The 576,716-nt window shown below is 42.5% G+C and overlaps 1 protein-coding gene across 4 annotated transcripts; it reads right to left on the reverse strand.

Moving 5' to 3' along the window:
* Nucleotides 1-61,191: 61,191 nt before the first annotated feature.
* On the reverse strand, nucleotides 61,192-399,486 carry LOC124797852 (RB1-inducible coiled-coil protein 1). Of its 4 annotated transcripts, none has more exons than XM_047260916.1 (22): nucleotides 399,314-399,486; nucleotides 208,498-208,673; nucleotides 196,275-196,483; nucleotides 187,865-188,026; nucleotides 182,704-182,830; nucleotides 181,390-181,672; nucleotides 174,158-174,328; nucleotides 167,735-168,106; nucleotides 163,438-163,617; nucleotides 163,192-163,356; nucleotides 161,109-161,251; nucleotides 158,479-158,932; nucleotides 138,526-138,831; nucleotides 136,928-137,212; nucleotides 108,850-109,029; nucleotides 106,964-107,109; nucleotides 104,706-104,912; nucleotides 90,058-90,142; nucleotides 87,030-87,079; nucleotides 86,483-86,616; nucleotides 68,865-68,932; nucleotides 61,192-63,580 (listed from the first exon to the last, which is right to left on the reverse strand). In XM_047260916.1, exons 2-22 carry the CDS (start codon nucleotides 208,563-208,565, stop codon nucleotides 63,401-63,403), a joined length of 3,975 nt encoding a protein of 1,324 aa, XP_047116872.1. In that variant the 5' UTR covers nucleotides 208,566-208,673; nucleotides 399,314-399,486; the 3' UTR covers nucleotides 61,192-63,400. The 4 variants fall into 4 exon arrangements, with proteins under 4 accessions (XP_047116872.1, XP_047116874.1, XP_047116873.1 ...); XM_047260918.1 differs by lacking the exon at nucleotides 399,314-399,486 and adding an exon at nucleotides 210,382-210,466 and having other exon boundaries at nucleotides 158,743-158,932; XM_047260917.1 differs by lacking the exon at nucleotides 399,314-399,486 and adding an exon at nucleotides 210,382-210,466 and having other exon boundaries at nucleotides 104,706-104,909.
* Between the last annotated feature and the right edge of the window lie 177,230 nt (nucleotides 399,487-576,716).

The following is a 576,716-nucleotide window of genomic DNA, read 5'->3' on the forward strand; positions in this document are numbered from 1 at the left end:
CTCTGAGCACTATGGGACTCAACTGCTAAGGTCATAAGTACCCTAGGACTTAGAACTACTTAAACCTAACTAACCTAAGGACAACACACACATCCATGCCCGAGGCAGGATTCGAACCTGCGATCGTAGCGGTCGCGCGGTTCCAGACTGTAGCGCCAGAACCGCTCGGCCACCAGCGGCCGGCTGCAAAGTAGGAGATCAGCGTTCATAGCTCCCTCGTGCCCCAATCTTTTTTCACAAAACTATGAACTTTCCGTCCTGTCATTGATGTGTCTGTTCTTCTGTAGTCTTGGCAATTGTCATACTACAGAATACGAGTCATGTGATAAAATTATATTACCCTTACAAGTAAATGTGATGAATAGTGAGAGCAGGCGATATGCCGCATAGACCTCTCAGAGAAATGAAAACAACAAATAAACGGCTGTGAACTAGCTACAACAAAGGAATTCAAGAGTCAAAACGTACAAAACGGAACGCAAGGGTCGTAACATTTGGTACTTGCGTAGAACAAATAGCAGATACGTACGTCTGGGGTCCCTTCCTTACACCTCGCTGTTGCAAACGGACGTTATACCACGGAAAAGACACAAATCTAAATACAGCGAATACAAACGTCAATGACCGGACGGACAGTTCATTATTTTGTGAAAAAAAAATAAGACGACACGAGAGAGACTTGAACATGAACTCATCCTTCTAAGTTCAACACCGTGATCACATAACCACGAAGCCGTGCCTGTTACAAGTCGCGCGATGTCGCACACCATAAGCCTGAACCTTTCACTATTTCATTTTCCTTCTTTTTTCACAGTTCAGTACAGTTTCTTACTGTTTTCGTGCTTCATCTGCCTTCAGTTTTTGTTGGGCTCTCCATTAGGCCATCTTGCCAGTAATCAGAGGGGAGGGGGGGGCGGTGATACAAATAACGGCGTGAAGTGTTCCTCTCTAACGTTATGTTGGCAATAACAGAAACGCGTTTGCTTCTGCGCAGCGCCGTCTGCGCCCGCCGGGAATAGCTTCCATTTTCTGTTAGTGACAATTGCGGATCATCAAACTTCATGAATACTTAACATCAACATACAGAATGAATTTTCACGCATAATTTGACTTCAATCAAGGCCGACGTTTATTTATACTCAGTCATTTCAAGAGCGACTGCGGGAGCATAAAATAATTTGCAGTACACTGAGCTGACAGTAGTCATGGGATACCTTCTAATACAGTGTCGGGCCTCCTTTTGCTCGGTGTAGTGCAGCAACGCGATATGGCATGGACTCAACAAAAAATAAGTGCATAAATATTGAGCCAACTGCCTCAACAGAGGTCCAAATTGCGGAAGTATGCCGCGCTGGATTAGCCGAGCGGTCTGAGCCGCTGCAGTCATGGACTGTGCGGCTAGTTCCGGCGGAGGTTCGAGTCCTCCCTCGGGCATGGGTGTGTGTGTTTGTCCTTAGGATAATTTAGGTTAAGTAGTGTGTAAGCTTAGGGACTGATGACCTTAGCAGTTAAGCCCCGTGAGATTTAACACACATTTGAACATTTCTTGCGGAAGTATCACCGGTGCAGGATGTTGTCCACGCACTGACCTCACGATTATGTCCCAAAACTGGTCGATGGAATTCATGTCCTGCGATCAGGATGGCCAAATCATTCGCTCGAATTGTCCACAATGTTCTTCAAACCAGTCGCGAACAATTGTGGCCTAGTGACGCGGCGTATTGTCATCCATGAAAAACCCATCGTTGTTTGGGAACATGATGTAAATGAACGACTGCATGCCCTCAAGTAGCCGTAAATAGCCATTTCCAGTTAAGAATCGGTTTACCTGGACTAGAGGAGCCAGTACATTCTATGTAAACAGAGTTCGCACCATTATGGAACCATCACCAGCTTGCACAGTGCCTCGTTGACGACTTGGGTCCATGGCTTCGTAGGGTCTACACCACCCCACCATCAGTTCTTACCAACTGAAATCGGAACTCATCTGACCAGGCCACGGTTTTCCAGTCGTCTGGAGTCCAACCGGTATGATCACGACCCTGGAGAGGCGCTGCAGGCGACGTCGTGCTTCTTGCAAAGGCACTCCATCGGTCGTCGGCTATCATGCCATGGCTCATTAACGCTAAATTTCACTGCACTATCCTAACGGATAGGTTCAACGTACGTTCCACATTGATTTCTGCGGTTGTTTCACGCATTGTCGCATTCACATGAAGTGTTGAGTGCTATTGAAAAGGGATTTCAGATCGATTCCGTATTTCTGGATTTCTGGAAGGCTTTTGAGACTGTACCACACAAGCGGCTCGTAGTGAAATTGCATGCTTATGGAATATCGTCTCAGTTATGTGACTGGATATGCGATTTCCTGTCAGAGAGGTCACAGTTCGTAGTAACTGACGGAAAGTCATCGAGTAAAACAGAAGTGATTTCTGGCGTTCCCCGAGGTAGTGTTATAAGCCCTTTGCTGTTCCTTATCTATACAAACGATTTTGGAGACAATCTGAACAGCCGTCTTCGATTGTTTGCAGATGACGCTGTCGTTTATCGACTAATAACGTCATCAGAAGATCAAAACAAACTACAAAACGATTTAGAAAATATATCTGAATGGTGCGAAAAGTGGCAGTTGACCCTAAATAACGAAAAGTGTTGAGGTCACCCACATGAGAGCTAAAAGGAACTCGTTAAACTTCGCTACACGATAAATCAGTCTAATCTAAAAGCCATAAATTCAACTAAATACCTAGGTATTACAATCACGAACGACTTCAATTGGAAGGAACACATAGAAAATGTTGTGGGGAAGGCTAACCAGAGACTACATTTTATTGGTAGGACACTTAGAAAATGTAACAGATCTACTAAGGAGACTGCCTACACTACGCTTGTCCGTCCTCTTTTAGAATACCGCTGCGCAGTGTGGGATCCTTACCAGATACGACTGGCGGAGTACACCGAAAACGTTCAAAGAAAGGCAGCACGTTTTGTATTATCGCGAAATATGGGAGAGAGTGTCACAGAAATGATACAGGATTTGGGCTGGATATCATTAAAATAAAGACGTTTTTCGTTGTGACGGAATCTTCTCACGAAATTCCAATCACCAACTTTCTCCTCCGAATGCGAAAATATTTTGTTGACACCGACCTACATAGGGAGGAACGATCACCACAATATAATAATGGAAATCAGAGCTTGTGCAGGAAGATATAGGCGTTCATTCTTCCCGCGCGTTATACGAGATTGGAATAGTGGAGAATTGTGAAGGTGAGGAGAAGCAGGATAAAGTCGCTGAACTCTTCCTACAACTGCGGCAAAGGCCACAAAGAACGCATGTCGAGATAGCAAATACCTGCATCCGTTTTCGCCATGAAAAAGAAGGGCCGGCAAATCCTCTTCCTCGGCATTCCATAGAATACATTGACCCTTTGTGAATTTCGTTCAAGTTCGCAGGAGAAGTCGGTATTTTCTGTTCCCCGAAAAACGAACATTTTGTATATTAACTTCACCATTTGTGTGAAACGTTGCCACGTCACCATAAATTAACCTCTCTGACGTGTCGTTGTCATTGGCCATAGTTGCCAACATCTCGGTACAGCATACTCTCCTGGAGTGAATGCGTGGACCTGCCGCAATCTGTGCGGTTCCATACGCAAGGGTTTACGCGTGATTTTGAAAACTGTCGTTTGTGAGATGTGAAACTCACGGCTTGATTTCTGTAGGCTAAGTGGAATACTGCTCCTAAGGGTTCAACATTTTTCTCCTACACAGGAGGCCGTCCAGCACTTCTACCTTTGCAAATACAGACCCTCTCTGCAAACTGTTTGTACCAGGCATAAATGGAGATGGTGCTGAGTGGCACCTGGTGGAATTAGGTTGGAAGTTTTTTGGGCAACATGGTTGTGGAGAGAAGCAGCGATTAGTATGATTAATCAATAATTCAAGAACAGTCTTAATCGCATTTATTATTGTTATAATACCGCCAACCGGTTTCAACCCGACGTAGGGGTCATCTTCTGGGCGTTTACACCAATGGTCAACTGCTGGTGGTGTCACTCCTGTCTACATAACGATAGTTTCCCGCCGTTATGTAGACAGGAGTGACACCACCAGCAGGCGACCAATGGTGTAAACGCCCAGAAGATGACCCCTACGTCGGGTTGAAACCGGTTGGCGGTATGATAACAATAATAAATGCGATTAAGACTGTTCTTGAATTATTTATTTATAGGTTGGAAGTGCTCGTAGATCAGCAAGTACCGACTCCCTTCGCGATAAGTGAAGGACATTCCAGCTCTTCTGTTGCGGTGATGGCGGCAACAGCACAACAAAATAATAGCGTTCATGCATAAAAGAAATGAGTGACTAAAAGATGGAAGCTGCCTGGCACTCAGCTGAAATCAGCCGGCCGTCACGTGACGTCCTTTGCTCGCACGGTGCTAGCTTTGTCTTGGCAGACAATTTACCAAAGTGTTGTTAAGGACTCTATCACAGCTAATTAGAATGACGAGCCAAAACATTACGACCACTGCCCATCGCGACGTTGGATGCCGCGTGGGGGCGTTGCGGGCACCTGACGCGGTACCGAAATTACGAGGGTAAGTCGATTATTATCCGCAAAGTAGCTATAAAATTTTATTGTAGTCAAATAGGAAACGTACAAGAACATCATTTTCGACATAGTCTCCTTGCGTTTCAGCGCACTTGGTCCATCGTTGTACAAACTTCTCGGTGCCCTCATAAGGGAAGGTTCTCGGTTGAGCTGCGAGCCAGGAATGCACCGCTTCTTTCACTGCTTCGTCTGAGGCAAATCAACGGCCCCTTAATGCCTGTTTGAGTGGACCATACAAGCGATAGTCAGAAGGCACAAGATCGCGACTACATGGAGGATGATCCAGTACTTCAAATTTGAGTTTCTGTAGCGTTTCAGCAGCGTGGGCAGCAGTATGCGCACTGGCATTGTCGTGCAACAACACACCTTTTCACAGCAATCCTCGGCGTTTGCTTCGAATTGCAGGCTTTAGCCTGCCAGTAAGTATCTCATTGTAACGTAGACTGTTTATTGTTGTGCCCCTTTCCCCATAATTTTCCAGAACTGGACCTTGTACGTACCAAAAAACCGTAAGCATCAGTTTTCATGGGGACGGTTGGGCCTTTCTCTTGCACGGCGAATTCGCATGTTTGCATTCCATACTCTGCCGTTTACACTCCGGCTCGTAATAATGGATCCATGTTTCGTCACCAGTAATGACCCTGTCCAAGAAGTTTTCCCCTTCGTTACCATAGAGATCCAAATGTTTTTTGCAGATGTCCAAGCGCGTTTGTTTACGTAACTGTGTTAGTTGTTTTGGGACCGATCTTGCACAAACTTTATGAAACCCACGGCTGTTATGGATGATTTCGTAGGCAGAACCGAGACTAATTTGCAGACGATGTGCCACTTCGTCAATAGTTAATCGTCTGTCTAAGAGAATCATTTCACGTGCACGCTCAATGGTTTCTTCATTTGTGGCGGTAAACGGTCGTGCGTAACACTGGTGCGACCATTTCGGAAGGTACTGTACCGAAAGCCTTCGATTAATTTCGGGCCCTGATACGCCTTCCGACCACAAAAAACGGATCACTGAATGTTGATCTTCTTTGGTGCAATGAGACAGCGGAGCAACCTTGATTAACAGCACGGCAGCGATAACGAAACTAACGTAGCAGCTTCAAAGTTGCAAAGATATAACAACAAATTAACAAAGCGTGCGTCATCAATGTAAAACGACAATACTACCGAAACAAACAAAAATATAACTAAATTGCGGATAATAATTGACTTACCCTCGGAGCAGACACGAACAGGGTACAATCCTAGAGAAGATACGAACTGGAAATGGGGAACTACATTGAGTTAACATCACTGACTAAGAGTAGATTATTGTTAAGCAGAGAATGAGTGTCTTGAAAACGGCGAAACTTGTCGAATGTTGACGTGCTACTGACGTGAGCATCAATGGAAAGACGTAAGACAGTGAATTACTACTAGGTACTAAATGGTTGGGCGTCCACGACTCATCACAGAACGTGGTGTTCGGAGACTTGTCTGCTCTGTAAAGAGGGATAGACGATCCTTGGCAATCTCTGCCGAAAGAGCACAATGCTGTTGCATGCACAAGTGTTTTGGATCTCATCGTTCATCGTACATTGTTGAACATGGAACCCCGCAGCAAACCAACCATAAGTGTTCACATGTTGACCACACGACATAGTTACGATTGCTGTGAGCACGGGACCATCGGGATTCGAATGTCGACCAGCGGAAACGTGTCGGCTCTTCGAGTGTCTCACATTTTTGCTACACTAAGTCGCTGGTCGTCTCCACAAACGTTGTCATCGAGGTGAATAGTGGCTCGAAACGTGCAGCACGCCACGGGCGCTGGGCATTGGCAGGGGTCTGTCACTTGGTGGGGGACATCTACTCACTAAAACCAGACGAATTCAAATGCTATATATCGAATACTGGAAGATTTATGAGGTAAGTGATGCCCTGACAAAAGGGGAGTTGAGAAGTGAGCTCTATACAGTTAATTCTAAGTACTGTAGATAAACATACGATTCACAAAGTGACTTCAGTGTGAAAATTAGGGCCTAATATGAAGGTTCTATTGAGAGACAAAAAGCAGCAGAAGTTCCATCTTTTTTTTTTCTCAATAAAGGAGAGACAATATTCTTCCATGAGTTTTGTGTGCCTACAAATGAGTGGACTGACATCTTAATAGGTACACTAAATTTACATCTACATCTATATGCATATCTCAAAAGCCATCATATGGTGCGTGGCAGAGGGTACCCTTTACCACTCCTAGTCATTTCCTTTCCTATATCACACAAAAATATAGCCAGGTAGGAAAGGACTGTCTGTATGCCACCATATGAAAGCTAATTTCTCATATCTTATCTTCATGTCCTTTCATGAAATGTACATTGGCAGCAGTAGAATCCTTCTGCAGTCAGCTTCAAATGTCAGTTTTCAACGGTCTTCCTCGAAAAGAACATAGCATTCCCTCCAGGGATTCCCATTTGAGTTCTCAAGCATGTGCCCTCTAATTTGGTGGGAGTCAATAGCAATGCTTCTACAGGGCCATATTCTGAGGTAACTCATGTTTGCAGGCTCATATACGTTTGCCGATGGTGATGGCAGCTGCTATTTCCATGCAGGCCAGTGGCAGTGGCAGGGACGGGAATGGTGATGTCACAGGAATGGGAAGAGAGTGAAACAACCTACTGCCCCCATAGACTGACTGGAATCAGAAGGATTAATTCAGGAGCAGACTTCTACATGATTTATTTCCAAGAGCTTCACAAGGCAACTGGCAGACGAAATGTGATAAGCATTGGATATCTTCAGCTGTTTGACGACTGTTACCACCAATTTTGGTAACAGAGGTAGTGACTACCTAGCCTGTGGGAAGCTTCCAGAGGTGTCATGGAAGCATCTGTAAAGGTTACCTCCCATGTGTAATTTGACTGCACGAAATAAATTTTCATCATGCAATGGGACTCTCATGATCAATTTAATTAATTATTCAATCAGTTTGATATTAATGACATGACACAGGGTGGATGGAAGTAAGGGCAAGAGTACCACAGATACAGTTCGCAAGTTGGAGTGGTAATCATGTGTTTTTTTCATTGCAGTGAAACCTCCTAATGAAATTTCAATCTCCCACTGACACAGGGAGAGATGACCATAGTCACAAAATCAGCCAATTTATCAAATTTAAAGAAAAGTATTTCATCAATACCTGCTGAATTTTTAAAATGACAGATAATTCCTCAGGCATTGTAGGAGTCATGAATAGGGTTCTTGTAAGAATTTTTGTATCTGACTGGAGTGTTCAAATGGTTCAAATGGCTCTGAGCACTATGGGACTCAACTGCTGAGGTCATTAGTCCCCTAGAACTTAGAACTAGTTAAACCTAACTAACCTAAGGACATCACAAACATCCATGCCCGAGGCAGGATTCAAACCTGCGACCATAGCGGTCTTGCGGTTCCAGACTGCAGCGCCTTTAACCGCACGGCCACTTCGGCCGGCTTGACTGGTTGTGAGTTGTAATGTTTGGTAATCAGATGGTGTGCTACATTAGAAAAATTACAGTGCCTACACCTTAACCAGTTTTCCCTGGGTTTTGAATGTGAGTGTAGTTCCAAGCACCACAAATGGTGACAACCTTTGGAAGCATCACTGTTGTCACAAAAAGGTCTTTTTTGTACAATTTTTCTTTTACAAAACTAAGTTTCCTCTTTGCTTTTCTCTTTGCAGGGCGTTCATCTTTCCCACATTTCTAATAATGTCTCTGTTGAAGTTGTTCTACATAGGGACTGTTGGTGAACATAGTAGGTTTCTTGTTTCTTTTTTGTTGTTTTCTTTGCAATGCCTCCCCACCCAATAATACCTGGATGACCATGCTAATTGATGTATGACCCCCTGGGAGTTGATTAATGACCACCTGGGGATAATCAGTCCTTCTGGGAAACTACCACTCCTGCCCCTCCATCATCCCCAGGGAAATCCCCAAATCGCCTTCCTCTCACCAACACGAGTATACTTTTGGTATCAAAACAATGGACTAATTAATTACATTGATCAACTAATTACCCTCTCCTCCTCCTGGGAAATCCCCTAGCCCTTCACTCCCTCATCCACTTCTCCCTCCCTCACCCATCTGGAAACTGGTGGGGAAAAAGACTCTGTCAGTGTTGAAGAGGAAGGATCTCTTGACACGAATGTTAAACCAATTTCAATAATACAGATTCTGCCAGAAAAATTTATACTCACTTTAAGGAATGAAAAGTATTACTTATGTGCTTATTTGACAGTTATCAATTGATCACACATGTTGTACAACTTTCAGTTTACCACATGGTTACTTTAAATGTTCAAAATGTTCACTGTCGGTGCCTATACACATAACAGAACAATGAGCGGTGCCCGCAACTATGTCAGTCATTGTTACAGTGGAGATTGCTGCACATGTCACTGTGAGCTCCTGACGAAGTTTCTCCACCGTGTGTGGCTTACGTCAATAGACGTTATTTCACAGTTCCCCACAAGTAAAAGTCCATAGATGTTAGATCTGGTGACCATGGAGGGAACTCAATGGGCACTCTTTGTCCATTCCAGTGCCCTGGAAAATTGTCATCTAGGAAAGCTTGTATGGCTAGGTGGTAGTGTGGTGGTGCCCTTTCCTGTTGGATGGAAGACCTCTTCATCAGCTCCATAAAGTACACATCTACCTGGCAAAATTGATGTGTGTAACATTTCCAGGTACACTTCTCCAGTGACAGTAGCATCAAAGAAAAAGGGTCCTACTAAGCTCTTAGATGATAGTCCACATCACATATGAACCCCTCATAGACTCAACACTTTATTCACATGACAGTGACAATAGTTTGTGGTACTTGGAACTACACTCACATTCAAAACCCAGGGAAAACTGGTTAAGGTGTAGGCACTGTAATTTTTCTAATGTAGCACACCACCTGATTACCAAACATTACAACTCACAACCAGACAGCAATACACTCCAGTCAGATACAAAAATTCTTACAAGAACCCTACTCATGACTCCTACAACGCCTGAGGAATTGTCTGTCATTTTAAAAATGTTACCCAATAAGTATTCAGCAGGTATTGATGAAATATCAGATATTATCATCAAAGCAAGTGTAACTTCTATCATAGAACCATTAATGGATATTTTCAATTCATCATTCGTGAGTGGTATATTCCCGAAAAATCTGAAAATGGCAAAAGTGACACCACTGTACAAGAAAGGAGACAAACATGAAGCTGCAAACTATAGACTTGTATCAGTATTGTCAGGCTTTGGCAAAATTCTGAAAAACTATTTCTTAGAAGGCTGACAGCCTTTCTAAATAAAGAAAACATAATAAGTGATGCACAACATGGATTCAGAACTGGCAGATCAACACAGTCATCTATTTATATCTTCTTAAATGAAATTCTAACTGCAGTAGATAATAAGCAACACGTGTCTGGCATATTTCTTGACCTTAGTAAAGCCTTCGATGTAATTGATCATAATACTCTGTTGCAGAAGCTAGGTAATTATGGAATACGAGGCCGGCCAAACAAGTGGATACATTCCTACCTTCATGACCGTCAACAGATCACTCAAATAAAATACAAAGACCTAAAAACACAAAAAATTTGTAATTTTTACAGTAATGCTCAAAACATTACATATGCAGTTCCTCAATGGTCAGTCCTTGGGCCAATTCTTTTCATTCTTTATGTTAATGATTTGTCAGAAAAAATAACTAAAGGGACAACAGTACTTTTTGCAGATGACAAAAATATCCTAATCAAATCATGTGATGAGGAAATCCTACAAAAAACAGCTACAGGTATAATATAAAATTTAGCACAATGGTTCAGAACAAACAAGCTAATAATAAATAATGAAAAAACAGTGACAGTCAATTTCCACAATTCACAGAAACTGCATCATGCAAGAACAATTTTTAAAATTGATGGAAAAACTGTCTCATCTGTGAGCAATATAAAATTTTTAGGTGTACATATTCAGCAAAACCTAAAGTGGGAGACACATCTTAATCACGTAAATAAAAAGTTAAACACATTTACGTATGCAGTAAGAATCCGCGCACAAACTATAAGCCGTGCGTCAGTGATCACAATGTACCACGGCAGAATTCAGTCACTGCTGATGTACGACATTATCTTTTGGGGGAACTCCGTAGGTGCAAACAAAACACTTAGGCAACAGAAAAAGATTGTTAGAATAATAAACCATGCTAAGCACTCAGACTCCTGTAGACCAATATTTAAAAATCTCAATACACTGCCTCTTCCTTGCTCATATATGTATGCAATACTAAATTTCACAAAAGGAAGTATTTTAAAAGATGGAAATATCTTCAAGTATAACTGTGATTACCACCCTCATGATACTAGACAGAAACATTATTTGCATGTCAATACAGTAAGTACAAACATTTGTAAGAGAGGAGTGTATCATACTGGCATAATGCTGTACAATCACATGTCATCCTACTGCAGCCTACATCCTTCTGAATTTGCTTAGTGTATATATCTCTTGGTCTCCCTCTACGATTTTTACCCTCCACACTGCCATCCGATACTAAACTGGTGATCCCTCAATGCCTCACAACATGTCCTACCAACTGATCCCTTCTTCTAGTCAAGTAGTGCCACAAACTTCTCTTCTCCCCAATCCTATTCAATACTTCCTCATTAGTTATGTGATCTATCCATCTAATCTTCAGCATTCTTCTGTAGCACCACATTTCAAAAGCTTCTATTCTCTTTTTGTCTAAACTATTTATCATCCACGTTTCACTTCCATACATGGCTACACTCTATACAAATACTTTCAGAAACAACTTCCTGACATTTAAATCTATAATCGATGTTAACAAATTTCTCTTCTTCAGAAACGCTTTCCTTGCCATTGCCAGTCTACATTTTATATCCTTTCTACTATGACCATCATCAGTTATTTTGCTCCCCAAATAGCAGAACTCCTTTACTACTTTAAGTGTCTCATTTCCTAATCTAATTCCCTCAGTGTCACCCGACTTAATTCGACTACATTCCATTATCCTTGTTTTGCTTTTGTTGATGTTCATCTTATATCCTCCTTTCAAGACACTATCCATTCCGTTCAACTGCTCTTCCAAGTCCTTTGCTGCTCTGACAGAATTACAATGTCATTGGCGAACCTCAAAGTTTTTATTTCTTCTCCATGGATTTTAATTCCTACTTCGAATTTTTCTTTTGTTTCCTTCACTGCTTGCTCAATATACAGATTCAATAACATCGGGGAGAGGCTACAACCCTGTCTCACTCTCTTCACAACCTCTGCTTCCCTTTCATGTCCCTCGACTCTTAAAACTGCCATCTGGTTTCTGTACAAATTGTAAATAGCTTTTCGCTCCCTGTCTTTTACCCCTGCCAACTTCAGAATTTGGAAGAGAGTATTCCAGCGAACATTGTCAAAAGCCTTCTCTAAGTCTACAAATGCTTGAAACGTAGGTTTGCCTTTCCTTAATCTAGCTTCTAAGATAAGTTGCAGGGTCAGTATTGCCTCATGTGTTCTGATATTTCTACGGAATCCAAACTGATCTTCCCCAAGGTCGGCTTCTGCTAGTTTTTCCATTTGTCTGTAAAGAATTCATGTTAGTATTTTGCAGCCGTGACTTATTAAACTGATAGTTCGGTAATTTTCACATTTGTCAACACCTGCTTTCTTTGGGATTGGAATTATTATATTCTTTTTTAAGTCTGAGGGTATTTCGCCTGTCTCATACATCTTGCTAACCAGATGGTAGAGTTTTGTCAGGACTGGCTCTCCCAAGGCTGTCAGTAGTTCTAATGGAATGTTGTCTACTCCCGGGGCCTTGTTCCCGACTCAGGTCTTTCAGTGCTCTGTCAAACTCTTCACGCAGTATCATCTTCATCTACATCCTCTTCCATTTCCATAATATTGTCCTCAAGTACATCGCCCTTGTATAGACCCTCTAAATACTCCTTCCACCTTTCTGCTTTCCCTTCTTTGCTTAGAACTGGGTTTCCATCTGAGCTCTTGATATTCATACAAGTGGTTCTCTTTTCTCCGAAGGTCTCTTTAATTTTCATGTAGGCAGTATCTATCTTATCCCTAGTGATATAAGCCTCTACATCCTTACATTTGTCCTCTAGCCATCCCTGCTTAGCCATTTTGCACTTCCTGTCGATCTCATTTTTGAGATGTTTGTATTCCCTTTTTGCCTGCTTCATTTACTGCATTTTTATATTTTCTCCTTTCATCAATTAAATTCAATATTTCTTCTGTTACCCAAGGATTTCTACTAGCCTTTGTCTTTTTACCTACTTGATCCCCTGCTGCCTTCACTACTTCATCCCTCAAAGCTACACATTCTTCTTCTACTGCATTTCTTTTCCCCATTCTTGTCAATTGTTCCCTTATGCTCTCCCTGAAACTTTGTACAACCTCTGGTTTAGTCAGTTTATCCAGGTCCCATCTCCTTTTTGCAGTTTCTTCAGTTTTAATCTACAGTTCATAACCAATAGATTGTGATCAGAGTCCACATCTGCCACTGGAAATGTCTTACAATTTAAAACCTGGTTCCTAAATCTCTGTCTTACCATTATATAATCTATCTGAAACCTGTCAGTATCTCCAGGCTTCTTCCATGTATACAATCTTCTTTTATGATTCTTGAACCCAGTGTTAGCTATGATTAAGTTGTGCTCTGTGCAAAATTCTACCAGGCGGCTTCCTCTTTTGTTTCTTACCCCCAATCCATATTCACCTACTACGTTTCTTTTATTTCGTCATACATTTCTTCAATTTCTTCGTCATCTGCAGTGCTAGTTGTCATATAAACTTGTACTACTGTGGTAGGCGTGGGCTTTGTATCTATCTTGGCCACAATATTGCATTCACTATGCTGTTTGTAGTAGCTTACCCACATTTCTATTTTCCTATTCATTATTAAACCTACTCCTGCATTACCCCTATTTGATTTTGTGTTTATAACCCTGTAGTCACATGACCAGAAGTCTTGTTCCTCCTGCCACTGAACTTCACTAATTCCCACTATATCTATCTATCCATTTCCCGTTTTAAATTTTCTAACCTACCTGTTCGATTAAGGGATCTGACATTCCACACTCCGATCTGTAGAACGCCAGTTTCCTTTCTCCTGATAATGACATCCTTTTGAGCAGTCCCCGCCCAGAGATCCAAATGGGGGACTATTTTACCACCAGAATGTTTTACCCAAGAGGACGCCATCATCATTTAACCATACAGTAAAGCTGCATGCCCTCGGGAAAAATTACGGCCGTAGTTTCCCCTTGCTTTCAACTGTTCGCAGTACCAGCACAGCAAGGCCATTTTGGTTAGTGTTACAAGGCCAGATCAGTCAATCATCCAGACTGTTGCCCCTGCAACTACTGAAAAGGCTGCTGCCCCTCTTCAGGAACCACACGTTTGTCTGGCCTCTCAACAGATACCCCTCCTATGTGGTTGCACCTACGGTACAGCTATCTGTATCGCTGAGGCACGCAAGGCTCCCCACCAACACCAAGGTCCATGGTTCATGGGGGGATCATTTCAAAATAACAATGTGTATGATGTTGTATATACTGTACCAACCTGACTTGTCCTACATTGTTTGTGCAAAATATGTACCTAAACACGATTTACAGGACCAATAAAGAAATACAAATATAAATACGAATGAGCTAGAGTAAGCCACAGAACAAAAAACTTTATTTGTGATGTCTGCAGATAGATGGGATTAGTGAGAACAATTTTTTCAAAAATGGAACTAATTTTGTTGTTTCATGGTCTAACATTTGTCAATGTAGGCTGTTAAAGCACCTGAAGGTCAGCCACCAGGACTTGAAATGCACTGTGCATTGAAATAAAATCACAATTGTGACTGAAGACAACTGTTCTTTATTTTATGAAATTAATATTTAATTGAACATTTGAGTATTTCTTTTCATATGTTGTACTTTTTTAAGAAAATCGTTTCCAGCTTAATTTTATAGACCAAATACTACTTGTATGACTGTTTACCAAAATAAAATTATGTTTATTATTAATAAATAAATAAATGTTTTTTCAGAATAGAATGAAAGTCATTATAATGAGAAGGAAAGTTGCTACTCACCATATAGCGGAGATGCTGAGTCGCAGATAGGCACAACAAAAAGCTTTCGGCCAATGGTCTTTGTCAACAATAGACACACATACGCACGCACACACACACTCATGCAAACACAACTCACACACATGACTGCAGTCTCTGGCAACTGAAACCACACTGTGAGCAGCAGCACCAGTGCATGATGGGAGTGATGGCTGGGTGGAGGAAAGGAGGATGCTGGGCAGGGAGGGAGAGGGATGTGTGGTGGGGATGGCGGACAGGGAAGTGCTGCAAGTTGGGTGGTGGGCAGGGGAGAGGTGGGGGGAGGGGGGACAGAAAGTAGCGGAAAAGGAGAGAAATAGAGAGATATAAAAAAAAAAATTTTAAAAATAAAATAAAATAAATAAAAAAAAGACTGAGTGTTGTGGAACGGTGACTGTGTAGTGCTGGAATGGGAGCAGGGAAGGGGGTGGATGGGTGAGGACAGCGACTAACGAAGGTTGAGGCTAGGAGGGTTACGGGAACATAGGATGTATTGCAGGGAAAGTTCCGGCCTGCACATTTCAGAAAAGCTGGTGTTGGTGGGAAGGATCCATATGGCACAGGCTGTAAAGCAGTCATTGAAATGAAGGATATCATGTTTGGCAGCATGTTCAGCAACAGGTGGTCCACTTGTTTCTTGGCCACAGTTTGTTGGTGACTATTTATGTGGACAGACAGCTTGTTGGTTGTTATGCATACACAGAATACAGCACAGTGGTTGCAGCTTAGCTTGTAGACCACATTCATAGGTAGCCCTGCCTTTGATGAGATAGGTGATGTCAGTGACCAGACTGGAGTAGGTGGTTGTGGGAGGATGTATGGGACAGGTCTTGCATCTAGGTCTATTGCAGGGGTATGAGCCATGAGGTAAGAGACTGTGAGCAGGGGTTGTGTAAGGATGGATGAGTATATTGTGTAGGACTGGTGGATGGCAGAATACCACTGTGGGAGGTGTGGGAAGGATAGTGGGCAGGACTTTTCTAATTTCAGTGTAATCAAAACCCTGGTGGAGAGTGTAATACAGTTGTTCTAATCCTAGGTGGTATTGAGTTATGAGGGAAATGCTCCTCTGTGGCCAGACAGTGGGCTTTGGGAGGTGGTGAGAGGCTGGAAAGATAAGGCACAGGAGATTGTTTTTGTACAAGGTTGGGAGGATAATTATGGTCCATGAAGACTTCAGTGAGACCCTCGGTATATTTCAAGAGGGACTGCTCATCACTGCAGATGCAATGACCATGGGTGGTTTGGCTGTACGGAAGGGACTTCTTGGTATGGAATGGGTGGCAGCTGTTGAAGTGGAGGTATTGCTGGTGGTTAATAGGTTTGATATGTAGCTATCTTTGAGGTGGAGGTCAGCTTCTAGGAAGGTGGCTTGTCAGGTTGAATAGGACCAGGTCAAGCAAATGAGGGAGAAGTTGTTGAGGTTCTGGAGGAATGTGGATAGGGCGTCCTCACCTACAATCCAGATAGCAAAGATCTCGTCAATAAATCTGAACCAAGTGAGGGGTTTAGGATTCTGGGTGTTTAGGAAGAATGGCTCTAGATGGCCCATGAATAGGTTGGCATAGGATGGTGCCATGCGGGTGCCCATAGCCATACCCTGGATTTGTTTCTAGGTAATGCCTTCTTCAAAGGACAAGTAATTGTGGATGAAGATATAGTTGGTCATGCAACAAGGAAGGAGGCTGTTGGTTTGGAATCCATCGGGCGTTGGGAAAGGTAGTGTTCAATAGCGGTAAGGCCATGGGTGTTAGGAATGTTAGTGTACAGGGAGGTGGCATCAATAGCGACAAGCAGGGCACCAAGTGGTAAAGGGACAGGAACTGTGGAGAGTCGTTGGAGGAAATGGTTGGTATCTTTTATGTAGGAGGGTAGGTTCCGGATATTAGATTGAAGGTGTTGGTCTATGAGAGCAGAGATTCTCTCAGTGGGGGCACAGTAACCGGCCACAATGAGGCATCCTGGGTGGTTACGTTTATGGTCTTTAGGAAGCATGTAGAAGGTAGGAGTGCAGGGAGTGGTAGGGGTGAGTAGAGAGATGGACTCTGGGGAGAGGTTCTGGGATGGGCCTAAGGATTTGAGTAGTGACTGGAGATCCTGCTGGATTACTGGAATGTGGTCACTGCGGCAAGGTTTGTAAGTGAAAGTACCCGACAGCTGGCGGAGTCCTTCCACCAGGTAATCCTTGCAGTTCAGAAAAATGGTGGTGGAGCCTTTGTCCACAGGTAGGATTATAATGTCGGAATCAGTTTCTAGATTGTGGACTGCAGTTCTTTCTGCAGATGTAAGGTTAATCTGCATCTAAAGGGATTTGGAGAATGATTGTGGGGCAAGATTTGAGGTTAATAAACTCTGACAAGTTAACATGGGGTGATTTAGGGGCAGTGGCTGTGGATCACGGTTGGATGGAGGAGTGGAGTTAGGCAAGGTTCAGGAATGGTCTTTGGTAGAGTCTGATTCATAGGGTTGGTGGTGAAAAAGTGTTTCCACTGTAGGGACCGGGAGAAGGAGAGAAAGTCTTTAACAAGTCTGGCACGATTGAATTTGGGAGTGAGACAAAAGGTGAGGCCTTTGGAATAGACTGATATTTCTGGGGGCCTAAGGCTTCTGGAGGAAAGGTTCATGACTGTGTTGCAGGTCTGTGTGAGTTGCTTTTGCGTGAGTGTGAGTGTGAGTGTGAGTGTGCGTGTGCGTGTGTGTGTGTGTGTGTGTGTGTGTGTGTGTGTGTGTGTGTCTATAGTTGACAAAGGCCATTGGCCAAAAGCTTTAGCCGGCCGGAGTGGCCGTGTGGTTCTAGGCGCTACAGTCTGGAACCGAGCGGCCGCTACGGTCGCAGGTTCGAATCCTGCCTCGGGCATGGATGTGTGTGATGTCCTTAGGTTAGTTAGGTTTAATTAGTTCTAAGTTCTAGGTGACTGATGACCTCAGAAGTTAAGTCGCATAGTGCTCAGAGCCATTTGAGCCAAAAGCTTTAAGTGTGAAAATCTTTTTCTTGTGCCTATCTGTGACTCATCAACTCTGCTATATGGTGAGTAGCAACTTTCCTTTTCATAATATAGTTACATTTCATCCTGGATTTTCCATTGTTTATGAAAATCATTAGGCTTTTTAAGGTCCTCAGACCTAGCTCCTCCCCCCCCCCCCTCCCCCCCTTCTGCTTTCGACAAAATCCTGGCTACATCCTTGCCACACCTTACTGATGTGCTGTACAGCAATTTTCATAGCAATGTCCCTCGATTACAGGTAGTGATGATAAAAGACAGCCAACAAGCTGAGCATTTGTTATGAAGAACACCGCCTTTGCAACAAAACAAAAAAAAAATCTGTTGCTATGTCAATTATTGCGCCATCTGTTGGTCACTTTGTGCACCTATTTTTGGTTGCAGTAAAACCCCATACAATTTCAAGCACTTGTCTTAATTTTTACCTCATGAAGTATTCAATTTTCAAATGTTAATAGACTTTTCTTCTGTATAGTAATGTCTCCATTATTAACATTCTATATTCTTATTTTTCATGGCTCTGCTTCTAAAAGGCTCTGAATTCTAGGATGTAATGTCAGTGTGTAACATAACTATGTCGGTCTGTAATCATGCTACAATCGAGTTCCAAATTCGATGAGTTCTTCCACACATGGAGCATCCTCTCCTTCAGCATGACAATGCCAGGTGACCCATATATGCTGTGACATCTGATACCTAGGATTCACCGTCATTGATCATCCTCTCTACAGTCCCGACTTGGCCCCATCCGATTTTCATGTTTCCAAAATTTAAGGAACACCTTTGAGGACCTCATGTTGATAGTGACAAATTGGTGCAAGCAGAGGTGAGGTTTGACTCTGTCTCTCTCTCTCTCTCACACACACACACACACACACACCTAGAACTCTGAACTGTAGCTCCTTACTGAAATATTCAGGTAAGACCGCATAGATGCTGCAAGTTTGAACTTCATCACCTCTGCAGTTGTTCTTGTGCTGAAATCTTTGAGTCTTTAACTGTTTCCAACTTTCTACAAATGAACAGAAATACTTCTTCTTCTGAAGACAGTGGTACTACATCTCCAGATACAATTACTTAATGTAGAGAAACAATGCATGTAGGTACAGTTTGAGTTTGTACATTGGACTCTTGGCATTTCTTGTCACATCTTCTCTTCACTACAACATTATCTGGCTTGTCGTTCATGCCCCTTACTTGATGGTGCACATTGCTACACCATACTGAGATCCTAAATTATAGAACAAATACAGAACCCCACAGGTATCCCAGCTTGTGAGAATATTGTAAATGACATCTCACATCTGGAGATATGTGGTGTCCATCAGTTTCATGTCACATGCAAAAACAAGTTACAAAGCCTCCAAACAGTTTTCTATTTTTAACTATTTAACTAAAAAATTGTTTTGACTATTGTGACATCATTCATTAGCTAGGTGTCACTGTACCAAAGTAGCATTACACCATGAACTTTATAGTATGATTACAGCTCTGTACTTACTCTTTATTTTAATCACCAATTTTGGTCAATTTTAAGACTATGTTCAGTTTATTTGCAGCAAAAGAACATGCAATTACAGAAAGTGCATACACATGCACCGTTATACAAAGCTATTGAAACACAGTTTTAATTATACTTACATTGTAACTCCATCTGAACAGGCCTAACAGTACCGACAGACTGCTGTGCCATCCTCAGCCGATAGGCATTGCTGGATGTGGATATGGAGGGGCATGCGGTCAGCACACCATTCTCCCATCTGTTGTCAGTTTACATGACTTCTCAATCATGTAGCTCCTCAATTGTCTCCACAAGGGCTGGGAGCACCCCATTTATCAACATTGCTCAGCAGACCAGGGACGGTCACCCATCCAAGTGGTAGCCAAGTTTAACTTCAGTGAACTGACGGGAACTGGTGTTATCACCACAACAAGGCTGTTGGTAGTTATTCTTATATAATTATGTAAAATAGATAATAAGTACAGCTGTCTACCTGCACAATGAAATTTCTTAAATACTTCCCCCATTCTCTGCACTGTAGTTCATCAAATGATTCCCCACTATCCCTCCCCCCAGGGGGTCCACAAGTCTTTTGTGGATACATGCGTAGCGAGCACGGGACCCCGAGCTAATGTGGCCCTCCTTCCTTTCCGGGCTGCATACCTTCCTTTTCCGCATCCTTCCCTATCCCCCCCATCTTTGCCCCTCCCTTCCCCCCTCACCTCCGCCTCTTTCCTTCCCTTGCTCCCTCTCTGGGAGTGTGTTTTGTGCCTACGTCTGGAGACGGACGCTCGAAAATGTAACACATTTTCCGCTTTCTCTTGTTGCAAGTCTTCGTCCATCCTTTGTCCTTCCCTTTTCCTTACCTCTTCTCTTTACCCTTTTCTCCACTGTGGCGTTTGAGACCTCACTTCTTTCCTCTCCATTTCCTTGTTTTTCCCTTTCTCTTATTTCCTTCCTGTGCGTATCTGAAGGCCGACCCACGCATTTCCATGTGTAGCCGGTGACGGGGTAACGCGTAATTCCCCGCACCCAGGTAGACAGGTAGAACACGTACGTACCCCCTGGTAACGGCCAGGCCCAGGGAGGGGTGATTACCCGAGCTGATACTTTCTGAAAGTGCCGATTGGTCCCTCCATCCGTGTCTCGGGAGGTGTGACCTGAGGTGTGAACAATCACCTAAGGCGGGAGTGCCCTCAGAGAGGGCCCCCACACGGGAGGACCGCGCCATCGGAGACGCCGGTAATCATGGCGGATACTTCCGCGATGGTTTCCTCATTTTCTACTATGTCTGCTCACAAGTGTAAGTTCAATGAGTCTCACCCACAGACAGTTCTTCCGTTGTTGCCACAGTTCCTTGTTGTTTCTCAGTCTGACGAAGGTCATGACTTCTCCACGGTCAACCCTTTCATTATTCAGAAAGGTGTCGATGCAATTGCAGGTCCTGTAAAGTCTTGTTCCAGATTACGAAATGGCACCCTGCTGTTAGAAACAGTCAGTGCCCTCCAGGCACAAAAATTGCTGCGTACTTCACTGCTACACACCTTCCCTGTCCGGGTGGAAGCGCACCGCACTTTAAATTCCTCACGTAGGGTCGTTTATACACGCTCCCTCGACGGATTGTCCAACGAGGAAATTCAACACTACCTGTCTGACCAGGGCGTAACGGCTGCTCATAGAGTCATGAAAAGGGTTGACTCGAACATCGTTCCAACCCGTACTGTCTTCTTGACATTTGACACAGTTCAACTCCCATCGAAGATCAAAGTGGGCTATGAGATCATTTCCCTTCGCCCTTACATCCCAAACCCTACGCGGTTCAATCATACCAGCCAGTGCTGTTCCAATCCGGCCAAATGTGTTACGTGTGGCAAGGATGCCCATGAGGGTGCTTGTCCACCCTCGTTGCATCAACTCTATAGGTGACCACGCTGCTTCCTCTAGGGATTGCCCTATTTTTAAAGACGAAAAGCTCATTCAGGAAACCAGAGTGAAGGAAAAGGTGTCGACCTTTGCTGCCTGAAAATTATTCGCCAGTCGAAAGCCCACTGTGCCTCAGACAGGTAAATGCAGCACTGTCCTTGCCTCTCCTCGGCCAACAAAGGAGGCGGCCACGCGGACTTGTGATCTCACCTTTAGTGCCACAGTCGTCAGATCAGCGAGAGCAAAGATCGCCCGTTCAACCTCCCCACTTTCGCCTGCTCATTCTAAGGCTCACCCTTCATCGGGTTCTGCTAAATCTCGAGCCCAAAAGTCAGACACCCGGACTTCCAAAAAAGAGCCTACACGTGAAGATTTTTTACGTACCCCAAATTCACAACCACCAGTTCCTCCTTCATCTAAACATCCTGTTTCCAAGAAGGCTAATAAGAAACCCAGTTCCTCTCCTTCTCCACCACGGCGTGTCTCATCTACAGCACCACCTGGCGGTAGCCACCCTCGGCCGTCTTCTGTGTCGCCGAGGTGCACTGCTGGCGGCTGATCAACCGGCGGATCGCTAGTGGCAGGAGCTGCTCCTGAACAACCTATGGATCAGGATCTTCTGCCTTCGGCTGACTGCCATTCCACGCTGTCAGTCGCAAGCTCTGAGCTGTCGTTGAGTTGAGGGCAACCTGGGTCACATTCTTCCATTTTCTGTCCACCCTATGTCCATTATCCATTGGAATATACGCGGCATTCGAGCCAATCGGGACGAATTGTCGATCCTCTTACGATCCTACTCTCCGGTCATCTTCTGTCTTCAGGAAACAAAGCTGCGTCCCCACGACCACTTTGTTTTCCCCCATTTTCAGTCAGTCCGATTTGATCTCCCTTCTGTTGAAGGCACTCCAGCACATGGAGGACTCATGATTCTTCTCCATGATACTCTCTATTATCATCCAATCCCCTTAAACACTTCCTTCCAAGCTGTCGCTGTCCGTCTTTCCCTTTCTGCATACACCTTCTCTCTTTGTACTGTATACATTCCATCGTCCACACCAATGGCACGAGCTGATCTCCTTCATCTTCTTGATCAGCTTCGACCCCCCTATTTGCTGGTTGGGGACTTCAATGCCCACCACCCGCTTTGGGGATCTCCACACCCTTGTCCACCTGGCTCACTATTGATAGACGTCTTCCACCATGCGGATCATGTTTGCCTCAACACTGGGGACCATACATTTTTGTCTGCCTCCACGACAAATTTCTCTCATTTGGACCTTTCGGTCGGTACTGTTCCGCTAGCTCGGCGCTTCGAATGGTTCGCACTTGCTGATACTCACTCGAGTGACCACTTTCCATGTGTCCTTCGATTGCAGCCACACCTGCCATATATGCGCCCGTGACACTGGAAGTTTGCCCAAGCCGATTGGACACTTTTTTCATCTCTAGTGACATTCGATGACCGTCAATTTCCTAGCGTCGACGAAGAGGTCACTCATATTACAGACGTTATTCTTGCGGAACGTTCAATACCTCGCACCTCCGAATTGCCCCGGCGCCCCCCAGTTCCTTGGTGGAACGAGGCATGCCATGACACAATACATGAGCGGCGGCGTGCTCTTCACGTTTTCAGACACCATCCTACATTGGCCAACTGTATCCGCTATAAGCAGTTCCGTGCGCGATGCTGTCGCGTCATCTGCGATAGCAAGAAGGCAAGCTGGGACTTCTTTACTAGCTCATTTAACACCTTCACTCCCTCCTCGGAAGTTTGGAGTCGGATTCGACGGTTATCTGACGCGCCTAGTTTCTCCCCAGTCTCTGGGCTCACTGTCGTGCATGATAAATTAGTGGGCCCCGTCGCAATTTCTAACTCATCGGGTCAACACTTTGTTGAGATTTCGAGCTCTTCAAATTACCCGCCAGCGTTTCTCCCGAAGAAACGCGCTGCGGAAATGCAACCTCTTGCCTTCTCCTCTCAAAATCGCGAAAGCTACAACACTGTTTTCTCCATGCGGGAACTCCAACATGCACTCTCTTCTTCTCGCTATTCCGCCCCAGGACCGGATGGTATCCACATCCAAATGTTGCTGCATTTACCATACCATAGTCTGCGTTAACTCCTTCACCTTTATAATCGAATTTGGACCGACAGTACTTTTCCCAGACGGTGGCGGGAAGCTATCGTCGTTCCTGTTCCGAAACCTGGAAAGAACAAACATCTCTCCTCTAGCTATCGCCCCATTTCTCTCACGAGTAGTGTATGTAAAGTTTTGGAGCATATGGTGAATTGCCATTTAGCTTGGTGGCTGGAGTCCCGCAGTCTTCTAACACCTGCCCAATGCGGTTTCCGGAAGCATCGTTCTGCAGTTGACCATCTTGTTGCCCTCTCCACTTATATCACGAACAATTTTCTCCGGAAAAGCCAAACAGTAGCAATATTTTTTGATCTGGAGAGAGCATACGATACCTGTTGGAGGACAGGCATCCTCCGCACACTGTTCTCTTGGGGCTTTCGAGGTCGGCTGCCCCTTTTTCTTTGCGAATTTATGGCAGAGCGCACATTTAGAGTGCGGGTGAACACTACTCTCTCCCGTACTTTCTCCCAAGAAAACAGGGTACCCCAGGGCTCTGTGCTAAGTGTTGTACTGTTTGCCATTGCCATAAATCCCATTATAGATTGTCTCCTTCCTGACGTCTCGGGCTCCCTCTTTGTGGACGATTTTGCGATCTACTACAGCTCTCAACGGACCACCCTTCTTGAACGACGTCTTCAAGGATGTCTCGATCGCCTCCACTCTTGGAGCATCGAAACTGGCTTCCGCTTTTCTCCCAGTAAGACCGTTTGTGTTAATTTTTGGCGTCGTACGGAGTTTCTTCCACCTTCCTTACATCTAGGACCTGTCAACCTTCTGTTTTCGGACGTCGCTAAATTCTTTGGTCTTATGTTTGACAGAAAACTGTGCTGGTCCTCCCACGTTTCCTATCTTTCGGCTCGCTGTCTGTGATCCCTCAACACCCTCCGTGTCCTGAATGGTACCTCCTGGGGAGCGGACCGAGTGGTCCTTCTCCGCCTCTATCGCGCCTTAGTGCGCTCGAAATTGGATTATGGAAGCATAGTCTACTCCTCTGCTCAGCCGTCTATTCTTCGTCGTCTCGACTCTATCCACCACTGTGGCTTACGTTTAGTGCCTGGAGCTTTTTACACCAGCCCTGTGGAAAGCCTTTATGCTGAGACTGCTGAACCTCCGCTGTCCAATCGGCGAGCTGTCCTTCTGAGTCGTTATGCTAGCCATCTGTCTTCCATGCCTGCAAATCCGGCTCATGACATTTTTTTCAACACCTCCTTGGATTCCGTCAACTGCTCCATTCTCTTTCCTTCCGCTTTCCTAAAACTTTCTTGACAACTTGGGGTACAGCACCACCTTGGCTCTTCTCCGGACCTGCCTGCTCCGTGACCTTTGTCAGTTTTCCAAGGATGGTACCCCTTCACTTGTTTATCGTCGGGCATTTGCTGCTGTATGTGCACAAATGAAGGAAGCCGCATTTATTTACACTGATGGCTCAAAAACATCGTTTGGTGTCGGGAGTGCCTATATTGTTGGCGACACCCCAAATCGATTTCGGCTTCCCGACCAGTGTTCGGTTTATACTGCGGAGCTTTATGCTGTTCTCCAGGCTGTCCAATATATCCGTCGTCATCAGCGGATACAGTGTTATCTGCTCAGATTCTCTCAGCTCTCTCCTCAGTCTCCAAGCTCTCTACCCTGTCCACCCTCTGGTCCACCGGATTCAGGACTGCCTGCGCTTGCTCCATTTGGGGGGTGTCCCTGTGGCGTTCCTCTGGCTCCCAGGACACGTTGGTATCTGTGGCAATGAGGCGGCCGATATAGAGGCCAAGGCAGCAGTCTCTCTTCTTCGGCCAGCTATTCGCATGATTCCTTTCGCCGATCTATGGAGTGTTTTATGTCGTGTTGCTTTTTTATGGCACACACACTGGTCAACACTTCCCAATAATAAATTGCGAGACGTGAAAGCTCTTCCCTGTGCCCTCTTCCTCCCGAACGCGTTGTCGGGAGGAGGTAATTTTAACTAGACTCGGGATAGCGCACTGTCTTTTTAGCCATCGACATCTTTTAAGTGACGATCCTCCCCCACTCTGTCCCCACTGCTCTCAGCTGTGGACGGTAAGACACATTTTAAATGAGTGCCTCTATTTTACTCCTTTACGCGCCCGTCTACAGCTGTCGCCTGATATATCTTCCATTTTAGCAGATGACACGCACTCAGCCAATCACGTTCTCGAGTTTATTAGTGCCAGTGAGATGACGTCAGTCATTTGAAGCTCTTTTTGGGGACAGCCAACCCCCTTCTTGCGGTTTTTTAAAGCTTTCCTTCTGTTTTAGTTTCTCCAATTTTTTAAGTTTTGTTCCCATTGCTGCTGGTTACCAATTTCTTTCTTTCTTTCTTTCTTCCCCCCCCCCCCCCCCCCCCCCTAAGTCACAGACCGGGCGCTAAAGACCATAGCAGTTTTGCGCCCTGAAAACCATAACAAAATAAAACCCACTATCCTTAACAGATATGGACTCTGACCACAATCTATTGGTTATGACCTGTAGATTAAAACTGAAGAAACTGCAAAAAGGTGGGAATTTAAGGAGATGGGACCTGGATAAACTAAAAGAACCAGAGGTTGTACAGAGATTCAGGGAGAGCATAAGGGAGCAATTGACAGGAATGGGGGAAATAAATACAGTAGAAGAAGAATGGGTAGCTTTGAGGGATGAAGTAGTGAAGGCAGCAGAGGATCAAGTAGGTATAAAGACGAGGGCTAGTAGAAATCCTTGGGTAACAGAAGAAATATTGAATTTAATTGATGAAAGGAGAAAATATAAAAATGCAGTAAGTGAAACAGGCAAAAAGGAATACAAACGTCTCAAAAATGAGATCGACAGGAAGTGCAAAATGGCTAAGCAGGAATGGCTAGAGGACAAATGTAAGGATGTAGAGGCCTATCTCACTAGGGGTAAGATAGATACCGCCTACAGGAAAATTAAAGAGACCTTTGGAGATAAGAGAACGACTTGTATGAATATCAAGAGTTCAGATGGAAACCCAGTTCTAAGCAAAGAAGGGAAAGCAGAAAGGTGGAGGGAGTATATAGAGGGTCTATACAAGGGCGATGTACGTGAGGACAATATTATGGAAATGGAAGAGGATGTAGATGAAGACAAAATGGGAGATAAGATACTGCGTGAAGAGTTTGACAGAGCACTGAAAGACCTGAGTCGAAACAAGGCCCCGGGAGTAGACAACATTCCATTAGAACTACTGATGGCCTTGGGAGAGACAGTCATGACAAAACTCTACCATCTGGTGAGCAAGATGTATGAGACAGGCGAAATACCCTCAGACTTAAAGAAGAATATAATAATTCCAATCCCAAAGAAAGCAGGTGTTGACAGATGTGAAAATTACCGAACTATCAGCTTAATAAGTCACAGCTGCAAAATACTAACACGAATTCTTTACAGACGAATGGAAAAACTAGTAGAAGCCAACCTCGGGGAAGATCAGTTTGGATTCCGTAGAAACACTGGAACACGTGAGGCAATACTGACCTTACGACTTATCTTAGAAGAAAGATTAAGGAAAGGCAAACCTACGTTTCTAGCATTTGTAGACTTAGAGAAAGCTTTTGACAATGTTGACTGGAATACTCTCTTTCAAATTCTAAAGGTGGCAGGGGTAAAATACAGGGAGCGAAAGGCTATTTACAATTTGTACAGAAACCAGATGGCAGTTATAAGAGTCGAGGGACATGAAAGGGAAGCAGTGGTTGGGAAGGGAGTAAGACAGGGTTGTAGCCTGTCCCCGATGTTGTTCAATCTGTATATTGAGCAAGCAGTAAAGGAAACAAAAGAAAAATTCGGAGTAGGTATTAAAATTCATGGAGAAGAAATAAAAACTTTGAGGTTCGCCGATGACATTGTAATTCTGTCAGAGACAGCAAAGGACTTGGAAGAGCAGTTGAATGGAATGGACAGTGTCTTGAAAGGAGGATATAAGATGAACATCAACAAAAGCAAAACAAGGATAATGGAATGTAGTCTAATTAAGTCGGGTGATGCTGAGGGAATTAGATTAGGAAATGAGGCACTTAAAGTAGTAAAGGAGTTTTGCTATTTGGGGAGCAAAATAACTGATGATGGTCGAAGTAGAGAGGATATAAAATGTAGGCTGGCAATGGCAAGGAAAGCGTTTCTGAAGAAGAGAAATTTGTTAACATCCAGTATTGATTTAAGTGTCAGGAAGTCATTTCTGAAAGTATTCGTATGGAGTGTAGCCATGTATGGAAGTGAAACATGGACGATAAATAGTTTGGACAAGAAGAGAATAGAAGCTTTCGAAATGTGGTGCTACAGAAGAATGCTGAAGATTAGATGGGTAGATCACATAACTAATGAGGAAGTATTGAATAGGATTGGGGAGAAGAGAAGTTTGTGGCACAACTTGACCAGAAGAAGGGATCGGTTGGTAGGACATGTTCTGAGGCATCAAGGGATCACCAATTTAGTATTGGAGGGCAGCGTGGAGGGTAAAAATCGTAGGGGGAGACCAAGAGATGAATACACTAAGCAGATTCAGAAGGATGTAGGTTGCAGTAGGTATTGGGAGATGAAAAAGCTTGCACAGGATAGAGTAGCATGGAGAGCTGCATCAAACCAGTCTCAGGACTGAAGACCACAACAACAACATCCTTAACATGTATTCTATGCTTTTTATGCAGCATAATATGAACTACATGCACTGTTTCAGATTGAAAACGGTGTAAAGTTGCAACAGTATGAAACAGAAACTGCGTGAAGGTGGTGTTCTCATTCAGAACAGAGCAGCATGTGACACAAAATGACAAAGGCCCATGCTGCAGTCATTTTGTTGAGTCATTCATTCATTCATTCACTCACACACTGCATTCCATAAATCCTGTCATGAAGGATAGCCTAAACACTACACATTAACAGCTAGAAACAGACACTGCACCCGACATCTGCGAAGTCAACTAAATACAAATAACGACTAATGGCAATCTACTTACACTCACAATTATGGGTCTTGCTCTTACATATGGCCAGTACACACCTTCATGAGCGGGAATTCCAAGTATTGCTGGTAGGAAGACTTGAAAACACAAAAAAACTTGCCAGGCTTTCGAAACTTCTACATTCCTTCATCTGGGAGGAGAGAAGGATGGGTGTAGGTCGCTCAGACACAGGTTAAGAGCAATCCACATGTGCCGATGAAAGAAGTTAAAGATGTAGGGGAAGGCAATGTATAAAGTGCTCAAAAAAGTTTTGTACCACTTTCATGACTCTTTATCTGGACCTTTCTGACCACAGAGACTAGGGTAATAGATGTGAGGATAAACCTGCATTTTCAATTAATTTCAGTACGACACGGAGCAGAACAGAGCATGTGACTTGTACACGTGGTTTGGTCTCTCAAAATTCCTTGAAGAGTCATCTCAGGCTTAGGCTATGTGCACATTATCACTTTATCACAAGAAGGGTTGTAAGCAGAAGAAGTTGCTTGCCGAATTGGTACTCTGACTGCACTACAGTGACGTCATTCTAATATTCTGTCACTATCATGAGATCCCACCCCCATGAACCATCGACCTTGCCGTTGGTGGGGAGGCTTGCGTGCTTCAGCGATACAGATAGCCGTACCGTAGGTGCAACCACAACGGAGGGGTATCTGTTGAGAGGCCAGACAAACATGTGGTTCCTGAAGAGGGGCAGCAGCCTTTTCAGTAGTTGCAGGGGCAACAGTCTGGATGATTGACTGATCTGGCCTTGTAACACTAACCAAAATGGCCTTGCTGTGCTGGTACTGTGAACGGTTGAAAGCAAGGGGAAACTACGGCCGTAATTTTTCCCGAGGGCATGCAGCTTTACTGTATGGTTAAATGATGATGGCATCCTCTTGGGTAAAACATTCTGGAGGTAAAATAGTCCCCCATTTGGATCTTCGGGTGGGGACTACTCAAGAGGATGTCATTATCAGGAGAAAGGAAACTGACGTTCTACCGATCGGAGGGTGGAATGTCAGATCCCTTAATCGGGCAGGTAGGCTAGAAAATTTAAAACGGGAAATGGATGGGTTAAAGTTAGATATAGTGGGAATTAGTGAAGTTCAGTGGCAGGAGAACAAGACTTCTGGTCAGGTGACTACAGGGTTATAAACACAAAATCAAATAGGGGTAATGCAGGAGTAGGTTTAATAATGAATAGGAAAATAGGAATGCAGATAAGCTACTACAAACAGCATAGTGAATGCATTATTGTGGCCAAGATAGATACGAAGCCCACACCTACCACAGTAGTACAAGTTTATATGCCAAGTAGCTCTGCAGATGATGAAGAAATTGAAGAACTGTATGATGAAATAAAATAAATTATTCAGATAGTGAAGGGAGATGAAAATTTAATAGTCATGGGTGATTAGAATTCGTCAGTAGGAAAAGGGAGAGAAGGAAATGTAGTAGGTGAATATGGATTGGGGGTAAGAAATGAAAGAGAAAGCCGCCTGGTAGAATTTTGCACAGAGCACAACTTAATCATAGCTAACACTGGGTTCAAGAATCATAAAAGAAGATTGTATACATGGAAGAAGCCTGGAGATACTGACAGGTTTCAGATAGATTATATAATGGTAAGACAGAGATTTAGGAACCAGGTTTTAAATTGTAAGACATTTCCAGGGGCAGATGTGGACTCTGACCACAATCTATTGGTTATGAACTGTAGATTAAAACTGAAGAAACTGCAAAAAGGAGATGGGACCTGGATAAACTGACTAAACCAGAGGTTGTACAGAGTTCCAGGGAGAGCATAAGGGAACAATTGACAAGAATGGGGGAAAGGAATACAGTAGAAGAAGAATGGGTAGCTTTGAGGGATGAAGTGGTGAAGGCAGCAGGGGATCAAGTAGGTAAAAAGACGAGGGCTAGTAGAAATCCTTGGGTAACAGAAGAAATATTGAATTTAATTGATGAAAGGAGAAAATATAAAAATGCAGTAAATGAAGCAGGCAAAAAGGAATACAAATGTCTCAAAAATGAGATCGACAGGAAGTGCAAAATGGCTAAGCAGGGATGGCTAGAGGAAAAATGTAAGGATGTAGAGGCTTATCTCACTGGGGGTAAGATAGATACTGCCTACAGGAAAATTAAAGAGACCTTTGGAGAACAGAGAGCCACTTGTATGAATATCAAGAGCTCAGATGGAAACCCAGTTCTAAGCAAAGAAGGGAAAGCAGAAAGGTGGAAAGAGTATATAGAGGGCCTATACAAGAGCGATGTTCTTGAGGACAATTTTATGGAAATGGAAGATGATGTAGATGAAGATGAAATGGGAGATATGATACTGCGTGAAGAGTTTGACAGAGCACTGAAAGACCTGAGTCGCAACAAAGCTCCGGGACTAGACAACATTCCATTCGAACTACTGACAGCCTTGGGAGAGCCAGTCCTGACAAAACTCTACCATCTGGTGAGCAAGATGTATGAGACAGCGAAATACCCTCAGACTTCAAGAAGAATATAAGAAATCCAATCCCAAAGAAGGCAGGTGTTGACAGATGTGAAAATTACCAAACTATCAGTTTAATAAGTCACGGCTGCAAAATACTAACACGAATTCTTTACAGACAAATGGAAAAACTAGTAGAAGCCAACCTCGGGGAAAATCAGTTTGGATTCCGTAGAAATATTGGAACACGTGAGGCAATACTGACCCTACAACTTATCTTAGAAAATAGATTAAGGGAAGGCAAACCTATGTTTCTAGCATTTGTAGACTTAAAGAAAGCTTTTGACAATGTTGACTGGAATACTCTCTTTAAAATACTGAAGGTGGCAGGGGTAAAATACAGGTAGCGAAAAGCTATTTACCATTTGTACAGAAACCAGATGGCAGTTATAAGAGTCGAGGGACATTAAAGGGAAGCAGTGGTTGGGAAGGGAATGAGACAGGGTTGTAGCCTCTCCCCGATGTTGTTCAATCTGTATATTGAGCAAGCAGTAGAGGAAACAACAGCAAAATTCAGAGTAGGTATTAAAATCCATGGAGAAGGAATAGAAACTTTAAGGTTCGCCGATGACATTGTAATTCTGTCAGAGACAGCAAAGAACTTGGAAGAGCAGTTGAACGAAATGGATAGTGTCTTGAAAGGAGGATATAAGATGAACATCAACAAAAGCAAAACACGGATAATGGAATGTAGTCGAATTAAGTCAGGTGACGCTGAGGGAATTAGATTAGGAAATGAGACACTTAAAGTAGTAAGGAGTTCTGCTATTTGGGGAGCAAAATTACTGATGATGGTCGAAGTAGAGAGGATATAAAAAGTAGACTGGCAATGGCAAGGAAAGCGTTTCTGAAGAAGAAAAATTTGTTAACATCGAGTGTAGATTTAAGTGTCAGGAAGTCGTTTCTGAAAGTATTTGTATGGAGTGTAGCCATGTATGGAAGTGAAACATGGACGATAAATAGTATAGACAACAAGAGAATAGAAGCTTTCGAAATGTGGTGCTACAGAAGAATGTTGAAGATTAGATGGGTAGATCACATAACTAATGAGGAAGTATTGAATAGGATTGGGGAGAAGAGAAGTTTGTGGCACAACTTGACTAGAAGAAGGGATCAGTTGGTAGGACATGTTCTGAGGCATCAAGGGATCACCAGTTTAGTATTGGAGGGCAGCGGGGAGGGTAAAAATCGTAGAGGGAGACCAAGAGATGAATACACTAAGCAAATTCAGAAGGATGTAGGTTGCAGTAGGTACTGGGAGTTGAAGAAGCTTGCACAGGATAGAGTAGCATGGAAAGCTGCATCAAACCAGTCTGAGGACTGTAGACCACAACAACAACAACAACAACAACAACAACATGAGACAGAAATCAGTGGCCTCTAGCAATCACCTGACTTCAATAATACCAGCTTATGATTGCTACCTACAGATTATGACTCATAAGTACCCTGAGAAGAATACATAAATATTGCACAGCCTTCTTTGGAGGCAACAGGGTGTGTTGAACAGTCAGTATGCAACTACTTCCACTCAACCCATTTGGCATCTAGGTGTCCATTACAAACAACAGTACAAGCTCCTAGCAACATGGTAAATGAAAAAGTGGGCAAAAGAATGCCTGGAATGTAAGCTGGATAAACAGCACCAGGTTCTCTTCACTGAAGAATGCAGTATTTGTCTGCTGTCTGATGACCAACATAGAAGAGTGTGCAGGTAGGCAGTAATGTAGATTTGGCAGGATGTGATTCAGTCATGTTTTCGATTAATATTTTGTAGGTATCTCATATCCTGCTTGTTACTGTTGGCAGTACTCTGAGTGCAGATAAGCATCCTGTGGCCTATTGTTTAATGCCATCATCAAAATTTCAGTGACTGATTTGTCTGTCAAGGTCATAATGAGCACCTTATGTTCATATCATTAACATCTTCCTCTAAGAGGTAGGAATCATCTGAATAAAATGGTCTGCAGTATCTGCTGATATAAACACAGTCAAACACGGTTTGTATCAGTTGAAACTTCAGGGACATATTCACATACTGGACGACCTCTGAAGGGCCACAACTGAAGAGTGGGACCAGAAGGGTGGTAATGGCTTGACCATCTTGTGTAGACCGTGTTCCAAGGAGGGTCTGAGAGTGTTACAATGGTTGGAGTGGAGCAAGATTTTACTGTAGCAGCTGATTTTGATTTCATGGATGTACAAAGACGTGCACATACAATGTTTGTTTTGGTTATTGCTTTATTTTTATTTCACAGTAAACTTATTTCCCTTGCATCCCCTTGATTTAGGCCCACACATATTCATAGATAAGTAAGTCATGCGAAAATGTGTTTGAGAAATCTATATATGTGAGAGGGAAGGGAAAAGGGGCCTCTTGTCAAGAGAAATAAAAGTTTCAGTACAAGCAAAAATGTCCTATGATGTTAAAATATCTACCTGTGGTTTTCTGTATGTTGTAATAATATAGTTCATTCTGTACACCCTTGTATCAATTTCAAATTTATTTGAATCCAACTGGAGTCACTAATATCATTAAAAGCAATTGATGTAAGTCTTCTGGAAATTGATGTCGTTATGTAGAAATAACACTGACCGAGTGAGAGACCCCTTTTCTAAATCTTGCAGCTGCATATGCAGTGTTTCACAAAATAATATCTCCTAAATATTATAGGCATTTTTAGGAGCTCAGAGTGGCTTTGTATAAAAGAAGAACATTCTGTAAATACAATAATGCCATATAAGACAAGCTGTCCCTTTTTACGAGGGTTGACTGAAAAGTAATACCTCCACTTTTGTAACTCTTCAACAGTTGGCAGCATTGGTATGCAGCAGTACTGGCTTGTTCCATAGCCTCTTCTCTACAGTTCCAATTGGCAGGAAGCCTTAGCGTTGAACAGTTGAGTTATTACAGTGTAAAGTATGCAACTCTGCACAGACAGTCGGTCAGTGTGATTTAAGTAATGTGCAGTCATTGAATTCTTGACAGCAGAAGGTGTCACCCCAAAGGAGGTTCATCAGAGAATGAAAGTAGTTTGTGGTGATTGTGTTGATGTGAGTACTGTGCATCATTGGGCGAGTAAGTTTAAAGATGTTGAGGTGGGAACATCTGACCTGCATGACAAACAAAGAGTTGGGTGTCCTGTGACAGCAACCACCAAGTTTCAAAATGTTGACAGATTGATTCAGGACAATTGTCGTATCACTCAGAGAGAAACAGCAAGCACAATCGGCATTTCACAAGAATATGTGGGTCACATTATTGCTTTGCTTGACTATCGGAAGATCTGTGCAGGATGCCAATCCTGAACGGTCCATTTGGCATGTTGTTGAGCCCATCTGTACCATGCTGCATGGTGTCGTGGTTGCAAAGATGGACCTCACCATGGACATCAGGAGTGAAGTTGTGCATCATGCAGCCTATTGCGCACAGTTTGAGTTGTAACATGACGTCCTGTGGCTGCACGGAAAGCACTATTCAACATGGTGGCATTGCTGTCAGGATTCCTCCGAGCCATAATCCGTAGGTAGTGGTCATCCACTGCAGCAGTAGCTCTTGGGCAGCCTGAGCAAGGCATATCATCAACAGTTCCTGTCTCTCTGTATCTCCTCCATGTCTGAACAACATCGCTTCAGTTCACTCCAGAACGCCTGCACACTTCCCTTGTTGAGAGCCCTTCCTGACACAAAGTAACAATGCAGACATGATCAAACTGTGGTACTGACCACATAGGCATGGCTGAACTACAGACAACACAAGCCATGTATCTTCTTCCTGGTGGAATGACAAACTGACCAGCTGTCTGACCCCCTCCATCTAATAGGGGCTGCTCATGTATGATTGTTTACATCTTTGAACAGGTTTAGTGACATCTCTGAACGGTCAATGGGACTGCGTCTATGATACAACATCCACAGACAATGACTATCTTCAGGAGTTCTGGGATCTGGGGTGATGCAAAACTTTTTTTGATGTGTGTATTTGTCTGTGATTATGACAACTGCATTGTGGTCGCTACATGTGTTGACTAGTGAAAGAGATTTTGCATTCCCTAGAGAAAGATTACGTTACTTATGCCACCAGTGTCTCCACAGTTGGTAGGAGCTGTCCCTCCCTATTCAGTACGAAGAAGTTGCATTAATTTACCATGTCAAGCACTAGTTGTCCTCTATCGTCAGTTCTATCTGAGTTCAACAAGGGGGATTTTGTGTTTATATCAGTTAGAATGAGCAACTTTTTTCTTTTGGAGTGTAGTTCAATGTCCTTTATTTTGCCTAAGAAAGGTTCTACAGGGTGATTTTTTCTAATATGTACAGACTCTAGGGGCTGACAATGAAAGGATACAGAGCAAAAAAGGTCTAATGAAATTACGTCTGGAAATGCATGGTTTCCACACTAGAGACCATTTATTCAATCATACTTTGTTACAGAGACTGTGGTCTAATACGCACTATTCCATGCAGCCACAGTAACAGTATACATGGTTTCATCCTAGAGGGTGGTGCTGTTCCTCATACCTCATGCCCCAACACCCTATTCTACCATAGTAATTGGTAATGTTGAGTCTGATTCACTTCTGTTGCTGACTCACCTTGTAGCGGATGTGATACAGCTTTGTACACAATGGTTCTGTATTTGAATCGAGAGCTTGCTGACGTGGTATTTGCTTACAGAACGGCAAATGGCAATGGGCAGCGGGCAGCAAGGTTGTATCAGGAGACATCCCCGCTGACTACAACCACAGTATTCAATGTTTGCAACAGTGTTTCACCATTTGTCCAAGACAGGGTCGTTTCAGGAAGCAGTAAATCATGAAGGACATACCCAAAATGTTCGGGCACCAGACTTTGAGGCAAATGTGATTAATACTGTGGAAGGCAACTGCCATGTCAGTACCAGGCAATTGGGCTGCCAGTACACCGTAAGCCAGATGACAATGTGGAACATTCTCCATACCAATTGTTAGTACCCTTATCATTTACACCATGTTCAGGGCTAACTAGTGACAAACATTCCACATAAGGAGCAATTTTGTCACTGGATTCTTCACCTGGCAATCATGATTCCAGGATGTTTGTCATCCTTTCTGTTCCCAGATGAGGCCACCTTTACACAGAGTGGTATCTTCAACATTCATAACAGTCATCTTTGGGATAGTGTGCAGAACCCCTGTGGTATGGTGACAGAAAATCATCAGCATCTGTGCAGCCAGAATGTGTGGGCTGGGATAATTGACAACCATATTTTGGGAGCAATCTTCCTTCCACATCACCTTAGAGGTTGAAACTACTGGCATTTCTTGTGGGTGACTTTGCGTCCCCTGCTGTGAGAAGTGCCATTTATGATTTGAAGGTATGGCTGTTGCATGATGGTGCGCCAGCCCACTTTGCCATTAACATCTGCATGCATCACAGTCATGTATTCCCTGGTCAATGGATCAGATGAGGGGGTTCAGTTGCACAGCCTGCTCCTTCACTGGATCTCAACCTGTGTGATTTCTGGTTATGGGGCGGTCTCAAAACTATCGTGTATACAGAGCCCTTGAGGCACATGTAAACCAGTTTTAACACATACTGAAACTGTGGCTGCATGGTACAGTGTGCATTAGACTGCAGTCTCTGTAATAATGTATGATTGAATAAATGGTCTCTAGCATGGAAACTACGTGTTTCCAGACGTAAGTTTGTTAGACCTTTTTTTATTCTGTTGCCTCTCATCAACCAGTACCTAGAATTACCCTATATTTAGCGTATATAGACAACATGAACCATACATCCTGTCTCTCCATTATTTCTCCTGTGGTGATGTGTTCAGAGCAGAACTATGAGGTTTTTATTAACTACTATTACCACAGCTTTTGGATTTGCTGTTCCTGCTATTGTGATGTAATGTAAGGAGAGTCATGGAAGCTTTCTGTCTTGCAGGAACGGTTCCTGAATGCAGATGACATCCGCTTTTGTTTCACCCTAGTTCCATGCTTACTGTGATATGTGTGATATGTGATTTGTTCATCTCATTTGATTTGATGTATAGGAGACATGACAAGGTTTACAAAAGAAACTTTTTCCACTTTTTTAAGAGAAATACAAAAGTTTAAATTATATTTTACATTTCTAAGTTACAGCTATACATGTACATAAAATAATACATGCAATACAATCCCTGTGTTCAGACTGTGAAGCTGTCCTCAATGAATTCATCAACAGAATAATAACACTTTTCCACCAAAAGAGTAAAGAGCAATCTTTTCAGTGAACCAAGATCCATCTCAAATATATTACTGCATTTTATTTTAGTGAAAATTTTTAACCTCATATACTCTGGCATTTGGGCATAAAGTTTTAAACGATGTGTTGGAAGTTTGAAGTTATCTCTGTGGCGAGTGCTGTACTTGTGGTCAAAATGGAAAGTGTCTAGTGTATGTTGATTTTTATATAGGAACACCACCATCTCATATATGTATAGTGAGGGGATAGATAGTATTTTTAAATTTTTTAACAGTGGTCGACAGGATTCCCGTTTCTTTGTAACACACGTTTATAATTACTTTCTTTTGTAATACTAGGAGCTTAGTGACATTTGCTGAATTACCCCAGAAAATTATGCCATAATGAATAACTGACTCAAAGTAGCACTGATAAACTATCTTTCTGGTATCCATGTTTGTGGTATCTGATAAAATACACATTGCAAATGCTAAGTTGTTCAGTTTATATTCTAAGTAATCAATGTGTACCTTCCAATTTAAATTTTTGTCAAGATTTAGGCCTAAGAACTTCACGTGGTTTGCTTCTGTGATATCCTGATCATTGCAAGTTATCTTTATTTCAGTCCTTTCTACTGATTTAGCTTCAAAAGGCATCACTTTGGGTTTTAGTTACATTTAGTTTTAGTCTTTTTGATAGAACCAAGATTCGAGTTTTTCTAAAGCATTTTTGGCTTTTTCTGGAATATTTTCAGATACATCAGTTTTAATTGAAAATGCGGTATCATCAGCAAATAAGACTGAATGAACATCAATAGCAAGTGGTAGGTCATTTACGTAAAAAAGAAACAGATATGGATTCAATATTGAACCTTGTGGGACTCCTTGGGGCACTCTCTTTCCAGTCTGAGGAATAATTGGTTCCATTTGAAGTTAAAATTACTCTTTGTTTTCTACCTGACAGGTAAGAGCTATAACATTTTAAATCAGTGTCCCCAATTCCATACATCCATAATTGTGGAGGAGTAATGCATGGTTCACTGAATCGAAAGCTTTCGTTAGATCACAGAATATTCCTGTGACCTTTCTACCCTTACCTAACGTGGAGCATATTTTTGGATAAACTCATTTAAAGCATTCACAGTGCTTTTACCCTGTTGGAATCCGAACTGGTTTTTAAAAATTATATCATTTAAAGTAAGAAATTTATTAATTTGTTTTGCTGCAATCTTTTCAAACACTTTAGAGAAGACTGGCAAGAGAGAGATAGGGCGTTAATTCCCCATAACTTCTGTCGATCCTTTCTTGAACAGAGGTTTGATCTCAGCATGTTTCAATACATCTGGAAAGCATCCCTGTTCAAAAGATTGATTTATAATAATTGACAGTGGTTGAGAAATAATATCATACACACACTTGATTACAGATGTTATTTCATCCCACCCATGTGAGGTTTTGTTTTTTAGAGACAATATTTCCTTTTCCACATCCCTTTGGATGATTTTTTCAAATTGTTTAAAAGATGTGTTCTGGCTGTTTTCCAAATTTGTGATGCCCTGATAGAATGTCATATCCACATCTGATCTTGCTACATTTAGGAAGAATTCATTGAAACAACTTGACGTCTGAAGAGGGTTAACTATAATTTCATTTTCACATCTAATTTTCAAAATCTCATGAATTTTTATTTTGGCTCCTAATTCAGACTGAATGACTGACCACACTGCTTTTGTCTTATTTCTGTGTTCTCGTATGAATTTGCCATTTTTTAGCTGCCACTACAACTTTCCTAAATACAGCTTTATACTGTTTGACATAAGTAACAAAATCCGGATTTCTGTTTGATTTTAACTCATTGTGGAGCTCTCTCTTTCTGGCACTAGAAATTTTTATTCCTGTTGTAATCCATTTGAGTTTACCATTTACTTTCTTTTGCTTATATCTATGAGGAAATGATTCATTAAATACCTCTAAGAAACAATTTAAGAATTTATCATAGTTTATCGAGCTTGAACTATTGTGGTCTACAGGCCAGCTTATTATACTTAATTTACTGCGGAATAAATCCATTTTACTTTTACTGAGATCCCTTTTTATATACACTTCTGGAGGCTTTAGGTTATTTGCTTTTGAGAGCTCAATAAATAGAGCTGAGTGATCTGAAATACCCAAGTCTAAGCAGTATTTGTGCTTATTTTCACTGTCAAATTTGTAGTTAGTAATAATCTTATCAATGCAGGTCACTGATCTGCTGTTTTCCCTAGTGCCTTCAGAAAAATTTAGCTTGAAACCAGATTTCTGAATTAAGTCAAGAAATTTTGTGGAATCATTGCTGTTGAAGTCTGCTGCTATAACTACTTTTTTCTTACTTTCTTTCTGGAGTTTTTCTAGGAGGCATTCGAATTTGGCTAAGAACACTTTTGTTATCACATATCCAGGAATTCTATAGATTGCTATAACCAGTGTGTTCAGATCACTTAGTTCTGCAGAGTAGCTTTCAAACATGCTCTATTCATTTAAATAATTAAAACTATCTCTTACTGTATAACTTACAGAAGAATTGACAAGAATGCAGGAGCCTCCACGAGATTTGCTTATTCTACAAAAACTAGCAGCTACCTTAAAATTATTAATACTAGCATACTATCCTGGCAATTTAGGTGTATTATCTTTAGAAGAGGCATCTAGTGAAGGAAAAACACTTGGGTGTGGTTCTTTAAAATCCATAAAAACATATCTATGTGCCCTCACGAAGTCCTTGTATACTTTCGCTAGGTTTAAGCTCTCTCTCTCTCGCACACGTGCCTCCCCTAAAAACTTACATAGTTCTTTGGGGTTTGTTGAGAGAGTTTCAACCTTTGGATCATCTTGTCACTTTGATCTGTAGTTGGGAAGCAGTTTTTATTCCCGTTGTCGTGCTTAGTTCATATTACATAGCAAAAAACTGTTTGAAATACATCCTTGTTTTCTAGTCTGCTAAGCTACAGGTTTAGCTTTTAAGTTGTCATAGCCTTGAGGTCCTTTGTTATGTCTGATTGGTGTTCTTGACTGTTAATTTGTTGCTCTGATTTCGAGTGATTTTGTAGCATGTTTTCTGTGATTTGTGGTTTCTAGTAGTGTGGAGTTTGATGTGTTTTAGCTGGGCATTTCCCATGATAGGTAATTGTTGTTTTTGACTCCAATGGGGACTTCTTGTTCATAATGTGTGTTTTTGTTCAGAAACCTTATTATTTTGTTTTTCATAATGATTGTATGTACTACCCCCATTCTAACGCTTTAGACGACAATAAGCAATGCGGAGCTGGTTTGCAAACTTCCCACCTCTCTCCCATAGGTTGACTTACTTGTTGTTCATAATGTGTGTTTTTGTTCAGCAAGCTTATTATTTTATTTTTCATAATGAGTGTACATGCTACCCCCATTCTAACACTTTAGACAGCAATAAGTGATGTGGAGCTGGTTTGCAAACTTCCCACCTCTCTCCCATAGGTTGGCTTACTTGGTATGCACAGCCAAACCCAAATTCACCACTTCTCATATAAATATTCAAACTTGTGCGAGTCATCCAAGTTGTCAAACATTAGACTCTACTAGGATACATTTACTACAGGGTTGGTTTAATAACCACCAAAAAATATGAACATGTCTTGCTTCTAGCAAGTCCAACACATGAAATACCTAAAAGTCTAATCTCATTCTTTAATTTGTCCTTAACAATCATCACAATCACTAAACCAGCAAAGAGTAGCACAGGCTCTTCTCTACACATACATTGAAACTCTATGGATCATACAGCAGGTACTTGTTGGCCGCTGTTCAGCCGGCACATCCACATTTTGTTCGTGACTGTTTTTATACCTTGCACACACAAACATGCAATGCACAGTAGGTTGGATTCGTCTCTCTCACACTTCTATTTAAAATATCATGTGTTCGAGACAGAGAAAGACCAAGTGGTTTTAGAATTTACGTGGAAATTGTCGAAGCACTCCATATTCCCTTCCTCAGATCGAACATGCGATATTTTATATACCATCATTATGTAGATTTATATCACATATAATAACAAATCATATTTCAACAATATACCATGTTCTTTTAATAACTGTGAATACCATTTTCCTTATTATTTAGCTATTCCTTATTTTTTTTTCATTTTACTTTAATTATAAAATATGAATATTTCAATCAATGTTGGAGTTATCTCTTTCAATATCTAAAAATCGTGAGGACCAATTTTTTTTTCTTTTTTCTACTCTTTATCCAATCATGAATTCCAGGTGTTTAGGACACTTGAGTACTTTATTCTAATTCCTTGTACTACTTTTTCCTTAGTATGTACTAGTATCAATATTTATAGTAGTTTGTAGCCTTGGGGGTGGGGGGTGGGGGGGGGTGGGGGTGGCCTTTGGGCAAAATAAAAGTGTTCCCTTTTGACACTTGTAAACTTACCTAAAATGTAATAAAGCTAGTGGTATATAGAATTCAAACTTACCAGAATAATTCCTATTAAATGTGTGACTTCTGTCCTTTTCCCCAAGGATCAGTACCTATACCTTACATGTGGGTTGACCCTATTAGTGCACTTCCTCCTTCCATTCTGGTACATACGCCCCTTTATAAAACATCCCTGTTCGTCACGCCACAGGTCATCCTATCTCTATGTAGGTACGTCTGCCTTATATCCTTAGAAAATGCTGGGTACGTCCCCCTTATCCTTTATGAGGAGGCCTCAGGTTCATTGCTCTAGTATACATCTTATATGTATACTATAATTAAATATTTCCTGGTAAAAATATAATCTATTTTACACTTCACTCTCACTTCTTAGTACCTCCTCTAATACTGTGGAGCCCTCTTCCACTTCTCAATTTCTATAATCCTAGTATATTCTATGTCTACACATAATATTCAACTCATGGTAGATACTATGTCTACCCGTATTAATCAACTCTTAGCAGATACTATGTCTACACATAAAGATCAAGTCCCACTATTCTATGAGTCATCACTTCATCAGAGTGTTTGCTATGCTGACTTTTCGTAAATGATTATCACAATTAACTCCAACCTTGCTTATTACTGTTTTATAATTATTCCACAAGCTCTCCTGCTCCTATTTCTCTCAGCACATGAGTTGACTGCTACCATTCTTTATGGAACAATGTAGAACCATCACTTAAAAAACAATGTGTGCATCTTTCCAGATGTACACATATCTTTTTCCCCCTACAACCCTTGACAGTTCTTACATCCTTTTAATCCATAACTTCATTGTTTGTGAATTTGTATTTCTTTGTGTGTATGCAGAAGTGTTTTCGTGTAGTCTGGTTCTTCGGCCTTTTTATCTGAAGATAAGCTGTAGATTATTGGAAACCATGGAAAATAAGTAGGACTTCTGTGATAGAAGTAGATGAATATGGAAAGAGAGAAAAATAGATAGGTTCTCAAACGAGAAGTAAGAAAGGAAAAAAAGGTAGATGTGGTTGCTAAGATCGAAGAAGAGAAAGAAGACAGCCCCAAAGATAGGAAACTTTTCCCATACCCCCTTCCCCAAGATCCCTACCTCACTGGTACTTGAGTGAGAAACTGGAGGAGGTATAGTGTTAAATCATCTCCTACAGAATGGACATTCCCGCCTACTCCCTTGAGGTCCCTGAAGAAAATCTTAGCAACCCTATGGAAACGGCATATGGTGAAGAATCAGGCACACTTGTTTGCGAGGGTTGTTTGAAAGCTGTGATGTGTGTTTTGTGTCAGTCATGATTTACCTGTTAGTGCAAATCATGCTTTTACCTACACTACCCACCCCCTTTTAACATCGATACAAACCCTCCCATCTATGTCACATCTTATGAAAGGTATAAAATTATATATTCCATTGTCACAGTCATTTAATTAGTCACACAATATTATGTTTTCTACAAATATAATATTCTATTCAGTTTAATAAGAAAAATATGCTTCAATGACTTCAACTCGATTGTCTTACATTCAGTGTTAGAATGGTATTCACACAAATTCAAAAGTTATTTTCAAAGTTATGTACCAGGTATGGTTCTCCCTACTTACTTAGAACTATGGGACAAAAAAAGGATTACAGGCAGCTTTCAAGAAAACCATTTTTGGAATCATTGTAATTATGATTCATACTAATAGAATATACAAATTAAATGACATTGATTTCACCCAGACTTCTGCCCACAGATTTGCACAGAAAACTGGTGAAGAGATTACTTACAAGGAGTAATTCAGGCAAAAATAAAATGTAACTATATGTGGAGACCACGTTGGCTGCTGTCGACATTACTATCAAATCCGTGGGAGAGAATGGCTGGCTAGGCAAATTTAATCTATCTTATTTCAAAAATAATATGCGTACCAATTTCCACCTCATGTCGTCACCTAGTAAAGTCAGGATAAGTTGGGGCAAGCTGGGACAAGTCATGAAGACAAGTATGGGCATCCCTGGAATAACTGAGAAAGACGCAATCAAAATTCCTAGCGGGCACAACCCTCTAACAACCAAGGATGACGCAGTCACATACCAGGAGTTGGGTGATGTAATGACAAATTCTCACTGGTATGGTTTTTACCAGTACCTTTAAGTGTGGGATGATGGAATAGTTTAAGAGTTTGGGGGAATTCGAAGCAGGAAGATTATTACAGAAGTATCACCGAAAACAACTCGGGATCCTGTGGTCGTCACTCTGTCCGTTAACACAGAATTTTAACGTCACTGGGAGATAGATGTAGATGACTCCACCTGGATACCATGGATCTGATATTAACTTCACTTGAGCAAGTGCAGACCAATACTTCTCTTTACATTTCTTTGAACATTTTTCCTATTGCAAAACAATCACCACTTCACTAGGTAACAACACATTAGGTGAAGTTATTCTATGTTCTACTCTATCCTGGATAAGTTTGAATCCTTTCCACAAGTCATCTATAACCTTGCTAGTATCATTAAATTTGGAAGAAGCAATAGTCGAAACTTCTCCAGAGGTTATACTCTCGGTAACTTTTTGATCTAAAATTTCCTATACCTGCTCCTCCAGACTACTTACATTTATGGTATCAGAGCCTGTTATCTTCTCTTTGAAGTTCTTTCTACACTGTCTACTCATGTGCTTACACCTGTAATATGAGTCTGAATGCCAGGCATTAATTCGCTATGCTTATCAATGCTCTCTTTCAAAGTATGCCATCCCTACTTTACAGCATTAAACTGAGCATTACATACATCTTTAAATGATCCTAACTTTTCATTAATTTCAGATTCGACCATATTACATTTTTCCTCAATATCAAATTCTAATTTCTTTGTCAAACCCTGGATTTGATCATTCTGTTTATGACTAAAGTCAGTGAACAGTTGATTTACATGAATGTTATAGAGTTAGTTACTTCATTCTTTAATTCTAATTTAATATCCTCTACTTTAGTATTTAAATCGTCAAATTCAGTCTTTAAAGCCCCCAAGCTTTCATGTAAACTACTAAATACTTTGCTTTGCGATTCTACTTTGGCATTTAGCAAATTTAATTGAGAATTAACTGAGCCTAGTTCTTTCTTTAGAGTTTCATTCTTAGCATTAGAAGCTTCATTTAGTTCCTTTCTTAAAGCCACTGAATCTGCACTCTGTGCATCTAATTTAGCATTTTGAGCTTTGATTAGGTTTACTAACTCAGACCAGTCTGGCATTACTCTACTGACTCTCATAGCCATAGCTGGTTCTTGAGTTTGTTACATTTGTCCTAAGTTGTCCATATTCTTATTAACTTTAGACCTAGTAATCACTTTAAAAAAAATCAACTCTGAGTATAATGACTACAAGAACCTTCAACATTGCAGCGCATCAGCAATCGTTGGTTAATATATTAAAAATCTAAAAACCCGCCTCGATTGCGAAAAAAGCACCTAGTGTTAAGTGTTAACCCAGGTTCCGGTGTAGATAACTACACCTTCTTCAGAACAACAATAACACCCACAAGTGCCTAAGAAGACCTTTGTCAATGATTAAAAGAACACCATGGCTATACATTTATAAACGAAAAAGAAAAGAAAAGGAAAACACAAATAGTGAAGGTTGCTCACTTTGTTGGGAAGGACCAGGTGAAGCAAATTTAGGAATAGGTGTTAAAGTTATGGCAGAAAGAGCTAAGGCTGTCCCTGTTGTGATTCCAGATCATGAAAATGTCATCAACGAATCTGAACCAGATAAGGGGTTTTGTCTGGATGGGAAGGATTTCTCCAGATGGTCCATAAATAAGTTACCACAGGATAGTGTCATCCAAGTATGCTTGGCAGGACCATAAATTTATTTATTGACTTGTCCTCTGAAACCATGATGATTGTGGGTCAAGATGTGGTTGGCTAGGAATATTAAGAAAGAGATGGTGGGTTTGGTATCAGGAGGATATTGGGAAAGGACGTGCACATAGGGGACAATGTGTGCAAGGACATCACATCCACAGTGACCATCAAGGAGTCTGTTGGTAACGGGACAGGAAATGTGGAAAGACAGTGAAGGAAATGAGTGGTGTCTTGAAAGTAAGAGGGAGGTTATGGACACTGGTTTGGAGTTGTTGGTTCACAAAGGCAGAGGTTCGTGAATGTGAGCATTGTACACAGTCACAATGCAGTGCTGCAGATTTGGAAGATCCATGGGGAAGTTAACGAACACAAATAATATGAACTCAGAATTGCTGAGTAAGAACTCAATTTATTTACAACTTGTAAATAATTATTTAGCACTGGTGCATGTACAGAACATGAGTGTCACAGGTAGTACCAAAGACTAACTGAATTGTGCCGCCTGGGGTGAACAGCAGTCCACCGTGTCAACCAGAGAGACCACTCTGCACTCAAAGTACTAGTCAAACTTCTATTCTCCCCCACATGTGGTAGAGGGAAGCTCTAAGAATGTGGGGTAAGTGATGTCAGACTCAAAGTCTGGCTTTCATAAAAATTGATGGCAGCAGCGGTGATTGGAGGACTGGGTGCTGAGCTGGTAGGTCAGCAGCAGGAAATAGGTAAGCTGGCTCGACACTTTCAAGTGACACTGTCATAAGGTAACAGCTGCACAAGATTTCCATATTATGTCTCATTACACTTAAAAAATTTATAAGGTACATAATAAAGAGGCTACAGTGGTGAGCAGACAGTACCTGTTCTTCACATAAGGTGTATGTGTGAACACTTCTTCAAATCCTTGTGAATGGAAACATTGGCTTTTCAATGGTAGTGTAGGACACAGCTTGGAGATTTGACTCTTTTTAACTTGTTACAGTGGGAATGGTAATTCGGATGTAGAGAAGGATTGCTGTTAACAAAAGCTCTGATGGAAGCACAACGTCTCTCCATAAACCACCTCAGCTGTTGATGCAGTGGTGTCTACCATGGCAGTGGTGCAGAGGCCAAGTAACATTAGTGGTAATGCTGTTGCCCAGGTTGTGTCATGCCACATAAGTGGGGCACTGAGCATTGTGTACCAGTGCTCTACCACCATGTTGCTAGATGGGTGTAATTAGTAGTGTGATGGTGTTTTAATCCACGTAGTTTAGTAAGTTCCTGAAATGGGGCAGACTTGAACTGCCACCATTGGTCCGTTATGACATGCATCAGGCAGCCAAGCTGGTTGATTCGTGTACTGAGGAATGTCCCGGCTGTTGTTTCTGCAGAAATATCTGTGACTGAAGTAAGTTCAGCACAAATGATGCGCTAATCGATTGCTACAAAGAAATACCTAAATCCTTCAGATGTAGGCAGTGGTCCCACCGGGTCAATCTGGACAAGTGAGAAGGGGTGATGTGCAGTTTCAGAAAACTGGTACACTAGTTTTTTAATGTGGTGGCTGACTTTGGCAATCTGTCATGCCAAACAAAATTTATTCACAACTGGCAAATAATTACATAGTGTTGGTGCATGCATAGAACATGAGTGGTTTTAAGTAGTACCAAAGACTAACAAACTGCACCACTTGGTGCGAACAGTGATCTACTGTGTCAACCACTGAGTACAAACTACGCATGAAGCACTTTTGTCAAACATCTACTGCCAAAATTTCATAACTAAAAGGTAAGAAAACTTCATTAACATATGCAAAGTATATCTTTTTGTATTATGAATATGAATGTGTATTCCACCTTTTCAATTTAACAGTGTGAATTTCTATCCCACATATGATTAAATCCGGGGCATCCAGCAAGTTAGAGAATGAAGCTGGAGACGTTCATAAAGGATATTTTTGTTTATACACCAATAATGTCAGTTTGACAAGGTAAATTAAAAATTTCAAAATCCGTATTTCAGAAATCCTGAGAAAATCCTGTTAGTCATTAACAAAAACAGCTCCCAGAAGTGTCACTGATGAACACTCTTCAAAGTGAAGAAACAGGGCATTAGGTTTAAAAATGTTTGTCCTACTGTGACGTCATCTATAACACTTTGTGTGTTCACAAAACTTCACATGATGTTAACGGATTCATTGAATTATTTTCTTGCCTTCTTTTTGGAAGCTGACTACCATAGTTTAAGTTTACAAAATCAATTTTCAAAGCCACATTTTTTGGGTTCTTTGGGTGAAACATAAGTCTGTTCAGCATTTGAAATGATGACTATGGGAAAAAGTCCCAAAAGTAGCTCAAATTAGCTGGTGAAAATGAATTGTAACAGCCTAGGAATGAACTAAGATGGCCTTTGTCATCCTAATTTGACACATCATTGTGCAGCCACAAAAGCTGGACTAAAAAATTAGTAGTTCTGTAACTGCATCTTGAGCTATGTCGCACTCCATGGAGTTTTGAGAATATCCTTATATATGAAGTGGGAAACTTTTGTACCTCAAAATTTTTCATTTCTTCTCTTCTAGTGCAGAAAATGGTGTCTCCTCTCTTTGACCGATGTGTTTGAATCCAGCACACTTACACCAATGCAAAACCAAGCTTTTCATAGTCTAATGTGGTCTCAGCAAGGTGTGATAGGTCTTTTTTTGACCACAGACAAAGGATGAACCATTATTGTGATTAAGTTGCACAGCAGCAGGAGCGGACTGTCTTTGTGGAGTTTAGAGACAGATGTTGGGCAGGTATACTGCAGCCATATTTACTTTGTGCCAGAAACTGGTGCTAGACTCTGCATGCCAATGTATTGAAATGATTTATTTCTGCAGGAATTCATAGAGAATATATTGGAGACCATTCTGACACTGTTCTGTAAATCTCCACATTCGTCATGACTGCAGGTCCTTAGGCCGGTATAACACTTTCAAATTTCTTTGTCAAAGATTTGATCAAAGATGTGATCAAATATTCCGTCAAATATATTTGACAAAGATCTTTGATGTAGCGCTAGAAGGGATATTACACTGTCATCATATTTTTCGTCGAAGTTCAAGATGGCTGACAACAACAACTTGTTGTTAACCGCAGCAGTTGCATGTACCACAATTGCACTGTGTGCACATGCGGAAGAGAAGTGGGGGGAAAACAGGAAACATACCTGGGTGAAGCCGTGGGTTTAACGACAACACGATAAAGCATTCAACAAAACTTGTTACGTGAGCTTATAGTGGAGGATGTCAAGTCGTACATCAATTACTTAAGAATGGACGAGCATACATTTCTGTATGTCCTCAGTGAAGTGTATCCTCGTATCACAAAGCACAATATTCACTTAAGAACTGCTACATCTGCAGAAGACAGGCTCACTGTAACACAACAATTGATTCCTTGCTACAGGAGAGGGTTAGGTTAGGTTAGGTCTCCAATCTTCTTAATCTATTTTTGTATTCAGCGTTCCTCACATTGTTAAGCGCCTTATAAGCTTCATACATCTCTATTAATTTTGTAGTTGTCGGCACACACCAATTCTATTTACCAGCAATGTTTCTTAAAACACTACAGACGACAAAATGCTGCAGCGATTCTAGCGCTCCAGGTGGTAACATGTCACATTGCAGTGAACAGAAGACAAGCAACTTCTTTGATCAAATCTACAGCGATATTTGACAAAGATATTTGACAAAGAAACTTGATAGTGTAATACCAGCCTTACCAAAAGTACTCCTACACAAAGTAAGACATATTTCCCTTTAGTCAGCCTAACAACCAAACAAACCCAGTTTATACAATTACTAATTTTGGGAGGAAGCAACTGGCCCCTCTTAGCTCCTCACCCCCCCCCCCCCCCCCACCCCATTGGACACCTTTTGTCTGAAATGAGTGCACAGCTGTACTGAAATGACGCGACGCTGTGCCTCTGGCAGAACTGCCACCCCCTTTTTTTCTATAAAACTACATTTTTTCTAACATAACTTAGCAAATTTTTTAATTTCACAAGTTGGTTTAATGAAAATGAAGCATCACTGAAAAGTATCAGGTAATGAACTATTCTGATGATAAATATTGTACACAGTAAATTAAATATATCATTGTAGTAAATATACAAACTGCATAACTATATAAAAATTGAAAGAAATACAAAATCTGTATCCTAATGATCTTGGTAGCTACTACACATTGGTTTGAATATGATGGACAATCTTCCTCCTTATTTATGGCCTTATCTCATGTCATTTGGGGGTTGGAATGTTAGTCTGGATTTGAAAATGTTAGTGGTACAGAGTGGTCAGATGGCATTTATCTGTGTCTAGTATTACTCTAAGGTGACAAAAGTCACAGGATAGTGATATGCACACATACAGATGGCAGTAGTACCACATACACATTGTATAAAAGGGCAGTGCATTAGCACACCTGCCATTTGTACTCATGTGATTCATGTGAGAGGGTTGTCAAAGTGATTATGGCTACACAATGGGAATTAACAGACTTTGAATGTGGAGCAGTAGTTGGAGTGAGATGCATGGGACATTTCATTTTGGAATTGTTAGGGAATTCAATATTCCTCAATCCACAATGTCAAAAGTGTGTCAAGAATACAAAATTTCAGCCATTAAATATCACCACAAACAACACAGTGGCCCAGGGCCTTTGCGTAGCAGACAAGAGCTGCAGTATTTGTGCAGAGTTCAGTGTTAACAGACTAGCAACACTGTGTAAAATAACTGCAGAAATGTAGGACATATGACAAACATATAAACTATCAGCAGCAAAATCTGGTATTAATAGGCCATGGCAGCAGACTACTGCTGCAAGAGCCTTTGCTAACAGTAGGCTCGTGACCATATCAGTTGGACCCCAGATGATTGGAAAACTGTGGCCTAGTCAGATGAGTCCCAATTTCAGTTGATAAGAACAGATGGTAGGGTTTGTGTGTGATGCAGGCCCCATGAAGCTATGGACCTAAGTTGTTGCCAAGGCAGTGTGCAAGTTGGTAGTACTTCCATAATGGTGTGGGCTGTGTTTATATGGAATGGTTTGTGGCTAGTTGGAGACCATTCGCAACCATTCAAAAATGGAATTTTTACGGATGACAATGTGCCATGCCACCGGGCCACAACTGTTCACAATTGGTTTGAAGAACATTCTGCACAATTCAAGCGAATGATGTGGCCACTCAGATTGCCCGACATCAATCTCATTAAACTTTTCTGAGACATAATCAAGAGGTCAGTTCGTGCACAAAATCCTGCATTGGCAAGACTTCTGCACTTATGGGCAGCTATAGAGGCAGAATGGCCCAATATTTCTGTACGGTATTTCCAACAACTTGGTGAGACACTGCCACATCGAGCTGCTGCACAATCCTGGGCAAAAGGAGGTCCAACACATTACTTGTAGGTATCCCATGACTTTTGTCACATCATTGTATTTCAGTGAAAGAGAGAGAAATGCAAAAGCCCAATATTCACCTTGTGGGATGTGGGAAACCATCTAAAAATCATTCCATGGTGATTGGCACACCATCCCTTGTCCTTAATCCACCGGGCAAATTTGAATAAGGGCTGGCAAGCCTACCCAAATTCCAGCAGAGGCTTGCTAACATTCATGCAGGTGTTCAGTATGATGTGTAGTAAACAACAGATTTTATTTGCTCATCATAAATCATTAATAGTACAAAAGGTATTCTCTTGAAATAAAACGAAAACGTTTGTAATTAAGAGTTGAGAAGTGTTCATTTTATGTTCTTTACATGATAATTCAACCTAGGTAAACAAGAGTCTGTAGGCATAATGACTAAAGAACTCCTGAAATATTATTAATCAGCCATAGCAGGCTTATTCTTGAATTCTTTTTCCCTTACACGGCAGATCATAACGAATGAGACTTGGGAGCATCAAAACTACTGGCTGTACCCCTACCTTCTTTGCTTGCTTCCTCCACCATCACGTCTCATTCCAGCCCTCAATCAGCAGAAATTGACAAAGACCAACACTGTCAGTAACAATTCAACATACATTCACTGCAATTGGGATTTTACACTACCATAATAAAGTTGCAGCAGCAGTTCCATTGTTGAACATGAGTGAGCTGTGCAGAAGGCACCCGAGTGAACCAAGTATACTGTTGCCACATAAACTGTGGTAGTATGAGATGGTAGTAATCATTTCTTTATGATGCTACTTGGATGAAATGACACTGTATGGATGATAACGTGACAACTGCAACTGTGCACATTTACAGTTGTGGACAAAAAAAAAGGGCTTCCTTCTCATACGTAAATTGCTAAACTGCCCCACCCCTTTTTTTTCCATACTTCTTATGTTGGCTACGCTGTCGGAAATGTTGTTGCTGCTGACAATGAGAAGGCTTAACACTTTGCTCCACATATGCATAATGAAACTGCAGACAAAAATAAAACGTCATTGATGTTTCACAAAATATGAATATTTCACCAATTTTAATAGAACTCCACACAAATGAAAATAGTGAAAAGGAAGTAACAGAAAATGAAATAAAACACATCCAAATTTCTATCAGCACACTCACAGTATGTTCATGCACAAGCAAGCGACAATATGTTTGAATCATAGTGGAGGACAGTTTTTCATAAACATAGTAATGCAAACACATGTGGATGTCATGAGTCTGCATTTGTCAATACACCATTTGACATTAGCTGTGTAGGTGCAATGGAATGTAAAATCAATGATTCAAATAAACAGAATTTCCGAACAAGACTGCAGGACAAAGGGAACCATCTGTAGTTGGAAGGAAGGAAGGAAGACAAAGATCTTATCCCGGGGTCTGAGCAATCTGCCTTTCTTATTTAATCGATCCAGCTTTGTATCTCTCTCTTTGTTGGGGAAGGAACTAATAGTTCTGAAAGCTAGGAAAGCGTGTCCCTTTTATGTGTGTACATCAGCAGTATTAGACATTTTGCATCCTGAAGGTAATCAATGGCCAAGAACTGCCTCACAATTTAAAAATGAAGAACTTAACATTTACATACATACACATACCTCTGTTGACAATGATGGGACAGGAAGTCATTCATTGCCAGCATTTTTCCCTAGTAAGTTTGTAGAAATAACAGAAAACCTAAATTGTTACAGGTAGCTGGGGATAGAAGCCTCCATACTCCCAAATACAAGGCCAGTCTGCTTAGAACAGTACAGTGCTATTAAGCTTAACCCTAATGTACAATCAGGGTTGCCATGAGTTTCCCCGAGTGAAATACCCTGATTTCCAGACAGGTTTTAGCATTTATCCCTGACAAATTTTTACATCTCAAGGGTAAGTTAAGATGTAAGTTGATGATCTGTCTTTGCAGCTACGGTACAAGAAACCATGGCGCAAACAAGAAAATATCCGACAAAAACTTGCAAGCAGATGACATTTCCTGATATGAGCAAAAATATTATGTACTTACTTAAATATCTTCTGTAGCGAACTGGTTTTAGATGGAGAAAGCAAGCCAAATGGTATACGTTTTTCATTTAGACAGCTGCTGTTACTTTATTTCAATTAATCTAAACACATTTGGGGCAAAAAAAATGTATTTCCTTGGAGTTGTAAGACAGATTTAAAATACCTTCGCTGATTTCAAAAATAACCTCAGAAAAAAGTAGGCCTCTTGAAAGAAGGCATAAGGTTGGGGGGGGGACTGCGTAAACCAACACTTTAGGTGACTGCAATGTTCTGTTATGTTCATTATTTTCGGTTATTACCCACTGTGTTATATCTATAATTTTACAGGTATTTTGTGATTTTTCTTTAGAGAAATTTATGAGTACATAGCATACAAACCATCAGCGACTGACAATTTTCTTCTTATTATTATCCATACTTTCCAACATATAAACTACTTTTGAAGTGCCAAAATGTACTAGAACAAATAAAATGTCTATCAAATCCCACCCTGTACAATATACTTACGGTGACACAGTCGCAGTTCCTGAAATCAATCACTCATGGCCTCTGGCCTGCTGATGAGTACATGGACAAACCATGAAAATCTCCTGCTTTATGCCCCGGCCTGCAGGGAGGTCAGTGAGAAAGGCAGGGTCTGCACATTAGTGGGAACTGAATGGCTTCAGATCATCAGGCACCATCCGTTACAGATACATGAAGAAACAGCCTGCAGTTTTGGCTGTCAGGGAAATCCACTCGTGTGGTCAGCTATTCATGAGCCAAAGACAACCCGTTGATGAAATGAGACCACGGTGATCAACCTAAGCAACACACAACTTGTTCAAATACTCTGAGAATCAATAATAATCTGGATAGGTAGCAACTCACCATAAAGATGTTTGACAGGCAGGGATGTAGAAAAGACAATTACACTCTCACAAACAAGTTTTCAGCCATAGCTTCTGTCAGAAAACGAGAGCACACGCACATTCACACAATCACTCAGACACAACTCGTGCACAAATGGCCGCTGTCTTCGGCCACTGCATCTACAGTCTCTGAGAATCAGATCCAAACAAACCACCCCTCATGCCTCCCTACCTCTTGTCGGTAGCTGCTAGGCTAGCGGTAAGAAGTGGTGACAGCACTGACTGCAAGCTGAAGGGAGTGGTAGGAAGGAGAGGAGGAGGAGTAGTAGTAGTAGTAATGAGGGAGTAGGGAAGTGGCGCACTTACTCAGATGCACCCAGCCAACTACTATGCATGACACCTCGGTAAACAAACCAATTAATCTACTGAGACAAAAATGACATTCTTACAATTTTTTTCCTTAATTTTTTTTTATTTTCATGACGTGTTTAAAATTCCCTGATTTCCAGAACCTGTGGAAACCCTGACAATACTTTCTACGATTTTGTGATTTAGTACATCAGATATCTGATGGTTGAGCAGACAATAGGTGTGCAACTAAATATAATGGAACTACTTCCCCCTCCCTTGTTTGGGCTTTTGCTACCAATGCTAATGTTGTGGCAAATGGTCTAAATTTTAAATGTGGATTTATTCTTTTCATTTCTAACAATGCTCAAAGTTGTCTCTCTTTTATTTTAAAATTTTAATTTTTTGTGCATGGTACAAGCTTTTGCCTTTTCTTGTTGTGTATCGGCCATGGGCTGACTGTACACACTACCAGGGTACCATCTTTACCCTTTGGGTTGCTTACCATTGGCCCACAGATGTATCTCCTCTGGAGACTATTTACTAAAACCACAAGGACATTGCATGCTGTGAGCACAATACTGCATACAAACAATGTGTTGATTTACCACCTGTTACAGGCACCACCAGAGGGCATCAGGCAAGTTTCTGACCTCTGCGCTTATCAGGCAACTGGTGGCACTGCTATAGAAGAAACAAGTACCGTCAGCATGTCACGTGATTGTGGACATACTCCTGCCTGCTGGATACTTAGGGCCATGCACAGCTTCCAGCAGCAGCAGCAGTGAACTGTTCACATAGTTCCAAGTTAGGAGCCAGCTACACTCCTAGCACATCAATCAGAACTCATCAAGATAAACCCCGACTCTTCGCATTGCTTCACAGTACTCCACACAACACGGCCCTCCTGGATGCTGCATCTACAGCCACATGGGATGAAACTTTCCTCGGCAATGTTTGTTACTTTGAAGCAATTGTGAATGATTAAGTTATTATTAGAACTAATCTTTATTGAGAGCTCAGGCCATGTATAAAGTGTTCTTAACTTCAGCCTGGGAATAATCATTACTACAGTGGGCATCACCGCAACAGGACTTAACAGTAATGAAGGCCTCAACTAACTGGTGCAAGCATAAACAAATGAGTTTTCTGCTACACTCATTGTTTCTGGTCTACGCTGAATATTTCATGTGTGCAATGCCTTTCATGCTGTGTGTGTACATTTTACCACTATTGTGGACTTTGAGAACCTGCATACCATGTGTTTGTTGTTTATTCTGATTGTATTTCTGAAGGCCACTGCTGATGGTGAAACAATGTCACATGGGATGATCTGTTACAAAACAGTGTCAAGAGGGGCAGTTCATCTACCAGCTCCAGTGCCTTCACTGGCTATTGTGCCACCTCCTCGTCTCATCTACCCCATCTACCACTTAGCTACAGCCATGCCCAACACTTCACACTTCAGCTCATTGCAGCCATGACCCATCTGCCAAGACTGGCATCACCTAAATATCTGTCATGAGGTTCATGTCCACCTGCTACAGCTCCGGGGTGGGGTGGGGGGGGGGGGGGGTCATAAGTTGTCGTCATCCCTCCTGACCATTCCACATTCCACCCTCTCCCATCAGCTGCACCCAACATTGCCCTACCACTTCATGCCTTGTTTGCCTTCCTCATGAGAGAGGCACAGCATGGGATACACAACTTTCAATGCCCCCCCCCCCCCCCCCCATTCTGACTGCATCTGATCTCTCCTCCTCTCCCCTCTGGCCATGAGCCTCATGCTGCTTCTGTCCTTCTGCTACAATGCCACTAGGATGCAGCCACAGTGGGACTCCCTCACAAAAGCGGTTTACCACATCTTCTGGCACTGAGGTCACCAGTCCCATTCTCTTCTGCAGCACCCGACACTGCACCTATGACATTGAAGCCACGGCCAGTTCTCTAGTTCTCTGCATACAGCTCCACAATTCGATTGCCAGTCAGCTGATGCCTTTTCCTAGCCGCTGCTCATTTTCTGTGCCTCTGTTGTGGTGCAGTTGTAGCTGGCCATTTTTTCCCAGGGTGGTACTATAGTCTCACTGTTACAGTGTGTGCAGTTGGCAGTTCCAGTGTCATCCTTCAGCTCGATGACAGCTGAACCCAACACTGTCCTCCTTTGGTTCAGTAAGCCTCTGCCTGCTATCGCGTTGCTCTGCTTCTGCCCAGTGCAGCCATGGACAACAACCTCCCCTCCAGGACAGCACAGCACAGCAGAGTAGCACACACCCTTCTCTGTGGTGGATCGGGCAGACTGTGTTCTATTTACACCAAATGCTTCTTAAAGTTAGCCGTGCAATTATTGCAAACATTCAGGTGTGAATCATGCCACGTGCAGTGCAACTGCTTAAGAGGTGAGGCACTGATCACTTCCATGTATGATCGCACCACCTTACTGAGTACTTATCAATTTCTGAAACTCTACATTTACAAGTTTGACAAAATGTTTCATGCATGGCTTCTTGCTCAAGAAGACACAGTATTATTCTTGCGCTTGCTTTTGGAAAAAGAGCCATTCATGTAACTAAGCAGCATTAACCCAGAAAATAATGCCCCATGTCAAAGGAGTGATTATATCCAACCTAAACTAATATTTTTGCCTGTCAGTCAGAATATTAAACGCTGTTTTGAAGCATTTTTAAAAATAACTTCATAAGTGTGTTCATTCACTTGCAGCTTTATTCAACTGCACACAACAGAATTTTCAACATGAGGGATCATCTAGTGTCTAATCTACATCTGGGCACCTTTTCGAAATTGTATTAACCGTAGGACACATAAGGGGGGGTTTGTTGAACCTCCATTTTTTTTATGCCCCCTGCTTTTGCCCAAGTAACTTTCATCCTACATATTCCCTTTGAGTTATTGTTTGTTGGCTATTTTATGAAACGTTAGTGTCAATATATTTTATAGAAAATTCCTGCTTTGAAAGAAAAAATAAATAAACTTCTTATGGGTCCAACAACCCCCCCCCCCCCCCCCCCTTAGGCTTCAATGCTATAGAAAATTTCCCTCAGTAGGATTTCGTATTTCTCATCTCTACAACAATGTAAGTTAGTTTCTTGCTGTTTGGTATTCTTGATATTCACAATCGGTTTACTTTCAGAGGAAGTGATTGTTGATGTCAGTCAGCTGTTATTTATCTTGTAAACTTGCAGTGAGTTAGTGCAGTTCCCTACTGTTCACACCCAGACTTAGAAATGACTAAAAGAATATGAGACTCATCTTTAGAAAGAGTTCTGAATGAAATTTTAGATGAAGATTCTGACTCGGGGAGTGAAAGTGAATATGAGGATGGTGTTATGGAGTAGGATTTAGATCAGGAAAGTGATGTGGATGTTAGAGAAGACGAAGATAGCGCAGCTTCAGGCAGTGACCATCAGGATGTTATTGTGGCCAAGTCTGGAAGACGGCACATAACCACACAGCCTAGAAGTCCTCGGAGGTCTGTTGCTAATATAGTAAGGGAGCAGGCAGGAGTAACTTCAGCTGGTGTTTGCCATTCACCTGGAGAAGCCTTGAAGTTACTTCTTACGCCTGACATCATGCATGTTATAGTAAAACATTCAAATGAAGAGGCAGTTAAGCGAAATGTTACTTTGACTAATGAGAAAGAATTGTATGTCTTTATAGGAAACCTGATACTTATGGGGACAAATAAGGGCAATTCTGTCAGTGTACACTATCTTTGGTCAGACCTAATGGGTCGGCCAGTTTACAAGGGTATTATGGCAAGATAACGTTTCAAGGAACTTATTGCAATCATAAGGTTTGATGACAAAAGTACCCGCCAGCTAAGAAGGGAAGCAGACAAGTTCATAGCAATCCGTGATGTTTTCAACAAAATGAATGATAGGTTTCCACTACTGTATAAACAGGGGTCCACCTCACCATTGATGAGATGCTCAGTTTGTTTAGAGGGCGCTGCCCCTTCAAAGTATTTATGAAGGATAAACTGGGCAAGTATGGCATCCTTATACGCATTATGTCCGATGCAGTTGACAGATACATCTTGAATACGGAACCCTATACCGGTAATGTTCAGAATTTGTCGGAAGAAGAACGTGGTTCAGCAGCTGTCGTCAAACGTCTTGCAGCACCTGTGAAAAATACTGGTCGAAATATTACTACAGACCGATACTACACATCGGTGGATTTGGCGGAAGAGTTATACCAAGACTACAAAGTTACTACAATAGGAACTCTCCAGTCAAACAGGAAGCATATTCCAGACATAATGAGGAACACGTCAAATCGAGAGCTATATTCATCAATTTTCTTGTTCACAGACCCATCAACACGTAGGCCTCCAGTAACTTTGGTGTCCTACATAGCAAAAATGAAACCAAGTAAAAACTTACTGATGTTGTCAACAATGCAGCAAGATAAAGACACTGTTGGAGGAGAGAAGAATAAAACTGAGAAAATGCATATTATAATTCCACTCAAGGTGGAATTGATACCATTGATCAAATGGCGCGTATGTACACCTGCAAGAGGGGAACAAAGAGGTGGCCTCTATCTGTATTTTATTCTCTCATCGACATTTGTGCTATCAATGCAACCACCATATTCATCCAGCAACATCCAAGGTGGAATGAAAAGAAACACAACAAACGGAAACTTTATCTTCTGAAAGCTGTGATGGAACTAGTGAAATTGCAGGTAGAAGAAAGAAGTGCCAATGCAAGAGGGTCATATAACCAAATTGTTCAATCAATGGAGACTATTCTGTAAAAGAAAATCAAAGAAGTGACAACAGAAGCATGTCAGCCTCCCACAGGGAAAGGTTGGTGCCATATTTGTGTAAGAGAAGCTAAAACAAACAAGCAGAAGTACAACAATCTAAGTAAAACAAAATAGTATTGTGGACAGTGTCACAAACGTGTGTAACACACATTCAGAAAAAATTGTGAAGTGTGTCTCTTGCCTTGAAGTTGAGGACTCAGAGTAGTCTATTGTATATTAACACATCTGTATTTTGTATTGTAATATGTCAATTTTTTGTTCACTCAATCCAATATTTATAACAATTAACAACATTTATAAACCGATGCCTTAGTTAAAATACATAAACCATTTTGAAAGTAATAATTTTTAGTCAGTAAACTTAATCAATACCTGTGGGCTCACCGAACACCCCCCCCCCCCCCCCTTAGGCATCCAGTTAGAAAAAAGGCTTGGGCATGCATCCTAGGGTTAAGAGCTGAGCTTTTGTATAGTTATGAGTTACATTACTTGTTGTATTCAAACTGTAAACTTGTTCAGTTGCAAACTTATGACAACCAATAAACCAGAACCTGAAGTAATACGGTTAAGTCTCAGTTTTAAATCCTAATAGAGTACTGTATCATCTTGTTCATTAAATTATTATAATAAAACTAATACCATGTGATTGACAAACTTGTTAAATGGTGTACTGTTTAAATAACAACACTTTCATTTGATCTCACTATTTTCATTTCTTTAGCGCCTCTTAACTAATTATCAGTTTTTATTTTACAATGTTGCCTACCACAGCATCAGCTTCTTCCCGACCATGTTTGTCACCCACCTCCCAGCCCCATCACCACAGATTCTAATCAGCTGTGTGCCTTTCTCATTCTGATTTTCTCTCCCCATACCCTGTGGAACAGAGGCTTCTTAGCAAAATTCCCATCACTCTGAAATTGTTTTTCAGTTGTTGTTCAAAATATTGACGTTCACTGTGAGTATTACAAAATTATTCCACAATGTAAACATTTTTGTATTTCTTCTTTTATGTCATTACAAGCCTTTAAAGCATTATTAACTTTCTCTGTGTCCTTTACTGAGTTCAAGCATTAATAACCCAGTCAACTCAATGTTTCAGTCTCATTCCATACCTGACACGAGTTTCAATATTCCTGTGGTATCAGCATAAAACTGGCTACATTAATCTAATTGTTTTTCGAAAGCCCTGGCCACATTCTTTTATAAGACAATACTACAGGTCTCAGTGATCCATAATAGCATAGTAGTACCCTTTTGTATTTCCAAAGCTTCTTCTCTGTTATCCTCATAGTAATGTGGTCCTTCAATCACTCCAAAATCTTATTATAATCTACTTTATATTTACTTTATCTACTATTCTAATATTCTATTTTCTTAATTTCTACTGTGCCTTCATAAGGCAGTTGTTCAAGTGCTTCCCTTCCCTTTTATTGTGTAGTTCCTTTGTTCTGCCCTGAGTAACATACAAATATGATACTTATCCTGCCATCATGATCTTCACCTTCATTTTTGTCTTTCTTTGTCCTCCGGTATGTCTCAACAATAACTTTTATCAGTTTCTGGAATGTGATCTTTTTTAGTGTCTGCTTCTACAAATGTCTGGTAGTATATAAGTGCTGTGTGAAAACAAGTTACAAAAAATTAGAAAGTCTAGTATTCTGAATAATGAGGGTGTAAATCCGTCATTTAACTGATTTCTAAACCATTTACTTATTGATACTCTTTGCTTCATGTGGCATAGGTCTTATGACATACAGCGTTGATTTCACAACAAAATGTTAGCTGTTAAGTATGCTGAGAAGAACATACAAAGAGCATAGAACACAAAGAACTTTAGCACACGGAGTGCATATGTAAGCACACAACATATGACTGCATGACACCGGGTTACGTGAGGCATTGCTGAAACTTTGTCAAGAATAATAGCTTGTCCAGCCACATGCGGTAAATGTTGACACAAAGGTTGTTTGCAATATTAAGTGACCCCACTCTTTTTTCTGTCAAATTTCTGGTGAGTCAGTAGACATAAAAACTGCCAATGATTACTTTTTAGTCCCCATCCAAAATTTTCTCTGTATAATCTGTATTTTACTTTCTGGCAGAAACTGTAACAGCTTTGTATTTAAAACATAAGAGAGCTATTAGTTGGGGGCAATTAGTGACACCCCACATGGTGTCACTAGTGGCGTCACCAGATACCTACGGCTAATAGACTCCTTTTATTGCACTGTCTTGTTAAAGTTTTGCTATTAGCAGCTCAGTGGCACCACTGCCTTCACTTAGCTAGTAGTGGTCTAAGAGCGAAAGAATGCCAACCACGTAAGAGGGAAAGAGAATAGCAAATGCCACTTGTATCAATAAAGAAGTCATGTGATAAGATCTTGTTATGAATTAAGCAATAGAGCCAATGGCAATATAAAAACAAAATTGAACAAATAAAAAAAATTTATTCTATATTTGTACAGTTTCATTTACTCAGGGCAAAGGGTGACATGACGTACACTGTATCTTTCAAAATTAATGACATTTATGATTAAAAATGGGAGACAAACTAAGCTGGTTCACTAACCCAGACCTAGGCAAATATTACTACATACAGGCGCCGTTATCTTTGGATCTTCCAATCTTGTGTTTGCCACAAATCATTATCCACCCAACTAGGAACCTACAAATCTTGTTCAATAAATAATAACTATACTGACCAGAAGATCCATAATACAGTCCATTTCCACAGAAAGTGGACTGGATTTTACATCACACAAACATCTCAAAATAACACACAGTCAAGCAAATGAATAAACGTGTGTTTAAATACAAACATACGCAAACGTAACTAGCAGTCATCATTCTCGATTTGCAACATGACAAACATACGGAGGCAACCTCCACAGTTCTGATCACATCCACATCTTAAAATTAACATAGTAATATAAATTACTTCACCACAAGGTTCATAAAATTACTTAGGCACAACAGTTTTTGTCTTAACTTACAGATTTAGTCTTCAAACAATCACTGATTAAAATCATCCTGCTGCCCAAGCATTACAAGTGAGCTCCTTATAACAATTTTGTGCCCTCTCAAAAGAGTTATTAGCAATGTAAATCTTTATATTACAAAACAGCCTTGCTGGGGGAAAAGAAGAAATGTTTGATTAAAAGACTTAAAAGCTCTGTAAGTCTATGTGATCTCTTAAATGCATATGAAAAAATATATTAGTATAAATATTTTTCCAAACACTATATACATGCCATGCATATGCACACAAAGTGTGTCTGCTACAGTATTTACTTATATTATAAGTATATAATATTGCACAACTGTATTTACAAAGCTTGGTTGCACGCTTAATAATTACTGATAATTGCGCCAAGCTTAAAAATCACTTAATACAAAACTACAACAACTGGAGACTTCTGAAAGAAAGTTTTACCTAGTTCTAGTTTATTTTCCGTACACTGCCAGGTTCAACAAATATTACACAAGAAGAGCCTATACAATTTACAAAATAGTTAAAATTATTAACACAAAGATAACATCCAAAGGACAATTCTTTGAAGAACCAGAATATACTGTTAGCTTAAGTATATTTTTTTGCATCACAGCCCTACAAACTGTTATAATATCCTAAAGAACATCGTGAACACTTTTACCTTATCTACACTTGAATGCTGTCAACATAAAACATGTTACAGAAATACTATTGGAAACAGATCTAAATCAAGGAAGGAAACACTAGAAACTGAAGTGTCATATTCTAGGTACCTGTGTTTCAGTTTCTGGAAAATATTATTAATAGACCAGAAAACAATTACTGTTTTATCAAATATATACAAGTCCTCTTCATAAAATTACAGCTAGGAACGAGTTTGTAGTTCCAACTAAGGTACTATAAGACTCTACTGCTTATTAACAACATCATCACAATTTATACAAAATATGTACACATAGGAAAATTAATACTCAAGCAATTTGTATTGATTACACTCTCAAGTTATCCAAAACATCCTGTCAAGTAACATGTTGCTAAACTAATCACACAGCGCATAAGAAAGGACAACACTATTTTAAATTTTTCTGACACATCCTATCTAGCTAATGATCGTATATACACACAATTTACAAACAGTCTGAAAGTTGCAGTGCATACAGTAGTATGTAGCACATTATAACTTCCTTGTAAATAAAAGTTTTTGGAGCAGCATTTTCAGCATCAAGAAAGAAAATGAAAACAATAAAGCAAGGTACATGAGTTCTGTTACTCTGTGTTGTTAAGGGCAGATGGAACTTTTATCAGAGTGCCAGCCTCTGACATTTGTCTCTAAATCTAAAAGGAATCTTAAATGTAATTACACAATTTCTATACAAAACAAAAGTTTCAGGACTATTAAATGTAATCATAATATCACTAACAACAATAAATATTTTACTTATAAAACATTACTCTTGTTAAAGAAAAATTGTGTTATGCTGACTGGGAAAGAAAAAAAGTAATAACACGAAGGGATAATACTGCAGCACCAACTTTGCAGTGCATCATGTTAAAATACAGCCAAGCTTCCTAACTGCATATTTGCCGAGAAGTTTGTTTTATGATAGTAACTGAAAGTGCAAAATAAAAATCATATCTGACTAATTAGGTGAGCGATGAATCTTTAGCTGTTGAACTGGAGCTGGAACCACCAGAGCACTGATGGTGGTGGTGGTGATGGTGCTGGTGATGGTGCGTACAACGAGGAGCTGCAATCTTCGGTAATGGTCGCACCTTTACTCGGAAGAACTTGGTCCCCTTAGGCACATTGAAACGATTCTGAGGCTGAAAACACACAGGACATTTTGGAATTTTTATTGTATACGTATATTTTACATAGATTTCATTCTATCCTTAATCACCAAATACAATATCTTAATCCAGACATTTTGAGGTTAGACTTGCTACGAATGTGTAAGAGAATTGATTAAAACCATAAAAAACATCACTTAATTGAATGCATACTAGCTGGTGTAGAACGTACTGACATTGCGCCATTACATCTGGAATGTGTTGTGTGGAGGCCTTTGCAACATTATGATAGATCATGATGTTCAATATAAATATACGAGGGAGGTTTGAAAAGTTCTTGGAATCATCATGAGAGCGTCAGCGCTAGTGCAATGAGTTGTTCACATGATACTCATTGGACTGTTGCCTGTGAACACGTGCCACGTCAGTGTTCTTGGAAGAGAGCTGTGGAGGTGACGTGGCTCTGTTGTTCTCATGTCATGATTTGTGAAGAGGGGAGGAAAAAAATTGAGATTCGAGCAGTTATTAAGCACAGGGTGACACAGAAAAACGGGAACATTTCTACAATCCAATAAAACTAGAAGTGATGAAGGAAAGAAATTGCATTCATAGTAATTGAATCCTTACAACTTTGCCATTTATGAAACATTGATGGCATTTATCGTTTTTTTTTTTTTTTTTTTTTTTTAAATTACGTCCCTTAGATGGCATTGTCTTGTACAAATACATTCACGAAATCTGCTGTTGAGGTTCCTCATTGACTGCTGCAACATCTTAGCTGATATACTGTGAATTGCATACCAAATTCTCTGTTTTATCTCATCCAGGGTTCTTGGTCGAGTCGTGTAGACTTTGCTCTTGAGGTAGCCCCACAAGAAAATATCAAAACAGATAAATTTGGTATTCTAGGGGGACCAGGGAATGTTACCGAATCATGAGATCACACATTTGCCAAACAAATCTCGCACATATTCTATTGTTTGTCGTACAGTGTCTGATGTTGCTCTGTCCTGTTGAAACCACACTTCTTAAACATTTGGAACAGCTGTTCAATGCAGGTGTAACAAAAGTTCGTAACATATCCACGTAATGATTGGCATTGACAGTTATTGCGTTTCCCTGTTCATTTGCAAAAAAATACGGTCTGATAATCCCATGTGATGAAACACCACACCATACTGTCACTTTACTAGCGTGTAAAGAGCGCTCATGAACGTCATTAGGATTTTTGTTTGTCCAGTAACAGTAGTTCTGTTTATTCACATAACCTGTGATATGAAAATGTGCCTATCTGACATCCACAATTTTAGAAATTCATCGTCACTGTTTATTTTTGTTATCATTTGTTGACAGAATAACAAGTGATCGTTTTCCTTCAATTGCTGCACAATCTGTAGTTTGTATGGATGAAATTTTACATCAAGGTGACGAATTTTGCGGACACTCTCCTGGGACATTCCAACCACTGCTGCCTGCATACGAATTGAACGCTGTGGGCTCTGTAAGACAGACTCGTGTACAACATCAATGTTCACTGGAGAACGCACACTTCTTGGTCGTCCTGTTCGTTTCTTCTTGAGGGCAGATCCAGTCTATTCAAAGTTTTTAATCCAACATTTTATAGCGTGTCTTGATGGAACCACATCACAACGTCCTAAATTATAAAAACGTCGAAACTCCCTCTGTGCCACTACCAAACTATCATTGTTTTCTGAAAACATTTTTATGGCTAATGCATGCTGCTGTCCATTCTGCTGATCCATGATTACTGATACAGTGGACTGTTTAATTGCTAACTGTCAAGCCTGCCCATGGCTGCCACTACTCATTTCAAACATTCCTGTTATTCTGCGTCACACTGTACTTCGTAAAGGAAGGTATGAAACTAAAGGACATTCACACCAATTTCCAGAATACACTGGGGGACTCTGCTCCTTCATATTCAACTGTTGCCAAGTGAACAAGTGAATTTAAATTTGGTCGGGAGAGCTTAGATGATGATCCGCGCAGTGGTCGGCCAAGATGTGTCACAGAAATCATTGCAAAAGTGCACCAAATGGTCATGGTGGATGGCCGATTGAAACTGCATGAAATTGGTCATGCTTGCCAGATGTCATCTGAAAGGGTGTATCACATTTTAACTGAAGAATTAGAAATGAAAAAATTATCTGCTAAATTAGTGCCGCAGCTGTTTACGCTGGATAAAAAACACGTGCCATCACCGTGGCAAATTACACGAACTAAGGTATGAATTGTTGCCCCCACCTGCCTTATTCACATGATATGGCTCCGTAAAACTTCCATCTCTTGCCGAAACTGAAAATTTTTCTTGGTGAATGAAGATTGACTTCGAATGAAGAATTGATAGCTGGAGTTGACACCTATTTTATAGGCCTGGAGGAAACTCCAAGAACTTTTCAAACCACCCTCGTAACTTTGACAATATTTCAGATTATATTTACATATTCCATTACATTTTCACTTCCTAGATACTACAGTTTCACTTGCTGTTGTAGCCTATGTCGTCCTTTAGCAGAATCTTTATCTTGTGTTCACTGATCTGCAAGGGCATGCCCACCACTCCCCAGCTCTAAGAGAAATGAAAAAAATATAGTGCAGTCGGGTGTTTTTTCTTTCAAGAAAATTATTAAAAGTCAATACCACACAGGTTTTTAGCAGTGCCGGAACAGGAACTTTTTCATGGCTACTTACAAGTCACCATTCCAAAACATGAAAAATGCTCCATTACCCCCTCTCCCCGAGTCTAGACACCCCCTACAAGCTACTGTATCGGTAACCTTGATCTGCTTTAACTGTTATTGTGATCTTTTCATTTTCTCACTGTCTTACTTTGTATTGCCTTGCATCACCTAAATATCTTATCTGTCTATTGTGGAATTTATACCCCACTGGCCTGTCTTTGCTGATGATTAACTCTCCAACCATGTTACTGCTTTGTTTCCTACACCAAAATTATTACTTTAAGGACATAGAATATTGAGCACCAAAAACAGTCTAGTATACTTTGTTTATCTCAGTCTGAGACTCATTTCTGCACATTTGTATTTCCACTTGTTGATGCACCATTTGTTCTCCCTTTCCTTTTTGTACTAACATTTAGAGAGCAAGTATTTTTAGGTAGTTGCCCTGATACTATAATTCTCACTGTGTAGAAGTAAATAAGGGTTCACTGTTACGATCCACGTAACATTCACATCCATACAAATTATAAAAATGTATGTACGTATGTATGTATGTTCCGCATATCCTCCTAAACCAATAGACTGATTTCAACTGAACTTTGTACATCATTTACAGCCTGGAAAGAACCACTGTGGGGGTAAGAACCACCCACCTATTAAAGGTGTGGGGAGGGGAGTGAAAAAGCATTGAAGCCCACGACTCAAGAATACCCATACTTAAGCTATCTAGCATTTGCGAACAAGAGTACTTTGAGCCTGCAGCAAATTTTACACACAATTTCAAACCTCAACGAAACCTTTCTCACTGATGACCCCCACAAAATTACGAAAGGAAAACAGTTTGCCACATAGTACATTTTCGCAGTTCATGCAGTAAAACTGCCACATGAAGCATGACTTTTACTTTGCTATAACTTCACTACTGACTCCATTCACAACATATTTCGTACGTAGTATCCACACGCATTGCTGAATGTACCTACAAAAATAGGTCACTGTACGACATTCGGTTCAGAAGATATGATGCCATAAACACTGAGACCACAAGAAACTGCCGCATTGTGCATGGAGTTTTGATTTAGGACTTCTTTATTAATAACTCTATTCACAACACATTTCACAGACACTAGCCACATATACCACTGGATGTACCTGCAAAACTGTATCACTGTACAGCACATAGTTCAGCAGCTATGACTTCATAAACATTCAGCTGCATGAAAATGAAACTGCAGAGTGAAATTCGCTGGACATACAGGTGAAATATGTGTGAAATATATTTCACATGTGTAAATGGGTGAAGCCATAGATAAAAAGCTCGTCCCAAACCCCTGGAATATATTTCAATCAACTGTGGTACTCATATTAGTTACAATCTGGAAATAAATGCTGTAGGGGTATGAAGCAACAGACTCCTTTTGGGGTGAGCCTGGTAACAGAGAATGAAGGGAGCATGAGGAGATGGACACAGAGTGAGGGGGAAGGAGGAGATAGGCACAGATAGGACGTGGAGATTGACAGAGATAGGGGATGGAGAAATGAACAGAGTGAGAGGAGAGAAGGGGATGGACATAGAAAGAAAAGGAGAGAAGAAGAATAGGGAGAGGGGGTGGGGCTGGCCGATGGAGGGGGAAGGGGCTGGCCAACGGAGGGGGAAGGGGCAGACGAAGAAGTTGAAAGGAGCACGTTGTTGAAGGGGAGAGGAGCAGACTGACATGAGAGGGGAAGGAGAAGATGGAAAGAGAGAGGCGTGGAGGAGTGGGCAGAGAGAGGGGTAGAGAAGGTGAACAAGGGGGATGGATAGAGACAGGAAGGTGGAGAGGTGGGTAAAGAGGGAGGACATGGGTAAAGAGAAGGGTGAGGAGACAGTGGATAGAGGAAGGGGGAAGGAGGAGATGGACAGAGAGAGGAGGAGATGGACAGAGAGAGGAGGAGATGGACAGAGAGAGGAGGGGATGGACAGAGGGAGAGGGGGAGGAGGAGATGTACAGAGAGAGGAGGTTGGACGAGATGGACAGAAAAAGGAGGAAGAAGGAGATGGAATAATACAAGACTGGAATAAATAAACACCTGGGCAATGTCGGTTTTCTCAGCTAGTAAATAAACTAAACTATGAGCCAATTGTCCCTAACATGTACAAAAGCATTAGTAGCCATTACCATTGCATGCATGATGGCCCTTGAAGTGTGGTTGGAAAGACTGTGACCCCTAAAAATAACTGTAAATATGGAACACCACGAGAACTTTCATCTAAATTTGTTATGTCCTGGTGACATTTCAGTTCCTGTTCTCTCAAATGAAATGAACATACCTCTGTGGAACCTATTGGAAGTAGTTACAAACTAAACTTTGCAGAATCTTCTGTAGGAACTGTATGTGCTAAGAATCTTTTTTCACATTCTCATAAGATCAGTAAGTAGATAACAGAACACTCCGTCTCTGTAGATGCCCTTGAGTTCCATCTTACTGCTGTGTTGACATAACTCAGTCACATAGTTTTTCCAAATCACTTCATTTTACAATACACATGTAGCAAATCCAACTAGCAAATGAAAATAATTTTATTGCTTTAAATGGTACTCTAAGGAACATGTGGTTAAATAACATTAACTCACCTTTAAAGCATGGCAGTATTCCTTATCTGTTACTTCACCTGTGCAGTAAAGTCTCCTTTGGGAACCATCTGAAATTGCAAAATGGCGCTCTTAAGTCTCTACAATAAGTACAATATCAAAAGTTATGCAAGAGTGAATGACATTCATGGTAATATGCACAAGGAATTTTAGATGTAACAACAGTTACTTTTATGTAAGTTGCACCAAGGAATAAAAATACAGAATGAGGTGTATATGTGTTGTCTGTTCCTTCAGACATGTCTGAAAGAACAAACACCACGTATGAATAAGAATGTTGAGAAATCCCAAGTTTCCATTTTATGACAATTTTGAATCACCCATGATTTTATACTTTAAACATATAGGCTGATCATGATCTTGAGAAACCCCACGTTTTCTGATATTTTCTGTGTTATTATGCACCCATTATATCGCCTACACCAAAGGGAAAACCCCCACATGCACAAAAGACATGGGCTTTCTGAAAATTTTATGTTGACAGCACCGTTTTAAACAGAGAAAATAATTGACATGTACCTATAAATCAAGATAAAATGAATGACCTGAGGCAATTCCTACTATTCCTACCAAAAGAAGAAGTCCAAAATGGTTCAAATGGCTCTGAGCACTACGGGACTTAACTTCTGAGGTCATCAGTCCCCTAGAACTTAGAACTACTTAAACCTAACTAACCTAAGGACATGACACACATCTATGCCCGAAGCAGGATTCGAACCTGCGACTGTAGCGGTCGCGCGGTTCCAGACTGTGGTGCCTAGAACCACTCGGCCACTCCGGCCGGCAAAGAAGAAGTAATTCAGAATTTCTACACTGATGTTTACAACTGGCCAACATATGTCAAAGAATGAACCATGTGTGGAATATAATTCCAAGAGAATGGAATGTAGGTGTGACTTGAATAAAGTACGCATTAAGTAACATTTTATACTTTTTTATTACAAAATAATGAGGAAGTCCACATGTTCACTAAGTAAATTTTAACTCGACGTCAAGAAAATATATCACAACTGGCTACAGTTCATTGGCATTCTTCCCTCCACATTCATTTTAACGAAAAATGAGAAGAACATACGAATTTTAAGACCTGAAAGGTTTTCTGTATCTCTTGAAAAGCTTAGTTTCTTGGACATGTGGAGTTTCTCAATGTCCATTGACATATAGCTAAGGTGGTAATGGCCAATGATCCCCTTGGTGCAGATGCACACCAAGCTGAAACTGTTGTGGAAATCAGCAAGATGTCGCAAGTAATTATTTTATGAGCAAGGTCTTTACATCAGTAGTGTGTGGCATTAAGTTGAAAATTTGACTCCAACAGGAGGAATGGCACAGTAGTCTGTGCAGTTGTGGTGACTACTGTGTTCGGATGGCGTCATATCAGTGCAAGTGCCTTGTAAGCAGGACAAGTAAGCAAGACACTCAGTTTCGAATCCTGGTCCAGCACAAATTTTCAACTCCCCCCATTGATATAAATCAATGCCCAGCCTCACTGATATAAATCAATGCCCACTGGCTGTCTTTGATTTCTTTGTGTATAGAATGAAATTTATCCAACTCGAGATACACAAGCATGAATTGGTGTGCCCATCAGGCATGGCCCTTTTCTCTTGTTTTATCTCTCATCTTTTTCTACTTCTCTTTTTCAAGGTTTGGAACAGTCCTGATGAGTTTTATTTTCAGTTTCAACCAACCTCTAATGATGAAGTATTAGGCTACTCTTCTCACAAAAGGCACAAAATAACACTTGCTGAATTTCAGTGAAAACCTTTCTCAAACCTATGAATCTCAAAAATGCAGTAATTCATATTCTTTGCTGCACTCCCTATAATTTCATTTAAAACTTGCAAATGGTACAATGTGCTGAGTCTTACTTCCAAAGCCAACTCCTCCTCTGATTAATTATCTCTATCCAGTTGACGATACATAAATGATCCAGCGAATGGGCTGGACAGCAACCTGCAGTTGTTTGCTGACAGTTCTGTGATGTATGACAAGCTTTCAAACTTGAGGGGCTGTAGGACGACACAAGATCACTCAGACAAAATTTCTAATTGGTGTGATGAATGGCAACTGGCTCTAAATGTACAAAAACACAAGTCAATGTGGATGAGTACATTAAACAAACCCATCATGTCTGGATACAGTATTAGTCATGCAGTCATGTTACTTAAATATCTAAACATAACACTGCAATGCGATATGAAATAGAATAAGAATGTGAGGACTGTGGTAGGGGAGGTGAACGGTCAACTTTGGTTCATTAGGAGAATTTTGGTAAAGTTTTGTTCATCTGTCAAGGAAATTGCATATAGGACACTATTGTGACCTATTTTTGAGTACTGCGTGAGTATTTGGGATCTGCACCAGGTTGAATTCTAGGAAGACACTGAAGCAGTTCAGAGGCCGGCTGCCAGATTTGTTACAGATAGATTTGAACAACACAGAAGTATTACAGAGTTGCTTCGGGAACTCAAATGGGAAACCTCGGAGGGAAGGCAGCATTGTTTCAGAGGAACACTACTGAGAAAATTTAGAGAAGCAGCATCTGAAGATGACTGCAGAATGATTCTGCCACCACCAACATATCTCTTGCATAAGGATCACCAAGGTACATACAGAGACATATAGATAGTATCTTTTCCCCTGCTCTATGTGCAAGTAGGAAAGGAAAGGAAATGTCTAGCAATGATGCATGGTACTCCTGTCAAGCGTTGTAGAGTGACTTTCTCAGTATGTATATAGATATAGATGATAATTTTAGTGAACATATTGTACATTAGAGAGATATGCCTCTCTTCTTGAATGTCACTATTTCCTTTATCAACTATCTGCATTTCTGATTCATTCCTTGAACTACATAAACATTTTTAAAAAATACTGGAGTATTTGTACAATTCCCTCTCTGTCATTGAGTACTGCGCAATCAATCAATCACTCTCTCTCTCTCTCTCTCTCTCTCTCTCTCTCTCTCTCTCTCTCTCTCTCTCTCTGTGTGTGTGTGTGTGTGTGTGTGTGTGTGTGTGTGTGTGTGTGTGCGTGCAGCAGAGCATCATCCTTGTTGACATTGAGAGCACAATTCTACTTCTTGCTGCATTATTTGTATTGAGTCTTTGTATGCTTTGAGAACTACATGGTAAGTAAATCTTCTGTTTATTGTACTGACTTGTTTGCTAATCATTTCTGTTTCTGTCCTGCTTTCCTATGATGATAGTTGTCACACCACTCTGCAGCCCACCTCTCCTTATTGTTGCATTCCAAGTTGTACACAACATTCCTGGTGACAAGTACTTGGGCCTGTGTGTGGCCTTCTTCACGTCAAGTTTACTTCTTCCTGTTCTGTTGTCTTTTTGACTGATTTTTCCTGTTGTTTCTCGCTGTTTGTGTTTGTGCATTGCTCAGTAGATAATGGGTACTACACTGCAATCGCCTGCTGCACAGCCTGCAGTTGATCTAGCTCAGCTTATTCAGTTTTAGAGTCAATGAATGTTGCAACTGCTTGAAGTAATGAATCACTTCATGACAGCACTGATGACTTCCTACAAGATGCCGGACCCAATAGTAGCAGCACCACATGCCAATGTGCTGCATTTTGTGAGTTTAATAATGTGAAGGAAGTCTGGACAGAGTACCTTGCACAGTTCAATGTTCACATCCCAGCTCATCACACACAAGGTACTGACAAACATTCTTTCTTCTTGGTCATGGTGGAAGTGGGTGTTAATGCTTGTATGTCCCGCCCTGAACTAGTACAAAGGCGCTTGCAAAGTATTATGAGGGCAGGGTACAAGTGGTGGCTGCCAGTTGCAAATTCTTTAGGTTGCGTTAGCAACAAGAGAAGAGACATACTGTCAGTGACTTAATTTGCAAGGCCTTACTAGACAGCGTACCGTATTTACTCGAATCCAAGCCGCACCTGAAAAATGAGACTCGAAATCGAGGAAAAAAAATTTTCCTGCATCTAAGCCGCACCTGAAATTTGAGACTCGAAATTCAAATATAGAGAAAAATTTTAGGCCGCACCTCCAAATCGAAACAAAGTTGGTCCATTGTAATATGAGACACAATTTAGGTCGAATGAATGACGACACAGCTACAGTAGTCGTAAGATTAGCAGTTAAGCTTTACCAGGTAGCCATTGCTATGCGTCAGGCGCTCCGTCCGTATTTATACAGGTACCCTTCCTTTTTCATGTGCTTCGTCTGGTTTGAATTGATTGCTTATTTTTCCTTGATCTGATAAGTGCCGTTCTCTTTGTTATAGGTGTTTACGTCACTCTAAGCTGAAAATGCATTACTGTACTGTGTCATGCATTGTTTGTCGCATTCTGATAACGAGTGTTTACGGCCTGTTGCCGCTCGCGGCATGGCTTGCTTTTGTGCGCGCTGCCACCGCTTACAATAAAAAAAAGAGAGTTCTGAACAAGAGTTTAGCGAAAATTTTTCTCCGTTTGAAAATCTTTGCAGACGCCTCTTTAGTACATTACATTCTGCTCAGAAATTAGTCATCCTAGATTTAAAAATCTAGTGAATTACCGTGCCTCATTTCTGACTGTATCACTATTAGGCATAAGAATAATACGAATATAAACGTGACATGATATGTATATTCTTCCGCGTTTGCTGTTGTCTCACTCTAGTTTCGTAGTTTATTAGGCGGACAGGATTTAAATGAGATAGCAGCAAACACGAAAGAATACATGGCAAAATGTTTATATTCGTATTATTCTTAAGGTGAAGAGAATACTGCATGTGATTCACAATTCATAAAAGTTCCGATAAGCGTCTATCTCTTATCACAGGTAGGAAAAAATTCAGTTGGCCATATTGACAAACATCCCAAACAGTCTTGCCAGTCGAATTTTTGTAGTACAGTGAAATGCTGCTACATTTGAAGATGAAAAATACGGAATTTGTATTTACTTCGTTGGGTAATGTATGAACATTAAGTGGTCGAAACTCGGGGCGGAGAAAAAAGCTCGTCTTGCACTTCTTTTTTAAATTTCTTTACTGACGCAGAGGTTTTGGCGCCAGTATTTATCTTTGTGCGTGCAAAGCATGCCTGCGTAGCGCTACATATATTCGAGGGCGGAAGTTAGTTGTGGCGGCACCTACCAACATTTTTCAGAACTTCCGCTTACTTTGCACTCGATTCTAAGCCCCAGGCGGTTTTTTGGATTGCAAAAACTGGAAAAAAAGTGCGGCTTAGATTCGAGTAAATATGGTAGATTCAAATATGCCTGTGGCAAATATTATAGTGAGATAATGTGACGCCATCACACACTATGAAGCTGATTCCTAAATTTAGGAACAGATTCTTTAATGCCCACATCCTTCCTTGCAACAAGTTCTGCCAATTCTGTACTATCAAGGTTCCTGCAAAAATGCAGCAGACAGTTTCAAGGTAGCGCCTGTTTGTTCAGTAGACAGACACGGCAAACATGCCTCGCAGCTGACTCACCAACAGTGGCCCACCTGGCGTCTGTGCTCACATGTTGGGGCTGACACGAGGTGTGAAGTCATGCCCTCCCTGTAATACAGCAAATGATCATTGATCTTGCCCCTAGTGTGAAGTGACTTGCTCCTTCATGCAAATCTAAGTCACAAAAAATGTGTACTGTGTTTCAGAGTCCCACAGCATCACTAGTGCAAAACAACACTATAACAGCTGTTCCCAACTCATCTACAGCCTATGTGAGGACAACAAACTATTTGTGTCTCTAACTACTGCTGGACAATCGGTCCATTTGCAACTGGTCACTGGAGTTTCAATGACTTTGCTCAATCGTTACACTTATGGATTGCTTGGCAAACCTTAGTTGGCACGTCACATAATACAGTGACATCATGTAACGACCAAGACATTCCTGTTTTGGGCACTTGTAACTTTCCTGCAACTTTCAGACATTTGATAAAGACAGTGGCATTTACAGTGCTTTCCTCCCAAGAGAGTGCCAATATTTTTGGTCAAAACTCTTTTGGTTTGTTTTGGGTTAAGCATTTAGGACAGCGTACTTCCTTCAATCCTCGAGACAGTGTTGCTAAGCTATGAGTAGAATTTCACGATTTGTTTTCTGAGGATTTTGGGAAAGTCAATAGTTTTGTTGTCCGTGTCAAAGTGAATGGTAATACACAGCCACATTTTGTTAGAGCTCATCCTGACCCTCAGGCTCTTTGAGAACGGGTGGCTCAGGAACTTGCTGCTTTGCAAGACAGTGGGGCCATAGCACTCATTACTGCTAATCACTGGGCATCCCCTCTTCTTAGTCTGACAAAGCTGTCCAGCAGACTCCACTTGTGCACTGATTTTAAGGAAACTGTGAATCCTCAATCACTGACAGTTATCTCTTACTGTGCCTGGAGGAACTGATGGATAAAATGGATGCCAATCATTGCTTTTTCAAAACTGATTTGCATGAAACTTACTTGCAAATACCATTGGACAAGCAGTCATAACATGTCTGTGGTTAACACTCATCTGGGTCTCCATAAATTTTTGAGACCACCATTTGGCAGTGCTCCTGGGCTTGCCATTTTTCAGCACTTCCTGAGGCATATGACCGCAAAAGTTCCTTTTTACTCAAATAATTTAGATGAAATTGTCATCTGAGGCTGGACTCCTAATGAACACATTAACAATTATCACACTCTCTTTCAAGTGTTGTCTGCAGGTGATCTCACATGGAAGAATGTTCTTTTTGTTCGGTCACAAAAGTGTCAGTCCACTTTCCAGAAATTGAAAGATGCTTCGGTTGGTGACTGATGCCTTGTTCATTGTAATAAAGCCAAACCTCTGGTCTTGGCTGCGGATGCTTCCTCTTACAGTGTCGGCGCAACTGTGTCACATAAATTTGGTGCTGCTGAAAGGCTGACTGCCATTGCTTTGAAACTGTCAGACAAAGCTAAGGGTAATTAGTCACGAATTGGAAAGGAGCCTCTCGCTATTGTCTATGGCATCTCTAAGTTTCACCAGTATCTTTTAGGCAGAAAATTTTCCTTGGTGACTGATCATAAACCCCTACAATCTTTGTTTACCCCTTCTCAGTCAGTCTCAACACACAAAGCATAGAAACTGCAATGGTGGGCTGCTCTTTTGTCAAATTACCATTATGACATTGTGTGTCAGCCCACTTCCAAACATGTCAACACGGATGTTCTTTCTCACCTGCCTCTTAGCCCAGATTCAACATTTAACAAGTCCTCTGCTTCTTGTAGATACACTGATGCACACGACACAGATGTGTTGTATAGTTTTCCACTGAATCACCAGAAAATTGTCCAGGACACAGTTATGGATCCTGATTTGCAGATTCTGTTGCACTCATTCATACTGGTTGGCTGTATTCAGCCAGACCAATTCATAGCTCTGTGGTTCACCGATATTCTGCCAATTGGTGCACTCTTGCAGTGCACCAGTGTGTCATTTTGCTTCGCATCAGTAACGATCAGTCACATATTGTGGGTCCACATGCTCTCGTGCCTGATGTGCTTCATTTGCTACATCAAAGTAATCGGGCCATCATTTGTATCAAACATCATTGCACTTGACACTGCCTGGATGCACAGATTGAGCAGTTGACTTCTCAGAGCCTGTGCTGAACAATAGTCAGCCCAGCCTCGGCAGTTCTTTGAATGGCCCAAACCTTGAGTGCCTGGGCAATGTCTGAACTTGGATTTTGTGGGTCCTTACTGGACTACAGATCAGCTCGTCGTTGTTACACTTACAGCAAATTTCCCTTCATGGTTCCTATGCTCTCTACTACAGCTAATTTCACTATCCAGGCCTTGTCGTCAACCTTTCGCCTGAGCGACTGCCTGAAGTGATTGTAACTGACAACAGACCTCAGTTTGTTGCTACTGAGTTTGAATAGTTTCACACCACCTCCAGCATCAACGATATCGTGAGTGCAGAGTTCCACCCACAATCCACCAGCAAAGCTGAACACTTTGTGTATGAACATTTAAGCACCAGATGGATGAATCTGGTGCCTCCCACACATGGAATCAAGCTCTGTTGCTACTCTTGTCCTCCTACTGCTGCCAGCCATGCAACGGACTACCGCCGGTGGAGTTTTACATTGGCAGCACCACCCCTTGTTTCAGTTTCTGCACCCACCCTGGCGGACTGTGCCCGTTCCGCCCAGACATGCAAAGTATCACGCCCAGAGACACGCAAAATATCACACATATTGCATGGTGGATGCAGGTGCTGGGAGTGAGGCACCACTGTAGGTTTTCCTCAAGGTTCTATGCTTCTCCTGCAGGACCATGAGAAATGCTGAGGAGCCACCAGAATCAAATTCATCCTTGTGAATTGTGTGATATTGCCACAGGCTTCAAGCTTTCAGATTCTGTGCCCGCCTGGTTGCAGCGGCCATTGCTGCCTCCAAGTCCCATGGGCCTTGCACCGTCTGTTCCAGTTCCAGAGCCAATGGAAGTTAACACACTTTCACCACTGTCGCCACCTCGACAGCCACCACTGTCTGGGGATGTGACCCTCTTTCCAGCAGCTGTCTCATGTGGTGCCTTGGGCCTCTGCAGTTGTTAACATGCCTCCATGGGTCAGGTTATCACACAGCGACCTGTTTACATCTTCCTTTTTAAGTTCATCTTTACTTAGCTTTAGGGGATAGTGCAAATCATCAAACAAGTGTCAGCAAGAGAGAAAGTTTCAAAAAGGTTTCAAATTATTTGTCAAGTTTGTTGGAGGGTGCTAAGTGATCTCAATCTCTAATACTGGTGGTGAGCATTTTACAGTTTTAAATTTGGTCAATAATTATATAAAATACAGAAAAAAATTTTTTTTTGTTGTCTCTGGAAGCCGCTGGAGAGGAAACCTGCAACTGGGATTGTGTGACCACGAGTAAGAAGTGCATAAATGGTTGTAGGTTAGTGCGTTGTGGGGTATGGTGTCAACTGTATAACAAGGTGTTTCACTGGGGTGAATGTAGCAGGAAAGCAAGTGGGGGAACTTAGCAAAGTCTTCTCCTGGAGCTGCAGGGCATGTAGCAGGAATAGACTCAGTAGTTGAGCAGGAAGTGAGATTGTGTGTCCTCCAGGCACAGTTAGAGGATGCTAGACAAGAGCTAAGTGGGGCTACAGAGGCTGAGGGTGGAGAAGTGGGAACTGGCAGCTGACAACAAAGCCATTAGGAACTGAACATACTCTCATAGTTTCATTTTGAATGTTAAGAATAGGTTTAGCCAGCTGTCAAGAGTCATGTGGAAAGGAGCCTCCAGTAGTTACAGGAGTAAGTAAGACATAGCAGACTCCCACCATTGTCAGGAAGCCTAAGTTAGAAAGCAAAATTGAAGAGGAGAGGATTCCAGATCTAGGTAACAGTCTCATCGGACTACAGCAATGTTGCAGGAGACATTAGGTAATGACTACCAATTCAACAGAATTTTTAAACCAGGTGCTGGGCTCAATAAGGTGACAAAACTCTTGAAGGTCTTGTATAATACTACAAGAGCCCATAACCAAAAGCATGATTTGTTGCTTTATGGCCAAAACCGTATGAAATGGTTAAATTAGATGACTATGAACCTGACTAGTGGGCAGTAATGGTCAAAAACGTCACAGCTCCATGTGGGTCCATTTCTGCAATGTCAAAAAAAAGTGCAGATAGTATTATCACAATACATCTCATATTAAAAATGTACATAGATTCTGTCATTTTATCATCAAAATGTTTGTTTTCAGACATTTTACGTGAAGTATTTGGCTGAGCAAATTTTCAAAACTGGCAACAAACCACCACAGCCACTGAGTTCAATTTACTTTTTAAAATTCTGAATGGTTATAAGGATTGCTGAATTAGTGTTTTCAGAAATTCTTACGTTACATATACATTCAAAAATGAAAAGAACGTGCCACAGTTTAACTCCCCGATGTTGAAAACTGCTATTTACTTGTTATGCTCTTGTCCCTTGAATCATGTCTCATGAATGCAACAATATGAAGTATAAATAAGCTCTGGTTTAATTTTTAATTATTAATTGGTCACAACAGCACATGGCACAGATTATAGCAAACAAAACTATCCATATTAATCATGACATGCACTATGAATACTGTCATGGTATTGTTAATCAAACAATGAAAGAGGAGCTAACTTGCCAAGAACACGAGAAGACAAATACCAAGATTGTTTACCATGTTTGTCAAATTAGTTAATGAGGTCACGTAATTATTCAATATTCAACACTGACATTTTCATGATAGTGCTTAGGAATATGGAACTTTTACAACTTCAGTAAAGATTTAGATGGTTTTTGGCATTTGTAATTCCCGCTGTTACACTAATGTTTTGCACCTGCATGAAACAATCTGATTGCTCTAGCAAAATCTTAACCTGCTTTTCATGCTAGGATCAGTTTCGGTTACAATGCTGCATTCTATCACAAGGGAAAAGAAAGGCTACTGACAATGCTGAAAAATTTTACATGCTACCAGAAGGCTTTCACAGATTTAGGAACATATACTCGTGATAACAGGAATGTAGTGACTGTCTTAGAAGAATTCATCTGCAGATTATAAAATCAAGAAAAATTAATAATGTTATTTCGGTTAGATTAAACATTTTTACACAAACATATAAAATGAAAAGTGAACATTCTTCTACATCTCTAAATCTGGATTCATCTAATTCTAACCCTTGCAATCTACTGCTGTGTAAAACAGATCTGCCGTAGTATTTATTAAAAACATATATATTTCACAAATATGGAGCAACACTCATACAAAAAAATGTAACAGGTCTAACCCCATTTATTTCTGATAGAATGACAATCAGGGACATTATAATTTTTCGTGATTTTCCAGCTGCCAACTACCAGAAATGAGCAATGTTCTTTTAGATGAAGATTCAACATCCACAAAAGGTATTATCTATCATAAACTTCACTGTACGATTTTTAGCTTTTGTTGTTGTCTTCAGTCCGAAGACTGGTTTGATGCAGCTCTCCATGCTGCTCAACCCTGTGCACGCCTCTTCATCTCCGAATAACTACTGCAACTTATATCCTTCAGGATCCGCTTATTATATTTGCCTCTTGGTCTCCCTCAATGATATTTGCCCCCCACAATTCCCTCCAGGACTAAACTGATGATACTTCAATGTCTCCGAATGTGTCCTACCAACCAATCCCTTCTTCTAGTCAGGTTGTGCCACAAATTTCTTTTCTCTCCAGTTCTATTCAGTACCTCCTCATTAGTTACCTGAGTTAGCCACCTAATCTTCAGCATTCTTCTATAGTACCACATTTCAAAAGCTTCTATTATCTTCTAAACTGTTTATCGTCCTTGTTTCACTTCCATACATGGCTTCATTCCATACAAATACTTTCAGAAAATATTTCCCGCGACTTAAGTCTATACTCGGTGTTAATGAATTTCTCTTCTTCAGAAACGCTTTTCTCGCCATTGCCAGTCTACATTTTATATCCTCCCTACTTTGACCATCATCCGTTATTTTATTGCCCAAATACCAAAACTCCTCTACAACTTTAAGTGTTTCATTTCCTAATTTAATTTTCTCAGCATCGCCTGATTTAATTTGACCACATTCCATTATCCTCGTTTTGCTTTTGTTGATGTTCATCTTATGTCCTCCTTTCCAGTACTGTCCATTCCGTTCAGCTGCTCTTCCACATCCTTTGCTGTCTCTGACAGAATTACAATGTCATCGGCAAATCTCAAAGTTTTTATTTCTTCTCCATGGATTTTAATTCCTACTCCAAATTTTTCTTTTGTTTCCTTTACTGCTTGCTCAATATACAGATTGAATAACGTCGGGGAGAGGCAACAACCCTGTTTCACTCCCTTCTCAACCACTGCTTCCCTTTCATGCCCCTACACTCTTACAACTGGCATATAGTTTCTGTACAAATTGTAAATAGCCTTTCACTCCCTATACTTTACCACCTTCACCTTCAGAATTTGAAAGAGAGTATTCCAGTCAACATTGTCAAAAGCTTTCTCTAAGTCTACAAATTGCTAGAAACATAGGTTTGCCTTTCATTAATCTATCTTCTAAGGCAAGTTGTAGTATTGGTATTGCCTTGCATGTTCCAATATTTCTACGAAATCCAAACTGATCTTGGGAGCTGCAGCTTATTCACTGGCTTGTAACAAAGACTTTCATACCATTAAATATGATCCTGTAAGGTTTTTTTACTATCAGAAAATTGTCTGATTAGTACGATGCAGCACTAAATTTGTCAGATACCAATTTTTTCTGTATCTGAAAAACTAATTTTATCATATCCAACAGATTTCTGATGTAATGCTTTGTTACCAACTGGCAAAATTTTTAACACTTTCGTAACAGTCTCAAAATGGGAGGTGCTCACATTCTTCTGAATAACGATTTTTGCGCAATAACTGACGTAAATCTACTAGTAAAAGAGATTTTCAGATGGTCTGTTACAATTCTAAAATTACTGTATTCTGGTTTAGGGCAGTGAAATCTCCTGATTTTATGTGGTTTCTGCTGTATTGCTTTAAGTCAAAACTTTTGGTTGTGGGCTCTCCTACTACAAGGATTTTACTGAAGAGGCTCAGGTAATAGCAGTAAAGGCTGGGAATAGTCATAGTAGGAGATACTAGGCTGATGTTACAGGCAGCGACTTGGGCATGACTGTTGCTCAAATTTGGTCCACTAGTGTTATCCGGAGATCCTGCATTACAATCAACCCCATTCCAATAGTACTATGGTGTGTGTTAATACAGGATTTGAGAAGGTACAGACAGGTGCCATTTGTGAGTATTCATAGGTCAGGCTAAACTAGGCATGGTCTACACCTGAGGGAGATTGGGAAGAGAGATGGTGGCAAAATTTATGGCAAAGTTTGTAAGTGACAGTATAATAAGTTGATCTGAGCTCACTCAAAGCCAAATGCCAGTGATAACTTGGTAGAGAGGATAAACCTTTCTTTAGGACGATGTAGGAGGTATCACTGCTTAAGGAAGGCTCCTTTTAATACTGGAAATTAGTTCAGTGAACAGGGGATGCAGACCAGAAGGCATAATAAGCTTACTTCATTAAAATATTTATGAAAATAAAAATTAAACAATGGAAAATCCAGGACGGAACAATGACAATATTATGAAAAGGATATATTGCTACTCACCATACAAGGGACATGCTGAGTAGCAGAGAGACACGATAAAAAGACTGCTAAATATGTGAGCTTTCTGAAGTAGACAACAAATACACAGTCACACAAGCACAACTCACACATGACAGACTGTGATAAATTGTGCATGGAAGAGCAGTCTGGATGATGGGGTTAAGGAAAAGGCTGGGGCAGGGAGGGTTAGGGATAGCAGGGTAGGGGTGGGGTACTGAGAAGTGCTGCTTGGGGGAAAGTTCAGGGACATGGTGGGAACAAGGTAGGACAGCTAGGTGCGGACTGCACAATTTTACTGTCACTCACCCCTACCCTGCTATCCCTCCCCCTCCCTGCCCCAGCTTTTCCTTACCCCTACCACCTAGATTGCTTCTTTCATCATGTGCAGTTGCTCGCAGTCTGGCCTTGGTGGCCAGAGACAGTGCTCATGTGCGAGTTGTAGTGGCGTGAATGTATGTTTGTGTGTGCACGCACATTGTGTGTTTACTTTAGAAAAAGGTCTTTTGACCAAAAGCTCACATATTTATCAGCCATTTTGTTGTGCCTGTCCATGACTCAACATCATCTCTATGTGGTGAGTAGCAATCTATCCTTTTCATAATACTGGCACTAAAAAATAAGTAGACGATCGCTAATAGACCTTGACACTGACATAACTTGTATCTGAGAGTCTCATTTACATAACGAAGAAATACTAAGGCTTCCTTTGGAGCAGTACATCGTATCTGATTTGTATGCAAGCAGTTCATTACAGAACAGAGGTGTAGCCATTTATACTACGAGTAATGTTTCATTTAAAAGAGTTGACATACCAAAACTCTAACACCAAATATTTGAAGGTCATGCAGGAGAGTTTGAATTTTCAAGGAAAATACTTTTTATAAAAGCCCTGTGCATTTCCTGCAGCTCAGAAGACAAGAGTTTTCCCATTTAGACTTTATGCTGTGCTAAGCTCAGTTCTTAATAAAGACATGAAGCTGATTTTGTGTGAGGATTTTAATTTAAACATCCCAATGAATTCTCACGAGAATGGAGTTACTTCAATTTCTGGAAGATTAGGAACACAGCAGTCAGTCTCTATACCACTGTTTATTATTATTAATATTATTGCATATCCAGATATCAGCTATTAACAGCCATTTTGAGTGAACTTGAAGGAATTACCAGCTAACAAACTCACAACAGTACATGCCACCATATGACTTGACAAGTATATAGGCAGACTGTTCCTATTCTTCTGTAACTAGAATTCAGAATAAAAACATTGTGATCACAGATATCTTCACAGTCAACCAGATTCATGGTCAGTCAGCTTCATGTTCAATTAATGTGAAGAGCACAATATGACAAAAATTTGTAATGGCCAGCTAAATCATGATGCACAGGTAGTAAAATGAATGTCCTGCAGTAAAGGATTTAAAAATATGAGCAAACTTTCAGTGCAGACATTTAAAGCCATCCTCAAAGGGAAACCTTGGCAGAAACTCTACTTGACTGATAAATATAAATGAATTTCTTCCAACCTTTACCACATTCTTTGATAACTCTTTTCCATTTAAAATTTTCATGTGGTCAAGCAAACTAAAAAGCAACCAATTTAGGTAACTAATGGCATCAGAATATCATGTAGGAGGAAATGGGAGCTCTATCATAATACGGAGGACAGTCAGAGCCCTGTAACGTAATTTCACTACAGGAAATGCTGTGAAGTGCTGAGGAATGTCGTCAGATGGGCAGAAACAATCCATTATACCAAAAGAATAAATAACACTCAGAACAAAATAAAACTCCATGGTCAATTGTGAAAGAGGTAACTGGACAAAATTTGGGTGTTCAACATATTACACCTCTCTTATACGAGAATAAAATTGTTAGTCATCTACCACAGTAGTTCGAAATATTTAATAGTCACTTCTTGTTAATAGTCTAAAAGTTAAATCCAAATTTTATTGGTAAAGGTAAATATGCAGAACTCATGACATTTGGTGTACAGAGAGAACCACAACACATTTAGTTGCGCCACACTGGTTCCTGTTGACTAACATATCTCTACTTCTTAAGTGCAATTCCTGTATCGCCCACGCAGATCTCTGGTATAATACATGGCTCACAAATGTGATATTGTTGTCCTAAGGCATAAAATTTAAATGTTTTGGCTGCAGCATGCTGACCTTTCTAAATGTACACAGTCCAACATTTCTTACTTCAGCATAAGTTCTCAGATCTAAGATGTACTGTAAGTTCCAAGCACTGGGATCAACATTTACAAGAAACTAAATTGTACAGCACTGAAAATAGATTACACAGCACCGTTTAACTGTTTCATTGTGCGATTTTTGACAACAGACATACATACTATTTTTACGAAACTTCGAATTTTCTTAATACTCTGAGTAATCAATGAGACAATCCAGGCCTGAAGCTGAATGTAGCTCACTCTTGCACTGATATTACTGCAGCACATTTACCAGCCATACTCAGAGAGTCAAAAACAGTTTCCAAGAAATTTAGAGGATGGCTGGAAGGTTTGCAGCAATAGTATCAGTCCAAATAACTATGTAAATAAAAACACACTTTTTAATATATCGTGTTTTTAAATTGTTCTAAAAAGTATAAAATAATTTCTCTCAGCCCCATACACATTCCTAACACTATACAGATAGCCCTGAAAATTTGTGCTTTTAATAGTTATGACAGTGCTTGTAAGATGTACAACAAAAAATGTGGTGCACATGCAATACATAACTGATGCATGAAGAGTTATTTCCAACTATTATCTACTGCATGCACCCCACATTTTTCATTATAAATCTTACAAAGTATTGTCGTAGCTATTAAAGATTCAAAAGTACAAATTTTCGGAACTGTCTAACAGGATTAGAAATCTGTGTGAGGCAAGGAGGCACTATTTTATACTTTTTAATCTGCTTAAAAATGACGTATATTAAGATTCATTTTTATTTAAATAATTATGTTCTGTTTTTAGTCTTGTCTGTGAAAGTTCTCGATGGATTTTAAACATTCAGATGACATTAAATTTTTTATTTAAATAATTACTTATATAAATATTAGATTTTTAATCTGCAGATTCATCCATGTACACGTATATCACACACAATGCACACATCAACTTCTCCCCCTCTCTCTGTCCATCTCCTCCTCCCCTTTCTCTCTGCTCCAGCCACGCCCATCCACTTGCTTACCAGCTGCAACGCATTCCAATACTCCCCACACAACACTTTAGTCCTGCAGGGCTGCTGAGATGTCAGGTATTACCAACCATTTTCTCACCTATCCCCAACACAGACTGACAAGAAAGAGAATTAATATTGCATTATCATCCAGTTCTTTGCTATGTTCAAAATTTTGTGTGTGTGGCTCACTGGGACATTAGTTTAAAACCAACTGCAAAATTTGACCCAACAAGTGATCTAATAAAGTTGTTACAATGAATCACTTTCAGCTATGTGACTGAAATCTCAAAATGTGTATCCATCAGAGTGTTGTTTTGCTTTAAAGTTACATGTAGTTGTTTAATTAATTCTCAACATGAATATTTCAATAACATGGTAGGAAAATCGTGCAACATGTTTGCTACACATTACTGTGATGCTACAAGGTGTTCAAAAAGTCTCTCCGCAGTGTCGTGTGATTGTTAGCCACGCGTGCCATACACCACAGTGAATACACCGAAATGAAACTCAGTGAAATACAAGTAATTAATTTTTTGAATATTCATTTTTACTTACAAATTTTCACAATAAATGTTGAAAGTGTCCTCCCTGTTGTTGAATAAACAATTCAATTCGTCTAATCATGTTTCCAAACACAAGCTGTAACATTTCTTCTGTAACAGAAGCAGTGAATGTGGATATTGCAGCTTTCAATTCATTGATGAATTTTGGACGGTTTTTATAGACATTTGCTTTCAGTGCACCCCAGAAGAAAAAGTCTAGTGGTGTTAGGTCAGGCGACTGTGAAATTATGCGATCACCAAAAACATCAGCAAGCAGTGACACTGAAACGTGAGCTGTATGCGCGGTTGCACCATCTCGTTGAAAATAACCATTCAGTATTTCACTTCACACAAGTTCTTCTATGAATGAGTACAGAATATCACTGCAGTATCATTGTGCATTTATTGTTTCGTTGAAAAACCCAGGCAGGTGAACAATCATACGGCAAGTGCGGCTAACAATCATACGGCACGGCGGAGAGACTTTTTGAACACCCCGTATAAGCTACAGAATAATTCTGAACTACACCCATATTACCGTCTTTAAAACAAATGGAGCACCCCCCCCCCCCCCCCTCTACCACACAACTTCTGTTACCGCAAACCCACAACAAAAATTAAAATCTCCAAAGGTTTGCAAACTATAGAGAACACAATAAAACTGACTGGTACAGAAAGAAACTCCAGAATGCCTAAGAAGAAACTCACCACTTTCTCTGAATGTTTGTGACTAACCTGAACTTGGACGCAAGCCAAGTATATCCAAGCAATCTTGATGCAGGAAATACAGAGTAGATGTTTCTTGGAGAATGAGATAATTACGGTGAACTTCATTCCAAACTACCAGCACAGCATCACCAACATTGCATCTGAAATTAAAAGTTTTTTGTGGCAGAATACACAGTCATTTTAACACATAAAACTGTTACACCAATACACACTAAATTAGAGTATCCTTACAAATGTTCAATCTTACATACTGATTTACATACACTATTGAGGGAAAAAAAACTTTACTCATATGAAAAATCAAAGAATGGAAGGTCCATGATGGGATAAAAACAACTGACAGGAAAGACAGACAAGAATATATTTAGTCAAACAACTATAGTAACAAGGGGGAAGCATCAAGTGCTTGTCTTCTTAAATGCAAACTTGCAAAAATACGATACAGTTCCTAGGTGAAAGGTAAAACCAGTAGTGGCTAAAATGTTTGCAGGCCAATAGATTATCAATGGAGACAATTAAATGTGAAATAAAAAGGGTAAAAAACTATACTTACGATACAATACTTATTTTTCCTTGTTGGATTAACGAACTAGCACTGCGAGTCTGAAAGCAAATAAAGGAAAAAATTGAAAAATCTTGTACAAAAACACAAAATAACTGATATTAACCCTTTGACTGCTCGACATGTGTTCTCTGCATTGCGTGGTGAGCAAAGCTTTGTTGTTGAAAAAAAATTCAATAAAGGACTGAATTTCTTTTCGTTATTTGTCATAGTTATTGAAGTGCATCACATTTAAGTAAAGCATTGCACCAAATTCTAGTTTGCAGAGGTACTTTGAACATGACTGATTTTACCTTATACACCACTGTGTATGAAATGTAGATAAGATATCAAAATTTTATTTAAAACTGAGAGCACAACCATATCTCATTTCATTTTTGAGATATTGGTTTCTATACCTGGTGGGTGGTCAAGTGAGTGGGCACAATTCTGTGCCTTCATAAAGGAGTTCAACACATCAAAACGAGGATTTTTGTAAACGATAGCACGCAAAGAGACATATATGTCATACGACGAATACTTGAAACTTTTTTCATAACACAGATACACAGACGTACCTCATCTGCAGTCACAAGAGGGGATGGCAGAACATGATGCGTACATACATCAATAGCAATTAATTAAACCCAAGAGGCTGAATTTAACAGCATCCTCAGCAGCTTGGGAGTTGCAGAGCATGACTACTTAACTTGTTCACAGCAGTCAGAGGGTTAACTGACAAAACATACTCAAGAAGTAAATGAAAGTCATCTGCACAAATTTAAGTACAGCCTCTGTGGTGACAACCTAGTAGACAGATTGCAGTTCTGGATGGCAAGAGCCAGTTTAACATTTACTGAGTCTCAGATTTTGCAACATTGTAACTGAAATAATCAACACCATAAATCCTATCACAGAGACTCAAGATTAATTCTGTACCAGCATTGTTAATGTTGCAAGTTCAATAACAAAATCAAAATGTTATTTTCTATTGACACCACCACCTACGAATGACACAAATAGTAAGTGATAGGAAGCTACGATGAAATGGCTGCAGGAAAATGTGAAAAAGAAATGCTCTCAGAAGGACTATCTCGGCATACATTAAAGTCAAAACAGCTATTGGTGAAATCAAAAGCAAGGGCAGTAACATCGAGTGCAATGGGAATTCGATTATTAAATGTAGGGGAGAGAGTGGATAGGTGGAAAAAGTACAATGAAGGTGTCCATGAGGCAGAGGACTTCTCCGAGACTTGTCTGATGACACAATAGATGAAGAAACAGGAGTCGACAGAGACAATATAGGGGATCCAGTATTATAATCAGAATTTGAAAGAGCTATGGACTACTTAAGATCAAATAAGGCAGAAGGGACTGATAACATACCATTTAAATTTCTAAAATTATTGAGGAAAGTGGCAACAAAACAACTATTCACATTGGTGTGTAGAATGTATGGGTCTGGTAACATACCATCTGACTTTTGGAAAAACATCATCCACACAATTGTGAAGGTAGCAAGATCTGACAAGTGCGAGAATTATCGCACAGTCGTCTTAACAGCTCATGCATCCAAGATGCTGAAAAGGATAATATACAGAAGACTGCAAAAGAGAATTGCGGACTTCCTAGATAATAATCAGTTAAGAGTGGAAGACCAAGAATGAAGAACTTACATTAAAAAGGGTGTAAGACAGCGAAGTAGTCCTTCGCCCCTACTGTTCAACCTATACATCATAGAAACAATGACAAAAATAAAACAAAGGTTCAAGAGCAGAATTAAAATTCAAGGTGCAAGGATATCAATTGTTGAATGGAATGGAACAGAATACAGACTGAAAGTAAATCGAAGAAAAATTAAAGTACTGAGCAGTAGCACAAATGAGAACAACGAGTACCTTAACATCAGAATCAGGGGATAATGAAGTGGACAAAGTTAAGAGATTCTACTACCTAGCCAGCAAAACAGCCCATGATGGATGAAGTAAAGATGGCATAAAAATCAGACTAGCACTGGCAAAAAAGGAATTAGTGGTCAAGAGAAGTCTACTACTACTACTACTACTACTACTACTACTAAACGTAAGTCTTAATTTGGGAAGAAATTTCTGAGAATGTATGTTTTGAGCACAACATTGTATGGCGGTGAAACATGGATGTGGGAAAACTGGAACAGAAAAGAATCAAAGCATTTGAGATGTGGTAGTACAAAAAAAAAAGTCGGAAATTAGGTGGACTGAGAAGGCAAGGAATGAGGGAGTTCTCTGCAAAATCGGCAAGGAAAGGAATATATGGGAAACACTGACAAGAAGAAGGGACAGAATGACAAGACATCTGTTGAGACGTAGGGTACTAGAGAGAACTGCAGGGGGTAAAAACAGTAGAGGAATCCAGAGACTGGAATACATCCAGTAAATAATTCCAACAGAAGGTTGGAACTGCTGCTATGACACAAAAAGGTTGGCACAGGAGTGGGATTTGTGGCAGGCCGCATCAAACCAGTCAGAAGACTGAGGACTGGGGTATCCCTGGGAATTTTATCGGGACAAAAATTTCCGTTCCTTGTACTGACTTCGCCCACATTGAAGGTATGAAACTCGAAATTATAATAAATCATACAGAATATGAATGAAAATGGCTCCTTTGTTTTTGTTTTTGCTTTTCATTGTTTTTACATTTTTCTAATTTTTTATACACAAATTACAATTACAAAACTTCAGAGTATAGATTTTTTTTTCTTTTCTGTGTACTGTGTGCTACAAGTATGAGCTGGTTTTCTGAATTACCACTTTCAGAATACGTTGCAACAGTGCTGCTTCGATCCCATCCTACATTCTCACATGATGATTTCACATACACCTTAAAACACACACACACACACACACACACACACACACACACACCTTAAAACAAACACACACACACACACACACACACACACACACACACACACACACAGTTTCATTATCTATCCTGATATTTGTTTAAACTGTTAGCCTTAGCCTGTTAAGAGTGTAACAACACTAAAATAATAATCTACCAGATTTTCTTGTAGAAACTGCTCTGGAACACCTTTATCAACACGATCTGGACTTGTTGCAGCATCACGGTTCCTTTTAACATCCCTGCAAAACAAATTAATACAATTATTTATCTACAAATAATGAATATTGAAACATGAGAAGGATAATACACTCTATTTGCACCATGTGTGGGCCTCTGCACAATTATGTGCTTATCGACACAACTATATCAGTACATTATTACTTTACTCCTAAAATTCCACCAAGAACTTTCCATCATATTCACTTTTATATTTCATTGAAATATCTGAATAAATTTTAAATGACTAATATTTCAAAGTTTCAGCAATGTTAAAAACCAGTAATTTCGTCTAATCGAAAAGAAATCTTGAAATGAACAAGTGTGTGTGTGTGTGTGTGTGTGTGTGTGAGGGGAGGGGCCTCACAGCACATCAGCCTCCTTGGACTTATTGAAGAATCGCTGGAACATATGAGGCAATGTTTGTAATTCTGTGCTGATAGTCTTACAAAAGCATGCAACTTTTATTATGCCTCACAATAGTAGAATTACCGAAGTGGTAACCATCTCCAACGTGGGCAATCCAAACTGCAAGTAACTTTTCTATTTGGGAACACTGAAACACTGACCACTAAGCCTAGTAAAAACAACTAAGTATTTATAAAATTAGCAATTCATGGAGAATCTGCAACAATCAGGTTATCATGTGAAAAATGATGACCTATGATTAATGCACTTGGAACAAGGTGTTCTGCTGTCAGAATACACACACAGTAGTTATCAAGAACAAGTAACAATGATTTTAAGACAGTACCCCACTCTTATGAAGTTACCAATTACTAATACTGGACTGCTGTGCATATTGATCTGCAAGCAGAATTGGACACAGTGGATGGAGATGACACAGCATACTGATGCCACATGGCATTAGGTTATCAGGCCAGATTCCACATGGACTGCACTGTTTAAGAATTTAGTTTTTTTGCTATGTTAAATTTCCTTACACTCTGCCTAATGGATTACACAGTGTGAAAATATATTACTTGTGAATTAAACCTAAGTAGCACTGAAAGACCTAAGTCGAAACAAGGCCCCAGGAGTAGACAACATTCCATTAGATCTACTGATGGCCTTGGGAGAGCCAGGCCTAATAAAACTCTACCATCTACTGAGCAAGATGTATGAGACAGGCGAAATACCCTCACACTTCAAGAAGAATATAATAATTCCAATCCCAAAGAAAGCAGGAGTAGACAGATGTGAAAATTACCGAACCATCAGTTTAATAAGCCATGGCTGCAAAATACTAACACGAATTCTTTACAGACGAATGGAAAAACTGGTAGAAGCCGACCTCGAGGAAGATCAGTTTGGGTTCCGTAGAAATGTTTGAACACGTGAGGCAATACTGACCCTACGACTTATCTTGGAAAACAGATTAAGGAAAAGCAAACCTATGTTTCTAGCATTTGTAGACTTAGAGAAAGCTTTTGACAATGTTGACTGGAATACTGTCTTTCAAATTTTAAAGGTGGCAGGGGTAAATTACAGGGAGCGAAAGGCTATTTACAATTTTTACAGAAACCAGATGGCAGTTATAAGAGTAGAGGGGCACCAAAGGGAAGCAGTGTTTGAGAAGGGAGTGAGACAGGGTTGTAGCCTCTCCCCGATGTTATTCAATCTGTATATTGAGCAAGCAGTAAAGGAAACAAAAGGAAAATTCGGAGTAGGGATTAAAATCCATGGAGAAGAAATAAAATCTTTGAGGTTCACCAATCACATTGTATTCTGCCAGAGACAGCAAAGGACCTGGAAGAGCAGCTGTATGGAATGGACAGTGTCTTGAAAGGAGGATATAAGATGACTATCAACAAAAGCAAAATGAGGTAAATGGGATGTAGTCGAATTAAGTCCGGTGATGCTGAGGGAATTAGATTAGGAAATGAGACACTTAAAGCAGTAAAGGAGTTTTGCTATTTGGGGAGCAAAATAACTGATGATGGTCGAAGTAGAGAGGATATAAAATGTAGACTGGCAATGGCAAGGAAAGCGTTTCTGAAAGAGAGAAATTTGTTAACATCGAGTATAGATTTAAGTGTCAGGAAGTCGTTTCTGAAAGTATTTGTATGGAGTGTAGCCATGTATGGAAGTGAAACATGGATGATAAATAGTTTAGACAAGAAGAGAATAGAAGCTTTTGAAATGTGGTGCTACACAAGAATGCTGAAGATTAGATGGGTAGATCACATAACTAATGAGGAGGTACTGAATAGAATTGGAGAGAAAATAAATTTGTGGCACAACTTGATCAGAAAAAGGGATCACTTGGTAGGGCATATTCTGAGGCATCAAGGGATCACCAATTTAGTATTGGAGGGCAGCATGGAGGGTAAAAATTGTAGAGGGAGACCAAGAGATGAGTACACTAAACAGATCCAGAAGGATGTAGGTTGCAGTAGGTACTGGGAGATGAAGAACCTTGCACAGGATAGAGTAGCATGGAGAGCTGCATCAAACTAGTCTCTGCACTGAGGACCACAAGAACAACAATGAATTAAACACATGGTGTGATTAATATTATACTCATAACCCTTCTTTCAAAGAAGAATTAGTATAAATCAACACTGAGGATAGGCAATCACTACAGTGAAACTGATTCATTTCAGTACTGATACATGCACATTGCTGTCCTCATAATTTACTGCACAACACCACTTTTATCTATTCAGTAGTTGATTACCGTATCTTCAATTCCTTTTCAACAAACTGCACATTGCAAAGCTACATATGACTCATGTCATGTTGTTTTATTTTTCTTAGCACCATTAGTTGTACAACTATAATTTTTGTATTATCACACCCTTTTCATTTTCCACTGTTTTGAATCTCAAGATGATTTGTGTATCTGACTGAAACCAGTAATCAGAATAGTAGATATAGTGAGTGATCCAGATTTTTTATTTTCATTTGACACCATCACAAAATAAATAATGTGTTTATACCTAATCTTTGTTATTTGCCTACTGAGAGGATGCATTTGTTTATGCAACTGTGTGAGTTGTTTTGGGACCCATCTTGCACAAACTTTATGAAACCCAAGTCTGTTGTGGATTATTCCATACACAGAATTGTGACTAATTTGCAGACGATGTGCCACTTCGTCAATAGTTAATCATCAGTCTAAGAGAATCATTTCACACGAATGCTCATTGGTTTCTTCATTAGTGGAGGTAAATAGTCGTCTGGCTCCTTCATCATGCGTAACACTTGTGCGACCATTTCGGAATTTTTCAATCCATTCATAGATACACTGTTGTGGCAATACACTGTTCCCGTGCTGTACCAAAAGTCTTCGATGAATTTCGGACCCTGATACGCCTTCCGACCACAAAAAACAGATCACTGAATGTTGCTCCTCTTTGGTGCAAATAAGACAGCAGAGCAGCCATGATTAACAGCACAGCAGCGATAACGAAACTAACCTAGCAGCTTTAAAATTGCAAAGACATAACAACAAATACACAAAGCACGTGTCACCAACGTAAAACGACAGTACCTCCAAAATAAACAAAAATATAACTAAATTGAGGATAATAATTGACTTACCCTCGTACTTTTTTTAGAATGCAAGTTTGCTAAGTAAGTGCAATTTTAATATTAATTTAAAAAAAAAAATTTAAAATTATTACTATTTCATTAATAATGTGGCATACATGGAAAATACTGAGTCTTTGTATAAGAAGTGACCAAAATTTTCATTTGAGGGCACTGCTGCAGCATACATGTAACGTAGCATGACTCTGATGTGGGTATATAAGCACCAACATGCAGGCAAGGCACCAGTGTGGCACTTGTGTCTTTCGAACTCATATGCGGTAAATGCGGAGACGTGAACTATGCAAAGGTTATTATCAAATGCGTCCTCACAGGACACCGTGCTGTTATTCTTTTCTTGTCTGCCAAAGGACAAACAATGGTAGACACACATAGGAGAATGAATAATCTGTACAGGGCAGCACGTTGGTCAAAAACGACAATTGTAGAATAGTGTGTCAAGTTCCAAACTGGTTGCGATTCAACTCACGACACCAGCCTCATCCAATACGAACCAACTAAAGTAGGAGACACTCGAGCACCCGTCCTATAGCCCTGATATCCCCCCATGCCATTATCACACCTTTAGTCGCTTTTAGAAAAAAAAATGAAGGAGGACACACTGTTTTACCAAACGGGTATCTTCAACCTGGTAGGTTGGTGGATGTTTCCCTAAATCCTCACAGCAATTTTGCCTTTGTGGCGTACTGGGGCAAGCCTTCGACTGGAAACTTTTTGATTACACCTTATATACAGTTTGTCCCGTATCTGATGTGTGCATGACATGAAGTTGCAAATCACTTGGACCATAATGAAGTTATTTAGTTTCTAGAGACTTGCGCTGAATTAAAATACTCATAGTAACTTGATATTCAAGGCTTATGTGTGGACTGCAAAGTAAGTATATAATACAAAGCAGTGTCTATAATCTAATAATTGTAAGAACAAACCTGATGTAAACATTACACTGTATGTTCTTCCGCCTTCGCTATTACCTCATTGGATTTTATTTCCCAAGCAGCTTCAGCTGTGTGTAATCGGGTTCAATAATAACCTTATGTTTTATGTTGCAGCATTGCTTACCTGCACTATTCAGTGAAGATAACCCAACACACAATGTTTTACTGTCACATTCAAACAGGGAAGTGATGTAAACATTTGCACAAAATCATGTGCAAGCCTATTTGTTTTTGTTCATCTTCCACATGAATGTTAATAATTTATCATTTAATGTTTCCAATTGTCTGTTTTAACACTTCTCATTGACAGGTATTTGAAAATGCTGGAACAGTGAAATCATGTGTGTCAAAGCATTATGTATAACATCAGCTTCGACCTGTTTCAGTAATTCAAGATTAATCCCAGTAGGTTTGACATGTGCTCCCTTTCATATAAGCCAATTTACATCATCTTCCTTCCCTTAAGGTTTTTGTGGCCTTTGGTCCACCTGAACACCACAATATGAAGAAACATTGTCCATGATTATAACAATGATGGGCTGTAGTTTTGGTAGAATATCTCTGAACCATTTTAGGAACACTTCACCATTCCTGTCTTGATGATAATCTACAGTCTCTTTATTCAACAATCAATTCGGCACCTTCCACAAAACCACAGTTGCTTACTGTATGTGTTATAATTGCCCTTTTTCCTTTCCCAATGGATTTTGAAACCCTATGATAGACATCCAACAAAAGCTTGTATCTTTTTCAGTCATTATTTTGTCAGCCCACATTTGTGAAATTAAAAATTTTCCTGGAAAATTAAATGTTCAAAGACATTTCGGGATTGCAGCCAGTCATCATAAACATCACTCCATGGCAAGTCTGCAGTAGCAAAACATTGATCTCCATCGGACATTCACCAGAGTATGACTAAAAATTAATTCTGACCACAGCAACATCTTTTTGGGACTCCATTATAAAAGAATCCACGGAAATACGCATTGCAAAAAATCTAGTAAACTGACAGCGGATACCAGTTGGATAATGCGTGGAATCCCATCATCTCTGAGATTTGCTCCAGACCAAGGTGGTAGAATACTCCGATGACTGCAGCGAGCGTCAATGCAGCATATGAGGGTGCTGCCACCGGGCAGTGTGGTCATGTCACCGTGACCGACACATGCACAGCAATACTATCAGCGTGCTATACAAGGCGGAGCGGAGAACGTCTTTGCCAGTCTTCGATGACTGACCTGAAGATCACTGGCAGGTGTCCATTGAAATAATGTGAAGTGAAGTTTACGACAACTGGCTGCAATCCCAAAATCTCTTCGAAGAGTCCACACTTCTTTTGTCACATGTGCTGCAGTAACCTATGATTCCTGAAGGCAATAAGGCAATAAATCTCCTGTTCTTACATACAAACTGTTGAATCAGCCAGAGACAACACCTCGTCCACAAAGCAATATCCTCTCTATCTGTAATAAAGCTATATCATTTTCTACTGTAGTGTCGCGGAATAGTAAAGAGTTGAAAACGTGGAATATTGTCAAAGTTTCGTTGCCTATGCCGAGAGCCAGAGGCAGTAGGTTAGCCAAGTGGTAAGAGTATTGCACGTGTCAGAATGTGTCGTCACGCAGGGGCAATGGCCCGGTTACACACAACAGGTGAGAGAGAATTGCTCAGCACGCAGGTTTGTGTTAGATGGAGACTTTTGTAGAGTGAAGACAGAGGTATAGCGTCAGCTGTACTGCATTTCATAACTTCACATAAGTCTGCCGTAACAACATGTAACTCTGTCACAAGAACACCTAAGGGACGAGTGGGACAGATGAATCAGCAGTATAAGTGGAACGAATGTGTTCATTACAAACGAGCATGACGTCAGGACGTCACTCGTGCTTCCTTTAAATACGCCAGCTTTGATAGCAACAGGGCACTCGCAGTTAGATGTGTACTGGGACACAGCATAGCGCTCAGCTCGGTGATCGACATGTTAATCTTTATTAAGGAGATTTTGCAGTAAGGGCGGCCCATCCAGCAGCAGATGTGAGGGAAAAGTACCAGCTCTGGTCCTCTCTGCTGCCGCTGTCAATCATCGACCCAGGATTAGCAGACATCGTGGCAGACTTGCTCACCGCCAACGCTGACCACATCAGTGAGCCGTCGTCGAGATCGTGCGGGGCCTAGGCCCTGTGCATCCGCCGTCACAACCGGGTGAGCAGACGACGCTGGGGGACTGCAGACCGTTCCGCCCATCCACTGCAGACGAGCCACCAGGCGGAGCAGGGAAGAAGACGATGTGGGATAGAGCACACTCCGCACTACGAGAACGCTACTCGTGCCGACAGCACCGGGACTCCAACCCAGAGCCTCCTATGCACAGCAGCCGGCCAGCCACATGCAGCCGAAGTAAGGGCATTCCACCGCTACGTCACAGCACGCGCTGCTGCACTAGCAAGACTGGTGCGGCCCGGAGCTGGTGTCATTGCTCCGAGTCAGCGAGGACTCGGGGAAGGTCGTTGATATCACCAAGCTCAGCCAGCCTGTGTTACGCGGGCCACATTGAACTCGGCAGGTATAGAGGTGTCATGAATTAATAATGTTTTGTTGGCGTTTCAGATGTGTCCACGGTCATTTCCTAGCATCCTGACAACAGGAGAGGTCACCGCTCGGCTTCCAGTCCACCATAGGTGACCGGGACCACTGGGGTGCCTACACTACTTTCAAACTGAAAACCAATATCTTTTATCAATTTGTAATATGTTGTCCTTCAAAAGCAGGCAAGTCATCGCCGGTGGCAAAGAGTGAGATATTCGTAACTGTAATCATTTTAAAAATTGTTAAAAGCATCAGCATTGTTGTAATTATTATTATTATTGTCACTGTTGTTACCATTACATTACTATTTATGATTATCCAATTAAAAGTGTTGTTGTTGTTGTCGTCATTGTAATTATTTTTATTGTTGTTGTCATTGTAATTATTATTATTTTACTGTTTACAGTTATCTGTTATTGCATTACATCATGGCCTAGTATTACATGAAATAACGTCGCGTGCCTTCCATTAAAATACACGGCGGAACCTTGTAAACATTAGGCCTCCTGAGCGATACAGGATACTTGAAAAATACATGTTATTCTATCTACAAAAATACTGATGATATTAAAAGTTCAGGAACTCAAAGTTTTTAGGTCAATTCTGCAATGATCCTTGTAAGAAACTTCAATCATGGAGTTGTAGGAGGATTTTACTGTTTCATGGACTTGGGCAATCATTTTCCAATGAACAGCAAAGCAAGACACTGAGAATATCTAGTTTGCGAGTGTGTATTAGGAATATAAGTTTTGATTCTCTTAAACAGAGAAAATGATATTTCTGCCAAAGCACTGGTTGTGGGAATGGTTAAAATTAATATCATTAGTTTAAATGATTCACGGACTGCTTCACTGAGACCACAGGAAGCGAAATGTTTACTTTGTCTACCAACTGGATGGTTATGGAATTAGTTTGAAGAAAGCAAGACAGTTCCATCCTTAGTCCAGGGAATAACAACATGTCCACTGTAGGGTGTCTCCAAGGAATGAAATGCAGATTCATGAATATTTTCGGTATTTGGGCTATATTTTTCATAACTCATATGTGAAAGTAACTCGAAACTATCCAAGTCAGTATACCTGTCAGTTAATTAACACAGAACAGTATCAACAATATCACAAAACAAAGGACTGTATGATGTTTCTCAGTCAGCCATTGCTTCTTTCTTATATGCTCACAATCACTTTCATCTGGCACAGTTTCAGACCAAACTTCAAATTTACTACGAAGTTCCTGTAACTCCAGTCTTACACTGGCCAACTTCCTTCAAACAACAGTCAACATCAAAGGGTTTAGCTTCATCTACATCTACGTCCATACTTTGCAAGCCACCTGACGGTGTGTGGCGGAGGGTACCTTGAGTACCTCTATTGGTTCTCCCTTCTATTCCAGTCTTGTATTGTTCGTGGAAAGAAAGACTGTCAGTATGCCTCTGTGAGGGCTCTAATCTCTGATTTTATCCTCATGGTCTCTTCGTGAGATATACGTAGGAGGGAGCAATATATTGCTTGACTCCTCGGTGAAGGTATGTTCTCGAAACTTCAACAAAAGCCCATACTGAGTTACTGAGCGTCTCTCTTGCAGAGTCTTCCACTGGAGTTTATCTATCATCTCCGTAATGCTTTCGCGATTACAAAATGATCTTGTAATGAAGCATGCTGCTTTCCATTGGATCTTCTCTCTCTCTTCTACCACCCCTATCTGGTTCAATTCCCAGACCGGTCAGCAATACTCAAGCAGTGGGCGAACAAGTGTACTGTAACCAACTTCCTTTGTTTTCGGATTGCATTTCCTTAGGATTCTTCCAATGAATCTCAGTCTGGTATCTGCTTTGCCGACGATTAATTTTATATGGTCATTCCATTTTAGATCACTCCTAATGCCTACTCTCAGATAATTTATGGAATTAACTGCTTCCAGTTGCTGACCTGCTATATTGTAGCTAAATCTCTGCCCAAACTCTTTGCCTTTACAAATGTCTGCTTGTGTCTGTGTACGTGCAGATGGATATGTCTGTGTGTGCGCGAGTGTATACCTGTCCTTTTTTCCCCCTAAGGTAAGTCTTTCCGCTCCCGGGATTGGAATGACTCCTTACCCTCTCCCTTAAAACCCACGTCCTTTCGTCTTTCCCTCTCCTCCTGTCTTTCCTGATGAAGCAACCGTTGGTTGCGAAAGCTTGAATTTTGTGTGTGTGTTTGTGTGTCTATCAACATGCCAGCGCTTTCGTTTGGTAAGTTTTGGGAAACATTCCATGTGGGAAAAATATATCTAAAAACAAAGATGATGTGACTTACCAAATGAAAGCGCTGGCAGGTCGATAGACACACAAACAAATACAAACATACACACAAAATTCAAACTTTCGCAACCAACGGTTGCTTCATCAGGAAAGACGGAAGGAGAGGGAAAGACGAAAGGACGTGGGTTTTAAGGGAGAGGGTAAGGAGTCATTCCAATCCCAGGGGCGGAAAGACTTACCTTAGGGGGAAAAAAGGACAGGTATACACTCGCACACACACACACACACACACATATCCATCCACACATACACAGACACAAGCAGACATTTGTAAAGGCAAAGAGTTTGGGCAGAGATGTCAGTCGAGGTGGAAGTACAGAGGCAAAGATGTTGTTGAAAGACAGGTGAGGTATGAGCGACGGCAACTTGAAATCAGCGGAGGTTGAGGCCTGGCAGATAACGAGAAGAGAGGATATACTGAAGGGCAAGTTCCCATCTCCGGAGTTCTGACAGGTTGGTGTTAGTGGGAAGTATCCAGATAACCCGGACAGTGTAACACTGTGCCAAGATGTGCTGGCCGTGCACCAAGGCATGTTTAGCCACAGGGTGATCCTCATTACCAACAAACACTGTCTGCCTGTGTCCATTCATGCGAGTGGACAGTTTGTTGCTGGTCATTCCCACATAGAAAGCTTCACAGTGTAGGCATGTCAGTTGGTAAATCACGTGGGTGCTTTCACACGTGGCTCTGCCTTTGATCGTGTACACCTTCCGGGTTACAGGACTGGAGTAGGTGGTGGTGGGAGGGTGCATGGGACAGGTTTTACACCGGGGGCGGTTACAAGGGTAGAGGTTACGAAGATTAGGTGGATGGCGGAAAGACACTCTTGGTGGAGTGGGGAGGATTTCTTGGAGGATGGATCTCATTTCAGGGCAGGAATTGAGGAAGTCGTATCCCTGCTGGAGAGCCACATTCAGAGTCTGATCCAGTCCCGGAAAGTATCCTGTCACAAGTGGGGCACTTTTGTGGTTCTTCTATGGGAGGTTCTGGGTTTGAGGGGATGAGGAAGTGGCTCTGGTTATTTGCTTTTGTACCAGGTCGGGAGGGTAGTTGCGGGATGCGAAAGCTGTTTTCAGGTTGTTGGTGTAATGGTTCTCGGATTCTGGACTGGAACAGATTCGTTTGCCACGGAAAGCAATTTCTTAAATGTCAGGTAAAAGCCTTTGGCATGTACTCCTGTTTCGCCGTGCCATGAACTAGGGTCGTCTTCATAGACTTGAACAGCTCTTCAAGTTCAGTCTTGTGGTTCATCACTAGCTCAATTAATCTGCTGTTCTATAACCATGTGGTGTTGAATGCTGAAGGAAAATGTCATTTGATCAATTAATGCAAAGCATTAGAGAAAAAAATGGGCAAAACCATAAATTGAAAAAATATTTTGCACTCCCTTATATGTTCAACTGGCTGTTTCAGAATTACATTTGGTTTATGAGCACAGCAATGTATGAAAAGATCTGAGGGGTATTTTCATCTCAAAAGATTTTGTACCTCATTATGTTGCCCAGCCACAATGGCACAGCCATTGTGTGTCGGAGCTACCGGTTCTCTACCACAATCAAATTCACTTATGCAGCCAAATACATGCTCTGCTAAGGTAGCAGCACTTTGGTTATCACTGATGTCAACATTATCACTGATGTCAACAAAGTCCAAAAATCTCTCACACGCTTCACCCGTGGATATTCCATATTGAAAACAGTTCAGACTTGGGACTGGCTTGAAACATTTACCATTTCGTCCATAATAACTGTAACAAATGTCATTTGTTTTAGTTTTTTCGAAAGTTCTGTACGAATGGCTTCAGCAATGGACTCAACGAGGTCCTTCTGAACGTAACTTGAGATGCCTTGAGAAGCAATTGAATCCGCAAGTGATATGACAAACCTTCATTTTTTGTGCCAGTGAGTTAAACAGTTCAACATAATTGCCCCGATTATCCTTGTCCTCTGTTTCATTGTGTCCTCTGAAAGGTGGTTCTTGTGCAGCTAGGAAACACTTGACATCAACTAAACAGCTCACAATGAGTCTATTTTCCTTCATTTGTTCATTATGCTTCTGAACATATAATATCAAGGTACTATTCACACAAAAATCTACCCTTGTACTGCCAAATTTAATGAACATCCATACAGGTGTAATTTGGTCCTAGGAATTTTCGCGCCGTAAGTTGCAAAAATTGTTCATGTCACTCGTGCCACTTTTCATCCACAACATATTGGAAACAAACAAAACACATGGCCAACAGTACAATTTTTGTGTCTCTTTACAGCCACGTAACCATTTGCAAGAGGACTACCAAGGTTCTTGAAAACGTCTGATGTAAACTTTAAATACTGTAATATATAAATGCGGAACATTTGATGTAGGCAGTCCCTCTTTGATCTTGTCACTTTTTGCCTCAAAACTAAGTCCTCTGAATGGGTGTATCCACAGACATTCCAGCACAGACTTGCAATCTGATGTGTTTGTTTCTTTTGGCGAATCCACTGCTTCGTCCATACAGCATCCGAAAGCCAACATCACACTTATGCAGAAACTAATTTAAAACCATTAAAGAAATATTTCTTCACTAAAACTATAATGAATGAATACCAACATTTTCTAAAACATTAAAACTCACAAATCGGGAAAATTGTGAGGAGCTGGCGAGATACTTTTCCGGACTCCTCAATTGCCCTGAACCTTCCTCAAGATTCCCTCAAGAAACTGCTATCTACACAAATCCAGAATCCCCACCACCTACACTAGAGGAGATCCAAAGACATATTCATAGACTGAAAAACAACAAGGCATCCGGAGAAGATAATATCACTGCAGAACTACTTAAAAATCTTGGACCAAATTCCCTCAAAGAACTCACTCAAATCATCACAGACATTTGGCAGACAGAAAAACTACCAGAAGATTGGAAATGCGCCCTAATTCATCCACTGCATAAAAAGGGAGACATGGCAGATATAAACAACTATCGAGGAATCTCCCTTCTCCAAGTCACTTATAAAATCCTCTCAGCTTGTCTTCTTCAATGAACACAAGAACAACTCGAACACAGTATTGGTGAATACCAAGCTGGCTTTCGCCCTCACCGATCCTGTGCAGAACAAATTTTCAATTTGAAGACAACACTAAAATACAAAGCAGTCAGAAACAGTCCGATCATTTGTTCCTTTGTTGATTTCGCAAAGGCTTATGATTCAATCGATAGGCAATCTCTCTTTATTATCCTTGAGGAGCTAGGACTCGATCCGAAAACCCTAAACCTTATCAAAGAAACGCTCAAAAACACAACTTCTAAGATAAAATTCCTGGGTGAAATATCAGAGCCCTTCCTGATCAAAACCGGCGTCAGGCAAGGTGACGGCTTGTCTCCACTCCTCTTCAACCTTGTCTTAGACAAAGTCATCCGAGAATGGGAAAAAGAACTGAAGAATCAAAATTACTGGAAGCCTATACAACTAGGAAGATCTAAAGATTGTATTAAAATTTCATGCTTGGCATTTGCAGATGACGTGGCCATTCTAGCAGAAAACGAGACCACAGCAATTAAACAGATAGACATTCTCAAAGAATGCGCCGAAAAAGTTGGGCTACAAATTTCCTTCCAAAAAACCAAATTCATCTGCTCAAAATTTGAAACTCAAAAACTGACTACAAAATATGGACAAATTGAGAGAGTTCCATTCTTTAAATACTTAGGCGAGGTCCTAGAACCCACAGGGGGAGAGAAAACTGCACAAAAAGTTCGACTGCAAAAACTGAAAAGAGCATACTGGAAAACCCACAACATCTACAATAAAAAGTGTCTCTCCATTCACTCAAAAATATGACACTACAATACAGTAATCAAGCCCGAAGCACTATATGCCAGCGAAACACTCACACTCCATAGAAAAGGCGACCTGGAAGGCATCCTGAAAGAGGAACGCAAAATTATCAGAAAGATTCTTGGCCCAAAAAGAATGGAAGATGGATACAGGTTACAGTCTCGGAAAACTACAGAAAAATTATCTAACCTCGCCGCAGACATTCGGAAAAGAAGACTAAAATTTTACGGTCATATCCACAGACTCCCAACACCCAGACTCTCCCACAAAATTTTAATATACATTGAAAAATTGAAAACCATACCCTGGACACAAGAAACCAAAACAGATCTAGCAAATGCACAAATAAATTCTTCAGAAGTTATAAACAGAAATGTATACAGGCAAAAAATCAATAGTTGGAAAGTACAACCCGAGAATGAAGTTTGCAAGAGACAGGGGACCAAATGGACAGAGGAAAGAAAGAGAATTCATGGGGAAAGAATGAGAGAAGTTTGGAGAATTAAAAAATTGAATCGGAAAAGCTTTGCGTGATCCGTATGGGTCCAATCGCACATAATAATAATAATAATAAAACTCTAAAATATGTAGCCTGATTTATATCTGAACTTTCAGCACTAGTGTCTTAGGAAGAGCTAGAGAATCGTAGGTATTGCACAACTATCAACTGCCTTACAACTGCCAGCTCTTCTCTTTCACTAGCAAAAGTGAGAGTGGGAATAGGCCTCACAATGGGATGCATCTGCAGCGCTAATCACTATTGTTAGGATGCATGTAGCTGACCAGCCCCCATGGCCTTCCAAACTGGTGCCTGTCACATTGACAGCTGCTAATGTTTTAAGTGCACCCAGGTTAACAGTGCATTTTTATACACATGAAGTATGCACTGAAATTGTTGAAAAAATATATGCCAAGAATAGTTAAATGTAAAAAAAAAAGTGTTTATCTGTAACTGTAATCAGCGATAACGGCAGTTACTAGCACGCCTCGCCCCAGGTCATCACCATTATTTACCGGTTCGCACTTAGTGAATTCAACTTTGGTTCAAAAGGAGCGAAACTGATAATTATGTAGTTTACATATGGAAATGAAATAAATAACAGGCCAAAGAAATTCACTTAAGAATCAAATAAAGATTATTTTCCTTGAAATTGCCTCCTAAGCTATAGATGTGTTCTTGAATAGAATTAGTTAATTACTTGCATGTAGAGAATTTATAATAAATGTGTGCCACTGTAGCGCAAGTAAAAGGTTCCCTGCCTAGAAACTTTGTGTGAAGGTGATCCATAGAACAATTATTAATTTTCATCTGATGGATTGTCACAGCATATATTAAAATGCATCTCACAATCTCTCTTTGCATACCTCTGTCAGAGTACTTACTGCATAACTGCAACAGATGTGCTCATGTCTGGGGCTGGTGGCTTCGACTCATTGATAAGATCTGAGAGAGCTGTTTCAGATAATGTTCTGCTCTTCCGGGCACGTTCTTTTGCTAGTTCCCTTTGCAGCAACACCTTTTCTGTTTCTAGTTGTTCCAGTTTATCCAACAGAGGTTTCGTAGCAGAATCAGTTTTTGATTCCAGACTTCTGGGGAGAAAAACTGTGTGTTAGCAACATTTTTAATAAGTTTCAAAGAAGTCTTTTTATAGAAAGCTATAATACACAATTAATCAGTATAACCAAGAAGGGTAAGGTAATAAATTTACTGCTAAGAAAAGTGATACAGTCAATTTCTGTATTGTGAAAAAATAATGAAACTGGATTCCACCATATAATTAATGATTAAATATTTGTAAGAACATGAAATACATCTTACATTCTACAAATCTACACTTTGTGTCTAATTAAAACACAAATCACTTCCTGTATAATTAAAACATGAATCAACAAACAATCTACCTTTACTCTATGCTGTGAACACCCTTTAATGATTTCATTAAATCACAATTTATGACTGTATTTGTGATACATGTGAAAATTCTGGGACCAATGATAAGAAATCAATTATGTTTACAATAAAAAGAGACACTTTGTGTATATTGCATACAGCATAAATTTTCATTCTGCTTTCATTTACCCAAGTTATTCACACTGCGGTATTCAGTACCTTAAAATCCCTTTTTCAGTTATCCATACAGTTATTCTGATTCATAAAAATCTGTACACATCAATTAATTCAAAATGACCAAGATTCCACTCAAAATGACAGTCAGCAGAGCAGTATAGATCTGTTAAGAAGAGACATCCTTAGAGAATTTTTAAGAGAAAAGGGGGGGGGGGGGGAATAGAAGAAGAAGAAAAATCTGTGAATGAGATTATTTTGGTTTGAATGATATACGAGGATTTTGGTTAATCAGTGTAACTATGTGAAACTCTGAAGATGGGAGTATATAATCTCAAAATTGATAAGGTAATGTCAATATCTTGAAAAACAGATGGATGAAATTTATCCAGCATAAAACTAACAAAAATACAGCTGAAAGCCCCCATCAAATCAATCTGCAAAGAGAAGTTTACAAAATGTATGTGTATAAGTTTTTGATGGTGAGTCTGAGTCTTTGATACTTGTCTTTCAGGCACAATCCCTCACAATTTTAGCCATCAAACTACATCACAGATTTACGGCAATCTCCTGTGTGCCATTACTTATCTCTTCCATTCCCAAATGCTCATTTTGCAGTTCTGATGGAGGTGGACTGTTTTAGCTGCTGTGACTATCAGTGACCAAACATTTCAGCTTGAAGTGATTATAAAACTTCCATACTTTGTGGAACTTGCTTGTTGATTTACAGAGTTTCTGGACCTTACACTACTTTTTCTGTTGCTCTCTTTAATACTAAAGTACCAGGTTATTTGCAAACAACATGTACTTAAAGCACTGCTGGGTGTCTAGCACTGGGCTATGCCCGAGAGATTCATAGTACTGCAAACTGTCAGATTAGCTTATACAGCTCACAGTATTCACTATACTGTTCAAGCGTTCCAATACAGCAACTGAATAGAATGTCTATATTTAACAACACTAAGATTCCATTCTGGCAGCACTCGTTCTGGAAGACTATCTTTCTACTCCCTCTACACAGTTTAAGAGTTAAGTGTTTCTCAACGGTGCTGAAAGAAGAGTTTGCAGTCTCCAGTCACTTTTACTTTTAAGGTCAATATTGTTCTCACTGACTGGAAACTGCAGTCCACCTATGTGGAATACCTTGTACCCCAGACTGCCTAATACAATGGACGACAGTGCAATAGATGATCTAGAAACAGTATGCCAAACAGTATTTTGCTTCAACAATCACTGATCTTCTTGGCATGTTGTTCACTTCTAAGGTGGTTCACCAACATTCCTACCTATCCACAAAAACATTCTAAACATTGGCCTAATGGGGATCACAGAAGCATGCACAGAGCTTACAGTAGAAATGATGACTACGAGCAATGAGCATTTCTACAGCCTGACATCAGTTGGGGTGAGAAGGAAATAGTAATTAATGCAATGACATTATGCTGTTCACCTTAAGTTATAGTGCACAAACTGGTTAAGTTAATAAGGTACATAATTTTTCAGTAATACAGTTAATGAAGAATAAAATGTGGATAAACAATAGCTTATTATTGATAAAATGTGCATTTGTTTCCACCTGGCATCTGTGTCTTCTGTAAGCCGCCGAACTGTCTCTTGAAGCCTCTGGCACTCTGCCACTAAAGATGCTTCCCTTGTTCTGAATTCATCAACCATTTGGTCTTTTTCCTGGACAACTTGTCTTACCACCTCATTGAAAGTTATCTGGAACAGTTAGCATTGATGTATTAATTCATACTTCATAGCTACTTAGTAATTTGTAAACTCATTTGTAATTTGTAAATTCATTCTTATCCACTACCATTGTTAATTGAGGATTTCATTTCACTACCAGTTACAGTCACATGATCATCTTCGGGTAGCCTGCTTTACAACAGAAAAAATAATAAAATTTTGAAAGTACTATACTGTCAAGGAGCAAGTTGGATTTCGAGGTGGATACAGCACAATGGGCCATTACAGAACCAAGAAACTACATATTATATGACGGTACCATCTTATACATTAGAGGTAATGCTAGTTGATGCGTATAAGAACTGTGAAGCTATGCAGAAAGGAAAGGTGACAGAAGATGGTGTTTCAACTGAACAATTAAGTCTGTAGGATTTTTTAAGAAACTTGCAAAATTTATTTACAGAATATCTTTGGGGGGGGGGAAAGAAAAATCGGCTGAAACTGGCACAACGCGGACATTATTGTCCTTCACAAGAAAAGATGCATCTAAAAAAAAAAACTATTGACCTTACATTAGTATTCTCTACATAATTCAGGAGATATTCACCAGCATCACAAACTTTACAGAAAAAAAACCATTAGGTTTTAATCAGGCAAAGGAAAAAGATGGCTTTAGAAGTGGATAGAGCACGCTGGACCATTAGAAAGTTCAGACAGAAATTACAAAAATGAGCAATTAGTGTGGATTACTATTTTGCAGTGGTTAATATATTTTGAAGAAGTTTTGACTCAAGTCACTACCTAATCTGTACAAAGCACTGATTTCAAATGTTACTGAATTACCCTTCAGCTTAGTAACACGTGCAATAAACACCTTGTTTCTCAGAGCCCACAGTTTAGATTCCATTAGACACAATCAGGATAATTGGAAATTCAGTAATGAAGTAAGAGGCAAGAAAGGAGAGTCTATCATCGGAACTATTTTCAGCACTGGTAGGGGAATTTTTCAGATTCTTAAACTACATAAATGAAGAAGGAAAATGTGTTAATTGAATGTTCTCCAATTTGCAGATGACATTGCACTGTTTTCCTCTAGAACAGAGGAACTTCGACATCAAATGGAAGTTCAGACTTAGGTGTAACAACTGAAGTAGCGTACTTATCACAAAGGAAACCGTACAAATTGACAATTAAGTCATAGACTCAGTTGGCGAGTTTTGTATTTATAGTACTGGAAGACGAGAAAATGCAGAGAGAACAGAAGAGTGAAAACGATTAGAGTGCTTTCTGAAAAAAATTAAGCAATTTTAAAACAAGGCTTTTAATGGGTCTGAAACTGCTAGTGTACAATAAGTGCATATCCCCGTTCTGACAGATAGCAATGAGACACAGACTTCAAATTTGAAAATTGCTCAAAAACTGAAGAGTACTCTGCAACAAATGGAGAAATGTATGTTGGAAATCACTAGGGACGTAAGTTGATTAGTTGAGCATGGAACAAACTGGAATGAAAAAGAAATAGTGGAGGATGGGACACAGCCAACTGAATGGGCAGTAGGCAAACCAAGAAAGATCTTTGTGGTATTCCTGAGAAAACCACGTAAAACATACAGGGACAGCTTGGATTAGCTGAAGTTTGCAAACAACAGGAGGTCTTTACGATGCTAGTTATCTAAACGTTATGTGGACCATAATGGCAACCTCTCGATGTGACACAGAACATGAAAGGATGGTTATGGGAGGAACGTAAGAGTCTGGATCAATTGTTACCTGCTTCTTTGCCTCCTCATCTCTACGTGCCTTCTTGAGTTCCTCTTGTAGTTTTAGGTCCCATTGCTTTCTTTCAGTTTCTACAGCTGTTTTTACTGCACTTTCTTTCTCCACTAACAACTTCTCTCGCAGCTGATTCATCTGTTGCTCATGGTATGCCAGTTCTACGAGATCGGCACGCTGAAATAATTAAAAAGAAAATACAGGACTTTAATAGACGACAAGAAGTAAATGTTTATGCTAATCTTTCTATTTACAGCAATGTTGTATTTTAAGTGACAAAAACAATTAAAGAAAGTGGAATGCCTCTTAGTAAGATGAAGAAAACATATCACATGTTGTTCAAGAATTACTGGAGATCAAGTGCAAGTATCTCCCTGGTGGCTGATTGTCACGATACTTGGAAAATGCATTCAATCACTTCTGTGTACCATCAGACATAGGTAAGACAGGTAGAAGGCTTCGGTTCATCGTCAGGATACTTGGGAAATGCAGTCAATCACTTCTGCGTACCATCTTAGAATCCCGTGTGTGTGGGACCATTAAACAAATAGCACTGAGGATATTGAATTTATACATAGAAGGGCAGCATGAATAGTCATAGGTTTGTTTGACTCATAGGAGAATGTCACAAAAATGTTGGAAAACTAACTGGAAAACTCTTGAAGTCTGGCGTAAGTTTTCCCATTAAAAGCTACTTACAAAATTTCAAGAACCTGTAATAAGTTAAGAATCTACAGTTCTCTTTTATCCTCCTACACATCACTCCTGTAGCACAGTGAAGTCAAAATTAGACTAACTGTAGGACACGCAGATGCTTTTGAGCAATCACTCTTCTCACACTCCAAACAATTGGAAAAAGAAGAAACCCTAAAATGCTGTTCCATGCTAAGTATCCTTAGCTATGCACTTCATAGTAATTTTCAAAGTATGTAAATGGATGTGGGTCTGAACTAAGCTTCTGGATTTCTACACCTGTCTGTAACCTCCATTTTAACTAACAAACACCAAGGAACTTTACAAATGGCGTATCATTTAGTGCAAAACCATTAACAACTATTGCTGGTTACAAAAGATCCTTTTTGTTTGCTTACAACTGCGTAACGAAAGTTTGAGAATTAGGACAGAAGACGTGCCGTAAACAAATTGTATAGCAAATTAACTGCTGTAATTTAAGCTGTGTCACAGTTTGGACTTTTGATCGGAAAGCATGTGCCACCAAGAAAAATATAATTCTTGAACACGTCTTTTCAAGTCATTCATGTCGGTTAGAAAGGGAGGGAACCCAGAACTTAAATTTGTGGGACTTCATGTTTCATAACACTCCACTCTAACTTAAATTTTATTCCTATGCTGCTGTTTGTCGGAGTGGCCCTTTGATTTGTGTTTCACAGGAAGGATAACTATTACCAAACAGAAGGTTTGTCATCAGCGTTGTAATATTTTGATTTACTAAAATGAATTTTGTGGCCCACAATGTTTAACAAAACTTTGCTTGTGGGGTCAGATATAACTTCCCCCATACAAAATCCTTTACAAAAGGTGTACCTTGAGACAGTTGGTAAGTTCTGTTTCGAAGAAAATAATCCAGTACTCCACTGCATGCTGCTCTCTCCAAAATTTTTGAAACTGCTATAAGGATGATAATGGTTCAGTTATTACAGGGCATGCTGAAAAGTAATGCTCTTCTCTTGACATCAGTTGCGTGTGCAATCTGCCTGCGCATACCTCCACAGCCGTTATTCACCTCTCTCATTTATGGCCCGTGGTGCACCACAGTTGCCTCGACACTGTCTTCAGATAGCACCACTCTGACATGAAAGGTATACTTTAACGATGGCAGCATGCAAACAGTTTACAAACTTGGCCACTTCGTAAATGCTTCCACCCCTGACCTGGAAGCCAATGACCAAATTCTTTTGGACATCAGATAAATTGCACTGTCTCCGCATTACAAGAACAACTGCAATGTTTTCCACATCCCCCAAACAAGTTTTATATACCATCCACTACTAATGTTGCCATCTGTGAGTTGTTATTGCACCTTGACAACAAATACAGGCAGTGGTCACATTAATGTGACAGGACTGTATAAAATGTTGCCCATTACCATCTAAATTGTAGGAAGAAAAAAATAAAGAAATAAAAAATGGAAGGGGAAAAAATGGAAGGGAAAAAAATGGAAGGGGAAAAAATGGAAGGGGGAAAAAATGGAAGGGGGAAAAAATGGAAGGGGAAAAAAATGGAAGGAAGATTGTCTCCACTTGAAACTTGGCCAAAACTTTACCAATACAGTCCGTGATGTTATGAATAAATGGAAGAAAAACTTTTCTAGCCGACTGTTGTTGTTGTTGTGTATTTTCGGACACTTTTCTTCTAGGGTGGAGTGCTCGATCTATTTCCTTGTCAGTGTACCCATTTCTCTTGAAAGCTGTTCACAAATGGCTTAATTCATCTTGCAAGTAAATAGGCTCACAGATGTTGTTAGCTCTGTCCACTAAAGTTTTTATGACTCCTCTCTTCTGCCTAGGATGATGATTCAAATTCTTATGTAGGTAACGATCGGTATGTGTGTCTTTCCTATATACCTTGTGCCCTAAAGTCCCATGTGCCCTAAAGTCCCACCTGCCCATTTAATAACCAATACATCCAAAAAATTTAGTTGTCCATTACTCTCTTTCTCCATGGTGAATTGTATCCTTGGATTGAAACTGTTTATGTGCACCAAAAAATCACTCAGTTCCTCTTCAGCATGATTCCATATCACAAAGGTGTCATCCACATATCGATACCATTTCAAAGGGCTTTTTTTGGCTGACTGCAGCACCTGTTGTTCAAAAAATTCCATAAATAAATTAGCAATAGCAGGGCTTAGAGGGCTACCCATGGCCACCCCATCAATTTGTTCATAGAACTCGTTGTTATATTGAAAATAAGTCGAGGATAGACAACGTCGAAACAAAGCTATTATATCAGTAGGAAACATATCAACTATGTAAGAAAGAGCTTCGTCAACAGGGACCATGGTGAACAGGGCTACTACATCGAAACTGACAAGGATGTCACTTGGACTAACTTGATCTCCCTCAGTTTTTCGATAAAATGCATGGAATTTTTAATATGAGTGTCAGTTTTACCTATATACGGTTGCAACAAAGAAGCAAGATATCTGATATTTCTTTGGCGAAGTTTCAAGTGGAGACAATCTTTCGACCTACCAAGAAAATTAGTGAAACTTTAAGATCGGTGAAAGACGCACGACACCCTTTAGCTACCCCAGGTGTGTATAAAATTCCGTGTAGCTGTGGCATGGTTAACATTGAAACAACTAAAAGTAGTGTTAATACCCGCCTAATGGAACACACAAGGAACTGTAGATTGGGACAGATTGAGAAATCAGCTGTAGCGGAACACGTTTTCAAAGATGGTGATCACGAAATAAAATTTAGTGAGACAAACGTGATAGCTAGGACCTCACATCATTATACTCGCATGTGTAGAGAAGCTATAGATATCTACAAGCATGGAAATAATTTTAATAGGAAAGAAGAAGGATTAAAACTAGACAAGATATGGCGTTCGATTTTGTACCAACGAAGTGACAATCGATTACCTGTAATCGAGAGAGATGGCACTAGCCAGAGATAGTTTTAAAGTCGAAAGCACGTGACGAGTGGTTGCGCCACCTAAGCACTCTGTGTAAGTGGGTCCACCAGTGCCTAGCAGCCAGTCGCCGACTCACCTCAGAAGATGTTGTCCACAGCCGGCAACGAAACGTCAGGAAGGAGAAGTAGTTTTATATATGTACCACGGCAATTCAGCCCGGAAGTTTTAATTAATGAAGACGCCGGCCGTGAAAGCTTACATGCTATGATTACGCAAGACTGTTGATTAAACTATATCCTGCTCAAATAGTCAGTTCATCCTTCATGAAATCATCTTCCAATTAATAGCACACTGTAAAGTACCGTGTACCTTTATTTGAAGTCCATATAATCTCATACTTAGAATGTACGAGTAGCTTTCCATAAGTACCAGAACACTTTTTTTTTCTCAGCCGATGTCAGTTGAAAAACACACATGGAATTTGTTGTGAGACATTGTGGAATATACCCACTTCAGCCCCTATAGTTTTCAGAAGTTGTGATAGGTGGCAGTGCTACACATAGCCTTCAACCTGGCATCTGTTATGGAGGTGTGTTGCAAGCAGAGAGCTGTCATTGACACTCTTTAGCAGAAAACCGGAGCATTTCAGATATTTGTAAGTGCTTGCAGAATATCTGCAGAGACCTGGCAGTGAACAAAAACTCTGAGTCATTGGGCAAGGCGTCTTATCATCGCAACAAATTCGCAGAAACCTGTCCAATCTCCCACTTGAGGTCTAGTCACGCAGCTGTGACCCCTGCAATGTTGGAACGTGCGGACACACTCATTAGAGGTGACTGACACATCAGATTCAAATACCTCACTGCACAACTGCAGCCACACAAGTCTGCACACCCAACAGAAGCTACAATAATAATAATAAAAAAACATTGGACTTTCTTTCTCATCCACCCTACAACCCAGATTTCACACCTTCAGACTTCCATCTGCTTGGCCTAATGGAGGGCGCACTCTGCGGGAGCAGTACGTAGATGGTGGAGTGGTTAGTGATGCAGCAAGACATTGGCTACAACATCAACCAGTAGAGTGATACCATGCGAGCATACTGGCCTTCCCTGTAACGTGGCATAAGGCTGTCGCAATGAACAGAGATTATGTTGAAAAATGCATTTTTGTAGCCAAAACAGTGGAGAATAATATGGTATATTGGAACCATAAAAAAAAAAACTTGCTTTAAGAAAATAATTGTGTAGCATTACCTACTGATCGCCCCTCGTATATAGAACGGCATAGACAATGCTCATCTTTAAGTTCAGAAATAAGGACACTTTATTTATATGAGAAACTGTCAAATGAAAATGAAACAGATGGAAAAAGTAAGTGAACTGTTTATTACTCCAAAGACAACTGCAATCACTTAATACATTTATCTCACTGAAAGAAAATACAGTCAATTTCTTCATGGAAAAATGTTCGCAGTTGGTTAAGGAACCATGATCTTATTGCAGTGTCCACTTCTTCATCCAAACCGAATCAACAGCCACAAATGTCTTCTTCAGGACACCAAAAATACAGAAATCCATTGAGAAAGACTGGGACTGTATGGAGAATGGTTAAGGACAGGCGGAGTCACATGTTGCCAAGGTTATTTCGATTATGCTGCAGAAGCTTTGCTGGGAAGCCTTGTGGCTTAAGGTATAAAGATTGTGATAGTGAACACACTGTACTTCTCTTCTCTCTAGCAGAGAATGAAAGCTGATACAGAAGTTAATTATTATTACTTTAAATAAAATCAGTTTTATTGTGGAAAAAAAGAAAGAAATTATCAGCATTATGTGCCTATATAATCTGAAGATGAGTGTTTGTCTTGACAAACTTAGTTTTTGTGTGATTTTCCTCTCAAAAAATATTACCTTTCTCTTAGTAAATGTGAAGAAGAGAGAGTGACAAAGTGTTATACAACTGATGACACTACCTCTCAGGTTTTCTTGCGAACTACAAAATATCTCTCATTATAACTCATGTGAGAGGCGATTGCAAAAATCACACAATGTTACTGTACGTACACTTACGCACTGTACATATGTAATGCATCAAAATAAAAGTTTTCAAGTAAGTCTTCATAAAAGCACGATTTTCCATTGTATTCCACTGTATAGTGGGAAGGGTATATGTGCATGCAGGAAAACAGCTATAGAAAGAGAGGGGGGGAGGGGGGGGGGGGGGGGGGGAGTCCACCCACAAGGACATGTGCATGTAAATACACATAAGGCATGGTTTGAGTCGTCCCAAAAACAGAGGATGTGCAGAACAGTGGAACCATAATAAGCGATTAAAATTTCAGAGATGACATGCATGAAGGTCCAGCAGCACCCCTTTTTGTGTGACCAGACAGGGCAGTGTTGCGCTTTGTTCAGTTGGAGGAGAACTCTGTCGACATCACAGGTCGCAATATAAACACACGAGCGTGTTCAAACAGAGTAAAATGATTTGGTCCCCAGGAAACGAATTTGTCACACCACAACATAGGTACAGGGTACACTGCTAAGACAGTGAAGCGAGTGTGGAACCAGTAAAAAGGAGAGGGTTGTACATGGCGACGAATGGGTACTGGACCAAACAATGCGATCACAGATCTGAATGACCCCATCCTGTCCATACGGTTGTTACAGACAGAACAGCTTCATACACAGTGTAGACTCAGCTCAGAAGCACTGCCATGGATGTGGACATGTCGGCATCAATAGTTCGATGGTGTCTGCTGAGGACCCAACTGGTGGCACACAAGTCATTATGTCAGCTTCCATTTGCCAGAAACCACAAACACTTCAGATTGTTACAGGCAACTGAACGTTGTCATTGGTGTGATGTGTGGAAAAATATAGTATTTTTGGATGAGTCCCACTTAAATTTATCCTACAATTATGGCTATGAATGTATTAGAGGCTACAGGAACGAATGGAATAATACCGCCAGTTACAACTTAAAAAACTCACCACCTCTGTATTTAAGGCAACCTGAACAGCAATTGCTGCACCAGTGAGGTTTTAGAGGCAGAGGCATTGCTCCTCTGGCAGGCAGATCCCCATGCTGATTTCAGAAAGGCAATGCCTGGTCACATGGCGAGGTACGTGGAAGCCTCCTTCAAAGAACAATGGGTACAACAGCTTCCCCGTCCTGCACATTTGCCTGATGAGACTCCCATTTATCACATCTGGGGTACAGTCAGTCGGCAACTTTAATGTTCTTGTCCTCCTGCAACCACTCCCCATGCATTGTGGATGCACTAACAAACCACCTAGCAGTTGGTTCCACAGTAGCACGTCCAGGCACTCTTTGATTATGAGCCACGACAATCATATGTATAGAGTCACATACCTAATCTGTCGAATAAATTTCATTGCAATCATGTCTCCTCCTTTGTCGCAATTGTAACAAACAGTAATGTATATTTTGAAACAAAAACACAAAAACATGCAGCCTGCATAGATGATCAGACACTTTTTACCTAAGTAGATAGGCGCATGTGCTGACTGCCAAAGGGGGATACAAATTCTTAAAAAATTCTTTACCACATTTTCCTTTACACAAAATCACACACAGTTTTTTAAATCTGTAGAATATCGACTGGGCTTGTATGTTATGGCAATAATTAAAGCATATGTAATTATATGGAATAGTACATCCATTCCTTAATCTAAAGTGAGATAATATCCATTCATACTACCATTGCGCCATCTGATGTATTTCGGTAGCATCAACAATGTTGACAAAGGAATCTGTCAATTGTAATGTGGTGATGAATGTGAAAACTTGCAATCAGCACTATAAGGTGTGTACGTACACATGGCTATTATTTTAAAATTGATATGCTAACTTCTAGTATAGCTCGTAATATTTTTTCAAAAACAAGTGAGTCATGAGTGCCCAAGTCGTAACCTTAGAACACCAATAAGTAGAAGAAATTAAAAGCGACTATACGTTAAGCCCAATCAACGGAAGGACGTCTCCTTGGAGAGAGGTCCACAAAATGTGCCGTACAGACAGCAGAGTTCCTCAACCAAAGACTACATGTCCTTTGCCATATTGCTGCTATGGATAAAGAGTAAAATGCAGTCAACAGCCCACGTATTGTTAGCTGAAACAGTCGATAACACATACACTGGTATGAAACCAGTTTGAAAAAGGGCATTTGGTCAGGAAATGGCAAACCGTCAAAGGTTAGTGACAATTAGGACAAAGTGGTGGGGATCACCACTTAATAAATGGCGATGACTAGAACGAAAGTGCCCAATACACAACCTAGCTAAAATGGTCTCCTGCAATGAGAGGAGGCTGGCCATGCCGATGGGACCCTGGAACTTGTTCCCATGAAGAAAAGACCGGTGGTAATGAAAAAGTGACACTATCTGCTAACAGATGGCAACACTAAGATCACCTTAAGGAATGGAGCCTATTTCAGCCTTGGCAGCAGCCTCAACAGCTGCATTTCCCATCAGACTGACATGACCAGGAACCCAGATGAACATCACAGTGGCTCCCTCAACAGCAAGCAAGTGCAAGCTTTCTTGGACCAGTTGCAATTAGGATGGACTGTGTATAGCACACAGAGGCTACGAAGGACAGCGAGTGAATCGGAGCATATGACACAATTAAAAAGCCTGAGTCACCTGATGTACTGGGTGGCCTGATAGATAGCGAAGAGCACTGCTATATAAATTGAGCAGTATTCTGGAAGCTGATACTGAAAATGTTTGTTGTCAATGACAAAGGCACACACAACACAATGGTTGGTCTTACAGCCATCAGCTAAGTCATGTAGCGAAGGTCCAAAAACTTAGTGATAGATTCAATCTGGAGTAATGTCCTTGGGAAGTGAATGAAGTCCAAGATAAACACAGGCCACTGCACAAAGCCTAGGTGGTAAAATGGCAGGTAGTGTGAAGTTAAGCTGCCGGAGCAGTAGCCAAAAGTGAACTCCCAGAGGTAACAGAGAAGAAGGGTGCATCTCATACTAGCAGTCAAGGAATTCATCTAAGAAAGGGGCATAGGATGGGTGTCCGGTCATGGCAGAGAAACAGCATGCGCATCCACTGAGGAGGATATCCACTGGTATGACATTGGCAGTTCAGCACCTTCTGCATAGACTCCCAGCCGGGCTACTGTAACAGCCGACAGTGGCCAAACATATTCCACGATGGTGGATTCTGTTCAGATGGTGCAAGCTGGACAAACGTGCAGAGGAATAAACAAAACACTCACACTCTACTTTCCAATGGACACGGGATGGTCCGATCCACTCCCCAGGAAGGCCGCTTAGGACACGTAGGGTGCTGAGGGCCGGGTATAACGCATGCCTCAACTCGTTTCTGTGGGAGGAAGGCAGAATGACAGTGGGTGGCATTCAAAATCTCCACAAAATAGCAGCCTAAGGTGTTGGAGACAGCAACAGGGTACACAATGATAGGTTCTGGATGGTATACCAGTTCGATTGTACAAAGAGTAGTCTACAGCATTGGCCCCTCACCTAGCTTGCATTTACGTGAATCTCCCATCCAGCACGTCCCAAGTGACTGGAAAAAAATGCAGGTGACTCCAGTATATAAGAAAGGTAAAAGAAAGGAACGGAAAATTACAGACCAATATCCCTAACTTCTGTTTGCGGCAGAATTCTTGAACACATTCTCAGTACGAATATAATAAACTTACTTGAGGCTAATCAGCCTATGTACACGAATCAGCGTGGTTTTAGAAAGCATCGCTCATCCAAAACTCAGCTTGTCCTTTTATCAGATGATATACTGAGAACAATAGATGAAGGGCAACTGGCAGATTCCATATTTCTACATTTCCAGAAACCATCTGACCCCGTGTTCCATTGCAGGCTGTTAACGAAGGCACGGGCATATGGAGTAAGTTCAGAGATATGTGAGTGGCTCCAAGACTTTTTAAATAATAGAACTCAGTACATTGTCCTCGACAGCGAGTATTCATCAGAGACAAAAGTATCATCAGGAATGTCCCAGGGAAGTGTGATAGGACCGCTGCTGTTCTCTATATACATAAATGATTTGGAGGACAGGGTGCGCAGCAGTCTATGGTTGTTCGCTAATGATGCAGTGACGTACGCTAAGGTGTCGAAGTTGGGTGACTGTAGGAAGATAACAAGACGACTTAGACAAAATTTCCAGTTGATGTGATAAATGGTAGCTAACCCTAAATGTGGAAAAATTAAAGTTAATGTGGATGAGTAAGAAGATCAAACCTGTACTGTTCGGATACAGTATTACTAGCGTTCTCCTTGACACACTCAAGTCAAAGTATCTGAGCATAACGGTGCAAGGCAATATGAGGTGTAACAAGCATGTGAAAACTGTGGTACATAAGGCAAATAGTTGACCGGTTTACTTGGTGAATTTTAGGAAAGAGTGGTTCACCTGTAATGGAGATGGGATATAGGACCCTGGTGAGACCTATTCTTGAATACTGCTAGAGTGTTTGGGATCAGTACCATGTCAGATTGAAGGAAGACTTCAAAGCAATTCAGAGGGGTGCTGCTAGATTTGTTACTGGTAGGTTCGAACGTAACTTAAGTGCTACGGAAATGCTTCAGGAACTCAAATGGGAATCCCTTGAGGAAAGGCAGCATTCTTTCCGGGAAACACTACTGAGAAAATTTAGAGACCTGGCATTTGAAGCTAACTGCTGAATGATTCTGCTCCCACTCATACATTGCGTGTAAGGACCACAAAGATAAGATATGAGAAATCAGGGCTCATATGGAGACATAACAACAGTAGTTTTTCTCTTGCTTTATTTGTGAGTGGCACAGCACGGGAAATTACAAGTACTGGTACAGGGTACCATCTGCCACACACCTTACAGTGGCCTGTGGAGTATATGTAGATGACAGCACCTGCTACAGTCAGGCCGGAAATTGGGAAATAAATGTTGGTCCCAGAGAGCCAACAGTCGTTACACCGTACAACTGAAGAGGGAGCGAAACTGTTAAAAGAAGTAATAAAGGAAATCCAGCTTGCTTTTCTGCTATCCCAAAGAATGTGACAACTGCGCATGCAACTGTTTATAACAATGGAGTTCACCATCATAGAATGATGGTTAAAAATGCAGGAAGCATGGCTCCCCACGTGAATCACGTCACAGAATGATTCAGTCCACAAGGGGCCTGGGACACTGTATAATAATGAAAAGGTGCAAGATATGGAATATTCTGTGGAGGTAAGGATACACTCATAAGGCACTCCATCTGGTCATCACAACTGGGGAAATGATGTTCGCCAAAGGTTGCCAGGAAGGAGCAAAGCCTCCAGTTGGGCTTAAAAAGCTGCCAATTAGGTTTACACTCAGATGGGATAGGTGTCAGCAAGCGGATAGCATACATGACATGGTCGCTCGAGTTCGTTTCAGAGAGAATGGACCACTCGAGATGACAGGTATGCTGGGCTGGGCAGAACGAGATGTCCAAATGGGAATAGGTGTGCAGGGAGTATGAAAGGAACATGGATGCTCCAGTTTTCAGACAGATTAGGTTGAGTTGATTGAGAATGTCAGCCACAAGGGAACCTACCAGACAGTTTCTCGAAGTGCCCCAAAGCGGGTGGTGCATTAAAGTCATCGAGCGGCAAAACGGCGTAAGGGATCTGACCAATAAGCTGGAGTTAAGCCTACCCTAGTGACAGCAAATGAGGAAGGGATGTAGACATTACAAAGAGAAAAGGTAAAATGACAAACGAAAGTGAGGAGCACAACAGCTTGCAACTGGGTGTTCAATGAGGTGGTTTGGCTATGGACGTCATCCTGAATGAGCGACATAAATCCCCCACGATATGGAAGGCAGTCCTCAGCGGGAAGGATGAGACGGATCAGAAGGAAATGCGAAAGGTCAAAGCGGTCACGAAGGTGGGACTTAATTTCTTGGAGGCACAATGCAACTAGATGGTGCAATTCCAAGAGCAGTCATAATTCCTCCTCATTTGATCTAACGCCACGAACATTCCATTTGAGGAGACTCATAATGGAACTGGGGAGGACAGTCACCTCGGCAGATGCAGAGTGCCAGCCTTCGAAGATTATGCTGCTATAGGGCACAGAGGCTGGAGGATCCTGTTCCATGAAACCTATGGATGCATCGACATTCTCTGTGGGTGGATTCCAGGGCAGAAAAACAGTAGGCGGTGCACACCAGTGAAATGGAGTTTGGCGGGGTGAGGGTATCACATGGCAACACCGTTGAAGATGACCTCGAAATTGGGGAAGGAGAAGGTTGCTTGTGGTTCGATTTGTTACAGCCTTTACGGTTGGCATATGAAGACTAAGACAGTTGTTGGCTGGATGGACATAAAAAGTCTTTGCTGGAATATTCCTTTTGTCCTTTCCGGTCCACCAGTTATGTAGCACATGAATTCACCAACAGGGGTGAAGATCTGGTGGCTTGTTGCACAGCTGTACGAAAAGGAGACAGGACTGCTATGGTGATACTGAGGGATCTCAGAATTGCAATACTGAAAAGGAGCTCGCAGGTCTGCGTGGCTATGTCCTTTCTGGAGCATGGCATAGCAAGAACAGTGCTCTATGTGCCAGATGATAAAATGCAAGGCTTTCAACTAACAGACAACTCAAGTGACAGGGTAGGGTACTTTTTCCTTCATCTGGATCTCCTGGACAGCCCGCTCATCAATACAACGGATAATCATGGATGAGGTGGCTTGGTAGCCATTATAATTGATACAGCAGGGAGAAGGAGGCGGGCAACTGCCCTCATGAGCATCTCTACCACTCCTTTGGCCATGTTTTGGCAGGACATGCGAAATTGGTTATAACATTGACACTGGTAGCAATGCATAGGGTTTGGAATGTATGTTCAGTCTGGAACCGGTCGCAGGTTCGAATCCTGCCTCGGGCATGGATTTGTGTGATGTCCTTAGGGTAGTTAGGTTTAAGTAGTTCTAAGTTCTAGGGGACTGATGACCTCAGATGTAAAGTTCCATAGTGCCCAGAGTCATTTTGGAATGTATGGTTGGACAGTAATGACTTTATAGCCTGCCTTAATCTTTGTTAATCTTTGATGGGAGCACACTTCTCGATCAACTGTGATGAGAGAGAGAGAGAGAGAGAGAGAGAGAGAGAGAGAGAATTTGTCTGTACGCAGTGATGACCTGTTGGACTTCCCCCCAGTCAGACTATCAAGCAGCCGAGTGTAAATAACACCAAGTGAAGAATTCAGCGTACAATGGGTCTCAACATGAACAGGATACCTGTGGAGGAGTGAAACAGTAAGCAGTTGGCAGCTTGAAAATCACAATTGGTCCCCAGAAGCGAAGTCACATTACATAAGTGAGACCAGGATTTTGAAGGCCTGCAACTGCATCAACGCCTTTCTGAACAGTAAACAGATGAACAGTAGCAAAAGACAGACCACTTCTGGTACATGACACCACAAGGAACTGAGGTGCAGCTGGGAGCATTGTTGAATCTTTAGCTTAATTAGGTTTTCATTTAGCAGATGTAGACTGATATGAATAGGACCAGCTCATTGCAAAAAATCCCCCATGACTGGCAGCATCTCTGATGTCATGCTCCTTCCAACATAGGGGGTGCTCACCTGCCTTAGGCGATTGTTCAAACCTCAGGTCACACCTCCTGAACTCCAGATGGCAGGAATAACTGGCAATTCAGAAGATAATTGCTCAGGCAACCACCCCTCCCTCGGCCTAGCCTGTACCAGGGGGTGCCTGTGAATCCAAACTACCTTCCTAAGGCTGGGAATTGTTTTACCCAGTCATCTGTTGTGCATCAAAAACATGGGCAGCTTTCAAGAGCGCATGGGGAGAAGAAGAAACAAAGTGGGACATCGAACACCGAAGCAGAGGAAAGGGAGGAGATGGACAGCAAAGAAAGATGAAAAAAATTCTTGAGGGATTGTTCTGATGTCGGTTGGCCAAAACTTCAGAATACATTCCCAAAAATATCCAAGACATTTTCCTCGAGGGAGGGGGGTAAAAGAATAGCACAACAATAGACATGCAGCACGGAAAGGTGCTGCATACGCTGGGGACCCATGGCAGCCAAGCACAAACTCACCAAAGTGCAGTGGCCCTCTGGACATACATTGTATACGGCCACTTACTGCACTGAAGGAGAAGATTCAATAATGAATAATGTTCGTATTGCAAATCTTTGATATAATTAAGTGTGTTGTTATGTTAGTTGCTGTATCCTAGCATTTTCGGTCCCATCTTTTGCAGGTCCAAGGTGGCAACATAACAGCCGAAACCAGTAATCTATATGAATAAAAACTTTAGCCATCTTGGCAACTGAAAATTTATGCTGTGTTCATAATACTAAAGATCGCCCCACGCCGATGATGTCAGAAGTGTATAAAGGAAATGTGTGGTGTGTTTATAATTGTGAAATATATCATTTGATCATACCCTACCTGCCTCTCCAGAAGAAATTTCAAGTTTTGACAAGAGAGCACAGCCTCTGAAGAAAGAGTGGAGGATAAAGGAAGTTTCACTGTAATTGTATTCCTGTGGGCACATTTACTGAAGTGACATATTGCCTTTTTTTTTTTTTGTGGTTTTACGGCGCACAACTTCAATGGTCATTAGCGCCCTGACTACTCTAAGAATGCACCGCGAGGCACAAGTTGACAACAACTAAAAGGGAAAACACGATAAAAGACAGACTGACAGGCATAGGATTAAAAAACAGCATCATCAAATGTCCGTAGCGAGGTTTGTCAAATTGATAAAATGAAGAACACGAGCAGCTGCTCGTGGGTCATCCGCTAAAATGGCATCGAAAGTATTTGGCAGGTTAAGATCGAGGCGCAGTGTGTTAAGATCTGGACAGGACATTAAAATGTGTCTAACCGTCAGCAAGTGCCCACATGGGCAGAACGGCGCCGGCGCAGCCGTCAGCAGATGGCGATGGCTGAACCGGCAGTGTCCAATTCTTAACCGGGCTAAAACGACCTCCTCCCGCCGAGAAGGGCGTGAGGAGGACGTCCAAGCCACGGGAAGAGGTTTTAAGGCCCGAAGCTTGTTGTCGGTAAGTGCAGCCCAATCGGCATGCCACAGAGATAAGATGCGCCGACAAATCACCCTGCTAAAATCGGACGAAGGGACGCAACAAGAAGCTGTCCGAGGCTGGAGGACCGCAGCCTTGGCCGCGGCATCTGCAGCTTCGTTCCCAGGGATACCGACATGGCCAGGAACCCACATAAAGCTAACTGGAGAATCGACGTCCACCAGCTGCTGAAGAGAGCGTTGGATCCGGTGTACGAAAGGGTGAACCGGGTACGGATCACTGAGGCTCTGGATGGCGCTCAGGGAATCTGAGCAGATGACATAAGCAGAATGTCGGTGGCGGCAGATGTAAAGAACAGCCTGGTAGAGGGCAAAGAGCTCAGCTGTGAAGACCGAACAATGGCCATGGAGCCGGTATTTGAAACTTTGTGCCTCGACAATAAAGGAACACCCGACCCCGTCATTGGTCTTAGAGCCATCTGTATAAATGAAAGTCATGTCGATGAACTTCGAACGAAGTTCCAAAAAACGGGAGTGGTAGACCGAACCGGGGGTGACCTCTTTTGGGAGCGAGCTGAGGTCAAGGTGAACGCGGACCTGAGCCTGGAGCCAAGGTGGCGTGCGGCTCTCGCCCACTCGAAAGGTTGCAGGGAGTGAAAAATTAAGGTGTTGAAGGAGGCGACGAAAGCGAACTCCAGGGGGTAGCAGGGCAGAGACATACAACCCGTATTGACTGTCGAGAGAGTCATCAAAAAAGGAACGATAAGACGGGTGGTCGGGCATTGCCAGTAGCCGACAGGCATACCGACAAAGCAGTATATCGCGCCGGTAGGTGAGTGGCAATTCGCCAGTGTCAGCATGAAGACTCTCTACGGGACTGGTATAAAATGCTCCGATCGCAAGTCGTAAACCCCGATGTTGTATGGAGTTGAGGCGGCGTAAGATGGATGGCCGTGCAGAGGAGTATACGAAGCTCCCATAATCCAGCTTGGAGCGGACGATCGACCGATATAGACGAAGTAGGACGGTTCGATCCGCTCCCCACGACAGACCACTGAGAACACGGAGGACATTTAAAGAACGGGTACAACGGGCGGCCAAATATGACACATGTGGAGACCAGCTAAGTTTCCTGTCAAATGTAAGGCCTAAAAATTTGGTTGTCTCCACGATTGGGAGAGCAACGGGACCGAGTCGTAAGGACGGTGGGAGAAACTCTTTGTAGCGCCAGAAGTTAATACAGACCGTCTTCTCGGCAGAAAAACGGAAGCCATTGGCGACACTCCAGGAGTAAAGACGGTCAAGAGAACGCTGAAGACAGCGCTCCAGGACACGTGTACACTGCGCGCTGCAATAGATGGTAAAATCGTCCACGAAAAGGGAGCCTGATACATCAGCTGGGAGGCAATCCATTATTGGATTGATCGCGATGGTGAAGAGAGCGACGCTCAAAACTGAGCCCTGTGGCACCCCATTCTCCTGGCGAAAGGTGTCGGACAGGACAGAACCCACACGTACCCTAAACTGTGGATCCATTAAAAAGGAACGAATAAAAAGAGGGAGGCGACCGCGAAGGCCCCATGTATGCATGGTGCGGAGAATGCCCGCCTTCCAACAGGTGTCGTAAGCCTTCTCCAAATCAAAGAACACAGCCGCGGTCGGGCGCTTCCGCAAGAAGTTATTCATAATGAAGGTCGACAAGGTAACCAGATGGTCAACAGCAGAGCGGCGCCTACGAAATCCACATTGTACATTGGTAAGTAGGCGTCGAGACTCGAGCAGCCAAACCAATCGAGAGTTAACCATTCGCTCCATCACTTTACAGACACAGCTGGTAAGCGAGATAGGTCGATAACTGGAAGGCAAGTGCTTGTCCTTCCCCGGCTTAGGAATCGGGACAACAATAGACTCGCGCCAGCATGCGGGAACATGTCCCTCAATCCAGATGCGATTGTATGTACGAAGAAGAAAACCTTTACCCGCAGGAGAAAGGTTCTTCAGCATCTGAATATGAATAGAATCTGGCCCTGGAGCAGAGGACCGTGATCGGCCAAGTGCGTTTTCGAGTTCCCGCATGGTGAATGGGGCATTATAGCTTTCATAATTCGAGGAGCGGAAGTTAGGTGGCCTAGCCTCCTCTGCCTGTTTGCGGGGGAGGAAGGCAGGGTGGTAATGAGCGGAGCTCGAAACCTCTGCGAAAAAGCGGCCGAAGGCATTGGAGACAGCCTCAGGGGCCATAAGGACGTCATTCGCGACCTTCAAGCCAGAAACTGGTGAGTGGACCTTAGTGCCAGATAGCCGGCGCAGGCTACCCCAGACAACAGAAGAAGGAGTAAAACTGTTGAAGGTGCTTGTGAAAGCAGCCCAGCTGGCTTTCTTGCTTTCTTTGATAATACGACGACACTGAGCACGTAATCGTTTATAATTGATACAATTCGCCACTGTAGGGTGGCGTTTAAATGTGCGTAAAGCACGTCGACGAGCACGTAAAGCGTCTCTACATGCTGCGGTCCACCAGGGGACCGGTACGCGACGTGGAGAAGAAGGGGGGTGAGGGATGGAATATTCAGCAGCAGCGAGAATGACTTCCGTGAGGTGTGCGACCTGACGATCGCAGCTTGTAAAGGTTTGATCCTGAAAGGTCGCCCTGGAAGAGAAGAGCCCCCAGTCTGCCTTGGAGATGGTCCAATTAGAGAAGCACGGAGAGGGGGTATGCTGCAGGAGATGGATAACACACGGGAAGTGGTCGCTCGAATATGTATCAGAAAGTGCATACCACTCAAACCGGCGTGCAAGTTGGGGAGTACATATAGAGAGGTCTAAATGGGAATAGGTGTGAGATGTGTCCGAAAGAAAAGTATTGAGGCAGACAAGATCGAGCTGGTCGAAAAGGTCTGCTAACAAGGAGCCCCTCGGGCAGGATGCTGGAGAGCCCCAAAGGGGATGGTGGGCATTGAAGTCTCCAGTTAACAAAAATGGTGCAGGTAGCTGAGCAATAAGTTGCATCACGTCTGCCCTGGTAACGGCAGATGACGATGGAGTGTAAACGGTACAAAAGGAAAACGTAAAAGTGGGGAGAGTAATGCGGATGGCAACTGCCTGCAGGCCGGTGTGCAACGTGATGGGATCGTAGTAAATATCATCCCGGACCAGCAACATAACCCCTCCATGAGCTGGGATACCTACCACAGGGGGTAGGTCAAAACGCACAGAGGTGTAGCGTGCCAAGGCAATTTGATCGCATGGGCGTAGCTTCGTTTCCTGGAGGGCTACGACGAGCGGACGGTGCAAGCGGAGCAGCAACTTCAAGTCCTCTCGGTTGGAGCGAATGCTGCGAATATTCCAGTGAATAAGTGCCATCGTAAGAAAAGGAAGATGAGAGAAGTGGTCACCTCGAAGGCCGCTTAGGGCCTGGCTTCGAGCGAGCACTGCCGCCGCTATCAGTAGGCGGACAGTCATCGTCCATCGGGTCTATAGGGTCATCGGCCATCTCGGGAGGATGGCCGGGAGGGGGAGCTTCCTCCGCCAGTGAACGGCCAGATGTACGGCTACCAGCGGTGCGGCCAGGCGAAACGGATGACGGCCTGGGGCGGCAACCGCTGGGTGGCGCAGGAGAAGAAATGCGCCGTGGCGGAGAAGGAGAACTGTGCTTCCTATGCGCCTTTTTGGAAGGACGTGTAGTGGAAGTACCGGTCGAAGGCTGGGACGTCGAGGTACGGAGGAAGTCTGCACGGGATGGTTCCTTCTTGAAGGCCCGTGCATCTGACTTCGATGTCTTCGTCTTAGTAGAAGCTGAGGAAGGTGCTCGTGTCTGTGGGGTGATGGGAGGAAGAGGAGACGTCGACCGCGCGATCTTAGCACTGGCCGAACGGACGATCGTGGTGCTGAAGGTCAGATCGCATGTCTGGGTTGCTACCTCCCGGGTAGTCCGAGGAGAGGCGAGGACAGTACTGTATTTCCCCGCTGGGAGCAACGTGGGCTTCCTACTAGCCAATAGCTTGCGAGCAGCCGAGGTGGACACTTTCTCTTTGACCCGAATTTCTTGGATACAGCGTTCTTCCTTATAGACAGGACAGTCGCGGGAGGATGCGGCATGGTCACCCTGACAGTTCACACAACGAGGAGACAGAGGTGGACAGTCACCCTCATGGGCATCCCTCTCACAAGTGACACATTTAGCTGCATTGGAACAAGACTGTCGAGTGTGATTGAAACGCTGACACTGGTAGCAGCGCGTAGGTGTCGGGACATAGGGGCGAACAGAAATAACCTCGTAGCCCGCCTTGATGCGCGATGGCAGCTTAACACTATCGAAGGTCAAGAAAATTGTCCGGGTCGGTACAAGGTCATTGTTGACCTTTTTCATGACCCTATGGACAGCCGTCACGCCCTGCTCAGCGAGGAATGATTGAAGCTCCTCGTTAGTCAAGCCGTCGAGGGAGCTAGTATAGACTACACCTCGAGACGAATTCAAAGTTCGGTGGGCCTCCACCCAGACAGGGAACGTGTACAGGAGGGTGGCCCGAAGCAGTTTTTGTGCCGGAAAGGCACTATCAGTTTCTAGTAATAAGGTGCCGTTACGCAACCTGGTACAAGATTTGACAGATCCGGCTATGGCATCTACGCCCTTCTGAATAACGAAAGGGTTGACAGAGGAAAAATCCTTTCCGTCCTCAGATCGAGAAACTACGAGGAACTGTGGGGCAGGCGGTAGTACTTTTGTCACTGTTGGCTGGTCACGTTTCCGTTTTTGGGTCGAAGTCGAAAGAGATGGAGTAGAATCCATTGCGGAGGAATCCCCCATGATTGCCAGCGTCTCCGATGGCGCGCTCCTTCCTTGTGGGGACCCTCTCAGAGGGCACTCCCGCCTTAGGTGAATGTTTACACCTCAGGTCACACCTCCCGAGAAACAGACGGAGGGACCAATCGGCATGGTCAGAAGGTATCAGCTCAGGCAATCACCCCTCCCCGGGCCTGGCCTTTACCAGGGGGTACGCGCGTGCCTTACATGTCTACCCAGGGCGGGGAATTACGCGTTACCCCGTCACCAGCTACGCGTGCGAACGCGTGGGTCGGCCTTCAGGCACACACAGGGAGGAAGGAAGAAGAGGAAAAAGAAGAGAGAGGGAGAAAGAGGACAGACTGTCTTAAACGCCGAAGCGGAGACCAGAGAAGGCAAGGAGAAGAAGGCAATGAGAAAGCAATGAGAAGAAGGCAATGAAAAGGCAAGGAGAAGAAGGCAATGAGAAGGCAAGGAGAAAAAGGCAATGAGAAGGCAAGGAGAAAAAGGCAATGAGAAGGCAAGGAGAAAAAGGCAATGAGAAGGCAAGGAGAAAAAGGCAATGAGAAGGCAAGGAGAAAAAGGCAATGAGAAGGCAAGGAGAAGTCAAGGGAAAGAGTAAGGAAGACAGTGAGGTGGAGAAGAGCAAAGAAAGGAACCAACAAAAGGAAGGAAGAAACGAGAAGTGAAAAACCAAAAAGACCACGATGATAGGTCGTGGAACCGTCCGTCTCCAGACGCAGGCGCTAACTACCCCCGTGAGGGGGATGGACTCCTTTTAGTCGCCTCTTACGACAGGCAGGAATACCGCGGGCCTATTCTAATCCCCGGACCCGCAGGGGGGACATATTGCCTTGGTTTACATTTCAGAATCGTCAGCAGACATTTGTTTAATGTTTTTTCTGACAGTTCCACAGCACAAGTAGCTGGTATTCTCAAAGATTCAGTCAAGATCTTGGCCAGAGGTTAGATGTCCTCTCCATATCAATATCCATGAGAAGCGTACCATAGTCATCACAGTAGTTCCTCCAATATTCAGTGTAGCACAGGAGTCTAGGATCCAGAAGCTTCGGGACAAACCAACATTATAACAAATTATGGAGCAGCTACAGAATAAGACCACAGAAATGACAACTGTGGACAATAGTGTGGATTGTACAGTACAGTGAAGATCTGGCCACTGGCTTGGCTCCTGTCAGCCACAATCAATGGAGAGTGAGTCTTTTGAGAATGTTAGTCAATTGTGCTGGGTTAAGCATCAGAAAAATCATTGAACAAACATCAAATGACTGTCCCAAGATGACAGCCAACATGGAATACATTAACAGATGGCCACTAATGCCAACAGAATTTTGTACTTACTCATACATTCAGACATTTCACAAATGCTCGCAATTAACAAACTGCTCACCTTCTCATGGATTGTTTAACTGAAATTAGATCTTGCAACTTTGTGGCAAGACTTTGTTGAAAAATAGTGTGAATAAATTGTGATGATTTTATATTATATCCTCAAAGATGTGTATGTACATATGAAACAGTGTCGTATATGCTTCTATGAAATGCAGTCTGCATCAGAACACTTTCTGACAGAAATTAATTCCAAACTCTTTTGTTTCTTTTATTTATATAGTGTCCTGTCAAATTTCTTTTGGAAACTTATGTGGAGAAAAAGTACTTGACAAGATACTAACTGCTATCTCCTTGGATTGCAGAACTGGTGAACGCTCTGTATACACGTGCAGATAAATGGTAATATCTGTGTTGAAACAGAGGTACAATAGTCACCAAGAAAGTGATACCCCACATTTTGCCTCCATTTAATAATTGTATATGGCACACAATGAAAATTCCACATATGAAAGAATGATATTTCATTTACATAGCCTATTTTTCCGTGTAATCTCCTCACAGTTCTATTGCCCTTCTTTAGCTACACACAAGGGCGTGTGCCTAGTTTGTACCAATTCTTGTTCTGCTCACCAAGCCATTTCTTCACTGCCAGAGGCATAACCTTACTGTACACAAAAACCTACCATAAATGCTATCCTTTAATTACTCAAATAAATTGCAGTCAGAAAGGGAGAGGTCAGGGATGTAAAGTGGATGAGCGAACACTGTCTAGCCCAGTTTCATGACTTGTTCAGGAAACCTCATACTTGTAGGAGGCCAAGCGATACTGTTTTGGACCAAAACATCTCGTAGGTTGTTATGGAGCCAAAGGTGGCGGAAAAAGTTTTGATCATAGTAGTTGTGTTCACATATGTCTCGAAATTAACAGTACTGCCTCTTGGTATCACACTGAAGAAAATCACACCCTCACAGTACCAAAACAAAGTCATCATGATCTTACTGGTAGAAGCATCTGCTCTGATTTTTTCCTTCTGTGTTGAATGAGGATGACATCACTTCCATGATGCCTTTTTGTGTTGTGTTGAACATGGTGAACACAGCTTTCATAACATGTCACAAGCCAGGGACAAGGAGGCCTCTCCCTAGTTTCAAAATGTTGCAACAACTCAGAATTTTTTTTTTTTTGTGAGATGTGTGTTCCACTGTAAGACAGCATGGTACCCACCTTGCACAAACGTTAAGAGTATCCAAGAGTGCAGATAACTGCATCCACAATTGCTTTGCTTATTGACAGCAGCAGTGCCAACTGCCAAGTCATAATGTGTTGCGAATGTGCTGCAAATCAAAGAGCTCTGCCAAATCGCCTTCGGACGGCCTCACCCTCAGTGCGCAGAGACAAGGACTGAACATACTTCTGTCAACTGCAGATGCTCCATGGATTCCACACAAATGTTTGCAAATACAGTTTATTTCACCACAGTGATAAAATTCAATGCTGACAGACTACTTGTGATGTACATCATTTATAGAAACATTTTGAAAAATTGCTGCTGTTGCACCATCTGTTGCAAGAAATTGAATTTTGTACGCACACTCAGGAAACTAAAGAATTTGTACCTAACATTTCATATTTGCAAAATTGTTGTTAGCTGAGAAAAATAAATGTGGGGCATTACTTTCTGGATTATTCTTGTATACGTTTTTTCTGTTACTATGTTAATTGTGATGTTTCATTAGTTTAGCAGTCTGTCTGTGTTACTAGGGACACCCAGCTAGGAACTTTCATCTTGTAGGTCTTTCATTTTTACTCTTATTTCACAAATCTTTACTATAACCATTTAATTCAGTCTCACACTGCACCATATCTTCTGTTATGCATAAATGTTTTAAGGAAGTAAGTTATATGTCCCTTCCCATGCCCGTAGGCTATGTCATTTAAGACTCTGTGCTCGAGTTCCACTAACAATATACATTTACCCGGAATCCACTTTATCTGAACAAATTTTTCCTATTTTCGCGGCTCACATTGGCCACGTCTGACGCATGGCACCGCTAAGCTTTTGGCTAGCTAGACTGACACTTGACAAGTTTCAACTTGTCTGCACCTGGAGCCATGTATTCAGTGGTGTGTTTCAGCAGTCTGCTGTTAACCAGTGCACTGGCGCATATCAAAATCCCAGAGTCGACAATTCATGCATGTTTTGGTTGAAGTTTTAGCGTGTTTCTTGTTTGTATTGTGTGATATCATGCCATGGCCATCTATTGGAACTCCTTAGAAGTACAGTATGTATAGTACTGCTCTATGCAGCACGACGTAGCCTTGTCGAAACCGACAATGAGAGTGTGGTGCCAAACACTTTCCGCCTGTTGTCAGTACATCAGACGAAGCCGAGCATTTAACAGTTTAACAGTGAACATACAAGGCACTGTTGTGTTGCCGCATGGGGTAGTGTAGGACAGGGGAGAGAGGTAGAGGTATCGGATTCTTTCATTCAATGGCTGCCACAGCCTGATTTCAAAAGTCAAAAGCTTTGTCTAGTGCTTCTCGAATGTTGTCAAGTCGTGTATCTGTGTGTTTTCAATGTAATGTTCCATGCTCGCAAAACATGCTTTAAAATGCTCAGAAATAAAAGTGGTTGAAAGCCAAAAAAGACTCAGTAACAAAATGCTGAATGTGACTACAAGCGCAAAACAAAAAAAGAATGTCATCTCATTGGAACAAAAGCTTCGCACTTTGCAGAGAATTGATGCTGGTAAACCACCCACGAAAGTTGCTGCAGATCTGAAAGTCAGTAGGAGTATGATTACTGACTGGAAGACAAATCAAACAGCAATTGAAAAATTTTGTTCCATCCGAGCATCAGGCAGAGCAGTGAAATCTCTTAAAAACAATGAGAAAAGGTGCACATGCTCATTTAGAAGAGGCCTTACTTTTGGGGCATGAACAAATAAGAGCCAATTTTATGCCAGTTTTAGGTCCTCTACTTCATCAGAAAGCAATGGCTTTTTATGAGCTGACTGAAGGAAAGGAGCAAGAATTCCTCGGAAGTGATGGCTCGCTGGATCTGTGTAAAAAGCAGCGTGGCATTCATTAAATGCCCATCAGCGGCGAATCACTACACTGGGATGAAGCTGCTATCGCTGATTTTAAGAAGAAACTGCACACTATCATAGACAAAGGAGATTATACAACTGATGAAACCAGGTTGAATTGCAAAATGTTGCCAGCAAAAACCCTTGCCTCTAAACAAGAAAAAAATGACATCCAGACATAAAAATGCAAAGAAAGAGTTACTGTCCTCACATGCAGTAATGTCACTACCAATCATAATATGTGCCTTACTTTAACTGGCAAATCCGATAAACAAAGAGCATTTAGACAGCAATCAGCTGATAAACCTTTGCCACTGTGGTACACGAATGAGTCTAAGGCACGAATGAATGTTGCCATCTTCAAAGAGTGATTCCAGGCAGAGTTTGTTCCAGCTGTAGAAAAATACACAGAGGAAAATCGACTTCATTGAAAAGCGCTACTCCTTGTGGACAACACTCCTACTCACCCAGATGATCTGCAAGATGGGGATATCAAAGTTGTGTGTCTCCAACCAAATGTCACATCTCTACGGCAACCAATGGACCAAGGTGTTCTTGAGGCAATAAAAAAACATTACAGGCAAACTGCTGGAATAATTAATCGGTGTGATTGATTCTGAAAACGATTTTGTGCAAGCTCTTAAAAAAATCAATGTTTTAAGTGTCATTCATTGGATTGCTGAGGCTTGGAATCTAATCCTCCAATTTCTCTCGTTAGGTCTTGGGAAAAAAACTTCTTAGATCATAAGGCAACTCATCAGTGGTGGGAAGAAGGAGGCAACACCGAAATTCAAGCTGACATGCCAGAAACAGATGAAAATGACGTAATTTTGGTGAGTTTACTAGAGAAGCTACCGGGTTATGAAGATGCGAACTTTGAAAATGTTGAAGAGTGGATGGAAAACGACTTATTTCCCTGAGGAAGAAATCGTCCAAATGCAACCAATCAGAAAGTGTCCGGAGAATGTGTGTGTGATGACGCAGCAGAGAAAGAGATTCCTCATACGGTCAGTTACGAAGCAATCCAAACCGCACTGGAGTACATCAGCCTACAGGAGGAGGTAATTATAATGAAATTGTTCGTTTCCAACGTTTGAGGTATATTGTCACAATGAAAGTTTCTTTTTTTTTTAAAAAAAAAAAAAAAAAAAAAAAAAAAAAAAAAAAAAAAAAAAGGGGGGGGGGGGAGAGAGAGAGAGAGAGAGAGAAAAAATTGCATACCTTTTTACCAGAAAATAAATTCTAATGCAGCGTCTTAGATCTTCAACATCCGTAAGTTTAAAGTTTTTTTAAAGTTCCTCTATACAAACTTTTCATTCCTTTGAGTAATCTCTAGATTTGTTTCATCATTTTGTACAGTAGTTTATTTTTTATTAAAAAGTGTAGGTAATAAAATTAAAACTTCTGTTTCTTTCTGCTGGCAAATAAGGCGGATTTTTTTCTGTAAGAATGTAAAATAAATGAGGTTTGTTATTCAGTTTTTAAAAACTTTGGTTTTTCAATCATACTCTGGTGCCTTTTTAACATGTCAACACAATTTTTTCAGTCAAAAACATGCAGGCATTTTCACAACCATATCAATTTACCCCACGCACACTTTATGATCATATTTCGCAATATTGACGCAAATTGGGGGTATTTCACACGTGAAAACAGGGACTTCGGTTTATGCGAAATTTTCGTTATCCAAACCAGCCACCATTCCAATCATTTCGGATAAACAGGAGTTTACTATAAGTGAAATCTGTTTCCTCCAAGTGTAAAACTGATAGTCTACCTCGTGATTACTCTTCTACATTTCCATGGCTTCCTGTAAGTTGGGATGCCCTTTTAAGGTATGCAGGTATTTAAAGAGATAAGTCATAACTTGTTATTTTCAAAACTGTCAGGAGCTTCACTTGTCAGGTACCTTTATTTGAGGGCTTTTACCTACCGTATTCCAGTAGTATGTATTTATAATCTTTGTTTGGTTTTGAAAAACTAAATAGGTACATCTTCTCTAGGATTGTAACATCCTATTATTTAGTAAATTGAGGAGGGAGGGAGGGAGGGAGGGAGGGAGGGAGGGAGGGAGGGAGGGAGAGGGAGAGAGAGAGAGAGAGAGAGAGAGAGAGAGAGAAGGCTTTTTTGTCAAAAGCTGATTTGTTTAGCAGTCTTTCTGCCATGCGTGTCTGTGACCCAACATTTCCACTATATGGTGAGAAGCAATAATATTGTCATTATATATACACTGAAAATGGTTAAAATCATCATGAATTAGTAACTCATACGTTAGATATAGCTGATTGTTAGGTGATTGCACAGTTAACTGGAATGATTTCCCAAGCAGCTGACTGACTTAAAACACATCGTTCAAGTTAGTTATAATTGAGCATTGGCTAAAGTTGTGGATCGTTAGATATGCAGCAGCAACAACGGTTAAGTCAATACCTACATATAACAGTTAGCATTCAGGTGGTAAGCATATGGCTACGAGTGTGTAAGCTCTCAAAATCTGATTTGCTTGCAATAAATGTTCAGACTTACAAAACGGTATATCTTAAAATATTTAGTTTCACTTTTCTGGCTATTACTAATATCAGTAATTTATGCCATACGAAACCAATTTTTTTACAGACATTAATATTAGCTATATGGCATTTTGTACATGTGACTGCTCCTCAATATTTAGTGAAATGCTGTTCCCAAAAAAACACTACACAGTTGCAAAGTGGTGCGTCAACTATACAGATAAGTTGTTGATCAACTAATTTGGGGACCAGTGGTCACCAAACACCATTAAAAATTTATTATGGAATTTAGAGGCATTAATGAAAATAACACAATAACAGTCTTTGAATGATACCCACGTTGTGCAGATCGTTGAATTTTTCCTCTCATGTTCCAGTAGTCATTTTACACTGATTCTAGGGACTTTGCCTTTTAAATTAAATTTTGATTTACTTAACTAGAGAAAAATAATTTTCCATTTTGCATGTTTCCTATATGTGGTTCACTATATTGTATGCTCTTACATTACATAAGTGCTGAAAAGTAGGCACATCAAGTATTTTGTGTTTAGTATGTTAAATTCAATTTTTCACTGTCGCGCTTGAGGTGTACATTTACTGCGTGTTGACTCCTGACCGAGGAGATATATTTTGAACCAGTTGTGGAAGGAGGTCAGGTGCTATTCGCTGCCGAAGTTGTTAGGAGACATAATGCCAAAAAGTTTGTTTATATTGTCAAATCAAGTCCTAGTTGGCTCACATTTATATGCGAGTATTAAGTGGCAGTAATGCAGCCTGCTCCTAACATGATACAATAGAGTGGTTGTTGGGCTGGAATGTCACAAAGCGTTTAGGATTATGAGTGGAAGAGTTCACTATTATGAAAATGACAACAGCCACTACGAACAGAGGCAATATCAAGTAACTGATATTCTTCATTATGGTCATCACATTTTCATCTTCACGATGCCATACCTTTCCAATGAAAACAGATACCGAGTTTCTGCATGAAGCAAATATTATTATGGGTTTGGAGGAGGAGGAGATTACTGTTTAACGTCCCATCGACAACGAGGTCATTAGAGACGGAATACAAGCTCGGATTAGGGAAGGGTGGGGAAGGAAATCGGCCTTGCCCTTTCTAAGGAACCATCCCGGCATTTGCCTGAAGCGATTTAGGGAAATCACGGAAAACCTAAATCAGGATGGCAGGACCCGGGATTGAACCGTCGTCCTCCCGAATGCGAGTCCAGTGTGCTAACCACTGCGCCACCTCGCTTGGTATTATTATGGGTTTGCTTAGGTTGGTAGTCAGTAGCATTTTTTTCCATTTTTTTAAACACTCCGTGACTTATTAAAAAAACTGAAAAGAGTAAAAGAAGAACCACATTCAAAACACACTCAAGCTACTTCGCAGTCTTGTTTTCCACGACGATATTCCCATCTGTGGGTAAGAAAGTCAGTTATAGTGCAATCTGACAATCTAACTCAAAGTCAAATACCAACCTGCAAATGTTATGATAGCAAGTAACAGTTTCATATACATTATGAGCTTGCATAATGGATGGAGAGGGTAGACAATGGTAATATAAAAATACATACAATTCACAGTATCTTTCATAGCAGATCATCATCTTGGACCACCAAAATTTAAGTGTTTACAGAACAACTTATTTTATTGGGGTAAAATTAATAGTTGTACAAACCTCTATTCTTTCAAGACTGCTGTCACTGGGGCTGCGTTCCATGGAAGTAGTTGTCATAAGCCTAAACCTGGAACGCAGACCCTCCAGCTCAGTCTTGTAATCATGTGTCAGTCTATCAGACAGTTCCTTGAGAGCACGCTGCTTCTCTAGCTCGAAGGCATCTAGCTTAGATTGCAATTCTTGTCGATGAGATATTTCAGTCTCCAATTTTGCCTGTATAGCGCTAAGCTGAGCTACAAGATCGGAATGTGCTGCTACTGCTTTTTCTTCCTTGGTGCTCAACTCCTACAAAATACAAACAAACAGACATTACAGTAAATGCTTGTGCATATAATACAAAAGCCACTGCAAAAATTAGATACTGCAGATCCTAAGTGAAATGATCTTCTGTGATATGGAGTAAGTAAAATATTTTCACTTAAGAGGAAATACCAAACTTTGCACAACATGTAAATATGTACCCACTAAACCGTGAAAGATAATTCTGAAGCTGTTATAGCCACACACCATCAAACAGAAACAAGTTTAAAGCACTTATTTAGACATCATATCACTGCACTGTAGGTACACAAAAATCAGATGTTAGTAAACGTCTTATGTTGCTTGATATTAAGTGAAATATAAATTAACTGGTTCTGCTAAGAAATTTGTCAGTGAAGCAGAAAGAACAAGCCAGCAATAAATTCTTTACGCTTCTCTTAGGAGTCAAGTAATTGTAAAATTCCACACAGCAACTTTTAAAGACACAAAATTTAGTGCTCTACACCAGGAAAATATAAATAAAAAATGGAAGGTCATGGCACAGAAGAAGACAAAGAATTGCCTATACTTACTAAAGTGCCTTCAAAATCACTAAAAATCTGAAAAATGTATTCCAATTTTGAAATAGCAGGAAGCAAATAAAATAACTGGATATGGGACACAGTAAAATGTCAAGATACAAGGTGTATACACACAAGACTAACAGGAAAGGTGAAGGCTCAGAATTATTTGTTTGTACTGAATCCTCACATTTTTAGAAATAAAATTACTTTTTGTATCTTCTCACAAATTCAAGAAGACAAAGAATATTAATTTCATACATACATTTGGTTACAAGCAAAATAAGCAAGGTACTCTCCTATACTGCCTAGTATTGTGAGACAAGTTACCTATCTTTAGGTACATATGGAGGAAGAAAACATTTCTAAGTGTTTTTTTCTCAATATACATAAAAATTACTACTTATGATGAATTTAAAAGTAATGACTTCATTTTCATCAGGCGGTTACTTTGTACGAGTATATTAATAAACTCTACAAGCTAGTTTGTAACTGAATGGCGTTGTGCCTATCTGCGACTCAGCATCTCCACTATATGGTGAGTAGCAACTTTCCTTCCATAATATTGTTACATTTTATACTACTGATAAAGATGATGCATCTACATCCGTTATGCACTTGAGAATGGGCACATATTTGAAACTAGTGTGTAGGCTTATAAAAAAAATTGTTTAAACTACCAACCTGGTACACAGGATGTAATTCTTTAAATAAATAAAAGCTACAATAACCTTACTTTTAACTTCAAAGTGCTAGTAAGGCAACAGGCATACTAACATCTCTAACCCTACGCAGTTCTTCATCCCTCGCATCTGCCGCTGCTGCTGCATCACGCCTAAGAGCTTCCATCTCAAGTTCATGGTCTACTGTGAGCCTTTGAACAGCCCCATCCCTGTCGGCTGCAGCAGCTACAGCAAGCTCATTAGCAGTGTGCGACAACTGGGCAAGCTCCGCCAGAACTAGACCACGTAACGCTGCTAGCTCATTGCGCAATTCAGATGCATATGATCCAACAAATGTGCCAGCTTTCCGAAGGTGTAACTGCAGTCGTTCCACTTCTTCCCGTGTGTTTCCCAGATTCTCCTATAAAACAAACAAAGGGCCTCTATAGATAATCTAAAATCATTTTTAAAAAATGATGAGAAAAATGAACAATTTCATATATGTGAACAATTTCGTGTGTGTGTGTGTGTGTGTGTGTGTGTGTGTGTGTGTGTGTGTGTGTGTGTCTGTCTAAATCAATTCATCATGCTTTCAAAGTGCATATGGACTCACTGACAAATTACTTCTCAGTCTTGTACCATTCTTAATTGAGCACTGTTTATTGTACACCCAATAATATGTGGGTAAATAGATCTACAAAATAAGATGGCACAAATATAATAAATAACACAGTTTTTCAACCAGTTTTCTATCTTACATCAGGAAAGGAAGTCAATGAAAGTACATTCATTGTGATACAAATACATTCACAACACAGAACTCCGGGCAAAAGGACTGGAAATTTAAATTCATCCTTTGAAGGAGGAAAAGAAAAGATGGAGCCTGTGATCAAGTCAATCAGAGATAATCATACCTTCCTGCAAAAAAAAAAAAAAAAGTGGGAAGAGCAAATGTCTTATGGAATAAAATAAGTAGACATGGTAAACAGACTGTGTTCAGATTTTAATTTTCGTTGAGTACTGTGTGGAAATACTAATTTCAAGAAGCACAAAGACATAAATGGAATAGGGGGATCAAATGTGGCCAGAAACACAGCATGTCCAAATTACTTACTATCAGTTATCCTTGGCTGCACTCTCATATCAGTAGCCTTATTATGGTGAATGATAGTGCTTAAGTAAGCTATTGTGTGTGCAGCACATCAGCTGCCTTCACATGTCTGCCTGTTCGGGTAAGTATAGCTCATGATGTGCACCCCAACCCTCTTCCCCAAACTGCTCCAATGCATGACACAGCAGCATGAGTAGCATGCCACTGCCAAGTGATGTGTGGAAGGGCAATGGGCAATGGCAGGAGCATGCAGCTATGCTCCGTTCTACTGAAGTAGCTAGACATTATGCAACGACTGCATTATGCATCAAATTTAATAACTGTTTAACACAATTTACAGTCACTTCCATAAAAGCAGGAGAAGTTCACCCTCTTATTAGGGTTCAATTTCTTTTTTTAAGTAGCCTACGTTCTTCCTCACAGTTCAAGCTATTTCCATAGCTGATTTCATCGCATTTTATTCAGCACTTTAGTGGGAAAATGTAACACAGAGGACTTACTTTCACATTTATAATTATGGTTTCAACTACACCATAAAAAGACAATCTCACTAATACAGGAGTGCATAACTTCTCTCAACATCTGTAACCTAACCCATAAGCATACAAATAAATGTTCCGTGACCAGGTTGTCATCTGCTTTTTATTTTTATCTATCTCGTGTTTCTTTCAAGTTCTCTCCCTGCTCTAAAAAAGGACTACTACTTTCCTAGGTGAGAACTATGAAGACAGGATGTTCATATTCACAGGACTTGTACATTCGTATGTTCTGCAGAAATGATTAGCATTTGAACCAATATGTGAAGCCTGTGGGTTCAAGGTCAACATTGATATTGTGGCACATCATCATCTACCAGTAAAATGGACCCGAGGCTCTCATTCTACACCTACACATAAATAGATACTCTGCAAGCCACCATATGGTGTGTGACGAAGGGAATCCTATACCACTACTTGTAATTTCCTTTCCTGTTCCATTTGCAAACAGAGCGTGGGAAAAACAACTGCTTGTATGCCTCCGTATGAGCCCTAATTTTTCATATCTTATCTTCGTGCTCCTTACGCACAATGTATACTGGCGGCAGTAGAATCATTCAGCAGTCACCTTCAAATGCAGGTTCTCTAAATTTTCTCAAAAGTGTATCTCAAAAAGAACGTCGCCTTCCCTCCAGGGATTCCCATCTGAGCTCCTGAAGCATCTCCATAATGCTTGCATGTTGTTAGAACCTACGGGTAACAAATCTAGCAGCCCACCTCTGAACTGATGTCTTCGTTCATTCCAACCCAGTATGGATCCCAAACACTCAAGCAGTACTCAAGAATAGGTCACACCAGCATCGTCTATGCAGTCTCCTTTACAAGTGAACCACTCTTTCCTGAAGTTCTCCCAATAAACCATTTGCCTTCCCTACCACATTTTTCACATGCTCATTCCACCTCATATCGCTTTGCCATGTTACAGCCAGATATTTAAACGACTTGATTATGTCAGGCGGGACACTAGTAATACTGTATCCGAACATTTCAGGTTTGATCTTGCTACTCATTCGCATTAACTTACATTTTTCCATGTTTAGGGCTAGCTGCCATGCAGCACGCCAACTGGAAATTTTGTCTAAGTCATCTCTTACCTTCCTACAGTTGCTCAACTTCGACACCTTACCATACTCCACAGCATCATCAACTAACAACTGCAGACCGCTGCCCACCCTTTCAGCCAAATCATTTATGTATACAGAGAACAATAGCAATCCTATTGTACTTCCCTGGGTCACTCCTGACGATACCCTTGTCTCTGATGAACACTCGCTGTCGAGAACAACACACTGGGTTCTATTATAAACTGAAGGTAATGGATCAGTGTGACTTGAGCAAATGTGCAGGACGCCTCTCAAGCATATGTGCGAACCGTACTGTCAAATCAATGAGTTTGAAAAAGGGCATGTTATTGTCATGAGAGAATGTGATGCATCAAACGAGAAATTGCTGCTCTGTAGGACAAAGTGTTTTGGCAGTGCAACAGGTGTGCACCTAATGTTTCACAGAAGGCCACAGAACACGACGAGATGGGTCAGGTTTCACCACCCAGACCACCACTCCGAGAAGATCTGACATCTTATCCGAATGGCACTGTAGGACAGATCTGCATCCTCCTCGGCTTTGACACTCCAGTGGAACACATTGTACAGTATCAGATGTGACAGTTAAACACCGTTATTATGGCACGGGTTACGTGCAAGTCGTCCACTTCTCCGCCTACCACTGATAAACATGCAGAAACACATTTAGACGGCAGTGATGATGGTATGACGTCACAGAGGGCAGACTGACACCAGATAGTATTTTCAGTTCAGTTTCTGTTTGTTTGAAAATGATGGCTGCTTTTTCGTTCACCGCAGATATGTCCTGGGCACTGTTACCAGTGTGATCTAAGTGCTGGACATCCTATGACCTGTAGTCATACCCATTCCGCACAACACCCCCGAAGCCATTTTTCAGCAAGACAATGCAAGACCACATGATGTTGCACGAATATGTGCCTTCTTGGTGTCATAGGATGTCAGCATTTTGCTCTGGCCCGCCAGATCACCAGACTTGTCACCAATCAAAAATGCATGGAATATGGTGAAACGACAGTGCACCACTGTAATCCAATGCCAATCACCACAGATGAACTATGGAAGCAGGTGAATGCAGCATGCACGACTATGTCACAGGATGCCATTCACACCTTATACGTGTCGATTCCACCATCACGTGTGGGAGAAGTTATCTGCCTACGGCAGACCCTGTGCCTACTAGGCAACAGGACACATGCTGAAGTGAGGTGACTGAAATGCTAATTATTTCTGCAAAACATACTAATGTATATGTCCTGTGAATATGAATGTCCTGTCCCTAGTCCTTCCAGGTGTTCTGTTTTTTTTACTGAACATGAGCATTATAGCAGTAACTGCACTGAAGTGCCCAAGAAACTAGTATAGGTATGCATATTCAAATACAGAGATATATAAACAGGCAGAAAACGGCGCTGCGGTCAGCTGCCTATATATGACAACCAGTGTCTGGTGCAGTTGTTAGTCAGTTACTGCTGCTACAATGGCAGGTTATCAAGTTTTAACTGAGTTTCAACATGATGTTATAGTTGGCGCAGTGCACAAGCAATGAGACATAGCATCTCCGAGGCAGTGATGAAGTGGGGATTTTCCTGTGCAACTACTTGATGAGTCACTGCGACTGGAAAAAGATCCTGCAAGAACAGGACCAACAACGTTTGAAGAGAATCATTCAATGAGACAGAATTGCAAGCCTTCCGCAAACTGCTGCAGATTTCAATGCTGGGCCATCAACTAGTGGCAGCGTTTTTGAACCATTAAACGAAACAACATCGATATGGGCTTGCGGAGTCAAAGATCCACTCGTGTACCCTTGATGACTACATGACACGAAGCTCTATGCCTTGCCTGGGCCCGTCAACACATGTTGCATGGTCGGACAAGTCTCATTTCATATTGTATTGAGCGGCTGGACATGTACAGGTGGAGACAACCTCGTGAATGTATGGACCCTGCATGTCAGCAGAGGACTGTTCAAGCTGGTGGAGGCTCTAATGATGTGGGGTGTGTGCGGTTGGAGTGATATGGAACCCATGATACGTCTAGATATGACTGATAGGTGACACATATGTAAGTATCCTGTCTTATAACCTGCAACCATTAATGCCCATTGTGCATTCCGATGGACTTGGGCAATTCCAGCAGGACAATGCGACACATCATACATACAGAATTGCAAGAGTGTGGCTCCAGGAACACCCTTCAGAGTTTAAACACTTCCACTGGCCACCAAACTCCCCAGACATGAACATTATTGATCATATCTGGGACACATTGCGATGTGCTGTTCAGAAGAAATCTGTACTCTTGCAGGGTTATGGACAGGCCTGCAGGATTCATGGTGCCAGTTTCCTCCAGAACTACCTCAGATATTAGTTGAGTCCGTGGCGCCTCGTATTGCGGCACTTCTGCGGGAACCCTACACAATATTGGACAGGTGTACAAGTTTTTTAGCTCTTCAGTATATTTCGTCTCCATTTTCGAGGAGTAACTCAAGAATAACTATCCTTTTGTGTGAGCAGAGAGGAGGCAGTTACAGGTTCTCTTGCCAGGTGCCTGTACTAAACCCAATTCTGAATCACACTACTGCTTATCATAAGAAATGCCATGTAGGACAGAATGCAATTTCTTCGTTTTTCATAAATCATGTTGCAGATGTTCAGTAATTTTGCTTTTGTGGGTATGAAAGATCAATGCGCTAACATTAAGTTTCTGCCAAATATCACTACAGGCAATGAGACATGGTGTCATGTGTGTGATCTTTAAATCAGGCCACCATGAACCTGGGGGGAAAAAAAAAGTTAATCAGCATAAACAGAAAGCACTACAGATCTCTCCGACTTCTTTATGTTCCCTAGACTGAAGAGGAACCTAAGACAAACATTTTCATAATAGAGGATACAATAAATTAAAATATGTCAATACGTGAATGAAAACAAGTACTCTGACCAAACCGAGGTGGCCAACAGTAGGTCAACTGTATCAATGCGATGCGTAACAGAGGTACCTAATAAAACCTGACACTAATACCACTCTACCCACAGGGAAGGAATTCTAGTTACATTTACAACACCCCCACCTTCATATTTAAATGCTTATTTACTTCAGTATTATCTCACATGTGGTTACTTGAACTAATTCAATGTCTCCATAGTAGCAAACTGTTTTCAATAAGTAGCAATAAATGAAACAGTAACAATGTTGATATAAGAAAGCAGCAGCAGACTTTCAATATGAAAGTGGTCTGAAACATTTGCACTTGAATTAAAGGGAAGGCTAACCAAGGTAATGGAAAGAACACACACTAGTAAGGTTGTAACACCACCCGAGTGTGAAGTGTATACATGAATGTACACCCACTAGTACAAACTAACAAGAAATATAGGTATACAACAATCTATCAGCTTCCTAATCATCCTTCCAACAACAGCGAGGAAAACAAAATAAACAAGAAAGAAGAACGAAAATACAACACTGCTGACATTCCTAATTTAAACTAGAGGTACGTGATGCTGTAAATATGATTCCCAATTACCAAATCGTGAATACGCCCGAACTAAAAATTTATCACTATAATGTGCCATCCCTGCGTAATAAGATCGATGAAATTAACGTACTGTTAACACATGAACTTAATGATATCTCAGTGTTATGCATTTCTGAGCACTGGCTTAACCCAGAATTAATCCAGAATACGAAAATAAACAAATTTGTTTTGGCTGCTTACTACTGCAGGATAAACAGCAAGCAGGGTGATGTAGCAATTTACACAAAGGATGATGTAGATTTTTTTTACACTACCTAACTTAACTAGGACAATGTCGAAAAGGATTATGAAACTGCAGCTATAAAATTACTCAGTTCAACCTGTTTATTGCTACAGTTTACCGAACCACCATCCGGGAATTTTGAACTTTTCTTAAACAAAATGGAGTCATTACTAAATGAAGTAAATAAAAAGGATTGTGAATTGATAATCTGTGGTGACTTCAATATTGATTTCCTCACGAATAGTGGAAATAGGGAGACCATTTTGAGCCTTGTAACGTCCTACAATTTAAAGGCTGAAGTAAATGCAGCTACCAAAGTAACAGAAACTTGCCAAACAGCTCTTAATCAGTTTCTAGTCAAGAATAGTTTACACAACACCTCACTAAAAATTTTCAATGCAGGTTTTAGTGGCCATATTGCTCAAATATTAGCATAAAAGTACAAGGCAGTATTATTGACAACATGTCTTTCAGAACAGCATACCAAAGTTATAATCAGCATAATGTTAACTACTTCAACAACTTATTACAGAAAGAAAAATGGCTAGGAGTGTACAAAAAGAACAATATACATGAAAAATTCAACACTTTCATTGATACATTAACCCATTTCTTTGAACTTGCATTTCCACTGAAAACATTAACCATACGGTGAAACTCTAGAACAAACAGCTGGATCACAAAGGGAATAAGGGTTTCATGCCAGAAGAAAAGACTACTCCATGAAATATGTAACTCAAAAAGTTCCTCATCTGAAGTACGCGCATACTATAAAAAATACTCCAAAATATTAATAAAAGTATTAAAAGCAGCAAAAATAATGCATAATGATGAAATCATTTATAACTCAGCTAATAAATCAAAGGCTATGTGGAGTGTTATAAAAAAAGAATGTGGAGAATACAGACAATCTTGCAAAAATATAACACTATCACATGAAAATAAAAAAAGTAACAAACCTCTTGCAAGTAGCCAACACATTTAACAACTTTTTCATAGGTGTTGCTGATAATATGTTACTTCAAGAGCACCCAGGCAAATGAATATAAAATAAGTGCATGTAGAGGATCAATGTACATCAGTTCTGTTTCACAAGATGAAGTAGCTAAAGCGATAAAAGTACTAAAAAAATTCCAAATAGGCAGGTATTGATGGTATACCTGCAACAATGTTGAAGAAGAGCGCATCAAACCTAACAGAAGTACTCACACACTTATGTGACTGCTCACTTCAGGCAGGCACTGTCTCCAATGTGTTGAAAACATCAAAAGTTATTCCTGTATATAAAAAAGGGGGATAAAGACAATGTAAACAACTACAGACCCATCACAATTTCCTCCTGCATCTCTAAAGTACTGGGAAAAGTTATGTATGACAAACTTATGAAATTTATAAATAAAAACAGCATCCTATGTAATGAACAACATGGATTCAGAAATAAGAGGTCAACGACAACTGCTGTCTATGAGTGCATCAATTCCATCCTAAACCTGATTGGGAAAAAAAAAAAAAAAAAAAAAAAAAAAAAAAAAAAAAAAAAACAACACACAGGAAACAATAGGGGTAAGAGTATTTATTGACTTGTCAAAAGCTTTTGACATGGTGGACCATAAAATTCTGCTATCAAAGCTTGAAAGATATGGTATTCGAGGTCTGTCCAAGAAGTGGATCAGTTCCTTCCTGACTAATCGTAAGCAGGCAGTGTGCATCAAGCACACAAATATTGAACTAAAAACTGTATCTAATAACTTATCTGACTATAAACAAATCAAATGTGGTGTACCCCAAGGATCAGTAATGGGACCCCTTCTGTTTCTTCTGTACATAAATGATCTAAGCTTAAATGTTGATGCACACAAAACAATCATATTTGCAGATGACACCACATTTGTACTAAAAGGAGACAACGACGAACAGTTACAGCAGACAGTAAATGCGGAACTAAACAACTTAGCAGCTGGGCACAGAGTAATCAGCTTGTAATAAACAGTAAGAAAGCCATTGCTCTAAAATTCTGCAATGTTCCTAACAAGGACATGTTTATCCCATCAGTCGCTATCGATGACGAACCAGTCGGTAACAATACTGAAACCAAACTCTTAGTACTTTGGCTGCTGAGTAACATCAGATGGAATAAGCGTATTGAATATCTCGATGCAGAACTGGGCAAAACATGTTACCTTCTTTGTTCATTAAAATCATGCTGTAGTGAGAAAACAGTATTGGACGCATATCATGTGTACTTTCATTTTCGTCTTAGATATGGGGTCACCTTCTGGGGAAACTCTAAAACAGCTAATAGCACTTTTGAACTACAAAAAAGAATCTTGTTTGGGTGCAAGCCTAGAGACTCTTGTAAACCCCTGCTTAAGAAATCTGGTATTCCTCCATTACCATGTGTATACATTATGGAAACCCTTTTGTTCTTTAAATTAAATATAATAGGTAAGGACTGGAGACTGCAAAAAAAACTGTGATATACATGATCACTCTATCGGACAAAACAGAAACTTACATATGACTCAAATCAGCACAGTACTGTGCCAAAAAGGTACTTTTCACATGGGAGTTAAGCTTTATAACAAACTTCCTGAAAACATAAAAGCTATTACAGAGGTCAATACATTTGGAAAATTTCTAAAGTCATCACTGCTTTTACTCCATTGAAGAATATTTATCAGCCTGTATATTTATAACTTGATTTGCCCAATGTCTCATGCGTAAGCTGCTATGTAGACAACAGGACCAATAAAAAATACAATACAATACAATGTACATAGAATATACATTTTCTTTCCAGGGCATCCCAAACAATCACATGATGTTTCAATTGTAGGTCAGTTTGATGTAAAACCTGTCCACAAACACTACACTTCCCCACACAGCATGTTGTTGATGACATCCACATGACCCATGTAGTCTTAGGCAGCAAGACTTCTGAGAAACTAAAAGTCTACACAATGGTACTTGTGCCACCACATAACAAAGCAAGTGTATGTCAAACCACCTGTCTCTTTCATCTTATAGTACTCAAGCATGAAGCCAGCACAACCGAGAAAGCTGCTCTATCGGTGTGCAAAGAGGGTATCCGCCTCCATAGCTGAGTGGTCAGCCCAGTGGGTGGATGGGTCGGAGTTTTCTCCACTCGAGGGTTGGATGTTGTGTTGTCTTCATCATCATTTCCTCCTCATTGGCATGCAAGTTGTCAAAGTGGTGTCAACTAAAAAGACCTGCACCAGGTGGTCGTGCTTCCTGCAGGTGGGGCTCTCGGCCTAGCAATGCGCATCATCATTATACCACACTGTGATCGCAACTTAAGACTACCTAAACTTGCTACTGGCTGTACACAAACACTACAATTGCGGCAGCATGTCCCCTACGAACTGATGTCTTGCTCATTTCACAGATACCAATGAGTCAGCCCCCATCAAACTCTCTCATGCTCTGTTAATGTGTGTTCTGTAATTTAAGCACCAAATGCTAACAACAACAATGTTGTTTTTGACAAACACGAATGGTATTTCCTTCCACATTTAATATAAGAAATGTTTCTGCTGAGGCGACGTGTACAATTTCTCCCCAATCTTAATCCCTTATTACTAATCCAACGTTCTACACAGCATCCGAGTTTGGATTCTGCTGAATAATTCATTATGGTTGCTGCAGTCTTTCGCAATTTTTTATGTATTTGACATGTCATTCTGTTTTAGGTTTCACATTTCATTAACAATTTTGTTGTCTAGTCATCGTGGTAAAATAAAATCCTGATACGTAAACAGTGTTTATAAAAACATTTAACTTTGTTATAAAATGTACTTGCCCTCAGAGTCACAGGCAATTATATGTAAATTACTCTAACAGGTTTTTGCTTACGTCAAGGATTAATGGGTAAATTCAGGATTAATTTTTCTGTGTATAATTATCTATGTGTTAAATTTTGATGAAAATGGGATATACAATAACGAATTTTTGTTTCAGGTTGTGGAGATCAATTTTTTACGAAGTTATAGACTGATGTAATTTCTCTTCCCTTAAAATAAGTGATAAAGAGAACCATAAAAATTTTTTGTTGTTTCAAATACTGTTTGGTTTTGAACATCGTGGAAGTTTTGTTTTTGTATCGTGTTTGTTGAGTGTTCCCACATGAGAAATTGGCACATTTATCACTGCTTCTGCAATAACTTAATCTAGAAAAGGAATCATTTTGTTCTCGCACAAATATCCTTTCCGCATTTCCTTTTTATATTAGATGATTTTTTTTTTAATGGCAAATGTAAGTTTTAGGTTGGTAAAGAGTATTATTTGAATACTTTACAATATAGTTGCACACTACTGCATGTCCATGCCCATCTTATATATATCCACGCTGTACTTTGTGTTCCACAATATGCCAGCTATTTTAACATTTCGAAGGAATAATTTGTAATGCACAATGTACGTGTACCCTAGGCTCATTTCATATTATGACTCACCACAAAATGAAAGAAAAGGTCATGTTCACTAAACACTCAATTTTAAAGATATTATGGTTGGTGTGATTTTCATTGTTATTATTTTTATTGGCCAGGTGAATTAGTACTGCACGAAGACATTCTGCTTAAGAGAAGATTAGTTGTATATTCTTATCAATTACTACAGTGTTCATAGGTGCACGTAGTGACATAATAATTCCGGACATCACTGATAAGTAGAGGGCTTGTAATAGGGCATGGAGTTCGTAGCTAACTGTAAGTAGTGTTTGACAGAAGAGAAAGCCACAGCAAGGTACAATTAACACTAATAACCTGCAGTTAGCTTTTTGGAAACTTTATTTTTGTGTGACACTATCTGTGTTAAGTCTGAACATTCACTCTGTTTTGCTTTTGATGAGATTTATGCAGTTGCAAGGAGACAGTTGGAAGTGATGTACTGACTGATAGCAGATCTCTAAATCTGTGCTACTAGCACAGCATTTATAATTGGTGTTGGAGTAGGGTCTCAGGGGTCAAAGTGATGCTAGTATTCCTTATCATCATCATCTTGGAATTGTATCAGAGCTGAGAACTGATTTAGGACTGCTGATAAACATTTTCTGGCTATCAGTAGCACTATGCATTCCATGTTTTCTCTCACATACAGCAGGAGAGCATGGATTCTGTCTGCGGATGCAAAAAGGTCTTCAAACAATGCCACAGCTTTATCATAGAGGACGAGGTGAAGGAACGTTTCTTGGTGAAGTCTTCTAGGATTTGAACCACTGTAGAACTGCATCTCTGCCATCTGGAAGCAATGTTCATTAGCTGCAGTTCTGAGACAACCCTGCAAGGTAATTCCAATGGCTCAGTGGAAAACAGTTTTGATAAGTATTCGAGCTAATGTGCAGAGTTCCGTTTTGGTGGGCTGTTTCTGTTAAGTATTTCAGACTGCTGGTACCTGTTCAAAGCTCATACTGTGTAAAGGAGAGCTGATAGAATAATTAGCACAGCGATAATGTAGTTTTATTTAAATCAAGTTTCAGGCAAAATGGTGGAAAGCCAGGCAAGTACAGAGAAAAAGAGTTGGGAAAATGGACAGGAATGAGAGAAGGAAGAGAGAAAGAAAATAAAGCTAGAAAAGAGGACCAGCAAAAGGAGTGAATAGAGAAGAAGATATAAGAGAGAAAAGAGAAGACGAAGGTGGAAGAGGAGAGAGCTATAAAGGTAGAACAGGAAAAAATGGAAACAGAGAGAAAAGGAGAAAGATAGGAATGCAATAGAAAAGGGCAGACCAGGAAGAAAGAGTAAGTATGTGGTTTCAAATGAAATTCCTTAGACCCACTAAACAAAAGAAAATGAAAGAAGAGATCAAAAACAAGCACTTAAGACGAGATCTGCAAGAGGAAGTAATCAAGGAGGAAACACTGAGTACAGTGCAAGTGAAGTGGTTCAGTCACATGAAACGGATGCAGCCTAACCAAATTTCCCATCGGCATTAGAAAGGCATGTGCAATGAAGATCAGTTGTCCATCCAAGAAAGAGGTGCCTGGACCAAATAACAGAAGACCTCAACAGGAAAAGGGGGGCATGGGATGCTGTGATGAAGGAAGTCTACCAAAAAAGAAACAGAAGAGGCAAATCATTTGGAAACATTCTACTCAGCTTACTGGAAGGATTCTCTGATCATAATGACAACAATGACGGATGAGGAATGAGGGCGTACAAAGGAATTTAGGCCACCTTCTGTAGAAACTCACAAGCATTTAAAAGAAAAGTCATGACAAGAACAAACAATGACACCATGCGATCACAAAGCAGATATAGCTGCACATACTACATAAGTAGAGTACTCTACAAAACCCCGTGAGGAAAGCCTAGCATCCAAAGCTCTAGCCAGACAACAAATGAATAAAAGTTTTGTCTCTTGTCTCATTCTCTTGGTATCAAATTGGTGGAACACGACAGATTCACCCAAATCAGAAGATGAATCAGATATTTGGGGGTGAACCAGAGTATCTGGTTGCCCAGTATGAAACATTTGTTTTGAGTGAAAGCCAGAGAAAAAGATACAGAAAATGTATGGATAGGCTATAAAATTTTCCAAGAATGGAGAGAATGGAGAAACACAAACTAAACTTTGTGAAACATTGCAATTCGAGAGGTGCTGACAGGGGTCAATGGTGTGACCAGTTACCCTGCCCCAGTACCAACTACTTGCTCAGTCTGTGTGTAATTCTGAAGCAGGTGATATGCAAGGCACGGTGCACAGCTGAATGCTGCTGCAAACCACTAACAAAAATGGAAAAAAATCAAATTCCTGTTGGTGCTTTATCAAATGAAGATGCCACAAGATGATGACTCTAGACTTCCACTGAGCAAGATGACAGGCCCTTCCCAATAACCCTAAGCAATCTATCAAAGTTCTTAAATTGTGCAACAAACATGGGGTAGTGATAGGAGGTGGAGCTAAACTATGGATAGCTAAGACTAAGTCAGAGCAGCACGTATTCATACACACTTCCCACTGCTTGTAAGATAAAATAGACATACATTTTCACTGAAAATTATTTTGAATTTTGCCTAAATTAGGAGAGTTTTCAATGAATTCCACATAATAATTTCAATTCATCTGTAGCAATATTTTAGTGCAGAGGAGGATCCAAATATGCAAGTTCTCTTGAATTGTTTCTTTTCTTTTGCTATAGAGATTGTAGTTAATTGCAGTGTCCGGCAATTTTAATTCTCTTCTTGGTCTTAACTGATCTTTAATTATGTCATCGTGTTTACAACTGTTAGTCTTTCAGAAGTTAGATGTGCAGTACGAATTTGCTTTGTTTATTATTCAGTTTTGCAACCCTTGTAGGACACTTTGATCTTAGATTCCGTATTCCTTCAGAAGAGCAGAGATCTATTTATTTGCTCAGCTTCATTGGTTCATTAGTAATAGTTTTCATACTCAAACCTTAGCACAGAAGTGACCAATTAACCTGTGTGAGATGACATTTGTTTTCTTTTACTTTATAGATTAGGGTTCTTATGAGTTACTGCAAACTTTTACTGAATTTTCAATTGATTTGACAGAACTTGACAATAGTGTTGGACAAGAAACACATTCCTGATGTTCTGGCAAATATTAATTATTTTATCAGTTTTTAGAGCTGTGGCAATCACATATCAGAACGTAATAGAATATGTAGAGTATGAAATACAGATTCAATCGACATGCAACAACTTCTAGCCTAGTAAAATCCCAGAATGTCAGCTTAGTTTAAATTACCAAACAGAATTTCAATCCTGTTTCAGTTAGGCTAATGTTAGATTACTGTAGCAAAATAAATTTTATTTTTCATTACATTTAAGAGTTCTGAATAACATAGAAAAGCAGTACTTTAATTTATGAGCACTCTCCATCTCAGAATTTTACGTTTTTCTATCTGTATCTGTAATATCTGCATACACCGCAAGTCATTTTATCTGTGGTTGTGACATTCAGTAGTCACCTGACCACGCCCTAAGAAGCCAAAAACTGGTTTCTACACAACAAAACATTTTACAGAATGTCAGGAAATTATTTCCTACTTGACCAGTTGTATATAAGAGGTGTATAAACACCAACCAACTAGTGGTTGCTCTTGAAAACCACATAAATTTTCCATTATTCTTATGAGAAATAATTTGATCTGTCTCCAAATACTAGTAGTCTGTGCAATGTATCACTTCTGAGCCAGCTAAGATAAGGGTTCAGAAGACTAAATAACCAATACAGTATTTTATTGCTTTTGAGTGTGACCTGATCCACAGCTGAACCAAAGGGTGCCCATTTAGCTATTATGAATGGAAGACCTGGCATCTGAGGGAATTTGACTTTTCCAGCATGGCAACTGATGGGTTGGTTTTTCTTTTCTGAATCCACATAATATGAGCTGCACAGGAGATTCACAAAGCAGGTTGAAAAGCTGTGGTCCAACTGCTAATATCACTTATGGGTTAAAGAATTTGTTCCCCCAAGAACTGACAGGAAAATCCACAAACATGGTCAATGATGTAACCGAACAGTAATGGATCTTTCCGCCTATTTATGTACTACATGTTAAATTTATTTACACTCAGAACCAACTACCACTTCCTGCAGCAATCAACAATCCTCTGCAGGTCTTTCTGCATTTCACCACTGTCTTGTGGCAATGTAATCTTTCTATAAACAACAGTAGAGCTTAACAGCCTCTAAGCGCTTTTGAACTCCTCGTCATCTGATGTAGCTTCAATTTATTACTTTATTTAGTCTCTGTCCCCAAATATAGCACTTACTTTCTTTTCACAAGACCGAACGATATAGTGCTCCATACATAGCAACACAGTGTTACAGCACCACAACACAGTGTGAAATAAATTATTGATGTGAATTAACTGACTGCAAATTGTTTTCTATAGAGCAGACAAGTTTTGGAAATTTACATTGTCATCTTCAGTACTAGAGTAATTTCTTTACTGAAATACAGGTTCTTAAACCATTTGGAGCATGACCAGCAACCTACTATACATTTATAATTAAATTCCAAAATATTAATGGACTCCAACTAAGTAAAAATCTTACTGATCACCAAATTTCACCCACAGCCAAAATTAATAAAGCCTAAAATTTTGCTAAATACAGAAATTTTCTAGATGAATATTTAGACTAAGATATGCATTAAAAAGCTGAGAGGTTAAGCACACTCCAGCTTTGACACTCAATACTCGAACATCAAACTCCAGTTGATAATGATCCTACTTCACACCATTACACAGAAATTAGTTTAATCTTATCAATTAGGGTGTGACATTTGTTATTTAGGGCAATACAGTACAGGATACCAAATAAAATTTATGCATTGAAGAACACATTTAATGTACATAGAAATCTTTCATTACTGCAAGAACATGGTCTTTAATAAATGTAACAACACAGCTCTCTGCAACAGAAAACAGTCCAAGGGAACATGCTGATTGCAGTAACAACAATTTCAACATTATCAACAAGATTCTCTGCACAACACTGTAGTGAGGGACTACCATGCAGGTACAACTCAAAACTTTTCATTTTCAAGCACCTGTAAACATTCACATTTTTAGGAAGACACACTTAAATCAATTAGGGTGGGATATAATGGCTACACTTAGCAACACAATGTCAAAACAGGGTTTACAGCAGTACAAAAATAATAAGTTGACCTTCAACAAATCCAATAACTATGGTAACTTTGATGAACTCACTGTTGTTTCTAGATTTCATTCTTAATTATTAGTTTCACATGTCACTGGATATTGCTGCTGAAAAATATGCTGACACACTAAATGACTTGTTTTCTACTGAGAGATCTGACTTGGTTTGGTTTCCACCTTTGGTTGGATACTCCAGTTCAGATATAATTATGACATGAACATGTCTCAATATTCATACTATACTTTCCTACACTTTGCAAAGGAAGACGTGCAAGCCATATTACATAAGCATGGTCATATAGAAGTTCATAATATTTTTCAGGTTTGGTAATTCAAGGCATTTTAAAAAGAACAACAGGGTTTTAACTGTATGGGTACCTTTCACACATGACGGCAGTGAATCAACATTAATATTATAGAATACATATACAGTGAAACCTCTTTATAACATTCCTCCATGTAATTTTTTCCTCTATATTACGTCTGTTTTCTTCGGTCCCGACTAAAAGCCCATTTAAACAATGTTAAATTTTCCTCTTTACTGTGTTTCCTCTATATTACAATTTCCTCCATGTAAGGCTCATATTTTTGTAACCCTGGTCAATTATTTACCTCTTTATAACGTTTAAGTGACTGGATGTAGACGCATCGTTTTCTGTTCTGTGGATCACAGTTTGCACTGGCTCGGAAAGCCCGCGCTCAGCATGTTTCATATGTCAGCAGCAGAACCCAGTCACGTGACATGTGACACACAATATGCTTGTGATGTTTTTGGCGCCATTTCAGTCAATGCTTTGTATTCATAGTGTATTGTGTGAGCTGAGCAGCAGACAGTTAGTGTGTCTAGTAAGAGTGTGTCTTCAATATAACTTTATTTAAGGTTTCATCAGTGGACATGAGTGAAAAGCGGAAGAACATTTCTCTGGAAGAGAAGGTTTCTGTTACTAAAAAATTGGAGGCATCTCCTGGTGAGTCGTGTGAAGCTAGCGAAGCAATTTGAACTGGCCCCCTCAACACACAACACTATTATGAGAAACAGATCGTCGATAATGGAAGGGTTTGACAATTGTGGAAATTCGAAACGTATGAGTTTGAAACCATCGACTTGATTTGCAAGACTTTCAGGAATTAATAGGCAGTGATCCTGCACTTTTGAGGACTTTGTGGCTGTGGATGACAATGTGGCAACCATAGGAGTACAAAATATTGAGGACTGGCTCATATTCTATAATTGGGTCAACTGAAGAACGGGATACCACCTGTCAGCTTTGGACAATGATGTCATATCTTAAGAATCTGTTATAACTTTTTACAGTACAAACTGATCCATTTACTTTCAGCCATCCACCTACCAGGCCCCATGTTTTAATTACAAAAAACTAATCATTTGATACATTGATCATTTGCAACAAGTATCATATTACAGTGTTATGAAAATTTAAAATGTCATCTATGGCACCATTTGTCAAAGCTGATTAGTGGTATCCCGATCTTCAGTAATGCCCTATAATTATTATTTGGAAGCCTTCCTCTTCCTAGTGTTTTTCCTCTATACAGTGTTCAGAATTTGTGGTCCCTTGAAAAACGTTATATAGAGGTTTCACTGTACCAGTTCTGTTGGGTGTATTCTGCTGCTTTATCTACTGTTTGAAAGTGCTGGTAGCAGATATGGTGACTGATTAACAGAATTTCCTGTTTTGCAGTTTTCAAAGAGTGAATCTACAATTAACATTCAATGTGTTCCATATTATGTTTGAGCGAAACTTCTTGCGTGATGATAAAACCCACGGGCGGCATCACCAGTTTGGAAGTAATAGCTTTGTACAGGTAAAAATACAGATTGGAATCTTTAGTATGTCGTTAGGAATTCCACATTGTAAACTATATTCTCCTTCAGTTGACCCAACACTTTTTCTGCACATGAAAACCCTTAAAAAAGAAAATGATTCTCATATTCTTTAGACAAATGCGTTAATTCTTCAGAAAATAAATAATGACTGGTTAATGGAGGTTGGAAGGAGAGCGCTGCAGGTACCTTAGACTTTATCCTGAAAAGGGTGTGTCTAGCAGGCCACTTGAATCCACATGCAATGGCCTGATTGGCTAACTCCAGCACCAACTGACTCAGAAATGATGCAACACATTGAATTTTTTTCTTAAAAATCATTTCTCAACACAACCTATCCTGCAACTCCATTACAAGGTTTTCTGACTGTTTCTGACCACCTTGTGTAACCATTAGCGTTTCAACTTTTCAAATGAAATTTTCATTCTTGACTAGACTTTATCTTGTGTGATAAATGAAAGTTTCATTTTAATGTAAGGATAAATGTCATGATGTATGTATATGGAGGTTAGAAATATCCAGTGTTTTACCATTATGAATGAGGCACCATTTTGGTGAATGTTATATGCCACATTCCAAGAGCATGGACTGTTCTCCACTGAAACAAATATGTCCAAATGCTTACCGACTACCAACTAATGGCTCTTTCCTCAACACACTGTGGAATAGGTAATTCCTTCATCACTGAGATAGCACACCACCTCACTGCTACTATGTACAAGGTTGTTCAAATGAGACTGTCTTCATCTACTTGAATGGGCCCAATGCATGAGGTGATAGGGCTTGTTTCCTGTATCCTTCACGTTTAGCCAGCGATTTAGGGAGTCCCTAAGCATCTTGAGTATATCTGTCTCTGGACAGCAGCTGACCTATTTACCTACAGAAACTATTGCTGAATAAATTACTTCAATCATGGTAATCAAGGTATAGGTGAATTTTCCTCTAGACTGTATGTGCGCTGAGTGAAAAATTGATGTGTCACTGAACATTTGTAGGATAAATTGTTTGAGTTGCTTTTTCATTTAACATTAATCAATGTAAACAGAGGTCGACAAATATATTTTAAAAACTAATATACTTTTTGAAAAACCCATTAGGGCAGCCATGAAAACATTTGTAACAGAAACATGAATAATTTTTAGTCCACTGTCAACGCTTGGAGTCCAGGCCTCCAGAATCAACACACATCAAACTTGCACTGAGAACAAAGCTGGCTGTTTAAAAAAAATGAAAACTATACTTTTGGGAACATTCTGTGTTGTTCATCCTGAATCTAGGATCAAGAATCTAATAATTCATATCACAAACTGTACGACAGAAATCCAGTGCCTTAAAAAGTCCCCTAAATGCACTTCTCAAAAGGACAATGGCAATACAGAGAGAACATGAGTGCCTACTAAAGATTTCTGTCTCCATTCCACGGATACATTCCAGTTTTTTTTAAAAAAAAAAAAATTTTGTGCCGAAGCTCTACCATACTTGCCCGCATAAATAATATGGACACATTTCTATATAATTCTCTGATTAAACGCAACTTCAGCCCTCCTGAAGTTACGTATTTCAGCCTCTAAGAACCTATTGTGTAATCACTGCAGAAAGATTTTACTGAATGATTCCTTCTGCATGCATATTATTAAAGACATTTGCAGTTGTTCCTTTTTTACACTTAAGAAAATAATGGCTTGAAAAATAATTGCTTAAAAGTGGTCTTCACTTGTATCTGGAACACTTAAAAACAAACCCCTCTCTCTCTCTCTCTCTCTCTCTCTATCTCTCTCTCTCACACACACACACACACACACACACACACACACACACACACACACAACAAAGCAGTAGCAGCAGCTACTCAGCCAAGGCATATGAGACACACAGTCTGATGACGAAAGGAAACATCAATGTGGGTTGACTACAAGCACTTAACGACCAAAATTCATATTTCTAATAAACTAATCATAAAACTAATCTATATGTGACAGAAAAAAAAGAAAACACAGAACAGCACTACATGTCAAACGATTTTGGCATAAGCGAATTTGGGAGGGGGCTGGGAGGGCAAGTGTTCTGTACCTGGAGGAGGGCAACCAGAGTGTTCACGTCTTCCAGCTGCCGTCGTAGGTCCGAAGCGCCCTGGGAGTGGCACCTCGCACTGTTACTCTCCGTGTAGCTGGACGGCATCGACTCGTCAATATAAAAGTCTGTTGTGGTGAACTCTTGTTGCTGGAGCTGACTCTGGTGCTGGGCAGATGAGGGCGAACAGGGGGAAGGTGCTGGTGAAGGCGAGGGTGTGGGAAGGGTGTGAGCGCTGCCAGCACTCTCACATCGGACACCAACCTCCAGCGTGGCAACTCGTTCGAGAGCAGCTGCCGAACCACTTTCCCCTTCGTGTCCCTGTTCTGCGCTCGGCTCACAATGAACGGCAGCTCCGGTAACGGGCCGCGTCTGCCGTGTGTCAAATCCCAAATCCACAGGGCTCTGGCCGACTTTTTCAAACTCTTCAGTGTCCGTCTCGGACTCAAAACCCCTAAAAATGTTTTTTGAAATCGTAGAAATCAATAATTTCTTCCACAAAATAAAATATAATTAAAGAACGTGCCAACCCAAATGTTCATCTCCTTTCCTAAAATGCCCAGTTACATATAAGCGTATCCCTAAAAAGAATCAAACCACAATTAATATGAAATTGTTACTGAAACACTTAGCTCAAAATCACAAATTACCAATAATATACACTACATTACCAGCTGATACTCTGCAGACACATACCACTGACAACCACAAAAAAAGTACAACCATTGAGTAGAGTAAAATTAAATGCTGCATTTTCCCAAATTCACATACTCAAGAAAACAATGCTACAGTGTAACCCTGTGGAATCATTAGACGTTTGTGTAACAAGACTTTTATCAACATCAGAATTATGGCACAGATGGTGGCAGTAATGACTATAATGGTGACTCTGACATGGAACTTTCAGTCATCAGTGCCCACTCATGAACAAACAATGGAAAAGTCCATGTTGAAATATGAATAATAATAATAATAATAATAATAATAATAATAATAATAATAATATGAAAAGCATAGATTGCTACTCACCGTAAAGATGACATATTGAGTTGGAGACAGGCACAACGAAGGACTGTTACAAATTGAGTTTTCAGCCAAAGCCTTCTTATTAAAAAAACACACACACTCGATCATGCACACATGACCACTGTCATGTGTGCGTGAGGCGTGCTTGCCTGAGTGAATGCGTATAATTTTCCTTTTCCTTTGTGAAAAAGGCTTTTGCTGATACATCAACGTGTAACAGTCTTTTCGTTGTGCCTGTCTGCATCTCAACGTGTCATCTTCATGGTCAGTAGCAATCTGTCCTTTTCATATCATTCATGAACAAAGCTATTTGAAGTTACTTACAATTAACATCAAAGAACAGGGGTTGGGTAATCAACTATGTAGTAGGAAGTTGGCACACACTTAATAAAAAGCTGGGATTACCTCTGGGGTAAGAATGGTAGGATTGTTCTTTCTAGAAACAAAAGTAAACAGCTCACTTTGTAACTGACTCTTTGTGTCTGGTCCAGACACATTTTTGTACGACCAACAGATGCTACAACATTAGGATGAACATAGATATGTCATACTACTTTCAGTCTACACAGATATGTTTATATTGCAAACATTATCAACAGAAAGCAGTTAAAACCTACAGCATTTTTACAAGTCTCAGTAACATATGTACTATTATAAGAAACATACAAAAAGTAATACTTCTCTAGCTTGCTGTCTAACACACAATGGTTTACTACCATGTGGATTACAACTTGCACAAAATTCACAACACAAGCAGCAGCAGTAAGATAGCCCAGATTTATCAAGCCTGTATACAATCAACACAATGTAATACACAATACAGGACTTCAGTATTTCTGGAATCAAGGATAAATTTGTTCCTCTCAATTCAGTACCTGTGAGAGCTGAACACTAACTAGCAATTAGGCAAATCAGTGACCACCGTCTTTATTTATTTTTATATATAAATCTACTTCTGTGGCTCCAGCAAACATTTTGACACAGCTTCAAGGATCCTACACACTGTTATACAGCGGCCGAAGTGTCTTGTCAGATGGGAAAATGCACTGAATGGGGAAAGTTTCCATTAAAACAATCTGCACAGATTAACATATGCTCCACATTTACCACAAAGAGTACTAAACACAGACCATTCTACTCTGATAAATTTTTTGAGTGAAATCGGCATTATAAAATCCCAAATATATTAATGTACTCTGCATACCATTATTTAAAACAAGTTATACAAACCACATTATCAAAATTTAGCTACACCTTCAGAAATTACAATTTCTTGCAAGACTGTAGAAAACTACAATACGCAAACAACCCACACCTTTCTTTATTGTTACATACGATCACATTAATTTGACTAATGCTTAAGTGATCATGTACAATGGCTAGCCTCAACTGTGCAAGAAACTCAACATCATGATTTGATAAAGAGTGTGATTAGTTCCAACTTATATTTAATCTGTGTGTGTGTGTGGCGGGGGGTGGGGGGTGGGGGTTAAGTATTAGATGGTGAGTAAATAAAGTGTAATTTCAATAGCTTCTGCTCCCACAACAAACTATTTACAATGTTACTGGAACTACATATTTTTTTGTAAATTAACTAAACATACCTGTCAGGTTCCTTAACAGCAGCAGGTTCCTGAAGAGATATAGGACTAGAAGAATGCACCCTCACAACAGTATCAGCATCTCCCGTCTGGAGTAGAGTTGGATCCAAATTACTTGCAAGACCAGCATCAGTTACAACTTTCACCTATGCAAAACAATAAATGAGGATCATACAACATTTATATTGCTAGCATTGCAACGAGACACCAACACCCTGCCTTATAAAATCAAAGTCAGAATTAGTATCAAATTTAGATTTTCTTTTAACAGATTACTAAGATTTATTATAATAAATTGTGATGACTTACTCATTATCAATTAAGAGTGACGTATCCAAAAGTTACACAATTCCAATTCGTTGTATGTGAAAGCAATTTCTTAAGTAACTCCACTTTGTGACTAAGTTTGAAGCAAATAATAAAAGTTACTTTCAGATGCCTTTCACACATTAAATGTGAGATGACCTGGTGGTGGAGCAGGGTGGTAGAGTGAGAAGGGTGAACACACAGGGTGTCCCAGGAGGAATGGTCAACATTCGGGGCTAACAGGAACAATCATCTGAAGCAAAAAACTTCATATAGACTTATGCCTTATTTCGAATGGTATCCGAGACAGAACACATTTAATGTATATTGTCATTAATTTTCTGTAGCATTCAACACTAGCTGTCTTAACACGTCATTGCCGGGGTATCTGTTCTGTTTTCTATCAGAAGCAAAGACAAAAAATGAACTGTATTTGTAGCATAATATCCCAGACAATTTCTGTTTGCTGGACGCAGCTGCTTCGCATGTCTACAACATGATTTTGTAAATGTGTCTATGGCAATATATCTTCATAGCTCTAAAGATGCCAATTGTTTATACCTACAGCCATTTGCACTTTGCAAGTGACAGCTGTCAAAAGTACATTCAGGTGTCAGGAATTTCCTTAAGCTGACTCAACTGTAGGAAAGTCTTCATAGTAAAGAGTAACTGTACTAAAACTTTATGCATACTGCAGCATTTTTTCAAACAGCTCATTGTTTATGATGTGATATCTCCTGAGCAATGATAGATAGGTGGTTCTTACCTCGACAGCAACTGTTGCCAGACAGTAAGCGATGTGTGTACCAAGTTTAGTTGACACACACACACACACACACACACACACACACACACACACACACACACACACACCCCTATTAATACATAATATGGATATTGTCGTCAGGTTTACACTTGTAAACTGTTGGTTAACATCAAAACATGAATTCCACTGTCAATTTCAATTCTTTTGTGCACACTTGGGAGAACACACAGTGTCACTTATCCGAGAGACACCATAACGAGGGCAGCAGCATCCACGTGACTGATCAGTTCTTCTCTCATTTACTCTTTTGTTCACTCACCTCGGACTTCATCCTACCACATAAACAAAAAGTTAATGGTGTTCAGTATGGCGATCTTGGGTTAAATATATTCTATCTTGAAATTCATTCAGAATTGGGCATATGTCCATATGAAACTTTTAATCTTAAATGAGCATTTCTGTCATGTACCTGAATACTGACCTCCAAGAGATGCCTGTATATGGAAGGCCTAAGTGTTTGGATCATACTGTAATGTCTCTTCCGCAGTCAGTTGTAACCTTTTATGGGCATGTCCTTGATGAATAAAACGTCATTATTCCACTGCACAAACAATTTTCCTTGCAACTGTAGACTTCACTGTTCTGTTCACTTCATAGTGCTATAAATTTCACAGTCTTGCTAAAGATGCAGGAAGTTGTCAACTCCCGCAAAATATATTTATTTGTCTTCCTGAACTTTATCATAAATGTTCTCTGGATCCTATTCTACATTCCTGTATCTAGCAGTATACTAAACCCTTGGAAACGAAGTCCAATCAGGGACAGCCTGAGCTACTGCCGCAGCAGGCAATAAAACCAAGTTTGACTTTTAACTGTACTCACATGATTAACATTATTTCTTAGCAAAACAACATAATCAACACAAATGAACAGACAGCCTCCTGGTACGAGTGTGTCCATAATAAAACTTTAAAAAGCTAGTACTTTTTTCCAGATTTTAATATTTATGCTTACTAGTCTGTCTTCAAGGGCAGTGTCTTCCTTTTCTTCAGTTTTCATTGTACCAGAGACTGATTTAGACAGGAAAAACTGTGTAATTGCACCAAGATCAGGAAGTGAGAGAGAGATATTCAGTTCTGGTAACTCATTCTTTAAGCGATCAACATCATCCACCGTTAGCTGAAAATAAGCAGTGTAATAAGAAACAGCCATTTTCTAGAAACATCAACATTTATTTTATCAATTGCACAGCACAATTACCTTTGGAAGACCAGAATCAAAAACAGATGGTGCTTGGGTTGCGAATGAGGGGGGCATGTCCTCCATTCCAGGGAAAAGTGTGTTTAAAAAATGGCCCTCAAATTGTCTCTGGAATTCCTGTCTTCTTGCTACTTCATCATTGTATACAGTCAGCAATTGACATGCCAGATCACTTGCCCACTAATGAACATAGAAGTTTAATATTTAAAAAATTATTCTTAATAATATACTGCTTATATTACGAACTATAAATGTGATAGATTCACCTTCTTCCACCCTGTAAACTTCACACATAAATAATGAAAATAAAGCATCTGAAACTGCTGTTCCAAAAGATTAAAAGCAATTACTTGGTAACACAAAGACTAGATACAAACTGTAACAAATAGCTTGATTTTTCAGCTGCATTTTCAGCAGTTTGTGCTATTGTACAAGAGTAATCCCAAAAGTAAGGTCTCCTATTTTTTTATAAGTACATAGACCTGTTTATTTCTACAATGGTTTACATCAGTTTACAGCTTGAACATTTAGTTATTTTTTGACATAGTCACCATTTCTGTCGATGCATTTTTGTAGAAGCTGTGGCAGTTTTTGTGTGCCCATGTCATACCAGCTCACCGCCATGCAGTTCGTCATGAATTTCGGTCCGACCAGCTGCAAACTCTCTAAACCACTTACGAACATTTTTGACATCCATGCACGACTCATCATAAACTTTCGTCAACTGGCAATGGATTTCAATCGGCGCAGCACCATTTGCGTTCAAAAACCAAGTAACTGCACACAATTCGCACTTGGCGGTAACATCCAACAGGAGCTCCACTCTCAACGGCCGCCAAGGAAAGACTGAGCAACTCAGCGTGGAGTGTGCGTGTTTACACATAGTGCATGAAGCACTCTTCATAACAGTGTGACCACCTGCCACACAAACAGAGTTCTGTACATATAAAAAAATAGGAGACCTTACTTTTAGGATTACCCTCGTATGTTGTGCGGCAATTACATACAAGACACAATTTATCAGTCATGGGATTCAGTAAAACATGATACAAATCTTTTGATTCTGGAGCAATACTGGAAAAAAGGAAAATATTACGGAGGGTCACAATTGTCAGATAGTATTAAGCTATTAACAAGTTGTCATCAATCTAATACAACACCCATGTTTAACACTGACTTTGTCAAATTTAGAAGTGTCATGAAAACTGATGTGATAAGAACTCTACATTTCTCCAAGAACCAGAAGATTGTGCTATTATTTTTGTTGTTATTCTAGTTGTTTAGTGCCATTACTGTCACAATCAAGGTCTTTTGCATCCACAATTGTGCATAATGATGCAAATTAACAATGGAACCAACTAAATAAATGTAAGTAATTGCTCATATAAACAGTTGCGATGAGGGTCAAACAGAAAACTGTAAAGCATGTATGACGGTTGTGCAAGGATGTCGAGAGATTGACTGAATTTTTTTGTTTGTGTGTGCAAGGAGTGCACACTATGAAACAAAGTGATACTTCAAGCATGATGAGTTATCAAACTGACAGATTGAAGTACAAGCAATAAAAAAATACACTATCAGAATACAAAATTCTAAATTATATCCAAATATCTATGCACTTATACTCAATGAGAGAAAAACAGTGAGAGACAACACAAAATGAGAAAATAAAAAACAAAATGTAAAAGGCATGAACAAATGTGTGGACAAAAGGAGGGAACGGGAGGAACGACGACTTGATGTAGCAAGAATTAAATGCCAGGTGAGAGAGGTGAAAAAAATTAGGAACACCAGCCTTAGCTACTGGAAAGTAGATTCCAGGTAGTGAGATAAAGGGGTAGAGCCTGCAGGTAACCTAAATCCAACATCAGAGGCATGCCACATACAACTAATACACCAGTAGGGGCATGTTACAGGTATAAGTGACACATGTGTATGTTGCCAGTACACTACTTGCGAAAGGTGAAGCTCGTGACCAAAAGCACATCTGGGAATGGCAAGGTTTCTTTAAAATTACACACTCTTTCGATATGTTGCATTTCACACAGTTTCATCAGAATCAGGGGTGTCCCTCCCATGCACAGCAATCATCAGTACTGGCCAGAAACAGCGTTTTGAATGTCACTTGACCACTGTGAGGTAAATGTGTTATATTTGACAACATTTTCTATAATTTATAGGTCTGTGTCATTATGATATGTAGTAACATCAATCGGGATGTACCATTGCATTCCGTATTCCATGCGGAATGCAATGGTGCTTTATATAACTTGTGAACATGTTTAGGGAAAGTTACAGATGTTTCACAGAACAAGAAAACATGACAGAAGGCAGTCTCTTTCCACAAGAGCAACAATTTTTCAAGGAAGTCACTTTCAAGGTAATGAAACTTAAGGAAGCCTATACTCCAGGAGCAGTTCCACAACTGTACGTCAGTATCCCATGGTATCTTCATTTTTCATCAGATGATGGGAAATAAGTAACTTCAGCAACTTCTCAAAACAATGTGAACAATGACTACAGTCAGCTGACTGATCCCTGCACAGATACATCACCAGATTATTTTACATGGAATAACCTTGTTCACAAGCAGCAAGCTTTCATTAGGATGATTTTCCTTCTATTTCAAGTTGCTGTAGAAGCAAATACATATGTAATAGCAGCAGATCCCTGTGACAGAAACCAGCGGAGTATTACATGTGTTCTGTAAAGACAGGTATGAAATTAGTCTTTCATGAAAGTAAAGCAATCCCATGATAGTATTCACAGCAGTAAGTTACCAGATGAAGTACTGTATAAGTGAGAGAGCATACATGGAATCACAAGAACAGTAACTGAGCAAGAGGACTGTCAGAGAGCCCTGTGCAAGGCTGCGTCTAACGTAAGATTACTTGAATGCTTTACTTTACAGGAGAACTGCATTACATTTTTAACTCTTCCACAAAAGGAAGAAATTACCCACCAACCAGCAGTGCAAAGCAGTACACTGCCAGTTGTTCTAACAATGCATGACGTATGACAGAACACTGAATCTGTAACATGGTATTGTTACATTCCTTCCTGGATTTTCCATTGTTTGAATTTGTAACATGAATATTTTGGTAGTCAGCATAGGTGATAGCCACCACAACACAATTTTAATTAAAGTGACCACCTTGTCAGTTTTCATTCCTTTTTCACTTTTCAAATGATAATTTTTCATAAGTCTGCATCATATTTTAAAGAACTTGTTGCCTTGATAACACAGACAAATCAGAAATAACAAGACAGCATCTGTGAAAGAGGGTTAAAATGTTGTTCTGGCAGTCACATTAAAAAACACCCTCACTCATGAGGTTAAAAAAAGCACAGGTGAATATGAGTTCAAAAAGCGTAGTGGTAATTTCAAGCAAAGTTCCATATAATGCACAGCAGTATTGGAGAGACAATGCGAACAGCAATATTAGAAATATGATGTGAACCTGCCAACAACAAAGTACGGGCCAGCAATAACGGACTGTTACAGAACTCCCATTAAAGTCACTTAGTAACTGATGTTTCAGTGAGTTGAGTGGCAGGAGCCAGCTGCCATCAAATCTGTGCTCACTGTGTTGTCGGTTTTGTAGGTTACATGCAGCACCTTGTGAAGTGTGGCTGACAGCATCGCCCGCCACACTGCAGTCTGTCAATCACAAAGTAATTTTAATTGGGGTACAGAATACAATTTCCAGTGTACTCTCATTCCATTCTTCCTGACCACTGGTCGCTGACTAGTGTTTGAAGCACTCACTTCCATAATTGCTTCACTATTTTGACTGTTACTGTCATAGCATGAGGACCAAATAAACACACACTTAACAAATTGTGGAAAGTAAACAACTTCTCAAAACATTTTACATACTTGACATTCTGGGAAAATTTCGTAAGACACTTTCAAGGTCTTATTATTGCATCCACATGCAGTTGAAACAAATTATTGAGGAATGTGAAGAAGAACAAAAAGAACCAAAGAGAGGAGGAGGAGGAGGAGGAGGAGGAGGAGGAGGAGGTGGTGGTGGTATTTATCAGAAACTTGAATGGACATTTCAAATAATGTTTATTTGAAATGTCACTGTGCTCAGGAGCAGAGTGCATTAAAAAAACACGTAACACACTTTTTTTTTGCATAATGTCTCAGCCCATACAGTGTGTGTCAGATACATATTACGTTCACATGCAATAATTTTTTTTTTTTTGTTAAGTTCTTTTGCTATTAAGTCATATTATTAGGTAGGTTTCAGTGCATCAAAAAAGCAGTATTAGTAGCAATATTACATACCACGAGGAATGCCTGTGAGAATGTTCGACGGCGTACAACTTCCCCTACAGCCTTAACATACATTTGTGGGGCCAGGTGAATCTGCCGTACTATTTCCAACTGGCGCCTCAACCTCTTCAGGCTTTCATGATAGATCATAAATTTGCTATCCACCTCATATATATGATTTTCAACATACATAACCCATCGCAGCCTGTGGTAAAGATTTGTGCTAAGTTCCTCTTTTGCACGCGTACATCTTCGCTTTATGTCTCGAAGCTGATGATGATTCTTCAACATAACAAGCATTTGTCGCTTGTGTGATGTGCATAAATCCGGCAATATGGATGGGTCACCCAAGTTGCTGGCACGGTTTTGATTTTGCAAAAATGCCTGGAAAAAAAACAGTAAAGATGTCAGCATACATGTGCAGAAAAAGCACTGGTTTTACAAGAGGAACTATACTGTATATATTTGTTTTGACATTCAAAAACTTGAGTGAGTGAATATATGCCATGTTTAAATACATAAAAGATACGTTACTCCTATTTCATACCTTTATTTCTGTTTTGATCCTGCAAAATTATTTCTTGAAAATTGTCAGCCCATTCACAATAAATGCCAGTGTACGCAAGACTTTCAAACCCTTTTCACTACAGTCTTAACACAAGAATGAAATGAGAGAGATGACATTGCGTTAAGAATTTGTCTCCAGAACAAAAAGGTCCAAAATATGCTTTCAGAAAATCTGTAAATTAATGTCTAACAAGGGGAGGATCCGACATGTTGGTCGCCAATTTTGATCAAGCCTTCTAAGGATATTCTATATTGAAAATAAAGACACACATGATCCAGCTTTTTGCTAGTTTTTTAAAAACTCAAAGTCAAAGATAATGACAAAAAATTATATTTTGAATTCTATACATCAAAAGATCACCTACAAAAATATTTTTATTAACATTACATGGGGGTCCTAAGTTAATAACGTTCGAGTTATTAACATTTTTGTGTTTTAATGCTGTACCTTCAGTACCTGTCTTTCAATGCATCTAGCAGAGCAATGACAATGGTCAAGGCATCAGAGTACTAAACCAGTGGTTCATATTCAATTATTGGTAGTTACTTTTATTCCATTCGATTTTTGTTTTATCTGATATTATTGTGATAATCTGAATACTTTTCTTTTGTCTTTTATGACGTACAAAATCAAGTATATATAAATATGAGTAATGTGTAAGCCAAGACACGTGTCTCTCTATTTTCAATACATACCATCCTCGGGAAACTTTTATCAAAATCGATGACCCACATGTAAGGCTCTTCCCTTCAACACCATATTAACTCAATGTGAGATAATTTCAAATAAAGCAACTTGAATTTTTTTAACAACGTTTTTATTCTCTAGGTAACCTTTTTGGCAAGTGAGATAGATTATTTCCCATATTTTCTGTGCTTGCTATTCTAGTTCCGATTTGTTTTTCTGGTATATCAGTCCAGCAAGTTTGAAAGGCTACTGGAAGGCATATAATTTGTGGTAGCCACTTGATGGCACTCGTATAATCTGAGAATGTTGCTGCAGCACTGACTATGGAGACACATCCATCCTGCTGGCCTACCAGCACTCGAGGCTGCTCTATAATGCCAGCAGTGCAGCCTCCCAGCCAGTCAGTCTATTTCACTGCGTTACTGTACTGATCTCAGCATACATCGTTCTTTGGTGCTGGATTTGCTAAGTCTTAGGTTTTCAATCTCTGTTTACTCAATGGACTCATTATACCGCCGTACCACCTCCATTATATCTTTCCCTTCTTGTTGGCCACCTGTTTACTCTCTGACAGCTCGCTGTTCATGTCCTCAGCAAGTCTCCACGGATTTGCAAGTAGTTCCCAGTCTTGTTCAACTCCAGTCACCATAGTCAGTGTTATTTTTGCACATAATGAATTAAACCATTGTTTGTTTTATAATTCATATTTGTGGGTTTTTTTTTCCCTTGGTAATTCAAACGCAAAGTTTATGCTGTCTCTCAGGCAGTTTCTATAATTAATAACAACATCCATATTTTATCTGTTTCTAACTGTGAACAACACATTTACGATAGTAAGTAACACGTTAAGCTTGTACCACTGAAGGGTCGGGTCTCTACATGAGCCTCTTCATGATTTTGCTTAACATTTAACTTAATGTCCCCATCTCTGGCACCTCAGTTCAGGGCGCTAACTGTGCTCTAAGATTTTTGGTACTTATCAGAGCCCCACATGCATATTCAATACATTTATGTGCAATTATGTCAGCGTATACATCCTTTCCTCCTCTCACCTGATGAATGAAATGCATGAAATAGTGTACAAGATAAATTTCAATATGTAGATATGTTGGAGTAACAGTTGTTTGCTACTGTTGCAGAATAGCTAACCCTATAAAGCATGTACCAGGTGACAAGGAAGTTTCTGTTCATCTTGAGTGAAGCTCTTGTAGAAGTTGGCACCACACAATGGGAGCTCTAGGCACTTCTGGAGGAACAGAACACATTGATTCCAAAAGTGTTCAGCAGTGCTATGGGAGGTGCAAAACAGGCAACAGCTACGAAGTGTGAGTGTGCCTATTCATAGTAAATTTAACATCTTATTTTTGTAGATTTCAGCTCCAGTAAAAATTAACATCTTGCTCTCATCGCTTATTGCTCATCAAGTGGTATACAGAATTTTTCTCGCTACTTCAGAATACTATAAGCAGTTGCACTTAGCCATGCATGACAGCTATTGTTCTGCTTTACCTCTGTTCAAATGTGGACGCATGATGTTTCTTCTCAGTTCAGTCTGATTTAGTTCATTGGTGATCTCCCGAGTATAGTGTAACTGAACATATTTCTGAAACTTTGCTAATTTCAATTTCAGTTTGTGATCTATTCTCCACATGTCTCTGTTGTCTCAGCATGTGTTAAGTACAGATTTAATGGATCCGAGAGCCTTAAGCTTGCAGATCGTGTCTCACAGTAACTTATCCTGTCCAGTTTGTTTTGTTATTCTGAATTTTACGACTCATTTTGTGCACAATTTTTGTTTGTGATGACCACGTCTTCACGGATTGTGAGAATCTTTACATGTCACAGTTACTGATTCTCAGGGTAAAACTTCCAAATTAGTTCCAGAATTTCGTCTATGGTGCAATTATTAACAGTTTATCAATGAATTATTCTTCAGTTGCTTCACACACTCCACCCAAGGGAACAACCATTTGCTAAACAGGTGCATACTGGTGAAGTTTTTCTTTGTTCTCATATTTGTTCTTAATCTCTATGACGTGTGTATATGTGAGTGAATGCTACCACTGAAAAATTCCTCTGATCTTTCCTGCTGGAGTCTCCAAGATGCAGTTGGATATGTAATTTTGTAACTCAACCATGAAATTTATGAAGAACAGCAACCATCCGCCATTTATTAGTTGTTTAGTTTGTTCAATTGCGTTGAGTAAACGTGATATTTTTAACAGAACACGTCCTTACATACTCCCTTGCCAACTCCCATTATATGTCCTATTGGTATCCATTGTGCAACAGATGAATATGTCCAAGTGTTAATATTTATTAAATGATCATAAATATGCAAATCCAGCACCTCAATTCATTGAAACATCAACCATTTTTCTTTCGTGTACATCCAGATACTGTCTTCCCACTTTCCACGTCAATAGGTACCTAATTTTTATGGGTTCCTCCATCACTAGCACCTATCCCCAACCTGATCCTTCACTTACGGATACGCTTCACCTCATCTGTGGTACCACACATTAATGGACACAGTGAAAAGTCCAGCATACTGGGGATTTAGATACAATAGGGTGTAAAAATCTTATTTTACTCTGCACGTTGTATTCCGTTATAGCATTTGCCCCGGTAACCTTCAAGCCTTGGATACAGTAACCAAAAGGGAGAGGTAACAAAACTCAACCCCGATTTATCTTACTATTATCATTACACCAGAATTGGCACTGGACAAAACTTACTACATGTCTCACAGTTAACACTGACAAGCAGTCAAAAACTGACTGTATAATAATAGTTGACAAAAATCAAAATGAGCACAAATGTGTGTACATCATATGTTATTCAGACTCTCAATTTCTGTGCACTTGTTAAATCACAGAAACGAAAAGCACATTCTGTGAATCAAATACTGACTGAAGAATGGTGATAAAAAAGCAAGTTTAAAAATGAAAGCTTTGTACCCAACGGAACAACCAGGAGACGACTGAAACGAGAATGAGACAATGAACTTAATGAATGCCTTTTAAAGGCGGTTTTTTAAAACAGCAAAGTGAAGACGTGCCACTTTCTGGGTCAATTACTAGAGCACAACCTGAAAAATTTCACTTTGATATATGTGGCAACAAATTGGATGCAACATATGGTTTTCAATGTGGAAATCTTAGCATGTGATGTAACTGAACAAGCATCACAGGAGGAGCAAAGTTTTTTGAAATGGTGAATCTGCTTTAAAATTTCCTGAAATTATGCACAAAATAATTGGGAAATGAAAACTTAAATGAACAAGGGTGTAACTATATGAAGAAACGACACTTTATTACTGACTGTTTCCAATCAGTGATCGTCGGTGTCAGACATTCAGGAAAAGATGGATTTCAAAACGAATAGAAACAGAATTGCTATCATCTCATCATAAATAAATTGGGTAGCAACAATCTGAAACCACACTGCAATGGGCAGAAGAGCCCAAAACGACTGAATCCATGTAAACATATCCATCATAGTTCACTTACATGCATTGAAAGAAAGAATCTGGATAACATGAAGTTATTTCAACAATATTTTGCTCCATCAGTGAGAAAGCACCTGCATTCACTTAAACCGAAAGCTTTACTAATACTTTAACAATGCTCATCCACCAGCTGAAATGCTGTAGTCAGAAGATGGAGAAAACAAAAACTTTGTTTATGTACTAAAGCACAACCTCATTAATTCAGCTTCTGGATTAGGGCACCGAACAAAGCATGAAGGCTTATTATCACCATGAACTCCATGAACTGCTTACTTCAATACTAAATTCATGTGAGGAAATGGAAATTTTCTTAAAATCTGTAAATCTGAAGACTGTTGCCTATTTAGTAGGCCTAACATGGCAAAGCATCAGTCTGATTATTATTAGGAATTTCTAGGAGAATGACTCCAATATAGAAAATGTAACAGATGAATGTATACAGGGTGTTATAAAAGTATACAGGGTGTTACAAAAAGGTACGGCCAAACTTTCAGGAAACATTCCTCACACACAAAGAAAATATGTTATGTGGACATGTGTCCGGAAATGCTTACTTTCCATTTTAGAGCTCATTTTATTACTTCTCTTCAAATCACATTACTCATGGAATGGAAACACGCAGCAACAGAACGTACCAGCATGACTTCAAACATTTTGTTACAGGAAATGTTCAAAATGTCCTCCGTTAGCAAGGATACATGCATCCACCCTCCGTCGCATGGAATCCCTGATGCGCTGATGCAGCTCTGGAGAATGGCGTATTGTATCACAGCCGTCCACAATACGAGCACGAAGAGTCTCTACATTTGGTACCGGGATTGCGTAGACAAGAGCTTTCAAATGCCCCCATAAATGAAAGTCAAGAGAGTTGAGGTCAGGAGAGTGTGGAGGCCATGGAATTGGTCCGCCTCTACCAATCCATCGGTCACCGAATCTGTTGTTGAGAAGCGTACGAACACTTCGACTGAAATGTGCAGGAGCTCCATCATGCATGAACCACATGTTGTGTCGTACTTGTAAAGGCACATGTTCTAGCAGCACAGGTTGAGTATCCCATATGAAATCATGATAACGTGCTCCATTGAGCATAGGTGGAAGAATGAAACTAAAATGAGCTCTAACATGAAAATTAAGTGTTTTCGGACACATGTCCACATAACATCTTTTATTTATTTGTGTGTGAGGAATGTTTCCTGAAAGTTTGGCCGTACCTTTTTGTAACACACTGTATATGTAGGTTTCAAAAGTAGTGAAGGAGAAGAACAAGAAGAATAATGATCTCAGTGTGTGTGATACACTGGATAATATAAACAAAGTCATTATGCAGATGATACAACGTGAATCAAAACCATATTCAGTTGTTGCATCTGATGAACAAAAAACAATACGCATAAAAGATAATGTACAAAATGATCTGCCAAAAAAGCTAACTAAATTCTTTACAGACTAAAAAATCCACAGTAGTTTTTAACATTCATTAAATTTCAATGTTGTGCAATACATATTACAGTTAACACTGTGTTATGCACTTTCCCAAATTTTCCATGTATATGTTGTCACTCCACAGCTCACTCTCTATATACCACAGTTACACTCTTAATGCATAGGTAAGGCATGTCATTCGCAACCATGTTATACATTACCAGGTATGTAAATAAATACACTGTACCTGTGCCAAATCTGTTTGCTCCTGGACTATTCTCTTGGCCTCAAACATAAGCTGCTCTAGTCCAAAAAGCCTTTCTTCTAAACCTTTTATTTCCTTCATTTCTGTCTTGTTAGCTGCTTCCAAAGCTGCATACATCTCAGTTTTTAGAGCTTCTACAACATGGCTATCAAACTGCAAAAAAATAATAAATGACAAGCAATTAAACCTATTCAATTGCCATGCTGTTGCACTAGTTTACATTAAAGTTAAAACACATGTGTGTTTATTTATTTTATTTATTGTATGAAAACAACAGCAAACAATGACAAGTACATAAAGCTTAATTTTACATGTATATCTAGTTAATTACTTATATCTAAAAACAAGGATGATGTGACTTACCAAACGAAAGTGCTGGCAGGTCGATAGACACACAAACAAACACAAACACACACACAAAATTCAAGCTTTCGCAACCAATGGTTGCTTCATCAGGAAAGAGGGAAGGAGAGGGAAAGACGAAAGGATGTGGGCTTTAAGGTAAAGGGTAAGGAGTCATTCCAATCCCGGGAGCGGGAAGTCCTACCGCTCCCGGGATTGGAATGACTCCTTACCTTAAAGCCCACATCCTTTCGTCTTTCCCTCTCCTTCCCTCTTTCCTGATGAAGCAACCATTGGTTGCGAAAGCTTGAATTTTGTGTGCATGTTTGTGTGTCTATCGACCTGCCAGCACTTTCGTTTGGTAAGTCACATCATCTTTGTTTTTAGATATATTTTTCCCACGTGGAATGTTTCCCTCTATTATATTCATATAGTTAATTACTTGAGTTTTACTTTATGGCACAAATTTTATACATATTTTTAAATTGTGAAAATTACTAATAATATTACTGACTACTTTGACTGATGTAATTGCAAGTTAAGAAAGGCAGATACATTTTATCGTAGTTCAATATCTAATGACTGAAGCCAACTAGCAGCAGAGCGAGTAGCATTAATGAAGTCACTATATGGTCCAGGATACTTCCTCTGAGGACAGTCTCTAACAATATGTTGAACAGTTTGTTCTTGGGCCCCACAATCACAGGTTGGAGAATCTCAGAGTCCCCACTTGTGCATCACAGCATTGCACCTGGCGTGGCCAGTTCTTATTCTGTTTAGCCTTGTCCACTCCCTTGTCTGCAGATGAAATACTGGTAGGCTGGCAGTTGGGTCTTCGATACCTCAATGTGCTATTGTTGCAGCATTCCACCTCTTGCGCCACTCTTTTTTTATGTCGAACTTATCATCATTCCTTCCAGTACGCCACAGTGGACTGTGAGATTTTAAGCGTTCTGGGGGAGAGTTGTTTAAGACTGTATGAATTGGGAGGTCTTGTGGGTAGTTGGGGTGATGTAGTTTTCCTCCATTCTTGATTGATTGCTTCTTGGCGCTGTAATTCAGGTGATGAGATGTTGCTGATGGTATGCAGCCGGGGGATCAGGGTGGATTTTAATGTGCCCGTAATAATCCCCACTGACTTGTTCAGGTGTACATCCAACTTCCTCATGTGGGCACTATGTTGCGACAGGTAGACAACCTCCAAGATGGTGTACCCCGCGCAAAGGACTGCTAAGGCAGGACAGCGAAAAATCTACACTGCTGGCAGCCACATTAGATCAGTCTCTCATGGCTACTCGAGACAACAGCACAAGAAATACATGTGTTATGCAGAGGTAGTACATGGTCAGCCAATGTGAAACATTCTCACAATTCAAATTCTTTTTAAAGTTTAGTTTCTGAATTGTTCAGCTCTGTGAGAGAAAGACTCTCAAAGTTTATTTTGAGATAACAGCACCAAGTTTTACTGGGATAAACTGTCAACAAAGCTAATTAAAACAAACAAACATGAAAGTATACATTAACAACAATATGGAAGGGGTAGATTCCTACTCACTACACAGAAAAGGTGTTAAGTTGCAGACAGGCACAATAGAAAGAATACTAGAAATATTTAAGCTTTCAGACAAAGTCCTTCCTGATAAGTAGAAAACACACACACACACACACACACACACACACGGCCTCTGTCATTTCTGAGCACTGAAAGTGAGTAGTGTAGACACAGAAGTCTGCAGTAGGGATGGACATGAATAGCAGCATAAGGGTGGGAGAAGATTCTGTAGTGCTGCCTGTGGCAGTGTGCAGGGACAGCAGGGTGTGCTGCTAGGTGTTGAGATGAGAGGGGGGAGGGGGGGGTTGCAAGTGGAGGGAAGAGGAGAATGGGAATGGACTATGTAGGTGAGTGGGGTGGAGGAAGGATGACAGGGGGATGATAGAAGATGTGTGTGAGGCTGCTGGACTGGGAGCAGGGAAGAGAATAGAGGCAGGTAGATGACAGGTCCTTGCGAAGGTTGGGATGAGAAGGATATACCGCAGCAAGAGTCCCTGCCTATGTAATTCCAAAAAGCTGGTGTTTGTGAGAAGATTCCATTTGGCCCGGGCTATGTAGTTATTAGCCCAATTCACATTACTGTTGATAAGTTCCGGATGTTCCACTGGCTGAACATGAGAAAGGACATGCAGAATCATATGATTGGAGAAAAATGGACACATGTCAGAGAAACATAAATTTTGGAGTACTACATAACATGGTGAAAACAAATGTCAATTAAGTACTAGGGTTTAATGACTCTTATGGACAAGGTACCTGGAATTTAAAAAAAAAGAGGAGGAAAAGAAGAAGAACTTGTAGAGAACTTAAACCATCTGACTACCAATTTTTCATCATCACTAGACACTTTTCACTATTCCACCCTATGGAAGGATTGATTTAAAAAAGGAGCTGCTTAAACAGATTTAATCAGACATATAATGAATGGAAGGGTGTGAAAGAAAATTTAAACCAAAGAACCAAGCTCTTTCGTGTCTGTAGTAGCGAAATTTAGGCAGCATCTCAGTTCGACAAGTACAGAAGATAGAATACTAGGCAACATATTAGTAGACATCATATTACTTCCATCCACAAGTCTCGTGAAATGACCAATTTGAGAAACTAGAGCTAATACAGAGACTTATCACTCATCATTCTTCAAATGTACCATTCAAAAACGGAATGGGAAGGTGGATCAGTTTGTGGCACCACAAGTATACTCCTCAACACACTGTCACGTGGCTTGCAGAGTACTGATATGCATAAAGAACCAATACACACTATGTGATCAAAGTAACCGGACAGATTCCATTCTCGCAGGCATACGCTCAATCTGGTGCTGGAAGGTTTCTTGGGGAATGGCAGCCCATTCTTCGTGGAGTGCTGCACTGAGGAGAGGTATCGATGTCTGTCGGTGAGGCCTGGCAGGAAGTCGGTGTTTCAAAACATTCCAAAGGTATTCTATAGGATTCAGGTCAGGACTGTGTGCAGGCCAGTCCATTACAGGGATGTTACTGTTATGTAACCACTCCGCCACAGGCCATGCATTATGAACAGGTGTTCGATCATGTTGAAAGACGCAATCCCCATCTCCAAATTGCTCTTCAACAGTGGGAAGCAAGATGGTGCTTAAAACATCAATGTAAACCTGTGCTGTGATAGTGCCACATGAAACAACAAGAGGTGCAAGCCCCCTCCATGAAAAACACGACCACTCCGTAACACCACCACCTCCAAATTTCACTGTTGGCACTACACACACTGGCAGATGATGTTCACCGGACATTTGCCATACCCACACCCTGCCATCGGATCGCCAACTGTGTACCATGATTCATCACTCCACAGAACGTTTTTCCACTGTTCAACCATCCAATGTTTATGCTCCTTACACCAAGCACGACATCATTAGGCATTTACTAGCATGATGTGTGGCTTATGAGCAGCCACTTGACCATGAAATCCAAGTTTTATCACTTCCCGCCTAAGTGTAGTACTTGCAGCGGATCCTGATGCAGTTTAGAAACCCTGTGTGATGGTCTGGTTAGATGTCTGCCTGTTACACATTACGACCCTCTTCAACTCTCAGTGATATCTGTCAGTCAACAGACAAGGTCGGCCTGTATGTTTTTCTGCTGTACATGTCCCTTCACGTTTCCACTTCACTATCACATTGGAGACAGTGGACCTAGGGATGTTTAGGAGTGTGGAAATCTTGCAGATGTATGACGCAAGTGACACCCAATCACCTGACCACGTTTGAAGTCCGTGAGTTCCGCGGAGCGCCCCAGTCTGCTCTTTCATTATGTATAATGACTACTGAGGTTGCTGATATGGAGTTCATAGCAGTAGGTGACAGCACAGTGCACCTAGTATGAAAAGTGTATGTTTGGGGGGGGGGGGGGGGGGGGGGTGTCTGGATGCTTTTGATCACAATGTGTATGAAAAGAACTACCAGTTACTTGTACTCGTAAATGAGGACTGTTTATCAGTCATCCACTGCACTTTTTCTTACGAATAACAAATGGAAATGAAACTTTTATTAACCCATAACTTTTAAATACAGGTGGTATGCCAATGGTTCAAAGCTGCTCAAGGCGTAGGATTTTTCATAGGCTAGCATGCCAAAGGTCTACACAGGGTAACGCAATTGCAGCTGTCAAGATGGAGGCTGCACAGGGAAAACTGACAGTGTCAATACTGAACAAACGACTAGCTTGCTCTGTACCAGCTGATACACAGAATACAATGTACTGAAGAAACTGATTACTTTAATGCTGAACAATAGCATGTGAACTGAACTGCTACACCATCCAAATTCACCCCCTTGCTATGGGGTGCAGAATCCAGCATCCTAATCAAACAATTTTGCTAACAGCACACTAGATAACAGATAGTAGTATCTACAGCTACATGGAACTCTGCAAATGAAACTCAAGTGGCTGGCAGAGGGTTCATCGAACCTTCACAATATTTCTCTATTATTCCATTCTGGAATAGTGCATGGAAAAAAACTAATGCCTATATCTTTCTGTGCAATCTCCGAATTCCCTTACTCTATTGTGATGATCGTTTCTCCCTGCGTAGGTCGGCGTCAACAAAATATTTTCGCACTTGGAGGAGAAAGTTGGTGATTGGAATTTCATGAGAAGATTCTACCGTGGCAAAAAATGCCTTCGTTTCAATGGTGTCCATCCCAAATCGTGTATCATGTCCGTCACACACTCTCCCCCCCATTTCGCGATAATTCAAAATGTGCCACTCTTCTTTGAACTTCCTCAATGTACTCTGTTAATCCTATCTGGCAAGGATCCCAGCCCGTGCAGCTCTCCTCCGAAATACAACAGAGAAGTGTAGTGTAGGCAGTCTCTTTAATAGATCTGTTACGTTTTTTAAGTCTTCTACCAATAAAACACGGTCTTTAGTTTGCCCTCCACACAACATTTTCTGTGTGTTCTTTCCAATGTAAACTGTTTGTTATTGTAGCTCATAGGTATTTAGTTGAATTTACAGCCTTTAGATTGGACTGATTTATTATGTAACTGAATTTTTATGGATTTCTTTTGGTACTCGTGGATGATCTCACACGTTTCATTATTTTGGGTCAACTGCCAATTTCCGCACCATTCAGATATCTTTTCTAAGTTGTTTTGCAATTTGGTTTGATGATCTGAAGAGTTTACTAGATGATAAACGGCAGCATCACCTGTAAACAATCTTGGATAGCCGCTCCCATTGTCTCCTAAATCATTTATATAGGCAAGGAACAGCAGAGGGCCTATAACAGTCCTTTGGGAATGTCATAAATCGCTTCTGTTTTAGTCAATGATTTTCCGTCAATTACTACGAACTGTGACCAATCTAACTGGATCCAGTCACATAACAGACGATATTCCATAAGCATGCAATTTCAATACTAGTATAGTGGTGATGGTAACCCGATAGGAGGAATACTCTACATCTACAGTTAGGCTACACTTGCCAACTGCAGTTATGTGGCTGATGGTATTTAGCTATTATCGTCATTTCCCCTTCCCTATTCCAATGGCAAATAGTGTGTGCTACAATGTAGGATGTGGCATAAAGGTTTGGTAACCAAAATGTCTGCATAAGCGGTTGAAAATGGATGCAACAGACCAAACCACATATGTTTAAGTGTGGACGCCATTCTTCACTCTTATTAAAAAAGAATAAAAATAAAAAAGTATCTTTACAGATCCCGTTACTAATTCAGTGTGACTGTTGTGATAGCTATGGTATGTGTGAAATACATCCTGCATCAGAAGACTTTTATTACACACAATTTGGCAAATGTTCACTGGCAGGCACTTCTGTTTACATATTATCTGTGACATTCTGAAGGTAAGTATTCTCTGAATGAACAGACCCAGAGAAAAAGTGTGTTAAATGATGTTATTTGGTGGGTTCAGAGTAAATATATATACTCTTTTTCTGAAGGAAATTTCCTCAGAAGGTGCATACAGTGTATTTCACAAAGAACTCCAATGTCAGAGTGCTTTGGCAGTAGCATAGCAGAATGAGATGAAAAAAAATAATTCACTCTGACAGTAACACCCACCATCAACTATAATTCTCCTCCATGAATCCTGTAAGAACTGAAAATGCTCTTCGGACACAGTTACCAATCTTAAAATGCATCTCTCTCTCTCTCTCTCTCTCTCTCTCTCTCTCTCTCTCATAATTACCATGCTACACAGAAGATTCTTTGTTTTACTTCTTGCAGGCAATTTATGATATAAACAGTGGTGATAAGAGGAAGAAAATGAAAAAAAGTTCAAATATGAGTAAATTCCTAAGTGACCAAACTCCTGAGGTCATCGGTCTCTAGACACAACTGAAACTAACTTAAACTAACTTATGCTAAGAACAACACACACACCCATGCCTGAGGGAGGACTCGAATCTTCAGCAGGAAGGGCTGCACAGTCCATGACATGGCGCCTCTAGTCACACGGCGAAGAAAATGAGAAATTAGCTGCTGCACAAATGCAAGAGAAGTATTTGAAGGTGTTCATTCATAGAGTGTGTGTACCAATTGATCAACAACTTCTTGTACTTTTTGGATGTCAATCTGACAAAATCTTTTTGGAAATACGAGCATCCAGTATGCTTGCCAACTTCATACCTACATTCTGTCTCCAACCCAACAGCCCAGAAAGATGCAGTATACAAGATTGACTTTCAGGACTATACAGTTCAAGATAAAAAGAAGTAATTTTGTTACATCCCAAAGTCAAGCCAATCATGTTCCTTACAGATTACTGGAAAGGCTCTCTATCTGTAACAGGGAAAATCATCTAAGAAAACAGAATAAACTTACCTGCTCTAGATGGTGGCTACATTGCTCAGCTAAGAGTTCCAGACTGCTTTGATTGTCCTTTGCAGATATCCATTCAAACAATGTCATCATCTTTTCTTCTTGCTCTTTTACTTCATTGCCAGCACCACTTCTGACTAACGTACTTGCGCTTTCAGTAACTTCTTCAACAGGTTTCTCCTTTGTTTCACTTTCTTTAGTTGTAGAGCTTGTTAGTGACTCTTTCTCTGTTATAAGTGCTGAGATCAATGGAATTTTTGCTAACATTTCAAGATCTTCCTTGTAACTAGAAATAAAAGATATGATCATAGTCAACAGGATGTCTATCAGAAACCGCAAACAGGAAGCAACTTTTGTGAGACATCAGTTGTCATAGACCATATGTGGCTCTCAATAGTTAATTGAATTGGCTGGTTCCACACAGTAAGAATTTTAGAAACATAAGTTTGATTTCTGATGCAGCAAAACTTCTACTAATGGTGAGAAATACAAGAAGGAAGGAAGGACGATTTGGATTTAACATCTTATTAATAATGAGATCATTAAGAGATGGATCACAAATTCAGATTGAGGAAGGATGGTGTAGGAAACTAGCCATGTCCTTTTCAAAGACACTTGCCTGATAAACCAAAATCTGGATGGCTGGACGGTGATTTGAACCACTGTCCTCCCAAAGGTGAGCCAACTGCCCCACCTCACTCGGTGTGTATTAATTATAGGCAGAGCACTAAATCACTTTTATGTAGCAGGGAAACTACTTGATTGTGACCTTGCGGAAAGAACTATCCCAGCATAATTCTGAAGTCACTTGTTGAAACAGCAGCTGAGTTAAACCCTGGCAGACCAAGACTCGAACCACACACTTCCAGCATTTGCATCTTATGATTTGCTACTTTAGGTCCTCAATATGAAAATAATGCAAATTCTTGCACAGGTAGTGTCAGAACATTATTCTACAGCGGCATGAAAATTGCAAGAACTCACAAAAATACCAAGTGAAGACATTTACACCTCTATATAGCTTTACACCTTTATGTAGCCTTGGGACAAACAAAAGAAACTACTATGCAGCTTCCAAAGTTCTCCCAACAATGAGTTAAGTCATTGAGTTGTGTAGCTCTTTACTTACACTGGAAAGAAAGGAATATGAATTGAACATTTTCATGATCAGCGTAACATTACTTTTACTACAGGAATTCCTTTTGCGAAATAAGACAAACAGTGAGGAGAATTTTAATAAGAAATTAAAGCTGGTGTTAACACGAGCTGAACCACCTGAATCTAATGATCTGAAAATAACACTTGATCAGTACATACTTGTGAAGCAATTGTATGTATTCTTCACGAGATTCCAAATGTTGCTTAAAGGTCTGGTCAAAAACTTCAGTACGGCTTCGAAATGCTGCAGTAATATCTTCTAGATTGGCCACAACTGCTGCCCAACCTGCAGGAATAAATAGGTTTTACTTTTACAACAATCTCTTTGTTCATTGCACAAAAAAAGAAATTAATCTACTAGGAGATGAAGGTTTACAAGTGGAAGATCATACCCTGTATGAAACAATGTGTACAAATGTATGAATCAGTTTAAGTACATTGCATAACACCAATTAAATGCAATGTATTTCAAATAAAACAGAAGAAAAGCATTCCCCTAAAGTACTGTACTCAAAAGTTTCACATGTATGCTTAAAAATAAAAATTTGTTGATACTACTTGTTATTCCACAGCAATATAATTTGAAAATTTCCCGTATAAGATTGACATTCACTTCTATAAGAGGAATGCCTATGTGAAACAAAAAATTAATAAATAAATAGATAAATAAAAATAAATGGACAAGTATGAGAAGGAATTGTGCTCTTAGAGCTCCATTCAAATTTAATTATGCGTATGTATAGTTAATCTATAGGTTTTGATGAGCAAGTTTGTGAGTATTGAAATCTGTGACATGAAGAATGCTGTCAATCCCCACAGCTTTATTTCACTGTAAGTCTTCCAAAGTTCTGTTAAATCAGCTCAAATACTGGATCTCTTCCACATCAACTCCCATTTCCTCCTCCTTCACATCATCAGACATATCACCCCCTTCCTCTCCCCCCACAGAAGCCATCAATGTATTCTCCCTCCTCTGCACTTCACAGTGGAATTCCCATTGCACTATTATTGTTGAAGGCCTTGCTATTAATTTCACCACAGGTTGTTTAGACTTTTCTGTACGCTGATCAGTCATTCTGACAACTACCGTATTTACTTGAATCTAAGCCGCACTTTTTTTCCGGTTTTTGTAATCCAAAAAACCGCCGGCGGCTTAGAATCGAGTGCAAAGTAAGCAGAAGTTCTGAAAAATGTTGGCAGGTGCCGTCGAATATATGTAGCGCTACACAGGCATGCTTTGCAGGCACGAAGATAAATACTGGCGCCAAAACCGCTGCGTCAGTTAATAAATAAAAAAAAGGTGGAAGACGAGCTTTTTTTTCCTCCTCCCCGAGTTTCGACCACTGCATTTTTATACATTATCCATCGAAGTAAATACAAAGTCCGTATTGTTCATCTTCGAATGTTGCAGCGTTTCAATGTACTACGAAAATCCGACTGGCAAGACTGTTAGGGATGTTTGTCAATATGGCCAACTCTACGTTTTGAATTTTTTCCTACCTGTGAGAAGAGATGGTTGCTAATAAGAACTTTTGTGAATCGTGAGTCACATGCAGTATTCTCTTCAACATAAGAATAATACGAATATAAACATTTTGCCATGTATTCTTTCGTGTTTGCTGTTATCTCATTTAAATCCTGTCTGCCTAATAAACTACGAAGCTAGAGTGAGACAACAGCAAACGCGGAAGAATGTACATATCATATCAAGTTTATATTCGTATTACCGTATTTACTCGAATCTAAGCCGCACTTTTTTTCCAGTTTTTGTAATCCAAAAAACTGCCTGCGGCTTAGCATCGAGTGCAAAGCAAGCGGAAGTTCTGAAAAATGTCGATAGGTGCCGTCACAACTAACTTCTGCCGTCGAATATATGTAGCGTTACACAGGCATCCTTTGTAGGCACAAAGATAAATACTGGTGCCAAAACCTCTGCGTCAGTAAATAAAATTTAAAAAAAAAGAAAAAAAAATTGGAAGACGAGTTTTTTTTCTCCGCCCGAGTTTCGACCACTGCTTTTTCATACATTATCCAACGAAGTAAATACAAATTCCGTATTGTTCATCTTCGAATTTGAATGTACTACGAAAATCCGACTGGTAATACTGGGATTTTTGTCAATATGGCCAACTCTACGTTCTGAATTGTTTTCTTCCTGTGAGAAGAGATGGTTGCTAATAGGAACCTCATGAAATGTGAATCACATGCAGTATTCTCTTCACCATAAGAATAATACGAATATAAACATTTTGCCATGTATTATTTCGTGTTTGCTTCTATCTCATTTAAATCCTGTCTGCCAAATAAACTACGAAACTAGAGTGAGACAACAGCAAACGCGGAAGAATATACGTATCGTGTCATGTTTATATTCGTATTACTCTTATGCCTAATAGTGATACAGTCAGAAATGAAGCACGGCAACAGACTAGATTTTTAAATCTAAGATGACTAATTTCTGTGCAGAATTTGATGTACTAAAGAAGCGGCCGCAAAGAGTTTCAAACGGAGAAAAATTTTCGCCAAACTCTCGTTCAGAACATGTTCTATCATACGCAGTCTATTATTTGGTTCTTATTGATCATTATCAAAGAAAGCAGCAGTGTAAGTAACAACAAATAGCAGTCTCTTGCCATTGTTTCGCTAATGAGACGATGCCTCTCTCTTTTTAATTGTAGGCGGCGGTAGCGCACACAAAAGCAAGCCATGCCGCGAGCAGCGACAGGCCGTAAACACGCACTATCAGAATGCGACAAGCAATGCATGACACAGTATAGTAATGCATTTTCAGCTTAGAGTGACTGACGTAAACACCTATAACATAGATAACGGCACTTATCAGATCAAAGCAAAATAAGCAATCGATTCAAACCAGACGAAGCACGTGAAAAAGGAAGGATATCCGTATAAATACGGACGGAGCGCCTGATGCATAGCAATGGCTACCTGGTAAAGCTTAACTGCTAAGCTTTCGACTCGAACCAAACTACTGTAGCTGTTTCGTCATTCATTCGTCCTAAATTGTCTCTCATATTACAATGGACCAACTTTTCGATTTGGAGGTGCGGCCTAAAACTTTTCTCTCCCCTTGAATTTCGAGTCTCAAATTTCAGGTGCGGCTTAGATTCAGGAAAATTTTTTTCCTTGATTTCGAGTCTCATTTTTCAGGTGCGGCTTAGTTTCGAGTGCGGCTTAGATTCGAGTAAATACGGTAGTTGTTCTCAATTTCTTTACTTTTTCCTGCAACCATTTTGCCTTGACTTGCCAGCACTTCCTGACACACATTTCTGTGTTCTTTAATTTCCCTGAACATTTTTGTAGTTCCTTCTTTTGTCAATCAATTTAATTACTTCTTCAGTTACCCACGATTTCTTTGCACTTAACTTTCTTTTATCTATGTGTATCCGACTTCCGTGACTGTCCTTTTCAGAGATGCCCATTTCTCTTGACCTGAACTGCCTACTGGGGTACAGTTCATCGTAGTACCTACAGCCTCAGAACTACAAAATCATCTCATCATTCCTTGGTAATTCAGTGTCCCACTTCTTTGCACAATGACTCTTCTGGATGAGTCTCTTAAAACTTCAGCCCACTCTTCATCATTATTAAATTGTGATCAAAGTCTACATCTGCTCCTGGGTCACATTACAACTCAATGTCTTATAATGTAATCTCTATCAGCCCACGATGTAACAGCTGGAATATTTCCATATCTCCAGATATATAAATAATAATAATAATAATAATAATAATAATATCCTAGGATCAACTGAGGATTTGTAAACTGTCAATGAGGTACACTAATCAGATATAAAATGCAACTGATTTCTGAAATAAAATCATGTGACTATTTATTATTACTCATACATTATGAAAAAGGATGATTAGGATTTAACATCCCGCCAATGATGAAATCATCTAACAAGGAGAGATCCCCAGCAGTGGAATCGACTTTTTTAAACCACCTACATCGTTATGTAGGTTACGATCCAAGTATCACACAATCACTGCAGCCATTCAGCCTGGTGTGCCATTGTTTGCGAGTAATTGATGAAAAAATTTTTTGGAATTTTGTACGATTCTCAGTAACATTTAAAAAGATATATTATATAAACTGGTTGCTTGGCGTAGTGAATAGGGTAATAGTTTGACACACAAGATGTTGTGGATTTGAATCTCATTAGGTGCAATAAGGTTATTATTATTATTATTATTATTATTATTATATCTTTATCGAAATCACTATGGTCATCATTGTTATTTAATCAATTGATTGAAATGTAATTTTTTTATTTCCATTCCTTTATCAAGTAATTTTAATCAGAACAACAACTTCTTCATTTGCTCTCATTTTTCTTCCAACAATCTTTTTCCACTTGAAATCTCTGTGTGGTTTTTAAATTTATTTTATGTATTACTTTCAATTCAATTTCTATTGTTTTATCACCCCATTTCTTGTCCACATTATTGCGTTCATTGTATCTATTTTTCATTTTGCTTGAATTTTGTTTTACTCATAAATCCTTCGTTCATTTACTTTGGTAATAGTGCAATAGGTATTTTAAGTTGTGATTTAAATGTGTGTATGATGACTACCATACAAGAAAATTGCACACCTGGTAACTAAAACCACATTTTCCACACCATTACAGTCAGTACAAAGAGACTATTTCGTCTCTTGTTTTTCAACTGATAGATTTTCAAATAACTGAATATTGTAACTGATAAATTTTATTAAATTCATATCACCACATATTTCGTTTCAAAAAGTTGATCCCACTGCTGGAGCCCTCTCCCTATAAGAGTACTAACTCAGATTAGACGAGATTGGGAAAGGAAATGGCCGCCTTCTTCTTCTTCTTCTTCTCCCCCCCCCCCCCCCCCCCCTCCCGAGGCATCCTGGCATCCACCTCTATTTATCGAATAACAAAAACTTGATTCTGGTGGTCGATTCTTGGCTTTTAACCCCAGTCCTAGAGTAAAATACCTAAATCACTGTGTCATCTTGTTCCAATCATTTCAAACATTGCTGTACAATTCCAAAAAGAAGTTGGGACTAGTTCAAGGAATTCCAAATGGAAAAGAAGTACGTTGTCAATTTTAGCTCACATGGAGTTTTGTCATAATTTGCAATAACTGGAATTCAAACTACAAGCCTACTCTACCTAAAATTGAAGTGCATTTTAACAACTGATTGTCTAAAGAAGAATAACCTGCCACTCACCTTGTTCTTTCCACTCACACAAAATAAATTCTGAAAGCAAATGTTTACTATTCTACAATAATTACATTACTGTATTCATCAATCAATACTACATACCTTGTTGCTGCAAATGTTGATCATGAACTAGGCTCTCACAACAGCGCGCTTGCTCTTTAGCGAGCTCATAAAATTGTTGCGCTAACTGGGCTCGCACCACAACAGTGTTGTAAGAATGTGGCATGTTTACAGAAGCTTCTGCCTGATCTTTGAGGTCAATGTCTGTAAAAAAAGAAGTACATGTCAGTTAAACAGAACATAAAAAAGATTGTACTGTATAACAATATCAAAAAACTGTTGAACATTTCATGCAGGAAATCACAATCCACATAAATGACAGGCCAAGCAAAACATCTTACTCTGACCTGCAACGAACACAGGCCAACTATTTAGTTTGACAGGGTTTTCAGTTCCTTAATAGGGGAAAAAAAATGAGCAGGCTTGAGTGTTATACTCCAGAATAGAGATCACCAAACTGTTTTCGCAGTAAACTGCATCATTTTTCAGTACAATAGTTGCATGCCAGAATGAAAGCTATGGGCAAAAAAGGTGAGAAATTAAGTTCAGCATTCTGTGTTAACCATAGGTGTGTCACATGCAATACATCAAAAAGAAATTATTAGCATAAAGGTAGTTGCGTCAGACCTAGTGTGCACATAAATTAATCTCACAAACTAAGCAGTAAAAAAAATTTTTGCAAACTCATACAGGAAATTCATTTCCTTTGTTAATGAGATTTTTGAAAATGATGTTTGAGTTTCCTGTGATCACCAAATGTTTGGTTCAGTTTTGCTGCATCCAATGAAGAGAATTGGTTTCAGATGTACATCAGTCAATTATGTTGTGTAGAACATTCTCACACTCTTACCGTGTCATCTCAGGATAAAATGTCAAGCTTTCGATGATTAACTCCATATTCTTTGTCAGGAGCAACTGACTCAAAACTGTTGCTGTGATGGCTTATCTAGACCACAGGCTACTTCTGACTGGTCGGTAATTACGTGATGGTACTGCAGATGGTGTTAACGTCTACACTGGTGGTGCCACCACTCCCATAGTAGCATAAACACTGTGACAAACATCTCTGCCTCTTTTCTGCATCAAGAGCTCGCTTCCACGCACCTTTAACATTATACCCACTGTCCTAGTTGAAATTATGGCACACATTATTCTTTCTACAGCCTCTTTAATTACAAAATCCCAATGTGTAGGAGCCTGGGACAAAACCTTTGTTTCATCAGCAAACAGTATTTTAAGTTTGTTTGTGATGCTCTGCTCAGCAGATTTCTCCTGTTATCGATTTTTAATATGTCACTGATGTTCTGCACAACAGTTGTAAACAGTGCAAATGGACTGACTGATTTAACTGCTATTGCTCGCACAAGGAATGTTATAAATCCCAGGGCTCCTGAGGCTGAAACTGTCCTTAATAGGGCACAGCACGTCCTTTACCTTCTTAGGAAGTTAGAGAACAGGTCTTATACCTCGTCTTCCTACGACTCTGCCTATTTTGCTGGATGTAGTGCCGCCGAAAGGAAGAAATACAGTTGATAACTCATCACGTTAATGTTCAAAACGTTCACATTTCCTTTGCTTGGAGAATACTGATATCATATCATGTGAACCATAGCTGTTCTCTCTGAACATGTACTTAATTTCGGAATCCAAGTGATCCTTGTCAGAAACAATTTTTGCTCTGTGTACCAGTGTATTCAAAACTGCACTGTTCTGCACTGGATGATGACAACTATAGGCCCTCAGATACAAATCAGTGCACGTCAGCTTGCAATACACTGAGTGGCTGAGACATCCATCCAACACTCATACCAACACATCTAAAAATGGCAGTCTTTCTTCTTTCTTTGTCATTACTGCACGATTGGGTGCATACTGTTCACATGTTCAAGGAAATGCTCAAGAGCTTTTACGCTGTGTAGCCAGACCATAGAGGTGCTCTCAACACAACGATAAAACGATGATGAATGATGGGGAGTCACATTCAATGATCGTTCCTGAAAATGTTCCAGCAGTGGCCATGTGGTGTAGAAGCTCTCGAGTATTTTCTAAACATATGAACAGTACACACCCAAACATCCAGTTCACTGCCGAGATTGAGAAAGGCCGCCAGTTTTAGACATGTTGGTACAACGAAAGTCTAATGGACGTCTTGGCCACTCTGTGAACTGCAAGCCAACAGACACTCATTTATATCTTAGTGCACAGAGTTTTAATTAAAGCTACAGGAGAGCAGTTTTAAATACACAAGTACCCAGAACAAAAGCTGAAGAGCTGTTGCTGTCGAGGATCACTTTCATTCCAAGATATGAAGTCAGTATTCTCCCAGGACAGGAAATATGAACATTTTGAACAGTCATGTGATGAGCTATCTTGGAATATATTCTGACCTCGAACACAATGAAGTATCTCAAACAGAATGACCTCCACCATTCCAACCACAACAGATTTAGGAAACACTAATCATGTAACACCTAATTCACACTTTTCTCACACACTTTTCGGGTTCCGCTGGATAGGTCAGGAGTCCACTACACACAGCAGGCGGCTACACGGGTAGCAGGGGTGGTGTGGCATGGATTGGGCGGTTTTTTAGGTTAGATGGCCTCGGGCAAGTACAGAAAGGGCAACAGCCTCAAAGGGTGCAGGGAAAAGTCAGGACATGCGGGGACCAAGCAGCAATCGGTATTGTAATTGTAAACTGTCGAAGCTGCATTGGTAAAGTACCGGAACTTCAAGTGCTGATAGAAAGCACCGAAACTGAAATCGTTATAGGTACAGAAAGCTGGCTGAAGCCAGAGATAAATTCTGCCGAAATTTTTACAAAGGCACAGACGGTGTTTAGAAAGGATAAATTGCATGCAACCAGTAGCGGTGTGTTTGTCGCTGTTAGTAGTGGTTTATCCTGTAGTGAAGCAGAAGTGGATAGTTCCTGTGAATTATTATGGGTGGAGGTTACACTCAACAACCGAGTTTGGTTAATAATTGGCTCTTTTTACCGACCTCCTGACTCAGCAGCATTAGTGGCAGAACAACTGAGAGAAAATCTGGAATACATTTCACATAAATTTTCTCAGCATGTTATAGTCTAAGGTGGAGATTTCAATTTACCAGATATAGACTGGGACACTCAGATGTTTAGGACAGGTGGTAGGGACAGAGCATCGAGTGACATTATACTGAGTGCACTATCTGAAAATTACCTCAAGCAATTAAACAGAGAACCGACTCGTGGAGATAACATCTTGGACCTACTGATAACAAACAGACCCATACTTTTCGACTCTGTAAGCGCAGAACAGGGAATCAGTGATCGTAAGGCCATTGCAGCATCCCTGAATATGGAAGTAAATAGGAATATAAAAAGAGGGAGGAAGGTTTATCTGTTTAGCAAGAGTAATAGAAGGCAGATTTCAGACTACCTAACATATCAAAACGAAAATTTCTGTTCCGACACTGACAATGTTGAGTGTTTATGGAAAAAGTTCAAGGCAATCGTAAAATGCGTTTTAGACACGTACGTGCCGAGTAAAACAGTGAGGGACAGGAAAAACCCACCGTAGTTCAACAACAAAGTTAGGAAACTACTGCGAAAGCAAAGAGAGCTTCACTGTAAGTTTAAACGCAGCCAAAACCTCTCAGACAAACAAAAGCTAAACAATGTCAAAGTTAGCGTAAGGAGGGCTATGCGTGAAGCGTTCAGTGAATTCGAAAGTAAAATTCTATGTACCGACTTGACAGAAAATCTTAGGAAGTTCTGGTCTTACATTAAACCAGTAAGTGGATCGAAACAGCATATCCAGACACTCTGGGATGATGATGATGGCATTGAAACAGAGAATGACACGCGTAAAGCTGAAATACTAAACACCTTTTTCCAAAGGTGTTTCACAGAGGAAGACCGCACTGCAGTTCCTTCTCTAAATCCTCGCACAAACGAAAAAATGGCTGACATCGAAATAAGTGTCCAAGGAATAGAAAAGCAACTGAAATCACTCAACAGAGGAAAGTCCACTGGACCTGATGGGATACCAATTCAATTCTACACAGAGTACGCAAAAGAACTTGCCCCCCTTCTAACAGCCATGTACCGCAAGTCAAGGAACAGAAGGTTCCAAATGATTGGAAAAGAGCACAGGTAGTCCCAGTCTGACATCGATCTGTTGTAGAATTTTAGAACATGTTTTTTGCTCGCGTATCATGTCATTTCTGGAAACCCAGAATTTACTCTGTAGGAATCAACACGGATTCCGGAAACACGATCGTGAGAGACCCAACTCGCTTTATTTGTTTATAAGACCCAGAAAATATTAGATACATGCTCCCAGGTAGATGCCATTTTCCTTGACTTCCGGAAGGCGTTCGATACAGTTCCACACTGTCACCTGATAACCAAAGTAAGAGCCTACGGAATATCAGACCAGATGTGTGGCTGGATTGAAGAGTTTTTAGCAAACAGAACACAGCATGTTGTTCCCAATGGAGAGACGTCTAGAGACGTTAAAGTAAGCTGTGGCATGCCACAGGGGACTGTTATGGGACCATTGCTTTTCACAATATATATAAATGACCTAGTAGATAGAGTCGGAAGTCCCATGCAGCTTTTCGCGGATGATGCTGTAGTATACAGAGAAGTTGCAGCATTAGAAAATTGCAGCGAAATGCAGGAAGATCTGCTGCGGATAGGCACTTGGTGCAGGGAGTGGCAACTGACCCTTAACATAGACAAATGTAATGTATTGCAAATACACAGAAAGAATGATCCTTTATTGTATGATTACATGGTAGCAGAATAAACACTGGTAGCAGTTACTTCTGTAAAATATCTGGGAGTATGCGTGCGGAACAATTTGAAGTGGAATGATCATATAAAATTAGTTGTTGATAAGGCGGGTGCCAGGTTGAGATTCATTGGGAGAGTTCTTAGAAAATATAGTCAATCAACAAAGGAGGTTGCTTACAAAACACTCGTTCGACCTATACTTGAGTATTGCTCATCAGTGTGGGATCCGTACCAGGTCGGGTTGAAAGAAGAGAGAGAGAAGATCCAAAGAAGAGCGGCGCATTTCGTCACAGGGTTATTTGGTAAGCGTGACAGCGTTAAAGAGATGTTTAGCGAACTCAAGTGGCAGACTGCAAGAGAGGCGCTCTGCACCGTGGTGTAGCTTACTGTCCAGGTTTCGAGAGTGTGCATTTCTGGATGCGGTATCAAATATATTGCTTCCCCCTACTTGTACCTCCCGAGGACATCACAAATGTAAATTTAGAGAGATTCGAGCACGCATGGAGGCTTTCCGGCAGTCGTTCTTCCCGCGAACCATACGCGACTGGAACAGGAAAGGGAGGTAATGACAGTGGCACATAAAGTGCCCTCTGCCACACACCATTGGGTGGCTTGCAGAGTATAAATGTAGATGTAGATATACTAAAAGCCGTGGATTGAGGCAGTATTTCTCGATTCATAAACAGTGTATGACTAATTACCACACCTAAAATTATGATGGTTTAAGTGAAATATGTGACTGGATTGAAGATTTTATGGCAAGTGAAACGCAGCAGGTTATCTTTTGTGGATAGTCATTGGTAGACATAGACAGAACATCAGGTGTAGCCAAGGAAAGTGTGTCGAGTACCTAGCTGTTCATGCTGTATATTAATGACCTTGTGGACAATGCTAACAGTAATCTCGGACTTTTCGCAAATGATTCAGTTATCTACAATGGGGCAGAGCCAAAAAAGAAAGCTGCACAAATATTTACTCAGAGCTTCATAAGATTTCAAAGTGGTGCACAGATTGGTAATTTACTTTAGATGTTCATGAATGTAGAGCTGTGCACTTCACAAAATGACAAAAAAAAACCTAGGATCTTATGATTACTCTATCAACGACACACAGCCTAAATCGGTAAACACATACAAATATCTTAGTGTTTGTAGGGACATAAAATGGAACGATTACATAGGCATCAGGTACATTGGTAGAATGCTACAGAAATGCCATTCAGTCTAAAAAGGAGACTGCTTGCAAATAACTTGTGCAACCCATTCCACAATACTGCCCAACTGTATGGAACCCAACCAAATAGGGCTGACAGGGCATACTGAACAGACACAGAAAAGGGCAGTGCGAATGGTCTCAGGTTTGTTTGACCCAAGGTTTCTTTGGCCCACAGGAGAATGTCACAGACATTGAAAGAACTGAACTAGTCGACACTTGAACGTAAACGGAAAGTACTCCAAGAAAGTCTACTTACAAGGTTTCCAGAACGAGCTTTAAATGATGATTCTACGAATACAATACAGGCTTCAACAAATTACTCCCATAGGGGTCATGACGACAAGATTTTATTAATTACATCAAGCACAAAGGTATTTAGACAGTCATTCTTCTGCACTCCATATGTGAATGGGTCACGAAAAAACAACTGGTACAATGTGGCATACTCTCCACCATGCAGTTCGCAGTGGTTTGCGAAGTATAGATGTAGATGTAGATGTAGAAATGGCTAAGTCTAGTATACACTTTTTAATACGTCCATGCTGGCATTGAGAATTGCATTTCTTGGTGTGGGGCGGTGCACATATTCATGCTCTCCTTCATTTGGAGGTGCACGTTTTCCATTTTCCTCCATGGGGCGGCACTCATATTTAAATGCCTTATTCTATTATTTTAATATATCGACCTTTTATTTAATGTAGGCTGGTTGCTGTCTTCTTCTTTGTAAGAATCAACCTACATTAATTGTACACAGCCATGGTCTTACTATGTCAGTTTTAGACAAAATAGCATCAGAGAGAGAGAGAGAGAGAGAGAGAGAGAGAGAGAGAGAGAGGGCGGGGGGGTGTTACAAAAACAAATAATTTTAGGCCAGATTAATTGCAAATTATGTGATGTTATTTGTCCACAAACCTCTCTCACTGGAGGAGCACACAAACTGGTATTCACAGCTGTTCGTTGTGCCTGGCTCATAGGCAATACACCATATGTTAGTGTACTGCTGGTAGCATAATTGTTAGTCTAGTGTGAGCCACCAGTAGTACAAACCAGCATGAACATTTTATAGGTGTCTGTTAGATGTTATAGATTACAACACTGGAGAGAAACTCAACCATCTCACTAGGTCTCTGTGCTATCATCAAGGAAAAATGTTAAAGCTACAGTAGCACAACTGGTGTGTGGTCAACCAAACTGATTACCTGGTGGATTTATCACCAATATGCCTAATGAGTTGCCAGGTTTGGTCTAACAGATACTTTCACACATTCACCAACTTTCTGCCAGTCACAATGAGACATCAAACTCTTTGTCCTTTCATTGTCAGTAACCTATAAACATGTAAATGTATCTTTACCAGGTACAAAACTGTGAGGATCCTATACTCTCACGTGATAAATATTGGTTACCTTTAAATGAGTTAATTTCTTCTTCTAGTTGCATGTACTACGATGTATCAGTAATTTGCAGCACCACTGGTTAAGCTATGCCCAGTGGTCGATTGTCATCTTTGCTTGCTGCATGGAATAACACGACATGACCATTTTTACAGTGGGTATATAAACACTGTGCACAAAACTCTACATCAGAATGTCATGCCCACAGTTTACAGTGGAGAGACGAGATAAGTTATGGTTGAAATCATTGGACCCCCCCCCCCCCCCCCCCCCGGGGAAAAAAAAAAAAAAACCATTCCCACAGCGCTACACTCCTGAAAAGTGCTGTTACGTTGGATCCCACGATTCTGTAGTGTACCTTGGTTCCCCCACTCGAAATCCCCTCCCTAGCCAGCTGCCTGTGGAGCTCAGTCTTGGCTTGGCAGCTATATGTGATGGATCACCCCCTCGCTTCGCCCGTCAGTTGTCAGCTGGGCTTGGTGATCCGTTTCCTGTCTGCAAAAAAACATTGCACCGGCAGAAATCCATTCCCAGCTACGCGAAATCTACGGAGACAAGTGTACGAGCATACAACACGTGCGCAAATGGTGCAGAGTGTTCAAGAATGGGCGTACTGATGTCCATGATGATGAGCATTCTGGACAGCCATCTGTTTCTGACAAAACAATCGCAAAAGTTGAGGCAGCGGTGCTCTCAGATCGAAGAGTGACAGTTCGTGAGCTCTCTGAAATGATCCCTGATGTCAGCAAAACCTCTACTGACAAGATTTCGACGGAGCATCTAGGGTATGCTACGGTTTGCGCGAGGTGGGTGTCAAGAATGTTGACCGAAGACCACGGTAAGAGGACTGTGGTACTGAAGTCAGTCTGCAGGAGTAAAGAAAATAACCTGCATATTTTCAGTATACTACAACATGACACTTGCCATTAATCTAACAATGGCAACACTGTGTTAATTTATCAACCATAACTGACTAGCTTCAGTGGCAGGCAGGGTTGAACTTATCATTTTGGAATGACAGACTTCAACAAACAGTATAAAGGCTGATGCCTAGACACATTACCTGAACCATAGTCGATACTGGGAGATGGAGGCGTCATGCTTTCTATTGTAGACTTGCTGAACAGGAATATTGGATTGGTGTCTGTACCAGCCGAATAGCTACAGACTCTTACTCCTGGGTCCAAGCAGTCTCCGCCACTCACCAGAAGAACTTGCTTGTCGGCTGGTATATGACATACTTTTTCAATTGCCTCTTTCAGCTGCACTACACTGTAAAACATGAAAGAAGTTATAACATTGTTGCATTTTTATTTTCTTTTTTATTGTTGTAAGAGCTATATAATTTTCCCCAAAAGAGTTCAGAAATGGGAACACTCAGGTTCAAGATATCACATGACAAGTATGAGGTCCTACAGTAACTGAAAACAATACACAAGTCCACTAGTCAAAATGATATGCGCTGTGTCTCATAGGCTTATGTTTTATTTTCATTCAAGTAATAATGGTATGTAATTAATGGAGTGAATAAAAGTAACCACTCGTCATTTCAATTAGTTAGCTTTGGGGAAGACATTGTCGGAAAGCTCAGCAAAGATTACAGTTTTCTTTATGTCCCTGTTGACAGCTCAATGTCTCAATATATGGTGAGTAATCACCTTTACATTTCGTTTTATTTGCACTGGACCGACGAATTTCTAGTAACATAATAATAGTCTATAAAAACTATATAGTTACCCCATTTTTATCGCAGCCTCAGTACAGCATTTTCACATGTGAGGAAATCATGACTAATTATTAGAATTATATTTCATTTGTTAATGAACTCAAACTACACGGCAACATCACTGTACTAAGCATCCCATAATAATGTATGTAAATGTGTGTTAAACACTCACCAGTTATGGTTTACATAACATAATTTTCTTCAATTTTTTTTTTCTGAAGAAACATTTATTTCAAACAAGGGAACAAAATAGTACTGGAATCTCCACACTTCTACCTGGCTCTAATTCACACTTCCTCACAAACCCACTGACATGGTTATCCATAAATAACTTCTTGATACATTTATTTTTTCTCTAAATATTAATGTCTGCTGGCACACTTTTGCCACTGCCAACAAAGCCCGGAGCACCCTTCTCAACCAATATCGCCAATAACTTGAATGCCTGAAACTACTGGGCCAAAGGCTCTGCTTCCCCTTTCAAATCTTCACCAACCAATCCTCCTTTCCTTCTTGAAAGAGAAATGGGTAGTTCGGCAAGCTAAGACTTGTATCAGCAGTACTAGAAACAGTGCCTCCAGCATGTTTGCACTGCTCAGCCATTCTGTTCAAAATAATGTAGTGTGTCTCAAACCCTTTAATTCACACTGAAACTGGTGATGGAGGATCCCAAACAAGTATATTGAGATAGGCAATCAATGGTTGGAAATACATATTTATTTTGCTATGGATATACACAGCATGTATCTACTACTCTCTGCAAACCACTGTGAGGTGCACGGCAGAGGGTACGTCGCATTGTACCAGTTATTAGGTTTTCTTTCCATTCCATTCATGTATGGAGTGCACGAAAAATGATTGTTCGAATGCCTCTGTGCATGCAGTACTTATTCCAATCTTATCCTCATGACCCCTACGCAAGTGATACACAGGGAGTTGTAGTATATTCCTTGAGTAATCATTTAAGGCCTGTTATTGAAACTCTTAATAGACTTTTTCAGGACAGTTTACATCTATCTTAAAGAGTCTTCCAGCTCAGTTCCTATAGTATCCCTGTGACATTTGCCCACAGATTAAACAAACATGTGACTATTCGTGCTGCCCTTCTCTATATATGTTCAATATGGTACGGGTCACACACACTTGAGCAAAATTCTAGACTCAGTCGCACGAGTGATTTGTAAGCAATTTCCTTTGTCGACTGATTGCACTTCCACAGTATTCTACCAATAAACTGAAGTCTACCACCTGCTTTGCCCGTGACTGAACTTATGTTATCATTCCATTTCATATCCCTACGAAGTATTACACCAGGGTATTTGTACGAGTTGGCCAATTATAGCTGTGACTCATTATTTTTATAGTCACAGGATATTACATTTTTCCATTTTCTGAAGCAAAAAATTTTACACTTCTGATCATTTGGAGCAAGTTGCCAATCTCTGCACCACTTTGAAATCTTATCAAGATCTGACTGAATAGTTATGCAGCTTCTTTCAGATAGTACTTCATTATGGATAACTGCATCATCTGCAAAAAGCCTGATTTTATCATTAATATGGCCTTCAAGGTCATTGTATACCACATGAACAGCAAGGGTCCCAACACGTCCCTGGGGCACAGCCGGAGTTACTTCAACATCCAAGCTAACATGTTGTCCCCTCCCTACCTCCATCCAGTCACAAATTTCACTTGACACCCCTTATGATCATACTTTTGACAACAATTGTAGGTGTGGTACTGAGTCAAATGCTTTTTGGAAATCAAGAAATACTGCATCTACAGGATTGTCTTGATCCAAAGCTTTCAGTATGTCATGTGAGAAAAGTGCGAGTTGGGTTTAACACGATCAATGTTTTCGAAATCCATGCCGGTTGGTACTGAGGTAATTTTGTTCAAGGTACCTCATTATGTTTAAGCTCAAGAGTATGTTCCAAGACTCTACAACAAATCAATGTCAAGGATATTTGATGGTAGTTTTGTGGATCACTTCTACTACCCTTCTTGCCGAAAGATGTGACCTGTGCCTTATGCCAAGAATTGGGCATAGTTTTCTGTTCAAGGGATCTACTATAGATTATAGTTAAAAAAAGAGGGCCAAACTCAGCCACAAATTTAGTACAGACTCCGACAGGGATTTCATCGGTCCCTGGAGTTTTGTTCAATTTTAACGATTTCAGCTGTTTCTCAACACTACTGAGAGTAATACTTATGCCATTCCTCTTTCCAGTGGTATGAGTATTTCAAGGATTAAATTGGGGTTAATTCTCCTGTGCTTTCCTTTGAAAAGGAACACTTGAAAATGGAGTTGAGCATTTCTGCTTTTGCTTTCCTACCCTCAACTTCAGTTCCTGCCTCATTCACTATTGAATACTAGCAGCATTTACCTACAACCAGAATTTCTTTGGGTTCTGTGAAAGGTAACTTGACAGTACTCTGCTCGGTAGTCATTGAAGACTTCATATATTGCTCTCTTGACACCCAAATGCGTTCCATTTAGCATATCTTGATCTATAGGCTACGCTTTGTTTTTTTACACCTGTTATGCAGTAATCTCTCTTTCTTTAGAAGTTTCTTTACAGTGGCTATCTACCATGGAGGTTCTCTCCCATTATGAACTGTTCTGCTAGGCACATCTCTATGCTGTGCATGGTCAAAGAATTCCACTACATGCTCCACCCTATGCTAAAAGTTCCTCAGTGATGTATGACACTACTGATTTTTTTTATCTAGTTTGGTGAACATATATATCTTTCTGCTTGTTTTAGTTGTCCTTTGTACTTTGGTAATCACTGTTGCCACAACTGCATCATCGTAACTGATACCAGTTTCGATGTGGGCACCCTCAAAGATGTCTGGTCTATTTCTTGCCATTAGATCCAATCTATTTCCATCATGACTAGGGTTCCTAACTATCTGTTCTTGGCAGTTTTCAGAGAAGGCATTTAGTAAAGTTTCACAGGATGTCATCTCACACCCACCACTAACGAAACTGTATTTTTCCCCAATTAATTGTTGGATGATTTAAGTCTATGCCAATGATAACAGCATGAATAGGGAACTTACGTAGAGTGAACTCAGGCTTTCTCTAAAGTTTTCCTTTATATCACGAGATGAATCAGACGGGCAATAGAAAGATCCAATCATCATCTTATGGTCATCGCCGATACAAAGTCTTGTCCAAATGATCTCTGATGCAGCTTCAATTTCTATCTCGGTGGATTTGAGTTTCTTATTTACTGTGACAAATACACCCCCTACATTTACCGTTTGCCTATCCTTTCAATATACACTTAAATTTTCTCCAAAAATCTCACTGCAATCAATTTCAATTTCACTGCATAACAACAACTAGCTCATAGATTGTTCAAAGTGTGACCACAAGTCTCAATGCACGCACGGCAATGGCGCACGAAGTTCTGTCGCAGTTTCATAAAGATGCCTGGCGTCTGTTGTACCAGGAGACAGACCGCGTGGACCCTAGCAAGCTGGTCTTCATCCACTTCCATGGGGATTTCATACACTAATGTCTTGACGGAACACCAGAGGAAATGTACAGAGGTGTGAGATCTTGCTATCACACTGGCCATGGGACAGAACCTCCCCTATGTGTTGTTCAGGTGCTTGCAGACATTAACATAGAAGTATGTTAGTGTGCCATACTGTTGGAACCACGTCCTCTCACAGGCAACAAGGGGTACAGTCTCCAAGACCTGTGATAACACATCTCGCAGGAACACCTATTAGGTGATCTTGGATGATGCCCACCCATATGCTGACACAGAATCATTGCTGGTGGCCATTGCTGTAGGTGACATGGGGATTGTCCTCACTCCAGACATGGCTGTTGTAACCGTTGAAAACACCACTACAGGTGAATGAGTGCCCATCTGTGAACAATACAAACTGTAGGAAGTTCAGCACTACAGTACTGTGGTGGATAATCAATTGACAGAAATGAAGGCCGAGCTCAAAATCTGTTGGCCCCAGTGCTTGCATGTGTTCTTTATGATAGGGATGTAATTACTGTTCCACAAGTACTCTCCACAGTGTATTCTTCGAAGTGTGTGTTTCACATGTGAGTTGAGGGGTGCTTATTGCTGTGTGGTTGACCACACAATCCAACACCATCTCCTCAAAGTCTGGAGCTCGGACAAGTCTCTGGCAGGAACTTTGCCAGCTCTCTTGGTGAGAATGACCTATCTCTTATAACTTCTCCAAATTACGACACCACCTGTTGGGAAAGTGTTCTCTGTACATTCGTGCTGCTTTATGGGCACTACATCCTGCCACACCACACATTAAATGCATGTTCGCCAACTCTCATGATGAGTAGCGTTCCATCTTGGACTACGCATTGTGCACTGTACAGAACAACAACCCTCGCTACAGAAATCACAAGCTACCTGATGCAATAGACAACTAAGCTGTCTGATGCAGTGGACAACTGACAACAGGGACAGTTGTGTGCATGCAGCACATATTAATTGTTGTTGTTGTTGTTGTGGTCTTCAGTCCTGAGACTGGTTTGATGCAGCTCTCCATGCTACTCTATCCTGTGCAAGCTTCTTCATCTCCCAGTACTTACTGCAACCTACATCCTTCTGAATCTGCTTAGTTTATTCATCTCTTGGTCTCCCTCTACGATTTTTACCCTCCACGCTGCCCTCCAAAGCTAAATTTGTGATCCCTTGATGCCTCAAAACATGTCCTACCAACCGATCCCTTCTTCTAGTCAAGTTGTGCCACAAACTTCTCTTCTCCCCAATCCTATTCAATACCTCCTCATTAGTTATGTGATCTACCCACCTTATCTTCAGCATTCTTCTGTAGCACCACATTTCGAAAGCTTCTATTCTCTTCTTGTCCAAACTAGTTATCGTCCATGTTTCACTTCCATACATGGCTACACTCCATACAAATACTTTCAGAAACGACTTCCTGACACTTAAGTCTATACTCGATGTTAACAAATTTCACTTCTTCAGAAACGCTTTCCTTGTCATTGCCAGTCTACATTTTATATCCTCTCTACTTCGACCATCATCAGTTATTTTACTCCCTAAATAGCAAAACTCCTTTACTACTTTAAGTGTCTCATTTCCTAATCTAATTCCCTCAGCATCACCCGATTTAATTTGACTACATTCCATTATCCTTGTTTTGCTTTTGTTGATGTTCATCTTATATCCTCCTTTCAAGACACTGTCCATTCCGTTCACCAGCTCTTCCAAGTCCTTTGCTGTCTCTGACAGAATTACAATGTCATCGGCGAACCTCAAAGTTTTTACTTCTTCTCCATGAATTTTAATACCTACTCCGAATTTTTCTTTTGTTTCCTTTACTGCTTGCTCAATATACAGATTGAATAGCATCGGGGAGAGGCTACAACCCTGTCTCACTCCTTTCCCAACCACTGCTTCCCTTTCATGTCCCTCGACTCTTATAACTGCCATCTGGTTTCTGTACAAATTGTAAATAGCCTTTCGCTCCCTGTATTTTACCCCTGCCACCTTCAGAATTTGAAAGAGAGTATTCCAGTTAACGTTGTCAAAAGCTTTCTCTAAGTCTACAAATGCTAGAAACGTAGGTTTGCCTTTTCTTAATCTTTCTTCTAAGATAAGTCGTAAGGTTAGTATTGCCTCACGTGTTCCAACATTTCTACAGAATCCAAACTGATCTTCCCCGAGGTCCGCTTCTACCAGTTTTTCCATTCGTCTGTAAAGAATTCGCGTTAGTATTTTGCAGCTGTGACTTATTAAACTGATAGTTCGGTAATTTTCACATCTGTCAACACCTGCTTTCTTTGGGATTGGAATTATTATATTCTTCTTTAAGTCTGAGGGTATTTCGCCTGTCTCATACATCTTGCTCACCAGATGGTAGAGTTTTGTCATGACTGTCTCTCCCAAGGCCATCAGTAGTTCTAATGGAATGTTGTCTACTCCCGGGGCCTTGTTTCGACTCAGGTCTTTCAGTGCTCTGTCAAACTCTTCACGCAGTATCTTATCTCCCATTTTGTCTTCATCTACATCCTCTTCCATTTCCATAATATTGTCCTCACGTACATCGCCCTTGTATAGACCCTCTATATACTCCTTCCACCTTTCTGCTTTCCCTTCTTTGCTTAGAACTGGGTTTCCATCTGAGCTCTTGATATTCATACAAGTCGTTCTCTTATCTCCAAAGGTCTCTTTAATTTTCCTGTAGGCGGTATCTATCTTACCCCTAGTGAGATAGGCCTCTACATCCTTACATTTGTCCTCTAGCCATCCCTGCTTAGCCATTTTGCACTTCCTGACGATCTCATTTTTGAGACGTTTGTATTCCTTTATGCCTGTTTCACTTACTGCATTTTTATATTTTCTCCTTTCATCAATTAAATTCAATATTTCTTCTGTTACCCAAGGATTTCTACTAGCCCTCGTCTTTTTACCTACTTGATCCTCTGCTGCCTTCACTACTTCATCCCTCAAAGCTACCCATTCTTCTTCTACTGTATTTATTTCCCCCATTCCTGTCAATTGCTCCCTTATCCTCTCCCTGAATCTCTGTACAACCTCTGGTTCTTTTAATTTATCCAGGTCCCATCTCCTTATATTCCCACCTTTTTGCAGTTTCTTCAGTTTTAATCTACAGGTCATAACCAATAGATTGTGGTCAGAGTCCACATCTGCCCCTGGAAATGTCTTACAATTTAAAACCTGGTTCCTAAATCTCTGTCTTACCATTATATAATCTATCTGATACCTTTTAGTATCTCCAGGGTTCTTCCATGTATACAACCTTCTTTCATGATTCTTAAACCAAGTGTTAGTTATGATTATGTTGTGCTCTGTGCAAAATTCGACCAGGCGGCTTCCTCTTTCATTTCTGTCCCCCAATCCATATTCACCTACTATGTTTCCTTCTCTCCCTTTTCCTACACTCGAATTCCAGTCACCCATGACTATTAAATTTTCGTCTCCCTTCACAATCTGAATAATTTCTTTTATTTCATCATACATTTCTTCAATTTCTTCGTCATCTGCAGAGCTAGTTGGCATATAAACTTGTACTACTGTAGTAGGCGTGGGCTTCGTATCTATCTTGGCCACAATAATGCGTTCACTATGCTGTTTGTAGTAGCTTACCCGCATTCCTATTTTCCTATTCATTATTAAACCTACTCCTGCATTACCCCTATTTGATTTTGTGTTTATAACCCTGTAGTCACCTGACCAGAAGTCTTGTTCCTCCTGCCACCGAACTTCACTAATTCCCACTGTATGTAACTTCAACCTATCCATTTCCCTTTTTAAATTTTCTAACCTACCTGCCCGATTAAGGGATCTGACATTCCACGCTCCGATCCGTAGAACGCCAGTTTTCTTTCTCCTGATAACGACGTCCTCTTGAGTAGTCCCCGCCCGGAGATCCGAATGGGGGACTATTTTACCTCAGGAATATTTTACCCAAGAGGACGCCATCATCATGTAATCATACAGTAAAGCTGCATGCCCTCGGGAAAAATTACGGCTGTAGTTTCCCCTTGCTTTCAGCCGTTCGCAGTACCAGCACAGCAAGGCCGTTTTGGTTATTGTTACAAGGCCAGATCAGTCAATCATCCAGACTGTTGCCCTTGCAACTACTGAAAAGGCTGCTGCCCCTCTTCAGGAATCACACGTTTGTCTGGCCTCTCAACAGATACCCCTCCGTTGTGGTTGCACCTACGGTACGGCTATCTGTATCGCTGAGGCACGCAAGCCTCCCCACCAACGGCAAGGTCCATGGTTCATGGTGGGGGCAGAAATCATTACAGAACTAAATATTCCAAGATCCACAGTGTCAAGAGTATGAAGGAAATACCAAATCTGCAGTATTACCTCTCACCACAGAGAACACAGTGACCAACAGCCTTCACTTAAGGAGACCAAGAGCAGTGCTGTTTGCACAGAGTTGTCAGTGTTAACAATCAGCACTGTGGGAAATAGCTGCAAAAATCAATGTGGGACATACGGCGAACATATCCATTAGGGCAGTGTGGCAAAATATGGCATTAATTGGCTATGGTATGAGATGATAGACGCAAGCGCCTTTGCTAATAACATGATGTTGGTTTGACCCTACGCGACTGGGAATCTGTGGCCTGGTCAGACGAGTTCTAATTTCAGTTGGTGACAGCTTATGATAGGATTTGAGTGTGGTGCAGACCGCAGAAAGTCATGAGCTTTCATTGTCGACAGGGCACTGTGCAAGCTGGTGATGGCTCCATAATGGTGTCTGCTATGTTTATGTGGAATGGACTGGGTCCTCTGGTTCAATTGTATCAATCATGGACTAAAAATAGTTATGTTCAGCTACTGTGAGACCATTTGTAGCCATTCATGGACTTCACGGACAATTTGACTAAAAGATTTGGCCACCCATTAAATATTTGTGAGACACAACTGAAAGGTTAAGTTTGTGCACAAAATCCTGCACCAGCAACACTTTTGCAGTTATGCATGGCTTTCAATGCAGCATGGCTCAATATTTCTTGATGGGAATAATATATACTTGTCAAGACCATGCCACATTGAGATGCTGCACAACAGTGGGCAAAAGGAAGTTCGACGGGATATTAGGAGGTAACATATGGACTTAATGTCTATAATTTACTACATATTGAAGATTCCTTAAAATGTTTGTGCAAAAGAAGAGATGTAATTATACATTGTTACAATGGTACTATTAGCAACTGCATAATGTTTGCCAAAACATACCTGTATGTTCTTCAATCTGTGGATGGCATAGGAAACGAATTACTTTCAGTACACCCATTTGCCTCAATTTTTCTTAGTTTTACCATCAAGTCAACATGTGAAATATATGGGGAAGAAAATAGCTACTCTGCAGGGAAAAACTTTGGATGTTTTACCAACAGACCTCATTTAACATTTCTGGAATGTTCCGTTTTTGACTAAATACTTCCATTAATTCACTCTATACCTCCCAAATTGCCAAACAGCATGAAGCATTGGTTATGCTGAGAGATTACAGTCATTTTGCATCACCATCTACATGCCTCCTTGCATTTCAGAACAATTTTATTATAATGAGAATTGCTTGTATCTAACCGTATTGGTGACTCACTTAAGTATGCTATGAATAGCGATGGGATAAACCTGGTGACATACCTAATGTAGAACTCAAGCAAACCAACCCTGTTATCTGCAGTCTCCTCAGTCTCATGAAAAATGAGCACAATCGATTTCACTCAAGTAGTGCTTGTGGAGTCAGGGTTGGTTCATATAGAAGTGTCACTTGGTTTGAAAAACCACCACTATCACATACAAGCACAACACACGAGCCATACTTTTACACTGAACTATTCCCTTGGGATGCTCCATTGTTCCAGAGATCTGGGCAAAATGCTGCTACAACATGGGTTAGTACTGTCACATTATACATGGATGTCACTGCCATACCCTAAGTAATTGAATCTAAATAATGCTTCAGCTGCTGCAAATAGCCCTTTATATATGATGAAACATACGTCCTGCACTTAAATTCAATTGTGTTTTGTAAATACCAATAGCATTTTTTCTTTAAATACAGGTTACTCTTGTACGACAGTTTCAAATAATTGTTTTATTTAGGTTTTTTTAATTTTTATAATGCTTATCACTTTAAATCTCTCTGTTTTTAAAACCTTAGGTAATGAGCCACTAGATAAGTAGAGCTTGAAACTGCTAATGAGGTAAGGAATATTTACAGCAGTAGGGATGAAGACAATCAAGTATGGTTTGGCTTTCTTCTATAAAGAATTTTATGCACACTGACAAAAAGAAAGTGTGATAGCTTGCCCTCCTTCAAATGACAACATATGTACCACACACAAAGATTGGAGTTTTCAGTACCTGAGTCACCCTAGTCAAAATAAATTAAAAAGTCGTACAAAATGGCACACATTACTTATAAACTGATGAGCCAAAACATTATGACAGTTCCCCACCGCTAGACTGAATATCACCCAGTGGCATTAGGGGCATGTGACATGATAAGGAAAATGTGCAAGGAGAGCAGAGATTAATGGGGAATCATTCTAGAGGCAATACAGACTACAAAGGGCAAAACCCAAATGCTCACCTAAATTTCATTTTCATTGGTCATAATGATCTCTTCCATTGCAGTTTGTTCCCAATTCATTTATTTGTTTTATTTATTTATTTAGCTTTATTCATCCAAGAATCATCTGATCATGATGCACCATTTGTCAATGTATACAATTCAAATAGATATGTCAAAATATACTACCTTTGCACTAAGTACATAATATGCTTTATGAGAATCGGGATAGGTAGCCAAAAGTGGTCAGCCGTGCCTTGATTAAGGAACTACCCCAGCATTTGCCTTAGTCATATACAAAACCCAAACCAGGATGGCCAGATAGAGCAACTACATCCTTCGGTAAGTCCTTATTTGTTTGTTTCATTGTATCCTTAATCACCAACATGTAACTAGAACTCCATTTGTTAATTTCTTCTAGTTCTTACCAAAATTTTGGTTATAAGTTATTTTAATTTTACTGTGGTTAATTTTCAGGCATATTCTCAAGCTTGCTCTACTAAGTTCGCTTATTTTTGGTTTAATGTTCTGTTTAAGAAACATTTTCCATTAGTATGTATTCCTTCTTATCCCGACCCCCGCCCCCCCCCCCCTTTGAATCCCTATTTAACTGCTGAGAATAGTTTTGGTTATATGGGTTCTCATTTTATTACTTTTGCCTCTCAATTCTGGACTACTCATTATCCTGATGAAATATAATGAAAGTCCTGGAGCGAAATTCATATACTTTTACATGCACCAGAAGGGTATTATATTTGAAATAGAAATGATTACATACATTCCATAAGGCTTCGTGAGCAGCCGGAAGACGTTAACATCTTGCCATGTTATTTCAGCTGTCAACCAGCCAATAGCCGTCAGCTGGAATATCCTGGGAAGATGTCCAATGTTATCCGGCTGCAATCCTGAAAGCTCATGGAACATTCATTATGCCAAGAAAACTTCAATTATTACGTATATCGATTCAAAACACCTCACTGGAAAAAAACAAGCATTTATTTCAATCCTTAAATTACAACTACATAAGGGTAATTCATCTTGAGCCGAAAGTTCATTTTTGTGTTCATGCCTGCTTCAAAAAATAAATATTGTTTGAAAGGATTCAGACATGAGCAAACAAGTTTCTTTTTTCACCCATACACATTTCACTACTAATTTCCTGATAATGGCGAAACATCACTAACTTGTAAAGGTGAAAAAAAAAACCTATAATTGCTTAAGGTAGAATTCTTTCAAAACATATTATAAAGGAGTCATTTGAGGTGACTTGTGAAAATATGCAAAAAATTGTAGCATTTCTAAGAGTACATTCTACCAAATGGACATAGTTAAATTGAGTTAGTTTTGTGCTGAATGGTGGTATATACAAAGATGCTACCATACCCAATGTTATACACATGCTACTGGCAAGTACTGTAAGTTAACTTATAGAAATATATCTATAAAAAAATCATCAAAATGTACTACAAACTTTTCCAAAGCCAAGTTCATGTCAAACGTCCTCATCGTCCCAGTATCCACGTGGAATACGTACAACATTCTGCCCACTCGACTCGCTCCCGAAGGAGGAATCGCTAAGAGCTAGAATCTTGCTTATTGCACCTCATAGGGCATGCTTGGGGTGGTCTGCAGTATGGAAACTTGCAGCTGCAAAAGAAAAAAAAATTAAATACAATAACAACTTGATAAGATAAACACAAAGTGATTAATATGAAATCTCGCTACAATAGAGGAAAGTAAGTTTTGAGATCTGCCAAAATTGCTTTACATATTTGGAGTTTCCAATCTACAAAGAACAGTTCATTTTCTGGCACTGGCATCTTAAAATAAACTGTACAGACTGATTTTCCCTTATCTCTGATAGTATTCCACTTTTCCAGATTAAATCACTTAAACTGAGTCAGTAACAATATGCCATGCAGAATAATTTGTTATTGCTTTCCTACCTTGCTCACAAGGATCAAAAGTTAAGAGTCTTATTAGCAAGGTAGGCTATTACACATATAATGTTACGATAAAATTGGATTTTCTCACACAGTGAACACTAATTTACTCCAATCACTGTAAGTCTACAAGTACAATGATTAAACGAAAAAATAATTAGAACCAAACAACTACACACTGTAACAATCCAAATGCTCACACAGTGGGTGTTTCAAAAGAAAATCTATTATTACTTATTAAGGTGGCTGTTGCTGTCTAGAAAATAAAATTTGGCCAGAATACAAAAACTAATGTACTACCACCAGACTTGCTCATATATTTTTGAAAACGTCCAATAAATAGAATGGAAATTAATGAGATATCAATTTTTACAACAAATAATACTGCACCCTAACAGGGAAGCACTGAACAATCAGACGCCCCATAGGGTTCTGCTACACCTCACTGCTTACTTTGTGTTCTACAATGGAAACGGATACATTATTACCAATGAGAGTTGAAAAAGCGATTCGCATTACATAATATGGCACGTCCACGGAAGGAACAAAGGAAAATTTCATATATGTACAAACTGAACTCCAACCCTATGAATCTGAAATACTTCGAGCACTATCGATAATCTGCGCATACAGTTTAACATTGCTCAGTTTGCAAAAATTCGCCTAATTTAAAAGCAGGCGGATTTTCATTATCTGAAACATTTTTTTTAAATTTATCCTATGCACCGTAAACAATGCAACTGACAATTATCTGTAAGGCGAAATAGCGTGTTTTTGTAACTCATCACATCATTTGACAAGCAAGAGATGTCAAAGCACCGTAACTTGTTAAAACTCCAGCTTGTTTCCTAAAATCTGAAAACTACTTATTTTGTTACTGTTGACAGACAACTGAGTCAACAGAGCTGGGCTACGTCTCCGTAACAAGAGCACGGATTTTCTTTTAATGTGTCAAAATCAATTAAAAGTCAGTTAACGTGTAAATACACGGCAAAATAATCTACATAGCTATGGAAACGTGAACTCGACAGTTCAACGACAAAATAATATATTACCGAAATTTAAGCGTTGCTACACAATAATGCTTCAATGTTTGTAAATTTTTACTCATGATAAATCGCCTATAATAGCACAACAAACTAAGAAACATTTTCACACGTCAGTTTAAAATTGCAATAACACACATCACACGATAACTGTCATTGCGTGCTACGTCGGCAAGCAGATATTTGCAAACAACACTAGTTTCAAATCGGGCAAACAAAACAAATCCTACGAACAAAGGATCGCCGATGCTTCTGTCACTAGTGAATTCACTACATCACAAACAGCAAAGTCTTTGCGTAAACACGAAAACAAATCCAAAAACACTTCAAATAATACTTTCAACAACAAATACTTCTCAAACCTACCCTTTCCCAAACCCTTTCCCAGACAGCCTCCCATATTATGACCTGCCATTAGTGGCAGTTCCACAGCTGTTTACAGCTAGGTATCATGGGAATACGGCAGTTCACAAGAAAGATATGACACTCTCCCTCCTCTATCCCCACCCTCAGGCATTGGCGTCTGCTGTCACAACGGCATAACAATTCATGCTTACGCGGACTTTTTAATCACGTTTCTGTTTCTAAACGATAAAAATCTCTGGACAGTCAAATCCACTAAGTAAATTTTAACAGTAAATGTCGTTTAGTCGAATTCTCTTTGCATACGAGAGAGAGGAAACAACCGAAGGTCTCTTGTGCCGCGAATCTTGCGACCATGAGCCAAGTGCGTGAATACGAAACAAGGTCACATTTTGGCACGTGTCAGAAAGAGAGGTAGCGCAGCCGTACATTTTAGGAATTTCAATTTAAATATGATCGATAAAAAGATAAAAATGTGTAAGTTATGTTAGCTTACTTTTCTAGTCTATCGGTGACTTAGTTCTGCGTCAAATGTTTTTTCCCTTACAGTGTCCAGAAACGAAATTCGAAATCACATTATGCTCACACAAGCCTCAACAATTTGCGATCACCTTACATCACTGCGTACATCTTAGTACATGACATGTGTGAATATTCTCAAGAAACTGCACGCAAAAAAAAATATAGAGTTGTGAGTGGAGCTATTCATGACTATCTGAATCTTTACCTGCAACAGAAATTTTGTATCTGATGAAGGGATACTTTCTGTCATGCCAAAACAGACGATGTCGTTCTTTCTACATCAGATACGCAGTGGTGTCGCTTCTCAGAAATACTGGGCACTACATAGAGCGTGCTTTAAACTGTAACTCACAAGAGCAACTGAAGTTACCATGATGCCCTGATTTCAGTTGTTTGTCTGTTTGGAACATGACATCTCTCTGTTCATTCTTCTTCATCAAATCCCTATAACGCATTCTTTTCAGGCTTGTTGCGACTTTTATTTTATTTGTTCAGCAACTCTTGTTGAGTTTCTTGAGGCCTTGGATGAGAATGCGCCGATGAGTGCTTACAATAGCAGGACTTGCTGAAGTAGTTCGCTGTGTTCTCTTATGTTTATACTGTACAGCACACTGTACTGTTTCAAACACTTCTGTGTTATTTTGTTGCAGTTTCGTCCGTTTGAAACATTGTACATCTTGGTCGGCGTATCTACTGGCAAAGGAAGCAAACGTTGCAATACGGCACGGATATACTTTTGTTCTTTCTCGTCTTCGGGATTCGTCGACAGCCAGGTAGTCTGAATCGAACACTAGCTCCGTTCTGACGAAGATAAACGAAGCTATCACCCGCGACCTCGCTTGACATTGCACCGTTATACGCCTAGAATGTCGGGTGAAAACACGGAATCCCAATGTTAGAAAAGCCTGACGGTGAATCGTCAAATTATAGGCCTGCAGTATTTGCTGGTTACCCACTCTGTCTGCTATCGTTCTTCCGATTAAGGATGGAAACAGTCATACGCGACGCTACTTAACCCGGTGAAGAGTAACCACTATTTACCAACGTTACAGGAGTGGAAATTTCCCTGCGCCAATGCATTTTGTCAAAACCATTAATAATCAATTGGAAAGTCTCTAGACCGCTTGTCGATCCCTTAGCTTACACTCTTTTGTTTTACGTCTTCAAGAAATTACACTATCCACAAACGCTCAGTTTTGTATTAACTCACCAACGTCGCTTACGTTTCCGTTGCACGGCTTATACGAAGCCACTTCGTGTATCTCTAATAAAGTTCGTCAACCCTACTTCCCAGCGCACTGAGCTCTCTCAGATGCTAGGTGTTAGCACACCTGCATCTTGCTTGTAGGCTTAAGTCTCCGATTTTATGCCCAAAATCGAGAAGGCATGCCAGCCAAAGTAAACAATACATAATATCAGATGGCTGCAGAGTATAAACGTAATAGCAACATTTTTTTTTTTTTTATGGAGGCCTAAAATTTCTGAGGGTGAATGTATTCCTAGGAAGGTGACATAATGTATCATGCCACTTTACGTGACACGATGCATTATATTGCAAGGCGTGAGTACTAATACTAACAAGCAAAACAGCGCGAATATTTCAAGATGTGTTGACTTAAATGTTTTTGAAGCTGCCAGGTAAGACGAAAAGCCAGTTCCCGTCTTTTACATCCCTAACTCTGCCCAGGACATGTTCGCCTTTTTGTGCTACGATAGAAGCATTTTTCATTCTTACATTATAAGATGAAGAAATTGTGATAAGCGATCTGACATTTTCTTTCGCCTTGCTGAGGAGTTTAACTTCTGAATAGTCCCAAACATAATTTTTGATGACGAACTTTAAGGAAAACTTAGGTCTCAGCCGAACCACACTTAAAACTATAACGGCGATTTTTCTCCGATAACATTGTTTTTGATTCCGTACACCTCACAAAAAGGCCTAAGTTACATTGTGCGTGTAGCGCAGGGAAACAACTGTGTCAATATCGCGCACTTGCATCACGAGCCAGAGACGTGCTTGTCCAATCAGAAAACTTCTGAACACACTAGTTCATTATCTGTGAGGTATGTGAGCCCTAAGAGGAGTGTGCTAACACGTGCGAAAAGGGCATCATTTACATATACTGGTTCAAATGAACTGAATCTCGGAGGGTACGTGGAACAGAGTACTAGAAACAAGTGGCGTATTACAGAGAGATGGCGGTAACGGAGGCGCCCATTGCACTCCCTTGTTTGACTAGAAACGTCAATGTTGTTGCGCCAAGCTGTCGCTAAAGATGTGTGGATCAGTTTCAGAAACTTTCTGAGGTGCTTCCAGGACATTGTTATTTCCACTTTATGTATTTCCGCCACAGGTAATGCCCACCAAACCTCATATACTACAAGTTCCGAAACACGCAAACAGTATTTCGGTGTTGTGTTTATGTTAACGTGCGTCCACAAGAGGCCTTTATTATGTGTTCAGCTTTGCGTATGCGCATGAGATTTTGTGCCTACGTAATTTCCTGGAAATGAAGGCAGTGCGTAAAACGCCTGTCTACCCGTCTTCGTTGGGAATCTTTGTGCTTTTTAGAAGACGACATGCAGCTGGGGCCCATGTGTGTGTAATGGGTAGTGTGTTGAGGTTCAAAATGGTTCAAATGGCTCTGAGCACTATGGGACTTAACTTCTAAGGTCATCAGTCCCCTAGAACTTAGAACTACTTAAACCTAACTAACCTAAGGACATCACACACATCCATGCCCGAGGCAGGATTCGAACCTGCGACCGCAGCGGTCGCCCGGTTCCAGACTGTAGCGCCTCGAACCGCTCGGACACCCCGGCCGGCTAGTGTGTTGAGGTTGTGGCGTGAAGCTATTTATGTATAATGTCTATTGATTCCATAGGAAGCACGCTCAAGTTTATAGATGATTACAAATAAAGGAGAAAGTCGAATGCAATGCCGCTTCTGAAGATTATTTGAATAAAAATTTGAGATGTGTTGCCCTGAGCGTCAAGTATTAGACGAAAGGTCTCCGATCATATTATTGTAAATAATAAGACACTGTAACTTTCGAAGTAGGAAAGCAGAGAAGAATAAACCAGAGATTTATGAAAAATGTGAATGAAAACCGTGCTGTGCTGAGCTGTGCTATGCTATAGCGACTTAAAAACACAGCAACCGAGGAACCTGACATCTTATTATACAGTGTGTACATCAAGTCCGCGGACACTTCCAGTTATTTAGCGCACAAGAACCAAACATTGTACGTATATCATACATATGTCATTTTGAAGAGAAACTATGAAAGCTTTTTTTCTTTTTTTTTTTTCGTGTATACCGCCACTGCGTAGTTTGGTAATTTGCCGATAGTTGGCGCTAGTCGCAAACATGGCGAGTTCAGGTGCTGAGTAAGCGATCTGTGTGTTGGAGTTCGACAAAAACAAGTGTGTCCTACAGCTGCTCAACGAATGTTTAGAACTAAGTACGGTAAGAAGGCACCAACAAGGAAGGCCATTTACCACTGGCACAACAAATTCGTTACGACAGGTTGCTTGTGCCCGGCAAAGAGAAGCGGATGTCCCAGTGTGAGTGAAGTGAATGTGGAGCGCGTACGAGAAACATTCATAAGGAGTCCAAAGAAATCGGTGCGTCGTGCATCCCGTGAACTCGAAATGGCTCCAATGACAGTGTGGTAAGTCCCGCGACAGAAGCTGTCTATGAAACCATTCAAATTTCATCGTGAAGTTCGTGGGTACTTGAATACGGATCTGCCGCATCGATGGATCGGTCGTGCTACAGAAGGGGACAGCTGTTTCATGAAATGGCCTGCCCGATCACCAGATCTTACTCCGTGTGACTTTTTTCTCTGGGGATGCATTAAAGATCTGGCGTATGTACCGCCTCTACCACGTGATGTAGCAGAGCTCCGGGAGAGAATACGAGAAGCGCCTGCCACGGTCGACAATGCCATGCAGGGTCACTCGTGGTTTGTAGAAAAAACTTTCAGTTTTTCTCTTCAAAGGGCAGTGCGTAAGATGTCATACAATGTTTAATTCTTCTGCAGTAAATAATTGAAAGTGTTCCCGGACTTACTGTACACCCTGTATTACTGATATTTAAAAACCAAAGAAGTATTGTAACACTTATTAATCACTTCTGCCGGTGGCAAAGCTTCTGAAATGGCTAAATGGTGCCTAGAATTTTTTTTAGTTTGTGATGAAATTTTATTTCGCCATCCAGCATCAGATTCCCATCAGACAGACGAGAATGTTGACGACAGCATTGTTTAGAGGCCAGTGACCGATCTTAAAATTACGCAGTTTGCGTAATTACCTTGCCCGAATTCTGATAGAAAATATCTGTGAGAGAGATCTCAGGGACGCTGAAATAAGTCTGATAAAGTAAATTACGATTGAACACTAGTAGCGTTCGGCTGTGGCCACCAAACAATTCGTCTGCAACTCTCCTTCGCTGCAGCCTGAAAAAGTTCTAAAATGCAATATAATAAATTAAGATGTGGCATTAATGGAAGAGGAAGTAGGTTCTTAATTCAAACACGGGTATTGTAATTAAATTAGCGTAATTATTTAACCAAAAATTACAGATACGAAAGCGACACTTACATTTTGTGAAACAGTCATCGAAAACAAACGAGAGAGACAGAGAGAGCGCTCACAGCTTCTGCTTTTATATAATCCAAAAACAAATTACGGCGACTGCCTTCAATTTGCTTTACAGAGCGCAAAGTTTCAATGTCTAAACATTTTTCTGGAACATTCTTTATCGGAACAGCAAAAATATACATTCCCTACGTTAAATCATGCCATTTTCTCCTTGCTTTACAGATTTAATTACACAAAGAAAATTTATTCTTAATGTATTTTCGCCTTAATTAAATGTTTCAGACATATTCTATTATTCAAAAAGTACCATTTCAATCTGAACAAAATAAGTTATGGAGTAAGTGTAGCTCCTCGACAAACTACTAGAAACAGAAATGTGGCACACCGATGATGCAAAAAAAATCAAGATTGAAATACACTATCTTCGTTCTAGTGGATTCTGGTGTTTATGACATTCCCAAATTTGTCGAGTCTGAGAATATTGGTTCAAATGGCTCTGAGCACTATGGGACTTAACTACTGATGTTATCAGTCCCCTAGAACTTAGAACTACTTAAACCTAACTAACCTAAGGACATCACACACATCCATGCCCGAGGCAGGATTCGAACCTGCGACCGTAGCGGTCGCGCGGATCCAGACTGTAGCGCCTAGAACCTCTCGGCCACTCAGACCGGCCCGAGAATATTAATCTACATACGGTATCATCCTTCATGATTAAAGATATGTAAACAAATAAAATACAAATGACGTATTGAAAGTTAATTAACCTTCACGACTACGAACCTCCCTTTTCGAAGTAATCACTGAAATGCTTTGTTTTGAAAAAATTTTCTTGCTACTAGCAAATGAAATTTTATTATCAGCCTTATCGCTGCAGTTTCCCAAACAGAAAATGTAAACTCTCGCTGTGATCGTCTGAAAACGTTGTCATCATTTTGTATTTCTCATCTCTCTATTATTTAGATACTTCTTTATCTACAGCCGCTTTTGCGTTTTCTTTTTCTGTCGTTTCTTCGTTACACTAAACGAGACTCAAAGTTCCTAAGCAAAGAAGGGAATTCATAGGTGACTGCTTGTGCAAGGAGGCAACGTGTGGACACGAGAACTTCCAACCGTACGTACGTTCTTGCAATTAATTTTTGTGCATGCCCTTGTATTCTGCTGCGTCTACGACGAAAGATGTATCGTGTGGACATTAAAGGTATGACTGATTCGATTTTGTTGCCCGGTCAAATGCGTGTTTTCCGATGGTCAGTTGTTTTTCGAAAATGGTCCCTGGCAATCAGCTGTTTCGGTTCCCGAGGAGATAGATTACTTTACTCCCTTCTCAGTCTAACATTTCTTCTACTTCGCTGCACAAAATATCATTCCGTCCAGACTAGCCGATATTTTGAAAAACAAGACACAACTCGACGACCCTAGCTCGTTTCAGAAACAGTGGAGTGCTTACAAGGGTGCAAAAATCGAGACAGATGCGTTTACATGATCACTCACAACTGGAAGTTGTTTACGAAAACTAGGGAGCTCGATGTAAACGTAGCCTGTCACTGGACGTCAAACTGCAGCTGTCTGAGGGGTGCCAACCAGAATACTCTTACTTCCTTTTCGGCTAACAACGTGGTTGCCACGAAGTGTCACTAGAACACAATATAAATACTGTACAACTCTGTGTTCATATAAAACTATTATACTGGATGTTTCTGATGCCTCGAGAAGAGCAAACTTAACTATTTTGGAACTGGTGCATAAAACTGCGATATTTCTTATATATAATTTCAAAACTTTGATGTGATCTGGGCATCGACAGGACGATCGGAAAACTGAGTCAGTTTTCTTTCACTTGAGATTTAGTCACGCAATTCCGTTGTCGTGCATACAAAGCCAGGAGATATGGTAGAAATCGATGAATTAGCAACCATGATAGCAAAATCTTTAAGAACGTGTAGTTCATAAAATCAAGTGTCATACATTGCAGTCCCCTCTTCAACAAAGTTGACAATATAGTCTACTAGCATTTATGTTGCCATGCAATGACATACAAACCGTTAAATATCATGTTTTTGGGGCGCTCTGGGTACTACATAGGGTTATGTGGTGGACTATGACCAGAGTCGAATCTGTGAATTTGGGATTGGGAGGAGGAGGGGGGTGGGGGAGTGGCAGCTGAGCTCATAGAAATTCTGTTTCGCCACTCCAAACACTCTAGAGTACAAACGAAGCTGTTTTCTTAATGTCTTATAATACCAACCACAATACCGAGAAAATTTTCGAGACCGTTACTTCTGAAAGGTGTAGTTCTGGGGAGGAGCCTGCAGCCCCATAGACCCGCCTCCGCCGCCTCCAGGTCTGCGTCTGATTCTGACAGAGACAGTGCAGATGCACCAAACGCCTCGGACTGTAAAATGCATCTGATTGCCGTCACTGGCAAAATTCAGTGTCTTCGGACAAGCCCTGCTTCAATGTGGCATCGTTGTGACAACATGGCCGGGTTGAAAAGCAGAGATAACCACCACCAATTATGACTGGATGCGATTGCATACATCAAGCAGTCGTTGTTCCTACCCATTGAGGGAGATATGCACACCAGTACCCATGACATGAATGATGTGGAGGCCGAGATACTGTTCCTTCTTCACGAAGCTCTTCACGCCATTTTTCAGCAGGACAACACATAGCCACAACCGCTGAAAAATGTGCAAGAACGACGACTACTTCCCAAGCGCCATGAAGTTCTTTTCCCTTCAATTCAGTGCCGTATCTCTTCAGTGAAGATACGATCTACCTTTGTAATCTTAAGCAATCTTCTGTAGCACACATTTCAAAAGCTTCTGTTCTCCTCTTGTTGGACTGTTTATCGCCTAAGTTTCACCCCCACACACTTTTGACAGTTGGGTAATCATAATGATTTGTATACTGCCTTGTACGTATTTTGTGATATAGTCGCATATTTGGGAACATTAGTGTACACTTGCTACATGTTGTTGTTGTTGTGGTCTTCAGTCCTGAGACTGGTTTGATGCAGCTCTCCATGCTACTCTATCCTGTGCAAGCTTCTTCATCTCCCAGTACCTACTGCAACCTGCATCCTTCTGAATCTGCTTAGTGTATTCATCTCTTGGTCTCCCTCTACGATTTTTACCCTCCACGCTGCCCTCCAATGCTAAATTTGTGATCCCTTGATGCCTCAAAACGTGTCCTACCAAGTTGTGCCACAAACTTCTCTTTTCCCCAATTCTATTCAACACCTCCTCATTAGTTATGTGATCTACCCATCTAATCTTCAGCATTCTTCTGTAGCACCACATTTCGAAAGCTTCTATTCTCTTCTTGTCCAAACTATTTATCGTCCATGTTTCACTTCCATACATGGCTACACTCCATACAAATACTTTCAGAAACGACTTCCTGACACTTAAGTCTATACTCGATGTTAACAAATTTCTCTTCTTCAGAAACGCTTTCCTTGCCATTGCCAGTCTACATTTTATATCCTCTCTACTTCGACCGTCATTAGTTATTTTACTCCCTAAATAGCAAAATTCCTTTACTACTTTAAGTGTCTCATTTCCTAATCTAATTCCCTCAGCATCACCCGATTTAATTTGACCACATTCCATTATCCTCGTTTTGCTTTTGTTGATGTTCATCTTATATCCTCCTTTCAAGACACTGTCCATTCCGTTCAACTGCTCTTCCAAGTCCTTTGCTGTCTCTGACAGAATTACAATGTCATCGGCGAACCTCAAAGTTTTTACTTCTTCTCCATGAATTTTAATACCTACTCCGAATTTTTCTTTTGCTTCCTTTACTGCTTGCTCAATATACAGATTGAATAGCATCGGGGAGAGGCTACAACCCTGTCTCACTCCTTTCCCAACCACTGCTTCCCTTTCATGCCCGTCAACTCTCATAACTGCCATCTGGTTTCTGTACAATTTGGAAATAGCCTTTCGCTCCCTGTATTTTACCCCTACCACCTTCAGAATTTGAAAGAGACTATTCCAGTTAACTTGCTACATAAGGGTTAGAAATTTATGTACAGCTCAATTACAGACACTTCTTTTGTCGTGTAGCAGCTGCTTCGGACTTGTCGACTACCTCTAGGAATCAAGTGACGCAGGGTGCGCTGGGAAAACACGGTGATTCAGAAGCCACCCACTAACCCGAAAGGGTAGGTTGCGCTGGAGACACGTGGCTGACACAGCCTTCTCAATACGAACTATAAAAAGAAAAGCGACCAATCTCGCTTGTGCAGTTGGATTTATTACCGTGCAGATCAGAACTACTCGGCGGAGGGGAGCCAGGACACGTTAAAGAAAAAAAATCCGAAAAACATGTTAAATGAAGCAAACAGCGACATAGTACAGCGCGCACAAAGTAACTTCGCACCTTCCGGCGCGGCCAGGAACAGTGGTGAGTGCACCACAAAAGTGGTGGGGAGCACGTTCGATACGTCACGGCGCAGTAGGAAAAGTGTGGTTCGACAGCACGAACGCGTATCTCGTATTATTTCTAAGTTACAGCTACCGACTAACTGATCACGCTAATAGGTTATTCCGATAATTAGAGCTATATGAAATAAGCAAATAAATTTAGCGTTTTGAAATTCGAATTCAGAATTTTCGGTGTCTTTATGCATTTATATGATTTAAACAACACATAAAACAAAATTCTTACCTTAAATTTTTTTTGTTTTTTCATTAGTCTCACATTCGCAACTTAACAATATTAGACTGTAAAGGTCTAATTAATTCCAGTGATAAAATATCTGTATGGCGAAAATAATTACAAATTTGTAGTTTTACTCCTATTTCTGACGACAGAAAAAACAGGTATTCCCAGATTCGAGCGACCGACGTATGTTTGCCACTTTCCTAATAAACATTTCTATGTTTAGTGCAAACATGCTGTATTTATATATGGATAGGGAAAGAATCGAATAAAAAAGTGAAGCAAAAAACTGATAAGCACATACTTAAAAAATTCTACTCTGCTATGCTTTCACATGCAACAAAGCAATAAAACGTACTGTTCGAAGTTATCTAGTAAAATTTTGTAAGCTACAGATGATGATTTTCTGCTATGTATCATCTCATTGGTGCTTGTTTCTTGTCCCACTTTTATTTGTTCAGTATTCTGTCCAAGTACAAATAAACGATCCTTGGTTTAGTGTTCACTGTTCAATGATGTAAAATATGACACACGTATCTGGTTTTATCTACTCCGTGGTAACTCGGCAATGCGTAAATGTGTGCGATGGTCCGGTTAGCAGGACGTCGTATCTCGCACATATGTAGTGAAGCAACAAATATTTGTTTACAATATCATAGTTTTCTTTCTTTTGTCATATTTATGTAGTGATTTCACATGTAATCATAGATATATTAAAAATAGTACTACCCTTACGCCCCTATATGTTTTAGCACCTACGTGATAAATTTCGCTGAAATATATCGGTTTCGCCTTTATATTATATATGTTGGTAGAAGTGTAAGAGAGTAAAACAGTTTATCAGGGTCCATTCTCAGTCAGTTCCCAGAAAGCGCTACTAAATTTAAATATCTGGTCCAATAGTGTCAAAATATAAAAGATTATGATCAACAGAACAAGGGTAAATTTAGTCTCATGGTAAATTACGGTCCAATGATACTGAGAATACAATTATCTGATGTAAAAACGCTACGTTCACCACCTTGGCAACAGTCATATTTGTGAGCAAGTAAAAATTATCTTATCTGTATATCAATTGAGGTGGCGTTCACTTTGATAGCTGAGCGGCCAGCGCGACGGAATGCCATGCTAAGGATCCGGGTTCGAGTCCCGGTTGGACCGGAGATTTCCTCCACTCAGGGACTGCATGTTCTGTTGCCTTCATCATCATCATCATCCCCATCATCATCATCATCATCATCCCCATCATCATCTCATCCCTATCGACGCGCAAGTCGCCGAAGTGGCGTCACATAAAAAGACTTGCACCAGGCGACCGGCATTCTCGACGGGAGGCCCTAGCCACAGGACATCTCATTTCACTTCAATTTAGGTGGCCTCTCCTAACCAACGCGGCACACGGGCGCTAGTGGCGAAAGGCTACTACAGAGAGAGTCGCAAGATGTGCACGATCTTCGCGGGACGTTCCAATTTTTAGGTGTGTCACAACCCGTCCGGGTAAACCTTACGCGGGACGTCAAATATAACGACTTTTATGAACTGCAAACGGTTTTAAATATAATATTTACTCACCTTAAAAAATGTTCGTGTACATGAAAGTTGCGAAATGAATTTTTGAATGCGTCGGTGGCGGTATGAAACACAGAATACGGTGCGCTAGGAGATGGAGAAAACACGATGAACTTAAAAGGGACAAAGCGAAATTCCCGAACTGTATACTGCAAAGTGGCAACTAGACTCCCCCCACTACTTCCTTCGTAGCTGTCAATCCTAAAGTAATTTTGAACAAAGTTACAAAGAGAGATTTGCTGCAGCACCATCACAGCTTGAAGGTTTGTACACACCATAGAGAAGTACCCCTGCATTGTGTCGTAATAATTCCTACGCTGACTGCCAGACACTATTAGACTAGACAACAGCATTTCACTTTTTTTTCACAAGGAATGTGAGTTCACATTATTTTTTTAGTGCAGTTATGAACACACTGTTTTGGAAAATGAAATTAGTTATTGCCTATTGGGCTCAAATTGTTAATCCTAACTATCGAACTCCAGGGAAACATTGCAGTTTTCTGCAAATGTAACTTTTGAAAAACAAAGACTCAGTTTGAAAACCCATCTCCAGAAAATGATGGTTTAGTACCACTGCTGACTCGTCATGACTGTACAGTTATAGTCGTGTAGTATTGCCACTTGCGTCTAAGTAGTGACAGATCTTGCTACAACAACGGGAAGTGACTCCTTTCTGTTTCCATGATGCAGATTGTTATTTCAGTCCCACAAAAATAGTTGGAACGACCTCAAAACACAAAACTGTGCAGCGTCCCAATTTCCCATTCGCTATGAAGACTATTCGCCACAGTTTACCGGAACAAGTGACTGCTGAGGATCTGACAATGAATTAAGATGAACACACAGAAGACAGATAGGAATATATACATGCTAACCCAACATTTCAAGATCCCTGCTGTTTGCAGAGACGGACAAAACCACAGCTGTCGAGAAAAATGTCTATTAGAAATTAACTACTGCGTGGACAGAAGAATTAATATAATTAACTGTAACAGAAAACGCAGAAATTAGGACGGATTGTCTCATCTGTGTGGGAGCTGTTTAGGTCGTTGATCAGAAACAGTAGTGGCAAACGTTAAAGTTTGTCAATGTTGAAGACATTTTCAGAAAAAAGACACGTGGTGGATGCATGATACAGATTTATTAACAACATCAGAAGGGCCTGCGATTATTTTACTTCAGTTTAGAATCTCGTTAACAGCATTGAAAACAGAACACAAAGTAACATGAAACAAAGTCACTGGCCGTTACCTAACGACAACTTGAATTTCTACTCTTTCACATTGTTGAAAGCTAAATTAATTGATCCCACGCAAAAAATAATGCCAATAAAAGAAACGGTCGTATATATTTTAATGTCAGTAAAAGAAAGAAAACTAGTTTTTCCTTTTCAGACTAGACATAGAACATGTTATGACCACATGCAATCACAATCGTCCGGTCATAAATGTGGGTTCCTTGTTTGCTGTAGGAGATGGCTAGGCTCATCTGCCCTACCACATATGAAATATTAGTTCACTTAATAACATGAGTGATAAAAAGATTTAGTTAACTTGATACAGCCCTTTGTCACAGGAGTCTTTGATAATTGACAGGTGTTACTGACTTTTAAAGCATCGCTCAATGCACTAATTAACAAACTCTTCCATTTAAGGACATGTTCAACATTTACAAAAGCAGATTTCCATCGGAGACGTGAATAACTCATTAGTCCTACTCGATGATGCTGACATGTTGAGGTCACGAACTGAGGCAACACTTCCATACCCCGCTCTATAATGACCATCGTGCGAGGTCACTGCTGTACTGAGAGAGGGGGCATTTCTTCAGCCTCTCCTACTCGTCGTTGCAGATGGCAGAGAGATTAATAACGTCTGCAGTATCAATGTGCGTTGCCAACTGTGGTGTGGCACTGCTATCTCTGGTCAATACCACAGATCATTATCAAATTCATTTGTACTCTCTCTTTCTGTAAACTGATGTTAACACTTACTACATGTTTTGTTGATAAAGCAAATGGCTCTGAGCACTATGGGACTCAACTGCTTAGGTCATTAGTTGTTGATAAAGCTTCAACACTGATGGAATACCTGTCACACAGATAAATTTACCGCTGGATATAAGTCTGTCTGTGTTTGCACCTTCGAGTACACCACAGTGCGAAATTCCACCAGTTTTTAAATCTGTTTAAGTCTAGGATGGAAATATACACCGAAACTCCAAAGAAACTGGTATATGCATGAGTATTTAAATACATAGATATGTAAATAGGCAGAATACGGCGCTGCGGTCGACAACGCCTATATAAGACAACAAGTGTCTGGTGCAGTTGTTATATCGGTTACTGCTGCTAAAATGACAGGCAATCAAGATTTAACTAAGTTTGAGCGACGTGTTATAGTCGGCGCACGGGCGATGGGACACAGCATCTCCGAGGTACCGATGAAGTGGAGATTTTGCCGTACGGTCATTTCACGAGTCTACCGTGAATATCAGGAATCCGGTAAAAACATTGGATCTCCGTCATCGCTGCGGTCGGAAAAAGATCCTGCAAGAACGAGAGCAATGACGACTGAGGAGAATCGTGCAACGTGGCAGAAGTGCCATCCTTAGGCAAATTGCTCAGATTTCAATGCTGGGCCATCAACGAGTGTCAGCGTGCGAACCATTCAACGAAACATCATCGATATGGGCTATCAGAGCTGAAGGCCCACTCATGTACCCTTGATGACTGCACGGCAGAAAGCTTTGCGCCTAGCCTGGGCCCTCAACACCGACATTGGACTGTTGAAGGCTGGAAACATGTTGCCTGATCGGACGAGTCTAGTTTCAAATTGTGTCGAGAGGACGGACGAGTACGGGCATGGAGACAACCTCATGAACCCATGGACACTCCATGTCAGCAGGTAGAGGCACTTTATATTGTGTTGGGTGTGTACAGTTGGAGCGATATGGGACGCCTGATACGTCTAGATACGACTGTGACAGGTGACACGTACGTCAGCATCCTGTCTGATCATCTGCATCCATTCATGTCCATTTTGCATTCCGATGGACTTCGGCAATTCAAGCAGGGCAATGAGACACCACACACGTCCAGAATTGCCACGGAGTGGCTCCAGGAACACACTTCTGAGTTTAAACACTTCCGCTGGCCACCAAACTCCCCAGACATGAACATTATTGAGCATATCTGGGATGCCTTGCGACGTGCTGTTTAGAAGAGATCTTCACCCCCTCGTACTCTTACGGATTTCTGGACAGCCCTACAGCATTCATGGCGTCAATTCCCTCCAGCAGTACTTCAGACATTAGTCGAGTCCATGCCAAGTCGTGTTGCGTGCTCACGGGGGGTCCTACACGATATTAGGCAGGTGTACCAGTTTCTTTGGCTCTAAATGTATATGATTTTGCTGTCAGCTCTGAAAGTAATTTCGATATGTTAGCAATATCAGCAGTGTATGACTTACAGTGCTGCACCTTCAAGCGGCCAGCGCCGACATTGTCCAACGCAGACTCTACAAAAGTGTTAGTCAAAATCGAATCACCATAATAAATATGACCAATACTGAAATGATAGCTAGCCCATCGTCAAGTAGCATGTGAAACTACCAACTTACCTAACAGACGAGTTTCGTCACAGCATACTGAGAAATATTAATCCCTTGTGCGCCGCATGGACACAACCGTGCAGCAACAAGGAGGAATATGTGCTCTGCAATGATAAGCTTCATTTCGTCCACTCGTATCCATTCCATGAATCTAATACGAGTTGCCCATCGCCCTTCCCCCTCCTCCCCCCCCCCCCCCAGTTCTGATTCTGGGTGCACTCTTGGTAATGACCCTGAAATCTCCAACAGTACACACACACACACACACACACACACACACACACGCGACCATCTTCAGCTCATAAGATGAAGCAGCAGTTCACTCAAAAGCACAATAAGAAAACTACATTGTTAACGTGCTTTTAAGTGAACTAGTTTCCTCTTACCATATGAAAATGGTCGCTGACGAACGAAACCGCGAACTTTTTTTTTTTTAACTTCATTAAGTTGTGCTGGATAATCAACTACACTCCTGGAAATGGAAAAAAGAACACATTGACACCGGTGTGTCAGACCCACCATACTTTCTCCGGACACTGCGAGAGGGCTGAACAAGCAATGATCACACGCACGGCACAGCGGACACACCAGGAACCGCGGTGTTGGCCGTCGAATGGCGCTAGCTGCGCAGCATTTGTGCACCGCCGCCGTCAGTGTCAGCCAGTTTGCCGTGGCATACGGAGCTCCATCGCAGTCTTTAACACTGGTAGCATGCCGCGACAGCGTGGACGTGAACCGTATGTGCAGTTGACGGACTTTGAGCGAGGGCGTATAGTGGGCATGCGGGAGGCCGGGTGGACGTACCGCCGAATTGCTCAACACGTGGGGCGTGAGGTCTCCACAGTACATCGATGTTGTCGCCAGTGGTCGGCTGAAGGTGCACGTGCCCGTCGACCTGGGACCGGACCGCAGCAACGCACGGATGCACGCCAAGACCGTAGCATCCTACGCAGTGCCGTAGGGGACCGCACCGCCACTTCCCAGCAAATTAGGGACACTGTTGCTCCTGAGGTATCGGCGAGGACCATTCGCAACCGTCTCCATGAAGCTGGGCTACGGTCCCGCACACCGTTAGGCCGTCTTCCGCTCACGCCCCAACATCGTGCAGCCCGCCTCCAGTGGTGTCGCGACAGGCGTGAATGGAGGGACGAATGGAGACATGTCGTCTTCAGCGATGAGAGTCGCTTCTGCCTTGGTGCCAATGATGGTCGTATGCGTGTTTGGCGCCGTGCAGGTGAGCGCCACAATCAGGACTGCATACGACCGAGGCACACAGGGCCAACACCTGGCATCATGGTGTGGGGAGCGATCTCCTACACTGGCCGTACACCACTGGTGATCGTCGAGGGGACACTGAATAGTGCACGGTACATCCAAACCGTCATCGAACCCATCGTTCTTCCATTCCTAGACCGGCAAGGGAACTTGCTGTTCCAACAGGACAATGCACGTCCGCATGTGTCCCGTGCCACCCAACGTGCTCTAGAAGGTGTAAGCCAACTACCCTGGCCAGCAAGATCTCCGGATCTGTCCCCCATTGAGCATGTTTGGGACTGGATGAAGCGTCGTCTCACGCGGTCTGCGCGTCCAGCACGAACGCTGGTCCAACTGAGGCGCCAGGTGGAAATGGCATGGCAAGCCGTTCCACAGGACTACATCCAGCATCTCTACGATCGTCTCCATGGGAGAATAGCAGCCTGCATTGCTGCGAAAGGTGGATATACACTGTACTAGTGCCGACATTGTGCATGCTCTGTTGCCTGTGTCTATGTGCCTGTGGTTCTGTCAGTGTGATCATGTGATGTATCTGACCCCAAGAATGTGTCAATAAAGTTTCCCCTTCCTGGGACAATGAATTCACGGTGTTCTTATTTCAATTTCCAGGAGTGTATTTTAAAAATAATTTGATCAATCACAATCGTTTCCATCACGACTTCTTTCCGACACTTGGAGGCGTCGTAGGAGTTTTGAATGCTTGCTTTTTAGAGGTGTGAAACTCACTATCAAAATTGACGTGCAGAATGTTAAGAGTTCCTTCCACAATGCTGCAACTGGCTTTGTGCGGTCACTCAGCAACCTATCACTTGGTGACGCCAGCGCTCGATATTTAATCATCCTGACGGAACGCAGAGGCTTATCGTACGGTGGGGAATGGCCGTAATTCAGTGCTCGCGATATCTCACTAAACGACGTGGCACTGAACAGATGAAAGTTCCTGTGATAATACGCCCCGAAGAGCTGCAAGAAGTGGAGTCTGTTTGGCAGCTGACAGCACGAATGTCATCAGCTGCCTTTCATTCACGACTCTTGACCGAAATTCAGGGCTAGGGAAAGGAAGTAAGTTTCGACTTTAACATTGCGCAAGTATGGAAGTTATTCGTGACGAAGTCCCAGCTGATCTTAGCAAGCGTGCAGAAGGGAGGTGAATGTGGCTTCGCCGAAGAAACTACTACGGTGATGCCCCAAAGTTTCAACTGTTTCCTTACATACGGTAGTTCCCGTTCAAAAGTAAGGTCTAATCGTCAAATAAACATAGGCATGGCCGCATTAAAGGGTAAACTAGTGAAGTCATGTCACACTGAGACGAACAGGCAACAGGCATCGCACAGGGACAGATCTGTGTCGTGCGTTTGCCTTGTTACTATCACTTCTCGACGTCTCAGAAACAAACGGCTTTTCTCGTGGCATTAAGTGCCTATTAGCACGTTCGTTCGACTGCAGAAACTCTGCGGAGTTGCGCGGACAGCTTAGACACGCTATCCTTATCCCGCTTGTGGGCGTTGCACGGAACCGAACGTAATATACTCATGCGCGAAAGCACATCCGATGATAGGCGAATGTTGTCAATAGAGGTCGGGGAGCCAACTTACACGTGTGCTTTAACGCGAGGAAGACTGTTTGCAGCTGCGCACTTCACAGTCTCCGCGCCCGGCCGACAAATTGATTTCGAAGAGAAAAAAAATGGCATAAAATGGCAACTCGAGACAAAGGGCGCACGTTTTACGTGGACAATGTAAGCTGAAGTCGAGTCTTTTCAGCAACACAAGTAAGGATGATCGCAAAAGTAGCAGATGTGACGTAACCTTAATGAAATATGTTGTACGTCATAAGAGGGTAGGAGGTGATCAGCAGTGGAGAAAATTAAAAGAAAAGAAAATCTCTGAGTTCACAGTACTGCTGAGAAAGTCATGCCGTTAGGTCTCAAAGAGAACTGTTGATAGCAGTGAGGATTTTTACGTACAAAGGTGTGAAATTTTTTTCAGAATTTTCTGTATTTGATAGATAGGAGCATATCCTTACATACTGGAATTAAATTTTACGTTTGTGTGATTAAATGACTAGATATTAATTATTACTTTAACGTTTTTGATTGTATTTCATTTAGTATCAAAAATATATCTTTAAGACCTTCTAAAATAGAGTCATATACTTCAGGTATGACATGGCTTAAGGCTGCTTTTGATAATCAACTTTGGTGTTTCAGACTTTGGTACGATTCAGATGTGGAAGGAAGTAATACAGTTATGTTGCTGGAATCTTCTTGGAATGTGTGCGCTCGGAATGGTTCAAATGGCTCTGAGCACTATGGGACTTAACTGCTGAGGTCACCAGTCCCCTAGAACTTAGAACTACTTAAACCTAACCAACCTGAGGACATCACATGCCCGAGGTAGGATTCGAACCTGCGACTGTAGCGGTCGCGCGGTTCCAGACTGAAGCGCCCAGAACCGCTCGACCACTCCGGCCGGCAAGATTCCAACACAGCGTGTTATTCACCACTCTTTTTGCTACAAAAGCTCTGTTTTTCAACAATCTCCGTTCAATACGACGGTCTTACGCCACCATACTGGGAAAGCCTGTCTGCCCGCATGGTACCACTCCACTGGTCGACGTCAGAGCCAACGTCTTGCTGCACCAATAACCTCCCCATCGTCCACGTACTGCTACCCGCGTGGTGCATCCTTCATTGGGAAAAACAGATGGAAGTCGGAAGCTGCAAGATCCGGGCTGTAGGGTGGATGAGGAAGAACAGTCCGATGACGTTTTGTGAGATCCTCCCGGCTGTGCAGACTTATATGGGGCTTTTCGTTGTCATGAAGAAGTTCGTTTGCACTTTCGTGGCGACAAACATGCTTCACTCGTTTCTTCAAATTCCTGAGGGTAGTACAATATACAATACACACTTAATCGTTGCACCATAAGATGGAGATTAAACAGAATAACTACCCATGCAGAGTCAAAGAAGATCGTCGCTATGACTTTCCCGGCTAAGGGTGCGCCTTCAAACTTTTTCTGCAGAGGAGGGAAGGTGTTGCGCCACTCCAGGGATGGCCGCTTTGATTCCGGATCGAGGTGATGTACCCATGTTTAATCGCCTGTCACGATGTTCTAGACAAAATTGTCACAATCAGCCTCGTAACGTTCAAGCAACTCCGCACGGATGGGCTTTCGTTACTCTTTGTTAAGAAGCGAGGAATTCAGCGGGCACACACCTCTGAGTACCCCAACTGGTGGACGAGTGTGTCAGCAATACCAACAGAAAAGTCCAGTTGTATAGCGAGGTGTTCGTGACCCGTCGATCACCTCGAATGGGGGTGTCGGCACATTCCAACACTGCAGGAGTTACGGCTGTATGTGGCCAGCCGGCGCGCGGGAGAATGTACAGGTTTGCACGACATACTTGCGGTGACAACAGACGCCTCACGCATAGACTTAACGTGCTTTTGTTCATTGCTAGGTGTCCTTAAGGGGATACGGAATCACCTATCCCCGCAATGTTAATATATGCCTACTATAGGGAACATTTTCTCACAAACTACTGGAGACAGAGAGGTAAAAATTTTACTGTATGTGCATTCATATGTTACAACAATACTGAAACAACAGCTTATTGTCAAAGTATTTTCTTACAGAGATATTGTACATTTATTTTTAATTAAATTTTTTCCATCGCTTTTTACTAGACTATCACCCCTAAGTCTTTTGTAAATCAAGTAATTAAAAAATCGTTGTTTCAGTATGTAATAGGGACCTATGTCACTACGTCATAAAAATTTCAGACTTCTAGGTTGACCAGTACCTGAGATAATGTTCCTAGATGAAGTAAAAAGTAAACTTACGGGAAACGGAGAAAGAAGATTAAAACATTCCTGATCCGTAGCTAATACCCCCTTCACAGTCTTCATAATCATCTTCAAGTCTTCTTTTGGCACCCCTCTGCACCTGTCTTGCTTTTTTCACTAATGTCTTGATTATATTATCAGCATGCCTTAGTCTGTGCTGATCTAAAAAGAACATAGCACGTACCGTACGGGAACCAACACACATACCCAACTTTTGAAGGACCTGGCATTTAGTTATATTTCCAAGATTGAAGGTTGCCACAGCATCATACACACCAAAATGTAGTGTATTAATTCCGACAAACACTGTTTTTGGGAGACGATGCCATATCACACTATTCAAGCACTCGTTGGGGTTCTGCGTTTTTCCGTGAAGACATTTCATCAGAAGACTTCTGTCAGCCAGATCTCTGAAAATGGGCTTTATTTCTGCCATGATGGCTGATGGTAGACTGTGGTGGTGAATGTATTTCTCTCCTGTTGTTAGTCCCCTATTGTATTTACACCAGCTGTTTTCACCTTTGGGGCACAAACCATGTTGTGGATGCTCATCCGTGGATGCGGTGTGGAAATATAAAGCCCATATAGCTCTCCTCATTTCTTCAAGATTGCCTGTATTTTGCCTGATTGCAAGGCCATAGCAGTTCTGAATGTGGTCTATTATGGAATCAGTCAATCTTCCTCTGCCATCCAAGGTTTTCCCATCATCTAGTTTTTTCCCTTTCATAACTGATTTTAACCTTCTCAGCCTGGCACCCATTCTCTTCTGCACATGTCCTATACATTCAAGTTTGCTTATATTTACACTGTTCCCATATGGTTTGCTTTCCAAAACTTCTTTGAATGCTTTAGAGTCACCATCTCCCAGATATTTGACATAGCGAACATTATACCACTGTGAAGAGCGATGAAAAATTTTCTTCACCCCAGCAACCTCCATGCCACAACTACTACCATAATAATTAGCAATACAGTCATCACTGTGTTCATTTTTCAGCCTGCCTGTGCACCTACAGTATTTAGACATTATTGCAACATCAATAACCTTGCCAGTATCAACACTAGTTGCTGTTACAACACCATTGTTAGAGGTGTGGCCCCTTTTCTGCCACGTGCCATCAAACGCCACTGTGAGGTCACGACTGCCGTCATTTTCTTCCACTGCTTCTTCCACAGCAACCTGCATTGACTTCTGTGCTACATCTTCAACTGCAGATCCTAGTACATAATTGTAAGCTTCAAACTTTGAAGGTGCACTTGGAAGATTTAGAACACCACATAGCATATCACCAGCTGCTTTGCCCTTACCAATTGCTCGCAATCCATAAACTAACCTAATATTTACACTATAAAGTTCAGTTTTCTTGTATCCATTATTTACAGTTACTGAAACCGAACTTGGAAACTTACAGCTGTATTTACAAACACTGCATATTAAATTAAACTGGGCAGCCAGGCCAACATGGGATTCTACTTTCAGAGAAACGTTTCCATGACATTTTTTGCAGCACAAACTGTTTTCAAGAGCTTCACACAATATATTCGTATCAATGAGTTCAAAAACTTCATTCCCTCTATCAAGTAAATTATATTTCTCTTCCAAATCTCTTAGTTTTTTATGAGAAGCACTGTTTTCATTTGGTGTAAGTTCGTTCGGCAAATCAGTAATAAGTGGATTCACATTTTCCAACAGTGATGATGATGAACTGCTTTGCTTTGCTAATGAATCATTATTTCTTTTCTTTTGCCAGTTCACACGCTTTTTAAATACTTTTGCTTTAGCTCTAGGCATTTTCACTGCGAAAAATGAAGCACTAAATACGAAATAACTCAACAACAACTACTTTCTTATATCACACTGTTTACAAAACAGTCCCGCCACAAAGTCAAAGAGTAACTTGAGGAAACCAGAGAGAAACATTTTCGGGCAACTAGTGTATAAATAGTCGCTGGAAACCGGGATATTTGAATTCATGTCACTTTAAAGGTACTGCCAAAAAGTTCATGGTCAGCCACGAGAGACGTGTATAACTAAAGCGCAATACCCGATCTCACAAATATATAAAAATAAAATAGTTATAATTGTAGTAGAGCTATGTATGATACGTCATTTTAAAGAGGAAACATGGCAGAATATAATACGCCAATAAAAAAAAATTCGATTTTTTAACCCAAAATCCGATTCCGTATCCCCTTAAACGTTCTGCAAGCGCCTGTGAATATCTGTGATGCTCTGGCTTTCCGTCAAAAGAAATTCAGTGGCAGCTCTCTGCTTGGAATGCACCTCCGTTACAGACGCCATTTTGAGGGCTACGTATAGCGCCGTCACCTATCGGAACTCCATAACGCTATATGAGATGAAGCCGAATTATTCCACGCTACAACAAATTTCGCATTTTTCAACCGAAATTAGCCGAGAAATAAAGTGCGTTGCATTACTTACTGAATGCCCCTCGTATAATCATATGAGAGTGTGTTATAAAGTAAATGAAATTAATGTAACTGCTGAAAAAATTCTTCGACGGCTTAAAAATAAAATACAGGGGGGCGAAAACAGTGGTTTTTCATGCCGTGTGGTACCAACAGTGGCCGCCAGAGGCGGTACACTCTACAACAACAAAGATGGCCGATTGCCTTACCGTTAGAGAACGAGCAGTGATTGCTTCACGCTATGAGGTATGGCGTTCAGTTTTTGTGCAGAGATGGCGGTGTACGATAAAGACAGGAATTCCACAATTGTCACACGAAGCTAATGACCAAAGGTTCGGTAAAGGATGCAGCAAAAACAGGTCGTCCATCCACGTTTCGGTGTCCTGAGAATGTAGCGACTGCGCAGGACTTGTTCAGTCGTAGCTCGGGGAAATCAACAAGCCAGGCAGGTAGGTAGGTAGTGGGATCGGACTCTCAACGCAGACTGTGCGTCAGGTGTTGCACAAAGAATTAGCTGCTGCACGTAATGAGGTTTCCACGCTCGAAAGCTTGACACCAGAAGACTGATCGCAGGAAGGAGTATGGGGAGCGATGTTGGCACGAAGATTGGCCTGAATTGTTCCACAATATCCTCTGGAGTGACGAGGCCGTATTCAATGTGGAAGGTTTCGTCAATCGGCACAACGGCCGTTACTGGGCGGCACAGGGTCCTGAAGTCCCACAGGAGAAGACGCATTCTTGTCCAAAAGTGACCGTGTGGTATGGAATAAGAGCCACAAATGTCATCGTCCCATATCTCCTGCGTGACACAACGAATGGGAAACGCTACCTCCAAATGCTTCAGTGTTACTTTTGGCCCACGGTATCTGGATGGTAAAATACCGGCGACATTATCTGCACTCAAGACAGCGCACCGCCTCACTTTGCAAATGTCGTGCTCAACTGGTTTGGTGTGAGGTTTCCAGCACATTAGTGGAGGAGATGTGGACCTCATGAAAGACATGCGGGAAGTCCAGATCTGACACCATTTGACTTTTTTTATGTGACTGGGCAAAAGAGGTGATGTACTGGACAAAACTTCGCACACTGGACGAATTGGAAACGCGGATTCGGTAAGTTCTTACCAACATTCCGCACTACTTCCTCCAGAAAGCTGCGGATTCCATTCCAGATCGTCTGAGGAAACTGGTCGACGCCACAGGTGTCTACATCGAAATTAATGGGCTTTTAAAGTATGCAGTAATATTCACGTATAACAGTGTATATACCGAATTAATTTCAAATAAATAACACTACAAAGATAAAAGTCATACGCCAATTTCAATACCTAGTTACTTCCCATCCACTCTGTATAAGACCGCTGATACCCATCCGATAAATTAAAAAGATATAAAAAACCAAGCAGCTTTGTTATATATGCAAATAAAAATATCTTTCCTCTGTACTGGAGTTTGTTGAGCATTACCCATAACAACATCATTCTTCTTAGTCGATTCCCTAACGAAACGCGCTGCTCTCCGTTGGGTCTTCTCTTTCAGACTGATCAGTGACATTCAAGAATCGAATGAATAATTATCTTTTTCGCTACGCCTGTGAAGATGAATTACATTTCCTTAAGATTCTTCCAGTCTCAGCTAGACATCTGCTTTCCCTACAATTGGTTTCATACGGGGATTCTACCTTAGGACAGTCACTGCTAGGTATTTTACGGTCGTTACTGTTTCCTGTGACTTATCGCCAATTGCATAATCGAACAACAGTGGGTCTCTTCGCCTATTTATGCGCAATAAGTTACATTTATTAGTGCTTTTGGTCAACTTGATGTACCTGCATCACTCGTCTACCCTCTGCAAGTGACCATTCAGTGCGAGAAAGTCTTCAGGCGTTCAACCCTCACGGTTAACAGCATCGTCAGCGAACAGCTTCGCGAAGTTTATAAAGTTATTCAGTAGACCATTTATACAGGGTGTATCATAATTAATGGCGCAAACGCATACAGTTGACAGTACACGATTGTAAAGCAAAATCTCTCAGCAAACACAGGTCCGCAAAAGAAATGTTTGCGAGATAATTGCGACTTTGTGTGGGCACCAGGCACTACCGACGTGGTCCTGTGCAGGACACCACATGCCTGTCCGTAGTGTGATCTCCGTTTACATTTTCCAGACGTGGGGCTGTAAACTGAAGGGCTACGACTGTAAGGCACACAGAGTCCCGCTCATGTCGGTTGTTTATGGAGCGTCAGTTGCGTTACACGAGTGACGGCAGTAACATGGAACATTACAGTAACCAGAGTATTCGGATATGCATTTCATGTGTGACAGGGCTAACAGCAACGCACGGGAGGCTGCAAGCATGTACCAAGAAGCATACACTGCCCTAAGGCACTTCAAGAGTCGAAAACGTTTACATAGGCGCATCAACGTCTACCAACTGGAAGCGGGTAGGCCCGCACGAATTACACCTGTGCTGGAAGGAGTCGAACACACGCCAGAAATCCCAACAAGCACACTTGCCACACAAATTCATAGAATAAGCCACAGTAGCGTTTGGAGAATAACGTATCGCAATATAATGTGTACGTACCACCTCCAACGAAACCAGAGTCTTTGTGAGGCGAAATCTGCTGCTATAATAACGTTCTGTCAGTGGATGCAACAGCAAGCTGCAGACAAGCCTACGTTTGACAACAACATTTTATTTAAACATGAAGCAGGGTCACCTTGTGACTGTGTTTAAGTTTCGCCGTTATCACGTTTGGAATGATCTGGCTCCCAAATAAACACTGTGCACGGGATTACCTTCGGTTTCGTGGCATCATCTTGTAGGACTGCTCCAGGGTGTTCACTTAGAGCAACGCCAGAGGATGTGATACATACATGATGGAGCACCGACATTTTGCTGGAATGGTGAGACGACACCTAACGCGCCGATGTGTCCCAAAATGGTTTGAACGAGGAGAACTTTTACCGTTACCTCCAGCATCACCTGCTCTGAACCCCATGAAATTCTCTATTTCGTGCCACCTGTATGATGTAGTGTACACCACTTGAAGAATTGAAGCGGAGACTTGTCAACAATTTCGAAGTAATCCAGACGTGATTGACACGATTCGAAACTGATTGCGCCGACGGGTACAGGCCTGCCGCATCCGGGTATAAGGACGACACTTTGAACATCTCCTTTCACTACGAGTCCAGTTATGTAAATGTTGTCGTACTCATTCAAAACACCAGCACTTCCACCAAAGTATCTCATAACTTTTCTTAATGTTGCACAAGTGGTGTTGTGTGTTCCTAATTGGGATAACGTCTACACAGAATCAAGTCAGTGGTGGCTGGTAACCACAGTTGCAATTATCTCGTAAACGGTTCGTTTGCAGACCTATGCTCACCGCGACATTTTTGTTTATAGTATTATGTTCTTGCAACTGTATGCGTTTACGCCATTAATTATGACACACCTTGTATATATTGTACACAATAACGATCCTGTAACGCTGACCTGAAGTACCCTTGAAATTGCCTTACTTCCGTCGATTTCGTCTCTTTAAGAACAAACGGCCCAAGTGTAGCATCTCTGATTAGTAAGTAATGCAAACGTCCTGGATCCCAGGTTCGATTCCAGCCACTCCTTGGATTTTGAATAAAAATGACCTGCAGTGGCGACAGGAAACTTCCTATTAAAGAATTCACCCTCGTTCATAACCTTGTCAAAGATGACGGAGGAGCAGATAGAAGTTCAGGGCATCCTCTAGCTCTTTGGAGGCGGGGAACTGCCCTACAGGCGGAAGAACGAGCTATGATGAACGGCATGAGCAATCAGAAGGCGGTACAAACCGCAGAGTTAAAGACACACAGCTTGTATCCACGCAGAATTGAGTAGTATAACAGAAAAGTTGCTAATCAGATTGATGAAAAACTAAAAGATAAACATCTTTGAATCAAGCCACAAATGCATGATGGTACAATGAAACTTTCGTTACTCGAAAGGGGCCCCCCATGACAAAATAGTGATCGTAGGACAACCAAACTTTGTGGAAACATTTGTAAGGATATGCAGAAGAGAAATAACGAATAAACCATTTAAGGAAACACTGTTTCCACAGAGGAGGATAACATTTCTTATTGCATGCCGTGTTTACATTCCTGGTTACAAACGTTGCTCAGTGCGACGACTATCTGCGTCGACAACAGCCTGGAACCGCACAAGAGATTACTCTACTCTGTCCGAAACAACGATGGGTCACGGAATTTTCAGCTGCCGCGACACAGTTCGTACACTTCTTGAAGATCGCACATAGCGTCCACCGTTCCCAGCTATGGCAACAGCAACTTCAACAATTTGTTCCTGTCCCAGGAACAATTCCCAAACCACCAGTTACTTCTAATTTCCGAGTCACGTTGTTCAATCCCAGTGTGGAAAGACATTCTCGCCGCGCGGTGTAAGGCGTCTTGTCACGGTCCGCGCGGTTCCCCCCGTCGTTGCTTCGAGCCCTCCCTCGGGTATGGGTGTGTTGTCTATAGCATAAGTTAGATTACGTAGTGTGTAGCCGGCCGCGGTGGCAGTGCGGTTCTGGCGCTGCAGTCCGGAGCCGCGGGGCTGCTACGGTCGCAGGTTCGAATCCTGCCTCGGGCATGGGTGTGTGTGATGTCCTTAGGTTAGTTAGGTTTAAGTAGTTCTAAGTTCTAGGGGACTTATGACCTAAGATGTTGAGTCCCATAGTGCTCAGAGCCATTTTTGAACGTAGTGTGTACGCTTAGGGACCGATGACCTAAGCAGTTTGGTGCCATAAGATCTTAACACAAATTTAAAAATCTCGCTGTATTTGCTTAATGCGTCGATACTCGCGAAGAGAAACAGCAATATTGCTGTCATTTTGATGAAACAGCTTTACGAGTAAAGCCCTGCTCATGTTGTCCAGGCACATGTTGACTGCCTGCCACAGCAATGAAACTGACGTTTGTGTTTCAACCCTACGTCGGCGTACCAGTGCCGACGCCTAACGGCAAGTCATGATGCTGAGATTACTAACAACGCAAATCCTGCAGTGTAAAGTCTGAACATCATTCCTCTTAAGTTATGTACCCATACGGTAAATAGTTTTCCGTCCACCCTGGTTCACGTAGCGGAGTTTAACCACCCTGCACAGTCCGATACTCGCATGAAAGAATGAAACAGACAATTGTAAGTAGCTAGGAAGTAAAAAAAAAAAAAAAAATGGAGCAAGGTTGAATGATAGGGTTAAGCAGAGAGGTAGTGTGAGCATTTGGCCGCGGCGCTGGCGTAGGCGACGCACTGTCTGGCCGTGTGGAGCGCTGACTCACCTCGCCCGCAGTGCCGGCGTTGCTACAGTATGTACTGCGCTGGGCTGCTGCGTCACTACGCCGCTACGGCATCTGCAGCCGAGCGTTTTTAACACGGCCGCTCGCGACCCGCAGAAGGCTGACCCGGGTACACGAGTACAGGTTTGACGTGGCTACCACCGGCGCCAACATCCGTATTCGACTGGCGATACGCGTCACGCCACGTGCCTTTACAGCACGGTGTATGCGGCAACAGGATGCAATACAGTGACGTGAAGCATAATCCGGAGATTGCACTAGCGTCGGCTCGGAACCTCGTGTCTGTTAAATCAGCAGCCTGTTTTCACATTTTTATCACACTCGTCATTAACCGCCTGCTTGGGTATTTTCTCATTTACGCTTGAGGGTGGCTATATTGTTCTGCGAGTGTTCAACAGTAAATAAAGTATCATGCGGTACACTCAGAACTGTAGAGCCTTGGCTGGCGAAATGGTGTGTTAAGTAAACGTCGACAAGAGCGAGACAGTTCTGTCCATAAAGAGACCGAAACAAGAACACAAACAGCAACGTTGCAAACTAAGTGTACTATACACGCGCCCAGTACGATTCCGGAAGATAGTCACGTACCTCCGTCTTTGGCCTGCAATCTCACTGACTGAGGTAGAATTCTCTTTAGTGCTGAGTCCAGCATCGGATTGAGACCCGATGATCAGCAGCGACGTGTCTGGAAACGACCCGGTCAGCGATGCAGTACCAACCTGACTTGTCACTCGCCGCCGGCCGGGGTGACCGAGCGGTTCTAGGCGCTCCAGTCTGGAACCGCGTGACCGCAGGTTCGAATCCTGCCTCGGGCATGGACGAGTGTGATGTCCTTAGGTTAGTTAGGTTTAAGTAGTTCTAAGTTCTAGGGGACTGATGACCTCAGAAGTTTAGTCCCATAGTACTCAGAGCCATTTTATTGTCACCCGCCATACGGTCCGACACCCATGTGTGGGTTGGGTTGTTTGGGGGAAGAGACCAAACAGCGAGGTCATCGGTCTCATCGGATTAGGGAAGGATGAGGAAGGAAGTCGGCCGTGCCCGTTCAAAGGAACCATCCCGGCATTTGCTTGGAGTGATTTAGGAAAATCACGGAAAACCTAAATCAGGATGGCCGGACGCGGGATTGAACCGTCGTCCTCCCGAATGCGAGTCCAGTGTGCTAACCACTGCGCCCCCATGAGTGATCGATGGTCTGCGATGCGATTTCTTTATATAGCAGGAACCCTTTGGTTGTCAGCCGCGGCACCCTTACAGCACTGCGGTACGTCTTCGATACTGTATACCCCGTTTTGTAGCCTGTTATGGCAAGCCATCCTGGGCTTACATTTCAGCAAGATAATGCCCGCCCACACACGGCGAGAGTGTCTACTGATTGTCTACGCGAGTGCCGAACCCCACGTTGGCCAACAAGGTCGTCAGATCGCAATTGAGAACGTTTGTAGCATTATGGGTACACCCCTACAACCACCTCGGGATTATGACGATCGAACGCGCCAGTTGGGCAAAATTTGGCACGACATCCCTCAGGGGGACATCAAACAACTATCAGTCAATGCCAAAAATGGTTCAAATGGCTCTGAGCACTATGGGACTTAACATCTGAGGTCATCAGTCACCTAAAACTTAGAACTACTTAAACCTAACTAACCTAAGGACATCACACACTTTCATGCCCGAGGCAGGATTCGAACCTGCGACCGTAGCGGTCGCGCGGTTCCAGACTGAAGCGCCTAGAACCGCTCGGCCACACCGGCCGTCTCAGTCAATGCCAAGCCGAGAAATTGCTTGCATAAGGGGGAGAGGTGGTCCAACGCGTTTACTGACTTGTTCAATTTGTGAAACTCTTCAGGTCTTTCTCTTACATAAATCATCCAATTTTTCTGAAATTGTAATCAGTTGCCCGTCTGTACATGTGCATCACATCTTCCAATTTCTGTCCCATTAGTGTAATTCCTTTATAGTGTATCTTTTTTGTCTTCGATTGTAACTACATTATTACACTGTAACGAGCCACAGGAGACCGTGTGTCCGATACGTCAAAATACTCAGTAAATATCCCTAAACTGTTCCAGGTCACTTTATTTAAGAACGTAGACTTCTGCTGCTGGATTTCATTTCAGTATAATCCTTCAAGATGTGTAACCGCGTTATTAAATGTCGTAATCAGGATGATCCTGATGAAAGCTGCCTACGTTAATACCCGAACCGTCGGCAATTTCATCTCATCATGTCGGTGGTCACAAATCCAGAAGAATTTTAAATGTACTTAGTCTATGGTGAGTACCCGATGCTGTATGCCGTGATGCTCCTGCTACGCGTCATGCTGACTACATAGTCGCTGAGACACGTCGTTGGAAAATAAAGAGATCAAAAGGAGTACAAAGAATTTGAAATTTCAGAGCTTGGAATGACAGGTTATTAAGGTAGCTGCAGAAGCTTGACTGGCCAAGTGTAAACGATGAAATCGGCCTTGGCCTTATAGAAGAAACGAACCAAGCATTGAATGATGGAGAACCACAATAGCAGTAGCCACTGGCGAATGTGAATACCCCTCCTCTCGAACATTGGCCCGATGGCGCAGAACAGAGATAGACGGCGACGTATTTAAGACAATGGTTTCGTATTCGGAAAGACGCCGGTTCACTTCTCCGTCTGGTCATACAGATTACATTTCCCTCGATTTATCAAACTCTCTTAAGGTGACGGTTGCGATAGTTCCTTTAAAAGAGTGCCATCCGATTTCCGGGCTTGCACTCAGTCCCTAATGAATTCTTCGTCGACACGACCTTAAAACCTAATGTTCCTGCCTTTCTTCCGATGCCGTAGCCACAGCAAAACTCGCAACGCTGAAAGCCGAGTCTACGTCTCTTCCTGTTCGGCTTTTGCTCGTGAGGTACGCAGCTGTGCTTTTGCGCATGTGCGTAGTGTCGGAAACAGAAGACGCACGTCAAAGCGAATAGCTTGCTTACCTCGGTGGTAATCTCGTGCGGAATTTGGCCACAGCGGCCACCGTAAATCTACACGCGACGTGGCGGTGTGTTCCAATGTCTGTTTCTACCAGCGATGTCCTTTGGGCGATAGAGAAAGCACACTCGATTTCACTGCGCAGGGATTACATTTATTCGACTTACGAGCTGTTTCATCACCTGCTCTATTTTTTTATTATAATTAAGCTAAGGAAACAGGTGAAGGTTGAGAGTTCACGTAAGACCCTTGAAATGGAGTTGAGTGTCAGCGAAGAAACAAAATTCTTATGAACGTCGCCGTCAGCAAAGTGGAATCAGATGTTTAAAAATGCCAATTTTTTTTACACTTTACTACATTATTCCTACAGAAACAGCAATCAACCTCTTTCAACGACTGTATTCATTAAGAAAAAACTTGGTTGCCGATTTTTCTTGTTAAAATGAATAATCAACTATTTATAAGACCTGTAAGAATCCATCTACATTTTCACACAACAACGGGTACAGAACATCACGTTTGAACAACATAGCACTGATATTGTTTTTATAATTTTTTTCCAAAAATATATTCAGCTGAAAGTAAGACAAGAATACCTGACAAAAAATATGAGGCAAGCAGAATACGAGGAAGAAAGTAAATGAAACTTTATAGGTTGAGAGAGTAACAAATAACATGGTCAGTATGTACCCACTATCAGTAAGAGGTCGCACCCTCTCTGACCTGGATGCCTGCGCTGTTTCGGTTGGGAAGACTGTCATAAAACGATTGCATCCTCTCCAGAGGCAAGCTGGTCCACAACTCTTTAAGTGGCCTTTGATATGTTGGCCACTGGCAATGAGGCGCAGTTGACGACCGATATGGTCCCCTAAATGTTCCATGGAGAACATATATGAGGATCTTCCAGAGTACCTCATCATCACGCAGTCAGTTCATAGAGATGCATGCCATGTGTGAAAGAGCATTGCTCCGTTGAAGAGTTGCAGCACATACTGTCGCATGAGGTCGCAGCCTGTCCGCGACGTACCGTTCTGGCATCAGGCTTCCCCGAACCAATACCAGCCAAGATCTGAAGTCATGCGCGATGGCGACTCACACCATGGAGCCAGGAGTAACAGCGCCGTCTCTCTCCGAAACACAGGGAAATTGGAACTCTCATCGCGTCGCTTCCACAATCGCCGACCATGGTCATCCAGGATGGTTCAGGACTGCAGTTCATAGATGAATACAACGCGACGCCATTAATAGGCAGTCCATTCTTCCCGGTCACGGCAGCACTCCAAACACAGCCGTTTTTGTAGTTATGCTAACGGAAGCCTACGTATAGGAGTCTCTGACCAATGGTGTGCATCACGCGGAATATTACTCGTTCTCGGATGACAAACGCAGATGTGAAGGACTTACGATGTGCTCGATGCACACTAGGACAATCCTCCCTTGTTGCGAAGTTGATGGGTCTGCCTGCCCTTGCGTCCCCATAAAGCCCAACATGGGGGCACCACCACATGCAAGGGGTGTGGAGGAGGGTGACTACACCTGGAGGTATGGACTGTTTTTAATATTTTGGAAGTAGCCGTAAAGAAGTTCCAGTTACGACCCAGCTAAACATCCTACGTAATACCGATTTTTAGAGTTCCGTAACCCAGCTGGCAAAAACTGAACCCTTATAGGATCTCTCTGTTGTCCGTTTGTCTTTCTGACTGTTAATAACCCTTTTTTCACAGGAACAGCTGGACGTATCAAGTCGAAATTATACAGCCATTTGTGGCAGATAATTTAATACTCGCAAACTCATTCATCAAAACCTATATGGTACTTTACGTTGGCCTAGAATCATGGAATTTGGCAAAAAGGATAGTAACAGTGTAACCAAAGGGTGGCCGAGCGGTTCTAGGCGCTACAGTCTGGAACCGCGCGACCGCTGCGGTCGCAGGTTCGAATCCTGCCTCGGGCATAGATGTGCGTGATGTCCTTAGGTTAGTTAGGTTTAAGTAGTTCTAAGCTCTATGGGACTGATGACCTTAGAAGTCCCATAGTGCTCAGAGCCATTTTTTTGTAACCAAAGGGAAAACTCCCAATTTTTAATTGTATCAGCTCCAGTTGGCATGGACTGATAAAATTTAGCAAGCAACAAAGTTTCACAGTACAAGTAAAGGAAAAAAATCTGATCATTGTTAATTTTTAATTATGTCATACGAAAAAATATTTCTTTCGCCATTTGTTTTGCGACGTCAAACTTGAAATTAAAACAATTAGTAGTTCTGCATTCGGGCTGGCTGGGTAGCAACGATTTAAGGATTGGTAAGGAATTACTTTACTGCGTCTATGACGCATTTCAGAATTTTATCCATCATCAGATATCCGAGAGCGATTACTTTACGTAGATATGGCATTTCAAGTTTTACGTGTAACGAACATTCGCAGACTAGCCTGAATCTGCTGTTATGGTGTAAAGTTGTAAACCTGCCAAGCAGGCAGCTCTTGCCAAACTCTGTCGTTAGGTGCAGCAAATTTAGAAACGTTTACACCACAAAGGGGAACTCTGACCACAGCACGTCTCAATTTCAGCGCACCTCCCGGAAACTTTTGCGAAATGTTTGAGCAAGAGTTGTTGTCCTATTCATTGGGTTGGAGCACCAAGTTCGTAGCGCTTTTCCATACGTTTAATGGACACAAGAGATACATGTAACAGAGACTTTCGTCATCAATAACGTATTCTCCTTCACTATATACAGAAGTCTGCCAACGCTGGGGTAACTTTTCGATTCAGTCGTCGAGCCATGTTCCGAGCGCTTTTTCATCCAGAAAGAAAGTTCCTTGAATGTTGTTCGACAGAGAGCGGAAAGGATAATAATCTGAGGATGCAAGATTGGGCGAATAAGGCCGGTGCGGGGTGACTTCCTAACTTAACGCCTGGAGAATGTTTTCTGTCGGTCTAGGAGAATGTGGGCGGGTGTTATTGTGGAACAGCGTCACTTGATGCTGTCTTCCTGATCGTTGTTTTTGAATTGCGCCAGCAAGACGTCTCGGTTATTGACAATAAATGTGAGCAGTGGTGGCTGTACCTCGGGGAGGCAATTCAAAGCACACCACACCGCCGCTGTTCCACCAGATGCATAAGACTACCTTTGGTGGCTGCGCGCAGGTCTTTGCACACGGCATTGCTGCTTTCTTTGACCCAACCATTCCTTTATTTTCCTTATGTTGTTGTAGAGACACCATTTCTCGGCACCAATAACGATACAGGAAAGGACTGGTCGGCGTAGTTCACGAGCCAATTGATAAAGAACAAACAGAGACGCACATATGGCCACGAGCTCATTTTTGTGGTTCTAGCTTAGAGCAGGCGGTACCCGGAATACCGATTTTTGAACCTTCCCCATTGCATGCAAATGTCGCACGATAGCGGAAGGACCACAGTTCATCACGTTTACCAGTTCTCGAGTACACTGACGTGTATCATTGTGGATTGATGCGTTTACACTAATGTTAAAACGATCCTCCTTAAAAAGAGAGCCGGCCGCGGTGGTCTCGCGGTTCTAGGCGCGCAGTCCGGAACCGCGCGACTGCTACGGTCGCAGGTTCGAATCCTGCCTCGGGCATGGATGTGTGTGATGTCCTTAGGTTAGTTAGGTTTAAGTAGTTCTAAGTTCTAGGGGACTGATGACCACAGCTGTTAAGTCCCATAGTGCTCAGAGCCATTTGAACCATTCTTTTTTTAAAGAGAAAACCATTTTCCTGCCATGCTCTGTCCAGCGGCACTATCCCTTATACTCGGTGCAAATGTTTCTGGCTACCTCCTCTAGTCGCACACCTCTACTGAACTGAAACAAAAGAACGTGTCGCAAACGTTCCGATTTCTTCACTTGGCACTAAATTTTCTAGCGTCCTCAGGCTCCACTATCTCGAAATGACAAAATGACAATACGTGAACTCAAACAGCAACAGTGAACTACAAGTAAAAAACGACAATCGATAAATAAACGCATCGCAACAGGAATACCAACACGCAAAACAAACACGCTACGAACTTATTCACCAACATCTGGCAGTGAATGGGCTGGACCGCTACTGTCAGCAACACATGAATGGCAGTTTTACTACAGTTATTGTCGGCACCCAATTCTCGCGATTCGCTGCGCAGAACACTGTGCCTGCGGTTCTCCAGCAGAAAATATTTACGGAAAATTTTGTCTGTTTTCCAAATATGTAAATACTGTCTTGAAAACTCAAATTTATATGTGTAAAAGTATAAAGCAGTTCTATTTTGTAGAAGATAACAAAAAACCCACAGATGATGCTGCTGCTGCAACTTCAGCGAAACATCTGGGGAATAAAACGAAAAATAAAAAAAATGTGTTTTGCTCAAGATGGGCCCTCTCCCAAAACAAATCTGTAAGGCAAGGTGTTTGACATGCTTATAGACACTACAGAGATCAACGCTATCTGATCAAAAGCATCCGGACACTCCTATGATGTGCGGTATTGTCCACCACGAAAGCGGGTTTCGGGGACGGAGTGAGAAGCGGTAACGGCAGAACTGAGTCGATCAGGAGAGCTCAGGGACTTCGGACGTGGACGCCGGAAGAAGTTCCCTGACAGCTCACAGCGCTGTTGCCGTCGTTCCTCTGCGAAGTGCAAGTGACAGCAGGCGCAAACAGGAACTTCTAATTAGCTGCGACAACGCTGAGGCGTTGCCATGGAGACGTTTACAAAATAGCGTTACGTTATTGGTTGACGTAGGCGCACGAAGCTGCTGAATCCAGCCCGCTGCAGCTATCACGGATCGGCTTACGCCGACTCAACTACAGTCACTGGATACCACCCGAGTAAAAAATCCACCAGGGACATTTCAGTCCTGTGTAAAGCTGTCCAAGTTGACCGACGGTGATGTGAAGCGGAAATGCGAAGGAACAACCACATCTAAAGCGAATCCAGGAATGTACTGACGGACAGGGGTCGTCGACTATTGCGGAGGGTGGTTGTAAAAAAAAAAATGCCTCAAATCAGCAGAATCAGTCTTGAGATCCAAAATGGTAACAACACTCGAGCTCACACTAGGAGAGTGCGTCCGAAATTGAAAATGGTGTACAATGTTTACGAACTTCCAGTAAGCCAGAGTAGCTTGTGGGTCAGCAACTTCCGTTAATCAGTACAACGAAAAACCAGTCCGAAGTTGCCAATTTTGAGTTTTTTTATTCACTCGACGACTAGTTTCGTGTAGAGACCCATTTTCAAATCATCGTAACGTAGTCAAAAAATGCCCGAAACTAATAAGTGAAAAAGAGTAAAATTTTTCAACTTTGGACCGATTTTTCGTTGGACTGATAGCTCCTCATAATCTTACAGTTCTGTAGTCTATTTTGAGTGACGTATGTGGTTGTGTAAAGAGCTACGTCAATGGACAGTGAATGGCTGATTTGGAGTGATGAATCGCGCTACGTCCTGTTTAAATCCGTTGGAAGGGTTTGGGTTTGGCGAATGCATGGAGAACGCTACCTAACATCACGTGTAATGTCGATAGTGAAGTGTGGTGGAAGTGGTAATATGGTATAGGGGTGTTTTTCGTGTTGTCTCCTTATTGCGCTTAAGAAAGCGCTAAATGTGGAAGGATATGAACACGTTTCGCGGCACTGTGTACTGCGGACAGTAGAGGAACAGAAACTTCCTGGCAGATTAAAACTGTGTGCCCGACCGAGACTCGAACTCGGGACCTTTGCCTTTCGCGGGCAAATGCTCTACCATCTCAACTACCCAAGCACGACTCACGCCCGGTACTCACAGCTTTACTTCTGCCAGTACCTCGTCTCCTACCTTCCAAACTTTACAGAAGCTCTCCTGCGAACCTTGCAGAACTAGCACTCCTGAAAGAAAGGATATAGCGGAGACATGGCTTAGTCACAGCCTGGGGGATGTTTCCAGAATGAGATTTTCACTCTGCAGCGGAGTGTGCGCTGATATGAAACTTCCTGGCAGATTAAAACTGTATGCCCGACCGAGACTCGAACTCGGGACCTTTGCCTTTCGCGGGCAAGTGCTCTACCATCTGAGCTACCGAAGCAGATGGTAGAGCACTTGCCCGCGAATGGCAAAGGTCCCGAGTTCGAGTCTCGGTCGGACATACAGTTTTAATCTGCCAGGAAGTTTCATATCAGCGCACACTCCGCTGCAGAGTGAAAATCTCATTCTGGAGTAGAGGAACAGTTCGGAGACAGCGATAGTTTGTATTAACGTGACAATGAATCTAGTCATAAAGCAGCATTCGCGAGACAGTGGTTTGTGGACAGTAATATTTCTGAAAAGGAGTCCCCGGCCCACAGTCCCGATCTGAACCCAACGGAAACCGTTGGAATGAGTTAGAACGTCGTCTTCGCTCCAGACCCTAGAGTCCAACATCACTACCTTGTCCTCCTGTGGATGAATGGGCTGCCATTCCTCCACAGACATTCGAACACCTCACTGAAATTGTCCCCAGCGGGGTTCAAGCTTGCATAAAGGCGAAAGATGGACGCATCCCATATTAATATCCTTTACTAGGTCTCCGGATACCGTACGTGAGTTTCAGATGTACGTGATCGCCGAGGAAGGGAGAGCGCTACCGACTGTGCAACGTCTCAACTCGCACCTTCGTCGTACATTCAACGTCACATACCAACTAATTTAAATTAAAACGAACAAACAGTCACAAACGCAAGAAACTTTTCTTTTTTTTTTTTTTTTGAGGTTACAGGTTTCGGTCTATTTTAGACCATCTTCAGACCTCATATCATGATGGGGTGGTTACGGGTGGCCACCGCCTACCTTCATGGCATAAGGTCTGAAGGTGGTCTAAAACAGACCGAAACCGGTGACTTCAAAAGTAAAAGTTTCTTGCTGTGGTGGCTGTTTATATTCATTTTAAAATAATAAAGGAATCACTGTTCTGCAACAGAAATGTCCTCAAAAATTAATATATTAAGACTGCAACTGGTACCGTACTTTTCAAGAGCTATCAAACAATGGGAACTCCAGAGATGCCGCCGCCTGCGAGCCCGTATCTAAACCGCACACAGACAACCGCTTGCGTGTTCACACACGACTGGGAAACGACCTTACGAGCCTGCCCACTGAAACAGAAACCGTCTTCCAAACTCGAGATCGCCTGATAATCGAGACGACGGTATAGACTCCTCTCCAAAAGACATTACAACCAACTATTTTTAACAGTCTCCAAAAGAACAAAATAAATGCAACGTTAACATTGTACTTCCTCTGGAAAAGCTACTGTACTAAGTCAATCTTGCGATCAGTATTCTCAGGAAGTCTGATCGCTAGCAGATTAGATAGGTGGCACGCATTTTTTTTTAAATTAAATTGTTGAAATTCGATCACGGCCTTAGAATTGACCAAGAACTGACTTCCCCCTGGTCGTCACTGTCAAAGGAATATATCTGAAATATTGAGAAACAATTCATGAAACGACTGTTTTAAGCCGCGCGGGGTAGGCGTGCGCTCTGGGGCGCCTTGCCACGGTTCGCGCGGCTGCCTCCGTCGGAGGTTAGACTCCTCCCTTGGGCATGGGTGTTTGGTTGTCCTTAGCGTAAGTTTAAGTTACATCAAGTAGTGTGCAAGCCTAGGGAACGATGACCTCAGCAGTTTGGTCCCATAGAACTTACCACAAATTTACAAAAATTTCCACTGTTTTAATTACTGGAACTAAGAAGGAAGGAAGATTAGGATGCGCTAGCCAGTCTGCCTTTAGGCGATTTCTTTGAACCGTCTAGCCAAATGCCAGAAGCCATACCACGTCTCCGCCAGAGACCCGCAATAAACGAACACTTAAAAAAAGGCGAAAACGAGCTAGACAGAATTTATAGAGTTCGGTAACACACAACGTCCCGTCCCATACAAGATTAAATGGCATTTAGAGACAGCAGTGGCTAGCGGCCAAAGAAAAAGAAGTAATGCTGACTCCAGGATGGGCGAAAACACGAAAAAGGATGTCTAATGGCAAAGAAATGGGAAAATTTGCTCTAAATTAATTCGTGGTTGTGCTATCGGTCTTTCAGCGAAGTAAAACGCACTAGTTGTATGTATTCTTTTATCAGAATCGGCTGAGCTATTTTGTAGTTTTCTAGGGTCAGTAAGAGGTTATATTTTCATGCATAATTGTGAATAATATGGCAAAAAGAGTTAATAACTTTTCCATTTATTATCCCCTTAAAGAAAGATTCCCTCTGTAATGGTTAAATTTGTGCTACTGAACGAAATGATGCAAAACATTCGCAACCTGGGAGTGCTGAATTCTGTTCGCAACAACAAATGTAGGACAATAATCAACTGTCCAGTTGTAATTAAAATGATGTTAGGAATGCTGTGTGTTTGTTCGCAAATTATGTCAAGTTATTTGTAGAGTAAACGCTTTTAACCACGTTACAGAAACGGATAAAAGATTGTCAAGTGCTCCAGACGACGTCGACCTGACCAGTCTGTTGAATGCATCACCGACAATATTTCTGACAAGTGAGACCAGAGAAATCGATTTACCGACGTTCATAACAACGGGGTAGTGTGCGTTGAGGTCAAGATGTTTGGTTCACACGAGAGACGGGCAAACTGAAACACGCAACTGTTTCGAAACAAATGAAACAGTGCAATGTAATGTTTCGATACGCTGTTTCGAAGCAGTGAAACAGTTTGTGTTTTGTAATCTAATAAACCTACACATTGTATCATCTTGATTGTCTACTGTATAAGTATGTCCACAGAAACACAAATGAGGTGACAGAGCGCTAATCATATTGCAGAAAGTATGACATTATCACTTAGGCGCCTTGGCAGTTTCGTATTTCCTGCAGCAAATGCGCTGCTTTCGTGTCGTGTGACTTTCATACTTTTCAATTGGCTGAGGACAGCCATAGCTGAAGACAGAAGAGCCACCACGAACGGAACTGGAGGTGGGAGCAAACTGCAGAAACAACGGATATTCTACTGGGATTCCCACATTCCGTTAGTATGGGTAATATACCCATCCTGCTAATTTCCATGCACACAAAGGGAATCATTGTGGACAATAGGCACAGTGACTATAGACTCACAAATAACGCCAAATAATTCGAATAAATAACAAAATATAACAGAAAAAAAATTGTCTTTCAAGGTGTTTCGAACCGTTACTATAAATTCACCATGCTTCCTAGCCCTTCCCGTTCACCATTACACTATCAATGATATGTCAAACAGATTTCTTGCAATTATACCTACATCAAATTTATGTGTATCGATGTCTAATAACTGTCACGCTACGCCTTTTTTTATTCAAAATGTTGTAGGCTTACTTGCGTTTCTTAATATGATTACTGTAAATGAACAGAGAAGCGTATGTTATCAAAAAGTGTAATTTAGCTGAATGTTTTTCACATATTTATGATTTTGAATGTGAATAGTATGCATTGTTTTATTGTTTGGTTAGTGTTTATAAAGCAGATGTTACGCCATTTCGGAATATGACAGTCAGCTAGAAACGAAGCTTTATTTTCGGATATCTTAAGCTTCATGCATGTCAAAAAGATGTCTACACTCTTGAAAATGTTTCATGAAGTGGTATGTAAAATGTGTTTCAGTACCTGTGTCGAGCCCGAATGTCGTCCAACACGGAATTAAACATCACTGTTTCGATACAATTAGTCCGTTCCAAGCACAGGTGGACTGAAACAGCCTTATTTTGAAACAACGGTACAGTTTGTGTGTCTGGCTCGAGATCGAATCTGGTCCAGTTATCCGAGACAGGGGCGGAATGAAACACCACTGTTTCGAAACAGTGAACCGCAGCCGTTCCGAAACACTGAAACAGTTCCACGTATCGATACACTGTATCGAAACATAGAAACAGTAGCCAAGTCTTGTTCACACAGGATGGCTCAAGCTGCAAGAGCGCGAGTCAAACAACGGTGATGTTTCTCGGCTCGCCGAGTTCTCGTAACGATGGCGTGAGTTGTGACCACAAAGATCTTTGAACTTAACGTAATCTGACTTTTTCTTGACGCTTCTGGACTCAACACTGAGAACTAATGTGTCATTTCTGAAACAGAACTTAGCAACCAAGTTATGGAAAATTACGGTACCTAAAACAAGAACGCAAGTTGTTGTTAGCGTTCGTGTAACCTAGTTATTCATGGACAGTGGAATTTACATTTAGGTATAAATAACTCGGTTGTTTCGAATAATTATTTATGTAATTATGACATCGAAAAGATACGTATGAGCTTCGCGCATCTATGAATTAATCTATGTGACATTTTCTTTCTATGGAGAAATCTGTTTTTACGAAGAGCGCTATTAGTGAAATTATTTGTTTTGTACCACTATCAGCCGGTTTCCTATTTCGCTTGTGATGTCTTACCGTATATAGAGAAAATTGAAAAATCCTTCACATGGAGTATGAAACCAAGTACCTTAAAAAAATAAAAATAAAAAAATGACATTAAGGTTTGGCGTCACGTCACTTGGTCGAAATAAATTAAATTCTGGTCTGCGAAGTTACACATAGTTACTGTTTCCAGAATTTTGGAACGAGCATTGAATATCTAACAGTGTGTTTGAATCGTATGATGCAAAAAGGAAATTGAATATTCGCTTTAAACGTATTACCTGTAACCTTAGTTGCATGTCCCATTGGTCATAATTCTGACTTTCCGCTATCGTGATTTACATTAATTACTATAAATTTCATAGTACACATTCTCAGTAAAATATAACAAGACGACAGTTTACATGATTGTCTATGATGAGCTTTTTCCTATTTTTTATGCATAAAGCGATTTACGCTCAATCCATTCTCTCTCTCTAAAAACACAAACCCACACACATACCCTATACTTATAAATTAAGAAATTCTTCGTTGGTGCAGAATTAATTGCCAACATAATTATGATTTTACATAGAACTGAAAACGTTGCAGAACTTACGGCGCTTAAAAAAAATTAAATTGCGTCATCCAGTTCAGGTTCTTATTAAGATTAAACACTGAAGAACTTATTATATTGTGTTTCATTTATTCATTTACCCTCATGAATTATTTTCCTCGTGCTATACAGATTGCACGGTTTGTTTACCTTAATTTCAGTGACAGTCCATTGGCAGAGCACCAGTTACTACTTTCCAAGTCACTTTTATTAAATTTCCAAGTGTTGAAAGTTTCTCCCTTACGATTGGTTATTGCTTTATAATAACCTTGTTAGTACTTGCACCGTCAGCATCGAGAAACTATTGCTCCTCGGATACGTGATATGGAATAAAGGGTAAAATTTCGAGACAGAATACCATCACGTCACTTTTAATTTGACGAACAGACGCACAGAACGGACAAATAAAGCTCTGGAACATGGATCTCGCTTAAGAGTACTGCTATAAACTGTAATAACGGCCACATTAAAAACTGGAATATTGTCCACAAAATGTGTTGCATGAGATGCAACTGATGTATTCGTGTTGGACAGACTTGCAAATCGAGTACGGCTTCAAAAATAGCCGAAATGAATATTAAAGAGAAAAAGGAAGGTGAATTTCGTAGTTACAATATTAATCGCAACGAGAAAATAGTTCAGAACTTTCTGTAAACAGGGAAGACGACCGTCTATCGCAAAATTGACTAATGTGGTAGTTTCTGCGGTGTTGCCAATGTCACGGCTTTGTTACACACCGTCCCAGATCGCCAGTCTATGACGTCACGGGACAAGTGACAGCAGTGTGTGTGAAGCAAATGAGCTTCCCTGCAGCCTTTGGACTTCATGTGCCAACAATGAAAATCATGAGCCATGAAAAGCCTACTCTACAATGAAGGTCAGAGTATTCCGTAAATAAAGACGTTTCAAAGGAGAAAAGTGGGCATCAGTTGCAAAGATTTAATTTACAAACGAGTCGTAAAATGCACAGTCTTGGCCACATTTTATTTTATTCCAACGGTTAACCGGTTTAGTCTTTGCAGCAAAACAAATAACGAAAGAAATATTTTTTCGTATGATATAATTAAAAGAGGAAACTAGAAGAAAGGTATTTCAGAAATTTTGAAACGTGAATTTCTCGTGGAGAATAATAAGAGCATTTTCCAAAATAAAGCAGACTGTCTTCTGTGCTCTTTGTTGGCTCGCGCCAAGACTCACGTGATGCGCAGAAGGCAGTCTGAACTGTGTGTTATTTTAGAAATAGATCGCTATCTCTTTATTATTAACGGCATGCAATTTGAACAAAAAATGTGCAACGTTATCTGACAACAGGCGTAGGACGGGCAGTCGACACAGTTACATAAACTCCACGAACCGAGGCTGCCCGCAGTATAAATTAACGTTGCACATTTACTACGTAGAACGATGAGAAACTCGACGAAGCTGTAATCTTTTACCACCCCATTGACAATTACAAATCGACAATACGCTTCGCTGCGATTATTCAGATACTGCATGCCAATAATAAAGCTTCCCGTATCGCGGGCGGAAACCGAACCACCCGCGGACTAAATTCGGAACCTAAATCTATGTCACTTACTTACTTACTTACTTACTTACTTACTTCAGTATCTCGTCCAAGACATTAGCTGTTGTCGTTCCACACTGTAGTCCGAGCGACTGTCCTGCCCTGCAGCTATTTGCCGGCGAAAAGCCAACAGAAGTAGCTCGTTCTACCATTGGTCGCCGCCCTGACACCCTCCCACACCCCCGCCCCTTTGCACGAGTGGTTCCTGTTTCCTGCTGCCCCCTGGACAGCCCTGTGGAGAAATAGGGACACAAAGGGAGTGTCCACACTAGGCGGTTGTTTGTCGGGTCTCGTCCCTTGAGACAACGGTCGAGGGCTATTCGCTTGCCGTTACCCCCACCATTACTGACGGCCTTGGTTTGTGCAGCTACCTGGAGTGGACTCAACGACAGCCCAACTATACCAGCGCGGCCCAAATGTGCCGAAAAGCATCTCGACTGAATATCCCAATTGCAATTATGAAACCTGTTTATAAAACTCAGTCTTTCGTGGCGATTTTGTTGCAAAAACTATTTTTGGTGCAATTGTCGCGTTAATTCTCTATGAAAATCCGAGTATTCGACAATAACTGGTCTCCAATTGCGAAAATGGTTCTTGAAGACACACTGAGCTCGCTCAAGAACCTCCATTTTCTCCCACATATCAAATTATTCTGACAAAATTTTTCTGACGAAAGTTGACCACCACTCACTTTCTGTATAGTGACAAATATTGTGAAAGGATAGATAAAATGGCTGTAGCTACGTTTGTCAAGGAGAATTTTGAAGAACGTGCCTTAAAACAGTGCTCCTCTTCGCTGTTCTTTGTCGTTATGTTGTTACAATTTTGATTTGGCCTCACTGGAAAGAAAATACTGCAGCATTTTATTTCACTGACCACACAAGCAGCATATATCCCAACATCAAGTTCGCTGCAGAAATGAAGAAGGAAGGAACGCTACCATGGACGTCCAAAGAAATTTGTCCAGGGTGGGGGAAGCAAGATTTTAAAATTGCCATTTTTATATAAATTAATTACTCGGTTTCGGCTTATAATATACCAGAGAAATGTTGGTTACCCACGCTCTTCTAAAAGTGTGTGATAATTCTATAATGAATTAAAGCTCTGTACTCCACATTTCATGGTGATAGGGCGGGAGGGGGGGGGGGGGGAGGCTGACACGAGTGTCCTCTCCCTCTTGCCCCCCCGCCCTCCTGCTAACGCCTATGAAAGCTACTCCTCTTAGACATTCTAATAAAGCGGAAGTTACAAGTTACATGGTCGGCTTGGACACACTGTATTGTAAACCGACATCCCCCCCCCCCCCCACACACACACACAGTGTCAGCTGAGTGGGCACAAAGAGAGCTGTGCTGAACACACCCATATACATAAAAATGGAGACTAATGATTAGAGCTAGAGGGATATCAAACGTGAACCATCTCGTCCTCTGTGCTCAGACTAAATGGGTATAAGACACATGAAATTAAGTTGGTTCAAATGGCTCTGAGTACTATGGGACTTAACTTCTGAGGTCATCAGTCCCCTAGAACTTAGAACTACTTAAACCTAACTAACCTAAGGACATCACACACATCCATGCTTGTGGCAGGACCATAGCGGTCGCGCGGTTCCAGACTGTAGCGCCTAAAACCGCTCCGCGAAAATTAAGTTGGCTCTGTCCGGAAAGCTGAAACCCTCGTCTCGTGAAGTAGTTCAAGATCAGCACGCGATGTTCCTTCCGTTCCGTGAAGGAAAATCGAGTAAAACTGGACGAATGTTTAACAGATCTGGAACTGAAAGCGTCTTTCGGGAGCAAAAATTGCCGTAACCGGGTGCTGACTTATGCCTTGCTTGCGCAGATGTGGATTGTAGTCCACACTTTTTCTGCTGGATGATCAGTGACGCAGTGGAAATTAGAATGTATATAACCGACTTTAATAGTAGAGATAAAGAATTCCTGATAAGTAGTGCGTGGAAGCAGGTACTTGACAACGAGAATGTGCATAGTTGGTTCTTCTTCTTCGGATGGGCGGGACCGACACATGAAGCGCATAGGAGTCTTGATACCTTAGCTTAGGTTCTGTTGTACTTCTGTGGCACAATTATTTAATCGATCACTTGGGATAGTCCTCTTGTTTTCCTTGTGTGTTCATTTATTTTCTAGCTGGAGAGACGTGATAATCCTGGCATTTGTCCTGGTGCTGAGTTAAACCTCTGTAAAATCCCAGCAAGTGTCATTACGTTGTCAATGGGCTTCTTGTGGTTTCAATTTTGTCCTATTCCAGGTTATTGTCGTTTTCCGTTTTTTTTTCTGCACCTGTTAAGTGGTTAAGAATTTCAGTTCGGTTGGTGGTGTCACTGTTTGGCTCAGTGATTGTTATTTCTTTTTAATTTCGATGAGTAAGCATGTTTGTATTGCGGAAAATTAAATTCTGTTGGTCCATATTCCAAGAGTTCGGCGGTGAGTGTATGGTTGGCTTGGTCTGTTATTTCCATCTTCGTAGTTTTCTGCATTCAATGATTTTTTATTGGGGAGATCGTGTGTTGATTACCTTAATTTTTCCTTGTTCTTCAATCTAGTCTTTCTGCAATTCTGAAAACTTTTCTTTCGACTGAGATAATTTTGTCTGTGGTAGGTTTACTTAAAATCTCAACTGGGGCCACATATTCTATAACTGGTCTTATGAAATCACTAATGTGTCACTGTCTGCGCCGTTTCTTCTTCCATTTATAAACCGTAGCAGGTTGCTCTTGTTGTTGGCTTTTTTCGATCACGTTCGAGTATGTAGGGTCCAGGGCATTGTTCTCTCCATCGTTATTCCTTAATGAACTACGAGTTTTTTATTTTACTTCTTCCCTCTGTGAGGAACCTTGGTGTTTTTAATGTTGCCGTTTGAGTTTCTAGAGAAGCATCTGCAGTTGAAGACTGGTGTTTGAGATTTCTGGGCGTTTGGCCTTATTCTCAATTTCTTAGGCACGATTCTGGCTTGTTAATGCTCTCGCCATTATTGTTATTTTGCACCTCTGTGGTTGGTGCACGACACCAGAAGGCTATACTATCTGGGTATAACCCTGTCCTTCCTTCCATCTCGTTGATTGTGGAATGCCTAATGTGTAAGTGTTGTGTAACAGGTGCGTTAAGATTGCTCCATGTGGTACCCTGCCCCTGGATTTCTATCCAGAAACAGGGAACCACAGGGAGCAATCTTCTGGGTGGGTCTCACTGACATGGAGTCTTGATGGTCTGTTGTCAAGGACGCTTCACGAAGTGTGGTTAGTTGGACTGGCAGTCTAGCTGGTGTAGTACAGCCCGTTGTGCCACAAACTGTCAAACATCCTATGTCTAAGAACAGGGAGGGTGTAATTTGTTAATTTACTGCAGGCTCTTGATGTGGAATCGATGGTTGCGTGCCCTTTGCGGAAGCCTGCTTCCATTTTCGATATGGTATATGCTTGTTTCATCTAATTGGCGAACCTTTAAATTGTTGTTGTCTCTAAACATTTGGCTTCGAATAGGAAGAGAATGATGACACGATGAGATTTAGGATTCTTCGAGGATTTGCCCGGTTTCTGTGTCGTTATGCTTTTTACCTCTTTCCACTGGGTCAGCGCGGTTTTGGTATTTAGGACAGTGCTGTAGATGGTTTGTAGACAGTCTAATATTTGTTTCGTCGGAGCGAGCCGTAGTTGCTTCCTGATGATTTTATCGACACCAGATGGCCTGTTTTCTTTTTTCTTTTTTTTTTTTTTTGTATTGCTTGTTTCGTGTCGATGAGGTACTCGTTGTCTGCTGGGACATTTACGATAGGAGTAATCTTTGTAGGTTTGGATTATGCTTAATTCATGTCTTCTATCAAAACTTGCTTCTGTTTGGTGTCGGTGTGTTTCAGCTAATACAGCTTTGAATATTTCGAATTTTTCTTGATAGTCTGATGATACCTTTGTATATTAGTGTTGGTTCGGTTGTGTGTGTCGTGCCAGCAATGTTTTTGAATGTTTTCCAACATTTTGCTCCGTGTCTGTCGTCAAGGTGTTAAATGTATGTCCATCGTTCTGACCTATATTGCTGTAGTTGTTTAACTAGTAAGTTTAGCTCGTACCGTTCTTTTTTGTAATGTTCGCTATCTGTTCCACTGAAAAATTTGTACGTTTGTCTTTTCTGTTTGCCGGCCGTGGTGGCCAAGCGGTTAAAGGCGCTACAGTCTGGAACCGCGCGGCCGCTACGGTCGCAGGTTCGAATCCTGCCTCGGGCATGGGTGTGTGTGATGTCCTTAGGTTAGTTAGGTTTAAGTAGTTCTAAGTTCTAGGGGACTGATGACCTTAGAAGTTAAGTCCCATAGTGCTCAGAGCCATTTGAACCATTTCTTTTCTCTTTGATTGCATTCAGTAACCTCTGCTATATTCTTTTGGCAGGTTATTTAATGATTTTTGTGTGTACGTCCTTGGTGGTTTGCCAATTGCCTCTGTAATGGATCTGTTGAAAGATTCTAGTTCTTCTATGGTGGTAATGTTTAGTAGCTGATGTACGGTTGCGGCACATTTATACTCTCTGACTGTGCAGAGAGAACCGTGATGTTAGGAAGAGTAAAGATAGCTTACACGATCAATGCTGAATTGCACAGCATGCGATCGGGAATCTATGAACCACTGTGGTTAATGAAAATTGGTGAGTTGTTTTTTAATCTTATGAGGTCGGTTTGATCGTCTTTCAGATATCTTTGTACGAAGTTCTCGTTCTTGTTGATGAAGGTGTCTCCGAATGATTCGGCTCTGGCTTAAGACGATCTTTATGACACAACCGCCAAATTGGCACAGCCGCCCATAAATCGTAACTAGACTCATCGAAATCGCTCCTAAAATTGACCAATCCTGCAAAATCTGTTGGCTGCAGTGCAGACGTGTGAATACCTTTTTGGTACCGGTACTTATTTAGGCGTTTGTTAACATATAGAACATATATTTAGGTGTTTGGAAACCTTTTCTGAAACTGACTGACAGGATTGTAGCCTCACATGGACAGTAATTAGAATGCTTAAGACTGGATAGTTATATCATATAACAGATGGAGAAGTACTGAACAGAAACGTGGAGGAATTATGGTACACCCTGACTAAAAAATGGTTGTGTTGATACGACTCATCCTGTATCGTAAAGCAATAGTTAATTTGGTGATTGAAGCTAGTATGTACGTACATATGGAGGGGGCCAGGTTAGAATTATAGAGGGAGATCAGGGTTGGCTACAGTAATCAGGTTCAAATGAATGTAGGGCGCAATACTTAGGCAAAGACGAAGAAACTTGCGCAGGATAGACTAGGGTGGGGAGCTGCATCGAACCAGTCTTCGGCCTGATGACCTTAACAAAAATATTTGATGAGTGTTCTACACCCACGGAAAAGAAGCGCAACACAAAAAATAATTAATGTAGAGTAATGAAATTTCGGGAATACATTTGTCTAGGTAACATATTTAAGAGATTAAAATTGAAAGATCATAGGTTAATGTCAGCGAGAAATAAGCCATTGCAAATGTGAAATGCTGGTCGATTAATAACCGGTGTAACAGCCAGAATGTTGAATGCAAGCGCGCATGCATTGTGTTGTGCGGCTGCTGCGTGTCAGTTTGCGGGATGGAGTTCCAGGCCTGTTGGACTTGGTCGGTCACTACAGGAACGATTAATGCTGTTTGTGGATGACGCTGCAGTTGTCGCCCGATGATGCCCCGTATGTGCTCGATTGGAGAAACCTGTAGAGATCGAGCAGGCCAACACAAAACGTCGACACTCTGTAGAGCATGTTGGGTTACAACAGCGGTATGTGGGCGAGCGTCAATCTGTTGGAAGACACGCCCTGGATTTCTGTCCATGAATGGCAGCACAACAGGTCGAATCACCAAACTGACGTACGATTTTGCTGTCAGTATGGTTGAAGGGGATAATCACGGGAAGGCTTCTACTGACATCCGAAATGACACCCCAGAATAGACTTGGCCACTGTTTCTATGTTTCGATACGGTGTATCGATACGTGGAACTGTTTCAGTGTTTCGGAACGGCTACGGTTCACTGTTTCGAAACAGTGGTGTTTCATTCCGCCCCTGTCTCGGATAACTGGACCAGATTCGATCTCGAGCCAGACACACAAACTGTATCGTTGTTCCAAAATAAGGCTGTTTCAGTCCACCTGTGCTTGGAACGGACTAATTGAACCGAAACAGTGATGTTTCATTCCGTGTCGGACGAGATTCGGGCTCGGCACAGGTACTGAAACACATTTTACATACCACTTCATATAACATTTTCAAGAGTATAGAAATCTTTTTGACATGCAATAGCATGAAGCTTAAGATATCCGAAAATAAAGCTTCGTTTCTAGCTGACTGTCATATTCCGAAATGGCGTAACATCTGCTTTATAAACACTAACCAAACAATAAAACAACGCATACTATTCACATTCAAAATCATAAATATGTGAAAAACATTCAGTTAAATTACACTTTTTGATAACATACGCTTCTCTGTTCATTTACAGTAATCATATTAAGAAACGCAAGTAAGCCTACAACATTTTGAATAAAAAAAGGCGTAGCGTGACTGTTATTAGACATCGGTACACATAAATTTGATGTAGGTATAATTGCAAGAAATCTGTTTGACATATCATTGATAGTGTAATGGTGAACGGGAAGGGCTAGGAAGCATGGTGAATTTATAGTAACGATTCGAAACACCTTGAAAGACAATTTTTTTCTGTTATATTTTGTTATTTATTCGAATTATTTGGCGTTATTTGTGAGTCTATAGTCACTGTGCCTATTGTCCACAATGATTCCCTTTGTGTGCATGGAAATTAGAAAGATTGGGTATATTACCCATACTAACGGAATGTGGGAATCCCAGTAGAATATCCGTTGTTTCTGCAGTTTGCTCCCACCTCCAGTTCCGTTCGTGGTGGCTCTTCTGTCTTCAGCTATGGCTGTCCTCAGCCAATTGAAAAGTATGAAAGTCACACGACACGGAAGCAGCGCATTTGCTGCAGGAAATACGAAACTGCCAAGACGCCTAAGTGATAATTTCATACTTTCTGCGATATGATTAGCGCTCTGGCACCTCATTTGTGTTTCTGTGGACATACTTATACAGTAGACAATCAAGATGATACAATGTGTAGGTCTATTAGATTACAAAACACAAACTGTTTCACTGCTTCGAAACAGCGTATCGAAACATTACATTGCACTGTTTCATTTGTTTCGAAACAGTTACGTGTTTCAGTTTGCCCATCTCTACCCCAGACCGTAACTCCAAGTTTTTGTCTAACACGCAGATAGGTTGGTTGCAGGTCCTCAACTGGACTACTACTCGCCAACAGACGGCCGTCGCAGCCACCGAGGCAGAACCAGCTTTCATCACCTTGCCCTCCAACGTGCTGTCGCTTGACACCACTGAAGCCGCAAACGGTGGTGGTTTGGGCTCAGTGGAACGCGCGCTATGTTGCGTCTGCCTTGGAGCTGTCCTTGAAGTAAGCGATTTGGACCAATTCCTTGTTTCACTGTGGTGCCAACCCCTGCGGCAGATCCAGTACGACGCGCCAGAGGCATGCGCCGAACACAGTGGTCTTTCCTGTCAGTAATGCCACGTGGTCGTCCGGAACCCGTTCACCTCGCGACAGTGCACCCTGGTGACCACCGCCGCCAGCAGTCGTGTATAGTGGCTACATTCCTGCCAAATCTTTCTGCAGTATCGCGGAAGGAGTATCCAACTTCTCGTATCCCTATTACAAGACATCGTTGCAAGTGAGCTGTTGACAATGGCGTCTTTGTCGCCTTAAAGGCATTCTTGACTAACACCACCACGTTCTATCTCAACGGTAACTAACGCTCACGACCGTTCCAGCGCGTATTTAATGCAAACCTGATTTGCATCCTCATGCTGGTGCTACTGTGCCACTCTTATGCAGCTGGCACGAAATTTGAGTAGGCATCATGTTTCAGATGTGCAAAACACGTCTACCAACTTTCGTCTATGTCGCACAACTCCTCCTTGGCGTTGCGATTTTTTTCTTTCGTCAGTGTACAGCAGAGTCCCGCTAATCCGAATCCCGGTAATCCGAACGTTCGGTTAATTAGAACAAGAAAAATGTTAGTCTGCGCCTAAGTATAGAAAACTGTGCGGTAAACTGCTGTACATACACACTATTTTAATTTACACAGTACAGTAAACATTATTAGAAAAATTGGCAAGGTTTAAACAATGCATGACAATGAAAGAATAGCTGTCAAACTTACTAAAATGCAGCGGACATTTTATTCCTACGTTTCAGACGACAAAAGCTCAGTCATTGTTTTTTGGAGTAATGAAGACAATTTGTTATATGGCGCATAGCTGCGCCATCGTCTACTAAACATCAAATCAGAAGGAGTATCAGTGGGCTGTTGCTCCAAATAGCGTAGCGCGAGGTCAGGGGCCTCTGCTGCTGCTTCACTGTGTGGCACCCGCTCTGCTTTGTCGCTTTCAGGCTCATTGTCACTTCCGTCACAGCAGTCCACTTCTTCCTGGTCTCGAGTCACAGCAGCAACTAAATCAGCGTCAGTAAGGTTCTCCACACATGCCCAATCCGCTGCCATCCGCTCATCTACGTCTTCTTCACTAGCTTCTTCACATCCAGGGACTGTCTGTATCATTTGTCTTCATTTTCAACTCGGTTGTCCTGAAATTCAAGAGATGTACACAGTTTTCTCCACGATTTTCTCTCAGTATTTTCCGAAATATTTTGCCATGTCTCAGCGGCCCAATAAACAACATACTTCACATTGGTCTTTTTTATTTTGTCCACTAAAGGAATGTCATCATCTTGGATCAGCATTCTCAAAAATTGTTTTCTGTAAATCAGTTTTAATGTTTGAAGTACGCCCTGGTCCATGGGCTGTATAACTGGTGTAACATTCGGCAGCAAAAACTTCGCCACAATTTCTCCATCACATAATTCCTCAGTGCTGGGGTGAGATAGCGCATTATCAATCAAAAGGATTTGCACGGGGAGACAAATGATTTTCCTTAGAAAACCGTCGAACAGAGGGTACGAACCGGCCGTGAAACCATCCTTTGAACAGCTTACCTTCCATCCATGCTTTTTTCTGGTTGTGATAATATATGGGCGGGGACTTAATGTTGCAGTTTTTAAAAGCACTGGGCCTAGCAGATCTGCCGATCAGTATAAAAGGCAGCTTGTGAATACTAGCAGCGTTGCTGCACGCTAATAAAGTCACACGATCTTTCCACATTTTAAAACCAGGAGCATGGTCTTCTGCTTTTGATGCCAGGCTTTTTGTAGGCAATGCCCTAAAGTAAGGGCCAGTCCCATCAGCGTCACAAATTTGTTGGGGAGAATACTTTCATTTTTTTCAAACTCACCCAAGTATTCCTCCGCTGCATCACGGTCAGAAGAAAGCTTCTCTCCAGTAATTGTTAGCTGACGGATTCCATGACTTTTTTTGAATTTGTCCAACCAACCCGTACTCGCACTAAAAGACTCACCACCATTCATTAACTTGCTCAGGTAAACAGCCTTCTCTTGAACCAGTGCTCCAATCGAAGGAGTTCCCCTTTCTCTTTCCTGCGTAAACCAAAGGAAAAGAGCTTCATCCACTTTATCGTACTTCGACTGTTTCAAATCTGCCGAATTTCGATTGTTTTAATCGAAGACGTTGCACAGGACTGTTAAAGCTTCACTCGGTTCCTCTTCCATTCACAAAGGGTTGCTTTACCAACACACAGTTCTGTTGCCAATTTAGATACATTCTCACCATGGTATATCGGCTTCAAAGCATTCAGTTTTTCTTTGAGAATTAACGTTGTATGTTTCCGTTTACCCATGAACTACACATCTACATCTACATTTATTCTCCGAAAGCCACCAAACGGTATGTGGCGGAGGGCACTTTACGTGCCACTGTCATTACCCCCCTTTTCTGTTCCAGACGCGTATGGTTCGCAGAAAGAACGACTGTCTGAAAACCTCCGTGCGCGCTCTAATCTCTCTAATTTTACATTCGTGATCTCCTCGGGAGGTATAAGTAGGGGGAAGCAATATATTCGATACCCCATCCAGAAACGCACCCTCTCGAAACCTGGCGAGCAAGCTACACCGCGATGCAGAGCGCCTCTCTTTCAGAGTCTGCTACTTGAGTTTGTTAAACATCTCCGTAACGCTATCACGGTTACCAAATAACCCTGTGACGAAACGTGCCGATCTTCGTTGGATCTTCTCTGTCTCCTCCGTCAACCCCATCTGGTACGGATCCCACACTGATGAGCAATACTCAAGTATAGGTCGAACGAGTGTTTTGTAAGCCACCTCCTTTGTTGTTGGACTACATTTTCTAGGGACTCTCCCAATGAATCTCAACCTGGTACCCGCCTTACCAACAATTAATTTTATATGATCATTCCACTTCAAATCGTTCCGCACGCATACTCCCAGATATTTTACAGAAGTAACTGCTACCAGTGTTTGTTCCGCTATCATATAATCGTACAATAAAGGATCCTTCTTTCTATGTATTCGCAATACATTACATTTGTCTATGTTAAGGGTCAGTTGCCACTCCCTGCACCAAGTGCCTATCCGCTGCAGATCTTCCTGCATTTCGCTGCAATTTTCTAATGCTGCAACTTCTCTGTATACAACAGCATCATCCGCGAAAAGCCGCATGGGACTTCCGACTCTATCTACTAGGTCATTTATTTATATTGTGAAAAGCAATGGTCCCATAACACTCCCCTGTGGCACGCCAGAGGTTACTTTAACGTCTGTAGACGTCTCTCCATTGACAACAACATGCTGTGTTCTGTTTGCTAAAAACTCTTCAATCCAGCCACACAGCTGGTCTGATATTCCGTAGGCTCTTACTTTGTTTATCAGGCGACAGTGCGGAACTGTACCGAACGCCTTCCGGAAGTCAAGAAAAATAGCATCTACCTGGGAGCCTGTATCTAATATTTTCTGGGTCTCATGAACAAATAAAGCGAGTTGGGTCTCTCACGATCGCGGTTTCCGGAATCCATGTTGATTCCTACATAGTAGATTCTGGGTTTCCAAAAACGACGTGATACTCGAGCAAAGAACATGTTCTAAAATTCGACAACAGATCGACGTCAGAGATATAGGTCTATAGTTTTGCGCATCTGCTCGACGACCCTTCTTGAAGACTGGGACTACCTCTGCTCTTTTCCAATCATTTGGAACCTTCCATTCCTCTAGAGACTTGCGGTACACGGCTGTTAGAAGGAGGGCAAGTTCTTTCGCGTACTCTGTGTAGAATCGAATTGGTATCCCGTCAGGTCCAGTGAACTTTCCTCTGTTGAGTGATTCTAGTTGCTTTTCTATTCCTTGGACACTTATTTCGATGTCAGCCATTTTTTCGTTTGTGCGAGGATTTAGAGAAGAAACTGCAGTGCGGTCTTCCTTTGTGAAACAGCTTTGGAAAAAGGTGTTTAGTATTTCAGCTTTACGCGTGTCATCCTCTGTTTCAATGCCATCATCATCCCGGAGTGTCTGGATATGCAGTTTCGAGCCACTTACTGATTTAACGTAAGACCAGAACTTCCTAGGATTTTCTGTCAAGTCGGTACATAGAATTTTACTTTCGAATTCACTGAACGCTTCACGCATAGCCCTCCTTACGCTAACTTTGACATCGTTTAGCTTCTGTTTGTCTGAGAGATTTTGGCTGCGTTTAAACTTGCAGTGAAGCTCTCTTTGCTTTCGCAGTAGTTTCCTAACTTTGTTGTTGTACCACGGTGGGTTTTTCCCGTCCCTCACAGTTTTACTCGGCACGTACCTGTCTAAAACGCATTTTACGATTGCCCTGAACTTTTTCCATAAACACTCAACATTGTCAGTGTCGGAACAGAAATTTTCGTTTTGATCTGTTAGGTAGTCTGAAATCAGCCTTCTATTACTCTTGCTAAACAGATAAACCTTCCTCCCTTTTTTTTTTATATTCCTACTAACTTCCATATTCAGGGATGCTGCAACGGCCTTAGGATCACTGATTCCCTGTTCTGTACATACAGAGTCGAAAAGTTCGGGTCTGTTTGTTATCAGTAGGTCCAAGATGTTATCTCCACGAGTCGGTTCTCTGTTTAATTGCTCGAGGTAATTTTCGGATAGTGCACTCAGTATAATGTCACTCGATGCTCTGTCCCTACCACCCGTCCTAAACATCTGAGTGTCCCAGTCTATATCTGGTAAATTGAAATCTCCACCTAAGACTATAACATGCTGAGAAAATTTATGTGAAATGTATTCCAAATTTTCTCTCAGTTGTTCTGCCACTAATGCTGCTGAGTCGGGAGGTCGGTAAAAGGAGCCAATTATTAACCTAGCTCGGTTGTTGAATGTAACCTCCACCCATAATAATTCACAGGAACTATCCACTTCTACTTCACTACAGGATAAGCTACTACTAACAGCGACGAACACTCCACCACCGGTTGCATGCACTCTATCCTTTCTAAACACCGTCTGTACCTTTGTAAAAATTTCGGCAGAATTTATCTCTGGCTTCAGCCAGCTTTCTGTACCTATAACGATTTCAGCTTCGGTGCTTTCTATCAGCGCTTGAAGTTCCGGTACTTTACCAACGCAGCTTCGACAGTTTACAATTACAATACCGATTGCTGCTTGGTCCCCGCATATCCTGACTTTGCCCCGCACCCGTTGAGGCTATTGCCTTTTCTGTGCTTGCCCAAGGCCATCTAACCTAAAAAACCGCCCAGCCCACGCCACACAACCCCTGCTACCCGTGTAGCCGCTTGTTGCGTGTAGTGGACTCCTGGCCTATCCAGCGGAACCCGAAACCCCACCACCCTATGGCGCAAGTCGAGGAATCTGCAGGCCACATGGTCGCAGAACCGTCTCAGCCTCTGATTCAGACCCTCCACTCGGCTCTGTACCAAAGGCCCGCAGTCAGTCCTGTCGAATACAACTGTTACGGGGGTCAGCGAACGATAACTAACATAACCAAGCGCTTTGCGAGCCAACTGGCAGCGCACTGACCTCAGACACTACAAAGGTCTCAACAATGCACAACAACAAGGGCAGGGAGTGAGAGTGAGCCATTGTTCTCACACTTCTTCCTGTTTGTTACTATAGTGTATCTCCTTGGTATACTTCATACTAGAAATTCGTCACCGTAATTCCGGCTAATCCGAACAAATCGGTAATCCGAAAAACGTCCGGTCCCAATTAGTTCGGATTAACGGGACTCTACTTAGCAGTGATTTCGCTACTGTTGTCTGTTATAATTATCTGCATTACCTGGGTCCTATATGCCTTATTTCCAAGCTATCGGCAGCCTTGAATCTAAAATTAGGATACGAAGCATCATGATAATGTGATATCGTACCGTTCCATGTAGGCAGTTTATTGCTACATAGACCCAATCGATTATTTCGTTAATTTTCTGGGTGTCAGAACATGTGAGACGAGTCATCCGCTCCTATGAAATATGTCACTAAATGCCACACAATGTCAACATAAAAGTCACCGAAATTTTGCAGTAATTCAGAGACTTTGTGTTATTAGATTGATTTTGTAGCCGATAAAATTTAAACACGGAGTTTGCCAATTGTAGTTTCGTGTTTAATGCAAATATGGTATCTTTGGGAAACAATATGCGTTGACGTTATAATAATACGTTTACGTTATTTATAGGTGTATTGTTCAGAGTTCTTGTGTCTTTGTTGAATAAAATTCCCGAAAACAATATTATCGACAATAGCTTGGTAGTTCTGGAAATTTATTTCAAGAAGACCTGTGCCCTCGGATGTCTGAGAGTGCTTCTTTTTAAATGCTTCTTTTTTAATGCTTCAATTTACATACTTCAACACAATATTCAGGACTCAAATTTTGAAAAAATCGGGAAATATAGGGCTGATTTTTTAGGTGTAGAGTTGTTACATACGTTACCTTTATAGATAGATCAGTGCCACAGAAATTACACTGATGAAGTAACGCAAGTTATCTGTGAAATGTGTATTAAGTTTCACTAACCCAGAGCATTTCTTTGCCGACTAAAACAACTTTTTAGAAGCGACACTGACATATAGACACCTTAGCACTACATCTGCCATGGGTTATACCTTCTTCTGATGCGAAAAATGTACGTTTGCGAAAAGTGTCATTTTGCTTTCTCGGTTACAGTTTCTGACACCGTAAGGCAACGGTACACACATTCGCTACTAATGTAGGTTCCCATTTATTGCGCTCGGTTCTTTGTTTCAACAAAGACAGAGGACACAAAGTAGGACATTACAGTAGCTCCGAGGAAGCTATAAATATAATTGGTTTCGCGACTTATTAAACATTCGAAACTACTCTGCTCATTGGAAACTCAGCGATCCCAGTGACAACATTTAAAGCATAAAGGAAGTCGACTAACCATACGTTGCTGCGAATTCACATGTAATTTAAATTTAAGTGTAGACAGAAATGAAGAAAAATGACGTTCTTTGGTTTAAATACTGCAAGAACTGTTAACAGTATTCAAGAGTGTCTCTGCAGATTACCGATACACTCCAAGGGCTTTGGTGTTCCACACATTCTGTTTTGCTCAGTCAGTGTTTCACGCCGTTTTTCACAGTTTTCTACGTATCTGTGAGCATCTTGTAGTGATAACATTCGTACATAAATTCAGACTTCGATAAAACGTTGTATTACGTCGCTGGGTGGTTTTCGTCACTGATATCAGTCAAATCGCTAAGAAGACACTCCAATAGCTTGTGCAAGGCCCACAAAATATTGCTAGTATTAGGTCATAGGAAAGTTATTGAGTGTGGCGTAATTTTTCAGGTGAATTAGGATGCTAAATGAAATATAGTACGGTGGCTTCAGCGGTGGCGACGCATTTAAACTTAAATGCTAGCCTTTCTTCACAAGTAATTTCTCGTGCCGGAGTCATTTCTAGGCACGAATGTTTCAGTAATGCCAAATAACGTTTTGAATATCTTCGGCTCTTATAGAGGTAGTACCTGCTGTCTTCAGCGTTCACAAAACTGATTTCGTACAGTAGATTGGATGAGAAAACGAAAAGTACTTTCTTTGCCTTTGTTCCATCCAGCGCAGGTCTACTCCATATTCACGATTTAATAAGATTCTCAGAATGAGTCGTCGGTGGTTGTGGGCACAAGACTTGTGCGTTTGATGGTGGACAGGATTAACAACACGCTTGACGTGGACTGGTTAAAATAGTGGGATGGTGTACAGTACTTCCCAGTCCCATCGACCGAACAGAGCAGCGGTATGCGCCCGCGCTTTGTAGTGCAAAATGGTGGGTGGGTTGCGCAGAAAGTGTCGCCGCTTCTTTCGCAAAGCTGGTCGCAGGTGATGCTCCAAAAACGAACAGTAATGTGGTGCATTGACGGTCTGCCGTGGAGGAACATAATGCGTTAGGACAACACCATCGCAGTCGTACACAATTATCACCTTAACTTTATACCGCTCCATTCGCACCATCAACAGAAAAAGCTCTGCTCACGGTAGACTACGCCTTCCACATCGCTGGCAACGTGTTCTATACAACGCTGGTGACTACTTTGAAGGACAGTAACAGGTGCAAACATGTAACTGTTTATAGCGGTTGTGAATAAATAGTTGCCACTATTTAAGTTACAACCCTCGTATTTTATAATACAGTGAAGAAGTACTTCCAGTAAAACGTCTGTTTCAGTACATGGAGATCGTGCAGTGCCTCCCCCCTCCCCCCCGTTTTACTGTACCTTTTCATTCATTATAAAATATTTACATGAACTGTTTTAAATGTCAGGCATACGTTCAATCAGGTGCTGGAAGGTTTCTTAGGGAATGGCAGCCCATTCTTCACGGAGTGCTGTACTGAGGAGAGGTATCGATGTCGGTCGGTGAGACCTGGCGCGAAGTCGGCGTTCCAAAACATCCCAAAGGTGTTCAGTAGGACTCAGGTCATGACTGTGCAGGCCAGTCCATTACAGGGATGTTATTGTCGTGTAACCACTCCGCCACAGGCCGTGCATTATGAACAGGTGCTCGATCGTGTTGAAAGATGCAATCGCCATCCCCAAATTGCTCTTCAACAGTGGGAAGCAAGAAGGGGCTTCGAACATCAATGTGGGCCTGTGCTGTGATAGTGCCACGCAAAACAACAAGGGGTGCAGGCCCCCTCCATGAAAAACACGATAACACCATAACACCACCGCCTCCGAATTCTACTGTTGGCTCTACACACGCCGGCAGATGACGTTCACCGAGCATTCGCCATACACACACCCTGCCATCGAGTCGCCACATTGTGTACCGTGATTCGTCACTCCACACATCGTTTTTCCACTATTCAACTGCCCGATGTTTACGCTCCTTACATCAAGGGAGGTGTCGTTTGGCATTTACCGGCGTGATGTGTGGTCTATGAGCAGCCGCTCGACCATGAAATTCAAGTTTTCTCACCTCCCGCCTAACTATCATAGTACCTGCAGTGGATGTTGAGGCAGTTTGGAATTCGTGTGTGATGGTCTGGTTAGATGTCTGCCTATTACACATTACGACCATCTTCAACTGTCGGCGGTGTCTGTTGGTCAACAGACGGGGTCGGCCTGTACGCTTTTGTGCTGTAAGTGTGTTTTCACGTTTCCACTTCACTATGGCATCGGAAACAGTGGACCTAGAAATGTTCAGGAGTGTGGAAATCTCGAGTACAGACGTATGACAAGTGACAGTCACCTGACCACGTTCGAAGTCCGTGAGTTTCGCGGAGTGCCCCATTCTGCTCTCTCACGATGTCTACTAGCTTAGATTAGATTTACTTTCATTCCAATTGATCCGTAGTGAGCAGGTCATCCAGGATGTAGAACTGACTACTGAGGTCGCAGATATGGAGTACCTGGCAGCACAATCCACCTAGTATGAAAAACGTATGTTTGTGGGGGGTCTCCGGATACTTGTGATCACATAGTGTAAGTTTACTGTACGACCTTTGTCCAGAACACTAGTTACCAATTTTACTTTGGCCACGATGTTCGCTTCTGTTTCGTGGCGCTCCATTGGTGTTAATTCCCCTTCGGTGTCGGGACGCTATTGGTCCAGGGTCAGGAGTCAAGGCACGTAGATGCCCCCCCTTCACAGACATGCCACTTTTGCTCGTCCCTGCTGTAGTTACTGGTAAGGCCGCAACGCGGACGACGCGAAAATACGCACGCGTACCGGTAGTCCGGGGAGCAGAGCCAAACTGCGCCAAGGGCGGCGGTCTATTTGGGGCCTGTGCGAGACGGCGCGGCCTTTGCCTCGGGAAGCAGCGTGAGGCACATCGTCATCGCTGTGCGTCACCGCAGTGGCCGGTTTTCAGTATGTGCAAGGAGTAAAAACTGAGTAGCCAAAAGCCGCGCCAAAGGTCGTCTCATTTGAAGACGTGCCATGTGCGCGGCCCCAAAAGAGGACGGAGAAGCGTAATGAAGGCAAAGTAGATTTGCTGCATCTGCTAAGCGTTATGCCAATAAACTCGGTCCTTGATTCGCCTTCCCCAGAATATTTTGTGTGTGTTGTATCCAATTTAAGTAGCTCGTAATTGTAGTCCGTAAGTATTTAGTCGAATTGACAGCCTTTGAATTTGTGCGATTTATCGCGTAACCGAAATTTAGCGGATTCCTGTTACTACTCATGTGGATGACCTCACACTTTTTATTGTTAAAGAGTCTATTTCCATTTTTTGGCACCATACAGGTATCTTGTCTAAAGCATATTGAAAAAGATATTGACCTTCTTATGACTTTACTAGACGTTAAACGAGAGCATCATCTACAAAAGACCAAAGGAAACGAATCAATCAGATTGACGCTTAAGTCGTTTACATATATTATGAACAGCAGAGGGCCGATAACACGTCCTTGCGGATCACTTCTGTTTTACTCGATGGCTTTCCGTCAGTTAGTATCAACTGTGAAGTTTCTGACCGGAAACAGCAAATCCAGTCGCACAACTCCGACGACACTCCATAGGCACGATGTTTGATTAGAAGCCGCGTGTGAGGAATGGTGTCAAAAGTCTTCCCTCTCGTGAGAGGACAATGAACAGCAGACACCGTAACCAACTAAATTTTTTAAGGAAATATATTATTATACTTGCACTTAGTATGTGAAGGTACTTCCCCAATAAAACTTTATCACTCTGGTTAAGCACTTACAGATACGACGAAGCTCGACCTTTGGACCATGAGCTGAGCAATATAAACAACATTATCCGTCAAGTGGACTTTTATTAACTTGATTCACAGAGCAGGAAAAAATCACTGTTTACCAATAATACGCCTCTCCATCATAAAACAGAAACAACGTTTTTGGACCTTCACTCACTTACGCCGTGTAGGCATTGAAACCGAACGAATGATCGAGGGATTCTTACTCAAAATCCCAATTTTTTACCAATGCTCGAATTGTGGGCAAGCAGAACTGACAGTTGCCCGCCATTGAGGCGCTGAGTTGTACAGAGCGTCTCGACATTAATTATAAATTGTTAGACTTCACGTTAGAAAGTAAATGCGTCGTATTAAAAACATATATAGGATGCGTCCTGGATGGAAAAAAGTTTTGTGGCACGTTCCGCAAAAATATTACACCACAGCCGGGGAAGCATAATCTATGTTGAGCTTAACGTAGAAGGCTGCAAACCCAACATTGCGGCACCCGGCTGGAGAAAATAAGTGCATTGTCGTATGTGAATGAATTACATCACGCATAAAAGCTTTGTAAAGATGAGACGAAACATGGTAGAGAAACTATTGTGAAGACCAAGGGCGGTCATTCCCGGGTGCAAGCTGGGATCCCGGGGGTAAGCGGGGAGAGGGAGTCAGGCGATTAACTTTCAAGAATATGATTTAACAATCGGAATTACGCAGGTTTTTAACGCGTTCGAAATTCGAACTTTTTTTATGACTACTTACAAGTCACCATTCGTCTTCTAAAATATTAAAAGTCCTCCATACCCCCATGTCTACCCCCCCCCCCCCTCTTTGTATGTATCAAAACATGTGGTGTGTGGTAGAAATCTTCTCAGTGACAAATCTAAAGTATTCAGTGACAACAGTTTACGTCTGCAACGATAAGAATGCAGTGGGAATGTATTCACATATGTTGGACGAATGTTATGAAAACAAACACTCCAAACCGACGTTTCACGACAATTAATCTGTAAAAAACACACCACATGTCACAAAGAAAGAGTGTAAACAGTGTGAGGATGAATCACAACGATTCGAAACCGGTAACGGTACCCTTTGAATAAAGGAACTGAAAGTAAATTTGTGGCTGGTTGCTGTCCTAACATTTGTCTTCAAACAACAGCCACGGTCTGCATCATGTCATCATATGACAAAACTGCATGAGGCTAAAAAAGTTTCGATTTACCCCTACCGTCCTCTCCACACTTTCCAAAGCCTACGGAGCCTGAGAGTAGTCCGCATGGGGAAATACATAGCGGATGGATCGAGACGCTTATAGGGATGACAGTTTTTCGATGATGTGAAGCGGAACTAGTGGGAATTGGAAGGTTTCAGTCACTGTCTGAAGCATTTTTTGGCAGCTAGCAAACAGACTAACAAGAATCTATGTATCGAAGACTTTACTGAAACGCATCGCTTGTAAGACTAACCAATTCTTGCCCCTTCCACACAGAGATTACCTCCCCCTCTCCACCTCCATTCGAAACCAAACCCACGCATCTTTCGATGAAGTGGTGTTTGGCAACTGAACACTTTCTTCTTTCAGGAATCAGAGTTAAAGCAGGCTAATTTTGAAAGATGAAACATTTGTTTACACTGGCGTGTATGACATCCGAGCAGCGTTCGCTGGTAAGTAGAACTTGTAAAGCCACAAATTAAACGAACTCTTATGAAACTACCGTAAGGAGAAACCATCGGGGGCAAAAAAACCGTAGAGAATCATTTTTTGTCTGTTTTAGAGATCTATATGACAAATTAGACAACCTAAAACAAAGGTATACTAAAATAATACAAAGAGAACCGAGTCCCTTCAACGAAGACAAATACACCCACAAAATAATCACTACTATAATTCCGAACATACTTCCATTTTTTTATGTAATAAAAAAAAGACAATCTCCAAACAGGAACTGATGGGTCAACTAATACACGAACATAGAACAGATTACTAGGCAGTTACCAGGCAAAAATTGGACACAAATTTTTAAGCTGTTTAAACATCAACGAAATAGTTAACTAACGCTGACCTAGAAAAGAGCATTGTACCCATCGTTACTAGTTAATTAAATGCAGAAGATACAGTCCTGTTAGAAACTTTCACCGATCAATAAATGCAGCTGACAATCAAAATCTAGCTGAAGAATAAAGGAGAAGGCGATAAATGTATTAATGGGCCAGCAATAAATCTCGACATTGAGACGCTACTATGTCGAAATCTGCTATTTGCAAGAAATGAGTATGCAGCCCACCAAACGCCTCCTTATACTCTGTGTGTCGGCGGCACACAGAAACTTGGTCTGTGGGGTCGGTCAATGGAGACAGTCGGCGGGCCAGCGAGATACAATAGCCGCCTGAAACCGGGGCCGGCAAACACCTGTGCAGTTTGGAGACGCACACCGGGGGACACCGCAGGCAGTTCACCCAGAGGCTATTGTTATGCCCGAACAGGTATCGCACCCGTCGCAAGCTCAAACACATGTCAATCTGCAGCGAAAGCAGATGTTCGCAAATACACTGCCTGACAAAAACGACGCACCCAGGAGGTGAAGAGGAAACGAAATAAAACTTCACGCGGAACTGCTGTACTGCCGACACCCCTACACGTGAGAAACGCACAGTTCGCGGACGACACCGCCTTCCTCACCCAAGTGGAAATAGTAATGTCGCCAACAGTGCGTCTTAAATAAAACACAGGCAGGGGCTGAGAAGTGAAGGATCACCTTGAATGTAGAGAAGACTCAGGCAGTTATGTTTACAAAGTAACTAGGCAAAAGACACCATGCCCCCCTCCCCCAGTTCCCCACAATCGACCAACACCAGTACTGTCCTTCCAAGGCGGTGACCTGCCGTGGAGTAACTCTTCCCAGTACCTAGGCGTCTCCCTCCCTCACATGGTACACGAACATAGCCAACATGCGAAAAAAACGCAAGCATCAGACTGTAAGTCTTTTACCCAGTTAAATTCTAGTAGTGACTTAGGAATCAGCATATACTGCAGCCTAATACGGCTGATGTTAGAATACGGGTGCCCAGTATGGGATACGTGGGCAAAACACACGTAAAAAGGTTCCAAACAATCCAAAATAGAGCTCTCAAAAGGGCCATATATGTAGATTCTAGATTTCCCATCAAAGACCTGCGCGAAAGTACAGGAATTCTACTGCTACAGGAAAGGTTCAAGGAACTCTCCAAAGCATTGTACAGACAGGCGCATAGCTCGCAAAATGAACTTCTCAGCAGTCTAACAGTCTAAGACGATACAGTCCGCTCCAGTTGCAAAAAGCCAAACCACCTCGTCCTTGACGGCCCATAAAAATAACCAAAAATAAAATAAACGTATAAAAAAATAAAAGTATAAGACAACTTGCATCCAGTCCCCTGTGAATTTAATAATAGTATACACTTTACACAAAGCTACGCACACCATAAATGGGCAAAAATGAAAAAAAATCACGACTATAAGCAGGAGCAAGCAGTAAAGGAAACAAAAGAAAAATTTGGAGGAATTAAAATCCATGGAGAAGAAATAAAAACTTCGAGGTTTGCGACGACATTGTAATTCTGTCAGAGACAGCAACGAACCTGCAAGAGCAGCTGAACGGAATGGTCAGTCTTGAAAGGAGGGTATAAGATGAACATCATCAACGAAGGCAAACGAGGATAGTGGAATGTAGTCGAATTAAATCAGGTGACGCTGAGGGAATCTGATTAAGAATTAGACAAAGTAGTAGATGAATGTTGCTATTTGGGGAGCAAAATAGCTGATGATGGTCGAAGTAGAGAGGATATAAAATGTAGACTGGCTATGACAAGGAAAGTGTTTCTGAAGAAGAGAAATTTACTAACATGTAGTACACATTTAAGCGTCACGAAGTCTTTTTTGAAGGTATTTGTATGGAAATGAAACATGGACGATAAATAGCTTAGACAAAAAGAGAATAGAAGCTTTCGGAATGTGAGGCTACAGAAGAATGCTGATGATTCGATGGGTAAATCACGTAACCAATGAGAAGATAGTGAGTAGAATTGGGGAGATGAAGAATTTGTGGTTCAACTTCACTAGAAGAAGGGATCAGTTGGTAGGACATATTCTGAGGTCTCAAGGATAGAGTAGCATGGAGAGCTGTATCAAACCTGTCTCTGGACTGGAGACAGCAGCAACAGGAAGGAGCAAATTTCAAATCAGACAACACCCTTCATGTAACTCAGGCACTTAGGAAAAAAAAAAAAACAATTAGTGAAAAGAATCAGCAGCTGCAGCAAGGTTTAAAGTGTATATGATGTTACGTAACTAATTACAATGTCGAGTCACATTTACAAAGAACTTGGCGCCATGAGCCGACTTATCAGTACGACATTTTATACCCTCTGGCCTGGATGCTGGGAAGTGTGTCATGAAGCCGTTTTATCCTCTCCCGAGACAAGCTGGCACAAAAATTGTTGTGACGGGTACTTCGTATCCTGGATAATGGCACTGCAAGAGAGTTAACGTCCGAGCTGGTCGCACACTTTTTCTGTCGGACACAGATCTGGCGATGTTGCTGGCCACAGGAATGCGTCAGTTCACACAGACACGTTCCGTGTGTGGACGAGCAATGTCCTGCTGAAAAACGGCACTGTGATGTCGCATGAACACATGAGGACGGAGGACGTCCGCGACGGACCGCTGTATCGTCGTACTTTCCTCAGTCACCATCAGCCGTGACTTCAGGTCATACCCGAAGGCTCCGCACACCATTACACCAGGAGTAACACCACAGCGCCTCCGCAAAACATTGGAAGAACGGAACCTCCGTCCAGGTCGCTCCATACTAGCCAACATTAGTCCTCTGGGATATTGTAAGAGCACAACTATTAGCTGAACACAATTTAGCGCCACTGATCAAATAGTTCACGCCTTCCAGTCACGGCATCGCTCCAAGCGCAGCCGTTTGTGTTGCGATGATAACGACAGCCTACGTATGTGGCGGTATGTTCCCTACTGCCGCTGCTGCTTGTCTCTCCGACCAATGGTGGGCATGACACAGAATGTTGCCGGGAGTCCATTGTTCTCAGGTGGCAGGCACAGAAGTGAACGCGTTACGATGTGCTTGGTGCACAGTACAGCGATCCTTCCTTGTGATGGTCAGACATGCTCGACTGAACCTTGACATGTATGCGGAGCCTCACATTACCATGCAGTCCATCACTGGGCTACTCTCGCATCAGAATGCCCGACATGTCTGGATACTGCGAGATTCGACTAGCCAGCCAAATGGAGACGCGCAATAAGACCTTTTTAAAAAGTACAGGGGCTGATAATACTGTCTCACACGCGTACACGACATCTGCGTGTTCTCCACGGTGTTCATTCAACTTGTGACGCTGTTCACACCCCTAACATAGCCTACGAGGGCTGGTAACAACACCAGATACTGACAACACTAATGTACTATTTTGGTGATTCCACTTCTCAACTCTAATCATTTGCATACCTGCCAACGGTTTGCTCGTGTACGAGGTTACTCTGATATCCGACCATGTCTTCTGTGCGCTTCACTTTTCTTGTCAGGCTGTGTATAAAGGCAGTGATGACAAATGGCTGTCCCCATAGGACACGGGACGTCAACACTTAACGGACGATATGCAGTTCGTTGAGCGAGGGAATGACGGCTAGGAATAACTTTTTGGCTGTTGTCTGTGGTCCTTTTCCCGCGAGAATTGTGAGCGGTACGCTAGAGTTAAGGGTGAACATTCATTAAAAACATACACGATTTAAAAGATGCACCAAAGGCACAATTCTGAAGATACAGAAATGAAATTTTGTACCATGCTTTGCAGGAAAGTAATAAATTTACTGTTAAGTTCCTTGGGTTATACATATTTAACTTATATATGGAATTTAAACATTTTATTTTGAAAAAATGATATGTTTTACTTTCTCATACACTATTCAAGAGATTTCTACAAACATTTCTCTGTTTAATCCCCTTGCATAAAATAAGCTTTTCTCAAGAGGTTTTCTGTATGTATCGAAAAGGAGAATTTTAATAATTATAATCCTGTAGGCATAACACAAAGTTCATGCAAAATTCCAAGCACTTTGCCCTGTATCTCAGCTTACGCTCAGAATTTCAAGTTTTACTCTTATGGCAACACATATTGGGGTAACAGAAATAAGCGTATAAGATTTCATAATAGTGGCCATCATAGATTTTGACAAAAAAGTCCATAAACTTTAAAAAAACATTATTTTCAGGAAACTGAACTTTAGAAAGTTCAGCCTAACATTTTTTCTTATGCCACCACTTCGAAAGGCTCAAGATTTGTACTACGGGCCCTCCTTCCCCTCAAGGCTTCTCTTCTGGTTTCTCGTTTTCCGCCTTCTTTCCTTTAACAGTTCTTCAACTGACTTTTCAGCTGCAGAGAAGCGCTGTAAATCTATTTTCTCAAGATGTCGTGAATGAAAATTCCTATCTTATAGCCCACTCTTTATAAAGTCTTCATTCCAGTACAAGAACTGCATAATTTCCAATTCTTACAACTGCAGCAGATAAAAATGTGGTTTTAGGGCATCGTTTTCATATGAATTAATTTAGAGACTCATTTGAATTGAAATGAACACACTTTAGAAGTTCAGGATATGCCAGATACTTGCAAGTGGACTTAATATCATCTAGGATACAGTTTGGAAACCTCTCCTTGTGAATTTAATCTACAGAATCGTTGTTCACCGAACTAATATTGAAGAGCTGCTCCAAGGAATGGGCGTGGCAGAAAGGTCGAGTCACGCATCTAATTACTTTCCAGGCACTTCGGATGGCGATTTCATCATTGAAACTTTGGGAACTTTGTAATGTCTCTTGCAGCGGTCTCTCCACGATATTTTCAGAAATTTTATAAATTATATAACTCAGTACATATCTCGCAATATCTCTTCTTATCTTACCGATTATCAATGCAAAGTAGTTTCAAGCCCAATTATTTCTTGGAGAGTCAATTTACTCCATGGAATAGCTTCTCTGCTATCTATGTTTTCTCTTAGGAGAAAGAATAGGGGACTTCTTGCCGATTAGTCGTAAAAGAAAGATGTATATGTATGTATTGTTGAGCTAGTCGCCATCTTGATGAGATTCTGTATGAGAAGTAATTTAATACATGAACTAAACTAAAGTAAGTGTGTTCGCGTATTATTTAACGGATTATTATTATTGACAGTGTCTGCTTACTACGCTGTGTTGCACGGGATCAGTGGGGAACGTCTGATTTACACTGGACGAACCTGCTCAAGATATCCAGTTACTTCAAATAAATAGGCTAACACGGTCTTACCAGCAGATCTCCGGTCTTCCCCATGTGATCACCGAAAGTTAATAATTATTACAAATGTTTCCAGGAGATCGACTGACAATTTTCGTCGCACCGAGACTTCGAAATTGCTTCACTGCCTTATGAAATTTAAGTTAAGCTTAATTTAATCAGGATAGAACAGTATTGGACTGTGTGAATGTGATAAGCCTGCTTTGTCAATGAAAATTCCCTTAATATACGCATGTTTTTACTATCCTGATCAGTGAAGCTAAATCAGGCCGGTGTGAGAGAGGCTTTTAAATTTTAGATCCCATACAAAAAATATTAAAACTTATTGCTTGTGAATTCTACTAACAAATAAAAAAAAGAAGTTAAAGTTTTCTGGGTTGCAGCTAACGTTTTACGGAACATTTTGAGCAACAAACGTTAAGTAGTGTTCCTTTGAAGCCTTCTTGCTGGCTCAGCTATGTGGACGATACATTTGTTATATGGCCCCACGGCGAAGTAGAACTTCATGCGTTCCACAATTTCTTAAATGTAATTCACCCCAAAATCAAATTCACCTTGGAGGCTAAGAGTGAGGTCGGTCTCCCGTTCCTAGATGTGTTGGTGTATGGAAGCTCTGGTAACACTCTAGGTCACAGAGTGTACAGAAAGCCCACTAACACAAACAGGTATTTAGATGCCACTTCGCACCACCACCCAGCCCAGAAGCAAGCAGTACACTGTCTTCACGTGCCTTCCGTATCAGCGATGACGACAACTTAGAATCGGAGTTGAATTTTTTGAAGAGGACATTGAAGGCAAATGGGTATGATAGTTATTCAATCGACAGGCCTTTTAGGCGGAATATTTATTCCGCTAATAAGAATGACGAGGAACCGCCTTCTCACTCCGTCAGGTTGCCGTTCGTTTCTGGGGTCACTGACCGCATAAGCAGAAGTTTAAAGAAAAATGGTATTCGGACACCTTTCTTTAATCAAAACAAAATACAAGACTTTTTCCGACGGAAAACGGATGCACCTGATTACCTCCACAATGCAGGCGTCTATCAAGTGTCATGTGGCTGTGGCAAAGTGTATATAGCCGAAACGGGAAGAACTGTTGAAGAACGCATTAAGGAATACGTACGGCACATGCGGCTAAAGCAAAGTGCAAAATCGGCAGTAGCGGAACATCACGAGAACTGTGGCTCTGCCATTGATTTTAATAACGTACGTGTACTGGCTACAGAAACAAACATTTATAGAAGAAAGGTCAGAGAAGCGGTTGAAATTTCTAAGAATGCATCTAATTTCAATAGAGAGGACGACTATAGGCTTCCGGCATCGTGGCTCCCCGTCATCAAGGAAGTAAATACGCGGCCGCGGTGTGTGAGCGGTATAAACAACAGGCTGCAAGTCACCTCGGCGGACAATAATATTTTGGGTAAACATTCCCCCTCTCTTGCTCTGTCCGTTTCGAATCTAGCCACTTATGACGACCAACCAATAGTGGTAGCAGATATTTCAACCAATAACCCTTCTCCGGCGTAAGTGTGGATTAGTGCCTTTCTAACCAATGACGATGGACCGCCAATGGTATCCACAAGAGATGAGCTACCAACGGCCCTTCTTCTACATCAGAACTGGAATATTAGCCTATGACTGTGGCCCACCAATGGTAGCCATTTGAATTTTAACCAACACTGTCACTTCTCCAGCACGAACGCCAGAAAACTCCCCCTTTATAAGTGGACGCGACACTCGTCTCTGATAGTGTTCTAGCAGTAGTGGACACCAAAAGATCCTGAAGAAGATCCCAGCAGAGGGGTCGAAACGTCGAACATTTTAGAAGAAACATAACACGGCCTAATAACCCAGAAGATTTTAACTTCAGTGACGACGGCCACGAAAACGTGCAGACTTACAAATAAAAAAATAAATTAAAAATTGACATTTTTAGTCAATTTCATGAACGTTTCGCCCTAAAGAAAGTTGATTTTTTTTGTGTCATCAGTCTACTGACTGGTTTGATGCGGCCCGCCACGAATTCCTTTCCTGTGCTAACCTCTTCATCTCAGAGTAGCACTTGCAACCTACGTCTTGCTTGACGTATTCCAATCTGTCTTCCTCTACAGTTTTTGCCCTCTACAACTCCCTCTAGTACCATGGGAGTCATTCCCTCATGTCTTAGCAGATCATCCTGTCCCTTCTCCTTATCAGTGTTTTCCACATATTCCTTTCCTCTCCGATTCTGCGTAGAACCTCCTCATTCCTTACCTTATCAGTCCACCTAATTTTCAACATTCGTCTATAGCACCACATCTCAAATGCTTCGATTCTCTTCTGTTCTGGTTTTCCCACAGTCCATGTTTCACTACCATTCAATGCTGTACACCAGACGTACATCCTCAGAAATTTCTTCCTCAAATTAAGGCCGGTATTTGATATTAGTAGACTTCTCTTGGCCAGAAATTCCTTTTTTGCCAGAGCGAGTCTGCTTTTGATGTCCTCCTTGCTCCGTCCGTCATTGGTTATTTTACTGCCTAGGTAGGAGAATTCCTTAACTTCATTGACTTCGTGACCATCAATCCTGATGTTAAGTTTCTCGCTGTTCTCATTTCTACTACTTCTCATTACCTTCGTCTTTCTCCGATTTACTCTCAAACCATACTGTTGTGATGTTACAAAATAAAAGTGATGTTGTTATTCAATGGAAAGTTGGAAATTGAGATTTAGCTTACTGTTTTATCAATCACAATTGGCGTAAGAATCATGGATTGACCATTGTCATAAAATATTGCGTTATGAGATGTGATTAGTTTTTACTTGCAGTTTCGCGTGGCTTAAGGCAGTCACAACTAGCGTGCTATTGATTAAGAAATCGCATTGTCGTCTTTCTAATTACTTCATGATCGTAGATACGATCATACCCGGTTGTGAAGTTATTGTTATGACAAAACAATTTCCTAAGGGACCAGAAAGTTCTTAAGGGCGCAAAAACAACTGTAACATCACACAAAAGGGAAATTCAATATTAAAGCTGATGCAAGAAGACGATAAAACAGTTTTCTTTTTATCAATGTAACACGCACATTGGACTGCTGATCTTGGTGTCTGTAATATTAGCAAAATGCATAATTAAAATGAAAATAATACTGAGGAGATAATAGGAATGAGCACTGCTAAATGATTCAGTATTCCCAGAACAAATATTTATTATAACTAAAACATATATCGTACCTTAAGCTTAGTACTACAATGACGGTAGATTTTTATGTCCGTATCATGTCCATTGAGCGCTCTTTTATATAGCCATTGTCTTCTTTGCGTCGCTCGTACGTCGTCACGGTAAGTTATAACAGTTCTTTACACTTCACTCAAACTTAGACATAACACGTTTTTTACACATTTAGTAAAAAAATAGATCAGACTGCCACAAATCTGCGTCCGTCTTACTTGAGAAGAACAGTACAAGTCTTTTTAGCGCTCAAGGCTTCATTTGTTCTCCAGCGAACAAAATAGTGAAGGATCGCATATCTATCCGTATTTTTCTGTTTGCCGCCCAAAGACGACGAATTACATTATTTAGAAAATTCCACAGTCGCCATGCGACTCCTCATTATACATTAATCATTATTTACAAACAAGTATTTGCCTTCTGGCTGAAAGTATTAACTACTCGTATTTGCTGTCTTAATGAAGTCAAAAATAGCGAATATCACACTGTGTACTCATTAGACTGTTCATTCCGGTCAGCAGATAATTTAATTCTTCTTCACTTTCACTCAGGATAGCAACGTCATCAGCGAATCGTATCATTGATATCCTTTCACCTTGTATTTTAATTCCACTCTTGAACCTTTCTTTTATTTCCATCATTGCTTCCTCGATGTACAGATTGAAAAGTAGGGGCGAAAGGCTACAGCCTTGTCTTACACCCTTCTTAATACGAGCACTTCGTTCTTGATCGTCCACTCTTATTATTCCCTCTTGGTTGTTGTACATATTGTGTATGACCCGTCACTCCCTATAGCTTACCCCTACTTTTTTCAGAATCTCTAACAGCTTGCACCATTTTATATTGTCGAACGCTTTTTCCAGGTCGACAAATCCTATGAAAGTGTCCTGATTTTTCTTTAGCCTTGCTTCCATTATTAGCCGTAACGTCAGAATTGCCTCTCTCGCCCCTTTACTTTTCCTAAAGCCAAACTGATCGTCACCTAGCGCATTCTCAATTTTCTTTTCCATTCTTCTGTATATTATTCTTGTAAACAGCTTCGATGCATGAGCTGTTAAGCTGATTGTGCGATAATTCTCGCACTTGTCAGCTCTTGCCCTCTTCGGAATTGTGTGGATGATGCTTTTCCGAAAGTCAGATGGTATATCGCCAGACTCATATATTCTACACACCAACGTGAATAGTCGTTTTGTTGCCACTTCCCCCAATGATTTTAGAAATTCTGATGGAATGTTATCTATCCCTTCTGCCTTATTTGACGGTAAGTCCTCCAAAGCTCTTTTAAATTCCGATTCTAATACTGGATCCCCTATCTCTTCTAAATCGACTCCTGTTTCTTCTTCTATCACATCAGACAAATGTATTCTTTCCACCTATCTGCTCTCTCCTCTGCATTTAACAGTGGAATTCCCGTTGCACTCTTAATGTTACCACCGTTGCTTTTAATGTCACCAAAGGTTGTTTTGACTTTCCTGTATGCTGAGTCTGTCCTTCCGACAATCATATCTTTTTCGATGTCTTCACATTTTTCCTGCAGCCATTTCGTCTTAGCTTCCCTGCACTTCCTATTTATTTCATTCCTCAGCGACTTGTATTTCTGTATTCCTGATTTTCCCGGAACATGTTTGTACTTCCTCCTTTCATCAATCAACTGAAGTATTTCTTCTGTTACCCATGGTTTCTTCGCAGCTACCTTCTTTGTACCTATGTTTTCCTTCCCAACTTCTGTGATGGCCCTTTTTAGAGATGTCCATTCCTCTTCAACTGTACTGCCTACTGCGCTATTCCTTATTGCTGTATCTATAGCATTAGAGAACTTCAAACGTATCTCGTCATTCCTTAGTACTTCCTTATCCCACTTCTTTGCGTATTGATTCTTCCTGACTAATGTCTTGAACTTCAGCCTACTCTTCACTACTATATTGTGATCAGAGTCTATATCTGCTCCTGGGTACGCCTTACAATCCAGTATCTGACTTCGGAATCTCAGTCTGACCATGATGTAATCTAATTGAAATCTTCCCGTATCTCCCGGCCTTTTCCAAGTATACCTCCTCCTCTTGTGATTCTTGAACAGGGTATTCGCTATTACCAGCTGAAACACAGAACTCAATTAGTCTTTCTCCTCTTTCATTCCTCGTCCCAAGCCCATATTCTCCTGTAACCTTTTCTTCTACTCCTTCCCCTACAACTGCATTCCAGTCGCCCATGACTATTAGATTTTCGTCCCCCTTTACATACTGCATTACCCTTTCAATATCCTCATACACTTTCCCTATCTGTTCATCTTCAGCTTGCGACGTCGGTATGTATACCTGAACTATCGTTGTCGGTGTTGGTCTGCTGTCGATTCTGATTAGAACAACCCGGTCACTGAACTGTTCACAGTAACACACCCTCTGCCCTACCTTCCTATTCATAACGAATCCAACACCTGTTATACCATTTTCTGCTGCTGCTGATATTACCCGATACTCATCTGACCAGAAATCCTTGTCTTCCTTCCACTTCACTTCACTGACCCCTACTATATCTAGATTGAGAGTTTGCATTTCCCTTTTCAGATTTTCTAGTTTCCCTACCACGTTCAAGCTTCTGACATTCCACGCCCCGACTCGTAGAACGTTATCCTTTCGTTGATTATTCAATCTTTTTCCCATGGTAACCTCCCCCTTGGCAGTCCCTTCCTGGAGATCCGAATGGGGGACTATTCCGGAATCTTTTGCCAATGGAGAGATCATCATGACACTTCTTCAAATACAGGCCACATGTCCTGTGGATACACGTTACGTGTCTTTAATGCAGTGGATTCCATTGCCTTCTGCATCCTCATGTCGTTGATCATTGCTGATTCTTCCGCCTTTAGGGGCAATTTCCCACCCTTAGGACAAGAGAGTGCCCTGGCCATTGGCAGAATGAGGCTGACTTCTTATGCCGGAAGTCTTCGGCCGCCAATGCTGATTATTTATCAAAATTTAGGCAGTGGCGGGGATCGAACCCGGGACCGAAGACGTTTTGATTATGAATCAAAGACGCTACCCCTAGACCATGGACTGCTTGCTAAAGGAACTACTGAAAAATAATTTAATTAGCCAGAAGAAAAACGTGAGATGGCGAATTGGATGCATGGCTGAGCCCAGAGGGAGATCTGGACAAACCGCTCGGAGAGAGATAGGCCTAGTGCGGGATTTGAACTGGAGACTGCAGTAGGGGCACCTACCAGTGGGAGGCGATAGCAGGGACACCAGTCTGAGACGCCAGAGATATCAGTGATGGCCTTGATGAAACTGGTCCTCGGAGTGCCAATGCCGCGAAGGCCGGACATCCATCTCACGCCGCAGCAGTAAAACGCGACCCCCCACCTCCCAGGCCCTACCCCTCATCATGGCCACCGCCGCGAGATGCTGCCAGCAGAGCCCAGCGCGCGTTCAGCCAATTCACCAGCAGCCACACCATCGCACTGCAGCACAGCACTCCAACTAGAACTCGTTGCGTTTGACTCTTAACGACTACTGCTGAAAGCGTGGTAGCCTTTTTGTTATTCATAATGGATATATCGTGAACATTAACCCTTTCGTGACGCGAGGCGCGTATACATGGCCCGACGCGGCAGTCGCTATGGGTCGCAAGGCCCGTATACGTGGCCCAATTGTCCGGTCACACATCCCAGCGCTGTATGTAGGGACTGGCTTGGAGTATCTACACGAGAGGGGGCGCATCCTGACGAAAGGGTAATTGTTCTGGCTAATTTCAGGTGGGGATCGTCAACGCTTTCCTGCTATATGTCATCATAGCAAAGACAAGAGGAGAGACACCAAAGAGTCATTTGCAGTTTCGGAAGAGTCTCGTCAAGGAGCTTGTGGGCGATGTCAGGGCTCAGTCAACCCGTCGAGGAAGAGGCCACGCTCTGAGCATGGTGACCTGTACAGGATGGACGGCCTGTACCATGTTATCGCAAGAATAGACACCGGAAAATAGGGTGACTGTGTCGCTTGCAGTAATCGCTCCAATCCAGGAGGGCGAAAACGGCCCCCTTTTTTTTGCGAAACTTGTCCGTCCAACCCTTCTCTTCATGTGCCTGAGTGGTTCAACAGGTATCACAAAGTACCGAAAGCACTTGTAAAATATGGTTGCCTACCGTAAAATCGATATTCCAAAGTTGTAAAGTTTGTTTTAAGCAAATTTTATGAAATTTTGTAGTTTATTGACATAAATTGAATTTTTCATCCCTCAAAATGGACTTTTTATTTTTCTTCCCACAGACGTCCCATAAGAGATAAAATTGTATTTTATATGTCGTTTTAAAGATAAAACTTTAAAGAATAAGATACAACTAATTTTAATATGCCCCAGAATGAGATTTTCACTCTGCAGCGGAGTGTGCGCTGATATGAAACTTCCTGGCATATTAAAACTGTGTGCCCGACCGAGACTCGAACACGGGACCTTTGCCTTTCGCGGGCAAGTGCTCTAACATCTGAGCTACCGAAGCACGACTCACGCCCGGTCCTCACAGCTTTACTTCTGCCAGTATCTCGTCTCCTACCTTCCAAACCTTACAGAAGCTCTACTGCGAACCTTGCAGAACTAGCACTCCTGAAAGCAAGGATATTGCGGAGACATGGCTTAGCCACAGCCTGGGGGATGTTTTAATCTGCCAGGAAGTTTCATATCAGTGCACACTCCGCTGCAGAGTGAAAATCTCATTCTGGAAACATCCCCCAGGCTGTTGCTAAGCCATGTCCCCGCAATATCCTTTCTTTCAGGAGTGCTAGTTCTGCAAGGTTCGCAGGAGAGCTTCTGTAAAGTTTGGAAGGTAGGAGACGAGATACTGGCAGAAGTAAAGCTGGGAGTACCGGGCGTGAGTCGTGCTTCGGTAGCTCAGATGGTAGAGCACTTGCCCGCGAAAGGCAAAGGTCCCAAGTTCGAGTCTCGGTCGGGCACACAGGTTTAATCTGCCAGGAAGTTTCAATTTTAATATGTCTAATTCAATGCATCACTTCTCCACTAAAAAAATTTAAAAATCCAATTTTTCATTTTTTTATTTTATCACTACTGCCAAGTCAAAAAGTGCGCGATATGGAATAATGAAAATAGTATGCCAGTAATGGGCGTGTTTTATGCTTCATTTACAAAAAAAAAATTACACCGATAAGTCAAAAACCGTAGATTTTATAAGTGATGAAAGGAAGCTAAGGGATATGGAACCAGCACAACGCCGCCGAATTGCTCGGCTTTGGGGAAACGCGCTCCGTCCCGAAAGGGTTAACGAAACCGATAACTCCAGGGACGGTTTCCTCACTGGAAACGGAGTAGGCAGCAATATAGTGCGGTTTTCATGCCGGGAACAAACGGGGGTGGTGTTTGTGTACTGCCAGGCAGATGGAAACGGTCGATAGCACGGCTATATTAAAACAAGTAGCCTCGCAGTCACCAACCACACCAAACAACATTTCAAGCCCCTTCTGGGCGTTTGTGTGATCATGGGTCCTCTGGCCCCACACAAGACTCCATCTCGGCTTCTTCCCGACATGAATACCGGACCATTCTGCCGCTTACAGTACGCTGCGTGAATCACACAGCGTTAAGAGTCTTACAAAATTGTAATAATCGTAACGATCTTTCGAAAATAATTTAGTTTCGCGACAAACTGAATCGAATCGTCTAGTTTTTACCCCACAGAAAATTTCGTATTACCACTCAGGAGGTAATTATGCCCAGGCTGGGAACCACTGTATTAGACAGACATAATTATAGTGTCACGAACTTTCCTTTACAAGGGCAGGCCGCCAATTGTGAAATTCAGATTCGGTTCATACTGCGCATAATAAAAGCTCATGGCCAGAGGTGTAATGTGGCAAAGCACCAAGATGCACTTCTCAGCCGTTGTCGAGAAAATCGACAGTTAAAAGAAACCGTTGCGGTGAAATACTCTCTACGATTGGTAATTTTCTACAGCGTCGTGGCGCAGCGGTAAGCGCTCGGGTTCGTAATCCTAAGGTCGCCGGATCGAATCTCGCGCCATGCAACTTTTTTTTATTATTAGTTTTTTATAATTCAAATATATATATATATATATATATATATATATATATATATATATATATATATATATATATAAATTATTAATGAATTGCTTATGCATGTTGGTGAAGGCGGATCGCTCTCCAATTGTACCGCCTCCATTTTTCCGTTTTTTTAACAGCGTGTACCAAAGCTCTCCCGTCCGCACTGATTTTCGACGATGTTATAAGTTGCGCTAAGGACCGCATCTACCTTCTTTCGAAGTTAGCACGCAACTACGCTGTTATGCGGTGGCTCGTTTCGGCCCATTCAACAACTGTCCTTCAAGTGTAACGAGCGAGTAACGGAGTTCATATTTCATACCTGCCACAGCAAATTTGTGTTCTTGGGTATCTATTCTAATTCGAACGTTTGACTTACGCTATACGTATTCGTTTCGGAATATCGTTTCTACGTCTTCCGTTAACTATACGTGGTTAACATTATGAAGACAGTTAATAACATTTGTGAAATACAACTTTGTTTGCGGAAAACATAATGATGTTCGAAGTCGCCAGTTTTTCCACGACAAACGACTTTCAACAACTTATTATATGCATAATTGTTGCAACTGATTTACAAAAAACAAATACTAAAAAAAAATAGAAGGTAGCATGGCGCGAGATTCGATCCCGCGACCTTCGGATTGCGAACCCGAGCACTTACCGCTGCGCCACGACGCTGCAGGTAAATTATTGATGGTAGAGAGTATTTCACCGCAACGGTTTCTTTCAACTGTCGATTTTCTCGACAACGGCTGAGAAGTGCATCTTGGTGCTTTGCCACATTACACCTCTGGCCATGAGCTTTCATTATGCGCAGTATGAATCGAATCTCAATTTCACAATTGGCGGCCTCCCCTTGTTAGACCTGTTTGAGAGGAGCAATTCATCGACATCACTTTCATATAACAAACAATTTATGCAGCGTACTTCGGGAAACTTCTGAGGAGGCACGACTTCATCGACAATCATCATCATAAATCAGCCAGTTAGCACTAAATATTCTGCACAAACTTTCCTCGTGAATCAGTCTATTAGTGAATACTAGTATCAAGATCCTGAGATTAGTTTTCACTTACAGAAAAAGGAGGCAAGGGACTTCAATTCATAGCATGTAACCTTTTCGTCTGAAATAATAATTTATCGTTTCGCAAATTTTGTTATAAAAAGGTAATAGTGCTCATTAGCTTAATATTGCTGGATATCTACTACAAAGACTTACTGATGTGTTGCAGATAGAGGGGGAACAGAAAATCACGTGTCTGCTGCTAGCAGCGGAGTTCGGGCAGTTCTGGGCAAGCTTCATAGTTCATGTGAGCCGGAAAGAAGTGACGTGACTCACTGGGGATCGAACCCATATAAGCAGGAAATGTTGCAACGGACTGTGTAAGCGGCTCGCGCTGATCACATTTACGACACCGCTGTGGGAACTGCAGCCGGAGATATACGAGAAACTCGTGTCGTAAACCGCGTTATCTAATCTAATATAGAAGCTCGTCAGCGTCACGCTATGGATGGGCGTGAATGACGTACGGCGGCAGCGGGCAGACAGAGCAGGTTTATGTCGCGGTCGTAAAGAGCCCGTAATCTGTGGACCTACGGCGGGGAACGGCAGTCAGCCCTGCGATCCGCATGATCGCAGGCAGGTGTTCTGCCTGTCACTCACACCACAGCTGTATCACCACGAAAGGGCGTAAATGACGAATGTGGTGTTGGCTAGGGCCCCCCGTCGGACAGACCGTTCGCCGGGTGCCGGTCTTTCAATTTGACGCCACTTCGGCAACCTGCAGTCGATGAGGATGATAAGATGACAGGATGATGATGAGGACAGCACAACAGCGGAGAAAATTCCCCGACCCAGCCGGGAATCGAACTCGGGCCCAGAGGATTGACAGTTCGTCACGCTGACCATTCAGCTACCGGGGGCGGACACAACAGTGATGCCACATGCTTAAAAAAACATACACAAAGAAACAGGGTTTCCTATCTAGGATGTGTAAGAGATTCCCAGGGAATCTTCTGCAGCGCAGTTCAAATGGCTCTGAGCACTATGGGACTTAACATCTGTGGTCATCAGTCCCCTAGAACTTAGAACTACTTAAACCTAACTAACCTAAGGACATCACACACATCCATGCCCGAGGCAGGATTCGAACCTGCGACCGTAGCAGTGGCGCGGTTCCGGACTGAACGCCTAGAACCGCGAGACCACCGCGGCCGGCTGCAGCGCAGTGGAAACAACTTTGGCAACATTGGGGAGGCACCTGTTGCCACCAAGGTTGTTAAGACTAGGCAGCAATCCTTTCGCTGGAATGTGTTTACGCATACACCCCAAATCTCTCCCCGTGCGATTTCCATATTTTTAGAGCACTGGAAAACACATACCGTTGGACGAAGAGGTTGACACCTGGATCGAATCATCGTTTCATCAGCTGAAGAATGCTCCTATCGGAGCACGAAATAAGCGAGTGTGCTCCTGTTTAAAATAACAAATATTCCACCTTCCTCACCACCATTAAAGAGAAGACGACTGTGGCAACGGGAAAGAGAAGGAAAAGTAATAAATACTGACAGATAGTAGACAGCGGTTGTGATATAGAAAAAGCGAAGGAGACAATTGCGATATGAGAGAAGAAGAGGGTTACAATGGCAGTGGAACGAAGGTAACAGCGACCGACAGTCCTAGCAAAAGAGTGAAGGAGTCAAAGCCAGTGGGCGAGGAATAAAGAGGAGGAGAAAGTGGCCGATACCCAGTGATATGAGAGACAAGAGTCTGTGACAACGCGAGCGACTTGCAGTGATGCACTACTGCAGTGGTTCCCAAACTTTCTTACACCACTACCCCTGACAGCGATCAGACATTAGCTAATACACCCAGCCCTCCGCCCTACGCCTCTCCGCCCCCCCCCCCTTCCAATCATTTGAGATTTGTTGCCGCCCCCACCCTCACATTATCTCCAACTATAGCACGTAACTGGACTGTAGAATGAAAGACTTTTCATGGAACATTTTTATTTTTGAAATTATGAAAGATGAATATTTAATGTGTGTGTGTGTGTGTGTGTGTGTGTGTGTGTGTGAGAGAGAGAGAGAGAGAGAGAGAGAGAGAGAGAGAGAGAGAGAGAGAGAGAGAGAGAGAGAGAGAGGGGGGGGATGGGGGGGGGGGAAGGGGGTGTTAGAATGAATGACGAAGCAATTTGTGGTGTTACGCCCCATTCCTTCGCAAATAAGAAAGGTAACTACCCACAGAAACCAGATGGCAGTTATAAGACTCGAGGGACATCAAAGGGAAGCAGTGGTTGAGAAGGGAGTGAGACAGGGTAGTAGCCTCTCCCCGATGTTGTTCAATCTGTATATTGAGCAAGCAGTAATGGAAACAAAAGAAAAATTCGGAGTAGGTATTAAAATCCATCGAGAAGAAATAAAAACTTTGAGGTTCGCCGATGACATTGTAATTCTGTCAGAGACAGCAAAGGACTTGGATGAGCAGTTGAACGGAATGGACAGTGTCTTGAAAGGAGGATATAAGATGATCATCAACAAAAGCAAAACGAGGATAATGGAATGTAGTCGAATTAAGTCGGGTGATGCTGAGGGAATTAGATTAGGAAATGAGACACTTAGAGTAGTAAAGGAGTTTTGCTATTTGGGGAGCAAAATAACTGATGATGGTCGAAGTAGAGAGGATATAAAATGTAGACTGGCAATGACAAGGAAAGCGTTTCTGAAGAAGAGAAATTTGTTAACATCGAGTATAGATTTAAGTGACAGGAAGTCGTTTCTGAAAGTATTTGTATGGAGTGTAGCCATGTATGGAAGTGAAACATGGACGATAAATAGTTTGGACAAGAAGAGAATAGAAGCTTTCCAAATGTGGTGCTACAGAAGAATGCTGAAGATAAGATGGGTAGATCACATAACTAATGAGGAGGTATTGAATAGGATTGGGGAGAAGAGAAATTTGTGGGACAACTTGACTAGAAGAAGAGATCGGTTGGTAGGACATGTTCTGAGGCATCAAGGGATCACCAATTTAGTATTGGAGGGCAGCGTGGAGAGTAAAAATCGTAGGGGGAGACCAAGGGACGAATACACTAAGCAAATTCAGAAGGATGTAGGTTGCAGTAGGTACTGGGAGATGAAGAAACTTGCACAGGATAGAGTAGCATGGAGAGCTGCATCAAACCAGTCTCAGGACTGAAGACCACAATAACAACAACTACCCACAGTGGGGACAGACACTTGTTACGTAACATGCTTCCCCTGCATTACTCCTCGCCACTGCAGCACTTGCTTGACCTGCACACTGCAACCTCATTTAAAATCAAACAGGTTCAGATGTGTGCACTATATTTGCTGTTTGTAAACCACTTGACTGCTACACTCCTTATTTCTGCACTGACACGATCTGGACTTCAGGCTGTTAATGCTTTGTGTCTAACCATTCTAGTAATAGTAGTAACAACAACAACACTTTGGCCGGCACTATTGTAGTCCATATGTAGTCACTGCTGTGTCGTGCTGTCAATTAATTGCTTGTCCGCCCCCGGTAGCTGAGTGGTCAGCGCGACAATCCTATACGGCCGATTCCCGGCTGGGTCGGAGATTTGCTCCGTTCAGGGACTGGGTGTTGTGTTGTCCTAATCATCAAGATTTCATTCCCATCGACGCGCAAGTCGCCGAAGTGCTGTCAAATCGAAACACTCGCACCCGGCGAAAGGTCTATCCGACGGGAGGCCCTAGTCAAACGACCTTTACATTAATTAATTCCTTTATCTGTCCCCAAACGAATAATGAAGCAATTTCTGGATTACTACAGTTACTATCTACAACTTGGAGAACACATTTTCATGAGATATTTAGCATTTTTTACGTATACGTCTCACTTTCATCATCAGCGATGTACGGGACAAAGCACAAGACGTGTGCAAATGGGTGAACTATATGAGGAGCCTGTAACCTCTACCACATTAATGTTACTAACTGGGAAAAAGTAATTCTTGATAACTTATGTAACCATTATTTGAGTCTTATAAAATTGTGATCATGATCTTTGAAAAATAATTTAGTTTCGTGGCTGAAACAGAATAGAATCGTTTAGTTTTTACCCCTCAGAAAATTTCATTTTACGGCTCAGGGGGTAATCCACTGGACTAGTGGATGTGAGTGAGTTACACTTAGGAGAGCTTATGGCAGTGAGAGGTGCGTTGCATACTAGATATCATGCCAAAATATTTGGGAAAATTTTTAAAGGTGCTGATGAGGGTGCAATGAATCAGCTGGTACCCCACTTTTCGGTCAGTGTTTTACAAGAAAGCCTATTCGCCTTTTCTGTGCTCCGAGAGGGGCATTTTTCCGCTGGTTCCCTTTGTAGGTAAATTTTTGAGAGTTTTCGTACGTCAAATTGAAATAACGCAAAGTTAATTTTACACCTCAGACCGGATTTTAGGTGCACAAAAATACTGCATGTGCCTCAGTACATGAACATAGGATTACCAGTGCTCTTATGATAACGGAGATATTTTACAGCATATTTGTCCGTGCTACATCACCTAATAAACTACATTTTCACCTCACACCGGATTTTACGTGCGTATTTCACGCGTGCAAGTAGTGTAAATGTGAATCTCTTTATCTCTAAACACAAAGATATTTAGAAAAGTTTCAAAGTTTTTCGAGATCTGGATCTCAGGAATACGAGTATATCGTAAAAATTTCAGCCACTTGCTATGCACAGCCATCTTTAAACCCGTGGATCGGTTTTGGTAGCCCAAAACCATGGTTTTGGGGTGTTTCTTGGTAACGGATAAATATTTTTGGAAATGGGAAGGTGGCACTTCTAGATAAATACCTAGAGAATATACCATTAAAATTGGAGCAATTTAGTGCGGTTGGTTATTTAGATATCCGCTGCTGACTGCGGAAAAAAATGGTGTAAAACGCTTTTTTCGAATTTTCTCAGGAATCACCCATGAAATAAATGGTGCCTCAATAAGCCCCTTAAGGCGCACCGTAGACTGCATCTAAAGCGAAAACAACCAACCGATTTGTTTAATTTGCAAAGTCGGAGGAAGTGTGTACGTAATATCCAGATCCTGACCCTGTAGTGTAGGATAGGTACAGTAAGCCGACCCGTCTGTTGGGTATGCAAATGTTCCCCAACACTTGACACTACCTTTCTATCATCAATAGAAAGCGAGGCATGTGCAGCGTTTTGGGACATACTGGTAGCGCCTTCTGTCACATGCGTACTGATAGATACTTTTCCATGAAGGCTTAGCCGTTTTCTCATAGTGGGATAAATCTATTAACAGTTATGGCGATTACTTTTCAAATGATATACAGTTTACTTATTTTTTTCCATTTGTCTTGATTTCATTTGATTACCCCTTATACAAAAGCAAGAAAGCATAGGAACAGAATCTACGTAAACTTCTGTACAGTGTTCTACACTGTTACAGGGGAGACTGATTGTCAATCATCTTGTACGGTTCCATGCTTTTCCGTTTACCGACAGAGTATATCTACCCTGAATTTCCTGTCCAGTTATCTTATGTCGCTATACAAAATAACTTTACCGAGCTCGTGTTGATATAGTGGAGTTACGTTAAGTTTATTAAGTGAGTACTTACTGTCAGTGATCTATCGAGTGTTGGTAAGAAAGAGACCGGATTGGTAAATGTGGCGGCTTGCTGCCGTCTGTCGTTGACAGGGTACTGTAAAGCTGTGAAACAGTGTTTTAGTCACTTCGTGGTGAATTAATGAATGGCCAGAAAGTTACTGCTCTTCTCTCACCATTATTTTACTGGTAGACTGCATAAATCTCTTCCATTCAGGAATTGCTGGCACGTACAGAATGGGCTGCATTGAGTGGAACCACTTACTACACATCTACAGCATATCTTGCAAGGTGGTTGTCAAAATGACTGTTGGAACAAGACCATGTTCAGATCTAGAACAGTAATCTCCTGTAATGCATTCCTTGATTTATACTGAAATACTTGAAGTTCCAAAACGTCTCCTATTGCTGAAGGAAATAATTTAAGCCTCTGGGCCACTTCAGAAGTTGGAAGAGCAGAGGTTGGGCTGATGCACTGGATACCCCAAATGCTGTCGAACGTATTCCAGCCAGTGATAGCGGAGGCAATGAAATAACCGTTATCGAGTTCATACTGACAGCATCTTATGCTTGGGACAGGCTCTTCATTGTGGTAGACAGCTGACAGCACCAACTGTTGAGCTTACTTAAGTAACACCTCACGTATCGAATGGAAATCATTTCCTATTTATAAACTGAAAATAACTCCGCTATATGAACAAGAGCTCAGTGAAGTTATTTTCACATATTCACATAAGGGAAGCGGACAGGAAATGCTGGGTAGATACAGTCACTCTGTAAACAGAAAAGCAAAAAAGCAGACTGTGCTCGTTTTGTGCGCGTGTGCGTGGGGGGAAATCAACTGCCCCCCTAGCAGTGTAGAACAGTGTGCAGACATGTGCATTTTTAACTTTTAGCGGCGTAAATAACAAACCATTAAATTTCGGGCATGCAGTGAATCCCACTGAGGATGGCAGGACGATACGCTGCCAAAGTAGTATTTGCGCGGCTGCATGCCCGAAATTTAACCGATTCCTGTGCAGAGATGTACGTACATTCTGTCCACATGTTTTTCTTGCGGCAGTATAATTAGTAATTCATATCTGTATTCCATGTAGAGTTAACGCACTTCGTGGGAAATACACCCTCCCCTCCCCCCACCTCCCGGGCACATCAGCACAGCGATTCATGAGGTGTGCTGCTGAGTGTGTATGTAAAACCAAGCTTAACTCCATCCGAACAGGCAATGAAGGCACAACGATACCGACCGGCCGCCGTGTCGTCCTCAGCCCGCAGGCGTCACTGGATACGGATCTGTAGGGGCATGTGGTCACCACGCCGCTCTCCCGGCCGTATGTCAGTTTATGAGACCGAAGCAGCTACTTCTCGATCAAGCAGCTCCCCAGCTCGCCTCACAAGGGTTGAGTACACCCCTTTGCCAGCAGCGCTTGGCACACAGAGTGGTCACCCATCCAACCGCTAGCCCAGCCCGACAGTGCTTAACTTCGCTGATCTGACGGGAATCGGTGTTACCATTGCGGCAAGACCCTTGGCTGAGTGTCTCAAACCTTGTGAAATACCCTGTAGTCGCTTCATGTCACGTAGAGGGAGCAGATAGCGTGAGGAATCACCTGCTCGCTCTTCATCTCCCAGACTTGCGAAAGAAGGAAGTGTGTGACAACAACCCGGCGACCTAGCTTCCCTCACGCTTCTAACCTCCATCCCCAACTTCCCTCTTGTTAAAACCCCAGAACCCAATTACTTGCGGTAGAACCAGATAGTGGGCAAAACGGGATGTGCTATTTTCTGGACTGGAGAATGCTTCAACCTATTGTAGTGACATGTAACATTGTCTCTGAATGGAAGGGAAGGTGCGACAGCCATTTTGACTTGGTTTGGAGAGCGACTTGCAAATTAATGGTTGTCCTCTAGGTTTCCACTTGTGTTTTTACAATTTCTGGTGAATTTATGCCCAAGATAAGCAATATTTGTAACTTGTACGCCCTTAATATCACGTAATCTTAAAGTGTATCCCATTCTCTGTACGTTAGTTAACAGTACGTTTGAATCCGTCAGTTATTATGCTCCACAAAAGGTGTTAACCTGAAATGTGCTCTTAGGGAGGAACGGGAGGGGGCAGAGTGGGATAGTGTTCCGTTCTTTCCCTCCATTTTTTGAGGAAAGCACAGTTCAGACCTTACATTTCTTTTATTTCCTTGGCTTTTCCAGATGGTGTGAAGTTAAATTAGAGATACCACAGACAGCAATTGGATAAGGCGGTTTCGGCCGATTCATCTTCTGAAATGAGTTTTAAAAAGCATCTAAGGTGTTTAATGTACCCAAACCAACGTTTGAAAGAAACGTTCGTAAAACGATGAATGCTCCCAGCTACAGACCTAACAAGTCAGAAGGCTAACGTGTTCACAGCATATAAGCTGGTAGCGTACCTGAAGTCAGTGGAGAGCAGAATTTTTAGTCCAGAGATGAAACATCTCGTTGTCAGATCAACAGCCTCTCAGCTAGCAGAAAGAAATGGCTTACCATACAGACTTGACAAAGAAATTTGTCGAACTGGGCAGGACTGGGTTACTGAATTTATTACTTGGTATCCTATGTTGTCTATTCGTAGGCCAGAGAATGCATCTAGTGCGCGACCGATGGGGTTCAGTTAACTTACAGATTAAGGTTATCCATTACGGGTATTTTAGAACCCGTGACTGCTAATTGAATGTAAATACACAAAACTGCAGGCAGCCGCTTCTTCGAATAATTATTTTGATGGCCAGTTGGTATCTCTCTTCACACTTTTACACAATCTATATTCATTTACACTGTGACAGGGAAACTTTGTCAGCATCCAGGATGTGCTATACAACAGTTGTATAGCACATGCTGGATCCTGGTAACGTTCCTCTGTTACAGTGTAAATGCATATAGATTGTGTAAAAGTGTGTGAAGTGGCCATCAAATTGGAAGCAGACAGATGGACACTAACGAAAAAAGCCGCCCATACTGTCGCAAGCCGGCGCGCAGCATTATGCTAGAAATAGTGATGTAACTTCCAGAAACCATCTGAAGGTGAACCTGAAAAGGTTCGACAACCGGTTCATGGAATAATAAATAATTATTCAAAAAAGTGACTGGTTGCCGTTTTTTGTATTTAGATAGTTAAGTTACAGTAACAGTAACTTTATGTTAGGCATGAAAAGTAATTGTACATTTTTCAAGACGATATTAAAATGTTTTCTTACTGTTAACGATTTCTTGAAGATTCTGTACTGCTCAGTCTGAATTGTTTATTTAACAGCTTTTCGAGTAAGTCTAATATTTCTAATTATTTCAATGTTTATGAAATAATTTCATAAAAAATTGGCTTGGATCATTCTGTTTCGTGGGTGGTGCAGAACTGGAAATACGGAAGCAGTTCTTCGAAAAAAATGTAAAAAAATGCGTAACATAGTTTTAAGTGATTTGAAGGTAAGGTACATTAGTTTATACTACAACGTAATTTTTTATACCTTAAAAGTGTTTTCTTGTTCTCCCTTATTCTATAAATATTGTTAAACCTTCAATATTCGGTTTCGCTCCGAGTTCCCTACTACATTAAAACAGTTCTGTTGCTCTTACATATAGTGCAGACGTTTCATATTTGTTCTTGACCCACTTCATTTAAAGTTTGTACCCATAAAACACTATTTTAAGTGATTTTTTCACTCGTTGCGGAAACTATCAGTCCTAGAGTAAACAGGACCTTTTCTGTGGGAATTTAATTAGTTTAATTTTGTACCGGGAAATATTTTCCCTAGAAATCGCTGTTTTCGAGACGCACAAGAAGAACACAAGGAAATGAGCTTCAAACAGCCCGCACCCATCCCAGAGCTCACACCCTACTGATCAGGGTTTTTAGTATGTTGTTCACCACACTCCTCTCCCTCCCACCCCCTACTACTGTACACAGATTTGCGCCTATAGAAATGTTTTCCCCTAATTTTCTTTCGTTCAGTGGACTAATAGGTAGATAGGATAAGTAAGGAAGAAATATTGCAACGAACGTTCGCCTCCTCGGTTGAGTGATCAGTGTGTCTGACTGCTCTGCGGAGGACCCAGGTTCAATTCCTGGTACTGCCAAAGAAGTTTCCTTGGAAGACTTGGAGTGCTCCCAAGATCGTGATGCCAGTTGAAGACCTACGTGAGTGAAAAGTGTCGGGCCCAAGGTCCGGTGAGCCGACAGCAACCGGGAGAGCTGTGCGCTGACCGCATTGAAGTAACACCATTGGCAAACGATGACACGGCGGCCGGTGGGCGCTAAAAGGGCCTTCAAGACCACTGTGCGCAGCTGGTTACCGAATCGAATTGGAAACGAATGAGCTTTATGGCACAACTAAAAGAAGGGCCACTTAGACAACACTCTGCAAGAGTAGATCGCGTCCCAAACGCGAGTTTTGTTTGGGATTGGACTAAGTGAGAGGTAGCCTTGACCTGGCTATGTTGTTGGAATTCCATTGTTAGACTGGAGTTGGTACTGAACGACAAACACTGGGTGCTTTACCACTTCTGACTTTATTCAGAGAATACCTTCAGCCGAGTATACATTTGCCCCAAATGAGTGGTATCCACGAGAGACAAGTCTTTACACAGAGCCGGTGACTGACTAGCACTGTTCCGTGTATTAGAACAGTCTCTCAGTACTATCTGTGTCTGCACCCACGACACGACCGAGTCATCAGTTACTCGCTAGAAATCCATATGCTGTTCCGAACACTGTGGATAAGTCTTCTCAGCTAAACTTGGCTAATAACTTCGGCTGTTTATGCCAATACTGCTGTCTCTACACTTTCACTAGGACCTGACTATCCTATTTATCCTCTACTCCGGTCTGCTCTAACTGCTATGATTCTTCCCTTTGGAGCGTGTGCATCCGAGTTTTAATCAATTTCCCCTGCAACCCCTGCCAGTCCCTGACTTAGGGAATCTTGAATGGCCCTCGCCATCTCATAAGCTCTAATTACGCACCGTTTTCCCAGAAGCTGAATGGAGAGAGGGAGCCGTCTGTTGTAAGTTCATGTCTTGGACCGGCTACAGGCTCTTCATGAAGTATGTCTCCCTTTCAGGGATTCTCTCTTATCCCTCTCTCAGTCTCGCTCTGGAACAATATTTACGGCTTACACTGTCATTTCTTAAGCACGGATGGCGTCTCTGTGGCGCCACTTGCTGAAAAGATTTCAGTTCTACGTGACTTGAAACATCTGACATTTTACGTAAATCTGTTGTCACGCTCTGGTGCTGGATACTGCCCGCCTGCGTAGCAACAACGCCCTTGTTACGTTCGTGAAGCTTTCCCCTGTTGTTGACTCTTAATACTTGGCTGTCATTTCCGAGGGTATAAGTCTTCAACGAACTGTCCGTTTGGTAATGGAAGGAAAGGGAGACCAAACTTGACTACAGTAAGCACTTTCAAGTGAAGGTGGCGGAATTTAAATCGGAATCAACGTAGTTCTTGTGCAGCGTTGTTGGGTGCAGACCCCACGTAAGCCCTGACCTGGAATTTTAGCCGAATCATTCAAATCATTGGTAGTGCCAGTCATGACATCACTATTTCAACGTGTGTGCAATATATATGAGACAGGCAAAATATCCTCAGACTTCAAGAATAGTGGAAGGCATGACCGGTGTGAATACTACAGAACTGTTAGTTTAATCAGTCATAACTGCAAACTGTTGACTCGAATCCTTCATAAAAGAACGAAAAAAATTGACAGAAGGCAACCTTATGAAAGATCAGTTTGGGTTCAGAAAAATGTAGGAGGATGTTTGGCAATGCTCACCCCACGAGTTATTTTTGGAACATAGGTTACATGCAGTAAATGAAGCAGGCAAAAAGGAATACAAACGTCTCAAAAATGAGATCGACAGGAAGTGCAAAATGGCTAAGCAGGGATAGCTAGAGCACAAATGTAAGGATGTAGAGGCTTATCTCACTAGGGATACCGAGCGAGGTGGCGCAGTGGTTAGCACACTGGACTCGCATTCGGGAGGACGACGGTTCAATCCCGTCTCCGGCCATCCTGATTTAGGTTTTCCGTGATTTCCCTAAATCGTTTCAGGCAAATGCCGGGATGGTTCCTTTGAAAGGGCACGGCCGATTTCCTTCCCAATCCTTCCCTACCCTGAGCTTGCGCTCCGTCTCTAATGACCTCGTTGTCGACGGGACGTTAAACACTAACCACCACCACCACTAGGGATAAGATAGATACTGCCTACAGGAAAATTAAAGAGACCTTTGGAGATAACAGAACCACTTGTATGAACATCAAGAGCTGAGATGGAAACCCAGTTCTAAGCAAAGAAGGGAAAGCAGAAAGGTGGAAGTAGTATATAGAGGGTCTGTACAAGGGCGATGTACTTGAGGACAATATTATGGAAATGGAAGAGGATGTAGATGAAGACGAAATGGGAGATACGATACTGCGTGAAGAGTTTGACAGAGCACTGAAAGACCTGAGTCGAAACAAGGCCCCCGGAGTAGACAACATTCCATTGGAACTACTGACGGCCTTGGGAGAGCCAGTCCTGACTAAACTCTACCATCTGGTGAGCAAGATGTATGAGACAGCCGAAATACCCTCACACTTCAAGAAGAATATAATAACTCTTATAACTGCCATCTGGTTTCTGTACAAATTGTAAATAGCCTTTTGCTCCCTGTGTTTTACCCCTGCCACCTTTAGAATTTGAAAGAGAGTATACCAGTCAACGTTGTCAAAAGCTTTCTCTAAGTCTACAAATGCTAGAAACGTGCGTTTGCCTTTCCTTAATCTTTCTTCTAAGGTAAGTCGTAAGGTCAGTATTGCCTCACGTGTTCCAGTATCTCTACGGAATACAAACTGATCTTCCCCGAGGTCGGCTTCTACTAGTTTTTCCATTCGTCTGTAAAGAATTCGCGTTAGTATTTTGCAGCCGTGACTTAAACTGATAGTTCGGTAATTTTCACATCTGTCAACACCTGCTTTCTTTGGGATTGGAATTATTATATTCTTCTTGAAGTCTGAGGGTATTTCGCCTGTTTCATACATCTTGCTCACCAGATGGTAGAGTTTTGTCAGGACTGGCTCTCCCACGGCCGTCAGTAGTTCCAATGGAATATTGTCTACTCCGGGGGCCTTGTTTCGACTCAGGTCTTTCAGTGCTCTGTCAAACTCTTCACGCAGTATCAAATCTTCCATTTCATCTTCATCTACATCCTCTTCCATTTCCATAATATTGTCCTCAAGTACATTGCCCTTGTATAGACCCTCTATATACTCCCTCCACCTTTCTGCTTTCCCTTCTTTGCTTAGAACTGGGTTTCCATCTGAGCTCTTGATATTCATACAAGTCCTTCTCTTATCTCCAAAGGTCTCTTTAATTTTCCTGTAGGCGGTATCTATGTTACCCCTAGTGAGATAGGTCTCCACATCCTTACATTTGTCCTCTAGCCATCCCTGCTTAGCCATTTTGCACTTCCTGTCGATCTCATTTTTGAGACGTTTGTATTCCTTTTTGCCTGTTTCACTTACTGCATTTTTATATTTTCTCCTTTCATCAATTAAATTCAATATTTCTTCTGTTACCCAAGGATTTCTACTAGCCCTCGTCTTTTTACCTACTTGATCCTCTGCTGCCTTCACTACTTCATCCCTCAAAGCTACCCATTCTTCTTCTACTGTATTTATTTCCCCCATTCCTGTCAATTGCTCCCTTATGCTCTCCCTGAAACTCTGTACAACCTCTGGTTCTTTTAGTTTATCCAGGTCCCATCTCCTTAAATTCCCACCTTTTTGCAGTTTCTTCAGTTTTAATCTACAGGTCATAACCAATAGATTGTGGTCAGAGTCCACATCTGCCCCTGGAAATGTCTTACAATTTAAAACCTGGTTCCTAAATCTCTGTCTTACCATTATATAATCTATCTGATACCTTTTAGTATCTCCAGGGTTCTTCCATGTATACAACCTTCTTTCATGATTCTTGAACCAAGTGTTAGTTATGATTATGTTGTGCTCTGTGCAAAATTCTACCAGGCGGCTTCCTCTTTCATTTCTGTCCCCCAATCCATATTCACCTACTATGTTTCCTTCTCTCCCTTTTCCTACACTCGAATTCCAGTCACCCATGACTATTAAATTTTCGTCTCCCTTCACAATCTGAATAATTTCTTTTAATTCATCATACATTTCTTCAATTTCTTCGTCATCTGCAGAGCTAGTTGGCATATAAACTTGTACTACTGTAGTAGGTGTGGGCTTCGTATCTATCTTGGCCACAATAATGCGTTCACTATGCTGTTTGTAGTAGCTTACCCGCATTCCTATTTTCCTATTCATTATTAAACCTACTCCCGCATTACCCCTATTTGATTTTGTGTTTATAACCCTGTAGTCACCTGACCAGAAGTCTTGTTCCTCCTGCCACCGAACTTCACTAATTCCCACTATATCTAACTTCAACCTATCCATTTCCCTTTTTAAATTTTCTAACCTACCTGCCCTATTAAGGGATGTGACATTCCACGCTGCGATCCGTAGAACGCCAGTTTTCTTTCTCCTGATAACGACATCCTCTTGAGTAGTCCCCGCCCGGAGATCCGAATGGGGGACTATTTTACCTCCGGAATATTTTACCCAAGAGGACGCCATCATCATGTAATCATACAGTAAAGCTGCATGCCCTCGGGAAAAATTACGGCTGTAGTTTCCCCTTGCTTTCAGCCGTTCGCAGTACCAGCACAGCAAGGCCGTTTTGGTTATTGTTACAAGGCCAGATCAGTCAATCATCCAGACTGTTGCCCTTGCAACTACTGAAAAGGCTGCTGCCCCTCTTCAGGAACCACACGTTTGTCTGGCCTCTCAACAGATACCCCTCCTTTGTGGTTGCACCTACGGTACGGCCATCTGTATCGCTGAGGCACGCAAGCCTCCCCACCAACGGCAAGGTCCATGGTTCATGGGGGGGGGGGGGGGGGGGGGTAAATGACTTAAGCTCTTGCAATTTGCGAATGACATAACTCTGTACTCAAAAAGCATCAACGTCAGCAAGGCTCAAGGAGAAGCAGACGCCTTGTCTGTTCTGACAAAAAAATGGTCTGTTATAAACAAAAGGAAAATGAAGAAAAAATGCAAAAACTGGTATGTAGCCTCGGTGAAAAATGATACCTATCTGTGTAGGGACTGTGAAACTTCTGGGGTTCATAGTGAGCTGCAGACAAACTTTTCAAGGTCGAAATGTACATTTGTGTAATAAACTGCCACGAGTCATACACCTTCTGAGAAAACTGAAACAAATGCAAACCGATCAGTATCTTCCAATAGAAAAATTATTCATCGGCTGTGAGTTGTTAATATGGGGTCACCCTACAGGCTGCAGGAAAGAATTACTACTAAAAAGGAAATAAGGTTCATAACATCGAGTGGGAGAGAGGAGCACTATAGGCCATTATTCACACAACTGAAAATAACGACTTTATAGTCATTATGTATTTTGTGCCTCCTTCACAAATGAAAAAAACTGGATTTCTTCAGCAAGAGGCTTGACATACATTGACCACAACACCCGCTAACAGAGCAGAAACATACCAACCTGTCGCCTTTCTAAACCGAGTGATAGCTTCCCGTACATTCCGCTAGGAATGTTAGGTTTGTAATCCATGGAAGTGCAAGTCCTGCCACTAAAGAGGTTCAGGTACAAAATTTCGTGAGAGGTAAAATTACGTCCGCTCTACTCCATCGAGGAATTTTTTTACTGTGGATCTTTCAGAGAACTCGAATGTTCATAGCAGATTAAATGTGCGTATAGTGAAACGCTTAATATGTTGAATTTTTTTGTACTGTTACATTGTATTGCATTATATTGTATGAAACGGGGGACCTAGAAACGACAGAGAGGCTTCGTCCCACCGTAGCCGTCAGTGGTTCACGACCCCACAACAGACCGCAGCAGTCCACCCACCCCACCGCCGCCCCACACCAAACCCAGGGTTATTGTGCGGTTCGGTCCCCAGTTAACCCCCCGGGAACGTCTCATACCAGACGAGTGTAACCCCAAATGTTTGCGTGGTAGAGTAATTATGGTGTACGCGCACGTGGAAGCGGTGTTTGCGCAGCAATCGCCGACATAATGCAGCGGAGGCGGAATAAGGACAACCAGCCCGCATTCGCCGAGGCAGATGGAAATCCGCCTTAAAAACCATCCACAGACTGGCCGGCACACCGGACCTCGACACTAATCCGCCGGGTGGATTAGTGCCGGGGACCGGCACACCTTCCCGCTCAGGAAGTTGTATTGTTACATACTATTTGTGTAAATCAGTTTTCTAATTTTTGACGCAATCTATCAAGCTATTGTAGGTGAATGATAAATACTTTGTAATAAAAGAAAGTAATGCGGTACTGATATGAATCTAATTGGGGAAAACGAAAATTTGTGGCACACCTTTCCTAATACATTAGAAGATGTCGGTTGACAGAACATATTCTGAGGAATGGAAGAGGGGGGGGGGGAGGGGAAGAGAGCGTAGGGTAAAAACTGTAGAGAGAGAGAGACGAAGTAATGAATACACTAAGCAGGTTCAGATGGAAGCTTCAGTAGTAATTCGTAGACGAAGAGGTTTGCACAGAATAGAGTAGGGTGGGGAACTGCATCTAGCCAGTCTTCGAACTGAAGACCACACAACACCAAGGCTGTTCTGTAATAGTATGAACTGAATTCTATCCATTAACCGTCGTACGACTGTCTTTGAAGAAATAAGTACGACTTCGAGATAAAGCTGGTAGACACTTTGTAGATTGGAAGACTCGCTCGCGCTACGCCGTGGCCAAATGTATTTCTTACCATACCATTCCTAGGTAATCTGTAACACCAATACCTGGACTAATATAGGTTCTATGGTATGGAAACCACTGATTCTGTGCCAGTATATTTATTCCGTACGGTACTGAACGCTGTGGGCCACGTAAGTATTCCGTGCCCTGAGTAGGTGTATTCTGGCTGCCGGCGCAAAACATGCTTAAATAGCCGGGCTGCCTCGATACCGATGAGCAGAACCGTGAATCTTTAGCTACCGGCTATGACGTCATGGGGAGCTTGGATGCAGACCGGACATTGTCGCTTAGCTATGCTCTTCCCTAAGTAGAACTGGTTTGGCGTGCGGCTAATGCCGTGGTCTGTGTTGTACTAACCTACTTTTCTAGTGAATACTTAATTGCTAAGGCAATAACTACGAGAAGGCATAAGAGGGCCGTTTCTCATTTCAACAGAATTGGTCTGAAACTGGCAACGTAACATCGTTCCCTGAATAGTGTTTTAGTTCGACGGACGGAAAAAGATGCCAATAATTTGACGAAATGCCGCACATACGTGGGTGATGTTCAGGAGGGAAGGCCACCGACGTCTACATCGACCACAGACGACCACGTCCAGGCAGTTGAGGAACTGATTTACAGCGATCACAGATTTTGCAGTGATGAGGACGTTCACGCTGCGCTTCCCGAATGATCATAATCAAGCAACAGATTTCTGTCGTCGATGATTTGAGCGAACATTCCATCGTTGGTTACACAGACTTCGTGACTGTTGAAAAATAGTGTTATGTATCTGTGTCACTTTGTAGTGCAGTGCAGCATTCGATTAAAGTTACTCGGCCTCATATAATTACGTGTAACTTACATTATGAAGTCCTCTCGCGTATCTGGCTATTATAAAATGAAACAACAGTCAGTAACGAAGTGCAGGCCGTTATCTTACAGTGTTTCGCACCGGGTCAAATTCCATCTTTGGAGCACAGACGATATTGTGATGGCATTCACATTAAGATAACTTCCTCCAAAGCACACAACAATATCACGGGATAGATGTATCGTTCACCACATTGTTCAACACTCCAAACTTAGAGCAAACAACTTTAGTGCCCATTCTTGAGTTTTCTGGTGTACTGCCAGATATCTGGCACTGCATCTGACAACTCAAAAATGTCAGCAAAGCGCTGAGAAAGACTGAATAATTACAATTTCATTGTAGGTGGTAAACTTAATTGGAGGTAGGAAAGAAATTTTAAAGCCTTCGGGGACGGGAGGGGGGGGGGGGGGGTGTATCTGTTGTAACCTTCAACTAAATGAAAACAGATAGTGGAATAAGTTACGAGTCATCAGCTGACGTGATACGTGGTCCGCACACAAGTGGTGGTGTTTTGATCGTCCACAGCTTATTCGGGACGCGAAAACAGACAGTATTTTACGACGACGACACGGTGGATGGTGATCTCTTAGAAAGAGCAATGAAAGTAATGGAAGAAGATGGACTGTGCATTGTAGTGGTTGCTTGCAATAAGCATGTGCAGACGCTTGGCGCGCCATCTATTGGGCAAATTATAGTTCACGTTTTTTGCACCATGACGTTTCTCCCTACGTCAATGATATGCTGTTCAAATTTGATGTCCTTCTGAGCAGTGGTTCTCTTTCTATAGCGTTTGAAAACTGGAACTTTAATAACGGACATCCTGTGTTTCACAGGTGCACTTTAATACGACTGGAAGTGCACGCCTAAATGTGAGAATGACTGCAGAATTACATTCACGCTGCACTGTACAGGTTGTGAAACACGTGATGAAAAAATCTGAAAGTTATTTAATTAAACTAGTAATAGATCCGTTCGATGTGTTTCGCTCGAGATACCAAAAAGATTAGACTTCCTTTAGAAACGAATATGGTTTCAATTTAAAAATCATGCCAAAATTTTAAGAAGATTTTTGAAAATCTGGTAAGCTATGCCTGTGGCAGGAAGAGCACGTCTCCTCCTGTTTAATAATAGATTCTGACATCCCTGAACTGATACATCTACATCTACATCTACATCTATACTCCGCGAGCCACCTTACGGTGTGTGGTGGAGGGTACTTATTGTACCACTATCTGATCCCCCCTTCCCTGTTCCATTCACGAATTGTGCGTGGGAAGAACGACTGCTTGTAAGTCTCCGTATTTGCTCTAATTTCTCGGATCTTTTCGTTGTGATCATTACGCGAGATATATGTGGGCGGTAGTAGTATGTTGCCCATCTCTTCCCGGAATGTGCTCTCTCGTAATTTCGATAATAAACCTCTCCGTATTGCGTAACGCCTTTCTTGAAGTGTCCGCCACTGGAGCTTGTTCAGCATCTCCGTAACGCTCTCGCGCTGACTAAATGTCCCCATGACGAATCGCGCTGCTTTTCGCTGGATCATGTCTATCTCTTCTATTAATCCAACCTGGTAAGGGTCCCATACTGATGAGCAATACTCAAGAATCGGACGAACAAGCGTTTTGTAAGCTACTTCTTTCGTCGATGAGTCACATTTTCTTAGAATTCTTCCTATGAATCTCAACCTGGCGCCTGCTTTTCCCACTATTTGTTTTATGTGATCATTCCACTTCAGATCGCTCCGGATAGTAACTCCTAAGTATTTTACGGTCGTTACCGCTTCCAATGATTTACCACCTATGGCATAATCGTACTGGAATGGATTTCTGCCCCTATGTATGCGCATTATATTACATTTATCTACGTTTAGGGAAAGCTGCCAGCTGTCGCACCATGCATTAATCCTCTGCAGGTCCTCCTGGAGTACGTACGAGTCTTCTGATGTTGCTACTTTCTTGTAGACAACCGTGTCATCTGCAAATAGCCTCACGGAGCTACCGATGTTGTCAACTAAGTCATTTATGTATATTGTAAACAATAAAGGTCCTATCACGCTTCCCTGCGGTACTCCCGAAATTACCTCTACATCTGCAGATTTTGAACCGTTAAGAATGACATGTTGTGTTCTTTCTTCTAGGAAATCCTGAATCCAATCACAAACCTGGTCCGACATTCCGTAAGCTCGTATTTTTTTCACTAAACGTAAGTGCGGAACCGTATCAAATGCCTTCCTGAAGTCCAGGAATACGGCATCAATCTGCTCGCCAGTGTCTACGGCACTGTGAATTTCTTGGGCAAATAGGGCGAGCTGAGTTTCACATGATCTCTGTTTGCGGAATCCATGTTGGTTATGATGAAGGAGATTTGTATTATCTAAGAACGTCATAATACGAGAACACAAAACATGTTCCATTATTCTACAACAGATTGACGTAAGCGAAATAGGCCTATAATTATTCGCATCTGATTTATGACCCTTCTTGAAAATGGGAACGACCTGCGCTTTCTTCCAGTCGCTAGGTACTTTACGTTCTTCCAGCGATCTACGATAAATTGCTGATAGAAAGGGGGCAAGTTCTTTAGCATAAACACTGTAGAATCTTAAGGGTATCTCGTCTGGTCCGGATGCTTTTCCGCTACTAAGTGATAGCAGTTGTTTTTCAATTCCGATATCGTTTATTTCAATATTTTCCATTTTGGCGTCCGTGCGACGGCTGAAGTCAGGGACCGTGTTACGATTTTCCGCAGTGAAACAGTTTCGGAACACTGAATTCAGTATTTCTGCCTTTCTTCGGTCGTCCTCTGTTTCGGTGCCATCGTGGTCAACGAGTGACTGAATAGGGGATTCAGATCCGCTTACCGATTTTACATATGACCAAAACTTTTTAGGGTTCTTGTTTAGATTGTTTGCCAATGTTTTATGTTCGAATTCGTTGAATGCTTCTCTCATTGCTCTGTTTACGCTCTTTTTCGCTTCGTTCAGCTTTTCCTTATCAGCTATGATTCGACTACTCTTAAACCTATGATGAAGCTTTCTTTGTTTCCGTAGTACCTTTCGTACATGGTTGTTATACCACGGTGGATCTTTCCCCTCGCTTTGGACCTTAGTCGGTACGAACTTATCTAAGGCGTACTGGACGATGTTTCTGAATTTTTTCCATTTTTGTTCCACATCTTCTTCCTCAGAAATGAACGTTTGATGGTGGTCACTCAGATATTCTGCGATTTGTGCCCTATCACTCTTGTTAAGAAAATATATCTTCCTTCCTTTCTTGGCATTTCTTATTACACTTGTAGTCATTGATGCAACCACTGACTTATGATAACTGATACCCTCTTCTACATTCACGGAGTCGAAAAGTTCCGGTCTATTTGTTGCTATGAGGTCTAAAACGTTAGCTTCACGAGTTGGTTCTCTAACTATCTGCTCGAAGTAATTCTCGGACAAGGCAGTCAGGATAATGTCACAAGAGTCTCTGTCCCTGGCTCCAGTTCTGATTGTGTGACTATCCCATTCTATACCTGGTAGATTGAAGTCTCCCCCTATTACAATAGTATGATCACGAAACTTCTTCACGACGTTCTGCAGGTTCTCTCTGAGGCGCTCAACTACTACGGTTGCTGATGCAGGTGGTCTATAGAAGCATCCGACTATCATATCTGACCCACCTTTGATACTTAACTTAACCCGGATTATTTCACATTCGCATTCGCTAATAACTTCACTGGATATTATTGAATTCTTTACTGCTATAAATACTCCTCCACCATTGGCGTTTATCCTATCCTTGCGGTATATATTCCATTCTGTGTCTAGGATTTCGTTACTGTTCACTTCCGGTTTTAACCAACTTTCCGTTCCTAATACTATATGCGCACTATTTCCTTCAATAAGAGATACTAATTCAGGAACCTTGCCCTGGATACTCCTGCAGTTTACCAATATTACGTTAACTTTTCCTGTTTTTGGTCTCTGAGGACGGACGTTCTTTATCAACGATGATAATGTCCTCTCTGGTAAGCCGTCAGGTATTTTATCGTTTCGCCCAAGGGGGGGTCCCTCTAACCTAAAAACCCCCGTGTGCACGCCACACGTACTCTGCTACCCTAGTAGCTGCTTCCGGTGTGTAGTGCACGCCTGACCTGTCTAGGGGGGCCCTACAGTTCTCCACCCAATAACGGAGGTCGATGAATTTGCAACCATTATAGTCGCAGAGTCGTCTGAGCCTCTGGTTTAGACCCTCCACACGGCTCCAAACCAGAGGACCGCGATCGACTCTGGGCACTATGCTGTAGATATTAAGCTCAGCTTGCACTCCGCGTGCGATGCTGGTTGTCTTCACCAAATCAGCCAGCCGCCGGAAGGAACCAAGGATGGCCTCAGAACCCAAGCGGCAGGCGTCATTCGTTCCGAATGTGCTACTATCTGCAGCCGGTCACACCCAGTGCGTTCAATAACTGCCGGAAGGGCCTCCTCCACATTACGGACGAGACCCCCCGGCAAGCACACCGAGTGCACACTGGCATTCTTCCCCGACCTACCCGCTATTTTCCTGAGGGGCTCCATAACCCGCCTAACGTTGGAGCTCCCTATAACTAATAGGCCCGCCCTCTGTGACTGTCGGGACCTTGCCGGAGAATCGGCCACTGGCCCAACAGGCGAGGCATCCTGTGGTGGCTCGGAAACGATGTCATCACCACTAGGAAGCACCCCGTACCTGTTGGAAAGGGGTAAGGCAGCTGCCACGCGGCCAGATCCCACCTTCGCCTTTCGGCCAGGCACGCGCGAGCCCACCACTGTCCGCCATTCACCCTGGAGTGATGGCTGACCGGTAAGATGCTCACTGCCGGAAGACGCAGCGACATCAGGGGTTCCATGTGATTCCAAGGCCACCGAAGTAGGCATAGGTCTCACCACAGTTGCCCCAACGCCACTACGAGCCGACGCCTGCGCCTCGAGCTCGTTGAGCCTAACAGACAGAGCCTCCACCTGCCCCCGAAGAGTGGTCAATTCTCCTTGCGTCCGCTCACAACAACCACAGTCCCTACACATGACTATGTTTACCCTACTCTATACGGTGACAAATTCCCAAGATAATCTTCTGATGAGCTACTCTGATAATCAAGAAACACTCACTGAAATATGAGACGCGAAAACTACGCTAGGTTTTCCCAGAAAAACTATTTAAAAGCTAAGCGCAGCAAATAAGTACAAAAATGCTTTATACAAACAGTACTCGCTGCTGCTGGTGCTCTCGCTCTGGCTGTCACAAGACAACTGCTGATTCAAGTGACTAGTGGCTAACGGCCGCGAAACAAACAAAAGACGGTTTTAGGGCGCTTTCTGTTCTAAACGATCAAGAAAACACTAAGAAATCTAACACGAAAACTACGTAAAGTTTTATCAAGAACTGTTAGTTACTATGCAGAGCAGATAAACACAAATAGAATCCCTTCCTTAGTGGAAGGTCGTAAACAAAATGCAAAATAAACGCTTTATACAAACAGTACTCGCTGCTGCTGGTGCTCTCGCTCTGGCTGTCACAAGACAACTGCTGATTCAAGTGACTAGTGGCTAACGGCCGCGAAACAAACAAAAGACGGTTTTAGGGCGCTTTCTGTTCTAAACGATCAAGAAAACACTAAGAAATCTAACACGAAAACTACGTAAAGTTTTATCAAGAACTGTTAGTTACTATGCAGAGCAGATAAACACAAATAGAATCCCTTCCTTAGTGGATGGTCGTAAACAAAATGCAAAATAAACGCTTTATACAAACAGTACTCGCTGCTGCTGGTGCTCTCGCTCTGGCTGTCACAAGACAACTGATCTCTCTTGCGATATAAGGAACGCGGGCACGTTGTACATATTGACTACCAGGTTAAACCAAGACTGTGTGGAGAAATTTTTCTAGAGATCGCAATTCTACAACAGCCCTTTACAGTTCTAAGAAAAGAAAAAAACAATTATACTTGCCGGAAATGCGACATTTGCCCTTTATCTGATGGTGTTCTTATTGATGAGAACCGACTTAAATCAGCCTTCTGTCACTATCATTTACATCGGCAGAAGAAAGAAAAATTTCTATTCCAGTCAGCTACGTGTCAAATTAGGAGCTAATGTAACCGCCAATTCCTCTATAACAATGCCGAAGAATATTTATTTTTTATTTGGCCTTCGAAGCGAGTACACTGTTCAACTATCTACAGTTACACTCCATACCTTTCACCAATTGCTATATTTAGCCTTTAACATTACAAAAACTCAATTTTTTTTACAGGGAAATTAACATAATACTTTAAAGTAACCTAACAATATTTCTTGACTGATAAGAAAAAAATATTAATTTATAAACGTTGAATTGATAATTTAATATTTCCTTACAAAATGTGTTAGCAACCAGGATTGTGAAGTGACTAACATGTAAGAAATAATTCCGTAACCAAACTCCTAAAAATTGTACTCTATCTCCTCTATAGGTCTGTGGCCAGACTGCAAGATTGACAATTAAAATAAGTCTTACTAAACTTCTAACAGTTGCCTTATTATTCTGTATTAGAAAATCACGAATGCTTGTAGTGCACGGTACCTGAAGCTTTCTCTATTCTGAGTAGAACTGTGATGTATGTTGCAACAATCGAAGATCGTTCGAATGAATGCAAATATCAAAAGTGTAACTTTGTTTTACGCAGTACACATGCGCCGTGATTGAATCTCATCCGAGTAATTGCGTAGATGGTGGTTATGCGATGTACTGATATGCTACGAAACCAAGGTAAGCAAGCTATGTTGAGCTTTACACACCCATAATACTTCCCTTTATTTACGTTTTATGTTTTCCAATCGCCAGTGCAGATATGGCACACTGTGCTCTCAATTATCTTGCAGGTTGCATTACCTTAAAATGCAAGGAAACTGGTAGTTCACTGATAGGCGGGACAGGAAACTGTTAGCCTGTTGCTAAAGATATCGCAGAACGTGACGGCATCACTGCGATTTCCAAACTGACGTCTAGCATATCTCCACATGTCTACAACAAAAGTGGCGGAGTTCAAAAATATTTTCGCAGCTTTCCACGGGGAAAGCACTTCGAAGTGAGGGAAGGTAGTGGAAACAGTGAAATCATCATATATTTTCAAATCGACAAAAATTACAAAACCGTCGTTTCCCTGTACGTGAGATGGGCTTTTACCCAGGTCAGATATAAACAGGAAGAGTAAATCGGATGCTGTTAAGAAGAAAGCAACAAGAACTCAGCTTTGGAATGCGTCTCACTCAGCAGCTGTTGATTAAACATCCTGCTCTAACACCGGGTATGTTAAGATCTACGTTGTTTATTAACTGCGGCATCATATCTGCTGTGATACATTATTATAGCGAAAACCGTATTCATGTCGGCGTGATAATTATTTTTATCGGTTAAGACACGCAACTAAGAGACGGCAAAGCTGTCGTTACAACGTTCTGATAATTTGGTCAGTGTAATTTTATGTATAGTCTTGTCAATATATACCGCCCTCAGATTGACCATTTAGAACAGTATTTGTTTTAAAATGTGACAGGGCTATAAAACATAATGGTTTACAGTTGGTATGAGAAGTACGCTCAGAAACAACATAGTGGCTATCGCCTGGCGTAGCGGAGAAACGAAGTCCGTGGAATTACTGACTCTCCGGTGACGTCATGGTGCTGACGAATGGCAGTCAGAACTGGTACATTTTTACCTACCTTGTTCCGCACAAATGTCACTAGGATCATTTCTTATATTATGTATGGACTTGAGAAAGTAAGTTACCCGTGTGGTCCCACGCTACGATCATTGCGCAACAAGAATGGCGCATTGTCTCAAAAAAGTAAACCTTTCCGGGTTTCCTGAAGACGAAGTTCTGCTTCGTTGAGGATAATAGGGGCATCACAGTGAGCGAGTGAAATGGCGCGGCAACTGAAAATGTAGTCCAAAGTTTTAAGTGTGCGGAACAGTACGACTCTTGTGGGCAAAACGTCTTAATAGAGCATAGGTTCACCATGGACATCCGGTGGCAGTCCAGCCAGAGGAGGAACAGATTCGAAGCAGCCGCAGGGTGACTACATCGGGCATTGCTCAGCGGATGAACGTCTCAATAGGCAGTGCTCATTCCACCGCCCGAGGTCGTCAGCAGCGGAAAACTTGCCAGCGCAGGGTTCCGCAGTTGCCGCCACTCGCATACTAAGACGGAAGATTATGGCGTCTCTACACTTCCTTGAGGATTACCCCGTGGAAGGCAACAATTTCCTATATCACACGAATACAGGCGATGAGACTTTATTTCACACATCTGCAACAAAGAGAGCGTCTATGGAATGGAGACACACCACCTCGTCTCCTTGGAAAAATGCAGTTGTGACTAAGCAGCGAAGGTCATGGCCACCTTTTACTTCGACAGTGAAGGAGTTGTGTATACATATACTGAAGCGCCAAAGAAACTGGTATAGGCATGCATATTCAAATTCAGAGATATGTAAACAGGCGGAATACGGCGCTGCGGTCGGCAACGCCTATATAACACAAGTGTCTGGGGCAGTTGTTAGATCGGTTACTGTTACTACAATGGCAGGTTATCAAGATTTAAGCGAGTTTGAACGAAGTGTTACAGTCGGTGCACGAGCAATGGGACTCACCTTCTCCGAGTTAGCGACGAAGGTGTTTTCCCGTAAGACTATTTCACGAGTGTATACCGTGAATATCAGGAATCCGGCAAAACATCAAATCTCAGACGTCGCTGCGTCCGAAAAAAGATCCTGCAAGAATGGGACGAACGACGACTGAAGAGAATCGTTCAACGTCATAGAAGTACAACCCTTCCCCAAATTGCTGCAGATTTCGATGCCGAGCCATCAAGAAGCGTCAGTGTGCGAACCATTCAACGAAACATCAACTGCATGGTCTTTAGGAGCCGAAGGCCCACTCGTGTACCCTTGATGACTACACGTCACAAAGCTTTACGCCTCGCATGGGCCAGTCAACACCGACATTGGACTGTTGATGACGGGAAACATTTTGCCTTGTCGGACGAGTCTCGTTTCAAATTGCATCGAGTGAATGGATGTGTACGGGTATGGAGAAAACCTCATGAAACCATGGGCCCTGCATGTCAGCAGAGGACTGTTAAAGCTGATTGAGGGTCTGTAATGGTGTGGGGCGTGTGCAGCTGGAGTGATATGAGACACCTGATACATCTAGATACAACTCTGACAGGTGACACGTACGCAAGCATCCTGCCTGATCACCTGCATTCATTCATGCCCATTGTGCACACCGAGGGACTTGGGCAATTCCAGCAGGACAATGCGACACCCCACACGCCCAGAATTGTTACAGAATGGCTCCAGGAACATTCTTCTGAGTTTGAACACTTCTGTTGGCCACCAGACTCCCCAGACATCGACATTATTGAGCATATGTGGGATGCCTTGCAACTTGCTGTTCAGAATCCATTCCCTCGTATTATGGACAGCCCTACAGGATTCATGGTGTCAGTTTCCTCCAGTAATACTGCAGACATTAGTCGAGTCCGTGCCACGTCGTGTTGCGGCACTTCTGGGTGCTTCCGGGGGCCTACATGATATTAGGCAGGTGCACCACTTTCTTTGGCTCTTCAGTGTCGTTCCAGGACGGTTGTTAGGTGCTTCGCTGCCCTAGGTGAGAATTAAAAAAATGACGCCTCCTCGTTTTTATTACCATCGGTCTCCCCAATATCTCCCCCCCCCCCCTCCTATCCACCACCAGTATCCAACGGCACAATGCCAATCTCCTATTAGACTTTCAATCACTAAACTAAAGTGACTATACGTCCTCGTGCGGTAGCGTTCTCGCTTCCCACGCCCGGGTTCCCGGGTTCGATTCCCGGCGGGGCCAGGGATTTTCTCTGCCTCGTGATGGCTGGGTGTTGTGTGATGTCCTTAGGTTAGTTAGGTTTAAGTAGTTCTAAGTTCAAGGGGACTGATGACCTAAGATGTTAAGTCCCATAGTGCTCAGAGCCATTTGAACCATTTTTTTTGACTATACGTCCTCATTCTGCGGGGACAGTTCTCTGTTTTCATACTTTGTTCTCAGTCCCTGTAAGACCGATTGAGGACAACATATGTCTACAATTTCTTATTTTCTGTCGTCTATTTTTGAAATTGACGAAAATAATTGAAATAGGAAAAATGTGCTGAACATTTTAAACTAGGACTCAACTGAATATACGAGTGCAACCAAATTTGGCATCAACTGCTTATTTTATTTAATTACAAGAAAATTGACTAATAAAGGTGTGGAACTATTTTCTAGTGAGAATGAATTTTTCCTTGAATTTAGAAATTGTGTAAAGCACCAGACAAGCTAATTTCGATAATTGTGGTGTTACTTCATTTCTGATTTAATTGAAATATTTCTAGAATATGAAATTTCGTGATTTATTTAATAAGATTAAATAAATAAATGACGCCTTGATTGCATTTTCTATTGAGAGTTCTACAACCATTATTAGCTTGCCCGGTGCCGCAATGGTGTAAGTGAACTGCTTTTTAAACGTTCAATACGGGTCCGGTTTGGAATTCCAGTGAGGCATGGGTGTAGTGTTGGTTTGAAGGCGCTGGCTCTTCCCCTTCCCTGAGTCAGTGGCCCTAAATTAGGGACTGGCGACTGATTATAGCCCATTAAGGTGCTCACGTTGGTCCTTAGACCATAAGTCGAAAGTCTTAGTAGCGGCTGCTTTAGTTTTGAGGTAGATAAAGTGTTTTCTTTCATCAAAGTAAGTAAAGACTTATTAAGTAAATGTTGTGTGTGCTTTTGAAAATACGACGTATGTTCAAAAAATGGCGGAACCTTGTTCACAGAATTTTTCTACGCTTAACTTCTACTTATTGTGTATGGTCTCCTGCGAAATAATCTCCTCCGTAATTGATACACCGCTCCCAACGCCATTTCCCCTTTCGAAAGCAGTCTTGGTGTGTCTCTTGCCGGGTCGCGCGAACCGCCTTCTGCGAATTTTCTCTTATCCGTCTATCGTTGCAAATTTCCGTCCTTTCAAAGGGGTTTTTAACTTAGGAAATGAAAAAAAAAGTCCGCAGGGACCAGGTGTGGAGGTTACGGACCAACAGGGTTGGACGTGCGGGTGCCTCACCGTGATGCAAGAGGCATGAACTGTCTCGCCACAATTCAGGCTGTTTCCTTCTCACATTTTCTCGCAGGCGTCGCAACACGTCTCGACAGTACCATCGATTAACAGCTTGTCCCTGTGGCACGAATTCATTATAAACTATTCCTTCAGAGTCAAAGAAAAGAATCAGCATGCCTTTGAAATTTGACCTGACCTGACGAGCTATGTTTGGTCTTTGAGAACGTTTCCCTTTTCGATCGATAAAACATCCCGACCGCTATTTACAGAGACCTTGTGGCTATGTTGAAAAATAATTTCATATACCTGTGTCACTATCAAGTGCAGTGCAGCATTCCATGAACGTTAGATAGCCTGCCATAATACGTAACTTACTTTTTGATTTCCCTTCGTAGTTGCTAACGATGCATCGGTGTAGAGCTATCATCGTTGTGCCGCCCCGTCACCTTAAAGTGCCCTCACTTTTTAATAAAATTTCTTTACGTGAATGTTGGGTCGAACTTTAAAAAGAAAGCCATTGTTTCTGCGAACTTGTTACAGGTCTTCGATGTGTGGAGAAGAATGTCATTGTAACTCGACTGAGAGGCGAAATTTTTATTCCAGAATAAAGGACAACAACATTCCAAACAGGAATTTAATTGAGATGGTTCGAGTAAAATCAGATGTAACGTCGTAGTCATTATTACGGTGCAACTACACCGGTCCTTCACCCCCGTTTCAATTGCAAGAAAAGTAAATGCACTACTCATCGGATAACAGCTACACCATTCGCGATTAAAACGTGTGGATAAAAATCCTACGTCAAGATCGCAATTTTTCTTTACTTACTACCGGTTTCGATTCATTATCGAGCCATCTTCAGATCAATTTAAAATGTTGTTCAGTGTGTGACACTCATTACACATCATCTTTTGTAAGCATAGAAGTCGCCCTAGTTGAATAAAAACTACTAAAGTGAAAACCCTAGATCATTATGTAAACTGACAACGTTAATCACTAATCAAATGATGTTGCAGTGCTCATTTTGCCACACACAAGTACGAACGATCGACACCAATGATAACTGCATCGCTCATGAGTGGATGTACTGCTGTGCGGTGTGCGATCCGCATCAGGTGTGACTGACGGATAACATCGAAAAAGTACGAAGAAGGGCAGCTCGTTTTGTATTATCGCCAAATAGGGGAGACAGTGCCACAGACATGATACGTGAATTGGAGTGGCAATCATTACAACAAAGGCGTTTTTCGTTGAGACGGGGTCTTCTCATGAAATTTGAATCACCAGTTTTCTCCTCCGATTGCGAAAATATTCTGTTGGCACCCACCTACGTAGGGAGAAATGATCATCACGATAACACAAGAGAAATCAGGGCTCACACGGAGAAATTTAAGTGCTCGTTTTTCCCGCGTGCCGTTCGAGAGTGGAACGAGAGAGAGACAGCTTGAAGGTGGTTCATTGAACCCTCTGCCAGGCACTTTATTGTGATTAGCAAAGTAATCACGTAGATGTAAACAAAATATCACTTCTAACCTTCATATCAAGAACAACGACGTGTCTGTGTCAGAGCCAGGACAATGTCAAAGAATAACATTTACGATTGACTTGCCACTTTGCAATGTAATCAGTCTTTGTCCATAGTTTTTTTTTTCACCTTGAAACTATAGCATTACGGGGCGGTAAAAACCATGGTCTTGCTTCTTCAGCCAATGGTGCACCGCTGTCGTCGTCAGAAGATAAAAGCTCTGAAAGCCGGGTAAGCAAAGTGTCTACCTTACACACGCCACGTAGCAGCATCCAAGTTCCAGAGGTGGGCTGAATTAGCGCATGCGCAGGAAGCTGAGTTAGCAGCAAACACCTTGCCTATTCCGGCGCTGGTGGTTACAGCTGGCGAAATCTCGATCATTTTAATTGACGCTGCTTCAAAAACGAAAAAAAAAAGTTATCCATTTATGTCGCTTTGAAAGACTCAGACGACATTCTGTATCTTATACTTCAATCTTAAATACTATCGGCCAATGAATGTTCGATCAGAATGTGTATTTATCAGCGGTGTCTACACATTGACAGACGTGCCATATTGTCAGACTTATTGTTCTTGGGGAAGAACTCTCAAGTTGCATATCACACAGATTGTCTCTTAAGAGTGCAACCAGAATGGTGTGAGCTCTAGAAAGAGAATAGCCATAAGCCTTGGTAAAGAGCCCATATTTCACACGTTGAGCTGGTTCCTTGCCATATGTAGACCGTTCCGCGTATTTGCGTTTTAAATGTGTGTGAAGCAGCCGACATATGCGACACTGACTCACGACAACCGAATACAAAAGAGACGCGTGTACTTACATAAACATTGTTCGCCACACGTTCTTCGCAGAAACAATGCGAATGTAGGCCGAGTTATGTCTTTTGATTGTCCTCGCAGGTCGTACTAACACAGCCTTCTTTTTAGCGCAGGTGTTTCTTGTACATGTACCACGTGAGGATGTGTGGCGGAAGGTATCCCGTACCGCTAACAAATCCTCTCTTCCCTGTTTCATTCGCGAATGGCGCATGGGAAGAATGATTGTCCTCTGAATTAGCTGCCGGCCGGGATGGCCGAGCGATTCTAGGCGCTACAGTCTGGAACCACGCGACCGCCACGGTCGCAGGTTCGAATCCTGCCTCGGGCATGGATGTTTGTGATGTCCTTAGGTTAGTTAGGTTTAAGTAGTTCTAAGTTCTAGGGGACTGATGATCTCAGAAGTTAAGTCCTATAGCGCTCAGAGCCATTTGAACCAATTAGCTCTGATTTCTCGAATTTTCTAGATTTGGTCATTTCGCGAGATGTATGTGGGAGGAAGTACTATGTTGTTCAACTCTTCCCAGCAAGCCCTCTCTCAAACCCCTCCGTGGTGCAGAACCTCTCCCGTGTGGTGTCTCCCACTGGAATCTGTTGACAACCTCAGCGACGCTGTCGTGCCGATAGAACGATTCCATGGCGAAAGGCGGAGCTCCTCGTTGGATACATCTATCAGTCCTACCTGGTAGGGATCTCAGACTGATGAACGATACTCTAAAGTTGGTCGAACAAGCGCCTCGTAAGCCACTTGGATGAGTTACATTTCCTTAATATTCTTCCTATGGATCTCTGTCTGGAATCTGCTTTTCCCACTATTTGTTTTATGTGGTCATTCCACTTCAGATCGCTCTGGATAGATACTCCTAGATATTTCACGGTAGTTACTGTTACTGTAGAAAACTAACGGCGAAGTGAGAGCTCAAAGGAAGGCAGATGAAATGCTTGCGGACTTTCACAATAAAGGATGACGAGGTGTGTCCCCTCAGCTACGTACCCTCCCACTCAGAGTTGATTTACTGAAATTTTGGCACGTTTCGTTGTCTAGAGGCTGGGATACGCAGTTACCGCATTACAAGCCAAATGCTGCTGAGTCTACAGTATACAATATGAATATACACAAGAATCGAATGGTCGAAGGTTCCTATTACTCGGCAATTCCGAATCATGAACGTAACAGAAACATTTATACATGAAAGATTGCAATTAAACAAATTCTGCAGGTACTATTTTAACGACTTTAAATTATGAGTACGGTAGCAGAAGTACCTTTAAGAATGCCCTTTATTACTGTAAAACACTTGTTGGTGTCGACGGTCCAGCAAATTAAATAAAATATAAGTTGAATAACAGGGAAAGAATAGATACCTACTTCACGTAATTAGTTATGAGTAACAACATAGCTCGTGAGATATTCACTTCTAAACACATACTACGTCTTCACTGCAGAAACTACGGAAATCTCACAGGTGCACAAGTCGGCACTACGAAATATGTCTATGTCTCGTGACTACGCACAACCTGCTCCACTCCCCAAGTCTTTCCCGCGACTGTCGTCCAGCACTTTCCATCCAGCACCTTTCGTGTCCTGTGTCGTACTGTCCCTCGCGCCGCACTCTCCAGAACTGCCCCTCCATTCACTTCGGTGGTCGCCTCTCTTAGTAACGAGGGCTGCGATTGGTCACAGCGCTCCCTCCATGTCTCCAAGCCAATGCACACTCACAAACATTTTGAAATACATTCGAAATTCTGGAGTTACATTTAAATAACTTTAAATTAAGTAAATATTCCTATGGCTGGACCATAAACACGCTCTAACACACATAATTAAACACATAAACAAATTAAATAAACATATCAAAGGAATAGAAACAAAAGGTAGGCCAGTAGCCTAAAGTCTCTGTGCTTTCTAAAACACAGTAAATATTTGCCCAATTTCTTCATGAATAGTATATATCGGACATAAACAAAGACATAGACGAATAAATATATTTATAAGCATGCTGCTACCGTATTTGCTTGTAACTGTGGAGTACTTATGGCCTGACGCAATCGATAGTAGTCAGCCGCTTTGACCTCCAATAGCTCTTGTACTGTTGAAGTTACATGCCTGTAATTTATACCAACTTAGGTATACACTGATAGCTTTCTAAAGACAAAACCGGATGAACCGTTTACATTTTGGAAATTCGTTGCTGGGTATTACTTGTATAATTTATCGTCGGATACTAAACTTCAAACTAATAAAGATATTGAAAATCTGATTACACCACCGGAATTGTAGTGCAACCAATGGTGATTTAAATGTTTCTCTTTGAGGTATCATGATCCATCTGGCTACTATTAATTTCTATAAGACCTGTGAAATGTCTGCCATTAAGGTTTCACAAAGTCCTCCATCTTTGGCACTGCCGGTGTGTCTCCTTCATCGACACAGCGTCACCAAGGAATTCCCAGCCATGCGGTCCCTCGACCACATGCTGGGGCTGCCCCTCTTGATCAGCTAACATTCGGCACCACGTGGCTACTGCTGGGCCCTAGTTTGCCGAACGGCCTGTGTCGCGACGCCAACTCGCCTGTTACCTCATGCGTTGATAGACAGAATTGAAAGAAAATCTCTAACATGGTATGGTCCTCTGTTGAGAATGCCTGATCATCAATGGCCAAAGAAAATTTTTGAATGGAAACCACCTGGCACGTAAACGCGGGAGACCACGATGTTCTTGGAATGACCACATCAACAGAATAACTGAGCACTGCAGGACACGCAAGGAGGAGGCACTGAATAGAGAGGCTTGGTGGAAGATAACAGGGAAACAACAAAATGTTGTTATTAACTGATCTCTGTGTTAATTTATTCTGTAATAAGTTTTGCATAGTCGTCGACACTGTAGGGTCTTGTACCATGGGAAGAAAGGAAGAGGATGATGTTTGCTGGCCGGTATCCTCTTTCTACAAAAAAAACTGCACGCATGTATTAACAGGGTTCTTTATCAACATAAACAGAGAGCTACTTGTCTTTAAGCAAGTTGTTGTGGTACAGGCTCTTTCGTAATAGTCCACATTAGCCTTACTGCCGGTGAAGTACAAGCCCCACTATAAACACTACTCTCTCGTAGCCGGTGATGTGAACTGACAGACGCCAACTAGGATAGTGACTGAGCTTGAGAATGCAACTGACTGACTGACTGACTGACTGACTGTCTGACTGTGACTGGGATGACTGGATCCTCAGGTCCGTGGCGGTGATCGAAGTACTGGCGGTCGAGAGGGCGCTGGCGGTGCGTTGCTTACGAGTTTGTCTTTGGCCTCTTTCCTGATAGGCGCACTTGATTCAGCGCCTATTATCGATCTTCTTGCAACCTCTTTACTGACTGGTGTACTGGCGACAGTTTACGCCAGCACAATAATAATAATAATAATAATAAACCCCGTGGAGGCCCGGGAAAAGAATAGGCCTCCGGTATGTTCTGCCAGTCGTAAAAGGCGACGAAAAGAACAAACCACTAATAGGGTTAACCCCCCTTTTAGTGTGATTAGTTGGTTCGGGACAGAACTAATGAAGCCTCGGACAAGTGCTGTCATGGTCGGGAACGACGCTTGAACCCTATGCGCATCCACAATGGTAGCCAACTGGAAATTGATTTAAATCCAAATAGAGGTGTTTTGCAGGACATGCTTCCTGCAACCACTCTAGAAGGAAAACAAAGACAGAGGATAAGATGGGCAGATGAAGTTAACCGACACCTCATGTTCTGTTATTACCAAGCAACAAACTTAGGAACCAACACAACTGGATACAGATCACAAGTGTACACAACATTTATTACCAGATACCCAGAATTATAATTTTTAACAGAACAACGACTAGCTGACCAGGTTCGTGTAATAATCAAAAATAACAGGATACCCCAGTCAGAATTAGAAAACATCAAACAACAAGTACAACAAATACTGGAACAAAATAATGTGCAATCAGAAGAAGAAGAAAATACAGTAATGAACTCAAACATCCCAGAGCAAACAAACAAAGAACAACACGCATCAATTAAACAATCAAAGGAAAACGAAATCTTAAGACAGCCACCAGAACAAGCACAAATAGAACATGAAGTGACACACATGTTAGATATAGAAGAAAAATTTCAGTTGACATATATAGAATACAAAGACACAAATACAGACATTAGACCATTCTTGCATAGACCACCAAATAACCCACAAGTCGAAACAACAATAACTATCAACACAATCATACACAACAAAATAAATGAAAATACAACTATGGAAGAGTTACAACTACTGGTTTATGTAGGAGCACTCACTGCACTAAATATACACACTAGGCAGAGATCAGAACCAACCAACACACAGAAGAAACCCACAAAATCAGCATGGCAACACAGGCTACAGATCAGAATAGAAAAACTGAGAAAAGACATCGGACAGCTAACACAATTTATAAGAAATGAAATATCAGACAAAAAACGAAAAGGGTTAGGTAAAATCTCACAACAAGAAGCGATAGAGCAATTAGATGAAAAGAAGCAGAAATTACAAGCATTGGCCAAACGACTTAGAAGACACAAAAAAAGTGAAAATAGAAGGAAACAAAACCAAACATTCAACACAAACCAAAAGAAATTTTACCAGACAATAGATAACACACACATTAAAATAGACAATCCACCAAACATAACAGACATAGAACACTTCTGGAGCAACATATGGTCAAACCCGGTACAACATAACAGACATGCACGGTGGATACAACCAGAAACAGACTCATACAAGATGATACCACAAATGCCTGAAGTGATAATTTTGCAACATGAAGTCACCCGAGCAATTAATTCTACACACAATTGGAAAGCCCCTGGAAATGATAAAATAGCGAATTTCTGGCTAAAGAAGTTCACCTCAACACATTCATATCTAACTAAATTATTTAACAATTACATTGCAGGCCCATACACAGTCCCTGATACACTTACACAAGGAATAACTTATGTGAAACCCAGCAAAATATCGCCCCATAACATGCCTACCAACAATATACAAAATATTAACTTCAGTCATTGCACAGAAATTAATGACACATACAACACAGAACAAAATTATAAATTAAGAACAAAAAGGCTGTTGCAAAGGAGCACGAGGCTGTAAAGAGCAACTGATAATAGATACAGAGGTGACATACCAACCTAAAACTAAACAAAGGTCGCTGCACTACGCATACATTGATTACCAAAAAGCTTTTGATAGTGTACCCCACTCATGGTTACTACAGACATTGGAAATATACAAAGTAGATCCTAAATTAATACAGTTCCTAAACATAGTAATGAAAAATTGGAAAACCACACTTAATATCCAAACACATTCAAATAATATCACATCACAGCCAATACAGATTAAGTGTGGAATATACCAAGGAGACTCATTAAGTCCTTGCTGGTTCTGCCTTGCTCTGAACCCACTATCCGACATGCTAAATAATACAAATTATGGATATAATATTACTGGAACATACCCACACAAAATAACACATTTGCTACACATGGATGATCTAAAACTACTGGCAGCAACAAATCAACAACTCAACCAATTACTAAATATAACAGAAGTATTCAGCAATGATATAAATATGGCTTTTGAAACAGACAAATGTAAGAAAAATAGCATAATCAAGGGAAAACACACTAAACAAGAAGATTACATATTGGATAACCACAGCGACTGCATAGGAAAAAAGATGTCTATAAATATCTAGGATACAGACAAAAAATAGGAATAGATAATACAAATATTAAGGAAGAACTAAAAGAAAAATAGAGACAAAGACTAACAAAAATACTGAAAACAGAATTGACAGCAAGAAACAAGACAAAAGCTATAAATACTTATGCTATAACAATATTGACCTACTCATTTGGAGTAGTGAAATGGAGTAACTCAGACCTAGAAGCACTCAATACACTTACACAATCACAATGGCACAAATATAGAATACATCACATACACTCAGCAACAGAAAGATTCACATTAAGCAGAAAGGAAGGAGGAAGGGGATTTATCGACATAAAAAACCTACATTATGCACAGGTAGACAATTTAAGAAAATTCTTTATAGAACGAGCAGAAACTAGCAAAATACACAAAGCAATCACTCATACAAATACATCAGCTACACCATTGCAATTTCATAACCACTTCTACAACGCTTTAGGTCACATAACATCAACAGATACGAAAAAAGTAAATTGGAAAAAGAAAACACTACATGGCAAGCACACATATCATTTATCACAGTCACACATCGATCAAGACGCATCCAACACATGGCTAAGAAAAGGCAATATATACAATGAGACGGAAGGATTCATGATTGCAATACAGGATCAAACAATAAACACCAGATATTACAGCAAGCATATTATTAAAGATCCCAATACCACAACAGATAAATGCAGACTTTGCAAACAACAAATAGAAACAGTACATCACATCACAAGCGGATGTACAATACTAGCAAATACAGAATACCCCAGAAGACATGACAATGTAGAAAAAATAATACATCAACAACTTGTCATACAACGTAAACTAATAAAACAACACGTTCCCACATACAAATATGGACCACAAAATGTACTGGAGAATGATGAATACAAATTATACTGGAACAGAACCATTATAACAGATAAAACAACACCACATAACAAACCTGACATCATACTCACCAATAAAAAGAGGAAATTAACACAGCTATTCGAAATACCCATACCCAATACAACAAATATACAGAAGAAAGCAGGAGAAAAAATTGAGAAATACATCCAATTGGCTGAGGAAGTCAAGGGCATGTGGCATCAGGATAAAGTTGACATTGTACCAATTATACTATCAACTACAGGAGTGATACCACACAATATCCACTAGTACATCAACGCAGTACAGCTACATCCAAACGTACATATAGAACTACTGAAATCTGTAATCATTGATACATGTTCAATTACCCAAAAGTTCCTAAATGCAATGTAACATATACCGTACAGTTAAAAGGAAGTGACGTTTGATCAAGGTCCGCGTCACTTTCCATTTTTAACCAGACATAACGTCTGAGAAAGGAAAGAAATAACAATAATATTCTTTCCAGCAACTTGTAATCGGTAGAGAGGTTGTACAGTAGTGGATTTCTTTTCCTATGTATGAACAATATGTCACATTTATTTATGTTCAGGGTCAACTGCACCACTGATCAATTGTCTGTAGATCCTTCTACAAATCTTTACTGCTTTCTGGCGTTGCTACCTTCTTATAGGCAAAAGCAGCATCTGCGAACGGCCTTAAAGAACTTTCAACGATTTGTAGAAGATCATTTGTACACACTGTAAACAATGACGGCCCCATCACACTTCCTTAGGGTACCGCCGACTTTAGCTTTACGTCTATCGATTTTGTCCCGTTAAGAGCGCCGTGTTCAGTTCTGTATGCCAGGAAGTCTCGCATCCAGTCGCTAATCTGGTCCATTACTCGATAAGCGCGTTTTTTTTTCACTAAACGGCAGTGAGGAATGGCGTCAAATGCCTGCCTGAAGTAGAGGAACAGCGCAACAGCCCGACCACCGACGTCTGCAGCGTTGTTGACCTCGTCGAGGAACAGTGTGAGCTGAGTTTCCCAAGATGTTTGTTTGCGGAATCCATACTAACTTTTAAATAGATTTTGTACTCCAAAGACGTTGTAATACATGATCTTAAAATATGTTCCATAATTCTACAACAGACTGGCCTCAACGATATAATTTTCTAATTACGTGTGCATCTGCCCTACGTTTTCTCCCAGTCGCTAGGTATCCTTCGTTGCTCCGGTAAACCGCTGCTAGGAGGGGAGTAAATTCTTTCGCATACTCTTTGAAGAATCTTAAGGTATCTCATCTGGTCCTGATACCTCTCCACTGCGAAGCAATTGTGGTTGTTTTTCCTATTCCGGTATGTCTCTCAATATCCGCCATTAAAAGTTCATACGATGGCTGAAAGGAGGGATCGTGTTACGATCTCCCGCGGTGAAACAGCTTGGGAAGACCGAATCCAATATTTAGGCCCCCTCTATCTCATTTTCCGTTTCGGTGGCATTATGGCCACTGAGTGAGTGAATAGATGATTTCCAACCGCTTACTGATTTTACATAAACCAAAACCACGTAGCGTTTTTAGTCAAATCGATTGACAAAACATTACTTTCACAGTCATTGAATGCGACTCTAGTTGTTCGCCTTAAGCTCATTTTTGCTTTGTTCAGCTTTTGTTTGTCAGTTGGGTTTTGACTCCTCTTGAATCTGTGACGAAGCTTGCTTTGTTTAACATGGCTGTTAAACCACGGTGGGTCTTTCCCCTCACTAATGGCCGTGCTCGGAACATAGTAGTCTTTGACGCATATTGAAGAATGTTTTTGAATTTTTTTCCATTTGTGTTCCACATATTAGTTCCCAGGACTGAATATTTGATGTTGACTACTCAGATAATCTGCCGTTTTTATCCTGTCAGTTTCTGCTAACACCGAAACCGCCAGATGTCAGACGCTCAGATCGGAACCAAACGTTGAGTGTCGATAGAGTATCAAGCAAAACACCGATTTAGTTAGTACTATGTGCTGTCGTCCAGCAGAACATGCGTAAACTATAACTAAAAGTAACACCGGAAGTACGGAGCACAGGAAAAGCGTATCTGTGAGGCATGAACATAAAGATATCTGATTGGTGAGTTCGTAGAGAGTCACATGATCGTACTACAGTTATACGGGTTACAGCGGACGTCCGATGTGGACACAAAAATGATTTCTTGAAGACGAAAGTGTAAGGCATGAAACATATCATCAGATTTGGCATTACTTTTTATTTTACTTTAAAAAAGAGGATTACGATCTTAAGGTCGGTTGTTTGGAATGTGTATGGTGGGGTTCGTATCATGGGAAGAATTTTAGGAAAACTTAAATCATATGTAAAGGAGACTGCTTGTAAAGCACTTGTGCGAACTTTTCGTGAGTACTGCTTGAGTGTTTGGGATATCGACCAGGACCGGTCAAAAGAAGACACTGAAGCAATTCAGAGGCGTGCCTGTTACCGGTAGGTTCGAACAGTCCGACAGTGCCACGAAAACGCTCCGTGAACCCAGGTGCGGATCCCTGGAGGGGACGACGCGAAGTAATAATTGCCAAAGTTGCGACGTTTGCGACAGTTTGCAGAGCGATCCTACTGCCACCGAAGTAGGCCGGCCGCTGTTGCCGAGCGGTTCTAGGCGTTTCAGTTTGGAACCGCGCGACCGCTACGGTCACAGGTTCGAATACTGCCTCGGGCATGGATGTGTGTGATGTCCTTAGGTTAGTTAGGTTTGAGTAGTTCAAAGTTCTAGGGGACTGCTGACCTTAGATGTTATGTCCCATATTGCTCAGAGCCATTTGAACCAAAGTACATCTCAAGTAAGGATCACGAAACCAGCGTTCGTACGGAAGCATATGGATTAGTCTTTTTTCCCTCGCTCCATTTCCTAGTGGGTCAGGAAAGGGAACAACTAACAGTGGTACAAAGTATCTTCCGTCACGCACCGTATGTCGGCTTGCGTAATATATACAATAGGTGACGTGGAGTTTCCGACTTCATTGTATGTGCCACAGGTACATAAGCACTTTCGACCAACCGGTTTTGGGCAACACACGTCCAATCGAAAGCGCTGATGAGGCGGCAAAGGTATTCCCTGTTTCATTTGCTTTCCTTCCAAACAAACCTCAAAATACACATTTCAGAGTTATTCCGGATTGGATAATAAAATGCCAGGGTAATCACAGAAAACTACAGTGTTAGACTTTGAAATGACTACAATTAATTATAAGAAAACTGTGTTCCGCGAAACATCTCCATCTGGCTACAGTTTTCATTTCAACCAACGTCTGTGGAAGAAATTTCAAGAACTGGAATGAACGGGAGCATACAGGGGCAGAGAAGAATTCTGACTGTGTTACTGCATGTGGGCTATAGTAGCGTATCTTCCACTAAACGGTGTTGATGAAGCGTGGATCGTGATAACCTAGGAAATACCCGGAGGAAAAAAGGTCACGCCTTTTGCAGACCACGTCGTCAGTCAGTGGATGGAAAATCCCAATATAAAAATAGAGATCCTGACTGGTTTTAACCACCGACACAGGACCATGGACCCTGTCGAAGACTGGCATCATCAGAAATTGAACTCCTCAATAAATGAAAAACAGTCTAACATTTGCCTTCAGGTAAATAAGCTGAAAGAGGAAGCAGTAAACGATACTTTTCAACTAAAAAAGATTCTGTTTGCCTGCCTTTTTAAAAAAAGAAAAGAAAGGTACACAAATTTAGGCAAAAGGTGAAAAGACAGTACAAAAACTAAAATAGACTCGGATGGTTTAAGAAAAATGTAAGAAGTCTGGCTTTCTTACACACAAAAAATTGAGTATGAAATTAAAATTCGTAAAATAAGAGAACATGTTTATTTGCCGCAACAATGTTATAGAAAGAGAAAAGAAAACGCTTCAACATGCGTTTGTACCATGTGTATAGCCGGCCATAAGCCTGCATAAAATATGAAGGGATGTTCTTGTTAACTAGAACGGTCGGAAAATCCACGGCAAAAATATGTTTTGGTCGGAAACGCCACGTTGACATCAGGGGTTGCTAAGTCCAGGGTCGAAAAGTCCATGACACAGTAGAGTAGGCAGCTCAGAAGAAAGGTTTCTAGGAGTGTCACGGTGAGTGGCGAAACAGTCCTTCCACCCACTCCCTTCCGCCTGGCCTCTGTCCATTTACTGCTACGGGCCGTGCGAAAAACATTGCCTTACAACTAGACTTGATTGTCAGCCTCTTTGTGTGTCACTGTTCGACAATAGGGACACTCATTTTCTTTCTAGTGAAACCTGAACGCGGATATCATATCCACATTAAAAGCAAGAAACGGTCGGCAAAATCATATCACTGGCTATGTTTTAACTGATTAAAATTAAACATGTATCCTAACATTTCAGCAGTTGCATAGACAGACCTAGTATCAATAAACTATTGATACAGCAGTTAATGATACCATATACACAAATAGAGAATTTGACCGACATTATTTCGGAGGTATTAGAGCATTAATATGACGCGAGACAGTTTAATATATTTATGTAGGTCAAACATCTTCAGACCAGTCTCTCACGATTTTTACGTATTTGAGTTCATGAAAACGTTTTCAGAACAGCGCCATACATTCTTTCTAGACCACGTCACCCCATTAGCAGCCAAGTTCCTGCAGCACGTATTCTTCTCTGTCGCGAACGGTATGTAGATACAGAAAGTCATGCTGATTCTTTGTTATATAAGATAATCGTCTCATAACAATATTCCGTCCTCGGCGGTCGCTGGAATTCCCTGGTGGATACGCACATCAGATTTCTTTTAGGTTGGGGCAGGCATACCAGATGTGGTACGTTTTTATGTATTTTGTGTCGTAACCTGACAGTAGAACAGGCAGATCAGTGTTGCGAGCCTAGCAGTGTGTGGAAACCATGACCGACTCTACAACTCGATGGCCGGAAACGCAGCAGAGATCGAGCGTTATGGCAGCAAAAAACGTGATCCCAACTCAGTACCGACGAAAACGGAGGATCATCTTAAACAGCAATACAAAATCACCCAAGTTCCGGTTCAGTGTCCAGGTTCAAAATGCGAGGTAGTGGCTGTAATCCAGAATCAGCAGCTACGAAGTACCGATACACCTTTTCTTTCAATATTGATCAAGGTCTGACAGGAACCATATTGCTGCACTTTGGTTGATATTAAAATAAATACTTATAATTAGCGTTCCACAGCATCCCCCCCCCCCCACTCACACACAGTAATATTCTTAGTGTAAATAATACTTTGAAACACGCGCGCCAACCACACACAGAAATATTGTCAAAAAAAGTTACTTAAATTAGATGTATTTCGTCACGTGAACTATTTCACTTACGTTGTTTCAAAAACGCAGTACTTTACATGTAAATATCACTGCACACAAAAGGCGCAGGGGTGCTATAATGAAACTACTAAAATTTTGTTCCTGTGGCTTAAGAAATGGTTGCGTTTTGACTACTGCATGTGCAAGGTCTTAAAACAATTCCTTTTTGCTACAATGCACAGGAAAATTCCTCATTTTCCTCATTTTATAGTCGACAACCCTGAGGGTAAGGTCTACATCTTCTCTTTTGACCCATTCTCTGGCCAGTGACCAAAACTGACATAATGAAGTATCATTCCAGTGGTACTCAAGCTCCTGTTTGCTACTTTTGGTCTTTTGTTCATCCAATACTTAAATCCAAGGTTCCTCTTACCAGAAAAGATAAGTAAACTTGCAATGTCCCACGTAAGAATTCGCTAACATATTTATATAATAACTCACTTTCAAGACTTCGTCTTTCCGTTTCAACAGTTTTCATTGCATAATAGAAAAACCAGCGTCACAGAATCAAATGAAACGGCTACACGGGTAACTTACGTTCACAGAACCTTGCAAGATATCTGCTAAAGATGCGCACTATTCAGATACTATTCACCAGAGACAACGGAGTATAGCTGTATACGAGAGCTTGAATATTGTTTGCAAGCACCTTTATCCATCCAAGGATGGAACTGGAAACATGTTGTGGAAAACAGACATCCATTTTGATGTTGCTTGAGAGCAACAATGAAACAATCATCATACATATATGACGGTAGTATCTGTTCCCGAAAGAACACTTACCGTTGATGACCATGCAGCTTCGCTAAAATGAAATGATAATTAAATGGACACCCTAGCCGCAAAGAGGCGTTAATATACTTCATGAAGTATATCAACGCCTCTTTGCAGCGAGGGTGTCCATTTAATTATTGTTTCAATCATCATACAGGTACAATAACACATGAAATGACAAACTTTCATGTTAGACAACGCGGTTTTCGGTCTGAAATGGATGAAAAATAGAGGAATGGAAGCCGTTTGATTGATTGCAGGTTACAGGCTGTACACTGTGTATTAGCTTGAAGCCACACAAAATAACTTGTTAAAGTCAATAAGGTATGTGTAAAAATACATAAATATTGTTTTCCGAACTATCATTCTAGGCATGATTTTCGCCATAAGAAAAATGTGCCATATTTCGTGTCTCAGTTACGTAACACATGTCATTAACCACACAGAATCGTAAGGCGCATTTTCTCAGGTGATTCAGCAGATATTTGAAATTTCGTTTTTGCAGTGCGCAGCTGCAGAGTCCGCCCAAGAAAATACTCATCTTGTCTAACAAATAAATTTTAAAGTGGAATTTTACGTGCCCATTCGATAGTACTACACCTCTGCTTTTTATCAACGGTACGAGAACAGAGACAAATTTCTGACTGGACTGAGGATTTCTTGGTAGGACGAAGGCAGCACGATGTCTAGGACGGAGAGTCATAGACAGATGTGGAAGTAACACCATGTGTGCCCCAGGAAAGTGTGTTGGAACTCCTGCTATTCACGCCGTACATCAATGACCTGGCAGACAATATTAATAATAACCATAGACGTTTCGTAGATGATGTGGTTATCTGTAATGAAGTACTGACTGATAAAAAGCTGCACAAATACTCAGTGACACCTTCGTAAGATTTCAAAGTGATGCAAAGATTGGTAATTTGCTTTAAATGTTCAAAAATGTAAAATTGTCCATTTCACAAAATGAAGAAGCACAGTTTCCTTTGACAACAATATCTGTTAGTCACGGGTGGAATGCGTCAACTCATACTCATGTCATCAGTTGATAGGAATATGAAATGGTACAATCGTATAGGCTGAGAGTGGATAAATAGTGAAGAGGATCAGAGTGTGGGTATTTGTTAAAGCAAATTAATTTTATTATTATTCCAATTACGCGATTTTCTGCTTTCGAAGTCTGTGCAGTGTAGTGGAAGGATCGTCATTAAGCACCGAAAGACTCCAGTCACCGCCCACAGGCAGAATAACGAGACATGTAATTATTATTAACCACTTTCCTCGTAATTAATTGCTATTTCACATTTTAAGTATTTTTTTGCAATTTTCCCGATTTTCCAAATACCTGCATATCCATCCTAAGGTATATGTAAATACGATGTTAATTAATTACCCAGCACATTATTTAACAATAAATATGCTCTTGATGGGATATACACATGGTTTAATGGTGGAAGGACGGCGCAATCTAGGGACATGGTGACAAGACGAAACTGTCACATTCCCACAAGTTGTGTGTGTGTGTGTGTGTGTGTGTGTGTGTGTGTGTGCGTGTGCGTGTGCGTGTGGAGGGGGGGGGGTAATGTTATTCCGTCCACATTTTAGCTATAAAACAGAATGAGGACGTTTACGCAGGCGATGCAATAATTTATACTTACTATGTATTTTTCAAATTACACAGCAATATTTACAATACATTCCCAGCAGTAAGATTCTATTACACTGTAGACTGTCAGGCAGCGATTCTTTTGGTAAACTGCCAGTTTTATATGTGGGAAAATAGGGACATGCGCTAAGTCCTTTTACCTCAATTAGTTTTATTACTGTGCAGTGAGATTTGTGACACTCTTTCTTTGGTTTCTGAAAGCTGAGGTATTCTCCTCTTCCAAAACATGCGAACTGGAAGTCTTAAGTATTTGGAATAGTAAAATATTAGGATGCAATGTAAAGTGGAATGAATCTATATTCTTCTGAGCTGCCTGTTGTATGGTGTCGTGGCCTTTGTGAAACACACACACACACACACACACACACACACAGAGAGAGAGAGAGAGAGAGAGAGAGAGAGAGAGATGGCGGAGAGAGATGGCAGAGAGAGATGGCAGAGAGAGGTGGGGAGAGTTGGGTGGAGAGGGCGGAGAGAGGGGGAGAGAGGGAGGGAGAGTGGAGGGAGAGAGGGAGGGAGAGTGGAGGGAGAGAGGGAGGGAGAGTGGAGGGAGAGTGGAGGGAGAGAGAGAGGGAGGGAGGGAGGGAGGGAGGGAGGGAGGGAGGGAGGGAGGGAGGGAGGGAGGGAGAGAGGGACTGAGGGGGAGAGAGGGATGAAAGAGGGGGGAGAGGGGTGGGAGGGGTGGGAGAGGGGGGAGAGGTGTGAAAGAGGGGGGAGAGGTGTGAAAGAGGGGGGAGGGGTGAAAGAGGGGGGAGAGAGAGAGAAGGGAGGGAGGTGGGAGGGAGAGGGAGAATGGAGGGAGAGGGATAGCATATTGACACTACTGCAGATGAAATCACTAGAAGTTCGCTAACAGTGGATGAAAGTGATCCGTGCACAATATGGATAGCACACATTTTATCTACATGACACGGCGTAACTACTAATAGTATTTACCAGTGTCTAATTTTAAGTCATTTACCATACTTGTAATCATTTTTCTCTGTTGTTCTCTCCAGCAGTATCAGTGCTGTAGAACTGGTTGCTTTCGGTACATGTGTAATTGACTGATTTTAGATGCGTGTGAACGCACGTTGGAGGGACAGTCAGCACGAATACTGCTCATATTGTGTCATATCATCGCTGTGCGGAAGGTTAGGGATGTCGCTGCTGAATCGTCAGAGCCACGTGGCAGCGTTATCTGACGACCTATGAGCGCTTGTCGTCGTCCTGTGGCTTTAATGTTAACATTTGCTGTCATGCATATTAGTTTTTTTACATAAAAAATACGTTATTGCTACGAAGTAGTACTGGTGAACGTTAAAATGTATGTTCTATTGGAACACTGCTACAGATCCAAGTAGACAACACAGTTATCCATGAGCGCCATATTATCATTATTATTATTATTATTATTAGTAGTAGTAGTAGTAGTACTATTAGCAAAGAGCTGCAGAAACACAATTTAGGATCCGTCTACACCGCACCAAAGTTCGTAAAGCATTTACTGTATATGGCTAAGTTGCGTTTGACGGGTGAATATTGATGCAAACTATAATCTGTCTGTCTGTCTATAGTTTTAATTATTTAATGTTTAAATCGAGACACTGTTGTATAGGAGGTGATATCATCTCTTGGAGCATGTGACTAATGATTTTACAATTGGGCTACACAGTCAGCGTGTAGCTATTATTCGTGTGCTAATTGTTCAATTTCGTATTTTACTTGTGTCACTTTCGAATGTTAAGAGAATATCGACAAGATTGTTATTAGTGATGGAGGGATGTGATATTCGTCAGTGAGCTTGTAGATGGTACAAGCAAGGATGTAATGGCATTAAATTTTTTTTCCGATACGCCTACTGCTGTGGTCCACGTCTGGGGTAATATGCTAACTTCGTATTAGAAGTCGCACGGCTCCAGTCCTGTCCTAAACTGAAGGATGCTGTCGCTTGTTCCCTCCATGTTAACCTTACCACGGTGATGGACGCACCCTAGTCGCCTAGAGCATGGGCTCTCAAACATTTTTCGTCGTGTCCCCCTTCTGAAACAAATTATTTTGCCGCCCCCGCCCTATCTTCTTTCCTTCGTCAGCATTTCTCATACTTGGCACAAAAATGGCCCATGGTATCTTTCTCCACCTAATTATTGTAAGAATCAATTACAACAACACCAATACTAATAGTTACTCAAGCACATGAAACTTAAACATTTTTAAAAAAAATCATGTATTTCTATTTTTCAGAGGTGGTGAAAGTTTACAACTAGTTTATAAATAAACACGGCTACGTTTGCAGTTATTGGAACTGAAGACGTATGTTTATTTCAACTCGTACATATTTCTTTAAAAATTAGTGTACAAATTTGTTAGTTAAATTTTAACTGTATCCATTTATATGCTTTTAATTCATTTAGAATGTTTTAATATTTAAAATGTCACGATGTACAATAGACGATAGAACAATAGTTTATATTCAAATGCCACTTTAAAAGCTTACATCAAAACGGATTACCCATATTGGAAATAAATAAGATTAAAAATACACAGGTTCAAAATTAGGAAATTTTGTAACATTTGCACGCTTCGTGTGCTGTGTGTGCTTGAAATTGTGAAGAAAGCAGATCCAGTCGTGGCTAGATCTTTGAAACATCAACCAGCAGATCGGCTTCTAGCCGTCGTCGAGACCGCTGTTTTTTCTTTCTTAAAGCCATTGCGGAAAATGTTGACTCACACACGTAAGTTGACGCAAAGGATAATAACACGTCCACTGTCCTCCTCCCTAAACTGGGATATTAATTGCGAGCCTGCACCCAAATATTTCGAGAGACTTCGATTTAAATTCATTCGGAATGTTCTGCCGCTTGAGAGTTGTATTAGATCATCCTATCCTGTGGTTGACAAATTGTCTATTATGATCTTGTCGAAAGTATTGTAGGTCCACTCATACTGATGTAGGGTCTGGAAATTTATCCTCTGATTCTTGACGAAGGTTTTTCAAAATGTACTACGCAAATTCTATCAATGTTACCTACACGCAACTCATTTTCCTCCACGAAATCAGACAAGAACACATTATGAAAGGTGGCTACACTGAGCCACTGCGCCAGAGATTGCGCCAAAGAGTATTATTCAGCCGCCTCCACAGTGCTTGGGGAGAGCTCGTAGTAGTCAGTGCCTGTCGAGGACTCGTAGTAGTCAGTACTTGTTAAGAACTCGTAGCAGAGAGTGTTTGTAGGCAGTGCTTGCTGAGATGTGATATTGGAGAGTTCTGGTTGAGATGTGGTAGTAGAGAGTCGGTGTGGAGATATATTGTAAGGATTAGAGTGATTTTCATCAATATAAATGAGGTAACAAACTCTGTTTCTTTTTTTGTCATTATTTCAGTGTCCTAAATAATGCGTCATTACAGGTTCAGTCAACAAAGCATCTGGCGTGTGTTCTTGTATTAGAGTGTAATTCTGGTTTTCTTGCGCAATTATAGTATTTCTAATTTTTTTTTATCACGTCAGTATAAATGGTATTTAAAATTTCTTGTTTTGTTGAAGAAGAACCGTGCCAGATGTGTACGTTGAATCACACTTCCACACACAGAACAGTCACTCTTGTGCTTGTTGTTGCGTTGGTTTTATAGTTGCTGGGGACTTAATTAATTAATTGTGTTAACGAAAATTTTCATTTCGTTCTTTGTTGTTGTTGTTCCATGCAGTCAGATTGCGTACAAATACTAGTCAGGGCCAACCGTTTACGAGACTTGCGTAATCGGACTTACAGCTACTAAAAATATTTGCATTATATTTAACAAGCCCCCATGCACGCTAGGAATTTTATTTGCTCCCGAGTTTGTTGGCTATCCTTGAAATGCAACGGTCGGTCCTCTTTTGTTTCTGCTAATGGTAATGGAGCTGTATCATCCGAATCTCTGTCCCCATGTAAACTAAGATTTGTCAATTTATCTGATATCTCCTCAACTCTTTCCGCTAAATCACCTATTTTTTCTTTCTGTTTATTTACGTCTTCCGTAAGTGTCGCGACTCGGGTTTCAGTATTGACACATTTGGTAGTTAACTGTTCATATTGTTGTGTTAGATTATTTATTCTGTCATTTGGTACGGATTCCTCGATTCTCTCAAATATTTCTTTCTTATCATGTGCACGTTGTAAATTTAACTCTGAAAATTTTTGTACTATCACGCGATCTCTTTCTTCCTGTTCTCTATCCTGTTCCCTTTGTCTAATCTCTACTGCAATTAATCTATTATTGTGAGAATTCAAAATCGGTTGTACTTCTTCTCTGATTTCTTTCTTTAACTCATCTTTCATATTTTTGAAACATGTCCCTATTCGTGTTTCCAGTGTTCCCATCTCAGTTCTGATTGTTACTATTTGTGAGTCCAACCGTGTTTCCATTGTTCCCATATCAGTTTTTAATTCAGATCCTATCTCTGTTTTTAATTCAGATCCAAACCGTGTTTCCATTGTTCCCATTTGTGATCCCAGTGAGTCTAACCGTGTTTCCATTGTTCCCATACCAGTTGTAATTGTTCCTATCTGAGTTTTAATTGTTCCTATCTCTGTTTTAAATTCAGATCGTAACTGTGATCCCACATTTAATATAGCACTCATCAACTGCTCCATATTAACTTGTTCGAAATTCCTTTCGCCCCTAACATTTCCCACAAAACCAGCTTCCTTCGTCATAGCTGTAAAGCTATCTGTGTTCGATACTATTCCAGAATCTTCTATCGTCAATCTCGTATTCTGTGAATTTTCTGATTGAGAAAAATTTTGAAATGGTTCCGGACTATTTTCCCGACTTATTACATTGTTTTCCACTTCATTATTCATCACACTGTTCTCCTGTGTTGGCGAGTTCGCCATGTCAACAATTTCGTCATTCTGACTATCCATCATTTTTGCCTTTTTCATCGATCGCGTAATCATTTACAAAACATACAAAACTCGTCACTGTACGAAAATTACACACAATGACTCCTCATTTCCAACAATACCATTTACATGAAATGTTTCTCTCAAACACGATTAATCGAACAATTGAAATAATTGCCCTAAATTGTCAAACTCGTATACAAGACAACAAATCAAATTCTGAGAAAAATACCATTAGAAGAATGACAATTACCAAATCTACACATGCAAAATAGACTACAATTACTAAACTACAAATTACTACAACAATACTACTGTCTACTATTTTTACAATCAGAAGAATTCCAAGGGACGATCCGAAGCAGCGGTCGCCACGTGCATGGGGGCTTGTTAAATATAATGCAAATATTTTTAGTAGCTGTAAGTCCGATTACGCAAGTCTCGTAAACGGTTGGCCCTGACTAGTATTTGTACGCAATCTGACTGCATGGAACAACAACAAAGAATGAAATGAAAATTTTCGTTAACACAATTAATTAATTAAGTCCCCAGCAACTATAAAACCAACGCAACAACAAGCACAAGAGTAACTGTTCTGTGTGTGGAAGTGTGATTCAACGTACACATCTGGCACGGTTCTTCTTCAACAAAACAAGAAATTTTAAATACCATTTATACTGACGTGATAAAAAAATTAGAAATACTATAATTGCGCAAGAAAACCAGAATTACACTCTAATACAAGAACACACGCCAGATGCTTTGTTGACTGAACCTGTAATGACGCATTATTTAGGACACTGAAATAATGACAAAAAAAGAAACAGAGTTTGTTACCTCATTTATATTGATGAAAATCACTCTAATCCTTACAATGTATCTCCACACCGACTCTCTACTACCACATCTCAACCAGAACTCTCCAATATCACATCTCAGCAAGCACTGCCTACAAACACTCTCTGCTACGAGTTCTTAATAAGTACTGACTACTACGAGTCCTCGACAGGCACTGACTACTACGAACTCTCCCCAAGCACTGTGGAGGCGGCTGAATAATACTCTTTGGCGCAATCTCTGGCGCAGTGGCTCAGTGTAGCCACCTTTCAACATCACTTAGTTACCCCTCTCCATAGGGGTTTTCCGAAGTCCAAGTTTTCTCTTAAACGCAAGTACTTTCTCACTTAGGAAGATAATATTACTGGTTTGGCTTTGAAGTGGTACGTTAAGATCATTCAGCTTCTCAGAAACGTAGTCCAATTACAACAATATTAGAAGCCATTTTTCATCCTGAAACGGAGCCGCGAGTATAGGACTTCAACTCAGTAGGAAAAGACGAAGTTCATCGTTCAGCTCCACAGTACGATGAAGACATTTATCAGGACAAAACCAGGGTATCGCCACGTTCAATAGAAGCGAATCATTAGTAGAACCTATGTCCTTGCAAGGAATGGAAAGTTGTCTGTTTCAAGTTCATGCTTTCAGAAAATTTACAAAATATAAAACTGACTGCATCGTTCAGCACTTTGTTGATTTCTGGTTACTCCACTTTAGGAGCCAGTGTCTACCTGCGTATCACATATGTGGATTTTACAGTGGGAGTAACAGCGTAACGCTCTTGCCATGAACTCCCCTTTTAATTCCAGCAAATGCAGCCGTCCCATCGACACAACTGCCAAAACCATTTGTCCATGAGAGACTTATCAAGAAAAAAGGAATTCACAAAAAAGGAAATATTTTGGTCTGTAGTCCTCCCTTCCAGAGATTTACAAAAACTGTTCTCGTGAATTTCGTTTTCGTAACAGCAGAGTAAAAGAAAAGTGAAGCTGGAAAAGTACTGTCATCAAGTTGCAGGATGATATTTCGGCTATCATGTAGACGTGGTTTTCATCATTTGAGCGTGGTATCGACTTCAGACTCTCACCAATCTTTTCTACGTGTATGAGTTCGCACTTTTTGACGGGTGCGGCAAGAATTTTTTTCTCGCAGATAACGTGCATTCGTTGGGATTTTGCAGTGGAGAAGGATACCTCTAGGGGATGCCTTTAGGGGTTTTCTTAGGAAGTGATATCTGTTTTCTGAGTAATCTGATATTTCCTTTTAGTTGCTGCTCATGACGCTCTTGCTGTGTTTACTTAAATGGTCTCGATGTTCTGTTTGCAAGTGCCTCTTTAGTTTTCTAGGCTTCATACTATCGTTGGCTAATATCTCTTAACAAAGAACACATTGCCCTTGTTCCGCGTTATTCAGAAGAATGCTGATAAAGCCTAAAGTCCGTCAGTCAACCTCATATTTATGGACTTCGGTTTGTGGTTAGAACTAACATGGCTTTTCGGAACAGAGGAAGATGCAAAAGAAGAATTATTTTGATTAAATTCAAAGCTGTTTCCTTATTATAACGGCGTACTTTCGAAAGAAAAAGAGACTAGGTGAATCACTTCCATGGGATGGCTTCTTAACACAGAGAATCAACCACTTACCCTTGAGAATGGCAGCATTCGTATCATGTTCTTTAAGTCCGTTTTACTACTTCCACAGAGCACGCACAACTTCTAGCTAACCTAATCCTTGAACTGTCTCCGGAAACCCGGCAGAAATAAAGTGGACAGCCACAATAGCTCTGATTAACAGCATATTCTCGTCAATCTTGCAAGGAAGTGGCGGTAACATAGTCCAGTCATTAGTGTCTTTAGTGATCATAACATGTTTGGTAAGCAACCGAAACTGCGGGTGATGGATGGCGGGGACTTTGGAAACATTACTAGCGACTTCTCAGCATTGCTACTGACAGGATCTACTGGGTGGGTTATTGTGAAATAAGGCAGCAAATTAACAAGGGAGGAGCTTCCGTGGTTCATTGAAATGAGAATATGACGCTAGTAACAGTTCCTGTCGGGACAGCAACCGGACATGAACTAGCTGAATAATGAAACTGAAAAAGACAGCTGCACTGTAATTCAACGTTTGTTCAGAACATGCCACCAGTTACGACACTAGAATGCATCACATTCAGGCCCCAAGCGAAATCTTCCAGCAGCGTACGAACCACAATGGCAAAGACCAACGCGGTCTTCAAATGGATACAGTGCAACTTAGAGCACGTTACGTCAGCATATGCAACCAAACAAGTCGAGTGCAGCGGGGCCAAAATCAAGTGGATTCCGTAACTTCCAGTAACAAGTCCACAAAGTTGTCTAACCACTGATGGGCTTGTTATTGGAAGCTGTGGAGTCCACTTTATTTTGGCCCTACTGCACTCGACTTTGTTGGTTGCACATGCTGGCCTAACAAGCTTAACAAGTCTATTTGAAAACTGTGTTGGTCTTTCTCACTGTGGCGCGTATGTTGATGGAAGATTATCCTTGTGGCCCGAAGATGACGCTTTTTGGCGTCGAAACTAGTAGCATATATTTAATAAACTTCGTTGAATTATAATACACTGTTGGTTTCAATTATCATTAGGCAAGCAGTAGCAATAGTTGTTCACCAGAAGTCTTTTCCTGATTACTATGAAATATAATGATGTTTCAATAAAAGCCGGCGCCCCCCACCCCCCTCTCTGCTACTCTCTGTGCCCCACCAGCCCACCACGGAGGTGTCCCTTCCCACTTTGAGAACGGCTAGCCTAGATGACTGGGTAGACAAACGCTTTCCGTCTCTTTGAAAAAAAAACTTCAAATAAATGGCAAGGATCAAATTTAAAAACAGTGTCATGCTTTGTAATGAATAATTTCAGTCTTCCACCTTACTGGACGAATTTTCATAATGTCCCACAGTTTTGCAGAATATGCCGTGACGCCATTGCATAATTTAACTCAGCCGCACCACGGTCACAAACTGCATTGTCAATGTGCCTTACGTCATAAATTACGTTGTTATCGTTATTTTGAATAATATGTCATGACATCATTATATTGCTATATTTCTGCCACTCTTTTTAACACATACACTAAGTCGTCATGTTCGGATGTCATAGATTTGGTATGTATTTAGAATTTATTTGTTCATATATCGTGTTGTGGTATTTATTTATGATTTAAAGTCTCAGTAGAAATTGTTTAATATTGAATATCGACGGAATTTGTTAAACATTTGTTAAATATTCGTCTCATCAAGAGCTATTTGCTGTTATATCGTATTTACATATTTCTCAGAGTGGTTATGTAGGTGTTTGGTAAATCGAAAGAATTGTAAAAAGGTACATAGAAACTGTAAAATATGAATCAATTATGAAGCAAAGTGGCTAATTGTATTTCCCTTTCTTGCTATTTTGCCAGGAGATAGTGGCTGGAGACTGTTGGTGCTTCATGACGATCCTTCCTCTACGGAGCACACACCTCGAATGCAAAAAATCGCGAAATTGGGATCATAATAAAATTAATTTGCTAATTATAACAAATACCAATACGCTGATCCTCTCATACAAAGCACATATCTCAAATGGAAAGCAACAGCACATGATTGAAGAATGATTCACATCGTTTGGATACCGTTGAGGACAGGCTACATTGTGATTGGCTGAGAGCATGATGATGTTGACATAATGTAACACTGACGTGACAAGATGTTGGTGTGATGTGAAGTTAACATGACGTAATGCGTATGTGTTGTGGAGAGCTTTGGGATTCAGCTCACGTAATTCGGGTAGTAATATACTTAATTTGTTGCTACTTGTTTATAAGAAAGAGCCACAGGCTGATCCAAGAGAGACCCAATGCTCTCACTATCGTGCACAGACCTCAAACGAAGAGGACCACACCATGGCCCTAGTGAAATGAAATGTCGTGTGGCCAGGACCTCCCGTCGGGTAGACCGGTCGCCTGCTGCAGGTCTTAAAGTTGAGGCTACTTCGGCAACTTGCGTGTCACTGGGAATGAGATGATTATGAGGGCAACACAGCACCCAGTCCCTTAGCGGAGAAAATCTCCGACCCAGCCGTGAATCGAACCCGAGCCGCTTGGCATTACGGTCCATCGCGCTGACGACGCAGCTATAGAGGTGGACATTGCTCTAGTTATAAAGGACGAGAAGGGATTCCTGCCATGTTAATGTGTTGCTACTGGCTGTGAGAGGAGGGTGGTGTGGCGTGGGGTGGGGAAAGAGGTTTTCCCACCCATTTTATTGCCCAAGATGCATGGGGGGGGGGGGGGTATCGGGTTACGTCGTGACCTTGAATCTACAACATACAGCTTCCCACCTGGATGGTGGGACTCCCTGCGGGAGGGGAGTGGGGGATGACCTTAAATATAACTCGTTCGGGTGCCTCAGAAGTAACATGATACCCCTCACCTTGAAGTAAGAAACAGGTTATAACCGGATGCACGGTAGAACTCAATACTTATCTGCTGCTGAGTAGTAGGTAAAGCAGGTGACAGTCTTCGATTTATTGGTACAATACTAAGAAAATGCAGTTAGTCTACAAAGGATAGCCGGCCAGAGTGGCCGAGCGGTTCTAGGCGCTACAGTCTGGAACCGCGCGACCGCTACGGTCGCAGGTTCGAATCTTGCCTTGGGCATGGATGTGTGTGATGTCCTTAGGTTAGTTAGGTTTAAGTAGTTCTAAGATCTAGGGGACTGATGTCCTCAGAAGTTAAGTCCCATAGGGCTCAGAGCCATTTGAACCATTTACAAAGGATGTCGCTTATAGAAGGTTTGGGGAAACTATTTTAGGCTGTTGCTTAAGTGTGTGGAACCGATACCAAATAGCACTAACAGGGGATACTGAACATACAGAAATAGGAGCAGCACGAAGCTAGCGTTACAGAGTTGCTGAAGAATCTAAGAATATACTATAACCCCCAATGTCTCCGTTCGGTAGGGTTCCGAAAGACATGATTAAACTAAATATAACTCGCAAAAGAGACGTCAAGCAACTACTATTCTCGCGCTCCATAACTGAACAGAATGAGAAGCCATAATAATTGATCCAATGGAAAGTACCCTCTGCCATGGCCTTCACTGTCGTCTGCAGAGTACAGATATAGGTGCAGTTACTCTCGACATACCCTGTAACCTTGTCCATCGCTTACCAAAATTCCTTCCAATGCCCTACATTTGAAACGTTCTCAGTCTCTTCATATTAATCGTCAAGACATGCAGCAGAAAATACCTTAGTTCTATGTTAAAACAAAAAATGAGGTGGGTGTCTTAACTCGATGATATCAGTTTATTGTTTTATGATATCCCAACTGAAAAAAAATTACTACTATATTTAATGAATCATAAGGCGTTTGTCTTCAAATTGAAAAGTAGAATCTATAATTGTCTGACTAAGTGCGTTCTTCACCCAGTATTTACGTAGTTCATTTTCCATGAGAGCTGATGGCGACACTACTTACGATCGCTCTTCGTGACAGTCATTGTTACAGTGTGCAGATACAACAACTGCAAGAATGAACGCGAATGAAAAGAAATGTACTGTTCCATAATGCGGAAGGAACCACTCGTGGGATGCAAAGTCCTGCCAGCACACTGACTGTGCGTAGGGAGTTAAGAACAATGGAGTACAATGGTGGAGCAGATCCGCCACACATTTATGCAGTCAGTGCTAAGTAGCGGATGAGGTGGTGTAAACAGCGATGCCACCGGAGGTGTTGCTGGTCGTAAGTTCCTATGGGACGAAACTGCTGAAGTCATCGGTCCCTAGCCTTGCACGCTACTTAACCTAACTTAAACTAACTGATACTAAGGACAGCACACACGCCCAAGCCCGAGGGAGGACTCGAACCTCAGACAGGGAGAGCCGCGCTAACTGCGGCAAGGCGCCTTAGACCGCGCGGCTACCCCTCGCGCGACGCCACTGGAGCTTGAATGATTAGAAACGAGTCATTTGGAGTGATGAGTCACACTCTACCATGTGGCAATACGATGGAAGGGTTTGGGTGTGACGAATGCCTGGAGAATGTTACCTGCCATCATGCGTTGAGCCAACAGTGACGTGCGGAGGATGAAGTGTTACGGTGCTGGGATGCTTTTCGTTGCTGAGATGTGTGGTTCCCTTGTTGTGTTTAAGAAAAAACTAAATGCAGAAGGATATGAGCACATTTTGCAGCATTGTATACTCCATACAGTACAGGAACAGTTTGGTTCTGTGTATCAGCATGGCAATGCACCTTGTCGCAAAGCTGGACTCCGGGAAGCGTTAGGTTGTGAACAGTAACTTCCCTGAAATGGCCTGCCAAGCCCAGAGTCCCGATTTTAACCCTCATAGAACACCTTTGGGATGAGTTAGAACGATGACTTCGCTACAGCGACCAACATCACTATCGCCTCTGATTTTGACTCTGGAGAAATAACAGGCTGCTGTTCCTCCACAGACATTCAGACACTTCATTGAAAGTGTCCCCATTACAGTTCGCCGGCCGGTGTGGCCGTGCGGTTAAAGGCGCTTCAGTCTGGAACCGCGTGACCGCTACGGTCGCAGGTTCGAATCCTGCCTCGGGCATGGATGTGTGTGATGTCCTTAGGTTAGTTAGGTTTAATTAGTTCTAAGTTCTAGGCGACTGATGACCTCAGTAGTTAAGTCGCATAGTGCTCAGAGCCATTTGAACCATTACAGTTCAAGCCGTCATAATGGCGAAGGTTGGACGTATCCCATATTAATGCCCAATAACAGGGGTCTGGATACTTTTGGTAATATAGTATATACACACACATCAAGAAAAGTTTTGCATCATCTCGGTTCCGAGAATTCCGAAACCTGTACAAAAAATTGGAAGAGAGATCAACATAAACATCATTTCTGCCCCTTTTTTATTGCTCATGAAAACCACACATTGGATATAGTACTACCATACAGCGAGAGCTTCAGCGGTATTGGTCCAGATTGCTGTACACACTGGTACCTCTAATACCCAGTAGCACGTCCTCTTCATCGATGCATGCCTGTATTCGTCGTGGCATACTATCCACAAGTTCATCAAGGCACTGTTGGTCCAGATTGTCCCACTCCTCAACGCCGATTCCGCGTAGACCCCTCAGAGCGAAGCGGCGCAGTGGTTCGCACACTGGACTCGCATTCGGGAAGACGACAGTTCAATCCGACGTCCGGCCATCCTGATTTAGGTTTTCCGTGATTTCCTTAAATCGCTCCAGGCAAATGCCGGGATGGTTCCTTTGAAAGGGCACGGCGGTCACCTTCCTTCTCCGTCCTTCCCTAAGCCGATGAGACCGATGACCTCGCTCTTTGGTCTCTCCCCCCCCCCCCCCCCCCAGACAAACCAACCCCTGAGAGTGGTTGTTGGGTCACGTCGTCCATAAATGGCCCTTTTCAACCTATCCCAGATATGTTCGATAGGGTTCATGTCTGGAGAACATGCTGGCCACTCAAGTCGAGCGATGCCGTTATCGGCCGGCCGGCCGTTGTGGCCGAGCGGTTCTAGGCGCTTCAGTCTGGAACCGCGCGACCGCTGCGGTCGCAGGTTCGAATCCTGCCTCGGGCATGGATGTGTGTCATGTCCTTAGGTTAGTTAGGTTTAAGTAGTTCTAAGTTCTAGGCGACTGATGACCTCAGAATTTGAGTCGCATAGTGCTCAGAGCCATTTTTGATGTCGTTATCCTGAAGGAAGTCATCACAAGATATGGACGATTTGGGCGCAAACTGACATCCATGAAGACTAATACCTCGCCAATATACTGCCCATATGGTTGCACTATCGGTCGGAGGATGGCATTCACGTATCGTACAGCCGTTACGGCGCCTTCCATGACCGCCAGCGGCGTACGTCGACCACACATACTGCCACCCAAAAACAGCAGCGAACCTCCACCTTCCTGCATTCGCTGGACAGTGTGTCTGAGGCGTTGAGCATGACCGGGTTGCCTCCAAACACGTCTCGGACGATTGTCTGGTTGAAGGCATATGTGACACTCATCGGTGAAGAGAACGTGATGTCAGTCCTGAGCTGTCCATTCGGCCTGTTGGGCCCACCTGCATCCCGCTGCATGGTGTCGCGGTTGCAAAGACAGACCTCACCATGGACGTCAGGAGTGAAGTTGCGCATCATTCAGCCTAATGCACATAGTTTTAGTCGTAACACGACGTCCTGTGGCTGCACGAAAAGCATTATTCAACATGGTGGCGTTGCTGTCAGGGTTCCTCCGAGCCATCAACTGTAGGTAGCGGTCATCCACTGCAGTAGTAGCCCTTGGGCGGCCTGAGCGAGGCATCTCATCGACAGTTCCTGTCTCTCTGTATCTCCTCCATGTCCGAACAACATCGCTTTGGTTCACTCCGAGACGCCTGGACACTTCCTTTGTTGAGAGCCCCTCCTGGCACGAAGGAACAATGCGGACGCGATCGATCCGCAGTATTGACCACCTAGGCATGGTTGAACTACAGACTACAGACAACACGAGTTGTGTACCTCCTTCCTGGGGAATGACTGGAACTGATTGGCTGTCGGACCCCCTCCGTCTAATAGGCGCTGCTCATGCATGGTTGTTTACACCTTTGGGCGGGTTTAGTGACATCTCTGAACAGTCAGAGAGACTGTGTCTGTGACACAATATCAACAGTCAACGTCTGTCTTCAGGAGTTCTGGGAACCGGGATGAAACAAAACTTTTTTTGATGTGTGTATTAACATATTTTATACTCTAATGTTCATTCACGTTACAGTTTAACATTCCTGCCCTCCAACATGGTTGCCGTCAGTGCAGGTCCTTTGTGATTGTGACCCCTAGAACACTAATATCCTACATAACGCTTTCTTTCATCTGCAGAAGTGGTAATTAGACCACAATTAGTGCAGCCATAACTGGTTTGCTTGGGCCTGCCTCTATATGCACTGCTTTTAACTCTGGTTTTAGGGAGCGCCTTTGTATCTGCATCCTAGAGCAATAGGGGGCGATGACGCAGATACAATGACTTTATAACGGAACTTCCCTCCCCACCGTGTAGTGCAGAACCACCACAGAGCGCTCGCACGGGTATCTTCCATTACGTTTCTCTAAGAAGCGACACTTGACTTGTTTGTCATTCACGCGTAAACAACTCGGCTTATCAGACACAAATGGAAGAACACGTCAGCAAATTCCACTTGCCTTCGGAAACTGCATGAATAAATAAAAGCAAGTAAATGAGTAATTGTGAAATTAACTATCAATTTTTTTTGTTCGTTAGTTCGGTCTCTTCGTTTGATGTAACGTAAAAAATTCTATTTCTTCTGAAATAGTTAATAGGCTGCCTTCTCGAGAGGGGCAGGCTTTCCGTTATGTCACTGGCTTTGTGTTTCTTTTCGTTTAGATGTGAATAGCAGACCATAAAGTACACAGTGGGCTAATAATCATGTTTGTCCAGATTTCGCGACACTCGGCTAGTGAACGGTACGAAGAGCACTCGCATGTTTCGACGCACAGAGGCACCTGACGGCAAATGTAGCGACAAGATGGACGAGACATGCGGACACAAAAATTTAAACGCCTCAAGAGCTTCCTGGCACAACGCCATCTGGCACAGCTGACCGCCGCCAATGAAATTCATGTGTTATCACAAGGAAGTTGGCTGGCGCCACTAATAACTGCGTGAGGAAGACCAGATTAATGAGGTCGGCTGCGAAAGATCACGCTTAGGCGCCGAGATGTGAAACACTGTGGTTAGGCTCGTACGAATTATATTGATACACTGTCTCTGAAACTGTTGTTATGCCTATTGACTTTATGATTTTACAGCTACCAGCCTAGGAGTTAGCCAACAGAAAAGTTCTATCCTCAAATGCTTTTAAGAATATCCGCGGATTCCGATGGATACTAGGCCAGAGACTTACTTAGTCTCTTACTTTGGGTGAGGGTTGCGATCGTCTGAAAGTGATAATTTCCACCTTCTGAAGAATTGGCCAGTCTAAAAATTTACATGTTACAAACTGAATTGGCGGTTGAGGAGCATTCGTAGAAATTTGGTCATGGGATAGCATGGGATGGTTCCTAGCAAAATGGGGTAAATTGCCTCCTAGTTAGTGTGGAATATCGTTTGTTTATATCGGGCACAGTATAGGTCCCACGATAGAACCTTGAGGGCCTCCTGCAGCAATATTTCGAAATTGGCTATTGCAGTTTTGGAGAGTAACGTAAAATTATCTATTGTGTAAAAAGGAATGAATTACTTCGACCATATGAAGTAAGTAGTTGTGACGAATCAGAATGAGACCCAAATGCCAAGCCTTATCGAGTGCCATTCCGATGTCTAAAAATACTTCTAATTTGGTGCGTTGCACGTATATGCTCGACCAGTGAATATGGTGAATGTTACTATGGTGAATGGTACTACGGTTTCCTCGAAAGCCAAAATGTTGCGGGATGATTGTGTTATTTACTGTGAGGAAGTATTGCAGAATACGAAGGATGATAATTATGTTCTAAAATTTTGCCGGCACGTCTGAGGAGAGTTCAGCCTGTACTGAAACCAAACGTTGAAGCGAAACCTAGGCACAAAGCAGGCGCTTTATCGCTAGTGGTGAAAAGCTTTGTAAAATGAGTGGTAAAATAAAAGAGTAAAATAAAAAAGTGCCACCATCGAATCAGACCATTACCTTTCAGAGATCAAAGTAAGATTTCAGCCGAACAGACCCAAGTCAATAACAAGTAAGTAGCCCAGAATCAGAACAGACACACTGAAACAAAACGAAGATAAATGCCTTGAAAACCTGTCTCACATGGATATAAACAACTAGGAAGAGAGAAGAAGCAAAAGAAAAAGGGGTATGGTGTAATGCAAAATGTGATAAAGCATTTGGAGTAAGATTAGAATCCGGGAAAAGGTGTAATTCAATCAAAACCGAGGAGAAATGGGAAGACTTCAGGTGTGATAGGAAAGAAGCATCCAAGATCATGACAGCGGAAAGAGAAGATGTAACACACGTAGTGTGGAAAAATTAGAAGAATTTGTTGAGATCAACACCGTGGAGTTTTATCGGTACTTCAAAGAAGAGCTGCAGGGATATCAACAACCAACTCTTTGCTTTAAACGTAAGGATGGAAGTATAGTTATTAGGAACAAAGATAACGATGAGCTATTTAAAAGTGTTGCTGAACTGCGAAGAACCTTTGGAAAAACTGAACGTCAAGAAACAAATCCATGACAACCAAAATTCCAAACCATCAGGTTTAGAGGAGATAAAGAGCTCAAGGATAACAGAGCAGATGGCATTGTGGCAGAAATATGAAAATTCGGGGGAGAGATCTCTGCAGAAAGAATCCATCTCCTTACAGAAGAAACATGGGACACTGGACAGATACACCATTTTCATAAAAAAAGGTGACCGAACGGACCCAAATAATTACGGGGGGGGGGGGCACTAATTCCAATCGCTTATAAGATACTCTCTAGCGCTCTGTTGGGAAGTGTTGAAGAACAGTCTGATCATTTCACTGGAGAGTACGGTATCAAGATGGTGTGCAGGAAAGGAAGATGATGCACTTGCAAGTAGGCTGTTTATGGTTTCTTATTGGCAACGTTATGTAGCGCTCTGTATGAAAATCACTGGCTGTGCTGTGTGCGGTATGTGGCTAGTTTGCATTGTTGTCTGCTATTGTAGTGTTGGGCAGCTGGATGTTAACAGCGCGTAGCGTTGCGCAGTTTGAGGTGAGCCGCCAGCAGTGTTGGATGTGGGGAGAGAGATGGCGGAGTTTTGAAATTTGTAAGACTGGATGTCATGAACTGCTATATGTATTATGACTATTAAGGTAAATACATTGTTTGTTCTCTATTAAAATCTTTCATTTGCTATGCCTATCAGTAGTTAGTGCCTTCAGTAGTTTGAATCTTTTATTTAGCTGGCAGTAGTGGTGCTCGCTGTATTGCAGTAGCTTGAGTAACGAAGATTTTTGTGAGGTGAGTGATTTGTGAAAGGTATAGGTTAATGTTAGTCTGGGCCATTCTTTTGTAGGGATTTCTGAAAGTCAGATTGCATTGCGCTAAAAATATTGTGTGTCAGTTTAAGCACAGTCTTGTATAATTGTTCAAAGGGGACGTTTCACACTGAACATATATTCAACCTAAAAAGCGTCCTGCAAAGAAGAGCTCTAAAGAGATGTAACACTGTGGTGATCTTTGTCGACTTTAAAAAGGCGTACGACTTGATAGTCAATTATTATTTTTATTTAGTACCTTGAAAGTCTGGAATTGACAAAAAAAAAAAAAAAAAAAAAAACGAGAGAAATCATTGAACAGACACTGACAGATACTATCTCGGTGGTCAAATTCTTCAGAGAAATGTCTGAGCCATTTCAAATTAAGACAGGGGTCAGACAAGGAGATAGATTATCCCCAATCCTATTCAACATGGTACTAGAGAAAATAATGAAAACGTTGGAAGAGAGACTGAATTTGGAAGTAATCAGGAAAACGCTTTGCGAGGGAAAGACAGAACCTGGAAATCAAGTGTTCAGCCTATGCCGACGATATTGCTCTCTCAGCAGGGGCGACGCTCGAAAGATGCTTGACAGTCTTCATAAAAATGCAGAAAAACGGGTCTTCAAATCTCCTATGAAAAGACAGAATATACGGAGTACAGGCACCGAGGTGAGAGGTGCGTGGAAGTACATCATGGAAAGATTAAAGAGGACAGAAATTTAAATTACTGAGGGAATGGATCCAACCCAATCGACTGGATAAGGAGACAAACAAAGGGGGAGTCAAGAAACTAGACCTTACCTACAAGCTAACGGGCGTTTATCCTACATGGCCAAATCAGACACTGTAACTCGGCAGATCTGAAGGACGGTATATTCGGAGTGTCTTATTTTAAATCAAAAAGAAGAGGTTCAAGAACTCTAAAAAAAAAGGGAAAGATTCTGAAGAAAATAGTTGACCCACAGAAGACACTGATGGGACTTAGACGAATAGGGAAAACGAAGAATGCAGCAGGTACAATGAAAAAATCAGGGACACCATGAGGAAGCGGAGCTTGAAGTTCAGCGGACGCTTATTAAGGGTGGCAGAATGCCCACTGACCAAAAGGATCATCTACATTGTGGAGTTGCAAGCTACATCTAGATGGGTAGATGAGGTGAAGAGGGATGCAAAGGAAGTTGGAATTACGCCACACAGGGTTCACAACAGAAGAGCGTTCAGAAGGATAATTGGCAGTATAAAATCATTTCAAGAGCAGCCACCAAACAGAAGGCCGGATCACTTCCGAGGAGAGAAAAAAAAGAAGCGAAAGAATGAAGAGGTCTTGAGAGGAGAAGAGAAGAGAAGAAAAGCCAAGAAATCGTAAATTATATGTGGTCCATAGTTGATCAAATTCAGAAATAAAAAATTATATAAACATTATCAGTTATACGAGACTATAACAGTTCTTATGAAACGTGAACTGCCCGAATGGCGAAGACAAAGTACAGTGCTCTTATAAAGAAGGACATGGGCGGTGTTCGTTCTTGCTGCATGGATCCTGCGGTCTTTTGTGAAGTGGTATAGCCAGTGCTGTCGCAGTTGGAACATTATAGCAGTAGTCATTTAATTTTGTCCTGTTTACTAGTTTTCACTTGGTTGTAAAATAGGATGCCCACTGTCCTACTGCAAATGCCGGAAAGTCCCCGACTATAGGAGTCATTATAAAAGGATAAAAAAACTATTTGTTGCAGAGTTTACTCTTGAAATTACATTTTCCAGTCTTTTTATTGTCACTGATAATTACTTACCTGTAAGTAAAAGAGGCATTAATGGTATCTTTAACTTCCATAAAATCTGCTAAAGATAATAGTTGAATACCACTAGCAGCAAGTATGTAATTTTGCGATCTTGAGAACTATTTCTCGAGGTTTGATGATATAAATTATTCTCTTGTGTACTCATTGTCTGTACATTCTGTCCCACATTGTTCGCGTCCGATGTTCCTATAAAGGCAAACCGTGATAAAGTATTTGATTTGGCGATTAAAGTGCAATAGCAGTATGCTCCAAGAAACGTGTCGTCGAGCGGAAGAAATGTTGGGAATTAGTGATTCGTTAGTCTAATATAAAATTATCAAATGTAATTTTGACCTCATTATTAAGCATTCGTAGGCAGAAGTCATTAATCTGCTATAACAATCGACATTTTGATGGAAGTATTTTGGGGTGGGATCTAAAAACTTTGTACTTAGTGCGAATGATAGGTGACCTCATTAAGTTTATTGTTAATAATAAATTACAGTTCTGATGGGGTAATGAAATCCTGTTTTACAATACTAGTTAATCATTGGAAGCCTCTCAGACGACTATTAGGCAAATGCTAATCAATAACGATGGGCACCAGAGAAATAAAATTCTTAGGGTGGGCCAAAAGCAGGACGGGTAGGACAGAGATGCAAAACCATGGTGAAGGCAACTCTTCTAGGACGAAAGCAGCCCGAGATAAAGACTGCTGAGTCTTCAGGCCGGCTGTTGTGCAATGGGTTTCCAACACACTCACAGAAAAAAGAATGCTCAGAAATCATACGTTCTGAAAAAAAAAGACTGTACCAGAACAAGACTTGGTAACGCCGTAAGTACGTCTCTTTTGGCCTTGGAAAGTAAAGAGTGCTAAAGTACTAATATGGATAACCAGAGCACTGGACGGAAAGAAATGGATGAGGATTGCACAGCTAGAGTATGTTTTGTTTTCTACAGTTACTATAAATGGCCTTCCATTGCATGCATGTACTGTACGTTGCCAGAAGAATAAACTCACGACAACCTCATTAAAACTGCCTTTTAGTTCGGAAAGTGGGAATACTGCTGCTACAAAAAAAAAATTGATCACTTATCCAGTGATATTAAATGCCTAACAGATAGTGAGGTTTAATGTGAAAGTAAACTACTAAGCTTCCAGGCAATTTCTATTCCACAGAAGAATTTGTATTTATGAAAGTGTAGCTTACTTAGCGCAAAATTCTTTCTGTATACTAAACATTCTTTTGTTTTAGGTGAACTCATATGTAAGTATTCAGCATGCACCCATATTTAAATATACTGTAATTTAATAATCTGTACACTCACTCATTCCACATTTTCACGACGTATCGTACACGTGAAATCTACGTACAACCCTTTATTAAACCCATCCACTTAAGTTTTCCCGTAACTTGTGTGACGTTATGCATGTATTGTCTTCCTCCGTGAATGCATTTCTCGCACTGCCTCACTATAGCGGGTGAATGGAAAAGAAAGAACAGATTTCAGTTGTTTGTTACAGACGAACTGTAAAAGAAACGCATTGCGCACGTCACTGGGTAGGGGAAGGTTCAAAATCTTGGCACAGCTACGTCGTAGCAAAAGAAATAATTTTGTGTGTTGGAATTTACGCCAAGTCAATCCATTTCGGCGTCGATTCAGCAAGATGCCGCCTCTGCACAAGCGGGTTTATGACTGGCATACAAAATTCTTGAAGTTCGTTGCATATGCAGTGAGAAGAGCACTGGTTGGCCACGCACGTCTGCTGAAAATGTCGAACGTATCCGAGATGCGTTCACACGGAGCCCTCGGAAGTCCGCAGGACGGGCAGGCCACGAACTGAAACGGTGCCTGTACATAAAGCCTTACAAGTTGCAGTTACTGTCGCAATTGCGTCCCGACAGCTATATCAGAAGGAATGAATTTCTACCGAACGACTCATCTATCGGGCAAAGTAAACCGCCACGGTGTAAGAATTTGGGGTTCACAAAATACTGGCGGTGTCGTCGAAAATGAAAGAGACTCACCGAAACTGAAAATGTTCTGTGCCATTTCTGTTTAGAAAGTTTACAGATCTTTCTTTTCTTGCAGATGACAGGAATGTCATACCTGGACATGCTGCAAAACTAGTTTCCATGATTTCATTTTTATGCATGAAAGAGCCCCGCCAGACTTTCACCTGGGGGTGCGGCGTTGTCTTAACACTACCATCCCACAACGTTGAATTGTAAGAGGTGGACCACAATATCGTGTTCATTTATTTTGGTCTCCCAGGTCAAAAAATGGTTCAAATGGCTCTGAGCACTATGGGACTTAACATCTATGGTCATCAGTCCCCTAGAACTTAGAACTACTTAAACCTAACTAACCTAAGGACATCACACAACACCCAGTCATCACGAGGCAGAGAAAATCCCTGACCCCGCCGGGAATCGAACCCGGGCACGTCTCCCAGATCACTAGACCTCACACCTGATTTTTTCTGTGGAGGTACATAAAAGACAGAATCTTTGTCCAGTTTATGGCAGTTACTCTTCAAGAGCTGAGAAATCGAATTGTTGAAGCTGTCGATTCAATAGACATGGACCTGTTGATTCGCGTGCGTATTGAAATGGAGCACCGTTTCAATGTTTCTCGAGCAACGCATAGCTCTCACGTTGAATATGTTATGGTGTCTGTGTGAACATAAAACTTGGAACGTTTATCTACCCAGTGAGATCCACTATCTTTTTCTGTCTTTCGTAGTTTGTCTGATATAAATAACTGAAATCTGTTCCTTCTTTTAGAATCATCCTCTAGTCTTCGCAGTCTTCTCGCTGAATCCAAACCTTTAGCAGTACTTCCCAGAGCTTTCTTTAACGGTATTATGAGACTTTTCTGCTATTATTCTCTGCAGAACATGAACAAGTTTAGAGTCATTTGCGGTCACTTCTTTGGAAGTGTCTACATTCTGCATATCTAACGATGACATGCAGTAGACATTGCCCAGTACACGCGAACAGCTTCACCGAACATAAAACATATTGCAGGTTGAGAAAGGTGGCCCTGGCGAAGCACGCCCATAGTGAGACCGACCACATAACAAAATTCGTCGATGCGGAGGTTCTCGCTGTGGAGAAGAGCAACCACGCCCGCTTGTTCATGAAAACCATAGAAATCCCAAAACAGGACAATAGATTCAACAAAAAATAGAGAAAAGCCCGAAAATAAAGGGAGCCTGCATTTCCAACCTGCAACGAACGACCTTTGCAGTCAGCAAGAGGAGCACTCCAGTAATGACCAGCGAAAAGCCCTCAGACATTGGGATGAAAGGTACATATAATCTGCTGTCGCGAGCTCGATTACAGTTGATCACCAGCATTGGGGGGGGGGGGGGGGGGGGGGAGGGGGGCGAACCTTTGACGACACCAGCCACTCGAGATCCCGAAACGTCAGAAAAATCCTTAACAAACGTCGGCCGAAGAACCCGTGACAGAAGCCATCAGACAATACATGAACAGAGCTGGCCACGACAGCCTCAACTACACTACTGGCCATTAAAGTTACTACACCACGAAGATGAGCTACAGACGCAAAATTTAACCGACAGGAAGAAGATGCCGTGATATGTAAATGGTTAGCTTTTCAGAGCATTCATACAAGAATGGCGCCGGTGGCGACACCTACAACGTGCTGACATGAGGAAAGTCCCAACCGATTACTCATACACAAACAGCAGTTGACCGGCGTTGCCTGGTGAAACGTTGTTGTGATGCCTCGTGCAAGGAGTAGAAATGTGTACCATCACGTTTCCGACTTTGATAAAGGTCGGATTGTAGCCTATCGCGATTGCGGTTTATCGTATCTCGACAATGCTGCTCGCGGTGGTCAAGATCCAATGAGTATGGAATCGGTGGGTTCAGGAGGGTAATACAGAACGCCGTGCTGGATCCCAACGGCCTCGTACCACTAGCAGTCGAGATGACAGGCATCTTATCCGCATGGCTGTAACGGATCGTGCAGCCACGTCTCGATCCCTGAGTCAACAGATGGGGACCATCTGCACGAACAGTTCGACGACGTTTGCAGCAGCATGGACTATCAGCTCGGAGCCCATGGCTGCGGTTACCCTTGACGCTGAATCACAGACAGGAGCGCCTGCGATGGTGTGCTCAACGACGAACCTGGGTGCACGAATGGCAAAAAGTCATTTTTTCGGATGAATCCAGGTTCTGTTTACAGTATCATGATGGTCGCATCCGTGTTTGGCGACATCGCGGTGAAGGCACATTGCAAGCGTGTATTCGTCATCGCCATATTGGCGTATCACGCGGCGTGATGGTATGGGTGCCATTGGTTACACGTCTCTGTCACCTCTTGTTCGCATTGACGGCACTTTGAACAGTAGACGTTACATTTCAGATGTGTTACGACCCGTGGCTCTACCCTTCAATCGATCCCTGCGAAACCCTACATTTCAGCAGGATAATGCACGACCACATGTTGCAGGTCCTGTACGGGCCTTTCTGGATACAGAAAATGTTCGACTGCTGCCCTGGCCAGCACATTCTCCAGATCTCTCACCAGTTGAAAACCGCTGGTCAATGGTGGCCGAGCAACTGTCTCGCCACAATACGACATTCACTACTCTTAATGAACTGTAGTATCGTGTTGAAGCTGCATGCGCAGCTGTACCTGTACACGCCATCCAAGCTCTGTTTGACTCAATGCCCAGGCGTATCAAGGCCGTTATTACGGCCAGAGGTGGTTGTTCTGGGTACCGATTTCTCAGGATCTATGCACCCAAATTGCGTACCCATGTCAGTTCTAGTATAATATATTTGTCCAATGAATACCCGTTTATCATCTGCATTTCTTCTTGGAGTAGCAATTTTAATGGCCAGTAGTGTATAATCTGCGGCCGCGAGCTCCATTCCAGTTGATCAGCAGATTTGGAGGGCTAACCGTTGACGACACCAACCACTCGAGCTGCCGAAACATCAGAAAAATCCTTAACAAACGTCGACCGAAGAACCCGTGGCAGAAGCCATCAGCCAATACGTGAACAGCTGGCCACGACAGCCTCAACAATTTTGAGCATTCAGCGGTCCTGCCAGCCAGTGTTCTCCTTCCACCTGTCGCTTCTCTATAGTCATTTGCGGCTGAAAAGCAGTGACTGGCTGCCGAAGGACCACGCCCATTTCCTACCAAGTATCCTTTTTTTTTTGCCCGATTGTGATGGGCTTTTCCTTTAAGATCACACAAAAGTGAATATTTTTTGTACCGTTCGATGATGTGCATGCTCTCCACATGGTCCATTGCCTTGCGCACACCAGGTAACGATGTTCGGACTGCAAGAAACGGTAGAAAGCGGGGGCTCTTTGTTGTGCGCCCGAAAACCTGCTGAGATCCGCCTCGCCTCGGGCAACACTTTTCGTGGTGGCAGCCACGTTTACACCGCTTGCGCAGTGATCTGTAGCGCGAGGCTGTTTAGTGCGGCGTAAACGCACTTCAAAACTGGCGGAGTCTGGCGGCGGCCCGGAGGTCAGTATCGCGCTGCCGCGGCTGCAGCGTTCCGCGTGTCTTCAGGAACGGCGGCGAGTGAGTGGCCCGGTGTGTTGGAGCTGTGGCGTGACCTTGCAGGGCGCTGACTCACTGTGCACACTGTGCAGGCCGCGTCCCTGCGGGCAACGGCCCAGCCACCAAGGGTCCGCTAACGAGCTGTCCTGTCGTGACATGGTAGCTTCCGGGCATTACCGCGCTCTTCCAGAACGCGCATCTTGCAGATTAAGAGGAATGGAGATGAGAACGTTTCAAGTGCTGAGCGTCGGAAGAAATTCTGGTAAGCAATCGACAAGGTTAGGAGGTATATCAAGAGGAATATCTTCACAAAAGAAGACGAAGTAAATATTCCTTAATTCGAATCGAGAACAGCTGCCAACATGAGTAACGTAGCAGTAAATATCCTCGGAGTAGTGAAGCAACTCAAATCACGTAATGAAAGCAAGTCTTCTGGTCCAGACTGTATACCAATTAGGTTCCTTTCGGTGTATTCTGATGCAGTAGCCCCATACTTAACAATCATATACAACCGTTCGCTCGACGAAAGATCCGTACCCAAAGACTGGAAAGTTGCACAGGCCACACCAATATTCAAGAAATATAGTATGCGTAATCCACTAAATTACAGGCCCATATCATTAATGTCGATATGCAGCAGGATTTTAGAACATATATTGTGTTCGAACATTATGAATTACCTCGAAGAAAACGGTCTATAGACACACAGTCAACATGGGTTTAGAAAACATCGTTCCTGTGCAACGCAACTAGCTCTTTATTCACATGAATTGTTGAGTGCTATTGACAAGGGATTTGAAACTGATTCCGTATTTCTGGATTTCCGGAAGGTTTTGACACTGTACCACACAAGTGGCTCGTAGTAAAATTGCGTGCTTATGGAATATCGTCTCAGTTATGTGACTGGATATGCGATTTCCTGTCAGAGAGGTCACAGTTCGTAGTAATTGACGGAAAGTCGTCGAGTAAGACAGAAGCGATTTCAGGCGTTCCCCAAGCTAGTGTTACAGGCCCTTTGCTGTTTCTTATCTATGTAAACAATTTAGGAGACAATCTGAGCAGCCGTCTTCGGTTGTTTGCAGATGACGCTGACGTTTATCGACTAATAAAGTCATCAGAAGATCAAAACAAACTGCAAAATATCTGAATAGTACGAAAAGTGGCAGTTGACACTAAATAACGAAAAGTGTGAGGTCACCCACATGAGAGCTAAAAGGAACTCAAACTTCGGTTACACGATAAATCAGTCTAATCTAAAAGCCGTAAATTCAGCTAAATACCTAGGTATTACAATTACGAACAACTTAAATTGGAAAGAACACACAGAAAATGTTGTGGGGAAGGCTAATCAAAGGCTGCGTTTTATTGGCAGGACACTTACAAAATGTAACAGACCTACTGAGAAGACTGCCTACACTACGCTTGTCCGTCCTCTTTTAAAATACTGCTGTGCGGTGTGGGATCCTTACCAGATACGACTGACGGAGTACATCGAAAAAGTTCATGGAAAGGCAGAAGGTTTTGTATTATCGCGAAATATGGGAGAGAGAGTCACAGGATTTGGGCTGGAAATCATTAAAAGAAAGGCGTTTTTCGTAGCAACGTAATCTTCTCACGAAATTCCAATCACCAACTTTCTCCTCCGAATATGAAAATATTTTGTTGGCACCGACCTACATAGGGAGTAACGATCACCATGATAAAATAAGGGAAATCAGAACTCGTACGGAAAGATATAGGTGTTCATTCTTTCCGCGCGCTATACGATATTGGAATAATAGAGAATTGTGATGGTGGTTCGATGAACCCTCTGCCTGGCACTTAAATGTGACTTGCAGAGTATCCATGTAGATGTAGATGAATACTTATTTCCATACTTCTACACACTTCGAACCGCTGTGAAGGCCATGGTGGAGGATATTTCTCTTTGTACCACGTATTGAAGTATATCCCTCCTTTTCCATATGGCGTGCGGCACGAATGATTGCTTAAACGCCTCTGCGTAGCGCCTACGTAGCGATACGTAGGAAATAGTTGTTATTCCTACATGCCGGACTTGAAGCTGTTTCTTGAACCTTTGTTAGTAGGAATTCACGGAATAGTTTGCGTCTATCTTCATACCTCAGCCAGTTCAGTTTTTCCAGCGTCTACGTGACGCACTCCCATGGGTCAAACATACCTGTGACTTTAACTGTTGCCCTTCTTTGTATACGTTCAACATCCCTTGTTAGTCCACACACTTGAGCAATATTCTAGACTGTATTGTCTGTTTCTTTAGCAGTTTCCTTTGTAGGATGACTGCATTTTCTAGTATCTTACCCATGAACCAATGTGTTCCATTTGCTTCACGTACAACTGAGCCTTTGTTTTCAGTTAATACCCCTACTAATTGTCAAATTGTTATACCACAGTATTTGTGCGCATTTACTGCCATTCACTGATTTTATAGTCATACGATAGTAGGATTTTTTTTCGTTTGGTGAAGTGCGTAATTTTACATTTAAAGCAAGTTGCCAAACATTGCATCGCTTTAAAATCTTACGAAGATCCGATTGTGCGTGTTTGTTCACCTTCTCTCAGACAGTACTACATTATAGATAACTACTTACTTCATTTCCAAAAGATCTGAGGTTACTATTGATATTGTTTAGACCTTACAACATGAACAGCAAGCTGTCCAACACACTTTTCTGGGGCAACCCTGGAGTTAACTTCTACATCTTTCGGTACCTCTCCATTCAAGTTAAGATGTTGCTTCCTCCCTACCAAGTAATATTCAATACGGTCACAAATCTCTCTTGGTGCCCCGAATGATCGCACTTTCATTAATAGACGTTGGTGTGGCTCTGGGTCAAAAGCTTCTCGGAAACCAGGGAACATCGCACCTACCTGACTGCACTGCTTTCAGGATGTCATGTGAGAAAAGCCCGAGATGGTTGTCGTATGAACGATGTTTTCAGAATCCCTGCTGGTTAACGGAGAGACCATTCGGTTCAAGATACTTCAGGTAAGGTACTTCAGAAAATTTGAGCTCAGAATATGTTTCAAGTTTCCATAACAGATGGATGTCAAAGATACTGGACGGTAGTTTTGTGAATCACTTCTGCCACCTTTCTTATACACGGGTATGACGCGTGTTTTCTGCCAACTGCTGGTTTTTGTCTGAGAGATCTTCGGTGTGGTATGGTTGAAAGAAGGTGTACCTCGGCGGCAAATTCTGTATAGAATCATGTAGAGGTTCCATCGCGCACTGCGGTTCTGTTCAAACCTTCTGGCAGCGTGATGAATCGGCGAACTGAGGAGAGGGCTGGAGCCACATTTCGGGAAGTAATCTCATGGCGGGCTGTGGCTAAGCTTGTCGGTATCTTTTCGAAGTTGTGTACATTGTTAATAGGAATGAACGAATACAATCGTGAGCAGGCCATTTGGATCATGATTATTAGTGAAACTTCCTGGCAGATTAAAACTGTGTGCCGGACCGAGACTCGAACTCGGGACCTTTGCCTTTCGCGGGCAAGTGCTCTACCATCTGAGCTACCGAAGCACGACTCATGCCCTGTCCTCACAGCTTTACTTCTGTCAGTATCTCGTCTCCTACCTTCCAAACTTTACAGAAGCTCTCATGCGAACCTTGCTGAACTAGCACTCCCGAAAGAAAGGATATTGCGGACCCATGACTTAGCCACAGTGTGGGGGATGTTTCCAGAATGAGATTTTCACTTTGCAGCGGAGTGTGCGCTGATATGAAACTTCCTGGCAGATTAAAACTGTGTGCCGGACCGAGACTAGAACTCGGGACCTTCAGGAGTGCTAGTTCTGCAAGCTTCGCAGGAGAGCTTCTGTAAAGTTTGGAAGGTAGGAGACGAGATACTGGCAGAAGTAAAGCTGTGAGGACGGGGAGTGAGTCGTGCTTGGGTAGCTCAGATGGTAGAGCACTTGCCCGCGAAAGGCAAAAGTCCCGAGTTCGAGTCTCGGTCCGGTACAGAGTTTTAATCTGCCAGGAAGTTTCATATCACCGCACACTCCGCTGCAGAGGGAAAATCTCATCCTTCAATGATTATTAGTGTTTTACATTTAGATCTGCAAACTTACTGTGGAAGCCACCATAGAGTGCATCGTGGAGGGTACCTTCATAAATCTGAGACACTTACATGATTTACTACTCACACATGGAGAGACCTCGGCTGTTGTTTCCGATCTCTTACGAAGGAACAGCACTTAGTTACTTGAGGACGACGGCTGAAATCCGCGGCCGGCCATCCAAATTTAGGTTTCCGTGATTTCCCTAAAATGCTCCTGGCAAATGTCGGGATCGTTCACTTGAAATGGCACGGCTGATTTCCTTCCCCATATTTGAAACATTCCGAACTTGTGCTCTGTCTCTAATGACCACGATGTCGACGGTACGTTAAACCTAAATATTCCTTTCTGAATTCTTCCTTTTCTTCTTCTTACTTCTTCCCGCCGTCCTGATGATGTGTGAAAACGCCTCCTGTGGATGTAGGGTTCTTGACCTGCGTTTATAATGTGTAGCCACCCCCAAATAGGCCTTCTGCGTTGTCCCTGGCCTTCGACAATGAGAGGATAGGCTGAGCTGATGACTGAAGTAGGTAGCACCCCCATGGCGTGTCCATACCACCGAAGGCTTCATTCTTCCATCTTCTCACTCTTCGAAATCAGTCCTGTTACTTGTCAGATCGTTCTATTGTTGATGAGGTCGAGCAGGGAAATGCATGATGATCTTCTCAGCATCAGCATTTCCATAACTTGTAGTGAGTGCTCAACATGTCAAAAATCATTTCACAGTAATCACGGGCCTGTTAGGTGAATAACACTCCTGTACCTTTCTTAAGATGGCAGCTCACGTTCACTAGTTGGGGGGGGGGGGGGGGCGAACATTTAGTCTTTATTCAGCTGCTTTTGTGTCGCTACCTTTAATTTCTGCAGAGCAGTTGCTATCCGACGAGTAATATGGAATTATGGATTGACGTCACCCCACGTTGTAACAAGGTTACCTTGCTTCAAAAGTGTTTTTAGATGGTCAGTATATATTTATCCATTTATTTCCCGCTTGTCTGTTATGTTTGTGGTCTTCTTCTGTCCATTATTATACAACTTTAATAACCATGAAATGAAATACGATGGGACGAGTATCTTGGTGCAAAGGTCAAGACTGTGGGACGGCGTAATTAAGGAGTCTATCGAAATAATGATTGGCAGAACCCCAAGTAAACACGGACAGAGATTTCAGTTTAAACAAGGCTTCAGGTCCGAGACTCATTAAGATCTCGCCGACCATCACATCCACCGGAGAGGGAAAACGCTGAGACAAACTGCGTTTCACGGAATATCAGAGCGTATTCTGAAGAAACAGCAGTTGAAACCCAACTATAGTTCACAGTCTGGGTTGAGTCCAGGCACCGAATATACGTAGTTGCACAACTCGCTGCACCTGAAAAAGACGGCAGGACTGATCATCGAAATATTGTGCATAAATGAGAAACGACAGTTCGGAAGAACACCCAGAAGCACACTATTTATTAATCACGCCGAGAAAACATAAGACGAAGAAAATAATTACATCGCCACTGAAGTGTGGCCACATAGTAGTCTGGAATAGCGTGGACGTGACCTTCGCGCATGCAAAAATGCTAATATCTGTGCCCTGAGAGACATTTGGTGAACAGAGGTATCTTGTATGGGCTGCATTGTATGCATTTCTTATAGCGATGTGGTGGTTCTAATCGTATTCTACACTTTATGGCGGCAGACGTGCTGTCTCGCCAACAAATCATCCATTAAGACGGGTTTTCACAGGTATGGATTACAAGTGAATTCCTCCACCACCACTCGCGGAAGTCAACTTACATTCTGCACTACAGCACAAAGTTTAATTACAAAATTAAATACCGTAGAGGTTAAGGAAGCGTCATATTTACAGCACCGTGTGAGGTATCAGAACCTTGACTAAAAGTAAAAGCAAAGCGGAAGGTTGAAACAAAAGTCTTACTTTCCGATATACCTTCGGTGTACTGCAGCATCCAAGCAATTAACATAAAATTTTAGAAGTAGTGCTTCTCGGAATGCGATACGTGTATTGCAGTGATGATAATATTTTCAGTTGCTAACTACCGGAATTCTACAAGTAATTTAACAGGAGCTGACAGCATCTCTTACACGTGTGTTAGAATTTGTATTTTACATTTGAAAATTGTTTTCGTACTCGACAGACAGCTACCTTATCAGAATACTGGATGTTTCCAACGTTTTCTACGAGATACTTATTTTTGTATTCTATATCTGTTGGTCCGTTTTTCTCCTTCAACATCAGAAGAAGCTCTTCGGTGAAAAGCTGTACAATCATATCAAATCTCGTACAGAGAGAAGCTAGTTTTCCCCTAGCTTTATGCTAAGCTTCTCCCCAAAGAAAACTTCACTTGTCGTTATGCCGGCCGAGGTGGCCGAGCGGTTCTAGGCGCTACAGTCTGGAACCGCGAAACCGCTACGGTCGCAGGTTCGAATCCTGCCTCGGGCATTGATGTGTGTGATGTCATTAGGTTAGTTACATTTAAGTAGTTCTAAGTTCTAGGGGACTGATGACCTCAGAAGTTAAGTCCCATAGTGCTCAGAGCCATTTTTGAATTTGTCGCCATCTTTAAAGTTGGGTAAATAGCCTTTCCATCTTCCGCGGGGCGAAACGCTAACTTGTTCGTTAGGGTAGCAATGAGGTAAAGCGCGTTTACTACGCGTAATTCATGCCTGTGGAATCCGGCTTTAGGTTGGCATGGTAGAAATTGCAGCTGTTTCCTATAAACACAGACAAATGGTGCGAGCTGGGGCCTTTAGAATAATACTTAACAGAGTGATTAAAACGTTTGTCTTAATCCCCTCGATATTCTCAAATTTTGTAAGCTTCTACTACGAGCCAGGAAAGTGTTCCTATCGCAAATCAGCGCTGATCACGTAAATACTGCAGCCCTTCTACTTTGTGTACCTTTCACAATATCGAATCGAGGTTTACGGCATATGATAGTACTCAAAATGGCACGTAATTTTGTTGCGTGTTTAACATACTTGACGTATCAAGCGAGATATTAAATCAAGCATTTTTTTTAATGGAACGATATGTCTTTAACGATGTTAGAAAGCTCTTGGGGACGCAAGTACAGTGATATAACGGTTGTTAATATTGGCGGAGTTGAAAACGATGGGAAACGTATTCAAGAAGTAAGCTAAAACAAAGGCCAAGCGGCTGGAATCAGCTGTTCTCTATAAACACCGCTACGTCTGGCTCCCATACCAGGCTCCGTCCTCACGTGCAGCAACACAATTCTTCTACTCTAGGAACTTTAACGTAATTCCTATTGGCCGTACTGTATTCACAGAAGATACAGGGTCAGCTACGATTGTTGTTACTGGAACTATATGTGAACGCCTAGCGTCTCGCAAACGGCTTAGGAAAAATATATCAAATGTGTGTACGTACTAATTTTTAAGAAACAGCTTTTGTGGAAACAAGTAACCAGTTGAAAGGCTTGATACAACGACGTAGTACGGCACCAGAGCCCCACTTTGCGATTCTGGCCGTGTTCTCTTTCAATTTTAACTCTTTTCTCGGAAACTTCTGGGAAATGATTCAATCCTAACTTTATTTTGGGGCCATTTCGGCCTGTCACGAATTCCTCTCTCATGTCAACAGCTTCCTAGTCCCAGAGTCATCAGCTACTTGCTCGATGTACACTCCTGGAAATTGAAATAAGAACACCGTGAATTCATTGTCCCAGGAAGGGGAAACTTTATTGACACATTCCTGGGGTCAGATACATCACATGATCACACTGACAGAACCACAGGCACATAGACACAGGCAACAGAGCATGCACAATGTCGGCACTAGTACAGTGTATATCCACCTTTCGCAGCAATGCAGGCTGCTATTCTCCCATGGAGACGATCGTAGAGATGCTGGATGTAGTCCTGTGGAACGGCTTGCCATGCCATTTCCACCTGGCGCCTCAGTTGGACCAGCGTTCGTGCTGGACGTGCAGACCGCGTGAGACGACGCTTCATCCAGTCCCAAACATGCTCAGTGGGGGACAGATCCGGAGATCTTGCTGGCCAGGGTAGTTGACTTACACCTTCTAGAGCACGTTGGGTGGCACGGGATACATGCGGACGTGCATTGTTCTGTTGGAACAGCAAGTTCCCTTGCCGGTCTAGGAATGGTAGAACGATGGGTTCGATGACGGTTTGGATGTACCGTGCACTATTCAGTGTCCCCTCGACGATCACCAGTGGTGTACGGCCAGTGTAGGAGATCGCTCCCCACACCATGATGCCGGGTGTTGGCCCTGTGTGCCTCGGTCGTATGCAGTCCTGATTGTGGCGCTCACCTGCACGGCGCCAAACACGCATACGACCATCATTGGCACCAAGGCAGAAGCGACTCTCATCGCTGAAGACGACACGTCTCCATTCGTCCCTCCATTCACGCCTGTCGCGACACCACTGGAGGCGGGCTGCACGATGTTGGGGCGTGAGCGGAAGACGGCCTAACGGTGTGCGGGACCGTAGCCCAGCTTCATGGAGACGGTTGCGAATGGTCCTCGCCGATACCCCAGGAGCAACAGTGTCCCTAATTTGCTGGGAAGTGGCGGTGCGGTCCCCTACGGCACTGCGTAGGATCCTACGGTCTTGGCGTGCATCCGTGCGTCGCTGCGGTCCGGTCCCAGGTCGACGGGCACGTGCACCTTCCGCCGACCACTGGCGACAACATCGATGTACTGTGGGGACCTCACGCCCCACGTGTTGAGCAATTCGGCGGTACGTCCACCCGGCCTCCCGCATGCCCACTATACGCCCTCGCTCAAAGTCCGTCAACTGCACATACGGTTCACGTCCACGCTGTCGCGGATGCTACCAGTGTTAAAGACTGCGATGGAGCTCCGTATGCCACGGCAAACTGGCTGAGACTGACAGCGGCGGTGCACAAATGCTGCGCAGCTAGCGCCATTCGACGGCCAACACCGCGGTTCCTGGTGTGTCCGCTGTGCCGTGCGTGTGATCATTGCTTGTACAGCCCTCTCGCAGTGTCTGGAGCAAGTATGGTGGGTCTGACACATCGGTGTCAATGTGTTCTTTTTTCCATTTCCAGGTGTGTATTTCAATATCTGTCTTCCCCTACAGGTTTTACCCTCTACAGCTCCCTCTAGTACCACAGATGTCTCATTACATGTCCTATCACCCTGTCCCTGCTTCTTGTCAATGTTTTCCATCTGTGCCTTTCTTCACCGAGTCTGCGGAGAACCACCTTATTCCCTATCTGTCCATCTAATTTTCAACATCCTTCTACAGCACCACATCTCATACGCTTCTACTCTCTTCTTTTCCAGTTCCCCACAACCCGTGACCCATCACTGTAAAACCCTATGCTCCAAAAGTACGTTCTCAGAAATTTCTTCCTCTCATGGCGAAGAATGTCATCTTTGCCTATGGTAATTTGCTTTTTATGCCGTCCTGTGCTTTTTATGTCTTCTAGCGTTATTTTACCTGCAAAGTAGCACGAATAATAAACTTCATCTACTACACCAATCTTGATACTACATTTACTGCTAATATCATTTCTGATACTCTTCATGATTTTCGTCTTTCTTCGGTTCACTGTCAGTCCATATTTTGTGCTCCTTACACTGTTCATTTCATTCAGCACATCCTGCAGTTTTTCTTCACTTTCGCTTATGATAGCAGTTCATCAGCAAATCTTGTCACTAATGTCCTTTCATCCTGAATATTAATCCCACTCTTTAACCTTTCTTTTATTTCCGTGATTGCTTCTACGCTGTATAAATTTAACAGTAGGGGCGAAATACCGTATCGCTGCTGTACTCACTTTTCGATCCGAGCACTTCATTCTTGGTTTTCGGTTCTTCTAATTCCCTCTTGGTTTTTGTACATGTTGTATATTATCCGTCTTCACCTATAGCTTACTCCTAATTTTCTCAGAATTTTTAAAATCTTGCATCATTTTACAATTGTCGAATGCTTTTTCCAAGTCGACATATCCTGGGAACATATCTTGATTTTTCTTTTTTTTTCCATCGTCGACAGCAACGTCTAGAGCTGTCTGGCGCTGGTTGACTTCCCGAAGCCCTAGCAGTAACAACCGTTATATCACTGTACTCGTCTTGTAAAGAACTTTCCATTGTTGGTAAAGAAAGGATATTGTCCAATTAATGCTAGAATTAAGGGGATTAAACATGCAACTGAATTACGTGACTCGCTGCGTACTATCAAACGCTGAAAGTCTTGTGTTAATCTCTTGAATGATTCACACAGTAAGTATTGGTGAGTCACCTGTGTAAAGGTCCAAGAATAAACCGACGAGGATCTTCCTGTTAACTAGTGGGTAGGACCGGATTATCACCGAGTTATTTTTTTCCCGTTTCTCATGAGGCGTCTAGTAATTGCTTCGTGGCGACCTCTTTATAGTACTTAATTACAGAGTGCTAAGCTGTGTAGCGAAATCTTAGTCCGAGCTGTCACTGCAGAGCCGGATACGTAGACAGGTAAAGCAGTTTGCAGTCCCGGGAGCTGGCCGCGGTGGTCTAGCGGTTCTAGGAGCTCAGTCCGGAACCGCGAGACTGCTACGGTCGCAGGTTCGAATCCTGCCTCGGGCATGGATGTGTGTGATGTTCTTAGGTTAGTTAGGTTTAAGTAGTTCTAGGGGACTGATGACCACAGCAGTGAAATCCCATAGTGCTCAGAGCCATTTGAACCATTTTTCGCGGTCCCGGGATAAACACTAGCAGGGATTATACGGAGAGGCAGAAAGAGACTGCTTATCTCAAGCGGCACCCGGTGCACGTCAGAGATGGAAATAAAAGCCACACGTGCTGAAAGATTCCACTCAAGAAGTCTTGTATGACAACAACATGCTACGCCAGCTGTTTTTTCAATCAACACGCTCGTTTAAAGCCTAAAAGGAAAGCAAAAACTTCCCGCGTTCTCTGTCGTTTACCGACATTTTTCGGATTACGTAGGGGCAAACTGTCCTGGGTGAGGCAAAATAGTCTTATGACTTTCACGAGATGTACAACCTAGTCGTCTCGGACTTCTCGTTATTTTCCTGCATTGTATGTGGCGGGAAAAAAAGGGTGGGCACGCAAGATACGTAATCGCTTCCAAACGTTTGTACAACTCTTCAAAGGCGATAACCTGTCTTCCGATAGTGTTTGTCTCGCAAGCACCTGTTGGGAGTTCCGACTACACGCGGAAGACAATGAATGCCTGTTTGTGCTGAATAATTGGTACCACCATGGTAACTTCCCGTTCTGCGAAACAGGTAATATGCGCCGCAATGATTTTCATCTAGACAAATTTATCTGCAACTGTCTGACCTAAAAGTCAAGTCAAAAAAGGCGTAACTTTTCTATCATTATAAAACTAAGAAACTGACGGAAAAAATTCGCTACACCAAGTAGGACTTGTGCGAGATGAACGAAAGTTGGCAGGAGTGAAAGATGACGTCTATTGAAATTTGGCCCCAGTCGAATAAGAGTGACGCCACTATGAGAATGCAAATCAGGTTAATTTTATATACGTGCTGTAACGGTCGTGAGCGTTAGTTGCCTCTGAGATTGGGATGGTGAGTTGATGCAAGTGACTGGGTGTTGTGTGATGTCCTTAGGTTAGTTAGGTTTAAGTAGTTCTAAGTTCTAGGGGACTGATGGCCACAGCAGTTAAGTCCCATAGTGCTCAGAGCCATTTGAACCATTTTTGATGCAAGTGAAGAATGTCTTTACGACAACGATGACGCAATTATCAACAACTCTCTGAGTTTGAACAATGTCGTGTAATAGGCTACAATAAACGGGATGTTCCTTCCGCGATACTGCAGAAAGGCTTGACAGGAAAGCAGCCACTGTACTTGATTGCTGCCAGCGGTGGTCACGGGAGGGGACGGTAGCAAGAAGACTGTGCTACGGACAGCCACGTGGCAGTACCGAGACGTAAGACCGTAGTATCCAGCGTACGTCTGTAGCGCATTCTACTGAGTCTGCAGCGGTAATTCGAGCAGCAGTTGGCAGCACTGTGACAACGAACTGTTACAAATCGTTTACTTCCATGACAGCTCCGAACCAGACACCAGACGCCCTGTCGCATGCATTATACTGACCACAAACCAGCGCAGTGGTGTCAAGCGAGAGCTCATTGGAGGCTGGAGTGGAGCTCTGTCGTGTTTTCTGATGAAAGCTGGTTCTTTCTCGTTGCCACTGATGACCGTGCGCTGGCAGGTTAGCACCTGCAACCGAAGCGTCCGAGCCCTAGCCACGCTGGTGCTATACCTGGGGTGTGATTTCGTATGACAGCAGGAACGCTGTCCTGGTTTTCCCACACACCCTGACTGCAAATTTTTACATCAGTCTGCTGATTCGATATATGTTGCTGCCATTCATGGAAAGCATTGCAGCGGATGTTTCCCCACAGGGTAACGCTCGCCCACACACAACCGTTGTAAGCCAACATGCTCTACAGACTGTCGACATGTTGCCTTGGTCTTCTCTACCACCACGTATGTCTCGAGCACGTATGCGACATCATCGGCTTCATCCACAACCGTGTATCGACCAACAGGCATGGAACTCTATACCACAAACTGTCATCCGGCAACTATATGACACAATACATGCACGTTTGAATGCTTGCATTCAACATTTTGGCAGTTACACCGGTTATTAATGTACCAGCAGTTCAATTAGTTCAAATGGCTCTGAGCACTATGGGACTTAACTTCTGACGTCATCAGTCCCCTAGAAGTTAGAACTACTTAAACCTGACTAGCCTAAGGACATCACACACATGATGCCCGAGGCATGATTCGAACCTGCGACCGTAGTGGTCGCGCGGTTCCAGACTGTAGCGCCTAGAACCGCTCGGCCACCCTGGCCGGCACCAGCATTTCACATTTGCAATGGCTATTCTCGCCCTTACATCAAGCTGTGATCCTGCAACGTTATTCACTTAAATATGTTACCTAGACAAAGGATTTCTTGAAATTTCATTACTCTACATTGCTTGGTTCTTCGAGCTTGCGATTTTTTCCGTTAGTGTATATTTTTAACAACGTCTGTACTCGAAAGTATTGTTACGTTTGTCGTAAGTACCAACTTCAGGCTGATAATCTCAAATTTCCGAAACGATTCAGCGTAAGTCATCGAGGTTTTTAAACATTACTAATCATATTTTAACTTAATTAACGGTTAAGCTACGCGTGCACGAGTTTTTCTCGTTGTCTAAACTCAGCCGATTAGCAGTCACTTTGAACACACGCGGAATAGATTGGTTGGTTTGGGGGAAGAGACCAAACAGCGAGGTCATCGGTCTCATCGGGTTAGGGAAGGACGGAGAAGGAAGTCGGCCGTGCCCTTTCAAAGGAACCATCCCGGCATTGGCCTGGAGTGATTTAGGGAAATCACGGAAAACCTAAATCAGGATGGCCGGACGTCGGATTGAACCGTCGTCCTCCCGAATGCGAGTCCAGTGTGCTAGCCACTGCGCCACCTCGCTCGGTACCGCGGAATAGAAATACACTTATCGCACGAGAGGCCAGAAAATCTGTTTTTGGCGGACAGTAGCCGTGACAAGAATGAGGTACTTTGACGCTTTTACCGTATGGAGATCGTGGAATTGCTGGCCTATGGTGACGCAATGGACTAATGTAGAACAGGTTGGAGATACGATAAGAGTTGTAAAGGTCCACGCTGTCTCTCATCCTAATTTTTAACTGAGCAAGGAAGTTAATTGTTATGTGCTTCTTTGCACAAGTTCAGTACAGACGGAGAATGCAACATTTTGCAAAAAATAAAATGATATTTTCCGTTAGCGGTCCTGAGGTTCATGACCCACTCCTTAATACAAAAAGATACACGCATTATGAGGTAAATGTGAATAAATGCACCAACAATAAAGAACAGTATGCTTGGCGTTTCTTAAGAATACCAACGAAACTTTCTATATTTACACAAGCCACCTCACGGTGTGTGGTACAGAGTACTTTGAGAACCCACCTCATTCCCCCCTCCCCGTTTTCCTGATCCAGCCTCCGTGTGGGCTCGAATCGGTCTGATTTTACCTTCACGCTCTTTTTCGCAAGATGTACGTAACATGTAGCAGTAGTATATCTGTTGACTCTTTTAGGAAAGTACTGTGTTGCAACTTTAACAGTAAAGCAGACAGATCCAGAACCCCTCCCTTGCAGCATCTGCCACTGGAGTTTCGCGCTTATTAAATAGACCTGTAACGAAACGTGCTGCTCTTCTTAGGATTTTATGTATTTCCTCTATCAGTCCTTTCTGGCACGGATTCCAGACTGACGAGATATTCAAGTGTTGGTCTAACGAGTGCTTTGTAATCTTCCTCCTTTGGGTGTACTACATTTCCTGTGGATTCTTCTGACGAATCTGTTTGAAAGCTGCCTTACCTGCCCTGCGCTGATTCTAAAGCCACCAGTGAGCTCTTTTAAGGGTCTGATTAATACAGCATACCGTACAAAGAGGACAAATGAAAATCCTGCTTCTGGAATACAGATGTAAATGGAGAATACATACGTCAAGCGATGTTGTCGACTGTCGTATACGTGCTATGAACTGGGAACTAGGTAAGCTCAAGTTCATTACATCACAAGCATGCCCATTGAAAACGCGGTACAACGCATCGAAACCGATGACGGGAAGTCAAATACGAGGTGCATTCAAGTTCTAAGGCCTCCGATTTTTTTTCTAATTAACTACTCACCGAAATCGATGAAACTGGCGTTACTTCTCGACGTAATCGCCTTGCAGACGTACACATTTTTCACAATGCTGACGCCATGATTCCATGGCAGCGGCGAAGGCTTCTTTAGGAGTCTGTTTTGACCACTGGAAAATCGCTGAGGCAATAGCAGCACGGCTGGTGAATGTGCGGCCACGGAGAGTGTCTTTCATGGTTGGAAAAAGCCAAAAGTCACTAGGAGCCAGGTCAGGTGAGTAGGGAGCGTGAGGAATCACTTCAAAGTTTTATCACGAAGAAACGGTTGCGTAACGTTAGCTCGATGTGCGGGTGCGTTGTCTTGGTGAAACAGCACACGTGCAGCCCTTCCCGGACGTTTTTGTTGCAGTGCAGGAAGGAATTTGTTCTTCAGAACATTTTCGTAGGATGCACCTGTTACCATAGTGCCCTTTGGAACGCAATGGGTAAGGATTACGCCCTCGCTGTCCCAGAACATGGACACCATCATTTTTTCAGCACTGGCGGTTACCCGAAATTTTTTTGGTGGCGGTGAATCTGTGTGCTTCCATTGAGCTGACTGGCGTTTTGTATCTGGATTGAAAAATGGCATCCACATCTCATCCATTGTCACAACCGACGAAAAGAAAGTTTCATTCATGCTGTCGTTGCGCGTCAACATTGCTTGGCAACATGCCACACGGGCAGCCATGTGGTCGTCCGTCAGCATTCGTGGCACCCACCTGGATGACACTTTTCGCATTTTCAGGTCGTCATGCAGGATTGTGTGCACAGAACCCACAGAAATGCCAACTCTGGAGGCGATCTGTTCAACAGTCATTCGGCGATCCCACAAAACAATTCTCTCCACTTTCTCGATCGTGTCGTCAGACCGGCTTGTGCGAGCCCGAGGTTGTTTCGGTTTGTTGTCACACGATGTTCTGCCTTCATTAAACTGTCTCACCCACGAACGCACTTTCGACACATCCATAACTCCATCACCACATGTCTCCTTCAACTGTCGGTGAATTTCAATTGGTTTCACACCACGCAAATTCAGAAAACGAATGATTGCACGCTGTTCAAGTAAGGAAAACGTCACCATTTTAAGTATTTAAAACAGTTCTCATTCTCGCCGCTGGCGGTAAAATTCCATCTGCCATATGGTGCTGCCATCTCTGGGACGTATTGACAATGAACGCGGCCTCATTTTAAAACAATGCGCATGATTCTATCTCTCTCCAGTCCGGAGAAAAAAAAATCGGAGGCCTTAGAACTTGAATGCACCTCGTAAAATAGAGGTAACAACTATGTGGTTTTTACTTCGGTTCATAAATAATTACGTTCACAGTACCCTGGTCGCTGCTCCTGTCATGAGAAAAGCGTTGAATTCTTTCTAACGATTCAAAGAGGTAATAATGTAAACAGAGTATAGGATTACTGTTATTAATAAGGAGTTTTTTCTACAACTTTATCATCTCATCAATTTTCTTCGATAATAGGGTTCATTGTAACTGTAGGCTATCGAAGCCCACCACCTGTGGCGTACCGTTGAACATTTTGTTATGGCCAAAGGCAGAAAGCAACACAGTGCAGTCTAAAATTTTGTGGTCTTTAAAACACGGATGTGCAAAGTTAAACGCGATCGACCTGCCTGCCTGCCTGCCTGGGCGTAGTTACGTAGTCTGCTGATTATCTTTCACGAAATCGCCGAGTCACAGACTTCCCGTCCACGTCTCGCAGAACAAACTGATATGACTTTCACAGCTGTAACGTGACTGCCGAAAATAATCGAACAGAAACACGCAATTCCCTCCCCCCCCCCCCCCCCTTTTCAGTGTCCCGCGATTGTTATCGCTTCGGTCATCAAACGTAAGGTTGGTTTTCAGCAGTTCCCCATTTCTGTAGTTTGCCAGCTATCGTCTTCATTTCAACATAACTGCTACACATCAACGATGTGCTTTATACGGCGAGTTTCAAGATAAACAGTAAATATTTTAGTTGGAGACAACGTAGACAACTTCAAAAAAAATTCTACATAACACGTCAAATTTTTATAGGTTACATACATCTGTCAAAATATAAATCAAACATATACATTAACTTACATAACGGGGCCCTTTAAGACTATGCGCTAACATGACAGGCCCAATCAACTGATTGTATGTCACACCACGCAACACATTTACAGAGAAGCGTTCCTCACAGCATATCTCAACAAAGACATGTGGAATTAGTTAGTTACATGTTCCATTGATCAATAGCACGGAAAAACCGTTATGATGTGGAACGTGTCAAGTGCACAAGAAATGCGCACAGGAAACAAGTTCTTTTTTTAGATAATAGTGTTATGCCTAAATATTTCTATCCCATTCCCTTAAATGCACAAAATGCATATATTATATCTCCAGATTTATTTACTCATATTCAAGAATTCATCTATGTCAAGGAGGTATGATTTCAATTTGTTTTTGAAACTATTGCTGCTGTCTGTCAGACATTTTATGTCATCTGGTAATTTATCAAAAAGTTTTATAGTAGCATATTTTACCCCTTTCTGTGCCAAAGATAGGTTAAGTAAAGGATACTATAGGTCTTTCTTTTTTTTGGTATTGCAATCATGAATGTCGCTGTTGATTTTAAACTGGTCCATGTTGTTGAGAAAGAATTTCGCTACTGAGTAAATGTACTGTGAAGCAGTTGTGAGAATTCCTAACCTTTTAAACAGATGCCTACAAGATGTGCGACTATGATTTTCTTCGGACCACCGAAGTGGGTTACGACTGCCATTGATCTATCACGAGCGAAAGTTGCTTCATCAGTAAACAGTATTAACGGGAATACTCGGCGATCTGCAATTAGCCAACGACAAAATTGTAATCGTCTACCTCCATCTCGATCTCGAAGGTGTTGAATGCGCTGTAGATTATGAGGATACAGACAGAGTATACATAATGTCCGACATATTCTTTTATGTGAAACAACAATATGTATATAAAATCAGGAGTGCTTTCTGAAGCATTACTTTCTACGCGAAATGAAAACTTATCTCTGTAACCAGCTGTGTGCCTCTAACCAATAAAATCTGGATACGTGCAACGCCTATATGGAATGTTTTGTTCGAATTAATTAACACAAGTACCTTCCAAAACACACTCTTAGGGAAAAAATAAGAAAAACGACGCACCACGAAGGCGTTATCGGAAAGGGACGGAAATCGGTATCTGTGATGTACACGTACAGAGAAACAAATGATTACAGTTCCAGAAAAACTGGATGATTTATTCCAAAGAAAGAACTTCACAAACTGAGCAAGTCAGTAAAGCGTTGGCCCACCTCTGGTTCTTACACAAGCTTGGCATTGATTGGTAGAATTATTGGGTGTCCTGAGCGATATGCCAAATTCTGTCCAACTGTCGGGCATTAGACGCTTGATCCAGCAAGCAGTGCCTCAGTTACAATCTACGTGGTATGTAGGTCCCGTTTTTGTGACTGAACAAAAGATCTGTCAGTATCAATACACTTAACATTAATTTTAACCGTACCCAAGTTGCTATCTTCTTCTTCTTCTTCTTCTTCTTCTTCCGAATGGGCCAGCTAAGGACCACGATATTCAACTTTTCAGCCTGAAGAGGGACTTGATGTATGCCCAGTAATCCCACATTCTCCCCTTTGTCCCAAGGGCGGCGGTCTTTTTATGGAGTGATCTGTCCTGAAACCTCTTTTCTTTTAGTATCCTTCTGAGAAGGGCTCGGTTTCTATTGTCACTTTCAGTTACGTTCAGTTACTAGCTGTATTTCTTGATTTGTATCAGCGATGGTGTCACGGTCTTCCTGCTCTTCCAGTAGTTGAGAAGTCGGTTGTTCAGTCTTGTTTGGTCCGTCTTTGTGATATGTCCGTAGAAACCGAGACGTCTCTTCCTGGCCACATCTTTGATTTTATCAGTATGACTGTCTAGCTCCTGGTTTGTTCTGTACTCACCATCTGTTTTGATCGGTCCCAGAATTTTTCTCAGGATCTTCCTCTCCTGAATCTCTAGTTTTATCTGTCAAGCCTTTTCTGTTCAGATTCAAGCAATCTACATCTACATCTACACTTATACTCCGCAAGCCACCCAACGGTGTGTGGCGGAGGGCACTTTACGTGCCACTGTCATTACCTCCCTTTCCTGTTCCAGTCGCGTATGGTTCGCGGGAAGAACGACTGTCTGAAAGCCTCCGTGCGCGCTCTAATCTCTCTAATTTTCCATTCGTGATCTCCTCGGGAGGTATAAGTAGGGGGAAGCAATATATTCGATACCTCATCCAGAAACGCACCCTCTCGAAACCTGGCGAGCAAGCTACACCGCGATGCAGAGCGCCTCTCTTGCAGAGCCTGCCACTTGAGTTTATTAAACATCTCCGTAACGCTATCACGGTTACCAAATAACCCTGTGACGAAACGCGCCGCTCTTCTTTGGATCTTCTCTATCTCCTCCGTCAGACCGATCTGGTACGGATCCCACACTGATGAGCAATACTCAAGTATAGGTCGAACAAGTGTTTTGTAAGCCACCTCCTTTGTTGATGGACTACATTTTCTAGGGACTCTCCCAATGAATCTCAACCTGGTACCCGCCTTACCAACAATTAATTTTATATGATTATTCCACTTCAAATCGTTCCGCACGCATACTCCCAGATATTTTACAGAAGTAACTGCTACCACTGTTTGTTCCGCTATCATGTAATCATACAATAAAGGATCCTTCTTTCTATGTATTCGCAATACATTACATTTGTCTATGTTAAGGGTCAGTTGCCACTCCCTGCACCAAGTGCCTATCCGCTGCAGATCTTCCTGCATTTCGCTACGATTTTCTAATGCTGCAACTTCTCTGTATACTACAGCATCATCCGCGAAAAGCCGCATGGAACTTCCGACACTATCTACTAGGTCATTTATATATATTGTGAAAAGCAATGGTCCCATAACACTCCCCTGTGGCACGCCAGAGGTTACTTTAACGTCTGTAGACGTCTCTCCATTGATAACAACATGCTGTGTTCTGTTGGCTAAAAACTCTTCAATCCTGCCACACAGCTGGTCTGATATTCCGTAGGCTCTTACTTTGTTTATCAGGCGACAGTGCGGAACTGTATCGAACGCCTTCCGGAAGTCAAGAAAAATAACATCTACCTGGGAGCCTGTATCTAATATTTTCTGGGTCTCATGAACAAATAAAGCGAGTTGGGTCTCACACGATCGCTGTTTCCGGAATCGATGTTGATTCCTACATAGTAGATTCTGGGTTTCCAAAAACGACATGATACTCGAGCAAAAAACATGTTCTAAAATTCTACAACAGATCGACGTCAGAGATATAGGTCTATAGTTTTGCGCATCTGCTCGACGACCCTTCTTGAAGACTGGGACTATCTGTGCTCTTTTCCAATCATTTGGAACCCTCCGTTCCTCTAGAGACTTGCGGTACACGGCTGTTAGAAGGGGGGCAAGTTCTTTCGCGTACTCTGTGTAGAATCGAATTGGTATCCCGTCAGCTCCAGTGGACTTTCCTCTATTGAGTGATTCCAGTTGCTTTTCTATTCCTTGGACACTTATTTCGATGTCAGCCATTTTTTCGTTTGTGCGAGGATTTAGAGAAGGAACTGCAGTGCGGTCTTCCTCTGTGAAACAGCTTTGGAAAAAGGTGTTTAATATTTCAGCTTTACGCGTGTCATCCTCTGTTTCAATGCCATCATCATCCCGTAGTGTCTGGATATGCTGTTTCGAGCCACTTACTGATTTAATAGGGCGGATAACTGTTTGGTAGTGTTTTAGTTTGGAATTGCGGGATAGGCATTTATTATTATAGACGTTCTTGGTTAATCGATATGCTAATTGTAACTTACTAATCTGAGTTGTTAGTGCTGTTCCTTCTGATAGATTAGGTTTCAACCATTCTCCTAGATACTTGTATCTGACAACTTTCTCAATTTGACCTTGTTCCACCTGTAGTTCACTGGGAGTATCACTCATGCTGGCGAGGTATTTTGTCTTTTCTAGTGATAATTGAAGTCCTACCTTGGCAGCCTGGAGTTTGAGCATATTGAGCTGCTTTACTGTTGCTTTCGCTGAGCTTGCTGTAAGTGCCAGACCATATACGAAAGCTAAACAGTTTACTACTAGTCCCTTCCGATTGTGTCCCAGGTAAATACCGCTCGGTATATTTTGTACTTCCATTTCATTTCGCCACTCTCGGATCACCTCGTCCAGTGCACAGTTGAAGAGAAGAAAAAATGTGTGTTAAATCTTATGGGACTTGACTGCTAAGGTCATCAGTCCCTAAGCTTACACACTACTTAACTGAATTATCATAGGGACATACACACACACACACCTATGCCCGAGGGAGGACTCGAACCTCCGCTGGGACCAGCCGCACAGTCCATGATTACAGCGCCTTAAACCTGAAGAGGTGTAAGTCCATCTCCCTGTCTAACTGCTGTCTTTATCTCAAGGTTTCTGAAAGTGTTCCCCTGAACTTCACTGCTGATCTATTGTTACTCAGGGTCTTTTGGATAAGGCTGTGGGTTTTCTGGTCCAGGCCCATTTCCTGCAAAATTCTCTTAGGAGTATGTCGATTGAATCGTATTCTTTCTTGAAGTGAACGAAAATAACTACGTGCTGTTTATTCGCTAGTTTAATTTGACTTAATACTGACTTCACGTTAATGATCTGTTTAACACAATAACGTCCTTTTCTAAAACCAATCTGATAATCTCCAAGTTTTGGGGCCAATTGAGATTCGGCTCTGTTCAATAATGCCTTAGATAATATCTTATAGGTGATTGGTATCAATGAGATCCCTCTATAAATGTTGATGACAGTCAAATCATCTTTCTTGTTTTAGGGCTGGTTCAGAGCAGATTTCCAGTCATCTGGTAACTTCTCAGTATCCCAAATCTTCCGTAGGATCTCTGTCAACTTGCTGATTGTCTCTAGCCCGCTTCCACAGTTCTGCAACTATAGAGTCTTCTCCTGGTGCTTTGTTATTCCTCAGGGACTGACTGACATTTTTCACTACTTCTTCTGTTGGAGCATAAGAGTTTGACTGTCTGGAATTGTCTTGACAGATAAATGAGGTTTTACGGGACTCACAGTTCAGGAGATTCTCAAAATATTTGGCCAATATGCAGCAGTTGTCTTTGTCATTATGGGCTGTGTTTCCATCTGATCCTCTGATGTGTAAGCTGGGTGGGTCATAGCTTCTCAGATTTTGCTTGAAAGTTTGGTAAAAGTTTCTAGTGTTATTCTCCTCGAAATCTTCATAAAATTGTGTCAACTGGTCCTGGGTTTACTGACGTTTAACCTGCCTCATGGTTTTGGCAGTTCGCCGGCGCTGTTCTATGAACTTCTCCTTATTTGTTTCGGACTTCTGTGAGCTCAGTCTTAGCCAAGCTGCTTGTCTCTTTGCGATCGCTTGGTCGCAAGTGTCCACCACTAATGTTTCTTCTATTTCTTTAGTTGGGCGACTTCTGTTGCGGCTTTTACTAATTTGTCCCCTAGCTGGTCCCAGTTATTGCATTCATGATCTAGTGTTTGTGTTCTCTCTGTAAGCATATTGCAGGTGTTCGGTTTTTCCAAGTCAAACTTAGTATGTTTGGGAGTTTGGGACTTTCTTGTATTCCTAGGTAGGAATCTGCACTTTATTTTTGAGAGGAAGTGGTCCTAGTCCAGGTTCGCCCCTCTTAATATTCATCTATTCAATTTCCTCGATCACTTTAGTACTTTGTTTCAAGTTCAGTGCGCACAATTAACTTTTATCTCCTATGGCAACTAACTATTTAAAAAGTATAATGTTTTAGAGGTCATGATTTTCAATATTAGAACATTTTACTTGCAACTGTTTACTTTTCTCTGACTGGATCGTTCTTCGAATTGACTCAACAGCTACGCATATGATTTGCATGAACTATTTCAACGTGTTTCCAGTACACAAAGGTTCAAAATAACTGTCGTGCAGTGCGTGGAGAACCATGTTGATCATTCATTTAAGATGAATGACGCCGCAATTGACGGTATATGTTGAGGAAGTTATATTTAGAAAATCTCAACGCACTGTCTCGGCGTGAAAGCCAGATCTTACAGAGGGACAGAGATCTTACAGAGAGCAGAATGACATCCTCTATGCCAACCAGCATCGATTTCGAAACAAGAGTCACATGAAACCCAAGATTTTCTCACATGACATACTGTAAGCGATATCAGGTGAATACAGTATTTCTTGACTTCTGCCACACAGACTTGCAATTCTTTGGGGTATCAAGCGAAATTTGTGAGTGGACTAAAGATTTCTTCGCAGGGAGGAAGCAATATGTTATCCTGGATGGAGAGTCATCGACAGATTTGGAAAGGCATGAGCAGGGAAGTGTGTTGAGACCGTTGTTGTTCATGTTGTTACAGTAACGACCGAGCAGACAATTTCAGTAGCAACCTTAATGTCTTTCAGATGATGCTGTTACCTACAATGAAGTACTCTCTGAAAAGAAAAGCAGCACAATTATTTAGTTAGATTTTGGTAAGATCTGAATATGGTATAGATATTAGCACTTTGCTTTATATGTTCAGAAGTTTACAATTATGGACGAGAAAACGTAGTATCAGATACTTTCCGTCATTGGTAAAGCAGATGGCACACTCCGGTTCATTGGTAGGTTACAAGACAATATAATCAGTCTTCTAACGGAATTATTTACAAAACACTCGTGGGGCCCATCCTACAATATTATTGAAGTATGCGGGACATACAGGGGATGCTGAACGTGTGCCCCACTGGAGAGGTCGTGCAAATGGTGAGAAACTAGAACTGGAAGACCACTGAAGACAGACAAGTTTCGTGAACCAGCTGTCAGTACGAAATTTAGGAATATACTACAACACCCTACGTATCACTCCCGCAGAGTTAGCGAAGCCAAGATTAGATTAGTTACACCACGTACAGAAGCGTTTAAGTAATAAGTCCTCGCGCGTTACATACATGAATGGGGAGAAGTCCTAATAAGTATAGTACAGTGGGAATTGGACAGCCAAACCATTTCGTCAATCATGATTAATTTTAGTTTGTTTGAAACTGTATCACTAATGTAAGCGTGTTGTGCCTATGAGCGGCGTTTCGTGTCATGACGAACTAGCGAAAAATTGCTCCTAGCGAAGTGTAATGAATATTAGAAGATGGTAGATAGTGGTTGTGGTATAGAAAGAGCGAGGGGGAGGGGGGAGTGGGGTGGGGGGTGGGGAGAGAGAGAGAGAGAGAGAGAGAGAGAGAGAGAGAGAGAGAGAGAGAGAGAGAGAGGGGGGGGGGGGGAGGAGAAGGGGGGGGGCAAGGGGGGGGGGGGCTAAGTGGCAGTGGATCTGTCGACAGTGACAGAATAGTACTAGGAAGAGAGTGAAGGAGAGTGCCAGAGGAATCCGAATAAACAGAAGGAAAAAGTGGAAGTGGGTCAGAGCCAGTGATAATGAGACAGTGTCCTTGACAATGGCAGTGAGAAAGAGGGAGATAGTGAGACAGAGAAGAGACAGCAGCAGTGGGAAGGAATGAATGAAACAGTAGCAGTAAGAGCGAGAAAGAGAGAGACAGTATTAGTATGGTAGAACAAATGAGGGGTTGAGACAGGAGACAGTATATATATAATTATGTGGACTGAATGAATGAGTGAGTAAGAATGCGCAAGTAGCAGGTGATAGGCATGAGCCACATGCAGCAATTGGCTAGAGGGGGTGAGCGAGTTACACTTGAGGGAGTTTGAGGAGTGAGAGATGAGCTGTATGTTCAAAAGAACGCGAATATGTTTGCATGCCAGTTTTTTTGCGAAAATTTTTAAAGGTGCTGAGGAAGGTAGAATGAGGCAGCTGATACCCCACTTTTCAATCAGTCTTTTAACAGGAGCGTATTCGCCTTTTTGGACTTCGCTAGGAGCAATTTTTCGCTAGTTCGTCATGACTGACGAAACGCCGCTCATAGGCACAACACGCTTACATTAGTGATACAGTTTCAAACAAACTAAAATTAATCATGATTGACGAAATGGTTTGGCTGTCCAATTCCCACTGTACTATACTTATTAGGACTTCTTCCCATTCATGTATGTATCGCGCGAGGACTTATTACTTAAACGCTTCTGTATGTGGTGTAACTAATCTAATCTTGGCTTCGCTAACTCTGCGGGAGTGATACGTAGGGTGTTGTAGTATATTCCTAAATTTCGTACTGACAGCTGGTTCACGAAACTTGTCTGTCTTCAGTGGTCTTCCAGTTCTAGTTTCTCACCATTTGCACGACCTCTCCAGCGGGGCACACGTTCAGCATCCCCTGTATGTCCCACATACTTCAATAATATTGTAGGATGGGCCCCCACGAGTGTTTTGTAAATAATTCCGTTAGAAGACTGATTATATTGTCTTGTAACCTACCAATGAACCGGAGTGTGCCATCTGCTTTACCAATGACGGAAAGTATCTGATACTACGTTTTCTCGTCCATAATTGTAAACTTCTGAACATATAAAGCAAAGTGCTAATATCTATACCATATTCAGATCTTACCAAAATCTAACTAAATAATTGTGCTGCTTTTCTTTTCAGAGAGTACTTCATTGTAGGTAACAGCATCATCTGAAAGACTCTCTCTCTCTCTCTCTCTCTCTCTCTCTCTCTCTCTCTCTCTCTCTCTCTCTCTCTGTGTCTCCATCGCTCTTTCTATACCACAACCACTATCTACCATCTTCTAATATTCATTACATTTCCATCTCTTTCCCACTGCCACTCTTTCCTCTTCTCTCGACATAAGACAGCACAAATATGGGAACATTTTTAAAGGAGCTGAGGACTGAGGCAGCTAGTACCCTACTTTTCAGTCGGAGTATTTTAAACAGGAGCATATTAGCTTTTTTTGTTCTCTAGAACATTCTTCCGCTGGTTCCCTTCTTTTCGCTGCTACAGCAGGACATGTCTCTCATATGATAAGGACTTTATGGGTTAGTAAAATTTTAATAGTTTTGAAATGGCTCAAAACTACACAATTTTCCACCTCAGACCGAATTTTATGTGCACAAAAATGTTGCATGTGCTTCAGTACTACAACAACATGGGGTTTCCAGAATCTTTCTGATGATAACGGAGACACAGCACAGTGTATTTCTCCGTGCTATGCCACTTTATAACCGACGTTTTCTACTCGCACTGGATTTTACGTGCACAAGTAGGGTAACTTTGAACCTCTCGAACTAGGAAAAGGATAAAGATATTAAGAAAATTTTCAAATTTGTTCGAGATCGTGATTTTAGGAATATATTATCGTAAAAATTTCAGTCATTTGCTGTGTTTAACCGTCTTCAATTCCGGTGCTTAGTTTTGGTACCCAAACCTCATGTTTTTCTGGTTTTCTGAGAAACGGCCCACGAACTAAATAGTGCCTCAACAAGCCCCTAAAGGCGCACTGTAGGCCACAACTAATGCAAGAAGAAACAACCGATTTCCTGCAAATGCCTAAGCTGGAAGAAGTGTGTAATATACAGACTTTGACCCTGTATTGTAGGATAGTTACAGCAAGACGATCATTCCTCTGGGTATGCAAATAGACCTCAGTGCATTGTCTATACAAAACATTGGACCCTGTCTGACTATCACCTATACAACCCGAGATATGAGCCCCGGAAAATCTCCGTTTTTATGGGCGACATTTTGGAACATATTAGGTAGCGCATGCTGTCGCATGCGAACCAATTTTAGTTTATTTAAAACTGTATCATTAATATAGTCGTTTTGTATCTGTGGGCAGCGCCTGATAATGAACACTGATTTGCTAAAGAGCATTTTAAATTACGAAACATAATTGGAGTACATGAGCAGCGTGACTAGTAGCTCAAGATTCCCTTAACATTTACTGGAAAATTTGTCTGCAGTGCACATTTTTAAGTAATCGATAATGTTCCCAGTCTAAAAATATATTACAAAAGGACTTGTTCTGTACATGTGCAAGTCTTTCCCTTCCTACACCCAGTTCCGCGCGCTATACTCGCGGTTCTTTTATTCGCCACAACTTTTCCGCAATCTTGTACTGTTTTTGGCATATAGCATTCTTACTTCTATTAAGTTGGATAGAATTTCGGATTATATAAGGAAAAAATTAATGCTGTTAGAGAAAAGAAAGGAAAAATTTTTACCACGATAGGAAAATAGAAAGTTTTGTTACACGAAGAAAGAAAATTCGGTCGAACAAAGCAGTCTGTACATAAACTACATATCAGCATCTGTGACACACATTCGCACAAACCACCAGCTTATTCTTATCTGCAGTGTGTGGAGAGGTCCAACTCTACACTGATAACAACAGAAGTAACGCTGTGGTTTTGAACAACTGAAGTCTCAGAATGTCGTATTTGTCAGCCTATCGTCATCAAATGTATCTCAAAACATGCGTTCTTCGACGCTCTCCCAAGCAGAATCCGATATGTCTGCGATTCGGCGTCGACAAAATATTTCATTTTGACGTTTCTCAATTTTTTTCTATTATTTCTGTATTGGAACATATTGGTCAACTGACTCACAGCACTGCAGTCAACATTTTATACAAATAAATCCGATGCTTTGATGCAATAAAGTTGAGAAAACGTCAGCAATGCCTCAATCAACGTTGTGTCTTTAGCATGTACTCGATGTTTAGAGAAACATGCAATTAGTGGCTATGAGGTGAGATCTGAAGTCCTTGTTATTCGCTTATCAACTTACTTAAAAATACAATTTTTTGTCGTATAATAATGCTCAGCGTTCTGAGCAAAATGAAAATAGAAATATTGTGTACACCAGGGAGTTCCTTTAAAAGCGAATCGAAAACCTGCTTGTGTATGGCTAAGCTCATTTTTCAGCTGTTAGAGTTCATTGCCATCGTCTTTGAGAGCTCGAAAATGGAATGAAATTGATTTAGGAGTTCACCTGTTAGAAAACTCTATGTTTTACCGCGCATACTCGCTAATTCTTTGCGTTACTTTGCGTAGAAGCTTCTGTGTGGTGTGGTATCTTTAGGCGATATATTGTTAGGCATTGCTAAGCTTTCCAAACATTGTGAGGTTTTGAATCGTCCAAATTCATGGTAATATAGAGAGTAACTGGAAAGCAGTCTGGGCTACCTTCTTCCATGAAGCTACTCTAGGAGATGACTCATCGCTTGTTTTGTGGTTGTGGTCTAGACTCAAGAATTTCCTGCTGACCAAGTACACTTAAAACATCATTAACTGCAATACATAATGTAATAAGCAATAAAATCCATAGACAGGGATACAAATTGGTCCCACCATTTCTTAGTATACACAATATTAAAAGCATTAGATCCTATGTACAGGAAACTGATAACAAACTTTTGTGACACTATCTATACCTGGACTATGATGCACGGTTGAGCATGGAAAGTGGCGATGTTGTCGATTCAGTGTATCAAGCCGTGCAGTGTTGTTGTGAAGGTAGTTGCAGACCCGTCAGTGATGTGACAGTGTCGTGACCGGTCCGTGATTGCAGCGATAGTGATGCCATAGTGATGCCTGTTCCCAGTCATCAGTCTTTTTTTCTGCTTGTGGCAGTGCACTTGAGCGGCCGCGATGATGAAGTTCTCAACGACGACCTCTTGCTGACTGCTGTGGTTTTGGATGAAGAAGAGGAAAGCGTCCCCTGGTCGCCGATAGGGGTAGGTTCTGCAGATATGCAGGGCTAGATGTGAAATAAAATACCACCTGCGGATCAACACAGAAAACAAATTTCAAAGGGCCTTTGGTCAGGGTCTGTTCCCCAGGCTAGCGGCGGCTGAGATAAACCTCTAGGGCTAATAACCGTGGTAGTAAACCAGTGTCTCTAACAGGAGTCACTCCATACATAATGTTGTCAATTATGGAAGAGTGTGATGTCAAGCAAATTACTCCAGGTACAAAATCCAGCGCACGAAATTGAGCAAGGAGACAATCGGAGTCTCAAGACACCGAGAAACTAGAATCTTGAATGAAAACAAGTTTGATTCTGGAGGCTTCAGAATATACAAAAGAAAGGTAGGCAAAACGTCATGAAAAAGACACGTTTATAATAGTCAAAAATATTTTAGACTCCATTACCAATTTAGAATTACAGTCCGAAAGACCCTGCACATCTGCTAACGAAGTGTACACCATCGTAAATGCACATGTTCCCACAAATGAAGACAATAGAAAGGACAAAGAAAACGTGGAACGATTTTGGGACAAACCCGATAATGTGAAAAAATCCCAGAGAAAACACTATGTCCTACTTCTTGGGAACTTCAATGTCCAGATAGGAAAGGAGAAGAAACAAAAAAAAAATGTTGGAAACTACCCAGCACATTACAGGACTAACCAAAATGACATCAGACTGATAGAATTATGCCAAACACACAACAAATGGCTCTAAGCACTATGGACTTAACATCTGAGGTTATCAGTCCCCTAGACTGAGAACTACTTAAACTTAACTAACCTAAGGAGATCACACATATCCACGCCCGAGGCAGGATTCGAACCTGCGGCCGTAGCGGTCGCGCGGTTCCAGACCGCTCGGCCACAACGGCAGGCCCAAACACTCAACAAGCTCCTTAAATCCACAACCTTTAAAAAGCTACCTCAGAAACGCGAGTCTCACCAAACCCACACCTAGATGAATTCCAATTTGATCACGTGGCAATCAGACTAAAGTTCCATAATGAAATACAAAATGTCGAAGCACGCAGGAGCCAACCTAGATTTTGATCATTAACTTTCTAAAATAAAACTCAGAATCATCCCAAAAAGGAAAAACGGGACCAACAAGCCCAAAAGAAGAAAATATGACCCAGGAAAGATCAAACTCCATGGAGTTTCCCTTCGCAGCTGAATACATGCGAAACCGAAACGGAGATCAAATAAAACAAATCCTAGTAAGTAAAGCTCAACGACTAGCTCCCATAACCAAAGCCAAAAAACATGATTGGTGGACAGAAGAATGTAACAGACTTTGAACTAAGAAGAAAAGCAATGCGACAGTGACAATCACAGAAAAATGAACATAACAGACAAAACTTCTCAAGCATAAGAAAATTATTGAGCAAAAATATCAGAAGAAAAAAAAGGCGAAGATGACCAACTCCTCTTTCAGACCAATGAAGTCTTCGTAAAAAACACAAAGAACTTTTACAAGACTTTTAAACAAAAAATAATCAAATATAGTCCACCGACCCTACTGGCAGAATATTTCAGAAACAGTCTCAACTGTGAAGAACCCATAGTGAAAACTGGATTTTAAAACCTCAACAACAACCAACCCTAACCCACTCTCCACCGAGTAACTGCAGGAAGTCATTTCAAATCTCAAAAACAGTAAGGTCTCGGGAGAAAACCAAATCACAACTGAACTTTGAAGAAGTGTCAACAAAAATGCCATAGACTCGTTTCGAAACATCTTTGTAGAAATCTGGACAAATCAAAGAATCCCAGCTGAATGGAAGACTTCTCTCATCTACCCACTCCATAAGAAAGAGTCCAAAACAGACCCCACCAACTGCAGAGGGAACTCACTCTTGGACATAACATACAAGATATTCTCTAAAGTCTTACTGAACAGGGCAGAACCCATGGTAGACCATCAACATGGAGAATACCAAGCAGGTCTTAGGATGCTGCTCAGAACAAATCCTACACCTCAACAACCTCATGGCATACCAAAAATCAAGAGCAAAATCATATATAAGCCCTTTCACTGACTTTTGGGAAGCATACAACTCACAGACCGGGAATCCCTCATCTCTATACTAAAAGAATTCAACCTAGACAAGAAAACCACTAACTTAATCAGAGAAATCCTTACGAAACATACTCCAAAGTCAAATTAATGGGAAAAGTCTCCGACCTTATTAGATAAAAATTGGCGTACAAAAGGAAATGGACTCTACTGCTATTTAACTGCGCCCTGGAAAAAGTAGTCAGTGGAACGCAAAGATCCATAGGAACAAAAAACAACGGCATCAAAGTCAACTGTCTAGCCTTTGCTCATATGGCCCTACCAGCCGAGACCTGGGAAGAAGCCAGAACAGAACCTCGAAATACAAAGACAAGCTGAAAAAATAGGTCTCAAAATCTTCTTTGAAAAGACCAAGATAATGAGAAGCATGAAAAATCCACGAAAACATCTTTAAGTGCAACAACAAATCACTGAAGTCGTCAAAAAATTCAAATACCCTGGAGAATGGATCAGCTGAAAAGCCCTCGAGGAAAAGACAATGGAGTCTGAAAGTAGTAAAGTTGAACTAACGTTCCAACTAAAAAAGAAAAACATTAACAGAGAGTCCCTGTCATGGAATGCAAAAATAAGAAATTACAATACAGTAATCAAGCCGGAAGCCCTGTATGCAGACGAAACATTGACCATCACCTACGATGGACAAGTTGAAAGGTTGGAGATCAAAGAAAGGATATTAAGAAAAATCCTTGGCCCCAGATTCCACAACAACAAACTAATTCACATAAAAAATTCAACCCTTTACCAAACTACCAAAAAACTCTGACACAACGAAGAAAAGAAGAATTGATTTTTATAGACACATCCTCAGAATGAATCCAAATAGACCAATAAAAAAATTGACTACTCCCGCAACAAAGAAACCAACCAAATTTAAGGATACGGAGGATTTTAGAGAACTACAAATCACAGAAAATGTGCTTAAGGATAAAACTGCAAAAAAGATAAACATAGACACGAAAGGAAGGTCCCACGTCAAAATGAAAACCAAACGAACAATCCACATCTCTGAAGAAGAAAGGAAAGTAAGATAAAAAAGAATGAAACAATATTGGGCTAATAGAAAGACACAGAACATTAAAAATTAATTGAAATAACGGAGGCCAAAGTAGGGAGAAACGAAAGAGGAATAAGTTGGGAGTTCACCTGAAAACGCGGAATGTACGCTGAAGAAATACCATCACACCAAGACAAGGGCTCGCCGCTTGTTTGAGGTTAGTTAATTAGTATACAGAAGAATGGAAAAGAAAATCGAAAATGTGTTGATGAAGGTCAGTATGGCTTCACGAAAGGTAGAGAGGTGAGAGAGGCAGCTCTGGCGTTGCGGCTGATAATTGAAGCAAGACTAAAGAAAAATCAAGACACATTCATAGTATTTCGACAAATCTTGGACAAAACCCGGAAAATGCGTTCGACAATGTAAAATGATTCAAGAAGCTGTTCTAAATTCCGAAGAAAGTAGGGGTAAGCTATTGGGGGAGACGGGTAATATGCAACATGTACAAGAGCCAAGACGAAACAATAAGAGTGGAAGACTACGAACGAAGTGCTCGAATTAAAAAGGGTGTAAAACAGGGATGAAGTCTTTCGTCTCTACTGTGCAATCTATACACCGGAGAAGGAATGACGGAAATAAAAGCAAGGTTCAGGAGTGGAATTAAAATTCAAGGTGAATTGATATCAATAATACAATTCGCTGATGACATTGCTATCTTGAGTGAAAGTGAAGAATTACATGATCCGCTGAATGGAATGAACAGTGTAATGAGTGCAATGCATTGAGAATAAATCGAAGAGCGACGAAAGTAATGAGAAGTAGCAGATTGAGAACAGCAAGAAACTTAACCTCAGGACTGATGGTCACGAAGCAGACGAAGTTAGCGAAATCTGCCACCTAGTCAGCAAAATAACCCAGATGAATGAAGCAAACAGGGCATAAAAAGCAGATACGCACTGGCAAAAAGTGCATCCTTGACAGAGAGAATTCTACTACTATGGAACATAGGCCGTAATTAGAGAAAGAAATTTCTGAGAATGTGCGTTTGGAGCACCAGAAATATATCATCATACGATATATAGTTCAAAAGAGATGACATAAAGGTTGAGATGCGTGAAAAATGCCGCATCATGCATGAAGTTTTGGTACGTTTACTCTTTACTACTAAGGCACACCTACAGTCGAGTCAAGTTAAGGAAATCCCTGACAGGTGGTAGTGCTTTTGTCAGCTTTCAACTGCCAAGTGCAAAACGGCTGTAGGCGGAAACAAAAATCGTCTATAGAGCTATGAAGAGGCTTTGCCTCAAAGACGTTTACAAAATTGCGGAGCAGCCGCGCCCTGCATACAGAAACTGTTCGGGATGTTACACTACAAACACAGGTCACTTTTTGTTTTCGTTTCGAATAGAAAATTGGCAAAATGAATAGCCCGCACAATGCCGCTATGTCGGTTAGTATAAAATAATTAACACATACATGAATACTAGTAACCTTTGCAGTTTATCTGTACTTAAATATCTGTAACTAAGATTCATCCACCACCGCTAACCAAGATCATATGTATGTCACATGTTGTTGTTTCTGTCTTCAGTCCTGAGACTGGTTTGATTCAGCTCTCCATGCTACTCTATCCTGTGCAGGCTGCTTGATCTCGCTGTACTTACTGCAACCTACTTCCTTCTAAATCTGCTTAGTGTATTCATCTCTTGGTCTCCCTCTACGATTTTTACCCTCCACGCTGCCTTCCAATGCTAAATTTGTGATCCCCTGATGCCTCAGAACATGTCCTACCAACCGGTCTCTTCTTCTTGTCAAGTTGTGCCACAAATTCCTCTTCTCCCCAATTCTATTCAATACCTCCTCATTAGTTATGTGATCTACCCATCTAATCTTCAGCATTATCCTGTAGCACCACATTTCAAAAGGTTCTATTCTCTTCTTGTCTAAACTATTTATCGTCCACGTTTCACTTCCATACACGGCTACATTCCATACAAATACTTTCAGAAACGACTTCCTGACACTTAAATCTATACTCGATGTTAACAAATTTCTCTACTTCAGAAACGCTTTCCTTGCCATTGCCAATCTACATTTTATATCCTCTCTTCTTCGACCATCATCAGTTATTTTACTCCCTAAATAGCAAAACTCCTTTACTACTTTAAGTGTCTCATTTCCTAATCTAATTCCCTCAGCATCACCAGACATAATTCGAGTACATTCCATTATCCTCGTTTTGCTTTTGTTGATGTTCATCTTATATCCTCCTTTCAAGACGCTGTCCATTCCGTTCAACTGCTCTTCCAAGTCCTTTGCTGTGTCTGACAGAATTACAATGTCATCGGCAAACCTCAAAGTTTTTATTTCTTCTCCATGGATTTTAATATCTACTCCTAACTTTTCTTTTGTTTCCTTTAGTGCTTGCTCAATATACAGATTGAATAGCATCGGGGAGAGGCTACAACACTGCTTCCCTTTCGTGTCCCTCGACTCTTGTAACTGCCATCTGGTTTCTGTACAAATTGTGAACAGCCTTTCGCTCTTTGTATTTTGCCCCTGCCACCTTTAGAATTTAAAAAAGAGAGTGTTCCAGTCAACATTGTCAAAAGCTTTCTCTGAGTCTACAAATGCTAGAAACGTAGGTTTGTCTTTCCTTAATCTATCTTCTAAGAAAAGTTGTACGGTCAGTATTGCCTCACGTGTTCCAACATTTCTACGGAATCCAAACTGATGTTCCCCGAGGTCGGCTTCTACCAGTTTTTGCATTCCTCTGTAAAGAATTCGCGTTAGTATTTTGCAGCTGTGACTTATTAAACAGATAGTTCGGTAATTTTCACATCTGTCAACACCTGCTTTCTTTGGGATTGGAATTATTATATTCTTCTTGAAGTCTGAGGGTATTCGCCTGTCTCATACACCTTGCTCAAGTAAGACAATTCAAGAAATAAAAAGCAGGGCTTGCAGAAAAAAGTTCACTTAAACAAATAATCACGACTTTGACATAAATCTGAAGATGTTATTATGTGTATATTCATTCCCTGAGCTAGACTGATGACGGTTTCCTTCGAACTTTCGTATTTCGATAAAATGAGGAAAATAGGTAGGCCTGTTTTGGATTGGAGAAATACAATACAGGATAGCTGCGCACTAATTCAAAACGTTTCTCGTCATTCATATTTATGATGATAAAATATTGGGCGACAACTCAGTGTGAAGTGTGAAAAATATATCGGCTGCATTAAATGTGGCGATCGCAAAGGCAGGGTGCCGGCGAGGGCATAGCTCCCGCTGTCTAGGTCACGCGTCGGGCGAGTGTCAACAGTGGGCGAGTGTCAACAGTGCTCTTAAAATTCCGACTGTTTAATCACTAGCTGAGTTGATATCTGGCGCTGTGGCTGTTGGGAGGGACTGCAAATAGGAAATTCATTTCGGTCGCTTCCATCATCCACTGCGCCAAGAGTAACTGAGTTTGCGCGATTATCACTTTCAAGCACGTCGACGGAATCGTGTGCCGTACACGGTATTGTCGCGTCGCTGATGTACTTGAATCCACCTAAACAGCTACAGCTGTGTGGTTTGCTACGTACCGAATTAACGAGATCCGATGCCAACTTAATTTCGTACATACTGAATTCACAAGATCCGCTTCTAAGGTATTTTATCCCGGTTCATGCACGATCGTAATAGCCCATCATTTTTCTGTACACTGTTACAAATAGTTTCAGACTGTCTGTCGTCTAAATTAAACTTCTGCACAGAGAAACAACGAAAACGGCTCTCAATAATTGGGGTACTGGCTGGGAGAATCACCGGCAATACTATGTGGTAAATGGTACGTGGAGGAGCGGGGCAATATGACAACAGTGAACAGAACAGACGGTGTGATGAGGTTTGTTCTCTGACTGGAGAGGAATTCTGCCTTATGCAAGACACTTTTGTAGTTTTGTTTCCAGCCAGACACGTTTCAGCACGTGTGTGAATTCCTAAGGGACCAAACTGCTGAGGTTATCGGTCCCTGGACTTACACACTACATAAAACTTATACTGAGAACACACACACACACACACATGCCGGAGGGAGGACTCTAATAACCTCCGGCGGGAGGAGCCGCGTAATCAGTGCCCAGGGTGCATATAACCGTGCAGTCACTCCGCACGGCACACATTTCAGTACTTTTTTGTAGTATCTTCAGTGAGTTTGTGTATTTTCCTTCTGCAAAATTTTTACATGTTAACCTTTAAAGAAACTTTTGGTACAAAGTATTTACATTTGTAAAATGAACGATTATTGTCAAATGTTTTTACATTGGTTTGCATACAGTACAGAGCTGTTTCTCCGTGCATAAAGTTTAATTTAGACGACAGTCAGTCTGAAACTATTTGTGACAGTGTACAGAAAAATGATGGGCTATTACAGTCCTGCATCAACCGAGTTAAAATACGTTACTACCGGATCTTGTGAATTCAGTGTGTGCGGAACTACGTTAGCAGCAGATCTGTGAATTCGGTACGTAGCAAACCACACAGATGAGGCATTCTATGTTGTTTATTTACGATATGTCCAGAGTTTCTACTTTCATAGTACATTTGGAAATAAAATGAATGGATGTATGTATTTGTTTACATATCTCACATGGAGGTATTGGATATTTATGCTAGCAGCTTTAGGTCAACGTCGCCGTCTACAGATTGTCATTTGTGAACAGCAAAACGTTGCTTTACTTTTTCTGTTTATTATGCGTTCCCGACCGAGAATCACTATATATTATGTTGTTTGGCTTGTTAGTTACAGTTTTTTATGATGTGTTTTTATTTTTATGCCGATAACACGCTCATTCCTTTCGTTTTTTGTCGTACACATCCGTTTTATACGATTGCTTGTGAAACACAGAATTTTTGCCGCCATTACCTGTTGTTGTGACTGTATAGTGTCCATTTCTTTCGTGGCATGTTTGTTTGGTGCGTGGCGCGCGGATCTGAAGTAGTGTTTTCCTCAACTGAGCGATTCATGTCAACTATGTACTGTATGCAAACCAATGCAAAAGCATTTGACAATAACTGTTCATTTTACAACTGTAAACATTTTGCACCAGAAGTTTTTTTTAAGGTTAACATTTAACAGTTTTGCAGGAGGAAAACAGCAAGCCCAATGAAGATGGCAGAAAAACTGTTGGGTGAAACATTTACGAAGGTGTCTTGCATGAGGCGGACTTCCTCTCCAGTTTTCTTAATAAGCACGGAAATAAGAAGAACTGCAACATTCACAGGACGATTGGACTGTGACTGGTGGCTGCTACGGCAGCTGTCCTGTCAACAAATAGCTGCCAGCCACTTTGTTATTCTGATCCAGGCATACCAATAGGTAAACACAAACTGTGAGTGAAAGCTCCAATCACTGTCGAAAATATTGTCTGCTTGTTTCAGCTTCATCAGACGCCGTTTCTATTTTAATGGTGAAAGAATAAGTGGATACTCAGTATAACAGTAGTAAATTACGTTGCAATATGTGGTAAAGCTGACAAATGAAGCACGAAACGCAGGACGAGATTTCATATGATGCCCTCAGCTTCTAACAAACAGATATTTTTTTTAACTTCCTTAATGCACGAAAGAACTATTTAAGCCAGAGGCTTGGAATTTTTGTGAATGTTTCAGAAAATTGCGTGGAGCAAGAAGTACTATCAGCATCTAACTTCAATAGAAGTAAAAATATCAACTTACGAATCTAAATAAGATACATAATTTTTATATTAAATTGTAAAGGATTTTGACGCAAATTGAGTATAGATATGTGATTTACGCGTACTCCTAGATAACCTAATTATTGATAACATACGTTCGAAGATTGGTACTGCTACCAGACTTTTCGTTTATTATGTGTCACAAAATAATTTACTGTTAAATAGCTAGGTATGACTAAATTGGTTCAAAATTTCGACACAGAATAACTTTTGCATAACTTTTAATTTTCACACCACTAGTCACGGTTTGTCGTTTAGTGCTGTGTAAACTTTGTCGAACTTCGTTCTGGATCATGTGAATGACAAACAGTATCCACATATGTAACATATTACAGAGAATGGAACCCAATTCCAATTCTGCCGAAGAGAGGACACGCAGATGTCTTAGTAATTGTAATTGGAAATTATGGTGGCAAACATGTAACAAACATCTTCCAGGGTGTTCTCGTGGACTGACTGGTTCGTTGCGCAGGGCTATACTGAACCATCAATTCAGCCCATGAAAGTACCTGAGAAGAATTTAAATCTCAACAACTGATGCTTCATTACATTTTCCTTAATTCGTGTATACACAGATATATTTCCGGCAATGATCGCGTTTATACTGTGAAGAAAAAAAGAAAAAACTTCTTTGGGACTTGCTTCGCTGAATATTTATTACTGCAACCTAGGTTTCCGGTTATTACCCACTATAGAGGATAACTGACAATGACGTTGATCTGCATAATGACACAAACAGTAAATCGTCAAAGAATCATAATAAAATCATCACAGAAATTAATTGCTACTACTAAACATACAAAATAATACATCCAAAACTGTGGAACTGTAACAAGTAACTGTCAAACCGATTTAACAAATCTGGATTGGGTAATGAGTTAGGTTTAGCAGTATGAAGAAGTGACTGAAGTCGTGTCGCTCATTCAGCAGCTGACCAGGCTGGTTTCTGCGGTGCCTGTTGATTCCCAGTATTTTAATCAGGGACACTTTCTGTCCACTTTGTCCAGAGTGCAGTATTTCTACATCTACTACGAAACTACGTCTGGTTTCCAGAAAGTGGAGGCTGTTCAGTGGAGTTTCCAGTTTCTGCAAGTCCAGTGCGCACTGATCTACCTATTTTTTCTATGTAGTATTACCCTGCAACCTTCTACATCTGCATCTATACTCCACAACCCAACTCACAGTGTGTGAGGGAGGGTACTTTGGGTTACCACTGTCACTTCCCCTTTTCCGGTTACCATCGCGAATTGTTCGTGGGAAGAAAGATTGTAGGTTAGCCTGCATGTGAACTCAAATCTCTCTCATTTTATTTCCATTATCTTCTCGCGAGATACACGTACGTGGAAGCAACGTCTTGGTTGGCTGTTTTAGGGACGTGCGTTCTTGAAACTTTAACAGTGAACCACACCATCATACATTTCTGTAATGCCTACGCGCCTGTAATGAAACACGCTGCTCTTCGCTGGATCTTCTCGATTTCCTTTACCAATCCCATCAAGTGCGGATTCCAGACTGACAAGCAATTTCAAGTAGCGAACAATCCACTTACTCTGTGAGTAAACTACATTTCCTGAGCATTTTTCCAATGAATTTCAGCCTAGCATCTGTCTTCGCTGCGGTTAGGTTTATGTGGTTGTTTCATATGTAATCGCTCCATACGCCTACTCCTAGTTATCTTGTGGATGCGACTGCTTGCATTGATCTATCTGATGAGCGCGTGTAACTGACTCAAATTGTGTCCTATCATTCGGAACCTATTATTTTGCCTATTTATTAATAACAATTATCTTCGTTGATGACAATTCTTTGTCGCTTGTCTTTGTAACTATTAAGTACAGCATCTTTATCAGTTACGCTAGACACTGAGTTAAACGCTCGAACCCTAAAACGTATAAAAAAATAATTCTTAAGGAAGTAGCGAAGAATGTGATTTTTTCCGTGTAATAATGTTTGACCAACTACCCACAGAGCAAGAAACCAGATACTACCGAGGGTGCTTTCGTTCTAGAGGTTATGCAAAGGCATTGTATCCGACAAAGTAAGAGAAATTAGGATTGTTGTCATAGAAGCAATTATATTTGTCGAACACATTACGTTTAGCAGTGGTTACAGATGCTCCATTTTTTTTTACTGTCTTCCGTGGCGCTGCATTAACTGTTGAGCGTCCTCCTTACCTTCTTCATCTGACAACAAGTCGCGATTCTCCAGCAAATGACTCGTATCACGCTTCACTCGCACACCAACATTCACACGAGCTTCGCACACTGCTGGGTGAAGAACGGCGACCTCTTCGCGGACGGAAGACACTGCACCAACACGGAACGGTTGTTCAACAGCCAGCGCGATCTTATCGCCTCTGGTCATATTTGACAACTGGTGCGCGCGCGGGAATGTGTGACAAAGGAGCGGCGAAGAGTGTGCGCTGCGCGCACAGAGCGCATGCGCGAACTTTTCTATTCCCTTATCGCTGTCGCGACCTTGGTGCGATTGTTGAACTGCTAGTCTCCTGGCACAAAGCCCAGCAGTCTTGGCGATTTGACCCAGTTACACGCGCCCATCAGATAACGACTGCAGGCTCATTTTTGCGTCGTCACCGCATCCACGTGTCTGTTGCTCTTCGCGCGGCGCGTGATCGCCCGGACGCAGCAACAGCGGGCGTGCGTGGGAGACGGCAGTACTGTGCAAAAATAGTCTCTGCTTCTCATGAAGGTAGACACTGGCCACTCCATCTACAGGGCACGCGGCACAACTCGTAGCGATCCGCCTATTCCCGTACCGGAGAAGCAAGGTGTCAGCTGGCGATGCGCAGCACACATGACGTAATTACGTTACGGTCTGGAGCGGAACGTTAATTGGCACCCCTGGCTCAACCTTCTGCGCTCGTACACTTTTGAAATACTGTCTGTTTCACGCTAGAACCTGTCCAGGGTTGCGCAGCAACAAATACCAGGGAGGCAGTCGCCGACTCCGGCGTGCGCCTCGGTCCGTTTCTCGGATTCTGAACGATAGCGTATCGGTTTTAGAAGAAATGTTCGAGCAAGGAGTGGCCTAGAGAAGAAGTCCGAGAAAATCGTTGCACCATTTATCCCTTCGGCTTCTGCTCACAGAACTGTCCACAAATACAAAGTGCAAAATTTAACATGTTAACAGAATCTTCCGTCGGTTCTTGGCAGAACAACGTTATAATAAATGAAAAGCACCAGTTTGCTTTTGTTCTACAATATTGAAAATTTAACATTCCACGTGACGGTGATATAACCATCAGTTAAATTTTGTTCTTCACAATCATTTGCTTAATCATTCACTTACTGTTTTAACTATTTAAATTATATAATTTCGTGCAATAACTGTCATTTCCTCTTATCACTCGTAACTGTAGCAAGTTTAACATAGGCAGATTTTAATTTTGTCAACATACACCTGAAACCATCCAATATGTAAAGGTTTTTTTAAATTACCGCTACCGCTACTTTGTCAACTATTGTATTACTTATTTGTTTAGCAACATGTTTCGAGGGTTAAACCTCATCTTCAGGCTAAATGGCATTACAAAACTTTTACAATAAGGTCATACTGATATTACATAGTCTTTTCGTAAATGTTGTGGTCATCCGCAACACATCACAACGAAACTGCCACGTCAGAAGAACAAAGCGAGTGACCGTTACACAACATTTTCGTGCAAACATCAGTCCAGCTTCCAAAGTGACATCGCCTCTTACTAAGTTTTCTCTTCATCCAAAGGATGAGCACGCCATTTACGAAAAGACTATAATATCAGTATGAACTTATTGTAAAGTTGTTTTTGTAATGTCATTTAGCCTGAAGATGAGGTTTAACCCCCGAAACATGTCGCTAAATAATACAATAGTTGAAGTTTGTCACTGGTAGCGGTAATTAAAAAAACCCTTACATATTTCTTGAGACAGTCACGGTCAAAAATAGTTAAAATGGCTTCAAATTCTTGAAACCATTTAGTTTAATCCCTTAGTCTTATACGTGTTTACTGAAAAAAAACCGTTATTTGTAATCACTTTTACTCACTGATTACTATCATTCTTTCTGAACACAATTGTTACAGTTAAGTAGCTGTTGTAACCGCTTTTAATCTTTGTGTATGATGACAACGATGAAATGTGGTTGCTGCATTGCATGTATTTACTTCACAATGGCTTATGTAATCAGTCACTCACTACTTTGTCTACCTAATGACAATACAGCTTTACGTTACTATTGGCATTTTTCTCTCTCCTACTGTACACAGTTGTAGCAACTTTAACAAAGCTCGATTGTTAATTCAACTAGCAAATTACAACGAAAACCGCTAGTTTACTTATTTTAGCTCTCCTACACTTTCAGTGACGTCTAATGCAAGCAACTTATGATCATTCTGTGAGATCACAATTACCGTTTCTGTAAATTTTAGGCAAGTAATTTTTACCAGCACTGTGTTATTAATCACTTACTGTCGTATCAGTCGAATGACAGCGCAACTTCGTGTAAGGACTGTCATCTGTTCGCTTCTTATTGCGCGTAATTGTTTTGTTCGTCTATTTATCCATCTTTGCAACTGTTTAGAATAATAGTCATTTTATACTTTAATCTTATCTGTATACTTAAGGTTTTGTCTTTGCTTGTAACGATCATCATCCGGCAATCGATTTCTTTGCATTCGGCGGAGGCAAAGTGTTATGTTTACCTGTTTGCTTCTCTCGTGGAACGCCCTGTCTAGACAGACAAGTGTACACAGCATGTTGTGTCTGTTCGCTGTGCTTCTCCCAGGCAGTCAGCAGAATGTTTGTGACAATAGTTCCGAAAGTTTGTCTCTAATGCTACATATAACAACCAGAACGTTAATATCATGATATTGGTACAACTCGGCGAAGATCTTGTTGACAGTGAGAGTTTCTTATTTTATTCGTTTATAGACTGTACAATTATAAGCCAAAACATTATGGTCACTGCGACGCTGGATGCTACCTCGCGACGCTGCGGGCACGTGACGCGGAAACAAATCTAAGCGTAGCAGAGGCGGATGGGTTGTCATCCTAGCGAAGATATGGGCTGCAAATGGAGAAATCCACTGAGATAAGCGACTTTGTCAAAGGACAGATTATTATTACACAAAGCCTGTGAAGTGGGTATTTCGGAAACGGCGAAGTTGGTCGAGAGTTGACGTGCTGCTGTTGTGAACATCTATGGAAGGAGGTAGGAGGACAGTGAAATTACCACTAGGCGCTAAACGGTTGGACGTGCTTGAGTCTTCACAGAACGTGGGGTGCGGAGGCTTGGCTGCTCTGTAGAGCAGGATAGGTGGCAATATGTGGCATCTCTGCCGAAAGAGTTGCGCACGCACAAGCGTTTCGGAGCACACAGTCATCGTACATTGATGAACATGGAGCTCCGCAGCGGACCACCCCTACGTGTTCACATGTTGACCCGACAACGTCGTCAATTACGAGTTCAGTGGGCACGGGACCATCAGGATTCGACCGTCGATCAATGGAAACGTATCTTCTCTTTGGGTGAATCACGTTTTTGCTACACTAGGTCGATGGTCGTCTTCACAAACGCCGGCATCTCAGGTGAACGGCGGCTCGAAACGTGCAGCGTACCACGGATGCAGGCTGGTGGGGGCAGTATTATGCTGCGGGAGACATTCTCCTTCGCTTGTATGGCATCTGTGGTGGTAATCAAATACACGCTGACAGCTGCGAACGCTGGACGCTGTGGCCGAGCGGTTGTAGGCGCTTCAGTCCGGAACCGCGCGCGGCTGCTACGGTCGCAGGTTCGAATCCTGCCTCGGGCATGGATGTGTGTGATGTCCTTAGGTTAGTTAGGTGTAAGTAGTTCTAAGTCTAGGGGACTGATGACCTCAGATGTTAAGTCCCATAGTGCTTAGAGCCATTTGAACAGCCGCGAACCACCTGCACCCCTTCGTGCTTGATGTCTTCCCCGGCGGCGGATTAATCTTTCAGCAGTGCAATTGTCCGTGCCTCGGAGCCAGAACCGTGAAACAGCGGCCTGAAGAGCATTATAGTACATTCACGTTGATGACTCTGCGACCAAAGTCGCCTGATGTAAATCTTCTGGGACCTACCAGGGTCGCAATCGGGTGCCATCATCGCGTACGCAAATCAGCGGCCCATTATCTACGCGAATTACAGGAGCTGTGCGTAGCCATTGAAAGGTGGCTACACTGAGCCACAGCGCCAGAGAGTGCGCCAAAGATTATTATTCCGCCGCCGCCACCACTGGTGCAGTAGTAGTTGGGAGGATGTCGAGGGCAGTTGTTCTGTTGGGCGAGAGAGCAGATGCTTTTCGCTTGGTGTAATGTATAGATGGAAGAAGTTGCTATTGTCAGAGTGTATTTGAGGAGATAGGCTTTTGATTTATGATGCTGGTGTAATGGAAAATTTTCGTCAATATATAATGAGGTAAAAAGGTATTACAGTTTTCTTTAATGACAATGCCTCTTGCTCACAGGTACATTCAACAAGGCATCTGGCTCGTGTTCATTTATTAGGCTTGTAATTCTGATTTCTATGTGCAATTATAGTATTTCTGGTTTTTCAATTAGTTCATCGTAAATGGTGTTTAAAATATTTTGTCATATTGAGAAAGAACCCAGTCAGATACATGTACGTTGAGACACTACCACACGCAGAACAGTTACACTTGTGCTTTGTTGTTTCGTAGCTTTTATAGTTGCAGGGGACTTAATTAATCAATTGTGTTAAAGGAAATTCATTGTCATTCTTTATTTTTATTTTATGCAGTCAGATTGCGTGCTAATACTAGTCAGGGCCAACCGGCTACGAGACTTCGTAATCGGTCACACAGCTACTAAAATTATTGCATTTATTCATTAATATTATTAATTAAGCCCCCATGCAACATCTACTTCCTAAAACCTACATACAAACTGTCTGATGCATGACACGTAGAATCAGTGATGTTTCTCGTTCAAAATACGGACAAACAAGCTATTAACCAGGTGATGATAATGTTTTGGCTCATCGGTGTACAGATCTAAGCCACATTTCTTATTTGTTTATTGCTGGCAACCTGATGACGACGATCTAAGAACGAAACTGGTCCTGACACAAGAAACCTTTAATAACGCAGCTGTAATGATTTTAATTAATCATTAATATTAGTAAAATAAAATCTTTCAAAGTGACAACAGTGCATCGACTGACCAATGCAGATAAGCTTTGCTCTACATTGGCGTTTCGACTGGCTACCGTAGTCAGTGCGCGATGGATAGAGTGACCTTCGAATACTCTTGACTACGTCTAACAGGATGCGTCAAGCCGCGGAACAACCAACGTTGGGTTTCATCAAGAGTACTCCGCATGATGAGACAACACGATTGTGGTGTGAAACGAGTGTGGTACGAATTACTGCACTGATTTTTTTCCCACTAAACCGTAATTCATGCACAGTGGCGTGCCGAGGTGATCTTGTGCCCATGATAAGTGTCAAAAGCTGCGCCTCCATTCCCTTTTCCTAAAAGCTACCTCTCTGCAGTTTTTTCTACGAAGATTTAGAAAATTTCATAATTTTGTAGGTAGGTGTAATAAAAATGAAGCATTAATAAAACTGTTACCCAAATTAACTGTACTATCATAAACATTGGACACTAGAAATTAAATGTATCATTGTAGTAAACAAATTACAAGTAGCACAGTCTTTTTAAACCAGTTGAAAGTAAAACAAAATCTTCATCTAACTGTGTATGACAGCTGCTGTACTTTGGTTTTAGTATGATGCCGACATACGTATTCTAAAAGTTAACGCCTTGCAGATGCAACCTTTCTTCTCTCATTGGCTATTAGTTTCAGTTCCATGTAAATTGTCACCACCTATCCTGTTCTCAATGTCTGCCACGTACTTCTTGCTAGCCCGCCATCTTCCTGTCTTTTCCAGCACTTTCCCTTCAAGAATGTTAATGATAAAATTGTTGTGTCTGATGACACCTACAGTAAATTTTATTTTTCTCTTCTCCTATTTCTTTTAATAATCTTCTCTATTCGTTGACTTCTCTTAAGACTTCCAACGTTGGTATTTCTTTCTGTCCAGATTTGCTTGTCATTTTCCGCCATATCCGCAGTTCAGCAGTGTCAAGCCGATTGCTTTACAATTTACCCAGAGTCCAGCTTTCAGTTCCATACGAGAGTGTACTCCATACAAATGATTTAGCAGAGCATTTTCTGACATCTGTAATCATATGTTTGCTGGTTGATTTTTTTTTTAAATCATGAATGTCTGTGCAACTCGTCACTCCCTCTCCTACTGTCCTCTGACTATATGACCGAGATAACAAAATTGAACCTACCTGAATGCCTCGATCCATGACTTACGGATGTCAGGTGAGGAGAGCCCAACTTAGCTTTTGCATTACTGACGTTTTCGTAACAAATGCTGGAGGTGGTCTTTTCTAAGAGATACTTTAATATGTTTGAACGCAGAATATGTTCTAAGATTCTACAACAGATGGATGCCAGTTATATTGGACGGTCGTTTTTTTGGATCATTTGTGCTACCCTTTTTGTAGACGGATGATGCGATATGTGCGTTCTTCCAATGACGTATACAGTTTCTGCTAGACATTTAATTTGAAAGTAGCTTCGCTAATCTCTACGAACGACACCTTCGTCTTAAGAAAACGAAAATTTGCTCAGCCCATCCGCGAATGGAGCAACTGTGAGAGTAAAATCAGAATGGTCGCACCTCCCAAACTCGATGCCAGTGTACACATCGTCGAAGGATCGTGACGCGAAAGAATGTGCGCCATATTTATGGCCCTGTATACTAAACTGGAAATGATGCTCATAGTCGTAAGGGAGTTGTTCCTCCATTCTTCTCTGGTATACTTTCTACTTTAGAGACCTGCCAAATTTCCAACAGATTGTAGCCTAGTATCATCGTCATCAGTCACTGGTGTCCTTTTGTAGACGTCTATTTATCCACACCAACATATCCACACCTACAATGAGAATGATGAAGATCCCAAAAGCAATGCCGGGATCCGGGATATGGTATATGTCCACCCTCTGCCTTAATGACTGCTTCAACTCTCGTGGGTAATCTTCCGATGAGGTCTCAATGTCTGTGGCAGAAACGGCAGTCTTCGCCAGGAGCTGAAACCAGATAAGATAGTAATTCTAGATGCTGGGGTCTGGAAAGAAGTCTATGTTCTAATTCATTATAAAGGTGTTCCATTGGGTTGAGGTCGGAACTCTGAGCAGGCCAGTCCGCCTCAGGAATGTTATTGCTACAAACCACTGCCTCACAGGTGTTACTTTACGACAAGGTGCATTGTAATGCTGATACAAATAGTTACCATCTCCGAACTGTTCCTCTACGGTATGCAGTACAGAATGCTGTAAAATATATTCATATCCTTCCACAATTAGCGTTTTCTTGAGTGCAATAAGGAGACGACACCATGACTGCAAAGTGCACTCCCGCAACGTAACACCATACGCTCTGTATTTCACTGTTCTACACCTACAGCTACATCTACATCTACATCTACATCTACATGGATACTTCGCAAATCACATTTAAGTGCCTTGCAGAGGGTTAATCGAACCACCTTCACAATTCTCTATTGTTAAAATCTCATATAGCGCGCGGAAAGAACGAACATCTGTATCTTCCCGTGCGAGCTTTGATTTTCCTTATTTTATCATTGTGATCGCCTCTCCCTATGTAGGTCGACCTCAACAAAATATTTCCGTATTCGTAGAAGAAAACTGGTGATTGGAACTTCGTGAAAAGTTTCGTCCGCAACGAAAAACGCCTCTGTTTTAATGACGTCCATCGCAAATCCTGTATCATTTCAGTGACACTCTCTCTCCCCTATTTCGCGATAATACAAAACGTGCTGCATTCCTTTGAACTTCGTTGATGTACTCAGTCAGTCCTATCTGACAAGGATCCCACACCGCGCAGCGGTATTCTAAAAGAGGACGGACAAGTGCAGTGTAGGCAGTGTCTTTAGTAGATCTGTTACATTTTCTAAGTATCCCGCCATTAAAAGGCAGTCTTTGGTTAGTCTTCCCCGCAACATTTTCTGTGTTCCTTCCTATTTAGGTTGTTCGTAATTGTAACTCCTAGGTGTTTAGTTGAATCTACGGCCTTTAGATTCGACTAATTTATCGTGCAACCGAAGTTTAACGAATTCCTTCTAGCACTCATGTGTATGATCTCACACTCGTCATTATTTAGGGTCAATTGCCAATTTTTGCAAAATACAGTTATCTTTTCTAAATCTTTTTGCAATTTGTTTTGATCTTCTGATGACTGTACCAATCGATAAACGATAGCGTCTTCTGCAAACAACCTAAGACGGCTTCTCAGCTTGTCTCCCAAATCGTTTATATAGACAAGGAACAGCAAAGGGCCTATAACACTACCTTGGGGAACGCCAGAAATCACTTTTGTTTTTCTCTATGACTTTGTCAGTTACCACGAGCTGTGACCTCTCTGACAGGAAATCACGAATGCAGTCACATAGCTGAGACGATATTTCATAAGCACACAATTTCACTACAAGCCGCTTGTGGTGCAGTGTCAAAAGCCTTCCGGAAATCTAGAAATACGGAATCAGTTTCAAATCCCTTGTCAATAGCACTCAACACTTAATGCAAATAAAGACCTAGTTGTGTTTCACAAGAGCGATGTTTTCCAAATCGATGCTGACACTTTGGCGCTGCACGTGATGGAAGGCAACATTCTCCAGGAATTCGTCAAACTCATACCCCTCGAACGGTTTATCACAGGGTATAGCATGACTCATCACTCATTTCCAGTCATGCACTGTCCAGCTCTCGCTTCTTACTGCACTCTTGCATCGCTTAACGCTACATAAATGAGTGGTTTGTGAGGAGTTGCTCAACTATTGTACGTTATTATTGTTAATTCCCTATGAGCATTCATTATTCTAGTGGGCTGCTGGTAGAACTTTGGAGTTTACGAGCGACTGCATCCGCTGATTTTAAGCGATTTTTACTGCCACTCACCGCAAATCTGGACGGTCCCTGTTAGTTCACGGCGTGCGCCTGCAACAGCCGTCGATGTGGGTTTCTTTAGAAGGGTTGAATAGCCTTGCTGGAGTTGTTACACAAGTAACATTCAATGACTAGAACAGGTTCGAAGACGCTGAGCTCTGCTTGCTGATCCGTTCTGCTGTTATCGCCTCTACTGACAACACGATACGGTCCAACTTTTGCACTGGCAGGTCTGCTTCTCGTGAGATTTAGTGGTTAATCCCGCACTATACAAGGGCTGTCCAAATACACTATGTGATCAAATGTATCCGGACACCTGGCTCAAAACGACTTACAAGTTCATGGCGCCCTCCATCGGAAATGCTGGAATTCAGTATGGTGGTGGCCCAACCTCAGCCTTGATGACAGCTTCCACTCTCGCAGGCATACGTTCAATCAGGTGCTAGAAGGTTTCTTGGGGAATGGCAGCCCATTCTTCACGGGGTGCTGCACTGAGGACAGGTATCGATGTCGGTCGGTGAGCCCTGGCACGAAGTCGGCATTCCAGAACATCCCAAAGGTATTCTGTAGGATTCAGGTCAGGACTCTGTGCAGGCCAGTCCATTACAGGGATATTATTATCGTGTAACCATTTCGCCACAGGCCGTGCATTATGAACAGATGCTCGATTGTGTTGAAAGATGCAATCGCCATCCCCGAATTGCTCTTCAACAGCGGGAAGCAATAAGGTGCTTAAAACATCAATGTAGGCCTGTGCTGTGATAGTGCTACGAAAAACAACAAGGGATGCAAGCCCCCTCCATGAAAAAAACGACTAAACCATAACACCACCGCCTCCGAATTTTGCTGTTGGCACTACACACGCTGGCAGATGACGTTCACCGCGCATTCGCCTTACCCACACCCTGCCATCGGCTCGCCGCATTGTGTACCGTGATTCGTCACTCCACACAACGTTTTGCCGCTGTTCAATCGTACAATGTTTACGCTCCTTACACCAAGTGAGGCGTCGTTTGGCATTTACCGGCGTGATGTGTGGCTTGTGAGCTGCCGCTCGGCTATGAAATCCAATTTTCTCACCTCACGCCTAACTGCCACAGTACTTGCAGTGAATCCTGATGCAGTTTGGAATTCCTGTGTGATGTCTGCCTGTTACACATTACGACCCTGTCGGTGGTCTCTGTCAGCCACAGACGAGGTCGGCCTGTACGGTTTTGTGCTGTACGATCACGTTTCCAGTTCACTATCACATTGGAAACAGTGGACCTACTGATATTTATGAGTGTGGAAATCTCGCGTACAGACGTATGACAAGTGACACCTAATCACCTGACCACGTTCGAAGTCTGTGCGTTCCGCCGAGCGCCCCAGTCTGCTCTCTCACGATATCTAATGACTACTGCGGTCGCTGATATGGAGTACCCGACAGTAGGTAAATGGAAATGTCGTGTGGCTAGGGCCTCCCGTCGGGTAGACCGTTCGCCTGGTGCAGGTCTTTCGATTTGACGCCACTTCGGCGACCTGCGCGTCGATGGGGATGAAATGATGATGATTAGGACAACACAACACCCAGTCCCTGAGCGGAGAAAATCTCCGACCCAGCCGGGAATCGAACCCGGGCCCTTGGGATTGACAGTCTGTCACGCTGACCACTCAGCTACCGGGGCGGACACCCGACAGTAGGTGGCAGCACAATGCACCTAGTATGAAAAACGTATGTTTTTGCGGTGTCCGGTTAGTTTTGATCGTATAGTGTACGTTTCATCAGATAACGTATATGTTCCGCTCAGTTAGTAAATATTTGAAGAAAGTCCTTTTTAAGTTGTCGCACATGATTGATCAGGGTTTTTCGCAGCTGAAGAAAGTAATTGGAAAGAAATTACAGAACCAGTTGCAGTTCAGTTCTTTTAAGATCAAGACCAGTTTCAAGCACGATAGTCATGTCGAAGTGATTATGAGTCTAGAGTCGTTGGGGGTACACAAAAGCACTCTGCATATTTAAGAGCCTCCAAGACCTGCTGATGAAACACACATTCGCAGCCATTTTCGACGATCATAACGAGACAGCATAAAGTAACGCGGGACAGCATATTATTTTGTTTTACTGACGCCACCTTGTAAGTAGGCTGTTTATGTTTTCTTATTGGCAACGTTACGTAGCGCTCTGTATGAAAATCACTGGCTGTGCTGTGTGCAGTCTGTGGCTAGTTTGCATTGTTGTCTGCCATTGTAGTGTTGGGCCAGCGGCAGCTGGATGTGAACAGCGCGTAGCCTTGCGCAGTTGGCGGTGAGCCGCCAGCAGTGGTGGATGTGGGGAGAGAAATGGCGGAGTTTTGAAATTTGTAAGACTGGATGTCATGAACTGCTATATATATTATCACTATTAAGGTAAATACATTGTTTGTTCTCTATTAAAATCTTTCATTTGCTAACTATGCCTATCAGTAGTTAGTGCCTTCCGTAGTTTGAATCTTTTATTTAACTGGCAGTAGTGGCGTTCGCTGAATTGCAGTAGTTCGAGTAACGAAAATTTTTGTGAGGTAAGTGATTTGTGAAAGGTATAGTTTAATGTTAGTCAGGGCCACTCTTTTGTAGGGATTATTGAAAGCCAGATTCCGTTGCGCTAAAAACATTGTGTGTCAGTTTAAGCACAGTCAAGTATAATTGTTCAAAGGAGACGTTTCATATGTCGACCCTTAGCCGAGGATACCTCACTGGAATCTTCTGATTTTTTCTTGTAGTTTGTGTAATTAGTGTAGATTTTGTTTATTGCTAGCGCGTAATTGTAGAGAGAATCTCCTTTGTAGTTGCAGTCTTTCATTATTGTACATTAAAACAGGTGTGGCACGCATGTAAATCTGCACCAAGTATTTCGCAGCTGCGCTTGCAATTAACTAGATACTATTTTCAGTGCTATGTTAATGTGTTTTCTTATTTTTGCTCTTCAAATTGTGCTTTTCTGTGTTGTCGTGTGAAATATTGTGACAATAATGCCGTGTGAAAAACGTAATACTAGGCTCCAAAGTAAACTTAGAAATGACAGTGAAGACGAAAGCAGTGTGTTAGCGCCACCGTGTAATGAATTAACTAACGTTCAACATAGTAATTTGGTAATTGTGCATAGAGAAATGGAGCAGGCGGCAAACAATGGTGTAGACAGTGAAACAATTAGTTTCAGACACCAGTGCATTGTTATTACAGTTAATGCAACAAATAGGACAAAGGCTACAAAAGTTAGACACAATGGAACAACACCAGAGACAAACACAGCAACAGTTAGACGCAATGGAAGAAAAGCTTCAAAAGTTAGACTCAGTGGAACATAAGCTTGAACAAACACCTGAAGATTTAACTACTGAGTTACATAAAATCGAATCAAAATGTCAAAAAGTCTGTAATGACGTAAAAACACAAATTTGTGAGCATTTCCAACCTATTTTTTCGCGGCAGGAAAATGCATTACAGAATCACAAAGCAGCCATAAAAGAACTGCAAACTATTGTTCATGAAAATCACAACACCTTGCAAGCTAAAACTGACTGAATTGCATCTACTGATTCAGTTACGCAACTTGCAAAAACTCAGGAAAACTTAAAGGACACAGTAGATACGATTTCAACACAAATGGACACTCTGAAACTTGGTTCAGAAAAACACATAGAGGAAATACTTTCACTGTCGGATAAAGTAGCCGAACTTTCAGATCAGTTCACTAATTTATCTACAAAGGTAGATGATTATCTGAATGACACAAGACCTGTAGCCTTCACGGACACTGAAGAGTATGAACAAATTAGAAAATTCAAACAAAATCAAAATCAAATCAATACACAGTACAAAAGAGAAATCCGGGAAGTACAAGATCAGTTGGCACAAGTAATACAAGAATTACATATTTCAGAGGACACTCGCACTCCAGTACAGGAAAAGGGACATAGAAATACGGAGCAACCACAAAATGATAACACAGGACACTTCGGAAATTGTGAAAGAAATTGGCAAGGGCATTGGATTTTGAGATGGAACCGCCGAAACGAAGTAACAATGAGCGATGTGTGACTCGCCGACACGATGATTTTGACTATAAGCTGTTCATTACTACACGTAAATTCAAAACATTTAAGAATTCTGACAACGACATTTATCCACAAGCATGGCTTCATCAATTCTCTCATTGTTTTCCTCCCAACTGGTCATTGGAGCACAGGTTAGAATTTATGTGTGGCTATTTAGAGAATGAACCAGCTGTAAGAATGTGATCGGTCATTCACGACTGTGACAGTGAAGGAGAATTTTATCATTCCTTCCTTTCAGCATATTGGTCTCAAGCTACACAAGACCGAGTAAAACATAACATCATAATGATGAAACATTTCGAACAATCTGAATTTTCCAGTCTTATCAAATATTTTGAAGACATGTTGCATAAGAACCAGTATCTTTCAAACCCATACAGCCCCTCAGAACTCATCCGCATTTGCTTAATCGAACTGCCTGAACATTTACGATATATTATTTTAGCAGGACGTTGCAAAGACGACATTGAAGCTTTTCAGGGAGTGTTACAAGAATTGGAAATGACACTGACAATCGCAGAACGCGAAAACAGGAGCACAACAATTACACATCACATCCGTCGCAATTCCACGATGAAAGAAATAACTGGACACGACAAAGCTATTCTCACAACACAAATCGTGACCAAAACAGACACCACCCGTATGATAACCGTTGGCAGAGTAGTAATAATTACAGAGAAAGATTGCATTTCCATAGTAATGAATATGACAGAGACAATCATAGAAACATACAATATGGCAACTAGAACTACACTCCTGGAAATTGAAATAAGAACACCGTGAGTTCATTGTCCCAGGAAGGGGAAACTTTATTGACACATTCCTGGGGTCAGATACATCACATGATCACACTGACAGAACCACAGGCACATAGACACAGGCAACAGAGCATGCACAATGTCGGCACTAGTACAGTGTATATCCACCTTTCGCAGCAATGCAGGCTGCTATTCTCCCATGGAGACGATCGTAGAGATGCTGGATGTAGTCCTGTGGAACGGCTTGCCATGCCATTTCCACCTGGCGCCTCAGTTGGACCAGCGTTCGTGCTGGACGTGCAGACCGCGTGAGACGACGCTTCATCCAGTCCCAAACATGCTCAATGGGGGACAGATCCGAAGATCTTGCTGGCCAGGGTAGTTGACTTACACCTTCTAGAGCACGTTGGGTGGCACGGGATACATGCGGACGTGCATTGTCCTGTTGGAACAGCAAGTTCCCTTACCGGTCTAGGAATGGTAGAACGATGGGTTCGATGACGGTTTGGATGTACCGTGCACTATTCAGTGTCCTCTCGACGATCACCAGTGGTGTACGGCCAGTGTAGGAGATCGCTCCCCACACCATGATGCCGGGTGTTGGCCCTGTGTGCCTCGGTCGTATGCAGTCCTGATTGTGGCGCTCACCTGCACGGCGCCAAACACGCATACGACCATCATTGGCACCAAGGCAGAAGCGACTCTCATCGCTGAAGACGACACATCTCCATTCGTCCCTCCATTCACGCCTGTCGCGACACCACTGGAGGCGGGCTGCACGATGTTGGGGCGTGAGCGGAAGACGGCCTAACGGTGTGCGGGACCGTAGCCCAGCTTCATGGAGACGGTTGCGAATGGTCCTCGCCGATACCCCAGGAGCAACAGTGTCCCTAATTTGCTGGGAAGTGGCGGTGCGGTCCCCTACGGCACTGCGTAGGATCCTACGGTCTTGGCGTGCATCCGTGCGTCGCTGCGGTCCGGTCCCAGGTCGACGGGCACGTGCACCTTCCGCCGACCACTGGCGATAACATCGATGTACTGTGGAGACCTCACGCCCCACGGGTTGAGCAATTCGGCGGTACGTCCACCTGGCCTCCCGCATGCCCACTATACGCCCTCGCTCAAAGTCAGTCAACTGCACATACGGTTCACGTCCACGCTGTCGCGGCATGCTACCAGTGTTAAAGACTGCGATGGAGCTCCGTATGCCACGGCAAACTGGCTGACACTGATGGCGGCGGTGCACAAATGCTGCGCAGCTAGCGCCATTCGACGGCCAACACCGCGGTTCCTGGTGTGTCCGCTGTGCCGTGCGTGTGATCATTGCTTGTACAGCCCTCTCGCAGTGTCCGGAGCAAGTATGGTGGGTCTGACACACCGGTGTCAATGTGTTCTTTTTTCCATTTCCAGGAGTGTATAATTTTCTTTTCATGTACTTGGTAATTTATTGTAGAATTAGTTTCTGTGGTGCACCACTTTAATTACATAGACATTACGATGTGAATATACATTTCCCTTGTCTGCATTGTTGTCTTTAGTGTAATATTTTTTTCTGCTTGAGCTATGTCATATTTAGATATAAGTTATTGCATTTGCTGCTGCTGTTTGCCAGGCATAGTGCTACTAAATTTCACTTTGTATTAGTCTGTTAAGCTAGTTTTACTACTGATTTATTTTTCTTGTTTGCTGCTCATTGCCTTATATTAGTTGTAATATTGCTGCTTGCTTTGCCAATTTGCATTTTTTATCATTGCTGTTTGTGTTAATTGTTTTGTGCTGCTGCACTGCCTCGTCCCTTAGTTTAGCATCTGAGCTCAGTAGATTTAAGTTAGCTTAAGATGGGGTAGGCTATATAAGAGAACGAGTTGTGATGAATTGAATGAAATGCATTGAGAAGCTATAAGAAAATGGTTTGTCCAAAAAAGGATTCTGAAAGAGGATATGAACAAAAAAGTAGGATTTAGGGACAACAGGTTTAGGTAGAATTTTCATGGAAAATAAATAATGAGGTAAGAAATATGTGAACATATAAATACAGAAAGCAAGCTTGGATTGGATTTTTTTGGTGGAAACAAATGTTCAAATAAGACGAAAGATCTATGGAATGAAGTTTTGGGTTTGACTGCAGTACCAAATGTTACCCTGAAAAAGAACCCTGTCTTTCAAATGGCTCTGATCACTATGGGACTTAACATCTGTGGTCATCAGTCCCCTAGAACTTAGAACTACTTAAACCTAACTAACCTAAGGACATCACACACATCCATGCCCGAGGCAGAATTAGAACCTGCGACCGCAGCGGTCACGCGATTCCAGACTGAAGCGCCTAGAACCGCACAGCCACACCGGCCGGCCGAACCCTGTCTTTCCTTTTGTATTATTCCACTATGTGTTTATGTATCCTTGTGTATTTGTCTTTTTCTTGTCTTCATGTGTTTAGCTAATAAGATTTATGTTGTAGAATTTTTCTGATAATATGTTATTTTCTTTGTAAAGATGTTTAGACATTATTTATTCTGTTCTGTTTTAACGCTCATGTGTGAAGTTGATGTTTCGAAAGTTATTCTGATCTTTTATGTATGTACTCATTATTTTATATATTTACTGATGTCATATTTTTTGTAACACTGATCTGCATGTTTATTTCTATTCTTTTGTAAAGTCTGTGTTACTACAAATGTTATCTGTACTGTTATGTTCTTTAATGATGTATTTTGTACCTTTGTTATTGTATTCTTATGGATAAAATTGGAACTGACACCAGTTAATCAAACTAAGTATCATTTCACTGCACACGTTTCCGTTGGTCATAGTATATGGACAATATGTGAGAAGTAGGGACTTTTAGTGTTTGCACGTGTGTTAATAATTCAGCAAGGGACTGGATAACAGCATTGCTGGTTCTAAGGACAATTCCAAAAACTTTGTGAGTGCACAAGTGGTGGTTATGGACTGGCTATACTATCCACAAGACTCTTCAATGGTGATTGTGCACCTGCACAGTCACAACAGATGGCTGCTGGCCATCTCTACAAGGACAACAGTGGGTCTGCATCTTTGATGACCCACCAATACCATTATTTCTACAAGGACTGTAGTGGGTCTGCACCTCTGGTGGCCCACCAATACAGTAATCTCGACCAGGACTACAGTGGGTCTACTCTGTGATGACCTCCCTACCAACATTCTTCAAAACTTCGAATGACTCTGCTGTGGGTTTGCTCTGTTGTGACCCATTACTCGTCTGCATGTCGAGAGTCAGCACTGTCTTTCCGTTGGAAGGACAACACTACTTCTTCAAGACTGCATGGAAATCCACTACTTCCGTGTGCATTTTCTTTTACTGCTCAGGCTTTGAGAAAACACTGCAATTTTACTGTGGTGAATGATCAGGACTGTCTTTATGATGGACTGTGAGAAAATTTTAGCTTTTGACCAACATTGTATCAATAAGTGTGTGCATTTGATATCTTTGTTATTGTAATTATGAAAAATTTTATCAAATCATTATTGGCCACTGCCCAAAACAATTTGTAAAATTTTTTGTGGGGTGCATGGGGGCTACGTAAGTCGGCTGTTTATGTTTTCTTATTGGCAACGTTACGTAGCGCTCTGTATGAAAATCACTGGCTGTGCTGTGTGCAGTCTGTGGCTAGTTTGCATTGTTGTCTGCCATTGTAGTGTTGGGCAGCGGCAGCTGGATGTGAACAGCGCGTAGCGTTGCGCAGTTGGAGGTGAGCTGCCAGCAGTGGTGGATGTGGGGAGAGAAATGGCGGAGTTTTGAAATTTGTAAGACTGGATGTCATGAACTGCTATATATATTATCACTATTAAGGTAAATACATTGTTTGTTGTCTATTAAAATCTTTCATTTGCTAACTGTGCCTATCAGTAGTTAGTGCCTTCCGTAGTTTGAATCTTTTATTTAACTGGCAGTAGTGGCGCTCGCTGAATTGCAGTAGTTCGAGTAACGAAGATTTTTGTAAGGTAAGTGATTTGTGAAAGGTATAGGTTAATGTTAGTCAGGGCCATTCTTTTTTAGGAATTATTGAAAGTCAGATTCCGTTGCGCTAAAAATAGTGAGTGTCAGTTTAAGCACAGTCAAGTATAATTGTTCTAAGGGGACGTTTCAACCTAACAGACTAGAGAAAATAATTTTATGTTACCTAATGATGCATGGTTGATCGAAACTGATTGTTGTATTCATATTTATATCATCAGCTGCCATTTGTGGTTTGCAAGTGTAACTTTCTTCAAAGGGTTCCATTTGTTTCACAGGATGCTTTGAAGTTAAGAATCACTTTGCGGTTGTATTGTACCACTCCTAAAAATGAAGATCAGCGAGTCATGGCAGTTCATGTAAGCGTGTGACATAGCTGCGAGAAACCTGCCAAGCATCTCTCAGGCCAGATATTGTGATATACAATACTACGTGGACAGTAGCATGTGACTGACGCCCTCGCACTGGAACAATCACACGTGTACAAGAACCTCACCTATGTGTCTAGCACCGATATGAAGCGTCCAAATGCAAACCAGTGCTGATTCATGGCAGAAAGTAACGGTAGCGTATCGATTGCTCGATGTCAGCAGCAAAACTGATTATTGCAGTTCGTGCACGACGTGAGACCGATTCGTTTTCCCTGATGAAGCCTGGCTGCAGTTATCGAACTACGTGAAATCGAGGAACAACCGATATTGGAATAACGTGTACATAATGTAAAAGAAGGGTGTGGAGTGAATTCTGAGCAACGCGAATTATTTGACAAATCTTTTTATGATGATGGAGTCCCACACTCCTTGATAGAGCGTAGGGGACGATGCGGGAGACCCGCACCGCTGTACTAGGCAAGATCCTAGTGGAGGTGATTTGCCATTGCCTTCCTCCGACAGTAATGGGGATGAATGATGATGATGAAGACGACAACAACACCACCCAGTCATCTCGAGGCAGGTGAAAATCCCTGACCCCGCCGGGAATCGAACCCGGTACCCCGTGCTCGGGAAGCGAGAACGCCACCGTGAAACCACGAGCTGCTGACAATCTTTTTATAGCACGCCATAATTTCTGATAGGTATATGAATAATATGCTGCTACCTTTTCTCAGAGAACTAACCAAATGGGCTGCAGGTATCATGCAGGAGAAATCAAGAACATACCTAGTTAAAGTGTCTATGACAGTATCTCATCAGAAAAAAAAAACACCATTTACGGATTAACCTTACAGTCGTGGACAGACAGTGATGGCTAGTTGCTGCAATGGTATCTAGTAACAGACGATGCATTGCCGTTGCTTTGTTAGGCTGACAGCCTACTATCATCTTGTAAATGGCTACTAAATGTTCAGTTAAAATTTTGATGCAGTTTTTCCCCTGATTTTTTGGGCAAATTTTAGGTCTGTTTCCGTGACAACGCAATTTGAATCGCAAAGTCTAGCAAAGATGATAGTACCTTTACAAGCAAAACGTGGAATTTCATTTAAATGTTACTGGAATAAAGATATTCATAGGTTTCGACCACTAATGCGGTTCCATTGGTGCATGACACTAATGAGTTTCGGCTCTTGTTGACAAAACTCTTGCTAGACATTGTGTTTGCCATATGTATACTGTGAAATTAAGCGCACAGAATAAGAACTTTCAACTCCTAACGAAGTCTTTACTCCGAACTGCATGCATCAGCAAACTCCAAGGAGGAGGAGGAGGAGGTTAGTGTTTGACGTCCCGTCGACAACGAGGTCATTAGAGACGGAGCGCAAGCTTGGGTTAGGGAAGGACTGGGAAGGAAAACGGCCGTGCCCTTTCAAAGGAACCATCCCGGCATTTGCCTGAAACGAATTAGGTAAATCACGGAAAACCTAAATCAGGATGGCTGGAGACGGGATTGAACCGTCGTCCTCCCGAATGCGAGTCCAGCGTGCTAACCACTGCGCCACCTCGCTCGGTCAAACTCCCGAGTCGGCGTCTTAGCTGATAACTGTAAATGCTACGAAAGACAGCAGGATAATCCAGAATGAGATTTTCACTGTACAGCTGAGTGTGACAGATTGAAACTGTTCGCCGGACCGAAACTCGAAGGCAATGGTTCCGAGTTCGAGTCTCGGTCGGGCACACAGTTTTAACCTGCTAGGAAGTTTCAGCAAGATAATATATGCTGAAGCAAAGGAAATGTATTCCTTGGTGTGGCGAAGCAATAAGAAGGGAACCTGGGACTTTAAGGAAACGTCGTACTGGAGCAAGTAAATAAAGCCAGGTCGTTACAAGTCGGACAAAGGAAACCGTTTAGTGTACTGAAGAGACTAATGCCAAATCGTGCTTAAAAGAGATTCTAATGCTGAAACATTCGGTAAAAAACAGCTAACCCCATGTGGGTTGTTACTACTGCTTTAAAACACTATAGAAACATTATAGAAAATGTCTATGTCAAACGACTAAAAATATTAACCACTCCCGATTTCTTCTTGTTCTTCTTCTGAGAGAGAGAGAGAGAGAGAGAGAGAGAGAGAGAGAGAGGGGGGGGGGGAGGGGTGCCAGGCTCCATTATCGTAAGAAAAAAAAATTTCGTCAAAATATAAACAAAGACGCCAAGCGAGAATTTATTCTGTATAAATATGACTCAAAAGTAATGCAATCTGAAGGAGCGAAAGTGATTCACATGAAATGCACTGATTAAGCCAAAAGTATGCAGTTTCGTAGGACACGCCAAGCGAGACTGCCCAGAGATATTGCAGGAGCCGGCCAGAGGCAAGCTGCCATTTACAGTTGGGGACAGCTCGGCCCGAAACGTGAATAACCATTTCAGGGTAGCAAGAGCCAATAGGATCGCTTCGATACCGATGAGCCTGTGTGCGGTCTGGCGAAGACTTTTCTATCTTTGCTGTTCTGTAGGCTCTGTGGAAAACATAACGAAAGTTAAATGTTTATATGTAAAACACTGCGGGAACAATTTATCAGCAGATGATACGTGGAACATAGTCTTTTGTTACTGCGGCTATTTTTACTAAAAAGAGGAAGCAAATAAAACTTGTTTCATATTTTCAGTACCTGCGTGCTCGTGTAGCTAACGTCTGCTTCTGGAACATTCATGCACTGTAAAGATCCATCGAAAATATTTTTTGTAATTCTTAACAATCAGTTTACTGAATAGTTGTCTTGGCGAATCTTATTCATTAATGCAATTAAGAGTATTTTTTGTCTTTAAAAATGATCATTTAGCGAGACGTAAAACGTCAAAGTAGGGAAATTATGGTACAAACCACGGCCGGACACTATAAGATCAATGTCCATTCTTTATTTGTACAAAATTCATCATCCGTCGCTTTGTGATGCGATATTTGTCTTGACCGCTGAATTTACGAAATTGTTGTTAATGTTACAAAATTTTTGCGACAGGCAAGACTATAAATGTCATTGTTGCTCGTTGCTCTTAGTTTCTGCCACACTGCAAACATCAGAAATCGCGACAGATTGCCATTTATCTCGAAAGTGTCTGACAGTCAAGACTAGAAACATGGTTGTCGCTTGTTCCACTCGTACTAATTTATGCCGTCCTCTTGGGTTCCTACCTATCTACACCCTCTGAAATTTCGGCATATTCGGAAGAAAAGCAAAGTATTCGTAAAGCGTTGTAATACAAGTACAAGTAGCAATGAGGGCCGTTTGACTTGCAGGAGTTTCATCTTTCGCTTTTTGACAGGACAGAAGTCAAATGGTTCAAATGGCTCTGAGCACTATGGGAATTAACTTCTGAGGTCATCAGTCCCCTAGAACTCAGAACTACTTAAACCTAACTAACCTAAGGACATCACACACGTCCATGCCCGAGGCAGGATTCGAACCTGCGACCGTAGCGGTCGTGCAGTTCCAGACTGTAGCGCCTAGAACCGTTCGGCCACCCCGGCCGGCGACAGTAGTCACAAAATCGCAGAACTCATTCCTGTGAGAGCATACTCACATATGAATATGACATCAAATATTACGGAACATACTTCTATTACAAGAACGAGAAAGAAGCAGAAACTGTTACAAATTAGAAATTAGAAAACAGAAAACAAAGTACTTGTAAGTAGCATAAAGCGATCCTACAACCTTCGACATCGTAACCTTATGACCCTGACCACAAGACCACACTGTCAACAATAAAAATTCGAGGCTTAGTACTGTTTATATTACGATTTTCTAACGGCTTATTGCCGCTGATGTGTCGTTAACTGACGTTTAATTGTAACAAATCGTACCATGAGTGCGCCATTGCCTTGAAACAACATTCTGTCCTAACACGCGAGTTGTAATACAGAAACAGACGACGATAACATCCAACATGGAGCCTCCGAAGTAGCAACCGAGCGCAGTCACGTGACCCGACCAGAATGCCGTGAAATTCTATTGGTTATTCACGTTTCGGGCCGACCAGTCCCTAATGTTAAGTCATGCTGTTTCAAACAACTACGAAACTTTCGCACGGAAACAGAAGAGAAGCACACGGCGCACTTGCGCTTTCAATTGAAAGTAGAGATGGGCAAACTGAAACACGTAACTGTTTCGAAACAAACGAAACTGTACAATGTAATGTTTCGATACGCTGTTTCGAAACAGTGAAACAGTTTTTTTTTGTAATCTAATAAACCTACACATTTTATCAACTTGAATGTCTATTGTATAAGTATGTCCATATAAACACAAATGAGGTGCAAGAGCGCTAATCATATCGCAGAAAGTATGAAACTATCACTTTGGCGTCTTGGCAGTTTCGTATTTCCTGCAGCAAATGCGCTGCTTTCGTGTCGTGTGACTTTCATACTTTTCAATTAGCTGAGGACAGCCGTAGCTGAAGACAGAAGAACCACCACGAACGGAACCGGAGGTGGGAGCAAACTGCAGAAACAACGGATATGCTACTGGGATTCCCACGTTCCGTTAGTGTGGGTAATATACCCATGCTGCTAATTTCCATTCACACAAAGAGAATCATTGTGGATAATAGGCACAGTGACTATAGACTCACAAATAACGTCAAATAATTAGAATAAATAACAAAATATAACAGAAAAAAATTGTCTTTCAAGGTGTTTCGAACCGTTACTATAAATTCACCATGCTTCCCAGCCCTTCCCGTTCACCATTACAGTATCAGTGATACGTCAAACAGATTGCTTGCAATTATACCTATATCTAATTTATGTATATGTCTAATAACTGTCACTTTTTTTATTCAAAATGTTTTAGGCTTACTTGCGTTTCTTCGTATGATTACTGTAAATGAACAGAGAAGCGTATGTTATACAAAAAGTGTAATTTAACTGAATGATTTTCACGTATTTATTATTTTGAATGTGAATAGTAGGCCTATGCGTTGTTTTATTGTTTGGTTAGTGTTTATAACGCATATGTTACGCCATTTCGTAATAGGACAGTCAGCTAGAAACGAAGCTTTATTTTCGGATATCTTAAGCTTCATGCTATTGCTTGTCAAAAAGATTTCGACACTCTTGAAAGTGTTTCATGAAGTGTTATGTTGTGTTTCAGTACCTGTGCCGAGCCCGAATCTCGTACGACACAGAGCGGAATGAAACATCACTGTTTCGATACAATTAGTCCGTTCCAAGTACAGATAGACTGAAACAGCCTTATTTTGAAACAACGATACAGTTTCTGTGTCTGGCTGGAGATCGAATCTGGTCCGGTTATCCGAGACGGGGGCGGAATGTAGCACCACTGTTTTGAAACAGTGAACCACAGCCGTTCCGAAACACTGAAACAGTTCCACGTATCGATACACTGTATCGAAACATAGAAACAGTGGCCAAGTCTAATTGAACGGAGTGGTCGGGAGTTGCATGTTTCAGTTTGAGTACAGTTCTGAGAGCAGAAGCTACTGGCGCGGCAATTATTTGAGTTTTCTTTCCCAGGCCCCTCTTAATTTGTCAAGTTTATTCACATTTAAGATCAATAAGCCACATACCAGACTCTCCGAACAACCGGCTGCAACGTCGTGCGATGGTCGTGGCTTGCGTATAGGCTAATTAGTCCCAGCACATTGCATCATACATGGAACAACGTGCAGAAATATACATGGCTCCATGACGCTACGTTTCGTTAGTAAATAAAGACTCTTGCAGCTATCATCACTTAGTCCTGTTATCTCACCATCTTTCTATGTTTACTCTACTCTGCTCCAGTTCTCGCCTCTTTTTTTCAGCACATTTCACAGCTTTGAGCCATCTATCCTTCGGTCTTCCTCTTGGTCGTTTCCTTGCCATCTCCGTTTCATGTAGCTTCTTGGGAACCGTTTTGTTTACCATTCTCTTTAAGTGCCCATACAGTATTACCCTTGATATTTCTATTTTGCTCCGCATGGGTTCCTCTTTCTTTATTTCCCTTACTCTTTAATTTCTCATCCTATCTTTCCTTGTTACTCCTATCCTAGTACTGCGGAACTTCATTTCACATGCCTCTTATCTGCTCATACACCTTTCTTTTATTACCCACGTATCAGATGCATAGGTCAGTACTGGGTTGTAGTAAGTTCTATATATTACTACTTTGCTTTTTGTGGGATGTTTTTGTTCCAAACCGGGCTCCTAACACTTCTCGACGATGTTCCTGCCTGTCTGTCACATTCGCTGATTTCGTTCTCATTCCTACCTTTTCCTCTATCGCATTTCCCAAGTACTGGACACTCTCCACCTTCAATTCTTATTCTGTTAGTTGGTCTAGCTTTCTTTCTAGTTGTAACCACGATCTCACATTTGTTTACATTACACTTAATTCCATACTGTCCTACAGTTTCTTTCGGAGCATCCAGCTGTCCATGTATTTCCTCCACCCTGTTTCCTCAGATCGCCGAGTCATCTACGAACACCAATGCTTTCATCTCGTCTGCTCCAGTTTTTTTGCCACCTTAGTCATTATCTCATCCAACAAGACCACAATGAAGAAGAGAAGTGACTATGCACTTCCCTGTTTCACACTATTTGTCTGCTGGGCCTAATCCGTCCTTTCACTTCCCACTTTCACACAACTCAGGTTTCCACTCTGCTTATTGTCTCTTTTTCCACTCCCTTCTTTTCTAGCGCTATCCCGACCATTATTCTACAACAGCTATAAAATGCCTTTTCTATGCCGAGAAAGGTCATCACGAGGTCTTTCCCGAATTCACACTGGTGCCTCACTGAAAATATAAGGTCAACAGTTGACATCACAGGTCTGAAGCCACGCTGTTCCTCTCTCAGCTTGTTCTCGATTCTTTATCGGGTTCTGCTCTCAATGGTCTTTTCATATACCTTGGCACAGTGTGGTATCTGTGTGACTCCTCTGTAGTCTCTACAAGCCTTCCAACTCCCTTTCTTGAATAAAGGACAATTAGTGCCATCTTCCAATCTTCTGAAGTCGTCTTCTCATTCCACGCCACCCTCATCACATTATACAGCCACTGTTTCGCGACGTCCCCTGCTGCCTTGACCATTTCGTCTGTACACGGTGCCTTTCCTCCTCTCTTGTCCAGTGCTGGTTCCGTTTCCTTCCATGTTTGTCAAAAAGTAATGTCTCCTAAATTTTTTCTCTTCTTCATAAAGCTGTTAATGTAGTGGTGCACTTCCGCAAACCTTCTATAGCCATCTCTAGTAACGTCATACTACAATGAAGAGCCAAAGAAAGTGGTAGACCTGCCTAAGATCGTGTAGGGCCCACGCGAGCACACAGAAGTGCCGCAACACGACGTGGCATGGACTGGACTAATGTCTGAATTAGTGCTGGAGGGAAGTGACACAATGAATCCTGCAGGGCTGCCCATAAATCCGTAAGAGTACGATGGGTTAAAACGTTGCAAGGCATCCCAGATATGCTCAATAATGTACATGTCTGGGGAGTTTGATGGCCGGCGGAAGTGTTTAAACTCAGAAGAGTGTTTCTGGAGCCACTCTGTAACAATTCTGGACGTGTGGGGTATTGCAGTGTTCTGCTGGAATTGTGTTAGTCCGACGGAATGCAGAATGGACACGAATGGATGCAGATGATCAGACAGGATACTTAAGCACGTGTCACCTGTCAGAGCCGTATCTAGACGTATCAGATTCCGTATCTCTCCAGCTGCACTGGCCCACACAATTACAGAGCCTCCGCCAGCTTGAACAGTCCCCTGCTGACATGCAGGGTCCGTGGATTCCTGGGGTTGTCTCCATACCCGTACATGACCATTCGCTCCATACAATTTGAAACAAGACTCGTCTGATAAGGCAACATGTTTCCAATCACCAACAGTCCAACGTCGGTGTTGATGGGCCCAGGCGAGGAGTAAAGTTCGTGCCGTGCAGTCATCAAGGGTACACGAGTGGGCCTTCGGCTCCAGAAGCCAATATCGATGATGTTTCGTTAAATAGTTCGCACGCAGACGCTTGATGGCCCAGCATTGAAATCTGGAGAAATTTAAGGAAGGGTTGCACTTCTGCAACATTGAGCGATTCTCTTCGGTCGTAGTTGGTCCCGGTTTTGCAGGATCTTTTTCCGGCCACAACGATGTCGGAGATTTGATGTTTCATCGGGTTCCTGGTGTTCAAGGTACACTCGTGAAATGGTGGTATGGGATGTTGTGTCCCATCGCTCGTGCGCCGACTGTAACACCACGTACAAACGCACTTAAATCTTGATAACCTGCCACTATAGCAGCAGTAACCGCTGTTACAACTGTTGTCTTATATAGGCGTTGCCAACCGCAGTGCCATATTCTGCCTGTTTACGTATCTCTGTATTTGGATACGTTTCTCTGGCGCTTCAGTGTACGTCAACAGACGGCAGCAGTGTATAAATTTAGAACATGTCCGACACTGACATACGTTCTGTGATAGAATTCCTTACTATGGAAGATTAAGAGTGCAGCTGCATTCATGAAAGACTGAAGGAAGTGTTTGGAGGTGCTACGGTGGATATCAGCTTCGTCGCTGTAGAGAACTGCAAGGCAAACACAGTAACGGGGAGTGACCAGCCAGTGACTTCAGGGACTTCACACACCCAGTAACAACTGCCGGATTAATAGAGATGAAGTGTGTTGGCAGTTATTTATCGGTAAAGGCAGTGTAGTGGCCTTTATTGATAAACTGTGCTACTTCAAGGTTTGTAAACACTGGATACCGAAAATGTTGACCGACTAGAATAAGGAGGCAAGGAAAACAATTGCATCGAATCACGCTGCTATCTGCTCGGGTCCACATAAAGAATCTCTTTGGGGACATCATTTTGCAGATGCGGAGACCTTGAAAAATTGTGTGTGCGAGTGGCTGTTGGAGCAGGACCATGATTTTAACTGCACAGATATACATGCTCTTGAAACTTCCTGGCAGATTAAAACTGTGTGCCCGACCGAGACTCGAACTCGGGACCTTTGCCTTTTGCGGGCAAGTGCTCTACCATCTGAGCTACCGAAGCACGACTCACGCCCGGTCTCACAGATTTACTTCTGCCAGTATCTCGTCTCCTACCTTCCAAACTTTACAGAAGCTCTCCTGCGAACCTTGCAGAACTAGCACTCCTGAAAGAAAGGATATTGCGGAGACATGGCTCAGCCACAGCCTGGAGGATGTTTCCAGAATGAGATTTTCACTCTGCAGCGGAGTGTGCGCTGATATGAAACTTCGTGGCAGATTAAAACTGTGTGCCCGACCGAGACTCGAACTCGGGACCTTTGCCTTTCGCGGGCAAGTGCTCTACCATCTGAGCATATCAGCGCACACTCCGCTGCAGAGTGAAAATCTCATTCTGGAAACATCCCCCAGGCTGTGGCTAAGCCATGTCTCCGCAATATCCTTTCTTTCAGGAGTGCTAGATCTGCAAGGTTCGCAGGAGAGCTTCTGTAAAGTTTGGAAGGTAGGAGACGAGATACTGGCAGAAGTAAAGCTGTGATCAAAAATGGTTCAAATGGCTCTGAGCACTATGGGACTTAACAGCTGTGGTCATCAGTCCCCTAGAACTTAGAACTACTTAAACCTAACTAACCTAAGGACATCACACACATCCATGCCCGAGGCAGGATTCGAACCTGCGACCGTAGCAGTCACGCGGTTCCGGACTGAGCGCCTTAACCGCGAGACCACCGCGGCCGGCAGTAAAGCTGTGAGACCGGGCGTGAGTCGTGCTTCGGTAGCTCAGATGGTAGAGCACTTGCCCGCGAAAGGCAAAGGTCCCGAGTTCGAGTCTCGGTCGGGCACACAGTTTTAATCTGCTAAGAAGTTTCATATCAGCGCACACTCCGCTGCAGAGTGAAAATTTCATTCTGGATACATGCTCTTGTTTTAAGAATACGAAACTGAAAAGGAACTAATTAATCATGAATTTTGTAGCTGTTATCCTGTGTATATGAAATTTAATTTTCTTTTAAAATTAAAAAGAAAAAACAGGCGTCGCTTTCAGACTGACGCACATAATTTATTCGTTGTTCACAGTTTTGGAGCAGATCAAGTTCATTTGTTTTCTGTTTGCAGTGCTGTCGGCGCATCCTTTGTGAATATTTTACCTTTTTATTTAGATATTGTGTGTGTGTGTGTGTGTGTGTGTGTGTGTGTGTGTGTGTGTGTATAACAGATTGGAACGGAAGTGGAGCAAATACATATTGTTCGCTTTCTTTCTGTATTTTCATTGTTTATCGTTCTTGTACAATAACGAGCCGCATTCCCTGTTGTGTGTTGCGTGTTTATTTAAAACACATTTCGCTCCTGGATACGATTTTCTGCCTAGAACTGACAACACAGCTACAGCGCTATTAAGATTAGCAGCAGAAAAGCGGTTATGATCTCACAAAACTGGACTGTAAATGACCATCACGTGCTGGGCCGTTTTTGATTTGAAGCTGCCAGCGGGAGATGCAAAGATATAGCAAAGGCAAGGCCAAGGACCAAGGATTTCAGACTTGTTTCCAAACAGTCTGACGTAATGTGTCGATAAGACGATCGTGGGAGTAAAGATCGGCCTGTTTTGTTGGAAAAATAAACTTATTGGTCTCGTTAAGTTCTTGTTCTACTTCTGATACTACAGTTAAATTCTAAGGCGCGTAGCCGATGGTGTCCGACCACAATAGGCGCATGGCTAACGATATACGGAATTTTAACACTAGATCCACCAACCAGAAACTCTATTCCCATTACAAGTCTCGCGAACAACACTAAAGAAACTTAACGCTCTTTAGAATGTCTGGTATATCTTTCGCTAGCTGAGTACCCGGTGTTGCACCGGTACGTATTTACTCCAGTCTTCTATTAGTCCGTCTCCTCCTTCCCTTTCTCTTCTGTCCGTCTCGTTTCCCCCCCCCCCCCCCCTTCCACTCCTAATGTGTCTATCTGTCCATTTCGTCCTCCCCCCTGTCCCTGCCTACCTCTGCCTCACTTTGTCCATCTCCTCCTCTTTCCTTTCTCTGTCCATCTCTCTCCTCTCTTTGTCATTACTTGCCAGATCAGAACTAATATGTGCACCAAATTTGGACAGAAATCGTTCCCGATATTTAGGATAAAATGTTTGCCCATGGCTATTTCCACGTAAGTACGAGGGTAATCCCAAAAGTAAGATCTCCTATTTTTTTTCATAAGTGCATAGACCTGTTTATTTCTGCAATGGTTTACATCAGTTTACAGCTTGAACATTTAGCTATTTTTCGACATGATCACCATTTCTATCGATGCATTTTTGTAGACGCTGTGGCAGTTTTTGTATGCCCATGTCATACCAGCTCGCCGTCATGCTGTTCAGAAAGTTACGAACCCCTTCTTTCACCTCGTTGTCGGAGCTGAATCGCTTTCCGGCGAAATAAATGTTCTTTTAACCAAGGAAATAGGTGATAGTCACTGGGCGCCAAGTCAGGACTATAGGGTGGGTGGATGGGTGATTGTGTTCCACTGAAACTGTTGCAGAAGAGCAACGGTTTGCCGAGCGATGTGTGGGCGAGCGTTGTCACGGTGAATGTGTACGCCCCTTGCTCAACATTCCTCTTCTCCGGTTCCGAATTGCCCGTTTGAGTTTTATCAGAGTTTCACAGTACCTGTCAGTGTTCATTGTGGTCCCAGCGATTCAGCTCCGACGACGATGTGAAAGAAGAGGTTCATAACTTTTTGAACAGCGTGGCGGCGAGCTCGTATGACATGCGCATACAAAAACTGCCACAGCGTCTACGCAAATGCATCGACAGAAATGGTGATTATGTCGAAAAATAGCTAAATGTTCAAGCTGTAAACTGATGTAAACCATTGCAGAAATAAACAGGTCTATGTACTTATGAAAAAAAATAGTAGACCTTACTTTTGGGACTACCCTCGTACATATCAAATATATTTCATATATATTTGACATATTTCACACGTGTTGGTACACAAATTTCATCTGTATAGCGAATTTCGCCTGCAGTTTCATTTTCACGCAGCTCAGTTGTTATGACGTCATATATGTTGAACTATGTGCAGTGTAGTAACATAATTTCGCAGGTACGTGCTGTGGTATATGAAGCAGCAGTCTGCGAAATGCGTTGTCAACAGAGTTAGTAATGCGGCAGTTTTAGTGCATGAACATTGAAATATAATACGTGATAAACTTTTTTAGGGGTTTTCAACGAGAAAAAGTTTTTGAGAGTTTGAAATTGTGTATAAAGTTTGTTGCATGTCACTAAGTGCTCTCAGTCTCAAATAATGGGTGAGTGTAGATATTCGCGTGTCATGGGGTACACTGCTTTGTCGCCTCCTCCCCCCCCCCCTTCACCCCCACCCCTCTGATAGGTACCAGTTTCTTATCTCCACAGAGATTTTTTCTAAACAGTAAGCTATATGTGAACCAAGTTTGATTGAAATCGGTCCAGTGCTTCAGGAAGATATGTGGAACATACATACCCTCATGTTAAAACACACTTTCAACGACTAGAGACAGGACGTTCATATTTAGAGGACATGTACATTAGTATGTTCTGCAGAAATGATTAATATCTGAACCACGTCGGACTGTGGCTTCAAGGTCAACATCGATGTCGCGCCACAACGCCACCTACCGGCAAAATGTCCCTGCGCTCTCGCTGTCGCTGTAAACCGTAGATAAGGGATCAGTGTGAGTTGACAAATCAGTGAGTTTGAAAGAGGGCGCATTATTCGCACGAGAGAATGTGATGCATCCAGCCGCAAGAATTACTGCTCGTGTCGGACGAAGTGTTTCGGCAACGCAACGGGTGTGCGCAGAATGGTTAACGAAATGTACGTAATAAACACGACGAGATGGGTCAGTCGCACCACCCAGACCACCCCCCCCCCCCCTAAAATATCGACACCTCATCCGAATGGCACTGCAGGACAGATCTGCGTCCTCCTCGGCTCTGGCGCAACAGTGGAACAGTGTAAAAGATCGTACAGTATCAGGGGTGACAGTCCGTTGCCGTTTATTACGGCATCGATTACGTGCGCGTCGTCATCTTCTCTGCCTACCTCTGACGAATTTGCAGAAGCCTGCTAGGTGACAATCCTGTATGGAACTACGTCACTGGAGACAGGAAAGGCAACCAGTTATGGTGTTTTCGGACGAATCCAGGTTCTGTTTATTTGGAAATGGTGGTCGCATTTTGATTTGCCACAGTCAGGGAGCGGCATCACAGTGACCGTATTCGCATAAGACGTACAGCACCTGCTTAAGGCCTTGTTGTGTGGGATACTATTGGGTACAACCACAAATCACAGCTGGTGCGTCTCCAGGGCACTGTGAGCAGCGTCACCTACGCGAATGACATCCTGAGACCCGTGGCCATACGCCTTCTGCCCAACACTCCATGCGCCATTTTTCAGTAAGACAATGCAGTGCTTGACCCAGTACCAATGGAACCAGGTGAATGCAGCATGGATGGCTACTGTAATATTAGTACCTGTTTCGATAGCTTAAATAAACTTACATTCGATAATCTAACCATGCAGGTTCAAAAAACCCATATGTGTAAAAAATTTCTTAGATCGTCGCTGAGCAGCGACCACCTGATATTTCAAAGTATACCTTACGCGCCACGGCGCGGAATACGAATTGTTCATAATTTGTATCGATAGAGATATTTTGTGTTTCTTATTTTTTGACAGCTGAAGAATTGCAATCCTCTTCTGTTAACACAGTCGTGATATTTTTTAAATACGGCGGACGCGTATATGGCGTGGTCCGCAATCACTAATTAGTTATTATAAAATATTACTATTGTGCAGTGCCATGGAAGAATTTGTGTGTGCAGCTAAGACGAAATGTCGAAAATGTTAAAGGACTTTATTTAAAGAAACAGCCAGCAAGATATGAAATTGAAATGTACGGAGCCTATTGTTAGAAATACTGACTAAGGTAATTAAATTGGTTACTGTGCTCTCAAATGCTGTAGTGCCTACTTATTACTTAAAGTATTTCTATACTATCCATCTCCTATTAATGGCAACAGAAATCACGGCGTTTTTATAGTTTTCACACAGCTACCAGGGACCGACTGCATGTCGGCAAACGTCGTAGTTAAGACAGAAGGCGCATTGCTATTTTACCTTGTTTGTGATTTAAATCCAACTTCTTTTAATGTGTGGTGTAGTATAGCGAAGAAAATCTCCAGCTCTATCTGGTCCCTTAGGTTTCTCTGTTCGTAGTTGCTATGTCTCATATCCGGTCGTGATCGAACATGATCACGACACAAATAAATTAAGTGGCAATGTGAACTCTGTTCTTGAGCTTGAGAACGCTACGCCTTCTGCAAACGATTTCAGGTGAAACATAAACTATCACTTCCAGTACTTCAGATTTTTTTAAAAGTCTTTGCTCTTCCCGCCAAGAAGTGGTGCAAAACTCTCAACAGGTTTCTGAATCTTCACAAGAGAATAATAAGTTGATCAAAATATAAATATCTTTTTTTTTAAAAAGAAATACACCACACTACACCACACGACTCCATTCGTACCTTATACTCGGCGATGCCGTCACGCACGGAACAAGTTATCCGACAGCAGACCCTGTGCCTACTAGGCAACAGAACACATGCTGAACCGAAGTGACTGAAATGCCAATCTTCAGAACAATAATGTTAATGTGCAGTGAATATGAAATTCCCATCTGTAGTCGTTAAAGGTGTTCTGTGTGTGTGTGTGTTTTTTTTCTTCTGAACGAGAATGTACACACATACACAAGTATGTACGAACCTCATTTTCATAATATGTATGGATTTTGCGGAAATGGAGCCTGAAGAGTTCTGCTCAGGTCAGCTATCGCACACAGGCAACTGAAGTGTCCATGAGGGACCGAGGACCGAGATCGTAGACAGCGGCGCTATGGCTCCGTCTCAAAAACTGTATCGTCAAACATTTCTTGTTCCTTTATTGCAACACTCCTGTAGAAGCCTGACATACACTGATGAGCCTAAACATTATGACCACCAAGTTAATGGCGTGCTTGACGATATCTGGAACGCAATACAACAGCGAATCTGAGTCGCGTGTTTTCGGCAAGTCCTTGGCAGGTTTCAGGAGGAATGTGGCACCAGACAGACGTCTCCCACACGTCACGCGATTCCCGTAAATTAATTGCCGGTGGTTTGTGGCCGCGAAGCCGGCCTTCGATACCGTCCAAAAGGTGTTTCACAGAGCTCAGATCAGGTGAATTAGGTGGCCAAGACATCAATGTGAGTTCCCTGTCAAGCTCATCAAAGGCCGGCCGGAGTGGCCGAGCGGTTAAAGGCGCTACAGTCTGGAACCGCACGACCGCTACGGTCGCAGGTTCGAATCCTGCCTCGGGCATGGATGTGTGTGATGTCCTTAGGTTAGTTAGGTTTAAGTAGTTCTAAGTTCTAGGGGACTACCACAGCAGTTGAGTCTCATAGTGCTCAGAGCCATTTGAACCATTTTTTGAAGCTCCTCAAAGCACCGTGCACCATTATAGCATCCAGTGCGTATACGAGGTGTCTTCCTAAGAGTCGTCAGGCACATTTTCTCTGGTTTTTGGCAGTTATCTATAATTTCCTTTTTGCAATGTATAGCTGCAGACAGTCCAAATATGCGAGGCCCAAAAAAGGGTCGGTTTGTCTCCCATTACAAACGAAATGATTGTTAAAGCGAAGTATAACGCGCCTTTTCGATAGCGCGTTCCCAGATTTGTCTAGTGTGATATTCGATTTAGTGATGTACATTGACAGGGACAGTAAAACACTAAGAGTAACAAATATCGGGTGATTAAAAAGTCAGTATAAATTTGAAAACTGAATAAATCACGGAATAATGTAGGTAGAGAGGTACAAATTGACACACATGCTAGGAATGACATGGGGTTTTATTAGAACCAAAAAAAAAAACAAACGTTCAAAAAATGTCCGACAGTTGGCGCTTCATCTGATCAGAATAGCAATAATTAGCATAACAAAGTAAGACAAAGCAAAGATGATGTTCTTTACAGGAAATGCTCAATATGTCCATCATCATTCCTCAACAATAGCTGTAGTCGAGGAATAATGTTGTAAAGCATGTCCGGAGTTACGGTGAGGCATTGGCGTCGGATGTTGTCTTTCAGCATCCCTAGAGATGTCGGTCGATCACGATACACTTGCGACTTCAGGTAACCCCAAAGCCAATAATCGCACGGACTGAGGTCTGGGGACCTGGGAGGCCAAGCATGACGAAAGTGGCGGCTGGGCACACGATCATCACCAAACGACGCGCGCAAGAGATCTTTCACGCGTCTAGCAATATGGGGTGGAGCGCCATCGTGCATAAACATCGTACGTTCCAGCTGGTGTTTATCAGCTAGGCTGGGGATGATGCGAGTCTGTAACATATCGGCGTACCTCTCACCCGTCACGACAGCAGTTACAAAACCAGAATCACGCATTTCCTCGAAGAAAAAAGGCCTGATAACGGTAGATGTGGTAAATCCAACCCATATCGTGACTTTCTCGTCGTGCAATGGAGTTTCCACGACAGTTCTATGATTTTCGGTAGCCCAAATTCTGCAGTTGCTGGCGTTGACAGATCCTCGGAGCGTGAAATGATCTTCGTCGGTCCACAACACGTTACTAAACCGATCGTCATCTTCCACTATCTTTTGAAACGCCCACACCGCAAATGGCCTCCGCTTCACTAAATCGCCAGGTAACATTTCATGATGCCGATGGATTTTTGTACGGATTGCATCGGAGAGTACGCCTAAGTGCCAACGAAACAGTAGTGTATGGAATGCCGGTGCGACGTGCGACTGCACGAGCGCAGACTTCCCCGTGCATAGACGAACCCGCTACGGTCTGCATTTCTTCCTCAACTGCCTCAGCAGCATTACGCCTTGTGCTCGGTCGGCCACTACAGGGTCTATCGTCTAAACAACCCGCGGCTTCGAACTTCGAAATCATTCTCGCAACAGCTGCATTTGACAACGGACCTTTACCCGTTCGAATCCCCTTCCTATGGCGATAGGATCGTAACGCTGAACTAGCACATTCCCCATTCTGATAATACAGCTTCACTAAAAACGCCTTTTCAGGTAACGTCAACATGCTGCGACTGCTGGTGCATCTGATTCTCCCTCTCATTACAGCTCCTTTTATATACGATTGTCGTGCGCAGTCACTGACGTTTTGCTGTCCAGCGCCATCTGTCGGACATTTTGTGAACTTGTTTTTTTTTTTTTGTTCTAATAAAACCCCACGTCATTCCAAGCACGTGTGTCAATTTTTACCTCTCTGTCTACATTATTCCGTGGTTTGTTAAGTTTCCAAATTTATACTGACTTTTTGATCAGCCGGTACTCCAGCAGAGGTAGCTCCGACCTGGTCAGCGCTGACCACAGGCTCCATGCAGCAGCGATGCTCAGTCGCTTTTCGTCGACAATGGGCGTCGCGTGTGAGAGGTGACGAGCAGCATTTGTTTGGGCTGACTCCAGCTACACGCTGCAAAAACGAAATTGCAAATTTCCGCCAAAACACCAGAGAAAATACGTCTGACGACCCTTAAGAGAGACACCCTGTTTATACAGATACATACACTGAAGTGATAGAAGCCATGGGATATCTCTTAATATCGCGTCGGACCTCTTTTTGCCTTCGTAATGCAGCAGCTCGACATGTCATGGATTCAGAAAGTCGTTGGAAGTCCCTTGCAGAAATATGGAGTCATCCTGACGCTATAGCCGTCCATAATGGTGGTGCAGGATGTTGAGCACGAAGATCTTTCGATTATGTCCCATAAATGTTCTATGGGATTCATGTCGGGCGATCTGGGTGGTCAAATCATCCCTTCGAATTATCCAGAGTGTGCTTCAAACCGATCGTGAACAGCTGTTGCCTGGTGAAATGACATCGTTGTCTGGGAACATGAAGTCCATGAATGGCTGAAAATCGTCTCCAAGTATCCGAACAAAACGATTTCCAGTTAACGAGCGGTTCAGTTGAACGACAGGACCCAGTTCATTCCATGTAAACACAGCCCACACTACTATACAGGTAGAACCACGAGGGAGCAGTAACTGCTGCGCAGAAGCAAACCCATTTCTGACGTTCTGCGCATGACGTCACTGAGGAACAGCCCTGGCGCGCGCGAAGAGTACGTCTGAGCTTTGTGTTGTCGTGGTTCGTCCGTGTTGTGTTTCGTGCGTGTTGTCCTTTCCGTTTGGTTATCTTTGTAGACGTTTTTATGATCATCGATCGCCATTCGAGGTAAAGAGCCGGATAAGACTGTTGTTGTTTGGAGCGAACGCACCGTCTGTTGAGCGAGATGAAGAAGGAAGATTCGTGACTGCAACTGTTTTTGGCAATATCCTGCCTGATATGTCTGAGTCGTTGGCAATTTGGCAATGGTTGAAGGAGAGAAGGAGATAGAAGATTTAGATTTTGGAGTAGGAGAATCCGATGTGCCTCCAATGTCACTGGCTTCTGATTGTAGCACTGAAGGATTTAAATATCTTGCTGGATATGTAGCTTATCGATGCAGACAGTATGACAGATCACTGGCCACACCCACTGGAGAGTTACTGACACTGCCTGAGGAGACATGGAGAGGATGGCTGGGCATGGTTTCTCGTGGGGGTTTGCTTGTGCCTTCAGAAACGTGGCTCGAAACAATTAGCAAATTTGAATTAATTTTTGCCCAGATCCATGGACACGACAGTTTGCCCAGGGAAACTGGCGTCATCAAGAACCTGTGCGCTATACTTACCGAGCGATTCCCCACTATTCACCCAGAAATCATTAAGATTTACGCTAGGACGAGAACATTTATCCGACTGCGTTGGCTGTCTGCAAAGGACAAGTCGAAGAAAGCAGTTGCCGCTCAGCAATGGAAAGCAAGGAAGTGGTATTTGTCATCGCTTTAGAATGTAAATAAACAATATTTGTGAAAGCTAAATAATATATAAACTTAGTGATAGAAGTGAAGGTCCTCTGTGTTTGTTTCACAACTAGCAAGACTCTACACTGACAGTGCCAAGGATTGGCTTATTGGTTCCCACACTACATACCAACTTTGCTGAACGGCGGACTCGGTAAGTTAATTTACCACTATTTCCTGTAAATCGTATTTTGCAGCACTTTTTTTGATTCAATGCCCTTTTATATAAGTGAATTTTAACAACTAGGGAAAACATTATACATCCACCTTGATAAAAATATAAGCTAAAGGTTTGAGGTGTGAGAAAATTAAGAATGTGTGTGTGTGTGTGTGTGTGTGTGTGTGTGTGTGTGTGTGTCAGTTCAGGTAGGTAATTCAAATGCTTCCTACAAATAACGCAATTGCATAATTTCTTGAGTGAAAACGACAGTGTTTTTGTAGACATGATGTAAACAGAATATAAATGAGTGTTACATAGAGCTTATCTACAAGTTAACACTTTTCCCAGAGCCAAAGTTAGAAAATTGAATGCTCATTTCGAACGTTTACTTCGTAGAGTACTGCAAAACAGACTGTACTTTGCACTTATTTTTATGTAGTTTGATCTACAGACGCTTGATTTTATTAAAGTCAGCACTCAGCCGCGTCTGTTTAAAGCTGGACAAGCTACAGAATATAGCAGGAACTTTCTAGAAATAGCAGAATAACAATTTACCTTTTACTATTTCTGTAGAAACTGAAACATTTCACAAATACATCGCTTAAATGTGCGGGCTGCGTCTTATAGCGCTGTTCCAGAGGCAGCGGCGGTTCCTTCGTGACGTCACAGCCTCAGTCAATTGCAGGACAGAACGCTTACTGCTCAACCTTATTTTTTTTACGGACATTGGGTAGAACCACTATCAGCTTGCACATTGCCTTGTTGACGAGCTAGGTCCATTCTTGATGCAATAATTTACCAACAGCCGTATGTATTGTAGAAATTTATTTTACTTTATGAAATTCTATGTGCTACCAGTTTCGGTATTACATTGATGCCACCTCCAGGCCCCACTCGTCATAGTCGTAAGCTCGCTATACACGGAAGGAGCCATACAACTGGATCCGTGAAACAAATCGTCCCGGCCTGAAGATGGGATCAATGTAATGCCGACACTGGTAGCATATAGAAGTTCATAAAATAAAATAAATTTCTGCAATACATACGGCTGTTGGTAAATTATTGCATCAAGAAGTCCATGCCAGCTGTCGTCCCACGATCCATAATGGATCAAGGAAGACCTAGGTCCATGGTTTCGTGGGGTGTGCACCACACGCTAACACTGCCATCAGCTCTTACCAACTGACATTGGGACTCATCTGACCACGCACAGTCTTCCAGTCTTCTAAGTTCCAACTGATATGGTTGCTAGCCCAGGAGAGGCGCTGCAGCTGATGTCCTGCTGTTAGCAAAGGCACTCGCGTCGGTCGTCTGCTGCCGTAGCCCATTAACGGATACGTGTGCGTACGTCACACTGATATCTGCGGTCATTTCACGCAGTGTTTCTTGTCTGTTAGCACTGACAAAGTAAACGCCGCTGCTCTCCGTCGTTAAGTGAAGACCGTCAGCCACTGCGTTGTCCGTGGTGAGTGGTAATGCCTGAAATTTGGTGTTCTCGACACACTGTTGACACCCTGTCTCGGAATATTGAATTCCCCACGATTTCCGAAATAGAATGTCCCATTCGTCTAGCTCCAACTACCGTACCGCATTCGAAGTCTGTTGATTCCCGTCTTGTGGCAGTAACAACGTAGGAAATCTCTTCACACGTATCATCTGAGTGGAAATTAGAGCTTCACCAATGCACTGTGTTTTTATACTCTCTGTATGCGATGCTACCGCCATCTCTGTATGTGCATATCGCTATTCCAGGACTTTTATCATCTCAGTGTGCGCCTTCAGTGTGTTTCGCTGTTCTCCACAGTTATTGTAACGTAGTTTATTTCGTCTTTGAGTATGTATGTTTACTAATTTGTGTATGTCTATATTCATGTTATTTATGCATTCAATGTCCCTTCACTCTCTTAATTACTTTTAAATACGGTTGCATGGAAAGTACTGAAATTAACAATTATGGCTTAGTATGCTGTCTTCCGGCAAGAACAGCACCGCGTCTTGCGAAGTACCTAAGTGAACGTATAAATGAAGCCGTTTAAGATATAATATAGATGAGCGACGGGATCTGTGCTGAAACCAGTGCAAATACATTGGTTAAAATGTGTTAAACCATCACTGCCTTAGTGAATAACTGCAGTTTATTTCTAATTACGGATGTAATCCCTTTCAAGCTAAATCAAAGGATGTGGTGTCCTTGAAAATGTTGAATGTAATGTATTTAGCATTCTATTAAGCCATAGTAAAGCTGCATTGGAAGTACATAGTTTTAGGTTGTATAAAAATATCACAGCTCAGCAAAGGGCACAACCCTCTTTTCCGGAAGACCACGTAGACTCGTCATTGTAATGCGTATCTCCCGTCTACCTACAGTGCAAAGTGTGGTTGCGTTTCTCTCTTGCTCTTTCTTTCTTTCTCTCTGTTTCTTTCTTCCTTTCCCTTTTCGAGTTAATCACTCTGAAGAACAGAAGCAAAAACATAGTTCATTCATGAAGTGATTTATGGAGTATAAGAATTTAGCTACTGCTAAGTTCAAGCACTTTCCTTCAGTGCGAAATCTAAGAGAGAAGAAAAAATTCACGTCATTGTCTAACGTACTGCTCACTGGTGCGTGTTTACAGGTGGACCATTTGTGCCTGGGATTTCGGAAGGCCTCTGTCATATATCTTTATCTCAATGGTGGGCTGATTTGGTAGCATCAGTTAATCTAAAAACAGACGAGATACGACAAACATGTTTGTGTGAGATTAACTGTCTTCGCCGCAGTTTTCACTAACCTCTTTACCGAGTTTTTAGATTAGCTAGAAATCTACTGCTGACAACGAAGTTTAAATGTCGAGGATGGATTGAAACTATTTCAGTAACAGGAGCCTTTCTAATTTGTCAGCCTGTTAAAGTATGACAATAGAAAAACTGTGTTCCCACACTTACATTGATTTCATATTGTTCCAGCTTTTATTGTTTCACATATTTGTGAAATGGATTAAAAGACATCGATGTTTTATTGATTGGGAAATAATACTATTATTACGAGAAAAGGACTCATACTCAGTGTTTACAATAACGCTGATTCAGTTTTTATCTTCGAAAGTAATATAAAAATGAAAATATTTGTCTTTTTTCTGTCACTTGTTTTTACACTTTTCTCTTGTTATCTGTTAGTATGGCTCCATTGTAGCGGTATCTCTGCTGACGTATGGTCCATGTAAGTCTACTTCATGAGCAATAAGTTAAGATGAAAAGGAATCTATCGTAATGTGATCAGTATTTTAATCGCAATATCGCGTTTTAATCGCACAACTCATGGGACAACCAGTGAATTTTGGAATCAGAATTAGCCAGTTTGTTTGCGGTCTGTTCAGCCACCACTGTGGCCATCCATTAAGATAATTATTACTTACTTACGTACATTACATAAAACCTGCTTGTTCTGTATTGAAGAAGTCTGATTTGCAAATCTGGACGGAAAATGACGCACGGTCATTAAATTCTGTTTCACTACGCCTCTCAGTTCAAAAGAAAATACTTCATCTACCAATTCACAGGGCGAGAGAAAGGTGTTTTGTCGAAAGACATATGTAATGAACAATTTTAGCGTAGTCTTCTCTCTCACCGACGTGACTCGCATTTTGCATGATCTACAAACACGGTTCATTGATGAATCGGCCCGACTTCAGACATTATTTAATCAGAAATATTTTTCGTAATTTTTTCCCTGCTCAAATCGTATATAACGGGTGTTACAAGTTGTGACCGTTGCGAGGTACTGGTATTCTGTTACGAGAGAGATACTGCATCCCCATGGGGACGGCCCTAAGTGTGATGGCGACTCTGTATTCAGTAGGTTCAAAGATCAACAAGAATTCTGCACCATTTTCCTTCGACAGGTTTTGCAAGAAATGTGGTATTTACGTACTGAGATTTGTCACATGGTTCAGAGCAGTTGAACAACCTTCCGATTTATACTGACTTTCTTCTTACATTTTCTGCTGCACATGCGTGAGTTTTCGGTGTGAGATGTTTGCTGCGGATTCAGCATTCATCAGCTTCAACAGGGCGGCTCGAGAAATTTAGTCCACACAAGCGACTTATTTGGGGTCTGTGCCTCCCACCACAACTTTTCCGTCGTACACTTTCATCCGTGTCAGTTTTCGCTTCCAATTGAGACTCACTGTACAGAAATCTGACAGTGACGGCGCTCTCAGCTTGGCGCCCCAAGCAGCAGATTGTGTAGCTTGGGTCTTCAATCGGCTCTAAGCTTCAATGGTAGTTCAGGAATGTCGGCAGTTTTTTTCTAATAGGGCAACTTTGAATGGGAAACTTACGGTTAGGCGTAACCATCACTGTTATGAATATCAATGGAAATATACAGATAACTGCAACTAATACACTGAAGCGCCAAAGAAAGTGGTATAGGCATGCGTAATCAAATACAGGTAATTGTAAACTGACAGAATATGACTCTGCGGTCGGCAAGGCCTATAGAAGACAACAAGTGTCTGGTGCAGTTGTTAGATCGGTTACTGCCGCTACAATGGCAGGTTATCAAGAATTTAAATGAGTTTGAGTTGGGTTGCTTTGTTGTGGGAGAGGAGACCAGACAGCAAGGTCATCGGTCTCATTGGATTAGGGAAGGACGGGGAAGGAAGTCAGCCGTGCCCTTTCAAAGGAACCATCCCGGCATTTGCCTGGAGCGATTTAGGGAAATCATGGAAAACCTAAATCAGGATGGCCGGACGCGGGATTGAACCGTCGTCCTCCCGAATAAATGAGTTTGAACGTGGTGTTATTGTCGATACACGAGCTATGGGACACAACATCTCCGAACTAGCGATGCAATAGGGATTTTCCCGTACTACCGTTTCACTAGTGTACCGCGAGTATCAGGAATCCCGTTAAATCATGAAATCTCCGACATCGCTGCGACCGGAAGAAGATCCTGCAAGAAAGGGACCAACGACGACTGGAGAGAATCGTTCAACGTGACAGAAATGCAACTCTTCCGCGAAGTGCTGCAGATTTCAACGCTGGGCCATCAACAAGTTTCAGCGTGCGAACCATCGATATGGGCTTTCCGAGCCGAAGGTCCACTGGTGTACTCTTTATGATTGCACGACACGAAGCTTTAAGCCTCGCTTCGGCCCGTCATCTTCGACACTGGACTTTTGATGACTAGAAACATGTTGCCTGGTCGGACGAGTCTCCTCTAAACTGGGTCGAGCGGATGGACGTGTACGGGTATGGAGACCTCCTCATGAATCCATGGACCCCGCATGTCAGCAGGGGGCTGTTCAAGCTCGTGGAGGCTCTGCAATGTTGTGGAGCGTGTGCAGTTGGATTGATATGGGACAGCTGACGAGTCTAGATACGACAGACAGGTGACACGTACATCCTGTGTGATCATCTGCATCCATCCATGTCCATTGTGCATTCTGATGGACTTGCGCAATTCCAGCAGGACAATGAGACATCCCACACGTCCAGAATTGCTACAGAGTGGCTCCAGGAACAGTCTACTGAGTTTAAACACTTCCGCTGGCCACCCAACTCCCCTGACATGAACATTACGAGCATGTATGTGATGTCTTGCAACGTACTGTTCGGAAGAGATCTCCACCCCCTCGTAGTCTTACATGCCTACGGACTGCCCTGCAGGGTTCATGGTGTCAATTCCGTTCAGCAGTATCCCAGACATTAGTGAGTCCATGCCACGTCGTGTTGCGGCACTTCATGCTCGGGGTACCCTACACAATATTAGGCAGGTCCACCAGTTTCTTTGGCTCTTCGGTGTGACTTTTATTGATCTTCCCACTATGACTTTAGGAATTTATTTTAGCATCATGTGGTCTTATTCAAATTAACAAGTCATAGACGAATTGTATATGGAACTTTTTCTGGACACTGTGGCACTCTGTGAACAGAGGACAAAAACTCTTTTACTAAAACTGTCAACGCTATATGCACTCTTTGATTGCTTATATAGAGGCAACTGAGCTCATGCCCCAGTTTGTCAACAAAGTGCTGCCGCAGTAACTACGGTACTTACATACCGCCCTGAGCCAAAAATTTTGATTGTTTTTGGAACGACACACAGATGAAAATGGACGTCGTCACTAGCTTACAAAACGTTTGGATGAAGCATCGTACTAACACATCTATCGAAAATTCCTGTCAGCAGCGTGTTTCGTTGAGAAATGAGAGCCGCGCGGGATTAGCCGAGTGGTCTATGGCGCTGCAGTCATGGACTGTGCGGCTGGTCCCAGGGGAGGCTCGAGTCCTCCTCGGGCATGGGTGTGTGTGTTTGCCCTTAGGATAATTTAGGTTAAGTAGTGTGTAAACTTAGGCACTGATGACCTTAGCAGTTAAGTCCCATAAGATTTCACACACATCTAAACATCATCTGAGAAATGAGCCGGAGAGTGTCCTCACCGCATGGGGAGCATTTTCGTATGTCGTAACCCATGAAGATTGGTCAAAGTGACATTCGTAAAGCCATCAGAATACTTTTCCTAGCCAGAAATGAAGCATGCCAACCAAGCACGAGGTTCCAACTGAACGCTCTTTTTTTTTTCGTGATCGTGGCTTTTGAAAATTATTTCGGCGATTAAACCACGGTGAAGGTTTAACCACATCGTCGCGTTAACTGGAAACAGCGACGCCGCACATAACCAACTGCTTTTCTGCCTGTCTGTGCATCCTCGGCAGTAAGGCTCTTTGTCGCGACATGTGCTACAGCAATGGTAATAACGTGTGTGAGCGAAGAAAAAAAGCAACAGAAACGGAGATAGCTTTCGGGTCGTTGCAGTTAGCTCATAAGTATCAAAAGGGCAGGAAATAGTTTTCACTGCTTCAGCCACTTTTTACTATTTTCTGTTAGCAAAATGCGATTTGAAAGTATGCTGGCACCATTAGGTGCGTTGTGGTCACATGAACAGTACATTAATTTGAAGCGTGGTGACGATCATTTGCTGGTTGTACCGGTGAGCTCATGTACCGTAATTTAGTCCTGTAGGGAAATATTCATTAATTTAAGATTCTTAACTGCTGGACGACCAAGGCAGCGCTGGATGGACGACCTGGCGAAGGACGTAGCCCTGGGAATTGAAGACACCTGGAGGAACCGGGCACAAAACAGGAAGGAATGGAGGCAGTTTGTGGCAGCAGCGCGTGGTCTGCAGGGCCTCTGATCACTGAATATCTGTATCTATCTCTATCTATCTAACTGCTAATACAAATTGGAAGTACCAGCGTAGAACAAACAGGATACAATATTTTTGTATAAGCACATTTGTGTCATCGTGCAAATCGAATAATATGATTATTTGGCGTTTCGTGCTTATTTAGACAATTATATAGTATAAGTTCAAATGGCTCTGTTCATTATGGGACTTAACATATGAGGTCATCAGTCCCCTAGAACTTAGAACTACTTAAAAACTTGCCTAACCTAAGGACATCACACACATCTTGGTAGAGGAGGTTTAAACACTGAATCTTTCACATAACCCCACAGAAAGAAATCGCATGGGGTTAAGTCGGGAGAGCGTGGAGGCCACGACATGAATTGCTGATCATAATCTCCACCACGACCGATCCATCGGTTTTCCAATCTCCTGTTTAAGAAATGCCGAACATCATAATGGAAGTGCGGTGGAGCACCATCCTGTTGAAAGATGAAGTCGGCGCTGTCGGTCTCCAGTTGTGGCATGAGCCAATTTTCTAGCATGTCCAGATACACGTGTCCTGTAACGTTTTTTTCGCAGAAGAAAAAGGAGCCGTAAACTTTAAACCGTGAGATTGCACAAAACACGTTAACTTTTGGTGAATTGCTAATTTGCTGCACGAATGCGTGAGGATTCTCTACCGGCCAGATTGGCACAGTGTGTCTGTTCACTTTACCATTAAGAAAAAATGTTGCTTCATCACTGAAAACATGTTTCGCACTGAACGCATCCTCTTCTGTGAGCTGTTGCAACCGCGCCGAAAATTCAAAGCGTTTAACTTTGTCATCGGGTGTCAGGGCTTGTAGTAATTGTAAACGGTAAGGCTTCTGCTTTAGCCTTTTCCGTAAGATTTTCCAAACCGTCGGCTGTGGTACGTTTAGCTCCCTGCTTGCTTTATTCGTCGACTTCCGCGGGCTACGCGTGAAACTTGCCCGCACGCGTTCAACCGTTTCTTCGCTCACTGCAGGCCAACCCGTTGAGTTCCCCTTACAGAGGCATCCAGAAGCTTTAAACTGCGCATACCATCGTCGAATGGAGTTAGCAGTTGGTGGATCTTTGTAGAACTTCGTCCTGAAGTGTCGTTGCACTGTTATGACTGACTGATGTGAGTGCATTTCAAGCACGACATACACTTTCTCGGCTCCTGTCACCATTTTGTCTCACTGGGCTCTCGAGCGCTCTGGCGGCAGAAACCTGAAGTGCGGCTTCAGCCGAACAAAACTTTATGAGTTTTTCTACGTATCTGTAGTGTGTCGTGACCATATGTCAATGAATGGAGCTACAGTGAATTTATGAAATCGCTTCAATCATTTGTAATAGCCCTGTATGTATACAGATGGCGATAGTATCGCGTTCACAAGGTATAAAAGGGCAGTGCACTGATGGAGCTATCGTTTGTACTCAAGAGGTTCATGTCAAATGATTATGGCTGCACGACAGGAATTAGCAGATTTTGAGAGCGCAATGCTACCTGGAGTTAGACGCTTGGGAGGTTCCATTTCGGAAATCGTTAGGGAATTCGGTATTCCGAGATCCATAGTGTCAAGAGTGTTTGGAGAATACCAAATTCCAGGTATTACCTCTCACCGCGGAAAACGCTCTGGCCGACAGCTTCCACTTAACAACAGATAGTAGCGGCGTTTGCGTAGAGTTGAAATTGTTAAGAGATATGCAGCACCGCAGTGTGGGATGTACGACGAACTTAACCGTTGGGACAGCGCGGCGAAATTCGACGTTAATGGGCTGTGGCGGTAGACGACTAACGCCAGTGCCTTTGCTAGCTACCTGACGTCGCCTGTCGCGCCTATCTGGGCTCGTAACCGTATCGGTTGGGCTCTAGACGATTGGAAAACCGCGGCCTGGTCAGATGAGTCTTGATTTCAATCGGTGAGAGCTGATAGTAGGGTTCGAGTGTGGCGCAGATCCCCCGAAGCCATGGACCCAGCTTGTCAGAAAGACACCGTGCAAGCTGGTGGTGTGGGCTGTATTTACATGGAAATGGACTGGGTCCTCTGGTCCCACTGAACCAATCACTGACTGGAAGTGGTTATGTTTGGCTACTTGGAGACCATTTACAGCCATTCATCGACTTCGTTTTTCCATTCAACGCTGAGATTTATATGGCTGACAATGTGCCGTGACACTGGGTCACCACTGTTCTCGATTGGTCTGAAGAACACTCTGGGCAGTTCGAGCGAATAGTTTGGCCACCCAGATCGCCCGACATGAACCCCATCGAACATTACTGGGACTTTATCGAGAAGTTAGTTCGTGCCCAAACTCCTGCACGGGCAGCACTTTCGCAATTATGGAGGGCTCTAGAGGCAGCACGGTTGAATGTTTCTGAAGGGGACTTCCAACGACTCGTTCAGTCCGTGCCACGTCGAGCTGATGCACTACACCAGTTAAAAACAGGCCCGACACGTTATTACAAGGTATCCTATGACTCTTGTCACCTCAGTGCACTGTCGAGCTAACAACGGTACGTGACAGTCGTTAACCACCGCAATAACGGGCGGTTTGTCTATTAGAGTTGGTTCAACAGTAACTTATTAGATTCGAAAGGCGTGCTCGCTGCACAGTTCAATGGTACGCTTCTCCCTGGTCCCCTCCCGACCCCCCCCCCCCCCCCCCTCCCCAGACCCCCCAGTAGAGGCTAGACAATGGATGTTACAAAACGTACAAGTTTAGTATTTTGAACGGAAAAAATCGAGACCTTAAAAATGAAAAATACGTACATCTTCAATCATTATGTAAATATTTTCTTATATTATGGACAAAATTGGTACAGTGGTGTAACTATAGGTAAAGGTAGTGATCAACAAATATACCAATTTTAAATGTTGTTTATTCCAGTCTTTGATCACAATATCAGTTCTTTAGACGATGACTGCTTTCAGTCCATAATGACCATTCTCAGATCTACAATATACAAAATATGCACCTAGTGAGCAGTGTGTCTTTCAACATAATACAGCAATACGTATCACAATATACTACCATACAACCAGGCAAATGTACAGATAAAATACGGTAAAACGTACCTTTTTTTTTTTTTACACCATGTCCTAAAGTGTTAAGGCCATAATAGCTCCGTGCGGGATTAGCCGAGCGGTCTATGGCCCCTATGGCCCTGCTGTCATGGACTGTGCGGCTAGTCCCGGTGGAGGTTCGAATCCTCCCTTGGGCATGGGTGTGGGTGTTTGTCCTTAGGATAATTTAGGTTAAGTAGTGTGTAAGCCCACAGACTGATGACCTTAGCAGTTAAGTCCCATAAGGTTACACACACACACACACACACACACACACACACACACACACACACCACACACACACACACACACACACACACACACACACACACACACACACACACACCATAATGGCATCGTCAAAACATATAAATATAATCAGGAATTATATGAAGAGAATAGGACCGACCCTTTTTATAGTCTCTTCATATATTTCCTTTGAATAATCTTATATGGGTAGCTGTATTCGTCTTTTAATGTATCACAATTGGTTTCTATGATAGTTATCAATTTTAAAATTCTGATACATGTATTTTACCTAATGTGTTTTTATCAGATTATGTTTTTTGCGTAACTGATGACTACATCCAAGCCCACAGTAGCGACATCTAGGGAGGATGTAGGCAAACATTTCTGGTACCTACTGTACATCAGTAGCCAGTTGCAATAATGACTGTGTGGACGATGTGGCCTATTCTACACCTTATTTTAGATGGTTGGTTGTTTGGGGAAGGAGACCAGACAGCGTGGTCATCGGTCTCATCGGATTAGGGAAGGATGGGGAAGGAAGTCGGCCGTGCCCTTTCAGAGGAACCATCCCGGCATTTGCCTGGAGTGATTTAGGGAAATCACGGAAAACCTAAATCAGGATGGCCGGACGCGGGATTGAACCGTCGTCCTCCCGAATCCTTATTTTAGATCTATGTGACGATGCTGTGCAGATTATATTTATATGTTTTGACGATGCCATTATGTCCTTAACACCTTAGTACATGGTCTAAAAAAGTACGTTTTGCCGTATTTTATCTGTAACTTTGCCTGATTGTATGATAGTATATTGGGTCACTGTATACGCGACTATGTCGCAGTTGGTGATACCAATTTCAGATTGACGCTAAAAAAAACTTTCCGACGGAGCCAACAAAGTACTTATGATATCGTGTGGCTCAACGGCCTTACCCAAGTCTCCCACTTCGACGCTACAGCGACGACTTGTGTGTGTCCCTAATCAACTCCCACTTTCAAGGCCGTATCGAGGGCGTAGCTAGTTACGATCTCGCCAACGAAACAGAGACGGGATGGGGGAGGGGGGGTAGGGGGGGCAAAAAGTCAACAGAAAAGAGAAACAAGAGAGGACGGCTTAAGAATTTACCGGGAAAGATACTTCAATTCTCTTAAATGTGCAGGGATTAACGTAAATTCTATCTACTTGCGTTTCTTGCGTCAGTATTATTAGTAATTCATTTATGTATTTCATGTAGTGTTAACATACTTTATAGAAACTAAATACCCACCGGGCATGTGTGACTCTGAGCACTATGGGACTTAACATCGCCATCCCTGAATTGCTTTTCAGCAGTGGGAAGCAAGAAGGTGCTTAAGACATCGATGTAGGCTTGTACTGTGGTAGTGTGACGCAAAATAACAAGGGGTGCAGGCCCCCTCCATGAAAAACACGACGACACCATAACACCACCGCCTCCGAATTCTACTGTTGGCACTACACACGCCGGCAGATGACGTTCTCCGAGAATTCGCCATACAGACACCCTGCCATCGGATCGCCACATTGTGTACTATAATTCGCCACTCCACACAACGTTTTCCCCTCTGTTCGATCGTGCGATGTTTTTGCTCCTTACACCAAGCGAGGCGTCGTCTGGCATTTACCGGCGTGATGTGTGGCTTATGAGCAGCCGCTCGACCATGAAATCCGTTTTCTCATCTCCCGCCTAACTGACATAGTACTTGCAGTGGATCCTGATGAAGTTTGGAATTCCTGTGTGACGGTCTGGATAGATGTCTGCCTATTAGACATTACGTCCCACTTCAACTGTCGGCGGTCTCTGTCAGTCAACAGACGAGGTCGGCCTGTACGCTTTTGTGTTGTACGTGTCCCTTCACTTTACCATTTCACTATCACATCGGAAACAGTGGACCTAGGGATGTTGAGAAGTGTGGAAATCTCGCGTACAGACGTATGACACAAATGACAGCCAACCACCTGACCACGTTCGAAGTTCGTGAGTTCCACGGAGCGACCCGTTCTGCTCTCTTCCGACGTCTAATGAATACTGAGGTCGCTGATATGGAGTACCTGGCAGTAGTAGGGAGCACAACGCACCTCATATGAAAAACGTATGTTTTTGGGGGTGTCGGGATACTTTTGATCACATGTGTATGTGGCGTTTGCTACAAAATCTCACCGAAATCCTAACATTTCATTGTCACGCAAACCAATCTTATCGTGAAACAACTCACCTAATTAGGATGCTTTTGGCCATTCAAAATCGCATGGGAATGCAAATTTCAAGGTGCAATTGCGGACACTGTATTCCACGGTCTTATTACTTACAGTAACAGTTCCGCTGTGCTGTAAAATCTGCCGGCGAGAGCGCTGCGGAGCTCGTAAACACGTCCTTCCTCGGCCGCACCTGCGACTGAACTGCGCTTGGGGCATGTGCTGAGGAGTCCGTTTAGTTTACTAGCTGGTCGCAACTTCTTGGCGCACGCTGGTCTTTCTTACAATACTGCGGTGTCTGTGTAGTCCAGAAGTACTACGCAGTATCCCTTTGGAAAGTGCATGCATGTTCGGAAGAACATTGCGTCGCACCCCTGGACAACACATTTAACACTTTGCCGTCCGCACGTCTTGTACAAATTTATTCGCTTGCCGCCGGCACCGCTAATTCGGATTACTTGGCTTGTCGCCTGCCGCTTATCACCTTTCCGTTGATGACGAACTTCAAACACATTGACTTTCGCGCACTTTAATTTTTCCGGAAATCCTCTATTTTGCCTTATCGTTCCACAAACTTGAATTTTCAGAATGAGATTTTCACTCTGCAGCGGAGTGTGCGCTGATATGAAACTTCCTGGCAGATTAAAACTGTGTGCCCGACCGAGACTCGAACTCGGGACCTTTGCCTTTCGCGGGCAAGTGCTCTACCATCTGAGCTACCGAAGCACGACTCACGCCCGGTACTCACAGCTTTACTTCTGCCAGTACCTCGCCTCCTACATTCCAAACTTAACAGAAGCTCTCCTGCGAAACTTGCAGAACTAGCACTCCTGAAAGAAAGGATATTGCGGAGACATGGCTTAGCCACAGCCTGGGGGATGTTTCCAGAATGAGATTTTCACTCTGCAGCGGAGTGTGCGCTGATATGAAACTTCCTGGCAGATTAAAACTGTGTGCCCGACCGAGACTCGAACTCGGGACCTTTGCCTTTCGCGGGCAAGTGCTCTACCATCTGAGCTACCGAAGCACGACTCACGCCCGGTACTCACAGATTTACTTCTGCCAGTACCTCGCCTCCTACATTCCAAACTTAACAGAAGCTCTCCTGCGAAACTTGCAGAAGAGCTTCTGTTAAGTTTGGAATGTAGGAGGCGAGGTACTGGCAGAAGTAAAGCTGTGAGTACCGGGCGTGAGTCGTGCTTCGGTAGCTCAGATGGTAGAGCACTTGCCCGCGAAAGGCAAAGGTCCCGAGTTCGAGTCTCGGTCGGGCACACAGTTTTAATCTGCCAGGAAGTTTCAACTTGAATTTTCTTTTCAAGTAACTTCTCTGCAAGTTCAACGCTGTTATAATAATTATTCATGTAGAGGTGATGCTACTTTCCGTAAGAAGGTATCAATAGCTCCATCACAGTTTTTGCTAAAGGTTCTTCAGCGCCGGAATATATCTTGAATGAGGAAATGTATCCCGTACTCGAATCACACAGCATCCGAATGAGTATGTCATATTTAGTAAATTTCGACGGATTGTAAACTTTAAACTAACTGTCCACGCCACAGTATCATTCCTTCATCAATTGAGATGTTTTGACTTAGAGTGAACGTTTCTTTGAAGTTTTTGGAAATACGATCAATTACGAACTGCACTTTGAAAAGCCGGTTGGCATTATCCGGTTTATTATTGTTGTCGGAAAAATGTAAAAATGATAATATTTGTCTGAATCGGTTGCAGGACATCGTTTTGCGAAATATCGGTGTGTCTATCAACGGATTCGTTGACCAGTAACCATTGATCCTTGCTCTTTTTTCCAATTCGCATAAGGATAACAAGCCCAAACCATTTTCTAAATTCAGGTCCCGGAACGTCGATGAGTTTCGCATTTTCTTTACCCAGTTTCCTTTTACTACCATTTTCACTGTAATATTTGTTGGTTTCCTTGCTAATATATACAAATTTATCGTTCCCAATATATAATTCTACGATATCCACGACGCTCTGTATATGTTTGAGAAATATGTGTGGACCCAGAGATCTTCAGTAAATCATAGTCTTCTTCGTCTGATTCATCCGAATCAGTTGGCAACCGTAGCTGTGGTGTCACCGCCAGACACCACACTTGCTAGGTGGTAGCCTTTAAATCGGCCGCGGTCCGGTAATATACGTCGGACCCGCGTGTCGCCACTGTCAGTGATTGCAGACCGAGCGCCACCACACGGCAGGTCTAGAGAGACGTCCTGGCACTCGCCCCAGTTGTACAGCCGACTTTGCTAGCGATGCTACACTGACGAAGACTCTCTCATTTGCCGAGAAGATAGTTAGCATAGCCTTCAGCTAGGCCAATTGCTATGACCTAGCAAGGCGCCGTATTCAACTGATATTTATTATATGAAGCATGTATCATCAAGAGCGATGTTCTACAATTATGGATTAAAGTTAAGTATTCCAGAAGCTACGTACTTTTCTTTATAGCATTCATTACGTATCCTGTTTCAGACCTCACGCCAGCCTGCGTGAGTTTAAGCGCGTGCCTTTCGGCTTCCTCTCATTGTGTCTAGGCTGTCTTGTCTAGACACAACAGTAGCGTTCGCCGAATTCTTCTTGGACGTATTTCACTGTCTTCCGACAATTCTGCTTCACTTTCATTTTTTTAAATATCCACTGTCTTCTTCCCAATAGGCCAAGTCGTCCGGAACGTCAGGCAAAACGTCCGCGCATTCATCGTAAATAATCGTATCGTCTTTTTCGTCTGTCATGATGAAAGTGCACAAGAACTTATAGAAACAAAGAACTTGTTGGCGTGTGTAGCTTATTGTTACTTAAACAAAACACCAACAGAATGAAGATGATACTCAAGTGCTGTCACCGGCCACTGCGCTATTCTATGCAGCCTAACGACACCACTCTGGTGTCGCTGGCCACTGAGCGATACTGGGACACGACACCACTGTAGTGTCGCCGGTTGTTGACCGCTATTTCGCGCACGAACGGCAAAGTGTTAATGTATTTCACACCGGCTGTAGTCCCTGTCCCTTCTTAGGTACATGCATGCCTGAAGGAACATTGCATCGTAATTTGGAATAGCAAAAGCACTGTAAATGGTATTTATCCGCTGAAACCGGGCAAGCGACTTTGAATTGTAGACACATTGGTTGGTTGGTTTGGGGAAGGAGACCAGACAGCGTGGTTATTGGTCTCATCGGATTAGGGAAGGATGGGGAAGGAAGTCGGCCGTGCCCTTTCAGAGGAACCATCCCGGCGTTTGCCTGGAGTGATTTAGGGAAATCACATGTAGACACATGATTGACGACATATGGAAGTTTGGGTGTGGCCGAGGGTCGTGCTCGGACAGCCTAACAGTAGGGCAGCCTCTCGTGATAAGCGGGAAATCCGGGTTCGAGTTCCGGTTCGCCTCAAATTTTCATTGTCATTCTATTATACAGCTGATGTTCGTCCATATCTGCAACTGCAAATACATTTCATGTGGTCTTCCTTGGTTACCACCATCGACGCTTTCAGAAACTCATTTTGGTCCTTTCATGTACTCCATAGCTTTTGAAACGGTTAAGCAGTATGTTTCGAACTGTTACGAGTGCCCCAAAGTCGGTACATATTTTATACGGGATGGGTCATGATACTCATAAAAGTCGAGACATCCGGCGAAAATCGCGACAACTGGCAACACCAGTGCTGTGTAGCTGACTTTATACATAGAGCTCAGACTGGCCGTCGGACCCGGCGAGCTGTCTCAACCATCCACCTCCATCCGGGCACGAGCAACCACTGAGGCGCTGGTCATCCCCCGCAAAATGTATCGCACGGTGCATGAGGAATGATATTTCATATCGTCCGATTTGCCTTTAAACATTGTTTTACGTAGCTGGAGAAAAGCTAGGTCCGTTTCTGCAGTTAGATTCTCAGTAAAACCATTAGTTTTCACGTAAAAAATATAATAAGAACCACTGTTTTGAGTTTCACGCTTGTTCTTCGCTATGCAGTCTCTCACATTCGATTTAGAAAATTATCATTTTCCCGCAAATTACAGCCACATACACTGAAGCGCCAAAGAAACTGATATACACTCCTGGAAATGGAAAAAACAACACATTGACACCGGTGTGTCAGACCCACCATACTTGCTCCGGACACTGCGAGAGGGCTGTACAAGCAATGATCACACGCACGGCACAGCGGACACACCAGGAACCGCGGTGTTGGCCGTCGAATGGCGCTAGCAGCGCAGCATTTGTGCACCGCCGCCATCAGTGTCAGCCAGTTTGCCGTGGCATACGGAGCTCCATCGCAGTCTTTAACACTTGTAGCATGCCGCGACAGCGTGGACGTGAACCGTATGTGCAGTTGACGGACTTTGAGCGAGGGCGTATAGTGGGCATGCGGGAGGCCGGGTGGACGTACCGCCGAATTGCTCAACACGTGGGCGTGAGGTCTCCACAGTACATCGATGTTGCCGCCAGTGGTCGGCGGAAGGTGCACGTGCCCGTCTACCTGGGACCGGACCGCAGCGACGCACGGATGCACGCCAAGACCGTAGGATCCTACGCAGTGCCGTAGGGGACCGCACCGCCACTTCCCAGCAAATTAGGGACACTGTTGCTCCTGGGGTATCGGCGAGGACCATTCGCAACCGTCTCCATGAAGCTGGGCTACGGTCCCGCACACCGTTAGGCCGTCTTCCGCTCACGCCCCAACATCGTGCAGCCCGCCTCCAGTGGTGTCGCGACAGGCGTGAATGGAGGGACGAATGGAGACGTGTCGTCTTCAGCGATGAGAGTCGCTTCTGCCTTGGTGCCAATGATGGTCGTATGCGTGTTTGGCGCCGTGCAGGTGAGCGCCACAATCAGGACTGCATACGACCGAGGCACACAGGGCCAACACCCGGCATCATGGTGTGGGGAGCGATCTTCTGCACTGGCCGTACACCACTGGTGATCGTCGAGGGGACACTGAATAGTGCATGGTACATCCAAACCGTCATCGAACCCATCGTTCTACCATTCCTAGACCGGCAAGGGAACTTGCTGTTCCAACAGGACAATGCACGTCCGCATGTATCCCGTGCCACCCAACGTGCTCTAGAAGGTGTAAGTCAACTGCCCTGGCCAGCAAGATCTCGGGATCTGTCCCCCATTGAGCATGTTTGGGACTGGATGAAGCGTCGTCTCACGCGGTCTGCACGTCCAGCACGAACGCTGGTCCAACTGAGGCGCCAGGTGGAAATGGCATGGCAAGCCGTTCCACAGGACTACATCCAGCATCTCTACGATCGTCTCCATGGGAGAATAGCAGCCTGCATTGCTGCGAAAGGTGGATATACACTGTACTAGTGCCGACATTGTGCATGCTCTGTAGCCTGTGTCTATGTGCCTGTGGTTCTGTCAGTGTGATCATGTGATGTATCTGACCCCAGGAATGTGTCAATAAAGTTTCCCCTTACTGGGACAATGAATTCACGGTGTTCTTATTTCAATTTCCAGAAGTGTATGTATGCCTATTCCAATGGAGAGATTTGTAAACAGGCAGAATATGGCGCTGCGGCCGGCAACGCCTATACAGGGTGTTACAAAAAGGTACGGCCAAACTTTCAGGAAACATTCCCCACACACAAATAAAGAAAAGATGTTATGTGGACATGTGTCCGAAAACGCTTACTTTCCATGTTAGAGTTCATTTTAGTTTCGTCAGTATGAACTGTACTGCCAGTTGGCCCAATTGAAGGAAGGTAATGTTGACTTCGGTGCTTGTGTTGACATGCGACTCATTGCTCTACAGTACTAGCATCAAGCACATCAATACGTAGCATCAACAGGTTAGTGTTCATCACGAACGTGATTTTGCAGTCAGTGCAATGTCTACAATTGCGGAGTTGGCAGATGCCCATTTGATGTATGGATTAGCAGGGGCAATAGCCGTGGCGCAGTACGTTTGTATAGAGACAGATTTCCAAAATGAAGGTGTCCCGACAGGAAGACGTTCGAAGCAATTGATCAGCGTCTTAGGGAGCACGGAATATTCCAGCAATTGATCAGCGTCTTAGGGAGCACGGAATATTCCAGCCTATGACTCGGGAAGACCTAGAACGACGAGGACACCTGCAATGGACGAGGCAATTCTTCGTGCGGTTGACGATAACCCTAATGTCAGCGTCAGTGAAGTTGCTGCTGTACAAGGCAACGTTGACCACGTCACTGTATGGAGAGTGCTACGGGAGAACCAGTTGTTTCCGTACCATGTACAGCGTGTGGAGGCACTATTAGCAGCTGATTGGCCTCCACGAGTACACTTCTGCGAATGGTTCATCCAACAATGTGTCAATCCTCATTTCAGTGCAAATGTTCTCTTTACGGATGAGGCTTCAACCAACGTGATCAAATCGTAAATTTTCACAATCAACATCTGTGGGCTGACGAGAATCCGCACGCAATTGTGCAATCACGTCATCAACAAAGATTTTCGGTGAACGTTTGGGCAGGCATTGTTGGTGATGTCTTGATTGGGCCCCATGTTCTTCCACCTACGCTCAATGGAGCACGTTATCATGATATCATACGGAATACTCTACCTGTGCTGCTAAAACATGTGCCTTTACAAGTACGACACAACATGTGGTTCATACACGATGGAGCTCCTGCACATTTCAATCGAAGTGTTCGTACGCTTCTCAACAACAGATTCGGTGACCGATGGATTGGTAGAGGCGAACCAATTCCATGGCCTCCACGCTCTCCTGACCTCAACCCTCTTGATTTTCATTTATGGGGGCATTTGAAAGCTCTTGTCTACGCAACCCCGGTACCAAATGTAGAGACTCTTCTTGCTCGTATTGTGGACTGCTGTGATACAATACGCCATTCTCCAGGGCTGCATCAGCGCATCAGGGATTCCATGCGACGGAGGGTGGATGCATGTATCCTCGCTAGCGGAGGACATGTTGAACATTTCCTGTAACAAAGTGTTTGAAGTCACGCTGGTACGTTCTGTTGCTTTGTGTTTCCATTCCATGAGTAATGTGATTTGAAGAGAAGTAATAAAATGATCTCTAACATGGAAAGTAAGCATTTCCGGACACATGTCCGTATAACATATTTTCTTTCTTTGTGTGTGAGGAATGTTTCCTGAATGTTTGGCCGTACCTTCCTGTAACACCCTGTATAAGACAAGTGTTTGGCGCAATTGTTAGATCAGTTACTACTCCTACTATGGCAGGTTTTCACGATTTAAGTGAGTTTCAAGGTGGTGCTATAGCCGGCGCATGAGCGATGGGACACAGCATCTCCGAGGTAGCGGTGTAGTGGGGATTTTCCCGTACGATCATTTCGCGAGTGTACCGTGCATGTCAGGAATCCGGTAAAACAAACATCCGACATCGTTGTGCAACCCTTCAGCAACCTGCTGCAGATTTCAGTGCTGGGCCACCAGCAAGTATCAGCGAGAGATCCATTCAACGAAACACCATCGATATGGGCTTTCGGAGCCGAAGGAGCACTCGTGTACCCTTGATGACTGCACGACACTAAGCTTTACGCCTCGCCTGGGCCCGTCACCACCTATATTGGACTGTTGACGACTGGAAACATATTGCCTGGTCGGATGGGTCTCGTTTCAAATTGTATCGAGCTGTTAGATGTGTACCGGTGTGAAGACAACCTCATTAATCCTGCAAGTCAGCGGGGGTCTGTTCAAGCTGGTGGAGGCTCTGTAATGGTGTGGGGCCTATGCAGTTTGAGTGATATCTGCTTCTTGATACGTCTAGATACGACTCTGACAGGTGACACGTACGTAAGCATCCTGTGTGATAATCTGCATCCATTCCTGTCCATTGTGCATTCCGACAGACTTGGGCAATTCCAGCAGGACAACGCGACACCCCACACATCCAGAATTGCTTCAGAATGGCTCCAGGAACACTCTTGAGTTTAAACACTTCCCCTGGCCACCAAAATCCCCAGACATGAACATTATTTAGCGTATCTGGGATGCCTTGCAACGCGCTGCTAAGGAGAGATCTCCACACTTCCGTACTCTCACCCAGCCCTGCAGGATTCATGATGTCAGCTCCCTCCAGCACTGCCTCAGGCATTAGTCGAGTCCATTTCACGTCGTTTTGCGGCCCTTCTGAGTCCTCGCAGGGCGCCTACACGATATTAGGCAGGTGTACCAGTTTCTTTTTCTTTGGCTCTTCAGTGTATTGCAGCTTGGTAGTGAACTTGTTTTCTTTCCGTTACGGCCCAAAGTTACTGTGATATGTGGTAGATATGAGGTAGATTGTATAACACCGCACATATTTTAAAAAGTTTGCAGTGGAAAATGTAGTCGCAGGTAGATTTACGTTTGGTGAATTTTAGCACATAGGTTGGTGCATACTAAATCTAACATATCATAATTGTTTTTAACAGTGAAAGGAGGGTGATGTCAGTTTCAATTCCCGGGAAAATACGTGAGATATAGTACAAATTCTCCGCAACAAGGTTGGCTGCTAATGACATGAAAAGACACCGGGAGTCATTAGCTCATGACGCTGACTGTATGATTTTTATGTCTCCAGCAGTGTTACCTGTATCTTTGAATTCAGTGTTACTGATATCATTGAATTTATTTGCTCTTTTATTATAATCTGTTCACTTTACAATTGCCGTTTTAGCTGAGCCCGCTGCGAACTGTTGACTGTTCTTTCTGAAATGTGCTTTGTGCAAGTGCAGCAAATAAAACAAACATACCTTCTGTATCTGGCCTACAGAAAAACGATCGACATGAACAAAAGAAAGACAAAACTTGTTTTACGGTCGCACAAAGCAGCTGTGCATGTAGGAGACAAGAGTACTTTGTGTTTGACGATATTGTACAGGAAAGCGTACGAAAGAAAAAAATAAAATGAAACTTGTTTCACTATCGAATATAATATTAATACAGTCTTCTAAAGAGAAGTGTACGATATTAAGTTGAAATCGATGTTTTACGATGTAATAACTGGAGTCGGGGTTCAGATAAAAGTTGTATGTTTCTTCACACCTTTCTACTTCTGTCTCACTGTTCTAAGAACGCCATGCAACAATGTCCTCCCTCTCAACCAGACATGTGCTACATTTACATTTTCTTAAAGCAAACAAAACCTTTCCGTTTTTCTATTGGACAGAAGTGAATATATTACTTACCAATACAAGAAAACTCCATGGTAATGTTTATTTGCAATATGACTAATATTCACGCAAACAAATGTGACACTCGGTGGGGTGGCTGATGGGAAATGTCTTTACGATCGCTCCAATCAGCCACCGTGCCGAGTGTCAACTTTGCGCGTGTAGTATCCATTTCAGCAGACTAAGAAAACGCAGAAGCAATAACGCTTTATGATGATGACGTGACATGACTGTAAAGTGCCGAGGTACGTGTGTCAATCGTGTACTGTCGAGTACTGTCTGACACCTTTGGTCCTGTCTGTATGTAAAAGTAGTAGCTTAATTCCGCGTTCTGCCGTCGTCAATAACTTGAAAACTAACAAATCTAAAGCAAACCCGACAAAGACGAGATGACGTAGTGAGTAAACAAGCAGACACAGGGAAAACAGCGGCGCGACTGGTACTGCACTAGAAGCGGCAGATGCCTAAACGGTGTCTTGGGAGGGGGGAACGGGCACACGCCCTCCGGTCCTTTGCCACGGGAAAGCCCACTCTACTTGCTACTATGCTCTGTCTCATTGTCTCAGCATAAAATGGAGGAAATCCGCAACCACTCCCTTTGTACAGGGCTATTATAAATGATTTAAGCGATTTCATAAATTCACTGTAGCTCCATTCATTGACATATGGTCACGACACACTACAGATACGTAGAAAAACTCATAAAGTTTTGTTCGGCTGAAGCCGCACTTCAGGTTTCTGCCGCCAGAGCGCTCGAGAGCGCAGTGAGACAAAATGGCGACAGGAGGCGAGAAAGCGTATGTCGTGCTTGAAATGCACTCACATCAGTCAGTCATAACAGTGCAACAACACTTCAGAACGAAGTTCTACAAAGATCCACCAACTGCTAACTCCATTCGGCGATGGTATGCGCAGTTTAAAGCTTCTGAATGCCTCTGTAAGGGGAAATCAACGGGTCGGCCTGCAGTGAGCGAAGAAACAGTTGAACGCGTGCGGGCAAGTTTCACGCATAGCCCGCGGAAGTCGACGAATAAAGCAAGCAGGGAGCTAAACGTACCACAGCCGACGGTTTGGAAAATCTTACGGAAAAGGCTAAAGCAGAAGCCTTACCGTTTGCAATTGCTACAAGCCCTGACACCCGATGACAAAGTCAAGCGCTTTGAATTTTCGGCGCGGTTGCAACAGCTCATGGAAGAGGATGCGTTCAGTGCGAAACATGTTTTCAGTGATGAAGCAACATTTTTTCTTAATGGTGAAGTGAACAGACACAATGTGCGAATCTGGGCGGTAGAGAATCCTCACGCATTCGTGCAGCAAATTCGCAATTCACCAAAAGTTAACGTGTTTTGTGCAATCTCACAGTTTAAAGTTTAAGGCCCCTTTTTCTTCTGCAAAAAAAAACGTTACAGGACACGTGTATCTGGACATGCTGGAAAATTGGCTCATGCCACAACTGGAGACCGACAGCGCCGACTTCATCTTTCAACAGGATGGTGCTCCACCGCACTTCCATCATGATGTTCGGCATTTCTTAAACAGGAGATTGGAAAACCGATCGATCGGTCGTGGTGGAGATCATGATCAGCAATTCATGTCATGGCCTCCACGCTCTCCCGACTTAACCCCATGCGATTTCTGTGGGGTTATGTGAAAGATTCAGTGTTTAAACCTCCTCTACCAAGAAACGCGCCAGAACTGCGAGCTCGCATCAACGATGCTTTCGAACTCATTGATGGGGACATGCTGCGCCGAGTGTGGGAGGAACTTGATTATCGGCTTGATGTCTGCCGAATCCCTAAAGGGGCACATATCGAACATTTGTGAATGCCTAAAAAAACTTTTTGAGTTTTTGTATGTGTGTGCAAAGCATTGTGAAAATATCTCAAATAATAAAGTTATTGTAGAGCTGTGAAATCGCTTCAATCATTTGTAATAACGCTGTATTCTTTTGTGTACGGTGCCTTTAAGTGTTAGATCAACCCCTTTGGTGTTTAGTGTTTCCAGAACACTGAAAGACACACGACATCTCGCGCTGGCATTGCTGATACAAACTTATTTGAACTTATTTGTAAAGTGGATCGTCCATGAGCGCCCGCAGAAATTTATTTATTCGGGGGGGGGGGGGGGGGGAGGCCTCGGAATTGTCATGTTTTGTTAATGATTTGGTCGGTTTAGAGACGTGTCATGTTTCAAAAACTCATTGTATCCCAGCGAATTCATGCTTATCCCCTCACTGTCTGAGAGTTCTGCAATGAATAAAAATCCAGTACTCCAGACAATGGGGGTAGGTGGGTGGATGGGTGGGGGAAGCAAGCGCCACATCTTGTTAACACATTTGTGTAAATGTAGAAAAGTTGGAACCGGTTAATGCGATCTGTGGACGACATAGCTGTAGTTGATGGTATTTAGGTCGGGAAACATCCCTATGTAGGTGACAGTCTGTGCACACTGCTTTTTATATATTCTGCAGCATTACTCTACTAAATAATAATTTGCGTAGCGAAATTAGTACTTCAGAACACACTTATACCGGACTGAAGACATTTCATTTCGCGGTGCAAAGTGACAGGTAAGGATACGGTCCCGGTTCTCGGTACCGGACGGCGGAGTTTTCACCTTTCACGCAGTTTCACGCGTTACTGCAGATTGGAAAATTGATTTTGGAATTTATTCCTGCGCTATGCGTTAAGTAACAGCGCAGTGTATCAGCATAGACCATGCTTATTGTCTCCATTTGCAAGGTAAATTAAATGCAAATGATTTCGTTTCATAAATCGCTGCAGTGCTGCAGAATGAAGATCTAATTCCCTGCGGTAGCGAGGCACAAGCGTTTCGTAACAAGGCAAACGATGGTATTTCTGAGTGTTACAGAAGAGGAACGAATGGCTGATAAGCTGCTACGGATTGTACGGTATCAAATGGCTCTGAGCACTATGGGACTTAACTTCTGAGGTCATCAGTCCCCTAGAACTTAGAACTACTTAAACCTAACTAACCTAAAGACATCAAACACACCCATGCCCGAGGCAGGATTCGAACCTGCGACCGTAGTGGTCGCGCGGTTCCAGACGGTAGCGCCTAGAACCACTCGGTCACCCCGGCCGGCTTGTACGTCATCACTTCCAAAGGCGTCTCTTTTGTTCGCATGACCTTCAGATTTTCTTGACATAGAATAGTAGCTCTCCTTTAAATCTGGATAACGAAGTAGAACAAAAATGCTGCTGTCACACTGCTATCGTGTGTATGCACTGGTTAGCCTGACTATTCAGTATCTGTCCTGGAGTAGTGTATACAACGTCAGAATACATCAACAACAAAGCCCCATGCTGTTTGTTTATAAATACTGGTTTTGTGAACAACGATTAAGTCCGTACCGCACAGCTGAATGGTAATTACCAAATTCCGTTGTTAGCATATCCACATACTTCGTTTATATTGTAGGTTAATTCAATCAAAGACACCCAACTCGTGAACACGAAGTACAGGCGCCCAAACAGCATACGCACAAACAACTGGTACCGACATTCCTACGTAAGTATGAGTCCAATATGAAGCAGAGAATATATGCCTGGCAATTCTCCATTTAGATTTTGATATTTCCCCGTGCGCGATACGTGTGTAATTTGACAACACACTTGACTGGTACTCGCACTTATTTTTGCGTCTTTCATCCATAGCCGCTCGAGGTGATCCGGTAGAACTACGAAAGTTGCGCCTCCTCACCCCCCCCCCTTTCCCCGTGAAACTACTTTTCTCTAAACTAGGTTTTACAAAAAGGAAGCATTGTTGAAAATAAATTAAGTTTATGAATAATGTTGCGTACAACAAATAGAATATATAATTTAGTGAATAAAATGGTATATACTTTACAAAAAGATTAAAATAAAAAATATGTATATTACTGTTTATGGTAGCTACAGTGCATTTGTTTCATTGTGATGTATAAGATAGAAAAGGCTGTTTGCTCCTCATAAATAGTTAACACTGGATAAATTATTAACCAGAAATAAAAGAAAAATGGCTATAATTAAGAGCTGAGAACACAGCACCTTGCAGGAACAGTGTATTTATTATAATTTTACTTTTTATTTCCTTGCTCTGAGCGAAGCAAATTCAATGACAGAAGCCGTGTTAAGCGTCTCTGTCGACCTGTCTTTGACAGTATGCTTTCACCCATATTCGACCGTAAGTAGTTTCTTTATCATTTTCATGTACTTAAACCTGCGTGACTGGCATTGTCGCAAAAATTCTCAATGATGATTGATTGATTCATTGAGTGACTGATAATCAGCTCGTAAGCCGTACATTGAAGCAGCTCTCAGGGAAGCTGCGTCAATGCTCTTCATTAGCTGCTTCACCAGGACCTTGAAGGCGATTGTTTCATTAACTAGCTCCTCCGCTGAAACAATATTCCTACTACCACCTCCACTTTTTGTTTCTTAAATTCTCTAATGTTACGTCTCGCTTCAGTCCTCAGTAGGTAGAAACTGACAAAAATCAGAAACATTTTGTCATTTATATATTTTTCACCAGCCGCTCGCCAACTTTGAAAACCTACAATAACGTAGCGAAGCCGCAGCGAGACGTCCATTGTTGAACATAAGCGAGCTGCTTAGGAGGCAGTTGCGTGATCAAAGTACACTATTGCCACATGAACCATGGTAATGATGGACGGTTAATTCTTGTGTCTTCCTTTCTTTCCTCTTCGTCAGTTTTTGCGCCCGCAACGTGCTTGCGGCCTTAGCGGGACAATGATGCATTCATTCTGTCCATGAATTCAGAGCGAGCTGTTAAAAATACTTCGTTCCTTTCGACCAAATACTAACAAGTTACGTCTAGCTGAAAGAGGTCTTCAATTACGAACCAGTGGTAGGATATTTACATTTACGGTAATCGCCTGATAGTCATAAACAAGACCATTTTGGAGAAGAAAACTACTTGGATTATTAGCCGAGTCGTGGCGTCGTGTTGTCACAACGTTTCGACGACTTTCCTACTCATCTTCAGGCGAAAAACTCGAGATCTCATAGATGACACTCGCCGAGAAAACCCGCATTTCCATGAAGAAGACTATTTTATTATTATTTAATCAGGTTTTTTTTAACTTTTCATTTTATACTGCGAGGGAAAAATAATAATACAGGATAAAGTTGAAGGCGAAGCTTAGCATTTTCCACATCCACTGCCAAAGATGATAGCCACATTTGGTTCAATAAAGAAATCTAATCAACTGCGGATCGAAGGATCGTACCTGCTGACCGAAGGCTTTATCAAGCGTTTAACTGCCACTTCAACAGGAAAATAAAAATTTTACGGTTAAGAGGTGGTTGCCGGGCAACACACAGCAATTTCGATGGGTGATAGGTCTTTCTGTGCTAAGCACATCGCGCCTGTTTTGCGGCGTCCTGGAAAATGCTAATGAGTCAGGCACCACGGAAGTGCAGTATGTATCACACAGAACGAAGGAGCACACAGCTGGTAGTGATATGAACCTGTTGTGTGTTAATCTACTACTTTGTGGAAAGAATTATTGTAACGTTTAGCATGAGGAATAGATCGTAAACATTCTTTTTGTGAGATGCTAAACCGTCCATGGCAAGGTGCTGAAATCATGTTGTCATAGTAACAACAATAATATTAATTACATTTATTTGTGTTTTTTTATCCGCTGTGTGTGTGATTTTACTGGTCTTGGTGACATATAATAGAAATATTTTAGAGCTTTCGTAAACAAGTGTATAAACTTTACCATTATTTGCTTGCATCATGAAATATCTCTGTCGTGAGAAAATCTTTTCACTGCACATCGGAAATGTATTAAAAGTTAAAGAGAACAATTATCAGTTTGCCTGAAACAATCAAGCCTGCGTCGGCCGGGCTGTTCTAGGCGCTTCAGTCGGAAACCGCGCTGCTGCTACGGTCGCAGGTTCGAATCCTGCCTCGGGCATGAATGTGTGTGATGTCCTTAGGTTTAAGTAGTTCTAAGTCTAGGGGACTGATGACCTCAGATGTTAAGTGCCATAGTGCTTAGAGCCACGGTTTTGATAACCAGTAACCACCAGATTGAAAGGCATACGTCAGTTTGCGGAAAATGTAGCGAGTTAATGAGAAACAGAGCAACACCGCCGATTTTTAAATCGGTGGAGCGGTGCGCCTCGTAACAAATTAAAATGCAGCGCTATAAGATGGTATCAGAATTCCTAAACACGTTCAGTTACCGATAAACAAAAATTATCATCCAGTACAAAGGTTTACCGAACTTGAAGTCGTTGTTTTGCATACGATAGGCCCAGTATCGATGAAGAGTTTTACAAATTGTTCGAAGCCCGGAGAAGGTGCAAAATAAAATGGTTGGTTCGAACGCCGCCACCGCATTGTTCTACAAAAATATGCCATTTTACGTGGCATGCCGTGTGTCCATTGAAACCTTAAACTGACTTCCAGAATCATTTATTGGGGAGGAGGTTGGAGGACACCAACAGTTCATCACGAACTCTGAAACACGATGGAACTCGGCGGTATTTACATTGACAAATACTACCAGACGTGAAAGAATTAATAAGTGACCGATAAAAATTATATGAGCGACCTGGGATCAAACCCGAGACCGTTGGATCCGTAACCTGGCACTTCACAAAGTAGATGCACTAAATATACAATGTCACAGACAATTTTCAAGCTCTATTTAGCGCAGGTGACAACAGCTTACTGTCGAAATCAGGAACTCCGTAAAATTTGGCAGACCTTGCAAACACACACACACACACACACACACACACACACACACACACACAGAGACTTTTAATTTCGAATTCTTCTCTTCTTACTACTGAGCCGCTCAAACAACTAAGTTCAACAACTCTTGCTCTTTGTAAAATTGTTGTTATTGCAAAAAAAAATCAACATTTACCATGTTTTGCATACTTCCACTCACTAATTTTACAGGTGGAAAGAAAAGTATTGCTTTCAAAGAAGCAAACAGTTGAGATTAACACGAAGGTACCTCTTCAGGGCATTTTAACCCTCTTTCACAACATGTATATTTGCTAATGAAGTTCGTAATGATTAATCCAAAAAAAACTGATGTCCACTGCTACAGTACTAGATCAAAAAATTACCTATATTACTTTTTACTGAAGCTGTCAGTGACTCAGAAAGGAGTTCAAAATACATGCACAAAAATCTTTGGTCGTTTTTCCAACAACATAGAGTGATAGTACATTTTAAGTCAAGTGTAAAATCATTTTATCTAGACATCCTTCTCTAATCCAGGGAAAGAATATTTATTAAAAACTGGTAGGACATATACCTAAAAAGAGAACACCAAAATTTAGGTGTGTTATTAGTTTCATCAGGAGTACTAGAGATTTATGTAATTATACGTATAAAATTTAAGCGAGTGTGTTACTTAGAAAGCTATAAAGTAACAGCATGTAGCCTGCTGTCGCAATTAATGTGCTCCATTCTGTCACTTTTATCCGTCGCGGTTTCCGCTTAGGGTGATGCAGAGACCTGTTCCCGACCACAGCAGATGTTTTGTGTAGTTTGGCGACTTGGGGTGCGAGAACATGCTACACTGTACCGCACCCACCCTGCCGTACTCCAGTGATAAGCGAGCCTTTGCCAGTCTGCTTTTATTTACCACTCCCTGAGTCAGTTCTCTGTTTATCTGTGAACTAGATGTGTACCCAATAAACTCTGAACATCCAGTACTGTTACAAAGAGATCGGTTTACTAACGGCAGAAATGTGCCCATCCGTTCCCTTCATATAGCTTGGCTAAATTTGTCACTTGCGCGTCAGGTTTGTTGCGCCGTATCGATTCTGACACGCTATGTTCTTACCCTGGCAAGACTGCACTAAAGCCTCTGCGTAGAAGATGGACCAAGCTAGGTGTTTCATTTCATTTATTCCTATGGATGCTTTCTTAATATCTCGTATCCTGTATTTCGTGTGTGATTATCGGTGAATGATTGTGTGAGTAATTGAAAATTAACGTAGCATGGAGGCAGAGAAGGGAACGGGGCATAACAGGAACGAGGAGAGAGCATTTATTGGGGTTCTCAAGACTAACTAATCTCTTCCCCCATTACTTTTTAAACAGAGGGACCGTTTCTCTAATGAATTCTTTTTAGACATGACAGAGAAAGGAACAGGGCCTGAGAAAGATAGCAAAATGCAAAACCTCGAGTGAAAGAATGTTTGGATATTCCACTTCCAACGAATCTCTCTTCTCCACTTTTTTAATGTAGAAGAGCATATTTTTCATGCATACTTTTGAGAAAGGCGAGAGATTAATATTTTTCCTTTACCACTAACGATTACCTCAGTGTCTCCCCACATCAATACATCTTTGACATTTTTAAATGAATCTAACTATTGTGTGTTGGGAGACATTTCCTTGATGATGTAAATGTTCTGATTAATTACAGGACGCAGGTTGAATTACTTGTCTTTGTCTGACAAAATGTGTGTTCAGTCATTTGGATTTGTCTTAAGAAATAAAGGTCCGCACCGTAAATTATGGAAGCTTTCACAACTTACGGAAAAGCATCCCGAAATTTCCTGAGGCTTCCCTCCATACCACGACCTGCATTATGCGAAAGAGGAGGGAGATTATATAGTACCACGCTGCAGCGTTTAATCACGTCAAAATTCAGTAACGTGCAGTATGTCACAATGTTGTGTGTGTCCTCCCCCTCCTCAAGTCATTTTCGACGTCTGCTTGCGAATGAGTCATTATTACATTGCGCGACCTTACATTATTGCTTACTGCGCCGTGATTTAGTTGTTTCGTCATATCAGTAAAGCAACAGGAAAGGAAGTGGACGTGAGTAGAGCAAAAACAAATATTTCCAAAACAATAACAGCTTTCACCCAATATTTTCCTGCAGTATATACAGGGTCTACATAAAGTCCGGGAAAACTCAATTATTTATTGTACAACAACTAAACATTGTACAGATGACATACATATTGCATTTTGAAGAGACACTCAAACTATTTTTTAACAGTCGATATTCGGACCATGAGTGGCCCGGCAGATGTCAATACGGTAATCGAATTCTTGCCATACACGTCCCAGCATGGCATCGTCGACTGTGGCGTCTCTTCCCGTATTCTCTCCCGGAGCTCTGCTACATCACGTGGTAGAGGCGGTACATACAACAGATCTTTAATGTGTCCCCACAGAAAAGAGTCGCACGGAGTGAGATCTGGTGAATCAGGGAGGCCATTTCATGAAACAGAGGTCCCCTTCTGTAGCACGGCCGATCCATCGATGCGGCAGGTCCATGTTCAGGTACCCACGAACTTCACGTGAAAATGGGGTGGAGCCCCATCCTGCTGAAAGATGAACGGAGAGCCCGATTGCATTTGAGGCATCAGCCATGCTGTAACATGTCCAAGTAGGAATATCCAGTGACAGTGCTCTTAGCGAGGAAGAATGGCAGGTACAGTTTTCGACGTGACAACGCACAAAAAACATTTACCTTTGGGGAATCACGGTCAAATTCAGTGCATTCATGTGGATTCTTTGTACCCCAGATTCGACGATTATGCCTGTTCACTTTCCGATTAGTGTGAAAAGTGGCTTCGTCGCTAAAAATGAAGCGATCAACAATGTCATCACAATCAATTGTTGCAACTGCGAACAAAACTCAAGACGCTTGTCTTTGTTGTCGTCATACAGCTTCTGCACTAGCTCCAATTTGAATGTCTTCATAGACAGCTTCTGTTGCAGGACTTTCCACACTGTCATTGGAGCTATTTCGAGTTCACGGTGTGGTGTCACCGCCAGACACCACACTTGCTAGGTGGTAGCTTTAAATCGGCCGCGGGTAATTAGTACATGTCGGACCCGCGTGTCGCCACTGTCAGTGATAGCAAACCGAGCGCCACCAAACGGCAGGTCTCGAGAGACTTACTAGCACTCGCCCCAGTTGTACGGACGACTTAGCTAGCGATGCAACACTGACGAAGCCTCGCTTATTTGCAGAGAAGAGAGTTAGAATAGCCTTCAGCTAAGTCAATGGCTACGACCTAGCAAGGCGCCATTAACAGTTGCTATTATTTATACCGTACCGTCAAGACCAATGTTCACCAATTGTGGATTAAAGTTAAGTATTCCAGCCGCTACGTACTTTTCTTTATAGCATTCATTCCGTATCCTGTTTCAGACCTCACGCCAGCCTGCGTGAGTTCAACGCGTGCATTTCGGCCTCCTCTCTCAATTAGTGTGCGTAGTGTTGGCTAACTGCCAACACTACACACGGGATGCACGAGGCCCCGATTTCTTTGCACTCCTTATGAATGTGTCTCGTACGCGCTCCACATTCACTTCACTCACACTAGGACGTCCGCTTGTCTTTGCCGGGCACAAGCAACCCGTCGTAACGAATTTGTTGTGTCAATGGTATATGGCCTTCCTTGTTGGTGGCTTCTTACCGTTCTTGGTTCTAAACATCCGTTTAAGAGCTGTAGCTCATTTCTTTTTGTCGAACTCCAACATACACAAAGCTCGTTCCACACCTGAACTCGCCATGTTTGCGACTAACGCTGACTATCGGCAAATTACCAAACTACGCTGTGGCCATATACATGAAAAAACTTTCATAGTTTCTCTCCAAAATGACATATGTATGATATCTATACAGTGTTTGATTCTTGTGCAATAAATAATTGAAAGTGTTCCCGGACTTTATGTACACCCTGTGCATTAGACAACAAATAATTATTGTTAACTTTCAAGGCATATACGAGGTGTGGCTGTAATGTAACAGTTTTATCCCTTAAATCACGAGGTGTGGTCTCTCAGATAGCGCGGAAGTTTTCGAACTCGCTCTCCAAAGTCAGTTGCGGCGGAATGCTTCTATACTCCCCCGACCCTCCTTATGGGCCAAGCTTTCAATGTTTCGTTGTCGGTTGCGTTATCCCTTCTTTGTTTGTTGCTGACACGTGTTGTTAACAGCTATTGGGGTCTCCTAGATCGCGTCTCGTAAATTATGTGCCTGTTTCCTTCAATACGGTACTGTTTAGTACAAAATATGTTCGCAGCAACGTGTCAGATTCAAGAAATTGTTAGTCGGTGTTTGGAGAAAGATGTCAGTGATATAGATAAAGAAAAAGAAGACTATTTTACAACAGGCAATGATCACAATTCTGCTATCGAACAAGAGCATCCTTCAGAGAAAGAACTTCAGGACAGTTGCGATGGGTGCCTGACTTTTTCTCGAATAAGATACCTAGAGTGTTAACTAAAATAAAATGTTTTCTGAGGGATGATAAGAAAAATGTACATCCCAGAAGTGAATGTCAATTTTGCAGACTTTCTTTTTGTACCTATCGAGTGGAAATTTTATGTGAAAATTAATTTCCTACAGAGATGGTATAATTATTCAGAACGTAAAATTCAGTTCTCTAACAGCCCATTTATGTCTGCTGTTTAAAAAAAATCACATAAAAGTAGGTGATTTTGTGTTTAGAAACAGTAAAATGCTGCAGGCTTTATTTAGTGCAATAAAATAAAGAAGGGACATTAGAACAACACTTAAATAGTTGTAGAAATAAATATTGTGCAACATGACTTGAAAATGTGAAATGATTCGTGCCTTCAATCTCGGTTTAAACGTAGGGTCCTCACAAACCCCGCCTCGTAGCATACTTTACAGACAAGTCACCTCGTTAGTTAAGGGTTATTTAGATCTTTTTGAGCTTTACACTCTGGTATTACAGAACTTGATCTAGCTCTTACGTATTACGTAGCGTGTGTCAAGACATCGCGCTGGCGGAAAAATTTTTTTACTTAATTTAGCTAATGAAATTTAAACAGCTGAACAGCCTTTCATGGAACATAGCTAAGAAACATGCCGACCAAACCAGCTTACAAACAAAAACAAAATTCATTAAAATCGCTACGATGCCACAGACAGATACACAGATACATGCATTAAACTTACAACACCCCTCTATTTGGGTAGGGGATTGAATAGAATTTGGAAGTCAGTCTGATACATGGAAGTAAATGAGCCTTGTTTGGGTACACACTTTGGCCGCTTTGCCGAAGAGTATGGTTTGTCCACGATAACTTGACGATTTCACTGGTGCTGCTAAAAGCGGAGAAAATCGGCTCTAGCGGAAAGATATTCATTTGTCCCCGAGCGCCGCCTACGTTAACCCGCCCCTTGAAGCTTAGTATCACTGTGCACATCGTTAAGGGTAGCGGTGCCAGAACTGAGACAAAAGCCGACGCGACCTTCCCTTCACCGCTCCCCTCCCGCCGGCAGGCCAACACGGTGGCAAGACACCCAGTGTGCTGTCCTCAACAGCCACCTCGCGAACTGTCGACTTACCGTGTAGTTCCGATGGGATGCCGTGTCGACATCACTGGTTCACAGATATAACTACGTAGGTTGGAACTTAAATAGTGACAATACTGCTATGGAGAAACTATGCAATGGAATCTACTATTGTCGCTGATAGTATACGTTGTCGACATACCTACCTTACCTCCGAGCAAATGGACTCGCCCGTCCCACGTCACCGGCGTGCGCACAATTGAGGGGAACAGTCACTTTGAGCGGGCGGTGTAACGTAAACGGTGTCACTATGTTTTCGAAACAGGCACAAGGGAGTTGGATCAAGACTGAATATGCCAGAGATCGTACAGCACGACAGTGTCATCAGGGTCTTCAAGAGGGGTGCGGAGAATTGGCATTGCGGTACAGAACAGTGGCACGTTGGGTCAAAGCATTCAACGAAGGTCGGCAAACTGTGGCAGACATGCATCGGGCAGGTCGTCGTAGCGTCTCTGAAGAAGTGCATCCTGTTCCCGCTTTAGTGCACAGTGATCGACGCCATACGATTCGTAAGCTCGCCCACGAAACCGGATTAGCGCATACGACTGTACTTCGCATCCTGAAGGAACGCCTGGGCATGCGAAAAATTGCATCACGATGGGTCCCGCATGACTTGACGGAAATGCAGAAATGGATGCGTTACGACGCTGCTCAGACGCACTTGGAGCGCTATGAGCGTGAAGGAGAGGCTTTCTTACGCCGTATCGCAACACTGGATGAGACACGGGCCACATCGTACGAGCCAAAACTGAAACGCCAATCCAACGAATGGTGTCATTATGGGTCGCCGCGAAATTCGAAAGTGCGTCTGAGCCCCAGTATGGTGAAAGTTACGGTGATTCTCGTGTACGACTGTGATGGTGTCATCCTAACCCATTACGTTCCTCCACGGCAGACCGTCAATGCACAGTATTACTGTTCGTTTTTGGAGCATCACCTGCGACCAGCTTTGCGAAAGAAGATGCGACACTTTCTGCTCAATTCACCCATCATTTTGCACGACAATGCGCTGGCGCATACACCGCAAGCTGTGGCTGCTCTGTTCGGTCGATGGGACTGGGAAAGTACTGCACCATCTACCATACTCTCCGGACTTCAGTCCTTGTGACTTTGATTCCGAAGATGAAGGAACCACATCATGGCATTCGTTTCAGAACTGTTCCAGAGATTCGACAGGCAGTAGACCACTCCATTCGCATCATCAACAGAACAGGCTCTCCGAGCGGTATACTACGCCTTCCACATCGCTGGCAACGGGCTCGACACAACGTTGATGACTACTTTGACGGACAGTAGCAGGGGGAAACATGTAACTCTTGTATCGGTTGTGAATAAATAGTTGCCACTATTTAAGTTCCAACCCTCGTATCAAAAGGAAGGAAACAAAAGGGAGTTATACACTCCTGGAAATGGAAAAAAGAACACATTGACACCGGTGTGTCAGACCCACCATACTGGCTCCGGACACTGCGAGAGGGCTGTACAAGCAATGATCACACGCACGGCACAGCGGACACACCAGGAACCGCGGTGTTGGCCGTCGAATGGCGCTAGCTGCGCAGCATTTGTGCACCGTCGCCGTCAGTGTCAGCCAGTTTGCCGTGGCATACGGAACTCCATCGCAGTCTTTAACACTGGTAGCATGCCGCGACAGCGTGGACGTGAACCGTATGTGCAGTTGACGGACTTTGAGCGAGGGCGTATAGTGGGCATGCGGGAGGCCGGGTGGACGTACCGCCGAATTGCTCAACACGTGGGGCGTGAGGTCTCCACAGTACATCGATGTTGTCGCCAGTGGTCGGCGGAAGGTGCACGTGCCCGTCGACCTGGGACCGGACCGCAGCGACGCACGGATGCACGCCAAGACCGTAGGATCCTACGCAGTGCCGTAGGGGACCGCACCGCCACTTCCCCGCAAATTAGGGACACTGTTGCTCCTGGGGTATCGGCGAGGACCATTCGCAACCGTCTCCATGAAGCTGGGCTACGGTCCAGCACACCGTTAGGCCGTCTTCCGCTCACGCCCCAACGTCGTGCAGCCCGCCTCCAGTGGTGTCGCGATAGGCGTGAATGGAGGGACGAATGGAGACGTGTCGTCTTCAGCGATGAGAGTCGCTTCTGCCTTGGTGCCAATGATGGTCGTATGCGTGTTTGGCGCCGCGCAGGTGAGCGCCACAATCAGGACTGCATACGACCGAGGCACACAGGGCCAACACCCGGCTTCATGGTGTGGGGAGCGATCTCCTACACTGGCCGTACACCACTGGTGATCGTCGAGGGGACACTGAATACTGCACGGCACATCCAAACCGTCATCGAACCCATCGTTCTACCATTCCTAGACCGGCAAGGGAACTTGCTGTTCCAACAGGAAAATGCACGTCCGCATGTATCCCGTGCCACCCAACGTGCTCTAGAAGGTGTAAGTCAACTACCCTGGCCAGCAAGATCTCCGGATCTGTGCCCCATTGAGCATGTTTGGGACTGCATGAAGCGTCGTCTCACGCGGTCTGCACGTCCAGCACGAACGCTGGTCCAGCTGAGGCGCCAGGTGGAAATGGCATGGCAAGCCGTTCCACAGGACTACATCCAGCATCTCTACGATCGTCTCCATGGGAGAATAGCAGCCTGCATTGCTGCGAAAGGTGGATATACACTGTACTAGTGCCGACATTGTGCATGCTCTGTTGCCTGTGTCTATGTGCCTGTGGTTCTGTCAGTGTGATCATGTGATGTATCTGACCCCAGGAATGTGTCAATAAAGTTTCCCCTTCCTGGGACAATGAATTCACGGTGTTCTTATTTCAATTTCCAGGAGTGTATTTGTAGACCAAAAGGCGTTGCTTAAACAATGATTTTGTAAAAGATACCACTCTGGTACTACTCTTCGTATACATGAGGCAATAACAATAATACATTCTTAAGAAAAAGGGAAAAAAAGACGCACCACGAAGAAATTATCCGAATGGGACGGAAATCGGTAGATGTGAAGTACATGATTGCAATTTCATAATAATTGGATGATTTATTCAAGAGAAAGAGCTTTACAAATTGATAGGGTCAATAACGCTTTGGCCCCCTCTGGCCCTTACGCGAGCAGTTATTCAGCTTGGCACTGATTGAGCTGTTGGGTGTCCTCCAGAGGGATAAAATGCAAATTTTCTGCACAACTGGTGCGTTATGTCATCAGAATCCCGAGCTGGTTGGATGCTCCAAACGTTCTCAATTAGAGGGATATCTGACCACCTAGGGTTTGGCAGGCACGAAGGAAACTCTCGCAGTGTGCTACGGGCATTTTCTTGCTAAAGTGTAAGTCCAAGACGGATTGCTATGAACGACAACAAAACGGAGCGTAGAATATCATCGATCCACCTAACAGCGTGTCATGGAGGGTACTTCAGGTACCGCTACCTGATCCCCGGCTTTCCCTATTCTATTCGCGAATGGCGCGTGGGGAGAATGGTTGTCGGCAAGACTTTGTGTTACTCTAATTTCTCGAATTTTCTCGTGAGACGTAAGTGAGAGGAAGTAATATGTTTTCCAACTCTTCCCGAAAAGTACTCTCTCGAAATCTCAATAGTTCACCTCTCCGTGATGCAACACGCCTCTGTTGTAGCGTCTGCCACGCAGTTTGTTGAACATCTCTGAAGCTCTCGCGCCGGCTAAATGATCCCATGGCGAAACGTGCCTCTCTCTCTCTCTCTCTCTCTCTCTCTCTCTCTCTCTCTCTCAACAGTCCTACCTGGTGAAGACCCCGAATGATGAGCAATAATCAAATATCGGTAGACCAAGTAAGTCACTTCTTTAAGCGGATGATTTACATATCCGAAAGATTCTTTCTGTGAAACTCAGTCTGGCATCTGCTTTTCCTACTGTATATTTGTCTTACGTGGTCATTCCACTTAAAGTCACTCCGGACAGAGACTCCTAGATATTTTGCGGTGGTAGCTGTTTCCAGTAATTTGTCACCAAGTGACTTTCTTTTCCTTGCTAAAAAAATAAAGGAACAAGCTTCCTCTGCCAATCTCAGTGACAACAATGACACTACACATTGGAACTAGTACCGACACTTCTTGGCGCGCAGGAGCACTGACCAGGGAAAACAAATATGCAATGGACACTTTTCCAGCCCTGCCTACTAAATCTCACCTTCACTACTGTCATAGGCAGAATAAACTAAAATGGTTGGACGTCTTTTTGTCGGTTCTACAGAGTGGAAACAACGGAAAGTTGCTGCAAAGGGAGTTGGTGTTGACTTGTGTTTACTCTACCAAACGAATTACACAAGCAGTTGGGTTCAGATAGTATAGTGAGTAGGTAATGCAATGCAACAACAAGGTGACTTACCCAAAGCTATGGCATGGAGAGCCCTAGGACAGTTGCAAGAGGGACAGACAGAAGGAGGTGGCTGCAGCTATTGGAGTCTCACAAAGTGTAATTTCCAGGACCAGGACGCGATTTCAGACGGCAGGATCCGTTAAAAGAAGGCAAGACCGAGGACGTCCACGGGTTACATCAGCAAGAGGCGAGCGTTACCTCCGGCTAACAGCCCGTCGAGACAGGAGGCTGAATGCATCTCACCTGCAGCGCAGCCTCCACGCAGCAACAGGACGCGCAAAATAAACACAAACAGTCCGAAATCGCCTTCGGGAATGTGGGCTCTACGCACGGATGCCTATGGGGTGTGTCCCATTAAAATCACGACACCGTTTAGCCCGCAGAAACTGGTCAGAGGAACATCAGGATTGGAGTCTTAACGAATGGCGCCGGTTGCTGTTCACATATGAGTCAAGATTTTGTGTTCAGCCGGACAATTGTCGTTCCCTCATCTGGAGAGAACGTGGAACTCTGAACAATCCTGCTTATGTGCGGGAAACATCACCATACCATGGTGGTGGACAAATGGTGTGGGCAGGAGTCAGTATTGGCGGACGTACGGACCTCTGTGCCGTTCAGAATGGCTCTTTGACTGCTCAGAAGTAGAGAGACGAGATCCTTCGACCCTTTCTCGTGCCCTACGCTGGTGCCATAGTTGATCGATTCCTTCTGGTGGACGATATCGCTCGTCCTCACAGAGCTGCGCTGATGGACAACATACTTGAAGCTGAGGGAATTCAATGAATGGAGTGGCCAGCTTAAACCCGATTGAGCACGTCTGGGATGCACTTGACAGACGCATTGTAGCCAGACCAGCACCTCCCACACCGTTTGCAGATCTGGATATTGCACTCATGGAAGAATAGCCTAATATCCCTCAAGAGCTGAGTAATAACCTCACACTGTCCATGCCACGGTACTGGCCGTCCGAGGGGATCACACGCCGTATTAGAGGGCAACGAGAATGACTGTTTCACTATTATGGTAGCCCCATTGTGCCTCGCTCTACGTAAACGCCATGTAAGGCTCAAGTAAACAGGTGAGACAGCAAAATATCGTACTGTATCACACACAAATTACAATTGTAACCGGTGTCTGAATAAAATACGTTACCACATGTCTATTGCTTACGATATCTCACCTGATCCCCTAATTGTTTTGAGCAGTGTATATCCATCAAGATGCCATTCAAGACCTCTATCAGTCAATGGCAAGCCAAATAACTGCTATCAAAAGGGCCAGAGGTGGACCAACACACTGACTTGCTCAATTTGTGAACCTCGTTCTCTTGAATAAATCATCCATTTTTTGTGAAATTGTAATCATTTGTTTGTCCGTACGTGTGCACCACATCCACCGACCTCCCTCCCATCAGGGTAATTTCTTCGTGGTACGTCGTTTTCTTTTATCTTTGAATGTATTATTGAGCCGCAAATAATTAAACACGTGAAGTTTTCGGCTGCCACTGATAATGAAATTTCTGTGTAGAGCTATTCGTTTTCACTCTGCAGTAATACTGCGTCAGTTTTTATCAACACCTATGCATGACGTAGATCTGCTACACGTCGATTGTCGTCCTGATATTTTACACTTTTCCAGCCCTGCCCACTACATCTCACCTTCCCCAGTTTCCAAAAAAAAAAAAAAAAAAATTGCATAACTTTATTTTTTTGGTTGTGATAATTTAAAATTTGACTCATCTTAGTAGTGTTCAGTCCTGTTCCTCTTATCCTCTCCCTTGCCATCCCTTTCGTTTATGTCCATTGCTGTCAGAGTCCTCATTTTAAATCTAATTGAATGCAATGTTATTGTTCTACTACTTATGAACTGATAGAACCTGTCTTTTCTTCTACCATTATTTTTCTATTTATGTAGCAGTTATTTATAATTGTTTTATTCTCCATTACGTAGAACTGCTAGTTAGATGTGAGGAACGGCGAACTCGCTTTAATCTTGTCCTGTAAAGTAACCCTGATCACAAATCATGACTCACGGTATCTTGCGATCAGGATGATCTGCTAGTCTGGCTTAATGAGAGCCCCATGGAATATGTTTGGGATGAACTAGTGCCGGCTGCATGACAGACCAGTTAGCGTAATTAATAACGAATATTTACTTCAGGTTGAGTGGAAACAAAATTCGTCTTATGCGTCGAAGGGCACAGTAAAAAACCTCGGTACACACGGAAATGCCCGCCGCAGCACTCCAGGACGCCAAAACAAAATGGCGCAGACCACTGATAAAGTGTAATGTCGTACGGTAATACGTTTTCTGCAGTAGGAGAAATGTTGCAGCTATGTCAGGACAAGCCACTTCTTCAGTGGTCCTATAACCAGAATTACTCCTTACTTCCAGCGTGGTTTCTAGCATTAGGCAGGACTAGGCGGCCGCCTAGGGCGGCAAAACTTTAGGGGGCGGCAATGGGCGGAAAAATGAATTTCAAATCAGTCAGCGAATGGGAAAGAAATGGAGAGGGGAAAAATTAAAACACCGAATTGTTTTCAGAATTATACGGAACAGTTACTGAATAAGTCTTAATTACTTTGACGAAAGTAAACACATTACCTCTAACTACCTCAAAAGTAAAGCAGGCGCTACTGAGTAATAAACGGAAATCGCTTAGACCACAGCGCCCGGGAGCGGCAAAAAAAGCTGCAGAACTCTCAGCAGAAAATACAAGGCAGACCTCGTTTGTTTATTTAATTGCAAGAAGCTGGATGCTGAAAATGATGAGATTTACTCCTCATTCTAAATATATTTCGATTAAAACAGAAAAGATATAACACAACGATTATCCAGATGACCTAGTTTGATGCTTCTGCTTGCCTCCCACCAATATAGCGTAATTTGTTAATTTAGAGGAAAAATTTATTCGCACCAGATAATAGTTCCACACCTATATTGGTCTTTTTCTTGAAATAAAATAAGTAAGTGACGCCAGATTTGGTTGCACTGGTATATTCAGCTGAGTTCTAGTTTAAAATGTTCAGCACATTCTTCCTATTTCAGTTACTTGGAAAATGTCAAAAGCTGAGGACAAAAAATAAGAAATTGAAGACATTTGTTGTCCTTAATCACTTTGAAGGAATCGAGGATAACACGAAACTTGAAGACTGTCCCCAGCAAATGAGCACGTCTAGTCACGTAGTTTAACGATTAAAAGTGTAACAGGATATTTGGATTGTTATCCCTTTGCGAGGTGGTGGTGGAGGGGAGGGGGCTGATGTCGGGGATACCGATGGTAGTAAGAAAGAAGGAGCGTTAATTTTCAGATCCCGCGTAGGGTGGCAAAACACCTCGCAACGGCCCTGCTTCGTACTAATTAGTTACGAATTTTACAGTGTCTCAATTTTGTTCTTGCAAACTGCAACAGGGAATGTGGTGCTACAGAAGTATTTTCTGCAGTTTCTTTTCTGTGTGTATCCCAAAGGGAACTAACAAGTGTCTGGAATATTATTAGCGTAATCTGTTGTCAGAGTACTTGTGAATTCAGAAGTCTAGGTAATCTTCCTAAAAATGTATGAAACATTTAATGTCCTGTCGAAAGAAATGAGTTCTCGGAATGCAGTGCGGGTACCAGTGACGTTGAGTAGCAACATAAATGCCGGTAAACAGTGCATCATTTCAGATAACAAGTAAGTAGAAATGTATTTCACTTTAGACTGAGAAATAGCTGCTGTTGTACATTTCATTATTGGTTTGTAGTTAATGTCTAATCACTTAAGTCTTCATTTATCAATAGTATGACTGAGCAAACAATCCCAGATTTGTTCAAGAGATGTAGGCATTGTTAACAATACTTGGTGTTCAATTGACACGTGCTTTAGGGTTTGAATAATACAGAGTAAGTATAAAATCCACCAGACATTTTAAAAAATCGGTAGAGGTATATGAGTAAAAATGATGTAAAAAATAACGCACATGAAAGACAAACTCTCAGAGAGCTTTTTTGGTACAATTTGCCCGTTGCCAATCGGTTTTGAGTGAGCAAAGCGCTTCCGGTGGCTAGTTTCACAAGACAAGTGGATTACAGCAGCAAAGTGAAGTGGTACAAGAGGATCTTTGTTTGTGAGGGGGCAAAATGTTCGTGGCGGCTGGGGTTGTCAGAACAGATATTAGACCGTCTCAGAGATGTGATGTTGCATATCCCCCAGTCAATGATGTGGAAAATCATAAGGTAGTGCGCAGTCACTTACTGGGAGGGGCCATGTCTACTTAGCGTTATTCTTGCGGTTCGATCTCAGTAGGTTGCTGGAGGGTGTTATTTGTCTTAGGTAAATTCTGGGGCTGGAAGTCGTAGTCGGTATGCACAGGCTACCATCACAACACCGCACTCTGCACAACGAGGAGCCATTAGCAAGATCGTGCCGGTATCGATATTGAGCCAGTTAGTCCACTTACATTTTCTCTTCCCACCAACGGTTTGAGTAGCTAGTAGTAGGGAATATCTTCCAACAGAACCTCAAAGACCTGCGACTTCGCCTTACAGCAGCTGTTCTTAGTGTCCTCGGTCAATGTTGGGTCGTGTGTGTGTGTGTGTGTGTGTGTGTGTGTGTGTGTGTGTGCGGAATTGGACTACCGATTAGATAAGTGCTGTGTGACCATGAATGGGTACACAGAACATTTACAAACATTAAAAAAAACTTGTGACTTCTATCTTCATATGTCATATAATTTATTATGTTTTTGGTTATTTACCTTTACAGACGTCTGAAATGTTTCATGATCTTTATAATTTCCATTTATACAATTCCTAATGTATTGATTTCTACAGTGTCATGTCGATAGTTTGAATCTGAGTAAAGTGTATATGAAATAAGGCAAACAGAGATCATCCTGTCAATATCTAGATGACACTTGATTTTTGACGTGATACAGTCCCATTGTCTCCTGATTTATTTTTACTAGTTTTCAAAAAGTTTGTCATGTTCTGACCTCCTGTATCTGCACAGTGAGTGTACCAATGTATGTAAACTTAGCTTGCCACTTAGTTCACTAATGGATAAAACATCTGAACTGTCTTCTCAAGCCCAGGCTGTTAAGCAAACATTCTAAATAAATATGAACTTGGCCCTGTAAGGCAGCTAATATTAGGTGCAGATCATAACAAAAATCATGAGAAATGCTGTTGTCAAGTAACTAGAATGCATGAATTAAGAAAGATGACAGTTTGGGGTCTATTCTTGAAAAACAAAACAGCTATTCCCTTTTTTATTCTACATATAATTTATCAACTGAACTTTCAGCGGCCAAGTGATGCACAACAATCATGTTCAATTACTTTTAACACTCAATAACAAAATATATTACTCTTTGACATATTGAATTGACTACTAAAATTGTTATCTCTACAGATAATTTTTTATCACAGGAAACAAAGATTAAAAATCCTCATCTCATTTACATCTATATTGTTGTAGCTGGTCAATGCACAGAGCTGGTGGAGAATAAATTTACTTTTTGTACCAATGAAAAACTCATGCACTCAATGTGAGGGAAGGTTAGTATCCTAACTTTTGATATTCAATGGCCAAAGAGTACACAGGTTGGAGTGAGCAATTTTAGGCTCAACATTTACTGCGGCCTAATGCGCGATGGTACTTTACCAAGCAGCATCTGCAATGGTATTGTTCCGTGCTGGATCTGAAACACTAATTTCCTACTCTGGCCTTGACTGAATTCACTCAGTTTCAACTTTCCTGTGTTCCGTAGAACGTTAATCTTTCCCTAGTCGAAATAATGACTATTGCACACTCGATAAGAGTAGGAGCGATGTGCACAATTTCTTTGCCTGCAAAAATTCCCACAGGATTAATTATCTACCTCTTTGCTATCTGTTGCCGCGATACGTGAAGCGTATCGTCCTCACTTCGCTGAAAGCAAAGCTCTCAATGACTTAACTTATTTCCACACACTTGTGAGGTCTACCGTGATATGAGAGAGAGATCTAGCCATTTTAGTTCTCAAAATGCTTTTATATAATGAGGATCTCGCCACTGTGTCGCGTCTGCATCACCCAGCATGGCTGCAGCCAATCACCATCTTGCTAGAGGTGAATTTTATTTTTCTTGCTGGGTCGCAGCCACTTACCCTCGGTCGCAGCCGTATTTATGTTAAAGGAATAATGTATTGTTCTGGCCTTATCCCTTTCTGCCCTGAAGCTCGCTGCTCTCTTGTTAAATGGGGTTTTCCAATGCCATTAACCACCTCCTCAATTTGTCTCCAAAATGCGTTTCACTTTAACTTGTTTATTCATGCCCCTGTCCATATATTGATAGATATTGTTTTGTTAGTTTTCGGTACATGAGATTAACTGAAATTGCCTTTTCTTGATATAATGTATTTATTTTCTGAAGGTCTCAGTGTATCGTATTGTCGTTATGAATCATGCTCATCTAGGGTCCGTAAAATCCAGACGCCTTACAAGGTCATTATGTTTTCTCCAGAAATCTGAGTCATCTGACGTAATAGTGTGAGAACAGATACTTAATGGCCACCATGCTGCAGATAACCAAGAAACCGAATTTGTGAATGTTTGACCAGTGGCAGCTTGCAGTTGATTTATCTGAAACAGCCCCACGATTAAACTGTACACTGAGACGACAAAAGCCATGGGATACCTCCTGATATCATGTTGGACCTCCTTTCGTCCAGCACAGTGCACCAGCCCCACGTAGCACGGACTATCCAGTCACCAGAAGTACCCAGCCGATATTTAGCCATCATCATGGAAGTGTTGCCAGTACAGGATTTTGTGAATCAACACACCTCTTGATTATGTCCCACAAACGTTCAGTCAGATTCATGTGGGACGATTTGAGTTGGCAAATCATTCGCTCCCATTATCCAGAATGTTCTTCAAACCAATCACGAACAATTTTGGCGTGGTGGCATGACGCATTATCATCCATAAAAATTGCATCGTTGTTTAGGAACATGAAGTGCACGAATGGCTACAAATGGTCTGCAAGTAGCAGAAAAAAATTTCCAGTCAATGAAGCGTGGAAAAACAGCCCACGCCATTATGGAGCCACCACCAGTTTGCACAGTTCCTTGTTGACAATGTGGATATTTCGCTTCATGGAGTCTACACCACACTAACCCTACCATCAGCTCTTTTTCAAGTCACCAGTCTTCTGACTGGTTTGTTGCGGCCTGCTACAAACTCCTCTCCTGTGCCAACTACTTCATCTCAGAGAAGCACCTGCAACCTACGTCATCAATTATTTGCTGGATGTATTTCAACCTGTCTTCCTCTATAATTTTCACCCTCTATAGCTCCCTCTAGTACCAAGGAAGTCATTCCCTGATATCTTAAAAGATGTCCTATCAAACTGTCCCTTCTTGTCTATTCCACATATTCCTTTCCTTTCCAATTGTGCACAGAACCTCCTTATTCGTTAACTTATCACTCCTAATTTTGAGCGTTCTTCTCAAATGCTTCGATTGTCTTCTGTACCGGTTTTCCCACAACCCATGTTTCATTACCATACAGTGCTGTGTTCCAAACGCACATTCTCATAAATTTTTCCCTCATATTAACAGCAATGTTTGATACTAGAATACTTCTCTTAGCCAGAAATGACCTTTTTGGCAGTGCCTGTCTGCTTTTGATGTCCTCCTTGCTCCGTCTGTCATGGGTTATTTTGCTGCCTAGGTAGTAAAATTCCTTAACTTCATCTACTTCATAACCATCAACCCTGAAGTCAAGTTTGTCGCTGTGCTCATTTCTGTTATTTCTCATTACTTACGTCTTTCTTCGATTTAATCTCCATCCATATTCTGTACTCATTAGACTGTTCATTCTTCTTCACTCACTCAGGATAGCAGTTTCATCAGCGAATCTTATCATTGATATGCTTTCACATTGGATTTTAATCCCACTCCTGATCTTTTATTTCCGTCATTGCTTCTTCCATGTACAGGTCGAACGGTAGGGGGGAGAGAATAGAGTCCTGTCTTAAACCCCTTTTAATCCGAGCACTTCGGTCTTGGTCGTCCACTCTTATTATTCCCTCTTGGCTCTTGTACATACTGTGTATTACCCATCTCTCCCTACTGCTCACTGCTTTTCTCAGAATTTCGAACTTCTCGCACCATTTTACATTGTCGAACACTTTTCCCATTTGACAAATCCTTTTAACTTTTCCTGATTTTTCCTTAGCAGAGTTTCCATTATCAAGCGCAAAGTCAGAATTGCCTATCTGGCGCCTTTACCTTTCCTAATGCAAACTGATTGTCGTCTAACACATCAATTTCTTTTCCATTTTTCTGCACTTTAGTCTTGTCAGTAGCTTGGATGCATGAGCTGTTAAGCTGATTGTCCGATAATTCTTGCACTTGTCGGGCTGTAGCCGTCTTCGGAATTGGGTGGATGATATTTTTCCGGGAGTCAGATGGTGTGTCGCCAGATTCATACATTGTACACAGTGACGTGAATAGTCGTTTTGTTGGCACTTCCCCCAATGATGATCAGAGATCACCTCATTACCAACCGAACTCGGGACTCGTCTGACCGGACCGCGATTTTCTAGTCGTCTAGGGTCAAGGGCCCAGGAGAGGTGCCGCTGGCGATGTCGTGCTGTTAGCAAAGGCAAAGGCGCGCGCGATGGTCGCCTGCTGCCACAGCCCATTAACGCCAAATCCCGACGCACTGCCCTAACGGACACGCTCGTCGAACGTCACACATTGACTTCTGCCGTTATTTCATGCAGTGCTGGTTGCCTGTTAGCGCCGACAACTCTGCGCAAACGCCGCTGCTGTCTGTATTAAAGTGAATATCGTCGGTCACCGCGTTGTGAGGTGATATCTGAAATTTGGTATGCTCGTCACAGCCTTGATGCTGTGGATCTCTGAGTAGTGAATTCCCTAACGATTTCCGAAATGGGCTGTCCCATGCGTCTAATACCAACTGTTGCTGTTCGAGCGAAGTCTTAATGCCCGTTGTGCGGCCATAATCAAGTCGGAAACCTTTTCACACGAATCTCCTGAGTACAAATGACAGCTCCCCCAATGCACTGCCCTTTTATTCCTCGTGCACGCGATACTACGGCCGTGTGTGTATGTGTGTGTGTGTGTGTGTGTGTGTGTGTGTGTGCGTGTGCGGGGTGCGCGCATATCGCTAGTCCACGACTTGTGTCACTTCAGTGTATGTCGAAGTGTGGCTGTCTGAACATGCCGGCCAGTGATACCCGCATCCTTTTTCTTGCCTAGAAGACGTTTGCGTGCTGTCGTGGACCAAGAGTGTACACCAGGCACTTTGCATGTGGCTCTATAACGTTAGCGTCTACTTATGACTGACTATTTGGACAGGACTCAATTTGGCTTCTGCTTTTCACCTTCTCGTGATTCACTGTTGCTAACGGCGGACTCGTGCGCGAATCTCTGACTTGTTTGGGGCTTACTTGTCTTACTTCTTATCGTTTCAGGCCAGATACGTGATTGCTCGTCTCTGTTTAGTTTCCACTGCATCTGTCTCTATAAAATTTAGAGCGGTATCTGTAAGGCGCAGTCGAATGAAAACTAAACACACTGAAAAAAATAAGTTAACTGTTTATTATTTCAAAAGTAATCGCCATAACTGTTAATTCCACTGCGAGACAAGACAGTCAGTGCCTTCATGTAAAAATGGTTGTACCCAGGTGTACACCTTTTCGACCGAAGCTATTCGATGGCCACGAATTTCTGTCTTCTGGGCTCTAAAAAATATGAAAGTGGCCTGGGGAAACGTCGGGACTGTATGGAGGACGTGTCATGGCTTACGAGCGAAACTTCTGTAACTTACGCGGAACAACCTCGGCAACATGTGTGTTGGCATTATCCTGCAACGGGACGATGCCGTCCGTCAGCATCCTGGGCGTTTGGCCGTAATAGCGTGCCGTAGTGTTTGCAGTGTCCACGTACCGCTGCGCGTTAACTGCGACACATGCTTCCAGAAAATCCATAAACAGCGGGCGCTTGCAGTCAGAGAAAAATGTCTACATCTAAACCTACATCTACACAGATACTCCGGGAGCTACCGTATGTTGCGTGGTAGAGGGTACCCCGTACCACTACTGGTCATTTCCTCTCCTGCTCCACTCTCAAGTAGAGCGAGGGAAAACCGGCTGTCTGCATGCCTCCGTATGAGCCCTAATTTTTCGTATCTTCGTGGTCCTTACGCGCAGCGTATGTCTGCGGCAGTAGAATCATCTGGCAGTCGGCTTCAAATGCCAGTTCACTGAATTTTCTGTGTAGTGTTTATCGAAAACGACGTCGCCTTCGTCGCCTTCCCTCCAGGGATTCCCATCAAAGTTCCGGAGTCATCTCCGTAAGAATTACCTGTTGTTCGAACCTACCGGTAACAGATCTAGCAACCCACATGTTGTAAGTCGGCTGTTTAGGTTTTTATGTGGGTAACGCCACGTACCGCGTTCTGACTGTGCTGTGTGCAGTCTGTGGCTGGTTTGCAGTGTTGGAATATTTGCTCTTATAGTGTTGGGCAGTTGGATGTGAACGGAGCGTAGCGTTGCGCAGTTGGAAGTGAGCCGCCAGCAGTGGTGGATGTGGGGAGAGAGATGGCAGAGTTTTGAGAGCGGACGTTCTGGACGTGTCTCCGTCAGAAAAAGGAAATTTGTAAGACTGGATGTCACGAACTGATATATATTATGCCTTTTGAACATTGTTTGTTCTCTATCAAAATCTTTCATTTGCAAACTGTGCCTATCAGTAGTTAGTGCCTTCAGTAGTTAGAATCTTTTATTTAACTGGCAGTATTGGTGCTCGCTGTATTGCAGCAGTCCGAGTAACGAAGTTTTTTGTGAGGTAAGTGATCCATGAAAGGTATAGGTTATTGTTAGTCAGGGCATTCTTTTGTGGGGATTATTGAAAGTCAGATTGCTTTGCGCTAAAATAAAAAATATTGTGTCAGTTTAGTTGGTTCAAATGGCTCTGAGCACTATGGGACTCAACTGCTGTGGTCATCAGTCCCCTAGAACTTAGAACTACTTAAACCGAACTAACCTAAGGACATCACACACAACCATGCCCGAGGCAGGATTCGAACCTGCGACCGTATCGGTCGCGCGGTTCCAGACTGTAGCGCCTAGAACCGCTCGGCCACTTCGGCCGGCGTCAGTTTAGTGTTGATCAGAATAAATAGAGAAATGTCGGAGTACGTTCAGCTTTGCTCAGCTGTTTAAAAATCAAATAACGTAAGAGGTTTTCCAGCACTGTCATTTATAAATTTTTCTAACAAGGGAACATCCCCATCGCACCCCCTCAGATTTAGTTATAAGTTGGCACAGTGGATAGGCCTTGAAAAACTGAACACAGATCAATCGAGAAAACAGGAAGAAGTTGTGTGGAACTATGAAAAAATAAGCAAAATATACAAACTGGGTCGTCCATGCCTCAGATAGGCAATATTAAGGGCTCTGTGAGCCGAGGAGCGCCGTGGTCCCGTGGTTATCGTGAACAGCTGCGGAACGAGAGGTCTTCAGTTCGAATCTGCCCTCGGCTGAAAATTTTGCTTTCTTTATTTTCGCAAAGTTATGATCTGTTCGTTCGTTCATTGACGTCTCTGTTCACTGTAATAAGTTTAGTGTCTGTGTTTTGCGACAGCACCGCAAAACCGTGCGATTAGTTGACGAAAGGACGTGTCTCTCCAATTGGAACCGAAAACATTTGATCGCAAGGTCATAGGTCAACCGATTCCTCCACAGGAAAACACGTCTGATATATTCTATACGACACTGGTGACGGCATGTGCGTCACATGACAGGAATATGTTGTCGACCCACCTAACTAGTACACTTGGCGAATGGGTAAAAAGATTCTTCTACCTTGCCCGATTTAGGTTTTCTTGTGGATGTAATAATCACTCCAAAAAAAGTGATGAAAACATAAGGGTTTGTCACATAAACTGAAAACAAAAAGTTAAAATTTTCAATCGAGGGAAGATTTGAACCAAAGACCTCTAGTTCCGCAGCTGTTCACGCAAACCACGGGACCACGGCTATCCTCGTCTCACACTGCCCTTAATATTGCCTATATTTCACATGGACGACCCAGTTTGTATATTTTGCTTATTTTTTCATAGTTCCACACAACTTCTTCCTGTTTTCTCGATCGATCTGTGTTCAGTTTTTCAAGGCCTATCCACTGTGCCAACTTATAACTAAATCTGAGGGGGGTGCGATGGGGAGGTTCCCTTGTAAGGGGATGTTTCAATGTGAATTACTTTGATGTCTTCCTTCAATTCAACCCGGTACGGATCCCAAACACTCGAGCAGTACTCAAGAACAGGTCGCACCAGCGTCCTGTAAGCGGTCTGTTTTATAGGTGAAGAACTCTTTGCTAAAATTCTCCCAATAAACAGAAGTCGACGATTCACCTTCTCGATTACAGTTTTCACATGCTCGTTCCATTACATATCGCTTTGCAACGTTCTGCCGAGGTATTTACACGACTTGATTGTGTCAAGCAGGAGACTAATAATACTGTATCCGAACATTACAGGTTTGTTCTTCCTACTCATCTGCACTGACTTACACATTTAGAGGAAGCTACCATTCACCACATCAACTAGAAATGTTGTCTAACTCGTATCTTCCTACAGTCACTCAACTTCGACACTTTACCGTACACCACAGCATCATCAGATGCCCTGTCCACCAAATCATTCGTGTGTACAGATAACAACAGCGGTGCTATCACACTTCCCTGGGGGAGTCCTGACGATACTCTTGTCTCTGAACACTCGCCGTCGAGGACAACATACAGAGTTCTATTACTTAAGAAGGCTTCGTGCCCCTCACATACCTGTCAACTTATTCAATATGCTCCTACTTTCGTTAACAGCCTGCAGTGGGGTACCGCATCAAATGCTTTCCGGAAATCTAGAAGTATGGAATCTGCCTGATTCCCTTTATGCATAGTTCACAGTATATCATGGTGAAAAAAGAGCGAGCTGAGTTTCGCACGAGCGATGCTTCCTAAAACCATGCTGGGTCGTGAACATAAGCTTTTACATTCTCAAGAAAGTTTATTATATTCGAACTGAGAATATGTTCAAGGGGTCTGCAGCAAATCTACTTTATGGATATTAGTCTGCAATTTTGCAGCTCCGTTCCTTTACCCTTCTTGTATATAGGAGTCACCTGCGCCTTCTCAGACCGTTTGGGACTCTGTGCTGTGCGAGAGATTCACGATAAATGCAAGCTGGGTAAGAGGCCAATGGCGTAGCGTATTTTTGTAAAATCGAACTGGGATTCCTTCCAGACCTTGCGATTTATTTGCTTTCAAATCTTTCAGTTGTATCTGTACGGCAGGTATGTTATTACTATGACGTCCATACGGAGTCTATCCGATGGCGAAATGACGGTATGCTTGTACGATTCTCCTGTGTGAACGATTTCTTGAGCGTTAAATTTAAAACTTCGACTTTCGTTTTGCTTTCTTCAACTGTCACACCAAACTGGTCAAGAAGGGACTGAATGGAAGCCTTAGAAGCGCTCAGCAATCTTACGTAGGACCAGAATTTTCTCGGGTTCTCTGACAAATCTTTTTCTAAGGTGTGACCGTTATAATAGTTGTTTGCTTCGTGCATGGATCTTTTCACAGACGCACAAATCTCTACTAACCTTTGCTTGTCGTTATTAGTGCGCTCTCTTTTGAACCAAGAGTGCAACAACCTATGGCTCGTCAGCATTTTCCGAATTTCGTTATTAAATCTTGGTGGCTCTTTTCCATCCTCAATCCACTTACTAGGCACATAACTCTCCAGGCCACGATTTACAATCTACTTACACTTTGCCCACAATTGCTGTACGCCTATCTAACTAGAACTAAGTGACGTCAGTTCACTGTCTAAGACACACTAGCTCCGTCTAGCAGAAACACTCTCCTAGCGTTCTTGATTGATTAACTTTCGTACCCGTAATTGCTGCAACGAGATCCCGTTCTCTAAATTCTCTCTGCGTTTCTGTATCGACATCGTCGATAAGGTCTAGCCTATTTCTAGTTACAAGATAGCTCCACTGCGTATTGGCTGCCGAGCTAGTTGCTTAGGACAGTTTTCAGAAAATTCCGGAATGAATCCGTAGACCTCCCAGTCTATACCCTGCACGTTAAAGTTGCCTCTAAACGTATTGCATGATCTGGGTAATTCGGCGCTACTGACCGCAGACTTTCCCGCAGATGGCGTGCTTGTTGTTTCGATTAAGCTGCACGAGTTTCGCTGGGAATCCCTCACACTTCTTCCATATACTTCCGATACCTCCCAATTGGGATTTCTATGTTTTGGAGCCCTGAAGAAAGACATTCGTGGCCGTCGGTTTGCTTCGGACGAAGAGATGCACATCTGCGTACAGTCATGGTTCCATAGGCAACCGCAAATATGATTCCATGAAGGTGTTGACAGTCTTGTCTCATAGTAGGATAAACATATTAGCAGTCATGGCGATTGCTTTTGGAATGATACACAGTTTACTTATTTTTTAAGGTGTTTCGTTTTTATTTGACTGCCCCTTCTAATAAAATCTGTCTCACATCCACAAACGAACCGTGTTTTGCGCTGTCCGACTGTCGTCACGATAAGAGGATGTGGCACCAACTCACACGCGTGCGGACATGTACTTTGCAGCCTCACTGCTGCCACATTGTTGGTAGTGGGGAGTATTTATGCTGCAGACGGTCACTTCTCTAGCTGAGTGGGTTGCGTGCTGTAATGAGGGGCGAAAACCATGTTCCGCACACTGCCTGATGCTAATAACACTGAACCTTTTGCGATAAAACTGTGTTCATTCGTAAGAGGAAAGAAGAGGTGCTATGGGCACACCCTATGAACAAAACATTCGAACTACTGATGTTCTTACCTTTTATACCTATAGCTCAAAACTTATCCAGAGTGCTTTTACGGACGGTTGCGACTGCCGCAGCAGACTTTCCAGTTTGTTTTACAGGCAGTAAGCCAAAAAAATGTCGACGCACCATGAAGGAAGGAGCTATGCAAATTGATCACAAATTGATATTCACGCAGGTAACGAGGGAAAATGCAAAACTATAAACTTCGGCGGCCGATAGATGAATGTGTGACTCTGCAATGCTATATCACCGCGCAACTTGCAACGATAGTAAACAGGGGACATGACAAAACCAGGGCGTAAAATCTTTGCGAATTTCATTCCATTTACTTAGTTCGGCAGTAGCTATGCCTCGAAGACAGGCGTGTGATGAAAACGATGTGTGTGAGTCAAGTAATGAGAGTGACAACACAGCAAGCGATATGGCAACGGTGTGTTCTTCTACTTGTAGAGACTGGTGTATTCATCCCTTCCAGGTGCTCAGTCCGAGTTTCAGCTCCGGACAACCATCAGATGAGTTTTGAGAGCACCTTTAGTAAACTTCTGTTTTTGTTGTGTGTTACAAAAATGGGAAAGTGGAATTTACAGCAACGTTATGCCATGTTAAACTTGCGGGGTATCCGCGAGTGAAATCTTTGAAATGTTGAAACAGGCCTATGGAGAACATTCCTTATCAATAGCCTACTTTTTTCGCTGAAACAAATGGTTTATGGAAGGCCTAGAACACGTTAAAGATGAACCTAGCTCAGGAACACCAGAAACCGACGAAAACGTCGATCGTGTTCGTGCTTTTGTGAGATTGGACCGAATTTGTTCCTCCAGGACTGAGTGTCAACCAAGTGTTCTAGAAACATGTTCTGAAATGGTCCGGAAAGGGCGAATGGAGTGAGATGGGACATTGCAGACTAGTGGATGCTGCAACATGACAACGCCCCATGTCATGCAGCCACTTCCATCACGGAATTTTTGACTTCAAAATGCATTTCTGTTGTTCCACAGCCCCGCCCTCCCCCCGCCCCCCCTTCCTGATCTGAGTCCATGTGACTCTTTTCCCGATATTGGAAAATGTCTTAAAAGGGCATCGTTTTGGGACTGTGGAGAACAATTCAAAGAATGTGACCGATATGTTAAAGGTCCTACCAATTTAAGCCTCCCAGAGCTGTTACCAAGACTGGGAACAGTGCCTCCGCTGGTGTATACCTGCCAGAGGAGGACAACATTGATCTCTGAAAAAAATAAAAACTTTGGTAGCCAAAAACAGTCTCATCACTTTTCTCAGATATCTCGTGTACCCAGATGTCAGCACTTGCAAGAGGACGTGTTGTTGGTCTCAACGAACCAGGTTGGCGTAATCGGCGAATCGCTTGACATTTGAACAGGAGCAATGCCACTATTCGACGATGTTGGCAGGAATGAGTGAACCACGGCCGAACACAACGTCAAGAAGGAAGCAGTCGACGCAGAGAGACGACGGAATGTTATAACAGGGACTGACCTCACGTCGCCCACTGCACTGACTACTATTGACCTCTTTCGCAGTGGTATCTTTTTTTTTGTTTGGTTTTAGGGCGCAAAACTTCTATGGTCATTAGCGCCCGGTCCGTGACTTAGGAACCAGTAAAAAACCGAAATTGAAAACCAGCAGCAATGGGAACGAAAGTCATAAAATTGGAGAAACTAAAAGCAGAAAGAAGGCTTAAAAATCCACTACAGAAAGGGGTTGGTTGTCCCCAAAAAAAAGCTTCAAATGACTGACGTCATTTCACTGGCACTAATAAACTTGAGAACGCGGTCGGCTGAGCGCGTGTCATCTGCTAAAATCGACGATATATCAGGCGATAGCTGTAGACGGGAGCGTAACGGATTAAAATAGGGGCACTCAATTAAAAGTCTTACCGTCCACAGCTGAGAGCAGTGGGGACAGAGTGGGGGAGGATCACCGCTTAAAAGATGTCGATGGCTAAAAAGACAGTGCCCTATCCGGAGTCTAGTTAAAATTACCTCCTCCCGACGACGCGTTCGGGAGGAAGAGGTCCAAGCACAAGGAAGGGCTTTTATGTCCCGCAATTTATTATGGCTAAGTGTCGACCAATGCGTGTGCCATAAATGAACAACACGACGACATAGAACGCTCCGTAGAACGGCGAAGGGAAGCTATTGAATAGCTGGCCGAGGAAGAGAGACTGCAGCCTTGGCTGCAATATCGGCCGCCTCATTTCCACAGATACCAACGTGTCCCGGGAGCCAGATGAACGCCACCGAGACGCCCCCCAGGTGGAGCAAGCGCAAACAGTCCTGAATCCGGTGGACCAGAGGGTGCACAGGATAAAGAGCTTGGAGACTGAGGAGAGAGCTGAGAGAATCTGAGCAGATAACGTATTGTATCCGCTGATGACGGCGGATGTAGTGGACAGCCTGGAGAACAGCGTAAAGCTCCGCAGTATAAACCGAACACTGGTCGGGAAGCCGAAAGTGATTTGGGGTGTCGCCAACAATATAGGCACTCCCAACACCTAACGATGTTTTCGAGCCGTCGGTGTTAATAAATGTGGCATCCGTTATTTGTGCACATAGACCAGCAAATGCCCGACGATAAACAAGTGAAGGGGTACCATCCTTGGGAAATCGACAAAGGCCACGGAGCAGGCAGATCCGGGGACGGAGCCAAGGCGGTGCTGTACCCCAAGTTGTCTAGGAGGTTTTAGGAAAGCGGAAGGAAAGAGAATGGAGCAGTTGACGGAAGCGGACTCCCGGTGGTAGTAGGGAGGAGGGGCGGCCTGCGTACCCTACATCAAAGGAGGCGTCGAAAGAAATGTCATGGGCTGGATTTGCAGGCATGGAAGACAGATGGCTAGCATAACGACTCAGAAGGACTGCTCGCCGATTGGACAGCGGAGGTTCAGCAGTCTCAGCATAAAGGCTTTCCACAGGGCTAGTGTAAAAAGCTCCAGACACTAAACGTAATCCACGGTGGTGGATAGAGTCGAGACGCCGAAGAATAGACGGCCGAGCAGAGGAGTAGATTATGCTTCCATAGTCCAATTTCGAGCGCACTAAGGCGCGATAGAGGCGGAGAAGGACCACTCGGTCCGCTCCCCAGGAGGTACCATTCAGGACACGGAGGGTGTTGAGGGATCGCAGACAGCGAGCCGAAAGATAGGAAACGTGGGAGGACCAGCACAGTTTTCTGTCAAACATAAGACCCAAGAATTTAGCGACATTTGAAAACGGAAGGTTGACAGGACCTAGATGTAAGGAGGGCGGAAGAAACTCCTTACGTCGCCAAAAATTAACACAAACGGTCTTACTGGGAGAAAAACGGAAGCCGGTTTCGATGCTCCAAGAGTGGAGGCGATCGAGACATCCTTGAAGACGTCGTTCAAGAAGGCTGGTCCGTTGAGAGCTGTAGTAGATCGCAAAATCGTCCACAAAGAGGGAGCCCGAGACATCAGGAAGGACACAATCCATAATTGGATTTATGGCAATGGCAAACAGTACAACACTCAGCACGGAGCCCTGGGGTACCCCGTTTTCTTGGGAGAAAGTACGGGAGAGAGTAGTGTTCACCCGCACCCTAAATGTGCGCTCTGCCATAAATTCGCGAAGAAAAAGGGGCAGCCGACCTCGAAAGCCCCCAGAGAACAGTGTGCGGAGGATGCCTGTCCTCCAACAGGTATCGTATGCTCTCTCCAGATCAAAAAATATTGCTACTGTTTGGCGTTTCCGGAGAAAATTGTTCATGATATAAGTGGAGAGAGCAACAAGATGGTCAACTGCAGAACGATGCTGTCGGAATCCGCATTGGGCAGGTGTTAAAAGACTGCGGGATTCCAGCCACCAAGCTAAACGGTAATTCACCATACGCTCCAAAACCTTACAGACACTACTCGTGAGAGAAATGGGGCGATAGCTAGAGGGGAGATGTTTGACCTTTCCAGGTTTCGGAACAGGAACGACGATAGCTTCCCGCCATCGTCTGGGAAAAGTACTGTCGGTCCAAATTCGATTATAAAGGCGAAGGAGGTAACGCAGACTATGGGTTGATAAATGCAGCAACATTTGGACGTGGATACCATCTGGTCCTGGGGCGGAGGAGCGAGAAGAAGAGAGTGCATGTTGGAGTTCCCGCAAGGAGAAAACAGTATTGTAGCTTTCGCGATTTTGAGAGGAGAAAGCAAGAGGTCGCACTTCCGCTGCACGTTTCTTCGCGAGAAACGCTGGCGGGTAATTTGAAGAGCTCGAAATCTTAGCAAAGTGCTGACCCAATGAGTTAGAAATTGCGACGGGGTCCACTAATGTATCATGCGCGACAGTGAGCCCAGAGACCGGGGAGAAACTAGGTGCGCCTGAGAACCGTCGAAGCCGACTCCAAACTTCCGAGGAGGGATTGAAGGTGTTAAATGAGCTAATAAAGAATTTACAGCTTGCCTTCTTGCTATCGCGGATGACACGACGGCATCATGCTCGGAACTGCTTATAGCGGATACAGTTGGCCAAAGTAGGATGGTGGCGGAAAACGCGGAGAGCACGTCGCCGCTCACGTATTGCATCACGGCATGCCTCGTTCGACCAAGGAACTGGGGGGCGCCGGGGCAATTCGGAGGTGCGTGGTATTGAATGTTCCGCAGCTGTAAGAATAACGTCGGTAATATGTGTGACCTCATCGTCGACGCTGGGAAAGTGACGGTCATCGAATGTCGCAAGAGACGAAAAAAGTGTCCAATCGGCTTGGGCAAACTTCCAGCGTCGCGGGCGCATGTAGGGCAGTTGAGGCTGCAGTCTAAGGACACATGGAAAGTGGTCACTCGAGTGTGTATCATCAAGGGCGAACCATTCGAAGCGCCGAGCTAGCGGAACAGTACCGACCGCAAGGTCCAAATGAGATAAATTTGTCGTGGAGGCAGACAAAAATGTAGGGACCCCAGTGTTGAGGCAAACTAGATCTGCTTGGTGGAAGACGTCTAGCAATAGTGAGCCACGTGGACAAGGATGTGGAGATCCCCAAAGCGGGTGTTGGGCATTGAAGTCCCCAACCAGCAAATATGGGGGTGGAAGCTGACCAAGAAGATGAAGGAGATCAGCTCGTGCCATTGGTGTGGACGATGGAATGTATACAGTACAAAGAGAGAACGTGTATCCGGAAAGGGACAGACGGACGGCGACAGCTTGGAAGGAAGTGTTTAAATGGATTGGGTGGTAATGGAGAGTTTCATGGAGAAGAATCATGAGTCCTCTATGTGCTGGAGTGCCTTCAACAGAGGGGAGATCATATCGGACGGACTGAAAATGAGGGAGAACAAAGCGGTCATGGGGACGCAGCTTTGTTTCCTGAAGACAGAAGATGACTGGCGAGTAGGATCGTAAGAGGATCGACAATTCATCCCGATTGGCTCGAATACCGCGGATATTCCAGTGGATAATGGACATAGGGTGAACAGAAAATGGAGGAATGTGACCGAGGTCGCTGTCAACTCAACGACTGCTCTGAGCTTGCAACCGACAGCATGGAATGGCATTCAGCCGAAGGCAGAAGATCCTGATCCATAGGTTGGTCAGGAGCAGCTCCTGCCACCAGCGATCGGCCGGTTGATCGGCCGCCAGCAGTGCGCCTCAGCGACACAGAAGACGGCCGAGGGCGATTTCCGCCACGTGGTGCTGTAGATGGGACACGCCTTGGCGGAGAAGGAGAGGAACTGGTAGCCTTCTTGGAAGTATGATGTTTAGAGGAAGGAGGAACCAATGGTTGGGAAGTTGCCATACGTAAAAACTCTTCACGAGTATGCTCTTTTTTCGAAGTCTTGGTGTCTGACTTTTGGGCTCGAGATTTAGCAGAACCTGACGAAGGGTGAGCCAGAGAGTGGGCAGGCGAAAGTGGTGAGGTTGAACGGGCGATCTTTGCGCTGGCCGATCTGACGACCGTGGCACTAAAGGTGAGGTCGCAAGTCTGCGTGGCCGCCTCCTTTGTTGGCCGAGGAGAAGCAAGGACAGTGCTGTATTTTCCTTTCTGAGGCACGGTGGGCTGTCGACTGGCGAATAATTTTCGAGCAGCAAAGGTCGACACCTTTTCCTTTACTCTAATTTCCTGGATGAGCTTTTCGTCCTTAAAAACGGGGCAATCTCGAGAGGAAGCAGCGTGGTCACCCATGCAGTTGATGCAGCGAGGGGATGGGGGTGGACAAGCACTCTCATGGGCATCCTTGTCACACGTAACACATTTGGCCGGATTGGAACAGGACTGGCTGGTGTGATTGAACCGCTGACACCGATAGCAACGCGTAGGGTTTGGGACGTAAGAGCGAACGGAAATTATCTCATAGCCTGCTTTGATTTTCGATGGGAGTTGAACTTCGTCAAATGTCAAGAAGACAGTGCGGGTTGGAATGATGTTCGTGTCAACCCTTTTCATAACCCTATGAACAGCCGTTACGCCCTGGTCAGACAGGTAGTGCTGAATTTCTTCGTCAGACAAGCCATCGAAGGAGCGTGTATAAACGACTCCACGCGAGGAATTTAAGGTACGGTGCGGTTCCACCCGGACAGGGAAGGTGTGTAGTAGTGAGGTATGCAGCAATTTTTGTGACTGGAGGGCACTGACTGTTTCTAACAAAAGGGTGCCATTCCGTAATCTGGAACAAGACTTTACAGTACCTGCAATTGCGTCGACACCTTTCTGAATAATGAAAGGGTTGACCGTGGAGAAGTCGTGACCTTCGTCAGACCGAGAAACAACAAGGAACTGTGGCAACGATGGAAGAACTGTCTGTGGCTGAGACTCAGTGAACTTACGTTTGCGAGCAGACATAGTGGAAGGTGAGGAAGCCATTGCGGAAGAATCCCCCATGATTACCGGCGTCTCCGATGGCGCGCTCCTCCCTTGTGGGGGCCCTCTCTGAGGGCACTCCCGCCTTAGGTTATTGTTCACACCTCAGGTCACACCTCCCGACAAACGGACGGAAGGACCAATCGGCACTTTCGGAAGGTATCAGCTCGGGTAATCACCCCTCCCTGGGCCTGGCCGTTACCAGGGGGTACGTACGTGTCCTACCTGTCTACCCGGGGCGGGGAATTACGCGTTACCCCGTCACCGGCTACGCATGGAAGTGCGTGGGTCGGCCTTCAGACACGCTCAGGGAGGAAGAAAGAGAAAGGGAAAGGAAAGAAGAGGGGTCTCAAACGCCGCAGCGGAGAAAAGGGTAAAGAGAAGAGGTAAGGATAAGAGAAGGACAAAGGAAGGATGAAGACATACAAGCAAGGAAGGCGAAGAATGCGGTACATTTACAAGCGTCCGTCTCCGGACGTAGGCACAAACCATACTCCCAGAGGGGGAGAAAGGGAAGGAAAGAGCCAGAGGTGAGGAGGGGGGGTGAAGGTGGGGGATGGGGAAGGATGCGGAAAGGGAAGGTTGCAGCCCGGAAAGGAAGGAAGGCCACATTAGCTCAGGGTCCCGTGCTCGCTACGCACGTATCCACAAAAGAGTTGTGGATCCCCTGGGGGGGGGGGGGGGGGGGGCAGTGGTATCTGCCACATTCGGCCTGGAATCTCGCTGACTGGAGTACAGTTGTCTTCAGTGATGGGCCCCGTTCCGACCGAAGTGACCCCCGATGCCCAGCGGAAACGTGTCTGTAGGCTCCACTGACAGCGGTGGGATACCAATGGTGTGACTGTCACCCGCCGTATGGCCCTATAACGAGGGGTGATTGTCAGGGGTACCACTTCATTTCAAATCAAGTCCCCTTTGTTTGTCAACCGCGACACACTTACAGCACAGCGTTATTTCGACGATGTTCTTCGCGCCGTTTTGTTGCCCTTTACGCCAAGCCATCCTGGGTTTCCATTTCTGCAAGATAACGCTCGTCAGCGCACGGCGAGACTTTCTACTACTTGTCTTGGTACTGGCCAGCATGTTCGCCAGATCGCTCCCCCAACTGAAAACGTTTTGAACATTATGCGCAGGGTCCCCCACCCAGCTCTGGATTTTGACGACCTAACTCGCCAACCGGACAGGATTTGTAGCTACACTGGTCAAAACAATTAGGGGATCAGTTGCGATATCTAGGATCTGAAGTGTTGTCATCGGCCGAATGAATAAATAAATGTCGTGTGACTAGAGCCTCCCGTCGGGTAGACCATGGGGTGCAAGTCTTTCGATTTGACGCCACTACAGCGACTTGCTCGTCGATGGGGATGAAATGATGATGATTAGGACAACACCACCCAGTCCCTGAGCGGAGAAAATCTCCGACCCATTGACGCCTCTTTAGCGACTTGCGCGTCGATGGGGATGAAATGATGATGGTTAGGACAACACAACACCTAGTTCCTGAGCGGAGAAAATCTCCGACCCAGCCGGGAATCGAACCCGGGCTCTTAGGATTGACATTCTGCCGCGCTGACCACTCAGCTACCAGGGACGGACGGTAGTGCAATGCAACAACAACGTGACTTAACCGAAGCTATGGCATAGAGAGCCATAGGACGGTTGGAAGCGGGACAGAGGCAGAGGGATGTGTCTACAGCTATTGGAGTGTCACAAAGCGTGTGGGCAGGAGTCAGTACTGGCGGACGTACGGACATCTATGCCTTTCAGAATGGAGCTTTGACTGCTCAGAAGTAGAGGGGCGAGATCCTTCGACCTTTTCTTGTGCGCTACGCTGGTTCCATAGTTGATGGGTTCCTTCTGGTGGACGCTCGTCCCCACAGAGCTGCACTGATGGACAACATGCTTGAAGCTGAGGGAATTCAATGAATGGAGTGGCCAGCTTAAACCCGATTGAGCACGTCAGGGATGCACTTAACAGACGCATTGTAGCCAGACCAGCACTTCCCACACCGGTTGCAGATCTGGATATTGCACTCATGGAAGAATAGCCTAATATCCCTCAAGAGCTGATCGATAACCTCAGTGCCCATGCCGTTGTACTGACCGTCCGAGGTGATCACACACATATTAGAGGGCAACGAGAATGACTGTTTCACTATTATGGTAGCCCCATGGTGCCTCACTCTACGTAGACTCCATGTACGCCTCATGTAAAGAGGTGCGACAGCAAAATATCGTATTGTATCACACGCAAGTTACAATTGTAACCGATATCTGAATAAAATACGTTGCATATGTCTATTGTGTACGATATCTCAACTGATCCCCTAATTGTTTTGAGCAGTGTATAGCCATCAAGATGCCATTCAAGAACTCTATCAGTCAATGGCAAGCCAAATATCTGCTTGCACAAGGGTCAGAGATGGACCAACACCTTACTGACTTGCTCAATTTGTGAACCTCGTTCTCATCTACATCTACATTTATACTCCGCAAGCCACCCAACGGTGTGTGGCGGAGGGCACTTTACGAGCCACTGTCATTACCTCCCTTTTCTGTTCCAGTCGCGTATGGTTCGCGGGAAGAACGACTGTCTGAAAGCCTCCGTGCGCGCTCGAATCTCTCTAATTTTACATTCGTGATCTCCTTGGGAGGTATAGGTAGGGGGAAGCAATATATTCGATACCTCATCCAGAAACGAACCCTCTCGAAACCTGGCGAGCAAGCTACACCGCGATGCAGAGCGCCTCTCTTGCAGAGTCTGCCACTTGAGTTTATTAAACATCTCCGTAACGCTATCACGGTTACCAAATAACCCTGTGACGAAACGCGCCGCTCTTCTTTGGATCTTCTCTATCTCCTCCGTCAGACCGATCTGGTACGGATTCCACACTGATGAGCAATACTCAAGTATAGGTCGAACGAGTGTTTTGTAAGCCACCTCCTTTGTTGTTGGACTACATTTTCTAGGGACTCTCCCAATGAATCTCAACCTGGTACCCGCCTTACCGACAATTAATTTTATATGATCATTCCACTTCAAATCGTTCCGTACGCATACTCCCAGATATTTTACAGAAGTAACTGCTACCAGTGTTTGTTCCGCTATCCTGTAATCATACAATAAAGGATCCTTCTTTCTGTGTATTCGCAATACATTACATTTGTCTATGTTAAGGGTCAGTTGCCACTCCCTGCACCAAGTGCCTATCCGCAGCAGATCTTCCTGCATTTCGCTACAATTTTCTAATGCTGCAACTTCTCTGTATACTACAGCATCATCTGCGAAAAGCCGCATGGAATTTCCGACACTATCTACTAGGTCATTTATATATATTGTGAAAAGCAATGGTCCCACAACACTCCCCTGTGGCACGCCAGAGGTTACTTTAACATCTGTAGACGTCTCTCCATTGATAACAACATGCTGTGTTCTGTTTGCTAAAAATTCGTCGATCCAGCCACACAGCTGGTCTGATATTCCGTAGGCTCTTACTTTGGTTATCAGGCGACAGTGCGGAACTGTATCGAACGCCTTCCGGAAGTCAAGGAAAATAGCATCTACCTGGAAGCCTGTATCTAATATTTTCTGGGTCTCATGAACAAATAAAGCGAGTTGGGTCTCACATGATCGCTGTTTCCGGAATCCATGTTGATTCCTACAGAGTAGATTCTGGGTTTCCAAAAACGACATGATACTCTAGCAAAAAACATGTTCTATAATTCTACAACAGATCGACGTCAGAGATATAGGTCTATAGTTTTGCCCATCTGCTCGACGACCCTTCTTGAAGACTGGGACTACCTGTGCTCTTTTCCAATCATTTGGAACCTTCCGTTCCTCTAGAGACTTGCGGTACACGGCTGTTAGAAGGGGGGGCAAGTTCTTTCGCGTACTCTGTGTAGAATGGAATTGGTATCCCGTCAGGTCCGGTAGACTTTCCTCTGTTGAGTGATTTCAGTTGCTTTTCTATTCCTTGGACACTTGAATAAATCATCCAGATTTTCTGAAATTGTAATCAGTTGTTTGTCCGCACATGTGCATCGCATCTCCCGACCTCCCTCCCATTCGGGTAATTTCTTCGTGGTGCGTCGTTTTCTTTGAATGTATTATTGAACCAGAAATAATTAAACAGGTGAAGTTTTGGGCTGCCACTGATAATGAAATTTCTGTGTAGAGCGATTCATTTTCACTCTACAGTAATACTGCGTCAGTTTTTATCATTCAGACCTAGATCTGCTACACGTTGATTGTCGTCCTGATATTTTACTGAAGAAAAAAAATAGCAAGTTACGTTAAACGGTGATATTGATCTCCGAACAAGATTACGCCTAAACTTATGCAGAATGAAGGGGTTGTGATGATATATATATATATTTTATATGTGTGTGTGTGTGTGTGTGTGTGTGTGTGTGTGTGTGTGTGTGAGAGAGAGAGAGAGAGAGAGAGAGAGAGAGAGAGAGAGAGAGAGAGAGAGAGATCCTAGATAGCTTGCGTTCAAAAATGGCTGAATTAAGCGTCTTTTGAAAAAAATTTCATTCAAGGCTTTTCATTTGCAATTATTTCCGAAACTCAGAACAAGGACAATTGCCTGCGTGAGGTGTCAGAGAAAGGACATCGAAGAGTAGTCCACTGAACAATGGCACGGCTAGAGGGGCCTTGAAACAGCCAATCACAGCTCGTATTTCTGAATGGCATCGATAGTCGCTGCTCGAATCACAAATCAACTTGGTATCGCCTGCCGAAGCTCGCAGCGAGCCGTAGGACGAGCAACGATGCTGGAAGTTAAATGCGCCGCTAAAGCGTAATGGTCTTGTTTCATCATCGCGGTGCTATGTGCTAGCAGCCACGGCTTACGGTTGACATAAATAAGGCGTTAACAACCGGTGAAGTCACTCTGGAGGCGTGAGGTAAAGCGCTATCTGCTCACGCCCTGGTCGTGGGAACAAATAGAGCGAAAGCAAGATAACAGACGTGGAAGGTACACTCTTCCCTGCCAATCGATAACTTGTGAAACATGAATATCCACTAGCCTCGATCAGCCATGCGAAAAAAAATCCTAATTACGATAACTTTCAGTGTCGAACCTGATGAAACGTCATCAACACGTAGAACACATCGCACGACGCAAGTAAAACAGGAAGATATGGTTCCAAAGCAATTGTGTTCGCATTCATAACATTTATGAAATGTAAAATCAAAACAGGCATCCATTTATTACGTAGGTGATGACAGTATCGTAAGGGGACAACTCAGGGATAATTCGTGTGTCAAAGTGATGGGCTAAGTGTGCACGTGGTACAAGCACTTGCTGAAGCAAACTGAGTGACTGACTGCCGAAGTTAAATGGTTATTTATAAATTGTGTGACTTACAATCGAAGCACCAGATATTTTTTTCTAATAGTCAGTCCGTGTGTAGCTGTATGTATGGTTCACGATTATAGCGCTTCTGCATTATTTCTTATAATACAGGGTGATTCAAAAAAAATACCACAACTTTAGGAATTTAAAACTCTGCAACGACAAAAGGCAGAGCTAAGCACTATCTGTCGGCGAATTAAGGGAGCTATAAAGTTTCATTTAGTTGTACATTTGTTCGCCATTTCAGCCAATAAAGTTTTTGGTCCCTTTTTCTTCGAAGGTGCTACTGTAACTGGACTACAGTATCTGGAGATGTTAGAGAATTGGCTGTTCCCTCAGCTCGAACAAGAAGCACAACAATTCATATTTCAGCAGGATGGAGCGCCACCACATTGGCACTTATCTGTCCGTAACTACCTGAACGTCAACTACCCGAGGCGATGGATCGGCCGCCAGGCAGCCCGTGACAGAGCACTTCATCACTGGCCTCCAAGAAGCCCTGATCTTACCCCCTGCGATTTTTTCTTATGGGGTATGTTAAGGATATGGTGTTTCGGCCACCTCTCCCAGCCACCATTGATGATTTGAAACGAGAAATAACAGCAGCTATCCAAACTGTTACGCCTGATATGCTACAGAGAGTGTGGAACGAGTTGGAGTATCGGGTTGATATTGCTCGTGTGTCTGGAGGGGGCCATATTGAACATCTCTGATCTTGTTTTTGAGTGAAAAAAAACCTTTTTAAATACTCTTTGTAATGATGTATAACAGTAGGTTATATTATGTTTCTTTCATTAAATACACATTTTTAAAGTTGTGGTATTCTTTTTGAATCACCCTGTACACTGCTTATACCGCTTGAACCTTAAAACTTTTTGGAGTAAAAACATTTTCTTGCTTGTGGTTTATTTTGAACATTTTTTGGTACAACACACATGATACAGTACGATACATGTTCGTTATAAAACAAGAATATGTGCATAATTAATGCAAAATTAATGTAACAAGATGAAAAAAATAAATAGCAAATAAAATAAAAATATCGAAAGGAATGTACACTGATATGATTCCAACACATACCGTACGTTCTATAACCCCCCCCCCCCCCCCCCATGTCAGTGCCTTAATATACAGGGTGATTATAAACTTTCAAAACGCTTTCAAACTGCAACGGAATATTATCGGAAAAGGGGGAAAACGTATGGCAGAAGAAGAAAAAGTGTGAAAATTGATCAATAGATAGCGCTCTGTGTCAAAATATGTAAATGAAAACACCTGTCACACGCACGAGCCGTTGAAATTGGTACAAGCAGGTCGGGTACACGGCTTTTCCTCCTCTCGCGTCTGCGACGTTCGCCATGAATGTCTCAATGCAGGGTCGCGCTCTGCTTGTGAAGCTGTATTACAAGAATGATGACCGTGCCCACGTCGCTCTGCGGAAATCTCTGACACTGAAGGGTTTGAAAAAAGGCGTTGGTCCTATGCCTGCCGTGGGTCTGGAGGAAATGCTTTGGAAATTCGAAAAGACGGGTTATTTTGGTGTGCAACCTGGCAGAGGGAGGAAACGAATTGGAAGTGGCCACAGCAGTGCAGGAGGAGACGAATGGTGGCGGTGTGCAAACGTGCAGTGCACGGAGAACTGCCCGAACATTGGACATACCTGTGAGCACGGTGCGTAAAATACTACGAAACATCCTTCCTTGCTATCAGTTCGAAATTACCCATGTGCACGAGTTGCTTTCTGTTGACCTGTTAGCAAGAGTTTTGCTTCAGAATTTCTTGCTCGCATGGAAGTGGACAAGGATTGCCCGTGGAAGATTTTGTGGAAAGGTGAAGCCCACTTCCATCTGACAGGGTATGTCAATACACAGAATTGTCGAATATGGGCAACGGAAAATCCACACACATATCAACCAGTACCACATCATCTTGAAAAGGTAACTGTGTGGTGCGGGGTTATGGCATCATTTATCATAGCGCCATATGTTTTCGAAGAGACAGGTGCTTCCGGTCCTGTTACCTGTACCGTCACTGGTAAGCGCTATGAGTATCTTTTGCGCGACCACGTCGTTCCAGCTCTCCAACAGCGTGGAGGTGTGGCTGGGGTCATTTTTATTCAAGATGGCGCACCTCTGCACATTGCAAATCCAGTTAAGCAGCTGTTGAAGCGCGATTTCGTAAATGCTAGAATTATCAGCCGCCGTTCCCTGCAGCCTAGCCGTCCCGAACATCTGATCTTAATCCGTATGACTTCTGGCTGTTGGGCTATCTGAAAGAAGTTGTGTTCAGTGTTCAGATTGCCAACTTAGCTGCACTGAAGGCACGCACTGCGCAACACATTCTGAACGTGACCCTGAAAACACGTCGATCAGTTGTGGAACACGATGTTTCTCGATTTCAACTTGTTGCAGAAAACGGTGGACAGCATATTGAACATGTTTAGCGCCGGTCACACGGATATTCATTTTGATTGATGCTTTTTATGTGCTTTTGGCCTCAGGACAATTAAAAACTGATTTTCTCATTCGATGTGACATGACCTTCCCGTGGTGCATCGGCTTACGTAACTAACAGTATCACACCTGTGCACCCATCCACACTGAGTTGTACAGTTTGCTTAGCTTCAAACGTACACGTTAGGCATTGCTGTACGATTTGTCATTCGTTGTCGCCTACTATTAAATTATGCTTTCAGCGCCATCTATTGCTACATTTTGTAACTATTTATTTTTCTTCTGCCATACGTTTTCCCACTTGTCCGATAATATCCCGCTGCGATTTGACGTCATTGTGACCAGTGGTGTTATTTCTACAACGGTTTGAAAGTAATTATAACCACCCTGTAGAATCAGAATCATTTCCTTCTGTGGGCTCTACTAAAGAATGTCCTTCCTGGGACAGCACCAGCCACTCCATATCATCGTGCTGTACAATTTCAGACTTCGTTGTTCACTTCTTTCACCACGTCCTCCTCAATCTTACACTCACGCTAACTGCTGTCTGGGAATAGGATATATATTGTTATAGAACTTATGATAAATTGCTGGGATGTTTTTATTTCCTAAAGATTTTTACACTTCTCAAATTTTAGTTGATACTCATCTTGATGCAGAAGCTATGGGGGAGGCACTGATAAGTGATCCATATTGTGCCTCCTAAAGTTATAAAACGCAGAATACGAGCAGCTGCTCGAGCGTCATCAGCTAAAACATCCGGTAAAGTAGATGGCAGGGACAGGATAACACGAAATTGACTAAAACGGGGACACGACAATAAAACATGGCACACTGTTAATTCCTGACCACAAGGGCACTGCGGGGCTGGGTCACCGGAGAGCAGGTAGCGGTGGCTAAACCGGCAATGCCCAATCCGCAACCTGGTCAGAAGGACCTCCTCGCGCCGAGATGATCGGGAGGATGTTGTCCAAGCAGTTGGGAGCGGTTTAACTGCCCGGAGCTTGTTTCCTTGGAGGGATGACCAAGCATCCCACCACAACGACACAAGCCTCTTACATACATCCCCAGGAACGTCAGATGACGGGACACAATGGGAGGCTGGCCGAGGCAGGAGGACTGCAGCCTTGGCTGCAGCATCCGCAGCCTCATTCCCAGGCACTCCTACATGTCCGGGAACCCACAGAAAGCTGACAGAACCACCATAATCAGCGAAAGAATGGAGGGACTGCTGTATCCGTTGAATCAAGGGATGGACCGGATAGGGAGCTACAAGGCTCTGAAGAGCACTGAGTGAGTCAGAGCAAAGTACATACAATGAATGGCGGTGGCGGCGGGCATACTGAACGGCCTGATGGAGAGCAAAAAGCTCGGCTGTAAAGCTGGAACATTGGTCGAGGAGCCGGTATTTAAAGGTGGCGGCCCCGACGACAAAGGCACAGCCGACACCGTCGTCAATTTTGGAGCCATCGGTGTAAATAAAGGTGTGACCGGCAAGTCGAGCACGAAGTTCGACAAACCGTGAGCAATACACTGCAGCCGGAGTACCCTCCTTCGGGAGTGAGCTGAGGTCGAGATAAATAGGGACCGGAGCCTGGAGCCAAGGTGGTGTCGGGCTCTCACCCTCTCTGAAGGTGGTAGGGAGGGCAAAATCCAATTGTCGAAGCAGGCGACGGAAGCGGACTCCGGGGGGCAGCAGGGCAGACACATACAACCCGTACTGACGGTCGAGAGAATCGGCGAAGAAGGACTCGTAAGAGGGGTGGTCGGGCATAGACAACAGCCGGCAGGCATACCGACACAGAAGTACGTCGCGCCGGTAGGTCAATGGTAACTCGGCAGCTTCAGCATAAAGACTCTCGACAGGACTAGTATAGAAGGCTCCGGTCGCAAGACGTATCCCCCGATGGTGGATGGAGTTGAGCCGGCGTAAGAGGGATGGCCGAGCGGACGAGTAGACGAAGCTCCCATAATCCAGCTTCGATCGGACTATGGACCGATACAAGCGAAGCAGGACAGTGCGATCCGCTCCCCAAGATGAACCGCTAAGAACTCTGAGGACATTAAGGGAACGTGTACAACGGGCCGCCAAATAAGAGATATGTGAAGACCAACACAGTTTCCTGTCCAACGTGAGCCCTAGAAACTTAGTTGTGTCCACGAATGGGAGAACAACGGGACCGAGATGTAAGGATGGCGGAAGGAACGTTTTATATCGCCAAAAGTTGATAGAAACCGTCTTCTCTTCAGAGAACCGGAAGCCATTTGCCACGCTCCATGAGTAGAGGCTGTCTAGACAACGCTGAAGGCAGCGCTCCAGGAGGCCTGTTCTCTGGGCACTGCAGTAGATCGCGAAGTCATCGACGAAGAGAGAGCCCGAGACATTAGGTGGAATGCAATCCATAATTGGATTGATCGCGATGGCAAAAAGGGCTACACTCAAGACGGAGCCCTGAGGCACTCCGTTCTCCTGGAGGAAGACGTCGGACAATACGGAACCCACACGTACCCTAAACTTTCGATCCGTTAAAAAGGAATCAATAAAAAGGGGCAGGCGACCGCGTAGGCCCCACCTGTGCATAGTGCGGAGGATACCTCCTCTCCAACAGGTATCATAAGCCTTCTCCAAGTCGAAGAACACGGCTACCGTTTGGCGCCTTCGCAAAAAGTTGTTCATGATGAATGTCGACAAGGTCACAAGGTGGTCAACAGCGGAGCGGCGGCGACGAAAGCCGCATTGGACATTAGTAAGTAGTCGTCGAGATTCAAGAATCCAGACTAACCGAGCATTAACCATGCGCTCCATCACCTTACAGACACAGCTTGTAAGAGAAATGGGGCGGTAACTAGAAGGAAGGTGTCTATCCTTCCCGGGTTTGGGTATAGGAACAACAACGGCATCACGCCAACGCATGGGGACGTGACCTTCGGTCCAGACACGGTTGTAGGTACGAAGAAGGAAGCTTTTGCCCGCCGGAGAAAGGTGTGCCAGCATCTGAACGTGAATGGCATCTGGCCCCGGAGCAGAGGACCGGGACAGTGCAAGAGCACGTTCGAGTTCCCGCATAGTAAAGGGGGCATTATAAGTTTCCAGATTCAGCGAGTGGAAGGAAGGTCGCCGAGCCTCTTCTGCCTCTTTCCTGGGAAGGAAGGCAGGATGGTAATGGGCGGAGCTTGAAACCTCGGCGAAAAAGCGGCCAAAGGCGTTGGAGACAGCCACAGGATCAACAAGGACGTCATTACCTGAGGTCAGGCCAGGTACTGAGGAGTGGGCCTTAATGCCCGACAGCCGGCGCAGGCTACCCCATACGACAGAAGAGGGAGTAAAACTGTTAAAGGAGCTGGTGAAAGAGGCCCAACAAGCTTTTTTGCTGTCTTTGATGACTCTACGGCATTGCGCTCGGAGTCGTTTGTATTCAATACAATTCGCCAACGTAGGATGGCGGCGAAAGGTGCGTAAAGCACGTCGTCGAGCACGGATAGCGTCCCTACAAGCCCCGTTCCACCAGGGGACAGAAACGCGACGTGAAGAAGAAGTAGTACGAGGAATGGAACGTTCGGCAGCATTGATTATAACAGCCGTGAGGTATTCGACCTGACTGTCACAACTGGGAAAATCGTGGTCCGGAAAGGTCGCCAGGGAGGAGTAAAGTCCCCAGTCAGCTTTCAGTATGTTCCAGCTCGAAGGACGTGGGGATGGGGTGTGGTGCAGGAGTCGAACGACACAGGGGAAGTGGTCGCTCGAATAGGTGTCAGAAAGGACATACCACTCGAACCGACGGGCAAGAGTGGTAGAACAGATCGAGAGGTCCAAGTGGGAGTAGGTACGAGTAGAGTCCGAGAGGAAAGTCGGGGCGCCGGTATTGAGGCAGACAAGATTGAGATGGTTGAAGACATCCGCCAAGAGTGAGCCTCTTGGACAGGATGCAGGAGAGCCCCAAAGGGGATGATGGGCATTGAAGTCGCCGAACAATAAGAACGGCGGGGGAAGCTGAACATTCAGGTGCATCATGTCAGCCCGACTAACAGCAGATGACGGTGGAGTGTAGATGGTACAAACTGAAAAAGTAAAAGCAGAAAGAGTAATGCGGACAGCTATTACTTGGAGTGGGGTGGTCAATGGGATGGGATGGTAATAGACATCGTCCCGAACGAGCAACATGACCCCACCATGAGCTGGGATACCGTCCACAGGGGTGAGGTCATACCGCTCCGAGGTATAGTGGGTAAAGGCAATACGGTCAGTTGGGTGCAACTTTGTTTCCTGGAGACCAAGGACGAGCGGACAGTGCAGGCGGAGGAGCAGTTGTAATTCCTCCCGATTAGATCGAATACCTCTTATGTTCCAATGAAACAACGCCATCGCTAGTCAGAAGGTTGGGGGAACGAGACGAGGGAAGAGCCGGTCACCTCGACGGCCGCGGAGGGCCAGGTTGTGAGGGAACAACGCTACAACCGACGGGAGGAGGATCCGGTTCCATCGACTCGTCGCCAGCCGCGGCCGCTGTCCCTGGTTGTGTAGGAGGGGCCGCATCATTTGCCGACGAAAGGCCGGCGGAGCGCCTGGCAGCAGAGCGTCCCGGCGAAACTGAGGACGGCCGGGAGCAGCGACTCACGGATGGAGCGTCAGACGAAACGCGCCGGGGTGGAGAGGGGGATAGAGACTTCTTCTTGGAGGCCTTCTTTGAAGGCCGAGGAGGCACAGGGATGGTGGGCTGGACCCGAAGAAGGTCCTCACGCGCGGGGTCCGTTTTGGAACGCCGGACCTCGGAAGCTGGGGTCCGGAACGTTGCCCCGATGGACGCCTGAGAAGAGGATCGCTTCTCAGGTGGCGTGGGGGGGGGAGGAGGAGGAGGAGGAGGAGGAGGAAGGGTGGCCCCTGGGGCAGAGGGGATGGGGGCCATGGGGGAGGAGGATTTGGAAGGGAGGGATTTGGGAGGCGGAGGCAGAGCCCCCTGATGGGCGGAGGAGGCGGAGGGGGGACAGGATAGGGGTGAGGATACTGCGGAAGGAGTGGACACAACTGAGGCGAACGAAGTGGTCAATGACACGGGATGGAGGTGGTCGTACTTCTTCCGGGCCTCAGAATAAGAGAGACAATCCAAAGTTTTGATTTCTTGTATCTTCTTCTCCTTCTGATAGGCGGGGCAGTCTGAGGATCTAGGCGAGTGGACACCAGGACAATTTACGCACCGAGGTGGTGGGGTGCATGTATGTTCCTCACGAAGAGGACGTCCACAATCGCCACAAAGGGGCTCAGCCTCACACCGGGAAGACATGTGCCCAAAGCGCAAACACCTAAAACAGCGCATAGGAGGCGGGACGTAAGGTCGCACGTCGCACCAGTAGCACATCACCTTTACCTTCTCCGGGAGAACGTCCCCCTTGAAGGCGAGGATAAAGTCCCCGGTGTCGATGCGACGGTCTTTGGGGCCGCGCTGGACTCGCCAGACGAAATGCACGCCGCGGCGCTCCAGGTTGGCCCTGAGCTCCTCATCAGATTGTAGCAGGAGGTCACGATGAAAAATAACCCCCTGCGTCCTATTTAGTGCCAGATGTGGGACAATGGATACTGGGATGTCCCCTAGGCGGTCGCACGCCTGGAGTGCCGCCGACTGTGTGGCAGAGGTGGTCTTGATAACAACGGACCCTGATCGCATCTTGCTGAGAGCCTCGATTTCCCCGAAGACGTCCTCAATGTGCTGAACAAAGAACATGGGCTTGGAGGTGGCGAACGTGCCCCCATCGGTTCGAGAACAGACCAAATAGCGGGGGAAGTACTTCGCCCCAAGCCGGTGGGCCTGTCCCTCCTCCCATGGAGTGGCCAAGGGGGAAAGGGCAGGAGAACCAGAACTAGAAACGGTACCTTTTCTTTTGAAAGACTCGGCCGCAGAGTGACCTGATACGTGTTGACGTTTCATCTGCGAAACGTCCGCCTCGATACCACCCACTCCGACCAGGGGCTCTCCCCACGGGCGCCACCCAGCCGCAGCAAGGGCCACCTGGCAGGATGACCATTGCCGGGAGTCCTGATGCCCCAAGGAGACGGGCATCTACTCCTTGGCCAACGTGGGGAGGGTGCAGCTCAGGTATCGGCAGTACGATCCCTGTGTTGTCTGGGGGCTACAACCTAGAGGGTACATGACGACCCCACCACAACGGGCTGGCTACCGTACTGGATTTCTGGTGCCATGGAAAGTCCATCATGATCGCTGGTGCAGATGGAGATGCACTATGGGCGTAACTTGGACAACCCATCAGGCGTTTAGGCCCAATTTGAGGAATAGTGGGTATGGTTACAACGCCGGTGCAATGCTGAGTGCCAAGTTCTTAGTGCACTTAGGACCAGTGGTACACCATGTAAGGTGTCCTTCCCCAAAAGGCTCGTACTTCTGTAGAATTTTGAAAAATGGAGGTCAAACCCCAAGGGGGACCATCACATAGAAGGCCGAAACGCTTGAAACTCCTTTTAGTCGCCTCTTACGACAGGCAGGAATACCTCGGGCCTATTCTTACCCCGGACCCGCACGGGGGTTGGCTGTACCTGTACATCCATTACTTCAAAATAGGGCCTATTTAAACATACGTTAAAAGTCACTATAAATAATCTTAAAAGCATTCACGTTAGGCTACTGCACTGCTTTCAGAAGAAAGCATCCTGAAGCTTCATTAAAGACAGCAGTAATTCTTCCTTCATCCAATATTTCACTTGTACTAAATGAAGTGCAGACATAGGCTAAGAGCCTAAACTTTACCATCACAGAGTGCAGGAGACTGTAGGAAATCGCTTACACTTCTTTTACTGGGAAGAGACACACACTTTAACTTAACAAATGCGCACTTAGGTCATTTTCTTGTGAAATGTCACTTGTACTCACAGCCCCTCAATTGTACCTACAGTCTGTGCACTACTGTTGTAACCATCGGAGAGCTTGCTCGTTAAGCTCTTCACACTGGCTGTATATGGGGCAGTCGAATAGAATAGGGGGGAAAAAGGAATTTATGACAACTTCACTAAAAGAAGGGATACATTGATAAAAAAACATCCTGTGGTACGAAGGAGTGGAGTGGGCGGGGTAAAAGTTGTAGAGGGACAGCAAGTGCTGAATATAGTCTGCAAGTGCTGAATGTAGGTTTGCAGTAGTTAGTCGGAGATGATGAGGATTGCGCAGCGTAGAGTAGTGTGGAGAGCTGCATCAAACCAGTCTTCGCATTAAAGATCACAACAAGAAGTAAAAAATTATATGGACTTCGATTATGGAGAATGTCGCCGAACTGTTAGAGCAGCGAGATGTGCACTGCTCATGCCATCCTCTCGGGATTCGTGTTAAACAAAAAAAAAAAAAAGAGAAACTTGAAGTGCGAAGAATAAAGCACTCCAATTAAAACGAACAGCAATTAACGAAGGAAATGCAACTAACTTTTTAGCAGTAGTGGCACACAATAACGTCACTCTTAGTCAGCTTGATTACTCGAATGGCATCAGCAATAGCATTTCATCCTTTTCGCATTTTGCTTCAAAAACAATTTGTTTCAGTGACACTCAAAATTGGTTTCAGTTCTCAAAGTGATGCCTGCGGAAACCGTAGAGTGTTTCTATGCAAGATTTTGTTTACAAACAATGGGCAAATCATTCTTCGCAATAGGCAGTTCTGATCGATTAAAAATCGACGCTTACAGATGTGAGTAAGCAAGACCTTGATGTGTCAGTGTATGTATGGTGTGGGCTCCTCAAGAAATCACATTATTGAACCCTGTTCTATTGATGGGACGCTAAGTAGCCATAAGAGTCTGCAATTACAAGAGTATGGGATTATGGGTCCGCCTTGATGCAAAACACTTTTGGTATTCATTCATTTATTGCCAAATTAGTTTAAGCGACAAATATCTCTTTCACCACTGGGTTCTTTGATTCTAAAACATGCAAAAATAGCATACTTATAAAACGTCGTGTAACATTATTATATATTTTCTGCTTGTTTCCGAATGTTTGTGAATAATTTCAGATACCTTATTTACTACACATCACAGCATGGTTTTACGATTGTTGCCGCTGTTTGCGGCATGTGTTCTGCGTTTTTGTTGCCTTTTTCTCGACATACATCATGTCATCTGCAACTGAGCGGCTGTTAGTAAACAAATACAAAAGCAGTAACTTATGTAAGTCAGCGTTATACAATTGGTATTGCAGTAGTGTTGTGGATCTAGTTGCGGTGTGTACTAAGTTGTAACGTAGTTTGTCATGTATTACGTTCGTTGGACGGCTTGCAGCTACTTTTAGACGCAGAAAAACATTAACTTTCGCAACTCGTTCGTAATCCAAAACGTTACGCCACCTCGCTGTTCGGATGTGTCTCGAGAAATTTATCGCATATTGGAGGAAGATTATAAAACTTGTAGCGGGAGTTCTGACGACTTCTGTTCCTTATTTATGTCTCCGTGTATGATGGGACATTGTTTTTGCGTATGTGTGTTCCTGCTGTGTGTCCTATGTCAGTACGTTTAGAGTGGTAAAGAGTTGTTTTCGTTTATTACATTTTTCCCTTCCACTATAGACTTGTGCATGCAATAATTTTCTTCTATTGTTGGTTTTCGATACAAGCTGTTGCTGTGTTTCAGGATTTGTAGATCACTTTCGATTAGATAAATAACAAAAGTTTTGCATCAAGGCGTGCCCACAATCCCATATTATTGTTTTTGTATGCAGACAGACAGTGGAAGAGTTTCAAGACAAAATTATTGAGTCTGCAGTTGCTCACAAGAATGCTGCCACAGTTTTTGGAAGACGTCCCGCTAGACATAAAGCAATGCGTGTAGTGCAAACATGTGGGGTGTCCTAACCATTCTGCTCAGATAAGTTACAGACATTCGTGACATAATATTTGTAAACCACTGAATCGATCGTTCGGGGAAACAATATGGGTCACATGCTCACCATACTGAACATCTCTGAACTTTTATTTATGAGGAAAATAACACCAAAAGGTCTACAAGGAAACACCGACGACTCTTGTAAACATCAAATTCCATACAACAGTGGCCTGTGCTGAGGTACGTCCAGATGAAATTCAACGTACGTAATTACCTGTTGGGAATCGCTTTATAGGATGTATCAGTGCTGAAGGTCAATATTTAGAGCTTGTAATTAGACAATCATCATAATAGACACATGAACGGTGCTTGTGGTCAATGTTTACTTACATTTAGTACGTTTGTCGAAATTCTTCTTGACGAAAATTGTATACAATTCTATTTAAAAACAGTCGTAATCATAATTCGACAACTATGAAGATTAAAAATTACTGATGCACGTCAGTAAAATCGCCACATGTTACGATATAACTTAACGAAAACGCGCCTCGACACAAGGTCGCCGGAAAAAAAATCACTCACCCCTACAGAAATCGTTACAAGCGTAATTTAATAGCGTGTAATTCCAGTACTGGCTTCGATAACCGCCTGGATTCGCTTAGGAAGTGAGTCCTCCGGGTCACTCATGCAAGTACGTCGCATCCAGGTTAAGCCACTCGCTGAGAATCTAATTACGCAATTGCACCAAATTGCGGGGATGCCGATGTCTGCGTTATAGCTGCTGTTGCAACACGTCCTACAGATTTTCCTTGGGGTTCAAGTCAGATGATTTTGCAGGGGCGATCGAAATGTAACAGGGTGGGGGAGTGTTCAGAAAACGAGTCGCATATTCTTCCTTTTGCTTTGTTGTTGTCTTTCTGTGTTTGTGTAACGAATAGGCTCTTGGGTGGTGATCGACTCCAAATGTTGTTTGCATGCGGTTCCCGCCGCAGTGTTGTCTTGGTAAGAGGTTGAGATGGACCGTCATTCACTGCCTGTAGCAATTTCTGTCGTATTTGGAAGGTAGGTAGGTAGTTAGTGTTTAACGTCCCGTCGACAACGAGGTCATTAGAGACGGAGCGCAAGCTCGGCTTAGGGAAGGATTGGGAAGGAAATCGGCCGTGCCCTTTCAAAGGAACCATCCCGGCATTTGCCTGAAACGATTTAGGGAAATCACGGAAAACCTAAACCGTCGTCGTATTTGGAAGCCGGTCCCTGTCAGTAATGATGTTTTTCCGACTACAATTCTGATGCGTTTCGTGGCCACGTGTGTTACACCATTACTTGAAGGCACGTTGAATATTCTGCCGTGTAGCATCAACAAATCCAGCAACTTCACACACTGTACGGCCATGGGCACGACCAAATACGATTGCTCGTTTTTACCACTCTGCCACGTCCTTACATTTACCCAGGTTTACATACAATGTCCGCTTGTAACATAAATAACTCACTGCAGGCAACCGCCGTTTGTTCACGTAGAGGCAGCGGGCGTGCGTCCTTGAGAACGTGACTCGATCGCTGCACCATCTGTAAAGGCTAAGAGATTCCTCTGTGCGTGAGCACTGGAGTAATGTTTTGTCCGGTGAGCTTATGTTCTCATTCTGTTCACATTTCTGGTGGCTGTCTAAACAGCCTCACCCTGAATAGGGATGTGGCCTGCTGTTATTGATTATCTTTATGAACTCCATTGATGTGAGGGGTGCCCTCAATGTGGCATTCGGGAGGACGACGGTTCAATCCCGTCTCCGGCCATTCTGATTTAGGTTTTCCGTGATTTCCCTAAATCGCTTCGGGCAAATGCCGGGATGGTTCCTTTGAAAGGGCACGGCCGATTTCCTTCCCCATCCTTCCCTCACCCGAGCTTGCGCTCCGTCTCTAATGACCTCGTTGTCGACGGGACGTTAAACGCTAATCTCCTCCTCCTCAATGTGGCAAGAGTCTATCGTGGAATAGTCCGAGCAGCAGCAAGTCTCCAAAGACGAACCATAACGGATGTTTTAGCCGACCATTTTATGCGCTCAACGATACTGAGGGTATTCGTCCGTGAGACAACTCCGAAGTGGTTAAATGTTGACGTTGCCCCACGTTCGGTCTATTTTATGATTTTCTCTTAAATTCTGAAACCAATATTGGTACCAAGTTCGCTTCCGCAGCAGAGTGATCAGCGTATCTGAATGCTACGCAGGAGCCCTGAGTTCAATTCCCAGTACTGCCAGGGATTTTTGCTTCGTGGTGGAAAGGGGTCCGCCCAGCCTCGTAGTGCCAACTGAAGAGATACTTGAGTGTGGGAAGTGACGGCCACAAAGTGTAGAAGGCCGACAGCGACTGGGAGAACCGTGTGGCGACCCTACACCCCTCCATACCACATCCGAATGGCGCCCTGTAGCACAGCAGCAGGCAGACTTTCGGCATCGCGCAGTCCTCTGGTCTGATTGTGGATCTCAGTTATTTTGGTTTTCGTATCAATGTAAGCTGTGGATTAGGAGCATCCCGTTCACAAACCACTGAAGAAACGGCCGACACGGCTCTGTGTGTGCTCTGCTCGTGATGGGCGACCTCACCCTCTGCCAGGCACTTACATGTGATTTGCAGAGTATCTGTGTAGATGTAGACTCTTTACTGTAACACCTAGCTTCACGTCCAGTAGTGTTGTTTGGGAGGCCGCTCTGGTGATTACTAATTAAAAGCGCAAAAGAAAAATTCGACCTCCACTATGAAATTTTATGATTTTATAGCAATTTCGAACTGTATTCTTCAAAAAAATGTTCTGATGTGCGTGAATTCCTAAGGGACCAAAATGCTGAGGTCATCGGTCCCTACTTTACATACTACTTTAACTTATGCTAAGTACAACACGCACACCCATGCCCGAGGGAGGACTCTAACCTCCGACGGGAAGGGCTGCGCTATCCGTGACATGGCCCCCAAACCGCGCGGCCACTCCGCGCGACCCTGTATTCCTCATCGGATTCTTACAAGGGGACCCTTCATACTGTAAATCATGGATTTTGGTGCGCTTCAAATATGTCGTAGAGGCACTTACCCTGAGTACCTGGCTATCCGGTTTTTTAGCGACGGGCCTTGGTTTTTGAGAAAATCAATTTCGAATTTCATTGCGAGCTTTGTATAACCGTAACATTACATGTATTCCAAGCAAGTTAGCGTAGCGCAGCGGTAAAGTTTCACGGCTACCGCGCTGGAGGTACTGTGTTCGAATCCTGCTCCCATATGCTTTTTTATGTATGCAAGAACCGTCCGGAAAATTTGGTCCTAACGTTCAAAAACGAGTAGACGAATTAACTGGGAAATAAAGAAATGTAGTCGTGTCCCGCACGAAATCCGGGAAGTTCATGAAACTGGTGTACGAAGAATTTTTGCCTTCTGTAATTCTTCCGTACGTGGGACAGAATAAATTTTGTACATTACCGATTCGTCGGGAGGACAAACCGATTCAACTTTATACGATCATCTACTCACTGATGAAAGATAAGCGAGCACCTGCACCCTAAAAGTGGTCCCACCAAAGTAGACTCTTTATTGCCAGCGCTGCGATGCTTATTTTTACCGACAGGTGAAAATCTTCACGAAAATTATTCAGAATGCTTCCCACTTGATGAAAGACAACAGAGAGAGATCGCTTCTAAGGAAGATTCGATAAAATTACATTCGCTAATCCTACATCAACTCAGAGCACGTAATTTTGAAAGCATGGTTAAATACGCATGGTTCGCATCGAAATTAGCAGATGAAAGAGAAATCATTTTGAATGCAAAAGAATTGTTTCCCGGTATCGCTCATAAAGAAACCGTGCGCTTGCAACACGGTTGCTTTCATAAAATGCGAGCTGCTGCGAAAATTTGTGCTTCGGTTGTTTCTATGGTGAGTATCACTCACAATATTGTTGTGGCACATCAAGCAATGTGGACGAAGAAAAATAAGATTTTGTAGCATTGTATGACAGAAAATATTAATAACTGAATATATATCTATAATTTCGCACACCTTACAGTGTTTGTTGATATTGTTTGACATAAAATTGAAAAATTCGGTCGATTTTGAAAAAAAAAAAAACAGTACACGAGCAGGATTTGAACACAATACCTCCAGCGCGGTAGCTGACTTGCTCGCAACATACCGGATGATCAAAAAGTCAGTATAAATTTGAAAACTGAATAAATCACGAAATAATGTCGATAGAGAGGTACAAATTGACACACATGCTTGGAATAACATGGGGTTTATTAGAACCAAAAAAATACAAACGTTCAATAAATGTCCGACAGATGGCGCTTCATCTGATCAGAATAGCAACAATTAGCATAACAAAGTAAGACAAAGCAAAGATGATGTTCTTTACAGGAAATGCTCAATATGTCCACCATCATTCCTCAGCAATAGCTGTAGTCGAGGAATAATGTTGTGAACAACACTGTAAAGCATGTCCGGAGTTGTGGTGAGGCATTGGCGTCGGATGTTGTCTTTCAGCATTCCTAGAGATGTCGGTCGATCACGATACACTTGCGACTTCAGGTAACCCCAAAGCCAATAATCGCACGGACTGAGATCTAGGGGACCTGGGAGGCCAAACATGACGACAGCGGCGTCTGTGCTCACGATCGTCACCAAACGACGCGCGCAAGAGATCTTTCACGTGGCTAGCAATATGGTTTTTTTTTTTGGTTCTAATAAAACCCCATGTCATTCCAAGCATGTGTGTCAATTTTTGCCTCACTATCTACATTATTCCGTGGTATATTAAGCTTTCAAATTTATACTGATCTTTTGATCACCCGGTATATGTAATGTTACGGGTATACAAAGCACGCAATGAACTTCAAAATCGATTTTCTCAAAAACCAAGGCCCGTCGTTAAGAAACCGGATAGCCCGGTACCCAGAGTAAGCGCCTCTACAACATATTTGAAGCGCATCAAAATCCGTGATTTACAGTATGGTGGGTCCCCTTGTTAGTCACGAGAGTCATCAATTCACCTCACCTGTCAGACACCTATAATCATTCCACAACTGCAGTGCCATATGTCTGATACGCCCAGCTTCATGGCTGTACCTTTGCACAACACTAAATATGCCACCTTCTGCTCCATTTCAGCCACAAGATTCTGGAATGAAGTAGCCAGTACCCAGTGTCTTATGCAAAAACACTCAGATTCCAAAAGGAGACTTTAAGCTTTGTTGTCACTGGCATTGCGTTGGCTAGTCCCAGCTGTTTTCCTTCTGTCCGACAGGGCTACAGTATGTATCACATTCTCAAAACTATCCACACTTTCCTCATCCGTATGTTTGTTTTCTTCGTTCCATGTCACCTGCTAATGTTACTCTATTATTTCACTCTTCCTCAGATCTCACATCTTCTTCCCCACATTTGCTTCTTCTATGACATATTTACGTTTGATGTCATTCCGCACATTCAAGAAGAAGGTAAGGAAACTGTCCAAGTGACGTTTCTTCAATTCGATATATTCGTTACTATACTAGTTACAACGGGTATAAGTGCAGATATCTTTATATGTGGTACCTTAATATGTACACCCATCAGTGTGTACCCCTATAAACACGACAAAGTTTACTGCTTGATGTTTTCTGCTTGGCCGTCAAGTGAATGACGCCTGGCAGTATAGACTACCTGTTTTGCATCCACGCGTCCACAGTTAAATGTCTGAACTACTGCGGAGGGGAAAATAACGTTAATGGCTTCCTTGTGCCACATATACTCGTAGGTACTACCCAACCTAAAAACATACGACTTCTAATAACCATAATTATTAGTCGACAAAACAAATATTGATTGTTTATTACATTCTCCTCAGTCACCTGTAGAGATATCTGCACTGATATTCTGTTGCAACCTGTGTATATAATCATTGTTATCACAATTCTTCTTATTGCTATTATATTATTGTGCACTGCTCATGTTCTATACACTATGTAAAACTGGCGCACTAGGGATGGATGGTTATACATAAGAAAGAGTCTGAGTCTCTAATATTTCCAGGTGAAGTAAATAAATTAAAAAGAAAGCACAAGAAATAGTCACACTACACTGTTTACAATGTCATTCACATGCGAAATTCCTCTGTAATTTTTAAAGTGAAAACTGCGATTTCTGCATTTACATGTTACCTCGCATTTTCAAACAGGTCGCTTTGTACAGATTTCATTGAAGGAATTACATTATACAGCTAATCCTAATTAAGCAGCCTAACATTGAAGCTTAAAACCAGAACCCTTACACTATGTAAACAATACAAAAGACGAATTCAAGTCACCAGTCTGTTGGAAAAGACGTCGGGTCGGCTCATATGCCAGCAAAGGGCCTACTCCTAGCATTACTAGCGGTCAATACTATTATTAGGATTTTTTTTTTCATCAGTCTACTGACTGGTTTGATGCGGCCCGCCACGAATTCCTTTCCTGTGCTAACCTCTTCATCTCAGAGTAGCACTTGCTTGACGTATTCCAATCTCTGTCTTCCTCTACAGTTTTTGCCCTCTACAGCTCCCTCTAGTACCATGGAAGTCATTCCCTCATGTCTTAGCAGATGTCCTATCATCCTGTCCCTTCTCCTTATCAGTGTTTTCCACATATTCCTTTCATCTCCGATTCTGCATAGAACCTCCTCACTCCTTACCTTATCAGTCCACCTAATTTTCAACATTCGTCTATAGCACCACATCTCAAATGCTTCGATTCTCTTCTGTTCCAGTTTTCCCACAGTCCATGTTTCACTACCATACAATGCTGTACTCCAGACGTACATCCTCAGAAATTTCTTCTTCAAATTAAGGCCGGTATTTGATATTAGTAGACTTCTCTTGGCCAGAAATTCCTTTTTTGCCATAGCGAGTCTGCTTTTGATGTCCTCCTTGCTCCGTCCGTCATTGGTTATTTTACTGCCTAGGTAGCAGAATTCCTTCATTGACTTCGTGACCATCAGTCCTGATAAGTTTCTCGCTGTTCTCATTTCTACTACTTCTCATTACCTTCGTCTTTCTCCGATTTACTCTCAAACCATACTGTGTACTCATTAGACTGTTCATTCCGTTCAGCAGATCATTTAATTCTTCTTCACTTTCACTCAGGATAGCAATGTCATCAGCGAATCGTATCATTGATATCCTTTCACCCTGTATTTTAATTCCACTCCTGAACCTTTCTTTTATTTCCAACATTGCATCCTCGATGTACAGATTGAAGAGTAGGGGTGAAATGCTACAGGCTTGTCTTACACCCTTCTTAACACGAGCACTTCGTTCTTGATCGTCCACTCTTATTATTCCCTCTTGGTTGTTGTACATATTGTATATGACCCGTCTCTCCCTATAGCTTACCCCTACTTTTTTCAGAATCTCGAACAGCTTGCACCATTTTATATTGTCGAACGCTTTTTCCAGGTCGACAGATCCTATGAAAGTGTCCTGATTTTTCTTTAGCCTTGCTTCCATTATTAGCCATAACGTCAGAATTGCCTCTCTCGTCCCTTTACTTTTCCTAAAGCCAAACTGATCGTCACCTAGCGCATTCTCAATTTTCTTTTCCATTCTTCTGTATATTATTCTTGTAAGCAGCTTCGATGCATGAGCTGTTAAGCTGATTGTGCGATAATTCTCGCACTTGTCAGCTCTTGCCGCCTTCGGAATTGTGTGGATGATGCTTTTCCGAAAGTCAGATGGTATGTCGCCAGACTCATACATTCTACACACCAACGTGAATAGTCGTTTTGTTGCCACTTCCCCCCAATGATTTTAGAAATTCTGATGGAATGTTATCAATCCCTTCTGCCTTAGTTGACCGTAAGTCCTCCAAAACTCTTTTAAATTCCGATTCTAATACTGGATCCCCTATCTCTTCTAAATCGACTCCTGTTTCTTCTTCTATCACATCAGACAAATCTTCACCCTCATAGAGGCTTTCAATGTATTCTTTCCACCTATCTGCTCTCTCCTCTGCATTTAACAGTGGAATTCCCGTTGCACTCTTAATGTTACCACCGTTGCTTTTAATGTCACCAAAGGTTGTTTTGACTTTCCTGTATGCTGAGTCTGTCCTTCCGACAATCATATCTTTTTCGATGTCTTCACATTCTTCTTGCAGCCATTTCGTCTTAGCTTCCCTGCACTTCCTATTTACTTCATTCTTCAGCGACTTGTATTTCTGTATTCCTGATTTTCCCGGAACATGTTTGTACTTCCTCCTTTCATCAATCAACTGAAGTATTTCTTCTATTACCCATGGTTTTTTCGCAGCTACCTTCTTTGTACTTATGTTTTCCTTCCCAACTTCTGTGATGGCCCTTTTTAGAGATGTCCATTCCTCTTCAACTGTACTGCCTACTGCACTATTCCTTCTTGCTGTATCTATAGCGTTAGAGAACTTCAAACGTATCTCGTCATTCCTTAGTACTTCCGCATCCCACTTCTTTGCGTATTGATTCTTCCTGACTAATGTCTTGAACTTCAGCCTACTCTTCATCACTACTATATTGTGATCTGAGTCTATATCTGCTCCTGGGTACGCCTTACAATCCAGTATCTGATTTCGGAATCTCTGTCTGACCATGATGTAATCGAAATCTTCCCGTATCTCCCGGCCTTTTCCAAGTATACCTTTTCCTCTTGTGATTCTTGAACAAGAATTACTAGCTGAAACTTGTTACAGAACGCAATTAGCCTTTCTCCTCTTTCATTCCTCGTCCCAAGCCCATATTCTCCTGTAACCTTTTCTTCTACTCCTTCCCCTACAACTGCATTCCAGTCGCCCATGACTATTAGATTTTCGTCCCCCTTTACGTACTGCATTACCCTTTCAATATCCTCATACACTTTCTCTATCTGTTCATCTTCAGCTTGCGACGTCGGCATGTATACCTGAACTATCGTTGTCGGTGTTGGTCTGCTGTCGGTTCTGATTAGAACAACCCGGTCACTGAACTGTTCACAGTAACACACCCTCTGCCCTACCTTCCTATTCATAACGAATCCTACACCTGTTATACCATTTTCTGCTGTTGTTGATATTACCCGATACTCATCTGACCAGAAATCCTTGTCTTCCTTCCACTTCACTTCACTGACCCCTACTATATCCAGATTGAGCCTTTGCATTTCCCTTTTCAGATTTTCTAGTTTCCCTACCACGTTCAAGCTTCTGACATTCCACGCCCCGACTCGTAGAACGTTATCCTTTCGTTGATTATTCAATCTTTTTCTCATGGTAACCTCCCCCTTGGCAGTCCCCTCCCGGAGATCCGAATGGGGGACTATTCCGGAATCTTTTGCCAATGGAGGGATCATCATGACACTTCTTCCATTACAGGCCACATGTCCTGTGGATACACGTTACGTGTCTTCAATAGAGTGGTTTCCATTGCCTTCTGCATCTTCATGTCGTTGATCATTGCTGATTCTTCCGCCTTTAGGGGCAATTTCCCACCCTTAGGACAAGAGAGTGCCCTGGCCATTGGCAGAATGAGGCTGACTTCTTATGCCGGAAGTCTTCGGCCGCCAATGCTGATTATTTATCAAAATTTAGGCAGTGGCGGGGATCGAACCCGGGACCGAAGACGTTCTGATTATGAATCAAAGACGCTACCCCCTTTTTTTTTTTAGTTTTAAACTATTTATATGCTAAATATGTCTAATACAGTAATAATGGTAAAACAAACTTTAAAAGTGGTTACAGTATAAACTTTGCTCAGGATAACTGAGATTATTCTAGGTGCAAATTATTGTCACCCAATCAGTGGGTTTGTCTACAAAGTTGAATTCACTGTTTAATTTGTAAAACGTCCATTGAATAAAAAATAATAGCATATTTAATACCAGTTTTCTTGACTGTGAACCAGTTTAAATACAATCCAATTAAACACATACAATAACACAAAAAAAAGAAAAAAAAGAAAAAAAAAGTTCCGGAAGCAAGGTTAAAGTAAATAATAATAAGGAACCAAGTGACTTTTATTTTTCTTCTGTTCGTTCTCGTTCAAGGTGTTGTAGTGGTTTCACATATTTAACCAACACCCATTCTTTCAAAAATGATCTTCAGCATGTTGCCATAGTGCTTCTTGTGGTTGCGATACGTGCTGATTTTTGCATATTCACACTTCATGTAAACGCGGAATTCTATCTCGTTGTCCGACCCAAGTGTGTGGATGACATAACTAACATATTTTCCCAGTAACCAGCTAATGGCGTTGGTTTTTAATTTCGGAAAGTATGTCATGTCCGGTCTCAGAAGGAGCGACGGCGTTATATATTGCGTAGAGGATCTGGTGAGAAAGGCGATTTGTTGCCTGATCCAATTCCAGTTATGCACATTGCCACCACAGGTGAATCTGTGGCTGAGTGTATCCACCAGATTGCATTTTCCACAAAGGTGTGTCTGGTTTAAACCGATCCCATATAGTCTCTCGTTGGTGCTGATGACATTATTAACTGTTTTGTACCATGCGGAAATAGCGTCTGTAGATAGCCCGGCATAGTTGATGTTCCGCCATACAGCTTTCCAGTCACAATTTGGGAATTTCGTTTCAATTTTGTTTCTACCCTCATTTAACTTCCTTTCAAGTATGATGTCGCGCGCTGTGATACGTGTGTTGCTTCTGATTTCGTCACTAAGATAACTTGCTTCGAGGAAAAAGTTCCTCACATACTGCAGACGGGCATTAATCCTTCGCACATCAATCGGTGCTTGCAGGCTATGGGGTGTCACAGCCTCAAAGAGCTTTGCGGTTATACATTGTGGAAGTTCTCTGAGTATATGGAAAGTCCGTTTGAGGAACAGAGCAGACGCTTTATTGCCAATATGCACCAAACCGAGGCCCCCGTTTCTGACATCCAGTATAACCGTAGTCGCACCAACCCTGAATATGTCTCCTCTCCATAAATAATTGGTAACAGTGGACATGATCCCTTTCGCTACTAGTTTAGGGATTGGAAATACCTGCGCAGTGAAATACGCTTTAGACAAAACGCAGGAGTTGATGAATCTGACTTTTTGCACCAGGTCCATAGTTCGATGGATGTTCTCCATTACAGCACCATGAACTTTCCTCCTAGTTTCCGTCCAGTTAAAAGCAGCCATCCGCATCGGACATGCCATTAAGGTGATTCCCAAAGTTTTATGTTTGTTGTCTTGTTTTGCCCATGCCAGTCGAAGGTGATCTAGGCCCCGTAGATTCAATATTTGACTTTTGTTTTCATTTACTGTCGCTCCCGACGCTAGACAATATCTTTGGATTTCTCTTTCCAGTGTAACTGTCTCCTCCTCATTCCTTATTACAACGCCCACGTCGTCAGCATAAGCTCGTATGACAGTTTTCTCACCACTCAATGTTATGCCTGTTAATCTTTCGTGAACAGTGCGGAGGAAGGGCTCTAAAGATACTGAAAATAAAAACATTGATAAGGGACTGCCCTGTGGAAACCCTCGCCTTATCTGTGTGGGTTTAGATGTTTGGCCATTGATTGCTATTTTCGCATTTACACCTGTTGCAATATTCCTTAGCATGTTCACAATCTGGGGGTGGAAAGCCATTCTTGACAGCGTCGCAAAGAGGTATCTATGACTAACGCGGTCAAAAGCTTTGTTGAAATCTATAAAGATTAAAGCACATTTTATACTTGTCACTGAGGTAATTGCAATGACGTCTCTGTATGCAGATAGACTTTCGAATATCGTTCTGGTCGGAGAGCAAGATTGGTGATGACTCAATATTTTGTTGGAAAAGGCAGAGAGTCTTGTTGATAATACGCGAAATTATTTTGTAATCAGAATTTAGTAGCGAAAGAGGCCGAAAATTGTTTAAGTTGGTTTTGCCTTTACTCTTAGGAATCAGTACTATTTTACTTTCCTTAAACTCTGCAGGGACCGGTTTTCCGTTCAGGACCTCATTTGCCATGGAAGTGATCTTGTCCCCAATTATAGACCAGTAGCGGGCATAAAACTCCACAGGGAGGCCATCAAGTCCCGGGGATTGTTGAGAGGTGAGTTACGCACTGCCTCATGCGCTTCATCTTTAGTAATAGGTGACAGGATGTCAGCGTTGTCTGTTCCCGACAATTGTGGACCTAAAATAGTGAGAAAGTCCTCGAGAGCTGCATCTTCCACTGTGGTAGGGGCATATAAGGTTTCATAGTACCTGTGGACTTCGTCCAGTATTTGTTTCTGGCATGTGAGCCTCGTACCAGTATGCGTCTGGACTTCATCAATTAAAGTTTGACGTCTGTTTTTAGCATGCCGCACCAAGTGATACAGAGAAGCTGTTTCATCTGCTACGACTGATGTGGCTTTCGATTTAATTTTGAGTCCCTCCATCTGTTGCCGTTTAATGCTTAATAACTTGGCTTTTATTTTTTTGATATCATTTAGACGAATTACGTCATCAGGGGCCTGTTGATATAAGTCTCTTAAAACTTTATAATAAAACTCCATTGTATTCCTCAACTCCCTGTGCCTCGCTGCACTATACTGCATGACAACTTTCCGCAGCCTTGGTTTAGCCCTCCTTGTCCACCAGTCTATGACTGTTGGGTGCTTGTCTACTGTGCGGAGGCACATAGTCCACGCAAACCTTATTTCCTGTTCCAGCTCTTCGTCAGTTAAAACAGAGATATTTAAGTTCCATTGGCCTCTGAATCGACGGGTTGGCTGTACACTTAGATTAAAGCAAGTTAAAAGTGTACTGTGATCGCTAAAATACACTGGAATAGTCTCAACGTTTAATAAATAATTTTGCAAATTTGGTGCCACGTAAATTCTATCTAGTCTGCTGCGGGAGTGGCTGGTTATATACGTGAACCCGACTGACGTCGGGTGCTGAAGTTCCCACACATCCTTAAGGTGTAGATCACTTACTAATTTTTTTAACTGTGGCGAGTAGTTGAAGTTGGGTTGTTGATCTTTCTGGTTTAAAACACAGTTAAAATCTCCACCTAGTATAAGAGAACACGGATTTTTCCTCAATAAATAAATCAGTTCATCTTGAAAAAACTTCGCACGATCCAATTTGTGGGAAGTTCCTGATGGGGCGTAAAGGTTAATCACTGTCACATCGAAAAGTTTTATGCCTATGGCTCTTCCTGATTCTAGTCGTTCGATTTCAGTCACCGGAATGCCTTCCCGTATAAGAATGGCTGTACCGATATTGGCTTCCATAGAAACATTAACAATTTCAAAAAAGCCTGGGATCCGAAATTCCGTTATCGCAGCTTCTTGTAGCAACGCGATATCTGTTCCGGACTGGTACAAGAATTCCTTTAGTGCTGCCAATTTCAAGGGTGACTGTATTTTATTAATGTTAATAGTAGTAATGCTATAAGCTTGCAGCACAGACATACCGGAAGAAGCTATTTGGGATGAGGTTCGGTATGATTATAGCAGCAAACGTGCTTCCCTACAAGGCACGATCTTTACAAGCTGTGTGCCCATTACATGTACTAACTGCCTAGAAAATTTGCACTGCTTTTAAACAAATATCTTGAGAAGAAAAGTATCCTGAAATCCTGACAATGCATTGCTATAAGTCACTGTGGCCATTCTCTTTCTCCTCGTCAGTGTTGGACCTGATGACTTCATATTTGATATTCTTTTTCTTGATGTCTTTCTTCTCTGGTGTGACTTTCGCTTGATGACGCGTGACAGCAAGGCCCGGTGTCTGTCGCAGCCGCCAGCGGTGGCTAAATGGGGCAACGGCCGTGGCTTGCGAGTCGTCAATGTTTGGCTCCGGCGTGGTGTCTGTTGTGTTGTTTTGCTGGCGAGGCGGTGATGCTTGTGTATTTCCTCCTTCGGCGCGGCGTTGCGCTTCGGAGTCAGCAGGTTCTTTACCTGGTACTTCCTCGTATGGTTCGCACTGTATGGGTTGTGCACTTGATGCGGTTATTTCTGCCGTGACCTCAGGCTCAGGGTCACATTTCCGTGAAAAATCACTACCCGCTGCGTCACTATCTGTTCGTGGCGGTGTAAGTCCTTGTGCGGAAGTGGGAGCCACATCGACCTTCATTCCATCTCCTTTTTCCACTTCCAACAGATCTTCAGGACTGGGCTTCGGCCTCCTGGCAACGGGTGTTTCACAGGAAGAGTCCTCATCAACATTTCTTTCAGTGTCCTCTAGAGGACGCTTTTTTGTGGGAATCTCGCTGTCACGGGACGGAATTTCAGCAGTTAATGCAGGTTTTAAAGACGGAAAGTCATTAACATTAAGTGCAACATTTTCAGAGGTAGTAACAGGATCCACGGCCGCCGCTGGCTCTGTTGTATTACTGGCTGGCAACAAATCGTTGAGTGTCAATTTCCGGCGTTGCGTAAGGTTATTTGTTAGCACAAATACACGGCGAGGGCAGTTCTGACGGAGGTGACCTGACTCGTTACATACATGACATGTAGGGGTTTGTCCTGAGTACATAACATGCGCCTTGTGCCCGTCAACAAAGATGTGGGAGGGAATGTTTGCTTTCACTTCCATCTCCACGGAGCGAATGCCGTTAAAGCACTGCAGCTTGAAATGCGAAGCCCACCTTTCGTTGACTATTTGCCTGACAACCCCATACTTTGAAAGGACATCTTTAATTTTCGAATTGTCTACTTCTATGGGAATATTCAAAACCCTAACATTCCTAATTACAGACTCGGAATTCCGGAGTTTGACAGTACTTTTAGTACCATCACGGTGTATAAATTCCGTTTCATAACCAAATTTTGCCAGAAAGCGGTCTACACTTGCGGAATCGTTAAACTTTACAAAAATGCAGTATTCATCAGAGTCCAGCTGCATGGTATGAACAGATTCAGAATGAAGGCCAATTACCTCGGTAATCCAGTCGTGTATTTCAAGTGCAGAGGGCTGTACTCGACGGGTGTACTTGTCGAAGGTGAAAATCACGGTGTTTTTTCTCACGGAGTTTGCCATGGTGTTCTGCAGCGAAGAAATCTCGGACACCGCCGAAATCCCAACGGCACTTCGTAGAAAGATGACACGAAAGAAGACCAAATGCTCAATTGATAACGCTTAATTCACGTGCAAAACGTCAATAAACGAGAACAAAACACGAAAACACTGGCGTAAACACTGAACGTTCACGGAGCAAACTTGAGGAGCGTGCGACCGCTGCGGCAGCTAATGCCAGACTGACAATGCTGACTATTTATCAAAATTTAGGCAGTGGCGGGGATCGAACCCGCGACCGAAGACGCTACCTCTAGACCACGCTTACCCACGTGGAATTACACCACCATATATGGAATTACACCACCATATATTCCAGTAAATAGCTCGGACACACACACACACACACACACACACACACACACACACACACACACACACTAAAAAATGCTATGAAATACTGATGCCAATCATCGGTACGTTCTGTATAAGGAAAACATGTAACTCATTAACACATCTACGTTCTACACCGATGCTAGCGTTACTTCAGACGTTCGGGTGCCATCGGCTGCGCTACCTGTTGCTGTCGATACTGAGGTCATGTGGCGTTTTCCCTGGCCGAGGACGTTGGGAGGGCGAACTCGAGGTTGCTGGCCGAGGGATGCGGAGGGTGCATTCGGGTGTGGGTTTTTTTCCGCTGCGTCCGCTACTGTGCAGTGACCAAAAGAGAAAGCTGAGGCCCATGGCTTTAACTGCTACACACCGCTGACTACAGCGGAAATGAACACTAGGTGTCATGCAAGGTGCACGCGCCAGTATAAATAAGAAAGCCAGGCTGGTGTTTAACGTTTTCCAGATGAGCGCGTATTAATGGTTAACCTTCACCAGAAGTACGCAGACATCGCAGTACGCACATCCTGCGAGACCTCACTTTAGTGAAAAGTAACACTTATGCAAAAATGCCAGCAGACGTTGTGTGTTGGCCATCTGCCGGTGTGGACGTGGAAAACCGGTAGTGCACTATCAACGGAAACACCCCGGCATTTGCAAATCAGGGAAATCACGGAAAACCTAAGTCTGGTTGGCCGGGCGCGGATTTGAACCGCCATCCACCTGAATTGGAGTCGAGCGTGCTTACCACAACGCCACCTCGCTCGGTCCGCCGATATAAATGGAGCTGGGGAGAACTGTGTAGTCGGCAGAGAAGCGGCTAAATAGTATGAGTCCTTCATGAGAGCTCAGTCACATCACCTCTGCTAAGGTTACGCAAGTCTACTGCTGGTGATGAGAATGCGAAGTGGAAACGCGAAGAAATAACCAGGACTAGGCAATAAATAGTGCAAGTATTCACAACAAAGTTCCCGAACTTACTGCCCATCAGGAAAGTTGTCGCTCTCACTCTCGGAAACGAGAGCGTACTGGAACCAGAAGTAGAAAGACCCGAAATTTTTAGTGAACCATAGAAGGTGAATCGAAAAGACAGATTAGACGCCATATGAGGTGGAGTGTTCATAGCTCTCGACTAAAACAGTGTGTCTATCAAGGTCGAACAACTAGTTAACCCACACGCAATGGAAATAGTTTAGACCTTGTAGCTACAAACAGGCCTGACATCGACAGTTTCAGTATAGAGACTGGGATTACGTAGTGATCATGGAATCTTAACGACTATGGTTACTGAAGTAAATAAATCCTTCAAGAAGGCTAGGAGAGTATTTGTGCTAGAAAAATGCAGATAAGCAGTTGTTAGCGTCCCACTTACACAACAAATGCTCGTTATCTAGCTCCAATACAACGGATGTAGACGACTTATGGGCAAAGTTTGAACTAAATTTCCTCTACGTCTATGGTCACAAACTTTTTGTCAACAGATTACCTATTTCGGTCTATGACTATCTTCAGATCTGTTTTATAAAAGTCATTATAGACTGAAACCCGTAAAAATGGAAATGAGCGTTTGACGTCATTAGCCGGGAGGCCCCGTATGGGGCAAGTCCGGCTGCCTTGGTGCAGGCCTTATTACAGTCGACGCCACATTGGGCGACCTGCGCGCCGGATGAGGATAAAACGATGATGAAGACAACACTATACCCAGTCCCTGAGCGGAGAAAATCCCCGACCCAGCCGGGAATCGAACCCGGGCCTGTAGGACGGCAATGCGTCACGCTGGACACTCAGCTATTGGGGCGGACACCGAAACCGGTAATCTGTTGACAAAACGTTTGTAACTATAGACATAAATTAAAGGAAATTTATTCTATATTCGGGTCACTGTTTTACTCACGGCAATGTCGCCGCTTGTGAAAGTTTCAACGGATTGTAAACCCCGCTCTCGAGACGTTTGTGTCAAGTGCATTGCGGATGGAAAAGACCATCATACGTTTAATAATCAAATTCAGAAAATACTGAGGAAACATTGCTGCATTCTCGGTTCAAAGAACAACGCGCAAATGTTGACAGGCAAAAGTTAGTAGAATTTCATGTGTCCGTAAGAAGATCAATGCGCGATGCACCAAATAACTTCCACCGTCATATATTAACGAGAGACCTTGCCGAGAACCCGAGAAAATTCAGATCATATATAAAATAACTACCAGGGTCGAAGAATTCTGTCCAGACGCTCGTCGACCAGTCTCGGGTGGCAACAGACAGCGAAAGGAAAGCTGAAGTTTCAAATCTCACGTTTAAGAAACCACTCAAGCGTGCAACACACAGTCGTTTGAACTGTCGTACAGACCCCCGCATTGAGGACAGTAGCGTAGAGAAGGAACCGAAAGACTTGAAAACTTAAGTCTCCAGGTCCAGATGGAACCCCAGTCCAATTTTACGCAGAATACTCTGCACCGTGGTACCTTCTTAGCTTGCATTGTAAGCGAATTTCTCTCCCAGTGAAACGTCGCAAGCGACTGGAAAAAAAGCGCAGGTATCGAAGAAACGTAAAAGAACGGACCCACAGTATTACAGTCCAATACCCTTAACATTGGTTTGCTGCAAAATTCAACACATTATGAGTTCGAACATAAATTTCCTTGATACGAAAAAGTTTGTCCATGAATCAGCATGGTTTTAGAAAGCACCGCTCATGTGAAACTTAGCCTGCCTTTTCTCATATCCTACACCATACATGGAGGGCAACAGGCAGATTCCATATTCCTATATTTTCAGAAAACGTTTGACATGGTATCCAACTGCAGACTTGACAAAGATCCCAGGAAGAGGTTTCGGTTCCCTGATAGGCGAGTGGCTCAAACATTTTAAGTGACAGAACGCAGTACACTGTACTCGACGGCGACGTTCATCAGAGACAAGGATGTTATGAGTGCCCCAGCGAAGTGTGACAGGATGATCTGACGGATAGAATGAGCAGCAATGTACGGATGTTTGCTGATGACACTGTGGTGCACTGGAAGATGTCACTGAAGGACTGTAGAAGGCTACAAGATCTAGACAGAATTTCTAGTTGATGTGATGAACGGCAGCTTGCTCTAAGAGCATGACAACGTAAATTAATGTGGTTGAGTAGGAAAAACAATCCTGTAACGTTCGAATTCAGCTAAGGGAACAGAGCCATTTGAACTTCAGCAGTACGCCAATTCAATTCGATCATTAAGTAACTTAGCCGCTATTCTCATGTGACTTTAAATTTCCACTTCCTGCAAGATGTTCATCAATGAGACCGTAGGGACAATATGTAACATTTCAAGATCACTCCCTGTATTTTGTATTGTATGCTTATTCTGAATAAGCTGAGTGACAGCAATGGCCCAGTGATGAACATCTTGGAGGATGTGGAAATTTACAGTCACATGAAAAGAAGGGCGGATAAGTTAATGAAAGATCATACCAAACTGAGGGAAAAGCAATTGCTAGAATTGTTCACAAAATCGATATGACTATATGAAGTTGCTCTTTCGATCTAAAATTTACTGCCTTTGTTATTAAACTCAACCACTCCCCCCCCCCCCACCCCCCGCCCTCCACCAGCTTTTAATCTTTGACTGTACTTGAAAATATTTATCTGTTTCTCTTTTGCCTATTATGTCGTTCCTCCCTTATGCCTTCCCTGATATAATCTATACAACAGAACTGTGTACAAACGTATGGTATTTAGTTTAATATACCCCCATTTACTATGTTTTCAACGGTTAACACAAAAATTATATTTTAAGATGATAGGGGCTCTACCACAATACAATTTTTAGATGATCAAAGTAACTATGGACTTGAAATCGTCTCGCCAATTTTCGATATACAGCACCGCCAGGTTTTCAACGGTTAACACAAAAATTATATTTTAAGATGATAGGGGCTCTACCACAATACAATTTTTAGATGATCAAAGTAACTATGGACTTGAAATCGTCTCGCCAATTTTCGATATACAGCACCGCCAGGTTCTCAACATAATATTTCGACTAAAGTGCCACCATAGGGCAACATTCACAGTACAGCACGTTTGTTTGTGGACGCCTAATATGAAAGCTCATCGACGCAGCCTTTCACAACTGCAAGTTACCTGCGTGATGTGCTGTGGTGTTGTTACCGCGGCGTTGCTGGTAGATGAGCTGCGACACGCCGTGGAGTAGCTGCGTTGCAGCGCCGCTGAGAGCCCCAGCGCGCACACGCGGTACGCTGCGAGGGTAAACATGAGACTGGAGAAGCGGCCAAAGATCGTCAACTGACAGTTGCGAAGCGATACATAGCCAAAGTGTCTCTCTATTCCCTCTGGACGCTTCATTGCTTTCCAGTAACGATCATTTTGTATTTTTAATACGTAACGATTAACTCTATTAATACGACGACACTTGCTTAATTTAAAGATCGACGTTTTCTAGAGGTATAAACTGTATGTTATGGTAAAAAGTACACTTGGCAAAACAGATTTGCTTTTTTGCTTTTCTTGCTTTACTACGCTGGGGGCTATTTTGTAATGTAATTTCTTAATTTCAAATCTTATGCAATTTACAAATATCTTTTACGTTCGGACTTTTTTAAGAGGTAAAAATAAAATAAAATAAATACTTTGCATAACGAACAATCTTATCACTACTGGCGCAATTTACATCTATTTAAAGTTGATCATTGACCTTTTCTTTTCCAACTCACTCTCCAAACCCAACTTGACCAGTTCATCACTTGGTGTAACCAGTGGTTCCTTCGTATGAACCCCTCCAAAACTCAGGCAATCATCATAGGCCGCACCACCCCCTCCTTCCGTCTCCATGATTTCTACCTAACCATTTATGGTCGTCCCATCCATCGCACCCCCACCCTGAGATACCTTGGCCTCACCTGGAACGATCACATCACCTGGATCCCTCATCCCCTGACCATCCAGCAGAAAGCCCATTCCGACCTCTGCTTCCTGAAGCTCCTATGTGGCCGGACATTGGGACTGCATTCTTCCACCATCCTCCACACCTGCAAATCCCTATCTGTCCACCATCCCTCACACGACTCCTGTGTGACATCATACCCTTTCCCTTTCTCCTCCTTTTCCTCCAGCACATCCGCATCCTTTATACTGTCCACAGGCTTGATCCCCCCCTCTGACCCTGGTTTACTCTTTGACCCCCCCCCCCTGAGTCTCTGCACCCCCTTCTAGGCTGTTCTCTCCCCCAATACTTCCCTCGCGGGCCCCCATCGGTGAGCCCCTGCCGCTGCTTAAATTTGGATTAATAATTAGCATTAGCGGCCGAAGACTTCCGGCGTAAGAAGTCACCCTCATTCTGACAACGGCCTTGTCAAAGAGGGAGGAGGAGTGGGCAGAGGTTCAGGGCACTCTCTTGTCCTATGGGTGGGAAATTGCCCCCAAAGGCAGAAGAATCAGCAATGATCAACGGCATGAGAATGCAGAAGGCAATGGAAACCACTCTATTAAAGACACGTAACGTGTGTCCACGGGACATGTGGCCTGTAATTGAAGAAGTGTCATGATGATCCCTCCATTGACAAAAGATTCCAGAATAGTCCCCCATTCGGATTTCTGGGAGGGGACTGCCAAAGGGGAGGTTACCATGAGAAAAAGATTGAATAATCAACGAAATACTAACATTCTGCGAGTCTGGGCGTGGATGTCAGAAGCTTGAACGTAGTAGGGAAACTAGAAAATCTGAAAAGGGCAATGCAAAATTCCAATGTAGATACAGTAGGCGTCAATGAAGCGAAGTGGAAAGAAGACAAGGATTTCTGGTCAGATGGTATAGGATAATATCACCAACAGCAGAAAATGGTATTAAGGAAGTATGGTTCGTTATGAATAAGAAGGTAGGGCAGAGAATGTATTACTGTGAACAGTTCAGTGACAGGGTTGTTCTTATCAGAATAGACAGCAAAACATCACCGACAACGATAGTTCAGGTATAAATGCCAACCTCGCAAGCTGAAGATAAAGAGGATGAAGAGATACAGAAAGTGTATGAGGATATTGAAAGAGTAATACAGTACAGTGTGTAAAGGGAGATGAAAATCTAATAGTCATGGGGGACTGCAATGCAGTTGTACGGGGAGGAGCAGAAGAAAAGACTACACGAGAATGAGGGCTTGGGACACGGAATGAGAGAGAAGAAAGATTAATTGAGTTCTGTAACAAGTTTCAACTAGTAATAGCGAATACTCTCTTCAAGAATCACAAGAGGATGGGTTATGAAACTTCCTGGCAGATTAAAACTGTGTGCCGGACCGAGACTCGAACTTGGGACCTTTGCCATTCCCGGGCAAGTGCTCTGGTAGAGTACTTGCCCGTGAAAGGCAAAGGTCCCGAGTTCGAGTCTCTGTCCGGCACACAGTTTTAATCTGCCAGGAAGTTTCATATCAGCGCACACTCCGCTGCAGAGTGAAAATCTCATTCAGGATGGGGTATACTTCGTAAAGGCCGGGTGATATGGGAAGATTTCAGTTATATTAAATCATGGTCAGACGGAGATTCCAAAATCAGATACTGGATTGTAAGGTGTACCCAGGAGCAGATGTAGACTCAGATCACAATATAGTAGTGATGAAGAGTAGGCTGAAGTATAAGACATTAGTCAGGAAGAATTAACAAACTAAGAAGTGGAATACAGAAGTACTAAGGAATGACGATATACAGGTGAAGTTCTCTAAGGCTATAGATACAGCAATAAGGAATAGCTCAGTAGGCGGTACAGTTGAAGAGAAAATGGACATCTCTAAAAAACGCCGTCACAGAAGTTGGAACGGAAAACATAGATACAAAGAAGTGGCAAGAAGTGGCTACAAAACGACTATTCACGTTGGTGTGTAGAATGTATGAGTCTGGCGACATACCATCTGACTTTCGGAAAAGCATCATCCACACAATTCCGCGGACGGCAAGGGTTGACAACTGCGAAAATTATCGCACAGTCAGCTTAATAGCTCATGCACCCAAGTTGCTTACAAGAATGAAATACAGAAGAATGGAAAAGAAAATTGAGGATGCGCTAGATGACGATCAGTTTGGCTTTAGGAAGGGTAAAGGCACGAGAGAGACAATTCTGACGTTGCTATTAATAATGGAAGCAAGACTAAAGAGAAATCAAGATACGTTCATAACATTTGTCGACCTGGAAAAAGCGTTCGACAATGTAAAATGGCGCAAGATGTTCGAAATTATGAAAAAGTAGGGGTAAGCTATAGCGAGAGACAGGTCTTGTACAATATGTACCACAGCCAAGAGGGAATAATTAGAGTGGACGACCAAGAACGAAGTGCTGGTATAAAAAAGGGTGTAAGATAAGGATTTAGCCTTTCGCGTCTACTATTTAATCTGTACATCGAGGAGGCAATGATGGAAATAAAAGAAAGGTTGAGGAGTGGAATTAAAACTCAAGGTGAAAGTATATCAATGATACGATTCACTGATAGTGAAGAAGCTGAAAGTGAAGAAGAATTACGTGATCTGCTGAACGGAATGAACAGCGTAATGAATCTAATGGATTGAGAGTAACTCGAAGAAAGACGAAGGTAATGAGAAGTAGTAGAAACGAGAACAGCGAGAAACTTAACTTGATGGTCACGAAATAGATGAAGTTAAGGAATTCTGCTACCTAGGCAAGGAGGACAAGCAGACTAGCAATGGCAGAAAGGGCATTCCTGGCCAAGAGAAGTCTACTAATATCGAATATCGGCCATAATTTGAGGAAGAAATTTCTGAGAATGTACGTCTGGAGCGCAGCATTGTATGGAAGTGAAACATGGACTGTAGGAAAACCGAAACAGAAGAGAATCGAAGCACTTGAGATGTGGTGCTACAGACGAATGTTGAAAATTAGGTGGACTGATAAGGTAAGGAATGAGGAGGTGCTGCGCAGAATCGGAGAGGAAAGGAATATGTGGAAAACATTGATAAGGAGAAGGGACAGGATGATAAGATATCTGTTAAGATGTGAGGGAATGACTTCCATGGTACTAGAGGGAGCTGTAGAGGGCAAAAACTGTAGAGGAAGACAGAGATTGGAATACATATATCAAATAGCTGAGGATGTAGGTTGCAAGTGCAACTCTGAGGTGAAGAGGTTAGCACAGGAGAGGAATTCGTGGCGGGCCGCATCAAACCAGTCAGAAGACTGATAAAAAAAAGTATGAGAGTCGAGTATTGTGGTGCAAAAGTACCGATCAACGCGTACTCGTCGGCAAACGTTTAGCGCGAGACGGAGCTACGCCGGAGCGTACTTTACGTTGTTGTAATTACGCATTTCCTCCCGCTCTTATTTCGGGTGAAAATACGACACCACCTTCTCTGGCTGTGGCTGCGATACGTTGTCGTGGAATACTAACCTCCCCGTAATTGTAAGGCTATGATATGGCTGTCTGCAAATTGAGCAAAGCATTGATAGGATTTAAGGTCGCGTCAAGTGGAAGAAGAGCAGTAGGAATGGTTGGATGTCCAACTCCAAAACTTACAGAAAGACATGAAGACTGTACAAATATGTGTGTCTGTTGGACTCTTCCTCGAGTTCTTGGGTCGACGGTAATCTGCGTGCTATTGTAACGTCGTACAATAATATGCAAGCTTAGTACGAAGACGGTATACAAACAGCAGAAGACGACGTGGGGGTGGTGGACACCAGCGGATGGTAATACAGCGTATTCCTGAGGAAATGTGTTGATATGACGGCGAGATCCAGTAGATCAGTGATCGCCGAAACACAAGCGGCTAGGCTATGTAACTAAGTAAGTGACAATGGAAAACCAACCGTGGCTGGGAGCGCGCTATTTATTCACAGAGATGGTCGGACACCAGAAATAGTTCCACCAAGGCCGCTCAATCGATCAGAGTACCCATTCTTTCGCAACACTATTCATATCTGCTGGAATGGATTCTCAGATCGTAAAATGAGATGTCGTTGCAGTCAGAATCCAAAACGTCTGAGGAGAAAGTTGAGGCCGAGAAAGAAAAAGAGAGGCCAAGAACCGCTTATCTTCCTTACGCTGTTCCAATCTCCGGAAAGATCGGGAGACTATGCAGAAACATGACATTCAGTGTTTTTGAGTACTATAAGCTAAGATAATACACTGCTGGCCACCGTAAATGCAACACCAAGAAAGACAAGAGGTAGCACAACAAAATTTATTTTGTAGATGAAATGTTGACCAAGTATCAAATGATTACGTTTACAGACGTCTGTGACATGTGGTTCCTGCCAGAGTAGCCGCCATTGTTGGAGATCACCGCTGCCACACGTCTCGGCATTGAGTCAAAGAGACGTTGGATGTGTTCCTGGGGTACAGCAGCCCAAGCAGCTTCCACACGTTGCCAAAGATCATCTGGTGTGGCAGCTGGGGATGTAATCTGGGTCACTCGTTGAGCAACTATGGACCACATGTTTTCTATCGGCGAAAGATCCGGTGAGCGAGCCGGCCAGGGAAGCAATTCAATCTGGTTATTGACAAAGAACCTTTGGACAGTGCGTGCCACGTGTGGTCGCGCATTATCCTGTTGAAATATGGTTGTGGCCGAGCCCTGAAGTTAAGGAAGGACAACTGGCTCCAGCACCTCGGATATGTAGCGCCGGCTATTTAAAGTATCGGCAATGCGTACTAGAGGCTTGCGAGAGTAATATCCAATACCGCCCCATACCATAATACCCGGTGCAAGACCAGTGTGGCGGTGCATAATGCAGCTGTCCAGCATCCTCTCTCCACGGTGTCTCCACACTCGAATCCGACCATCGTGGTGCTGCAGACAGAAGCGTGCCTCGTCAGTAAAGACAATGTCATTCCATTCTGCCGTCCACATTCGTCTGTCATCACACCATTGGCGACGGAGACGTCTGTGGTTCTGCGTCAATGGTAGACGAAGCAATGGACGTCTTGCGGACAGACCACTCTGCTGTAAACGGCGTCGAATGGTACGCGCAGACACTGGATGATGCGTTACAGACGCAATGTGCTGTGCTATGGTTCGGGATGTCACTGAGCGATCCGTCACTGCCAGGCGCACAATTTGCCTATCAGCACGTGCAGTGGTGCACCGAGGTGAATACGATCGACCACGTCGGTCCGTCGTACCCTCCTGCATCCAACGATCACATATCCGCATTACAGTTGTTTGGTTTCGTCCAACACGACTAGCGATTTCTCTGTTTGATAATCCACAATTTCGGTAAGCCACTACCCTTCCTCTTTCGAACTCGGATACTTGATCAAACGATGTTCGCTGTTGTCTACGAGGCACAACTGATCGTCTTGTGAAACAACCACAAGGTAAACACACGTGCCGAACGTACACTCGTCGAAATCGCCAAGCCTTAAATGGCGCTATGAGGTGGCGCCACAGGCGCGCGTGATGTGCGTCTGCGCTGAAATTCTAATCAGTTGCATATCTCATCGCTGCAAACCCATGGTGTAAATTTCACTTGATTCAGATGCTTCCTTCAGGGTGTTGCATTTACGGTGGCCAGGAGTGTATTTTAGTGTTACAGACGATCTAGGCCTTCGAAAGCCGAATGTATACCGCATTCCATGCTTATGCATCAGTCTTACGTGGGACAAATCAGCTGTCTCCGAGCGCTGCCTCGAATATAATCATAAAATAAAATTCGACGACAGAAGTCGATGGTCAAAGAGGGGTAACCCGTCATAGTTTCGCGCTGAATGACGCAATAGTTTTGAGATTTCACTATGAACAGATGAGGATAACCTCTTCTAATCCCTCGCAGAATATGCTTTACTTCATTCGTTTTGGTGATTCCCTTAGCAATTCTGGAATCAAATATATGACGGAAGTGTCCAAGATGGAAACAGTTACGACAAAGTAGGAATACCATCGTGGAAAAACTAGAGGCCGGTGCTTATTTATTGAAGAAAAATGCTGGTGAACGAGGGAAGAACGACATAGTTATGGAAATATATGGAGCTTGTTTGTGATAAAGACACTGATGTGTGAGCTGGGTTTATGAGCTGTTGCTAATGTTTCACACAATTATTTTTTTTTACAGTTGGTAAAGCGCAGATGTGAAATTCTGGCAATAAAGAGTAGCAACAATAATACAAAGTCAGGATATATTCAACAGCGTTTCCGAGGAATACACCTGCAATGGGAAACATCTTCCAATTTGTTTTGTTACAGCCTTTTTGCGAACTTCGGATATTCCAAACTATCATCCGAAGAGGAAGAAAGTATTAACAGGCCTTTTGTTCAAGTAATCCTACTACAGTAACAGTTGTTTCTACAACAGCGCTATAGGCCTGTTAATTATCTGCATCTATCTGACACCCGTTCTCGAAAACGGGAATGACCTGCCCTTTTTTTGCAATCGCTTCGTACCCTTCCTTGCTCCAGCGACCTACGATAAACTGCTGTTAGAAGTGGAGTAAGTTCTTTCGCGTAATCTTTGTGCAACTTCATAGGTAGCACATCCGGTTCACATACCTTCCCACTGTCGAGCGATTCTCGTCGATTTTCCATTAGCGCAACGTCTGCTATTTCAGCGCTCACGCGATTATTGAAACTTCTTAGGACTTTTAGTAAGAAATTCTAGCAAAATTTTACTTTCGATTTCACTGAGAACCGCTCGCATTGCTCTTCTTACGCTCATTTTTGCTTCGTTCAGCTTTCGATTTGTCAACAAGGCTTTTAATCGCTGAAATCTGTCATGAAGCTCCCTTTACTTTCGAAGATTGTTCCTAACTCGCCTACTGAAACATCCTTCACACCATTCCTAGACACGTACCGGCATTGGTCTAAAGAGCATTGTGCAATACTTCTTAATTATGTATATTTGTCCTCCACGTGACCGTCCTTTGGAGCTGAATATCTGTTGTTGACTCGAATACTCTGGAATTCGATTCCTGCCACTCTTACGAAGCAAGAATATTTTCCTACCTTTCTTATCATTTCTTGTAACACCCATATTGACTGAGGCTACTACAGCCTAATGATGATTGATGCCCTCGTGTACTTTAACTGATTCCAAAATTTGGGTGTAATAGTTACCAGGAAATCTGTTCTAAGTAATATTCGGACAATGGAGTGAGACAAAATTCTCACGAATGCCTGTCTCTGGCCTAAGTTCAAAAATGATTCTCTCCTTACAGAGCTGGCAAATTCAAGTGCCCTGCTACGACAATAGCATGATCAAGAAACATAATCACGAACTTCTCCGCGTTTTCCCTGGATCAGTTAAGGGAAGAGCTAAACTTTTGTTTCGTTTTTTAATGTCTTTCTGATGTTTTTTTTTAATTCAGTGGCACAACTGATCTCACAGCACAAATATACTCATAATATAACACTGATATATGTAAATTTTGCATGATAGGAAACAGAAAATATTTCTGTTAATACTATTATAGGATTATCACAGTAATTATGTAGTGTTTTGAGGAGATTTTATTATTTAGTTACATAGGAATGATGTTTATGGACTGGGTATTCACAAACAGTCTCTGCGAATGAAATTATTAACTCCGCTTCTCTCTGAATATAACGCGCTCCCTCGTCAATGAGCTAACTGTTAGTTACTAAATATTTGTCATTTGCTTACAGCCAGCTGCGAGACGTAATAATATCGTAGATTTAATATTTAACTGCCCATTAAACATTTATGGTGCGGAACGACCATGTGAATACGAGAAATGTTTCTTCGACTTCTCCAGCTAGAATACTTCCAAATAATTGGCTTATCCCACGAAATAAAAGAAAGAAGTCTTTATAGTGATGGGCAATTCGAAATAGAACTACATACTGTATTCTGAACTGATGCATGGCTCAGTTTATTTTATTCATAATGCAGTTTATTCTTTTTGTAAATAAAACCGCGTTTTCTTTCTGCAATGTGTTTTATTTCTTCCACACTCGTTTCGCCTTTTAATTTAATGCATCTTCAGTGGAATCTAGAATGATACAGTTTTCTTTTGATATGCGATGTTTGTAGATTATAAAAAAGTTCACGTCTTGTTTTTTACGTAAATATGTGATTACATACAGCGCTGCGCGTTTTTGCTTGGCATCTTCCTCTCATCTGGTCGCATTATAATTTCAGTTACGAAAAATAAGCTCATTTTTACGTTATGAACTTCACAATTCCATATTGTTTGCGTTAACTGCTGTTGAGTACTAGTTCTTCTGTCATTTGTTGTAGATATTTTACTGAAAACTGTTCTCACAAGATCGAAAATCGCACGAAATGGAAATAGAAAGGGTGAAAAAAGTTCATAGAAGAAAGATTAGTCAATCATAACACAATAACTCTAAACACAAACAAGAAAAACACACACAGATTCTACCTAAGACTAGTTAACCTTACAAACAAACAAATAAACGGCAAAGAAAGACAGCTGCTAGAGGAAGGATTGAAGTACAATGTAAATTCAGAAATAGATGAAGATTGCATGTTGTTGTTGTTGTGATCTTCAGTCCAGAGACTGGTTTGATGCAGCTCTCCATGCTACTCTATCCTGTGCAAGCCTCTTCATCTCCAAGTACCTACTGCAACCGACATCCTTCTGAATCTGCTTAGTGTTTTCATCTCTTTGTCTCCTTCTACGCTTTTTACCCTCCATGCTGCCCTCTAATACTTAACTGGTGTTCCCTTGATGCCTTAGAACATGTCCTACTCAAGTTGTGCCACAAATTCCTCTTCTCCCCAATTCTATTCAGTACATTAGTTACGTGATCTACCCATCTAATCTTCAGCATTCTTCTGTAGCACCACATTTCAAAAGATTCTGTTCTCTTCTTGTCTAAACTATTTATCGTGCATGTTTCACTTCCATACAGGGCTACACTCCATACAAATACATTCAGAAAATCATTCCTGACACTTAAATCTATACTCGATATTAACAAACTTAATTTTTTCAGACACCCTTTCACTGCCATTGCCAGGCAGCATATTATATCCTCTCTACTTCGATCACCATCAGTTATTTTGCTCCCCAAATAGCAAAACTCATTTACTGCTTTAAGTGTCTCAGTTCCTAATCTAATTACCTCAGCATCACCCGATTTAATTCGACTACATTCCATTATCCTCGTTTTGCTTTTGTTGATGTTCATCTTATATCCTCCTTTCAAAACACTGTCCATTACGTTCAACTGCTCTTCCAGGTCCTTTGCTGTCTCTGGTAGAATTGCAATGTCGCCAGGAACCCTCAAAGTTTTTATTTCTTCTCCATGGATTTTAATTTGAATAACATCGGGGATAGGCTACAACCCTGTCTGACTTCCTTCCCAACCACAGTTTCCCTTTCATACCCCTCGACTCTTATAACCCCCAACTGGTTTCTGTACAAAATGTAAATAGCCTTTCACTCCCTGTATTTGACCCCTGCCACCTTCAGAATTTGAAAGATAGTATTCCAGTCAGCACTGTGAAAAGCTTTCTTTAAGTCTACAAATGCCAGAAACGTAGGTTTGCCTTTCCTTAATCTATCTTCGAAGATAAGTCGTAGGGTCAGTATTGTCTCACGTGTTCCAACATTTCTACGGAACCCAAACTGATCTTCCCCAAGGTCGGCTTCTACCAGTTTTCCCATTCGTCTGTAAAGAATTCGTGTTAGTACTTTGCAGCTGTGACTTATTAAACTGATTGTTCGGTAATTTTCTCAACTGTCAACACCTGATTTTTTTGGGATTGGAATTATTACATTCTTCTTGAAGTCTGAGGGTATTTCGCCTGTCTCATACATCTTGCTCACCAGATGGTAGAGCTTTGTCAGGAATGGCTCTCCCAAGGCCGTCAGTAGTTCTAATGGAATGTTGTCTGGCCCTGGGGCCTTGTTTCCACTGAGGTCTTTCAGTGCTCTGTCAAACCTTTCACGCAGTATCATACCTCCCATTTCATCTTCATCTACATTCTCTTCCATCTGCACAATATTGCCCTCAAGTACATCGCTCTTGTATAGACCCTCTACATACTCCATTCACCTTTCTGCTTTCCGTTCTTTGCTTAGTACTGAGCTGCTGATATTCAAACAAGTGGTTCTCTTTTCTCCAAATGTCTCTTTAATTTTCCTGTAGGCATTATCTATCTTACGCCTAGTTCAAACGGTTCAAATGACTCTGAGCACTATGGGACTTAACTGCTGAGGCCATCAGTCCCCTAGACCTTAAAACTACTTAAACCTAACTAACCTAAGGACATCACACACATCCACGCCCGAGGCAGGATTCGAGCCTGCGACCGTAGCGGTCGCGCGGTTCCAGACTGTAGCGCCTAGAACCGCTCGACCACCCAGGCCGGCCTTACGCCTAGTGACATATGCTTCTACATCCTTACATTTGTCCTCTAACCATTCCTGCTTAACCATTTTGCACTTCCTCTCAACTAATTTGTGAGACGTTTGTATTCCTTTTTGCCTGCTTCATTTACTGCATTTTCATATTTTCTCCTTTCATCAATTAAATTCAGTACCTTTTCTGTTACCCAAGGATTTCTACTAGCCCTCGTCTTTTTACCTACTTGATCCTCTGCTGCCTTCAACATTTCATCTCTCAAAGGTACCCATTCTTCTTCTACTGTATTTCTTTTCCTCAGTCTTGTCAATCGTTCCATAATGCTGTCTCTACAACCTCCGGTTCTTTCAGTTTTTCGGGGTCCCATCTTCTTGAATTCCCGCCTTTTTGCAGTTTCTTCAGTTTTAATTTACGATTACATAGAAAACCTAATTACACTCATATAAGCAGAAAGCTTATTGACAAGGGAAGGCAAAAGAGAAAACAGCAGTATCAATATTGGATTAACTCGAGAACTAGCAGAAATGAAATCCTTAATATAATAACCAACATGAGAACACAATATCAAAACAACACAAACACAGAATCTGTAACACTCACAAAAATTAGGCAAAAACTTCAAAATGAAAATGTTATCTTTTCAAAATCAGACAAAGGGAACATACTAGTACTTACAGACAAAGAAAAATACATTGAAAGAAGAAGTCTTTATCTCACAAAATAACGTTACAAAATTAAAAGCAGACCCAGGAAACAGATTCCAGATAAAGTAAAAAAAAAAAACTCTGAAAAATATAGACGCCATACTGGATAATACAGTGAGGCACCTGCAGCCAGCCAACACAGATGCAGCAACAGGGAAGTAACCGATTTTATGACATTTACGAATTCCTAACCAGTGTGCTTTGATAAATTAGTTTCTTGAGATTGTGCAAATTTATTTAATATCTAATGTAACTTACCTACAACAAATATTGCATATGTTCGTCTCTGAAAATGGACCCGATAAGCAACCTGAGCTATCAGTAATCGGAATCTAACCTGCATAACACTGTGTTCATGTTGTATGAGTGTAAGTTTCACTGTCATTTAAGCCCTCAACCGATCGTTACATGAAAAACTTAAAACTAGTATTTGGGTAAGCTATCTGACTGTGTATTTGAGTAGAAAACCTACAGGAACAAATGAACCTGTAACAGAGAATACCTAAGCTATCTGACAGCATCTCTGAACAAGAATTTACAAGTGATACAGAATCTGGCTCTTGCAAGGGAATTTACTCGATTAGAGTACATGACATGTTGCGGTGTGTCAGTGTCTCTGTTTTGGCCCTAAGTTTTGCACTCGCCTCTTTAGATGACTGCCTTTTTCCAAGTTGTTTACAGCATGCAGCAGCAGCGGCTAAAACTTATTGTTACTAAGAATGAATTTAATAAACAGGATTTTACTTAGGTACTGCTAGCTACTAAATAACTTGTAAGAAGGGATTTCACAAATTAAGTCTATTTAAAAACTTCAGAAATCATTATGACCAATAATAGTTTGATAAATACTAGTAATGGCGAAATGCCAGACTATGACATAAGTATCAATAATGGCTGAGTGCCAGATTAACAAATTATTTGAATTTCACAGTTACATCAACGTTTAATAACTACAGCATATTTATGAATTAGATGTGGAGAATAATTATTATCATTTGGAGAATAAGGAGGCTTCTTTAAGTGACAAGCAAAACATGGGATTATTGCAAACTCGGATTAACAGTCATGAGCCTAATCCTGTAATTGCGCTTTACGCTATGCTTGCGAATTTTACGTTAAATTCTATCTTGAAGCGTAGTTAAGCCATCTAAATCCCTCCTGGCAATGTAAATGAACTCAGACCTTGCGTGTGGCAAGATCTGCCATCACCGACGGGAGGACAGCGTGACATGTCAACTGCTTCCGAGCTCTCGTCCAACGCCACTGACTCGCCTCACAACAACGTTTAAAATCACGCTCCCCTGTTTCATCCTCAGATTATTACTAGCGATATCCGAGTGCTTACGCAATACAGAGAAATAGCCTTAAGTTGCTATTTTGTTTTCGATGGGGATTTCTGACACAGTCCTTACACTAACAGCCACAGTTCTCGCGTTTTCGTTTGCGTTGGAAAGTAAACCGATTTTGTGACATGTTACAAGTTCCTAATCAGGGGCGAATTATTTAGTTTCACCTGAGTGCTTCGTTAGTTAGATTTTTGAATCTCTGTGTATTGATCTAATTTATTAGACACAATTCCTGTGTTTTCGTCAGCATCTACAGTAGAGTTCCACACCATGTGCCGATAGTCCGTTAATTGGGTAGTTTAGCTTTCCACGGTCTTTAATATGGATAGGGGCTGGGATTGTTGTGTGTGGATGCGAGCCGAGTTGGTGACACTTTGTTCTCAGCTCCAGGCTGTGATGGCTTCGGTTGCACAGCTTGAAGCAGCAATGAATGGACACCACTGTTGTAGGCCAGCTGTCGGGATCCAACTGACATCCCCCATGTCCGAGTCCTCTGATCGGTCCTCACTGGTGGCCAGCCCAGTTACTGCTTGCACTGACGTTTACCCCTCATCTGTGGTCTAGTGGGTGGTCGCCCCAGGGCGTAGCTGATGGTAAAAGACTTCCAAGGAGGCCACATGTAAGGCCTCCCTGGTTTGTCTGACGAACAGGTTCCAGGTGCTGTCTGTGGCTGACACTGTCGCTCAGCTAGATGCTGTCACCTGTCCTGTTTCAGAGGAAACCTCTCAGCCTGCAAGATCTGGGTAATCACAGAGGGTGGGATTGTTGATAGTTAGGAACTCCAATGTTAGGCGTGTTATGATGCCCCTTAGGGACATGGCTGCCAAGAAGGGGAAGAAAGCCAATGTGCACTCCATGTGCATACCAGGTGGAGTAATTACAGACATGGAACGGGTCCTTGCGGATGCCATGAAGAGCACAGGGTGCAGCCAACTGCAGAGGGTGGCTCATGTCAGTACCAACGATGTCTGTCACTTTAGATCAGAAGTGATTCTCTCTGATTTCGAGCAGCTAACAGAAGCGGTGAGGGCTGCCAGTCTTGCTTGCGACGTGAAAGCAGAGCTGACCTTTTGCAGCACAGCCGACTAGACCGATTGCGGACCTCTGGTACAGAGCCGAGTGAGGGGTCTCAGTCAGAGGCTCAGATGGTTTTGCGACTGGGTAGGCTGCAGATTCCTCGACTTGCGCCAAAGGGTGGTTGGGTTTCGGGTTCCGCTGAATAGGTCAGAAGTCCACTACATGTAGGAGGCGGCTACACAGGTAGCAGGGGCTGTGTGGTTTTGATTGGGTGGTTTCTCAGGTTAGACGATCTTGGGAAAAGAAAAAAGGGTTTCAGTCACAAAGGGTGCAGGCTGAACACTGGAGCAACGTACATGCAGGAATCATCGGTATAACAATTGTAAATTGTCATAGCTCTGTTGGGAAAGTACCAGAGCTCCAAGCGCTAATGGAAAGCAGTGATGCTCAAATTCTTATGAGCACTGAAAGCTGACTAAAGCCAGAGGTAAGTCCGGCCGAAATTTTGCGTAGAATCTAACGGTGGTCCGAAAGAATAGGTATGGTTGGTGGTGGTATGTTTGTTACTGTTAGAAGTAGTTTTGTCTTGTCGCGAAACTGAAGTAGATACTTCCTGTGAGTTATTATGGGCAGAGGTCATTGTTGGAAACCGGGATAAAATAATAAATGGATCTTTCTACTGATGTCCCAATTCAGATGATACAAATGCTAAAAGGTTCATAGAAAACTTGAGTTTGATTCCAAACATATACCCAATGCATACAATTATAGTTGGTGGTGACTTTAATTTACCCTCGATATGTTGACGAAAATACATGTTTAATTCCAGAGGTACAGATAAAATATCATCCGCAATTGTGCTAAACGCATTCTCTGAAAATTATTTCGAGCAACCCAGGCAAATAGTAAACGGTTGTGACAAAAGACTTGACCTCTTAGCAGCAAATAATAATGAGTTAATTGCGAGCATCAAAATGGATACAGGGATTAGTGAAAAAAGGATTTTCATAGCGTTACTGAATATTTAACCCCCAAATCCTCCAAAAATAAACGAAAAATATAAAAGTTAATCCATTGTGCTGACTATATAAAATGATTGAGAAGGTAGTAACATTTACTAACAACATTTATTTTTTGAAATGAAAACAGACATAAATTAAAGTTTATAAAGTAAACAACTAACAGTTGGGTTAAGAGAACAATGGACAAGGATCCTGGGTGGCAGAAGTGAGTCAAGTACTCTGGCCCTAAAAATGTCTATAACGCAGCCTGAATTGATCTGACACTGTGCAGACTTTGATTCATAATCTACGGAAGTCTATATTAGGTGCAGCTGAGAGCAAGTGGCGTTTGAGTTCTGTACGCCCTGACAGCGCTGAAGCAGCAGTACATTACACTGTTTGCTTCGTGCAGCGATGTGACTTGCAGCCGGCGAGATGTGTGCGGCGGAGGCGAGGCGTAGGGCGGCACTTGTGAACCGATCGCGGCCACAAAGGAAATGCAAAATCTCACGGTCTAGCTATCAGGCAGATGGATTGCAATTTACTCTCTACCAGAGTCCTAAAATCACGGTAGATTTCAGTGTGTGACACACCCGTTCGCTGGTCGTGCCAAGGACCAATTTGGCTCACTTATACGACAGAGCGCACACGGATAGCAAACGTCGAGACTGGTAAACTAAAAACGAATAAGAGTATCCTCGGCAAACGAGTAGTCCGAGACATTTGAAGTCACAATGTCGGTACAGTAAGAACTTCACCACGGGCTCTCCAGTCTAACTACCCGCAAGTGAAGCCAGTCTTAGGACAGGTCCGAAGCACCAACCACACATGCCAAAGCTTCGACCAGAAGATCACTTCCAGGCCGAAGTCCAGATCCCGAGTGCCTCGCACCTCCCCAGATAAAAAAATTCCGTTTTTCCGCAAAGTGCACGAACGACACTGCCTTCATCCCATCTTGAGCCAATCACAGGGCCTTAGAGGCACTAAACCTCCCCACTTACACAACAGCACAAACTCATGTCGAACCAGAGCGAGAGTTAAGAAACGTGCCAATTACTGTTTTTTTTTTTTTAAGTTTTCGTGGAGCGAGAAGACGTTTTTCTCTGAAGTCACGTCGCTTCCCGCGGCAACAAACAAACAGACACAATCTTAAAGATCTTTATCTAAATCGCCTGTGCCTTGGAGCATGTTAGTCCTAGCTATGAGGTGTAATAAAGATTCTATCTCTAAACGTTTCCCAGACGCCGGAGTTTCGTATACAACCGAGTCGGCCTATGGAAGTGGGTGACAGGCCTATTTACAGTATCGACGAACACGAAAATTTCTGAATTTTTATTATGCGTGGCTCTGCACACAATGCCTGGTTTACAACTCCACTGTGTAAACGCATCCCTTCATTCCGTCACCCCCTGCCCAGCCTTCGGCTGGCGTCAATGCACGTATAACGGCATTGTCCTGCTGGAGACCTGTCTCGACTAGGGGCTGCTTTGTCTGCCCTGAACGGTCGTGGGCCCGTCCGGCAAGATTTACTGAGGGATGGAGTCGCTGCCAATTGCTTCCAACTTCCAAAATGTCATTTCTACGAACTAAGAACCATAAAAATACATCATTCTCTTAGCGCCCTACCAGGCTCCATCAACGTCTGCTCAGGCCATTAACTTTCTAGAGTCTAGGTGCATAAGGTTGTAACAAAATCTTTAATAATTTTCCGCACACGAAAAATGGGTGAGAGAGTAACTTGTCCTCTCTCAAATATACCTATTCAAAAAAGCAGATAAAAATTCACTTGACGCCTTCCTGAGAGACAATCTCCACTCTTCCCACATTAACAATATAAGTGTAGACCGTATGTAGCTTGAATTCAAAGCAATAGTATCGACAGCAATTGAGAGATTTACACCAAATAAATTAACAAACGACGGAGGTGATCCTCCTTGGTACACAAAACGGGTTAGAATACTGTTGCAGAAACAATGAAACGAACATGCCAAATTTAAACACACGCAAAATCTGCAAAATTGGCGATCTTTTACAGACGTTCCAAATTTAGCGCAGACTTCAATGCGAGATGCTTATAATAGTTTCCGCAACGAAACTTTGTCTCGAAACATGGCAGAAAATCCCAAGAGATTCTGATCGTACGTGAAGTATGCTAGCGGCAGGACACAATCAATGTCTTCTTTGCGCTGTAACAATGAAAACACTGTCGAAGACAATGCTGCCAAAGCAGAGTTACTAAACACAGCCTTCCGGAATGCCTTCACAAAAGAAGTAAATATTCCAGAATTCGAATCAAGAACAGCTGCCAACATGAGTAACGTAGAAGTAGACATCCTCGGAGTAGTGAAGCAACTTAAATCACTTAATAAAAGCAAGTCTTCTGGTCCAGACTGTATACCAATTAGGTTGCTTTCAGGGTATGCTGATGCAGTAGCTCCATGCATAACAATCATGTACAACCGTTCACTTGACGAAAGATCCGTACCCTAAGACCGGAAAGCTGCACAGGTCACACCAATATACAAGAAAGGTAGTAGGAGTAATCCACTAAATTACAGGCCCACATCACTAACATCGATATGCAGCAAGATTTTGGAACGTATATTGTGTCTGAACATTATGAATTACCACGAAGAAAACGGTCTATTGACTCACAGTCAACACGGATTTGGAAAACAACGTTCTTGTGAAACACAACTAGCTCTTTACTCGCGCAAAGTGTTGAATGGTATCGACAAGGGATTCCAAATCGACTCCGTAGTTCTGGATTTCCGGAAGATTTTTGAGATCTACTAAGGACACTACCTTCACTACGTTTGTCCGTCCTCTTTTAGAAAACTACTGGTGCACGGTGTGGGATCCTTACCGGATAGGATTGACAGAGTAATCGAAAAGGTTCAAAGAAGGGCAGCAAGTTTTGTATTATCGCGAAATTTGGGGAGAGGGTACTGAAATGATACAGGATTTGGAGTGGACATCATTAAAACAAAGGCGTTTTTCGTTGTGGAGGAATCCTCTCACGAAATCCCAATCAACAACTTTCTCCTCCTACATAGTGAGAAACGACAACCATGGTAAAATAAGGAGAATCAGAGCTCGTGCGGAAAGACATATGTGTTCGTTATTTCCGCGTTTATACGAGTTTGGAATAATAGAGAATTGTGAAGGTGGTTCGATGAACCCTCTGTCAGGCACTTAAATGTGATATGCAGAGTATCCATGTAGATGTAGATGTAAGAAGTTGACACAGATTAATCCCACTGCACCTTTCCTCCGAAGCCATCCAAAGATCCACAAACCGTATATTCTTATGAGACCGATACTGGATTTCAGAAAATGTCTGACTTACAAGCTTTAAGGATAAATTTCAAAATTAATATCTGCAAATTTCAAAGTACAAGAAGAAAGAATCATAAAAAGCATTACTCATCGAATACAACAAATAAAAGAAAGATATAAAAATCCCAAACATAGCAGCACTCCTATTTAATATGCAAAGCATACATTCCACCATTCTACACCATAGATAAAAACCTGAAAACACATAATCATCTCCCTGACGAACACATTACAGAAATACTGACATTAATAAAGCTTGTAAGAGAACAACATTACTTCCAATTCAATAATAAATTTTATTTACAAGAAAATAGATTAGCAATGGTATCCTCAGTTCCAGGAGCCTTAAGAAATATTTTTATAAATAACATCGAACGCAACATTTTCACAAAAATGGTCGCAAAAGGAACAACGTATTTTATTGGTTTAGGTGTGTGGATGATATCCTCTGCTTATTAAATGACTCGCCGGCCGCTGTGGCTGAGCGGTTCTAGGCGCTTCAGTCTCGATTCGCGCTGCTGCTACGGTCGCAGGTTCGAATCCTGCCTCGGGCATGGATGTGTGTGATGTCCTTAGGTTAGTTAGGTTTAAGTAGTTCTAAGTTCTAGGGGACTGATGACCTCAGAAGTTTAGTCCCATAGTGCTCAGAGCCATTTATTAAATGATTCACAAACAAAAATTGAAAAATTATATACTTTATTTACTGTCATCAACAACATTCACAAAAGGACCAAATTCACAACTGAAACAGAACTGAACAACCAAATTAACTGTCTGGATGTGACACTGAAAAAACAAACCAATAAGCATATTTTGAAATTTGTCTTTAATCCACAGCAAATGATATTACCATTCCCCAGTCCTCAAATCACCCACACTCACAAAAGCAAGAAACACTTCGTCATGTGATCCACAGTCTCAATACAGTACCATTCAACAAAGAAAACTACCAAAAAATACTTGATTTAATAACGCAGATAGTAAAAAAATGGTTATAACATTAACGCAGTCACAAAGCTAAACAACAAAATCAAAAGTAAAATATAAGCAGAAAACACCAAACCACAGACGACAACCCAAAAGAACCAAACACAATCACAAACACTCTGTCCCGTAACAAAAACACAGAATTATCAGCAAAATATAAGAGAAAACACAAGGTGGTACACAATGACATACAAACACAAACTCACACATAAAATCACAAATATTTTCAAAAGGCATAAACATAGCATACATAACAGACAATTCTATACAAAAATACACTCCAAGACTGACGAAAGCCATAGACATATACGAGAAAACAGGTATACATCAGTCCTACTGTAACATTTGTGATGGCAGATACAAAGAACAAGCAGGCACAACATTTGATGTCAGAATACAAAGAACACATGAGAGCCTGGAAGTATACGATAAACAGATTAGAAATGAACAGACGTTAGTATTCGTAATATGATTCTTTAGGTTGGTGACTTGTACCTTAACAAACCAAACAGGATGAGACATAAAGAGAACACACAATAGTTACGTGTTTAAATCACAGTTTTCGGTGAAATATCTACAACTAGGACAGAAAATTAGTAGAGCTCCAGAGAAATTAGCGCAAACAGTAAGAAAATTGTGAAGAAAAAAGTTCATAACGTGAAAACGTGCTTATTTTTCGTAAATGTGGTTATAGTGCGACCTCCAGCATGTGATCAGAAGAGAAGAAACGCAGATGCCAACAAAAAACGCGAAGAACTGTAAGCAATTACTTACAGTATTTACGTAAAAATTAGACGTGAACTATCATAAACTAGAAATATCGCTTATAAAAAAATGTATCCTTCTAGATTCCACTGAAGGTACCTTAAACCAAAAGACGAAACGCGTCTGAAAGAAATAAAACACACTGCAGAATGAAAATTTTTATTTACAAAACGAATATTTCTGTGCTTGTTGCAGGTGATGAGCACGCAAACAAACTTGTTATAATCTGTTTGTTTGCTGTCAACGTTTGTCAGTGACCTAAGACGTATACAATGAAGCTCTCATACCTGTTGACGGCATGGAATGGCTGCTGATAATGCAATCTTTGCTTTCGCGGTAGGCCGTAGCTCTACCGCATATTACTGATTATGCTAAAACGCGTCATATCGTCGTAATATAGCAGTTTCTGGATACAAAATGTATTAGGAACCGTTTATAGCGGTATTTTCGGACGGTATGGATATCAAAATTGTATCCAGACACCGATTTCAGTCTTATAATATTTTTTCCCCTTTACTGTTATTTCATGCCCCTCGCCCCATATGGGCATTAGGTGGGCTGACAGCAGTACAGTTCTCCGCTCTTCAGCCAAGCGAATTTAAAAAAAGTTATAAGGTGAAATGCAAATAATATTTGAGACTGTTTTCTCTTTTAAATTAAAAATTGAAACAGGCAGTTAAAAAACGAAAATTTATTTGTTTTAAAAACGCATCACAGGAAGGTGCAATTATTCTGATAAAAACACCGTACCTTCACTTAAAATCTGTAGGGCCTGCACTACAGTGAGATAATATATTCCATAGGGTTGCGGGGTGGGTGTAGGAAGGTCTGTTAGACAGGAAAACTGTGGAGATGAGAGGTCAGAGTTGAGGTGGATAGTGGAAAATACAGTCGATGGGGTACATGGAGGGTGAGGAGTAGTGTGTTGTTTGGGTAGGGAAGGGTTTGCAAGAGGAAAGGGATGGGGATGGATGGAGAGGGAAAGGACAGAGGAGCCCTGATGTGGAATGGGATATGTGGGAGGAGTTAAAGTTGATGGGAGGGATAAATATCAGGGTAGGTCTCATTGCCTGGGAGAGGGAGTTGGTTGAAGTTACATTGGGATAGGATATGGAGTGTGTGTAGGTGTAGGGTGAAGGTAAGTGTTTGTGAAGGTGCAGCAGTGTACCAGGGTTGGTGATCAGAGAAGAAACAATGGGGTGACTGGAATCTAGTTTACAAATTGTTTAGGAGATGCAGAGGTGTTCAATGTAGGTGAGGAGGGGTGGGAACTTGATCAGATGGTAGAGGATCTGGGTGGAGGAAGGTTAACAGATGCAGGAAGAAAAACAGAGTGCATAGTGTTCGAGGATTTGGAGAGACTTACAGCATTTTAAATGTGGTGGGGATTCATGCAGTATTTGCATAGTGGAGGATGGGTCAGACCAGGGGTTTGAAGGTATGGAGAACAGTAAATGGGTGTAATCTCCAAGTTAGGCCTGTTAGTAGTTTTAGTACTTTCAGTCAATGGAGGCTTCCTGTTGTATTGTTAGTAAGTGAGCTTTCATGTTAGTTGCCAGTCAGGGTTTAATCCAAGATATTTTAGTGTGTTAGCTGGATAGAGTGATTGTAAATGGTAAGGTAGAAGTCATGGAGGTAGAAGATGTGAGTAGTTCATTTTATAATTATAGCCTGTGTTTCGGAGGGGTTGATCTTGAGGAGCCACTGATTACAACAGGAGATAAACTGATTAAGGTGGATTTGGTGGGATCATTGGGATTTCTGGAGTATAGGGTAGAGGGCAAGGAAAGCAGTGTCATCAGCATACTGAAGGAAGTGGACTAGTTAGCGTGGTTTGGGCGTATCAGCAGTGTAGAGCAGATAAAGGACAGGAAAGAGGACAGAGGTTTGGGGTAGTCCTGCAGTGGAAGTTGCATTGGTGGGAGAGGAGAAGGGTGTGGTGCTGGAGCTAGTCATCAGAGGAGAAATTGAGATGGGAGGTACACTGGTTACAGGTAGAAGGTGGTGTTCATTCAAGTACTGATGGATGCATTGGGAGAGGACAGATTCAAAGATCTTGCAAAACCTTGAGCTGAGTCGAACGGGGCAGTAGAGAAGGTATCAGAACGAGGTTTGTGGGGTTTGAGGAAAATTTGGATTTTGGATGTTTTCCATTATTGACAATAGTAACTGTGGAGACAATAGTGGTGTAAATGGTTGCAAAGGTGATGAGAGGGGGCATTCTTTGAGTTGTCAATAAGTAATGCAGTCGTGACTGAGGGAAGTGTTACGACTTTTATGGAGTACTCGTTTTATGCCACTTGCTGCAATTCTGTTTATGATGTGTTGTCGAAGTACTAGAAGCTGGGGGCCAGTGGTGGGACAATGTTATCTGTATGTTTGTGATAAGTAACTGAAATGTGGGTCATCAGGATGGAGAAGATGTCACACAGACAGGATGCAAAATGATTAGCTTTGCTCATGTTGTCAGGTATGGGATGGTTATCGTGGAGAAGCTGGTAGTGAAGTATGGGATTATTGCCAGTGAGTCAACGGAACACTTTCCAGTACTTGGAAGAGTTAATGGGGAGTGTAGCGTTAAGTATGGTGCACGTCTGGCACCTGTCCCAGCGTTTAATAAATTCTTGATATGTCTCTGTATCTGATGGTGGCATATGAGTGTAACCCAGTCATGGGTCTGCAAGAAGATGCAGTACATACAGTGGGATTCTTGGAGGAATAATAGGGATTGTGGCGACGGGTGGGACAGTGAGGATGTATGGCCTTAGAATGAATATGGGTGGATATAGTGTCTGACAAGGTGAGCTGCTGGAAAGTTGTGGCATGAGGGATATTGTCAGGTCGCTGGAAGACCAGGGGACAGCTTCCAATCTAGGTTTCTATGGCTTCCCAATAGATATTCCAGTTGGTGTGGGAGAGTCTTCAATAACTCTTTGATGGAGATTGGGATGGTGTGTGTGGCGATGAGATTGTGTGTAGGATATGGTGAGGAGTACAGCTAAGTGATCACTTCCAGTCAGATCAAGTGAGATGGCCAAGTTTGTAGGAAGATGCAAGGATTACATCAGAAGGTGGTGTCGCTTTCAGGATGGGTGTGGTGCAGAATGGGAAAAACGTCGCCCTGCAGGTAGTCAGTAAACTGATGCCACCACTGGAGTTCTGTGGGGGATATAATGTGAATGTTGAGGTCTGCAGCAATAATATAGGTGGAAAGGTATGATCTATGTGGGTGAGGAAGTCACATAGGATACGTTGGTTTGCTTGAACATAGATGGTTGCACAGGTGATGAATAGGGCTTGGATAAAGAGGGTAAGGATAAGGTGCTTGGTGAAGTATTGTACAAGGGTTGTGGCTGAACAGGGATGTTATTGTTGTGAATAACTGCAACTTCACATCTGGCCGGGGGAAGAGGATCATCTGTGCAATGGAGAATATAGGGAGAGGTTCGGATGGCATGAGTCAGCTGGAGGAATGTCTAATTAAGGATGACTGTGTGGACATTCTGTTAGGGTAGATATGTATTAAAAGATGTTTGTTGATGGGGAGGGAATGGATGTTGAGGCAGAGGATTTTGTAGTAGTATCGCGCCATTGTAAGGGTCAAGATTAGTTTGTGTGAATGAAGTCTGAGGAGGTTTAGATGAGCATGCTGAAGTTGGTGAAGGCGAAGTGGATCTGGTTGTGGGTGTAGGTAGCTTGGGTGGTCAGATGGAAGATGTACTGGGCAGCAAGGGATATTTGTTGGAGGGTGAGTGGATGTTGGAATAGATGGATGTTTTGGACGTTGCCTGCAATAAATTTGATATCTTCAGCAGTGGGAATGTGGCAGAGGGAATCGTTGAGATAAGTGGAGGTACTAATGAGATGGATTGAGACAGTAAGATCAGGTTTGGTAGGTTGTGGCTTAGCTTTGCATTTCGCAGAGTGGGTGTGATGGGAGACATTACAGGTGCTGCAGGCATGGAGGATATTAGGTAAGGGAATTGTCTAAGAAAATGGGAGGCTTTGCCATGTGGACAGGTAGGTGGGTTTTTCCAAGCTACAGTAAGGTGGTCACTGCATCGGAGACATTTTTCACAGCAGTAGGACTAAGGATGGGATTTTGAAGGTTCGACCTTGTGGCGGTGGTGCTAGATCAGGGAACGATCTTATAGGAGAAGGTCTATGGTGGTGGCCAATTCAGAGAAGAGTGGCGAGTGGGGCAGAGATCATTATTTACCTGAAGGGCTTTGTGGAATTCTAAATCTGGGTAGTTGTTCAGTTCAGATGCCACTTTCTCATCTGTGATGTCAAGGTCGACCTTTGTGATTAGTATGGCGAAGGTGGAAGGACAACAGGGAGGGTCAGGTTGTTTTGCCCTGGGTGTTGTGGTGAGACGTGTTAAGCAGGCTTTGGGACCAAAGGAGTGCGAGGAATTTTGGAGAGGAGGACAGTACGGAATTTGGGGTTTAGGGACTTTAGTGAGACATAGTATTTCCTTGGGATAATTTGTTGGATGTGGAAGCTTGGTAGATATTTTTTGATTTAGAGGCTGAGGGATTTGGTTTTAAGGAATTTTGGATCAGGGTTGGGTAGAATGAAGGTGTGGATGGTAGGGAAGAAGTTGGAGGAAGAGGAGGAGGAGGAGGAGGAGGAGTTGTGTCCATATGCTGAGTGTCGTCAGGTACAGTTTGCGGTTTTTTAGGTATGGAAATGGGAGAGATGTCAGCGGTTTGACGTTTTGTAGGTTTTTAATGGCTTGTGGAGGGAAGGATTGTTGTGGGATGGGATGTGGCAGGATATGGCGTTGTTGATGGTTACCTGGGAGTTGTGTAGGTCCTTCAGCAAACTTGTGTTGGTCAGTACAGTGAGGCTCGATGAGGTGATGCTTGTGACATCATCTGTTGCAACTGTTACTCAGCGGTTGGTGACATTTGCTGCAGTGGAGGAGGTGCCTGATGAGTCTAGGCTGAAAGGAAGAGATAGCGGTAGCTGTGGACAGAGAGAGACGCATGTGTAACTGCTGTGGTAAGACAGGATACGGTTACGCAGGGCGGGATGGACGTTGGAGAATGTGTAAAAGGACATGCTCCATGTGGTGACATTGGGAGTTGCGGATGGAGAGGTGCAGATGATTGACATAGTGGGGTAGTCTGTAATGGCGGAGAGTGATGAATGGTGTTCATTGTGGTGAGTGGCTGCCAAAGTGGCGCAGGGACTAGGGTGACCCTCGGGGTCAGCTATGTCAGGCATGATGCGGTGGCGGCGATCATGAGGTGGAGACGGCGGTGGTGACAAACGGGTGAAGAAACGGCGGTGCGCTGATGGAAGCGAAGAGTGGCAGCGAACTTGCACACTGGAGATGATCAGTGACGAGGGTGGGATCTCAATGTGATGATGATGACTGGCAGCGAATGCAATCATGGGCAGCAAGCGCTGGCGGCGAAGGCGATGACACGTAGCATAGGTCGCGCAAAATTGTCCAATCTCCCACGTGCCGGTCGGCCACACACAGCTGTGACTCTTCCAGTTTTGGAACGTGCAGACCCGCTCAATCGAGGTGACCGAGGGATCGGAATGAAACACGAGACGTCTCTGTTGGTAGTGCCGACATACTCGTCCACCAGTTGGGGTACTCCAAGGTTTGTGTTCGCTGGGTTCCTCGCCACCATAAAGAGCAACAAAGGACAATCTGTGCAGAAGTAATTGCACCTTTCGAGGCTGGTGATCACAGGTTTTTGTCGAACATCGTCACAGGCGATAAACATGGATTCATCCCTTCGAATCGGAGACAAAATGGCAATCCAAGGAGTGGCGACGTATCATCTCTCCTCTGAAGAAAAATTCAAAAGTGCGCCATAAGCTGGTAAAATAGCGACAGTCTCCTGGGACTCTGAAGTGATTATTCTGTTTGATGCCCTCCTTGATGATGCAACGATCAACTCTGAAGTCTACTGTGCTACGCTCAGAAAACTGAAGAAACGTCTTCAGCGTGTTCGACGCCACAAAAATGCAAACAAACTTCTCTTACTCCATGTCAACACGAGGCCTTACACAAGTCTACGCACTCAAGAGGATCTCACAAACCTTTACTGGACTGTTCTTCCTCATCCACCCTACAGCCCAGGCCTTGCACCTTCCAGCTTCCATCTGTTTGGCCCAATGAAGGATAAACTCCAGTATGTAGATGATGGGGAAGTTACTGATGCAGCAAGACGTTGAGTCCGACTTCGACCAGTTGAGTGGAACCATGTAGGCATTCGGGCTTTCCCGGTAAGGTGGCGTAAGGCCGTCGCATTGAACGGGGATTACGCTGAAAAATAGTTACTTGTAACCAGTAGAGTGGGGAATAACATGGTGTACTGAAATTCCGAATAAAACCATCCTGCTTTGAGAAATAAATGTTTTGTGTCACTTTTTGAACGCTCCTCGTACACAAAGGACCTGACAAATTGTAGCAATCCTGACATGTGGAGTAATCGGGTCTACTGCCGGGTGTTTGTGTCACTCTGGCACAATATTTCGGCCACGTAACTTGTTGCCTTCTTCAGGTGCTACCTGAGACTGCCGTATTGGAGGAGATCCCCCAATACGGCAGTCTCAGGTAGCACCTGAAGAAGGCAACAAGTTACGTGGCCGAAATATTGTGCCAGAATGACACAAACACCCGGCATAGACCCGATTATTCCACATGTCAAGATCTCGCCGGGAAAGCCTGAAGAGTTACATCAGAAGACTCTACGGGGAGATGACGTACCTTAATATCAAGAGGCTGGATAAGCTTCGACAGAGGAAGGGGAGGATGCTGAGTTCTCTCAGTTTCCTTCTGAGATGCCGAGAGGGGGATGTAGACAAGATCCTCCAATACGGCAGTCCCAGGTAGCACCTGAAGAAGGCAACGAGTTACGTGGCCGAAATATTGTGCCAGAGTGACACAAACATCCAGCAGTAGACCCGATTATTCCACATGTCAAGATCTCGCCGGGAACGCCTAAGGGTTGTAGCAATCCTACTCTGAATATATTTGCGATAAGAAAAGCGTACTATTTCCTTATGGATGTTAGTGAACTATTGAGGAAAAGGAGATTACTGAAGAAGTAATGTTTAGCAATCATATTTGCTCCAATTAATGCTTTCCAAACTCTTTTGTTACCCTACCCAAATTACGCGTGTCATGTCAACAAGAGATTATTGGATTCCTTCATTTTAGAGAGATGGAATAGCTGGAAAACTTCTGAATGAGTTAACATGCAGCTCTATTCCTGCCCACAGGATTGGGAAACATTTTGTCAAAGGCTATTGATTGTGTATGAGAGGCGCTACTACCAATAAAGAGAGTGGCTCTAGCAGTTTGCGAATAAGTCAGATATGCAGAACGTAGGGTTATTGCCTCTCAATTCGCTCTCACTAATTCAGAAAATATATCATAATTTGGATATATCTTCCCATTTAATAAACATAAAATCTGCTTCTCTTCAATTACATAAAGGAAATGGGTAACTTCCTCCTCAGTCAATACTTCGAATACTCCTTTTCGATAAGTCTACATAAATTTGTTCGGACCACATTAACTAACATTTTCAAAGTGAGGTAGGAACCGACAACGCATACACGACTGAAATACGATGGTTTTCATGGCGTGAATATACCGATTGTATAGGCTCTATACGGCAACCAAAATCATATTTCCAGAATCGGCATCAGAGTGTTTATGTGACCGACCAGAAGCGGTACTGGGAAATATGTTTGCGGAAAATCAGATTTTGGAGTCCACGTAAATGATAGAAGGATGGAAGATTAAAGTCCCGTCGACATCGAGGTCATTAGAGACGGAGCACATGCTCGGATTGTTTCGATGATGGGGAACGAAATCCGCCGAGTCCCTTCAAAGGAACCATCGCGGCATTTGCCTAGGGCGATTTAGGGAAATCACTGAAAACATAAATCTGGATGGATGGACGCGGGTTTGAGCAACGCCGACTCAAAGGAAGACCTCGGCCCTTGTTGGTGACGTCACGTCAGCTAGGCACGGCGAACGCCAGGTCTGTTGCAGGCACAAACGCCTGGGCGTGCTTATCACTATAAATCTCTAATTTTTGGATAAAATGTTTGGTATTGTTTTGGATTCTGCAGTTTTATTTAGATGAAAGATTTTCTTACTATCGTAAAGCTACAAATGAATATTATAGTTCTGTATTATTGAATCCTGTCGAAACAAACGTAGATCAATACTAGAAAAAGGCTTTGCTCCATTGCAAGCTTCGGAAATATTACAATCAAGTAACCATATTTACTTAATCCATTTTGTTATCGAAACTTGCCCCAATCCCCTTACAATTAACTCGTTTCTTTTATTTATTTTTTAATTTTCGTTTGACATCGTCACTGGAAATGTGAACTAATTTACATGCGTAAATGTTCAACTGTTGCCAGTCATTAGCTTACAGTCGTTTTCAACGAAAGGAATTCTAAACAGGAAACAAAATAGCTTCATATATCGAAAATACTGCTGAGCTTAAACTTTTTTAAACATGCACATTAGAAAAGATAAATATTCCCCTCTTGCAACTGAGAGGAGAAGCTTTATAAGATAAAAAAATTTTATTTGATAAAACAAGTATCTCTCTTTTGCCTCTTCTTCTGTCCCCCACCCCCTCCCCCAACGTTTACAATCGCAAGATATTTCATTAACATTCAGTGCTCCTCACCCCATAGTCAACCAAGATACCTAAAGAAGAGCAGCAATATGTTCACAGTTTCTTGTAAAAGCAACCCAGTACAAACGTAACATCCTCAGATTTACAAATAAGGTAAAGAAGCACGAATTATGTTGCTGCTGGACGATGAAGTTGTTTTTGTATGTCAATCCTTAAAACAGGTGGAAATTTAAGTTCAGGAGTACACTATTTGTTAAGAAGTGTAATGAATTGCACAATTAATTGATTGCAGAAATCTCTCAGAACAATGTGTGTTGGTCAACTACCGGCAATAGTTTCACATTTTCCTGTGTCAGAGAGGGAGACACCACCGTTATGAGAATGCCTGCAACAGACCTAGCGTTCGCCGTGCCTACCTGACGTGACGTCACCAACAAGCGCCGAGGCCTTCCTTTGAGTCGGTGTTGGTTTGAGCCGTCGTCCTCCCGAATGCGAGTCCAGTGAGCCAACCACTGCGTCAGCTCTCTCGGCCCATGTAAACGGAGGTGAGAGTTACGTGCACACGTGTGCTCTGACCGTCAGCTAAATTAATAACATCAACAGGAAGGTGTCGCCTGTTTGTGTGGATATTTTCAGTGGCCTCTTTTTGTGTTTATATTTACTTTAGGAGATCAGGCCCAGAGGACCGCGCACAGCTACAAGGGTCCTGTTCCACTGGATTCTGCTTTGCGCCTTCTGTCGCCAGTGATCGTCTACTCCGATTCCTAGCAAGACTTCATAGATTTCACCTCTCTACCTTTTCTTCGTCTACCGAGTGATCTTCTTCGACAAGGAGGAAAGTCCATGAATTTCAATGGTCATCGTTGTTTATCCTTCCGAGTGACATGACCTGTCCATACAAACTGTTTGGATGTCATCAGGCCAACAATATTTCTTTTGTCGTAGCTCTCATCCAGTTCATAATTACGCCGGATCCCACATGCCCGTGTCATCTCATCTTGTACAGGGTCACAGTTCTCCCTTAGGACTTTCCACTCGAAAACGAGAAGATTATTTAAGTTGTTTATCAGGACACTCCAAGTTTCGCTACCATAAGGCCCTACGAGTTACATCAGTGTTTTTTACAACTGGAGTCACAAATTTTTTGTGAGACTGCGCGATTTTAAAAGCTGACGAGTCTGAAGTACGACCAGTCTGCATCTTGGATACTCGCTTTGAATTGGACTCCACACGATGCAGGCTCTGTGCAGATGACACCCTGATATGAAGGCGTCCTGAAAAATAATGCTTGGTTCGCTAACGCAAATTATAACCCTGTGCCACTAGAGGGCTCCAAATGGTAGAGTGTAACATGGCGGTGCGTAACGTAACTATGTCGGTGGGTGCGAAACAGCGTGCTGTAAACGAGTATCGATTTCGAAGAATTCGTTCACACATGGAGTACCCTCTCGTTCAGCATGAGAATGGCAGACCACACACGAGCGCTGCGACATCATCAGCAATTCGACGCCTTGGGTTCACTGTCATCGATCATCCTCCATACACTCCCTACTTGGCCCCATCCGATTTTCATTTGCTTCCAAAAATTAAAGAACATCTTCGAGGACTACACTTTGATAGCGATGAAGCAGTGCAACCAAAGGTGAGGTTGTGGCTCCGTCAACAGAGTCGAACATTCTACAGTGACGTTATGAACAAACTGGTCTTTCGTTGGGAGAAATGTGGTGAGTAATAAATACACTACTGGCCATTAAAATTGCTACACCATGAAGATGACGTGTTACAGACGCGAAATTTAACCGACAGGAAGAAGATGCTGTGATATGCCAATTATTAGCTTTTCAGAGCATTCACACAAGGTTGGCGCCGGTGACGACACCTACAACGTGCTGACATGATGAAAGTTTCCAACCGATTTCTCATACTCAGTCAGCTGTTCAGCGGCGTTGCCTGGTGGAACGTTGTTGTGATGCCTCGTGTAAGGAGGAGAAATGCGTACCATCGTACTTTGATAAAGGTCGGATTGTAGCCTATCGCGATTGCGGTTTATCGAATCGCGACATTGCTGCTCGACATCCAATGGCTGTTATCAGAATACGGAATCGGTGGGTTCAGGAGGGTAATACGGAACGCCGTCCTGGATCACCAATGGCCTTGTATCACTAGCAGTCGAGATGACAGGCATCTTACCCGCATGGCTGTAACGAATCGTGCAGCCACGTCTCGATCCCTGAGTCAACAGATGGGGACGTTTGCAAGACAACAACCACCTGCACGAACAGTTCGACGACGTTTGCAGCAGCATGGACTATCAGCTCGGAGAGCATGGCTGCGGTTACCCTTGACGCTGCATCACAGACAGGAGCGCCTGCGATGGTGTACTCAACGACGAACCTGGGTGCACGATTGGCAAAACGTCATTTTTTCGGATGAGTCCAGGTTCTGTTTACAGCATCATGATGGTCGTATCCGTGTTTGGCGACATCGCAGTGAACGCACATTCGAAGCGTGTATTCGTCATCGCCATACTGGCGTTTCACCCAGCGTGATGGTATGGGGTGCCATTGGTTACACGTCTCGGTCACCTCATGTTCGCATTGACGGCACTTTGAACAGTGGACGTTACATTTCAGATGTGTTACGACCCGTGGCTCTACCCTTCATTCGATCCCTGCGAAACCCTGCATTTCAGCAGGATAATGCACGACCGCATGTTGCAGGTGCTGTACGGGCCTTTCTGGATACAGAAAATGTTCGACTGCTGGCCTGGCCAGCACATTCTCCAGACCTCCCACCAATTGAAACCGTCTGCTCAATGGTGGCCGAGCAACTGGCTCGTCACAATACGCCAGTCACTACTCTTGATGAACTGTGGTATCGTGTTGAAGCTGCATGGGCAGCTGTACCTGTACACGCCATCCAAACTCTGTTTGACTCAATGCCCAGGCGCATCAAGGCCGTTATTACGGCCGGAGCCGGTTGTCCTGGGTACTGATTTCTCAGGATCTATGCACCCAAATTGCGTGAAAATGTAATCACATGTCAGTTTTAGTATATTTGTCCAATGAATACCCGTTTATCGTCTGCGTTTCTTCTTGGTGTAGCAATTTTAATGGCCAGTAGTGTGTATTGGCACGAAGGATAAAGATGAATGTTTTTAACGTTTCTGTTATTTATAAAGTTTTCAGGTAAAAGAATCGGAGGCTTTGTTTTTCAGCACGCTCTCATGTTTTTAATTATGGACTATTTTGTATGATCAGGTACCCACTACCACTGGGTGGCGTGGGTCTCTTGAGTAGACATGAGTACAGGTCATCACCAGATACTCGGTGTGTGATTCGTTTACAAGGAGGCCGACCTTGCTCGCTGCCACCTCCACGCTGTAGCTCGTCCGCATCAGTTCTTCTTTACATGTTGACAAGCGGGCCACGTCTTCGGCAGCTGGGAAATGTGCGACTTTCTTACCTTCTACCTTGCTCTCTATTATAAAAAACTTCCCCCATTATCTTTTGGGGTGCAGAGTTGAACAGTATTCGAATAAATGATGGAAATGGAGCCGGGTGAAGTATTCGACAACCGCCGAGGGCTCGACACATGCACGCCCTGTCATTTTCAAAACACAAATGAAGCATGGAAGCGCTGTGCAAGGGAATTTAAAACCTCGGTTTGCAGAGCATTTTCGGAAAGATAAAGCACACACAAACACACACACACACACACACACACACACACACATTGTAAACCCGTGAGTTATTTGAATATTTTATACGCAGGGCGAAACACAGGTTTCACATTGACCAATACTGGTGACACATCATCTCGTTGTCCCAGCCCTGGGATTATGTTAAAGCTCTCTGTGATTTGGGTCCCAAGCTTCACTTGACCTAATGAATCGGTAAGAAACTGTAACTAGAGCGACGAGTTCTTTAGGTAGTCCAAACTCGGTTAGGCAACTCATCACGCTCATTAGGTGAATGCAGCAGTATGCCTCCTTAAAATCTATGAAGAGCACATGAAGGTCTTTGACATAATCCGACATCTTCTCGGTGAGATTTCGCTGTACATAGATGCAGTCAGCAATCGAATGGCCCTTTCTACGCTCATAATCAGAAGAAACACTGCAGAACCCTCTGGACTTGAGCACGTCTGCATCTCGTCACGTAAGCAGACTTACGAGGGCTGATCGAGAAAGATCGAGACTGATTTTTTCCTGTAGCTTTCGTGATAGTTTCCTAGCTACGCCACGAACATTTGAAAAGAGTGAGTTTTTATGTATATGTCCATCGACGGCAGCACTCTCGTATGGATAGGGTGATAGTAATGCTCTATTTTGTGAACGCTCTTTGCATTTCGAATATCAAAATTGGAGGTGACACGAGAGGAGCAGTACGGTCAATAAAATTGTGTGTTCGTTTAAACCATACGGTCACTGAAACTTACGAAAAGCTGCAGCAGCAGTATGGTGGAGATGCACGATTTCGTGCAACAGTGTTTAGGTGTTTCAAGAACTTCAAAGAAGGCCGATTTGTCTAAAGAAGATAGGCCTGGTGTTTCGACTTCGGCTGTGACTGAAGTGAACATCAACACAGCTGCTGCGATTGTCCGTGAGGATCAGCGGATAACACTAGGTAATATCAGTGAAGTGTTGAAAATTTCATATGGCGGAGTCTTTACTATTACGCATGATCATCTCCGTTTTGACAAGTGTTTGTGACCGTTGGGTGCCACATCTGTTGACTCCCGAATTAAAGGTTCTGAGAATTGAGACAAGCCGAGAGGGGCTGTGTCTGTTCGCTGATGAAGGGGATGCGTTTCTAGAATCAGTTATCATCGGCGATCAGTCACGGCTGCATCATTACGATACGGAAGGAAACAAGCCAGCACAGCGTGGAAACTGCCAGGTTGTCAAACATAGAGAAAGGCGATAGTTGTTCCACGCGCAGTGTAAGTGATGATGATTATTTTTTGCCTGTCGTGGAATGATTCACCAGTATGCATTTTCCCTTCAAACCACTGTTACACCAGCATACTACACGTCAGTATTGGCTAAACGGAGGAAGTACATTGCAAGGAAACGACCGGAACTTTCTCGGGGTGGGTGGCAATTTCATCGTGACAATGCGCGGCCTCAAATCGCAAATCGAGTCATGCAGTTTCTGGCTCAACTCAACATTAGCTGTGTACCGCATCCGCCTTATAGCCCCGATCTTGCACCCTGTGATTTTTCTTTATTCCCATCATCAGAGGCAAAGCTTCAGGGCACTCGACTGGAGAACTCTGAAGCAGTGGTTCTCAAGGGACTGGCAAAGAATAGGACTGGCAGAGATGTTATGAAAAGTGCGTTCAAGTAGGAGGGGAGTAGAATGAAATTTTCACTCTACAGCGGAGTGTGCGCTGATATGAAACTTCCTGGCAGATTAAAACTGTGTGCCGGATCGAGACTCGAACTCGGGACTTTTGCCTTTCGCGGGCAAGTGCTCTACCAACTGAGCTACCCAAGAACGACTCACGCTGTAGAGTGAAAATTTCATTCTAGAAACATCCCCCAGGCTGTGGCTAAGCCATGTCTCCGCAATATCCTTTCTTTCGTGAGTGCTAGTTCTGCAAGTTTCGCAGGAGAGCTTCTGTAAAGTTTGGAAGGTAGGAGACGAGGTCCTGGCAGAAGTAAAGGGGCGTGAGTCGTGCTTGGGTAACTCAGTTGGTAGAGCACTTGCCCGCGAAAGGCAAAGGTCGCGAGTTTGAGTCTCGGTCCGGCACACAGTTTTAATCTGCCAGGAAGTTTCATGATTATTTTTTGCCTGTCGTGGAATGATTCACCAGTATGCATTTTCCCTTCAAACCACATACTACATGTCAGTATTGGCTAAACAGAGGAAGTACATTGCAAGGAAACGACCAGAACTTTCTCGGGCTGGGTGGCAATTTCATCATGACAATGCGCGGCCTCAAATCGCAAATCGAGTCATGCAGTTTCTGGCTCAATTCTACATTAGCTGTGCACCACATCCGCCTTATAGCCCCGATCTTCCACCCTGTGATTTTTTTTTATTCCCATCACCAGAGGCAAAGCTTCAAAGCACTCGATTTGAGCACTCTGAAGCAATGCTCAAGAAAAATGATGCGATTCTCAAGGGTCTGGCAAAGAACAGGACTGGCAGAGACGCCATGAAAAGTGCGTTCAAATAGGAGGGGAGCACTTCTAGCATTTGTAGACGTAGAGAAAGCTTTTGACAATGTTGACTGGAATACTCTCTTTCAAATTCTGAAGGTGGCAGGGGTAAAATACAGGGAGCGAAAGGCTATTTACAATTTATACAGAAGGCAGATGGCAGTTATAAGAGTCCAGGGGTATGAAAGGGAAGCAGTGGTTGGGAAGGGAGTGAGACAGGATTGTAGCCTATCTCCGATGTTATTCAATCTGTATATTGAGCAAGTAATAAAGGAAACAAAAGAAAAGTTCGGAGTAGGTATTAAAATCCATGGAGAAGAAATAAAAACTTTGAGGTTCGCCGATGACATTGTAATTCTGTCAGAGACAGCAAGGGACTCGGAAGAGCAGTTGAACGGAATGGATAGTGTCTTGAAAGGAGGGTATAAGATGAACATCAACAAAAGCAAAACGAGGATAATGGAATGTAGTCGAATGAAGTCGGGTGAAGCTGAGGGAATTAGATTAGGAAATGAGACACTTAAAGTGGTAAAGGAGTTCTGCTATTTGGGGAGCAAAATAACTGATGTGGTCGAAGTAGAGAGGATATAAAATGAAGACTGGCAATGGCAAGGAAAGCGTTTCTGAAGAAGAGAAATTTGTTAACATCCAGTATAGATTTAAGTGTCAGGAAGTCGTTTCTGAAAGTATTTGTATGTAGTGTAGCCATGTATGGAAGTGAAACATGGACGATAAATAGTTTAGACAAGAAGAGAATAGAAGCTTTCGAAATGTGGTGCTACAGAAGAATGCTGAAGATTAGATGGGTAGACCACATAACTAATGAGGAGGTATTGAACAGAATTGGGGAGAAGAGGAGCTTGTGGCACAACTTGACTAGAAGAAGGGATCGGTTGGTAGGACATGTTCTGAGACATCGAGGGATCACCAGTTTAGTATTGGAGGGCAGCGTGGAGGGTAAAAATCGTAGAGGGAGACCAAGAGATGAATACACTAAGCAGATTCAGAGGGATGTAGGCTGCAGTAGGTACTGGGAGATGAAGAAGCTTGCACAGGATAGAGTAGCATGGAGAGCTGCATCAAACCGGTCTCAGGACTGAAGACCACAACAAGAACAACTTCGAAAAAGATCATGTAAACATTGAAAGGGAGTAATAAACATCTGTGTAAAGAAAATCAGTTTCAGTATTTGTCGGTCAGCCCCCGTAGCTCCAATAGCTGTCAACTTTACCCGCCTACACGTAGATGCGGAGCGCGGTTGTAATGGGAAGACGAGAGCAAAGTAGGTACGGCTACAGAGAGGACGAGGTGTGCGGGGGTGGTGCGGGGGGGGGGGGGGGGGAGGGGGTGGGACGCTGCGTGCAGGGTGGAGGGCGGGCGTGAGTCGGCAGTCGGCGCTGCGGCTGCGGTCGATAGCGGCCGTGAAATTTGATACGGGCTGCGTCACGCAGCTTAGCTCCCGCGTCTGGCTTCAGCACGCCACGCGCTGACCGAGGCTCCGCTAGCGACAGAAATAACACGTAGTACCTAGCACTGGAGCGTCAGCCGCCGTCAATCGAGACTGCGAGATAAGGGGAGAGAAATCAACCGAACAAGTTTCCTCCGCTGATGACAAGGCAGAAGCAGTGCAAATAAACAAAACAGCGCCGACTGAATAACACGCTGTGACAGAAGGCTCTCTTTTGGCATTTTAACTTGCGTCAGATAAGGATGCATTTTCTCAACATTACTTTTCATATTCTCATTATATCGGCACTTTGCGGGCAGGCATGTCAATTAGCATCATATTAATTAAAATCGGGGAAGAATTAAAAAGGGGAAAGTAATACGACACTTTAATAACTGCACAGTATTACTAAGAAGCAATATAATGAAAAGTAATAAAAAGCAAAGTAGCAAAGACCAAGCGGGACAGAAAGATATAGGGGCGCGTTTGTTTTTTAATACATATAAAAGAACATGTAACACATTATTGAGCTCTCTACCTTCAGTTATCTGTCCGCAGCTCGTGGTCGTGCGGTAGCGTTCTCGCTTCCCGCGCGCGGGTTACCGGGTTCGATTCCCGGCGGGGTCAGGGATTTTCTCTGCCTCGTGATGACTGGGTGCTGTGTAATGTCCTTAGGTTAGTTAGGTTTAAGTAGTTCTAAGTTCTAGGGGACTGATGACCATAGATGTTAAGTCCCATAGTGCTCAGAGCCATTTGAGCCAACCTTCAGTTATCGTGATCGGGCTAGTCGATGAAAAAGTGGTACGCGACTGCGAAATTCGTTAAGGAGATTATTTAAAGACTCTTCAAGCACGTTTAAAATACATTGCGTGTGACGAAGTCATCAGAGACGTTTATTGTCGGGTTAAGTGAAAATGAATCCGAGAACATAATTCGAACTTTGTGTTAGCCCGGAAAAATACTCTTGGGAAACTATTATGGTTGTGGAACCCACGAAAGTTGTGCGCAACGGAAAGCTATAGTTTACGTAATTCTGCATTTTATAAAATGGTGAAACGCGTGTGCGCGGAACATTAATAGAATCTTATCCTTGGACGGTTGCGGGGGTAACTGATACAAACAACGCGCCAGCATAAAAAATAGTTCGCTTATTAACTACCAGATATTAATTAACGGGGACCTAAAATACTAAAAAAAGAAGTATAGGATCATCACCTGCAATCCCGATTCATATTTCATATTTAATTAGTGAAAAGAGAAGTGTTAATAAACAAACTACATTTCAATTTTATCCACGATTTTGGCTTCATTACCTAGTCTTGACTACATGATAAACAATATCTGTGGAAGTTGTATGCAACGTATCGTCATAATATTTAGCCAACCAATATTGTGGGACACCAAAAATGTAAATGCATGAAATTGTTCTTACAGCGGATATATAATGTGTTAGTGCGACGAACTATATTCAGAAACTGAACATCCATTACGTACTTGCATGTTTATCTGGGAAAATGGTCCTTGTCGGCACATCAGCATACAGTTCGAATAGAATCGCTGGAACACTGTAAACCATTTAGGTTAATCGAACATCTAAATACGCATAATGCTGGTACCACCAGGTTGTGTTCTTTCTCCTCACCCCCGTGGCAGTAATTGAATTAAGAGTCAGCCGGGAAATTCATTTAAATCAATTGACAACCATTGAGCTAGCGTCACGAATTTTCAAACGTCCACTGCCATGTATGAAGGCGAGTGAAACCACGACTGTTATAAACGTCGATCGAGGGGTGTCGTCGTGATCGTATTGAATGACATTGAGCGGTTACATCATACACTTCATGAGGAGAAAAATTGTGGAAAACTACATCGTGGCCTTACGTTGTGACGAGAAAACTACGCCTCCGGATGTAGGCTATGGTGATGACATCCTTCTTCTGCCAGAAACGCCACAAAGTTTACAACTAACGGCTACCAAGCTGGGTGGAATGGCCAGTTGAGTAGGGCCGAAATTAAATGGCAAAGCGACAAGCACAATGTGTATACACTGATAAGCCAAAACGTTACGACCACTGCCCACCGTGATGGTGGATGCTGCTGGTAACAAAAGTATGTAATCGGAGCCGACACGGTCAGGGCATCTCCCTAGGAAAGATATGGGCTGCAAAAAGATAAATCCGTTGAGATAAGTGACTTTGACAAGGGGCAGATTATTGTTACGCAAAGCCTGTGAACGAGAATCTCGAAAATGGTGAAGCTGGTCAAATGTTCACATGCTCCTGTCGTGAGCATCTACGGAAAGATGTAGAAGGACAGAGAAACTACCACTAGGCGCTAAATGACTGGACGTCCACGACTCTTCACGGAGCGTAGGGTTCGGAGGATTGTCTGCTCTGTGGCACAATGTTGGTGCACGCACAAGTGTTTCGGAGCACATCGTCCATCGCTCATTCTTCAACATGGAATCCCCGCAGCAGACCACCCCTATGTCTTCACTTGTCAATATCGTTATTTACAATTGCAATGGGCACGGAACCATCTACATCTACATGGATACTCTGCAAATCACATTTAAGTGCCTGGCAGAGGGTTCATCGAACCACCTTCACAATTCTCTGTTATTACAATCTCGTATAGCGCGCGGAAAAAATGAACTCCTATATCTTTCCGTACGAGCTCTGATTTCCCTTATTTTATCGTGGTGATCCTTCCGCCCTATGTAGGCCGGTGTCAACAAAATATTTTCGCATTCGGAGGAGAAACTTCGTGACTGGAATTTCGTGAGAAGATTCCGTCGCAACGAAAAACGCCTTTCTGTTAATGACGTCCAGCCCAAATCCTGTATCATTTCTGTGACACTCTCTCCCATATTTCGCGATAATACAAAACGTGCTGCCTTTCTTTGAACTTTCTCGATGTACTCCGTCAGTCCTACCTGGTAAGGATCCCATACCGCGCAGCAGTATTCTAAAAGAGGACGGACCAACGTAGTGTAGGCAGTCTCCTTAGTAGGTCTGTTAGATTTTCTAAGTGTCCTGCCTATAAAAAGCAGCCTTTGTTAGCCTTCCCCTCAACATTTTCTATGTGTTCTTTCCAATTTAAGTTGTTCGTAATTGTAATACCTAGGTATTTAGTAGAATTTGCGGATTTTATATTAGACTGATTTATCGTGTAACCGAAGTTTAACGAGTTCCTTTTAGCACTATGTGGATGACCTCACACGTTTCGTTATTTAGGGTCAACTGCCACTTTTCGCTCCATTCAGATATTTTTTTCTAAATCGTTTTGCAGTTTGTTTTGATCTTCTGATGACGTTATTAGTCGATAAACTACAGCGTCATCTGCAAACAACTGAAGACGCCTGCTTAGATTGTCTCCCAAATCGTTTATATAGATAAGGAAAAGCAAAGTGCCTATAACACTATCTTGGGGAACGCCTGAAATCACTTCTGTTTTACTCGATGACTTTCCGTCAGTTACTACGAACTGTGACCTCTCTGACGGGGAATCACAAATCCAGTCACATAACTGAGACGATATTCCATAAGCACGCAATTTCACTACGAGCCGCTTGCGTGGTACAGTGTCAAAAGCCTTCCGGATTTCCAGGAATGCGGAATCGATCTGAAATCCCTTGTGAATAGCACTCAGCACTTCATGTGAATAAAGAGCTATTTGTGTTGCACAGGAACGATGTTTTCTAAACCCATGTTGACTGTGTGTCAATAGACCGTTTCCTTCCAGGTAATTCATAATGTTCGAACACAATATATGTTCTAAAATCCTGTTGCATATCGACGTTAACTATATGGGCCTGTAATTTAGTGGATTACTCATAGTACCTTTCTTGAATATCGGCGTGACCTGTGCAACTTTCCAGTCTCTGGGTACGGATCTTTCGTCGAGCGAACGGTTGTATATGATTGGTAAGTATGAAGCTAATGCATTAGCATACTCCGAAAGGAACCTAATTGCTATGCAGTCCGGAGGAGAAGACTTGCTTTTATTAAGTGATTCATCGCAGTAATCTCTCCATTTGGTGCAGGTATTTAAAGCACAGTATATTAAGAGCAAAAGGCAATTAAGAACATTGATTCACCTGTTCTCATTTCGTATTGTGAAACAAATATATTAGTTCTGTCATCACACCGACGCCTATATACGCGTGTGACACATGGAAAACGTCAGTAATATCAACAAACTAGCTCAGTGTTTTTCACCAACGACGCTTGAGGCAAATTCTGTAGGTGGGCGCCAACAAAATATTATCACGCTTTGAGGCAAAAGTTGCCGCAACGAAAAACACCTCTGTTTTAATGAATGCCATCCCAAGTCATGTATCATATCCATGGCGTTCTCTCTCCTATTTCGCGATAGTACGAAACAAACTGCCCCTCTCTGAACTTTTTCGATGTCCTCCGTCTGTCCTAACTGATGCGGATCCCACACAGCACAGCAGTACTCCAGAACATGGCATACAGGCGTAATGCAGGCAGTCTCTTTATTAGACCTCTTGCATTTTCTCAGAGTTCTGTCAGTAAATCATTGTCTTTGGTTTGCTTACTAACAACATTATCTGTGTGGTCGGTAATCACTAAGCATTTAGTTGAATTTAGGGCCTTTGGATCTGTGTGATGTATAGTGTAACCGATATTTAGCAGATTCTCTTTGGTACTCATGTGTGTGACTTCACACGTTTCATTATTTAGAGTTAGTTGTCACTTTTCGCACCATACAGATATTTTGCCTAAATCGTTTTACGGTTTATTTTCATGATCAGATGCAAACAGTCTAAGAGTGCCACTCAGATTGTCTCCTAAATCGTTTATATAGATCAGGAACAGCAGAGGGCCTATAACATTTCCTTGCAGAACACCAGATATTTTCTCTGTTTTACTCGATGGCTTTTCTTTAGTTACTACGAGGTGTCACCTTTCTGACAGGAAACCACGAATCTAGTTGCACAGCTGAGACGGTAGTCCATAGGCACGCAATGTGATTAGAAGTCACTTGTGACGTACGGTGTCAAAAGACTTCTGGAAATTCGAAAATTCGAAAAGGTATCAGGGGTAAAATATAGGGAAGGAAACATCATTCACAGCTTGTACAGAAATTAGATCACATGTACAAGAATCTAACGACATGAAAGGGAAGCAGTAGCTAAGAAGATAGTGGGGCATGGTTGTAGTTATTGAATACGTGCACTGGAAATTGAAATACTAGTACAAATGCTTAACGTAGGCAGAGTGGGGTTCAATGCAGTGAAATCGATAGAAGATAAGGATTTCTGGCCGGACGAATATAGAGTAATACCGACAGCAGCAAAAAACGGCATAATGAGTGCAAAATTTGTTACCCATAGGAAGGTATGGCAGAAAATGAGTGTCTCTGAAGAATTGAGTGATACGATTATTCTCATCAGAATCAACAGCAAACCAACGCCGATAACAGTAGTTCAAGTACACACGCCGAGAAGCAGAAGATGAAGAGAGAGAGACAGTATCTACAATAGGTCACTGAACAGGTAACTCAGTACTTAAAGGGAGATGATAATCTGATTGTCATGCGGGACTGGAACTCTGTGGTAAAGGAAGAAACCAAAGACAAAAGTGCAGGATTGAACTTTTTAGTAAATTCAGATGGTAGTAGCGAATACGTTACTAAAAAATCACAAGAGGAGGAGGTGTACTTGGAAAAGGCCTGCATACATGAGAAGATTACCAACTAGAATGCGTCATGGTGAGACAGAGATTTCGAAATCAGATACTATACTGCAAGGTGCATCCAAGAGCAGATCAATAAGAACGAAGACTATGCTCAAGTTAAAGAAAATTGTCCAGAAGTATGAATGTGCAAACAAGAGGGATACTACAGTAGCGAGTAATAAAGAGGCGCGTTTGAAGTATGCTAAATATGTTACGGCGTGAAGTTAAGCGCCGGCACGCCAATCGGGAAGGATAGAGCAGAGAGGGCTGTGAGAAGCCGTCAGCCAATAACACGCCGACCGACCCCTTTCCAGGACGATAACGCGGCAGCAGCGCGGCGCCGCGCCTATGCAGAGAGGACTTAAGCGCCACGCCCGACTGGTCGCGGCCCAGTTGAAGCGTAGCTTCAAGATTTAGCGAGTTCTGTAGCACCATCGACACTAGTTACTTTGCTTGTACAATCTATGTAACACGGACTTGAGGGTTGTTATACCGAAGAAGCTTGTTTGTTTCGTATGCCGCCCTTTGCTTGCGACACTTCTGTGTAATAGTGAAAGTTAAGTATTGTAATGTTTCCCTTTTCTAATACATCTGTTAATATGATTTGTTTGAATGTTGTTCAGCGATCCGAGAGAGGTTTCCAAGACACCCCATATTTGACGACTAGGCTGGATGTAATATTTTGGCTACGAGTTGTAAGAAGAACCCAGCGCCTGGCTGCCTCAAGTTTCTGTTTTCTTTTGTTGTGGGCTTTTGTGTTTTGTTGGCGCCTTAATTCTACCTTGTCTTTTCTTTGCAAGGGTGCGTTTACATGTTTTAACAGTGCCCTTACACCGTTTTTTTCTACTCAGTGTTTTCAGGTGATCGTTGCATAAAATTTCTTTGCTTGTGTACTTCTTTTTATTACTTGCATTGTCTGTTTATTGCATTTTGTTTCTTCCGAAATGAGCAGCCTACCTCTCCCAGCCCCGATCTGGCGCCTTACCTGCAAACGATAGATGCATCGCAGCTAATACAGGTGTTTCAGACCCAGCAGATCGCCAAGCTGCTAAACATGGTACAGCTCCTTGCCAATGCAGTGCAACAGGCAACAACCTAGCTACGGGTACCATATCACCTTTTCGCCACTTTAACAAAAAAAAAAAAAAAAAAAAAAAAAAAAAAAAAAAAAAAAAAAAAAACGAGGAGTGGCTGAGTGGTTGCAACAGTATGAAGCCCACGTAATTTCCCACAATGTACCAGCTACTGTGAAACTACATTACACTACGTCAACGGTAGGAAGAGCAGTGTTTCGCCTCATTCAGAAATTTTATTCCCTAACGCCACTCGAACTGGACTTTCCTATGATCAGGTTGTAGATTCGCTAACTAACTATTGTGATCAACAAGCGAATGTGGTTGCAGCTAGGTACCAGTTCTTTCGTCTCAAGAAAAGGTCAGAACAAACATATCGCGAATGTGTAAGGGATTTTCAGGGTATGACGAGGAAATGCAAATTCAAATATGCTTTATATTCAGATGTTATGTTGCGTGATGTGATCGTGTACAATGTAACTGATGTCAGACTTAGAGAACGGGTTTTCATACAGTCAGATCCATCACTTCAGCACATAGTGCAA

This window comes from Schistocerca piceifrons, chromosome 5 (genome assembly GCF_021461385.2).
Source record: "Schistocerca piceifrons isolate TAMUIC-IGC-003096 chromosome 5, iqSchPice1.1, whole genome shotgun sequence".
Lineage (NCBI taxonomy): Eukaryota > Metazoa > Arthropoda > Insecta > Orthoptera > Acrididae > Schistocerca > Schistocerca piceifrons.

Bases quoted from the DNA above. Each gene is read 5' to 3' on its own strand.
- LOC124797852 (XM_047260916.1), bottom strand. From the start codon at position 208,565: ATGTTGTACGTATTCCACGTGGATACTGGGACGATGAGGACGTTTGAC. The intron at 107,110-108,849 runs GTAACAATTGAT...TAACTGTTCCAG, and splicing joins ATGAGGAGGCAAAGAAGCAG to ATAACTTTCAATGAGGTGGT. The intron at 90,143-104,705 runs GTAAGTACTCTG...TTTGTTTTGCAG, and splicing joins ACATCTGTTGCAGTTATGCA to GGATGTTAAAAGGAACCGTG.